The sequence below is a fragment of the Homo sapiens genome, chromosome X (assembly GCF_000001405.40).
Source record: "Homo sapiens chromosome X, GRCh38.p14 Primary Assembly".
Lineage (NCBI taxonomy): Eukaryota > Metazoa > Chordata > Mammalia > Primates > Hominidae > Homo > Homo sapiens.
The window spans coordinates 55,874,817-56,451,532 of record NC_000023.11 but is presented as its reverse complement, the minus strand read 5'-3'; the positions used below and the strand labels follow the sequence as shown (position 1 = coordinate 56,451,532).

The 576,716-nt window shown below is 38.8% G+C and overlaps 1 protein-coding gene, 3 long non-coding RNA genes and 2 pseudogenes across 22 annotated transcripts, besides 6 other annotated features; 3 read left to right on the top strand and 3 right to left on the bottom strand.

Annotated features, from left to right (window-relative positions):
* Positions 160,002–543,410, bottom strand: KLF8 (KLF transcription factor 8). 18 transcript variants are annotated; one of them, XM_047441797.1, is made up of 8 exons: positions 219,510–219,562; positions 218,728–218,840; positions 218,192–218,375; positions 201,229–201,302; positions 185,789–186,353; positions 182,044–182,155; positions 181,212–181,351; positions 160,002–167,220 (listed from the first exon to the last, which is right to left on the bottom strand). In XM_047441797.1, exons 3-8 carry the CDS (start codon positions 218,196–218,198, stop codon positions 167,039–167,041), a joined length of 1,080 nt encoding a protein of 359 aa, XP_047297753.1. In that variant the 5' UTR covers positions 218,199–218,375; positions 218,728–218,840; positions 219,510–219,562; the 3' UTR covers positions 160,002–167,038. The 18 variants fall into 18 exon arrangements, 16 of the variants coding, with proteins under 16 accessions (XP_047297753.1, XP_047297754.1, XP_047297751.1 ...); XM_047441798.1 differs by having other exon boundaries at positions 218,778–218,840; XM_047441795.1 differs by lacking the exon at positions 219,510–219,562 and adding an exon at positions 219,045–219,177.
* On the top strand, positions 208,121–208,643 carry RPL23AP83 (ribosomal protein L23a pseudogene 83; annotated as a pseudogene).
* On the bottom strand, positions 246,440–397,048 carry LOC124900486 (uncharacterized). Of its 2 annotated transcripts, none has more exons than XR_007068245.1 (2): positions 396,452–397,048; positions 246,440–246,560 (listed from the first exon to the last, which is right to left on the bottom strand). It is a non-coding gene; the product is annotated as an uncharacterized LOC124900486 (long non-coding RNA). The 2 variants fall into 2 exon arrangements; XR_007068244.1 differs by lacking the exon at positions 396,452–397,048 and adding an exon at positions 322,192–344,114.
* Positions 336,790–337,289: an enhancer, noted in NCBI's record as "H3K4me1 hESC enhancer chrX:56140677-56141176 (GRCh37/hg19 assembly coordinates)". NCBI's record gives its function as "activates a minimal SCP1, AML or CMV promoter by ChIP-STARR-seq in naive H9 embryonic stem cells {active_cell/tissue: H9 hESC(naive)}" and the evidence as "EXISTENCE:reporter gene assay evidence [ECO:0000049][PMID:30033119]".
* Positions 385,010–385,269: an enhancer, noted in NCBI's record as "active region_29686". NCBI's record gives its function as "activates an Ori minimal core promoter by ATAC-STARR-seq in GM12878 lymphoblastoid cells {active_cell/tissue: GM12878}" and the evidence as "EXISTENCE:reporter gene assay evidence [ECO:0000049][PMID:35858748]".
* On the top strand, positions 419,907–424,004 carry LOC124905193 (uncharacterized). The gene is made up of 3 exons (XR_007068247.1): positions 419,907–420,080; positions 422,791–423,072; positions 423,735–424,004. It is a non-coding gene; the product is annotated as an uncharacterized LOC124905193 (long non-coding RNA).
* Positions 424,013–427,030, top strand: LOC124905192 (uncharacterized). The gene is made up of 2 exons (XR_007068246.1): positions 424,013–424,682; positions 425,259–427,030. It is a non-coding gene; the product is annotated as an uncharacterized LOC124905192 (long non-coding RNA).
* On the bottom strand, positions 488,858–490,379 carry GOT2P6 (GOT2 pseudogene 6; annotated as a pseudogene).
* Positions 531,343–532,542: an enhancer, noted in NCBI's record as "CDK7 strongly-dependent group 2 enhancer chrX:55945424-55946623 (GRCh37/hg19 assembly coordinates)". NCBI's record gives its function as "activates an origin of replication core promoter dependent on BRD2, BRD4, P300/CBP, MED14 and CDK7 cofactors, with strong dependence on CDK7, by STARR-seq in HCT116 cells {active_cell/tissue: HCT116}" and the evidence as "EXISTENCE:reporter gene assay evidence [ECO:0000049][PMID:35650434]".
* Positions 531,642–531,891: an enhancer, noted in NCBI's record as "active region_29685". NCBI's record gives its function as "activates an Ori minimal core promoter by ATAC-STARR-seq in GM12878 lymphoblastoid cells {active_cell/tissue: GM12878}" and the evidence as "EXISTENCE:reporter gene assay evidence [ECO:0000049][PMID:35858748]".
* Positions 542,191–542,250: an enhancer, noted in NCBI's record as "active region_29684". NCBI's record gives its function as "activates an Ori minimal core promoter by ATAC-STARR-seq in GM12878 lymphoblastoid cells {active_cell/tissue: GM12878}" and the evidence as "EXISTENCE:reporter gene assay evidence [ECO:0000049][PMID:35858748]".
* Positions 542,311–542,380: an enhancer, noted in NCBI's record as "active region_29683". NCBI's record gives its function as "activates an Ori minimal core promoter by ATAC-STARR-seq in GM12878 lymphoblastoid cells {active_cell/tissue: GM12878}" and the evidence as "EXISTENCE:reporter gene assay evidence [ECO:0000049][PMID:35858748]".

The following is a 576,716-nucleotide window of genomic DNA, read 5'->3' as shown; positions in this document are numbered from 1 at the left end:
AAAAAGAGGGAATCCTCCCTAACTCATTTTATGAGGCCAGCATCATCCTGATACCAAAGCCGGGCAGAGACACAACCAAAAAAGAGAATTTTAGACCAATATCCCTGATGAACATCGATGCAAAAAACCTCAATAAAATACTAGCAAACCAAATCCAGCAGCACATCAAAAAGCTTATCCACCATGATCAAGTGGGCTTCATCCCTGGGATGCAAGGCTGCTTCAACATATGCAAATCAATAAATGTAATCCAGCATATAAAGAGAACCAAAGATAAAAAACACATGATTATCTCAATAGATGCAGAAAAGGCCTTTGGCAAAATTCAACAATGCTTCATATAAAAATACTCAATAATTTAGGTATTGATGGGACGTATCTCAAAATAATAAGAGCTATCTATGACAAACCCACAACCAATATCATACTGAATGGGCAAAAACGGGAAGCATTCCCTTTGAAAACTGGCACAAGGCAGGGATGCCCTCTCTCACCACTCCTATTCAACATAGTTTTGGAAGTTCTGGCCAGGGAAATTAGGCAGGAGAAGGAAATAAAGGGCATTCAGTTAGGAAAAGAGGAAGTCAAATTGTCCCTCTTTGCAGATGACATGATTGTATATCTAGAAAACCTCATTGTCTCAGCCCAAAATCTCCTTATGCTGATAAGCAACTTCAGCAAAGTCTCAGGATAAAAAATCAATGTACACAAATCACGAGCATTCTTATACACTAATAACAGACAAACAGAGAGCCAAATCATGAGTGAACTCCTATTCACAATTGCTTCAAAGAGAGTAAAATACCTAGGAATCTACCTTATAAGGGACATGAAGGACCTCTTCAAGGAGAACTACAAACCACTGCTTAATGAAATAAAAGAGGATACAAACAAATGGAAGAACATTCCATGCTCACGGGTAGCAAGAATCAATATCATGAAAATGTCCATACTGCCCAAGGTAACTTATACATTCAGTGCCATCGCCTTCAAGATACCAATGACTTTCTTCACAGAATTGGAAAAAACTACTTTAAAGTTCATATGGAACCAAAAAAGAGCCCGCATCGCCAAGTCAATCCTAAGCCAAAAGAACAAAGCTGGAGGCATCACGCTACCTGACTTCAAACTATACTACAAGGCTACAGTAACCAAAACAGCATGGTACTGGTACCAAAACAGAGATATAGATCAATGGAACAGAACAGAGCCCTCAGAAATAATGCCGCATATCTACAACTATCTGATCTTTGAGAAACCTGACAAAAACAAGCAATGGGGAAAGGATTCCCTATTTAATAAATGGTGCTGGGAAAACTGGCTAGACATATGTAGAAAGCTGAAACTGGATCCTTTCCTTACACCTTATACAAAAATTAATTCAAGATGGATTAAAGACTTAAATGATAGACCTAAAACCATAAAAACCCTAGAAGAAAACCTAGGCATTACCACTCAGGACATGGACATGGGCAAGGACTTCCTTTCTAAAACACCAAAAGGAACACTTTTACAGTGTTGGTGGGACTGGAAACTAGTTCAACCATTGTGGAAGTCAGTGTGGTGATTCCTCAGGGATCTAGAACTAGAAATACCATTTGACCCAGCCATCCCATTACTGGGTATATACCCAAGGGATTATAAATCATGCTGCTATAAAGACACATGTACACGTGTGTTTATTGCGGCACTGTTCATAATAGCAAAGACTTGGAACCAACCCAAATGTCCAACAACGATAGACTGGATTAAGAAAATGTGGCACATATACACCACGGAATACTATGCAGCCATAAAAAATGATGAGTTCATGTCCTTTGTAGGGACATGGATGAAACTGGAAACCATCAGTCTCAGCAAACTGTCACAAGGATGAAAAACCAAACACCACGTGTTCTCACTCATAGCTGGGAATTGAACAATGAGAACACATGGACACAGGAAGGGGAACATCACACTCCGGGGATCATTGTGGGGTGGGGGGTGGGGGGAGGTATAACATTAGGAGATATACCTAATGCCAAATGACGAATTAATGGGTGCAGGACACCAACATGGCACATGTATACATATGTAACAAACCTGCACGTGTGCACATGTACCCTAAAACTTAAAGTATAATAATAATAAAATAAAAAAGTGAATAGACAAAAAAAGAATGCTGATATCATCTTTAATTTCTTCTTTTCCTTTATAAACCAGTCCTAATCTTTTGACATATAGACTAAGTTGCTGTTTCAATCCACAGAAATATAGGGTGCTGCTGCCTCTTCACATTGCTGTGAGAGAAAATAAAAAAGACTAAGTGATATTTTCTATCCCCAAGGAGCTTACTGTCCAATTGTAGAAATACAATTAACAAATAGAAAATTAGACTCTCTTAAGATAAATTTAGTATAATGTTTCCAGAGAAGGATAAATATCCATATGGATTGGAGGAGTTAGAAGCTTCAGAGAGACTGGAGGACTTGTGTTAGGTCTTCAGAAATAAAGATGATTCAATTACCAAAACAGAGAAAGAAGTAGGGCTTTGCAGGCAAAAATAGCAACATAAACAGTTATAGGGTGTGAAAATGAGTGTGATGTGTTCTGGGAATTGTGTGACAACATACATGGTACAGTGGAGTATATATGTAAAAGAGTAGAAAATAAAGTTGTGCAAAGAGGTTGGAATTATGGAAAGTTATGAATGCCAGGCTAAGAAGTTGAGACAACTGAAAAAATTTAAGGAGGAAGGTAAAATGATCAGAGGTAGGTTTTAGAAAGATTATTCTTGCATTAAAAACCAAATGGAGGTGAAGACTAGGGCCAGGTGATAACTTTGAGAATGAAGTAACACTCCTTGAGGTATGCCATAACCAGTTTAAACAATATTTGACCTTTCCAACAAGTATATGGAGATACAACTCTTTTCTTACTTTTAATGATGGGTGTAATAACTTATATTGCAGATTTTATTCCTTGTTTCACCACCTGCTCATCTGTTCCCATCAATAGTTGTCTCCACCTCCATAAACAGAAATCTTGAGGCTTCCCACTCATGATTACCTCATATAAACATGCATCATTATCCCAATACTGGTGCCTCTCTTTGTCATTGAAAAGGTTTCCAGAATTATCTTTCAAGTCCTCTTGACAAACATTGTATTGAGTGGCGGGAAAATAGGGAAGAAAAAAGCAACTCTTTATCCCATCCTTTGATACTGCAAACATATTTTATATCCTCTTTTTTTCCTATATAATTAAAGAAGCATAATGCGGAAAAAGTCCCAGCAAAGGAACTGCTAACAGAATGTCTTTACACTTAGTTTAATGTGATTTTTTTTTTTTTTTTTTTTTTGAGACGGAGTCTCTCTCTGTCACCCAGGCTGGAGTGCAGTGGCGCAATCTCCGATCACTGCAAGCTCTGTCTCCCGGGTTCATGCCATTCTCCTGCCTCAGCAGTGGTCAGAAAGATAGCTATTTTGTGCAGTTGATCTTAATCCTTTGGGGTCCATGGATCCATTTAAGAATCTGGGCCAGGTGCGGTGGCTCAGCCTATAATCCCAGCACTCTGGGAGGCCAAGGCCGGTGGATGACCTGAAGTCAGGAGTTCAAGACCAGCCTGGCCAACATGGTGAAATCCCGTCTCTACTTAAAATACAAAAAATTAGCTGGGTGTGGTGGTACACACCTGTAATCCCAGCTACTCAGGAGGCTGAGGCAGGAGAATTGCTTGAACCCTGGAGGCAGAGGTTGCAGTGAGCCGAGATTGCGCCGTTGCACTCCAGACTGGGGGACAAAAGCGAGACTTCATCTCAAAAAAAAAAAAAAAAAGTAGAATCCGATGAATGCTGAGGAAACTCTCTCTATAAAAACGCACATATCCTACATGCATAAGCACAAAGATTTTTGCAGGCAATTTCAGAGGATTACAAAAATCTACAGAATTCTAAATACTTCTAATTAAGAAGTAATTGAGAATATTCTAATTAAGAACCACTGTTATGGTAAATTCTCAGAAAATATGACTGAATAAAACAAGAAAATAAACCTCAGGATGATCCAGTTGTAACAATTCTATTTCTTCCATGTTATGCTGAAAGGAATTTATTTGTTGTTGCTCTACGTAATCTTCCAATAATGTTATCTGTACTATAGATATTATATGGCAGAAACCCTGTGGTATAGATTGCAACATGGTTAAACTCAACTTATTGCAACTTCATAGCCTTTAGAAAAAAACAAAGCAACACAAATGATATCAAAAATAAGGTTGAAAAATAAATTAACTTGGAAGAATATTTGCAACACATATTATAAACAAAGAGTTAATTTCCTGGTACAGAAAGATTTAAAATAAATTTTCCTCCATAATTCGTTTCTATTTTTAATTGATGCATAATACTTGTACATATTAATGGAGTACAGATAATATTTTGATACATATATACAATGTAATGATCAAATTAGAATAATTGGAATATCCATTACCTCAAACATTTATCAATTCTTTGTGTTGAGATAATTCAGAATCTTCTGGATTTTTTTTTTTTTTTTTTGAGAAAGGGTCTCACTCTCTCACCCAGGCTAGAGTACAGTGGCAAAATCATGGCTTACTGCAGCCTCAACCTCCCAGGCTCAAGCAGTACTTCTGCCTCAGCCTCCCAAATAGCTGGAACCATAGGCATGTGCCACCATGCTGAGCTAATTTAAAATGTTTTTTTTTTTTTTTTTGTAGAGATGAGGTCTCGCTGTGTTGCCCAGGCTAGTCTTAAACTCCTAGGCTCAAAGGATTCTCCTATCTTGGCCTTCCAAATGTGTTGGGGCTGCAGGAATGAGCCACGATGACCAATTTCTTCTAGCAATTTTGAAACATACAATAAATTATTGTTAACTATAGTCACTCTACTGTGCTATAGAATACTAGAATTTATTCCCCTATTTAGCTGTAATTTTCTATCTGTTAAGCAACTTCTCACTATTCCTCTTCCCCGCTACCCTTCTCTGCCTCTACCAAGCACCATTCTCTCTACTTCTATGAGAGCAACTTTTTTAGCTACCAAATGTGAGTGATACCATGTGCTACTTTACTTTCTGTGTTTGGCTTACTTCGCTTAATATAATGTCCTCCAGGCTTATCCATATTGCCACAAATGATGCATAAAAAATGATACTTAAAATCATTTTTAAAAATTAAAAATGAGTGAAGACTTTCCATACCTAATAATACCACATAGCGGGAAACAACTGCAAAAGGAATAATGCACTGTAGTCCCTCAGACCTGGAAATACTCTCCATTTATCATTGGCAGATGGTATCCTGAAATAACAAGTACCAGGTCAGACTGCTGCTGAAACCACACCCCAGAAAAGTAGGTTGGTGCCTGCATGCCAAATTTAAACAGAGTGACTTCCAGTTAAAATAAAAAATTAAATAAAATTTAGATTATCCTAACTTATATCAATGACACAATTTAAAAAGTCACCCATAATAACAAGGACAGGAAAACTAAATCTTGAATGAGAAAAGACAACCGATGCTAACAGTGAAATGAATCAGATACTAGAATTATCTGACAAGAATTTCAAAGCAACAATCATAAAAATAATTCAATAAGACATCGTGAATTCACTTGAAATAAATAAGAATAAAACAATCAGCAAAGAAATATAAGAAAATTACAGAAATTATAAAATGAAGAAATACAATAACCTGAAACAAATAACATGCTAGATGTAGTAGAGTGAAATTGACAGAGAAAAGAATTAGTGAACTTGAAAACAGATCAGTAGAATTAAACTAATTTGAAAAACATAAATAAATAAGCTTGAAAAAATATCAAAACCTCAGGGCAGGACGCGGTGGCTCACGCCTGTAATCCCAGCACTTTGGGAGGACGAGGTGGGTGGATCACGAGGTCAGGAGATCGAGACCATCCTGGCTAACATGGTGAAACCCCGTCTCCACTAAAAATACAAAAAATTCTCCGGGCGTGGTGGTGGGTGCCTGTAGTCCCAGCTACTCGGGAGGCTGAGGCAGGAGAATGGCGTGAGCCTGGGAGGCAGAGCTTGCAGTGGGCGGAGATTGCACCACTGCACTCCAGCCTGGGGGACAGAGCGAGACTCTGTCTCAAGAAAAAAAAAAACTTCAGGAAGCAGTGGAACAGTGACAAAAGATGTAACATTCATATTATCAGAGTTTCAGAAAGAGAGAAGAGAGAGAATGGGACTGAAATCTGAAGAAATAATGGCTGAAAACTTCCTTAACGTGGCAGAAGACACAAAATCACAGATTCAAGAAGCAAAGTGAGCCCCAAAGTTAGCTCCTCTAAATCTGTGCCAACACCGCCACCAACACAAGGGCACACACAGTTTCTAGCAGCCCCTTCCATCCTCCCTAGACACATAGCTTCCACCACTGTGATAAATGCCTGCACAGAGGCAGGCACCCTGGCACCTACCAGCACCCTACTGTAGCTGATGAGCATGAATCCTGCCATGCTCCCTCTGCTGCTGGCATGTGCAAAGAAGGACAGATTTTACTTCTTTCACATGATAAAACTCTTTGGCTGACACTACCCATCAAAGTGTAGTGACCAACAGTCTGGGAGCACCTCATGCCCCTCCCACACCCAGTGCAGTAGATTTCCAACTTCGAGGAGCCAGAAAACAAGGATGGAGCTCAATGCAATTCCCTCAAAGTTACAGCATGCAACCCAGGAATTGGGAGCTGAGCACTGGCTTCCTAAAATCTTCCAGAAATGAAGCCAGTTGGCTGAATGCACCTTATAACTCAATAGAATCCTCAAGGTCATCAAATAGGATAAAAGAAAAAAAAACCTCACCCAATGGTCAGTAACTTTGAAGATTAAAGAAACATGAGCCCACAAAGATGAGAAAGAATGAGCACAATAACCCTGACAACTAAAAAAGCCAGAGTGCCTTCTTACCTCCAAATGAACATATCACCTCTCTAGCAAGGGCTCTGAACTGGGCTAAGATGACTGAAATGACAAAAATAGAATTCAAAATATAGATACAAATAAAGATTATTGGGATGCAGGACTACATTGAAACCCAATCCAAGGAAGATAAGAATCACAATAAAATGACACAGTAGCTGCAGACAAAATAGCCGGCATAGAAAACTATGTAACTGTAACGATAGAGTGGAAGAACACACTGAAATAATTCTATAATTCAATCACAAGTATTAATAGCAGAATAGACCAAGTGGAGGGAAGAATCTAAGAGCTTGAAGACCGGCTTTTTAAAATAAGACAGTCAGACAAGAATAGAAAAAAAAAAGAATGAAAAGGAACCAAAAAAAACCCTCCAAGAACTGACATGATAGACCTGAAGAACACACTGAAATAATTTTATAATGCAATCACGAGTATTAAAAGCAGAATAGACCAAGTGGAGGAAAGAGTCTAAGAGCTTGAAGATTGGCTTTTTGAAATAAGACAGTCAGACAAGACTAGAAAGAAAAGAATGAAAAGGAACCAAAAAAACCTAAAAGAAATATGGGATTATGTAGAAACCAAACCTATGACTCACTGGTTTCCCTGAAAGAGATGGGGAGAGTGGAAGCAACTTGGAAAAAAAATTTCAGAATATCATTCATGATAACTTCCCAAACCTAGCTAGAGAGGCCAACATTCGAATTCAGAAAATGTAGAGAACCTCAGTCTCAGTAAGATACTTCATGAGAAGGTCATCCCCAAGACACATAATCATCAGATTCTCCAAGGTTGAAATGAAAGAAAAAATGTTGAAGCCAGATAGAGAGAAAGGTCAGGTTAACTACAAAGGGAAGCCCATTAGAATAACAGCAGAACTCTCAGCAGAAACCCTACAAGCCATAAGAAACTGGGGGTCAATATTTAACATTCTTAAAGAAATTCCAACCCAGAATTTTATAATTGGCCAAACTAAGCTTTTTTTTTTAAAATACTTTAAGTTCTAGGGTACATGTGCACAATGTGCAGGTTTGTTACATATGTATACATGTGCCATGTTGGTGTGCTGCACCAATTAACTCATCATTTACATTAGGTATATCTCCTAATGCTATCCCTCCCCACTCCCCCAACCCCACAACAGGCCCCGGTGTGTGGTGTTCCCTACCCTGTGTCCAAGTGTTCTCATTGTTCAATTCCACCTATGAGTGAGAACATAGGGTGTTTGGTTTTCTGTCTTTGTGATAGCTTGCTGAGAATGATTGTTTCCAGCTTCATCCATGTCCCTACAAAGACATGAACTCATCCTTTTTTATGACTGCATAGTATTCCATGGCGTATATGTGCCACACTTTCTTAATCCAGTCTATCATTGATGGACATTTCGGTTGGTTCCAAGTCTTTGCTATTGTGAATAGTGTCGCAATAAACATACATGTGCATGTATCTTTATAGCAGCATGATTTATAATCCTTTGGGTATATACCCAGTTATGGGATGGCTAGGTCAGATGGTATTTCCAGTTCTACATCCTTCAGGAATTGCCACACTGTCTTCCACAATGGTTGAACTAGTTTAGAGTTCCACCAACAGTGTAAAAGTGTTCCTATTTCTCCACATCCTCTCCAGCATCTGTTGTTTCCTGACTTTTTAATGATTGCCATTCTAACTGGTGTGAGATGGTATCTCATTGTGGTTTTGATTTGCATTTCTCTGATGGCCAGTGATGATGAGCATTTTTTCATGTGTCTTTTGGCTACGTAAATGTCTTCTTTTGAGAAGTGTCTGTTCATATCCTTTGCCCACTTTTTATGGGGTTCAAACTAAGCTTCTTAAGTGAAGAAGAAATAAGGTTCTTCTTAGACAAGCAAAGGCTGAGCAAATTTTTTTCAAATTTTGATAAAATTGTTTATTAATCTGTTCTTTTACGGAGTACAATTTTGTGTCATTATTTAAGAAATCTTTAAGTAAGTCGAGGTCACAGGGATTTTTCTCTTATGTTCTCATCTAGAAGTTTTATAATTTTAGGTTTTACATTTAGATCTAAGATTACTTTTGAGTTAATTTTTTTCCCTTTATATTTCTTCTAAAAAAAAAAAAAACAAGATGCATATGCAGAAGGTGCAGGGTTGTTACATAGGTATGTGTGTGACATGGTGGTTTGCTGCACCTATTGACCCATTCTCTAAGTTCCTCCCCCTAACTCTCCACTCCCCAACAGGCCCCAGTGTGTGTTGTTCCCGTCTCTGTGTCCATGTGTTCTCAAAGTTCAACTCCTATTTATGTGTGAGAACATGCGGTGTTTGGTTTTCTGTTCCTGTATTCGTTTGCTGAGGAAGACGGCTTCCAGCTTCATTCATGTCCCTGCAAAGGACATAATCTCATTCTTTTTTTGTGGCTGTATAGTATTTCAAAATGTATATGTACTACATTTTCCTTTTTTTTCTATTATTATACTTTAAGTTTTAGGGTACATGTGCACAATGTGCAGGTTAGTTACATATGTATACATGTGACATGCTGGTGCACTGCACCCACTAACTCGTCATCTAGCATTAGGTATAACTTACAGTGCTGTCCCTCCCCCATCCCCCTACCCGACAACAGTCCCTGGTGTGTGATGTTCCCCTTCCTGTGTCCATGTGCTCTCATTGTTCAATTCATACCTATGAGTGAGAACATGTGGTGTTTGTTTTTTTGTTCTTGCGAGAGTTTACTGAGAATGATGATTTCCACTTTTATCCATGTCCCTACAAAGGACATGAACTCATCATTTTTTATGGCTGCATAGTATTCCACGGTGTATATGTGCCACATTTTCTTAATCCAGTCTATCATTGTTGGACATTTGGGTTGGTTCCAAGTCTTTGCTATTGTGAATAGTGCCGCAATAAACATACGTGTGCATGTGTCTTTATAGCAGCATGATTTATAGTCCTTTGCGTATATACCCAGTAATGGGATGGCTGGGTCAAATGGTGTTTCTAGTTCTAGATCCCTGTGGAATCGCAACACTGACTTCCACAATGGTTGAACTAGTTTCCAGTCCCACAAACAGTGGAAAAGTGTTCCTATTTCTACACATCCTCTCCAGCACCTGTTGTTTCCTGACTTCTTAATGATTGCCATTCTAACTGGTGTGAGATGATACCTCATTGTGGTATTGATTTACATTTCTCTGATGGCCAGTGATGGTGAGCATTTTTTCGTGTGTTTTTTGACTGCATAACTGTCTTCTTCTGAGAAGTGTCTGTTTATATCCTTCACCCACTTTTTGATGGGGTTGCTTTTTTCTTGTAAATTTGTTTGAGTTCATTGTAGATTCTGGATATTAGCCCTTTGTCAGATGAGTAGGTTGCAAAAATTTTCTCCCATTTTGTAGGTTGCCTGTTCACTCTGATGGTAGTTTCTTTTGATGTGCAGAAGCTCTTGAGTTGAATTAGATCCCATTTGTCAATTTTGGCTTTTGTTGCCATTGCTTTTGGTGTTTTAGACATGAAGTCCTTGCCTGTGCCTATGTCCTGAATGGCAATGCCTAGGTTTTCTTCTAGGATTTTTATTGTTATAGGTCTAACGTTTAAGTCTTTAATCCATCTTGAATTGATTTTTGTATAAGGTGTAAGGAAGGGATCCAGTTTCAGCTTTCTACATATGGCTAGCCAGTTTTCCCAGCACCATTTATTAAACAGGGAATCCTTTCCCCATTGCTTGTTTTTCTCAGGTTTGTCAAAGATCAGATTGTTGTAGACAGTCAGCGCTATTTCTGAGGGCTCTGTTCTGTTCCATTGATCTATATCTCTGTTTTGGTACCAGTACCATGCTGTTTTGGTTTCTGTAGCCTTGTAGTATAGTTTGAAGTCAGGTTGCATGATGCCTCCAGCTTTATTCTTTTGGCTTAGGATTGACTTGGTGATGCGGGCTCTTTTTTGGTTCCATATGAATTTTAAAGTAGTTTTTTCCAATTCTGTGAAGAAATTCATTGGTAGCTTGATGGGGATGGCATTGAATCTATAAATTACCTTGGGCAGTATGGTCAGTTTCATGATATTGATTCTTCCTACACATGAGCATGGAATGTTCTTCCATTTGTTTGTATCCTCTTTTATTTCATTGAGCAGTGGTTTGTAGTTCTCCTTGAAGAGATCCTTCACATCCCTTGTAAGGTGGATTCCTAGGCATTTTATTCTCTTTGAAGCAATTGTGAATGGGAGTTCACTCATGATTTGGCTCTCTGTTTGTCTGTTATTGGACTATAAGAATGCTTGTGATTTTTGTACTTGATTTTGTATCCTGAGACTTTGCTGAAGTTGCTTATCAGCTTAAGGAGATTTTGGGCTGAATCAATGGGTTTTTCTAGATATACAATCATGTCATCTGCAAACAGGGTCAATTTGACATCTTCTTTTCCTAATTGAATACCCTTTATTTCCTTCTCCTGTCTAATTGCCCTGGCCAGAACTTCCAACACTATGTTGAATAGGAGTGGTGAGAGAGGGCATCCCTGTCTTGTGCCAGTTTTCAGAGGGAATGCTTCCAGGTTTTGCCCATTCAGTATGATATTGGCTGTGGGTTTGTCATAGATAGCTCTTATTATTTTGAGATACGTCCCATCAATACCTAATTTGTTGAGAGTTTTTAGCAAGAAGGGTTGTTAAATTTTGTCAACGGCCTTTTCTGCATCTATGGAGATAATCATGTGGTTTTTGTCTTTGGTTCTGTTTATATAGTGGATTACATTTATTGATTTGCATATATATTGAACCAGCCTTGCATCCCAGGGACGAAGCCCACTTGATCATGGTGGATTAGCTTTTTGATGTGCTGCTGCATTCGGTTTGCCAGTATTTCATTGAGGATTTTTGTATCAATGTTCATCAAGGATATTGATCTAAAATTCTCTGTTTTGGTTGTGTCTCTGCCCGGCTTTGGTATCAGGATGATGCTGGTCTCATAAAATGAGTTAGGGAGGATTCCCTCTTTTTCTATTGATTGGAATAGTTTCAGAAGGAATGGTACCAGTTCCTCCTTGTACCTCTGGTAGAATTTGGCTGTGAATCCATCTGGTCCTGGACTCTTTTTTGTTGGTAAGCTATTGATTATTGCCAAATTTCAGCTCCTGTTATTGGTCTATTCAGAGATTCAACTTTTTCCTGGTTTAGTCTTGGGAGATTGTATGTGTCGAGGAATTTATCCATTTCTTCTAGATTTTCTAGTTTATTTGCATAGAGGTGTTTGTAGTATTCTCTGATGGTAGTTTGTATTTCTGTGGGATTGGTGGTGATATCCCCTTTATCATTTTTTATTGCGTCTATTTGATTCTTCTCTCTTTTTTTCTTTATTAGTCTTGCTAACAGTCTATCAATTTTGTTGGTCCTTTTAAAAAACCAGCTCCTGGATTCATTAATTTTTTGAAGGGCTTTTTGTGTCTCTATTTCCTTCAGTTCTGCTCTGATTTTAGTTATTTCTTGCCTTCTGCTAGCTTCTGAATGTGTTTGCTCTTGCTTTTCTAGTTTTTTTAATTGTGATGATAAGGTGTCAATTTTGGATCTTTCCTGCTTTCTCTTGTGGGCATTTAGTGCCATAAATTTCCCTCTACACACTGATTTGAATGTGTCCCACAGATTCTAGTATGTTGTGTCTCTGTTCTTGTTGGTTTCAAAGAACATCTTTATTTCTGCCTTCATTTCGTTATGTACCCAGTAGTCATTCAGGAGCAGGTTGTTCAGTTTCCATGTAGTTGAGCAGTTTTGAGTGAGTTTCTTAATCCTGAGTCGTAGTTTGATTGCACTGTGGTCTGAGAGAGAGTTTTTTATACTTCTGTTCTTTTACATTTGCTGAGGAGAGCTTTACTTCCAACCATGTGGTCAATTTTGGAATAGGTGTGGTGTGGTGCTGAAAAGAATGTATATTCCGTTGATTTGGGGTGGAGAGTTCTGTATATGTCTATTAGGTCCGCTTGGTGCAGAGCTGAGTTCAATTCCTGGGTATCCTTGTTGACTTTCTGTCTCATTGATATGTCTAATGTTGACAGTGGGGTGTTAAATTCTCCCATTATTAATGTGTGGGAGTCTAAGTCTCTTTGTAGGTCACTCAGGACTTGCTTTATGAATCTGGGTGCTCCTGTATTGGGTGCATATATATTTAGGATAGTTAGCTCTTCTTGTTGAATTGATCCCTTTACCATTATGTAATGGCCTTCTTTGTCTCTTTTGATCTTTGTTGGTTTAAAGTCTGTTTTATCAGAGACTAGGATTGCAACCCCTGCCTTTTTTTGTTTTCCATTTGCTTGGTAGATCTTCCTCCATCCTTTTATTTTGAGCCTATGTGTGTCTCTGTATGTGAGATGGGTTTCCTGACTACAACACACTGATGGGTCTTGACTGTTTATCCTATTTGCCAGTCTGTGTCTTTTAATTGGAACATTTAGTCCATTTACATTTAAAGTTAGTATTTTTATGTGTGAATTTGAACCTGTCATTATGATGTTAGCTGGTTATTTTCCTCGTTAGTTGATGCAGTTTCTTCCTAGTCTCTATGGTCTTTACATTTTGGCATGATTTTGCAGCGGCTGGTACCTACCGGTTGTTCCTTTCCATGTTTAGTGTCTCCTTCAGGAGCTCTTTTAGGGCAGGCCTGGTGGTGAGAAAATCTCTCAGCATTTGCTTTTCTGTAAAGTATTTTATTTCTCCTTCACTTCTGAAGCTTAGTTTGGCTGGATATGAAATTCTGGGTTGAAAATTCTTTTCTTTAAGAATGTTGAATATTGGCCCCCACTCTTCTGGCTTCCAGAGTTTCTGCCGAGAGATCCGCTGTTAGTCTGATGGGCTTCCCTTTGTGGGTAACCCGACCTTTCTCTCTGGCTGCCCTTAACATTTTTTCCTTCATTTCAACTTTGGTGAATCTGAAAATTATGTGTCTTGGAGGTGCTCTTCTCGAGGAGTGTCTTTGTGACGTTCTCTGTATTTCCTGAATCTGAATGTTGTCTTGCCTTGCTAGATTGCGGAAGTTCTCCTGGATAATATCCTGCAGAGTGTTTTCCAACTTGGTTCCATTCTCCCCGTCGCTTTCCGATACACCAATCAGACATAGATTTGGTCTTTTCACATAGTCCCATATTTCTTGAAGGCTTTGTTCATTTCTTTTTATTCTTTTTTCTCTAAACTTCCCTTCTCATTTCATTTCATTCATTTCATCTTCCATCGCTGATACCCTTTCTTCCAGTTGATCGCATCAGCTCCTGAGGCTTCTGCATTCTTCACGTAGTTCTCGAGCCTTGGCTTTCAGGTCCATGAGCTCCTTTAAGCACTTCTCTGTATTGGTTATTCTAGTTATACATTCGTCTAAATTTTTTTCAAAGTTTTTAACTTCTTTGTCTTTGGTTTGAATTTCCTCCTGTAGCTCGTAGTTTGATCGTCTGAAGCCTTCTTCTCTCAACTCGTCAAAGTCATTCTCTGTCCAGCTTTGTTCCATTGCTGGTGAGGAACTGCGATCCTTTGGAGGAGGAGAGGTGCTCTGCTTTTTAGAGTTTCCAGTTTTTCTGCTCTGTTTTTTCCCCATCTTTGTGGTTTTATCTACTTTTGGTCTTTGATGATGGTGATGTACAGATGGGGTTTTGGTGTGGATGTCCTTTCTGTTTGTTAGTTTTCCTTCTAACAGACAGGATCCTCAGCTGCAGGTCTGTTGGAGTTTGCTAGAGGTCCACTCCAGACGCTGTTTGCCTGGGTATCAGCAGTGGTGTCTGCAGAACAGTGATTTTTCGTGAACCACGAATGCTGCTATTAGATCGTTCCTCTGGAATTTTTTTCTCAGAGGAGTACCTGGCCGTGTGAGGTGTTAGTCTGCCCCTATTGGGGGTGCCTCCCATTTAGGCTGCTCATGGTTCAGGGGTCAGGGACCCACTTGAGGAGGCAGTCTGCCCATTCTCAGATCTACCTGACCCCTGAACCATGAGCAGCCTAAATGGGAGGCACCCCCAATAGGGGCAGACTAACACCTCACACGGCCAGGTACTCCTCTGAGAAAAAAATTCCAGAGGAACGATCTAATAGCAGCATTCGTGGTTCACGAAAAATCACTGTTCTGCAGACACCACTGCTGATACCCAGGCAAACAGCGTCTGGAGTGGACCTCTAGCAAACTCCAACAGACCTGCAGCTGAGGATCCTGTCTGTTAGAAGGAAAACTAACAAACAGAAAGGACATCCACACCAAAACCCCATCTGTACATCACCATCATCAAAGACCAAAAGTAGATAAAACCACAAAGATGGGGAAAAAACAGAGCAGAAAAACTGGAAACTCTAAAAAGCAGAGCACCTCTCCTCCTCCAAAGGATCGCAGTTCCTCACCAGCAATGGAACAAAGCTGGACAGAGAATGACTTTGACGAGTTGAGAGAAGAAGGCTTCAGACGATCAAACTACGAGCTACAGGAGGAAATTCAAACCAAAGACAAAGAAGTTAAAAACTTTGAAAAAAATTTAGACGAATGTATAACTAGAATAACCAATACAGAGAAGTGCTTAAAGGAGCTCATGGACCTGAAAGCCAAGGCTCGAGAACTACGTGAAGAATGCAGAAGCCTCAGGAGCTGATGCGATCAACTGGAAGAAAGGGTATCAGCGATGGAAGATGAAATGAATGAAATGAAATGAGAAGGGAAGTTTAGAGAAAAAAGAATAAAAAGAAATGAACAAAGCCTTCAAGAAATATGGGACTATGTGAAAAGACCAAATCTATGTCTGATTGGTGTATCGGAAAGCGACGGGGAGAATGGAACCAAGTTGGAAAACACTCTGCAGGATATTATCCAGGAGAACTTCCGCAATCTAGCAAGGCAAGACAACATTCAGATTCAGGAAATACAGAGAACGTCACAAAGACACTCCTCGAGAAGAGCACCTCCAAGACACATAATTTTCAGATTCACCAAAGTTGAAATGAAGGAAAAAATGTTAAGGGCAGCCAGAGAGAAAGGTCGGGTTACCCACAAAGGGAAGCCCATCAGACTAACAGCGGATCTCTCGGCAGAAACTCTGGAAGCCAGAAGAGTGGGGGCCAATATTCAACATTCTTAAAGAAAAGAATTTTCAACCCAGAATTTCATATCCAGCCAAACTAAGCTTCAGAAGTGAAGGAGAAATAAAATACTTTACAGAAAAGCAAATGCTGAGAGATTTTCTCACCACCAGGCCTGCCCTAAAAGAGCTCCTGAAGGAGACACTAAACATGGAAAGGAACAACCGGTAGGTACCAGCCGCTGCAAAATCATGCCAAAATGTAAAGACCATAGAGACTAGGAAGAAACTGCATCAACTAACGAGGAAAATAACCAGCTAACATCATAATGACAGGTTCAAATTCACACATAAAAATACTAACTTTAAATGTAAATGGACTAAATGTTCCAATTAAAAGACACAGACTGGCAAATAGGATAAACAGTCAAGACCCATCAGTGTGTTGTAGTCAGGAAACCCATCTCACATACAGAGACACACATAGGCTCAAAATAAAAGGATGGAGGAAGATCTACCAAGCAAATGGAAAACAAAAAAAGGCAGGGGTTGCAATCCTAGTCTCTGATAAAACAGACTTTAAACCAACAAAGATCAAAAGAGACAAAGAAGGCCATTACATAATGGTAAAGGGATCAATTCAACAAGAAGAGCTAACTATCCTAAATATATATGCACCCAATACAGGAGCACCCAGATTCATAAAGCAAGTCCTGAGTGACCTACAAAGAGACTTAGACTCCCACACATTAATAATGGGAGAATTTAACACCCCACTGTCAACATTAGACATATCAATGAGACAGAAAGTCAACAAGGATACCCAGGAATTGAACTCAGCTCTGCACCAAGCGGACCTAATAGACATATACAGAACTCTCCACCCCAAATCAACGGAATATACATTCTTTTCAGCACCACACCACACCTATTCCAAAATTGACCACATGGTTGGAAGTAAAGCTCTCCTCAGCAAATGTAAAAGAACAGAAGTATAAAAAACTCTCTCTCAGACCACAGTGCAATCAAACTACGACTCAGGATTAAGAAACTCACTCAAAACTGCTCAACTACATGGAAACTGAACAACCTGCTCCTGAATGACTACTGGGTACATAACGAAATGAAGGCAGAAATAAAGATGTTCTTTGAAACCAACAAGAACAGAGACACAACATACTAGAATCTGTGGGACACATTCAAATCAGTGTGTAGAGGGAAATTTATGGCACTAAATGCCCACAAGAGAAAGCAGGAAAGATCCAAAATTGACACCTTATCATCACAATTAAAAAAACTAGAAAAGCAAGAGCAAACACATTCAGAAGCTAGCAGAAGGCAAGAAATAACTAAAATCAGAGCAGAACTGAAGGAAATAGAGACACAAAAAGCCCTTCAAAAAATTAATGAATCCAGGAGCTGGTTTTTTAAAAGGACCAACAAAATTGATAGACTGTTAGCAAGACTAATAAAGAAAAAAAGAGAGAAGAATCAAATAGACGCAATAAAAAATGATAAAGGGGATATCACCACCAATCCCACAGAAATACAAACTACCATCAGAGAATACTACAAACACCTCTATGCAAATAAACTAGAAAATCTAGAAGAAATGGATAAATTCCTCGACACATACAATCTCCCAAGACTAAACCAGGAAAAAGTTGAATCTCTGAATAGACCAATAACAGGAGCTGAAATTTGGCAATAATCAATAGCTTACCAACAAAAAAGAGTCCAGGACCAGATGGATTCACAGCCAAATTCTACCAGAGGTACAAGGAGGAACTGGTACCATTCCTTCTGAAACTATTCCAATCAATAGAAAAAGAGGGAATCCTCCCTAACTCATTTTATGAGACCAGCATCATCCTGATACCAAAGCCGGGCAGAGACACAACCAAAACAGAGAATTTTAGATCAATATCCTTGATGAACATTGATACAAAAATCCTCAATGAAATACTGGCAAACCGAATGCAGCAGCACATCAAAAAGCTAATCCACCATGATCAAGTGGGCTTCGTCCCTGGGATGCAAGGCTGGTTCAATATATATGCAAATCAATAAATGTAATCCACTATATAAACAGAACCAAAGACAAAAACCACATGATTATCTCCATAGATGCAGAAAAGGCCGTTGACAAAATTTAACAACCCTTCTTGCTAAAAACTCTCAACAAATTAGGTATTGATGGGACGTATCTCAAAATAATAAGAGCTATCTATGACAAACCCACAGCCAATATCATACTGAATGGGCAAAACCTGGAAGCATTCCCTCTGAAAACTGGCACAAGACAGGGATGCCCTCTCTCACCACTCCTATTCAACATAGTGTTGGAAGTTCTGGCCAGGGCAATTAGACAGGAGAAGGAAATAAAGGGTATTCAATTAGGAAAAGAAGATGTCAAATTGACCCTGTTTGCAGATGACATGATTGTATATCTAGAAAAACCCATTGATTCAGCCCAAAATCTCCTTAAGCTGATAAGCAACTTCAGCAAAGTCTCAGGATACAAAATCAAGTACAAAAATCACAAGCATTCTTATAGTCCAATAACAGACAAACAGAGAGCCAAATCATGAGTGAACTCCCATTCACAATTGCTTCAAAGAGAATAAAATGCCTAGGAATCCACCTTACAAGGGATGTGAAGGACCTCTTCAAGGAGAACTACAAACCACTGCTCAATGAAATAAAAGAGGATACAAACAAATGGAAGAACATTCCATGCTCATGTGTAGGAAGAATCAATATCATGAAACTGACCATACTGCCCAAGGTAATTTATAGATTCAATGCCATCCCCATCAAGCTACCAATGAATTTCTTCACAGAATTGGAAAAAACTACTTTAAAATTCATATGGAACCAAAAAAGAGCCCGCATCACCAAGTCAATCCTAAGCCAAAAGAATAAAGCTGGAGGCATCATGCAACCTGACTTCAAACTATACTACAAGGCTACAGAAACCAAAACAGCATGGTACTGGTACCAAAACAGAGATATAGATCAATGGAACAGAACAGAGCCCTCAGAAATAGCGCTGACTGTCTACAACAATCTGATCTTTGACAAACCTGAGAAAAACAAGCAATGGGGAAAGGATTCCCTGTTTAATAAATGGTGCTGGGAAAACTGGCTAGCCATATGTAGAAAGCTGAAACTGGATCCCTTCCTTACACCTTATACAAAAATCAATTCAAGATGGATTAAAGACTTAAACGTTAGACCTATAACAATAAAAATCCTAGAAGAAAACCTAGGCATTGCCATTCAGGACATAGGCACAGGCAAGGACTTCATGTCTAAAACACCAAAAGCAATGGCAACAAAAGCCAAAATTGACAAATGGGATCTAATTCAACTCAAGAGCTTCTGCACATCAAAAGAAACTACCATCAGAGTGAACAGGCAACCTACAAAATGGGAGAAAATTTTTGCAACTTACTCATCTGACAAAGGGCTAATATCCAGAATCTACAATGAACTTCAACAAATTTACAAGAAAAAAACAAACAACCTCATGAAAAAGTGGGCAAAGGGCATGAACAGACACTTCTCAAAAGAAGACATTTATGCAGCCAAAAAACACATGAAAAAATGCTCATCATCACTGGCCATCAGAGAAATGTAAATCAAAACCACAGTGAGATATCATCTCACACCAGTTAGAATGGCAATCATTAAGAAGTCAGGAAACAACAGCTGCTGGAGAGGATGTGTAGAAATAGGAACACTTTTCCACTGTTTGTGGGACTGGAAACTAGTTCAACCCTTGTGGAAGTCAGTGTTGCGATTCCACAGGGATCTAGAACTAGAAATACCATTTGACCCAGCCATCCCATTACTGGGTATATACGCAAAGGACTATAAATCATGCTGCTATAAAGACACATGCACACGTATGTTTATTGCGGCACTATTCACAATAGCAAAGACTTGGAACCAACCCAAATGTCCAACAATGATAGACTGGATTAAGAAAATGTGGCACATATACACCGTGGAATACTATGCAGCCATAAAAAATGATGAGTTCATGTCCTTTGTAGGGACATGGATAAAAGTGGATATCATCATTCTCAGTAAACTATCGCAAGAACAAAAAACCAAACACCGCATATTCTCACTCATAGGTGGGAATTGAACAATGAGAACACATGGACACAGGAAGGGGAACTCCATGCTCTGGCGACTGTTCTGGGGTGGGGTGAGGGGGCCGGGATAGCATTAGGAGAAATACCTAATGCTAGATGATGAGTTAATGAGTGCAGCACACCAGCATGTCACATGTATACATATGTAACTAACCTGCACATTGTGCACATGTACCCTAAAACTTAAAGTATAATAATAATAAAAAAAATGAAAACCAGCACAAGACAAGGATGCCACCTCTTACCACTCCTATTCAACATAGTATTGGAAGTTCCGACCAGGGCAATCAGGGAAGAGAAAGAAATAAAGCATATTCAAATAGGAAGGGAGGAAGTCAAGTTGTCTCTGTTTGCAGACAACGTGGTTTTATATTCAGAAATCCCCATCATGTCAGCCCAAAATCTTTTTGCACTGATAAGCAATTTCAGGAAAGTCTCAGAATACAAAATCAGTGTGCAAAAATCACAAGCATTCTTTTATACCAACAATAGGCAGGCAGAGAGCCAAATATGAATGAACTCCAATTTACAATCACTACAAAGAGAATAAGATATCTAGGAATATGTCTAACACAGGATGTGAAAAACTTCTTCAAGGAAAACTACCAACCACTGCTCAAGGAAACAAGAGAGGACACAAACAAATGGAGAAACGTTCCATCCTTATGGGTAGGAAGAACCTATATTATGAAAATGGCCATACGGCTCAAATTAATTTCTACATTCAATGCTATTCCCATCAAACTACCATTGACAATCTTCACAAAATTAGAAAAACTATTTTAAATTTTATATGGAATCAAAGAAGTCCCCATATAACCAAGAGAACACTCAGCAAAAAGAACAAAGTTGGAGGCATCATGCTACCTAACTTCAAACTATAGTACAAGCATACAGTAACCAAAACAGCATGGTACTGGTACCAAAACATGGAGGAGAACTGAGACCTCAGAAATAACACCACACATCTACAAACATCTCATCTGTGACAAATTTGACAAAAACAGGCAATGGGGAAACTATCTCCTTTTCAGCAACCACAAAATCAAGTCTGCATAAAAACCCGCTAAATTCATGATGACAGGATCAAATCCATACATATCAATGTTAACATTGAATGTAAAATGGGCTATATGCCCCCAATTAAAAGGCATTGAGTGGCAAGATGGATAAAGAACCAATGCAGAGAGTAAGTACTAGATGGCCAAATAGGAACAGCTCTGGTCTCCACCGCCCAGCATGATCAATGCAGAAGAGAGGTGATTTCTGCATTTCCAACTGAGGTATATAATTCATCTCATTGGGACTGGTTGGACAGTGGGTGCAGCTCACAGAGGGTGAGCTAAAGCAGGGCGGGGAGTTGCCTCAACTGAGAAGTGCAAGGGGTCAGGGGATTTCCCTTTCCTAGCCAAGGGAGGCCTTGACAAACCATACCTGGAAAAATGGGACACTCTCAGGCAAATACTGTGATTTTCCCACAGTCTCAGCAACCAGCAGAGCAGGAGATTTTCTCCCAAGCCTGGCTTGGTGGGTCCCATGCCCACGGATCCTTGCTCACTGCTAGCACAGCAGTCGGAGATCAACCTGTGAGGCTGCAGCGTGGCTGGGGGAGGGGCATCTGCCATTGCTGAGGTTTTAGTAGGTAAACAAAGCAGCCTGCAAGCTCCAACAGGGAGGAGCACACCACAGCTCAGCAAGGCCTAATGCCTCGATAGAACCCACCTCTGTGGGCAGGCTATAGCTGAACAAAAGGCAGCAGAAACTGCTGCAGACTTAAACGTCCCTGTCTGACAGCTCTGAAGAGAGCAGTGGTTCTCCCAGCACAGCGTTTGAGTTCTGAGAACAGACAGACTGCCTCCTCAAGTGGGTCCCTAACCCCCATGTAGCCTAACTGAGAAACACATTCAAATAGGGGCCGACAGACACCTCATACATGCGGGTGCCCCTCTGGGACAAAGCTTCCAGAGGAAGGATCAGGCAGCAATATTTACTGTTCTGCAATATTTGCTGTTCTGCAGCCTCTGCTGGTGATACTCAGGCAAATGGTCTGGAGTGGACCTCCAGCAAACTCAAACAGACCTGCAGCTGAGGGACCTGACTGTTAGAAGGAAAACTAACAAACAGAAAGGAATAACATTAACATCAATAAAATGGACATCTACTCCAAAACCCCATCTGTAGGTCACCAACATCAAAGACGAAAGGTAGATTAAACCACAAAGATGGGGAGAAACCAGAGCAGAAAAGCTGAAAACACTAAAAACCAGAGCACCTCTTCTCCTCCAAAGGACTGTAGCTCTTCACCAGCAATGGAACAAGGCTGGATGGAGAATGAATTTGATGAGTTGACAGAAGTAGGCTTCAGAAGGTCGGTTATAACAAACTTCTCTAAGCTAAAGAAGCATGTTTGAACCCATCTCAAGGAAACTGAAAACCTGGAAAAAAGGTTAGAAAAATGGCTAAGAAGAATAAACTGTGCAGAGAAGACCTTAAATGACCTGATGGAGCTGAAAACCATGGCACGACAAGTTCGTGATATATGAAAAAGCTTCAATAGCTGATTCAATCAAGTGGAAGAAAGTGTATCACTGACTGAAGATGAAATTAATGAAATAAAGCTAGAAGACAAGGTTAGAGAAAAAAGAGTAAAAAGAAATGAACAAAGCCTCCAAGAAATATGGGACTATTTGAAAAGACCAAATCTACATTTGATTGGTGTACCTGAAAGTGATGGGGAGAATGGAACCAAGTTGGAAAACACTCGGCAGGATATTATCCAGGAGAACTTCCCCAACCTAACAAGGCAGGCCAACATTCAAATTCAGGAAATACAGGGAACACCACAAAGATACTCCTCAAGAAGAGCAACCCCAAGACACACAATTGTCAGATTCACCAGGGTTGAAATGGAGGAAAAAATGTTGAGGACAGCCAGAGATATGCTGGGATACCCACAATGGGAAGCCCATCAGACTAAAAGCAGATCTCTCGGCAGAAATGCTACAAGCCAGAAGAGAGTGGGGACCAAAATTCGACATGCTTAAAGAAAAGAATTTTCAACCCAGAATTTCATATCCAGCCAAATCTTCATAAGTGAAGGACAAATAAAATCCTTTACAGACAAGCAAACACTGAGAGATTTTGTCATTACCAGGCGGGCCTTACAAGAGCTCCTGAAGGAAGGACTGAACATAGAAATAAACAATCATTACCAGCCACTGCAAAAACATGCCAAATTGTAAAGACCATCAATGCTAGGAAGAAACTGCATCAATTAATGGGCAAAACAACCAGCTAACCTCATAATGACAGGATCAAATTCACACATAAAAATATTAACTTTAAATGTAAATAGGCTAAAAGCCCCATTTAAAAGACACAGACTGGCAAATTAGATAAAGGGTCAAGACCCATCAGTGTGCTGTATTCAGGAGACCCATCTCACGTGCAGAGACACACGTGGGCTCAAAATAAAGGGATGGAGGAAGATCTACCAAGCAAATGGAAAGCAAAAAAATGCAGGGGTTTCAATCCTAGTCTCTGATAAAACAGACTTTAAACCAACAAAGATCAAAAGAGACAAAGAAGGCCATTACATAATGGTAAAGGGATCAATTCAACAAGAAGAGCTAACTATCCTAAATATATATGCACCCAATACAGGAGCACCCAGATTCATAAAGCAAGTCTTTAGAGACCTACCAAGAGACTTAGACTCCAACAAAATAATAATGGGAGACTTTAACACCCCACTGTCAACATTAGACAGATCAATGAGACAGAAGGTTAAGAAGGATATTCAGGACTTAATCTGAGCTCTGCACTGATCCGACCTAACAGACATCTACAGAACTCTCCACCCCAAATCAACAGAATATACATTGCTCTCAGCACCACATCACACTTATTCTAAAATTGACCATATAATTGGAACTAAAGCATGCCTCAGCAAATGTAAAAGAACAGAAATCAAAAGAAACTGTCTCTCAGACCACAGTGCAATCAAATTAGAACTCAGGAATAAAAAACTCCCTCAAGACAGCACAACTACATGGAAACTGAACAACTTCATCCTGAATGAATACTGGGTAAAAAATGAAATGAAGGCAGAGATAAAGATGTTCTTTGAGACCAATGAGAACAAAGACACAATGTACCAGAATCTCTGGGACACATTCAAAGCAGTGTGTAGAGGGAAATTTATAGCACTAAATGCCCACAAGAGAAAACAGGAAAGATCTAAAATTGACATGCTAACATCACAATTGAAAGAACTTGAGAAGCAAGAGCAAACAAATTCAAAAGCTAGAAGAAGGCAACAAATAACTAAGATCAGAGCAGAACTGAAGGAAATAGAGACACAAAAAACCCTTCAAAAAATCAATGAATCCAGGAGCTCGTTTTTTGAAAAGATCAACAAAATTGATAGTCCACTATAAAAACTAATAAAGAAGAAAAGAGAGAAGAATCAAATAGATGCAATAAAAAATGTTAAAGAGGTTATCACAATTGATCCCAAAGAAATACAAACTACCATCAGAGAATAGTATAAACTCCTCTATGCAAATAAACCAGAAAATCTAGAAGAAATGGATAAATTCCTTGACACATACACCCTCCCAAGACTAAATTAGGAAGAAGTTGAATCTCTGAATAGACCAATAACAGGCTCTGAAATTGAGGCAATAATTAATAGCCTACCAACAAAAAAATTTCAGGAACACATGGATTCACAGTTGAGTTCTACCAGAGGTACAAGGAGGAACTGGTACCATTCCTTCTGAAACTATTCCAATCAATAGAAAAAGAGGGAATCCTCCCTAACTCATTTTATGAGGCCAGCGTCATCCTGATACCAAAGCCTGGAAAAGACAAAACAAAAAAAGAGAATTTTAGACAAATATCCCTGATGAACTTTGATGTGAAAATCCTCAATAAAATACTGGCAAACCGAATCCAGCAGCATATCAAAGAGCTTATCCACCATGATCAAGTGGGCTTCATCCCTGGGATGCAAGGCTGGTTCAACATACACAAATCAATAAATGTAATCCATCGCATAAACAGAACCGAAAACAAAAACCACATGATTATCTCAATAGATGCAGGAAAGGGCCTTCAACAAAATTCAACAGCCCTTCATGCTAAAAACTCTCAGTAAACTAGGTATTTATGGAACGTACCTCAAAATAATAAGAGCTATTTATGACAAACCCACAGCCAGCCAATATCATACTGAATGGGCAAAAATGGGAAGCATTCTCTTTGAAAACTGGCACAAGATAAGGATGGCTTCTCTCACCACTCCTATTCAACATAGTGTTGGAAGTTCTGGTCAGGGCAATCAGGCAAGAGAAAGAAATAAAGGGTATTCAATGAGGAAAAGAGGAAGTCAAATTGTCCCTGTTGGCAGATGACATGATTGTATATTTAGAAAACCCCATCATCTCAGCCCAAAATTTCCTTAATCTGATAAGTAACTTCAGCAAAGTCTCAGGATACATCAATGTGCAAAAAATCCCAAGCATTCCCATACAACAATAACAGACAAACAGAGAGCCAAATCATGAGTGAACTCCCATCCACAATTTTTACAAAGAGAATAAATACTTAAGAATCCAACTTACAAGGAATGCGAAGGACCTCTTCAAGGACAGCTACAAACCACTGCTCAAGGAAATAAAAGAGGATACAAACAAATGGAAGAAAATTCCATGCTCATGGATAGGAAGAATCAATATCGTGAAAATGGCCATACTGCCCAAGGTAATTTATAGATTCAATGCCATCCCCATCAAGCTAGCAAAGACTTTCTTCACAGAATTGGAAAAAACTACTTTAAAGCTTATACCGTACTAAAAAGGAGTCCACATAGCCAAGACAATCCTAAGCGAAAAGAACAAAGCTGGAGGCACCACGCTACCTGACTTGAAACTATACTACAAGGCTAAAGTAACTAAAACAGCATGGTACTTGTACCAAAACAGAGAAATAGAACAATGGAACAGAACAGAGGCCTCACAAATAACACCACACATCTACAACCATCTGATCTTTGACAAACCTGACAAAAAAAGAAGTGGGGAAGGGATTCCCTATTTAATAAATGGTGCTGGGAAAACTGGCTAGCCATATGTAGAAAGCTGAAACTGGATCCCTTCCTTACACCTTGTACAAAAATTAATCAAAGGTGGATTAAAAATTTAAATGTCAGCCCTAAAACCATAAAACCCCTAGAAGAAAACCTAGGCAATACCATTCAGGACATAGGCATGGGCAAGGACTTCATGACTAAAACACCAAAAGCAATGGCAACAAAAGCCAAAATAGACAAATGGGATCTAATTAAACTAAAGAGCTTCTGCACAGCAAAAGAAACTACCATCAGAGTGAACAGGCAACCTACAGAATAGGAGAAAATTTTTGCAACCTACCCATCTGACAAAGGGCTAATATCCAGAATCTACAAAGAACTTTAACAAATTTACAAGAAAAAAACAAACAACCCCATCGAAAAGTGGGCAAAGGATATGATCAGACATTTCTCAAAAGAAGACATTTATGCAGCCAACTGACACATGAAAAAATGCTCATCATCACTGGTCATCAGAGAAATGCAAATGAAAACCACAATGAGATACCACCTCACGCCAGTTAGAATGGTGATTAAAATGTCAGGAAACAACAGATGCTGGAGAGGATGTGGAGAACTAATAACCCTTTTACACTGTTGGTGGTAGTGTAAATTAAGTCAACCATTGTGGAAGACAGTGTGGTGATTCTTAAAGGATCTAGAACTGGAAATACCATTTGACCCAGCAATCTCATTACTGGGTATATACCCAAAGGGTTGTAAATCATTCTACTATAAAGACACATGCCCATGTATGTTTATCATGGCACTCTTCATGATAACAAAGATTTGAAACCAACCCAAATATCCATCAACGATAGGCTGGTTTAAGAAAATATGGCACATATACTCAATGGAATACTATGCAGCCATAATAAAGGATAAGTTCATGTTTTTTGCAGGGACATGGATGAGGCTGGAAACCATCATTCTTAGCAAACTATCACAAAGACAGAAAACCAAACACTGCAAGCTCTCACTCATAGGTGGGAATTGAACAATGAGAACACTTGGACACAGGGCAGGGAATATCACACACTGGGGCCTGTCAGGGGGTGGGGGCCTGGGGAAGGGATGGCATTTGGAGAAATACCTAATGTATATTACGAGTTAATGAGTGCAGCAAACCAACATGGCACATGCGTGCCTATGTAACAAATCTGCATGTTGAGCACATGTACCCTGGAACTTAAAGTATAATTAAAAAAAAAAAAAGTAATCAATGTACATTGGTATGCTGCCTTCAAGAGACCCATCTTGCATGCAATGACACCCATAGTCTCAGAATAAAGGGGTGGAGAAAAACCTTCCAAGCAAATGGAAAACAGATAAAAGCACATGTTGCAATCCTAATCTCAGACAAAACAGACTTTAAGCCAAGAAAGATCAAAAAGCACAAAAAAGGGCACTACATTAATGGTAAGGGTTCAATTTAACAAGAATACCTAACTATTTTAAATATATATGCACCCACCACAGGAGCACCCAGATTAATAAAGCAAGTTCTTAGAAATCTACAGAAGACTTATATTTTCATACAATAATTGTGGGAGACTTTAATACCCCACTGATAGCATTAGACAGATCATTGAGACAGAAAATTAACAAAGAATTTAAGACCTCAACTCAGCACTTGATTAAATAGACCTGATAGACATCTACAGAACTCTCCATCCCAAAACAACAGAATATACATTCTTCTCATTTCCACATGACCCATACTCTACATTCATTTACATAATCAGGCATAAGGCACTCCTTAGCAAATTATAAAAACTGAAATCCTAACAACCACTCTCTCAGACCACAACCCAAATTAGAAATCAGCACTAAGAAATTCACTCACAACTACAATTACATGGAAATTGAATAACCTGCTCCTGAAAGACTACTGGGTAAATGAAATTAAGGCAGAAATCAAGTTCTTTGAAACTAATGAGAACAAAGATACAACATACTGAAATCTCTGGGACACAGCTAAGGCAGTGTTAAGAGGAAAATTTATAGCAGTAAAATGCCCCAATCAAAAAGTTAGAAATATCTCAATTTAACAACCTAACATAACAAATGATAGAACTACTAGACAGAAAACGAGAAAGCTATAGAAGATCTGAAAAATGGAATCATCTAACTGGAAATAATTGACATATGTAGAACACTTCACCCCATAGCAGCAGAGTATATAGTTTTTTTCAACAACCCATAAAACATGCAACAATAGAGACCATACCTTGAGTCCTAGGAAAAAAAAATTTGAAATAGTTGAAATCTTACAGAGTATATTCTCTGACTGTAATAAAATCACTAGAAATCAATAATTGAAAGACAACAGGAAAATCTTTAAACACTTGGAATTTAAGTGACATATATAGAAATAATTCATAGGTCTAAGAGAAAATATTAAAGGAAATAAGAATGCATCGAATTGAATAACAATTAAAATGTCATAACAAAATTTGGAAGAGGTGGCTAATGCAATGCTAAGAGAGAAATTTATACTACTAAATTCTCACACTAATCTATAGTTGGGATGTTTGCTTTTCCAAACCTCATCTTGAAATTTGATTCCTAATGTTGAAGGTGGAGCCTAATGGAAGAAAAGTCATCGAGGGGAATCTCTCATGAATGGCTTGGTGCTGTCCTCTGCCCTCTTAGTAATGAGTAATTCCTTGCTATATTAGGTCCTAAGCAGCCTGAAGCTTTCACCAGATGCTCATTCTTTTAGCAAAAAGAAAAAAAGTGTGAGTAAAGTAAAGGTTTTTTCTTTATAAATTACCAAGCGTCGGGTATTCCTTTATAGCCACACAAATGGACTAAGACCCCCTAGAAAAGAAGAAAGGTCTTAAATCTGTAATCTATGTTCCTAACTCAATAAATTACATTAAAAAGAGCAAAATGAATTCAACAAGCAGCAAGATTAATAAAAGGCAGGACTAGAAACAAAATACATTTAAAAGAGTAACCAATAGAAAAATTAATAAAACAGTTAAAAATACAGTATTGTGCATTTCAAAATTGGTCAAGAGAGTAGATCCAATGTTAATTGATCTAACCACACACAAAAAAAGAGGGAGACACTAAGGCTAATTGTAAGGTGTTGAATATGATTATTACCTCTATTGTGGTGAAGGTATAATGAGTTTCACATGTGTTTAGACTCATTAAATGTATGCATTAAATATATGTAGTATGATGTATTTCAATTATACCTCAATATAGCAGTTAAATTTCTTAAAAATCTGTTTCTTCAAAAAATAGTAAAATTGATAAATCTCTAACAAGAAACACAAAGATAAAAGAAAAAAGACACACATCAGAATAACAAGAAAAAAAATAGGACTTGACTGCAGATCCTAAAAACATTTAAATTATAGTAAGGGACTAGTATGAGCAACTTTATTTTTATAAATTAGATAACATACAATAAATGACTAATTTCTCAAAAAAGGCAAACTGTGAGACCTCAACCAAGGTGAAATTGATGGCCTGGGGGGATGGAGCCAAGATGGCCGAATAGGAACAGCTCCAGTCTACAGCTCCCAGCGTGAGTGACACAGATGATGGGTGATTTCTGCATTTCCAACTGAGGTACCGGGTTCATCTCACTGGGGAGTGTCAGAGAGTGGGTGCAGGGGAGTGGGTGCAGTGCACCAAGTGTGAGCTGAAGCAGGGTGAGGAATCGCCTCACCCAGGAAGTGCAAGGGGTCCGGGAATTCCCTTTCCTAGTCAAAGAAAGGGGTGACAGATGGCACCTGGAAAATCGGGTCACTCTCACCCTAATACTGCACTTTTCCAATGGTCTTAGCAAACGGTACACCAGGAGATTATATCCCGTGCCTGGCTCAGAGGGTCCTACACCCACACAGCCTTGCTCATTGCTAGCACAGCAGTCTGAGATCAAACTGAAGGGCAGCAGTGAGGCTGGGGGAGGGGCATCCACCATAGCCAAGGCTTGAGTAGGTAAACAAAGCAGCTGGGAAGCTCGAAATGGGTGGAGCCCACCGCAGCTCAAGGAGGCCTGCCTGCCTCTGTGGACTCCAGCTCTGAGGGCAGGGCATAGCCAAACAAAAGGCAGCAGAAAACTCTGCAGACTTAAATGTCCCTGTCTGACAGCTTTGAAGAGAGTAGTGGTTCTCCCAGCACGCAGTTGGAGATCTGAGAACAGACAGACTACCTCCTCAAGTGGGTCCCTGACCTCTGAGTAGCCTAACTGGGAGGCACCCCACAGTAGGGGCAGACTGACACCCCACACGGCCAGGTACTCCTCTGAGACAAAACTTCCAGGGGAACGATCAGGCAGCAACATTTGCTGCTCACCAATATCCGCTGTCCTGCAGCCTCTGCTGTTGATACCCCAGCAAATAGGGTCTGGAGTGGACCACCAGCAAATTCCAACAGAACTGAGGCTGAGGGTCCTGGCTGTCAGAAGGAAAACTAACAAATAGAAAGGACGTCCACACCAAAACCCCATCTGTATGTCACCATAATCAAAGACCAAAGGTACATAAAACCACAAAGATGGGGAAAAAACAGAGCAGAAAAACTGTAAACTCTAAAAATCAGAGCACCTCTCCTCCTCCAAAGGAATGCAGCTCCTCACCAGCAGTGGAACAAAACTGGATGGAGAATGACTTTGACGGGTTGAGAGAAGAAGTCTTCAGACAATCAAACTATTCCGAGCTAAAGGAGGAATTTCGAACCCATGGCAAAGTAGTTAAAAACCTTGAAAAAAGATTAGATGAATGGCTAACTAGAATAACCAATGCAGAGAAGTCCTTAAAGGACCCGATGGAGCTGAAAACCATGGCACCAGAACTATGTGATGAATGCACAAGCCTCAGTATCTGATTCGATCAACTGGAAGAAAGGGTATCAGTGATGGAAGATCAAATGAATGAAATGAAGCAAGAAGAGAAGTTTGGAGAAAAAAGAATAAAAAGAAATAAACAAAGCCTCCAAGAAATATGGGACTATGTGAAAAGACCAAACCTACATCTGATTGGTGTACCTGAAAGTGATGGGGAGAATGGAACCAAGTGGGAAAACACTCTGCAGGATATTATACAGGAGAACTTCCCCAATCTAGCAAGACAGGCCAATATTCAGATTCAGGAAATACAGAGAACACCACAAAGATACCCCTCGAGAAGAGCAACTCCAAGACACATAATTGTTACATTCACCAAAGTTGAAATGAAGGAAAAAATTGTAAAGACAGCCAGAGAGAAAGGTCGGGTTACCCACAAAGGGAAGCCCATCAGACTAACAGCTGATCTCTTGGCACAAACTCTATAAACTATAAACTCTATAAGCCAGAAGAGAGTGGGGGCCAAAATTCAACATGCTTAAAGAAAAGAAATTTCAACCCGTAATTTCATATCCAGCCAAACTAATCTCCAGAAGTGAAGGAGAAATAAAATAAATAAAATAAAATAAAATAATAAAATAAAATAAATAAAATAAAATAAAATCCTTTACAGAGAAGCAAATGCTGAGAGATTTTGTCACCACTAGGCCTGCCCTAAAAGAGCTCCTGAAGGAAGCACTAAACATGGAAAGGAACAACCGGTACCAGCCACTGCAAAAACATGCCAAATTGTAAAGACCATCGAAGCTAGGAAGAAACTGCATCAACTAACAAGCAAAATAATAACTAAATAACTAAATAACTTTGGGAGGCTGAGGTGGGCGGATCATGAGGTCAGGGGATTGAGATCATCCTGGCTAACACAGTGAAACCCCGTCTCTACTAAAAATACAAAAAAATGAGCCGGGCATGGTGGCAGGCGCCTGTAAGTAGGTGGAGCTTGCAGTGAGCCGAGATCACGCCACCACCCTCCAGCCTGGGTGACAGAGCGAGACCCTGTCTCAAAAAAAAAAAAAAAGATTGAAAATTATTTAATTGGGCATTTAACTTAAGAAGTTTATGAAAGAACAATGCATTAACCTCTAAGCACAAAGAACATAGGGGAAAGTAATGAAGATATAGAAATTAATAAAATAGAAATTATAAACATAATAAAGTTGTTCAATAAGTTCAAAAGCTGGTTCTTTAAAAATACCAATACAATAGTAAAACCTGTTTAAAAAAATAGGACCCTATAAGAAGCATCATGGTCAACAAGAGTCTTATAGCAAAATATACAGAAAAAGTTTTCAAATATACAAGAGAGTGATATACCCATTATCATATTAATAAGTTTGAATACCAAGGTGAAATAATTGAGTTTTTTTTTGAGATAGAGTTTAGTTATTGTTGCCCAGGCTGGAGTGCAATGGCATGATCTTGGCTCACTGCAACCTCTGCCTCCCAAAGTGCCGGGATTAGAGGCATGAGCCACCGCACCTGGCCAATTTATTGAATTTTTATGTCAAACCTTCCAGCATGTTGAGGAAATTTTCATGAACAATATCCTTCAGTATATTTTCTAATTTGCTTGCTCTCTCTTAATGTCTTTCAGGAATGCAAGTGAGTCATAAGTTTGATCTGTTTCCATAATCCTTTATTTATCAGAGGTTTTGTATTTTAAAACATTTTTTGAAAAAATTTTGTCTGCCTATGTTGACTCAAAAGATCATTCTTTGAACTCTGAGATTCTTTCCTCAGCTTAGTCTGATCTGTTGTTAATGCTTCCAATTGCATTTTGAGATTCCTATAGTAAATTTTTCATTTCCAGAAGTTCAGTTTGGCTTTTTATTAAAATAGCTATGTCATCTTTCAACCCTTGGAATATTTTACTGTGCTCCTTGGACAGTTTTAACCTTCTCATATATCTCAATATATCTCAATGAGCTTCCTTCCCATTCAGATTCTGAATTCTATGCCTGTTATTTCAGTCATTTCAGTTTGGTTGAGGACCACTGTTGGGAAGCTAGCAGAGTCATTTGGAAGAAAGAAGACACTCTGGCTTTTAGAGTTGCCGGAGTTCTTGCACTGGGTCTTTCTCATCTGTATGGGCTGATGCTCCTTTAAACTTTGAAGCTGCTGTCCTTTGGATGGGGCTTTTTGCTTTTCTATTTGTTGATGCCCTTGAGGGTTTGGCTGTGGTGTAAGATGGGTTTAGTCAATTGACTTTATTTCTGGATGCTGTCAGTGGAACTTTCAGCTTAGCACTCCTGGGGTGCATGCTCTAACCCTGGGGGTTGGGTGGGGGGTGGAGTGCTGGAACCAAGCCTGTGGCTTTGTTCTCCTGTTCCTTGAAGTTAAACACCTGCTGCGTTGAAGGGGTCAGGGTGTCCCCAGTCTGTTAGCAACAACATTCTGCTAGGGGCTGCTGGCAAAATCACTTTGGCAAGGGGTCATAGGTCTGCAAGTGCATGAGCACCAGCACAGCTGCTGCATTTTCTCTTCAAATGCATTGGGAAAGCTTTTGCCCTATGACCTTTGGAGGAGTTTATATAACATGAGAATTATCTGGTAAAATTCAACAGAAAAACTACATGATACTGGTCCCTTTTTTAAAAGTTAGATTGTTGGTCACCTTTTAAATTTTTTCTATGATTATTGGTCTTTTCAGTTTCTCTGCTTTTTGAGTAACTTTTGATCGCTTATAGTTTCCCTTAAAATCAATTATTGCTGGGCACAGTGGCTCATGCCTGTAATCCCAGCACTTTGGGAGGCTGAGGCGGGTAGATCATCTGAGGTCAGGAGTTCAAGACCAGCCTGACCAACATGGAGAAACCTCATCTCTTCTAAAAATACAAAATTAGCCAGGCATGTTGGTGCATGCTCGTAATCCAGCTACTCAGGAGGCTGATGCAGGAGAATCACTTGAAATTGAGAGGCAGAGGTTGCGGTGAGCCGAGATTGCATCACTGCACTCCAGCCTGGGCAAAAAGAGCAAAACTCAGTCTCAAAAAAAAAAAATAAAAATAACAAAAAGAAATTCGGAGAACCCCTGTGAGATACTACAATGGCTATCCTTAAGATGCATACTACTCGGATTCTGAAAGATAAACACAAAAGAAAAAGTAGAGAAAAAAAGAAAGGTAGCAAGAGAGAAAGAGAAAATCATGTACAAAGTGAATCCTATCAGGCTAACTGCAAACATTTAACAGAAACCTTACAAGTCAGAAGAGATTGGTGGTTTATATTAAGCAACTTTAAAGAAAAGAAATTTCAACCAAGAATCTCATATCCAACCAAAACAAGTTTCATAAGCAAAGGAGAAATAAAATTCTTTTTAGACAAACAAATAATAAGGGATTTCCTTACCATCAGACCTGCCTTAAAGCAACTATACAACCAAGTCCACATAACAGCCACCTAACAAAACAATGACAGGATCAAATATTCACATATCAATATTAACCTTTAAAGTAAATCGGTTAAACACCCCATGTGAAAGACACAGAGTGGCAAGTTGGATAAAGAAGCAAGACCCAACTGTATGTTGTCCTTAAGAAACTAATCTCACATGCAGTAACACACATAGGTTCAAATTAAAGGAATAGAGAATGATCTATTGAGCAAACAGAAAACAAAAAAAGCAAGGGTTGCTATTTTTATTTCAGGCAAAACTGACTTTAAACCAACAACGGTCAAAAAAGACAAAGAAGGGCATTACATAATGGTAATGCCATTATGTAACTATCCTAAATATATATGCACTCAAAACTCAGGGACTTTGATTCATAAAACAAGTTTTCAGAGACCTATGAAGAGATTTAGATAATCACACAATAATGGAGGGAGACTTCAACACCCCAATGACAGTGTTAGAAAATTGAGGCAGAAAATTAACAAAGATATTCAGGCCCTAAACTTGACATTTCATCAAATAGACCTAACAGACATCTACAGAACACTTTACTCAACTAAAACAGAATATACATTATTCTCATCTGCACACAGTGCATATTCTAAGATCAACCACATGCTTGGCCATGAAGCAATTCTCAAAAAATTAAAAAAAAAATAATAGCAACCACACTCTTTGACCACAGTGGAATAAAAATAGAAATCAATATGAAGAAAGTCTTTCAAAACTATACAATTAAACAGAAAATAAACCATATGCTCCTGACTTACTTTTCAGTAAATAATAGAATTAAGGCTGAAATAAAAAATTATTTGAAAATTACGAAAATGAAGACACAATACACCAGAATCTAAGACACAGCTAAAGCAAAGTGAAGAGAAATGTTCATAGCACAAAATGTCTACATCAAAAAGTTAGAAAGATCTCATATTAACAACCTAAGATCACACTGAGAAGAAATAGAAAAATAAAAAAAAACAAACTGCAAAGCTAACAGAAGAAAAAAAAAATCAGAACTGAACTGAAATAAATTGAGATGCATAAATTAATATAAAAAATCAACAAAACAAAAAGTTGGTGTTTTGAAAGAGTAAATAATAATAGATCACAGTTTATATTAATTTAAAAAAAGAAAAGATGTAGATGAGCACAACCAGAAATGACAAAGAGGACCACCAAACCCAAAGAAATTACAAAAATCCTTCAGAGACTATTATGAATACTCTTCTGCACATAAACTAGAAAACCTAGCAGAAATGGATAAATTCCTAAAAATATACAACCTCCCAAGATTGAACCAGGAAGAAATTGAAGTCCTGCATAGACTAAAAAATTCTGAAATTCAATCAGTAATAAAAAATCCTGAAAAATCGCCAGACCAGAAAAAAATACTGAAAAATCCCTGGACCAGAAAAATTTATAACCACATTGTACCAGACATATAAAGAACAGCTGGTACCAATCCTACTGAAGTTATTTCAAATAATTGATGATGAAGGACTCCTTTATAACTCATTATATAAGGCCAGCATCATTCTGATACCAATCCCTGGCAGAGACACATAGATATAACAACTTCAGGCCAATATCCTCGGTGAACATAGACACAAAATTCTTCAACAAAATACTAGCAAATCAAATCCAGTAGCACATCAAAAAGCTACTCCACCATAAGCAAGTAAGCTTTACTCATGGGATGAAATGTTGGTTCAACATATGCAAATCAATAGATATAATTCACCCTATAAACAGAACTAAAAACAAAAAAAAAGACCATTATTAGATACAGAAAAGGCTTCTGATAAAATTCAACATTGCTTTATGTTAAAATTCCTCAACAAACTTGGCACTGAATGAACATACCTCAAAATAATAAGACACCTATTCTATTGAAAAAATATTTAAAAATATAAATTAAAAGGAATAAATAAATAAATAAAATAGAAATAAAAAATTGAAATAGACCTATTTCTTCTAGGTGTGTTCTTAGGTTGTTAATTTGAGATATTTCTAACTTTTTGATGTAGATATTTTTTGCTATGAACATTCCTCTTCACCTTGCTTTAGCTGTGTCTTTTAGAGTCTGGTATATTTTATCTTTGTTTTCATTATTTTCAAATAATTTTTTATTTCAGCCTTAATTTTATTATTTACTGAAAAGTAATTCAGGAGCAGGTTGTTTATTTTCTGTTTAATTGTACGGTTTTGAAAGGATTTCTTGGTATTGATTTCTATTTTTATTCCACTGTGGTCAAAGAGTGTGGTTGCTGTTATTTTGTTGTTGTTGTTTTTTAATTTTTTGAGAATTGCTTCATGGCCAAGCATGTGGTTGATCTTAGAATATGCACTGTGTGCAGATGAGAATAATGTATATTCTGTTTTAGTTGAGTAAAGTGTTCTGTAGATGTCTGTTAGGTCTATTTGATGAAATGTCGAGTTTAGGGCCTGAATATCTTTGTTAATTTTCTGCCTCAATTTTCTAACACTGTCATTGGGGTGTTGAAGTCTCCCTCCATTATTGTGTGATTATCTAAATCTCTTCATAGGTCTCTGAAATAGGCAAACCCACAGCCAACATTGTAATGAGTGGGCAAAAGCTGGAAGCATTACCGTTTAGAATTATGACAAGTCAAGGATGCCCAATCTCACCACTTCTATTCAACATAATACTGGAAGTCCTAGCCAGTGCAATCAAGCAAGAGAAAGAAATAAAGGGCATTCATATAGTAAGAGAAGAAGTCAAATTATCTCTCTTCACAGAAGATAAAATTCTATACCTCAAGAAACACCACATTCTCTGGCCAAAGGCTCCTAGACCTGATAAACAACTTCAACAAAGTTTCAGGATACAAAATCAATGTACGAAAATTAGTACCATTTCTATATGCCAGCAGCATCCACCCTGAGAGCCAAATCAAGAACACAGTTTCATTCTCAATAGCCAAAACACAATAAAGTACCTAGGAATACAGCTAACCAGAGAGGTGAATTATCTTTACCGTAAGAATTAATTACAAAACACTTCTGAAAGAAATCGGAGATGACACAAAAAAATGGAAAATCATCATATTCACAGATAGAATAAATATTGTTAAATTGGTGTTACTACCCACAGAAATATACAGATTCAATGCATTTCTATCAAACTGCCAATATTATTTTTCACAGTACTAGAAAAAACTATTCTAAAATTCATATGGAACAAAAAATAGACCAAATAGTCAAGTAATTCTTAGTGAAAAGAACAAAGCAAGAGGCATCACACTACCGTACTTCAAAGTATACTACAAGGTTTGAATAACCAAGACAGCATGGTATTTGCATTGAAACAGACACATAGACCTACGTAACAGAATAAAGAACCCAGAAATAAAGCTCCACACCTACAACCATTTGATGTTTGACAAAGCTGACAGAAATGAACAATGGGAAAGAACTCCCTACTCAATAAATGATGTCTGGATAACTGGCCAGCCATATGTAGAAGATTGAAAGTGGACCCCTTCCTGTCATCATATACAAAAATCATCTCAAGATGGGTTAAAACTTTAAATGTGAGACCTAAAACTTAAAAAAAAAACTAGGAAAAACCTAGCACATACCATTCCAGACTTAGACCTTGGCAAAGATTTCATGACAAAGTCTCCCAAAATAATCACAATAAAAACAAAAATTAACAAGTGGGATCTAATTAAATAAAAAGTTCTACATAGCAAACAACAACAAAAAGAATCAACAGTGCAAAAAACAACTTACAGAATGAGAGAACATATTCACAAAATATGCATCCAACTAAGGTCTAATATCCAGAATCTATAAGGAAGTCAAACAAATCAACAAGCAAAAAACAACCCCATTAAAAAACAGGGAAAAGCATGAACAAACACTTTCAAAAGAAGACATACACATAATAAGCATTTGAAAAAATGCTCAACATCACTAATCTTTAGAGAAATGCAAATCAAAACCACAATGTGATACCATTTCAAATAGGTCAGAATGGCTATTAAAAATTCAGAAAATATCAGACGTCAGCAAGGTTGAAGAGAAAAGGGAATGCCTATATTCTGCTGGTGGGAATGTAAATTGTTCTCAATGAACTTAAAATGGAATTACCATTCAATCCAGAAATCCCCTTACTGGATATATACCCAAAGGAACATAAATCATTCTACCAAGAAGACACATGCACTCATATATTTATCACAGCTCTATTCATAATTGCAAAGACATGAAATCAACCTAGATACTCATCAATGGTGAACTGGATAATGAAAATGTGGTGCACATATACCATGGAATACTACAGGCCATTAAGAAAAAATGAGATCATGTCCTTCACAGCAAAATGGATGTGGCTGAAGACCATTATCCTAAGTGAATTAATGCAGAAGCAGAAAACCAAACACCACATCTTCTCACTTATAAGTGGGAGCTAAACACTGAGTACACATGGACACAAAGAGGGGAACAATAGACACTAGGGCCTACTTTAGGGAAGAGGATGGGCAAAGGGGAGGATCAAAAAGTTACTTATGGGGTGCTATGCTCACTGCCTGGGTGATGAAATTATTTGTACACCAGTCCCCAGGGACATGTAATTTACCCATGTAACAAACCTGCACGTATGCCCCCTGAACTTAAAATAAAAGTTGGGAAAGAGAAAACAGAAAAAAAAACATAGTCCTGATACCAAAATCAAATGAGAAGCGTGCACAGCAAAAGAATTATATGCCAATCTCACTGATGAATACATTTTTAAATATCCAAACACCCCAAATATTTACTTGATTTCAGTAAAGAATTCAAAGAATAATACAGCTAACATCTATTAATGTAATTCACTATATTAAAAATTTAAAGCATGTACCTTCTCCGCAACAAAATGCAGTACCCATTCCTGAGTCATCCCTCCCTCTCCAACATACAAAGAAAACTGGAATGAAAGGAAACTTATTTAACTAAAGGGAATCTACCAGAAACTTACTGTAAACATCATATTCTATAGTGCCATATCCTAAAGGTGACTCTAGTTTCTATCCGTATAATCAAGAGGACTTATTAAAACACAGATTGCTGGGACAGATGCCCAAAGTTTCTATGTAGTTAAACAGGATTGGGATGGGATGAAGGAATTTTTATTTCTGTCAAATTCTTGGGACATGCAAATGTTGCTGCTCCAGGGACCATATTTTGAGAACCATTGACTTAGAAATATACTGTTGTGTGGGCCCAGTTACTAGGCTTTCTGTGTTCTCAGCAATATGCACTGCTGAGGAAGAGAAGAAACCAGAATCATATAGGGATGGGAAAAACAGTAGTCAGTAGTCCTAGCAAATGTGATATAGCTATTGGGATGGATCTTAGTATTATAAACAAGTATAATTATAGGGCCAAAATGGAATAGCACTCTCAGAAGTTATGCAGGCATTATTATCCGAAGGGAACAAATACATTGAGTAATATTGCTGCAGAAGGATCTTGGCAATAGGTGTTACTCTGACTCAAAAGAACCATTGTGGAGGGTAGCTGGCAAGATGACCGAATAGGAACAGCTCCCGTCTGTAGCTCCCAGTGAGATCAAGGCAAAAGCTGGGTGATTTCTGCATTTCCAACTGAGGTACCCAGCTCATTTCATTGGGACTGGTGAGACAGTGAGTACAGCCCACGGAGGGTAAGTCAAAGCAGGGTGGGGCATTGACTCCCCCGGGAAGTGCAAGGAGTCAGGGAACTCCCTTCACTAGCCAAGGGAAGCCATGAGGGACTGTGGCATGAGGGATGGTGCATTCTGACTCACATACTGTGCTTTTCCCATGGTCTTCACAATGCACAGACCAGGAGATTCCCTCAAGTGCCTACACAACCAGGGCCCTGGGTTTCAAGCACAAAACTGGGTGGCTGTTTGGGCAGACACCGAGCTACCTGCAGGAGTTTATTTTTCATACTCCAGACGTGCCAAGAAAGCCAGTGAGACAGAACTCTTCACTCCCTTGGAAAGGGGGCTGAAGCCAGAAAGCCAAGTGATCTAGCTCAAAGGATCCTAACCCCATGGAGCCCAGCAAGCTAAGATCCACTATCTTGAAATTCTTGCTGCCAGCACAGCAGTCTGAAGTCGACCTGGATGCTCTAGCTTGGTAGGGGGTAGGGCATCACCATTACTGGGGTTTCAGTAGACGATTTTCCCCTCCCAGTGTAAACAAAGCTGCCAGAAGTTCGAACTGGGTGGAGTCCACCATAGCTCAGTAAAGCTGCTGTAAACAGACTGCCTCTTAGATTCCTCCTCTAGGGACAGGGCATCTCTGAAAGAAAGGCAGCAGACCCAGTCAGGGGCTTAGAGATAAAACTCCCATCTCCCTGGGACAGAGCACCTGGGGAAAGGGGTGGCTGTGGGTACAGCTTCAGCAGACTTAAATATTCCTGCCCGCCAGCTCTAAAGAGCAGCGAATCTCCTAGCACAATGCTCAAGTTCTGCTAAGGGACAGACTACCTCTTCAAGTGGGTCCCTGACTCCTGTGCCTCCTGACTGGGAGACACCTCCCAGCAGGAGTTGACAGACAACTCATACAGGAGAGCTCTGGATGGCATGTGGCAGGTATCCCTCTGAGATGAACCTTCCAGAGGAAGAAACAGGCAACAATGTTTGCTGTTTTGCAGCCTCTGCTGGTGATACCCAGGCAAACAGGGTCTGGAGTGGACCTCCAGCAAACTCCAACAGACCTGTAGCAGAGGGACCTGACTGTTAGAAGGAAAACTAACAAACAGAAAGAAATAGCATCAACATAAACAAACAAACAAAAAAAGTCCACACAAAAACCCCATTTGAAGGTCACCAACATCAGAGACCAAAGGTAGATAAATCCATGAAGATGAGGAAAAACCAACACAAAAAGGCTGAAAATTCCAAAAAGCAGAATGCCTCTTTTCCTCCAAAGGATCAGAACTCCATGCCAGCAATGGAACAAAACTGGACGGAGAATGAGTTTGATGAATTGACAGAAGTAGGCTTCAGAAGGTGGGTAATAACAAACTCCTCCGAGCTATTGGAGCATGTTCTCATGCAATGAAAGGAAGCTAAGAACCTGGAAAACAGGTTAAAGAAATTGCTGACTAGAATAACCAGTTTAGAGAAGAACATAAATGACCTGATGGAGCTGAAAAACACATGATGAGAACTTCGTGAGACATGCACAAGTATCAATAACCATATCGATCAAGCAAAAGACAGATATCAGAGATTGAAGATCAACTTAATGAAAAAAAGCATGAAGACAAGATTAGAGAAAGAAGAATGAAAAGGAATGAACAAAGCCTCCATGAAATATGGGACTATGTGAAAACACCAAACCTACATTTGATTGATGTAAGTGGAAGTGATGGGGAAAATGGAACCAAGCTGGAAAACACTCTTTTATCCAGAATTTCCCCAACCTAGCAAGACAGGACAACATTCAAATTCAGGAAATACAGAGAACATCATGAAGATACTCCTCGGAAGATCAACCCCAAGACACATAATCGTTAGATTCACCAAGGTTGAAATGGAGAAAAAAATGTTAACACAGCCAGTGAGAAAGATCACATTACCCACAAAGGGAAGCCCATCAGACTAACAGTGTATCTCTCTGCAGAAACCCTACAAGCCAGAAGAGAGTGGAGGCCAATATTCAACATTCTGAAAGAAAAGATTTTTCAACCCATAATTTCATATCCAGCCAAACTCAGCTTCATAAGTGAAGGAGACATAAAATCCTTTACAGACAAGCAAAGCATAAGAGATTTTGTCACCATCAGGCCTGCCTTACAAGAGCTCTTGAAGGAAGCACTAAATATGGAAAGGAAAAACTGGTACCAGCCACTGCAAAAATATACCAAATTGTAAAGACCATCAACACCATGAAGAAACTGCATCAACTAATGGGCAAAATAACCAGCTAGCATCATAATGACAGATTCAAATTCACACATAACAATATTAACCTTAAATGTAAATGGGCTAAATGCCCCAATTAAAAGACACAGAGTGGCAAATTGGATAAAGAGCCAAGACCCATCAGTGTGCTGTATACAGGAGACTGATCTCCCATGTGAAGACACATATGGGATCAAAATAAAGGGATGGAGATATATGGAAATCAAAAAGTAGCAGGGGTTGCAATCCTAGTCTCTTATAAAACAGACTATAAACCAACAAAGATCACAAAAGAAAAAGAAGGGCATTACAAAATGGTAAAGGCATCAATGCAAAAAGAAGAGCTAATTATCATATATATATGCACCCAATATGGGAGCACCCAGATTCATAAAGGAAGTTCTTAGAGACCTACAAAGAGAATTAGACTCCCACACAATACTAGTGGAAGACTTTAACTCTTCACTGTCAATATTGGACAGATCAATGAGACAGAAAATTAACAAGGATATTCAGGACTTTAACTCAGCTCTGGACCAAGCAGACCTAATAGACATCTACAGAACTCTCCACCCCAAATCAACAGCATATACATCCTTCTCAGCACTACATCACACTTGTTCTAAAATTGACCACATAATTGGAAGTAAAACACTCCTCAGCAAATGCAAAAGAACAGAAATTATAACAAACAGTCTCTTGGACTACAGTGTAATCAAATTAGAACTCAGGATTAAGAAACTCACTCAAAACTGCACAAATACATGGAAACTGAACAACCTGCTCCTGAATGACTACTGGGGAAATAATGAAATTCAGGGAGAAATAAATCAATTCTTTGAAACCAATGAGAACAATGACACAACATACCAGAATATCTGTAGAACAGCTAACGCAGTGTTTAGAGAGAAATTTAAAACGTTAATGCCCACAGAAGAAAGCAGGAAAGATCTAAAATCAATACCCAACATCAAAATTAAAAGAACTAGAGAAGCAAGAACAGACAAATTCAAAAGCTAGCAAAAGCCAAAAAATAACTAAGATCAGAGCAGAAATGAAGGAGCTAGAGACATGAAAAACCCTTCAAAAATATCAATAAATCCAGGAACAGGTTTTTTGAAAAAATTAAAAATAGACCACTAGCCAGACCAAATAAAGATGAAAAGACAGAAGAATCAAATAGACACAATAAGAAATGATAACGGAGATATCACCAGTGATCCCACAGGACTACAAACTACCATCAGAGAATACTATAAACACCTCTATGCAAATAAACTAGAAAATCTAGAAGAATTGTATAAATTCCTGGACACATACACCCTCCCAAGACTAAATCAGGAAGAAGTCAAATCCATGCACAGACGAATAACAAGTTTGAAAGTTGAGGCAGGCCGGGCATGGTGGCTCATGCCTGTAATCCCACCACTTTGGGAGGCTGAGGCAGGCAGATCATGAGTTCAGGAGATTGAGAGCATCCTGGCTAACACAGTGAAACCCTGTCTCTACGAAAAATACAAAAAAAAATTAGCCAGGAGTGGTGGTGGGCACGTGTAGTCCCAGATACTCAGGAGGCCGAGGCAGGAGAAAGGCTTGAACCCAGGAGGCAGAGCTTGCAATGAGCCCAGATTGTCCCACTGCACTCCAGCCTGGGCAACAGAGCGAGACTCTGTCTCAAAAAACAAAAACAAAAACAAAAACAAAAAAAAAAGAAAGTTGGGGCAGTAATTAATAGCCTACCAACCAAAAAAAGCCCAGGACCAGACAGATTCACAGCCAAATTCTGCCAGAATTACAAAGAGGAGCTGGTGCCATTCCTTCTGAAACTATTCTAAACAATGGAAAAAGAGGGACTCCTCCCTAACTCATTTTATGAAGCCAGCATCTCCTGATTCCAAAACCTGGCAGAGATACAACAAAAAAAGAAAATTTCAGGCCAATATCCCTGGTCAACATCGAGGCAAAAATCCTCCATAAAATACTGGCAAACTGAATCCAGCAGCACATCAAAAAGCTTATCCACCATAATCAAGTGGGCTTCATCCCTGAGATGCAAAGCTGGTTCAACATATGCAAATCAATAAACATAATCCATCACATAAACAGAACCAATGACAAAAACCACATGATTGTCTCAATAGATGTAGAAAAGGCTTTCAATAAAATTCAACTCTTCTTCATGTTAAAAACTCTCAATAAACTAGGCATTGATGGAACATACCTCAAAATAATAAGAGCTATTTATGACAAACCCACAGCCAATATCATACTGAATGGTCAAAAGCTGGAAGCATTCCATTTGAAAACCAGAACAAGACAAGGACGCCCTCTCTCACCACTCCTATTCAACATAGTATTGGAAGTTCTGGCAAGGGCAATCAGGCAAGAGAAAGAAATAAAGCATATTCAAATAGGAAGAGAGGAAGTCAAGTATGTCTCTGTTTGCAGATGACGAGATTGTATATTTAGAAAACCCCATTGTCTCAGCCCAAAATCTTCTTATGCTGATAAGCAACTTCAGTAAAGTCTCTGAAAACAAAATCAATGGCAAAAATCACAAGCATTCCTATACACCAATAATAAAAAAGAACTACAAACCACTGATCAAGGAAATAAGAGAGGACACAAACAAATGGAAAATTAGAAAAACTACTTTACATTTCATATGGAACCAAAAAAAGAGCCTGTATAGCCAAGACAATCCTAAGCAAAAAGAAAAAGCTGGAGGCATCACACTACCTGACTTCAAACTACACTGTAAGGCCACAGTAACCAAAACAGCATGGTACTGGTACCAAAACAGATATCTAGACCAGTGGAACAGAACAGAGGCCTCAGAAATAATGCCACACATTTACAACCATCTGATCTTTGAGAGACTCGACCAAAAAAAGCAATAAGGAAAGGATCCCTTATTCGATAAATGGTGTTGGGAAAACTGGCTAGCCATAGGCAGAAAACTGAAACCGGACTCCTTCCTTACACCTTATACAAAAATTAACTCAAGGTGGGTTAACGACTTAAACCTAAAACCTAAAACCATAAAAACCCTAGAAGAAAACCTAGGCATTACCATTGAGGACATAGGCATGGGCAAAGATTTCATGACTCAAACACCAAAAGCAAAGGCAACAAAAGCCAAAATTGACAAATGGGATCTAATTTAAAGGACTTCAGCACAACAAGAGAAACTATCATCAGAGTGAACAGGTAACCTAGAGAATGGGAGAAAATTTTTGCAATCTGTCCATCTGACAAAGGGCTAATATCCAGAATCTACAAGGAATTTAAACAAATTTACAAGAAAAAAAAATCCCATCAAAAAGTGGGTGAAATATATTAACAGACACTTCTCAAAAGAAGACATTTATGCAGCTAACAAACATATGAAAAAAAGCTCATCATCACTGGTCATTAGAGAAATGCAAATCAAATCCACAATGAAATACCATCACATGCCCGTTAGAATGGTGATCTTCAAAAAGTCAGGAAACAACAGATGCTGGAGAGGATGTAGAGAAATAGGAATGCTTTCACACTGTTGGTGGGAGTGTAAATTAGCTCAACCATTGTGGAAGAAAGTGTGGCGATTCATCAAGGATCTTGGACCAGAAATACCATTTGACCCATTACTGGGTGTATACCCAAAGGATTATAAATAATTCTACTATAAAGACACATGCACATATATGTTTATTACAGCACTATTCACAATAGCAAAGACTTGGAACCAACCCAAATGCCCATCAATGATAGACTGGATAAAGAAACTGTGGCACATATACACCATGGAATACTATGTAGCCATAAAAAAGGATGAGTTCATGTCCTTTGTTGGGACATGGATGAAGCTGGAAACCATCATTCTCAGCAAACTAACACAAGAGCAGAAAACGAAACACCACATGTTGTCACTTATAAGCGGGAGTTGAACAATGAGAAAATGGGGATACAAGGAGGGGAATATCACACACCAGGGCCTTTGGGGGGGTGGAAGCTAGAGGAGGGACAGCATTAGGAGAAATACCTAATGTAGATGACAGGTTGATGGGTGCAGGAAACCACCATGCCGTGTGTACACCTATGTAACAAACCTGCAGTTTCTCCACATGTATCCCAGAACTTAAATTATAAGAACAACAACAAAAAAGAACTATTGTGGCTATCCACACCACTCCTCCACATCCCTATATGCCAAACTACCTCTAAACTCTTATGGAACAAATGGACATCTAGTGTTTTAGAATAATCTTTTCAACTACTACACATCACCTGCTTGTACTTTACTTTGTTATCTATGTAACATTCTTTGTTTAATACCAACCTAGTGTCCAGTCATACTTAGCTTTGTTTGTTTTGATGCATGTGTCTACTACTTTCCAGCCCTTAACCCTATCACAGTCCACTAAACTTGTGTTATACCGAATTTATTTCAAAAATGCTGATCTAAATAATCTAGTTTTCTCATCTGTGGTAGGCAAAATAATGACTCTCCCTCCCATGACACCTGAAGATGTCCACACCCTAATCCCTGGAACCTATAAACATGCTACCTTACATGGCAAAAGAGACTTTGCAGGCATGTTAAAGTTATGTGTTTTGAAATGGAAAGATTGTCCTGGATTATCCCTGTGAGTTCAATCTAATCATATATACCAAGAGAAGCTTTCTTAGCTGAAGTCAGAGAGATGGTACTGAAGAAGATGTAAGGAAGATTGGAAGCATGAAAGAGACTTAACTTGGATTTGTTAGTTTTGAAGATTGAGAAGAGGGGCACAATCCAAGGAATATAGGTGACATCTAGTAATTGGGAAAAGCCCTCGGCTGACAGCCAGCAAGGAAACAGAAACTTCAGTTATACAACCACATGAATTAGATTCTTTAAAATCCTAGATGAGCAAAGTAACAGATTCTCTTCCAGAGCTTCCAGAAAAGAAAACACTCTTGCAAACAACTTGATATTAACCTAATGAGACCTGTGCTGGACTTCTGACCTCCAAAATTGTTACTTTAAGCCAATAAATTTGCGGTAATTTTCTATGGCAGCAATAGAAAATTGCTACATTATTTTACAGATAAGGAGGCAGACCCAGTGAACAGGAATGACTTCCCCAGGGTTACATTACTTGACAAAAGCAGATCTGGGAGTAAAACATTTGAAATATTTTCTACTTAATAGGTATTGCTGTATTTCAGCCATGGTAAATCTGTTTCACATATTGACTATTGCAATTCTCATCTAAGGTAATAATTTCTGGTCATTTATAATGATAAAGGTCTTTAAACAGGAATTTAAATCAAGGATTGTAACACTCACTCTACAAATTGTTCAAACAATTTAAAGAACTAATTTGAGCTAAACTCAACATGCAGCACTGAGCTTGCTGGAATTTGGTGGGAACCCCTCAAATTATGCCTGTTAATAGCCTCAATGCTAGGCAGAAATCAGGAATATGCTAATATTCCTGATCTCAATTAGTTGTCATTTCATTGGCCAATTAGAAACAACTAAAGAGGCTTTTGAGTGTCCATAGAAATTCATACAGATGTGTGCTTCATGTGTTCAGGGACTACAGGACAACAAGATAATGCACAGATACATTCCTAAGGCAATACAGGCTTGTGCATAATGTCTCCGCTTTTTTGTGTAAACAATTGGAAACACACACATAAGTACACATTTAATGCTGCAAACATTGGAGTGGGAACAAAAGAGCTGAGCTGATAATCAGGATTCATTGACTCAGTACATGCATGTGGGCACTCATTCATTCCCCAATACTGGTTCTACCCGTGCACACATACTGTAAGCTTAGGTTTCCTTGCTAGCTTCAGCTGTGGGGTTTAAGCATTTCAGAGGGAAGAAATGGTCAGCAATAGCGTGGGAAGTTCTCTCAGAATGAAGACCAATATCTAAATAAAAGTTTTCTTCCTTAGTGAAAAATAATGACGTTTTTACTACCAGTCATTAGGATTATTACTTGGCATTTTCTATTCAGAAAGGTAAAACTATAACTCATAAAATGATTCAGTCCATCAGGATTTAAATTCAGTGTGTCCAAGACCTGCAAGGGGACATGTCCCTTCTAAATAGCATTACAACTCTTTAAAGATATTAACAAATGTTTAAATTTAAAAAATAGCAAATTCCTATAGAAGTTATTGTTACCAGCAGATAAGCAGCCTAGGTAAGATCAGCCCCAGCAAGGCTTAGTTGGCAATCATGAAGCTGATCTCACACATTCAAAAATAAAAGAGCTTTCCACTGCTCCTACACCTCCCTTTTTCTCAAGACATGATGGCAGGACAACTTCAAACAATGGAACTAATTGACATTGACCCCTGAGAGGTGGGCAAAAGAGAGCTGTATTACATAATTAACCTCACTGGTGTAGACACATGGTGGTTCAGCAGAGATTAACTTCTGGTCCCTAACAATAATAAAATTGAAGTTCATAGGGGCTTTTCCCAGGAATAAAGGCAGGGCTTTTCTGGTCTTTCTGTATCCCATGATCAAGAGATGACTATTCTAGCTTGGACTCAGGAGAATTGGCAATTATTAGAACAACAATGAGAGTAATTAACTTTCATTAAATTTTTTCTATGTGCCAGATACTATACTAGGTACCTTACATAGATTATCTCATGTAATCATCACAATACAGTATGATGTAGATACTACTAGTATCCAGATTATACTGATAATGAAACTGAGCCACAGAGAGGTCCAAGCACTCACAACACATAAACTGTTCAGAATTCAAAACCAGAAACTTGATTCCACTAAATATATGCCTCTCAATACAACCTCTCAAGATATGATTATACTACAACTTTATAATGAAGTATCATTAGATTGATGGCGATGATGACAATAATAAATTTTTATCTTTCTATAAAACTCTTCAGTTTACAAAGGTTTTTTTTTGCATTTCTTTTTGTTGCTTTATTATTTTATTTTCTCAACAATCCTAGGGTTTAGGAGCTATTATCCACATTCATTTCACAAATGAAAAAAAAAATGTTGTTCAGGAAGGTTAAGTACTTTACCCAAAATCATATAGCTAGGCAAGGGCCAAGATAAACTTTGAACTCAAATTGTCTACCTCCCTAACCTGCCTTCTTAACCACTATGCTCTCTGAGCTGAGAAATTTTATCATTGTCACTCTTCTTTCCTGAAGCTGCATCACTGTGCTGCTTCCAATGTAGAAGTAAAATTGGGTAGATTTGGGATCAGCATATTTAAACTCAGAGAGCAAAACGATCTTTAAATGAGAGCAGCAGGAGGAAGACAAATGCCCAGACAGACAGGGGCAGGTCCTCAGTGAAAGACCACCTTCAAGTTGAAGACAATTTAAAGCACAGCTACAAGCCCCAGGTAAATTTATGGACCAGATAGAGAACTTCTCTTTTCATTTGGCACACTTTCCTCTAACTGATCTCCACGATTTACCTATTTTATATACACCTATCTTTCCCCAATTTTTTTACACTGCCCTGCACACTTTTCGGTGGTGCCTTTGTTTTAACTTTTTTTACTTACTCACAAACCTGTCAGCACACACTCCCCTAATCTCAACCCATAAAATCCCCAGACCTAGCCACACTGGGAGAGAAACTACCCAACTTTGGGTGGGGTCCTCCCCGGCATCTCTTCGCTGCTGAGAGCTGTTCTGTCACTCAATGAAATTCGTCTCTGCCCTTCTTACCCTTCAATTGTCAGTGTATCATCATTCTTCTAGGGAGTGGGACAAGAACTCGGAAACCATGAAACGTGGGTGTGAGCTATAACACAGGTGGGCTGGGGCATGCCAAGCTGTGGGCTGAGCTGGCATGCAAGCCAGGCATGACCCAGCTGGGCTGAGTGGGTGGGCCATCTTCTGCAGCATGTAGTGTGCCCAAGCAAGGCTCAGGCAGAGATGTCACCAACCAGAGGTCACCAGCTGGCAGGGTGACCAAGAAAAATCCTGTGTCACATCTATGTGCCTGTCCAGGATTCATCAGTGAGTGTGGACTTAAAACCTCTTTTACTTTTGTTTCCAAGCCTTCTTATCCTCAGACTTTTTCTGAAAACAGATGGAGCACCAGGTCTGTGTTAGCCAATTAAAAGCAAATGGCACAGCTGCATCAGAGGCCACCACTCGTCACCCATCACTGTCAGGAGTTGAAAATGTCAGCTACAAACACCTCTATGCAAATAAACTAGAAAATCTAGAAGAAATGGATAAATTCCTCGACACATACACTCTCCCAAGACTAAACCAGAAAGAAGTTGAATCTCTGAATAGACTAAAAACAGGAGCTGAAATTCTGGCAATAATCAATAGCTTACCAACCAAAAAGAGTCCAGGACCAGATGGATTCACAGCCGAATTCTACCAGAGGTAAAAGGAAGACCTGGTACCATTCCTTCTGAAACTATTCCAATCAATAGAAAAAGAGGGAATCCTCCCTAACTCATTTTATGAGGCCAGCATCATCCTGATACCAAAGCCTGGCAGAGACACAACCAAAAAAGAGAACTGTAGACCAATACCTTTGATGAATATTGATGCAAAAATCCTCAATAAAATACTGGCAAGCCGAATCCAGCAGCACATCAAAAAGCTTATCCACCATGATCAAGTGGGCTTCATCCCTGGGATGCAAGGCTGGTTCAATATACACAAATCAATAAATGTAATCCAGCATATAAACAGAACCAAAGACAAAAACCACATTATTATCTCCATAGATGCAGAAAAGGCCTTTGACAAAATTCAACAACACTTCATGCTAAAAACTCTCAATAAATTAGGTATTGATGGGACGTATTTCAAAATAATAAGAGCTATCTATGACAAACCCACAGCCAATATCATAATGAATGGGTAAAAACTGGAAGCATTCCCTTTGAAAACTGGCACAAGACAGGGATGCCCTCTCTCACCACTCCTATTCAACATAGTGTTGGAAGTTCTGGCAAGGGCAATCAGGCAGGAGAAGGAAATAAAGGGTATTCAATTAGGAAAAGAGGAAGTCAAAATGTCCCTGTTTGCAGATGACATGATTGTATATCTAGAAAACCCCATTGTCTCAGCCCAAAATCTCCTTAAGCTGATAAGCAACTTCAGCAAAGTCTCAGGATACAAAATCAATGTACAAAAATCACAAACATTCTTATACACCAATAACAGACAAACAGAGAGCCAAATCATGAGTGAACTCCCATTCACAATTGCTTCAAAGAGAAAAAAATATCTACGAATCCAACTTACAAGGGATGTGAAGGACCTCTTCAAGGAGAACTACAAACCACTGCTCAAGGAAATAAAAGAGGATACAAACAAATGGAAGAACATTCCATGCTCATGGGTAGGAAGAATCAATATCATGAAAATGGCCATACTGCCCAAGGTAATTTACAGATTCAATGCCATCCCCATCAAGCTACCAATGACTTTCTTCACAGAATTGGAAAAAACTACTTTAAAGTTCATATGGAACCAAAAAAGAGCCCACATCAACAAGTCAATCCTAAGCCAAAAGAACAAAGCTGGAGGCATCACACTATCTGACTTCAAACTATACTGCAAGGCTACAGTAACCAAAACAGCATGGTACTGGTACCAAAACAGAGATATAGACCAATGGAACAGAACAGAGCCCTCAGAAACAATGCCACATATCTACAACTATCTGATCTTTGACAAACCTGAGAAAAACAAGCAATGGGGAAAGGATTCCCTATTTAATAAATGGTGCTGGGAAAACTGGCTAGCCATATGTAGAAAGCTGAAACTGGATCCCTTCCTTACACCTTATACAAAAATCAATTCAAGATGGATTAAAGACTTAAAAGTTAGACCTAAAACCATAAAAACCCTAGAAGAAAACCTAGGCTTTACCATTCAGGACATAGGCATGGGCAAGGACTTCATGTCTAAAACACCAAAAGCAATGGCAACAGAAGCCAAAATTGACAAATGGGATCTCATTAAACTCAAGAGCTTCTGCACAGCAAAAGAAACCACCATCAGAGTGAACAGGCAACCTACAAAATGGGAGAAAATTTTCGCAACCTACTCATCTGACAAAGGGCTAATATCCAGAATCTATAATGAACTCAAACAAATTTACAAGAAAAAAACAAAGAACCTCATCAAAAAGTGGGCAAAGGACGTGAACAGACACTTCTCAAAAGAAGACATTTATGCAGCCAAAAAAACATGAAAAAATGCTCACCATCACTGGCCATCAGAGAAATGCAAATCAAAACCACAATGAGATACCATCTCACACCAGTTAGAATGGCGATCATGAAAAAGTCAGGAAACAACAGGTGTCGGAGAGGATGTGGAGAAATAGGAACACTTTTACACTGTTGGTGGGACTGGAAACTAGTTCAACCATTGTGGAAGTCAGTGTGACGATTCCTCAGGGATCTAGAACTAGAAATACCATTTGACCCAGCCATCCCATTACTGGGTATATATGCAAAGGACTATAAATCGTGCTGCTATAAAGACACATGAACACGTATGTTTATTGTGGCATTATTCACAGTAGCAAAGATTTGGAACCAACCCACATGTCCAACAATGATAGACTGGATTAAGAAAATGTGGCACATATACACCATGGAATACTATGCAGCTATAAAAAATGATGAGTTCATGTCCTTTGTAGGGACATGGATGAAATTGGAAATCATCATTCTCAGTAAACTATGGCAAGAACAAAAAACCAAACACTGCATATTCTCACTCATAGGTGGGAATTGAACGATGAGAACACATGGACACAGGAAGGGGAACATCACACTCTGGGGCCTGTTGTGGGGTGGGGGGAGGGGGGAGGGATAGCATTGGGAGATATACCTAATGCTAGATGACGAGTTAATAGGTGCAGCACACCAGCATGGCACATGTATACATATGTAACTAACCTGCACATTGTGCGCATGTACCCTAAAACTTAAAGTATAATAATAAAAATAAAATAAAATAAAAGTCCTCAGTAATCATAAAAAAAAAAGAAAATGTCAGCTTTGTTCCAATCCCGTATTTTTTAATGGCATTTTTATTCTTTCTTTTATGGCACGTATCTGTTCTTTATATACAATATTAAGGGTGTTGTTGCAAACTACAGAAATATTACTGGGTAGAATGGGCACTTTCCCAGTCCTCAGAAATGTAATTCAGAGCAATGTGGTTTCTGTCTATTCTTAGAACTGGGGAGGATGTAGTGATTTCAAGGCTTTTTTACCCTGTTAAAGGAAACCATTTGCATAGAGCAAGTGGCTTTTTCCCTGAGGTGGCTCCCCCTCCTCTGCACCTATGCTGTTTTCTTCTCTTTTCTCCACCATGTCAGGAGTTCATATAGCCTTGTAAATACAGGGAGCTTTTTAATGAAGTTTCTTTTTTTCTCTTTGGGAGGCACCTTACTAGACCAGGTCCCAAATTTACAGGACTTCCCTTCTCTCTCTAGTTTGAGGAGGGTCTGGCTCCACAGCTTCACCTTAGCACTCTTATTATGAAAAGGAAGCAATGGAGGAGAAGCCCTGCTGGCTGCTGGCTGCTGGCTGCAAATCTGGTGAGGGCAACTTGGGACTTAATTTAAATGAATCCATGCACCCTCCGGAGGCACCTTTTTATCCCAAACTCAATTCCAAGCTTCATGTTTAAGCCTTAGTAAGGAAAACTAGATCTGAGGGATCCAAAGGCAGGCAACAACGGAAGTCAAATGGCGCAGTGAGTATTTATTAGTTTGTTATCACGCTGCTAATAAAGACACACCCAAGACTGGGTAATTAATAAAGAAAAAGATGTTCAGTGGACTCACAGTTCCACATGGATAAGGAGGCCTCACAATCATGGTAGAAGGTGAAGGAGAAGCAAAGACACGTCTTGCGTGGTGGCAGGCAAGAGAGCATGTGCAGTGGAACTGCCCTTTTATAAAGCCATCAGTTCTCATGAGACTTATTTACTATCACAAGAACAGCATGGGAAAAACTTGCACCCATGATTCAATTACCTCTGACCAGGTCCCTCCCACAACACGTGAGGATTTGGGGAGCTACAATTCAAGATGAGATTTAGGTGGGGACACAGCCAAACCATATTAGGTGGTACAGGGAATGAACAAGACTAATTTCTGCTGATTGGGTTCCCACTTCATGGAGGAAGGCCACGATCATATTCATGGCATAGATGAAGTCTAGGAAACTCAAAAGTTACTTGTAGAAGAGAGGATAGGCCAATGTGTAAGAGAGTGCAGATATTTCTGACTTATACACCTCTGTGTTACATGGGCGAAGGCTGCATTGTCACCCATCGTCGGCACCTGCCAAGGTCGCTGGGACTCAGAGATATAAGGACAGAAGAAAAAAGGAAGGCCTTTTTCCTCTCCCTTCTACACCCTGTGTATTTTCTGGGAAGGGAAAGGAACTAAGGGACATCTTTTTTTCCCCTCTTTCCAGATGGGTAACCAGCCATCTTCAGTCTGTACTTCTCTCAAATGCATTCTGAATCACCAGGACACCTTTGGGGGAAAAAAAAAAAGCACGTTGTTTTTCCTGTTTTTTCCTCCCTCTGTCCTATCTTCGTGGATGGGTAATTGAGCCTCCATACCGCAGGACACTCCCCTCGAATGCATCCCCCCAAACTGGGAAAGTTTAATTTTCCCAAACCTTAAAATGCTTGGCTTAAAATTGAATTGGGAAGAAATTACAATTCTACCCGAGCAATCTGCTGAGGAAGGTATGCTGATAACCTCTTCGTCTGCTCCCACTTCACAGGACTCCAGGGTCAATAGGACTCCATAGCTCAGGGGAAGGGAACACAGAAGCCTGACATAGCAGCAAATGTGTAAACATTTTTACCAGTCAGGCTTCTGGCCTCTCTCTGCGCAAGCCTATTGAATGAATGGTATAAATCACTGCTTATATCTATTACAAAGTTTGATTAATGGTATAAAAGGATTTATGAGGCTAGTCATAAGCTATAGCCAATCTGGTGTCCTTTGTGTGTCTTTCTGTATGATTCTCTTACAAGGAGAAATACCTTAGGATAGAACACAGGCTTAGGACCCCATAAGCCCACTAGCAAACTGGTCAGTAACAAACTTTGCTGAAGGTCTCTGAAACAAAAAACTGGAAGAGGTTTCCCTCTTGTATGTCCTTGGGAGCTTGACCTTGTCACCACATGGTAGTGCTTTCTTTTGGTCTCTGTCACTTTACAAAGGTGGCCCAGGTTCAATCCTGGCTTAGGAAATGAGTACTTTCTGGTTAAAAACTGTGTGACTTTTGCCATTTGCTGATTTTTTCCCCTCCATAAACAGCTTTTGGCTTCCTTTTTAAAATCTTCCTTTCTTTGAGCTATCTTTAAAGATTCTAGATTTTGTAAAAACTGCTTACCACCTCTTTGCAAATACCTTGTACAGTCATGGTTAATTTATAACCCTAGTTGAGACTTATTGGTTTCACCTGTATGGTTACTTTTGGTAAAGTTCAAAAGCCAGAAATATGGGCCCCTTGACATGGCTAAAGTTGGGTAATAAGGAATTTAAAAGGATGTTTTTAAGAGCACTATGGTTAAAAGTCAGCTTAATTAAAAGGTATATCTGAGCTATAGGTATATTTAAAAGGGCTTTATGTCTTTTATCTTCTTGGATATTTTTTGCTTGGAAAAGTTTTTTTCTTCTCAGTCGACTGAATTATTTTTTGCCATTTTGTCTTGCCACTCTTAATGCACACATGAGATAACTTCTGATGGCCCGGGGCTGCTTGAGAAAAACAGAAGGTGTCATAGGCCCCATTTTGGAAAAAAAAAAACCCTCTGTTTTACTCATGGAATACTAAGAATTAAAAGTGGATAGATCCCTCTCAAAAATAGTTTTTGTTTTCCAGCTAAACCTGCTTATTAGGCTCTGGAAACCGGATGTTTTCCTAGCCCTGTTTCTTGAAGGTCTCCACCCTGAGGCCAGTAATCCAATTAAGAGATTGGCAAATGAAAAATCTCATAACTACTAGATCTTCTGCTGTCTGTCTCTGTAGTTGTATATTTGTTATGTATGTAATGTTTATATAAAAAAGCTCTAATTAATTGGCTTAGAGAAAAATAAGTGATTAGATCAAATATTTTTAAAGGAAAAACAGAAGCTGCAGTACCTTTTAGTTCACATAACTTTAATCTCTGAGAAACAAAAGCAGTTTTAAAGATTATTGGCAGGGGTGGAGCCAAAATGGCCTAATAGGAACAGCTCCAGTCTACAGCTCCCAGTCTGAGCAACGCAGAAGATGGGTGATTTCTGCATTTCCAATGGAGGTACCAGGTTCATCTCACTGGGGAGTGTCAGAAAGTAGATGCAGGACAGTGGGTGCAGTGCACCAAGCATGAGCTGAAGCAGGGCGAGGCATCACCTCAACTGGGAAGCACAAGGAGTCAGGGAATTCCCTTTCCTAGTCAAAGAAAGGGGTGACAGATGGCACTTGGAAAATCGGGTCACTCCCACCCTAATACTGCATTTTTCCAATGGTCTTAGCAAATGGCACACAAGGAGATTATATCCCACACATGGCTCAGAGGGTCCTATGCCCACAGAGCCTCCCCCATTGCTAGCACAGGAGTCTGAGATCAAACTGCAAGGTGGCAGCAAGGTGGCAGCAAGGTTGGGGGAGGGGCGCCCACCATTGCCCAGGCTTGAATAGGTAAATAAAGTGGCCGGGAAGCTCAAACTGGGTGGAGCCCACTGCAGCTCAAGTAGGCCTGCCTGCTTCTGCAGACTCCACCTCTGGGGGCAGGGCATGGCCAAACAAAAGGCAGCAGAAACCTCTGCAGACTTAAATGTCCCTGTCTGACAGCTATGAAGAGAGTAGTGGTTCTCCCAGCACACAACTGGAGTTCTGAGAATGGACAGAATGCCTCAAGTGGGTCCCTGACCCCTGAGTCGCCTAACTGGGAGGCACCACACAGTAGGGCCAGACTGACAGCTCACACAGCCGGCTACTGCTCTGAGACTAAACTTTCAGAGGAGCAATCAGGCAGCAACATTTGCTGTTCACAAATATCTGCTGTTCCGCAGACTCTGCTGCTGATACCCAGGCAAACAGGGTCTGGAGTGGACCTCCAGCAAACTCCAACAGACCTTCAGCTGAGGGTCCTGACTGTTAGAAAGAAAACTAACAAAAAGAAAAGACATCTACACCAAAACCCCATTTGAATGTCACCATTATCAAAGACCAAAGGCAGATAAAACCACAAAGATGGGGAAAAAACAGAGCAGAAAAACTGGAAACTCTAAAAATCAGAGCACCTCTCCTCCTCCAAAGGAACACAGCTCCTTATCAGAAATGGAACAAAGCTGGAAGGAGGATGACTTTGATGGGTTGAGAGAAGAAGGCTTCAGATGATCCAGCTACTCTGAGCTAAAGGATGAAGTTCGAACCCATAGCAAAGAAGTAAAAAACCTTGAAAAAAAATTAGACAAATGGTTAACTAGAATAACCAATGCAGAGAAGTCTTTAAACGACCTGATGGAGCTGAAAACCATAGCACCAGAACTACGTGACGATTGCACAAGCCTCAGTAGCTGATTCAATCAACTGGAAGAAAGGGTATCAGTGATGGAAGATGAAATGAATGAAAAGAAGCGAGAAGAGAAGCTTAGGAAAAAAAGAATAAAAAGAAACAAACAAAGCCTGCAAGAAATATGGGACTATGTGAAAAGACCAAATCTATGTCTGATTGGTGTACCTGAAAGTGACGGGGAGAATGGAACCAAGTGGGAAAACAATTTGCAGGATATTATCCAGGAGAACTTCCCCAATCTAGAAAGGCAGGCCAGCATTCAGATTCAGGAAATACAGAGAATGCCACAAAGATACTCCTCGAGAAGAGCAACTCCAAGACACATAATTGTCAGATTCACCAAAGTTGAAATGAAGGAAAAAATGTTAAGGGCAGCCAGAGAGAAAAGTCGGGTTACCCACAAAGGGAAGCCCATCAGACCAACAGCTGATCTCTCGGCAGAAACTCTACAAGCCAGAAGAGAGTGGGGGCCAATATTCAACATTATTAAAGAAAAGAATTTTCAACCCAGAATTTCATATCCAGCCAAACTAAGCTTCAAAGTGAAGGAGAGGCCGGGTGCGATGGCTCACGCCTCTAATCCCAGCACTTTGGGAGGCCAAGGTGGGGGATCACAAGGTCAGGAGATCAAGACCATCCTCTAACGTGGTGAAACCCTGTCTCTACCAAAAATACAAAAAGTTAGCCAGGCGTGGTGGTGGGCACCTGTAGTCCCAGCTACTCGAGAGACTGAGGCAAGAGAATGGCATGAACCCTGGAGGCGGAGCTTGCAGTGAGTGGAGATCACCCCACTGCACTCCAGCCTGGGCAAAAGAGCGAGACTCCATCTCAAAAAAAAAAAAAAAAAAAAAAAAAACTCCAGTCCTGCCCTACAAGAGCTCCTGAAGGAGGCACTAAACATGGAAAGGAACAACTGGTACGAACCACTACAAAAACATGCCAAATTGTAAGGACTTTCGAGGCTAGGAAGAAACTGCATCAACTAACAAGCAAAATAACCAGCTAACATCATAAGGACAGGATCAAATTCACACATAACAATATTAACCTTAAGTATAAATGGGTTAAATGCTCCAATTAAAAGACACAGACTGGCAAATTACATAAAGGGTCAAGACCCATCAGTGTGCTGTATTCAGGAAACCCATCTCATGTGCAGAGACACACATAAGCTCAAAATAAAGGGATGGAGGAAGATCTACCAAGCAAATGGAAAACAAAAAAAGGCAGGGGTTGCAATCCTAGTCTCTGATAAAACAGACTTTAAACCAACAAAGACGAAAAGAGACAAAGAAGGCCATGACATAATGGTAAAGGGATCAATTCAACAAGAAGAGCTAACTATCCTAAATATATATGCACACAATACAGGAGCACCCAGATTCATAAAGCGAGACATTAGAGAACTACAAAGAGACTTAGACTCCCACACAATAATAATGGGAGAGTTTAACACCCCACTGTCAACATTAGACAGATCAATGAGACAGAAAGTTAACAATGATATCCAGGAACTGAATTCAGCTCTGCACCAAGTGGACCTAATAGACATCTACAGATCTCTCCACCCCAAATCAACAGAATATACATTCTTTTCAGCACCACACCATACCTATTCCAAAATTGACCACATAGTTGGGAGTAAAGCAATCCTCAGCAAATGTAAAAGAACCAAAATTTAACAAACTCTCTCTCAGACCACAGTGCAATCAAACTAGAACTCAGGATTAAGAAACTCACTAAAAACCACTCAACTACATGGAAACTAAACAACCTGCTCCTGAATGACTACTGGGTACATAACGAAATGAAGGCAGAAATAAAGATGTTCTTTGAAACTAATGAGAACAAAGACACAACATACCAGAATCTCTGGGACACATTCAAAGCAGTGTGTAGAGGGAAATTTATAGCACTACATGCCCACAAGAGAAAGCAGGAAAGATCTAAAATTGACACCCTAACATCACAGTTAAAAGAACCAGAGAAGCCACGCAAACACATTCAAAAGCTAGCAGAAGGCAAGAAATAACTAATATCAGAGCAGAACTGAAGGAAATAGAAACACAAAAAAACCCTTCAAAAAATCAAGGAATCCAGGAGCTGGTTTTTTCAAAACATCAACAAAATTGATAGACTGCTAGCAAGACTAATAAAGAAGAAAAGAGAGAAGAATCAAATAGATGCAATAAAAAAATGAGAAAGGGGATATCACCACCGATCCCACAGAAATACAAACTACCATCAGAGAATACTACAAACACCTCTATGCAAATAAACTAGAAAATCTAGAAGAAATGGATAAATTCCTCAACATGTACAGCCTCCTAAGACTAATCCAGGAAGAAGTTGAATCTCTGAATAGACCAATAACAGGCTCTGAAATTGAGGCAATAATTAACAGCTTACCAACCAAAAAAGGTCCAGGACCAGATGGATTCACAGACGAATTCTACCAGAGGTACAAGGAGGAGCTGGTACCATTCCTTCTGAAACTATTCGAATCAACAGAAAAAGAGGGAATCCTCCCTAACTCATTTTATGGGGCCAGCATTATCCTGATACCAAAGCCTGGCAGAGACACAACAGAAAAAGAGAATGTTAGACGAATATCCCTGCTGAACATTGATGCAAAAATCCTCAATAAAATACCTGCAAACCAAATCCAGCAACACATCAAAAAGCTTGTCCACCATGATCAAGTGGGCTTCATCCCTGGGATGCAAGGCTGGTTCAATATACACAAATCAATAAATGTAATCCAGCATATAAACAGAACCAATGACAAAACCACATGATTATCTCAATAGATGCAGAAAAGGCATTTGACAAAATTCAACAACGCTTCATGCTAAAAACTCTCAATAAATTAGATATTGATGGGACATATCTCAAAATAATAAGAGCTATCTATGACAAACCCACAGTCAATATCACACTGAATGGGCAAGAACTGGAAGCATTCCCTTTGAAAACGTCACAAGACAGGGATGCCCTCTCACCACTCCTATTCAACACAGTGTTGGAAGTTCTGTCCAGGGCAATCAGGCAGGAGAAGGAAATAAAAGGTATTCAATTAGGAAAAGAGGAAGTCAAATTATCCCTGTTTGCAGATGACATGATTGTATATCTAGAAAACCCCATCATCTCAGCCCAAAATCTCCTTAAGCTGATAGGCAGCTTCAGCAAAGTCTCAGAATACAAAATCAATGTGCAAAAATCACAAGCATTCTTACACACCAATAACAGACAAACAGAGAGCCAAATCATGAGTGAACTCCCATTCACAATTGCTTCAAAGAGAAAAAAATACCTAGGAATCCAACTTATAAGGGATGTGAAAGACCTCTTCAAGGAGAACTACAAACCACTGCTCAATGAAATAAAAGAGGATACAAACAAATGGAAGAACATTCCATGCTCATGCGTAGGAAGAATCAATATCGTGAAAATGGCCATACTGTCCAAGGCAATTTATAGATTCAATGCCATCCCTATCAAGCTACCAATGACTTTCTTCACAGAATTGGAAAAACTACTTTAAAGTTCATATGGAACCAAAAAAGAGCCCACATTGCCAAGTCAATCCTAAGCCAAAAGAACAAAGCTGGAGGCATCCCTCTACCTGACTTCAAACTGTATATACTACAAGTCTACAGTAACCAAAACAGCGTGGTACTGGTACCAAAACAGAGATACAGACCAATGGAACGGAACAGAGCCCTCAGAAATAAGGCCGCATATCTACAACTATCTGATCTTTGACAAACCTGACAAAAACAAGAAATGGGGAAAGGATTCTCTATTTAATAAATGGTGCTGGGAAAACTGACTAGCAATATGTAGAAAGCTGAAACTGAATGTCTTCCTTACACCTTATACAAAAATTAATTCAATATGGATTAAAGACTTAAATGTTAGACCTAAAACCATAAAACCCCTAAAAGAAAACCTAGGCAATACCATTCAGGACACAGGCATGGACAAGGACTTCATGTCTAAAACACCAAAAGCAATGGCAACAAAAGCCAGAATTGACAAATGAGATCTAATTAAACTAAGGAGCTTCTGCAGAGCAGAAGAAACTATCATCAGAGTGAAGAGGCATCCTACAGAATGGGAGACAATTTTTGCAATCTACTCATCTGACAAAGGGCTAATATTCTGCATCTACAATGAACTCAAACAAATTTACAAGAAAAAAACAACCCCATCAAAAAATGGGGGAAGGGTCTGAACAGACACTTCTCAGAAGAAGACATTTATGCAGCCAAAAGACACATGAAAGAATGCTCGTCATCACTGGCCATCAGAGAAATGCAAATCAAAACCACAATGAGATACCATCTCACACCAGTTAGAATGGTGATCATTAAAAAGTCAGGAAACAACAGGTGCGGAGAGGATGTGGAGAAATAGGAACACTTTTACACTGTTGGTGGGATTGTAAACTAGTTCAACCATTGTGGAAGTCATTGTTGTGATTCCTCAGGGATCTAGAACTAGAAATACCATTTGACCCAGCCATCCCATTAATGGATATATATCCAAAGGATTATAAATTATGCTGCTGTAAAGACACATGCACACATATGTTTATTGCAGCACTGTTCACAATAGCAAAGACTTGTAACCAACCCAAATGTCCAACGATGATAGACTGGATAAATAAATGTGGCACATATACACCATGGAATACTATGCAGCCATAAAGAAGGATGAGTTCATGTCCTTTGTAGGGACATGGATGAAGCTGGAAACCATCATTCTCAGCAAACTATCACAAGGACAAAAAAACCACACACCGCATGTTCTCACTCATAATTGGGAATTGAATAATGAGAACACATGGACACTGGAAGGGAACATCACACACACCGGGGCCTGTTGTGGGGTGGGGGGAGGGGGGAGGGATAGCATTAGGAGATATACCTAATGTTAAATGACGAGTTAATGGGTGCAGCACACCGACATGGCACATGTATACATATGTAACAATCTTGCCCATTGTGCACATGTACCCTAAAACTTAAAGTATAATAAAAAAAGATATTGGTAAAATTCAATTATCTTCAAAATGTAAATACGTCATCTAAATTATGCAGGTTCAAAACTAAGTTTACTATATGTTTTAAGGTTGTAAACTCCTTATTTGACTTTTGAAAACTGTTAGACTTGCCTGCTTAACAATTTGGTAAGGACTGGGGGCATATAGAGGTAACCACAACACTAACTATGCTGGGAAGAGTCAGATCCTATCTACATCTAGTACATAATTACAATATCTTACCAGGTTTTACACCAAAATGAAAAATTGCTAAGAGTTACCGTTGTAACATGTAATTGAGAGTACTGAAATTGGAGTTTCAGGCAAGGTGTTTAAGGAAAGTAAAATGTGTTTTTAGTATATTATAAGAAGGCAGGGCAATGTAAATTGTTGCTTAGTTTGGAGGGTTATAAGATGGTTTTAAATTAAATAAGATAAAGCTAAAGGTTTGAACAAATTGTGGAAGGTTTGTAAAAATTAATCTTGTAAAAAAAATTGTGCGTGTGAACATATTGAGTAAATTCAAAAGAATACTACTTGGTTTTTCCATAAATTGAGCACTGTAATAAAAACACAACAAAGTTTTTTTAAGGCACTGATCTGCTTTTTAACAAAAAGTTGTAAAGGATTATAAAAGTTTATAAGAATCTCACCTCATGGTCAAACTGGTTAAGATTGGATTGAATTGACTGTGAGATTTCATTAAAAAATTGGGGTTGACATTAATAGTAGAATAATGTAAGGGTGAAATTTGGCTTTCTCTCTTTTGAGAAAGATTTCCTGTAAAAAGATTTTTGCAAGATTTTCATGTAATATTAAAGGATAATGAATGATTTTTGTTTGCCTTGCAAATAAACTACCAAAAAAGGAAGAGAAAGACAAGAGACAGGTTGTTTGGAAAGCCAAGTCTTCCCTCTTAATAAGTAAAGTTTGAAGAAATTTTTTGAGCCATCATTTTTCCTAAATAAGTGACTTATGATAATCTGGAATTCAATTTCACAATATCAAGGGTTTTAATCTTTTAACATGTTTAGTTAAATGGCATTGTCAAAATAAAAATAATGTTTAACTTTCTTTAGGTTATTTTTTAGTGAATAAAATTAATATATGCTCCAAAATTTTATGAGATTTCTAAAATCCTAATGTCTGAGTATATGCTATCAATCATAATTAGGGTTACTATGTTAAGTTATTGTAAACCACAGAAATGACCAAATTCCTTTGTCAATCGTGTTTTTAACTGTGACTGCCCAAAAACATTTTGTCATTCACAGAAGATTGTTGTCTTGTTTGATCTTGTTCAAAAGATGGTTTATAATCAGTTATGGAGCTTTGAGGGGTGCTCTTAAATGCAGGTTTCTGATAACTTTGCATATTGTGACATTGAAATAAAGGAAAACATTCAAGACTCATGAAGAACTAAAATGTTCATGAATATCAATCAGAACAAGAGTTAACTGGATGCACTGAACTAGTAGAAAGCTAAAGTAATCTTTTCTAACCTTTTTAAAATGTTGCTAATCCTTCAGTTTTTCAAAGTCAGGAAAACTTATTTTGATCTATTTACAGCATTTAAAAATTGAGTAAGGTATACTTCTATGAACAAAATTTGGAGCATATTCATTTCTCTATGCCTGTTTTCTCCAGAATTTGAAAACTACTTGTGAGTGTTCTCAACTTATGGCAATATAGTTATTTGAAAAGTGCAGTAAAAATTTATTTTCTTTTCCAACAAGACACAATTGGAGAAACTGGTTGTTTTACCAAGGCTTTGACTGGTAGAGTGTGCTTTCCCTTAAGGAATCAAGCTTGACTTAGCCAATAAAAGCCCCTTGGGAAAACTGGCCTAATATCTTGTCTATACAGTCCCTGTACAGGGTTCCTAACCTGTGGTGAGTGAGGAAGGTCACTTTCTAACAGGCCAAATGGATACACACACTTTTCCAAAGTAACCAAGACAGGGTCAAAACCTTTACTGATTGGTTTCCAAAACCATCTGGCTTCTTGCATTCCTTGGGCCTTTATTCATTGTCATTTTTCTTTTAATATTTGGTCTCTGCCTTTTTAATTCTCTCATTAAGGTTATACCTTCCATCCTACAACAATTCCATCTACAGATGATTATGCAATCCTAATACTGGCCTGCAACTGCAACTTCAATTTATATGGGGACTCTTAATGGAATCTGGCCTTCCCACCCATAAATGAGTTTTTCATGACACTTCATTCCTTTCATGAAAGAGAGCAAGAAAGGGAAAAACACAACCTATTCTATCAATGCCCCCTTTCATCAGGAAGTAGTCACAAAGACTTGATGCTCCTCTTCACTGTGCTGCTTTCCCCTTCTTGAGACCACAATAGGTAGCAGGTAAACATGATCGTGGGGGAATATAAAGGGTCAAAAATTTTGCCAAGATACCTATTGGGGGAAAATGAGGATAGCAAAAATCACCTGCTGACCATCAAGCAGGCCATCCAGAGACACAACTCCTTATCTGAGGAATTTAGAAGCATAATGAAGACAGCAAAAACTACCAGGTGACTATCAAGCAGGCCATCTGGAGACAAAAACTTCTTATGTGAAAAATTTATAAGTAATTAGACTTCCCCATTATCTAAAATTAGCACCTGGTCCTATGCCTCTTTCAACTTAAAATTTATAAGTAACTAGAATTTCTATACATCTCTGGAATGCATGCATGCCAAAACTCATTGTGCACACCCTTGCTGACATTAAGGTACCAAAATGTCTACAACTGTAATCATTTATGATGCAAATTACCATTCAGCTCCCACTGTAAGGTCCATAGATGCTCCTAAGGAAAATCCACCATGGTGTGCTCAGTCTTCTCTTGCTGAGGCACCCAGCTGCTCTCTTCTGCAGCATTCTTTCTTTCCAATAAATCTTTCCTTTTTCAAACCTATACTGTCATCGGTAAATTCTTCTTACCAACACACAAGTCAACCACTTCCTGATGCCAGGGCTGTGGCACCTTGCCCAGCAATGCCTACATCAGAAAAGCATGAAATCTTCAAATAAACAACCTAACAATACATCATAAAGAACTAGAAAAGCAAGAGTAAACCAAACTTAAAATTAGTAAAAGAAAAGGAATAATAAAGACTAGAGTGTAAATAAATGAAATTGAAATAAATAAAAATACAAAAAATCAATAAAATGGAAAGTGTTTTTGAAAAGACAAAATTGACAAACCTTTAACCAGACTAAGAAAAAAAGAGAGAAGACTAAAAGAAAAGAAAATAAAATGAAAAGAGAGAAATTAAAACTGGCACTTGCAGAAACTTAAAGGATTATTAGAGGTTTTTATGAGCAAGTATACAACAATAAATAGAAAAACCTAAAACAAATGGATAAGCATATAATATACCATGATTGAACCATGAAAAAAATCCCAAACCTAAATACACCAATGACAAGTAACAAGATTGAAGCCATAATAAAAAGTTTCCCATCAAAGAAAAACCTCAGACCTGATGGCTTCCCTGCTAAATTCTACCAAACATTTAAATAAGAACTAATGTCAACTGTACCCAAACTATTCCCAAAAAATTGAGGAAGAGGGAATACTTCTAAACTCCTTCTATGAGGTCAATATTGACCTGATATCAAAACCAGACAAAGACACAATAGAAACAGGAACACAAAAAGAAAAGAAAGATACAGGCTGTAAACCAAAAATAAAATTGAAGGCCCTCTGCAACCATCTGAATGGACTCCCTCCTCAGCCAGGGCACCCAAAAATTCATCCTGAAAAACTGGCCATGACAGGAAATGGGAGTTAAACACACCTCATAATACCCCTCCAGCATTAACATCGACACAGACCTTAAGTCTGATAAGAAACATTTACAGTCTATTCTCTCTAAAGCCTACCACTTGAGGCTTCTTCTCCATGACAAATCCTAGTATTTTACAACCCTTTATCATAACCCATTCATTTTTATTGATAACTCTTTCAACCAATTGCCAATCAGGACAAGTTTAAATCTACATATGACCTGATATCCCCACCCCCTCACCCGACTCCTCACTTCAGCTTGTCCTACCTCTCCAGATTGAACCAATGTAAATCTTACATGTATTGTCTCCCTAAAATGTATAAAAGCAAGCTGTACCCTGACCACCTTGGGCACATGTCATCAGGACCTCCTGAGGCTGTGTCATGGGTGCATTCTTAACCTTGGCACAATAAACTTTCTAAATTGACTGAGATCTGCCTCAGATATTTTAGGTTCACAAATTGGTGACCAATGGAAGGACACTGAGTGGAGATCACCCTGACCTTTTTTTTTTTTTTGAGATGGAGTCTCGCTCTGTCACCTAGGCTGGAGTGCAGTGGCGTGAACTTGGCTCACTGCAAGCGCTGCCTCTTGGGTTCACATCATTCTCCTGCCTCTGCCTCTTGAGTAGCTGGGACTACAGGTGACCCCGCCATGCCTGGCTAATTTTTTGTATTTTCAGAAGAGACAGGGTTTCACCATGTTAGCCAGGATGGTCTCGATCTCCTGACCTCGTGATCTGCCCACCTTGGCCTCCCAAAGTGCTGGGATTACAGGCGAGAGCCACTGTGCCTGGCCGGCCCTGACCTTTAACAAATTCCCTATCAGTGCTTGGTACCAGCTTGAGCTATCTTTATGGCTCAAACCAATAGAACAATTTGCTGAGGCCTGGGAGCTTTGCTTCCTCCAGGGAATCCCTGATCTTCCAAAATTTGGTTCAGATCCAAAGTTTATTTTGCTGTGCAACTCATTTTCTGGAGTTTTACTTGCTTTCAACAAGAAAGGGAAGTTTTTCTGCTTTTATGACATAGAAGACAAGTAACTCCTTTCTGGGGTTTGAGTTTGCTTCCAATAAGGAAGGTAAGCTTGAGTTTTTTCCTGCTTTGAAAATGGTAGAGAACAGTCTTCAGTCTAGACCCATTCCTAGGTAAGTAGCTGAATTAGGGTTTTGTCTTGGCTAAAGTTACGATTAACAACCAGCTTGTCTTAATTTCTCCTTATTATTGGAACACTCAGTAATCATATTTTTGCATTATTTTGTCATTGTTTATTCTGGTCTTTCTTCCATCAGATTTCACCAACTCTACCTGACTTGGTCAAATCTGAATGAGGATTCCAAATTATGCGGTACAAGCCTCTGAATTTGGCTAAAATTTCTCACAGCTGCAAAAGAAACAAAACAACACAAAACAAAATCATGTACTTTCTGTGTTTGCTTCCTGTCTTAAAGATTTTTGTTTGTTTTCTTTGGTTCCACCTTATTTCTCCTTTCTCTTTTGCCATCTTTGGTACCAAGAAAATTCTAGAGAAGGCTTCTACTGAATTGAACCTCTTAAAGAACTAGGAACAAAGGTGTCAGTCACCTCTTTTTGGGGTGCTTTGTTTTCTCTGTGGAGTTTCAAGAGTCATGGGCAGATTCTTCTTAGAGCTAAACGGCTGCTTTCCTGTATTGTGTTACCTGACATCTTTGGCTTTTGGGGGTACCAGATATTACCTTGTACTGTGAGAGGATTTGTCCTTGGCATGTGTAATGGCAGAAAATTGCTACAAAGTTAGGGGTGGCTGAGGACAATTTACAGGAAGTAGTCTTAGCTGGTTTTTTTCCTTTTCTTTTCCTCCTAGGAAGTTGTTGTTTAGGATCCCAATTTTAATATAACGGTGCATTCTAAGGAGTCTTCTCCATTGCCTTCTCTCCTGAAATTAATATTGATTCACTTGTCTGAGCATTTGTGTGAGGAACCGAACTGTCATTTTTGTGGATAAAGAAAAGACTGAGTTTTCTCCAAAGAGAAAAGACATTTTGCTCCTCCCAGCCTAAAGGCATCTCTGGGTGAATGAAGGCCAAGTGGGTGTGTCTGGGTGTTGACTCCCCATGACTTGCAGTGACCCTACAGGAAACCCCCAACAAAATTCGTTTAAAAAGGCTCTTCCAGGAAGCACGTATAGGAGCTGGTCATTCTGTGCCTTGAGCCCTCTTGGAGGTGCTAGATCTTTGGAGAGAGAAACTGAGACACATAAGAGGGTAGAAATGACTCAATGGTGAAACAGTGTGGAGTCCCACCCACAGACAGCACACGTCAACCCACTCCACTAAACTCTAGGCCACAAATAATCTTCTAACAACAAAAAAAAAGAACAAGGAGAATGATCTTTCAGATACTATGTTGGTTTTATGGCACTTCTACTTGCAAGTGTTTGTGTAAAATGGACATATTATGGTCTTTTAGTGCACAATTACATCAAGGAAAATTCAGAGCCCAAAGGTTGACCTCCCACTATTAAGTTCATAAGTTCTCTATCTTTCTGCATTTTTTTTCTGTCTACTCTAAGTCTGTTGTTCCTTTTCTACTGAGATAAAATCCACTGTTTGCATCCATTTCTTTTTGTTATTGTTTTTGCAAACCAATGAGTTTTTATTAAAATCTCATGGCCATAATCCTAAAGTAAAGCTATAGAATCTTTGTATGAGTGTGTATTTGTGTGTTTATGTGCATATACATGCATTTTCTTACGTGCTTTTGGCAACAAGATACCAAATTTGGCTTAAACAGAGAGTACTCATAAATTAAATAATAAGCTTAAATGCTTTTCAAGTTCACATTACTTAAGTAAAATCTCCAATAATCTAGCTTTAAAATTATTGGTAAAGTAATATTAAAAATGTCTTAAGAATTTTTATTAATAGCATACATTTTTGTTTACATTTATTGATCAAGAGATTTTATACTTATCCCTGCCAAATACTATAAGGTGTCAAATTTGGCATAAGTGTTATTAAACTATAAGCCCAGCCCAAAACAGAATGTTCTTTGCTTGTGTAATGTTTGATAAATAAGAGATTAATATTAATTTAATGAAAATAGCTAAATCTTGAATTATTTGGCAAAATAATAATATATTTAATGTTAAGGCTCTTACTTAGGTAGACACCTGAAATTCATAGGCTATAAAATGATTGACAGGAAAAGAAATTTAAATAATGGTTATCACAGTTTTTATAAATAATTTAGGTAAACTATTGAAATAAAATAATTAGGTAAATCTAATGGGATAAGTACTTGTCCCATTAGATTTATATCTAATGGGATAAGCATTATAATCTAGAATCTAAAGTTAAATTAAATAATAGGTATTTCACTAAATATCTGGGTAATTTACAATTAAAAAAATATATTGTAGAAAAACATTCTAACATAATGTGTGTTCTTGTTAAAAGATGAATATTTTTTGTCTAATTAAAAGCTTATTTAGCTCTCCCTCTCCCTCTCCCTCTCCCTCCTCTCCCCACGGTCTCCCTCTCCCTCTCTTTCCACAGTATCCCTCTGATGCTGAGCCGAAGCTGGACAGTACTGCCGCCATCTCTGCTCACTGCAACCTCCCTGCCTGATTCTCCTGCCTCAGCCTGCCAAGTGCCTGTGATTGCAGGCGCGCGCCGCCACGCCTGACTGGTTTTCGTGTTTTTTTGGTGGAGATGGGGTTTTGCTGTGTTGGCCGGGCTGGTCTCCAGCTCCTAACCGTGAGTGATCCTCCAGCCTCGGCCTCCCGAGGTGCCGGGATTGCAGACGGAGTCTCGTTCACTCAGTGCTCAATGTTGTCCAGGCTGGAGTGCAGTGGCGTGAACTCGGCTCGCTACAATCTCCACCTCCCAGCCACCTGCCTTGGCCTCCCAAAGTGCCGAGATTTCAGTCTCTGCCTGGCCGCCACCCTGTCTGGGAAGTGAGAAGCATCTCTGCCCGGCCGCCCATCGTCTGGGATGTGAGGAGCCCCTCTGCCCGGCTGCCCAGTCTGGGAAGTGAGGAGCGCCTCTTCCCGGCCGCCTTCCAATCTAGGAAGTGAGGAGCGTCTCTGCCCAGCTGCCGATCGTCTGAGATGTGGGGAGTGCCTCTGCACCGCTGCCCCGTCTGGGATGTGAGGAGTGCCTCTGACAGGCGGCGACCCTGTGTGGGAACTGAGGAGTGTCTCTGCCCGACCGCCACCCCGTCTGGGAGATGAGGAGCGTCTCTGCCCAGCCGCCCCATCTGAGAAGTGAGGAGCCCCTCCTCCCGGCAGCTGCCCCATCTGAGAAGTGAGGAGCCCCTCTGCCCGGCAGCTGCCCCATCTGAGAAGTGAGGAGTGTCTCCGCCTGGCAACCACCCCGTCTGGCAGCCACCCCGTCTGGGAGGGAGGTGGGGGGCAGCCCCCGCCCGGCCAGCCGCCCCGTCTGGGAGGGAGGTGGGGGGCCAGCCCCCACCTGGCCAGCCACCCCATCCAGGAGGGAGGTGGGGGGCCAGCCCCCACCCGGCCAGCCACCCCACCCAGGAGGGAGGTGGGGGGTCAGCCCCTGCCCGGCCAGCCTCCCCGTCCGGGAGGGAGGTGGGGGGTCAGCCTCCGCCCGGCCAGCCGACCCGTCTGGGAGGTGGGTTGCGCCTCTGCCCGCCCGCCCCTTCTGGGAAGTGAGGAGCCCCTCTGCCCGGCCACCACCCCATCTGGGAGGTGTAACCAACAGCTCATTGAGAATGGGCCATGATGATGACGGCAGTTTTGTGGAATAGAAAAGGGGGAAAGGTGGGGAAAAGATAGAGAAATCAGATTGTTGCTGTGTCTGTGTAGAAAGAGGTAGACATGGGAGACTTCATTTTGTTCTGTACTAAGAAAAATTCTTTTGCCTTGGGATGCTGTCGATCTATGACCTTGCCCCCAACCCTGTGCTCTCTGAAACATGTGCTGTGCCCACTCAGGGTTAAATGGATTAAGGGCGGTGCAAGATGTGCTTTGGTAAACAGATGCTTGGAGGCAGCATGCTCGTTAAGAGTCATCACCACTCCCTAATCTCAAGTACCCAGGGACACAAACACTGCGGAAGGCCGCAGGGTCCTCTGCCTAGGAAAACCAGAGACCTTTGTTCACTTGTTTATCTACTGACCTTCCCTCCACTGTTGTCCTATGACCCTGCCAAATCCCCCTCTGCGAGAAACACCCAAGAATGATCAATAAAAATAAATAAATACATTAAAAAAAATAAAAGCTTATTTAAAGGTTTTGTATGAAACAAGGTAAGAGGAACCAGGAAATAAAAAAGATGTAAAGAAAGTTATGGAAATAAAGAAGTATTTTTGGTAAGAAAGCTTACAAGAAAAGTAATTTATATGAGAGACTTACATGGTGAATTTTTGTCCTAAAATAAAATGACTGAGTTGTTCAAGAAAGAGGGATATTTAGAACAAATTAGAAAGTCCAAGCATTTCATGAATGGTCTAAGTCATAATAAAGTTAGTATAAAAAGAATTTATAAAAATGTTCTGTGATTAATTGGCTATAATTTTTAAAAATTATAATAAATAGTTTTTCTAAATATTGGACTTTAGTATTAAAAATACACTTACACAAAATTAAAGAATTGGTTAAAACAAGATTTTATTTAAAAATATTAACTTGCTCTTAATGCAAAACGTTTTTAATTTTTAAATTCTATAATGTTTCCTTTTGAAATTACTCAGATTGATATCTCAGAAGCTGTACCCTGCTGCTTCGGCTCCTTCTCTCTTTTGGGAAGGCTTGGCATGGTAACTCTCTCCTTCAACTTTCAGGGTAACATTTTATTTATTAATAATCTAAAGTAAAGGAGAAGATTTTTGAAAACAACCAGATTAAAAATCTTTTGAATGTGCTTTTGTCTGCATGTCTGTTTTATCTCTATGTTTATATGTGTCATGCAGAATTAATTTTTACTATTAAACTATATGAAACAGCTCTAATCATTTGACTTAAAGAAAAGTAAGGGCTTATCAGACTGATAGAAGCTAGCTCAGATGCCTTTTAATTCACATGACTTTGGCAATGTTTGGTAATATTAATTTGGTAAATTTAATATCCAAATTTTCTCTAATAGTTTAAAATCTTAAAGTCATGTTAAGTAACCTCTGTTTTTTTTTCCACTGGGAATTTGGGTTACTAAGAGTTAAAATACTAGGAGCATAAAAGGTGTTTTGGGTGAAGTTTATAAAAAACAAGGATGTGGTTTTTGCTACAGAAAATGTAGTATTTCTTCTTAGTTCAGAGACTATTTAAGATTCACTTTAAAATAAAGAGAAATTATACAAATAAAACTAAATGGATAAAAATTAAAGTTAAGCCAGGGCAACAAAAGTTATCTCTGAGACCCGTGGTTACCAAAAAGATAGTCACTGTTGGGCAAGGACAAAACCAAGTAACTATTAAAACCAGAGGGTATAATGTAAAGGAATTGTTCCATTTTGTAGATTGGTGTCATCAGCTGCTTGAGAAACCTTTACTATAATGGATTGTAAAAGTAACCACTTCAGGGACAAAATCCTTAAATTTAAATGTTAAAAAATGAAAACTTGTTTGGGTTAATGCAGGACCCACTATTGAACAATCACTAATAAGTATATGTGATCCAAATGAACAGAAGGTTTTTCCTGAAAGAGCAGCCTAGTGGATCATATAAATGCCACTGTAAGGTCTGTTTGCCCTGAAAACAGGACTGTTCAACTCTTTCTATAAAATAACAAGTGGAACACCCAAGATGAAGCAATGATATGCTTCATATGCAAGTTATGTGGGAATGGCTTTATGATGACTGGGATATTCTCCCATCAAGTATGCCTATTACCCAGGTCATGGTAAATTTGGGGTTTAAGGGGGCCCCTTTTACATGGGTACCTCTCCCACAGAATCATGACTGTTTGAGAAGCCTTATAAAATTTGCTGTCCCTCATGGGTCTTACAGATGCTTAAAGAACATTGGGGTAATTAACAATGAAAAAAAATAGAAAGAAAAAAGGAGTCAAAGGACTCACCCCAGAAGGATGATAGAAATTTTTTTGATTGTTATTCACTATCTGCTCCTAATTGAAACATTTTTAAAAAAATCAGAAGGCAAAGGTTATCAAGAGAAACTGACATTGCCTGGAGCAATGGTGTGACAAATTAAAATAAAAAAATTGACAAAACAGCCTGAGTCCCTGGGCTCCTCTTGCTGCGAATCCAAACCCTTTTGCACCAGGAAAGGTAACATGATCTGGGGGTTGAAAGGAAAAGTTCCTGGAACCAGAACATTAAAATCACAGGTTAATAGAATTATGAAATTTGAGATATTTAAATAGATTTTATATAAGGTAGTGGCGACTCCTTTAACTAAATGTCTTATGAAAATGGGTATTGTATCTAACTGGGGGATATTTCCTCTGTTTAGTACTATAAAACTGAAGGCATGTCAATCTGCTCTTTGAGAAATGTTAGTGGGACACACTAAATGGGAACTAGTAAGATTGTTTGAGCCCACAAAATATAGGGCAGAAGTTGGGATGCTAGTTGGGACAAATTCTCCACTTTATAGCATTTTGTGGAATATTTATTGGGGTTTATGGCAAAAGACAGTGAGCTCTTCCCAAAAACAAATACTGGACTGGATGATTTCCACTTAAGGGGCATTTACTGCCATGCTATGGAATGTTCACTGAAGCTATTCCTATGCTAATGGAAATAATGATGTCCAAAAGAGTTCCATGATAAAATAAAAATGGTTTACATAGGATCGTACTACCTGGGGATACAAGGAGATGCTCCTGAGAAGCGAGCCTCTTTTTTCCCTTGGACTGATTCTATGTGAGGAGCTGCTATATTTTACAGTGCCTGATAGACAGCTCTCATGAGCTGTTTGGCATGTAAATGGCAATTTCAAGGTGAACAAACCTGTTGTTCAGAAGCCTGTTGCTATGGTTAAAGAAGGGTAAAAAATTTGCTTCTTTTAAGTTATTTAAATAAGTAGTTTAGATCATTTGGGTGGTGTGTTATTGTAAGCAAATTAATTTTTTTCTCAGAGTTCTCTAAAATTCAGATTGTGATTTTATGACAATATAGTTATTTGCATAAGTTTAGTAAGAGTCTTTTAGAACTGAACAATTGGAGACACTGACTATTTTACCAAGACTTTGACTGAAACAGCATATTTTTAGGTAAAGTTCCAGCAAAGCCAACGTAAAAGGAGCCTATTGAGAACTAAGCTCTGATTATTTATCTTGCCCAAATTCCTACCTAAGGGGTCTAGGGAGTCATGCCCTACAAACCATAAATTCTCATCAGATGGGTTTTATTTGGCCCTGTGTACTGTGACTTACTTTTCTTTTCTTTTTTTTTTTTTTAATTTTTTTGGGTTTGTTAATAACCATGCTTCTTTATTTTATTTTATTTTTTATTATTATACTTTAAGTTTTAGGGTACATGTGCACAATGTGCAGGTTAGTTACATATGTATACATGTGACATGCTGGTGTGCTGCACCCACTAACTCGTCATCTAGCATTAGTTATATCTCCCAATGCTATCCCTCACCCCTCCCCCCACCCTACAACAGTCCCCAGAGTGTGATGTTCCCCTTCCTGTGTCCATGTGTTCTCATTGTTCAATTCCCACCTATGAGTGAGAATATGTGGTGTATAGTTTTTTGTCCTTGCGATAGTTTACTGAGAATGATGATTTCCAATTTCATCCATGTCCCTACAAAGGACATGAACTCATCACTTTTTATGGCTGCATAGTATTCCATGGCGTATATGTGCCACATTTTCTTAATCCAGTCTATCGTTGTTGGATATTTGGGTTTGTTCCAATTCTTTGCTATTGTGAATAATGCTGCAATAAATATACGTGTGCATGTGTCTTTATAGCAGCATGATTTATAGTCCTTTGGGTATATACCCAGTAATGGGATGGCTGGGTCAAATGGTATTTCAAGTTCTAGATCCCAGAGGAATCACCACACTGAATTGCACAATGGTTGAACTAGTTTCCAGTCCCTCCAACAGTGTAAAAGTGTTCCTATTTCTCCACATCCTCTCCAGCACCTGTTGTTTCCTGACTTTTTAATGATCGCCATTCTAACTGGTGTGAGATGGTATCTCATTGTGGTTTTGATTTGCATTTCTCTGATGGCCAGTGATGGTGAGCATTTTTTCATGTGTTTTTGGCAGCATAAATGTCTTCTTTTAAGAAGTGTCTGTTCATGTCCTTTGCCCACTTTTTGATGGGGTTACTTGTTTTCTTCTTGTAAATTTGTTGGAGTTCATTGTAGATTCTGGATATTAGCCATTTGTCAGATGAGTAGGTTACAAAAATTTTCTCCCATTTTGTAGGTTGCCTGTTCATTCTGATGGTAGTTTCTTTTGCTGTGCAGAAGCTCTTGAGTTTAATTAGATCCCATTTGTCAATTTTGTCTTTTGTTGCCATTGCTTTTGGTGTTTTAGACATGAAGTCCTTGCACATGCCTATGTCCTGAATGGTAAAGCCCAGGGTTTCTTCTAGGGTTTTTATGGTTTTAGGTCTAATGTTTAAGTCTGTAATCCATCTTGAATTGATTTTTGTATAAGGTGTAAGGAAGGGATCCAGTTTCAGCTTCTGCATATGTCTAGCCAGTTTTACCAGCACCATTTATTAAATAGGGAATCCTTTCCCCATTGCTTATTTTTCTCATGTTTGTCAAAGATCAGATAGTTGTAGATATGCGGCCTTATTTCTGAGGGCTCTGTTCTGTTCCATTGAGCTATATCTCTGTTTTGGTATCAGTACCATGCTATTTTGGTAACTGTAGCCTTGTAGTATAGTTTGAAGTCAGGTAGCATGATGCCTCCAGCTTTCTTCTTTTGGCTTAAGATTGACTTGGTGATGCGGGCTCTTTTTTGGTTCCATGTGAACTTTAAGGTAGTTTTTTTCCAATTCTGTGAAGAAAGTCATTGGTAGCTTGATGGGGAGGGCATTGAATCTATAAATTACCTTGGACAGTGTGGCCATTTTCAAGATATTGATTCTTCCTACCCATGAGCATGGAATGTTCTTCCATTTCTTTGTATCCTCTTTTATTTCATTGAGCAGTGGTTTGTAGTTCTCCTTGAGGAGGTCCTTCATGTCCCTTGTAAGTTGGATTCATAGATATTTTATTCTCTTTGAAGCAATTGTGAATGGGAGTTCACTCATGATTTGACCCTCTGTTTGTCTGTTATTTGTGTATATGAATGCTTGTGATTTTTGTACATTGATTTTGTTTCCTGAGACATTACTGAAGTTGCTTATCAGCTTAAGGAGAGTTTGGGCTGAGACAATGGGGTTTTCTAGATATACAATCATGTCATCTGCAAAAAGGGACAATTTGACTTCCTCTTTTCCTAATTGAATACCCTTTATTTCCTTCTCCTGCCTAATTGCCCTGGCCAGAACTTCCAACACTATGTTGAATAGGAGCGGTAAGAGAGGGCATCCCTGTCTTGTGCCAGTTTTCAGAGGGAATGCTTCCAGTTTTTGCACATTCAGTATGATATTGGATGTGGGTTTGTCATAGATAGCTCTTATTATTTTGAAATACGTCCCATCAATACCTAATTTATTGAGAGTTTTTAGCACAAAGGGCTGTTGAATTTTGTCAAAGGCCTTTTCTGCATCTATTGAGACAATCATTTGGTTTTTGTCTTTGGTTCTGCTTATATACTAGATTACATTTATTGATTTGTGTATATTCAACCAGCCTTGCATCCCAGGGATGAAGCCCACTGGATCATGGTGGATAAACTTTTTGATGTGCTGCTGGATTCGGTTTGCCAGTATTTTATTGAGGATTTTTCCATCAATGTTCATCAAGGATATTGGTCTAAAATTCTCTTTTTTGGTTGTGTCTCTGCCAGGCTTTTGTATCAGGATGATGCTGGCCTCATAAAATGAGTTAGGGAGGATTCCCTCTTTTTCTATTGATTGGAATAGTTTCAGAAGGAATGGTACCAGTTCCTCCTTGTACCTCTGGTAGAATTCGGCTGTGAATCCACCTGGTCCTGGACTCTTTTTGGTTGGTAAGCTATTGATTATTGCCATAACTTCAGAGCCTGTTATTGGTCTATTCAGAGATTCAACTTCTTCCTGGTTTAGTCTTGGGAGGGTGTATGTGTTAAGGAATTTATCCATTTCTTCTAGATTTTCTAGTTTATTTGCATAGAGGTGTTTGTAGTAGTCTCTGATGTTAGTTTGTATTTCTGTGGGATCTGGGGTGATATCCCCTTTATCATTTTTTATTGCATCTATTTGATTCTTCTCTCTTTTCTTCTTTATTAGTCTTGCTAGCGGTCTATCAATTTTGTTGGTCTTTTCAAAAAAAACAGCTCCTGGATTCATTAATTTTTTGAAAGGTTTTTTGTGTCTCTATTTCCTTCAGTTCTGCTCTGATTTTAGTTATTTCTTGCCTTCTGCTAGCTTTTGAATGTGTTTGCTCTTGCTTTTCTAGTTCTTTTAATTGTGATGTTAGGGTGTCAATTTTGGATCTTTCCTGCTTTCTCTTGTGGGCATTTAGTGCTATAAATTTCCCTCTACACACTGCTTTGAATGTGTCCCAGAGATTCTGGTATGTTGTGACTTTGTTCTCGTTGGTTTCAAAGAACATCTTTATTTCTGCCTTCATTTCGTTATGTACCCCGTAGTCATTCAGGAGCAGGTTGTTCAGTTTCCGTGTAGCTGAGCGGTTTTGATGAGTTTCTTAATCCTGAGTTCTAGTTTGATTGCACTGTGGTCTGAGAGACAGTTTGTTATAATTTCTGATCTTTTACATTTGCTGAGGAGAGCTTTACTTCCAACTATGTGGTCAATTTTGGAATAGGTGTGGTGTGGTGCTGAAAAAAATGTACATTCTGTTGATTTGGGGTGGAGAGTTCTGTAGATGTCTATTATGTCCACTTGGTGCAGAGCTGAGTTCAATTCCTGGGTATCCTTGTTAACTTTCTGTCTCATTGATCTGTCCAATGTTGACAGTGGGGTGTTAAAGTGTCCCATTATTATTGTGTGGGAGTCTAAGTCTCTTTGTAGGTCACTCAGGACTTGCTTTATAAATCTGGGTGCTCCTGTATTGGGTGCATATATATTTAGGATAGTTAGCTCTTCTTGTTGAATTGATCCCTTTACCATCATGTCATGGCCTTCTTTGTCTCTTTTGATCTTTGTTGGTTTAAAGTCTGTTTTATCAGAGACTAGGACTTTAACCCCTGCCTTTTTTTGTTTTCCATTTGCTTGGTAGATCTTCCTCCATCCTTTTATTTTGAGCCTAAGTGTGTCTCTGCCTGTGAGATGGGTTTCCTGAATACAACACACTGATGGGTCTTGACCCTTTATCCAATTTGCCAGTCTGTGTCTTTTAATTGGAGCATTCAGTCCATTTACATTTAAAGTTAATATTGTTATGTGTGAATTTGATCCTGTCATTATGATGTTAGCTTGTTATTTTGCTCGTTATTTGATGCAGTTTCTTCCTAGCCTCGATGGTCTTTGCAATTTGGCATGATTTTGCAGTGGCTGATACCAGTTGTTCCTTTCCATGTTTAGTGCTTCCTTCAGGAGCTCTTATAGGGCAGGCCTGGTGGTGACAAAATCTCTCAGCATTTGCTTGTCTGTAAAGAATTTTGTTTCTCCCTCACTTATGAAGCTTAGTTTGGCTGGATATGAAATTCTGGGTTGAAAATACTTTTCTTTAAGATTGTTGAATATTGGCCCCCACTCTCTTCTGGCTTGCAGAGTTTCTGCCGAGAGATCAGCTGTTAGTCTGATGGGCTTCCCTTTGTGGGTAACTCGACCTTTCTCTCTGGCTGCCCTTAACATTTTTTCCTTCATTTCAACTTTGGTGAATCTGACAATTATGTGTCTTGGAGTTGCTCTTCTCGAGGAGTATCTTTGTGGCATTCTCTGTATTTCCTGAATCTGAATGCTGGCCTGCCTTTCTAGATTGGGGAAGTTCTCCTGGATAATATCCTGTAGAGTGTTTTCCAACTTGGTTCCATTCTCCCCATCACTTTCAGGTACACCAATCAGATGTAGATTTGGTCTTTTCACATAGTCCCATATTTCTTGGAGGCTTTGTTCATTTCTTTTTATTCTTTTTTCCCTAAATTTCCCTTCTCACTTCATTTCATTCATTTCATCTTCCATCACTGATACCCTTTCTTCCAGTTGATTGCATCGGCTCCTGAGGCTTATGAATTCTTCACGTAGTTCTCGAGCCTTGGTTTTCAGCTCCATCAGCTCCCTTAAGCACTTCTCTGTGTTGGTTATTTTAGTTATACATGCGTCTAAATTTTTTTCAAAGTTTTTAACTTCTTTGCCTTTGGTTTGAATTTCCTCCTGTCACTCGGAGTAGTTTGACCGTCTGAAGCCTTCTTCTCTCAACTTGTCAAAGTCATTCTCCGTCCAGCTTTGTTCTGTTATTGGTGAGGAACTGCATTCCTTTGGAGGAGGAGAGGCACTCTGCTTTTTAGAGTTTCCAGTTTTCTGCTCTCTTTTCTCCCCATCTTTGTGGTTTTATCCACTTTTGGTCTTTGATGATGGTGATGTACAGATGGGTTTTTGGTGTGGATGTCCTTTCTGTTTGTTAGTTTTCCTTCTAACAGACAGGACCCTCAGCTGCAGGTCTGTTTGAGTTTGCTAGAGGTCCACTCCAGAGGCTGTTTGCCTGGGTATCAGCAGCAGTGGCTGCAGAACAGCGGATTTTCATGAACTGTGAATGTTGCTGTCTGATTGTTCCTCTGGAAGTTTTTTCTCAGAGGAGTACCTGGCCATGCAAGGACTTCATGAGTAAAACACCAAAAGCAATGGCAACAAAAGCCAAAATTGACAAAAGGGAACTAATTAAACTCAAGAGCTTCTGCACAGCAAAAGAAACTACCATCAGAGTGAACAGGCAACCTACAAAATGGGAGAAAATTTACACAACCTACTCATCTGACAAAGGGCTAATATCCAGAATCTACAATGAACTCAAACAAATTTACAAGAAAAAAACAAACAACCCTGTCAAAAAGTGGGTGAAGGACATGAACAGACACTTCTCAAAAGAAGACATTTATGCAGCCAAAAAACACATGAAAAAATGCTCATCATCACTGGCCATCAGAGAAATGCAAATCAAAACCACAATGAGATACCATCTCACACCAGTTAGAATGGCAATCATTAAAAAGTCAGGAAACAACAGGTGCTGGAGAGGATGTGGAGAAATGGGAACAGTTTTATACTGTTGGTGGGACTGTAAACTAGTTCAACCCTTGTGGAAGTCAGTGTGGCGATTCCTCAGGGATCTAGAACTAGAAATACCATTTGACCCAGCCATCCCATTTAGTATATACCCAAAGGACTATAAATCATGCTACTATAAAGACACATGCACACGTATGTTTATTGCGGCATTATTCACAATAGCAAAGACTGGGAACCAACCCAAATGTCCAACAATGATAGACTGGATTAAGAAAATGTGGCACATATACACCATGGAATACTATGCAGCCATAAAAAGTGATGAGTTCATGTCCTTTGTAGGGACATGGATGAAATTGGAAATCATCATTCTCAGTAAACTATCGCAAGAACAAAAAACCACACACCACATATCCTCACTCATAGGTGGGAATTGAACAATGAGAACACATGGACACAGGAAGGGGAACATCACACTCTGGGGACTGTTGTGGGGTGCGGGGGAGGGGGGAGGGATAGCATTGGGAGATATACCTAATGCTAGATGACGATTTAGTGGGTGCAGTGCACCAGCATGTCACATGTATACATATGTAACTAACCTGCACACTGTGCACATGTACCCTAAAACTTAACATATAATAATAATAAAAAAAAGAATGTTGAATATTGGCCCCCAGTCTTTTCTGGCTTGTAGAATTTCAGGCAAACACTTTCAAAACTCAAATGTGAATTTGCACTAGCTTCCAGTTTTCCTTCTACTCTTAAAGAGCATTTTCTTAGGGGAAAATGTTTAATTAAAAATACTTTAAAATTCCATCCTCCATAATGTTTTATTTTCTAAGTCTTTTCACCACAATAATCATTTGCTTGCAGAGAAAAGTGTCAAAGAAAAAGTTTGTGACTTATATATGCCAGTCTATATTCAGTATCCAAGGTCCTGATAGCACATCTGAGATCCTCAAAATTGAAAATGTTTCTACATCTCTCTCCAGACATTGTGATAGATTTCAACAGGTTAAGCACTATAATAGCCTCTGGAGTTGAAGTAGTTAGAATGAGGCTCTCACCATTCTTATTTGTACAACTGGCTCTTTTTGCCTATCATCTTTCTTCCTTCTGCTACATTTAAAATGCAAGTTAAAAATGTAAAAACAATAGGTTTAAGAGACCGGGTCTTAACACTGTTGGAGCAAAATAAAACTCACTCAACCCTTCTTACTAATCCTTAGGAATCCAGGTGTGCTATGACCTTAAGATGTCTGATCTGTTAAGTCTTACTTGACTTGAAGCTTCAGTGACAGGTAGTCAGTCTTAGCCAATCTGGCAGGAGTTAGAGTTACTCTAGCCAATAATCAGCAGATTATCCTTAGGGCACAAAATGATAAAAGAAATACAGAAAGCAGCCAAAATTATGCAATATTGTATCTGTATCCAGCTGCTGTTTCCTGTGCAGTTGAACTCCCTGACATTCTGAATATTACATTGGGGGAAATAGCATAAACCAGATGAGATGGAAATCATTTTTTAAATGGCTATGATGGTGAAATCCTGAAACAGAAAGTCACAAATATGTGTAAAAGTGTGTGTACATTCACAGGAAGTGGGAGAGTAGAGAACTTCCTAAGAAATAGAAATTCAAACCGCTGAATTGTACTCCTTTGCAATTAGTTTTTCTGAACACAGGCAGGTGAAGAATTTATCCCTGGAAATCACCATGTTAAATACTGTCCATGGTACCCACAGAGGTCTTTACACAGTTTTCCAATTGATACTATTGATGCAAAAGTAGTTTCACAAAAAGGGACAATATTCTTATTACCTGTCTGAGGACTCAGGTATCAGAGCAGAGGGTTCAGTTGGTTAGAGAAAAACTTAGTTCAGAGAAGTTTTGAATTTGTCAATGTGAGAGGCTACTCAGGAGTCAGAGGAAGTTAAAAGGAGACCACAGGCTGGGCATGGTAGCTCACACTTGTAATCTCAGAAGTTTGGGAGGCCAAGGTGGGTGGATCACCTGAGGTCAGGAGTTTGAGACCAGCCTGGCCAATATGGTGAAACCCCGTCTCTACTAAAAATACAAAAATTGGCCAGGCGTGGTGGTGGGTGCCTGTAGTCCCAGCTACTCAGTAGGCTGAGGCATGAGAATTGCTTGACCCCAGGAGGTGGAAGTTGCAGTGGGCTGAGATCGCACCACTGCACTCCAGCCTGTGCAGCAGAGTGAGACTCCTTCTAAAAAAAAAAATGGGCGACAGCGTGAGACTCCATCTTAAAAAAAATGTCTCTGGACTAGGCTTGAGATAGATAGAAGGATTCTACGCACTCAAAGAGAATGAGTCAATACTGTTTTCTAAAGCTGAACTCAGCATTTGCTCTGTGGTCCTGTGAGTGTCAGCTTTCCAGGCAACCTCTGAGACTTGGGAAATTTTTATTTAAAATTTCAGCATTCACTTAAAACATCAAATTGGGGAACTAGAGGATCATAGTGGAGGGGAGGCAGAACTAGATTGCAGCTCCTGTCAGAGCAGCACGTGGAGGCTTGCATTGTAAATTTTAGCTCCAGATTGACTCAAGAACAAACCGGGAATCATGAGAGGACCCACAGACCCTCTAAAGAAAGCAGACTGCTCCCACAGGACCCAGGAGATACCCAAAATACTGTGAGTGCCCCAACAGTGGAAGTGAGAAAGGGAGACCCTCCTCACCTAAACACACACCCCCACTGGAGAAGCTGAAGTTCTGTTTGCGGGAGAAGTTTTTGACTTTACCTGGAGCTGAGTCAAGTTAGAGAGCTGAGCAAAATACAAGAGCAGAAGAAGAATCAAAAAGGCCCTGGGAGCTTGCTGGGTCTCCAAGCAACCTATTCTTGCCTGGCACCACAGAGATCCATCGGGAGGGTGGCCAGAGGAGCAGGGGTTAAAACTCCACAGGGAGAAGGAATTCTCTAGCTGAACTTTGTAACAATTTGAACAGGGCAGGAAGCCTCCTGGCCAGAACTCAGGAGAGCGTGTGAATCTGTAGTGCAGACTTCACAGGCGGTGGAAGAACTAAAGCCCTTTTCTTTTGCAGCTGGGAGGCAGATGGCCTTTGACAACTTCTCAAGCCCATCTCACCCTGCGACTGGGGTGTTGTGGGGGTGCATGGTGTGAGACAGGCCTTTCAGGTTGTGTGGGGACTGGGTGAAGCCTGCGACTGCTTGCTTTCTCCCACTCCCCTGACAACCTGCATGACTCAGCAGAGGCAGCCATCATCCTCCTAGGTACACAACTCCAGTGACCTGGGACTCTCACTCCCATCCCCCACAGCAGCTGCAGCGAGACCCGCCCAAGGAGAGTCTGAGCTCCGACACGCCTAGCCCTGCCCGCACTTGATGGTCCTTCCCTATCCACCCTAGCAGTGGAAGACAAAGAGCATATAATCTTGGGAGTTCTAGGGCCCTGCCTACCACTGGTCCCTCTCCACACTACTACAGCTGATGCTTCCTGGAAAGTGCCACCTCCTGGCAGGACGCCAACCTGCACAAAAGTAGAGCATTAAACGACCAATGGTAAGGACCCTCACGGTGCCCATTGCACCCTCTGCCACCTCCACCAGAACAGTTGCTGCTATCCACGGCTGAGGAACCAATAAATTGTTCACATTATAGGACTCAATGCAGACAATCCCTAGTACCAGCCTGGGGTTGGGTAGACCTGCTGGGTGGCTAGACCCACAAGGGAGACAACAATCATTGCAGTTTGGCTCATAGGAAGCCACATCCACAGAAAGAAAAGGAGAGAGCATTACATCAAGGGAACACCCCATAGGACAGAAGAATCTGAACAACAGCCTTCAGCCTTAGACCTTCCCTCTGATACAGGCTTCCCAAATGAGAAGAAACCAGAAAACCAGCCCTGGTAATATGACAAAGCAAGGCTCTTCAACACCTCCCCAAAATCACACTAGCACAAGTTAAAAAGCAAAATCAAAACAACAACAACAAAAAGTACTCAAGCAACAAAGAGCATGATGAATGCAACAGTACCTCACATTTCAATACTAATGTTGAATGTAAATGTTTTAAATGCACCACTTAAAAGATACAGAACAGAAGGATTAATAAGAACTCACCAACTAACTGTCTGCTGCTTTCAGGATACTCACCTAACACATAAGGACTCACATAAACTTAAAGTAAAGGGGTGAAAAAAAGGCATTTCATACAAATGGACACCAAAAGCTAGCAGGAATAACTATTCTTATATCAGGAAAAACAAACCTTAAAGCAACAGCAGTTAAAAGAGACAAAGAGGGACATTATATAATGGTAAAAGGCCTTGTCCAACAGGAAAATATCACAACCCTAAACATATATGCACCTAATACTGGAGCTCCCAAATTTATAAAACAATTACTAATAGATCTAAGAAAAGAAATAGACAACAACACAATAATAGTAGGAAACTTCAATACTCTGCTAACAGCACTAGACAGGTCATCAAGACAGAAAGTCATCAAAGAAACAATAGATTTAAACTACACCTTGGAATAAATGGGCTTAACAGATGTGTACAGAACATTTCACCCAACAACAGCAGAATATACATTCTATTCAACAGTGCCTGGAACTTTCCCTAAGACAGACCATGTAATAGGCCATAAAGCAAGCCTCAATAAATTTAAGAAAATTGAAATTACATTAAGCACTCTCTCAGACCACAATGGAATAGAACTGGAAATCAGCTCCATAAGGAACCTTCAAAACCATGAAAATACATGGAAAATAAATAACCTGCTCCTGAATGACCACTAAGTCAAAAACGAAATCAAGATGGAAATTAAAACATTCTTTGAACTAAATGACAATGAAGACACAATGTATCAAAATCTCTAGGATAAGCAAAAGCTAAGAGGAAAGTTCAGAGCCTTAAATGCCTATATCAGAAAGTCTGAAAGAGCACAAACAGACAATCTAAGGTCACACTTCAAGGAACTAGAGAAACAAAAACAAACCAAACCCAAACCCAGCAGAAGAAAGGAAATAACCAAGATCAAAGCAGAACTAAAAGAAATTGAAACAAAAAATACAATACAAAAGATAAATGAAACAAAAAGCTAGTTCTCTGAAAGATAAATAAAATTGATAGATCGTTAGCAAGATTAACCAAGAAAAAAGAAAGAAACCCAAATAACCTCACTAAGAAATGAAACAGGAGCTATTACAACTGACGCCACTGAAATATAGAACATCATTCAAGGCTACTATAAACACCTTTATGCACATAAACTAGAAGACCTAGAAGAGATGGATAAATTCTTGGAAAAATACAACCTTCCTAGCTTAAGTCAGGAAGAATTAGATACCCTAAACAGACCAATAAAAAGCAGCAAGATTGAAATGGTAATTAAAAAATTACCAACAAAAAAAGTCCAGGACCTGACAGATTCACAGCAGAATTCTACCAGACATTCAAAGAATTGGTACCAATCCTTTTGACACTATTCCACAAGATAGAAAAAGAAGGAACATTCCCTAATTCATTCTATGAAACCAGTATCACCCTAATGCCAAAACCAGAAAAGGACACCACCAAAAAAGAAAACTACAGACTGATATTCTTGATGAACACAGATGCTAAAATCCTTAACAAAATACTAGCTAACCAAATTCAATAGCATATCAAAAAGATAATCCACCATGATAAAGTGAGTTTCATACAAGGGATGTAGAAATTGTTTAACAAGTCAATAAATGTGATTCATCACATAAACAGAATTAAAAATGAAAATCACACAATTATCTCAGTAGATGCAGAAAAAGCATTCGACAAAATCCAGCATTGGTTTGTAATTAAAACTATCAGCAAAATCAGCATAGAAGGGACATACATTGATGTAATAAAAGCTATCTATGACAAACCCACAGACAACGTAATACTTAATCAGGAAAAGTTGAAAGCATTCCCTCTGAGAATGGGAACAAGACAAGGATGCCCACTCTCACCACTCCTCTTCAACATAGTACTGGAAGTCCTAGCCAGAGCAATCAGACAAGAGAAAGAAATAAAGGGCATCTAAATCAGTAAAGAGGAAGTCAAACTGTCACTGCTGATGATATGACCGTTTACCTTGAAAATCTTAAGGACACCTCCAGAAAGCTCCTAGAACTGATCAAAGAATTCAGCAGTTTAATTAATGTACACAAATCAGTAGCTTTTCTATACACCAACAGCAACCAAGCCGAGAATCAAATCAAGAACTCAACCCCTTTTACAATAGCTGCAAAAAAAAAAAAAAAACTACTTAGGAATATACCTAACAAAGGAGTCGAAAGACCTCTACAAGGAAAACTTCATAACACTGCTGAAAGTTATCATAGATGACAGAAACAAATGGAAACACATCCCGTGCCCATGGATGGGTAGAATCAATATTGTGAAAATGACCATGCTGCCAAAAGCAATCCAGAAATTCAATACAATCCTCATCAAAATATCCCCATCATTCTGCACAGAATTAGAAAAAACTATTCTAAAATTCATCTGGAACAAAAAAAAAGAGCCTGCATAGCCAAAGCAAGACTAAGCAAAAAGAACAAATCTGGAGGCCTCACACTACTATACTATAGTATAGTAGCATCCAAACTATACTATAGGGCCATAGTCACACAAACAGCATGGTACTGATATAAAAATAGGCACATAGACCAATGGAACAGAATAGAGAACCCCAAAATAAAGCCTAGTACTTACAGCTAACTGATCTTCGACAAAGCAAACAAAAAACATAAAGTGGGGAAAGGACACCCTTTTCAACAAATGGTGCTGAGATAATTGGCAAGCTACATGTAGGAGAATAAAACTGGATCCTCATCTCTCATCTTATACAAAAACCAACTCAAGATGGATTAAGAACTTAACCCTAAGAACGGAAACCATAAAAATTCTAGAAGATAACATTGGAAAAACCCTTGTAGACATTGGCTTAAGCAAGGATTTCACGACCAAGAATCCAAAAGCAAATGTAATAAAATCAAAGATAAATAGCTGGGGCGTAATTGAACTAAAGAGTTTTGCATGACAAAAGGAACAGTCAGCAGAGTAAACAGACAACCTACAGAGTGGGAGGAAATCTTCACAATCTATACATCTGACAAAGGACTAATATCTGGAATATACAACAAACTTAAATCAGTAAGAAAAAAAAATTCAAACAATCCCATTAAAAAGTGGACTAAGGACTTGAACAGACAATTCTCAAAAGGACATATACAATTGGCCAACAAACATATGAAAAAATGCTCAACATCACTAATGATGAAGAAAATGCAAATCAAAACCACAATGTGATACCATCTTAGTCCTGCAAGAATGGCCATAATCAAACAATTAGAAAACAGTAAATGTTGACATGGATGTGGTGAAAAAGGAACTCTTCTACACTACTGGTGGTAATATAAACTAATACAACCACTATGGAAAACAGTGTGGAGATTTCTTAAAGAACTAAAGGTAGAACTACCATTTGATCCAGCAATCCCACTTCTGGGTATCTACCCAGAGGAAAAGAAGTCATTATTTGAAAAAGACCCTTGCACATGCATGTTTATAGAAGCACAATTCACAAGTGCAAAATCGTGGAACCAACCCAAATGCGCATCAATCAATGAGTGGATAAAGAAACTGTGATATATGTATATATGTGTGTGTGTGTGTGTGTGTGTATGACGGAATACTACTCAGCCATAAAAAGCAATGAATTAATCACATTCGCAGCAACCTGTATGAGATTGTAGACTATTATGCTAAGTGAAGTAACTCAGGAATGGAAAACCAAACATCGTATTTTCTCACTTATAAGTGGGAGCTAAGCCATGATGATGCAAAGGCATAAGAATGATACAATGGACTTTGGGTACTCAGGGGAAAGTGTGGGAGGGTGGTGAGGAATAAAAGACTACAAATATGATGCAGTGTATACTGCTCTAGTGATGGGTGTACTGAAATCTCAGAAATCACCACTAAATAACTTATTCATGTCAGCTAATATCACCCATTCCCCAAAAACCTATGGAAATAAAAAATTTTTTAAATGAATTCACAAATATTTTGTTTTATGTTTAAATAATAATAATTATATATACTTCTGTAAACTGGATGCCCACAATGATGAACAAAACTTGAGTATTAAAAAATAAAAAAATAGAATAATGAATAATACCACTTTTTGAGGTATATTGGCATATAGAAATGTGTACATATGTGTTTGGGATAAGCACACACGCTTAAAACCATTACCACCATCAAAACCATAAACATGTCTATCACCTCTCCATGTTTTCTTTTGCCCCTATTATTATTATTATTATTACCATCATCATCATTAGTTTTGTGGTAAGAACACTTAACATAAGATCTGCCTTCCTAACAAATTGTCAATATACAATACAGTGTTGTTAGTTATAGGTATTATGCTATCTAGTAGATCTCCAGAACTTATTTATCTTTCATAATTGAAACTTCATAACCTTTAACCATAACCCACCATTTTCTTCTCCACCACGCCCATGCAACCACTTTTCTACTCTCTCCTTCTGTGAGTTTGATTATTTTAGATTACACATATAAGAGACATCACACAGTATTTGTCTTTGCATGACTGGCTTATTTTACTTAGCATAATGCCCTCCAGGCCCATCTATGTTATCATAAATTTCAGAATTTTCACCTTTAAAGCCTGACTATTATTCCACTGCGTGCATACTACAGTTATTTTATCCATTCATCTATAGATGGAAATTTAAGTTGTTTCCCCATCTTGGCTATTGTGAATTATGAATAATGCTGCAATGATCAGGAGAGTGCAGACATCTTTTTGAGATTCTGATTTTAGTTTTTGCATATATACCAAGAAGTGGAATTGCTAGATCATATGGTAGTTATGTTTTTAATTTTTAAATTAATATTTTTTCGGCTCAACAAATCATAATTTTATGTATTTATGAGGTACAATATGTCTTGAGATATGTACACAATGCAGAATGATTACATCAAGCAAATTAACATATCCATCACTTCACTTATCTATCAGTTTTTATGGTGTATGAAATGTATCTTAATTATTTTGAATTATACAATACACTACCATTGACTATAGTCATCCTGCTGTGCAAGTGACCTTATAACTTATTCCTATCTGAAATTTTGTATTCTTTTTTTGAGGAACCAACGTACTGTTTTCCACAATAGCTGTACCAATTTACATTCCAAACTGTGTACCATGGTTCCTTTTCTCCACATCCTCATCAACATATTTTATTTCTTGTATTTTTGATAATAACCAATCTTAAAGATGTGAATTTTTATTTCACTATGGTTTGAAGTTGTATTTTCCCAGCAATTAGTAATGTTGAGCACCTTTTCTTATACCTGTTGGCCATTTGCATATCTTCTTTCATGACATGTCTATTTGGATTCTATGCCAATTTGTAAGTTGGTTTACTTGTTATTTACATTTTTGCTATTGAGTTGATTTCCGTATATACTGTGGATACTAATCCCTTATCAGATATATGGTTTGCAAATATTTTGTCTCATTCTGCAGGTTGTCTCTTTATTCTGTTGTTTCCTTTGCTGTGCAATAGAGTTTTAGTTTGATGGAGTCCCACTTGACTATATTTGCTATTGTTGCCTCTGCTTTTAGTGTCATATCCAAAAACTCATTGCCAAGATCAGTGTCAAGGAGCTTATTCCTATGTTTTCTTCTAGAAATTTTACGGTTTAAGTCATATATTTAAGCCATAAATCCATGTTTAGTTGATCTTAGTATATGGTGTAAGACAGAGGCCCAATTTTATACTTTTGCATGAGGATATCCACTTTTCCCAACAACATGTATTGATGAGATTATCATTTCCCCATTGTGTATTTTGGCATTGTTAAATATTGATTAACCATATATGTGTGGGTTTATTTCTTGTCTCTCTATCGTGTTCCATTGGTCTATGTGTCTGTTTTTATGCCAGTACCATACTGTTTTGTTTACTATAGCTGTGTAATATAATCTGAAATCAGATATAATTGTCTCCAGCTTTGATTTTTCTTGCTCATGATTGCTCTAGCTATGTGAAATATTTTGTGATTCAATTTGAATTTGCTTTAACTCTTCAACTGCGGTACTGTGCCAGAGTTTGAACCTGGTAGTTCACACTCACTTTTCAGGAACATGGATCTGAAGTTCTAAGTTATAAAATATGATGGGCTCACATTCTCAAAGCCCAATAGCTGTATATTCAGTCAACAAACATTTTGTGAATGTCTACTAAATGACAGGCACTGTTCTATGCAAGAGAAATATAGCATTTAAAAAGACATAAATCTTTGTTCTCAAAAAGCTTCTATTTTAGTATTTGGGGGAGAAAGACAATAAAAAATTGGTAAAGATATAATATATCAAATGATTATAAGTTCTGCAAAGAAAAATAAAACATTAAGATTATAGAGAAGGATAGTAAGATACAAATGTTTGATATAGAATTATCAATATTGAGGATGTTACAAGGAGTCAGACCACAGAAGGTCTGTGGGCCATGGTGAGGACTCTGGTGTTTACTGTGAGTAAAGGGGAAAGCTGTCAGAGACTTTTGAGCAGAATAGCAACACAAACTGAGATTTTAATAAAGTCACTCTGGTTAATACAGTCACTCTGATTTTAATACAGACACTCTGAAGTGTCACCTAAACCTATATTACAATGTAGGGGCCCAAAGGAAAACTGCAGGTACTACAGTTGAGAGGTTATTGCAGTAATACAGGTGAAGGATGATGGTTTGTACTGTAATTGAACTCTCCATAATAACTTTTAAATGACTGAAACAGTATAACTGGATTATTTGTAACACAAAGGATAAATGCTTGAGGAATGGGTACCCTACACATTACATACCTGCATCAAAATATCTAATGTACCCCATAAATATATATGCCTATTATGTACCCACAAAAATTAAAATTAAAAATTAAAAAAACTTGTGAGGTATGGATGCTGCCCAGAATAGGGATATTCCTTTTCTTTAATGGATAATTACAACTGATAAGTGTTTCATTATCCATAAACATAATTTTTTCTTTAGTTATTAGCAAGTCTTGGTTTTTCTTTGCATTGTAAAGTGGGAAAAGTTGCTGGAAAGAAAAGTTCCTGTTGCCAAAGTAAGTTACAAATTGGCAATATTTATAACATCCAGCCTTATCTCAGAAACAAGCTCTTCTTCCAGGCTCTCTCTTGTGTGAAGACAATGTTAATGAGCTCCATTTCTTTGCAGTGCCACTTAAACCTGTATAAAGCCTCTCAGATTTATGATTGCTTTAAAGAGAAATAAAATTGCAGAATTAAAGGAACATAAGAACACTTGCATTCAAATGCTCTGATGTTCACTAGGTGTCTAAACTTGGGTAAATTACTTAACTTTTCTGAGCGTCAGTTTTCTCATCTGTAAAACGGGGTTGCATAGTTTTGTTTTTCCCTAGGGACTATTTTTTTTCCAGGACTAAGCAAGTTAGATGTGTATAGCACTTAGCTTAGTACCTGGTACACAGTACTTAACCTGCTCCCAAAAAAAAAAGCCCTTATTCCATCAACTCCACAAAATCTGTCCCCTTCATCACTGTCATTTAAGTGAACATTTAATCCACCCAGAAACTCAAATTAAAAACTCAGATATGCCTGGGGAGCCAAGATGGTGGAACAGAAACAGCTCCAGTTTACAGCTCCCAGCATGGGCAAAGCAGAAGATGAATGATTTCTGCATTTCTAACTGAGATACCAGGTTCATCTTACTGGGGATTGTCATACAGTGGGAGAAGGACAGTGGGTGCAGTGCACCAAGCATGAGACAAAGCAGGGCGAGGCATCACCTGACTCGGGAAGTGCAAGGGGTCAGGGAATTCCCTTTCCTAGCCAAGGAAAGGGGTGACAGACAGCACCTAGAAAATTGGGTCACTCCCACCCTAATATGGCACTTTTCCAATGGTCTTAGCAAACGGCACACCAGGAGATTATATCCCACACATGGCTCAGAGGGTCCTATGCCCACGGAGCCTTGCTCATTGCTAGCACAGCAGTCTGAGAACAAACTGCAAGGTGGCAGCAAGGCTGGGGGAGGGGCGCCCACCACTGTCAAGGATTGAGTAGGTAAACAAAGCAGCCAGGAGGCTCGAGCTGGGTGGAGCCCACTGCAGCTCAAGGAGGCCTGACTGCCTCTGTAGACTCCACATCTGGTGGCATGGCATAGCAAAACAAAAGGCAGCAGAAACCTCTGCAGACTTAAATGTCCCTGTCTGACAGCTTTGAAGAGAGTAGTGGTTCTCCCAGCATACAGCTTGAGATCTGAGAACAGACAGACTGCCTCCTCAAGTGGGTCCCTGACGCCCAAGTACCCTAAGTGGGAGGCACCGCACAGTAGGGGCAGACTGACACCTCACATGGCCAGGTATTCCTCTGAGACAAAACTTCCAGAGGAATGATCAGGCAGCAACATTTGCAGTTGACCAATATCTGCTGTTCTGCAGACCCGTCTGCAGACACCCAGGCAAACAGAGTCAGTAGTGGACCCCCAGCAAACTCCAACAGACCTGCAGCTGAGGGTGCTGACTATTAGAAGGAAAACTAACAAACAGAAAGGACATTCACACCAAAACCCCATCTGTATCTCACCATCATCAAAGACCAAAGGTAGATAAAGCCACAAACATGGGGAAAAAACAGAGCAGAAAAACTGAAAATTCTAAAAATCAGAGCGCCACTCCTCCTCCAAAGGAATGCAGCTCCTCACCAGCAATGGAACAAAGCTGTATGGAGAATGACTTTGACAAGTTGAGAGAAGAAGTCTTCAGACAAATCAAACTATTCAGCGCTAGAGGAGGTAGTTCGAACCCATGGCAAAGAAGTTAAAAACCTTGAAAAAAAATTAGACGAATGGCTAACTAGAATAACCAATGCAGATAAGTCCTTAAAGGACATGATGGAGCTGAAAACCACGGCACCAGAACTACATGATGAATACACAAGCCTCAGTAACCGATGTGATCAACCTGAAGAAAGGGGATCAGCGACGGAAGATGAAATGAATGAAATGAAGCATGAAGAGGAGCTTAGAGAAAAAAGAATAAAAAGAAACAAACAAAGCCTCCAAGAAATATGGGACTATGTGAAAAGACCAAATCTACGTCTGACTGGTGTACCTGAAAGTGACGGGGAGAATGGAACCAAGTTGGAAAACACTCTGCAGGATATTATACAGGAGAACTTCCCCAATCTAGCAAGGCAGGCCAACATTCAAATTCAGGAACAACATTCAAATTCAGAGAATGCCACAAAGATATTTCTCGAGAAGAGCAACTCGAAGACACATAATTGTCAGATTCACCAAAGTTGAAATGAAGGAAAAAATGTTAAGGGCAGCCAGAGAGAAATGTCGAGTTACCCACAAAGGGAAGCCCATCAGACTAACAGCGGATCTCTTGGCAAAAACTCTACAAGCCAGAAGAGAGTGGGGACCAATACTCAACATTCTTAAAGGAAAGAATTTTCAACCCAGAATTTCATATCCAGCCAAACTAAGCTTCAGAAGTGAAGGAGAAATAAAATCCATTACAGAAAAGCAAATGCTGAGAGATTTTGTCACCACCAGGCCTGCCCTATAAGAGCTCCTGAAGGAAGCACTAAACATGGAAAGGAAACAGTGCTACCAGCCACTGCAAAAACATGCCAAATTGTAAAGACCATTGAGGCTAGGAAGAAACTGCATCAACTAAAGAGCAAAATAGCCAGCTAACATCATAAAGACAGGATCAAATTCACACATAACAATATTAACCTTAAATGTAAATGGGCTAAATGCTCCAATTAAAAGACACAGATGGGCAAATTGGATAAAGAGTCAAACTCATCAGTGTGCTGTATTCAGGAAACCCATCACATGTGCAGAGACACACATAGGCTCAAAATAAAGGGATGGAGGAAGATCTACCAAGCAAATGGAAAACAAAAAAAGGCAGGGGTTCAACACTAGTCTCTGATAAAACAGACTTTAAACGAACAAAGATCAAAAGACACAAAGAAGACCATTACACAATGATAAAGAGATCAATTCAACAAAAAGAGCTAACTATCCTAAATATATATGCACCCAATACAGGAGCACCCAAATTCATGAAGCAAGTCCTTAGAGACCTACAAAGAGACTTAGACTCCCACACAATAATAATGGGAAACTTTAACACCCCACTGTCAACATTAGACAGATCAACGAGACAGAAAGTTAACAAGGATATCCAGGAACTGAACTCAGCTCTGCACCAAGTGAACCTAATAGACATTTACAGAACTCTCTACCCTAAATCAACAAAATATACATTCTTCTCAGCACCACACCACACCTATTACAAAATTGACCACATAGTTGAAAGTAAAGCACTCCTCAGCAAATATAAAAGAACAGAAATTTAACAAACTGTCTCTCAGATCACAGTGCAATGAAACTAGAACTCAGGATTAAGAAACTCACTCAAAACCTCTCAACTACATGGAAACTGAACAACCTGCTCCGGAATGACTCTTGGGTACATAACAAAATGAAGGCAGAAATAAAGATGTTCTCTAAAACCAACGAGAACAAAGACACAACATACCAGAATCTCTGGGATACATTCAAAGCAGTGTGTAGAGGGAAATTTATAGCATTAAATGCCCACAAGAGAAAGCAGGAAAGATCTAAAATTGACACCTTAACATCACAATTAAAAGAACTAGAGAAGCAAAAGCAAACACATTCAAAAGCAAGCACAAGGCAAGAAATAACTAAGATAAGAGCAGAACTGAAGGAGCTAGAGATACAAAAACCCTTCAAAAATCAATGAATCCAGGAGCTGGTTTTCTGAAAAGATCAACAAAACTGATAGACAACCACAAGACTAATAAAGAAGAAAAGAGAGAAGAATCAAATAGATGCAATAAAAAATGATAAACAGGATATCACCACTAATTCCTCAGAAATACAAGCTGCCATCAGAGAACACTATAAACACCTCTATGCAAGTAAACTAGAAAATCTAGAAGAAATGGATGCATTCCTCGACACATACAGCCTCCCAAGACTAAATGAGGAAGAATTTGAATCTCTTGAATAGACCAAAAACAGGCTCTGAAATTGAGGCAATAATTAATAGACTACCAACCAAAAAAAGTCCAGGACCAGATGGATTCACAGCCAAATTCTACCAGAGGTACAAAGAGGAGCTGGTACCATTCCTTCTGAAACTATTCCAATCAATAGAAAAAGAGGGAATCCTCCCTAACTCATTTTATGAGGCCAGCATCATCCTGATACCAAAGATTGGCAGAGACACAACAAAAAAAACAGAATTTTAGACCAATATCCCTGATGATCATTGATGCAAAAATCCTCAATAAAATACTGGCAAACCGAATCCAGCAGCACATAAAAGAGCTTATCCACCATCATCAAGTGGGCTTCATCCCTGGGGTGCAAGGCTGGTTCAACATATGCAAATCGATAAATGTAATCCAACATATAAACAGAACCAATGACCAAAACCACATGATTATCTCAATAGATTCAGAAAAGGCCGTTGACAAAATTCAACAACACTTCATGCTAAAAACTCTCAATAAATTAGGTATTGATGGGATGTATCTCAAAATAATAAGAGATATCTATGACAAACCCACAGCCAATATCATACTGAAAGGGCAAAAACTGGAAGCATTCCCTTTGAAAACTGGCACAAGACAGGGATGCCCTCTTTCACCACTCCTATTCAACATAGTGTTGGAAGTTCTGGGCACGCCAATCAGGAAGGAGAAGGAAATAATGGGTATTCAGTTAGGAAAAGAGGAAGTCAAATTGTCCCTGTTTGCAGAAGACATGATTATATATCTAGGAAAACCCTTTGTCTCAACCCAAAATCTCCTTAAGCTGATAGGCAACTTCAGCAAAGTCTCAGGACACAAAATCAATGTGCAAAAATCCCAAGCATTCTTATACACCAATAACAGACAAACAGAGAGCCAAATCATGAGTGAATTCTCATTCACAATTGCTTCAAAGAGAATAAAATACCTAGGAATCCAACTTATAAGGGATGTGAAAAATCTCTTCAAGGAGAACTTCAAACCACTGTTCAATGAAATAAAAGAGGATACTAACAAATGGAAGAACATTCTATGCTCGTGGGTAGGAAGAATCAATATCGTGAAAATGGCCATACTGCCCAAGGTAATTTATAGATTCAATGCCATCCCCATCAAGCTACCAATGACTTTCTTCACAGAATTGGAAAAAACTACTTTAAAGTTCATATGGAACCAAAAAAGAGTCCGCATTGCCAAGTCAATCCTAAGCCAAAAGAACAAAGCTGGAGGCATCACTCTACCAGGCTTCAAACTATACTACAAGGCTACAGTAACCAAAACAGCATGGTACTGGTACCAAAACAGAGATATAGATCAATGGAACAGAACAGAGCCCTCAGAAAGAACGCCGCATATCTACAACTATCTGATCTTTGACAAACCTGACAAAAACAAGAAATGGGGAAAGGATTCTCTATTTAATAAATGGTTCTGGGAAAACTGGCTAGCCGTATGTAGAAAGCTGAAACTGGATCCCTTCCTTACACCTTATACAAAAATTAATTCAAGATGGATTAAAGACTTAAATGCTAGACCTAAAACCAGAAAAACCCTAGAAGAAAACCTAGGCAATACCATTCAGAAGATCGGTATGGGCAAGGACTTCATGACTAAAACACCAAAAGCAATGGCAAGAAAAGCCAAAATTGACAAATGGGATCTAATTAAACTAAAGAGCTTCTGCACAGCAAAAGAAACTACCATCAGAGTGAACAGGCAACCTACAGAATGGGAGAAAATTTTTGCAGTCTACTCATCTGACAAAAGGCTAATATCCAGAATCTATAATGAACTCCAACAAATTTACAAGAAAAATCAAATAACCCTGTCAAAAAGGGGGCAAAGGATATGAACAGACACTTCTCAAAAGAAGACATTTATGCAGCCAAAAGACACATGAAAAAATGCTCATCATCACTGGCCATCAAAGAAATGCAAATCAAAACCACAATGAGATACCATCTCATAACTGTTAGAATGGCAATCATTAAAAAGTCAGGAAACAACAGGTGCTGGAGAGGATGTGGAGAAATAGGAACACTTTTACACTGTTGGTGGGATTGTAAACTAGTTCATCCATTTTGGAAATCCATGTGACGATTCCTCAGGGATCTAGAACTAGAAATACCATTTGACCCAGCCATCCCATTACTGGGTATCTACCCAAAGGATTATAAATCATGCTGCTATAAAGACACATGCATGCGTATGTTGATTGTGGCACTATTCACAATAGCAAAGACTTGGAACCAACCCAAATGTCCAACAATGATAGACTGGGTTAAGAAGGTGTGGCACAAATACACCATGGAATACTATGCAGCCATAAAACATGATGAGTTCATGTCCTTTGTAGAGACATGGCTGAAGCTGGAAACCATCATTCTCAGCAAACTATCGCAAGGACCAAAAACCAAACACCGCATGTTCTCACTCATAGGTGGGAATTGAACTATGAGAACACACGGACACAGGAAGGGGAACATCATACACTGGGGACTGTTGTGGGGTGCGGGGGGGCACGGATAGCATTAGGAGATATACCTAATGCTAAATGATGAGTTAATGGGTGCAGCACACCATCATGGCACATGTATACATATGTAACAAACCTGCATGTTGTGCACATGTACCCTAAAACTTAAAGTATAATAAAAAAAATAAAATATATTTTATAAGAAAGAAAAAATGATAGTCATAGAAAAATAAAAAAAGAAAAAGGAAACTTTTATTAAAAAAACTCAGCAAAATACTATGCAGCCTTAAAAAATGATGAGTTGATGTCCTTTGTAGGGATATGGATGAAATTGGAAATCATCATTCTCAGTAAACTATCACAAGAACAAAAAACCAAACACCGCATTTTCTCACTCATAGGTGGGAATTGAACAATGAGATCACATGGACACAGGAAGGGGAACATCACACTCTGGGGCCTATTGTGGGGTGGGAGGAGGGGGGAGGGATAGCATTGGGAGATATACCTAATGCTAGATGACGAGTTAGTGGGTGCAGCACACCAGCATGGCACATGTATACGTATGTAACTAACCTGCACAATGTGCACATGTACCCTAAAACTTAAAGTATAATAAAAAAATCTACTTTATTTAAAAATTTATTATTTTCTCCACCTCCACTTCCTTCATTCTTCCTACATTTTTCAAGACTACCATCAGCTCTTACCTGAATAACTACAACAGTTTCTTCTTTTGTATCTCTGCTTCCACCTTTATTTCCTTTCAGTTCAGCATCTGGAATATTCCTTTGAAAACATAAACCAGATGATACATTTTCAGTACTTAGAACCATCCAGAGGCTTCCATAACACTCAGAATAAGAGCTTACATTTTTAAAGTAACCTACGAAGCCCCATTTCTTATGGTCTCATCCTAGTTTTCTGACTTCAACTCCTAACTCTTTTACTGTCACTCATTACACTCCAGTTAAATTGCTCTTCTTTCTATTCTTTGAAGACAAAGATGGTTCCTCACTTAGGGTTATTGTACTTGTGTTTCTGCTGTCTGGACTGTTATCTCCCAGATGTTTGCAATTCACTTTCCTTCATTTTTTTAAGCCTCAGTTTAAACCTCCTCTCCTTAGGATAAGGAATCATCAGAGAATCATATAAACACCTCTACGCAAATAAACTAGAAAATCTAGAAGAAATGGATAAATTCCTCGACACATACACACTACCAACCAAAAGAAGTCCAAGACCAGATGGATTCACAGCTGAATTCTACCAGAGTTATAAAGAGGAGCTGGTACCATTCCTTCTGAAACTATTCCAATCAATAGAAAAAGAGGGAATCCTCCCTAACTCATTTTATGATGCCAACATAATCCTGATACCAAAGCCTGGCAGAGACACAACAAAAAAAGAGAATTTCAGACCACTATCCCTGATGAACATCGATGCAAAAATCCTCAATAAAATACTGGCAAACCAAATCCAGCAGTACATCAAAAACCTTAGCCAACACGAACAGGTGGGCTTCATCTCTGGGATGCAAGACTGGTTCAACATATGCAAATCAATAAATGTAATCCATCACATAAACAGAACCAAAGACAAAAATCACATGATTATCTCAACAGATGCAGAAAAGGCTTTTGACAAAATTCAACAGCCTTCATGCTAAAAACTGTCAATAAGCTAGGTATTGAGGGACATATCTCAAAATAATAAGAGCAATTTATAACAAACCCACAGCCAATGTCATACTGAATGGGCAAAAACTGGAAGCATTCCCTTTGAAAACTGGCACAAGTCAGGGATACCCTGTCTCACCACTCCTATTCAACATAGTGTTGGAAGTTCTGGCCAGGGCAATCAGGCAAGAGAAAGAAATAAAGGGTTTTCAATTAGGAAAAGAGGAAGTCAAATTGTCCCTGTTTGAAGATGACATGATTGTATATTTAGAAAACCCCATTGTCTCAGCCCAAAATCTCCTTAAGCTAATAAGCAACTTCAGCAAAGTCTCAGGATACAAAATCAATGTGCAAAAATCACAAGCATTCCTATACACCATTAACAGACAGAGAGCGAAATCATAAGTGAACTCCGATTCACAATTGCTACAAAGAGAATAAAATACCCAGGAATACAACTTACAATGGATGTGAAGGACCTCTTCAAGAAGAACTACAAATCACTGCTCAACGAAATAAAAGAAGACAGAAACAAATGGAAGACCATTCCATCCTCATAGATAGGAAGAATCAATATCGTGAAAATCGCCATATTGCCCAAGGTTATTTATAGATTCAATTCCATCCCCATGAAGATACCAAAGACTTTCTTCAGAGAATTGGAAAAAACTCCTTTAAATTTCATATGGAACCAAAAAAGAGCCCACATAGCCAAGACAATCCTAAGCAAAAAGAACAAAGCTGGAGGCATCACACTACCTGACTTCAAACTATACTACAAGGCTACAGTAACCAAAACAGCATGGTACTGGTACCAAAACAGAGATATAGATCAATGGAACAGAACAGAGGCCTCACAAATAACACCACACATCTACAACCATCTGATCTTTGACAAACCTGACAAAAACAAGAAATGGGGAAATGATTTCCTATTTAATAAATGGTTCTGGGAAAACTGGCTAGCCATATGTAGAAAGCAGAAACTGGATCCCTTCCTTACACCTTATACAAAAATCAATTCAAGATGGATTAAAGACTTAAATGTAAGACTTAAAAGCTTAAAAACCTAGGCAATATCATTCAGGACATAGGCATGGGCAAAGACTTCATGACTAAAATGCCAAAAGCAATGGTAACAAAAGCAAAAATAGACAAATGGGATCTAATTAAACTAAAGAGTTTCTGCAAAGCAAAAGAAACTATCATCAAAACAGGCAAACTATAGAATGAGAGAAATTTTTTGCAATCTACCCATCTGACAAAGGGCTAATATCCAGAATCTACAAAAAACTTTAACAAATTTACAAGAAAAAAAAAACAAACCCCTCAAAAAGTGGGCAAAGGATATGAACAGACACTTCTCAAAAGAAGATATTTATGCAGCCAACAGACATATGAAAAAATGCTTATCATCACTGGTCATCAGAGAAATGCAAATCAAAAGCACAATGAGATAGCATTTCACATCAGTTGGAATGGCAATGATTAAAAAGTCAGGAAACAACAGGTGCTGGAGAGGATGTGGAGAAATAGGAACATTTTTAAACTGCTGGTGGGACTGGAAACTAGTTCAACCATTGTGGAAGTCAGTGTGGTGATTCCTCAGGGATGTAGAACTAGAAATACCATTTGACCCAGCCATCCCATTACTGGGTATATACCCAAAGGATTATAAATCATGCTGCTGCAAAGACACATACACACGTATGTTTATTGTGGCACTATTCACAATAGCAAAGACTTGGAACCAACCTGAATGTTCATCAATGATAGACTGGATTAAGAAAATGTGGCACCTATACACCATGGAATACTATGCAGCCACAAAAAAGGATGAGCTCATGTCCTTTGTAGGGACATGGATGCAGCTGGAAACCATAATTCTGAGCAAACTATGGCAAGGACAGAAAACCAAACACTGTATGTTCTCATTCATAGTTGGGAATTGAACAATGAGAACACTTGGACACAGGAAGGGGAACATCACATACGGGGGCCTGTTGTGGGGTGGGACGGGGGGAGGGATATCATTAGGAGATGTACCTAATGTCAATGATGAGTTAATGGGTGTAGCACACCAACATGGCACATGTATACATAAGTAACAAACCTGCATGTTGTGCACATGTACCCTAGAACTTAAAGTATAATAAATAAATAAATAAATAAATAAATAAATAAATAAATATAAAAAGCCAGAAACAACAGATGCTGGAGAGGATATGGAGAAATAGGAATGCTTTTACACTGTTGGTGGGAGTGTAAATTAGGTCAACCATTGTGGAAGACAGTGTGGTGATTCCTCAAGGATCCAGAACTAGAAATACCATTTGACCTAGCAATCCCTTTACTGAGTATATACCCAAAGGATTATAAATCATGCTATTATAAAGACACATGCAGACGTATTTTTATTTTGGCACTATTCACAATAGCAAAGACTTGGAACCAACCCAAACATCCATCAATGATAGACTGGATTAAGAAAATTTGGCATATATACACTATGGAATACTATGCAGCCATTAAAAAAGGATGAGTTCATGTCCTTTGTAGGGACATGGATGAAGCTGAAAACCTTCGTTCTCAGCAAACTATCACAAGGACAGAAAACCAAACACTACATGTTCTCACTCATGGGTGGGAATTGAACAATGAGAACACTTGGACACAGGAAGGGGAGCATCACACACACCGGGGCCTGTTGTGGGGTGGGGGGAGGGGGGAGGGATAAGATTAGGAGAAATATCTAATGTTAATGACCAGCTGATGGGTGCAGCAAACCAACATGGCACATGTATACCTATGTAACAAACCTGAACATTGTGCACATGTACCCTAGAACTTACAGTATAATAAAAAAAAGAAAAAAATGTGGCACATATACACCATGGAATGCTATGCAGCCATTAAAAAGGATGAGTTAATATCCTTTGCAGGGACATGAATGAAGCTGTAAACCATCGTTCTCAGCAAACGATCACAAGGACAGACAACCAAACACCACATGTTCTCATTTATAGGGGGAATTTGAACAATGAGAACACATGGACACAGGGTGGGGAACATCACACACTGGGGCCTGTTGGGGGGAGGGGGTCTGGGGGAGGGATAACATTAGTAGAAATACCTAATGTAAATGTCAATTTGATGGGTGCAGCAAACCAACATGGCACATGTATACCTATGTAACAAACCTGCATGTTGTGCCTATGTACCCTAGAACTTAAAGTATAATTAAAAGAAGAAAGAAAGAAATTTCCACACTGTTTTCCATAGTGGTTGTACTGGTTTACATTCCCACCAGCAGAGTAGAAGAGTTCCTTTTTCACCACATCCACGCCAACATCCACTGTTTTCTGAGTTTTTTATTATGGCCATTCTTGCTGGACTAAGGTGGTATCACATTGTGGTTTTGATTTGCATTTCCTCAATCATTAGGGAGGTTGAACATTTTTTCATATATTTGTTAGCCAATTGTATATATTATTTTGAGAATTTTCTGTTTATGTCCTTTGTCGAGTTTTTGATGGGATTTTTTTTTCTTACTGATTTGTTTGAGTTCATTGTAGATTCCAGCTATCAGTCCTTTGTCAGATGTATAGATTGTGAAGATTTTCTCCTATTCTCTGGGTTGTCTGTTTACTCTGCTTACTATTCCTTTTGCCGTGCAAAAGCTCCTTAGTTTAATTAAGTCCCAACTGCTTATCTTTGTTTTTATTGTATTTGTTTTGGGGTTCTTGGTCATGAAATCCTTGCCTCAGCCAATGCCTCGAAGGGTTTTTCCAATGTTATCTTCTACAATTTGTATAGTTTCAGGACTTAGATTTAAGTTCTTAATCCATCTTGAGTTGCTTTTTCTATACAGTGAGAGATGAGGATCCAGTTTCATTCTCCTACGTGTGGCTAGCCAATTATCTCAGCATCATTTGTAGAAATGGTTGTCCTTTCCCGACTTTATGTTTCTGTTTGCTTCACCAAAGATGAAACTGTAAATATTTGGGTTTATTTCTGGGTTCTCTATTCTGTTCCATTGGTCTATGTCCCTATTTTTATACCAGTACCACACTGTTTTGGTGACTATGGCCTTATATTATAGTTTGAAATCAGGTAGTGTGTTGTCTCCAGATTTGTTCTTTTTGCTTAGTCTTGATTTGGCTATGTGGGCTCTTATTTTGGTTCCATATGAATTTTAGAAATGTTTTTTCTAATTCTGTGAAGAATGATGGTGGTATTTTAATGGGAATTGCATTGAATTTGTAGATTGCTTTTGGCAGTTTGGTCATTTTCACAATATTCATTCTACTCATCCATGAGCATGGGATGTGTTTCCATTTGTTTCTGTCATCTATGACTTCTTTCAGTAGGGTTTTGTAGTTTTCCTTGTAGAGGTATTTTGACTCCTTGGTTAAGTATATTCTTAAGTTATTGTTGTTGTTGTTTTGTTTTGTTTTTTGCAGCTATTGTAAAAGGAGTTGAGTTCTTGATTTGATTCTCTGTTTGATCGCTGTTGGGGTATAGAAGAGCTACTGATCTGTGTGCATTAATCTTTTATCAGGAAACTTTGCTGAATTCTTTGATCAGTTCTAGGAGCTTTCTGGAGGAGTCTTTAGGTTTTTCAAGGTAAACAGTCACATCATCAGCAAACTGTGACAGTTTGACTTCCTCTTTACTGATTTGGATTCCCTTTATTTCTTTCTCTTGTCTGCTTGCTCTGGCTAGGACTTCCAGTACTATGTTGAAGAGGAATGGTGAGAGTGGGCATCCGTATCTTATTCCCGTTATCAGAGAGAATGCTTTCAACTTTTCCTGATTAAGTATTAAGTTGACTGTGGGTTTATCATAGATGGTTTTTATTACATTGACGTATGTCCCTTGTATGCCGATTTTGCAGAGAGCTTTAATCATAAAGAAATGTTGGATTTTATTGAATGCTTTTTCTGCATCTATTGAGATGATCATGTGATTTTGTTTTTAATTCTGTTTTATCACATTTATTGACTTGCGTATGTTAAACCATCCCTGCATCCCTGGTTTGAAACCCACTTGATCATGGTGGACTATCTTTTTAATATATTGTTGGGTTTGGTTAGCTAGGATTTTTTTAAGGATTTTAATATCTATGTTCATCAAGGATATCAGTGTGTAGTTTTGTTTTATTTTGTTTTGTTTGTTGTTGTTTTGTTTTGTTGTTTTGTTATGTCCTTTCCTAGTTTTGATATTAGGGTAATGCTGGCTCATAGAATGAATTAGGGAGGGTGTCTTCTTTCGCTTTCTTGTAGAATAGTGTCAAAGGTTCGTACCAATACTTCTTTGAATGTCTGATAGAATTCTGCCATGAATCTGTCTGGTCCTGGACATTTTTTTGTTGGTAATTTCTTAATTACCATTTCAATCTCTCTGCCTATATTGGTCTGTTCAGGGTATTTAATTCTTGCTGATTTAAACTAGCAAGGTTGTATTTTTCCAGGAATTTATCCATCCCTTCTAGGTTTTCTAGTTTATGTGCATAAAGGTTTTCATAGTAGCCTTGATGATCTTTTGTATTTCAGTGGTTTCAGCTGTAATACCTCCTGTCTTGTTTTTTAGTGAAGTTATTTTGATTTTCTCTCTTCTTTTCTTGGTTCATCTTGCTAATGGCCTATCAATTATATTTATTTTTTCAAAGAACCAGCTTTTTGTTTCATTTATTTTTGTATTTTCTTTGTTTCAATCTCATTTAGTTCTGCTGTGATTTTGGTTATTTTCTTTCTTCTCTCTGGCTTGGGTTTGGTTTGTTCTTGTTTCTCTACTTCCCTGAGGTGTGACCTATAATGTCAGCTTTTGCTTTTTCAGTCTTTTTGATGTAGGCATTTAGGGCTATGAAGTTTCCTTTTAGCACCACCTTTGCTGTATCCCAGAGGTTTTGATAGGTTGTGTCATTATCGTCGTTCAGTTCAAAGAATTTTCCAATTTCCATCTTGATTTTGTTTTTGACCCAATGCTCATTTGGGAGCAGGTTATTTAATTTCATGTATTTGCATGGTTTTGAAGGTTTTTTTTGTAGGTGATTTCCAATTTTATTCCACTGTGGTCTCAGAGAGTGCTTGATATAATTTAAATTTTCTTAGATTTATTGAGGCTTGTTTTATGGATTATCATAGGGTCTATCTTGGAGAAAGTTCCATGTGCTCTTGAATAGAATATGTATCCTGCAGCTGTTGGATAAAATGTTCTGTATATATCTGTTAAGTCCATTTGTTCCAAGGTATGGTTTAAATCCATTGTTTCTTTGTTGACTTTCTGTCTTGATGTCCTGTTTAATGCTGTCAGTGGAGTATTGAAGTCCCCCACTATTATTGCGTTACCGTCTATCTCATTTCTTAGATCTGTTAGTAATTGTTTTATAAATTTGGAAGCTCCAGTGTTAGGTGTATATATGTTTAGGATTGTGATATTTTCCTGTTTGACCATGTCTTTTACCATTATATAATGTCCCTTTTGTCTTTTTTAACTGCTGTTGCTTTAAAGTTTGTTTTGTCTGATATAAGAATAGCTACTGTTAGGGGATTTTAATATCTGACTTTCAACAATGGATAGATCACCCAGATAGAAAATCAATAAGGAAACATAGGAATTCAACCTTTCACTTTAGAACAAATGGATCTAACAGACATATATAGGACATTTCATTTAACAGCAGAAAAATACACATTCTTCTCAAGTACACATAAAACATTCTCTAGAATAGATTACATTTTAGGACACAAAACAACTCTTAAAGAATGTAAGAAGATTGAAATTCTATCAAGTATCTTTTCTGACCACAATGGTATGAACCTAGAAATCAGTAACAAAAGAAATTTGAGAAAAATCACAAATATATGACAATTAAACTATATGTTCCTGAACAATAAACCGTTCAAAGAAAAAATTAAAAGAAATTTTTTAAAATCTTAAGGCAAATGAAAATGGAGACATAGCTTACCAAATCTTATAAAATGCAGCAAAAACATGTTCTAAGGAGGAAGTTTAGCTCTATGGGGCCAAGGTGGTCAATTAGAAGCAGCTGCAGTTTGCAACTTTTACGGAGACCAATGGAAATGGTGGGTGAATTTTGAACCCTCAACTGAGGTATTCAGATTTTCACATTGAGACTGACTAGGCAGACAGCTCAACCCACAGAGAGTGAGGAAAAGCAGGGTGGGGTGATGGCCCACCTGGGAGTGGCATGGAGCCAGGGGAGCCCCCACCCCGAAACCAGAGGAAGTGGTGAGCGATTGTGTGACCCTGCCCAGGAAATCATGCTTTTCCCGTGCATCTTTGCAACCTGCAGATCAGGAGATCCCATTGTGAGACCACACCACTAGGGCCTTGGGTCTGAAACACAGAGCTATGTAGAGTCTTAGTGGAGCCCTTGCTCACTTGCCAGAGCATGCAGGGAAACGCAGGAGTTTTGTCTATCCCAGCCCTCAGAATTTCAGCAAAGCAGGAAATCCATTTGTGCATTCCCCTAGGAAGGGGGCTGAATCCAGGGAGCCAGGTGGCATGTTCTGCTGACCTCACTTCCACCACACCTCACAAGTTCAGACCCACTGGCTTGGAATTCCAGCTGGCCAGTGGCAGCAGGCTGGCGATGGCCTGAGACAGACTGAGTTCCCGGGTGGAGGGGTGGCCATGATTTATGCAGTTCGAGTCAGTGGCTCTAGCTTGCTGGCACTGGGGACCAAGGGGAGTTCCCCACAACACAGCACAGCTGTTGGGCCTGATTGTGGCCACTCTGCTTCGTTAAGTGGGACCCAGATCCATCCCCCATTGCTGGGTGTGGCCTCCCTGCAAGAATTTCAGCAATTCCAGCCCGGGTTATATGAACAGAACTCTTGTGGCTCCCTGGGATAGAGTCCCAGAAGGGAGGGGCAGCTGCTGTCTCTGCAATTCAGCTAACTTAGTTTTTCCAGCCTGCTGACTCTGGAGTGTCAGGGTGGTCAGCGTAGCACACCTGCTCTGCCAACCGGCAGCCAGACTGCTTCTTTAAGCGGGTCCCTAAACCTGTTCCTTCTGAATGGGTGAGTCCTCCCAACAGGGGTCTCCAGAAACCTCCTATGGGAGAATTCTGGCTGGTGTCAGGCTGGTGCCTCCTGGGATGGAGCTCCCAGAGGAAGGAGCTGGCTGCTATCTTTCCTATTTCACAGCATTCACTAGTGATACCTCCAGGTGCAGGAGGGACTGAGGTGACTAGGGTCTGGAGTGGACCCCCAGCAAACCCCAGCAGTTCTACAAAACGGTGGCCTGTTAAAGGAAAAACAAAGAGAAAGCAACAATATCAACAAAAAGACCCCACAAAACCTTATTCAAATGTCAGCAAACTAAAAGATCAAAGGTAGATAAGCCCAGAAAGATAAGAATCAACACAAAAACACTGAAAACTCAAAAGCCAGAGTACCTCTTCTCCTCCAAATGACTGCAACGTCTTTCCAGCAGGGACAGAGGACTGGGCTGAGGCTGGCATGGCTGAATTGACAGAAGTAGGCTTCAAAAGGTGGGTAATAAAGAACTTTGCTGAGTTAAAGGAGCATGTTGTAAACCAATGCAAATAAGCTAAGAATCATGATAAAACAATACAGGGGCTCATAACCAGAATAGCCAGTTTAGAGAGGAACATAACTTACCTGATGGAGCTGAAAAACACAACACAAGAACTTCACCATGTAATCACAAGTATCAATAGCAGAATAGAGCAAGCAGAAGAAAGAATCTCAGAACTTGAAGACTATCTTTCTGAAATAAGAGAAGCAGACAAAAAGTGAGAAAAAATAATGAAAAGGAATAAACGAAACCTCCAAGAAATATGGAATTATGTGAAAAGACTGAAGCTACAACTGGTTGGGGTACCTGAAAGAAATGGGGAGATCAGAACCAAGTTGGAAAACATACATCACAATATCATCCAGGAGAACTTCCCCCAACTAACAAGACAGACCAACCTTTAAATTCAGGAAACCAAGAGAAACCCAGTAAGATACTCCATGAGAAGGTTAACCCCAAGAAAAATAATCTTCAGATTCTCCAAGGTTAAAATGAGAGAAAATATGTTAAGGGCAGCCAGAGAGAAAGGCCAGGTCACCTAAAAAGAGAAACCCATCAGACTAATAGTGGACCTCTCAACAGAAACGCCACAAGCCAGAAGAGACTGGGGGCCAATATTCAACATTTAAAAAAATAATTTACATTCCAGGAATGTATATATTGCCAAACTAAGCTTCATAAGTCAAACAAGCAAATGCTGAGGGAATTTGTCATGACAAGGACTGCCTTGCAAGAGCTCTTGAAGGAAACAAGAAATATGAAAAGGAGAAACCGGGGTTGGAGCCAAGATGGCCGAATAGGAAGAGCTCCAGTCTGCAGCTCCCAGCATGAGGAACGCAGAAGACAGGTGATTTCTGCATTTCCAACTGAGGTACTGGGTTCATCTCACTGGGAAGTGCCAGACAGTGGGTGCAGGACAGTGGGTGCAGTGCACCGTGCATGAGCCAAAGCAGGGCGAGGCATCACCTCACCTGGAAAGTACAAGGGGTCAGGGAATTCCCTTTCCTAGTCAAAGAAAGGGGTGACAGATGGCACCTGGAAAATAGGGTCACTCCCACCCTAATACTGCACTTTTCCCACGGGCTTAACAAACGGCACACCAGGAGATAACATCCCGCACCTGGCTTATAGGGTCCTACGTCCATGGAGCCTCGCTCTTTGCTAGCACAGCAGTCTGAGAACAAACTGCAAGGCAGCAGTGAGGCTGGGGTAGGGGCGCCCACAATTGCTGAGACTTGAGTAGCTAAACAAAGTGCCAGGAAGCTCGAACTGGGTGAAGCCCACCACAGCTCAAGGATGCCAGCCTGCCTTTGTAGGCTCCACCTCTGGGGGCAGGACACAGACAAACAAAATGAAGCAGTAACCTCTGCAGACTTAAATGTCCCTGTCTGACAGCTTTGAAGAGAGTAGTGGTTCCCCCAGCATGCAGATTTAGATCTGAGAACCGGCAGACTGCCTCCTCAAGTTGGGCCCTGACTCCCGAGTAGCCTAACTGGGAGGCACCTCCAGTAGGGGCAGGCTGACACGTCACACGGCCCGGTACTTCTCTGAGACAAAACTTCCAGAGGAACGATCAGGCAGCAGCATTTGCGGTTCACCAGTATCCACTGTTCTGCAGCCACTGCTGCTGACACCCAGGCAAACAGGGTCTAGAGTGGACCTCCAGCAAACTCCAACCCACCTGCAGCTGAGGGTCCTGACTGTTAGAAGGAAAACTAACAAACACAAAGGATGTCCACACCAAAAACCTATCTGTACATCACCATCATCAAAGACCAAAGGTAGATAAAACCACAAAGATAGGGAAAAAACAGAGCAGAAAAACCGGAAACTCTAAAAATCAGAGCACTTCTCCTCCTCCAAAGGAACGCAGTTACTCACCAGCAATGGAACAAAGCTGAACGGAGAATGACTCTGACGAGTTGAGAGAAGAAGCTTTCAGAAGATCAACTACTCCGAGCTAAAGGAGGAAGTTTGAACCAATGGAAAAAAGTTAAAAACTATGAAAAAAAATTAGATGAATGGCTAATTAGAATAACCAATTCAGAGAAGTCCTTAAAGGACCTGATGGAGCTGAAAACCATGGCACCAGAAATACGTGATAAATTCACAAGCCTCAGTAGCCAATGCGATCAACAGGAAGAAAGGGTACCAGTGATGGAAGATGAAATGAATGAAATGAAGCAAGAAGAGAAGTTTAGAGAAAAAAGAATAAAAAGAAAAGAACAAAACCTCCAAGAAATATGGGACTATGTGAAAAGACCAAATCTACATCTGATTGGTGTAGCTGAAAGTGACGGGGAGAATGGAACAAAGTTGGAAAACACTCTGCAGGATATTATACAGGAGAACTTCCCCAATCTAGCAAGACAGGCCAACATTCAAATTCAGGAAATACATAGAATGCAACAAAGATACTCCTTGAGAAGAGCAACTGCAAGACACAAAATTGTCAGATTCACCAAAGCTGAAATGAAGGAAAAAATGTTAAGGGCAGCAAGAGAGAAAGGTCGGTTTACCCACAAAGGGAAGCCCAGCAAACTAACAGCTGATCTCTCGGCAGAAACTCTACAAGCCAGAAGAGACTGAGGGCCAATATTCAACATTCTTAAAGAAAAGAATTTTCAAACCAGAATTTCATATCCAGCCAAACTAAGCTTCAGAAGTGAAGGAGAAATAAAATCCTTTATAGACAAGCAAATGCTGAGAGATTTTGTCACCACCAGGCATGCCCTAAAAGAGCTCCTGAAGGAAGCACTAAACATGGAAAGGAACAACCGGTACCACCCACTGGAAAAACATACCAAATTGTAAAGACCATTGAGGCTAGGAAGAAACTGCATCAACTAACGAGCAAAATAGCCAGCTAACATCATAATGACAGGATCAAGTTCACACAAAACAGTATTAACCTTAAATGTAAATGGGGTAAATGCTCCAATTAAAAGACAAAGACTGGCAAATTGGATAAAGAGTCAAGACCCATCAGTGTGCTGTATTCAGGAAACCCATCTCATGTGCAGAGACACACATAAACTCAAAATAAAGGGATGGAGGAAGATCTACAAAGCAAATGGAAAACAAAAAGGCAGGGGTTGCAATCCTAGTCACTGATAAAACAGACTTTAAACCAACAAAGATCAAAAGAGACAAAGAAGGCCATTACATAATGGAAAAGGGATCAATTCAACAAGAAGATCTAACTATCCTAAATATATATGCACCCAATACAGGAGCACCCAGATTCCTAAAGCAAGTCTTTAGTGACCTACAAAGAGACTTAGACTCCCACACAATAATAATGGGAGACTTTAACACTCCACTGTCAACATTAGACACATCAACGAGACAGAAAGTTAACAAGGATATCCAGGAAGTGAACTCAGCTCTGCATCAAGCAGACCTAATAGACATCTACAGAACTCTACACCCCAAATCAACAGAATGTACATTCTTTTCAGCACCACACCACACCTATTACAAAATTGACCACATAGCTGGAAGTAAAGTATGCCTCAGCAAATGTAAAAGAACAGAAATTATAACAAACTGTCTCTCAGACCACGGTGCAATCAAATTAGAACTCAGGATTAAGAAATTCACTCAAAACTGCTCAACTACAAGGAAATTGAACAACCTGCCCCTGAATGACTACTGGGTACATAACGAAATGAAGGCAGAAATAAAGATGTTCTTTGAAACCAATGAGAACAAAGACACAACATACCACAATCTCTGGGACACATTCAAAGCAGTGTGTAGAGGGAAATTTATAGCACTAAATGCCCACAAGAGAAAGCAGGAAAGATCTAAAATTGACACCCTCACATCACAATTAAAAGAAATAGAGAAGCAAGAGCAAACACATTCAAAAGCTAACAGAAGGCAAGAAATAACTAAGATCAGAGCAGAACTAAGGGAACTAGAGACACAAAAAACCCTTCAAAAATCAATGAATCCAGGAGCTGGTTTTTTGAAAAGATCAACAAGTTTGATAGACCACTAGCAAGACTAATAAAGAAGAAAAGAGAGAAGAATCAAATAGATGTAATAAAAAATGACAAAGGGGATATCACCACCGATCTCACAGAAATACAAACTACCATCAGAGAATACTATAAACACCTCTATGCAAATAAACTAGAAAATCTAGAAGAAATGGGTAAATTCTTTGACACATACACCCTCCCAAGACTAAACCAGGAAGAAGTTGAATCTCTGAATAGACCAATAACAGGCTCTGAAACTGAGGCAATGATCAATAGCTTACCAACAAAAAAGAGTCCAGGACCAGATGGATTCACAGCCGAATTCTACCAGAGGTACAAGGAGGAGCTGGTACCATTCCTTCTGAAACTATTCCAATCAATAGAAAAAGAGGGAATCCTCCCTAACTCATTTTATGAGGCCAGCATCATCCTGATACCAAAGCCTGACAGAGACACAACAAAAAAAGAGAATTTTAGGCCAATACCCTTGGTGAACATTGATGCAAAAATCCTCAATAAAATACTGGCAACCAAATCCAGCAGCACATCAAAAAGCTTATCCACCATGATCAAGTGGGTTTCATCTCTGGGATGGAAGACTGGTTCAACGTGCGCAAATCAATAAACATAATCCAGAATATAAACAGAACCAGAGACAAAAACCACATGATTATCTCAATAGATGCAGAAAAGGCCTTTAACAAAATTCAACAACGCTTCATGCTGAAAACTCTCAATAAATTAGGTATTGATGGGACGTATCTCAAAATAATAAGAGCTATCTATGACAAACCCACAGCTAATATCATACCGAATGGGCAAAAACTGGAAGCATTCCCTTTGAAAACTGGCACAAGACAGGGATGCCCTCTCTCACTACTCCTATTCAACGTAGTGTTGGAAGTTCTGGCCAGGCAAATCAGGAAGGAGAAGGAAATAAAGGGCATCCACTTAGGGAAAGAGGAAGTCAAATTGTCCCTGTTTGCAGATGACATGGTTCTATACCTAGAAAACCGCATCGTCTCAGACCAAAATCTCCTTAAGCTGATAAGCAACTTCAGCAAAGTCTCAGGATACAAAATCAATGTGCAAAAGTCACAAGCATTCTTATACACCACTAACAGACAAACACAGAGCCAAATCATGAGTGAACTCCCATTCAAAGTTGCTTCAAAGAGAATAAAATACCTAGGAATCCAACTTACAAGGGATGTGAAGGACCTCTTCAAGGAGAACTACAAACCACTGCTCAAGGAAATAAAAGAGGATACAAACAAATGGAAGAACATTCTATGCTTGTGCGTAGGAAGAATCAGTATCAGGAAAATGGCCATACTGCCAAAGGGAATTTATAGATTCAATGCCATCCCCATCAAGCTACCAATGATTTTCTTCACAGAATTGGAAAAAACAACTTTAAAGTTCATATGGAACCAAAAAAGAGCCCGCATTGCCAAGTCAATCCTCAGCCAAAAGAACAAACCTGGAGGCATCACACTACCCGACTTCAAACTATACTACAAGTCTACAGTAACCAAAACAGCATGGTACTGGTACCAAAACAGAGATACAGACCAATGGAACAGAACAGAGCCCTCAGAAATAAGGCTGCATATCTACAACTATCTGATCTTTGACAAACCTGAGAAAAACAAGCAATGGGGAAAGGATTATCTATTTAATAAATGGTGCTGGGAAAACTGGCTAGCCACATGTAGAAAGCTGAAACTGGATCCCTTCCTTATACCTTATACAAAAATTAATTCAAGATGGATTAAAGACTTACATGTTAGATCTAAAACCATAAAAACCCTAGAAGAAAACCTAGGCAATACCATTCAGGACATAGGCATGCGCAAGGACTTCATGTCTAAAACACCAAAAGCAATGGCAACAAAAGCCAAAATTGACAAATGGGATCTAGTTAAACTAAACAGCTTCTGCACAGCAAAAGAAACTACCATCAGAGTGAACAGGCAACCTACAGAATGGGAGAAAATTTTTGCTACCTACTCATCTGACAAAGGGCTAATATCCAGAATCTACAATGAACTCAAACAAATTTACAAGAAAAAAAAAAAAAAACCATCAAAAAATGGGCAAAGGATATGAACAGACACTTCTCAAAAGAAGACATTTATGCAGCCAAAAGACACATGAAAAAATGCTCATCATCACTGGCCATCAGAGAAATGCAAATCAATACCACAATGAGACACCATCTCACACCTGTTAGAATGGCGATCATTAAAAAGTCAGGAATCAACAGGTGCTGGAGAGGATGTGGAGAAATAGGAACACTTTTCCACTGTTGGTGGGACCGTAAACTAGTTGAACCATTGTGGAAGTCAGTGTGGTGATTCCTCAGGGATCTAGAACTAGAAATACCATTTGACCCAGCCATCCCATTACTGGATATATACCCAAAGGATTATAAATCATGCTGCTATAAGGACACATGCACATGTATGTTTATTGTGGCACTATTAACAATAGCAAAGACCTGGAACCAACCCAAATGTCCAACAGTGATAGACTGGATTAAGAAAATGTGGCACATATACACCATGAAATACTATGCAGCCATAAAAAACGATGAATTCATGTCCTTTGTAGGGACATGGATGAAGCTGCAAACCATCATTCTCAGCAAACTATCGCAAGGACAAAAAACCAAATACTGCAAGTTCTCACTCATAAGTGGGAATTGAACAATAAGAACACATGGACACAGGAAGGGGAACATCACACACCGGGGACTGTTGTGGGGTGGGGGGAGGGGGAAGGGATAGCATTAGGAGATATACCTAATGCTAAATGACCTGTTAATGGGTGCAGTACACTACGGTGGCACATGTATACATATGTAACAAACCTGCACCTTGTGCACATATACCCTAAAACTTAAATTATAATAATAATAAAATAAAAAAATAAAAGGAGAAACCATTATCAGCCACTACAAAAGCACACTGAAGTACACAGACCAGTGACACCGTGAAGCAACTGAATAAACAAGTCCACAAAACAACCAGCTACCGTCATGACCACAGGCTCAAATTCACACATAAAAATATTGAATACTAACCGAAAATGTAGATGGGCTAAATGCCCCAATTACAAGACATAGAATGGTAAGCTAGATGAAGAGTCAAACCCCATCAATCTGCTGTATTCAAGAGATCCGTCTCACTTGCAAAGACACACATAGGCTCAAAATAAAGGGATGGAGGAGAATTTACCAAGCAAATGTAAAACAGAAAAAGAACAGGGGTTGCAGTTCTAGTTTCCATCAAAACAGACTTTAAACCAACAAAGATCATAAAAGAGAAAGAACGGCATTACATAATGGTAAAGGGTTCAATTCAACAAGAAGAGATAACTATCCTAAGTACATATGCACCCAATACAGGAGCACCCAAATTCATAAAGCAAGTTCTCAGAGACCTTCAAAGAGACTCAGACTCCCATCCAATAATGTTGGTAGACTTTATCACCCCACTAACAGTATTATACAGATCAGCAAGACAGAAAATTAACAAAGATATTCAGGTCCCGAACTCAGCTCTGGATCAAGGAGACCTGATAAATATCTACAGAACTGTCCACAACAAAACGACAGAATATACATTCTTCTCATTGCCACATGGCAACTACTTTAAAATTGATCATATATTTGGAAGGAAACCACTTCTCAACAAATGTAAAAAAAAAAAAAATTGAAATCCTAACAAAAAGTCTCTTATACCACAGCACAATCAAATTAAAACTCAAGATTAATAAACTCACTCAAAACCACACAACTACATGGAAATTGTACAACCTGATCCTGAATGACTCCTGGGTGAATAATAAAGTTAAGGCAGAAATCAAGAAGTTATTTGAAACTAATGAGAAAAAAAGACAATGTACCAGAATCTGTGGGATGAGGCTAAAACAGTGTTTTTGTTTTTTGAGATGGAGTCTCTCTCTGTCTCCCAGGCTGGAATGCTGTGGCATGATCTTGGCTCACTGCAACCTCCACCTCCTGGGTTCAAGCAATTCTCCTACCTCAGCCTCCTAAGTAGCTGGGATTACAGGCTCATGCCACCACACCCAGCTAATTTTTGTATTTTTAGTAGAGATGAGATTTTGCCATGTTGGCCAGGCTGGTCTCAAATTCCTGGCTTCAGGTGGTATGCCTGGCTTGGCCTCCCAAAGTGCTGGGATTACAAGCATGAGCCACCGTGCCCTGCCTAAAACAGTGTTAAGAGGGAAATTTATAACAGCAAATGCCCATATCAAAAATCTAGAAAGATCTCAGATCAACAACCTACCACCACAACTAATATAACTAGAGAACCAAGAGCAAAGAAACCCCAAAGGTAGCAGAAGGCAAGAAATAACCAAGATCAGAGTGGAACTGAAGGAGAGACACAATAAACCCTTCAAAAAAAATCAATGAATCCAGGAGCCAGTTTTTTGAAAAAAATTAATAAAACAAATAGGCAACTAGCTACACTAATAAAGAAGAAAAGAGAGAAGAATCAAACAGACACAATAAAAAATAATTAAAGGGATATCATCACTGATCCTGCAGAAATACAAACAACCATTAGAGAATACTATAAACACCTCTATGCACATTAACTAGAAAATCTGGAAGAAATGGACAAATTTCTGACACATATCCCCTCCCAAGGCTGAACCAGGAGGAAATTGAATCCCTGAATAGACCAATAGTGAGTTATGAAGTTCCAGCATTAATAAATAGCCTACAAACCCCCCAAAAATTTAAAAAGCCCAGGACCAGACGAATTTACAGTTCAATTTTACCAGAGTTAGGAAGAAGAGCTGGTACAATTTCTACTGAACAAACAAAACAAAACAATAAAAACCTAGGACCAGGTAGATTTAAAGCTGAACTCTACCAGAGGTAGAAAGAAGAGTTGGTATGATTTCTACTGAAAGTATTCTAAACAATTGATATGGAGGGACTCCTCCCTAACTCATTTTATGAGGCCAGCATCATTCTTACACCAAAACCTGGCAGAGATAAAAATAAAAATAAAAATAAAAACACTTCAGGCCAACATCCCTAATGAACATCAATGCAAAAATCGTCAATGAAATACTAGCAAACTGAATCCATCAACAAATCAAAAAGCATATCCACCACGAACAAATTGGCTTCATCCCCGGGATGCAAGGTTGGTTCAATATACACAAATCAATAAATGTAATTCATCAAATAAACAGAACTAAATACAAAAACCACATGATTATCTCAATAGATGCAGAAAAGGCCTTTGATAAAATTTAACATCCCTTTATGTTAAAAGGTCTCAATAAACTATGTATCTAAGGATCATACTGCAAAATAAAAGAGCCGTATATGACAAACCTATAGCCAATATCACACTAAATGGGCAAAACCTGGAAGCATTCTCCTTGAATACTGGCACGAGACAAGCATGCTGTCTCTCACCACTCTTATTCAACATGTTATTGGAAGTTCTGGCCAGAGCAATCAGGCAAGAGTAATAAATAAAGGGTATTCAAATAGTCAGAGAAGAAGCCAAATTGTCTTTGTTTGCAGATGACATGATTCTATATCTAGAAAACCACATCATCTCAGCCCAAAAGCTTCTTAGCCTGATAAGCAACTTCAGTAATGTCTCAGGGTACAAAATCAATGTTCAAAAATTGCGAGCATCTCTGTACACCAACAACAGGCAAGCAGAAAGCCAAATCATGAATGAATTCTCATTCATAATTGCTACGAAGAGAATAAAATACCTAGGAATACGGCTTACAAGAGAAGTGAAGGATCTCTTAAAGACAACTACAAACCACTGCTCAAGGAAATCAGAGAGGTCACAAACAAATGGAAAAACATTCCATGCTCTTGGATAGAAAGAATCAATACCATAAAAATGGCCATACTGTGCAAAGTAATTCATAGATTCAATGCTATTTCCACTAAAGTCCCATTAACATTTTTCACAGAATTAGAAAAAAATTATTTTAAAATTCATATGGAACCAAAAAAGCCCATATAGCCAAGACAATCCTAAGCAAAAAGGACAAAGCTGGAGGCATTATGCTACCCAACTTCAAACTATACTACAAGGCTACAGTAACCAAAATACCATGGTACTGGTACGAAAACAGACACAGACTAATGGAACATAATAGAGAACTCAGAAATAAGGCCACACACCTACAACGAAGTGATCTTTGACAAACCTGACAAAAACAAGCAATGGGGAAAGGACTACCTATTTAATAAGTGGCTCTGGGGAAACTTGCTAGCCATATGCAGAAAATTAAAAACTGGACTCCTCCTTAAACATTATACTAAAATTAACTCAAGATTGATTGAAGACTTACATGTAAAACCTGAAACTATAAAAACCCTAGAAGAAAATCTAGGTAATACCATTCAGGACATCAGCACAGGCAAAGATTTCATGATGAAAATGCTGAAAGCAATTGCAACAAAAGTAAAAATTGAAGAACGGGATCCAATGAAACTAAAGAGCTTCTGCACAGCAAGATAAGCTATCATCAGATGAACAGATAACCTACAGAATGGGAGAACACTTTTGCAATCTACCCATATGACAAAGCTCTAATATCCAGAGTCTACAAGGAGCTTAAAAATATTTCCAAGAAATTTGGAGGGGACAATTATACAAACCATATCAATGTATCTATAGTGTTGGTTGGATAAGGCACTTAGGCTTTGATTCTGGATGAACACAGTAGTAGAGTCTTCATATAATTTCTTCAGCTATAATCAGTGTCAGTGTTGTCTTGTGAGTTCCTCAGAGTTCCACAGCCCTCAGGCTGTGGCTGTTAGTGGAGTATGTAGTGAGGCTTTATCAGGGGAAATTCAGCCAGATATTGGATGAAATTCACCCACGAAATAAAGGGTCAGAGTACAAAAAAGAGAAATTTTAAAGCTGGGTGTCTGGGGGAGACATCACAGGTCGGCAGGTTCTGTGATGCCCCCTGAGCCACAAAACCAGCAAGTTTTTATTAGTGATTTTCAAAATGGGAGGGAGAGTATGAATAGGGTGTGGGTCACAGAGATCACATGCTTCACAAGGTAATAGAATATCACAAGGCAAATGGAGGCAGAGAGAGATCACAGAACCAAAGGACCAGGGTGAAATTAAAATTGCTAATGAACTTTCGGGCATGAATTGTCATTGATAACATCTTATCAGGGTTTGAGAGCAGACAACCAGTACGACCAAAATTTATTAGGTGGGAATTTCCTCATCCTAATAAGACTGGAAGCACTATGGGAGACTGGGGATTATTTCATTGCTACAGTTTTGACCATAAAAGATGGCCACCCCTCAAAGTGGCCATGTTAGAGGCCTACCCTCAGGGACACATTCTCTGTCTCAGGGATGTTCCTTGCTGAGAAAAAGAATTAAGCGAGCCAAGATGGCTGAATAGGAACAGCTCCGGTCTAAAGCTCCCAGAGTGTGCGACACAGAAGATGGGTGATTTCTGCATTTCCATCTGAGGTACCGGGTTCATCTCACTAGGGAGTGCCAGACAGTGGGCGCAGGACAGTGGGTGCAGTGCAGCATGTGCGAGCTGAAGCAGGGGGAGGCATTGCCTCACTCGGGAAGCACAAGGGGTCAGGGAGTTCCCTTTCCTAGTCAAAGAAAGGGGTGACAGATGGCACCTGGAAAATCAGGTCACTCCCACCCCAATACTGTGCTTTTCTGATGGGCTTAAAAAACCGCACACCAGGAGATTATATCCCACACATGGCTCGGAGGGTCCTACACCCACGGAGTCCCACTGATTGCTAGCACAGCAGTCTGAGATCAAACTGCACGGAGGCAGCGAGGCTGGGGGAGGGGCGACTGCCATTATCCAGGCTTACTTAGGTAAACAAAGCAGCCAGGAAGGTCAAACTGGGTGGAGCCCACCACAGCTCAAGGAGGCCTACCTGCTTCTGTAGGTGCCACCTGTGGGGGCAGGGCACAGACAAACAAAAAGACAGCAATAACATCTGCAGATTTAAATGTCCCTCTCTGACAGCTTTGAAGGGAGCAGTGGTTCTCCCAGCATGCAGCTGGAGATCTGAGAACGGGCAGACTGCCTCCTCAAGTGGGTCCCTGACCCCTGACCCCTGAGCAGCCTAACTGGGAGGCACCCCCCAGTAGGGGCAGACTGACACCTCACACGGCCAGGTACTCCTCTGAGACAAAACTTCCAGAGGAATGATCAGAAAGAATCATTTGTGGTTCACAAAAATCTGCTGTTCTGCAGCCACTGCTGCTGGTACCCAGGCAAACAGAGTGTGGAGTGGACCACTAGCAAACTCCAACAGACCTGAAGCTGAGGGTCTTGACTGTAAGAAGGAAAACTAACAAACAGAAAGGACATCCACACCAAAAATCCATCTGTACATCACCATCATCAAAGACCAAAAGTAGATAAAACCACAAAGATGGGGAAAAAACACAGCAGAAAAACTGGAAACTCTAAAAAGCAGAGCACCTTTCCTCCTCCAAAGGAACGTAGCTCCTCATCAGCAATGGAACAAAGCTGGATGGAGAATGACTTTGATGAGATGAGAGAAGAAGGCTTCAGACGACCAAACTACTCTGAGCTACGGGAGGAAATTCAAACCAAAGGCAAAGAAGTTGAAAACTTTGAAAAAAATTTAGATGAATGTATAACTAGAATAACCAATACAGAGAAGCACTTAAAGTCGCTGATGGAGCTGAAAGCCAAGGCTCGAGAACTAAGTGAAGAATGCAGAATCCTCAGGAGCTGACACAATCAACCGGAAGAAAGGGTATCAGTGATGGAAGATGAAATGAATGAACTAAAGCAAGAAGGGAAGTTCAGAGAAAAAAGAATAAAAATAAATGAACAAAGCCTCCAAGAAATATGGGACTATGTGAAAAGACCAAATCTAGATCTGATTGGTGTATCTGAAAGTGACAGGGAGAATGGAACCAAGTTGGAAAACACTCTGCATAATATTATTCAGGAGAACTTCCCCAATCTAGCAAGGCAGGCCAACATTCAGATTCAGGAAATACAGAGAATGCCACAAAGATATTCCTCCAGAAGAGCAACTGCAAGACACATAATTGTCAGATTCACCAAAGTTGAAATGAAGGAAAAAATGTTAAGGGCAGCCAGAGAGAAAGGTCGGGTTACCCACAAAAGGAAGCCCATCAGACTAACAGCGGATCTCTTGGCAGAAACTCTACAAGCCAGAAGAGAGTGGGGGCCAATATTCAACATTCTTAAAGAAAAGAATTTTCAACCCAGAATTTCATATCCAGCCAAACTAAGCTTTAGAAGTGAAGGAGAAATAAAATCCTTTACGAACAAGCAAATGCTGAGAGATTTTGTCACCACCAGGCCTGCCCTAAAAGAGCTCCTGAAGGAAGCACTGAACATGGAAAGGAACAACCGGTACCAGCCAGCACAAAATCATGCCAAATTGTAAAGACCATCGAGGCTAGGAAGAAACTGCGTCAACTAACGAGCAAAATAACCAGCTAACATCATAATGACAGGATCAAATACACACATAATAATATTAACTTTAAATGTAAATGGAATAAATGCTCCAATTAAAAGACACAGACTGGCAAATTGGATAAAGAGTCAAGACCCATCAGTGTGCTGTATTCAGGAGACCCATCTCACGTGCAGAGACACACATAGGCTCAAAATAAAGGGATGGAGGAAGATCTACCAAGCAAATGGAAAACGGAAAAAGGCAGGGGTTGCAATCCTAGTCTCTGATAAAACAGACTTTAAACCTAGAAAGACCAAAAAAGAAAAAGAAGGTCATGACATAATGGTAAAGGGATCAATTCAAGAAGAAGAGCTAACTATCCTAAATATATATGCACCCAATACAGGAGCACCCAGATTCATAAAGCAAGTCCTGAGTAACGTACAAAGAGACTTAGACTCCCAGACAATAATAATGGGAGACTTTAACACCCCACTGTCAACATTAAACAGATCAACGAGACAGAAACTTAACAATGATATGCAGGAATTAAACTCAGCTCTGATCCAAGCAGACCTAATAGACATCTACAGAACTCTCCACAGCAAATCAACAGAGTATACATTTTTTTCAGTACCACACCACACATATTCCAAAATTGACCACATAGTTGGAAGTAAAGCACTCCTCAGCAAATGTAAAAGAACAGAAATTAAAAAAAAACCTGTCTCTCAGACCACAGTGCAGTCAAACTAGAACTCAGGATTAAGAAACTCACTGAAAACCGCTCAACTACATGGAAACTGAACAACCTGCCCCTAAATGACTACTGGGTACATAACGAAATGAAGGCAGAAATAAAGATGTTCTTTGAAACTAATGAGAACAAAGACACAACATACCTGAATCTCTGGGACACATTCAAAGCAGTGTATAGAGGGAAATTTATAACACTAAATGCCCACAAGAGAAAGCAGAAAAGATCCAAAATTGACACCCTAACATCACAATTAAAAGAACTAGAAAAGCAAGAGCAAACACATTCAAAAGCTAGCAGAAGGCAAGAAATAACTAAAATCAGAGCAGAACTGAAGGAAATAGAGACACAAAAAACCCTTCAAAAAATTAATGAATCCAGGAGCTGGTTTTTTGAAAGGATCAACAAAATTGGTAGGCCCCTAGCAAGACTAATAAAGAAGAAAAGAGAGAAGAATCAAATAGATGCAATAAAAAACGATAAAGGGGATATCACCACTGATCCCACAGAAATACAAACTACCATCAGAGAATACTACAAACACCTCTATGCAAATAAACTAGAAAATCTAGAAGAAATGGATAAATTCCGCAACACATACACTCTCCCAAGACTAAACCAGGAAGAAGTTGAATTTCTGAATAGACCAATAACAGGCTCTGAAATTGTGGCAATAATCAATAGCTACCAACCAAAAAGAGTCCAGAACCAGATGGATTCACAGTCAAATTCTACCAGAGGTACAAGGAGGAACTGGTACCATTCCTTCTGAAACTATTCCAATCAATAGAAAAAGAGGGAATCCTCCCTAACTCATTTTATGAGGCCAGCATCATCCTGATACAAAAGCCTGGCAGAGACATGACAAAAAAACAGAATTTTAGACCAATATCCTTGGTGAACATTGATGCAAAAATCCACAATAAAATACTGGAAAACCGAATCCAGCAGCACATCAAAAAGCTTATACACCATGATCAGGTGGGCTTCATCCCTGGGATGCAAGGCTGGTTCAATATACGCAAATGAATAAATGTAATCCAGCATATAAACAGAACCAAAGACAAAAACCACATGATTGTCTCAATAGATGTAGAAAAGGCCTTTGACAAAATTCAACAACACTTCATGCTAAAAACTCTCAATAAATTAGGTATTGACGGGACGTATCTCAAAATAATAAGAGCTATCTATGACACTCAAAATAATAAGAGCTATCTATGACAAACCCACAGCCAATATCATAATGAATGGGCAAAAACTGGAAGCATTCCCTTTGAAAACTGGCACAAGACAGGGATGCACTCTCTCACCACTCCTATTCAACATAGTGTTGGAAGTTCTGACCAGGGCAATTAGGCAGGAGAAGGAAATAAAGGGTATTCAATTAGGAAAAGAGGAAGTCAAATTGTCACTTTTTGCAGATGACATGATTGTATATCTAGAAAACCCCATTGTCTCAGCCCAAAATTTCCTTAAGCTGATAACCAACTTCAGCAAAGTCTCAGGATACAAAATCAATGTACAAAAATCACAAGCATTCTTATACACCAATAACACACAAACAGACAGCCAAATCATGAGTGAACTCCCATTCACAATTGCTTCAAACAGAATAAAATATCTAGGAATCCAACTTACATGGGACGTGAAGGACCTCTACAAGGAGAACTACAAACCACTGCTCAGTTAAATAAAAGAGGATAAAAACAAATGGAAGAACATTCCACGCTCATGGGTAGGAAGAATCAATATCATGAAAATGGCCATACTGCCCAAGGTAATTTACAGATTCAATGCCATCCCCATCAAGCTACCCATTACTTTCTTCACAGAATTGGAAAAAAACTACTTTAAAGTTCATATGGAACCAAAAAAGAGCTTGCATTGCCAAGTCAGGCCTAAGCCAAAAGAACAAAGCTGGAGGCATCACACTACCTGACTTCAAACTATACTACAAGCCTACAGTAACCAAAACAGCATGGTACTGGTACCAAAACAGAGATATAGATCAATGGAACAGAACAGAGCCCTCAGAAACAATGCCGCATATCTACAACTATCTGATCTTTGACAATCCTGAGAAAAACAAGCAATGGGGAAAGGATTCCCTATTTAATAATGGTGCTGGGAAAACTGGCTAGCCATATGTAGAAAGCTGAAACTGGATCCCTTCCTTACACCTTATACAAAAATTAATTCAAGATGGATTAAAGACTTAAATGTTAGACCTAAAACCAGAAAAACCCTTGAAGAAAACCTAGGCATTACCATTCAGGACATAGGCATGGGCAAGGACTTCATGTCTAAAACGCCAAAAGCAATGGCAACAAAAGCCAAAATTGACAAATGGGATCTAATTAAACTAAATAGCTTCTGCATAGCCAAAGAAACTACCATCAGAGTGAACAGGCAACCTACATAATGGGAGAAAATTTTCACAACCTACTCATCTGACAAAGGGCTAATATCCAGAATCTACAATGAACTCAAACAAATTTACAAGAAAAAAAAACAACCCCATCAAAAAGTGGGCAAAGGACATGAACAGACACTTCTCAAAAGAAGACATTTATGCAGCCAAAAAACACATGAAAAAATGCTCATCATCACTGGCCATCAGAGAAATGCAAATCAAAACCACAATGAGATACCATCTCACACCACTTAGAATGGCAATCATTAAAATGTCAGGAAACAACAGGTGCTGGAGAGGGTGTGGAGAAATAGGAACACTTTTCCACTGTTGGTGGGACTGTAAACTAGTTCAACCATTGTGGAAGTCAGTGTGGCGATTCCTCAGGGATCTGAAACTAGAAATACCATTTGACCCAGCCATCCCATTACTGGGTATATACCCAAAGGACTATAAATCATGCTGCTATAAAGACACATGCACACGTATGTTTATTGCAGCATTATTCACAATAGCAAAGACTTGGAACCAAGACAAATGTCCAACAATGATAGACTGGATGAAGAAAATGTGGCACATATACACCATGAAATACTATGCAGCCATAAAAAATGATGAGTTCATGTCCTTTGTAGGGACATGGATGAAATTGGAAATCATCATTCTCAGTAAACTTTCACAAGGACAAAAAACCAAACACCGCATATTCTCCCTCATAGGTGGGAATTGAAAAATGAGAACACATGGTCACAAGAAGGGGAACATCACACTCTGGGGACTGTTGTGGGGTGGGGGAAGGGGGAGGCGTAGCTGTAGGAGATATACCTAATGCTGAATGACGAGTTAATAGGTGCAGTGCACCAGCATGGCCCATGTATACATATGTAACTAACCTGCACATTGTACACATGTACCCTAAAACTCAAAATATAATAATAATAATAAAAGAATTTAGTGATATTTCTCCCCTTTTGAAGGAAGAGAAATATGACTCTGTTCTGCCCAGCTCACCAGCGGTCAGAGTTTAATATTATCTCTCTTGTTCCCTGAACATTGCTGTTATCCTGTTCTTTTTTCAAGGTGCCCAGATTTCATATTGTTCAAACACACATGCTCTACAAACAATTTGTGCAGTTGACGCAATCAATCATCAGAGGCTCCTGAGGTGACATACATCCTTCTCAGCTTATGAAGATGATGGGATTAAGAGATTAAAGTAAAGACAGCCATGGGAAATCAAAAGGGTATTGACTGGGGAAGTGATCTGTGTCCATGAAATCTTCACAATTTATGTTCAGAGATTGCAGTAAAGACAGGCATAAGAAATTACAAAAGTATTAATTTTGGGGAACTAATAAATGTCCATGAAATCTTCACAATTTATGTTCTTCTGCCATAGCTTCAGCCAGTCCCTCCATTTGGGGTTCCTGACTTCCCACAACATCTCTCCCTTTCTTTTTATATAAATGTGCCATGGCGATGAAGGCTTGTTCGTTCTCTCGATTTTGATGCAGGATTCTTTGACTGGCCTTGTACACTAAAAACAAGCCAATTAAACAGAGAAACAAAATTCCAAAATTTACTGCAGTTGAACCCCCAATAGACTTAATCCAAGCCATGGGGTTTAGTCCATAAAGATTTTCTGCCACCTGATCTAACACCTCAGCTCCAGGCACAATGGATAAGTGAGCTCGAGAGGCTTCAAAAATTTGTTTTTTTAATTTGCTTACGTCCTTCCCTATCCAGAAGGTGTCCTTTGACCATTTCCCATGAATGATCAGTCCGCTACAGGAATAAGGGGTGATACAGAAATCCGAAGTTTTGCAATCACACTGCATTTGCATGCGATGTTCAAGATTGACCAACTGATCTCCAAGCCAAATAACAGACTGTCTTAAATCATTAATTTCATGTGCCAATTTTTGATAATGCTTGTGATTTTTGCACATTGATTTTGTATCCTGACACTTTGCTGAAGTTGCTTATCAGCTTAAGGAGATTTTTGGCTGAGATGATGGGGTTTTCTAGGTATAGAATCATGTCATCTGCAAACATGGACAATTTGACTTCCTCTTTTCCTAATTGAATGCCCTTTATTTCCTTCTCCTGCCTGATTGCCCTGGCCAGAACTTCCAACACTATGTTGAATAGGAGTGGTGAGAGAGGGCATCCCTGTCTTGTGCCAGTTTTCAAAGGGAATGCTTCCAGTTTTTGCCCATTCATTATGATATTGGCTGCGGGTTTGTCATAGATAGCTCTTATTATTTTGAGATACGTCCCATCAATACCTAATTTATTGAGAGTTTTTAGCATGAAGGGTTGTTGAATTTTGTCAAAGGCCTTTTCTGCATCTATTGAGATAATCATGTGGTTTTTCTTTGGTTTTGTTTATATGTTGGATTACGTTTATTGATTTGTGCACATTGAACCAGTCTTGCATCCCAGAGATGAAGCCCACTTGATCATGGTAGATAAGCTTTTTGATGTGCTGCTGGATTTGGTTTGCCAGTATTTTATTGAGGATTTTTGCATCAATGTTCATCAAGGATATTGGTCTAAAATTCTCTTTTTTGGTTGTGTCTCTGCCAGGCTTTGGTATCAGGATGATGCTGGCCTCATAAAAGGAGTTAGGGAGGATTCTCTCTTTTTCTATTGATTGGAATAGTTTCAGTAGGAATGGTACCAGTTCCTCCTTGTACCTATGGTAGAATTGGGCTGTGACTACATCTGGTCCTGGACTTTTTTTGGTTGGTTAGCTATTAATTATTGCCTCAATTTCAGAGCCTGTTATTGGTCTATTCAGAGATTCAACTTCTTCCTGGTTTAGTCTTGGGAGGGTGTATGTGTTGAGGAATTTATCCATTTCTTCTAGATTTTCTAGTTTATTTGCGTAGAGGTGTCGGTAGTATTCTCTGATGGTAGTTTGTATTTCTGTGAGATCGGTGGTGATATCCTCTTTGTCGTTTTTTATTGCGTCTATTTGATTCTTCTCTCTTTTCTTCTTTATTAGTCTTGCTAGCAGTCTATCAGTTTTGTTATCTTTTCAAAAAACCAGCTTCAAGATTCATTGATTTTTTGAAGGGTTTTTTGTGTTTCTATTTCCTTCAGTTCTGCTCTGATTTTAGTTATTTCTTGCCTTCTGCTAGCTTTTGAATGTGTTTGCTCTTGCTTCTCTATTTATTTTAATTGTGATGTGAGGGTGTCAATTTTAGATCTTTCCTGCTTTCTCTTGTGGGCATTTAGTGCTATAAATTTCCCTCTACACACTGCTTTGAATGTGTCCCAGAGATTCTGGTGTGTTGTGTCTTTGTTCTCATTGGTTTCAAAGAACATCTTTTTTTCTGGCTTCATTTCGTTATGTACCCAGTCGTCATTCAGGAGCAGGTTGTTCAGTTTCCATGTAGTTGAGCGGTTTTGAGTGAATTTCTTAATCCTGAGTTCTAGTTTGATTGGACTCTGGTCTGAGAGACATTTTGTTATAATTTCTGTTCTTTTACATTTGTTGAGGAGTGCTTTACTTCCAACTATGTGGTCAATTTTGGAAAAGTGTGGTGTGGTGCTGAAAAAAATATATATTCTGTTGATTTGGGGTGGAGAGTTCTGTAGATGTCTATTAGGTCCGCTTGATGCAGAGCTGAGTTCAATTCCTGGATATCCTTGTTAACTGTCTGTCTTGTTGATCTGTCTAATGTTGACAGTGGGGTGTTAAAGTCTCCCATTATTATTGTCTGGGAGTCTAAGTCTCTTTGTAGGTCACTCAGGACTTGCTTTAGGAATCTGGGTGCTCCTGTATTGGGTGCATATATATTTAGGATAGTTAGCTCTTCTTGTTGAATTGATCCCTTTACCATTATGTAATGGCCTTCTTTGTCTCTTTTGATCTTTGTTGGTTTAAAGTCTGTTTTATCAGAGACTAGGATTGCAACCCCTGCCCTTTTTTGTTTTCCATTTGCTTGGTAGATCTTCCTCCATCCCTTTATTTTGAGCCTATGTGAGTCTCTGAACATGAGATGGGTTTCCTGAATACAACACACTGATGGGTCTTGACTCTTTATCCAATTTGCCAGTCTTTGTCTTTTAATTGGAGCATTTACCCCATTTACATTTAAGGTTAGTATTGTTATGTGTAAATTTGATCCTGTCATTATGATGTTAGCTGGTTATTTTGCTCATTAGTTGGTGCAGTTTCTTCCTAGCCTCGATGGTCTTTACAATTTGGCATGATTTTCCAGTGGGTGGTACCGGTTTTTCCTTTCCATGTTTAGTGCTTTCTTCAGGAGCTCTTTTAGGGCAGGCCTGGTGGTGACAAAATCTCTCAGCATTTGCTTGTCTGAAAAGGATTTTATTTCTCCTTCACTTCTGAAGCTTAGTTTGGCTGGATATGATATTCTGGGGTGAAAATTCTTTTCTTTAAGATTGTTGAATTTTGGCCCCCACCCTCTTCTGGCTTGTAGAGTTTCTGCTGAGAGATCAGCTGTTAGTCTGATGGGCTTCCTTTTGTGGGTAACCCGACCTTTCTCTCTGGCTGCCCTTAACATTTTTTCCTTCATTTCAACTTTGGTGAATCTGACAATTATGTGTCTTGGAGCTGCCTTCTCAGGACATATCTTTGTGGCATTCTATTTATTTCCTGAATTTGAATGTTGGTCTGCCTTGCTACACTGGGGAAGTTCTCCTGTATAATATCCTGCAGAGTGTTTTCCAGCTTGGTTCCATTCTCCCCATCACTTTCAGGTACACCAATCAGACGTAGATTTGGTCTTTTCACATAGTCCCATATTTCTTGTGGGTTTGTTTGTTTCTTTTTATTATTTTTTCTCTAAACTTCTCTTCTTGCTTCATTTCATTCATTTCATCTTCCATCACTGATACTCTTTCTTCCAGTTGATCGCATCAGTTACTGAGGCTTGTGCATTCGTCATGTAGTTCTGGTGGCATGGTTTTCAGCTCCATCAGGTCCTTTAAGGATTTCTCTGCATTGGTTATTCTAGTTAGCCATTCGTCTAATTTTTTTTCATAGTTTTTACCTTCTTTGCCATTGGTTCGAACTACCTCCTTTAGCTCAGAGTAGTTTCATCTTCAGAAGCCTTCCTCTCTCAACTCGTCAAGGTCATTATCCGTCCAGCTTTGTTCCGTTGCTGGTGAGGAGCTGCATTCCTTTGGAGGAGGAGAGGTGCTCTGATTTTTAGAGTTTCTGGTTTTTCTGCTCTGTTTTTTCCCCATCTTTGTGGTTTTATCTACCTTTGGTCTTTGATGATGGTGATTTACAGATGGGATTTTGGTGTGGATATCCTTTCTGTTTGTTAGTTTTCCTTCTAACAGTCAGGACCCTCAGCTGAAGGTCTGTTGGAGTTTACTGGAGGTCCACTTCAGACCCTGTTTGCCTGGGTATCAGCGGTGGTAGCTGCAGAACAGCGGATATTGGTGAATAGCAAATGTTGCTGCCTGATTGTTCCTCTGTAAGTTTTGTCTCAGAGGAGTACCCGGCCGTGTGAGGTGTCAGTCTGGCCCTACTGTGTGGTGCCTCCCAGTTAGGCTACTCGGGAGTCAGGGACCCACTTGAAGAGGCAGTCTGCCCGTTCTCAGATCTCAAGCTGCTTGCTGGGAGAACCACTACTGTCTTCAAAGCTGTCAGACAGGGGCATTTAAGTCTGCAGAGATTACTATTCCATTTTGTTTGACTGTGCCCTGCCCCCAGAGGTGGAGCCTACAGAGGCAGGCAGGCCTCCTTGAGCTGTGGTGGGCTCCACCCAGTTTGAGCTTCCTGGCGCTTTGTTTACCTACTCAAGCCTGAGAAATGGTGGGCGCCCCTACCCCAGCCTCGCTGCCACCTTGCAGTTGGATCTCAGACTGCTGTGCTAGCAATCAGCGAGGTTCTGTGGGTATAGGACCCTCTGAGCCATGTGCGGTATATAATCTCCTGGTGTGCCATTTGTTAAGCCCATTGGAAAAGTGCTGTATTAGGGTGGGAGTGACCTGATTTTCCAGGCGCCATCTGTCACCCCTTTCTTTGACTAGGAAAGGGAATTCTCTGACCCCTTGCACTTCCCGGGTGAGGCGATGCCTCGCCCTGCTTCAGCTCATGCATGGTGCACTGCTCCCACTTTCCTGCACCCACTGTCTGCAACTCCCCAGTGAGATGAACCCGGTACCTCAGTTGGAAATGCAGAAATCACCCATCTTCTGTGTCGTAGACTGGAGCTGTTCCTATTTGACCATCTTGGCTCCTCCCCCCCGCAGAGTTTCTTAAAAGAATTATCTTGGATTATTTGTCATGCAGTTCACATATCTCCTCCATTTTGGGGGCTTTTCTACTGGAAAATTATTGTATTCTTTTGGTGGTGTTACACCTCATTTTTTAATGTTTCTTGTTGCCATATATTAATATCCACTCATTTGTATAAGTAGGTAATTATTTCAGTCTTTGCAGACTGACTTTTTCTGAGAAAACTTTTACCAGCCTGTCTAGTAATTATGAGAATGCCATCTAGTGTGGGCTGTGATTGGACTTGTTGCTGAAATCCTTGGGTAACCTGGTCTGAGTCAGCAGGTGAGAGGCCCTGGCATCTGAGTCCATGGGGTTTGGCTTGGGAGTTTTGGAGCTTGTATCTACCAGGAGAAACCAGCTAATTGGGTCTGCAGTAGTGGGCCTGGACCTTGTATCCAGGAGGGTGGGCCTGGGGCATTTGTCCTGTATCCACAGGGGCTTACCTGGCATAAGGGTCAGCCTTGAGCCTGAGTTTGCAGAGGCCAGCCAGGAACTAAGCTGGAGCTGGGCCTGGCCCTTGGGTCCACTGAAAAACGTCTGGGGCCTCACTCCATAGGGGCAGTCCTATGACCTGGGTCCATAAGTGTTGGCCTAAAGTCCTTGTCTGCTGGAATGGTCCTTAGCCTTGATTCATGGAGGCCAGTCTGTCACTGGGATCCCCTGGGTTAGGCCTGAACTTTTGAGTCTAATGGAGCTGGCTTGAACGCTTGGGCCACTAGAACCTGGGGCTACAGAGCCTATCCTAGAGCCAGCCTGGTGCAGGGGTAAGCATGGAGTCTAGGTCTGTGGCAGAAGATGTGGATCCAGGCATTATGCATGCTGGCCTAGAGCCTTGAGCCACAGGACCTGGTCTGGAGGCTGAGGCTGTGGGACTGACTTGGAGCCTGACTATTCTGAGGCCAGCTTGAAAGCTAGCTGTGTGGGTGTTGGCCCACAGGCTAGGTCCGCAAGAGTTGAACTTGGACCACAAGGACTCACATGGGACCTGAGTTCACAGGGGCAGACCTGAAGCTTAGGTATGTGGGGTCTGGCCCAGCACTGGGATCTTCTCTGATAGGCCTGGACTCTGGATTTTCTGGAGCAGGATTGGACCCTGGATTTGCTAGAGCAAGGGACTGTAAGGCCAGCATGGAGAGTGCAGAGGCAAGGACCAGCCTAGCCCTAAGCAGACCTAGAATCTATGTCCACAAGTGCCAGTGTGGTACTTGAGACCGGGGGTGCTGACTTGGCAGTGGGGTGGGCCTGAAGCCTGAGGATGTGTTTGCCAACTTGACTCTGGGTTGGTCTGAAACCTGGAGCTGACTTGTAGCAGGGCATGCAGGGGCTGGCTAGGTACTGAGTAATCTTAGAGTTTGTATACACAGGGGCCAACATGGAGGCTGGCTTGCAGGTACCAGCATGATGACTAGGATTGGAGATTTGTCTGTTCCTGGGGTTGGCCAGGAGCCTGAGTCTGTGGGGAATGGCCTGGTACTACAGTGGATCTGAAGCCCAGGACAACTGGGGCCAGTCCTGGAGCGTGGGGCCACTGTAATTAACCTGGTGGTATGGTGATCCAGAGTCCAAGTCTGTTTTGGCATGCCTGGAGCCTGAGATTGTGGGATTTGACCTAGTGTTGGGGTGGGCTTAGAAGCTTAGTCTGTGGGTACTGCCATGGGGTCTGGGTTGTGGGGGCATGCCCAGTGCTGGGTTTTACTTGGGTCAGCCCACTGTTGGGGTCCAAGGCAAAGTCCTGTGATCACTTCTCCCTTCTCCCCCAAGCATAGGGTATCTCTCTACACACTGTGCTGCCTGGGTATGAAAGAAGAGTGATGTGGGTATTGTAAAACTGTCCTCCCTACATTCCTTAATGCATCTTTTTAATTTTTGTGCTACATCTAGGTTTTGTAATAGTTCACCAGGTTTCCTTAGCTTTTGTGAAGGTATTTTCATGTGTGGAGTGTTGTTCAAATTGATGTTTCTGTAGGGAAACAAACACTGAAAAGTCCTATTCCACCATCTTCCTGATGTCTCCATAATTTTCAAAAAGTAATGAGAATCAAAAATGTTTCAGATATCTGCAACAAATGAAATTGGTATAAAAATGTGTGCAATGCACACTGTTGAGGAGGTACTATTGATACAACTGTGGCTTGTTTATATTCACAGTAGAAAGAAATGCTAAATTTCAGTTAGAGGTTAATGAAAATAACAACATAACTTCTTTCCCCATCCAAGTTCACAGATCTCCTTGAATTCTATTCACTGGTCTCTCAGGATTCCATAGACCCAGAGTAAAAGAACCATGGTATATGAGTGAAGCAAGCAGAATCAGGCATGCCTGTTTTGCCGGAAGAAGGCAGCCCTACTTAGCTCTACCCATTTGTTGCCCGGGAGGAATGCAGGTTCACTGGTGTCAGATTTTCTCTTTCCAGAGAAATGGGAAATCTCTATTTTAACACGCTGGTAAATAAATTTAAAAACAGAAAAAAAAACACTTTGCAGGTCATATGCAACATCTCTGTGGGCTGTATATGGACAAGGAACCAACAATTGTACCTCCTCTTTAAAGTATTATTTTCTTAGGCTTTCTAAACTCCTTTGAATTTCCCCTCCTCTTGGCTTTGTAATGCAACTGCTTCTGGGAGGCTAGAGATTCATAGCTAATAAGGAGTAAAATAGGCTATGTACAACTAGATCAAGGATTATCTTTTACTATAACAGAAAGATAACTATAAATCATTAATTTTTAAAGAGTAAAGCAGGGCAGAAAAAATATTTTCATCAATTTCAACCATAAAATATCAAAGAGCCTAAAGTAACTTCAATCTAATAAGCATATGTGAGAACCTATTCTGTGCTGGATGATATATGGTAAAAGAAATTACAGGTACTATCCTGTTTAAAAAAATATTTTTGCCACTGATGAATGCAAACCTAAATCATAGTTTAGTTTTGCCTGTTTTCATCACGTTGAGCTTTGAAGTTTCCTTGTGTTGTTTCAAGTTTAGAGGCAACAATGTTAGGAGAAACAATATTTCTATGAATGTTCTTTCAAATGTCTGAGGGTATACATGTGCAAGAATTTCTCTAAGGAAAATATCTAGGGATGAAATTGCTGAGACAAAGGCATTTGCTTTTTGTTGTTGTTGTTAGCTAGATTATGCAAAATGTTTCTCAATGCAGTTACGCGAGCTTGCATTTCCACCAGTAGTGTAGGAGGATTTTAATTTCTCTACATCTGTGCGAATATACAGTACAGTCTTTTTTTAATTTTTACAATTTAATGGTGTATAAGTGTATTTTATGGGGTCTTTGGCATTTTCTTGTGGACTAATGAGACAATTTTTTCATATATTTATTGACCTTTTGGATTTTTCTATTGAATTGTTTGTTGAAGTCTATAGTGGATGCTATCATGTACCTCCAAGATACTCCTCTCCAGGACAGAAGCACTCATTGTCAAGCTACTGAGAGTGTTGGCAACAGATACATCTCAGCTGAATTTCTCCCCAAGATAGGGCTGACCAAAATATACATACCTTTCTCAGGGTCAGCCTGCATCCAATAGCTGTTTGATGTGAGTATATAAAGGTCCTGACCTCCATCCCAATTCAGGATGGCTTTGAAGGGCCATTCTAGCTCCAGAAGCCCCATAGGATTGTCTGAGGTCTTTGCTGTGACTGCATTGCAGTTCTTCCTTTCCTTCTGTCCTGTGCTGCTTCTTCCACTTCCCCATAAGTTTCGATCCTGAGATCATGTCCCAATGCATTTTCTATGTTATTTTTAAAATCACTACATTTCTGGCCGGGCACAGTGGCTCATGCCTGTAATCCCAGCACTTTGGGAGGCAGAGGCAGGCAGATCGCTTGAGGTCAGGAGTTCAAGATCAGCCTTGCCAACATGGTGAAACCCCGTCTCTACTAATAATACAAAAGTTAGCCAAGTGTGGTGGCTCGCATCTGTAATCCCAGCTACTCGGGAGGCTGAGGCAGGAGAATCTCCTGAACCTGGGAGGTGGAGACTGCAGTGAGCCGACGTTGTGCCACTGCACTCCAGCCTGCACAAGAGTGAGACTCTGTCTCAGAAAAAAAAAAAAAATGAAATCACTACATTTCTGTCTTTCAAATTTAGATCTTAATTCATCCTGTAATTAATTTTTGTATGTGATGTGATAGAGTTCTTGTATCATTTTTTACCTACATGGATGGCCAGTTGTCCCAGCATTGTTCATTGAAATACCCACCCTTTCCCCACCAATATGCAATACCATTTCTGTTACATTAAGTAATGCAAGTGTCAATTTTGGGGCCTCCATTTTTGTTCAAATACTACACACACTGTTACTTATAATAGTTTTATAATTAGGCTTGATACCTGGTGGAGAAAATCTCATGAGTATCAGTTTTTCTCCTTTAAACCATTGAGTGGATTGTATTTTTGTAATGTTAAATCAACTTTGCATTCATAGAATGAACTCACCTTGATCATAATGTATTATCTTTTATATACATTACTATACATTTCTGAATTTGGTTTGCTAACATTTAGACGATGAATAAGATTGGCCTGTAATTTATTTTTTATGAATTGTCCTTGCCAGGTTTGAGGATCAAAGTTTTATTGGTCTCATAAAATCAATGTGAGTATGTAACAAACCTGCACTTTGTGCACATGTACCCTAGAACTTAAAGTATAATAATAAAAAAAAAAAAGGAAGTGGGGGCCAGGCGCAGTGGCTCACTCCTGTAATCCCAGCACTTTGGGAGGCTGAGGCGGGCAGATCACCTGAGGTCAGGAGTTCAAGACCAGCCTGACAAACATGGTGAAACCCCATCTCTGCTAAAAATACAAAATTAGCTGGGCGTGGTAGTGTGCACCTGTAATTCCAGCTACTCAGGAGGCTGAGGCAGGAGAATGGCTTGAACCCTGGAGGTGGAGGTTGCAGTGAGCCAAAGTCGCACCATTGCACTCCAGCCTGGGCAACAAAAGTGAAACTACATCTCAAAAAAAAAAAAAAAAAAAAAGGAGGTGGGTTATGTAGAAAAACTGGGATGACAGTATATGACTTGGTGGCAAGAAGCCAGGCAAAGCAGAAAATGAAACCAAAAAGGTCTGGTATGTAAAATGCAGTGTGGTTTGATAGAATGGGAAACATGGTACTGGGTTAAGCCTGGTTTTACATCATTCCTCTCCCCTCAGATAGCACCTTGTCCATAGGTCAGTCACAGCACTTCTAAAGTGGACCGATTTATATGTTGTGTCTCTCTTTTTCTGTTAGGTTGTAAACGTGCTGAGCACAGGAAACATGCATGAGTCTTTGGATCCCTGGTCTTTAACAGATATTCCTGCACATGGCTGATAAATGTTGATTGACTGAGATAAGCAGTATAGTCTTGAGATCATTATCTGTGGAATGGTTTTGCACAAGTTCCATGAGTTAATAAAATTTTGAAAATACCAAAATTTGTCCCTAGAACAAGGATCTTGAGCAGTCCCTAGAATAAAATGTTTGGAATTTATCCACAAGAGTTAATTAGGCTGCATATGGTTCTTGTTGTTTTGTTCTGTTTTGTTTTTTACTAAAGTTATCCTTTTTATTAAGCGTTTAAGAAACTGTATCACAGCTTCTCCATTGAAGTCATGCATCTGATGTTTAGGCTCTGCTGATAAACTCACTGCACTGTCTTTACAATGTGTGGGATAAAAGGATTCACTCCATGGGTGTCTGTGACTGGTTCTGTTAATAATTGTTTTCCTTTTCTCATTATAGTTCGACATTTTAGAAGCCAAATGCTGTTCCACACTCTATTAGCCTCTTGCACTGGATATTGGGACTGAGGTTTAGAACAAAGATAAAGTAAAAATGGAAAAACATGTAAGACTGAAATGGCACAACCAGGATAATAACTTTAGCTCAAATCACCTGCTGACACCTGTAAATTAAGGAGCAATCACGCAGACCCATCAAAGGAAAGGTGCGAAGAGCCAAGGACAGAGCAGCCTGCCCCAGGTGCTAGTCAGTTCCTTTCTCATGGGTGTTGTCAGTTACTAGAGTATCAGTCAGCCATTGTTGCAAAATATACAACCACAAAATTTCAGTGTCATACAACACTAAGGTGTTGATTTCATTCACATGTGGCTGATATAGGCTGGGTTTGGCTGGGCAGCTGTAAGCTGCTGATTGGACCTAAGTCTGCCTGAGGCTTCATCCTTCTTCAGTTAAACGCTTTCCATGGGAAACTGAACTAATGGCAATGTGAGAGAAACAAGAGAGGCTGCACAACCAGGCAAGCCCAGACCACATGGCCAAGCCCAAACTCAAGGAGGTAGTGAAGCATATTTTTTCCACAGAAGTGTCAGAGAAGGAAGTAAATATTTTGGAATGACTAATGTCCATAGGCAGAGGCCTAGTCTGAAGCATTTCTATAATAATGGAGATAATTGTGCTAAAGAAGTCAAGGGTAGGTGATTCTTGTATTTCTAAGTCCCGGATATTTTTACCGGGAAATGTTGCTGATAGGACAATGAATTGATACTATCTTTCTAGGGCATATTTGCAATATATATTAGCAATTTATTATCTATTGACTTCTAAGAATTTGTCTGAGATGTATAGAAAGATTTTTATATAAAGTCATCCACCTCACTTTTATATTAGTGAAATACTGGGGAAAAATACAGGTGTTTGGTTGAATAAAATATGTGACATCCAGATAATGGAATATTTATGCCACATTTCAGTGATGTTATACCAGAATCTTTGATGACATGGGACAGTATTGCCAATATTCTTGCTTAATGAAAAAAAGCATGTTACAAAACAGCAGATATTTTGTTTTTAAATCATGTATATATGGGTATTCATATTAAGCTTCTGTAGGGATATCAAATAAAATATAATAGTTATTTGTGGATGGAGCTAATTTTCATCTGAAATTTATTCTACCTACTATGATCTGAATGTTGGTGTTTCCCCCAAAATTGATTTGTTTGAACTTAATACCCAATGTAATAATAACATTAAGAGGCAGGGTCTTTGGGGATGAGATTTGTGTCCTAATAAATGAATCTGAAGGGAGCTGCCTTGCCTTTCCACCACATGAGGTCACAGTAAGAAAGCACCATCTTGGAAGTAGAAAGCAAGATATCACCAGACATTGAATGTGTTGTTGCCTTGATCTTGGACTTCCCAGCCTCCAGAAGTATGAGCAATAAATTTCTGTTGTTTATAAATTAAAAAAATAAAATAAAATAAAATAAAATGAACGTGAGACAGCTCCAGACTTTTCTATACTTTTTGGATATGTTTGTTTAAGACTGGAATTATTTATTCCTTGAATATCTCAGAGTTTTTTTTTTTTTTTTTGCCAGAATAATTTAATCTACTAGTTAAATGTTTTGGATATTTTATTCTTTCTTGAGTTAATTTTAATGTTATATTTCTCCTGGGGATTTGCTGGTTTCACTACAATTTAAAATTTACTATCATAAAGCTGTTAATAAATGCTTCACTTATTCTACAATTTCTTTTGAAATTTTTCAAACCTACAGAAAAGTTGAAAGAATATTGCAATGAACAACCACATACCCTTCATCCAAATTTACCAATGCTCATCATTTTGCCACATGACTCTTACCTATTTATCCACATGCGCACACACACACACACACACACACACATTTTTAGTTGAACGATTTGAAAGTGAGTAGAATAGAGGTCATGACAGTCAACGAATAAATAGTTTAGTGTGCATTGCTTAAGAATAAATATATTCTCCTACATAATCATAATGCATTATCACAATTGAGACAATAAAAATAATTCCATTATTTTGCCTACTATAAGGTTGTGTTGAAATCTATTCAATTGTCCCTGAAATGCCTTTTATAGTTTTTTTTTTTTTTTAATCTAGGATCCGGTGACGTTTTACACATTATATTTGGTTATATCTCTTTGGTCTTTTTTTTTTTTTACACTTTTAGTAGTTACTTCATTTTATTTTTTATTCCTTCAGGGATATGATATTCTTGATTTTAAAAAAAAATTCATCATGACAACATAATTTATTTTGCTGAAATTGAGGCAATAAATATACATTTTATGAGATAAATATATAATACATGATTCATGTATATATGTGTTTTACTACTTTTAAACCAACTCAATATTCAGACATTTTGATAATTAAATTCAGATGTCTTTGATACTTTACCAAGTTTTAGTTGTATAAAAACCATAGGTGTAATTCGCATTTTATTTCAATAGGCTTTGGGGTAACAGGTGATGTTTGGTTTCATGAATAAGTTCTTTAATGGTGATTTCTGAGATTTCGGTGCACCCATCACCTGAGCAGTAATGCGTGGTCTTTTATCCCTCACTGCCCCCACCCTTTCTCCCAAGTCCCCAAAATCCAATGTATAATTTTTATGCCTTTGCATCCTCATAGCTTAGCTCCCACATATGAGTGAGAAAATATGATGTTTGGTTCTCCACTGCTGAATTACATCACTTAGAATAATAGTCTTCAATCCCATCTAGGTTGCTGTGAATTTCATTATTACGTTATATATATATACACACACACACACACACACACACACACACACACACACACATATACACACATATATATATAGTAGTTCGTTTTATATATATATAAAACTATATCTATATAAAACATTTGTTTTATATATATATAGTATTTTGTTTTATATATATGTATATAAAATATTTTCTTTATCCACTCATTGATTTATGAGCATTTGGGCTGGTTCTGTATTTTTACAATTGCAAATTGTGCTGTCTGTATGGTGACCATGTCATGCTGGAAGCATGAGTAAAGCCCTTAAACAAAAGATCCTGAGGAAACAAAAGAACCTGAGGGCTTTACTCATGCTTCCAGCATGACAGAGTCACCATACAGATAGCAGTTCAGTCTCTCCTCTCTCCGAGCCCTCGATCCCCTGCTCTTCACCATGTGGCCTCCCCACCTTGGGCCAGCAGTGCAGCTTCCCCACCCTATGTATGAACATTCCCAGTACCAATGGCTCTACATTTTTCTGATGTAAGGCTTCCAGTGGTACTGCCATTGCTGCCTTCAGACTAGGAAAGGAGCAAAGACACTGAGTGCCACATCTCCATCAATCTTCAGCCAACCTAAGGGAAGAAGTCAGTCCGTCTTCCACATGAGTCTCCCATACACCCTGCTCCTCACCAAGCAGAGCCCCCTGGTTTGGGCCCACAATGCAGCCACCTCACCCCAGACCAAATGCATTTACTGTCAGTGGCTCTGCATTTTTCTGCAGTGGAGCCCCAAGAGACATGTGAAATGCCTCCTGCCACAACCACTGCCACCACCAATGTCCCTTCTTCTGCTGCCTCCGAGCTTGGGAAGAAACATAAAGCCTGAGCTTACCCCAGGGCTACGCTGTGTAGCCTGAGAGCGCCAATCCAAAGTCTTCAGCCAGCATTTGAGTGGGAGAGGAGTTCACACTTTCAGAGCATTGGGAGTGAGCATGGCTGCAATCATGAGGAAATACAGAGGAGCCACATGGCTCAGCAAGAGCGTACCTACCAGTCATTATGAGTAACCACCATCTGCTGGATCACAGCCCAAACTTCAACACCAAAAATATTTTGCTAATATTCCCCTCTGTGAAATCAAGGACAAGAACTCAGTGGCAAATAAAGACACTGCACAAAATCCCCATCCCTCTGAAAACATCAAGAAGTCAACTAACTCTACTCAAATAAACCATAGTTAAAGGAACATCTGCCTACACAAATAAGAAAGAACCAGTGCAATAACTCTGCAAATCAAAAAGCTAGAGTGTCTTTTTTCCTTTAAATGACTGCATGAAGTCCCAAGCAAAAGTTCTTAATCAGGCTGAAATGGCTAAAGTGACAGAAATATAATTCAGAATATGGATAAGAACAAAAATAATTGAGATTCAGGAGAAAGTCAAAAACCCAATCCAAGAAATCTAAAGATTACAATGGAACATTACAGGAGCTGATAGAAAAAAAATGGTCATATTAAGAAAGAACCAAATGGGTATGATAGAGCTGAAAAACACACTGTAAGAATTTCATAGTGCAATCACAAGTATTACAAACAGAATACATCAAGCTAAGGAAAGAATCTCAGATCTTCAAGAGTGTTTCTCTGAACTAACTCATGCAACAATAAAAAGAATAACAAAAAGATGAACAAAACCTCTGAGAAATATGGAATTATGTAAAGACACCAAATCTGAGAGTCATTGGTGCCCTTGAAAGAGAGGGAGAGAAAGCAAGCAACTTCAAAAACAAATTTCAGGGTATTATCCATGAAAATTTCCCCAAACTTGGTAGAGTGGACAATATTCAAATTCAGGAAATGCAGAGAATCCCTATGAGATACTACACAAGGTGAACCCCAAGACACATAGTCATCAGATTCTCCAAGATTGAAATGAAAGAAATAATGTTCAAGACAGCTAGAGAGGAAAAGCAGGTCACCTACAAAGGGAACTCCACCATTCTAACAGCAGACATTTCAGCAGAAACCATATAAGCCAGAAGTGATTGGAGGCCAATATTCAGTATTCTCAAAGAAAAGAATTTCCAATCAAGTATTTCATATCCAGTAAAACTAAGCTTCATATGCAAAGGAGAAATAAGATCCTTTTCAGACAAGCAAATACCATGGGACTCCTTTACTACCAGACCTGCTTTACAAGAAGTCCCAAAAGGAATGCTAAATATGGTAGGGACAGACTGTTACCAGACACTACATAAACACACTTAAGTACACAGACCATCGATGCTATAAAGCAACCACACAATCAAATCTGCATAATAACCAGCTAAGAACATAACAGGATCAAATCCACACATATGAATATTAACTTAAAGTGTAAATGGAATGAGTTCCTCAATTAAAATTCACAGAGTGGCAAGATGGATAAAGAAGCAAGACTCAATGGTGTGCTGTCCTCCAGAGACCCATCTCACATGGAATGACAGCAATAGGCTCAAACAAAAAAAGATGGAGAAAAACCTACTAAGCAAATAGAAAACAAGAACAAGCAGATGTTGTTATCCTTATTTCAGACAAAACAGACTTTAAACCAACAAAGATCAAAGAAGACAAAGTTGGGCATTATAAAATGGTAAAGGGTTGATTTCAAGAAGACCTAACTATCCTAAATAAATAAGCACCAAACACAGGAGCACCTAGATTCATAAAGTAAGTTCTTAGAGACCTACAAAGAGACTTAGATTTCCACATAACAGTACTGGGAAACATCAATGCCCCACTGAGGGTACTGGACAGATCACTGAGTCAGAAACCTAACAAAAGTATTCAGGATCTAAACTCGACATTTGACCAAATGGAAATAATAGACATCTACAGAACACTCCATCTAAAATTAACAGAATGTATACTCTTCTCAGCCACATGTGGCACATACTATAGAAGCGACCACAGACATAAAAAAATCTTCACCAAATTCACAAAAACTAAAATTATACCGACCACATTCTTGGACCACAGCACAATGAAAATAGAAATCAATAACAAGAAAAACACTCAAAACCATACAATTACATGAAAATTAAACAACCTTATTCTGAATGACCAGTGAGTAAACTATGAAATTAAGGCAAAACATACTACCCAAAGTAATTTATAGATTCAATGATATTCCCATCAAGCTACCATTGATTTTCTTCACAGAATTAGAAAAAATTATTTTAATTTCATATGGAACCAAAAAAGAGCCAGTATAGCCAAGACAATCCTAAGCAAAAAGAACAAAGCTGGAGGCATCACGCTACCTGACTTCAAACTATATTACAAGTCTACAGTAACCAAAACAGCATGGTACTGGTACCAAAACAGATATATAGACCAATGGAACAGAACAGAGGCCTCAGAAATAACACCACACAGCTACAACCACCTGATCTTTGACAAACATGACAAAAACAAGCAATTGGGAAAGGATTCCCTATTTAATAAATGGTGTTGGGAAAACTGCCTAGCCATATGCAGAAAACTGAAACTGGACCCCTTCCTTACACCTTATACAAAAATTAACTCAAGATGGATTAAAGACCTAAACATAAAACCTAAAACCACAAAAACCCTAGAAGAAAACATAGGCATGGGCAGACTTCATGACTAAAACACCAAAAGCAATTGCAACAAAAGTCAACATTGACAAATGGGATCTAATTAAACTAAAGAGCTTTTGCTCAACAAAAGAAACTATCATCAGAGTGAACAGGCAACCTACAGAAAGGGAGAAAATTTTTGCAATCTGTCCATCTGACAAAGGGCTAATATCCAGACTCTACAAGGAACTTAAACAAATGTACAAGAAAAAAACAACCCAATCAAAAAGTGGGCAAAGGATATGAACAGACACTTCTCAAAAGAAGACATTTACATGGCCAAACAAACATGAACAAAAGTTCATCATCACTGATCATTAGAGAAATGCAAATCAAAACCACAATGAGATACCATCTCACGTCAGTTAGAATGGCGATTATTAAAAAGTCAGGAAACAACAGATGCTGGTGAGGATATGGAGAAATAGGAATGCTTTTACACTGTTGGTGGGATTGTAAATTAGTTCAGCCATTGTAGAAGACAGTGTGGCAATTCCTCAAGGATCTAGAACCAGAAATACCATTTGACCCAGCAATCCCATTGCTGGGTATATACCCAAAGTAATGATTATAAATCATTCTACTATAAAGACACATGCACATGTATGTCTATTGCAGCACTATTTACAATAGCAAAGACTTGGAACCAACCCAAATGCCCATCAATGATAAACTGGATAAAGAAAATGTGGCACAAATACACCATGGAATACTATGCAGCCATAAAAAAGGATGAGTTCATGTCCTTTGCAGGGATATGGATGAAGCTGGAAACCATCATTCTCAGCAAATTAACACAGGAACAGAAAACCAAACACCACATGTTCTCACTCATAATTGGGAGTTGAACAGTGAGAACACATGGACACAGAGACGGGAACATGACACACTGGGGCCTGTCGGGGAGTGGGGGGCAAGGGGAGGAGAGCATTAGGACAAATATCTAATGTATGCGGGGCTAGAAATCTAGATGACAGGTTGATGGGTGCCGCAAACCACCATGGCACATGCATACCTATGTAACAAACCTGCACATTCTGCACATGTATCCCAGAACTTAAAGTAAATTTAAAAAAAAAGAAATTAAGGCAAAAATCGAGAAATTTTTTTAAACTAATGGGATCAAATATACAACATACCAGAATCTCTGGACAAAACTAAAGCAGTATTAAAAGGTTAGTTTATAGTGCTAAACCCTCACCTCAAAAAGTCAGATAGAACTCAACTTAAGAACCTAATATCACACCTAGAAGAATTAGAGAAACAAGGGTAAACCAATAACAGAGTTCGCCAAAGACAAGAAATAAAATCAGAGCCCAGTTGAAGGAAATTCAGATGCGAAAAACCATACAAAGGATCAACAAACCTAGTAGTTGGGTCTCTGAAAGAATAAATAAGATAGATGGACCACTAGCTAGACTAATAAGAAAAAAAGGAGAGAAGATCAAAATAAACACAATCAGAAATGACAACGGAGACATTACCATCAACCCCACAGAAAAACAAAAAAACCTCAGAAAGTACTACAAACACCTCTATACGTACCAGCTAGAAAACCTAGAAGAAACGTATACATTTCTGGAAGCATACAACCTCCAAAGATTGAAACAGGAAGAAATGGAATCCCTGAAAATACCAAGAGTGAATGCCAAAATTGAATCAGTAATAAAAAGCCTAGCAACTAGAAAAAGCCCAGAACCAGATGGATTTACAGGCAACTTCTACCAGATGTATAAAGAAGAGCTGGTACTATTCTTACTGAAACTATACAAAAAAACTGAGGAATAGGTACTAATCCCAAACTCATTCTATGAAGCCAGCATCATCCTGATACTAAAATCTAGCATAGACACAATAAAAAAGAAAAGTTCAGGCCAATATCCTTGATGAAGACAGATGCAAAAATTCTTAACAAAATAGTAGCAAATGGAGTCCAACAGCACATCAAAAGCTCATCCACCACAATCAAGTAGGCATTATCCCTGGGTTGCAAGGTTGGTTCAACATATGCAAATCAATAATTGTGATTCACGACATGAACTGAAATGAAAAACCACATGAGCATATGAATAGTGCAGAAAAAGCTTTCAATTAAATTCAACATCTCTTCATATTAAAAACCCTCAACAAATTAGGCATTGAAGGAACATAATTCAAAATAATGAGAGCTACCTATGACAAACCTACGGTCAATATAATACTGAGAATGTGTAAAAGCTGGAAGCATTCCCCTAGAAAACTGTGGCAAGGCAAGGATGCCCTCTTGCCCTCTCTCACCACTCCTATTCAACATAGTAGTGGAAGACCTGAGCAGGGCAATCAAACAAGAGAAAGAAATAAAAGGCATTCCAACAGGAAGAGAGGAAGTCAAACTCTCCCTGGTTGAGGATGATACAATTCTATATCTAGAAAACCCCAGTCTCACCCCAAAACTCCTTGATCTGATAAACAATTTCGGCAAATTTCAGGATATAAAAGTCAATGTACAAATATCAGCAGGATTCCGATACACCAACAACATTCAAGCTGAGAGCAAAATCAAGTACACAATCCCATTCACAATAGCCACAAAAAGAATAAAATACCTAGAAATACAATAAAGCTAACCAGGGAGGTGAAAGCTCTCTACAATAAGAATTACAAAACACTGCTCAAAGAAATCAGAGATGACACAAACAAATGGAAGCATTCCCTGCTTATGTATAGGAAGCATTAATGTTGTGAAAATGACCATACTGCTCAAAGCAATTTACAGATTCAATGCTATTCCTATCATAGTACCAATGACATTTTCCACAGAACTTTTTTTTTTTTTTGAAATGGAGTCTCACTCTGTTGCCCAGACTAGAGTGCAGTGGCACGATCTCGGCTCACTGCAAGCTCCACCTCCCATGTTCTCGCCATTCTCCTGCCTCAGCCTCCCAAGTAGCTGGGACTACAGGCACCCGCCACCACGCCAGACTAATTTTTTGTATTTTTAGGGGGTTTCACCTTGTTAGCCAGGATGGTCTCGATCTCCCGAACTCATGATCTGCCCACCTCAGCCTCACAAAGTGCTGGGATTACAGACGTGAGCCACCACTCCTGGCCTCCACAGAACTTTTTAAAATTCATATGGAACCAAAAAAAAAAGCTTGAATAGGCAAAGCAATCCAAAGCAAAAAGATCAAAGCTGGAGACATTATGTTATGCAACTTCAAACTACACTACAAAGCTACAGTAACCAAAATAAAACGGTACTGGTACAAAAATAGATACATTAGACCAATGGAACAAAATAGCCCGGAAATAATGCAACACATCTATAACTGTCTGATCTTCGATGAAGTCGGCAAAAACAAGCAGTGGGAAAAGGACTCCTTATTCAATAAATGGTGCTGGGATAACTGGCTAGCCTTATGTAGAAAACTGAAACTTGACACCTTCCTTATACCATATACAAAAATTAACTGAAGATGGATTAAAGACTTAAATGTAAAATCTAAAATTATAAAAACCCTGGAAGATAATGCAGGAAATACCATTCTGGACATAGGCACTGGCAGCAATTTCATGACAAAGACACCAAAAGCAATTTTAACAAAACTGACAATTGACAAATATGACAATTAAACTAAAAAGCTTCTGCACAGCAAAAGAAACTATGAACAGAATAATCAGACTACTTACAGAATCAGAGAAAAGATCTGAAAATTATGCATCCAACAAACGTTTAATATCCAGAATCTACAAGGAAATTAAACAAATCAATCTATAAGGAAATTAAACAAATCAATAAGCAAAAAACAAACAACCCCATTAAAAAGTGGGCAAATAACATGAATGGACACTTTTCAAAAGAAGACATACATATGGCTAACAAGCACATGAAAACAATACTAAACATCACTAATCACTGGAGAAATGCAAATCAAAACCACAGTGAGATACCATCTTATACCTGTCAGAATGGCTATTAAAAAGTCAAAAGATAATAAATGCTGGTGAGGTTTCAGAGAAAAGGTTATGCTTGTACACTGCTAATGGAAATGTAAATTAATTTAGCCATTGTGGAAAGCAGTTTGGCAATTTCCAAAAGAACTCAAAGCAGAATTACCATTTGACCCAGCAATCCCATTATTGGGTATATACCCAAAGGAATATAAATCATTTTACCATAAAGCCACATGCACATGTATGTCCACTGCAGCACTATTCAAAATAGCAAAGACATGAAATCAATCTAAATGACCATCAATAGTAGGCTGAATAAAGATAATGTGATACATATACATCATGGAATACTCTACAACCGTAAAAATGAACAAGATCATGTCCTGTGCAGCAACATGGATGAAACTAAAGGCTATTATCCTAAGTGAACTAACACAGGAGGAGAAAACCCAACACCACATATTTTCACTTATAAGTGGGAGCTAAATATTGAGTACACGTGGACACAAAGAAGGAAACAACAGACACTGGGGCCTACTTGAGGGCGGAGGAAGGGAGAAGGGTGAGGATTGAAAAACTACCGTGTCATGTACTATCATGTATTATGCTTTTATTACCTGGGTGGCAAAATTATCTTTTCACCAAACCCCAATTTACAAACCAAACCAAACATGCAATTTACCTATGTAACAAACCAGCATATGTAATTCTGAACGTAAAATATGTTTTTAAAAAAGAAGACTGAAAGCAAACATGGAAAAGGATTAAAATTAGTAAAATGTGGGTGATGAGAAAAGGAAAAAACAAAAATTAAAATTCAGCAGAATAATTTTAAAAGTTAGCCGAATTGACACAGGTAGGGGAAGAGCTGTAATTTAAACCCACTTTTCTATGACTCCTAAGACCGTGTAATTAATCACTATGCTACACTGCTATATTTAGGTTTATCTTATTCCATGGTAACAAATAGCCACATATGGATCAAATTTAAAGTATTTAGAGATAAGTCTTCCAATATCAGTAAAATAGTAGGTTAGGTATCTTGACTAATGCTTACGCTGAAAACAACTAAAGTGTAAATAATGTACAAAACTTATTCTTATATCATAAAGAGCTGGCAAAATAGTATGTTTTTTTGTTCAGGCCAAAATCTACAAAATGTGGCAGTCCACAAAAATAACAGGAGTATCAAAGCCACTTTTGCACATTGAACCCTTGTTTTCATGGGTTTGGTATTCTAAAGGGATGGAAGACAAAGTCTGGACTCCATGTAAGATGGAAAATCTAACAAGAGACCCTGAATCCATAAATTTGGAACCCTAAAGAGCTATATTTTCAGTGAAAGAATGAAGTAGATGTAAACATACCCAACCCACAGCAACCCCCAGAGAACTACAAAGAAAGTTGCCTGGTTCCTATGCATTGCAGGGGATGAAGCCATCACTGAGATTTTATAACTCGAGCACACCCTTATGAGAATTACTACCCAAATTCCCATAATCTAGGTGGCCCTAAAGGCCTCAAGCTGTTATTTAATGTCATTCTACACTAATAATACCCCAAGAGACCTGAAAGAAGCAAATACCAATTTCCTATGGAAAAAGGTTCCATCATCTAAGCTCTTAAAGAAGTCCTATAAATAAATTTTCAAGAATGGGCTGCTCACCACAAAAAAAAAAAAAAAAAAAAAAAACAGTAACAGAGCGGAATAAGGAGCTATGAGGGAGAACTGTCATAAACAAACTGATAGTAGAGAAAGACCCACAAAAACTTCAGATGTTGGAATTCTCAGACAAAAAACATATAATGACTATGCTTGTTACATTTAAAGAGGTAAAATATAAGCTTAAAACACCTGTAATGAACAGTACACTATAAACAATGATCCCACAGATTTATACAATAACCAAATAGAATTTCTAGAAATTAAAAAAACAAAATAAAACCATAAAACTAAGATTAAAACTCAATAGACATTTAGCATTTCACCAAAATATAGTACTCTTGGGCATTAATCTCAGAGAAACTGATGGAGAACAGAATATCATCCCATTAATTTATTAAAAATTACATAAGGAAAATGTACTTTTACAATGAAGAAATCTGGAAAGTCAGTTAATGCAGTGATCAAATGTGGCATTTCAAATACTGGGATAAATTTACATTATGTACCTCATGATAAGATGAAATGTGAAGTACATAGTATAACTTACGTAGTATTTTAACAAAAATTATTTTATCTGAATGTCATAAGGAAACAATCATAATAATCCAGAATGGGAAATATTCTATAAGACCTGGCTTGCACTCTTAAAAAAAAATTCAGTGTCATGAATAAGCAAACAAAATTCCAAGATACTTCATTTTCATTAAAACACACCAAAGAGATATAACCAAATGTAATGTGTAAAACTTCACAGAATCCTAGGTTGGGAAAAAAAAAAAGATCGAAGGCATTTTAGGGGCAATTAGATAGATTTCAATACAACCTTATAGTAGGTAAAAAAATTATGGAATTATTTTTATTCTCTCAATTATGATAATGCATTTTGGTTATGTAGGAGAATATATTTGTTCTTAAGCAATGCACACAAAAGTATTTATTGGTCGATTGTCATGACCTCTATTCCACTCACTTTCAAATCGTTCAACTAAAAGTTTGTGTGTGTGTATGTGAGTGTGTGTGTGCATGTGGATAGATAAATAGGTAAGAGTCACGTGGCAAAATGATGAGCATTGGTAAATTTGGATGAAGGGTATGTGGGTGTTCATTGCAATATTCTTTCAACTTCTCTATAGGTTTGAAAAATTTCAAAAGAAATTGTAGAATAAATGAAGCAATTATTAACAGCTTTATGCTAGTAAATTTTAAATTGTAGTGAAACCAGCAAATCCCCAGGAGAAATACATTAGGATGAACTCAAGAAAGAATAAAATATCCAAAACATTGAGCTAATAGACTGAATTATTCCCACAATAAAAAGCTCTTGAGGTATTCAAGGAATAAATAATTCCAGTCTTAAACAAACTTATCCAAAAAGTATAGAAAACTCTGGAGCTGTCTCATATTCATTTTATGAGACCAGTAAAACTTTGATCCTCAAACCTGGCAAGGACAATTCATAAAAAAAAATTACAGGCCAATCTTATTCATGTTCTAAATGTTAGCAAACCGAATACAGAAATGGATAGCAATGCATATAAAGGATAATACATTATGATCAAGGTGAGCTCTTTCTATGAATACAAAGTTGATTTAACATTACAAAAATACAATCCACTCAATTAATGGTTTAACTGATACTCATGAAATTTGATACCCACCAGGTATCAAGCCTAATTATAAAGCAATTATAAGTTAAGTGTGTGTAGTATTCGAACAAAAATGGAGGCCCCAAAATTGACACTTGCGTTACTTAATGTAACAGAAATGGTATTGCATAGTGGTGGGGAAAGGGTGGGTGTTTCAATGAATAGTGCTGGGACAACTGGACATCCATGTAGAAAAAAATGATACAAGACCTCTATCACATCACATACTAAAATTAATTACAGGATGAATTAAGATCTAAATTTGAAAGACAGAAATGTAGTGATGTGATTTATTTATTTTTTTTTTTCCGAGACAGAGTCTCACTCTCATGCAGACTGGAGTACAGTGGCACAATCAAAGCTCACTGCAGTGTCCGCCTCCCAGGTTCAGGAGATTCTCCTGCCTCGGCCTCCTAAGTAGCTGGGATTACAGGCACGAGCCACCACACTAGGCTAACTTTTGTATTATTAGTAGAGACGGGGTTTCACCATGTTGGCAAGGCTGATCTTGAACTCCTGACCTCAAGCGATCTGCCTGCCTCTGCCTCCCAAAGTGCTGGGATTACAGGCATGAGCCACTGCACCCGGCCAGAAATGTAGTGATTTTAGAAATAACATAGAAAATGCATTGGGACATGATCTCAGGGTCCCAACCTATGGGGAAGTGGAAGAAGCAGCACAGGACAGAAGGAAAGGAAGAACTGCAATTCAGTCACAGCAAAGACCTCAGACAATCCTATGGGGGTTCTGGAGCTAGAATGGCCCTTCAAAGCCATCCTGAATTGGGATGGAGGTCAGGGCCTTTATATACTCACATCAAACAGCTATTGGATGCAGGCTGACCCTGAGAAAGGTATGTACATTTTGGTCAGCCCTATCTTGGGGAGAAATTCAGCTGAGATGTATCTGTTGCCAACACTCTCAGTAGCTTGACAATGAGTGCTTCTGTCCTGGAGAGGGGTATCTGGGCGGCACATGATAGCATCCACTATAGACTTCAACAGACACTTCAACAGAAAAATCCAAAAGGTCAATAAATACATGAAAAAATTATCTCCTCATTAGTTGACAAGGAAATGCCAAAACCCCATAAAATATACTTATACACCATTAAATTGTAAAAACTTAAAAAAGACTGTACTGTATATTCGCACAGATGTAGAGAAATTAAAATCCTCATACACTGCTGGTGTAAATGCAAGTTTATGCAACTGCATTGAGAAACATTTTGCATAATCTAGCTAACAACAACAACAAAAAAGCAAATGCCTTTGTCTCAGCAGTTTCATCCCTAGATATTTTCCTTAGAGAAATTCTTGCACATGTATACCCTCAGACATTTGAAAGAACATTCATAGAAATATTGTTTCTCTTAACATTGTAACCTCTAAACTTGAAACAACACAAGGGAACTTCAAAGCTCAATGTGATTAATATAGTTGTTTATATAATAGAATACTACAGAGCTATGGAAATAAAAATACTACAGCTACAAATATCTACATGGATTAATTGTACAACCATCTCTGAGAAAAATAAAGCACAAAAGGACACATACAATATGATTCAATCTATTTAAAGTTCAAAAATATGGAAAATTAAGCTATGATTTAAGTTTACATTCATCACTGGCAAAATTTTTTTTTTCACAAAGAAGAGAATAGTTATCACTCAAAATTAGATAGAGGTTACCTTTGAGGAGAGGGAGGAGAATGTGGTAAGCAAGAGGTGCCTGGATGCTTCTGGAGGTCTGGGCAATAAATGTGTTATATCTGAACCTGAGTTGTGCACACATGTGGCTTTATGCTATCATTATTCTTTCAATTGTAGATATGTTTTATTCGTTCCTCTGTTTTTATATTTCATAATGACAAGAACCAAAATAAGAAAAGGAAAATAAGTGCTTAGAGATGATCATCCACTTTTATCAAGGTTCAGCCACATTATACTGAAAATATGATTTAGAGAAAATGCTAAGGGAAGAGAGACAGCCCACAAGTATTACTGTAAAGCAACAGATCCAGAGATCCAGCATGAAGAATGAAGCAAGCAAGCAGGTAGGCTCTCCTTTCACTCCTCAGCTGGTGAGGGGTACAAAGCATGTGTTCTGGGCCTCTCACCCTCAGCTGTTCTGGCTTCATAGGGTGCATTAGCCAAGAGGCAATGATTGTTTACTTTGTTTTTACCAGGATATGTACCTTCCCCTTGCTGACCTATGCTAGTTCCTTTCAAAATGGTACCTGGTACCATTGTCTCCTACCCATGCTCATTCTCTGCCAGGTTACTGTTCCTAACCTCATAGACAAAGCAGGCTAATACACTCGTGGGTGCTCAAACATAAGTTTACATAGTAACTCCTAAGCATTTTCAATAGCAGATTTCAGAGAAGAGGTACCTTTGCATTCACTGTTCTCTTGACCATATCCTCCACCAGCCCTGTGGAGTTCCTTCCTGAACTCTCACAGACTGATTTTAAACCCTCAAACTCAGGCCCTTTACTTCTCTCAATACATAGACATGGTAATCTGGTTCGTATGAATTCTTCCCAAACAATATGATTTGGTTTTTTCCTCAACAATGTGAAGATCATTTCATGTAAGTTAATATAGATCTACCTCATTTTTATACACTGCTGCACTGTATCACACAATATAACATACAATAGTTTAATTAGCCATTCCCCGTTTGGATAGGTATTTAGGTTGTTTATAATTTTGCACAATTATACACAATGCTAAAATTAACATCTTTATGGTATATGGACTAAACTGTATATAGTTGACAGTTGCTCTACTGTAGACACCAAAATGTGAAATTTCAGAGACATAGGGCATATGGCCGTTTTAGTCATAATAAATATGAAAAAAATTCACCTCCAAAATGACTACCATTTTTATCTCCAACCAATAATTTATAATTTCTCCTTCCTAATCATTTGCTAACACTTGGTCTTATAAAACTTGTAAACATTTTCCAGTCAAATGAATGGAAAATAGTTCGATTTCATTTTATTTCCCTAATTACTGATGAGATTGAACATCTTTTTATATGTTCACTGACTACATGTAATCCTTCTCTGAATTATTTGTTAATTTCTTTTTAAATTATTGTATATTGTATTTTTCTTTTTTATTTTTATTTTCATTTTTATTTTTATTTTTTTAATTATATTTTGAGTTTTAGGGTACATGTGCACAACATGCAGGTTTGTTACATATGTATACATGTGCCATGATGGTGTGCTGAACCCATTAACTCGTCATTTAACATTAGTTGTCTCCTAATGCTATCCCTCCCCCCTCCCCCCACCCCACAACAGGCCCCAGTGTGTGATTTTCCCCTTCCTGTGTCCAAGTGTTCTCATTGTTCAATTCCCACCTATGAGTGAGAACATGCAGTGTTTGGTTTTTTGTCCTTGCAATAGTTTGCCGAGAATGATGATTTCCAGCTTCATCCATGTCCCTACAAAGGACATGAACTCATCATATTTTATGGCTGCATAGTATTCCATGGTGTATATGTGCCACATTTTCTTAATCCAGTCTATCATTGTTGGACATCTGGGTTGGTTCCACGTCTTTGCTATTGTGAATGGTGCCGCAATAAACATATGTGTGCATGTGTCTTTAAGGCAGCATGATTTATAATCCTTTGGGTATATACCCAGGATTGAGATGGCTGGGTCAAATGGTATTTCTAGTTCTAGATCCCTGAGGAATCGCCACACTGACTTCCAATAATGGTTGAACTAGTTTCCAGTCCCACCAACAGTGTAAAAGTGTTCCTATTTCTCCACATCCTCTCCAGCACCTGTTGTTTCCTGACTTTTTAATGATCACCATTCTAATTGGTGTGAGATGGTATCTAACTGTAGTTTTGATTTGCATTTCTCTGATGGCCAGTGATGAGGAGCATTTTTTCATGTGTCTTCTGGCTGCATAAATGTCTTCTTTTGAGAAGTGTCTGTTCATATCCTTCGCCCAGTTTTTGATGGGATCGTTTGTTTTTTTCTTGTGAATTTGACTTCATTGTGTATTCTGGATACTAGCCCTTTGTCACATGAGAACATTGCAAAAATTTTCTCCCATTCTGTAGGTTGCCTGTTCACTCTGATGGTAGTTTCTTTTGCTGTGCAGAAGCTATTTAGTTTAATTAGATGTCATTTGTCAATTTTGGCTTTTGCTGCCATTGCTTTTGGTGTTTTAGACATGAAGTCCTTGCCCATGCCTATGTCCTGAATGGTATTGACTAGGTTGTCTTCTACGGTTTTTATGGTTTTAGGTCTAATATTAAGTCTTTCATCCATCTTGAATTAATTTTTGTATAAGGTGTAAGGAAGGGATCCAGTTTCAGCTTTCTACATATGGCTAGCCAGTTTTCCCAGCACCATTTATTAAATAGGGAATCCTTTCCCCATTGCTTGTTTTTGTCAGGTTTGTCAAAGATCAGTTGGTTGTAGATACACAGCATTATTTCTGAGGGCTCTATTCTGTTCCATGGATCTATATCTCTGTTTTCGTACCAGTACCATGCTGTTTTGGTTACTGTAGCCTTGTAGTATAGTTTGAAGTCAGGTAGCATGATGCCTCCAGCTTTGTTCTTTTGGCTTAGAATTGACTTGGCGATGTGGGCTCTTTTTTGGTTCCATATGAACTTTAAAGTAGTTTTTTCCAATTCTGTAAAGAAAGTAATTGGTAGCTTGATGGGGATGGCATTGAATCTATAAATTACCTTGGACAGTATGGCCATTTTCACGATATTGATTCTTCCTACCCATGAGGATACAGTGTTCTTCCATTTGTTTGTGTCCTCTATTATTTCATTGAGCAGTGGTTTGTAGTTCTCCTTGAAGAGGTCCTTCACGTCCCTTGTAAGTTGGATTCCTAGGTATTTTATTCTTTGAAGCAATTGTGAATGGGAGTTCACTCATGATTTGTCTGTTATTGGCGTATAAGAATGCTTGTGATTTTTGCACATTGATTTTGTATCCTGACACTTTGCTGAAGTTGCATATCAGCTTAAGGAGATTTTGGGCTGAGATGATGGGGTTTTCTAGATATACAATCATGTCATCTGCAAAAAGGGACAATTTGACTTCCTCTTTTCCTAATTGAATATCCTTTATTTCCTTCTCCTGCCTTACTGCCCTGGCCAGAACTTCCAACACTATGTTGAATAGGAGTGGTGAGAGAGGGCATCCCTGTCTTGTGCCAGTTTTCAAAGGGAATGCTTCCAGTTTTTGCCCATTCAGTATGATATTGGCTGTGGGTTTATCATAGATAGCTCTTATTATTTTGAGATACATCCCATCAATACTTAATTTATTGAGAGTTTTTAGCATGAAGAGTTGTTGAATTTTGTCAAAGACCTTTTCTGAATCTATTGAGATAATCATATGGTTTTTGTCCTTGGTTCTGTTTATATGATGGATTACATTTATTGATTTGCATATGTTGAACCAGCCTTGCATCCCAGGGATGAAGCCCACTTGATCGTGGTGAATAAGCTTTTTGATGGGCTGCGGGATTCAGTTTGCCAGCATTTTATTGAGGAATTTTGCATCGATGTTCATCAGGGATATTGGTCTAAAATTCTCTTTTTTTGTAGTGTTTCTGCCAGTCTTTGGTATCAGGATGATGCTGGCCTCATAAAATGAGTTAGGGAGGATTCCCTCTTTTTCTATTGATTGGAATAGTTTCAGAAGGAATGGTACCAGGTCCTCCTTGTACCTCTGATAGAATTCGACTGTGAATCCATCTGGTCCTGGACTTTTTTTGGTTGGTAAGCTATTAATTATTGCCTCAATTTCAGAGACTGTTATTGGTCTATTCAGAGATTCAACTTCTTCCTGGTTTAGTCTTGGGAGGGTGTATGTGTCCAGGAATTTATCCATTTTTTCTAGATTTTCTAGTTTATTTGCGTAGAGGTGTTTATAGTATTCTCTCATGGTAGTTTGTATTTCTGTGAGATCCGTGGTGATATCCCCTTTATCATTTTTTATTGCATCTATCTGATTCTTCTCTCCTTTCTTCTTTATTAGTCTTGCTAGTGGTCTATCTATTCTGTTGATCTTTTCAAAAAACCAGCTCCTGGATTCATTGATTTTTTTGAAGGGTTTTTTGTGTCTCTATTTCCTTCACTTCTGCTCTGATCTTAGTTATTTCTTGCCTTCCGCTAGCTTTTGAATGTGTTTGTTCTTGCTTCTCTAGTTCTTTTAATTGTGATGTTAGGGTGTCAATTTTAGATCTGCCCTCCTTTCTCTTGTGGGCATTTAGTGCTATAAATTTCCCTCTACACACTGCTTTGAACGTGTCCCAGAGAGTCTGGTATGTTGTGTATTTGTTCTCAATGGTTTCAAAGAATATCTTTATTTCTGCCTTCATTTCGTTGTGTACTCAGTATACTGTCATTCAGGAGCAGGCTGTTCAGTTTCCATGTAGTTGAGTGGTTTTGAGTGAGTTTCTTAATCCTGAGTTCTAGTTTGAATGCACCGTGGTCTGAGAGACAGTTTGTTATAATTTCTGTTCTTTTACATTTGCTGAGGAGTGCTTTACTTCCAACTATGTGGTCAATTTTGGAATAAGTGCAATGTGGTGCTGAGAAGAATGTATATTCTGTTGATTTGGGGTGGAGAGTTCTGTAGATGTCCATTAGGTCCACTTGGTGCAGAGCTGAGTTTGATTCCTGGATATCCCTGTTAACTTTCTGTCTCATTTATCTGTCTAATGTTGACAGTGGGGTGTTAAAGTCTCCCATTATTATTGTCTAGGAGTCTAAGTCTCTTTCTAGGTCTCTAATAACTTGCTTTATGAATCTGGGTGCTCCTGTATTGGGTGCATATATATTTAGGATAGTTAGCTCTTCTTCTTGAATTGATCCCTTTACCATTATGTAATGGCCTTCTTTGTCTCTTTTGATCTTTGTTGGTTTAAAGTCTGTTTTATCAGAGACTAGGATTGCAACCCCTGCCTTTTTTTGTTTTCCATTTGTTTGGTAGATCTTCCTCCATCCCTTTATTTTGAGCCTATGTGTGTCTCTGCACATGAGATGGGCTTCCTGAATACAGCACACTGATGGGTCTTGACTCTTTATCCAATTTGCCAGTCTTTGTCTTTTAATTGGAGCATTTAGCCCATTTACATTTAAGGTTAGTATTGTTATGTGTGAATTTGATCCTGTCATTATGATGTTAGCTGGTTATTTTGCTCATTAGTTGACGCAGTTTCTTCCTAGCCTCGATGGTCTTTACAATTTGGCATGTTTTTGCAGTGGGTGGTACTGGTTGTTCCTTTCCATGTTTAGTGCTTCCTTCAGGAGCTCTTTTAGGGCAGGCCTGGTGGTGATAAAATCTCTCAGCATTTGCTTGTCTATAAAGGATTTTATTTCTCCTTCACTTATGAAGCTTAGTTTGGCTTGATATGAAATTCTGGGTTGAAAATTCTTTTCTTTCAGAATGTTGAATATTGGCCCCCACTCTCTTCTTGCTTGTAGAGTTTGTGCCGAGATATCAGCTGTTAGTCTGATGGGCTTCCCTTTGTGGGTAACCTGACCTTTCTCTCTGGCTGCCCTTAACATTTTTTCCTTCATTTCAATTTTGGAGAATCTGACAATTATGTGTCTTGGAGTTGCTCTTCTCGAGGAGTATCTTTGTAGCATTCTCTGTATTTCCTGAATTTGAATGTTGGCCTGCCTTGCTAGATTGGGGAAGTTCTCCTGGATAATATCCTGTATATTGTATTTTTGTTATTGGTTTGTAGGGTTTTAAAAAATACATTCTGGATAGAAATCCTGCATTATATATGCAGCTATGTTTAAATTTTGTTTATGGTATCTTTCATTGTTCACATGTTTTTAGTCTTTGGAAATATTAAACATATCTCCAAGATAACACTTAAAAAACTACTGTGTTTCTTCACATGCTGGTCTCTTCCACTAGGGAGTGAATTTCTTTAGAGCAGGAGCTGGGTTTTATTCATCTCCATAGCAACCAGAAAGGAGACTGGATTATTGGTAGGTTTTTAGTCAATACTGGTAGCATGGAATTGAGAACGCCTATAGCCGAAAGGGATGACATTGGCTCTTAGAATAAAGAAATGATTTTAAAAAATGATGAGATTTCCTATTTTTATCATTTGTAGTGAAAATCTCATTCTGGCAGCCCAGGAACAGTCACTTTTTAATTTGTTCTTCCTGCTCTTGGCCTCAATCTCCAGCACAGAATTTCCCTCTTTCTACTTTTCTCCCAGAGTTTCTCTGAAAGGTCAGGCAACTTCGACATCTTCACTCAGGGCTAGAATTTTTACTGCGGTGGCTTTGAGGTTTAAAGCTGTCCAAACACCCTCCTTTCCCTCCTTACATCTTAGGAAAACACAAACAAAATAGTGAGGAGAACAGAGCTGAGCAACAAAATCTAGCCAACTGAATCTGTATCCAACAAACTCTTATCAAATCCTTTGTAGGAAATACACAAAAGGAGCACAAAGCCTTCATGAAGCTCCATTCAGGGACACGGCTGAATACATTACCCAAAATGGGGAGGACCTTATATGATTAAACAGAGAAACTGTCATGTTTAAGACAACCTGGCTTCATTTTTTATCCCATGATACTACATAGTAGCTTCATCACAACTTTACCCAGCTAGGGGGAAAAAAGTGATCTACTCTTGTCATGCTGAAGAAACAGAGATTGGAGACAAAGTCAAGAAAATGGCCATGATTTCTGAAGTTTAAGACCTTTTTATTAATAAAAAAGTACAATAATTAAACTGAACAAGATTGCTTAGTCCCCAAGCACACACCCTGCATGGATGCCATAGTGGAGGGTCTCTGAAGTAGAACAGAGTAATCTCTAAGTGGCCATGCTAACAGAGGCAAATCTTGAGTATCTCCAGGTGCATAACAGACTTGTTTATGAGAGATTGCTCATGATTCTAGCCTCAAAGCCATGCCTCTGGAGCAAGAACTAGTATAAAATAGAGGAAAAACAAGGTGTTGCTCTAAAGCACTAAAATAATGGGGCACAAACATAAGAGTTACAGAGACTAAAGCTTAATATACTGTCTTATAATTTATTTAAACAAACTAACAATGACAAAAAATCCAACTGATCCTTTCACTGCAGGCTCCTTTCCCCAACACAAAAAAGAGAACCAGTTTCTGGCACTGCTCACCTGTGTGACTGCCTGTCAAAAAACAGGGATGGACACCACTAGGAACTCTCTTCCCCTTTTAATTCTGTGATACAATGAAAACAGCATGGCATACAGCATAGTTATAAAGTAATGTCCAACACAGCTACTTGTAGCGACTCTAGGAAAGGAAGGAGAGCTTTTAACAGTTAACAAAATAGTATCTCTTCCCCTGACCCCACCCCAACACCAGAAAAGGAAATGGAAATTAAAACCAGTGTTTGGAAAACAGAGAAATATCCTGCCACTGGTATAAATCCCATCCTCTTCCAACCCACTCCCACCCCCAACCACCCTACCCAACTTCCCTCCTCCTACCTATACTATTCAGAGTAAAGTAAGTTGGGAAAGAGAAAATATAAGTGGTGAAACTGAACTGGCCAAAGCTTAAAGGGCTCTGGAAAATTGCCTTTGTGCTTCTGAGAATGTGACATGGAATGTGGTCCAAGCAGAGTTACAAAGGGGGAAGAATACAGCTTCTGAAGCAATGAATTTTGCCTACCTCTTCCTTTAGGTCCTAATACATTTCAAGTATGGAAACAGATGATAATCGTATTGTTAGTAACAAAGAAGATATAGGGAAAGTGAAAGTAAGAGAATAAATAATATTGCTTCCAGTGGCCACTCTTTAATTATCCTTCTTACTCAAATTTATCTGTTTATCACCTAGGAAGCCTAATCTTCTCTTTTACATAGGGTAAATATAAGGTACTATAACTATCATTATAACAATGGTTATAATACTTGGTTGTTCACTTAAAGATCTTTCATTTTTGCCAAAATCAATTTATGAGAAGCCTCACAACATTCCTGTGAGGTAGATATTGAGATCCCCATTTTGCAAATGGATTAATTGAGGCACAGAGAGGTGATATGACTTGCCTAAGGTCAACCAAGTGAGATCTGGGAAAATACAGAAGAGAGGTAACTCAGGGTAGCATCACTGTTGTCAGAGAGCCATATTTAACAGTGAGAAAAGATAGTGCTATGTGTTTATTTAAATTTGGCCCACCCAGTTCCTTCTGTATCCATCCCTCTACAGTACCTCATACAAGAATTAGCAAACTGTGGAGCATCAGTAAGTTCCCTTGGCTTATTTAAGGTTAGGTACATTCTTGATGGTTTGGTTCATGAGAAAACTTTTTGGGGGCAGGATAGACCCCAGAATCTTGGAACTCAGATCACAGAAATCCCTAATTCCAGAATTTTGCAGACCACTTTGTTTCAAAGAGCTGTTGGAGTTCTAAAAATATTACTATTTTTATGTACATACACACTGTGCTGTAGTTGATAAAGTTGTTTCCCATGGGTATACAGGTTAACAATTCAGATACTGCTATATGTGCACACTGAATTTGAAAAATTAAGTAAATAGATGACAGAGGTTGAGAGCCAGGTTTCTCAGTATTAGTGTGGGAGGCTTCATGTAACTAACAGGAAGAAGCTAGAATGATTCACGTGGTAACAGGTTAGAGTTGAAAACATCAATATGAACTCATGTTTAGCTAAATAAAAATCTGGGTGATTACATATAGAAATATTTATAGAATGTGCATATACATAGGATAGTATACACACATATGTTTCCTTGCTGTTAGCTGAGACACCCTAGAAGCAACAATAGCCCAGTAACAATGAACATACCTAATGCCCAGATATTGGTTTCTAATACAATTTTCCAGTAAAAGAAACCAGGACTTCTTGAAGAAATGGCTGATTATAGGAGTAGGCCACAAAATATACAAGATGAGCCTGGAAGATCTTGCAGTGGCAGAAAGTAAGGACGTGCTAAAAAAAAATGATGGGGGTGTGTCAAAAGAACTTGAGAATCACCCAAAAGAGCTCCCAATGGCCAAAGCTGGAACAATTCGAGCAATAAAATAAAGTAGTAGTATTAGATTATAACTCGAAGTATAAAATAAATACCCATGAGTCCATGCTGATATAAATAAAGTATTGTATAAATAAATAAATGGGGGAGAAGAGACAATCTCCCTTAGAGAATAATTCCAAATAATTTATGTAAGATACATGCTCTGAAGGGTGTGGCATATAACTTACCACTCCAGAAGCATGGGCTGCACATAGTGATTTCCTTTCAGAGAGTACAGTATGGAGGGGAGGAAAAAAAGAGTACAGGGGAGAAACCTGACAACAACTATTTCAGCCAGGTGATCAAGGTTAAACAACAGTGATGAGTCATGTAAATACAGGCATACCTCGTTTTATTGTGCTTCACTTTATTGCACTTTGCTGATATTGCATTTTTTACAAATTAAAAGTTTGTGGCAACCCTGTGACCAACAAGTCTATTGGCACCATTTTTCCAACAGCATGTGCTCACTTCGTGTTTGTGCCAGTAACATGTTAGCAATAAAGTATTTTAAAATAAGGTATGTACATTGTTTTTTAGACATAATGCTATTGCACATTTACCAGACTACAGGATAGTGTAAACATAAAATTTTATATGCACTGGGAAACCAAAAAATTTGTGTGACTTGCTTTATTGTAATATTTGCTTCATTGCAGTGATCTGGAACCAAATCTGCATTGTCTCCAAAGTATGCCTGTATGATGTGATGAAAATGGCACTTCTTCTCCGTGGTCCTACTTTCAAAAACTCATAACCTCAGTCTAATCATGAGAAAGACAACTGACAAATCCCAGTTGAGGAAAATCTCTCTCAAAAGTGTCAAGGTCACTGAAAACAAGGAAAGTCTGAGAAACTGTCACAATCAAAAGGATCCTAAGGAGATATGACTATTAGATGTAATGTGGAATCCTGAACAAGATGCTGAAACAATTTTTTTTTTTTTGAGATCAAGTGTGTCGCTCTGTCACCCAGGCTGGAGTGAAGTGGCATGATCTCAGCTCACTGCAACCTCCGCCTCCCAGGTTCAAGCAATTCTCTTGCCTCAGCCTCTCAAGTATTGCTGGGATTACAGGCACCCACCACTACGCCTGGCTAATTTTTTGTATTTTTAATAGAGACGTGGTTTCACCATGTTGTCCAGGTTGGTCTCGAACTCCTGACTTCGTGATCCGCCCGTCTTGGCCTCCCAAAGTGCTGGGATTACAGGTGTGAGCCACAGTGCCTGGCCGAAACAATTCTTTAAAAAGGATCTTAGGTAAAAACTAAAGAAACCTGAATAAAGTATGGACTTCAGTTAATAATATTAACATATCAATGTGTTTTATTAATTGTAACAAATATACCACATATTAATGTGAGATGCTAATAACAGGAGAAACTGGGTGTGGGGTAAATGAGACCTCTCTGTACTAGCTTCACATTTTTTCTGTAAAACTGAAACTGTTTGAAAATAAAAAGTTTATTTTAAAAGAAGTTAATATCGAAAACCTTTGTCTTGCCCATAATGCACTCTGCCTAATCTACCCAATCAGTTCATACTCTTCACACTCATAGTTTTTCCTAAATTTTACTATAATTATGAAGTTTATGTTCAACTGCTGATCATCAGATAGAGGAATTCTGCTGCAACAAATCCCAGAATATTATCCAACCCTATCGATGCCATAAGCAACTGTCCAGGCTAACGGTGCTTTGCTGTTGTAAACACAACAAATTCAATTGAACCCCAAATGCTATTCAAGAGAGATACATTTTAGTTCCTTTCCACCTCACTGTCTATCTAGCAAAGTTTTATGTGTTTTTGGTAAACTCTGTACTGTGCTATATTTGAATTACTGTACTCTATAAAATTCTGTTAATGAATCCTGAGACACTTGTTAGAGCATATGTAAGTAATTGGAAAGCTTTTATCATTTTTTGTAGGGGAGAGGGAAATGAGAATAGGCTTAAAATTGCTTCTTTACTATAGGCAATTAACAAACATAAAGGCTGTCATTATGTTACAGAAACATTTTTAGATAAAGGCTCAGATGTCAGGGACCCCAATATTTGGGATCCTAATTTGATCAACCTAATTAGTTCAACAAGATATTTGATAACCTTTATTTATAAATAGATCATATGTCTCAATGCAAAAGATTCTGAGGTCTTAGGGGAGCAGTTCAGTTCTGAACTCTGAAAAAGGAGTATCAGGATCCAAATTTTGAAAAAAATGAGTAAGCTCGGGCTCTACTGTGAAATACTGCATCAACTACTGAATTATTAGCTTAAACTTATGTTAGTTCATCTTTACCAACCTGTCTTATAGCTACATTAGAGGTCCCCTTTAACAGACTGGCCCTAGATATCGCCTAGTGCGTTAGCAATTATTATGCAAGTTTGGAACTTGTATACCCAAAATCAGGAAAAAGCCCTATCGAAATAACAATGATAACAGTAAAAACCCACATGTCATTTTGAAAACTACAGGCAGTTCTTGGATTTATGGAGAGTTCATGAGATAGACAGACATTGCAAGTTAAAATGAGGTAAATAAAATCTAGATATTATAGAAGTGTTAGAAGCGTGTGCCTAATGTTATACGGCAATGACCACAAGTACATTTTACTTGCTATTTAATCAGCTGTAAATGATTTTTGAGTTCTAAAGTTTTCCTGAAGAAAACATATAAAATTAGACAAATATTGCAACCAATCACATAAACTTTAATTTGGTTTAATAATGTGATCCTGGCCAGGTGTGGTGACTCACACCTGTGATCCCAGCACTTTGGGAGGCCGAGGTGGGGGGATCACTTGAGGTCAGGAGTTTGAGACCAGCCTGGCCAACATGGCGAAACCCCATCTCTACTAATAATACAAAACTTAGCTAGGTGTGGTGGCACGCACCTGTAATCCAAGCTATTTGGGAGGCTGAGGCAGGAGAATCACTTGAACCCAGGAGGCGGAGGTTGCAGTGAGCCAAGATTACGCCACTGCACTCCAGCCTGGGTGATGGAGTGAAACCGTCTCTCAAAAAATAAATAAATAAAATTATGTGATCCCCAGGAGAATAAGCGTGCAGGTGTATAAGGGCTCAAAGAAACATCTGGAGAAAAAAATCTGACCCGTATTTGTCTCATCTGTAAAATATGAGGGATGGATAGGACTAGATGGTTAACGGGATCCCTTCTTGGTGCTAGAATTCTACAATATAGTGAGAATGGACAGCCTCAGGAAATAGTAACCTAAAGTATTCAAGCAGGGTTGAAAAGAAAAAGGTGTTCAATATAAAGACAATCTTTTAAAGAGAGGCTGAGTCTAAATTCAAGTGATGCAAAGCCCCCTCCCCTACCCCTGACCCCAGAAAGGAAATATGCCATGTGGAGGTAGATCTGTGGTCCAGGGCCAGGAACAGAGGATTTTGTACCCCAGGTAATATTATAAAACAATCTGATTGGGCAGCTAAATGAGTATATTATGCAATCTGCTATCAGCTAAAATAAATGGCTTAGGTTTTCATAGCAGTTGCAGAACATCAAATTGCTTTTTGTAGGTCAGTTTTCATGAAAAGCATCTATGTTTCATTTGAAACACAGGAATGAATGCCAATAATTCCATGGAGTGAACAACATTCCATTTTTCCAACCCCTTACTTCTGTATAACATGACCCTAGTGTGTGATTTCTCATCATGCAATATACTCAATTGCTTCTTTGTGTAAACGAAAAAATAAACAGTACAGCCAGCCCCTCAAGACACTGTCTCGACAGCCTGCCATTTGAATGAGGTTTGTGATTAACAGCACTTTTGATATCCTATACAAGTAAAGGAACCCCTCTATTTGTTCTCAGGATCATCCTAGGTCTGTTTGTTCCTGTCACTGCCCAACCTACTCTCCTGGAACATTTTTCTCCTTACTTATATGTCTATGTGTGCTTTGAATATTTGTCCAAATTTAACCTAACAAATAACAATTGTGCAGCAAAATCTTTAATCCTGAAGGAGAAAGTGGAAAAGAAAAAAAAGAGGAGGAGAAGGACAAGAACTCCTCATTCCCTTGATGAACTTAAGAAGCAGAAGCACCAGCACTGTCTGAAAACCAAACTTTAAGAAGAAATAGGATTAGATTTATTAAAACCTTTTGAGTGTGGTATGGGACTCAGCTTATTCACTGGGAATGTGCCTCAAACTCAGAAACCAAATCCCTGTAAATCTTACCAATCAACTACATTGTTATGCTCTTTCCATTTAGGAAGTTAAAAAAGTCGTTTAGGACACTATCAAACCACTTTTAGGTACTTATTTTAAAAACATATGGATAAGAGTTCTAGAAAACAAGAGAAAAATTGGAAAGAATAAAGCAGCGTATGTTTGTTCACAGCCTTGAGTTTGATTCCTGTTTTGTTACTGTAGGAAAAATGTCCTATTTCAGAGCAGGGGGGGATGGGAAGGCAGCCATGGGTGCCACACTGGAATTCAACCCATGTGGAGGTTGAAAAAAACGGGTCTGGACAGTGGAGAAGTGAAGGTAGAATATGAAGAGCCCCACGGGAGACCAGCTCTCTTTTCCTCCAGTCTCCTCAACTTGGCTCAGTGGGCTGCTTCAACCCCATATGCAAGCTGAAGTCAAAGAGGAAAAAATTGTCCCAACCTCAGCACACGACCAGGAAAGATACCAGCGCAGCTTCTCTAGTGTGACCTGTGCGGCTCACATGGTGTCATGGCGACGGCGATGCAGGGACAGGTGGTCAGAACGAGAAAAGCTGCGGTTGCAGTCTGTGCACCGAAAAGGCTTGATGCCTGTGTGCTTGCGGAAATGGCGAGTGAGCTCATCTGAGCGAGCAAATTTCCAGGAGCAGCCATCCCAGGTGCATTTATAAGGCTTCTCTCCTAAAAAGGGAATGTGACAAAAAAAAGAGAATCAGAGAGAGGATGATCGGATACTAGAAAGATAATAGAATACATAACTCGTATCAAGGCTTTAGTGAAAAGGCTAGGCAATAACCTTGAAGGCATATGCCTGTAAATCTTTTAAGTTAATTAATTGATTGAGAAGCACTGTATAAATGTACAACATGATGTTTTGAGATGTATATACATTGTGGAATGGCTAAGTCGAGTTAATTAACATACATATTACCTATATACTTATCTTTTTTTGTGGTAAGAACACTTGAAATCTACTCTCTCATTGATTTTCAATAATACAATACATTGTTACCTACAGGAGTTCTAAAGAAAGTCCAAGATGTTAGAGTGGGAAGCACATAGCCTCTTGTTCAAATAGGCCTTTGTGTGATCCGGCTCTACTACAAACTAGCTGTGTGATCTTATATAATCACTTCTCCCTGGCTTGGTCTCTGTTTTCTCATCTCTAAAGGATAAAAATATATCACAAAGTTGTTCAAAACATTTTATTTTTAAAAGATAGCTAGCAACCAATACAACTGGGATCTAAACTCAGGTCTTTGGCACTTTATAATATCCGTTCCTCTAATATCTCCTACCAAACAGTCTAAAATAGAGCCATATGGTCCGGTGCGGTGGCTCACGCCTGTAATCCCAGCACTTTGAGAGGCAGAGGCGGACGGATCATGAGATCAGTATATTGAGAACATCCTGGCTAACACGGTGAAACCCCGTCTCTACTAAAAATGAAAAAAATAAGCTGGGCGTCGTGGAGGGCGCCTGTAGTTCCAGCTACCCAGGAGGCTGAGGCAGGAGAATGGCGTGAACCCGGGAAGCGGAGCTTGCAGTGAGCCGAGATTGCGCCACTGCACTCCAGCCTAGGAGAGAGCGAGACCTGTCTCAAAAAAATAAATAAAATAAAATAAAATAGAGCCATATATACACAGGATGAATGTGTGATTCATTGGAAAGGGCCCTCAGCTAAGGCTACAGGTCTTTTGTGTAAGGTTAGAAACTCAAGGGCATGTAATGGCATGGGGGGCAGTGTCAGGTCAAACTTTTTGAAATAGCTCCATGCCCAGAATCTTTGGGTTGTATTTGAATTATATATAGGATATGTATGCTCAAGATAGAAAGCTAAATGGAAAAAAAGTAGTATAAAAAAATTAACGCAGTATGACCCCATTATGGTATATAGATCACACACCATACATTTGTATACTCATAATAAAGCCAATATCAATACACTTAAATGTACATTATGAGAGAAACTGTTAACAGTGAATGACTTTGTGGAAAGTGAGGACCAGGGATGGTGGGAAGAGAACTTTTCATTTTTACTTTATACCCTTTTGTACTGTTTTAAATGCTTTAAAATCATAATGTTGTATCATATAATAAAAATTTTGAAAAAGGAAATAAGCTATATGAGCAACAATAAATATTAACTGTGGATAAGTCTGGGTTGTAGGATTAGGGTAATGTTTGCTTTCTTCTTAATACATTTTTCTGTTTCCCATCTTCTACAATGAGCATGTATTATTTTACAATCAGAAACAAACAATAATGCAGACACAAAAATGCATTGGTATTCTAACAGTCTCTTTCTCTCGGTCTTTTCCCCTTTACTCCCTGTAAATTACCTAGGGCATTTAATTTTATGCTGTTCTAAATTCTGGTGGCAATCTGGCTTGCATAAACTGTTTTCCAACTTACTACACACCACCTACCAACCCTCCCAAGTGTTTGCTAATTAACTGTATAGTGTTCACATAATGAGCAACAGAATGAAATCCAGTCTGAATCACAGCTTTGGACTATATCAAGGCAAACATTTCAAAGATTAAAGACATCAATTACTGATCATTTCAATATTCAGAAATAGCTGCATTAGCTGCTAAGAAGAATGAGATAAAGCTGGATGTAATGAGACAAAAAAGATGGCAAATGAAATGTTATCAAATTAAAAAAGATACTGAACAACCACACACACACATGCTCACGGAGAGTAGGATCTCATTTATGTTTTCTAAATCTTGTGCCTGTCCTTCTCTGTCTCTCTCTCTCCAAGGAGGAAAGATCTGGAAGGCTATACAACAAATTGTTAACAGAGGGAAGAAGAATAGGATTTCAGGGGATGTTTAGAGTGTGTAAATTAAATTTTCACTTTTTGTTCTATGTGATTTTATAGCATCTCCACATCTCCCAATGGCTGCATTGCTATCTATACATTTTGTTGTGATCTCTCAAGAATGTCTTCTGAGAATTCCTATATACACCTCAACCAATTGAGGAAAATTTGACTTGTAAGGCAGTGACACCCTGTGGTGATCAGAGCTCATTTCTAGAACACACAAATTATTGTAAAGGAATTCAGCAGTGAGGCCCATTTTCCTATTTCAAAAGCATTTACCCTTGTATTATCATTGAACAAGCTCCTGTTTGTGCCAATGAACATCATACAACACAACTTGTAATCTCCATCAACTTATCATTTGAATTAAAGAACAAAGTATATATGCAGAGAAAGAATTCATAATATAAAGCACATATATTAACTATGTGACAAAGATAGTAAGTGTGACATGGCAGGTGCGGTGGCTCATGCCTGTAATCCCAGCACTTTGGGAGGCTGAGGCACATGGATCACTTGAGGTCAGGAGTTCGAGACCAGCCTGGCCAACATAGTGAAACCCCGTCTCTACTAAAAACACAAAAATTAGCCGGGTGTGATGGTGCACACCTGTAGTCCCGCTACTTGGGAGGCTGAGGCATGAGAATTGCTTGAACCCGGGAGGCAGAGGTTGCAGTGAGCTGAGATCACACCACTGCACTCCAGCCTGGGCGACAGAGCAAGACTCTGTTTCAAAAAAATAAGTAAGTGTGATATAAGTTCCAAGGCTAGCTAATAACCTCTGGGTTACTGTGAAGGCACAAATATGGAGGTATGGGCAGGTTTTAGATGAAGAAAGCAACCCAGGCAGCTGGTGGCAAGGTCTTGGCAAGGCAGTGCAGTGAATGGTACATATAGGGTCAGCTGTCTTGGAGCATGGAACATCCTTACAAGAGTATTATGAGATGATCCTTATTATAAAAGACAGATGAAAAACTTGGGATTATTTTTAAAAAGAGAATTTGGACTTAAGCATAAAAGGCAATGATATACCCAAGGGGGTGTGTGTGAGAGCAGTCTGTCCTAGGTGTGAGCAATAATGGGGATGCATTGACAATAGAGAACTTTAAAACAATAATAAAACAGACTAAAAGTTAGTCTAAAAGTTAGTCTGTTTAACTCAAGAATGACTTGGTCAAAGTTGTACATTAAAATTATTTACCCATGCTGTATAAGGTGGACTACAATGACTAGGAGCCTACTGGGGTAATCTATTTGTCTGGCATATAAAGCTCAAATTAATTTTTCATTGAATTGATGAAGGAATCAATAATAAATATAAGAACAAAACCTAAGGAGGTGACAGCGAGATTGGAATTGAAAGAAAAACATTAATAAAACCTAGCATTTATTGAGTATTCACTATATGCTGGATACTATTTTAAGTATTTTACACTATTAAAATTCCAAGATTGGGAAATTTAGGTAAAGAGGGGCGAAGCAACTTTCAGCAGTGAGTAGCTGATTGAGATGTCAAATCAAGACACTAGTTTCACAATACATAGTCTTAGCCATTATGAATAAAAAGGCTATTCAAAATTAGAAAGAAATAATAGAACTTTAAATACAAATAACTCAAGACATAAGAGAATATTAATGGCTCATGCCTATAATCCCAACCACTTTGGGAAGCTGAGGCGGGAGGATCACTTGAGTCCAGAAGTTCGAGACCAACCTGGGCAACATAGTGAGACCTCATTTCTACAAAAAAATAAACAAAATTAGCCAGGTGTGGTGGCATGTGCCTGTAGTCCCAGCTACTCCAGAGGTTAAGGTGGGAGAATTGCTTGAGCCTGGGAGAGCAAGGCTGCAGTGAGTCGAGATTGTGCTACTGCACTCCAGCATTGGAAACAGAGTGAGACTCTGACTTGGGGAAAAAAAAAGATAATGGTAAGAATCAATGATACATTTGGAGCCTGGGAAAATGGGTGATGCCATTGTAAATATACTGGGACTTGACAGTATGAACACAGTATGTTTAACAAGAACTGTTATATCTGTGTTTCCTGCTTTGTATGATTGCAAACTCAGGGGAGATGAAGTGCTGCACTGCATGCCTGGTCTTTGCAGATAAGCAAAGAGTCTTATGGCTCTCTGCTGGAAGAATATCTACCAAAGACAGAGACGGCACTCTCTAGGACCCTTAACAATGAATCACAATCTTTGGAGGGCAATGAATCAGGCATTTCTGTCGCTGCCTCAGTCCCAGGGAACCTGTGGAATACTAGCAATAGAGAAAAGTATACCTAGGTTAGGTACAAATGTCTAATCCTATGGGGCTTTACCCATTTACTACCTGTGTAACTATTGGCAAATTCTCTAGCTCTATAAATGGCACCTCCATTCACCCAGTCACCCAAAACAGAAACCTTAGAGTCACCAACATCCACTTAATCATCAATGTACCTCCTTCTCTCCATCTCCACTGGCAACATACTAGTTGAGCTGTCATCATTTTTTGCCTGGATTGCTTCATTAGCCTCTTAACTGATCTTACCCCTTCCACTCTTGCACCTCAATGCTTTCTCCACCCACTGCTGCGCTCAATATGTCCTAGCTAAGCTGAACTAGTATCAGTTATTAGAACAAGGCAAGCTTATTCCCATCTCACTAGTTTTGTACTCTGACTAGCCAAGAATAGTCTTTTGCCACGCTTTTTACATAGCTTGCTCCTTCTCATATGATCGTTATTCTCCCTACTTTAAAAAACTTCCTTAGTTACACTAAAAGTTCAGACTTCATCACTATGTATCATATCCATGTAACAAAACTGCACTTGTACCCTTTAAACTTATACAATTGAAAAATAAATGGAGAAGAGGGGCAGAGCAAGGGGGCCAAATAGAATGTTCTACCAATCATGCCCCAACAAGAACACCAATTTCACAACTATCTACACAAAAAAGGACCTTCATAAGAATGAAAGTTGTAAACATGTACCCTAAACTTAAAGTATAATAATAAAAAAAAAGAACGAAAAATCAGATGACCACTCACAGTACCTGGTTTTAACTTCATATTGTTAAAAGAAGCACTGAAAGAGGATAGGAAAGAGTCTTGAATCACCAACACCACCCCTCACCCATCCTTCTGCAGTGCCTACATGGTGTGGAGAGAGAATCTGTGTGCTTCAGACAGGGATAGTACAGCACTTGTGAGACACTGCATTAAATTCAGTGCTGCCTTGTCACAGCAGAAAGCAAAACTATGCTGAACTCTGCTGACTCCCACCCATGGAGGGAATATTTAAACCAGTCAGAGCCAGAAGGGAATCGCCCATCCCAGAAGTCAGAACTTGAATTCTGGGAAGACTCACCACTATGAGATAAAGTGCTCTGGGGCCTTGAATTAACTTGAAAGGCAGTATAGGCCACAAGGACTTCAAGTCTTAGGTGAGTCCTAGTGATGAACTGGGCTCAGAGCCAGTGGACTTGCGGGGAGCATATGATATATTAAGATATCAGCTGGATCAGATAAGGCAGTGGTTGCACCACCCCTTCCCCAACCCTAGGATGCACAGCTCACAGCTTCAAAAGAGACCCCTTCCTTCCACTTGAGGAGAGGTGAGGGCAGAGTAAAAAGGACTTTGTTTTGCATCTTGGATACAAGCTTAGCCACAGTAGGATAGGGCATCATTCAGAGTCGTGAGGCTTCTTTTCCAGGACCTAGCTCATGGATGACATTTCTAGACACACCCTGGGCCACAGGGGAAGCTGTTGCCTTGAAGAGAAGAACCCAGTTCTGGCAGGACGCATCACCTACTGACTAAAGAGCCCTTGGTCCCCGAATAACCAGTAGCAAAACTTAGGTAGTACACCATGGGCCTAGGATGAGACTCTGAGACTTGCTGGCTTCAGATGAGACTCAGCACATTCCCAAGCTGTGATGGCTATGGGGAGACACTCCAGCTGAGGAAAGGTGGAAAGAAAAGTAAAGGGGACTTTGTCTTGTGCCTTAGATACCAATTGGCCACAGAAGGATAGAGCACAAGCAGGATATTGGGGTCTCCAGTTCCAGGATTATGCTCTTGCATGGCATTTCTGGATCTGCCCAGGGCCAGAGGGGAGCCCACTGCCCTCAAGCGTGAGTCCCAGGCCAAGCAGCATTCACGATAAGCTGAATAAAGAGGCCTTGGGCCTTATGGGAACATCAGCAGTAGCCTGGAAGTACTCCCTGTAAGCCTATGGTAGTGGTAGCCAAGGGGTGAGGCTCCTCTGGCTGTGGAAAGTGAAGGGAAGACTAGGAAGAACTGTGTCTCATGGTTTGAGTGCCAATTCAGCCACAGTACAATAGATCACCAGGTGGACTTCTAAGTTTTGACTAGAGTTCCTGGCTTCCAGATGGCATCTCTGGACCTACCAAGGGCCTAGGAGAACTCACTGCCCTGAAGGAAAAGACATAAGTACGGCTTGCTTCACCAACAGGTGATTGTAGAGACCCAGGGCCTTGAGTGAACACTGGCAATAGCCAGGTAGTGGTTACAGCGGTTCTTGGCTGAAATCCAGTGCTGTATTAGTTTAAGGCCTGACCTAGCACGTCCGAGTGGTGGTGGCCACAGGGATGCTTGTGTCAACCCACTCTCAGGTCTAGGTGGCTCAGAACAGAGAGAGAGACTGTTTGTCTGGGATAAAGTAAAAGAAAAGAACAAGAGTTTCTGCTTGGTAATCCAGAAAATTCTTCTGGATCTTATTCAAGAACATCAAAGTGGAACCTCTACAAGTCTGCAAGAACCATAGGGCTTCTGGGCTTGGGGTGTCCCCTAATGCAGAGATGGCTTAGATCACAACACCCAATCCCTTTGAATATGTGGAAAGACTTCCTGAGAAGGATGGATACAAACCAACCCAGACTGTGAAGACTACAATAAATACCTAACTCTTCAATGCCCAGACGCTAATGAATATCTACAAGCATCAAGACGATCCAGGAAAACATGACCAAACCAAATGAACCACATAAGGCACCAGGGACCAATCCTGGAGAGATATGTGACCATTCAGAAAGAGAATTCAAAATATGTTTTGAGGAGACTCAAAGAAATTCAAGATAATACAGAGAAGGAATTCAGAATCCCGTAAGTTAACTAAGAGATTGAAACAATTAAATAGAATAAAGCAGAAGAAAAAATTAGTGAGCTTGAAGACAGCCTATTTGAAAATGCATAGAGAGGAGACAAAAGAATAAAAAACAATGAAGCAACAACTATAGGATCTAGAAAATAGCCTCAAAAAGGCAAATCTAAGAGTTATTGGCCTTAAAGAGCAAGTAGATAAAGAGATAGGGGTAGAAATATTCAAAGGGATAATAACACAGAACTTCCCAACCTAGGGAAAGATATCAATATCCAAGTACAAGAAGGTTATAGAACACCAAGCAAATTTAACCCAAAGAAGACCACCTCAAAGCATTTAATAATTAAACTCCCAAAGGTCAAGGATAAAGAAAGGATCCTAAAAGAAGCAAGAGAAAAGAAAGAAATAACATACACTGGAGTTCCAATATCTTTGACGAGACTTTTTAGTAGAAACCTTAAAGGCCAGTAGAGAGTGGCATGACATATTTAAGATGCTGAAGGGAAAAAAACTTTTGCCCTAGAATAGTATATCTGGTGAAAATATCCTTCAAACATGAAGGAGAAATAAAGACTTTCCCAGATGAACAAAAGCTGAGGGATTTCATCAATACCATGCTCATCCTACAAGAAATGCTAAAGGGAGTACTTCAATCAGAAAGAAAAGGACATTAATGAGCAATAAGAAATCATCTGAAGGTACACAACTCACTGGTAATATTAAGGACAAGGAAAAACACAGAATCAGGAAGAAATCCAAAACCTGAACAGACTAACCAACAAGTAATGAGACAAAAGCCATAATTAAAACTCTCCCAGAAGGTGGAGGTTGCAGTGAGCTGAGATCATGCCACTGCACTACAGCCTGGGCAACAGAGTGAGACTTGGTTTCGGGGGCGAGGTGCGGGGGCGGGGGGCAGGTCTCCCAGGAAGGAAAGCCCAGGACCTGATGGCTTCACTGTCGAATTCTAACAAATATTTAAAGATTAGCTCATATCAATTCTACTGAAACTATTTTGAAAAATAGAACAGGAAGAAATACTCCAAACTCATTCTATGAGGCCAGTATTACCCTGATACCAAAACCAGACAAAGACACATCAAAAAATGAAAACCATAGGCCAATATCACTGATGAATATTGATGCAAAAATCCTCAACAAAATACTAGCAACACATTAAAAAGATAATTCATCATGTCCAAATGGGATTTATCCCACAGATGTGGGGATGGTTCAGCATATGCAAATCAATTAATGTGATACATCATATCAACAGAATGAAAGATAAAAACCATTTGGTCACTTCAATTGATGCTGAAAAAGTATTTGATAAAATTCAACATCTTTTCATAATAAAAATCCTCAGAAGACTGGGTGTAGGAGAAACATACTTCAACATAATAAAAGTCATTAATTACTGACCCATAAGTATCATACTAAATGGGGAAAAACTGAAATACTTTCCTCTAAGATTGGGAACATGACAAGGAGGCCCAATTTCACCTTTATTCAACATGGTACAGGAAGTCCTACCTAGAGGAGTCAGATGAGAAAAGAATTAAAGGGCATCCAAATTGGAAAGGAAAAAGACAAATTATCCTTGTTTGCAGAAGACATAATCTTATATTTGGAAAAACCTAAAGCCTCCAGAAAAAGAGCTATTAGAATTGATTAAAAAAAATTAGTAAAGTTATAGGATAAAAAACTGACATACAAAATCCAAAACATTTCTACATGCCAACAGATGAACATTCTGAAAAATAAATCAAGAAATAATCTCATTTACAATGGCTCCAAATAAAATGAAATACCTAGGAATTAACATAAACAAGAAAATAAATGATCTCTACAATATATACTATAAAACATTGATGATAGAAACTGAAGACAGAAACGAAAGGAAAGATATTCCGTGTTCATGGATTGGTGGAATACATTTTGTTAAAATGTTTGTACTACTCAAAGCAATCTACAATATTAATGCAATCTCTATCAAAATATTAACGACAATCCTCTGCATAAATAGAAAAAAAACCCCAAAATTTACATGGAACCACAAAAACCCAGAATAACCAAAGCTATCTTAAGCAAAAATAATAAAACTGAAGGAATCACATTATGTGACTTTACATTATACTACAGAGGTATAGTAATCAAAATAGTGTGCTGCTGGCATATAACAGACACACTGATCAGTGGAACAGAATAGAGAACCCAGAGATAAATCTATGCATTTATAGTGAACTCATTTTAGACACAGGTGCTGAGATCATACATTGGGGAATGGACTGTCTCTTCAATAAAGGGTGCTGGGAAAACTGGATATCACAGGTAAAAGAATAAACTAGAACCCTATATCTCACCATATACAAACATCAAATCAAAATGGATTAAAGGCTTATGTCTAAGATCTGAAACTATTACAAGAAAATATTGGGGAAAGTCTCCAGGACATTGAACTGGGCAAAGATTTGTTGAGCAATACCCCACAAGCATAGGCAATAAAAGCAAAAATGGACAAATGGGGTGCCATAAAGTTAAAAAAATCTTCTGCACAGCAAAGGAAACAATCAACAAAGTGAAGAGACAACTCACAGAATGGGAGAAAATACCTGCAAACTACCCATCAACAAGGGATTCATAATCAGAACATACAAAGAGTTCAAAAAACTCTATAGGAGAAAAATCTAATAATCCAATTTAAAAATGGGCAAAAAAGCTGAAAAGACATTTATCAAAAGAAGATAAACAGGCATATGAAAAGGTGCTCAACATCACTGATAATCGGAGAAACGTAAATCAAAACTACAATGAGATAACATCTCACCTCAGTTAAAATGGCTTTTATCCAAAATACAGGTAATAACAAATGCTGGTGAGAATGTGGAAAAAAAGGAACCCTCATATACTGTTGGTGGGAATATAAATTAGTACAATCACTATAGAGAACAATTTGGAGGTTTCTCAGAAAACAAAGTAGGGCTATCATAAGATCCAGTAATCCCACTGCTGGTTATATATCCAAAAGAAAGGAAATCAGTATATCAATGAGATATCTGCACTCTCATGTTTATTGCAGCAGTATTCACAATAGCCAGAATTTGGAAGTAACTGGTGTCCATCAACAGATGAATGGATAAAGAAAATGTGGTGCATATGGGCAAAAGAGCTAAAAAGACATTTATCACTCACCTGTTCATAGCCTCTGGGCAAAACAACTAGGGCTCTGGGTCCTTCTACACAAATTCTCACACAGCAAATGTAACATAGCAGATGTTTACAAGAAAGGAGGGCTTCCTCTTTGTCTAAGGTGTCTAAGTCCCAATTCTGAGCTTGGAGACCACTAAGGAGGAGTCTCCAAGGCAAAGGTCACACATGGAGAATGAGATCCTATCATTTGCAACAATATGGATAAAACTGGAGGTCATTATGTTAAGTGAAATAAGCCAGGCACAAAATGACAAACTTCACATGTTGTCACTTATTTGTGGTAGCTAAAAATTAAAATAATTGAACTTACATAGATAGAGGTAAAAGGATGGTTACCAGAGGCAGGGAAGGATGGTGGGATGTCAGTGGGTCGGGGGGCAGTGGGGATGGTTAATGGGTACAAAAAATAGAGAGAATGAATAAGGCCTAACATTTGATAGCACAACAGCTTCATTATAGTAAAAAAAAAATCATTTAATTGTACATTTTAAAATAACTAAAAGAGTATAATTAGCTTGTTTGTAACACAAAGGATGCCCCATGCTTGAGGGGACAGATATACCCCTTTACTCTGATTTGACTATTACACATTGCATTCCTGTATCAAAATATCTCATGTAACTCATAAATATATAAACCTACTACGTACCCACAAAATATGAGAATAAAATAAAAATAATTGTTCGTACTGATTAGGTTGTAAAGTGATAGTATTTGTGATACACTGGGTTAAAATATGTATTATTAAAAATTTTAAAAGAAAGAAAAGAAAACTCTATCAAGAAATTAAGTAGGGTTTTCTTATACAGATATTTGAGAGTGGACACTGCTTAAGATAGGTTTAGGGAAGATTTTTCTGGGCAGAAGACATTCAAATTGGGATCAAAAGGATAAGAAATGTCATGAGATAAAATTAATAAGAGGCAAGATCCTGTAGGGCCTTTTAGGATACTCTATTTGGATTTCATTCAGAGTGTGATGGGAAGTCCTTGGAAGATTTTAAGTAGCAGATGTTATATAATCTTATTTATATTTAAACAAAACAAAACAAAAGCAAACAGATGAAAATCCTCTGGCTACTGTGTGGAGAATGAATTGTAGTGAGGAAAGGCCTATTACAATACTGCAGGAATGAGGGCACTTACAGAAATGCCACGTTATTTCCTAAAGCAACTAAGCCTATTGTAAGTCAAGCAGTTGGGGCAAATTAAATGTTTCTGTGAAATGCCTTCAAGTGAGTATTCCTATGGTCACATACCCATGGCAAAGGTATGGGTCAATCCTAAAAACTGAGTAGAATAAGAACAATTCCGAATCTAAACAAAGTGAGGTTAGGGGCAGTGACTCACGTCTGTAATCCCAACACTCTGGGAGGTCCAGGCAGGCAGATGACTTGAAGTCAGGAGTTTGAAACCAGCCTGGCCAACATGGTGGAACCCCATCTCTACTAAAAATAGAAAAATTAGCTGGGCAAGGTGGCACATGCCTGTAATCCCAGCTACTCGGGTGGCTGAGACATGAGAATCGCTTGAACCCAGGAGGCAGAGGTTGCAGTGATCCGAGATCACGCCAGGCTAAACTCCAGCCTGGGCAACAGAGCAAAACTGTCTCAAAAAAAAAAATGTAGTGAGATTCATGTAGACATCAGTTGTCTCCATTCATCAGTCATCTGGCTGTCATGATCTCTTATCAGGTAAGGCATTCACCTATAACACTCAAAGCTAAGAATTGTGGATATTTTAGGGCCATTTTTTCCCTTCATATGGGAAGCTTACACCACTAGGGAGAAAAACAGTACTGAAATCCGAAAAGTAAATAAAAGTAAATTGTATCTGTTATCTCAGTTTAAGAGTCGAGAGGTGACATAGGAAAGACAGCCAGACTTTTAGTATATCATAAAGTAATTTCCAACCTGCCTACACTTGGGACCTCCTAGAAGGTAGCCGCACAATAGGTTACATTGAAATTCAATCCATAGAGTTCCAGATTAAAATAGTCAAGTGGGATTACCTAGTCCAAACCCCTCATCTTACGGTTGAGGAACCTAAGATCAAAGAGGTAGGAAGACATATCAGATCCCACAGCAGCTTAATTGGAGACTTGGAATATATGGAATATATATATAGTCAGCATCCATCTCCCATGGAAGAGAAGCAAACAAATACATCACTAAATAATAATAGTGTCATGGGAATGTTTGAATAATGCAGCCTGGAAATCACTCACCTGTTCATAGCCTCTAGGCAAAACAACTAGGGCTCTGGGTCCTTCTACACAAATTCTAACACAGCAAAGGTAACATAGCAGATGTTTACAAGAAAGGAGGGCTTCCTCCTTGTCCAAGGTGTCTAAGTCCCAATTCTGAGCTTGGAGACCACTATGGAGAAGGAGTCTCCAAGGCAAAGGGCACACATTGATAAATGACAAGCTGCATCTGGCTTCTAGGCAGGTTTCTTTGAATTCCTGGGGTTATAAAAAATTTTTGAACTAGAAGCCAACATTCAAAATCAAGGACATTTCACATAATAATCTGGATTTTTTTTTTTTGCTTTTCTTTAACAATTAAATTTACTAATACAGTCGTCCCTCAGTATCCATGGGGGATTGATTTCAGAGCCACCTACATTCCCAACCCCACCCATCGGGTGGATAACGAAATTCATGGATGCTTAAGTCCCTGATATAAAATAACATAGCATTTGCATATAATCTATACACATTCTCTCCTATATTTTAAGTCATCTCTAGATGTACTTACGTTACCTAATACCATGTAAATGCTATGTAAGTAGTTGTTATACTGTATTTTAAAATTTGTATTTTTTTATTGTTGTATTGTTATTTTTGTTGTTTAAAAAATATTTTTGATTTGTGGTTGGTTGAATCCACGGATGTGGAACCTAAGAATATTGATGGCTGACTACATGGATTTGAGTGGCAGCTCTCCTTCTTCAGATCAGGTATGTGCTGTTCGGTTTGACAGGATCACTACCAGGTCTGCTTTATTTATTTATGTGCACCTTTTTTTTTTAATGTGAACAAAGACACGTTAATGGTTAGTGGATTACAACCTGCTTTAATTTCACATAGTTTAAATTGTTCTTGTGCTTTTCCATGCTTAGTAAAACTTGTGAGACCCTGGTAGTAAGGAAGGGAGTAATGCCTTAATCTTTGCTTAAGTGTTGACTCCGCAATTAGAAAGACCCACAGGGCTCACTGGGAATGATGACTATTAAGACACCAGATTTAGTTTAGTGTTTTCCTAGGCCAGTTTTATAAAATCTGCCTTAGAGTAGGGACAAGAAATAGGGATAAAAACCATGAATGGAGCCTGTGCCCATGAGTATAAATGCATCAGTCTTTGTTTCAGGACTTCATTCTCTGTCTCTCAGAAATTTTCTCTCTCTCTCTCTGCCCCTCTCTCTCTCTCTCTCTGCCCCTCTCTCTCTCTCTCTCTCGTGTGTGTGTGTGTGTGTGTGTGTGTGTGTGTGTTGGGGGTGAGATGGGAGTGGGCAGACCTGTATGGATTCTGCGGTGAGCTTTCAGGTGAGAGCTTTTGGTGTACACTTTGCTGCATCCTGCAAAGTCACATTGGTGAATCCGTCTTCTCTTCAAGTCAAGCGACTCTTCTCCCTGCATTTGGGCCATTGCTGCTGGTCTGATCAAAGAAATAGAGATAAAGCCAAACAGTGACTTTAAAGTGAAGGCTAAAAAAATGAATTTACATTCATTGGTGCCACATCATATCGGCTTTTAATTTACGTGAATTTAATGCTAGGTCCCCCCAAAAAGAAATAATTGGAATAGTAAAAACAATTCTGTCAACTAGGCCATTCTGCTCAGTAGGTACAGGTCCCTCAGTAGGTGCTCAGAGAAAGCATGGGAGGTGGTAGTGTTTCCTTCAGTGGTTGTGTTCCCAAACAGTGTGAGCATTTCACTTCAATAAGTTTCATTTTCCTGCTTAAAGAAATTTGTTTTTCATACAACAGTTGTTGCTAAACACAAGCCAACTACTTCCAATTAGTTTCAATATTGAAAGACAAAGCTGTTTTAAACTTACAGAGAGAAACAGTACATAACTACACTTTATGGGAAATTTGAAGATTTTTCAAAAGAAAAATTGATGATCTACAGTTAGAACATAGCTCTACTATAGCATGCATGTACATGCACATGTGTGCACACAAACTCATATACTTTCACTGGAAAGGCAGTCTCCCTATATTTCTTGTCCTCAAATTCTTACTCTTGTGTCTGATCATTAGTTCCACCTATACATATGTGCAAATGTACACACACACACACACACACACATACACAAAGACAGACTTGAAGACAAAAAGTACTCACTCTTGCTGTAGTCCCTGCAGACTCTGCAAGGCTGAGGATCCACTCTCAATTGTACTCTCCTCACTGTCACTTGGAATTTCCAGTGGAGACATGGAGGTGGGGTCAACTTTCACTAAAAGCAAAGAAAGGGAGCAGTGTGAGCTGAAGATGTATGTGCCTCTTTAATCATTTTCAGGATTCCCAGTTTGTCCCACCTTAAGAAGTGGCAGCAAGACAGAAAAATAAAGAAATAAAAAACAAGATGAAAGAAGTGTATTTGCATGGAAGGAAGAGAATAACATTTTATTTTTTTTTTTTGCATAGCAGGGAACAGAAATGCCTTTAAAGTAAGAGTAGTATGAAGAGTTCTGATACCACTATGAGTGGTATCAAATGAGAGTGTCTCTAGGATGTGGTCTGGGTATGATTCATCTTTCTATCTCCAGCTACCAGGACAGGGTCAGCTGAAAAGTTAGTTTCAACGTGTGTGTGTGTGTGTGTGTGTTGAATTGAACTCACTGAATAGCTCCTGGCTGTCCTAAAATCAAATTCTAGGATTAGTCCAGATGTGAGAACATCCACCTTGGCCTTTGTGCTCCTAAACAGAAATAAGTCAATGAGATGAAACGTATACCTACCACCTAGTAGGTGCTTGATACAACCTTCCTTTCCACCTATGTTGGGAGAAGCTGTCAAATATTCCTTATTATCAACCCCTGATGTTTCTAATTCCTAAAAACTCAATCAGGTGGTCAACAGTCTCCTAGATCCAGTGAAACCTTCAAAATTTCTATAGAGAAGAAACTTGGGGGTGGTGATAAGGTGGGGAACAAGTATTTGGTTAAAAGAGTTGTCTCTATACTTTGCATATCATTCACTAAAAAGTTTTAAGCATGTATCTTGAGGTGTGCATGTTTGTGCATGTATGTGATATACATGTATCGGTATCCTACAATTTTGTATACATTATAAGAAAACAAACAAAAAGTAGTATGTCATCTCACTTAAGTTAGAGTGACTATTATCGAAAAGACAAAAGACAGTAAGTGCTGGTGAGTATGTGGAGAAAAGGGAACACTTACACACTGTTGATGGGAATGTAAACTAGTTATAGCCTTTATGGAAAATAGTATGGAGGTTCCTCAAAAACTTAAAATTAGAACTACCGTATGATCTGGCAATCTCCCTTCTGGGTATATATCCAAAGGAAATAAAATCACATGCCCAAAAGATAACTGCATCCCTGTTTAGTGCAGCATTATTCACAACAGCCAAGATGTGGAACCAACCTAAAATATCTATCAACAAATGAATGAATAAATGAAATGTGACATATATATATATACAATATAATATTATTCAGTTATAACAAAGAATAAAATCCTGCCATTTGTGAGAGCATAGATGAACCTGGAGGACATTATGTTAAGTGAAATATGCCAGGCACAGAAGGACAAATAGTGCATGATCTCACTCATATGTGGAATCTAAAAAAGTTAATCTCATGCAAGTAGAGTAGAATGGTAGTTACCAGAGGCTGGGGTGGCTAGTGGGGAGGGGGATGGGGAGATATTGGTCAAAGGATACGTAATTATAGCTAGATAGGAGGAATACATTTCAAGAGATCTATTGTATAGCAAGGCAAGTATAGTTAATGATGATACATTTTATTTATTAAAATTGTAAAGAGAATGGACATTAAGTGCTCTCACCACAAAAATGATAATGAGGTAATGCATTTATTATTTAGCTAGATTTAACCATTCCACAATGCATATGTACTTCAAAACATCATGCTATAGATGATTAAAACATACAATATTACCTGTCAATTTTTAAGGGTAAGAAAATACAAATTTTGATACTTTCTTCTTGCACTCCAATTGTTTTATATGTGCCCCCTAAGGTTTAGTAAGCCCCCCATTTTGGATACTGATGTGGTTTGGCTGTGCCCCCACCCAAATCTCAACTTGAATTGTATCTCTCAGAATTTCCACATGTTGTGGGAGGGACCCAGGAGGAGTTAATTGAATCATGGTGGCCAGTTTTCCCCTGCTATTCTCATGATAGTGAATAAGTCTCATGAGATCTGATGGGTTTATCAGGGCTTTCCGCTATTCTTTCTTCCTTTTCTCTTGCTGCCACCATGTAAGAAGTGCCTTTTGCCTCCCACCATGATTCTGAGGCCTCCCCAGCTATGTGGAACTGTAAGTCCAATTAAACCTCTTTTTCTTCCCAGTCTCGAGTATGTCTTTATCAGCAGCATGAAAACGAACTAATACAGACACCATTGGGCCAATGCCCTTAGCTTGGAACCACATTGAGCACATTTAAAATTTATCCTGTTTATTTAGAGTGGCTCTGATGGACTGATGATATTATGGGGACTATTCAAAGCTCCTTCAAACCATCCTTTGATGTTACCACTGCCTTTATCTCAGCATAAACTGTCACACGAGGAATTTTATTTCCTTTTTTGTTTGTTTCCTTTTTTTGGTTTGTTTGTTTGGCTCTCCCTTCATATATGGAATGGATATCACATCTCAAAATAAGATTATGAACACTTATCATTACCACAATTAACCACTAGTCAATAATAATATTTGTATTCAGAAGACCAGTGCAGAGTCTCAGCAACTTGATGCTTAGTAGTATGTTGTTTTTCAGCCTCCTACATTTAGTACAGGGCATCAAATTTCAAGGGTAGATACTCTTTTACAGTAAGCTGAAATCTGCTTCCTAGTCATTTCCACCCCTTGGCCTTTCCGATTTATGCAAAACATTATCAGCCTGCTTTAGAGGCCACATAATTTTCCTTGATCATTCCTGATTACAAACTAAAACAGATATACCTCTGGGAGGAAAACTAGTGGTTGGGGGATAGTGGTGGAAGAGAGACTTAATTTATACCTTTCTGAATTCTGAACTTATTTTAAAAATAAAATAAAATGGAAGATTATAGCATTTGAATTCTCTCTTGGACAAATTTTCAAGTTTGTTTGTTCATCAAATTATCTGTTGCAAGACAACTCCTAGCACTGTGTTAAGTTCTCTGGAGGCATACATAAAAAAATTAAGATAGAGTATTATTTTTCAGGAATTTACAATTCAGTTGTGAATAATGCCCAAACTCTTGTGATACAGGCAAATAAATAAGTAAAATGGAAAGTGATAGATGCCAAATGAGGAAGAACACAGGGAAGATGACAATATTTCAATTACTTCTTTTGTAGGGAAGAGAAAAGGGAAAGTATTGGTAGAGGCAGGAGCTAATACTGGCTAAGTATGTTTGAGATAGAAATATTGTTCTCAACTTTCCCACCAAAGCATTCTGAATGGCATAAAATAAACACATTCTCCTGAAAAGTCCGAGGGTGGATGCCTTTAGTAAGCTTCAACTATTTTTGAAGCATGTGGTTTATCTTAACAGGTTTTTAAATTTTGCATTTTGTAATACAAGATAATCATATTTTAAATATAAAATGCTTAAATTATTTAATATCAAATAATGTGGAAGTTCCAGGAAGTTGTTTGATATGTCACTGATAGATATGCATACTTGTACTTGTTTGAGAAGCATGGTCTAATCAAGACTCATTGTACATTCTTAAGCATTAAAAAGACATAAAAAACAGTACTTTTGAAAGATTACTCTTGAAGCAGTGTGCAAGAATAATTGGAGGAAGTGAAAAGAGACAGGAGATAGGATGACTCTAAAAGGGAATAGATTCAGGAAGGCCAGGAAAGAGGCAATATTGTTACTTACCTGATCCAGCATTTTTACCATCTCCTCCAATGAGTGGGACTGTAATGGCTGCAGGGCCCCCATCTGCAGGCAAAGTAGTATACACCATGGGCAGAGACTGCACTACCACTGGGATGGTCTTCAGGCCACCCATCTTATTTGGCAGACTGACTGAGGGGATAGTGTGAATGACATGTAAGATCTGCTGGCTACCAGTGCTCTGAGAGGAGGTCAGGACAGAGCCTGGGGTCAGAACAGTAGGAATGTTTGCTGAAGTGCTCATGTCAGATGTTGACGTGGACACCACAAGGGTCTGGGGAGAAGACTGTGGCTTGGGGGGACGTATTGGAGCTTGTAGCATGCTAGCAGGCTGGAGAGGAGCCTTGGGCTTGTGAAAGGAGAGGTCAACTGGTTCCACTTGGGGCAGGCTGAAATCACTAGCCAAAAGTTCTTCTGGGGGCTCAATCTTGATGTCATTAAACAGTGCTGGGTTCTCCATGGGGTTGGCATCCAGGAGTGTTGGAGAAGTCATATTACTTCTGTATTCTATCTCAGGGGGATCTCTGTTCCGAACAGAAGCAGTGACCTTAAATAAATAAACAAATGAGAGATGCATAAGTCAGTGTTAGTACCCTGAAGAGACATGCAAGCAATGTAAAAAAGAAATCTCTATTCATTTCACATGGAAGGAATACATGGTGCTGGGAGAAATAAGGCAGGAGTAAACTAAAGAGAAAAACAGACGGGAAACTTTACTATCTGTAAGTACCAGGTACTGTATCCGGCAATTGTTAAAAATTATTTCATTTAACGTTCACAATAATCTTGCAAAATTATTTAAAGTCAACACTTTCTGAGCATCTACTATAAGCTCAGTGGCAGCACACATCAATAAAGTACAGCCAATAAGTACATACCAACATATTAAATATAATGATAGAATAATGTGAATAGTTTATAAATCATACCATAATAAATAATGTAACAGGCATACAAGCAAGGCGTTTTAGAAAAACAAAAGGGAATGACTCATTCTGACTAGAAAGGGAAGGCTTCAAGGAGGAGGTGATATTTCAGCTGAGTCATAGAAAATTAATAGAAATTTTCTAGGCAGATAAGAGATAAGAAAGATATTCCTGTCTATAGAGCCATAACAACAGACAGTATAATTATAGAATAAACTATGAAATAAACTTGCAATACAGTTAGTTGTATTATATGCAAAATTGAACTCTGCAACTTTTTAATTCTGGGATTTTTAAAAAAAACTAATAAATGATCTAAATGATCATAAATGATTTAAACTAATAAATAAATTTATTAGTTTAAAAAACCAATTTATTAGTTTAAAAAACCAATAAATACATTTATTAGTTTAAAAAACCAATAAATACATTTATTAGTTTAAAAAACCAATAAATACATTAGTTTAAAAAACTAATAAATACATTTATTAGTTTAAAAAACTAATAGTTTTTAATAAAAAACTAATACTTTTTTTAAAAAACTAATAAATGATCATTTATATGTAATATATGAAATAAAGCCTCAACCTAATTAAAAACTTTCTAAGAATTCCATGAATTCAAAGGTCAAGGATATAATGAACTGTGTATGCCACTGCCAAGCAACACTCTGGATCTTGAAGATGATTTTGGAGATGGTGGTACCACCTCTTTAGCCAGTAAACAAACAAGCTTCCATTATCTATCAGCATGATACTTGAATTATGGGAGTTTTAAATTATGAAAAATGTTAAGGAATACATCCTTTATATAAAACATAACCACTTTTAGTTTTGTATATTTGGAAGATGAGGAAAGGTAGAGTTCAATGAAAGGTTGGGTGATAGAAGATAATTGTTTGGAAGAGAGGAGTAACAAGGGAAGAACTATTTCTGTGAGATTTAACTAGCTTCTTAATGAAGATTGATTGAAAGAGGAATAAAACTAGATTCAAAGACATTCAAAAGAAAGCAAGTGGAAAAATCTCGATGAGACATGTAAAAATATTTGAGTATTGACTGGATATTGGACAATATTAATGAATTAGTTAATTTTAAGGTGTGATAATTATGTTATGCTTATGATTTTTTAAAATTTAGGTGAGAGATAATAAGGGTCTGAATTCAGAGAGCAATAAGTGGCAGGGGAGGCAGTGTCTTCTTGCTCTGACTTTATTTTAAAAACCCTCAGAGCGCTGCAGTGATCTATAATCACACCACTGCACTCCAGTCTGGGTGACAGAGCAAGACTCTGCGTCAAAAACACATGACAACAATGCTCAGAGCAGGCTGGGAATGAGTAACGGCACCAAAAACCCATCCGTGCTTTGTCTCCAGAATTTGGCCAGACTGCCATCTTCTTTTCCCTTCTTTTATGCTACAACACTCTTGGTTTCTTGATTTGCCAGCACCTATCCCAACTCAGCCCTTGTTTGTGGTCCAAACATTGCTTCAATCTGCTCCTCCAGGACATGATTTCTGTGATTTGTCCCACTGTTTCACATACTGCAAATGTAACCCATCCCTCATGGGTGGATTTGACCCATCCAGATAAGGGGGGAGTAGAATCCTGTTGACAGGGAGAGGAAGTTGTCAAGATTGGCTCTGCTGAACATAAAACTCCCCTGTTCTCAGAATCCCCCAAATCAACTTAAGCTCTTATTTTTCCTACATTTCCCACATAACTCTTCACTTGAGTAGCTCCATTCCCAGATTAAAAAGATAGAATCCAAGGAATCTTCAAAAGAAAAAATGTTATCTCTTTCCATAGTCTATCATTGCTGTCAATAACAGTGAGAAATAGAGTTACAATAGAAAGCATAAGAAGAGGTTCAGTGTAGGGCGGGCGCGGTGGCTCATGCCTGTAATCCCAGCACTTTGGGAGGCCAAGGCAGGTGGATCACTTGAGGTCAGGAGTTCGAGACCAGCCTGGCCAACATGGTAAAACCCCATCTCTACTAAAAATGCAAAAATTAGCCAGGTATGGTAGCATGCACCTGTAGTCCCAGTTACTCTGGAGGTTGAGGCAGGAGGATTGTCACTGCCCTCCAGCCTGGGCAACAGAATGAGACTCTGTCACACAAAAATAATAATAATAATAATAATAATTCACTGTAATATCATTTTCTGTAAGAATATAGTTGTGGGTGCAGGTGTATAAATAAACACAACTTGCCACTGAAATTAAGAAAAGATTTAGCTAAATTTTAGGGACTTTTTGGACTAAGAAACCTGAAAAAGCTGAAGCTTTGAATCCTAACTATAAAATAAACACGACTTTGGCAACTTTTACTCTCTTTTGCCAAAGAAAGGCCATTTCAGTGAGATGAGTGCTGCCTACAACAATGTTACTAGCTCAAGGCCTTGTGTTTAGCTGATACTTGATCTGCAGGTATGCATTTTATTGAAAAACATTACGTAGGAACATCTAAAATGGAAACTGATTGATGAAAGTCAAGAAACTGAAGAACTGATAGCCTATTCTTATTGCCTTGATGAGATACAGTGTTACAGGGTCCTGCTCCAACAGGCCATCATTAGTTGTCCTTTCATAGACTAAACCTATTTTGTGGTTTGCCAATTCTTAACCAAACCCTGTCTGCAGCAGGGCTTCAATCATTACTTCTCTCCTGCCATCAAAAGGCTTTGAGAGAAGTGTTGGAAGGGGAGTTGTTTGGGTTTTAGTATCTTAATAGTAACTTCCTCAAAGCATAGTGTCACATACTTTTTTCTGTACATATCACTCCCAAGTATGCCTCTTATGTCTAAGTGAATCTATCTTGTAGCAAGTATTTTCTGGGTGTAAATATTGTCTTCTGAATGCAAGCTTTCTTAAGAAAACAGACTGTTCTCAAAAGTAGGTCTCAAGGTTGACCTTACTGTTCCTTCCTTTGTGGCTTAAAGACAAGCATTCCATATCTACACACTATCAGGGTGAATAAGTTTTGTTTGTGTGCACTGAGGATTCTTTTTTCAATATGATCAAAATAATTTTAATAAAAATATTGTTATACAGTCTAACTTATTCCATAGTTTGAATATAACCCTCCCTATGGTTAAAAAAAACCCCAACACCCTATTTGCTTTACCTTATCTTTATAGATAGCATATTATGCTTGAAGGTTCTGAAGAAGACCTTCAAGTCTTGATTGAGTGAGTTTTTGTCCCTAGAATTTTGGTGATTTTAAGAATCCTCACTAAGATGACTCAGGATGGCTACCTATTTCATGCTTCATTGAATATAATCACTTCAGCTTTGAAACTCATCTGAGGATTGTTCTGTCATCAGATTTTTCTTTTAAAGTAATCTTTCTTCATTTTTAGTGTGGTGTGATGGCTTCAGTTTTTAAGTGTTCTCTAGTCAATCACTATCAAAGAGAATAGCTACTTTCCCCATTTGCTATTTTAAGACTTTATCCTGAATTTCCGGATTTCTGAATCTATGAAGAAGGTTGTGCATGAAAGAAAACAAAGAAACTTAGGGGTGGTTTGAAGACAAGCTTTAATTTCCACAGTGCTACTCCTCAAATACCCAGAATCCTTATCAGGTTTCCTTAAGCCAATTTGAGTGGACAAAAAAATATAAAAAGAGTTATTTATTCATATATTACTAAAGATGAGACCCTTTCGGTTCTTAGGAAACACCCCTCTCAATTCTAGAAATAAACTCTGAGAAAAGTTGGTTAATTTCACAAATATTTAAGCATTTGATTAAGATAGGTAGAGAGGCCCTGAGAATCAGTGGAATCAACTGTTACAAAGTTTCCATTTTTCATGTATTTGAAACAGCTCTGATGTGGAGCTTGAAAGTGGTAATGCAAGATTAGAAATGAAGAACAAAATACTATATACAGCACAGTAGGTGGAAGGAGAGGAAGGGATGTTATAGAAACACGATAAAGCCTAGGCTCCTCCCAAACAGAAAGAGGAAACCTGTTTTTGTAAACAGGTACCTTCCAGCTTTGCTCTGGGTTAAACCAATTAGTTTTATGCCTGGATACATATGCACACATGTATTGTACACATTCATGTTTAGGTCAAAAAGTCTGTTTAACCTTCTAAAACTCAATTCTTTTTCCAATAAGAGCATTATCTGTTTGGGTATTAGAAAATGGAGCGGTGGATGGAGATGGGTATTATTAGAAACCTAGACTTAATCTAACAAACCCGGCAATTTTAAGAGATTGGGATGGTAGTAGCCACAATCAGGCAAAATGAGATCATAAATGTACAAATGTATGTACATATGTATATGTATGCATATATTTGTTCACTAGGTATTTGCTTAGTACCTAGCACAAAACTATAGAAAATGTGAAAAATACTAAATCAGTTTTTGTTTCTCAAAGAATCTAAGGTTGTTTTTGGGTAATACATGGATGAAGTTATTTTATTTTAATATTTATGCTTACTCTATTGTACTGTACATTGGAAAATATATATAACACATTGTAGTGGGCTGAATGGTGACCCTCAAAAACACTCGTCTACACCTCAATTCCCAGAGTCTTTTTGGAAAAAGTATCTTTGCAGATGTAATTAAAGATCTTGAAGAGATCCTGCTGGATTATCTGGGTGGGCCCTAAATTCAATGACTAGTGTCCTTATAAGAGACATACAGAGGAATAACGCACAGAGCCACAGAGGAGAAGGTAATGTGAAGATGCAGGCTGACAGTGGGGTGATGGGGCTACAAGCCAAAGAATACCTATATGTACCAGAAGCTGGAAGAGGTAAGGAAAAGTTTCTTCACTAAAGCCTTCAGAGGCAGCATGACCCTGACAATAACTTGATTTCAGATTTCTGGCCTCCAGAACAGTGAGAGAACACATTTCTCTTGTTTTAACCCACCTAGTTTGTGGTAGTTTGTTTCAGCAATTCTAGGAAAGTAATACTTCACATCAAACCGAGAATTCTCCAGATAGCTTAGGACAAAACTAATATAGATTTATTTATTTATTTATTTAAATAATTTTAAAGTATGTAAATAATATTGATGGCAAGGATGTGGCAAAAATCGTGAAAGTGGTAAGTAAATAATTGAAGTTTGGGAGACAAAAAATATTACTGGGGAGACAAGAGATATTTACATAAAGCAGTTGACAATAGAGAACAGGTACCACATTAGTGACTAATACAGATAATTTAGTGTTCCAGGAGCATGATTTCACTAGAGATTCGAGACAGTTGGGGTTTTCTATGTATGTTTCATGGAAGAGGTAGAATTGGAATTTGAACCCTAAGAAAAGTAAAGAGTTTGGTGAGCTATACTAGCTCACTGAGGCACAATCCATGTAGAAAAAACAGTGTGGGGAAAAGTGGCACAGAAATGTATGAACCCTGAGAAAGCAGCCCAGCTTTAAAAAAAGAGAGGAAAAAAAAGAAAGGTATGAGCCAGTTAGATAGTATCATGGAAATATTGTTCATTTTCTTGGGCGTGACAGTGCTGATGTAGTTATGTAGGACAATGTCATTATTTGTAGGTGATGCATGCAGAATAATTTAGGGGTAAAGTTTCTTGATGCAACTTACAATAGTAATAAAATGGGGGGAGAGAGAGAGAGAGAATTAGGCTGTGTGAAAATATGTGCCAAATATTAACAATATTAAATTAGGGTAAAGGAGAGACATGTATGATAAAATTTAACCCTAACACTGCTCATACATTTTGACCAAGACATCCCACTTGTAGGAAGTAATCAGAAACGAAAAATAAAGGGCAGGTGACAACCAAATGCTCTTTCACTGCATGGTATGTTGATACAGAAATTTAGAGAAGGGAGAGCAGCATGTGTGCCCTGAGCTACACACCCACCCACTAGTCCTAACTTTTGAAATAAACAAATCCTATAATGAATCAAACCAGGAGGCTTCTCCACACTAGAATGATGCCAGCATTGCGTAGTTATAGAACACAAACTCCTGGTCCTTGTCACCTGAGACATGGCCAGTGTGCTGTGGCCATGTATCACAAGCACTCAGGCTTTTCTAAAAATAAGATATCCTGGAAATGCCAAGAAACAAACAAAAAAAGTGCTTAGATCCCTTACTATCCAGACTTTTCTACACATTGAACCAATTTCAAAGTGCCTCCAAATTCTGGAAGTTCAGTATACCTAAAGAATGCATAGAAAAACATTTCTAGAATTATACTTAGGTACACTGAGATCTCAAAATAAGGTAGCTTTGGCCAGGTGCGGTGGCTCACGCCTGTAATCCCAGCACTTTGGGAGGCCGAGGCTGGCAGATCACGAGGTCAGGAGATCAAGACCATCCTGGCTAACATGGTGAAACCCTGTCTCTACTAACAGTACAAAACAAAATTAGCGAGGTGTGGTGGCAGGCGCCTGTGGTCCCAGCTACTTGGGAGGCTGAGGCAGGAGAATGGCGTGAACGCAGGAGGCGGAGCTTGCGGTGAACCGAGATCACACCACTGCACTCAAGCCTGGGTGACAGAGCAAGACTCCATCTCAAAACAACAACAACAACAACAAAGGTAGCTATGCACGCTCAATGACATTTCATAGAGTATTTTTTATTACAAGTACAATAGATTTTTATCTAATACTACTTATACTCAGCTTCCTCTTGGTATTAACTATGAGTAAGCTCTAGCAACAGGCAGAAGTTTTCCAACAATTAGCAAGTTTTGATGTGCTAATAATTCCTAAATGCAAAAGCTACGATTAAGGTAAATGGGACATCAAATAGGGCTAAATATCATTAAAACAGTACAAAGGATTCTCATCCATATGCATATGCAACTTAAGCAAATTCATTTATACACCATGGGCCAAACAATGATTGAGAACAATTTTTAAAACTGACTCCTAGATTTCTCAAGGAACTTAATACAGAACTACCATTTGACCCAGCAATCCTATTACTCGGTATATATACAAAAGAAAATAAATCATTCTACCAAAAATATACCTGCACTTATATGTTCATCACAGCATTATTCACAATAGCAAAGACATGAAATCAACGTAAGCGCCCATCGATGGCGGAATGGATCAAGAAAATGTGGTAAAGATATACCATGGAATACTATGTAGACATAAATAAGAACAAAATCATGTCTTTTGCAGCAATATGGATACAGCTAGAGGCTATTCTCCTAAGGGAATTAATGCAGGAACAGGAAACCAAATACTGCATGTTCTTATTTATGAGAGCTAAACGTTGGGTACTCATGGACATAAAGATGGCAAAAATAGACACTGGGTACTACTAGAAGAAGGAGGGAGAGAGGAGAACAAGGGTTGAAAAACCATTGAATACTATGCTTACTACCATGGTGACAAGATCATCCATATCCCAAACCTCGGCATCACACAATACACCCATGTAACAAACCTGCACATGTATCCCCTGAATCTAAAATAAAAGTTGAAGACACTCAACAAAGAAACATCAGACTTAATCTGCACTATAGACCAAATGGATCCAATATATATTTACAGAACATTTCATCCAATGGCCGAAGAATACACATTGTTTTCCCCAGCACAAGGATCATTCTCAGTGACAGACTATACGTTAGGTGACAAAACACACCTTAAGACACTCAGAAAACCTGAAATAACATCAAGCATCTTCTCTGACCACAATAGAATAAAACTAGAAATTAATAACAAGAGGAATTTAGGAAACTATACAAACACCATACACCAGTAGTATTATAAAACATTAATTTATTAATGTTTAATAATATTATTAAACTTTAACTTAATTAGGGAAATTAAAAAATATGCTCCTGCCAGGCAAGGTGGCTCACGCCTGTAATCCCAGCACTTTGGGAGGCCGAGGCAGACAGATCACCTGAGGTTGGGAGTTCGAGACCAGCCTGACCAACATGGAGAAACCCCGTCTCTACTAAAAATACAAAATTAGCCAGGTGTGGTGGCACATGCCTGTAATCCCAGCTATTTGGGAGCCTGAGGCAGGAAAATCACTTGAACTCAGGGGACAGAAGTTGCAGTGAGCTGAGATCACACCATTTCACTCCAGACTGGGCAACAACAGTGAAACTCTGTCACAAACAAACAAAAAAACCAACTACAACAAAAATTGCTCCTGAATGACCAGTGAGTCAATGAAGAAATTAAGAAGAAAATTGAAAAATTTCTTGAAACAAGTGATAATGGAAAACAACATATCAAAACCTATGGAATATAGCAAAAACAGTCATAAGAGGGAAGTTTTATAGCTGTAAGTGCCTACATCAGAAGACAGAAAAAACTTCAAACAGACAATCTAATAATTCATCTTAAAGACCTAGAAAAGCAATGATACCTGCATATTCTTTTGGAAAAAAAAATAGAAAAACAAGAGCAAACCAACCCCAAAATTAGTAGAAGAAATAACAAAGATGAGAGGAGAATTAAAAGAATTTGAAATAAAATACAAAAGATCAGTGAAACAAAAAGTTGTTTTTTGAAAAGTTAAACAAAATTGACATACCTTTAGCCAGGCTAATGAGAAAAAAAGAGAGAAGATCCAAATAAATAATATCAGAAATGAAAAAGGAGACATTACAACTGATATTGCAGAAATTCAAAGGATCATTAGTAGCCACTATGAGCAATTACATGTCAATGAATTGAAAAATCTAGAAAAAAATGGACAAATTCCTAGACACATATAACCTACCAAGATTGAACCATGAAATCCAAAACATGAACAGACCAATAACAAGTAATGAGATTGAAGCCATAATAAAAAGTCTCCTAGTAAAGAAAAGCCCAGGACCTGATGGCTTCACAGCTGAATTCTACCAAACATTTAAAGAAGAGCTCATACCAATTCTACTGAAACTATTCTGAAAAATAGAGGAGGAACTATTTCCAAACTCATTCTACAAGGCCAGTATTACCCTGATACCAAAACCAGACAAAGACACTTCAAAAAAAGAAAATTACAGGCCAATATCTCTGATGAATACTGATGCAAAAATCCTCAACAAGCTACTGGCAAACCAAATTCAACAATATATTAGAAAGATCCTTCATCCTGACCAAGTGGGATCCCTGGGTGCAAAGACAGTTCAACACACAAATCAATCAATGTGATACATAATATCAACAGAATGAAGGATTAAAGACCATGATTATTTCAATTGATGCTGAAAAAGCATTTGATAAAATTCAACATCCCTTCAAAAAACTGGGGATACAAGTAACACCTCAGCATAATAAAAGCCATATAAAACAGACCCACAGCTAGTATCATATCGAATGGGGAAAAACTGAAAGCCTTTCCTCTAAGACCTGGCACATGTCAAGGATGCCCATTGTCAACACTGTTATTCCACATAGTATTGGAAGTCCTGGCTAGAGCCATCAGAAAAGAGAAAGATATAAAGGGCATTCAAATTGGAAAAAAAGAAGTCAAATTATTTTTGTTTGCAGATGATATGATCCTATATTTGGAAAAACCTAAAAACTCCACAAAAAACTATTAGAACCCATAAACAAATTCAGTAAAGCTGCAGTATAGAAAATCAAACTAATCAAATCAGTAGCATCTTTATGTCAACAGTGAACAATCTGAAAAAGAAATAAAAAAGTAAACCTGTTTACAATAGCCACACATAAAATTAAATACCTACAAATTAACCAAAGAAGTGGGAGATGTCTACAATGAAAACTATAAAACACTGAAGAAAGAAATTGAAGAGGACATCAAAAAATGGAAAAATATTCTATGTTCATGGATTGGAAGAATCAATATTGTTGAAATGTCCATACTGACAGGGACAGGAGGCAGGGAAATTCTAGGCAGAAGTGGGCAGGTCCCTGGTGAGGGCCCCACCCTGAAGCCTGGAACCACAGTCCAAAGTGAGAACTTATATTTCCGTTTTCCTGCTTGAATGTTGCCTTTTCCAAAACCACCCATGGTTGACCCTGCCCCCTATCCTGTGCCCATAAAAACCCAGGCTCAGCTGGCAGAAAGAGGAGAAGCAGCTAAACGTTGGAGATTATAGTTGGATGTTGGAGAGAAGTGGCTTGACTTCAGAGGGACAGCTTGATGGCATAGCTTTGGAGAGGAGTCCAGATGGGGACAGCTGGAATCCAGGGGAAGATTACCTTCCCACTCCATCCCCTTTTCAGCTCCCCCTCCCACTGATAGCCACTTTGATCAGCAATAAAATCTCCCACATTAACCACCTTTGATTCATTGTGTAACCTCATTCCTCCTGGATGCCAGACAAGAACTTCAGTGTGGGTGCAGAAGGCTGTCACACTGACCCTCTGGTGAGCTGTTAATGCTTAAGCCATCTGCAAACAGCAAAGCTAAAAGGGTACTGTAACACTCCTTCTGGGGCTTCAAGGGTCGCAGGCACCCCGCCCCCCGGACTCTGCTGTGGGGTGCGCATAGAGTTTTGCTCCTGCCGGTGCCCAAAGGCACTCACCCCAGCTCCTGCACCCACTGACCTGTGATTCCCCTCCCACAAGGGGTAGAACACAGCAGGTTTAAGTGAGTGGAATTCGCCCCTGCTAGTGCCAAAGCGCCAGCTAGGTCCAGCACCAGTGCACTCCAGTTCCCACCCACGAAGGGGTCAAGGAAATATCCTGCTTCAATGCTACCTAAAACACAATACAGATTCAATAAAATCCCTATCAAAATACCAATGACATTCTTGTCTGGGCGCAGTGGCTCATGTCTGTAATCTCAACACTTTGGGAAGCAAAGTGTTGCTTTGTCAGATTGTTCACTGTTGACACACTTTGGGAACACAAAGAGGTGGGTGGATCACTTCAGGTTAGGAGTTCAGGACCAGTCTGGTTAACATGGTGAAACCCCGTCTCTGCCAAAAAAAAAAAAAAAAATTAGCTGGGCATGGTGGCACATGCCCATAGTCCCTGCTACTTGGGAGGCTGAGGCACAAGAATTGCTGGAAGCCAGGAGGTGAAGGTTGCAATGAGCCAAGATTGTGCCACTGCACTCCGGCCTGGGCAACAGAGTGAGACAACATCTCAAAAAAAAAAAAAAGAAAAAGAAAAAAAGACATTATGTACAAAAATAGAAAAACGAAATCCGAAAATTTATATCAAACCACAAATACCGAGAATAGCCTGTTATCCTAAGCAAAAAGAACAAAACTGAAGGAATCACATTACCTGACTTCAAGTTATACTATAGAGCTATAGTAACCAAAATGGCATTGTATTGGCATGAAAACAAACATACAGTGCAATGGAACAAAATAGAGAACCCAGAAATAAAGCCATACATCTACAAAGAATTCATTTTTTACAAAGGTGCCAGGAACATACATTGGGGAATGCGTGGTCTCTTCAATAAATGGTGCTGGGAAACCTGGATATCCATATGCAGAAAAATGAAACCAGAACCCTATCTCTAACCATATACAAAAATTAAATTAAAATGGATTAAAGAGTTAAATCTAAGACCTCAAACTATGAAACTGCTGCAGAAAATATTTGGGAAAATCTCCAGGACATTGGTCTGGGCAAAAATTTCTTGAGCAATACCCCACAAACACAGGCAACCAAAGCAAACAGGAACAAATGGGATCACATCAATTAAAAAGCTTCTGCAAAGCAAAGGATTCAATCAACAAAGTGAAGAGACAACCCATAGATTGGGAGAAAATATTTGTAAACTACCCATCTGACAACAGATTAATCACCAGAATATATAATGAGCTCAAACAACTCAATAGAAAAAAGTCTAATAATTCAATTTAAAAATGGGTAAAACATTTGAATAGACATTTCTCAGAAGAAGACATACAAATGGCAAACAGGTATATGAAAAGGTGCTCAACATCAGTGATCATCAGAGAAATGTAAATCAAAACTACAATGAGATATTTAAAATGGCTTTTATCCAAGAGTTAGGCAATAATAAATGCTGGTGAGGATGTGGAGAAAAGAAAACACTTGTGCACTGTTGGTGGGAATGTAAATTAGTACAGCCACTATGGAGAACAATTTGGAGGTTCCTCAAAAAAATTGAAAATTGAGCTACTATATGATCCAGCAATCCCACTGCTGGGTATATACCAAAAAGAAAGGAAATCAGTATATCAAAGAGATATCTGCACTTCCATGTTTGTTGCAGCACTATTCACAATAGCTAAGATTTGGAAGCAACCTAAGTATTCATCAACAGATGAATGGATAAAGAAAATGTGTTACAGATACACAATGGAGTACTATTCAGCCATAAAAAGAATGAGATCCTGTCATTTGCAATAACATGGGTGGAACTGGAGATTATTATGTTCAGTGAAATAAGTCAGGTATAGAAAGACAAATATCACATGTTCTTATTTATTTGTGGGATCTAAAAATCGAAACCATTGAACTCATGGACATAGAGAGTAGAAGGATGGTTACCAGAGGCTGGGAAGGGCAGTGGGGTGTTGAGGAGGAGGTGGTCATGGTGAATGTGTACGAAAAAATAGTTAGAAATTGTCTGGGTGCAGTGGCTCTCTCCTGTAATCCCCAGCACTTTGGGAGGCCGACATGGGCAGATCACCTGAGGTCAGGATTTTGAGACCAGCCTGGCCAACATGGTGAAACCCTGTCTCTACTAAAAATACAAACAATTAGCTGGGCGTGGTGGCATGTGCCTGTAGTCCTAGCTACTCAGGAGGCTGAGGCAAGATAATTGCTTGAATCTGGGAGGCGGAGGTTGCAGTGAGCTGAGAAGCCACCACTGTACTCCAGCCTGGGCAACAGAGAGAGACTCCATCTCAAAAACAAAAAAAAGTTGGAAATAACAAATAAGACCTACTATTTGATAGCATGATAGGGTGACTAGAGTCAATAATAACTTAATTGTACACTTAAAAAATATCTAAAAGAGTGTAATTGCATTGTTTGTAACACAAAGGATAAATGCTGCAGGGATGGATACCCCATTCTCCATAATGTGATTATTTCACATTGCATGCCTGTATGAAAACATCTCAATGTATCCCATAAATATATACGCCTACTATGTACCTACAAAAATTAAAAATAAGGCCAGGTACGGTGGCTCACACCTATAAACCCAGCACTTTGGGAGGCCGAGGTGGGCGGATCATGAGGTCAGGAGTTCGAGACCAGCCTAGCCAATATGGTGAAACCCTGTCCCTACTAAAAATACAAAAATTAGCCGGGCATGGTGGTGCGTGCCTGTAGTCCCAGCTACTCAGGAGGCTGAGGCAGAAGAATAGCTTGAACCTGGAAGGCAGAGGATGCAGTGAGCCAAGATTGTGCCACTGCACTCCATCCTGGGTGACAAAGCGAGACTCCGTCTCAAATAAATAAATAAATAAATAAATAAATATATAAAAATTCAAAAAATAAAATAAAAGTTGAAATTATAACAAAAAGATTCCTAAATGTAACCAACTTTATCTGATGAATTAAATAAAGAAACAGACAAGTATTGTATATACAACACTGTATACTCAAGTCTATAGGTGATTTAAGGATTTTCAAGGTTAATTTTGACTGTATTTGAGTTTCACTCATGCAGTGAATTTGCAACCCCAAGAAAGACGGGACTTCAACATCTAGCACAGAGCCCTGGGACATAAAATCCAGATAACCTGTTTCGAATCCTAATTCTTGGAGTGTTCAAGGCCAGTTTTATTTTCCATCAAATGGGGAAACTAAGAATAATGATGGTTAATTTTATGTGACAACTTGGCTGGGCTACAGTGCCCAGATATTTGGTCAAACATTATTCTAGATGTTTCTGTGAAGGTATTTTTTTGGATGAGACCAACATTTAAAACATTGTACTTTAAATAGGGCACATTACTCTCTATAATGTGAGTGGTCCTCAACCAATCAGTTGAAGACCTTAGTTTTTAAAACAAAGACTGTCCTCCATAGAGCAAGAAAGAATTCTTCTCACAATCTGCTTTTGGACTCAAACTGTAACTCCTTCTGAATCTCCAGCCTGCCGGCCTACCCCTGATGGGGTTTTGGACTTGCCATGCCTCCACAATCTAATGAGCCAATTTCTTGAAATCTCTCTCTCTCTCTCTCTCCATGTACATATATGCATACACACACACATACACCATACACACATATCCTGTTGGTTCTGTTTCTCTGGAGAATACTAATTAATACACTGTTCAACAGGATTATGGTGAAGATTAAATAAGACAATGCATTTAATCTTCATCCTATCTGAAATATGAAATAGTGCTATATAAATAGTTGCTATTGTCTACTAAAGGTCTACTCTTGTCTTTATAGCCTTGATTCCAGAGGCTATGTTTCTTTTAGGCCAGATCTACTCCCCAGCTGACTATGAAACCAAGGCATTCATATACTTTCTAGAAATATGTCTTCCTTCACCTCTTCTCAATCCCCAAACATGTTATAGAAAGAAAAATGAGTTTAAATTCTGTAATCACTACCAGGTATTCAATACTATTATGGCCCAATATTAGCACCCTATTTTCCTGATAACTGACCTGCTTGAATACCTGCATTGAGCCACCTTCTGAATTAAGTTGGACCTCCAAGTTGTTTATGAGTTTATCCATATCTGGAAAAGAGAAAAGGAAAAGACAACTTTCAGAATAAAATCTAACCCACTATATGCATAAATATGCCATTAATGTTATGTGTGTTCTATGACCTTTATCTTTCAGTGCTTACCAGATACTGATAAGTCATTGAAACCTTCTGATTTATTTTACTCATCAAGATGGACCTAACTTTTCCCCAATAATATTAGCTGCTCCCCTCCACCAAACTGCATGCAGGTAATCTGTTTCTTCCTATTTCTCCAACATGCTCTGCCTTCAGAGGAACATCAGTATAGCTACAGTTTTCAGTATTCTACCTTCCTGGTCTAGTTCTTGCTTGAAGGAGTTCCAAGCTCCTATATATATATTTACCCGAGTGAACTTATTTACACATCAAGGCCAAATCTCTCTAGAGACGTATTTTATCTGTCTACGTCTCTTAAATCTGCAAGCCAGGTGGGGTAATAAAAACAGTTTTCTCTTTCTTCTTTAGTTTTTCCTCTTAAAAAAAGGAATTAGTGTCTTAATTCAGCTGCCTTAAACCATCAGTCATTCATACTAGAAGCACCTACTAGCTTTCTTCCTCAACCAGATTTTCTGGGAGTTAGATGTGCAGCACTCACATCCCATAATCTTTGGCAAGGCCTTTTTTTTCCTAAGCCACAACTTGTCCATCTATGATTAAAAGATTTCAGACTATCCTCTGCAGAACCCTAAGGCTTCCATGGAACTTGGGGGTGGGGTTTGTTAAATTAAGGTTAGCTTAAAGCTTCCTCCTTACATATTTCAAGTTCAGCCTAAAGGTTTCCCCATCCATAATGAACCATAACCTAACTGGATGTGTAGACAGTGTAATCTACTGTTGCGCCAATCACAGAGTTTCAGCCAATTACAGGCAGTCAACAACTCAAAGTGTTTGAATAAGGCAAATACTGAGATATAACCAATCCAGCTGTTTCTGTACCTCACTTCCATTTTCTGTCCATAAATATTATCTGACTACATGGCAGCCCCAGAGTTGCTCTGAATCTATTATTTCTTCTGGGGGCTGCCTGATTCATGAATCATTCTTTGCTCGATTAAACTGTTAAGTGTAATTTGTCTAAAGTTTCTCTTTTAACAGGTTAATGGAGGAACTGTAGTAAGTAATAAGAATAGTAGAAGCCAGAATTAAGAAAACTGACTTCCAATAGAATCTGAGCTCCTTGCAGGCAGATACTTTCATCTTTGTTTTTTTCACTAATGTATTCCAAGGCCCTAGAACATTGCCTGGTACATGGTAGGTGTTTAATCACATTTTCGAAGGTTTTTGATGACAGTGACAGAAAAGGAGAGTGAGGGAATGTGTTTTCTCAAGTACAGAAATTGGAAAAGGGTGGAAAAGAACGAAAGAAAATTAGAGAATTTATGCATGAAAGATGCCTGAGGTGTAATTAACTATGAAGTGAGAGGTGGTAGAGAGGGTAGCTAAGCTTTTTCTGATTTCTAAGACAGGAAAAGGAGGTGTGATGGTGGAAAAAGAATGTGAGGTCAGGTAACTCTCATACAGCCCACAGGGGGGCACCAAAACGCCAGGAGAGCTTTCTTTGTTGCTGCCAGAACCATGCGTAGGAGTGGAGAAGATTCGATTCTCCCTCTGCATTCACACAACACCTTCAACAGGCTTCATTATTTCTAGCAAGTACAACTTAAGACAGCCAACTCCAATCTGTTCTTCGATTCCTATGGATTAAGAGACAGCAGAGTTGAGGAAGCAGAGTGATTCTGAGAGGCTATATTAGCTTCTATGAACCTCAGTTTCTTCACCTGCCAAAAGAGGGGGTAACACGGTATTGCCTTAACAGAGTTAATGTGAACATTCCATGTTAATACATTCATATGCCATGTAATGACGTTTCAGTCAACGATGACCCACAGATACGACACTGTTCTTTTTTTTTTCATACTTTAAGTTCTAGGGTACACGTGCACAACGTGCAGGTTTGTTACATATGTATCCATGTGCCATGTTGGTGTGCTGCACCCATTAACTCGTCATTTACATTAAGTATATCTCCTAATGCTATCCCTCCGCTCTCCCCCCACCCCATGACAGGCCCCAGTGTGTGATGTTCCCCTTCCTGTGTCCAAGTGTTCTCATAGATACGACAATGATTCTATACAATTATAACAGAGCTAAAAAATTCCTATCACCTAGTGATATCATACCCGCTGTAATGTCACAGTGCAAAGCATTACTCATGTATTTGTGGTGATGCTGGTGTAAACAAATCGACTGTGCTGTCAGTCAATATAATTATATACAGTATGTAATACTTAACAATGATAACAAATGACTATGTTATTGTTTTCTGTATTTACTACACTATACATTCTATCATCATTTTAGAGTGTACTCCTTCTACTTACTAAAAAAAAGTTAATTATAAAACATTCTCAGGCAGGTCTTTCAGGAGGTATCCCAGAAGAAGGTATTGTTGTCATACCAGACGGCAGCTCCATGCATGTTATTACCCCTGAAGATCTTCCAGTGGGACAAGATATAAGGTAGAAGACAGTGATATTGATGATCCTGACCCTCATAGGCCTAGGCTGATGTGTCTTTGTGTCTTAGTTTTTAACAAAAACTTGTAAAAAGCAAAAAAAAAATAATTAACAATAGAAAAAAGCTTATAAAATAAGAATACAAAGAAATAAAATATTTTTGTACAGCTGTACAGGATTTGTGTTTTAAGCTAAAAAAGTTATAGTAAGCTAAGGTTAATTTATAAGAAAAAATTGTTTATAAATTTAGTGTAGCCTAGTGTACACTGTTTAAAAAGTCTAAAGTAAGGTACAGTAATGTCCTAGGCCTTAACATTCACTCGCTACTCACTAAGTGACTTACTCAGAGCAACTTCTAGTTCTGCAAGTTTCCTTCATGTTAAGTGGTGTTCAGGTACACCATTTTAAAATCTTTTATGCCATATTTTAACTGTGCCTTTTCTATGTTTAGATACACAAATATACACCATTATGCTACAACTGCCTACAGTGTCCAGTACAGTAACATGCTATAGAAGTTTGTAGCCTAGGAGCAATAAGCTATACCATATAGCCTAGGTTGTAGTAGATTATACCATCTAGGTTTATGTTAGTACATTCTATGATATTCACACAATGTAAAAATTGTCTAAGGATGTATTTTGCAGAACATATCCCCTTCATTAAGGGATGAATAACTGTACATGTAAATACACTTAAAACAAATCCTGGCATATAGAACACTCTCAGTTAGCTATTATCACCACCATTATTATTGTTGATTATCAGAATCTTGAACTCTGGCCCAAAGAATCTGTCCTGTGTATCAAATAGGACTTTTATACCCCATGAGTTCACAAACCTGCTCCACCTCTTATATTTCTAATCTTAATTTCTAGCACCACCATAAACCCAGTCTATCAGTCTAAAAACCTAGGGGTCAGCCACCTTTGACTCCTCTCTCCCTATCTTCAGCCAGTTGGTTATCAGCTATAATAATTCTCCTGCAGATATATCTCTTAAATCTAGCCCTTCATCATTTCATAGTCACTTCCTTCCCCTTCTGGTCAATACTCCACATTGCTCTCAAAGTGTAGTAAAACATGTGGGCTCTGGAGTGAGTGCCTAGAATCACATTCTGATTCTGTGACTTCTTAACAGTAAGAAGTTGGGCAAAGTTTTTCCAGCCTCCTGTGTCTGTTTTCTCATCTGTAAAATGGGAATAATTATAGTACCAGGTCACAGAATTACTATGAGGATGTATCAAGTTGATATATGTTCAAGTATTTACAACAGTACCTGGCACAAAGAGGAACTGTCCGTTTCCTTCACCACCAGGTGAGCCCTTCAATAGTTACCTAGTCTTGTTCCTTTTTTTGTATCCCTATCTTTTAGCAGAGCATCTCCTATACACTATGTACTAATGTCCAGTGAATAAAGGAATGAATGATCAGGGAAATGAGGAAAGATAGAGCCATATCCAGAACTATAACTGCCCATCTTCAAAAGCTTTAATAGCAACAATCAAGGAGCCTGAAAAATACTTCTTGGCCCTCCTATATCACAAATATTTTAGTAAAATAGTATAAGAGGGAGAGCTGACAATTAATAATGTCTCAGCCATTTCTGGCTAGTGCCCTCACCCAGAAAACAGCCAAATGGAATAGCCATTAGGTAATCCTGGTCAACCTTCTAAATATTGGTAGGAATGACTATAAGGAAAGATACTGGGAAGGTATATAACCTCCTTTTTTAAATTTAATTTTAAAAAATATTTACCCAGGCAAAATTGAAAACTGAAGAAAATTAAGGCCCACAGAAGGTCTTAAAGAAGGCTCTGTTTTTTTTTGAAGAGGGATTTATGAGCCTCTTGCTCTTCTCTAGAGTTGGAATTTCTGCTCTAAGTGCCTAAGAGAGACCAGACAGCTGCACAAAAGCTGTCAGGGAAGTGGTAAGGAAATATACAAAAGGGGGTTATAGTATATATGGCCTGGGCCATTGAGATGTGAATCACTCAGGCAGGAGGACACCAGAAATGCAAATTACCAACTTGAGGTAATAACCATTATTCTGCTTGGATTGGCTCTTCAAGCCTTTGTGTCTACAAGCTGGACTTTCTGGTCCTTCTCCTAAGGGCATGGGTCCTATAGAAGGAAACAGAGGAGGAAGAAATAGGGAAGAAGATTGAGTCCCATCGCCAGTGGGTCAATGTCTCATATATGCAGGACATCACAAACCACATTCCAGGTACTGTGACTACAGGAGTTTGATAAAATTATGTAACTTTTGTCATGTCCCCAAGTTTATATTATACAAAAGTGGCATTTCCTATAATGATCAGCTTGTCTTACAAAAGTGAACAGTGCCTCCAAGGAACTGGAGCAGGTGCTGGCTAAGAAGAAAACATCCCATCCTTTGGCCAACCCTGAAAGGGAAAAATGCCTAGAGATAAAGTGACAAGGGGTGCAAAGCAGAGTCATTAGAACCTACAACTAAAAAGAAAGCAGAGCACTGGAAACCCTGACCCGGGCCTAAGAAAGACCTTGTGCTTTGACAGGATACAGCATTTGGACAATTCAAATAATGTCTTATATACATCAACATAGCTTTACAGTAAGGAAATACACAGCTTTCATATAATTTCCATTTCACACATAATAAATTTGGAGGCCTGACATCACATAGTTTAGAAGTGCTAGAATCAGAACTGAAACTTTAGTCCTCTGACTCAAATTATAGTGCTCCCCAACCATTTTCTAATACCTCAAATCTGGTGAGCACCTTCTTTCTGAAAAACTGTCTGCTAAAAGAAGAACACATTTAAGGACAACACAACTAATCACTTAGGAAGATCTTAAGCAGATATCATTCATCTTTGGCCTCTAACCTATAAGAAGTACTGGAACTATTTAAAAATAAAAATCAATGCTTAAGGGTTTTGAGAAAGACTACAGTACACATTTATTTTCAGACAATTTTATTGCACATCTTCCAGAGGAATTAAGAGTAGTGTTGCAATGGGCCTTTGGGAAAGCCTTCAGGATATCTCTGCAGCATGACATTAATAATGGAATGGTGATAAAAAGAACTATAACAGCCGACATTCATTGAGTGCTTACTTTGTGTCAGACACTGTTCTGTTTATATCTATTTATCTATCTATAGATATCTTCATTTAATCCTTACAACCCTAGTAGTAGGCACCATTATTTCCTCATTTTAAAAAGGAAGAAAGAGGGCCTGGCACAGTGGCTCATGCTTGTAGTTCCAGCACTTTGGGAGGCCAAGGCGGGAGGATAACTTGAGCTCAGGAGTTTGAGAATAGCCTGGGCAACATAGTGAGACCCCATCTCTACCAAAAATTTAAAAATTAGCCAGGCATGTTGTTGTGTGAGGCTGAGGCAAGAGGATCACATGAGACCAGAAGGTAGAGGCTACAGTGAGCTATGATTGTGCCACCGCAGTCTAGCCTGGGTGCAGAGAGACCCTGTTTCAAAAACAGAAAATAAAAATTAAATTGAATTGAATGAAATTTAAAAATGAGGAAACTAAGGCACAGAGAGATGAAGTTGCTTACCACCAAATCACCAAGTTAGTAAACAGCAGAGAGGAGATTTAAACCTCAGTAGTCTGGAGACATAAAGCAGCTATAATGAAATTACCTGGGTACCAGTAGGATCTTCCAGCTTCTGTTTTAAGCAGATTCCATAGCAGAGAATAAATGGTTGCTATAAACCAACTACTTAATAAAGGGAGATTGCAAAAGCCTCCAATTTATCTCATTTCCCCCAAACAGGCTCACACCTGTCACCATTGGAAAACTCAACCTCACCTTCCAGTTGTAGCACCTCAGCAGGCAGCTCTGTATGACTTTTCTATTCAAGAGTTTTGGGCCGGGCGTGGTGGCTCATGCCTGTTATCCTAGCACTTTTGGAGGCCGTGGCAGGTGGATCATGAGGTCAGGAGATCGAGACCATCCTGGCCAACATGGTGAAACCCTGTCTCTACTGAAAATATAAAAATTAGCTGGGAGTGGTGGTGCATGCCTGCAATCCCAGCTACTTGGGAGGCTGAGGCAAGAGAATCGCTTCACAGGAGATGGGGAGGTTGCAGTGAGCTGAGGTCGCACCATTGCACTCTAGTCTGGGAGACAGAGTGAGACTCCGTCTCAAAAAAAAAAAAAAAAAAAAAAAAAAGCAAGAGTTTCAACATACACAAAAGCTGGAGAGTGACTTGAGGTACCCAGTCTAAATTATAAGAACCACCACCACAGCAGGTACTCAGAAGTAGCTGTAAAACAGAAAACCCCGATAAGATGGCGCGGAAAGGGAAGAAGGAAGCTCCTGCCCCTCCTAAAGTCAAAGCCAAAGCAAAGGCTTTGAAGGCCAAGAAGACAGTGTTGAAAGGTGTCCACAACCACACACACAAAAAAGAAGATCCACACACCCCTCACCTTCCAGCGGCCCAAGTCACTGCGACTCTGTAGGCAGCCCAAATATCCTCGGAGGAGTGCCCCCAGGAGAAACAAGCTTGACTACTATGCTATCACCAAGTTTCCGCTGACCACTGTGTCGGCCATGAAGAAGATAGGAGACAACAGCACACTTGTGTTCATTGTGGATGTTAAAGCCAACAAGCACCAGATCAAACAGGCTGTGAAGAAGCTCTATGATACTGATGTGGCAAATCAACACCCTGATTTGACCTGATGGAGAGAAGAAGGCATACGTTCGACTGGCTCCTGATTACAATGCTTTGGATGTTGCCAACAAAATTGGGATCATCTAAACTGAGTCCAGCTGACTAATTCTAAATTTACGTGTATCTTTCCAGCAGAAAGAAAAAACAAACAAACCAGAAAACCCCTGTAGTTTTCCTGCTTAGCTTACCTGGAATGAGAGAAAAGGAAGTGGGGGCAAACTAGGATGTTAAAAAGAACAGAATTTAAGAGGAGAAAACATATTGCCACAAAAATAAATGAAGGCTGGCAGCACATAACATGTATGAACGACAGTGACAGAAAGACTGAAATCTAGTATTACATGATTACTACAACAGCCAGCTAAACTTGAAGTAGTGAAGTCATATAAGGTATTGAAAATATAAGGTGATAAGAAATACCAGAAAAGGGATTTATAACTTTGGGCAAGTCATTTGACCTTTCTATGTCTGTTTTCTCCTTTGAAAAATGGGAATACACCAGTGTAGCCCTCCCCACTCATGGCTGTTAGGAAGACCAATCATGATAACACATGTAAAAATATCTTATAAGATGTAAAGATAAAATAGCCATATAAGTTTTTAGGATTACTTCTGTCAGAAAAATTTTAAAAGTACATAAATACGGTCACATACTTAAGATGTAAACCATTTCCAGTAACAAACTTATGTATGATTTTTGATATCTTTATCTCCATTCTCCTATGAGTTCATGTTCTACAATATCACCTGCATAGCCTCCAGTGCTTTCAGCCAGTTGCGCTTCTCTCAGACGCTGATGTTAAGCTACATTTTCTTTTCCACAAAAAGAAAATAAATACGCCAGAATGAAAAATTACCTTGGAATGTGCTAGAGATTAAGATTCCTCATTCTGGAAAAAGATGAAAGCTAAGAGGAATTATGATAAAAGTCTAAAACTGGAAATACAAGTGGAGATGAAGCTCAATAAACTCCAGGCCTGCATTTTAGTTCTAGTTTAATCAGTAAATTGTTGTGTGACCTTGAGCAAGTCTCGTCACTTTATGTAGAAAGTGGAAATAACTCCTCATTCACCTCACAAGATACTTGTAAGAATCAATTGACAAAACAGATTTAAAGGTATTATAGAAACATAATCTCAGATGCCTAGAACCAGTCCCCTTGCCTTGAATCTCCATTGAACAAATATATTTATGTTTAGACAATAATTAATCTTATATGCAATAAGCAGATAAAACTCTTACTATTAAAGAAGGCCATGTGAAACAATGGGAAAATCATTTAACTAGGATCTGGGAGACTTGTATTCTAGATCAGGCTTCACTGTTGTCTAGCAGTGTCATTTTGAGTAAACTACTTAGTCCTTTTCAGATCCCTTCCAGTTTATAACATTCTATGATATATGATTTTATTACAAGGACATAGATGGAAAATCCATAATAATCATCTCAGGTTTCTGCTTAACCTGTGAGATTGATGTCAAGAAGGATTAAGTTTTCTACAAACCATCAGGTAAACTTGAGTCTCATTCCAATGGCATTTAAAAAATTACTATGAATGACTGGGTGCGGTGGCTCATGCCTGTAGTCCTAGCACTTTGGGAGGCCAAGGCGGGTGGATCACTTGAAGTCAGGAGTTTGAGACCAGCCTGACCAACATGGTGAAATGCCATCTCTACTAAAAAATACAAAAATTAGCCAGGTGTGGTGGCACATGCCTGTAGTCCCAGCCACTTGGTAGGCTGAGGCACGAGTCACTTTAACTCAGGAGGTGGAAGTTGCAGTGAACTGAGATCATGCCATTGCACTCCACTCTGCATGAAAGAGCGAGGCTCCATCTCAAAAAAAAATTATGGGTGATTTTAAATGCATACAAAAGTAGACAAAAACCCCATGCGCCTACTCTCAGATTCAATGATTTTCAGCTAATGGTAAACCTTGTTTCATCTGTACCTCAACCCACTCCCCCTACCTCAATGTATATTTTTATGCAAATCCCAGATATATCATTTCATGGCATTTCTTTTTTTAATTTTAAAGTTTGAGGTACATGTGCAGGACGTGCAGGTTTGTTACATAGGTAAACGTGTGCCACACTTCATGGCATTTCTAATGGGACATATTTAATTTTCACAATTGCCCTGTGAGGTAGGTATTACTGTTGATCCCACTATACACATGAAGAAATAGAGTCAATGGGATTAAATAATCCCAAGGTCACATAAACTGGTAAATTATTGAGCTGGGATTGGAATCCAGGTATGATGTTTGATACCAAAGCTCTTTTTTTTTCCTTAAAGTACTTGCTACTACCCTGTACTTTGAAATAGTTTGTTAGAGTTGAAAATAATAATAATGAAGGTGTTTTTATATCTTTGCAGCAAACTCTAATATTGAATATATGTACAGAGTATTAAAAGATTCCCACTAATTATTATGTTAATTATAAAACAAAACCTCTAGGAATTACAACTCCAGCATGGCACTAAGGGACAAAGAGCCACAGCAGCAAAAACTCATTGCTCTGAATCATTATGTAACATCTCATGTGATCCTCTTCATTACTTCATACCTTTATTTCATGCAACAATCTCCTCCAATAAATTAAACATGGTGGTAGTGTGGCAACCACAAATAATTTGTAACAATACAATTGGTCCTCATCCATGTTTTGTGCAACAGGTACTTAAGGGAAGAGACCTTGGCTCTTGAATAACTTTTCTACTCACTGCCTGAGCAGTGGCTCAGGAGCACCAAGACAAGGCATCCTAGAAGAGTCTTGGACCATTTCAGTTTGTAGAGCTCCAGAAAGTGAGGTTAATGCAGTAGCCAATTCAACGCTACACATCTATTCTAGGATCTAGCTACAAAATTAAGGAATAAGTATGTTATTATTCTTTTAGCACCAACTGTTATGTATATTTATCAGAACTAGTTTAACAAACAAGAAATAAATATATTCACATCACATCCCCGCCCATTCTAACTGAAGATGAAACAACCGCATCATTGAACGTATAGGAAGAAACAAGAGATGGAATAATTAGCTCCAAATAATCAAACTTAAATATATGCTCAGCATCATGTAGACCTTTCTGAAGATACTGTACTTTATTTGTGATGTACAATATTTCAAGAAAAATGGCAAATAGAAGAGAAATGCAGAAAAAAATGAAAGAAACTAGAGAAATAACCAATTTTTTTAAAAGAAAACAAAATGGAGCTAGATCAAGAAATGTAGATGATTACATCTGGCAAAAAGGGGGACAGGGAAAAAGAAAGCTGGCCTGATAATTGTCTTCAAAGGCACATTTAGGTATTTGGAGAAAGTAGAACTACTATGTCATTTACAGGACATCATGGTTAACTTAAAGGGGAACTTTCTGATGATAATCAAGTCTTTACCAAGACCCTACTAAATAGTCAACACTGTAGTAGATATTATGTGGGAAGGAGGGAGGAGGTAATACCAGAAGGAAGAAAACTTCATGGTCTCTGGCCTCTATCCTCAGTAAATTTGCAGTCTAGGTCAGATAGAGAAAACTGGCAGCCCACTGCAGATGTTGGCCTGGTTCTCATAGTGATGTTAAAGATTAAAACAGAAACATCTAACAACCTTTCAAATGCAGATTTCATGTTTTAAGAAAAAAATCCTATTTCTTGCTTTTCTAAAAAAGCTGAGAGATTTTATAATACAGAGTGTACATTGGCACAAGGGAAAAATTAGCTGGAGATGATCAACAGCTGTCCCCTTTAGACAGGGCATGCTTTTCTCATTTTACTGGGCCCTGGAGATTTAAGTTTGAGATCCCAGGTCCGTGTGATGAGAAACAATTATGCATAAAATAATAGCAATCAAATATTACAAGATAATAGATGCTGCATTGCTGGATTATGATTTGAGGCTATGAGCAATAATTGGGAGAGGAGGAGATTACTGAGAATGGAATAGTCAGAGAAAATTTCAAATAAATGGTTTGCTTTGAGGTGGGCTTTGAAGAACTACGACAGTCAAGAAGAAACAGAAAGGAAATCCAGACGAGAGGAAAAGTAAACTGCATACTCCATGAAGGCAAGGGTCCCACCTAAACTGATAGTTTACCTAACCTAAAGTGGTAAGTTTACCACTATCACCTCAGCTTCTAGCATGATGCTTCCAACTTTGTAGACACCCAGTAAATGACTGTGGAGTGAAGGAGAGTAACATAATTTTTAAAAGTGTTTTAAGGAATATATCCTTGCAGTGGTCCTCAGAGTAGAGAGGGCAGAAAGAATCAAAGTAGAACTAGAAGCTATTGGAATATTCTATGAGTACTGCGGTAAGAGCTTACATAGGTGCCATAATCTCAATATCTAGACTAGGGGTCAGACAGGTTAAGGCCACCTAGGCCAGATGAGTAATGTGGTGAACAAAAAATACAAGTACTGTTTTAAAGGGGAGGGAGGGAGAGGCTCATCAACTCTAGGCAATTATTGCCAAGAGAGAATGCTGGTTCAGTATCTTCTGATTAGTCAAAAGAAACTGGAATTGAAGAATTTTTGTTTTCTTTTGAGACGGAGTTTCACTCTTGTTGCCCAAGCTGGAGTGCAATGGTGTGATCTCGGCTCACTGCAACCTCCGCCTCCCAGGTCCAATCGATTCTCCTGTCTCAGGTTCCTGAGTAGCTGGGATTACAGGCATGCACCACCACACCCGGCTAATTTTGTATTTTTAATATAGATGGGGTTTTACCATGTTGGTCAAGCTGGTTTCGAACTGCTGACAGGTGATCCTCCTGCTTTGGCCTCCCAAAGTCCTGGGATTACAGGCATGAGCCACTGCGCCCGGCCTAGAATTCTAGAATTTTAAGGGAAATCTGATTTTGAAATATTGGCAATCAACCAACTTTTAAAAGTGTGGGACTAGGCAATTTGACACACTGCTATGAACTGACTTGTGTTGTGTCCACTCTCCAAAAAAAAATTAATAGGTAGAAGACCTAACCTAGTGACTATATTTGAAGATAGGGCCTTTAGGAAAGAAATTAAGGTTAAATGAGCTCATAAAGGTGAGGTTCTGATCTGATAGGATTAGTGTCTTTCTAAGAAGACACACCAGAGAGAATTCACTCTTTCTCCTCCCATTTGTACAAAGATCACATGAGTACAAAGTGAAAAGGTGGCCTTCTACAGGTCAGAAAGAGAGTCCTCATGAAAATCTGACCATGTTGGCACCCTGATCATGGACTCCCAGCCTCCAGAACTGTGAGAAAATACATTTCTGTTGTTTAAGCCACTCAGTCAATGGTATTTTGTTATGGCAGCCTGAGCTCTCTAATGCACTGCTTACAAAAGTTTTTATTGTTATTACAAATAACACTGCAAAAGTTTGGAAATAACTTAAAGATCAATCAACAGAAAACTGTTTAAAAATTTGTGGCTCATGCATATAGTAAAAACCTATGCAGTCATAAAAAAGAATGAGGCATTTAAAAAATGTGCATATATGAAAATATCTCCAAAGTATATTTTTAAGTAGACAAGCAAGTTGTAGAGAACAATATGCAGAATGTGTTACTATCTGTGTATAAAAGGTGAAGGGGATATATATATACACACACACACACAAACACACACACACACACACATATATATATAATAGAAACTACCTCATAAGGTTGCAGTGAAGAATAAGTGTGTTAATTTTGTAAACACTTAGAAGAAGGCATGAAAGTGAAGTAAGCAGTGAGAAAATATAGTTGTTGTGGTACTTACATATATACTAATATTATATATGTATTATATATAATATGAGCTCATCTAACCTTAATTTCTTTCCTAAAGGCCCTATCTCCAAATACAGTCACAAGCTTAGGTATTAGGTCTTCAATGTATGAATTTTTTTGGGGGGGATGGGGGGGTCACAATTCAGTTCATGTCAGTATGTCAAGTTGCCTAGTCCCACACTTTTAAAAGTTGATTGATAACCAGTATTTCAAAATCAGATTTCACTTAAATTCCTAGAATTCCAGTTTCTTTTGAATAATCAGAAGATACTGAACCATATATATATATATATATATATCCATCTATCTATCTATAGAAAACCAAACATGATTTCACATTATCTTTGAGTAAACAAATGAGCCCAATACTACAATGTTATTCACACACACACACACACACACACACACACACAAACATACTCATTGCTTGATATACACTAAATATCCCTGGAGAGATTCCTAATAAATAGATAACATTAGTTGCCTCCAGCGAGGCAAAATGGGTGGCTAGAGAACAGGAATAGGAGGGAGACTTTTTTCACCATGCACCCTTTAGTAAATACTGAATTTTGAGCCAGGCGGAATGCATTACCAATTGAAAATGCATGTTTTAGTTGAAAGTTTTTAAATTTTAGGGAAAACAAAACACGTGTGAGCTTTAGTTGGTCTGTAGGCTAATTGTTTGCACGTCTCGCCTAAATTAAGGTGGTGGCAGTTAGAATAATAATAAAGAAACAGATACCAGATACAAAGGGGAAAAAATACAACAGCCATTGGCATCTAATTAAATGAGAAAATGAGGAAGAGGGGAAAGGGACATGAGTACCACAACAGCTACATTTTCCCACTGCTTCACTTTCATGCCGCCTTCTAAGTGTTTACAAAATTAACACACTTATTCCTCACAGCAACCTTATGAGGTAGTGTCTATTATTATCCCCAATGCACAGATATGACAACTAAAGTACAGAGTTTAAATAAGTTCACCATTACTATGGTCATAGTAAGTTGCAGAACCAGGGAAGTGAAAGGAAGAGTCTTGAATGAGGAATGAGTGAAGAGTCCAGAGGTGATGATGGGCTGTATATTAGAAATGGTGAGTGTGAGGTTACAACAAAATGTCAAATTGCTAGTGATTTGAAATATCTGGATTGGGCTCTTGAGTTAGGTTATTGCTCCTTAATAATCCTAGAGCTTAGTTTGCCCACATCACATCTATTTTGTCTAAATACACAAATAACATCTTTTAGTATATTATACAGAACATCTAGCACCTTTCATATATTTAAATCCAGCTTCCTGTCCACTAATCTACATTCCACTTCTGCAAACACACAGCAGCATTTAAATAAAACAAATTTTTTTAAATAACAAAAATGATGAGACCGCAACTTATGAAACATATTAGATATCAGGCACTGAGTTCAATGCTTTCCTTACATTATTTATAATCACAAATTATCATGTCATTTTAGAGATGAGGAAACAGGCTAAATGATGAAACTCAGTTGAGGATAGTAAACATTAGCATATAAAAATCAGGAAGAGGTTGGGCACGTGGCTCATGCCTGTAATCCCAGCACTTTGGGAGGCTGAGGTGGATGGATCACCTGAGGTTGGGAGTTCGAGACCAGCCTGACCAACATGGAGAAACCCCGTCTCCACTAAAAATACAAAATTAGCCAGGTATGGTGGTGCATGCCTGTAATCCCAGCTACTCAGGAGGCTGAGGCAGGAGAATCACTTGAACCTGGGAGGCGAAGGTTGCGGCAAGCCGAGATCACGCCATTGCACTCCAGCCTGGGCAACAAGGGCGAAACACCGTGTCAAAAAAAAAAAAAAAAATCAGGAAGAATACCAAACATGATCTCACACTGTCTTTGAATAAACAAATGAGCCCAATACTACAATGTTATTCCCTTATTCATACTCTACTTAACAATAAGATGGTAATCATACTAGATGATCATCTATGTCAATCATCCTAATTAAGTTTTCCTTCATTCACAAAATCATGGCATTGTAAAGCTAGATCTTAGAAGATCATATACTGCCCCCACCGCACCAGGCACAGACAATCTGGCAAGATCAAAAATGACTAGGCTCTGTTTGCTACTTTGGTTATTGGAATTCACTTAGCCAATGAGAACCCCACCTCAGAAATGCATGTATTAGAACAATGAGAGTGGTGATGGTAGTCTGCTACATGGTTATTTTTTTCCCAATTTCCAATGTGCCCTGAAAAGTCTAAACAAGAGGGATGTATAGCTCCTGAGGGCTCTGAAGGTACAGCCATTAAGTAAGTTGGTCTTGAGGGTGGACTACATAGATGCACCTGTCATTTTTACTTTTGAGGTTATTATTTCTACTCTTCCTATGTTTTCTGCCTGTCTGCCCTCCAGGCTTACCTGAAGACATTGCTCCCCACCCATTCTCTGTGTCCCCAGCAGTCACCAAAGGTCAACAACTCTCAAGGGCTTCCCCATAACTCTGAAGAATGGGATGAGGTCATTTACCTATCACTTGTTTCTGTTGTCCAAAAGTCCTGTTGGTTATATCATTCTGGTTAAGTTGCCCAAAGAATGAGAGAAAAGGCAGGCTAGTAGCCCTTTCTTTCAGAAGTGATGAAGTCTGGTGGAAACAATGTTAAATCAGAAGCAAATAAAACCTGTGTTCTAGCCTCAGCCTTTGGACAAACTAATTCAGTCTTCCTAAGTTTCGTTTTACCACATCTGGAAGGTGTTTTAAGGACAGAAAAACACTAATTTTATCAGCAGTGGTCCAGAAAAATAGTTCCAAACTGAGTAGAAAAGGGAAGTTGAACTAAGATACAAGTGGCAGCCTCTGCCACATACACAAGATATTTCATCCACCCGAGTATCTACTGAGATAGAATTATTAATCTGCATTCTATGGAAGAGAAAAGCAAGGCCCAGGGTGATGCAGCTAATAAGTGGTGATACTAGGGTTTCAAAGCAGATTACCCCAAACCATGGCAATCTCCATCAGTTTCAAATCCAAATTTAAAGATTATTCTTTTTGCTCAATTATTACCACACTGGGTGACAGGTGCTTAATAAATGCGTTTCTTCACGATGAATATAATACCAAAAGAAATAAGACATGGTGCCTTTGGCCACCTGTTTGGATGTGATTTATTTTTTCCCAAATTCTTAGGGTTAAAAAAAAAAGCCCACAAAAAGACAGCTCCGCCAAGTGGCTAAACAAATGGATTCACTTCAGCAATCACAGCAACTCGGCCCAGTCAGTCTTCCACCTACACAGACGAACCAACTGCCTTGGCCACGTCTTAAAGGGCCGGAGCAGAGCCTAGGCTCTGGCTTCCTTCTCCAACCAAGCTCAGCCCCTCCTTAAAGAGCTGGCACGCCCAAAGCAGCTCCTCCCCCGCAGCTGCTTCCAGGCCTCACTCTGTGCCTCCAATAGCCTAACTTTGCACCTTAAACCACTGTCCCCTCCTCCTTCTTTTCAGAAGCTTCTCTAGGTACCCGCTATGGCTTCAGGGGGTTACCTGGGAGCTTTGGCCTTGTGAATCCTGTTCTCTCTGGTTGTGACTTTGGCTGTGTGGGGTTAAGTCAAAGACAATCCTTACCGCTTAAGGAGTATTGGGAGTGCCGAGCCAGGGGAGACTAGACTAGACAAATCCATCCATTCTTGCCCCCTTTCACTTCTTCCACCAAGCTCTCTCCTCTCCTTCTTGGCCTTTCTTTGCCCAGCCCTTTAGCAAAGTCATTTTCCCTTGAGTTTCATTTGATTCCACATAGTGTTCTTAACCTTCCGCTCCCGCCCCCACTGCTGAAACCCCAAGTGGGGTGTGTGGGGGGAGCAGGGGGACTGGGAGGGGGATAGAATCTAGACGAAAGAGGTGGGAGTGGGTGGGTATTAGTCCCAGAGTCACTTACCGACCATGTCACTAGCTGAGGACTCCTGAAGTGTCCAGAACTCATGCCGTCCTCCGGGAGGCTCATACTCCTGAGCTGATCGCAAGAGAGCTGTTCCCCTCACACCCGCCCCATTCTGACATAGCGCAGGGCGACGCGTTCTCGTCTTCTCGTTCTTGGGCCCCCACTCCCCTATTTCTCCGGGCTGGAAAATGAGGAGGGGGTCGAAAGGGGAGGGAGTCGATTCAGACCCAGCTGGGCCACTCTCGGAACAAGGGAAACAAAGCTCTCAAGCATCCAACCCAAAAATCAGGGGCCGGCAGAGTAGACTTCCTAAAAAGAATCCTCCCCCCTGCAGCTTTTCCTTGGACAAAAATAAAGTGGGTTCGCTGGGCCGAAGTGGCCAGAGCTTAAGGTCCTCCGTTCCCCTTTTACCTCTACCAATTCAGTTCCGGCCAAGCCCGCTCTCCACCCATCCTCTGAACTCCACACACCCTTTAAAAGGAGAGGGCCGGGGGTGGGGGCTATGAAAACCAACCCAACCCCCAAAGCGCTACTTGAACATAAAGTTGAGGCGGAGAAGAAATCCTTCAAGACAGGAACCCACGAGGAGATACCACAAGAGGATCCCTTCACCGCCGCCGTTGCCGCCGCACACCCCAGCGCCTTCCTAAAAAGAAAGAAGGGAGGAAAAAAATGCCGACGATTGGTAGAATCATAGAGAAGAACACCAGCCCCAGGGCAGGGGCTTCAGCGAAAAATGGCAGCAACTCGTGCGGGTCCTCTGGGGCGGGGTTTCTTGGAGGCACCTAGCTGCCCCACGGGGTACCTCGCGCCCCACGCGAGTCAGAACCTAAAGTGCTCTCTGGGCAACCTGAGTGGGTAGAGTGATTCCGTCTTTCTCTGGCCCTGCTAGGCCCAAAGGAGAGGTGTGACTATCGTGAGGACTCCACCTAGGGTGGAGTTCCTTAAAAAGGACAGGCGGCCGCTAGAGGAGAGTGCAAAGTGGGAGGAGGTGGAGAAGGGTGGGGCTGAGAAGGAGGAGGGAGGAAGGAGGGGGTGGGGCGGGGCCCTGGGCCGACAGAGCTGGCCTCGCCTCCGGCGGCCGCCTCCCTCAGCCTCCAGCAGCGGCAGGTATAATTCCAATCAATTTCACTTCCTTATCTGTCCCAAAATTAAGGCTTGCAAGCACACTGCTTGATTACCTATTTACTCCGGTTATGCTAATTCTCCAGGGGAGGGTGGTGAAACGGGTACTGGGATTGGGGCTGGGGGCTGTCTAAGAGGGAAAGGAGAAAACAAAAAAGCTGACAACTGGAAGCGATATTTATCCTCCTACCTCTCCATGGTAACACGAACAAGGACAGCGAGGTCACAGTGTCTTCTCAGGGAGGAAGCTAAAAGGAACGGAGATTGGAGCTTGGTGCATTTTCTAGCAAGAGATAAGCCAAGGAGGTGAGGGCGAAGGAGTAGGTGGGGAAGAAGAAGGAGTTGAAGATGATCTGTGAATACAGCGTGGCCCAGCAGGGAGACTTAAGAAAGGCTTTCTCAGTCTCCCAGATACCAGACCTCTAAGAATAGAGTTCTCAACCCCCTGAGACCGCCTCTCAGCCAGGCATTGGCGAAGATCCCCGTAAAGCTGAATCCACAGGATAGGAGCCATGTTTCCAGGATTTCTTTACGCTTGCCTGAAAGTCTCTCTCTAGCTCATTTTAATGGGAGGCCAGGAAGTCACAAGCAACCACAGCCCATTTTCAGTGCCTCTTCCCTACCACAATTCTTTTAAAGAGGAGGAAAAAGAAGAGAGACAAGAAACAAAGCAGAGGGAGGAAGAGCAAAGAGACAGGAGAAATAATAATATCTGCCATGTATTCAGCACCTAATATGGGCAAGTCCCTGAGCCAGGTGCTTTTACATTCAACATTTCCCCATTTAGTCCCAATAACAACCCTGGGAACTAGGTACTGTTATATTCTCTGTGCCCTTTATTTAAAAAAATAAGGAAACGGAAGGCCTCAGCCCAGTACTTTCGAACACATAGGTCTACTTACTTAGTTGATATTTCTGCCTGAATGTCTTCTGTGCATCTCATCTACCTTCCTTTCCCCAAAACACTCTGTTCTTCCTCCTGTAGTTCACCAACTACCTGAATGGCACCACCATACATCCAAGGCAGCACCCTGGAACTCATCCTTTAACCTGCTGTGATCTGGCCTTTGTCTGCCTCTCAAGCAGCAGAGATTTTGCTGTTCTCCTGGGCTTTACCTGGATTACAAATCCCTGGGAATTCCAAGCTGTTTCCAATCTCTATGCCTTGGGTTGCTTTACTTTCTCTGACTGAAATAGACTAAGCTCTCTGTCCACCTTTTTTTTTCTTGCATGTCCTTCCAATGAATCTGTCCACTTTCTTGAAAGGACTAACTCAAGGTCATCTCCCCTCCTTACTTAATTTCTTCAGGCAAAACTGACCATTGCTTCCTCTGTGCCCTTCTCTACCTCGGGGCACATATTTGTTGGTATAATTGCCTCCCCCTACTAAACTATAAAGTCCTTGAGCTGAAGCACCAGGCGATCTCATTTCTGTAACTTGGATGCCAAGTTATATTATTATTAACAATAATAATAGTTATTGAGCATTAACTATGTACTAAACTCTGTTGTAAGCCTCTTATGTATATTAACTCATTGAATCCTTCTGACAATCCTATGGGTAGACATTGCTATCCCCATTTTACAGATGTGGAAACTTAGTGACAGGTTAAATAAATACACATGCATATGTATTTGTTTCATAAAAGAATGTCCCTGTAGTAGGGGTTTCATAAATAACTCTCTATCTCACTATATCTCTTCACCACGACCTGCACCCCTGCCAAGCTTACAAGGTAAGATATATTGAGATGGAATCATACAGAGAAGTGTACAACTCTCTATGCCTTCATTTAAAAAATTTACTTTATTCCTTGGAGGCTTTGTTTCTCAATGTATAAAATTTGGGGAGTATTATCCAATATAGGATTCTTACCACTACAGCACTGTTTTGAGCAATGCTGAAAAGTTTTCTCTTAGATTCAAGTGTGTGAAAGACATTAAGCAGTTTATATCAATAATAAATGCATTTTTGTGATGTGCAGATGAAAATGAGTAGATTGCTGAAGTAACATTTTGAAAAGAGTAGCCACTACTAGCCCTGAATACAGTGGGTGTGCCTTAAGGTCATCGAGTTACTTTTTCAGTCTGAAATAGCTTTTCAAGAAGGTCGATCCATACACAGATAGCTTAACAGTTTATATTTTATTAAAAGTCTTTATTGTTGACAAATTTATTTTAAGCTCTAGCTTTTTGTTTGTTTTAGAAATACTGCCTCAACTTTATTTGTGGGGAAAACTTAGACCTTAGATGGCAAATTCAGTTTTTGGAAAACTTGAAGTTATTGAAACTTGGAAAAACAAACCCAAGATCCTTTCCCATCTGTTCTTTCATCTATTCAGTCAATAAAATGTATTGAGCACCTGTGCTTTATCAAGAACAATGCTAGGTGTTGGGGGGCGGTGGAATGAGAACATCCATTCTAAGAGGCTCCAGTGGATGAACCCTCAATTTCACTGTACGCACACAGCCTATTAGTCCACATTTCCCCTTCAAGTCCTTTAGAGATGGCCTCTGTCTCACTCAAATTAGGACCCAAAGATGGTTCACAGGGAACTATGAAACCCATGACCACAGTTAATGTCAAAGGCAGGAGTTTGCCTTTATATTCTTTTACTCTTGACACATAGAAATAATCAGCATGTGGTTGGTGTTGTCTATGTCACACGAAAGGGTGTGAGGGAGCAGGTATGGGGAACTAGAAGTTTTGATAAATTTCCCTGTCCGTCTAGGAAACACCTCAGGCTCTCCTTTCTTTAGCTGGCTAGAATAAACATGAACCAAATAGCAACCTGCGATATTTTCAACTCCTTCCATCCCACCTTATGCGTGAGGGAGACTGCTTGAAGAAGCAGCCTGTGCTTTCCTCTATATATCCAAGTAATCAGATGAGGAGTGTTAAATTAAGTGTGGAACCTAATGAAAAGCAGCTGAGAAATATGCAGACACGATTCTGGGCCCACATATGCTGTTCTTCCCTTCTTCTCTTTCTCCTCTTCATCATCCCGCTTCTCCTCCTCCTGAAAGCCAGCTGACAAACTACCAGGGTGGAGCCCAGTCTGAGGGCTGGAGGGAAGGGAGGAGGAAAAGCCTCAGTAAGAGGACTCCACCCTCTCTGCTCCCAGTAGAACAACAACAATAAAAAAAAGAAGGCTTGAGAAGCTGGGCCTGACAGGAAGGTGGGGCAGAATAGGGCAAAGTGAGGAAGGGTGGGTAGATGGGAGGGGAGTTAGGACCTCAGCTGGGTAAAGCTGGGCTGGGGAATGAAAGGGAAGTCAAGCAATATACAAACAGAAAAATCTGCATTCATTAAATCACTGTTGTTTGTGGAACAACAAAAATGTAGCTAAAACCAGGGCATAGTTCAGACCTAGTGGGAACAAAATTGTCCTCCTCACCCACTTTTCTTCTTATTCCACAGTTCCCCAGAGAGCATATTCCTTCTGCGAGCTCAGCTAGAAGGAGACCTTTTGCCCCTCCGCTAATGTTGAACCAGTGTTAAGTTCCTCACATGTCCCAGAGGACAGCACTAAGGTTACTGCCAGCAAAGGATAAAGATATTTTGGAGAAGGAAATCTAGTTAGCTGAGAGAAGAAAGCCTGGAAGGAGATTGCGGGGATAAAACAATGATTTAGATTGCAAACTGTGCAACCCTGGGCAAGTGCCTTCACATCTCTAAACATTTCCTCACCTATTTCTTTTAAAGATATTACTTCACAGAATTGTCAAAAAGATTAAATAAGATGCAGAGGTGGCTTTACAGTAAAATTAATGAAGCTTAAGCTTTACGCCCCTTTCCAAGACTCCAGAAGGGATCAAACATTGTGTTTTTCTTAAAGATGGTCCCCAAAGTGGTATAAGCTTCCAGCCCCACAAAACCTAGATTGGCCGCCAATGAGATTATAGCCTACAAAGCACAGTGTCTGGCACAAAGAAAGCTCTCAATAAAGGTTAACTAATATTCATAGCAATGGCAACTGTGAAAACTACCAGCTTTAGGTTGAGTCTCTTTCTGGTCATAGATATTGAGAACATGCTCCTGTGTTCCCCATAACCCTTGCCACTGTATGTATAAATAAACCAGTTTATAAAAATCAGCAACTAAACTGCTTGCTTGAGACATTCAGAGGCATGATTAAATTTGGTTTAGGAATGGCCAATGGGCCAGAAACATGTGGCCAGGGTTTGAAATTCTGGCACCGCACCATCCCAGACAAGCTCTAGCAGGCCTGCTGAGTCCTATAAATTTAGTTGTGCCTCAGGCTGCTATCTTTATGAGCAAGGAGCTTGACTAGGTGTGTGTGTGTGTGTGTGTGTGTGTGTGTGTGTGTGTGTGTGTTGGGGCTAGGGGGTTGAGTATGTATGGGTTTTTAACTCCATTTTAGACCCTAGATACCACCACACCCATAAATTGGAGGAGGGAAGAGGGAAGAGACTTTATAATCAACAATCAAGTCAAACCAGAAAAACTGCACCTGCAGAAAAGGGATAACATCCTTGGCCTTGTCCCCAAAGTGTATATTCCTGAGTCAGGGCAAGAGTCTATTGTGTATACAAGAAAAAGACTTGCAGGCTGGGCACCGTGGCTCACGCCTGTAATCCCAGCACTTTGTGAGGCCAAGGCGGATTCATCACGAGGTCAGGAGTTCGAGACCAGCCTGGCCAATATGGTGAAACCTGGTCTCTACTAAAAATACAAAAATTAGCCAGGCATGGTGGTGCACACCTGTAGTCCCAGCTACTCAGGAGGCAAAAGAATTGCTTGAACCCGGGAGGCGGAGGTTGCAGTGAGCTGAGGTCGCACCACTGCACTCCAGCCTGGGCCACAGAGTGAGACTCTGTCCAAAAAAAAAAAAAGAAAAAGACTTGAATTACTGCTTTAATATTAAACAAATAAATATATGAGATTGTCTAAGGAAATGCATAAATAGAACAGGAACTTTTTTATCACTGAGCTAATCCAGAGAGGCGCCAGGGCTCTGAAGGCCCCCAAAGGCAAGCTCATGCTTATCATCCTTGTGTTACTTACCACAAGCAGCTCTCACTTCCCCAACAGAGGGGTGGTATCCATCTTTCACTGTCCCCTAAGCCAACAGGAGATTGGCCTTCACCCTTCTTCCCATTGCAGTCTTATCACTTCCCTCAGAAAGTAAAAGGGAGAGAATAAAGAGGGTGGGGAGGATGTCTTTGGTGCTTTCTTAAAACCTTTCTGCCAATACACCTATTGAAGTACTGCAGCCTCATTTTTCATTTCCTCTGTCCTTTGTTTGCCCAAATGGCCTTGCATTGTGGTAGTCCTTTTCTCTCAAGTCAATACCACAAATATAGTTGGAGCAGTTTACCCTGGAGCCACAATAACAGGATATTCCCTTCTCAAGTCAGGCCAGCAGGGTATTTAAAAGAGTAAGCCAGGCAGATTAGCAGTAGTGATTTACTTCCTAAGGTGAAATAAATTATTTGATCCAAGATAAGAGTCTAATTAGTATGTTATGGGGATATAAGCAACGATACCTGTTTACATGATATAAACACACAACTAAATGGCCAGGAGTATGTGAACAAGTGGGGAGAATATACACAAATATACTGAAAATAAAACAATGCATACATACATACTAGCAAGATTTAGTCACCCAATCACAGAATGTTGGTGTAGGAAGGACTCAAAGAGGTTATTTCATCCAGTGGCATTCATACCAGGTGATTTAGGTGGTACATAGATAAATATTTTCTAATAGTATATATTTATCTGTATGGTTACCTTCTATTTATGGAGAGTAAAACTAGCTTTCCATTTATGGTAATGCTATTTTTGATGAAATTTACTTAAGTAAAACATGTCAGTGTATTTAAAGAAGCATATTAAGTAAATAATGATATAGGTAGTACTCAGATATGGTCTAAATCATGAAGTTAAAACATAAATAATTGAACTTTAGCAAACCATGATTGAATTAAATTCTACTCCCAATTCAGGAGTTCCCTTATTTAGACACCTAGATCTAGAGGAGAGTCTAACCCCGAAATCAATAAATATGAAGCAACCTTGCCCCCTCCTCCTGTGCCCATGGCAGAATTGTGAACAGAACATGGCATTTTTCCACTGAGCCTAGGTGAAGCCTTCTACTCTTCTTCCTTGAACCTCCAGTTTGGGCTAATGGGCCCTCTTCTGACTCTTACAGCACTCTGACATATTTCTCTCAGAGGGCTCACTGCAATGTAGTATACCTCTCTTTTTATGTGGCAGTCTTATCCATTTGACTGTCAGCTCCTTGAGGCCAGGAGTCTAATAGTAGTTCAATCATCTTTATGCTTTCAACTCTGAACACACTGCCTGTCATATGACAAGTAATAAAAGTTTGTAGAATGGAATAATTTAGAGCTGCAAATGCCTGGATGTGAATACTGACTTCGCCACTTACTAACTGTGTGACCTAGGACAAGTTACTTAACCTATCTGGGCCTCGGCTTCCTCCTTTGTAAAGTGAGCATAATGATAGTACTTACCACACAGGATATTGAGAGAATTAACTTAATACATGTACATAAACATGCTTAGAGGAGTACTTGCCACAGACTAAGCACTGTATAAATTTTTGCTATTATTTTGTTGAACTGAAATATGCCTCTTTGATATTTCCACCTATTGGTCCTGTGACTCATCCCTGGAGAAACATAGAACAAGTCTATTCCTTCTATGTCATGATCCCTCAAAGGTCTCACCTTCTGTCCTCTCCCATAAATTTGCCTGATTGCATAATCTATCTCTTGCATAACATAGTTGTCATACCCCCTTACCACCTATTAGTTGGTTGATCAGAGAAAAATAATAAAGACCCCTAGGCCAGGGATGCCATCTCACAGAGACCAAGGTGCTTTACCATATAGTTTACCAGGTAAACAAGTGCAAGGGTGAGAATAAATGTCTCTATTACCAGAAAGCCAGAGATGGAAACAAAGGACGGTCACCCCAGATTTAAATATAATAATGAAAAAATTGAAAAGATCTAAATGTTTAATAATAAGATATTGGGTAACTAAATTATAGTACACCCATATGATTGATGCACTGCTAGGGTCTAAGTATATGTGTGCCCTTCAAATTCATATGTTGAAATCTTAACTCCCAATGTGATGGTATTAAGAGGTAGGGCCTTTTGGAAGGTGATTAGGTTATGAGGGCTCCACCTGCAAAGATGAGAATAGTGTCCTTATAAAAGGGCTTCAGGGAACGAGTTCACCCCTTTTTACCCATCTGTCCCTTCCTACATGTGAGGAGGCAGTGTTCATCCCCTCTGGAGGATGCAGCAACAAGGCACCATCTTGGAAGCAGTGAGCCCTCACCAGACACCAAATCTGCTGGCACATTGATTTTGGACCTTCCAATCTCCAGAACTGTGGTAAATAAATTTATTTTATGTATAAATTACCAGGTCTGGGGTATTTTGTTATAAGAGCAGGAACAGAGTAAGAGATAGACATTATATAGCCATTAAAATTTAAGTTTTTCAAGAATTCTCAATCACTACAGAAAATATTTGTATAATAATATTAAGTGTAAAAACAGGACATAGTATAGTTACACTATCATTTACATTTTATTAGACCGACACACATGCCATTCAACTTTGCCACAGAAACAAACACAGTTTAGCATTAAAACAAAGGATAGCTAGTAGGATTATAAGAAAATTTTATCTTACTTAAAAATTTTTCTATAAAGATCATGTATTGCTTTTATAATAAAAAAATCAAGTTGGACATAGTACTGTAGTTGTAGGTAGCTGAAGGATTATGGTGGTTTTTATTTCCTTTATTATACTTCTTTGTTTTTCAAATTTTCTATGACAAATTTGTAGTTTTGATATAATTAGATAAAACAAGATGAACTGTTTTTAAAGCAACATCTTATCATACTGTTCATTTACCTAGGTCATATCAGCTTCAGGAAAGAATACTCAAGGAGCACAAGTATGTAATACTAGTAACAAGACCCACCATAACATTTCTTACCTGCACTATCTAAATGACCTCCTAATTGGTCTCCCTAACCGTTTCTGCCCTCATGCACTGCAGCTAAAATTTACCATTCCAAAATCAGAAATTTCTCAAAGGTGTCTCATTGCCCTCAAGATAAAAACTAAGCCAGACGCCATGGCTTACTCCTGTAATCCCAGCACTTAGGGAGGCAGAGGCAGGAGGATAGCTTGAGCCCAGGAGTTCAAGACCTGCCTGGACAATATAGTGAGACCCCATTCTCCACAAAAAGAAAAAAAAAGACAAAAAAATAACAAACAGGTGTAAGATAAAAACTAAAATCTCTTAATGTGATCTACAAAAAACAACAACAAAAAAGCCTTCAGAAATAGCTTGTGCTTTTCTCCCTAGAGATGAGTCTCCCCAGCCAGGATTTGCCACTTGCTCAAGACAATGCTTTGCAAGGCAAAGTACACAAATCCTGGCTACATCTTTCTCTCTGCTTAGAAATTTGGCTTAGTAATAATAATCACATTTTGTAATTAGGTATGTTATGTATTTGTGTGATTATTTTTTCTATGCCTATCTCTCCCACTAGAATCCTTACTGTGAAGGCAGAATCTAGGTGAACTTTACCCACAAATGTGATCCATTGTTTGAAAGAGAGTAGTTGCTCAATAAATATTTGCTAAATTCACCGACTGGCTAACTAAATGATATCCTCATTTGCTTTTTATTGCAGTGTTCATGTCTGATTTCTCTGATCTACAAAGCTCTGAATGTGCTGGGATGGCAAGGGGCCATAGTATTGGGGGTAGGTTAGATTGTAGTAAGTTATTTATTCCTATTAATGATAATTGGAGTAAGAGTTTGAGGCTGAAATTAGTCTACATTTCTGTAATAATAACTAACGTGAATAGTGTGCTTGCTGTGTGCCAGTCATTGTTCTAGGTGCTTCACATGTAGTAAGCTATTTAATTCCTATGAGTACCATTATCCCCATTTTACAGAGGAGAAAATTGAGGCAGAGAGAAGTTAAGTGAGTTTGCCAAGATCACATAACATATCACTCCTTTCAGTTGTTTTGATTGTAGCGGGGTTCAAAGAACATGGACCATAGTGAGAGGTGACAGCCTGCTGGCAGCCCTCGCAGCCCTGGCTCGCTCTTGGCGCCTCCCTGGCCTCCGTGCCCACTCTGGCCGCACTTGAGGAGCCCTTCAGCCTGCTGCTGCACTGTGGGAGCCCCTTCCTGGGATGGCTGAGGCCAGAGCCAGCTCCCTCAGCCTGCCGGGAGGTGTGGAGGGAGAGGCACAGGCGGGAACCGGGACTGCACACGGCGCTTGCGGGCCAGCTAGAATTCCGGGTGGGCGTGGGCTGGGCTGGCCCCGCACTCGGAGCCGCCGGCCAGCCCCGCTAGCCCCGGGCAGTGAGGGGCTTAGCACCTGGGCCAATAGCTGCTGTGCTCGATTTCTCGCCCGGCCTTAGCTGCCTCCCCGGGGGCAGGGTTCTGGACCTGCAGCCCGCCATGCCCTGCCCCCACGGTGGGCTCCTGCGCGGCCCAAGCCTCCCCAACGAGCGCCGCCCCCTGCTCCACCGTGCCCAGTCCCATCGACCGCCCAAGGGCTGAGGAGTGCAGGCCCACCATGTGGGACTGGCAGGCAGCTTCACCTGCACCCTGCTGCTAGATCCACTGGGTGAAGCCAGCTGGGCTCCTGAGTCTAGTGGGAGCTTGGAGAACCTTTATGTCTAGCTGGGGGATTGTAAATGCACCAATCAGCACTCTGTGTCTAGCTCAGGGTTTGTGGACACACCAATCAGCGCCCTGTGTCTAGCTCAGGGTTTGTGGATGCATCAATGGGCACTCTGTATCTAGCGAATCTGGTGGGGACTTGGAGAATCTTTATGTCTAGATAAGGGATTGTGAATACACCAATCGGCACTCTCTATCGAGCTCAAGGTTTGTAAATGCACCAATCAGCACTCTGTGTCTAGCTCAAGGTTTGTAAATGCACCAATCTGCGCTCTGTGTCTAGCTATCTAGTGGGGACTTGGAGAATCTTTATGTCTAGCTAAGGGATTGTAAATACACCAATCAGCACTCTGTATCTAGCTCAAGGTTTGTAATCACACCAATCGGCACCCTGTGTCTAGCTCAGGGTTTGTAAATACACCAGTGGACACACTGTATCTAGCTAATCTAGTGGGGAGGTGGAGAACTTTTGTGTCTAGCTCAGGGATTGTAAACGCACCAATCAGCACCCTGTCAAAACGGACCAATCGGCTCCCTGTAAAACAGACCAATCGGATCTCTGTAAAATGGACCAATCAGCAGGATGTGGGTGGGGCCAGATAAGAGAATAAAGGCAGGCTGCCCGAGCCAGCAGTGGCAACCCCCTCCGGTCCCCTTCCAAACTGTGGAAGGTTTGTTCTTTTGCTCTTTGCAATAAATCTTGCTGCTGCTCACTCTTTGGGTCCACACTGCCTTTATGAGCTGTGACACTCGTGAAGGTCTGCAGCTTCACTACGGAAGCCAGCGAGACCACGAACCCACCGGGGAGGAACGAACAACTCCAGATGTGTCACATTAAGAGCTGTAACACTCACTGCGAAGGTCTACAGCTTCACTCCTGGGCCAGCGAGACCGTGAACCCACCAGAAGGAAGAAACTCCGAACACATTCGAACATCAGAAGGAACAAACTCCTGACACGCTGCCTTTAAGAAGTGTAACACTCACCGCGAGGGTCCGCAGCTTCATTCTTGAAGTCAGTGAGACCAAGAACCCACCAATTCCTGACACAATAGGACATGACATGGATCCTCAGAAATGAACCCTAGAGGTCTGGATAAGGAACTATTATAAACAAGTTTTGCCAAATGAAAATCCTTTTTGCATGTTCATATTTGTCCTTGGCCACTCTGTGTTGGAATAAGGCCAGGGGAGGCGCCTCTAATCATGACCGAAGTAGGAATAAAACAGGAGGCACTTTTCCAAGGTGACCAAAAAAAGCCATTTGCTGTAGAACTATTTTTTAATTTAAAGTTTACTTCAGAACTAGTTCTGATGATTCCAGCCAGTATTATTTTTTCCCATTTTAGAGCTCCAGAAATGCACAGATTTATTTTTTCCATGAAATAATCAATATGGCTTATTATGCTTATGTGCAAGTAAGGAAGTATAATTTAACTTAAATTATTTTGCCGAGAATATAAATTAGTATATTAAAAATGGAAACCCAAAATGTCAGATTCTTTATTCAGATAACTATATAAACTATGACAAAGCACAGAATAAAAACATGAGAATTGTATAATACACATTTGTGAGAGAAACATGAACACATTTGATAAAATAAAAGGCTTATGTGAATAATAGCACTTTTTTTGTGAAAAAGAAGTGCCTCTCAAAGAATTAAGAGTCTATGACAGCACTTAAAACTTCAGTATCTGGGCTGGGCACAGTGGCTCATGCCAGTAATCCCAGCACTTGGGGAGGCTGAGGCGGGCGGATCACTTGAGGTCAGGAGTTCGAGATCAGCCTGGCCAACATGGTGAAACCGGTCTCTACTAAAAATACAAACAGAATTAGCTGGGTGTGGTGGCGCATGCCTGTAGTCCCAACTACTCGGGAGGCTGAGGCAGGAGAATCGCTTGAACCTGGGAGGCGGAGGTTGCAGTGAGCCGAGATAAAGCCATTGCACTCCATCCTGGGCGACAGAGTGAGACTTTTTCTCAAAAAAAAAGAAAAGGAAAGAAAAAAGAAAGAAAAAAACCCACGAAAAACAAAAGCAAACCAACTTCAGTATCTTATGGTTCTCACACTTTAGCATGCATAAGAATTCCTGGGAGTTCTTGATAAAACACAGATTGCAGGGTCCCACCTCCAGAGTTTCTGATAGAGTAGGTCAGGGGTGGAACCCAATAATTTGCATTTGTAACAAATTCCCAGGTGATGCTGATGTTGCTATTCTGAGGACTAATAGCAATGATTGCAATTCTTGGAGTACTAATGGCCTAGGTCTTGCTCTTTAGGGAATAGGAATATATATTCTGTTATTCTATTATTGCTCTACAGGTGTTATAAACCGACAAGTGATCCACAGGAAGTACATTTTGTAGATCTTTAGCGCAAGGAATATTTTCTATCTTTAATTTTTTACATCTCCATTTTATGAAAGCATCTAATAATAATAGCTATCAAATTAGCACTATACATGCATTACTTCATTTACTCCTCAGTACAACGTTGAGATTCCTATTTTACCCTGAATAGGAACTGAGTTATTATCCCTGTTTTATAGCCAAGTACATACCAGATTGTAATCTCTACTGCCCCCCAATGTTCAGAGTTAGTCTCAACCTTTTACCAGTTTTTCTTTTCTTTTTTTGAGACAGTCTGGCTGTGTTGCCCAGGCTGGAGTGCAGTGGCACAATCTCAGCTCACTGCAACCTCTGCCTCCTGGGTTCAAGCGAGTCTCCTGTCTCGGCCTTCCCAGTAGCTGGGATTACAGGCACGTGCCACCATGCCCAGCTAATTTTTGTATTCTTTCAACAGTTCTGAATTGAAGTAGGGGGGCAAGGATGGGAAAAAGTGGGAGAAGGTGAGGACATTGGGGAGAGGATAGGGGTCAGCAGGCATCTTCAGCACTGGTCCCTATCTGAATATTTCTGGACACTAGCCTCGTGATAGCTAAGAAGCACTTTTATTTTCATTTTTTCCATTTATGGAAGTTATTTTTAGTATAGGTCAAGAAACAAGCCTGGCGCTTTAGCAATGGCCCATTCCCAGTTGCTAATATTTAGGGCTCAGAACCTCTTGATTTTAATAGTCTCTATGCCCGCACAGACCCCTCCTGCTGGAGAAACTGTCATAATTGGCCACTAATCATCTGTGTTTAATGATACTCTACTCCTCAGAGAGGCCTCAAAAGAGGTTTCTTTCATGGACTATCACAGATGGGTCCTGAAAAATCACTTGGTCAAGGCCTCAAATTCCCAAAAGTTACTAAATTTAAACTTCGCCTTTATTGCCAAATCACAACATTGAAATAATATTTCTTTTTTTCTGAAAGAATATTTCATCATACAAATTCAAACGTGGAGCCTATGATTGGACTACACGTACTTCTACAGCACATTATGACATTTATATTTATATATAAGAATATTTTTATCATCTTGTAAATAGAATTCTATTATGTGTGCTTGTTAAAAAAATGTTGTTTTGTTTAGTGTGAAAATTTAAAATATGCCACAATTTTGAAGACACTATTTTTGATAATTCATTTAAAAAATATTATGAGAATCTCAACAAAAAGAAGTAACACAAATTCCTTTGACCACTGTGAGGTCTTGGCCTCATGCTGTTAACCTCTTCCCTAAACCAAATGGATTTTTTAATCTCACATCTCTACTTTCTCAAGGTGAGAGCCTAATCTAATCCTCAAAAAGCCTTTTACAGCTATACAAATCTGAGTGGATAGTTTCTGAGAAGGAGATTTGCCCCTTTGGGACCTAGTGTAAAATTAAAAAGTTGAATTTTTCATTGGTTTTTAAACCTTCCTTACTATTTATGACTAGTTACTGTAAAGCAAGATAGCAATTGTATGTATCAGTAAACATGTGTTAGGTTAACTTTTATGTTCTAAGTTTGACTATATCACTAGTACATGATGGGTTCCTTTGACTGTCATAATATATTGCTCAGATGGAATGATGATCTGCTTATAATAAAAGAGAGGAGTTACTGGTTTTAAGAGGAGACTGGTGATATGTTTATTGCCAGTTTTGTACACAGGAAACAGTCAATTTATTTAGGAGTTCCTATCACAGAACATGTTTTGAACCAGCGAAAGGACTGTTTTTATCATACCCCAAGATATATCTGTTACTGAGCAGGACTGTGCTCTCCATCACTCTAACCCGGACCTCTTGGCTCAGCTCCCAGAACTCTAGCCTAAGTATATTACCTCACTATCTCCTGCTTGTAGTAGGGGTGAGTTTACATACTTTATCTGATATTTCAGACATTTATAGAGTTCTAAAATAATTTAATCAAAAACATCAAAGTTCTTTTATCCCTGCCCCTTGGAACAGGTTATCTTTGGATCCTCTTTACACAGATGCAGGCACAGGTACAGGTTTTCCTTTCTGCTGTTGGTATGTAAAACAAGTCAAATGATTCTGCCTCACACTAGTGCTACTGATGCAATGGCTGCTCAGTAGTCGCATCTCTGACCTGACTAGTTTCTGAGATTCTGCAAATTCCATCCCCAGTAGTGATTCCACTCTCACCTGGTCTGCAGCAAGTGACCCCAGCTATCACCAAGGGCCTGAAGCTTGGACCTCTACCCACCACTCGTCCTTCTTCAGGGTAGTGCCCTTACTTTTTGCTATCTATCCACATTCCCAATCCTAATTTACTTCTCCATTTCAGCGTTCTGCCTGTCAAAATATCTGCTTCTGCTCTAACTCTTGAGTTCAACCAATATCTTTAGCCTTTTAAAAGGTACAATTGACAGCCGGGTGCGGTGGCTCACACCTGTAATCCCAGCACTTTGGGAAGCCAAGGCAGGTGGATCACAAGGTCAAGAGATTGAGACCATCCTAACCAACATGGTGAAACCCCGTCTCTACTAAAAATATTTTTTAAAAAATTAGCTGGGTGTTGTGGCATGAGCTTGTAGTCCTAGCTACTCGGGAGGCTGAGGTAGGAGAATCGCTTGAACCCAGGAGGCAGAGGTTGTAGTGACCCAAGATCGCACCACCGCACTCCAGCCTGGTGACAGAGCAAGACTCTGTCTCAGAATAAAATAAATGAATAAATAAATAAATAAATAGTACAATTCAGAATGGCATGGAAGAATCCTGGATTCTACAAATCCAATTAGATGGAACCTGAAGCAATCAGCCTCTAATTTGGTTCTATCAGGAAAACACTACCAATAATGAGCCCTTTTACCATATTGCTGGTTTCTAGTGCATGCTACATATGAAGCATTACCAAGATGTGGCTCACTATTCTTGAGTATGCCTCCAAGATAGGAAGTCAATGAGTACTAATTTTTTCTTAGTTATGCTCTCCAAGTAGGCAGCACATATTTTCACTAACTCTGTAAAACAGTCATGCACATATTCACATTCCTGGCTACCATGGGCCAGGAGAACCAGATTCTGAGCAACATTAAGGCCTTTCCCTCTTAAAATCCAGCTATTTATTAAACAGACAGACATCTGTTTGGCACATACTATATGCTATGAGAGAGATGTGAGCTAGCAGGGGAGATCAAGGAAGGCTTACCTGAGGTTGAATAAAAGCTAGCAAGGGAGATCAAGGAAGGTTTACCTGAGGATGAGTAAAAGCTAACAGGGAGGGAACAGGAAGATGGAACCTCATAAGCAAAGTCCCTGTGGCAGGAGGGACCATACATGTTCAAAAACAGGAGAGGCCAGAAAAATTGGAGGAAAGTGAGCAAGAGGACATGTAGTATAAGTAGCTGGCTGGAGATAAAGGAAGGGGCCACACTATACAGGAGTTTATAGTGATCCTAAAGAGTTTTGTTGGCTTGATGTGGTGGCTCATGCCTGTAATACCAAAACTTTGGGAGGTCAAGGTTGGAGGATCACTTGAAGACAGGAGTTCAAGACCAGTCTGGGCAGCATAACAAGACGATGTTGCTAAAATAAATAAATAAATAAATAAATAAATAAATAAATAAATAAATCAGCAGCCAGATATGGTGGTATGCTCTACTGGAAAAGCTAAGGCAGGAGGATCACTTGAGCACAGGAGTTCAAGGTTACTGTGAGCTATGATCATGCAGCACTCCAAGCTGGGTGACAGAAAGAGACCTCTAAAATAAATAAATTAATTAAAACAAAGAGCTTTGTTGAGGAGCCACTTAACATTTTAAGCAGAGAAGCAACATGATAAGACATGCATTTTGAAAACATATTTTTGGTTGCATCATAGAGAACTGATTGGAAGGGGATGTGGCAAATTAGGGGAGACCAATTAGGAGGCTGGTGCAGGACTTCAGCAATAAAGGATTACAACTTACACTAGGTAGGGGAAGTGAAGATGAAGAGAAGTAGGCTGATTTTAGATAAGTATAGGAGGTCCAATCCACAAAGTTAGGGAACAGATTGAATACTGAAGGTGAGGGAGAGGGAAGTGTCTAAGATGATTCTTAGAATTCTAACTTGAGCAACTGGATGAATAGTGGTGTCGTTCACCGAGAAACAATTAAAAAAAACATGTTTGGGGAGGGAATATTATAAATTTGGTTTTGGATGACTTGAGTTTAAGGTGCCTTATAGGCAAGGCCAAGTAAACAATTGGATATGTGGATTTCTTTCTTTTTCTTTTCTTTTCTTTTTTTTTTTTTTTTTTTTTTTTTTTTTTTTTTTTTTTTTGAGACAGAGTCTCACCCTGTCTCCTAGGCTGGAGTGCAGTGGCATGATCTTAGCTCACTGGAACCTCCACCTCCTGGGTTCAAGCAATTATCCTGCCTCAGCCTCCTGAGTAGCTTGGATTAAAGCTGCTGGCCATCACACCTGGCTAATTTTTGTATTTTTAGTAGATACAGGGTTTCACCATGTTGGCCAGGCTGGTCTTGAACTCCTGACCTCAAGTGATCCACCTGCCTCGGCCTCCCAAAGTGTTGGGATTACAGACATGAGCCACCGCACCCAGCCAGCAATTGGATATGTGAATTTCTGAGAAGCTGTATGCTCACTATGGAGGACCTAAACCTCATAGAGCACCAATTGCTTCTGGAGACCTCAAGTCTTGTTTTACTCTATATAAACACACTTTTCTGAGCCTCGACTTGGGCCTCTCTTCCAAAAGTATTTTAGAATGAAATGAGACTTATTTAGTTTGGAGCCAAGCATTGTTTTATCTTTTGTCCAAGAAACTCTCCTGAATCCTCCATCTAATTCTTATTGAATTAATTAGCCATCTCTACAATAGTGATGACTGGCTCATTTAATATACAGATCACCAATGCAACAGTGGTAGTTTCAAGCTGTCACTTACATTCCCTTAATAACAACAAGGGCAGCACTTAATATGAGATGCTTAATTGAGCACTTAATTGAGCACTTAATATGAGATGCGTCTTATTTGGTAAGCTCTAGGAGATTCCAAATAAATTAAGACCTGGCCACTGTCTGCAAAAGACTCATAGTCTACTGATCAACTTGGCCGCTTACCTCTGTCTCATAGTACATAATTTAGCAATAGTTTTCTAAATTGGAAGGATAATGACATGTGCTGAGCATAACACCTGTTATGTGTCAAATATAAAATGGGTTATAAGGTTCAAGATATGTTTATGCAAGGAAGGCAGTATGAGGTAGTGGTTAATAGTTTAGACTTTGGAGTTGGACTGCCTGGATTCCAATCCTGGCTCTGTGATGCTGAGTAAATTTTTTAACCACTCTGTGTTTTGGTCTTTTCCCTTGTAAAGTGAGGCTACTTGCAGTACTTATGTGTATTAGTTTGCTAGGGCTAACATAACAAAGTACCACAACTGATTGGCTTAAACAACAGACATTTATTGTCTCATGTTTGAAAGGTTATTGGCCATCTTCTTCTTATATTTATTCGCATCATCTCTTTAAGCATGTATCTGTGTCCAAACTTCCCCTTTTCATAAGGATACCAGTCATGTTGGATTGACTGAGGTCATTCATCCACCCTCATCACCTTGTTTTAACTTAATTACATCTGTGATAGCCCTATTTCAAAATAAGGTCACATTCTGAAATACTGGGCATTAGGACTTTATCATATGAATTTGAGGCAGGGGTGTGACACAAATCAGTTCATAACATTATGTCATATAATTGCTGTGAAGTTTTAAAGAGATAATCCACAAAGTACTTAAAACAGTGATAGGGACAGGAGGCAGAGAAATTCTAGGCAGAAAAAGCTGGGGTCCCTGGCAAGGGCCCCACCCTCAAGCCTGGAAGATCAGCCCAAACTGAGAACTTTATTATCCCCATTTTCCCACTCAAATGTTGCCTTTTCCAAAACCACATCTGGCCCCCCTCACCCCCCATCCTATACCCATAAAAACTCCAGGCTTCACTGGCAAAGAGCAGAGAAGGGGAGAAGAGAAGAAGCAACTGAACATCAAGGAGAAGCAGTTTGACTTCAGAGGGACGGCTTTATGGCAGGACTTCAGAGAAGAGTCCAGCTGGAGATGGCTGAACTTCAGGGGAAGCATACCTTCCTGCTCCATCCCCTTTCTAGCTCCCCTTCCTGCCAAGAGCCACTTCCATCAGCAATAAAATCCCCTGAATTTACTATCCTTCAATTCGTTTGTGTGACCTGATTTTTCCTGGATGCCAGGCAAAAGTTTAGGATACAGAAGCCTGTCACACTGATCCTGTGCCCTTGTGAAAAGGCAGAGGGTCCACTGAGCCATTAAACATTTAAGCCATCTGCAGATGGCAAAGCTAAAAGAGTGCTGACTGTAACACTCCTTCTGGGGCTTCTGGGGTGACAAGTACCCCCCACCAGATGTTGTCTTAATATTAACTACTAAGCTGTATGTTACCTAATTTAATGCTTACATCTATGACCCATATGAAATAGGTCATTTTAGGCCAGTTGTGGTGGCTCATGCCTGTTATCCCAGCACTTTGAGAGGCCAAGGCGGGTGGATTACCTGAGGTCAGGAGTTAGAGACCAGCCTGGTCAACATGGTGAAACCCTGTCTCTACTAAATATACAAAAAATTAGTCAGACGTGGTGGTGGGTGCCTGTAATCCCAGCTATTCAGGAGCCTGAGGCAGGAGAATTGCTTGAACCTGGGAGGCAGAGGTTGCAGTGAGCTGAGATGACACCATTGCACTCCAACCTGGGCAACAAGAGTGAAACTGTCTCAAAAAAAAAAAAAAAAAAAAAAAAAAGAAAAGAAAAGAAAAGAAAAGAAAAGAAAAGAAAACAAAAGAAAAAGAAATAGGTCATTTTAAAAGATGAGAACAGGAGACTCAAAGTCACACAACTAGTAATGGTAGAGTTACTATTCCAATATAGCTCTGATTAATCCCAGAGCTGATGCATGTTTCACTATACCATAAAGCATCACCAGGTGACATAAACCATCACCAGGTGATTAGTAACTAGGTCACTGTCTATTTGAAACTGACTGCCAAATAAATATTTTCAGATATGGTCAATTATTTCATGCATCAGTGCCAGGATCTTACTGTCTTCAGGACTCTGATTAGCAAAAGCATTGGCCACATATATCCTTTACCAATCTAATATAACACCACCTCCAGGCTGCCTAGGCTAACAACAATGTCTTTAAGAACAAAAGACCTACTCATGCTGAGAGGTGGAGCAAGATGGCAGAATAGAAAAATCCACTAATCGTCTCTCCTCTCCCTGCAAGGACACCAAGTTAACTATCTACACACAAAAAAACACCATCATATGGAGCAAAAATCAAGTGAGCACTCATAGTACCTGGTTTTAACTTCATATCCTTGAAAGAAACACTGAAGAGATAGAAAAAACAGCCCTGAGTTGCCAGTGCCACACCTCCCTGAATACACAGCAGTGGTGGCCTCTGGGCATTGGGAGAAGGGAAACAGCAATTTGAGGCATTGAACTCAGTGGGATCCTGTTAGAGCAGAAATAAAAACCAGACCAAACTCAGCTGACACCCATACACAGGAGGAGCATTTAAACCAGCCCTAGCCAGAGAATTGCGAATCACAGCAGTTCAAACATGAGTTCCCACAAACCTCATCACTGAGGGCCAAAGTGCTCTAGGTTTCTAAGTAAACTTGAAAGGCCATCCAGGCCATAAGGACTGCAACACTTACGTGAATCCTAGAGTTAAACTAAGCCTAGAGACAGTGGATTGTGGGGGCACAAGACATATTGAAACATCAGCTGGGACAGCCAAGGGAGTGTAAGCATCACCCTACCTGAAACACCAGGCTACACAGTTCTGAGCTACAAAAGAAACCCCTTCCTTTCAATTGAGGAGAGGAGAGAGAAGAGTGGAGTGGACTTTGTCTTGCATCTAGGGTACCAGCTTAGCCACAGCAAGATAGGACTCTGGTCAGAGTTGTGACACCCCCATTCCAGGCCCTAGACCCCAGACAACATTTGTAGACACATCGTGGGCCAGAAGACAACCCATTGCCTTGAAGAAAAGGACCCAGGCCTAGCAGCATTTATCACTTGCTAAATGAAGTACCCTTGGGCCCTGAATGACCAGCAGCAATACCCAGGTACTACACTGAAGGCCTTGGGTGAGCCGCTGAGATTTGCTAGATTCAGGTGAGATTCAGCACATTACCAGCTGTGGTGGCCTCAGGGCAAAACTCCTTCTGCTTGAGAAAAGCAAAGGGGACCTTGTCTTGTACCTCAGGTACCAGCATGGCCACAGACAGACAGAGCACCAGGTGGGCTCTAGGATCTTTTGCCTTTGGAAAGGGAAGGAAAGACTGGGAAGGACTGCATCTTGTGGTTTGAGTGCAAGCTTAGCCGGAAACCAAAAGAACACAAGGTAGAATTCAAAGGTTTTTTACTCTAGCCCCTGACTCCTTAACGGAACTTCTGGATCAACCCGGGGCCTGGGGACCTCATTGCCCTGCAGGAAAGGACACAGGCCTGGCTGGCTTTGCAACCTGCTAACTGTAGAGCCCTAGGGCCTTGAGCAAACTTAGACAGTAGCCACGGAGTGGTTACAGCAGGCCTTGGGCAAGACCCAGTGCTGTAGTAGCTTGAGGTGTGACCCAGTATATTCATAGTGGTGGTAGTCACAGAGGTTCTTGTGTCACTCCACTCCCAGCTTTAGATGGCTCAGAAGAGACAGAGAGACTCTGTATGTTTGGGAGAAAGTAAGGGAAGAGAATAAGAGTCTTTGCCTGGTAACCCATAGAATTCTTCTGGATCTTGTCCAAGACCATAAAGGCTTACCTCTACAAGTCTACAAGATTCACAGTGTTACTGGGCCTGGGGTGCCCCCTAAAGCAGACAGAGCTTAGATTACAACATCCAAGTCTTTTCAAATATATGGAAAGCCTTCCCAAATAGGACGGCGACAAATAAGTACAGACAGTGGAGACTACAATAAATACCTAACTCTTCAATGCACAGACAATGAAGAACATCTACTAGCATCTACACCAGATAGGAAAACATAACTTCTCCAAATGAACTAAATGGCCAATCCTGGAGAAACAGAGATATGCGACCTTTCAGACAGAGAATTCAAAATAGCTGTGTTGAGGAAACTCAAGGAAATTCAAGATACCACAGAGAAGGATTTCATAATTCTGTCAGAAAAATTTACCAAACAGATGGAAATAATTAAAAATAATCAAGCAGAAATTCTGGAGCTGAAAAATGCAATTGGCATGCTGAAGAATGCATCAGAGTCTTTTAATTGCAAAATTCATCAAGCAGAAGAAAGAATTAGTGAACTTGAAGTCAGACTATTTGAAAATATACAGAGGAGATAAAAGTAAAAAAAAAATTTAAAAATGAAACATGCCTCAGGATCTAAAAAATAGTGTCAAAAGGGCAAATCTAAGAGTAACTGGCCTTAAAGAAGAGGTAGAGAAAGAGATAGGGGTAGAAAGTTTATTCAAAGGGATAACAGAGAACTTCCTAAACCTAGAGAAAGATCTCAATATCCAAGTATAAGTAGGTTATAGAACACCAAGCAGATTTAACTCAAAGAAGACTACCTCAAGGCATTTAAAAATCAAACTCCCAAAAGTTAAGGATAACGAAAGAATCATAAAAGCAGCAAGGTAAGATAAACAAACGACATATAATAGAGCTCCAATTCCTCTGGCAGAAGACTTTTCAGTGGAAACCTTAAAGGCCAGGAGAGAGTGGCATGAAATATTTAAGGTGCTAAAGAAAAATAAACTTATCCCAGAATAGCATATCTAGTGAAAGTATCTTTCAGACACGAAGAAAAAATAAATACTTTCCTAGAAACAGCTGAAAAATTTCATGAATACCAGACCTGTCCTGCAAGAAATGCTAGAAAGCATTTCAATCAAAAAGGAAAGGACATTAATGAGCAATAAATAATCACTTGAAGGTACAAAACTCACTGGTAATAGTAGATACACAGAAAAACATAGAGTATTATAACACTGTAAGTGTGGTGTGCAAACTACTTTTACCTTAAGTAGAAAGAATAAACAATGAACCAATAAAAAATAAAAACTACAACAACTTTTCAAGACATAGTCATTGAATAAGTTACAAATAGAAACTATAAAAAATTAAAAAGCAGGAGGACAAACTTAAAAAGTACAGTTTTTGTTAGTTTTATTTATGCTTGTTTGTTTGTTTATGGAAACAGTGTTAAACTGTTATTGGGTTAAAATAATAGATTATAAGATAGTATTTGCAAGCCTCATGGTAACCACAAACCAAACAATATACAATGAATCACAAAAAAGCAATAAACAAAATCATATAACCAGAGAAAATCACATTCACTAGATAAAGACAGAAAGGAAAGAAAGAAGGTAGAGAAGACAACAAAAACAAAAACAAAACAGAAAACACATAATAAAATAGCAAAGTAAGTCCTTATTTACTTATTTATGTTTTTCTTTTTGGAGATGGAATCTCCCTCTGTCACCCAGGCTGGAGTGCAGCTGACTCATCACAACCTCTGCCTCATGGGTTCAAGCAATTATCCTGCCTCAGTCTCCCGAGGAGCTGGGATTACAGGCACTCACCACCATGACTGGCTAAAGTCCTTATTTGTGAATAATGACATTGAATGTAAATGGACTAAACTCTCCAATCAAAAGACACACTGGCTCAATGAATGAAAAAACGAGACCCATGGATCTCTTGACTACAAGAAACACACATCATCTGTAAAGACACACAGAGACTGAAAATGAAAAAATACCAAAAGATATTCCATGTCAATGGAAACCAAAAAAAGAGCAGGAGTAACTATATTAATATCAGACAAAATAGATTTCAAGACAAAAACTATAAGAAGAGATAAAGAATGTAAGTATATAATGATAAAGGGGTCAATTCAGCAAGAAGATATAACAATTTTAAATACATTTGCACCCAACACGACAGCAAACAGATATATAAAGGAAATATTAGAGCTAAAGAGAAAGACCCCAATGCAATCATAGCTGGAGACTTCAACACTCCCCTTTCAGGATTGGCCAGATCTTCTAGACGGAAAATCAACAAGGAAACAGCAGACTTAATCTGCACTGTAGACCACATGGATTTAATAGATATTTACAGAATATTTTATTCAAGAGCTGCAGAATAAACATTTTTATTCTTTAGCACGTGGAAAATTCTCAAGGATAGACCATATGTTAGATCACATGCAAGTCTTAAAAATTTTTTTAAAAATTAAAATAATATCAAGTATTTTCTCTGAACACAATGGAATGAATGTAGAAATTATTGAAAAGAGGAAGTTTGGAACTGTGCAACTACATGGAAATTAAAAAATATGCTCTTCAATGATCAGTGAATCAATGAAAAATTTAAAATTGAAAAATTTCTTAGAACAAATGATAATGGAAACACAACATACCAAAACCTATGGGATACAGCAAAAGCAGTATAATAGGGAAGTTTACAGCTATAAGTGCTCACATGAAAAAACAAGAAAATCTTCAAATAAACAATCTAATAATGGATCTTAAATAACTAGAAAAGCAAGAGCAAACCAAACCAGAACTTAGTAGAAAAAAAATAAGGATTAGAGCAGAAATAAATCAAATTAAAATTAAAGCATAAAAAAGCAGTGAAACAAAAAGTTAGCTTTTTAAAAAGTTAAACAAAATTGACAAACCTTTAGCCAGATGAGGAAAAAAAGAAATAAGACCCAAATAAATAAAATCAGAAATGAAAAAGGAGACATTAGAACTGATACTGCAGAAATTCTAAGGATCATTAGTGGCTATTATGAGCAAATATATGCCAATAAATTGGAGAGTCTGGAAGAAATGGACAAATTCCTAGACACATACAAACTACCAAGATTGAACCATAAATAAATCTGATATGGTTTAGCTGTGTCTTCACTCAAATCTCACTTTGAATTGTAATAATCCCCATGTGTCAAGGGCAGGACTATGTGGATATAATTGAATCATGGGGCCAGTTTCCCCCATACTGTTCTTGTGATAGTGAATAATACGCCTAAGATCTGATGGTTTTATAAATGGGAGTTCCACTGTACAAGCTCTCTTGCCTACCACGATGTAAGACGTGACTTTGCTCCTCATTCACCTTCTGCCATGATTGTGAGGCTTCCCCAGCCATGTGGAACTGTGAGTCAATTAAACTTCTTTTCTTTATAAATTACCCAGTCTTGGGTATGTCTTTGTAAGCAGCATGAGAACAGACTAATACAGTAAACTGGTATTGGTAGAGTGGGGTGTGGCTGTAAAGATACCCAAAAATGTGGAAGCAACTTTCGAACTGGGTAACAAGCAGAGGTGGCAACAGCTTGGAGGAATCAGAAGAAGACAGCAAAATGTGGGAAAGTTTGAAACTTCCTAGAGACTTGTTAAATGGCTTTGACCAAAATGCTGATAGTGATATGGGCAATAAAGTCCAAGCCCAGTTGGTCTCAGATGGATATGAGAACTAGAGCAAAGGTGACTCTTGTTATGCTTTAGCAAAGAGACTGGTGGCATTTTCCCCCTGTCCTAGAGATCTGTGGAACTTTGAAATTGAGAAAGATGATATAGGGCATCTGGTAGTAGAAATTTCTAAGCAGCAAAGTGTTCAAGATGCGACTTCAGTACTGTTAAAAGCATTAAGTTTTATGTATTCACAAAGATATGGTTTGCAATTGGAACTTATGTTTAAAAGGGAAGCAGAGCATAAAATTTTGAAAAATTTGCAGCCTGATGATGCAATAAAAAAGAAAAACCCATTTTCTGAGGAGAAATTCAAGCCAGCTGCAGAAATTTGCACAAGTAACAAGAAACCAAATGTTAATTGCCAATACAATGGGGAAAATGTCTCCAGGGCATGTCAGAGGTCTTCACAGCAGCCCCTCCCATCACAGGCCTGGAGGCCTAAAAGGAAAAAAATAATATCATGGGCTGGGCCCAGGGCCTTGCTGCTTTGTGCAGTCTCGGGACTTGATGCATTGTGTCCCAGCCATGGCTAGAAGGGGCCAACATCTATGTTGAGCTCTAGCTCAGGATGTTGCCTCAGAGGGTTCAAGCCCCAAGCCTTGGCAGCTTCCATGTGGTTTTGGGCCGGTGGGTGCACAGAAATCAAGAACTGACATTTGGGAACCTCTGCCTAGATTTAAGAGGATGTATGGAAATGCTTGGATGTCCAGGCAGAAGTTTGCTGCAGGGGTAGAGCCCTCATGTAACTCTGCTAGGGCAGTGTGGAAGGGAAATGTGGGGTTGGGGCCCCACACAGAGTCCCATCTGGAGCACTGCCTAGTGGAGCTATGACAAGAGGGCCACCGTCCTCCAGACATCAGAATGGTAGATTCACCAACATCTTGCACAATGCACCTGGAAAAGCTACAGGCACAACACCAGTCCATGAAAGCAGCCAGGAGGGAGGCTGTACCCTAAGAAGCCACAGTGGCAGGGATGCCCAAGGCCATGAGAGTCCACCTCTTGCATCAGCATAACCTGGATGTGAGACATGGAATCAAAGGAGATCATTTTGGAGCTTTAACATTTGACTGCCCCATTGGATTTTGGACTTTCATGAGGTCTGTAGCCCATTTGTTTTGGCAAATTTCTCCCATTTTGAATAGGTTTATTTATCCAATGCCCGTACTCCCATTGTATCTAGGAAGTAACTAACTAGCTTTTGATTTTACAGGCTCATAGGTGGAAGGGACTTGCCTTGTCTCAGATAAGACCTTGGACTGTGGACTTTTGAGTTAACACTAAAATGATTTAAGATTTTGGGGGACTGTTGTGAAGGCATGACTGATTTTGAAATATGAGGACATGAGATGTGAAAGGAACCAGGGGTGGGATGGTATGGTTTGGCTGTGTCCCCACCCAAATCTCACCTCGAATTGTAATAATCCCCATGTGTCAAGGGAAGGGCTAGGTGGAGATAATTGAATCATAGGGGTGGTTTCCCCTACACTGTTCTCATGGTAGTAAATAAGTCTCATGAGATCTGATGGTTTTATAAGTGGGAGTTCCCCTGCACAAGCTCACTTGCCTGCTGTTATGTAAGACGTGACTTTGCTCCTCATTAGCCTTCCACCATGATTGTGAGGTCTCCCCAGCCATGTGGAACTGTGAGTCAATTAAACCTCTTTCCTTTATAAGTTATCCAGTCTTGGGTATGTCTTTATTAGCAGCCTGAAAACAGACTAATACAAAATCCAAAACACAAACAGATGAATAATAAGTCATGAGATGGAAGCTGTATTAAAAAGTCTCCCAGTAAAGAAAATCCTGGGACCCAGTGGCTTCACTGGTGAATTCCACCAAACATTTAAAGAAGATCTAACACCAATCCTACTCAAATTATTCAGAAAAAATAGGTGAAAAGGGAATACTTTAAAATTCATTCCACAAGGCTAGTATTGCCCTGATTCCAAAAGCAGACAAAGACATATAAAAAAATTACAGGCCAATATCTCTAATGAATATTGATGCAAAAATCCTCAACAAACTATGAGCAAACCAAATTCAACAATACATTAGAAAGATCCTTCATCATGACCAAGTGCAATCCCTGGGATGCAATGATGGTGAATTGTGTGCAAATCAATCAATATGATACATAATATCAACAGAATGAAGGATAGAAATGTATTAAAATGAGCATTATGACAGACATTAACTGTGTTCAGATTTTATTAAGCTAGCTAGTTTCTATTTAATATTTAAATCTTCCCATAATGAAATGCAGTGATGAACTGTAAAAATCAAGATTAAATAAGAAAATCATTAATAGGGTCAAAGACTTTATTATTGCTATTATGTATAAGCTGAGAAATGGTTGCTTCTTAAGAAAAAATACATCCTTTGTTAAAATATATCCCTTGTTATACTTAGGGCAAGTTACAAACCTCACATTTTTTTTGACAGGAGAATTGTTCCAGTGAATCATTGATTTCCAGTGAACCCCAGACATGACAAGCAGTCTAGTCTCCAAATTTTATTAGTTGGTTGTTACCATCACACTAATAGACAACCTCCATTTTCCAAGAATAAAACTGTAATATCTGTAGGTCATTTTGCAGCTCGATTTCTCTGCCCAGCTTCTAAAATTAGAACAAAGGTGGGGAAGGATGTGATTAACACAGATTCAGTAAAGCATGTCACACATACTCTCCCCCCACCCCATCCCCAAGCAGTAGGTTACCCTTAAAATGAAACAGATCAGTGCTCTCCATTTAGAATCAAACTGTTGTTATCTAGAGACAGTTTAATGTCATACTATGGGGATTAAGTTTGACTTTGTATTTTGCTGGGCAACTTACATTGGAACTTTCATAGGACAACAGAAGGTCTGACAGAGGAACTTAAAAAAATGAAGGAGAAAAGCCATATGATTATTTCAACTGATGCTGAAAAAGCATTTAATAAAATTCAACATCCCTTTATGATAAAAAAAAACCCTAAAGAAACTGGGGAAACAAGTAACATACCTCAACATAATAAAAGCCATATATGACAGACCCATGGCTAGTACCATACTCAATGAGAAAACAGTGAAAACCTTTTCTTGAAGATCCGTAACACAACAAGGAGGCCCATTGTCAATGCTGTTCTTATACGTAGTACTGGAAGTCCTAGCTAGAGCAATCAGAAAAGAGCAGAATATAAAGGAAATCAAAATTGGAAGGGAAGAAATCAAATTATTCTTGTTTGCTGATGATATGATCATATATTTGCAAAAGCCTAAAAACTCCACAAAAAAGCTACTAGAACTGACAAACAAATTCAGTAAATTTGCAGTATACTAAATCAACATACAAAAATCAGTAGCATTTCTATATGCCAACAGTGAACAGTCTGAAAAACATTTTAAAGTAATCCCATTTACAATGGCCACACAAAAAATTATATATCTAGGAATTAACTTAACCAAAGAAGTGGGAAAACTCTATTATAAAAACTGTAAAACACTGATGAGAGAAATTTAAGAGAACACTAAAAATTGGAAAAATATTCCATGTTCAAAATTGGAAGAATTAACTATGTTAAAATGTCCACACTACATAAAGCAATCTAGAGATTCAACTCTATTCCTATTAAAATACCAAAGACCTTCCCCACAGAACTAGAAAAAACTATTCCAAAATGCATATGGAACCATAAAAAAAAAGCTGAATAGACAAAGCTATCCTAACCAAGAACAATAAAACCAAAGAAATCACATTACCTGACTTCAAATTATGCTAAACATATAGTAACCAAAACAGCATGGTACTGGCATGAAAAGACACATAGACCAGTGGAACAGAATAGCAAACCCAGAAAAAAATCCACACATCTACAGTGAAGTCATTTTTGACAAACGTGACAATAACATACATTGGGGAATGGACCATCTCTTCAATAAATGGTGATGGGAAAACTGGATATCCATATGCAAAAGAATGAAACCAGACCCCTTTCTCTCACCATATACGAAAGTAAAATCAAAATGGATTAAAGACTTGAATCGAACATCTTAAACTATGAAACTACTGCAAGAAAACATTGGAGAAAATATCCAAGACGTTGGCCTCGGCAAAAATTTCTTGAGCAATATTCCACAAGCACAGGTAACCAAAGCAAAAATGGACAAATGGGATCACATGAAGTTAGAAAGCTTCTGCACAGCAAAGGTTACAATCAACAAAGTGAAGAAACGACCCACAGAGTGGGAGAAAATCTTTGCAAACTACCTTTCTGACACAGGTTTAGTAACCAGAATGTATATGGAGCTCAAACAACAATATAGGGAAAAATCTTATAATTCAATAAAAAAGATCAAAACATTTAAATAGATATTTCTCAAAGGAAGACATACAAATAGCAAACAGGAATATGAAAAGGTGCTCAACATCATTGATCATTAGAGAAATGCAAATCAAAACTACAATGAAATGTCATCCACTCCAGTTAAAAATAGCTTTTATCCAAAACACAGACAATAATAAATGTTGGCAAGGATACAGAGAAAAGGGAACACTTGTATATTTTGGGTGGGGGTGTAAATTAGTACAACCACTATGAAGAACAGTTTGGAGGTTCCTCCAAATCTAAAAACAGAGCTACCATAAGATCCAGCAATCCTACTGCTGGGTATATACCCAAAAGAAATGAAATCAGTATATCAAAGAGATATCTGAACCTCTATGTTTGTTCCAGCAGGGTTTACCACAGCTAAGATTTGGAAGGGACCTAACAGCCCATCAACAGATAAATGGATAAATAAAATGCTGTAAATATAAACAATGGAATATTATTCAGCCACAAAAAGAATGATATTCAGTCATTTGCAACAATATGCATGGAACTGGAGATCATTATGTTATAAGCCAGGCACAGAAAGACAAACATTACATGTTCTCACTTATTTGTGGGATCTAAAAATAAAAACAATGAAACTCATAGACACAGAGAGTAGAAGGATAGTTTCCAGAGGCTGGGGAGGATAATGGAGTGCAGGTGGGAGGGGGGGGGAAGGTTAATGGTACAAAAAAATGGTTAGAAAGAAGAAATAAGACCTACTATTTGATAGCACAACAGGGTGACTATAGTTAACAATAGCTTAATTGTACATGTACAAATAACTAAAAGAGTGTAATTGGATTGTTTGTAACTCAAAGGATAAATGTTTGAGAGGATGGATACCTCATTCTCCATGATGTGCTTCTTTCACATCGCATGCCTGTATGAAATATTTCATATACCTCATAAATATATACACCTACTATGTACCCACAAAAATAAACAAGAAAACAAACAAAAAAACCCAACAAACAAACAAACCAAAAAGACAGATCAAAAGACTTAGTCATGCAATGTGAAAAAAAAAAGGTAGGGTCTCAAAAGTCAGTTTGTAGCTCTTCTCTCTCATAAATACTCCAACAGTTCACCTGGAGGACTATTGGACAGTACGAGCCTTCTTCATACTCACTCTCTGGGAGTGGATACTCTTCTCTAGGAGGCTCAGATACTTGCAAGTCAAGTCTTAATGGGCTTGGCAATGAGGGAGAAGTTGTTGACATACTTCCCGAATCCCAAGAGAGTCCTGAATTCTTAATATTGGTAAGGCATCCACAGATCTCAATGATCAATGTTTTCATGGCTCCATGCTGTTCCACTTGATAAACGAAATAACTCATGTATTTTATTTAAGTCCAGGAAAACAAGAATTTGTTGAAAACTGACTTAGGGCCAGCCATATTTAGGCTACTGGGTTTTTGATGAGCCTCTATTAATGTAATTTTAATTTATGGCTGCACATTATTGAGGTATGATTGACATGTAAAAACTGTACATATTTAATGTATACAACTAAATGAGTCTGAGGATAAGTATATATCCATGAAACCATCAAGTCCATAGACATATCCATCACCTCCCAAAGTTTCCTTCTGTCTTCTTCACTATAATAATTCTTTCTTGTGAGATCACTTAATATAAGAACTATTCTCTTATCAAATTTTAACTACAATACAGTACTGATAAGTATAAGCACTATGCTGTATGGTGGATCTCCAGGATGTATTTACCTTGCATAACTGAAACTTTGTACCCTTTCATGATCATCTCTCCATTCCCCGCCCCAACCCCTAACAACTACCATGTTTTTGTGTGTATGAGTTTGCCTGTTTTAGATTCATCGAATAATTGTGATCACATAGTGCTTGTCTTTCTTTGCCTGGTTTATTTAACATAGCATCTTATCCTCCAGCTCCATCCATGTTGTCACAAATGGCAGAATTTACTTCTTTTTAAAGGGTGAATAATATTTCACTGTATGTATGTATCACATTTTCTTTCTTCATTCTTGTGCCAATGGACATTTAGGTTGTTTTCTTGTCTTGGCTATTGTGAATAATGTTGCAATGAACATTGAAATACAAATACTCTTTGAGATCCTGATTTCAATTTCTTTGGATAAATACCTAGAAGTGGGATTGCTAAATCATATGGTAGTTTTATTTTTAATTTTTTGAGAAAACATCACACTGTTTTCCATAATGGCTGTAACAATTTACACTCTCATCAAAACTGTAGTTTTCTCCACAATCCTAACCAATATGTGTCATCTTTTATTTTTTAAAAAGTAATGGCCATCCTAACACTTGTGATGTGATATATTATTGTGATTTTGATTTGCATTTCCCTAATGATTAATAATGCTGAGTGTCTTTCATATACCTTTTGACTATTTGTATGTTTTCTTTGGAAAAAAATGTCTAGTCAGGTCCTTTCTTCCTTTTTAAAGTGGGATATTATTAATTTTTTGCTGTTGAGTTGTAGGCATTCCTTATATATTTGATTATTAACACATTTATCAGATATATGGCTGGCAAATATTTTTTCCCATTCCATAAGATGGCTTTTCATTTTTTTTTTGATTGTTTCCTTTGCTGCTCAGAGGTTTTCTAGTTTGATGTAGTTCACTTGCTTTTTTTGCTTGTGTTTTTGGTTTTACATCTATAAAATCATTGCCAAGACCAATGTGAATGATATTTTCTCTATTGTTTCCTTCTAGGATTTTTATGGATTCTTTCTTTATTCCATGCAAGTTAATTTTTGTATGTCATCTAAGCTAAAGGCCCAATTTCACTTTTTTTGCATGTGAATGTCCAATTTTCCCAACACCATTTAATATTATTTTTAATTTAAAAATACTTAGTTATATTTTTATATGTTTTATATTTAATTTTTTGTAGATATTTTAGACTCTTTATTGGTTCACCTTTTTTTAATTCTTAAGTTTTAGTTTTTGTGAGTACATACAATGTGTTTACGTTTATGAGTTAGAAGAGACTTTTTTAAATACTTTAACTTCTACGGTACATGTGCACAATGAGCAGGTTTGGTACATAGGTATACATGTGCTATGTTGGTTTGCTGCACCCATCAACACATCATTTACATTAGGTATTTCTCCTAATGCTATCCCTCCCCCAGCCCCAGACCTCCCAAAAGGCCCTGGTGTGTGATGTTCCCTGCCCTGTGTCCAAGTGATCTCATTGTTCAAATCCCATCTATGAGTGAGAACATGTAGTGTTTGGTTTTTTTGTCCTTGCGATAGTTTCCTGAGAATGATGGCTTCCAGCTTGATCCATGTCTCTGCAAAGGACATGAACTCATCCTTTTTTATGGCTGCATACTATTCCATGCTGTATATGTGCCACATTTTCTTAATCCAGTCTATCATTGATGGACACTTGGGTTGTTTCCAAGTCTTTGCTATTGTGAATAGTGCCGCAATAAACATACGTGTGCATGTGTCTTTATAGAAGCATGATTTATAATCCTTTGGGTATATATCAAATAAAGGAATTGCTGGGCCAAATGGTAATTCTAGTTCTAGATCCTTGAAAAATCGCCACACTCTCTTAGACAATAATTGAGCTAATCTATACTCCCACCAACAGTGTAAAAGCATTCTTATTTCTCAACGTCCTCTCCAGCATCTGTTTTTTCCTGACTTTTTAATGATTGCCATTCTAACTGGCGTGACATGGTATTGGGATTTTGATTTACACATCTCTGAAGGCCAGTGATGAGCATTTTTTCATGTGTCTGTAGGCTGCATATATGTCTTCTTTTGAGATGTGTCTGTTCATAACCTTTGTCCACTTTTTGATGGGGTTGTTTGTTTTTTTCTTGTAAATTTGTTAGAGTTCTTTGTAGATTCTGGATATTAGCCCATTTCAGATGGGTAGATTGCAAAAACCTTCTCACATCCTGTAGGATGCCTGTTCACTCAGATGGTAGTTTCTTTTGCTGTGCAGAAGCTCTTTAGTTTAATTAGATCCCATTTGTCTATTTTGGATTTTGTTGCCATTTCTTTTGGTGTTTTAGTCAGGAAGTCCTTGCCAATGCCTATTTCCTGAATGGTATTGCCTAGGTTTTCTTCTAGGGTTTTTATGGTTTTAGGTCTAACATTTAAGTCTTTCATCCATCTTGAATTAATTCTTTATAAGCTGTAAGGAAGGGATCTAGTTTCAGCTTTCTACATATGGCTAGCCAGTTTTCCCAGCACCATTTATTAAATAGGGAATCCTTTCCCCATTTCTTGTTTTGGTGAGGATTGTCACAGATAAGATGGTGGTAGATGTGTGGTGTTATTTCTGAGGCCTCTGTTCTGTTCCTTTGGTCTATAACTCTCTTTTGGTACCAGTACCATGCTGTTTTGGTTACTGTAGCCTTGTAGTATAGTTTGAAGTCAGGTAGCATGATGCCTCCAGCTTTGTTCTTTTGACTTAGAATTGTCTTGGCAATGCAGGCTCTTTTTTCATTTCATATGGACTTCAAAGTAGTTTTTTCCAATTCTGTGAAGAAAGTCCTTGGTAGCTTGATGGGGATGGCATTGAATCTATAAATTACTTTGGGCAGTATGGCCATTTTCATGATATTGATTCTTCCTATCCATGAGCATGGAATATTCTTCCATTTGTTTGTGTCCTCTTTTTATTTCGTTGAGCATTGGTTTGTAGTTCTCTTTGAAGAGGTTCTTCACATCCCTTGTAAATTGGATTCCTGCATATTTTATTCTCTTTGTAGCAATTGTGAAAGGGAGTTCACTCAGGATTTGGCTCTCTGTTTGTCTGTTAATGGTGTATAAGAAAGCTTGTGATTTTTGCACATTGATTTTCTATCCTGAGACTTTGCTGAAGTTGCTTATCAGCTAAAGGAGATTTTGGGCTGAGACGATGGGGTTATTTAAATATACCATCAAGTCATCAGCAAACAGGGACAATTTGACTTCCTCTTTTCTTAATTGAATACCCTTAATTTCTTTCTCTTGCCTGATTGCCCTGGCCAGAACTTCCAACGCTATGTTGAATAGGACTGCTGAGAGAGGGCATCCTTGCTTGTGCCAGTTTTCAAAGGGAATGCTTCCAGTTTTTGTCCATTCAGTATGATATTGGCTGTAGGTTTGTCCTAAATATCTCTTATTATTCTGAGATAAGTCCCATCATTACCTAGTTTATTGAGAGTTTTTAGCATGGAAGGCTGTTGAATTTTGTCAAAGGCCTTTTCTGCATCTATTGAGATAATCATGTGGTTTTTGTCTTTGGTTCTGTTAATGTGATGGATTATGTTTATTGATTTGCATATATTGAACCAGCCTTGCATCCCAGGGAGGAAGCCAACTTGATCATGGTGGATAAGCTTTTTGATGTGCTGCTGGATTCGGTTTGCCAGTATTTTATTGAGGATTTTTGCATCGATGTTCATCAGGGATATGGGTCTGAAATTCTCTTTTTTTTGTTGTGTCTCTGCCAGGCTTTGGTACTGGATGATTTTGGCCTCATAAAATGAGTTAGGGAGGATTCCCTCTTTTTCTATTGATTGGAATAATTTCAGAAGGAATGGTGCCAGTCCCTCTTTGTACCTCTGGTAGAATTCAGCTGTGAATCCATCTGGTCCTAGACTCTTTTTGGTTGGTAGGCTATTAATTATTGCCTCAATTTCAGAGCTTGTTATTGGTCTATTCAGGGATTCAACTTCTTCCTGATTTAGTCTTGGGAGGGTGTATGTGTCCAGGAATTTATCCATTTCTTCTAGATTTTCTAGTTTATTTGTGTGGAGGTGTTTGTAGTATTCTCTGATGGTAGTTTGTATTTCTGTGAGATCAATGTTGATATCCCCTTTATCATTTTTTATTGCATCTATTTGATTCATCTGTCTTTTTTATTAGTCTTGCTAGTGGTCTATCAATTTTGTTGATCTTTTCAAAAAACCAGCTCCTGGATTCATTGATTTTTTGAAGGTTTTTTTTTTGTGTCTCTATTTCCTTCAGTTCTGCTCTGATCTTAGTTATTTCTTGCCTTCTGCTAGCTTTTGAATGTGTTTGCTGTTGCTTCTGTGGTTAACTGTGATGTTAGGGTGTCAAATTTAGATCTTTCCTGCTTTCTCTTGTGGGTATTTAGTGCTATAAATTTCCCTCTACACACTGCTTTAAATGTGTCCCTGATATTCTGGTACATTGTGTCTTTGTTCTCATTGGTTTCAAAGAACATCTCTATTTCTGCCTTCATTTCGTTACTACCCAGTAGTCATTCAGGAGCAGGTTGTTCTGTTTCCATGTAGGTGTGCTGTTTTGAGTAAGTTTCTTAATCCTAAGTTCTAATTTGATTGCACTGTGCTCTGAGAGATAGTTTGTTATGATTTCTTTTTTTTACCTTTGCTGAGGAGTGCTTTACTTCCAATTATGTGGTCAATTTTGGAATAATGAGATGTGGTGCTGAGAAGAATGTATATTCTGTTGATTTGGGGTGGAGAGTTCTGTAGATGTCTATTAGATCTGCTTGGTGCAGAGCTGAGTTCAAGTCTTCGATATCCTTGTTAATCTTCTGTCTTGTTGATCTGTGCAATATTGACAGTGGAGTGTTAAAGTCTCCCATTATTATTGTGTGGGATTCTAAGTCTCTTTGTAGGTCTCTAAGGACTTGCTTTATGAATCTGGGTGCTCCTGTATTGGGTGCACATATCTTTAGGATAGTTAGCTCTTCTTGTTCAATTGATTCCTTTACCATTATGTAATGGCCTTCTTTGTCTCTTTTGATCTTTGTTGGTTTAAAGTGTGTTTTACCACAGACTAGGATTGCAACTCCTATTTTATTTATTTTTATTTTTTTTTGCTTTCCATTTGCTTGGTAAATCTTCCTTCATCCCTTTATTTTGAGCCTCTGTGCATCTTTGCACGTGAGATGGGTTTCCTGAATACAGCACACTGATGGGTCTTGACTCTTTATTCAATTTGCCAGTCTGTGTCTTTTAATTGGGGCATTTAGCCCATTTACATTTAAGATTAATATTTTTATGTGTTTACTTTATCCTGTCATTATGATGTTAGTTGGTTATTTTGCCCATTAATTGATACCATTTCTCCATGGCATGGATGGTCTTTACAATTTGGCATGTCTTTGCAGTGGCTGGTATCGGTTGTTTCTTTCCATGTTTCATGCTTGCTTTAGGAACTCTTGAAGGCAGTCCTGGTGGTGACATAATCTCTCAGCATCTGCTTGTCTGTAAAAAATTTTATTTCTCCTTCACTTATGAAGCTTAGTTTGCCTGGATATGTAATTCTGGGTTGAAAATTATTTTCTACAAGAATGTTGAGTGTTGGCCCCCACTCTCTTCTGGCTTGTAAGGTTTCTGCCAGGAGATCCACTGTTAATCTGATGGGTTTTCTTTTGTGGGTAACTCGACCTTTCTCTCTGGCTGCCCTCAAAACTTTTTCCTCCATTTTGACCCTTGTGAATCTGACAATTATGTGTCTTGGGATTGCTCTTCTCAAGGAGTATCTTTGTGGTGTTCTCTCTGTTTCCTGAATTTGAATGTTGGCCTGCCTTGCTAGGTTGGAGAAATTCTCCTGGATAATATCTTGAAGAGTCTTTTCCAACTTGGTTCCATTCTCCCCATCACTTTCAGGTACACCAATCAAACACAGATTTGGTCTTTTTACATAGTCCCACATTTCTTGGACACTTTGTTTGTTTCTTTCTACTTTTTTCTGTAACCTTGTCTTCTGGCTTTATTTCATTAATTTAATCTTCAATCACTGATACCCTTTCTTCCACTTCATTGAATCGGGTATTGAAGCTTGTGCACGTGTCACGAAGTTCTCAAACCATGGTTTTCAGCTCCATTAGGTCATCTACGGTCTTCTCTACACTAGTTACTCTAGTTAGCCATTCATCTAATCTTTTTTCAAGGGTTTTAGCTTCCTTGTGATGAGTTTGAACATCCACTTTTAGTTTGGAAAAGTTTGTTATTACTGACCTGCTGAAGCCTACCTCTGTCAACTTGTCAAAGTCATACTCCATCCAGATTTGTTCTGTTGCTGTTGAGGAGCTGTGATCCTTTGGAGTAGAAGAGGTACTCTGATTTTTAGAATTTTCAGCTTTTCTTCTCTGGTTTCTCCTCCTCTTTGTGGTTTTATCTACCTTTAGTCTTTGATGTTGGTGACTTACAGATGGGGTTTTGATGTAGATGACCTTTTTGTTGATGTTGATGGTATTCCTTTCTGTTTGTTAGTTTTCCTTCTAACATTCAGGTCCCTCAGCTGCAGGGCTGTTGGCATTTGCTGGAGGTCCACTCCAGACCCTGTTTGCCTGGGTATCACCAGCGGAGGCTGCAGAACAGCAAATATTGCAGAACAGCAAATATTGCTGTCTGATCCTTCCTCTGGAAGCTTTGTCCCAGAGGGGTAGCTGCCTATATGAGGTGTCTTTCAGCCCTTACTGGGAGATGTCTCCTAGTTAGTTTACATGGGGGTCAGGGACCCACTTGAGGAGGCAGTCTGTCCGTTCTCAAAGCTCAAACACCATGCTTGGAGAACCACTGCTCTTCAGAGCTGCCAGACAGGGCCATTTAAGTCTGCAGAAGTTGTCTGCTGCCTTTTGTTTAGCTATGTCCTGCCCACAGAGGTGGAGTCTAGAGGCAGTAGGACTTGTTGAGCTGCAGTGGGCTCTGCCCAGTTCGAGCATCCAGGCTGCTTTATTTATGTACTCAAGCATCAGCAATGGTGGACACCCCTCCCCCAGTCAGGCTGCCACCTCGCAGTTTGATCTCAGACTACTGCACAAGAAGTGAGCAAGGCTCTGCGGGTCTGGGACTCGCCAAGCCAGGCACAGGAATCTCCTTGTCTGCTGGTTGCTAAGACCTTGGGAAAAGTGCAGTATTGGGGTGGGAGTGTCCCGTTTTTCCAGGTAGTCTGCCATGGCTTCCTTTGGGTAGGAAAGGGATATCCCCCAACCCCTTTCACTTCCTGGGAGACGTGACGCCCTGCCCTGCTTCAGCTCACCCTCTGTGGGCTGTACCCTCTGTCCAACCAGTCCCAATGAGATGAACCAGGTACCTCAGTTGGAAATGCAGAAATCACCCATCTTCTGCTTTGATCACGCTGGGAGCTGCAGCCTGGAGCTGTTCCTATTTGGCCATCTTGGAACACCTCCCCACCCCGAGTTAGAGGAGACATTTTAATACAAGGATGCAATACACAGTAATCACATCAGGGTAAATAAGCTATCTACAGCATAAAGCATTTTTTCCTTTGTGTTGCAAACAATCCAGTTACACTCTTCTAGTTATTTTAAAATGTATAATTAAACTATTTTTATTATAGTCACTCTCTTGTGCTAGCAAGTAGTAGGTCCAATACATTCTTTCAATTTTTTTTGCACCAATTAAGCATCCCCACTTCCCCACACCACTGAATTACCCTTTCCAACCTATGGTAAACATCCTTCTACTCTGTCCCCATGAGTTCAACTGCTTCAATTTTTAGTTCCCATAAATAAGCCTTAACATGTGAAGTTTGTGTTTCTGTGCTTGGCTTATTTCACTTAGCATAATAGCTTCCAATTCCATTCATGTTGTTGCAAATGACAGAATTTCAATCTTTTTTATGGCTAAATAATACTCAATTGTGTATATATACATTTTCTTTATCCATTCATTTGTTGATGAACACTTCAATTGCTTCCAAGTATCAGCTATTGTTGATAGTGGTGCAATAAATATGAAAGTGCAGATATCTCTTAGATATAATGCTTTCCTTTCTTTTGGTTATATATCCAGCAGTAGCATTGCTGGATCATATGGCAACACTATTTTTATTTTTTGAGGAACCTCCAAACTGTTCTCCATGGTGGTTGTACTAACTTACAACCCCACCCAAAATGTACAAGTGTTCCCTTTTCTCTGCGTCTTTGCCAACATTTGTTATTGTCTGTGTTTTGGATAAAAGCCATTTTAACTGGGTGACATGATATTTCATTGTAGTTTTGATTTGTATTTCTCTGATGATCAGGGATGTTGAGCACCTTTTCATAAGCTTGTTTGCCACTTGTATGTATTCTTTTGAGAAATGTCTTTTTAATTTTTTTGCTCTTTCTTTAATTGGATTATAAGATTTTTCCCTAAAGAGTTGTTTGAGTCCCTTACACATTCTGGTTCTCAAACCCTTGTCAGAAAGGTAGTTTGCAAAGATTTTCTCCCACTCTGTGGGTCGTTTCTTCACTTTGTTGATTGTATTCTTTGTTGTGCAGAGCTTTCTAACTTCATGTGATCCCATTTGTCCATTTTTGCTTTGGTTACCTGTGTTTGTGTAGTAAGAAATTTTTGCCCAGGCCAAAGTCCTGGAGATTTTCCCCAATGTTTTCTTGTGATAGAAACTTTAACTTTACCATTTTACTTTAACATGTTTGATTCAAGTCTTTAATCCATTTTGATTTTACTTTTGTATATGGTGAGAGAAAGGGGTCTGGTTTCATGCTTTTGCATATGGATATCCAGTTTTCCCAGCACCATTTATTGAAGAGATGTTCCATTCCCCAATTTATGTTATTGGCACCTTTGTCAAAAATGACTTCACTGTAGATATGGATTTGTTTCCAGGTTTTGCATTCTTTTCCACCGGTCTATGTGTCTTTTCCTGCCATTACTGTGCTGTTTTGGTTAATATAGATTTTGCATAATTTGTAGTCAGGTATTATGATTCCTTCAGTTTTGTTGTTTTTCGTTAGGACAGCTTTGGCTATTTTAGGTATTTTGTGGTACCATATAAATTTTAGGATTGTGTTTTCTATTTCTCTAAAGAGTGCCATTAGTGTTTTGATCGAGATTGCATTGAACCTGTAGATTGCTTTTTGTAGTATATATTAATATTGATTTTTCCAGTACATGAGCATGGAATATCTTTCCAGCTTATTGTTGTCTTCTTGAATTTATTGCATCAATGTTTTATAGTTTTCAATGTCAAGATATTTTATTTCTTTGGTTAAATTAATTTCTAGGCATTTTCTTTAATTTTAGCTATTGTAAATGGAATTGCTTTCTTGATTCTTATTTCAGATGGTTTCCTCTTGGCATTAAGAAATTCTACTGATTTTTGCATGTTCACTTTTTATCCTGCAACTTTACTGAATTTGTTTATCAGTTCTTATAGTTTTTGTGGAATCTTTGGAATTTTCCAAATATAAAATCATATCATCTGCACACAAGAATAATTTGTCTTCTGCCTTTCTGATTTGTATGCCCTTTATTTCCTTCTCTTGTCTGATTGCTTTAGTTAGGTCTTCCCATACTACGTGAAATAACAGTGGTGACAATGGGCATCCTTATTGTGGTCCAGATCTTAGGCAAAGGCTTTAAATTTTTCCTGTTCAGTATAATACTAGCTGTGGGTCTGTCATATATGGCTTTTATTAGTCGGAGGTATATTCTATCAATACCCAGTTTTTAAATAATTTTTAACATAAAGTTATGTTGAATTTTTATTAAATGCATTTTTAGCATCAATTGAAATGATCAAGAATGATCATTTCAATACAAGAACGAATAATTTTTGCCATTCATTTTGTTGATACGATGCATCAAATTGATTAATTTGCATGTTCTGAACCATCCTTGAATCTCTGGGATAAATCCCAGATGGTTAAGATGAAAGATCTTTTTAATCTATTGTTGAATTCTTTCTGCTACAATTTTCTAGAGAATTTTTGCATCAATACTTATCAGTGATACTGGCCTGTAGTTTTCTTTGTTTGGTGTCTCTGTCTGATTTTGGTTTATACTGGCCTCATGGAATAAGTTTGGAAGTACTCCCTCATCTTCTAGTTTTTGAAATAGTTTGAGTAGGAGTGGTATTTGTTCTTCTTTAAATGTCTGATAAAATTTAGCTGTGAATGTATCAGGTCCCAGACCTTTCTTAGCTTAGACAATTTCAACTACAGCTTCAATCTCATTACCTGTTTTTGGTCTGTTCATGTTTCAAATTTCCTTGTGGTTCATTGCTAGTAGGCTGTATGTTTCTAGCAATTTATCCTTTTCATTTAGATTTTCTAATTTATTGGCATATAGTTGCCCATAGTAGCCACTAATGATCCTTTGAATTTCTGTAGTATCATTTATAACATCTCCTTTTTCATCTCTGATTTTATTTATTTGGATCTCTTTTTTGTTTTTCTTAGTCTGACTAAAGGTTTGTCAGTTTTGTTTAACTTTTCAAAAAACCAATTTTTGTGTAGTTGATCCTTTGTATTATTTTCTTTTTCTCAAATTCATTTATTTCTTTTGTTATCTGTAGTATATCTTCTACTAATTTGGGGTTTTGTTTGCTCTTGCTCTTCTAGTTCTTTAAGATGCATCATTAGATTGCTTATTTAAAGCTTACCTTGTCTTTTGAGATAGGTATTTATATCAATCAACTTCCTTCTTCATACTGGTTTTGCTGTATCCCATAGGTTTTGGTATAGTGGGTATTCACTTCTTTCAAGAAATGTTTTAATTTTCTTCTTAATTTCTTTGTTGATTCACTGGTCATTGAGGAGGATACATTTAATTTTCATGCGTTTGTATAGTTTCCAAAATTATTCTTATTAATTTCTAGTTATATTCCATTATGTTCAGAGAAGATGCTTGATATTATTTCAATTTTTTGAGTGTTTTAAGACTTGTTTGTTACCTAAAATATGATGTTTCTTTGAGAATGATACTTATGCCAAGGAAAAAATATTTATTCTAGAGACATTGGATGAAATGTTCTGTAATTATTTATTAGATTTATGTGATCTATAGTGCAGATTAAGTTTGATTATTCTTTGTTGATTTCCTGTCTGGAACATCTGTCTAATACTGAAAAAGGGGTACAGGAGTCTCCAGCTCTAATTGTATTGGGGTCTATCTCTTTTTTAGCTCTAATGATAATTGCTTTATATATCTGAGTGCTCCAGTGTTGGACTCATATATTTACAATTGTTATATACTCTTGCTCAGTGGACCCCTTTGTCATTGTGTATTGACCTTCTACTATCTTCTTATTGTTTTGGTCTTGAAATCTACTTTGTCTGATAAAAGTATAGCTACTGGTGGCTTATTTATGTTTCCAATGGCATGCAATATAATTTTCCATCCCTTTATTTTTATTGTATATGTTTCTTTATAGACGAAATGTGATTCTTGCAGGTAACAAATCACTAGGTCCAGATTTTTTATTTTTTTATTTTTTTAATTTTATTATTATTATACTTTAAGTTTCAGGGTACATGTGCACAATGTGCAGGTTAGTTACATATGTATACATGTGCCATGCTGGTGTGCTGCACCCATTAACTCGTCATTTAGCATTAGGTATATCTCCTAATGTTATCCCTCCCCCCTCCCCCCACCCCACAACAGTCCCCAGAGTGTGATGTTCCCCTTCCTGTGTCCATGTGATCTCATTGTTCAATTCCCACCTATGAGTGAGAACATGTGGTGTTTGGATTTTTGTCCTCGTGATAGTTTACTGAGAACGATGATTTCCAATTTCATCCATGTCCCTACAAAGGACATGAACTCATCATTTTTTATGGCTGCATAGTATTCCATGGTGTATATGTGCCACATTTTCTTAATCCAGTCTATTGTTGTTGGACATTTGGCTTGGTTCCAAGACTTTGCTATTGTGAATAATGCCACAATAAACATATGTGTGCATGTGATTTTATAGCAGCATGATTTATAGTCCTTTGGGTATATACCCAGTAATGGCATGGCTGGGTCAAATGGTATTTCTAGTTCTAGATCCCTGAGGAATTGCCACAATGACTTCCACAAGGGTTGAACTAGTTTACAGTCCCACCAACAGTGTAAAAGTGTTCCTATTTCTCCACATCCTCTCCAGCACCTGTTGTTTCCTGATTTTTAATGATTGCCATTCTAACTGGTGTGAGATAATATCTCACTGTGGTTTTGACTTGCATTTCTCTGATGGCCAGTGATGATGAGCATTTTTTCATGTGTTTTTTGGCTGCATAAATGTCTTTTTTTGAGAAGTGTCTGTTCATGTCCTTCGTCCACTTTTTGATGGGGTTGTTTGCTTTTTTTCTTGTAAATTTATTGGAGTTCTTGTAGATTCTGGATATTAGCCCTTTGTCAGATGAGTAGATTGCAAAAATTTTCTCCCATTTTGTATGCTGCCTGTTCACTCTGATGGTAGTTTCTTTTGCTGTGCAGAAGCTCTTGAGTTTAATTAGATCCCATTTGTCAATTTTTGCTTTTGTTGCCATTGCTTTTGGTGTTTTAGACATGAAGTCCTTGCCCATGCCTATGTCCTGAATGGTATTGCCTAGGTTTTCTTCTAGGGTTTTTATGGTTTTAGGTCTAACATTTAAGTCTTTCATCCATCTTGAATTAATTTTTGAATGAAGTGTAAGGAAGGGATCCAGTTTCAGCTTTCTACATATGGCTGGCCAGTTTTCCCAGCACCATTTGTTAAATACGGAATTCTTTCCCCATTGCTTGTTTTTCTCAGGATTGTCAAACATCAGATAGTTGTAGATATGTGGCATTATTTCTGAGGGCTCTATTCTGTTTCATTGATCTATATGTCTGTTTTGGTACCAGTACCGTGCTGTTTTGGTTACTGTAGCATTGTAGTATAGTTTGAAGTCAGGTAGCATGATGCCTCCAGCTTTGTTCTTTTGGCTTAGGATTGACTTGGTGATGCGTCTCTTTTTTGGTTCCATATGAACTTGAAAGTAGTTTTTTCCAATTCTGTGAAGAAAGTCATTGGTAGCTTGATGGGGATGGCATTGAATCTATAAATTACCTTGGGCAATATGGCCATTTTCATGATATTGATTCTTCCTACCCATGATCATGGAATGTTCTACCATTTTTTTGTATCCTCTTTTATTTCATTGAGCAGTGGTTTGTAGCTCTCCTTGAAGAGGTCCTTCACATCCCTTGTAAGTTGGATTCCTAGGTATTTTATTCTCTTTGAAGCAATTGTGAATGGGAGTTCACTCATGATTTGGCTGTCTGTTTGTCTGTTATTGGTGTATAAGAATGTGATTTTTGTACATTGATTTTGTATCCTGAGACTTTGCTGAAGTTGCTTATCAGCTTAAGGAGATTTTGGGCTGAGACAATGGGGTTTTCTAGATATACAATCATGTCATCTGCAAACAGGGACAATTTGACTTCCTCTTTTCCTAATTGAATACCCTTTATTTCCTTCGCCTGCCTAATTGCCCTGGCCAGAACTTCCAACACTATGTTGAATAGGAGTGGTGAGAGAGGGCATCACTGTCTTGTGCCCGTTTTCAAAGGGAATGTTTCCAGTTTTTGCCCATTCAGTATGATACTGGCTGTGGATTTGTCATAGATAGCACTTATTATTTTGAGATACGTCCTGTCAATACCTAATTTATTGAGAGTTTTTAGCATGAAGCATTGTTGAATTTTGTCAAAGGCCATTTCTGCATCTATTGAGATAATCATGTGGTTTTTTTCTTTGGTTCTGTTTATATGCTGGATTACATTTATTGATTTGCATATATTGAATCAGCCTTGCATCCCAGGGATGAAGCCCACTTGATCATGGTGGATAAGTTTTTTGATGTGCTGCTGGACTCGGTTTGCCAGTATTTTATTGAGGAAGTTTGCATCGATGTTCATCAAGGATATTGGTCTAAAATTTTCTTTTTTGGTTGTGTCTCTGCCCGGCTTTGGTATCAGGATGATGCTGGCCTCATAAAATGAGTTAGGGAGGATTCCCTCTTTTTCTATTGATTGGAATAGTTTCAGAAGGAATAGTACCAGTTCCTCCTTGTGCCTCTGGTAGAATTCCGCTGTGAATTCATCTGGTCGTGGACTCTTTTTGGTTGGTAAGGTATTGATTATTGCCACAATTTCAGAGCCTGTTATTGGTCTATGCAGAGATTCAACTTCTTCCTGGTTTAGTCTTGGGAGGGTGTATGTGTTGAGGAATTTATCCATTTCTTCTAGATTTTCTAGTTTATTTGCGTAGAGGTGTTTATAGTATTCTCTGATGGTAGTTTGTATTTCTGTGGGATCGATGGTGATATCCCCTTTATCATTTTTTATTGCGTCTATTTGATTCTTCTCTCTTTTCTTCTTTATTAGTCTTGCTAGTGGTCTATCAATTTTGTTGATCCTTTCAAAAACCAGCTCCTAGATTCATTAATTTTTTGAAGGGTTTTTTGTCTCTCTTTCCTTCAGTTCTGCTGTGATTTTAGTTATTTCTTGCCTTCTGCTAGCTTTTGAATGTGTTTGCTGTTGCTTCTCTAGTTCTTTTAATTGTGATGTTCGGGTGTCAATTTTGGATCTTTCCTGCTTTCTCTTGTGGGCATTTAGTGCTATAAATTTCCTTCTACACACTGCTTTGAATATGCCCAGAGATTCTGGTATGTTGTGTCTTTGTTCTCATTGGCTTCAAAGAACATCTTTACTTCTGACTTCATTTCGTTATGTACCCAGTAGTCATTCAGGAGCAGGTTGTTCAGTTTCCATGTAGTTGAGTGGTTTTGAATGAGTTTCTTAATCCTGAGTTCTAGTTTGATTGCACTGTGGTCTGAGAGACAGTTTGTTATAATTTCTGATCTTTTACATTTGCTGAGGAGAGCTTTACTTCCAACTATGTGGTCAATTTTGGAATAGGTGTGGTGTGGTGCTGAAAAGAATGTATAATCTGCTGATTTGGGGTGGAGAGTTCTGTAGATGTCTATTAGGTCCGCTTGGTGCAGAGCTGAGTTCAATTCCTGGGTATACTTGTTAACTTTCTGTCTCGTTGATCTGTCTAACGTTGACAGTGGCGTGTTAAACTCTCCCATTATTATTGTGTGGGAGTCTAAGTCTCTTTGTAGGTCACTCAGGACTTGCTTTATGAATCTAGGTCCTCCTGTATTGAGTGCATATATATTTAGGATAGTTAGCTGTTCTTGTTGAATTGATCCCTTTACCATTATGTAATGGCCTTCTTTGTCTCTTTTGATCTTTGTTGGTTTAAAGTCTGTTTTATCAGAGACTAGGATTGCAACCCCTGCCTTTTTCTGTTTTCCATTTGCTTGGTAGATCTTCCTCCATCCTTTTATTTTGAGCCTATGTGTGTCTCTGCACATGAGATGGGTTTCCTGAATACAGCATACTGATGGGTCTTGACTCTTTTTCCAATTTGCCAGTCTGTGTCTTTTAATTGGAGCATTTAGTGCATTTACATTTAAAGTTAATATTTTTATGTGTGAATTTGATCCTTGTCATTATGATGTTAGCTGGTTTTTTTGCTCGTTAGTTGATGCAGTTACTTCCTAGCCTCAATGGTCTTTACAATTTGGCATGTTTTTGCAGTGGCTGGTAGCAGTTATTCCTTTCCATGTTTAGTGCTTCCTTCAGGATCTCTTTTAGGGCAGGCCTGGTGGTGACAAAATCTCTCAGCATTTGCTTTTCTGTAAAGGATTTTATTTCTCCTTCACTTATGAAGCTTAGTTTGGCTGGATATGAAATTCTGGGTTGAAAATTCTTTTCTTTAAGAATGTTGAATATTGGCCCCCACTCTCTTCTGGCTTGTAGAGTTTCTGCCGAGAGATTCGCTATTAGTCTGATGGGCTTCCCTTTGTAGGTAACTCGACCTTTCTCTCTGGCTGCTCTTAACATTTTTTCCTTCATTTCAACTTTGGAGAATCTGACAATTATGTGTCTTGGAGTTGCTCTTCTCGAGGAGTATCTTTGTGGTGTTCTCTGTATTTCCTGAATCTGAATGTTGGCCTGCCTTGCTAGATTGGGGAAGTTCTCCTGGATAATATCCTGCAGAGTGTTTTCCAACTTGGTCCCATTCTCCCCGTCACTTTCAGGTACACCAATCAGATGTAGATTTGGTCTTTTCACATTGTCCCATATTTCTTGGAGGCTTTGCACATTTCTTTTTATTCTTTTTTCTCTAAACTTCCCTTTTCACTTCATTTCATTCATTTCATCTTCTATCACTGACACCCTTTCTTCCAGTTGATCTTGTTGGCTCCTGAGGTTTCTGCATTCTTCACGTAGTTCTCCAGTCTTGGCTTTCAGCTCCATCCGCTGCTTTAACCACTTCTCCGTCTTGATTTTTCTAGTTATACATTCGTCTAAATTTTTTTCAAAGTTTTTAACTTCTTTGCCTTTGGTTTGAATTTCCTCCTGTAGCTCAGAGTAGTTTGATTGTCTGAAGCCTTCTTCTCTGACCTCGTCAAAATCATTCTCCGTCCAGCTTTTTTCCATTGCTGGTAAGGAACTGCGTTCCTTTGGAGGAGGAGAGGCACTCTGCTTTTTAGAGTTTCCAGTTTTTCTTCTCTGTTTTTTCCCCATCTTTGTGGTTTTATCTAATTTGGTCTTTGATGATGGTGATGTACAGATGGGTTTTTGGTGTGGATGTCCTTTCTGTTTGTTAGTTTTCCTTCTAACAGACAGGACCCTCAGCTGCAGGTCTGTTGGAGTTTGCTGGAGGTCCACCCTAGACCCTGTTTGCCTGTGTATCAGCAGCAGTGGCTGCAGAACAGCGGAATTTCATGAACCACGAATGCTGCTGTCTGATCGTTCCTCTGGAAATTTTGTCTCAGAGGAGTACCCGGCCGTGTGAGGTGTCAGTCTGCCGCTACTCGGGGGTGCCTCCCAGTTAGGCTGCTCAGGAGTTCGGGGTCAGGGACGCACTTGAGGAGGCAGTCTGCCCATTCTCTGATCTCCAGCTGCGTGTTGGGAGAACCACTGCTCTCTTCAAAGTTGTCAGAAAGGGACATTTCAGTCTGCCAAGGTTACTGCTGTCTTTTTGTTTGTCTGTGCCTTGCCCCCAGAGGTGGAGCCTACAGAGGCAGGCAGGCCTCCTTGAGCTGTGGTGGGCTCCACCCAGTTCGAGCTTCCTGGCTGCTTTGTTTACCTAAGCAAGCCCGGGCAATGGCGGGTGCCTTTCCCCCAGGCTCACTCCCGCCTTGCAGTTTGATCTCAGACTGCTGTGCTAGCAATCAGTGAGACTCAGTGGGCATAGGACTCTCTGAGCCAGGTGCAGGATATAATCTCCTGGTGCGCCATTTTTTAAGCCCGTCGGAAATGCGCAGTGTTAGGGTGGGAGTGACCCGATTTTCCAGGTGCCGTCTGTCACCCCTTTCTTTGACTAGGAAAGGGAACTCCCTGACACCTTGTGCTTCTCATGTGAGGCAATGCCTCACTCTGCTTCGACTCGTGCATGGTGCACTGCACCCACTGTCCTGTGCCAACTGTCTGGCACTCCCTAGTGAGATGATCCTGGTACCTCAGATGGAAATGCAGAAATCACCCATCTTCTGCATCGCTCATGGTGGGAGCTGTAGACCAGAGCTGTTCCTATTCGGCCATCTTGGCTGCCACCTCCGGGTCCTGATTTTTTATCCATTGAGCCGTTTTCTGTGTTTTGATTAGAGAGTTTCGTTCACTTACAATAAATATTATTATTGATAAGTAAATAGTTAGCCTTGCCATTTTGTCATTTGTTCTCTGTTTTGTCATCTTCTCTTCCTTCTTTCCTTTCTTCCTGTCTTCCTTATAGTGAAGGTAGTTTTCTCTGGTGATATGATTTAATTTCATGCTTTTTAGTTTTTGCAAATTTTTTTTACTTGAGGTTACCATGAGGCCTGTAAATACTATATTGTGGGAGGGTTCCAAGATTGCTGAATAGGAACAGCTACACTCTACAGATCCTAGCATGAGTGGCACAGAAGATGGGTGATTTCTGCATTTCCAACTGTGGTACAGGTTTCATCTCACTGGGGCTTTTTGGACAGTGGGTGCAGCCCACGGAGTGTGAGCTGAAGCAGGGCAGGGCACCGCCTCACCAGGGAAGTGAAAGCAGTCAGGGAATTCCCTTTCCTAGCCAAGGGGAGCCGCGATAGACAGTATCTGGAAAATCAGGAAACTCCCACCCTAATACTGCACTTTTCCATCAGTCTTAGTAAATGGGGAACCAGGAGATTATAACCTGTGCCTGGCTTAGAGTGTCCCTTGCCCACGGAGCCTTGCTCACTGCTAGTACAGCAGTCCAAGATCGAACTGCAAGGTGGCAGCAAGACTGGGTTAGGGGCGTCTGCCATTGCTGAGGCTTGAGTAGGTAATGAAAGTGGCACAGAAGCTCAAAAAGGGTGGAGCCCACCGCAGCTCAAGGAGGCTTACTTGCCTCTGTAGACTCCCGCTCTGGGGGCAGGGCATAGCGGAATAAAAGGCAGCAGAAATTCCTTCAGACTTAAACGTCCATGTCTGACAGCTTTGAAGAGAGCAGTGGTTCTCCCAGCATGGAGTTTGAGATCTGAGAATGAACAGACTGCCTCCTCAAGTGGGTCCCTGACCCCTGAATAGCCTAACTGGGAGACACTTCCCAGTATGAGCTGACTGACACCACATACAGCCAGGTGCCACTCTGAGATGAAGCTTCCAGAAGAAGGAACAGGCAGCAACATTTGCTGTTCTGCAATATTTTCTGCTCTGCAGCCTCTGCTGGTAATACCCAGGCAAACAGGGTCTGGAGGGGACCTCCTACAAACTCCAACAGACCTACAGCTGAGAATCCTGACTGTTAGAAGGAAAACTAACAAACAAAAAGGACACCCACACCAAAACCCCATTTCTAGGTCACCATGATCAAAGACCAAAGGTAGATAAAACCACAAAGATGGGGAGAAAACAGAACAGAAAAGCTGCAAACTCCAAAAATCAGAGCACCTCTTCTACTCCAAAGGAACACAGCTCCTCGCCAGCAACAGAACAAAGCTGGATGGAGAATGACTTTGATGAGGTAACAGAAGTGGGCCTCAGAAGATCAGCAATAACAAACTCCTCTGAGCTAAAGGAGGATGTTCAAACCCACGACTAAGAAGCTAAAATCCTTCAAAAAAGATTAGACAAATGGTTAACTAGAATAAACAGTATAGAGAAGACCTTAAATGACCTCATGGAGCTGAAAACCTTGGCACGAGAACTACGTGACGAATGCACAAGCTTCAGTAGCCGATTCGATCAACTGGAAGAAAGGGTATCAGTGATTGAAGATGAAATAATTGAAATGAAGCGAGAAGAGAAGTTTAGAGAAACAAGAGTAAAAAGAAATGAACAAAGCCTCCAACAAATATAGGACTATGTGAAAAGACCAAATCTATGTCTGACTGGTGTACCTGAAAGTGATAGGGAGAATGGAACCAAGTTGGAAAAGACTCTTCAGGATAGTATCCAGGAGAACTTCCTCAACCTAGCAAGGCAGGCCAACATTCAAATTCAGGAAATACAGAGAGCACCACGAAGATACTCCTCAAAAAGAGCAACTGCAAGACAAATAATTGTCAGATTCTCCAAAGTTAAAATGAAGGAAAAAATGTTAAGGGCAGCCAGAGAGAAAGGTCAGGTCAACCACAAAGGGAAGCTAATCAGACTGACTGTGGATCTCTTGGCAGAAACTCTACAAGCCAGAAGGGGGGGGAGCAATATTCAACATTCTTAAAGAAAATAATTTTCAACCCAGAATTTCATATCCAGCCAAACTAATCTTCATAAATGAAGGGGAAATAAAATCCTTTACAGACACGCAAATGCCGAAAGATTTTGTCACCACCAGGCCTGCCTTTCAAGAGCTCCTGAAGGAAGATCTAAACATGGAAAGGAACAACCGGTACCAGCTACTGAAAAACATGCCAAACTGTAAAGACCACTGATGCTAGGAAGAAACTGCAAGAATTAATCAGCAAACTAACCAGCTAACATCATAATGACAGGATCAAATTCACATATAACAATATTAACCGTAAATGTAAATGGGCTAAATACTCCAATTGAAAAACACAGACTGGCAAATTGGATAAAGAGTCAAGACCGATCAGTGTGCTGTATTCAGGAGACCCATCTCAGGTGCAGAGACACACATAGGCTCAAAATAAAGGGATGGAGGAAGATCTACCAAGAAAATGGAAAACAAAAAAAAGCAGGGCTTGCAATCCTAGTGTCTGAAAAAAACAGACTTTAAACCAACAAAGATCAAAAGAGACAAAAAAGGCCATTACATAATGGTAAAGGGATCAATTCAACAAGAAGAGCTAACTATCCTAAATATATATGCACCCAAGACAGAGGCACCAAGATTCATGAAGAAAGTCCTTAGAGACCTACAAAGACACTTAGACTCCCACACAACAATAATGGGAGACTTTAGTACCCCACTGTCAATATTAGACAGATCAATGAGACAGAAGGTTAACAAGGACATTCAGGACTTGAACTCAGCTCTGCACCAAGCAGACCTAACAGACACATACAGAACTCTCCACCCCAAATCAACAGAATATATATTCTTCTCAGCATCACATTGCACTTCTTGCAAAATTGACCACATAGTTGGAAGTAAAGCACTCCTCAGCAAATGTAAAAGAACAGAAACTATAACAAACTATCTCACAGACCACAGTGCAATCAAATTAGAACTCAGGATTAAGAAACTCAGTTGAAACTGCACAACTATATGGAAACTGAACTACTTGCTCCTGAATGACTACTAGGTACATAAGGAAATGAAGGCAGAAAGAAAGACATTCTTTGAAACCAACGAGAACAAAGACACAACATACCACAATCTCGGGGACACATTTAAAGCAGTGCACAGAGGTAAATTTATAGCACTAAAAGCTCACAAGAGAAAGCAGGAAAGATCAAAATTGACAGCCTAACATCACAATTAAAAGAACTAGAGAAGCAAGAGCAAACACATTCAAAAGCTAGCAGAAGGCAAGAAATAACTAAGATCAGGGCAGAACTGAAGGAGATAGAGACACAAAAAAACGCTGAAAAAAATAAACGAATCCAGAGGGTTTTTGGAAAAGATCAATAAAATTGATACACTGCTAAGAAGACTAGAGAGAAGAATCAAACAGATGCAACAAAAAATGATAAAGGGGATAACACAATTGATCCCAAAGAAATACAAACTACCATCAGAGAATGCTATAAACATCTCTACTCAAATAAACAAGAAAATCTGAAAGAAATGGATAAATTCCTGGACATATACACCTTCCGAAGAAGTTGAATTGCTGAATAGACCAATAACAGTTTCTAAAATTGAGGCAATAATTAATAGCCTACCAACCAAAAAAAGTCCAGGATCAGACGGATTCACAGCCGAATTCTACGAGATGTACAAGGAGGGGCTGGTACCATTCTTTCTGAAACTATTCCAATCAATAGAAAAAGAGGGAATCCTCCCTAACTCATTTTATGGGGCCAGCATCATCCTGATACCAAAGCCTGGCAGAGACACAAGAAAAAAAAGAGAATTTTAGAAAAACATCCCTGAGGAACATTGATGCAAAAATCCTCAATAAAATACTGGCAAACTGAATCCAGAAGCACATCAAAAAGCTTATCCACCATGTCAAGTTGGCGTCATCCCTGGGATGCAAGGCTGTTTCAACATACCCAAATCGATGAATGTAATCCATCATATAAACAGAAGCAAAGACAAAAACCACATGATTATCTCAATAGATGCAATAAAGGCCTTTGACAAAATTCAACAACCCTTCATGCTAAAAACTCTCAATAAATTAGATATTGATGGGATGTATCTCAAAATAATAAGAGCTATTTAGGACAAACCTGCAGCCAATATAATACTAAATGGGCAAAAACTGGAAGCATTCCCTTTGAAAACTGTCACAAGACAGGGATGCCCTCTTTCACCACTCCTATTCAACATAGTGTTGGAAGTTCTGGCCAAGGCAATCAGGCAGGAGAAAGAAATAAAGGTATTCAATTAGGAAAAGAAGAATTCAAATTGTCCCTGTTTGCAGATGACATGATTGCATATTTAGAAAAACCCATAGTCTCAGCCTAAAATCTCCTTAAGCTGATAAGCAAATTCAGCAAAGTCTCAGGATACAAAATCAAAGTGCAAAAATCACAAGCATTCCTATACACCAATAACAGACAAACAGAGAGCTAAATCATGAGTGAACTCCAATTCACAATTGCTACTAAGAGTATAAAATACCTAGGAATCCAAATTACAAGGGATGTGAAAGATCTCTTCAAAGAGAACTACATACAACTGCTCAATGAAATAAAAGAGGGCACAAACAAATGGAAGAACATAGAACATTCCACGCTAATGGATAGGAAGAATCAATATTGTGAAAATGGCCATACTGCCCAAGGTAATTTATAGATTCAATGCCATCCCCATCAAGCTACCAAGGACTTTTTTCACAGAATTGAAAAAAACTGCTTTAAAAGTCATATGGAACCAAAAAAGAGCCCACATTGCCAAGGCAATCTTCAACCAAAAGAACAATGCTGGAGGCATCAGGCTAGCTGACTTCAAGCTATAGTACAAGGCGACAGTAACTGAAACAGCATGGTACTGGTACCAAAACAGACATATATACCAATGGAACAGAACAGAGCCCTCAGACTTAATGCCACACATCTACAACCATCTGATCTTTGACAAACCTGACAAAAACAAGAAACGGAGAAAGGATTCCCTATTTAACAAAGGGTGCTGGGAAAACTGGCTAGCCATATGTAGAAAGCTGAAAATGGATCCCTTCCTTACACCTTATACAAAAATTAATTCAAGATGGATTAAAGACTTAAAAGTTAGAACTAAAACTATAAAAACCCTAGAAGAAAACTGAGCCAATTCCATTCAGGGCATAGGCATGGGCAAGGACTTCCTGACTAAAACACCAAAAGCAATGGCAACAAAAGACAAAATTGACAAATGGGATCTAATTAAACTAAAGAGTTTCTGCACAGCAAAACAAACTACCATCAGAGTGAACAGGCAACCTACAGGATGGGAGAAAGTTTTTGCAATCTACCCATGTGACAAAAGGCTAATATCCAGAATCTACAAAGAACTAAACAAACTTACAAGAAAAAATCAAACAACCCCATCAAAAAGTGGGTGAAGGATATCAACAGACACTTCTAAAAAGAAGACATTTATGCAGCCAACAGACACAGAAGAAAATGCTCATCATCACTGGCCATCAGAGAAATGCAAATCGCTACAGCTCCCAGCGTGAGCGAAGCAGAAGAAGAGTGATTTCTGCATTTCCAACTGAGGTACCAGGTTCACCTCACTGCGGAGTGTCAGAAAGTGGGTGCAGGACATTGGGTGCAGTGCACCCAGTGTGAGCCAAAGCAGGGAGAGGCATCACCTCATCTGGGAAGCACAAGGGGTCAGGGAATTCCCTTTCCCAGCCAAAGAAAGGGGTGACAGATGGCACCTGGAAAATAGGGTCACTCGCACCCTAATACTGCACTTTTCCAACAGTCTTAGTAAACAGCACACCAGGAGATTATATCTGGCACCTGGCTTGGAGGGACCTACACCCACGGATCCTTGCTCATTGCTAGCACAGCAGTCTGAGATCAAACTGCAAGGTGGCAGTGAGGCTGGGGGAGGGGTGACCCCATTTCTGAGGCTTGAGTAGGTAAACAAAGTGGCTGGGAAGAAAGAACAGGGTGGAGCCCACCTCAGCTCAAGGAGGCCTGCCTGCCTCTGTAGACTCCACCTCTGGGGGCAGGGAATAGCCAAACAAAAGGCAGCAGAGTCCTCTGCAGACTTAAATGTCCCTGTCTGACAGCTTTGAAGAGATTAGTGGTTCTCCCAGCACACAGCTGGAGATCTCAGAACAGACAGACTGCCTCATCAAGTAGGTCCCTGACCCCCGAGTAGCCTAACTGGGAGGCACACTGAAGTAGGGGCAGATGGACACCTCACATGGCCGGGTACTCCTCTGAGACAAAACTTCCAGAAAAACGATCAGGCAACAACATTTGCTGCTCACCAGTATCCACTGTTCTGCAGCCTCCACTGCTGATACCCAGGCAAACAGGGTCTGAAGTGGACCGCCAGCAAACTCCAACAGACCTGCAGCTGAGGGTCCTGACTGTTAGAAATAAAACTAACAAGCAGAAAGGACATCCACAACAAAACCCCATCTGTAAGTCACCATCATCAAAGACCAAAGGTAGATAAAACCACAAAGATGGTGAACAAACAGAGCAGAAAAACTGGACACTCTAAAAATCAGAGCGCCTCTCCTCCTCCAAAGGAATGCAGCTCCTCACCAGAAATGGAACAAAGCTGGATGGAGAATGATTTTGACGAGTTGAGAGAAGAAGGCTTCAGACGATCAAACTACTCCGAGCTAAAGAGGAAGTTCTAACCAATGGCAAAGAAGTTAAAAACCTTGAAAAAAAATTAGACGAATGGCTACCTAGAATAACCAATGCAGAGAAGTCCTTAAAGGACCTGATGGAGCTGAAAACCAAGGCACGAGAAGTATATGATGAATGCACAAGCCTCGGTAGCTGATTCGATCAACTGGAAGAAAGGGTATCAGTGATGAAAGTTCAAATGAATGAAATGAAGTGAGAAGATAACTTTAGAGAAAAAAGAATAAAAAGAAATGAACAAAGCCTCAAAGAAATATGGGACTATGTGAAAAGACCAAATCTACGTCTGATTGGTGTACTTGAAAGTGACAGGGAGAATGGAACCAAGTTGGAAAACACTCTGCAGGATATTATCCAGGAGAACTTCCCCAATCTAGTAAGGCAGGCAAACATTCAAATTCAGGAAATACAGAGAACACCACAAAGATATTCCTCGAGAAGAGCAACTCCAAAACACATAATTGTCAGATTCACCAAAGTTGAAATGAAGGAAAAAATGTTAAGAGCAGCCAGAGAGAAAGGTCGGGTTACCCACAAAGGGAAGCCCATCAGACAAACAGATGATCTCTCAGCAGAGACTCTACAAGCCAGAAGAGAGTGGGGGCCAATATTCAACATTTTAAAAGAAAAGAATATTCAAACCAGAATTTCATATCCAGCCAAACTAAGCTTCAGAAGTGAAGGAGAAATAAAATGCTTTACAGACAAGCAAATGCTGAAAGATTTTGTCACCACCGGGCCTGCCCTAAAAGAACTCCTGAAGGAAGCACTAAACATGGAAAGGAACAACCGGTACCAGCCACTGCAAAAACATGCCAAATTGTAAAGACCATGGAGGCTAGGAAGAAACTGCATCAGCTAATGAGCAAAATAACCAGCTAACATCATAATGCCAGGATCAAATTCACATCACATATGAAAATATTAACCTTAAATGTAAATGGGCTAAATGCTCCAATTAAAAGACACCAAGTGGCAAAATGGATAAAGAGTCAAGACCCATCAGTGTGCTGTACTCAGGAGACACATCTCACATGCAGAGACACACTTAGGCTCAAAATAAAGGATGGAGGAAGATTTGCCAAGCAAATGGAAAACAAAAAAAGGCAGGGGTTGCAATCCCAGTCTCTGATAAAACAAACTTTAAACCAACAAAGATCAAAAGAGACAAAGAAGGCCATTACATAATGGTAAAGGGATCAATTCAATAAGAAAAGCTAACTATCCTAAATATATATGCACCCAATACAGGAGCACCCAGATTCATAAAGCAACTCCTTAGAGACCTACAAAGAGACCTAGACTCCCACGCGATAATAATGGGAGACTTTTACACCCCACTGTCAATATCTGACAGATCAATGAGACAGAAAGTTAATAAGGATATTAAGGAATTGAACTCTGCTCTGCACCAAATGGACCTAATAGACATCTACAGAACTCTCCACCCCAAAATCAACAGAATATATATTCTTCTCAGTACCACACTGTACTTATTCCAAAATTCACCACATAGTTGGAAGTAAAGCACTCCTCAGCAAATGTAAAAGAATGGAAATTATAACAAACTGTCTCTCAGACCACAGTGCAATCAAACTAGAACTCAGAACTAAGAAACTCACTCAAAGCCACTCAACTACATGGAAACTGAGCAACCTGCTCATGAATGACTACTCGGTACATAACGAAAAGAAGGCAGAAATAAAGATGTTCTTTGAAACCAACAAGAACAAAGACACAACACACCAGAATCTCTGGGACACATTCAAAGCAGTGTGTAGAGGGAAATTTATAGCACTAAATGCCCACAAGAGAAAGCAGGAAAGATCTAAAATTGACACCCTAACATCACAGTTAAAAGAACCAGAGAAGCCACAGCAAACACATTCAAAAGCTAGCAGAAGGCAAGAAATAACTAAGATCAGAGCAGAACTGAAGGAAATAGAGACAAAAAAAACCCTTCAAAAAATCAATGAATCCAGGAGCTGATTTTTTGAAGGGATCACCAAAATTGATAGACTGCTGACAAGACTAATAAAGAAGAAAAGAGAGAAGAACCAAATAGACGCAATAAAAAATGACAAACAGGATATCACCACTGATCCCACAGAAATACAGACTACCATCAGAGAATGGTATAAACACATCTATGCAAATAAACTAGAAAATCCAGAAGAAATGGATAAATTCCTGGACACATACACCATCCCAAGACTAAACCAGGAAGAAGTTGAATCTCTGAATAGACCAATAACAGGATCTGAAATTGAGGCAATAATTAATAGCCTAGCAACCAAAAAAAGGCCAAGACCAGATAGATTCACAGCCGAAATCTACCACAGGTACAAGGAGGAGCAGTTACCATTCCTTCTGAAACTATTCCAATCAATAGAAAAAGAGGGAATCCTCCTTAACTCATTTTATGAGGCCAGCATCATCCTGATACCAAAGCCTGGCAGAGACACAACAAAAAAAGAGAATTTTAGACGAATATCCTTGATGAACATCGATGCAAAAATCCTAAATAAAATACTGGCAAACCTAATCCAGCAGCACATCAAAAAGCTTATCAACCATGATCAAGTGGGCTTCATCCCTGGGATGCAAGGCTGGTTCAACATACGAAAATTAATAAACGTAATCCAACATACAAACAGAACCAAAGACAAAAACCACCTGATTATCTCAATAAATGCAGAAAAGGCCTTTGACAAAATTCAACAATGCTTCATGCTAAAAACTCTCAATAATTTAGGTATTGATGGGACGTATCTCCAAATAAAAAGAGCTATCTATGACAAACCCACAGCCAATATCCTACTGAATGGGCAAAAACTGGAAGCATTCCTTTTGAAAACTCACACAAGACAGGGATGCCCTCTCTCACCACTCCTATTAAATACAGAGTTGGAAGTTCTGGCCAGGCCAATCAGGAAGGAGAAGGAAATAAAGGTTATTCAATCAGGAAAAGAGGAAGGCAAATTGTCCCTGTTTGCAGATGACATGATTGTATATCTAGAAAACCCCATCGTCTCAGCCCAAAATCTCCTTAAGATGATAGGCAACTTCAGCAAAGTCTCAGGATACAAAATCAATGTGCAAAAATCACAAGCATTCTCATATATCAATAACAGACAGAGAGCCAAATCACGAGTGAACTCCCATTCAGGATTGCTTCAAAGAGAATAAAATACCTAGGAATCCAACTTACAAGGGATGTGAAGGACCTCTTCAAGGAGAACTACAAACCACTGCTCAATGAAATAAAAGAGGATACAAACAAATGGAAGAACATTCCATGCTCATGGGTAGGAAGAATCAATATCATTAAAATGGCCATAATGCCCAAGGTAATTTATAGATTCAATGCTATCCCCATCAAGCTACCAATGACTTTCTTCACAGAATTGGAAAAAACTACTTTAAAGTTCATATGGAACCAAAAAAGAGCCCGCATTGCCTAGTGAATCTTGAGCCAAAAGAACAAAGCTGGAGGCATCACGCTACCTGACTTCAAACTATACTACAAGGCTACAGTAACCAAAACAGTATGGTACTGGTACCAAAACAGAGATATAGACAAATGGAACAGAACAGAGCCTTCAGAAATAATGCTGCTTATCTACCACTATCTGATCTTTGAGAAACTGGCAAAAACAAGAAATGGGGAAACAATTCCCTATTTAACAAAAGGTGCTGGGAAAACTGGCTAGCCATATGTAGAAAGCTGAAACTGGATCCCTTCCTTACAACTTATACAAAAATTAATTCAAGATGGATTAAAGACTTAAATGTTAGACCCAAAACCATAAAAACCCTACAAGAAAACCTAGGCCATATCATTCCGGATGTAGGCATGGGCAAGGACTTCATGTCTAAAACACCAAAAGCAATGGCAACAAAAGACAAAATTGACAAATGGGATCTAATTAAACTCAAGAGCTTCTACACAGCAAAAAAAACTACCATCAGAGTGAACAGGCAACCTACAGAATGGGAGAAAATTTTTGCAATGTTCTCATCTGACAAAGGGTTAATATCCAGAATCTACAAAGAACTCAAACAAATTTATAAGAAAACCACCCCATCAAAAACCAGGCAAAGGACATGGACAGACACTTCTCAAAAGAAGACATTTATGCAGCCAAAAGACACATGAAAAAATGCTCGTCATCACTGGCTATCAGAGAAATGCAAATCAAAACCACAGTGAGATACCATCTCACACCAGTTACAATGGCGATTATGAAAAAGTCAGGAAACAACAGGTGCTGGAGAAGATGTGGAGAAATAGGAACACTTTTACACTGTTGGCGGGACTGGAAACTAGTTCTACCATTGTGGAAGTCAGTGTGGCGATTCCTCAGGGATCTAGAACTAGAAATTCTATTTGACCCAGCTATCCCATTACTGGGTATATACCGAAAGGCTTATAAATCATGCTGCTATAAAGACACATGCACACATATGTTTATTGGGGCACTATTAACAATATCAAAGACCTGGAACCAACCCAAATGTCTAACAATGATAGACTGGATTAAGAAAATGTGGCACAAATACACCAAGGAATACTATGCAGCCATAAAAAATGTGAGTTCATGTCCTTTGTAGGGACATGGATGAAGCTGGAAACCATCATTCTCAGTAAACTATCGCAAGGACAAAAAACCAAACAGTGCATGTTCTCACTCAAAGGTGGGAATTGAACAATAAGAACACATGGACACAGGAAGGGGAACATCACATACCGGGGCCTGTTGTGGGGTGTGGGAAAGGAGAGGGATAGCATTAGGAGATATACCTAATGTTAAATGACATGTTAATGGGTGCAGCACACCAATATGGCACATGTATACATTTGTAACTAACCTGCATGTTGTACACCTGTACCCTAAAACTTAAAGTATAAAAAAAAAAAGAAATGCAAATCAAAACCAAAACAAGATATCATCTCACACCAGTTAGAATGGCAATCATTAAAAAGTCAGGAAACAACAGGTGCTAGAGAGGATGTGGAGAAATAGGAATGCTTTTACACTGTTGGTGGGACTGTAAACTAGTTCAACCATTGTGGACGATAGTGTGGCGATTCCTCAAGGATCTAGAACTAGAAATACCATTTGTCCCAGCCATTCCATTACTGTGTATATACCCAAAGGATTATACATCATGCTGCTATAAAGACACATGCACACGTATGTTTATTGCAGCACTATTCACAATAGCAAGGACTTGTAGCCAACCCAAATGTCCATCAATGATAGACTGGATTAAGAAAATGTGGCACATATACAGCACGGAATACTATGCAGCCATAAAAAAGGATGAGTTCATGTCCTTTGTAGGGTTATGGATGAAGCTGGAAACCATCATTCTGAGCAAACCATCACAAGGATAAAAATCCAAACACCGCATGTTCTCACTCATAGGTGGGAATTTAACAATGAGAACACTTGGACACAGGGTGGGGAACATCACACACCGGGGCCTGTTGTGGGGTTCAGGGAGGGGGAGGGATAACATTAGGAGAAATACCCAATGTAAATGACGAGTTAATGGGTGCAGCACACCAACATGGCACATGTTTACATATGTAACAAACCTGCACGTTGTGCACATGTACCCTAGAACTTAAAGTATAATAAAAGAATACTATACTATAACCTATTATCTAAAGCTAATAACTACTTAACACTGTTTTCATAAAAAGAAAATAATCAAAAATAAAACTAATAAGAACTCTATACTTCATCCCCTTGGTTTTAAACTTTTTGTTGTTTCTATTTATATCTTTTTGTACTGTCTATGTCTTGAAAAGTTATTGTAGTTATTAGTTTTTGATGGATTCTTTGTTTAGTCTTTCTACTAAAGATATAGTGGTTTAGACACCACAGTTACAGGACTATAATATTCTGTTTTTCTACAGACTTACTATTCTCAGTGAGTTTTGTACCTTCAGATCATTTCTTAATGCTCATTAACATCCTTTTCTTTCTGACTGAAGAATGAACTCTCTTGTCCTTTAAGGTTTCCGCTGAAAAGTCTGCTGCCAGATATATTGGTGCTCCAGTGCCTGTTATTTGTTTCTTTTCTCCTACTGCTTTTAGGATGCTTTCTTCATCTCTGACCTTTGAGAGTTTCCGATTAAATGCCTTGAGATAGGATTATTTGGGTTAAATTTGCTTGGTGTTCTATAGCCTATTTGTACTTGTATACTGATATCTTTTTCTAGTTTAGGGAAGTTCTCTGTTATTTTTCCTTTGAATAAACTTTCTACCCCTATCTCTCTACTTCTTCTTTAAGATCAATATTGATTTGCCCTTTTGAAGCTATTTTCTAGATCCTGTGTGTGTTACTTCATTGTTTTTAATTCTGTTTCCTTTAGGCTCTTCTAACCATATATTTTTAAATGTCCTGTCTGTATGCTCACTAATTATTTCTTCTGCTTGACCAATTCTGCTATAAAAAGACTGATGACTTTCTCACTAGGCTTCATGTTTTAGCTCCAGAACTTCTGCTTGATTCTTTTAAATTATTTCAATCTCTTTGTTACATTTGTCTGACAGAATTCTGAATTGTTTCTTTGTGTTACCTTGAACTTTTTTGAGTTTTGTCAAAGTAACTATTTTCAATTCTCTTTCTGAAAGGTCACATTTCTGTTTCTCCAGCATTGGTCCCTGGTTCCTTATTTAGTTCATTTGGTGAGGTCATGTTTTCCTGGATGGTCTTGATGCTTGTGGATATTTGTCAGTTCTGGTCATTGAAGAGTTAGGTATTTATTGTAATCTTCATATTTTGTGTTTGTTTATACCCTTCCTGCTTGGGAAAGCTTTCCAGGTATTTGAATGGACTTGGTTGTTGTGATCTAAGTTATGTTTGCATTAGTGGGCACCCCAAGTCCACTAATGCTGTGGTTTTTCTAGACTAATAGATGTACCATCTTGATGTTTTTGAATAAGATACAGAAAAATTCTATTGATTACCAGGCAGAGACTCTTGTGTACTTCCCTTACTTTCTCCCAAGCAAAGTCTCTCTCTTTGTTCTGATCCACCTGCAACTGAGGGTGGGGTGACACAAGCATCCCAGTGGTCACCACCACTGAGACTGTGCTCGTCAGACCTTAAGTCAGTACAACACTGGGTCTAAACCAAGGCCCACTTGAGCCAGTACTTAGCTACTACCTATGTTCACAAAAGGCCCTGGGGCATTACAATCAGAACATGGCAAAACCAGCCGTGCTTGTGTCCTTCCTTTCATGGTAGCAAGTTCCCCTAGGCCCCTGGTGGGTCCAGAGATGCCATGCAGGAGCCAGGGACTGGAGTCAAAAAAACTTAGAAGTCCACCTCATGTTCTATTATACTGCAGCTGAGCTGGCACTCATAACACAAGACACAGTGCTTCCCACTCTTCTCTTTCCTTTCTACAGCCTTAGGAGCCTAACTCCATGGCTACCACCATCACAGGTCCACAGAGAGTACTGCCAAACTACTGCTTATGTTCTCTTAAGGCTCTTCAGTCAGCTTATGACTGTGCTGAGACACACCTTTCAGGGCAGTGGGCTCCACTCTGGCCCAAGGCAGGTCCAGAAATGCCATGCAAGAGCATTTCTGGACTTTCACTGGAATCAAGGACCCCAAGAGCAAACTTGCCGCTCTATCCTCCTGTGGCCAAGCTGGTACCTAGGGTGCAAAACAAAGTCCCCTTTACTTTTCCCTCCACCTTTATCAAGCAAAAAGAGTGTCTTCCTGTAGCCACCGCGGTTGGGAATGTGCTGAGTCTCATCTGAAACCGGTAAATCTGAGTCTTACCCAAGGTCTATGGGTTACTACCTGGGTATTACCTCTGATTATTCATGGATCAAGGGCTCTTTAGTCACCAGGAGATGGATCCTGCCAGGACCAGGTCATTCCCTTTAAGGCAGCAGTTTCCCTTCTGGCACAGAGTGCGGCTACAAATGTCATCCAGAAGCTAGGGCCTTGAAAGGGGGCCTCATGTCTCTGACTGCTATGGAAGTCAGTTTTTATGCCATTATCATACTATTTTGTTACTAGAGCTTTGCAATACAGCTTGAAATCAGGAAATATGTTGTCTTCAGTTTATTCTTGCTCAAAATTGCTTTGGCTATTCAGGGTCTTTTGTGCTACCTTACTAATTTGGGCATATATACACCATGGAATAGTGTGCAGCCATAAAAAAGGATGAGTTCATGTCCTTTGTAGGGACATGGATGAAGCTGGAAACCATCATTCTCAGCAAACTATCGCAAGAACAGAAAACCAAACACTGCATGTTCTCACTCATAGGTGGGAATTGAACAATGAGAACACTTGGACACAAGACAGGGAACATCACACATCGGGGACTGTCATGGGGTCGGGGAGGGGGGAGGGATAGCATTAGGAGATATACCTAATGTAAATGATGAGTTCATGGGTGCAGCACACCAACATGGCACATGTATACATAGGTAACAAACCTGCACGTTGTGCACATATACCCTAGAACTTAAAGTATAATAATAAAAAAGACTATTTTTTTATGTTTATGTGTAAAAGGTCATAAACATTTTAACAATATTAATTTGTCTAACCCATGGACATGGGATATCTTTCCATCTATTTTTGTCATCTTCAGTTTCTTTTATCAATGTCTTACAGTTTTCAGTGCACAGATATTTTATTTTGGTTAAATTTCTGCTAAGTTTTTTTCTTTTTGATACTATTGTCCATAGAATTGCTTTCATAATTTCTTTTTGGATAGTTCATTGTTAGTGTGTGAAAATGCAACTGATTCTTGTTTGTTGACTTTGTTTACTGAATTTGTTCATCAGTTGTAACAGGTTTTTGAGGAGACTACTTAGAAGCCTAAGCAATTTTGCCTAAAATTGTGACATTATCGAGAAAAATACACATTTTCATGAGATTTATGACTTTCACCAATTTTCCATTGTTTATTGGAAAAAATTGTGTTCTTTAAATCCCTCAGGGCAGCTTTTCAAATTGATAAAAATCTCCACTGGTGGAAAAATATGTGGAGATATAGCTCCATTTATGGGTATACTGTGGTATTTGCTATGAAAATTCAGCATTAAAAATATCTGAATATGGGATGGAAATAATTTATCCACTTTGGTTTGCTCATTTAAAATCTGCTAAGTAATATATGTTTGATTTTGCTTTAAAACTTCCACAGGTCATCAAGAGGTAGTACATTTTAGAATGTGGTTCTACAAAAAGATTGCCTGAACTGGGATATTTTACTGTGAGAATTAAATTATACATATACATAGCATACATAAATATACATAGCAAATGTTCAGCCACAGTGCCTGTCATGGTAAGGGCTCAATCATTGTCATCAACTACTCTTATTAAATAGGACTGCAACAATCATGTAATTCCCCAGTAGTCCTTTGGCTGGATTCCACAAGTTCACTATTTCACTCTCAGGGGGTTTCCTAGTTGGCTCTCTTGAAGCCAAGCATCATGAATGAAGCTTAACAGTGATATGTTCTTCCAGCTAATACGGTAGAGTTAATCCATTTCGCAGTCTCTTCGATTAGAGCGTACTGGAGAAGAGCTCAAATTAGAAAGTAATGTGGGCCAGGCGTGGTGGCTTGCACCGTAATCCCAGCACTTTGGGAGGCATAGACGAGCAGATCATTTGAGGTCAGGAGTTTGAGACCGTCTGGCCAACATGGTGAAATCCCATCTCTACTAAAAATACAAAAGGTAGCTGGGCATGGTGGCACAGGCCTGTAATCTCAGCTACTCGGGAGACTGAGGCAGGAGAATCGCTTGAACCCAGGAGGCGGTGGTTGCAGTGAGCCTAGATAGTGCCACTGCACTTCAGCCTAGACGACAGAACAAGACTCTATCCCCCCGCCCAAAAGAAAGAAAGAAAAAATAAAGCAATGTGTCACATGTGGCAACTCCATTACTTTCTGCAGCGTTATTTCTTGTCTCAGATCATGAGGGAGAGATTCACTCATTGTCCTTTTAGAGTGGCCAGAAAATGGAACACATATGGCTTTTGCACACATCATGTTTCCAAACACATGCATCAGAACTCATAGACACTTGATTGCAAGCAGGAAATCCTTGGATAGGCCTCTCGGGTTCTCAATTAATAGACATTGTTTCTTAAAGCCTGGCAATTGTCACATCTGGAGCACCTCTATAGTAGGCTTCAACCCAGCCTGCTAACAAATGATTTCTCCCCGGAAAACAAATCACTCTCCTAGGAAACACCTACTGCTGTTATTAGCTGGGCAGTTAACAGTAAAGCTGTACAATCTGTCTGACAGTTTCCTACAGTGTAAATGAACAGGAAATCTTGGGACACTAAAGAGCCCTGAATGAAAATGGGACTCACCTTTAAAGTTGGCATATACAGAATAACACTATATGCTACTCCATCTGTAGATGCCACGTGTCCATTAAAAGCAGGATTTATAGCACAAATTCCATTCATTTTTATTGCTACATGAGTGGTTCTTAATGTATCTACAAATATCCCAGGATCCCCAAGATACTTTCAGGGGCCCATGAGGCCAAACAATATTTTTACGGTAATATGAAGACATTATGTGCCTTCTTCACTGCATTGATACTTGTCCTGATGGTGCAAGAGCAATGGTCAATTAAACTGTTGGCACCTTAGCACAAATCAAGGCAGCAGCAAAGTGAGCTAGTAGATGTTATATAGAAGAATATCATACATTTTAGTTTTAAAAACATCAGTTTCACTTAAGAATACCTTGATGAAACTATATAAAGTACTAATTTTATTAAATATTAACTATTAAGTAAAAGTCTTTTTAATATTCTATATGGCCAGAAGCACTTCTTCTGTACACTGAAGTGCAATGGTTGTCTCAAAAAAAAAAAAAATAAAGCACTTATATGATTGTTTGGGGTATAGGTAGACCTAGATGCTATTTTTATTGAATGCTGTTTTACTTCAAAGAGCAACTGGGAGGCAAATTGTGGTTATTCAAATTTAGTCTTTGATAGATATTTTACCAAAAACAAAATTTGAGTTTTCAAGCAAAAGTTAAGATTTTGACAAATTCCTATCTGCCTCTATGTGGCAGAAGTCTTCTTAAAAGTTAAAATGGTTTTCTGAACAGATTGGTGGTGATATTCAAGAAGGCTTTTTTTTTTTTTTTGAGACAGGGTCTCTCTGTCACCCAGCCTGGAGTTCAGTGGTGCAATCATAGCTCACTACAGCTTTGAACTCCTAGGCTGAAGCAGTTCTTCCACTTCAGCATTCCAAATAGCCAGGACTACCAGCATGTAGAAACATATCTGGCTAATTTATTTTTTTCTTGAATGAGGTCTCACTATGTTGTCCAGGCTAGTCTTGAACTCCTGCCCTCAAGCAATCCTCAACTCAGCCTCCCAAAATATGGGGATTACAGGCATGAGCCACCGTGCCCAGACAGATTTTTTGTTATTGTACAATGAAACATGACAACGTTTTGAAGACCCACACAACTGAGTGAACCAAAATTTTTTAAGTCACCAACGTGGTGATATTACGAAATCATGCATAGGAAAAAATCCATTTAAAATGCAAGATAGACCAATGGATTTTAATGTAACAGATTATGAAAAGCTCACTGATATTGTTTCACATTACACATTTCAACCAAGCTTTAAGAAATTACTACTTGTCTAGCCATGTTTTTGCAGAGCAGCTGTGCTGTGTTGGGGGACTGCCTCCACCCCTGGTTGGCTTCGAATCTGGCTTTGCAGATACTGCCCAAAGCAATGTATAGGTTTAATGCTATTCCTACTAAACTGCAATTGAGATTCTTCACAGAACTAAAAGAAGTATTTTAAAATTCATATGGACATTTGGGTTGGTTCCAAGTCTTTGCTATTGTGAATAAAATGTGGCACATATACACCATGGAATACTATGCAGCCATAAAAAATGATGAGTTCATGTTCTTTGTAGGGACATGGATGAAATTGGAAACCATCATTCTCAGTAAACTATCGCAAGAACAAAAAACCAAACACCGCATATTCCCACTCATAGGTGGGAATTGAACAATGAGATCACATGGACACAGGAAGGGGAATATCACACTCTGGGGACTGTGGTGGGGTCGGGGGAGGGGGGAGGGATAGCATTGGGAGATATACCTAATGCTAGATGACACGTTAGTGGGTGCAGCGCACCAGCATGGCACATGTATACATATGTAACTAACCTGCACAATGTGCACATGTACCCTAAAACTTAAAGTATAATAAAAAAAAAAAAAGTTAAAAAAAAAAAAAAAAAAAGAGATAACAAGAAAGAAAAAAAAAAAAGAAATATACTGAGCAGACAGAACAGTGGGCATACAGAAAAGATAGTAATTTTAATTGTGATCAATGTAAAATCCTGCAATTAAATACAATTAATAAATATATTCTAGAGGATAAAAAAAAAAACTGGAAAAAGTACTTCTTGAAACAATACTTACACATTTTATGTGCAATGCAACCTCATAGTTTCTGTTCTTTTCTACTCTATTTGATTTACTAAATTGATCAACCTCAAATTTGAAAACATGAATTAAATATCATTTCCTCTAGGAATCTTCCTTGACCTCATAAACTAGCTCATTGCTCCTGCTCTGTGATTTTACTAGATTTTGCACTTCCTGTATTGTAGCTCTAAATACATTTGGTGTTACGGTTTGTTTACTTTTCTGCCCTTTTAAAGACTGAAAAATGCAGAGACATAGGCTTAGTGTCTATCTTACTATCATGCTTTCTGCATTGAATACAGTACTTGTCTTATGTTAAGTGCTTAAAAATTAAAGTTGAATGATTTGGTAAGTGAAATCTAACCTATTTGAATTAATGACACTAAAAAATAAAGTTGTTGTGTTTGTTCTTGCTGTTGTTTAAAAAAAAAATAAAAAATAAAATTCATATGGAACCAAACGAGAGCCTGAATAGCCAAGCCAGTTCTAAGCAAAAAGAACAAAGCTGGAGGCATTGCACTGCATAAACTATACTACAAGTCTACAGTAACCAAAACAGGATGGTACTGGTACAAAGACAGAGACATAGACCAGTGGAACAGAATAGAGTACCCAGACATAAGACTGCACACCTACAACTATCTAATCTTTGACAAATATGACAAAACAGGCAATGGGTAAATAATTTCCTATTAAAGAAGTGGTGCTGGGATAACTGGGTATCCATATTCAGAAGATCAGAGTTGGTCTCCTTATTTATACCATATACAAAAATTAACTCAAGATGGATTACAGACTTAAATGTAAAACCCTAAACTATAGAAACCCTGGAAGACAACCTAGACCATACCACTGAGGACATAGGAGTGGGCAAAGATTTAGTGACAAAGAACTATAATTCCTGAAAGCAACTGCAACAAATCAAAAATCAACTAATGAAATCTCATTAAACTAAAGACCTTCTGCACAGCAACAGAAACTATCAAGGGTGTAAACAGAATTACAGATTGGGAGAAAATTTTTGTAAACTATGCATCTGACAAAGGTCTAATATCCAATATCTATAAGGAATGCAAAAAATGTGCAAGAGAAAAACAAACAACTCCATTAAAAAGTGGGCAAAGGGCATAAAAAGGCACTTTTCAAAAGAAGACATAAATGCAGCCAAAAATCATATCAAAAAAACCTCAACATCACTTGTTATTACAGAAATGCAAATGAAAACCACAGTTAGATACCATGTCACACCAGTCAGAATGACTATCATTAAAAAGTCAAAAAAATAACAGATGCTGGTGCAGTTGTAGAGAAAAAAAAATGCTTCTACACTGTTGGTGGGGTGTAAATTAGTTGAAGCATTGTGGAAGATAGTGCAGTAATTCCTCAAAGACCTAAAGACAGAAATGCCATTTGAACTAGAAATCCCATTACTGGGCACATACCTGAAGAAATATAAATGATTATATTATAAAGACACATACATGCATGTGTTTACTGCAGCACTATTTGCAATAGCAAAGACATAGAATCCACCTAAATGCCGCAAAATGATAGAATGGATAAAGAAAATATGGTACATAAACACCATGGAATACTATGAAGCTATAAAAAAGAACAAGATCGTGGGGGTGGAGCCAAGGTGGCCGATTAGGAACAGGTGCAGACTACAGCCCCCAGTGTGAGCGGCACAGAAGATGGGTGATTTCTGCATTTCCAACTGATGTACTGGGTTCATCTCACTGAGGAGTGTCAGAAAGTGGGAGCAGGACAGTGGATGCAGCATACGGAGCGTGAGGTGAAGCAGGGCGAGGCATCACCTCACCCAGGAAGTGCAAGGGGTCAGGGAATTCCCTTTCCTAGTCAAAGACAGGGGTGACAGATGGCACCTGGAAAATCAGGTCACTCACACCCTAATACTGCACTTTTCCAATGGGCTTAGCAAATGGCACACCAGGAGATTATATCCTATGCTTGGCTTGGAGGGTCCCATGCCCACAGAGCCTCGCTCATTGCCAGCACAGCAGTCTGAGATCAAACTGCAAGGTGGCAGAGAGGCTGGGGGAGGGGTTCCCGGCATTGCCGAGGCTTGAGTAGGTAAACAAAGCAGCTGGGAAACTCGAACTGGGTGGAGCCCACTGCAGCTCAAGGAGGCCTGCCTGCCTCTGTAGACTACAGCACCGGGGCAGGGCATAGCCAAACAAAAGGCAGCAGAAAACTCTGCAGAATTAAATGTCCCTGTCTGACAGCTTTGAAGACAGTAGAGGTTCTCCCAGAATGCAGCTGGAGATCTGAGAATGGACAGACTGCCTCCGCAAGTGGGTCCATGACCCCCAAGTATCCTAACTGGGAGGCACCCCACAGTAGGGGCACACTGACACCTCACATGGCCAGGTACTCCTCTGAGAAAAAACTTCCAGAGGAACGTTCAGGCAGCAACATTTGCTGCTCACCAGTATTAACTGTTCTGCAGCCTCTGCTGCTGATACCCAGGCAAACAGGGTCTGGAGTGGACCAAAAGCAAACTCCAACAGACCTGCAGCTGAGGGTCCTGACTGTTAGAAGGAAAACTAACAAACAGAAGGGACATCCACACCAAAACCCCATCTGTATGTCACCATCATCAAAGACCAAAGGTAGATAAAACCACAAAGATGGGGAAAAAACAGAGCAGAAAAACTGGAAACTCTAAAAATCAGAGTGCCTCTCCTCCACCAAAGGAATGCAGCTCGTCACCAGCAACTGAACAAAGTTGGATGGAGAATGACTTTGACGAGTTGAGAGCAGAAGGCTTCAGATGATCAAACTACTCTGAGCTAAAGGAGGAAGTTCAAACCCATGGCGTGAAGAAGTCAAAAACCTTGAAAAAAAATTACACGAATGGCTAATTAGAATAACCAATGCAGAGAAGTGCTTAAAGGACCTCATGGAGCTGAAAACCAAGGCATAAGAAGTACGTGACGAATGCACAAGCATCAGTAGCCAATTTGATCAACTGGAAGAAAGGGTATCAGTGATGGAAGATCAAATGAATGAAATGAAGTGAGAAGAGAAGTTCAGAGAAAAAAGAATAAAAAGAAATGAACAAAGCTTCCAACAAATATGGGACTATGTGAAAAGACCAAATCTAAGTCTCGTTGGTGTACCTGAAAGTGATGGGGAGAATGGAACCAAGTTGGAAAACACTCTGCAGGATATTATCCAGGAGAACTTCCGCAATTTAGCAAGGCAGGCCAACATTCAAAGGTCGGGTTACCCACAAAGGGAAGCCCATCAGACTAACAGAAGATCTCTCGGCAGAAATGCTGCAAGTGAGAAGAGAGTGGGGGCCAATATTCAGCATTCTTAAAGAAAAGAATTTTCAACCCAGAATTTCATATCCAGCTAAACTAAGCTTCATAAGTGAAGGAGACATAAAATACTTTACAGACGAGCAAATGTTCAGAGATTTTGTCACCACCAGGCCTGCCCTAAAAGAGCTCCTGAAGGAAGCACTAAAAATGGAAAGGAACAACCGGTACCAGCCACTGCAAAAACATGCCAAATTGTAAAGACCATCGAGGCTAGGAAGAAACTGCATCAACTAACGAGCAAAATAACCAGCTAACATCATAATGACAGGATCAAATTCACACATAATAATACTAACCTTAAATGTAAATGGGCTAGATGCTCCAATTAAAAGACACAGACTGGCAAATTGGATAAAGAGTCAAGACCCATCAGTGTGCTGTATTCAGGAAACCCATCTCACGCGCAGAGACACACATAGGCTCAAAATAAAGGGATGGAAGAAGATCTGCCAAGCAAATGGAAAACAAAAAAAGGCAGGGGTTGCAATCCTAGTCTCTGATAAAACAGATTTTAAACCAGCAAAGATCAAAAGAGACAAAGAAGGCCATTACATAATGGTAAAGGGATCAACTCAACAACAACAGCTAACTATCCTAAATATATATGCACCCAATACAGGAGCACCCAGATTCATAAAGCAAGTCCTTAGTAACCTACAAAGAGACTTAGACTCCCACACAATAGTAATGGGAGACTTTAACACCCCACTGTCAACATTAGACAGATCAACGAGACAGAAAGTTAACAAGGATATCCAGGAATTGAATTCAGTTCTGCACCAAGCGGACCTAATAGATATCTACAGAACTCTCCACCCCAAATCAACAGAATATACATTCTTCTCAGCACCACACCACACGTATTCCAAAACTGACCACATAGTTGGAAGTAAAGGTCTCCTTAGCAAATGTAAAAGAACAGAAATTATAACAAACTGTCTCTCAGACCACAGTGCAATCAAACTAGAACTCAGGATTAAGAAACTCACTCAAAACTGCTCAACTACACGGAAACTAAACAACCTGCTCCTGAATGACTACAGGGTTCATAACGAAATGAAGGCAGAAAAAAAGATGTTCTTTGAAACCAATGAGAACAAAGACACAACATACCAGAATCTCTGGGACACATTCAAAGCAGTGTGTACAGGGAAATTTATAGCACTAAATGCCCACATTAGAAAGCAGGAAAGATCTGAAACTGACACCCTAATATCACAATTAAAAGAACTAGAGAAGCAAGAGTAAACACATTCAAAAGCTAGCAGAAGGCAAGAAATAACTAAGATCAGAGCAGAACTGAAGGAAATAGAGACATAAAAAAACCCTTCAAAAAATCAATGAATCCAGGAGATTGTTTTTTGAAAAGATCAACGAAATTGATAGACCACTACCAAGACTAATAAAGAAGAAAAGAGAGAAGAATCAAATAGATGCAAGAAAAAATGATCAAGGGGATATCACCACCGATCCCACAGAAATACAAACTACCATCAGAGAGTACTATAAACACCTCTATGCAAATAAACTAGAAAATCTAGAAGAAATGGATAAATTCCTCAACACATACACCCTCCCAAGACTAAACCAGGAAGAAGTTGAATCTCTGAATGGACCAATAACAGGCTCTGAAATTGAAGCAATAGTTAATAGCTTACCAACCAAAAAAAGTCGAGGACCAGATGGATTCACAGCCGAATTCTACCAGAGGTACAAGGAGGAGCTAGTACCATTCCTTCTGAAACTATTCCAATCAATAGAAAAAGAGGGAATCCTCCCTAACTCATTTTATGAGGCCAGCATCATCCTGATACAAAAGCCTGGCAGAGACACAACAAAAAAAGAGAATTTTAGGCCAATATCCCTGATGAACATCGATGCTAAAATCCTCAATAAAACAATGGCAAACCTAATTCAGCAGCACATCAAAAAGTTTGTCCACTATGATCAGGTGGGCTTCATCCCTGGGATGCAAGACTGGTTCAAAATACGCAAATCAATAAACATAATCCAGCATATAAACAGAAACAATGACAAAAATCATATGATTGTCTCAATAGATGCAGAAAAGTCCTTTGACAAAATTCAACAACGCTTCATGCTAAAAATTCTCAATAAATTAGGTATTGATGGCACATATCTCCAAATAATAAGAGCTATCTATGACAAACCCACATCCAATATCATACTGAATGGGCAAAAACAGGAAGCATTCCCTTTGAAAACTGGCACAAGACAGGGATGCCCTCTCTCACCACTCCTATTCAACATAGTGTTGGAAGTTCTGGCCAGGGCAATCAGGCAGGAGAAGGAAATAAATGGTATTCAATTAGGAAAAGAGGAAGTCAAATTGTCCCTGTTTGCAGTTGACATGATTGTATATCTAGAAAACCCCATTGTCTCAGCCCAAAATCTCCTTAAGCTGATAGGCAACTTCAGCAAAGTCTCAGGATACAAAATCAATGTGCAAAAATCACAAGCATTTTTATACACCAATAACAGACAAACAGCCAAATCATGAGTGAACTCCCATTCACAATTGCTTCAAAGAGAATTAAATATCTAGGAATCCAACTTACAAGGGATGTGAAGGACCTCTTCAAGGAGAACTACAAACCACTGCTCAAGGAAATAAAAGAGGATACAAACAAATGGAAGAACATTCCATACTCATGGATAGGAAGAATCAATATTGTGAAAATGGCCATACTCCCCAAGGGAATTTATAGATTCAATGCCATCCCCATCAAGCTACCAAGGACTTTCTTCACAGAATTGGAAAAAACTACTTTAAAGTTCATATGGAACCAAAAAAGAGCTCGCGTTGCCAAGTGAATCCTAAGCCAAAAGAACAAAGCTGGAGGCATCACACTACCTGACTTCAAACTATACTACAAGGCTACAGTAACCAAAACAGCATGGTACTGGTACCAAAACAGAGATATAGACCAATGGAACAGAACAGAGTCCTCAGAAATAATGCCACATATCTACAACCATCTGATCTTTGACAAACCTGAGAAAAACAAGAAATGGGGAAACGATTCCCTATTTAATAAATGGTGCTGGGAAAACTGGCTAGCCATATGTAGAAAGCTGAAACTGGATCCCTTCCTTACACCTTATACAAAAATTAATTCAAGATGGATTAAAGACTTAAATGTTAGACCCAAAACCGTAAAAACCCTAGAAGGAAACCTAGGCAATACCATTCAGGACATAGGCATGGGAAGGACTTCATGTCTAAAACACCAAAAGCAATGGCAACAAAAGACAAAATTGACAAATGGGATCTAATTAAACTCAAGAGCTTCTGCACAGCAAAAGAAACTACCATCAGAGTGAACAGGCAACCTACAGAATGGGAGAAAATTTTTGCAATCTACTCATCTGACAAAGGGCTAATATCCAGAATCTACAATGAACTCAAACAAATTTACAAGAAAAAAGCAAACAACCCCATCAAAAAGAGGGTGAAGTATATGAACAGACACTTCTCAAAAGAAGACATTTATGCAGCCAAAAGACACATGAAAAAATGCTCATCATCACTGGCCATCAGAGAATTGCAAATCAAAACCACAATGAGATACCATCTCACACCAGTTACAATGACGATCGTTAAAAAGTCAGGAAACAACAGGTGCTGGAGAGGATGTGGAAAAATAGGAACACTTTTACATTGTTGGTGGGACTGTAAACTAGTTAAACCATTATGGAAGTCAGTGTGGCGATTCCTCAGGGATCTAGAACTAGAAATACTATTTGACCCAGCCATCCCATATCTTTTTTTTTAATTTTATTTTTATTGTACTTTAAGTTCTAGGGTACATGTACACAAAGTGAAGGTTTGTTACATATGTATACATGTGCCATGTTGGTGAGCTGCACCCATTAACTTGTGATTTACATTAGTTATATCTTCTAATGTTGTCCCTCCCCCCTCCCTCCACCCCACAACAGGCCCCGGTGTGTGATGTCCCCCTTCCTGTGTCCATATGTTCTCATTGTTGAATTCTTAGCTATGAGAGAGAACATGTGATGTTTGGTTTTTTTCTCCTTGCAATAGTTTGCTGAGAATGATGGTTTCCAGCTTCATCCATGTCCCTACAAAGGACATGAACTCATCCTTTTTTATGGCTGCATAGTATTCCATGGTGTATATGTGCCACATTTTCTTAATCCAGTCTATCATTGTTGGACATTTGGGTTGATTCCAGGTCTTTGCTATTGTGAATAGTGCCACAATAAACATACATGAGCATGTGTCTTTATAGATCCTCATGACAAGGATGAGTTCATGTCATTTGTAGGGTTATGGATGAAGCTCAAAACCATCATTCTCAGCAAACTATCACAAGGACAAAAAACTAAACATCACATGTTCTCACTCATAGGTGGGAATTGAACAATACGAACACATGGGCACAGGAAGGGGAACATCATGGCCTGTTGTGGGGGGTGGGTAGGGGGGAGGGATAGCATTAGGAGATATACCTAATGTTAAATGATGAGTGAATGGGTGCAGCACACCAACATGGCACATGTATACAAATGTAACTAACCTGCACATTGTGCACTTGTACCCTAAAACTTAAAGTATATAAAGAAAAAAAAAAGAACAAGATCATGTCCTTTGAAGGGCAATGGATGGAGCTGGAGGCCATTATCCTTAGCAAACTAAGGCAGGACCAGGAAACCAAATATGTCATGTTCTCACTTATAAGTGGGAGCTAAATGATGATAACATGTGGACAAACAGAAGGGAACAACATACTCTGGGGCCTATTAGAGGGTGGATGGTGAGAGGAGGGAGAGGATCAGGAAAAATCACTAATGGGTACTAGGCTTAATACCTGGGTGATGAAATAATCTGTACAGAAAACCTCCATGACACAAGTTTACCTATGTAACAAACCTGCACTTGTACCCCTGAACTTAAAAGCGAAAACAAACAAAAAAGAAATTGCTGCTTTTCAAATTTTGATATAACATCAAAGAAGAACATAAACAATTATTTTAAATGTTATGAAAACAAATTATTCTACCAAAAAGACACAAGACACATGAAGTTGAATGTTTGCAACTGTGCTATTCATAATAACAAAGACATGCAATCAATCTAGGTGCCCATCAATGGTAGATTGGACAAAGAAAATGTGGCACATGTATGTCATGGAATACAATGCAGCCATAAAAATGAAATCATGTTCTTTATAGCAACACGGATGGAGCTGGAGGCCATAATCTTAAGCAAATTAATGCAGTAACAGAAAATCAAACACCACATGTTCTCACTTATAAGTAGGACCTAAGTATTGAGCACACACGGAAATAAATATGGAAACAATAGACATTGTGGACTACTAGAGGGTGCAAAGACGAGGTGGGGGTTAAAAAACTACCTATCAGTGACTGTGTTCACTATCAGGGTGATGGGATTTGTATTCCAAACCTCAGCATCATGAAATATTCTAATGTAACAAATCTATAATGTACATCCTGTAACTAAAATAAAAGTTGAAATTTAAAAAAAGATACTATGTTTTCTAAGTACATATCTTTTTAATTTTTTAATTTTATTTTTATTATACTTTAAGTTCTAGGGTACATGTACATAAAGTGAAGGTTTGTTACATATGTATACATGTGCCATGTTGGTGAGGTGCACCCATTAACTCGTCATTTACATTAAGTATATCTCCTAATGCTATCCCTCCCCGCTTCCTCCACCCCACAACAGGCCCCGGTGTGTGATGTCCCCCTTCCTGTGTCCAAGTGTTCTCATTGTTGAATTCCCACCTATGAGAGAGAACATGTGATGTTTGGTTTTTTCTCCTTGCGATAGTTTGCTGAGAATGATGGTTTCCAGCTTCATGCATGTCCCTTTAAAGGACATGAACTCATCCTTTTTTATGGCTGAATAGTATTCCATGGTGTATATGTGCCACATTTTCTTAATCCAGTCTATCATTGTTGGACATTTGGGTTGATTCCAGGTCTTTACTATTGTGAATAGTGCCACAATAAATATACGTGAGCATGTGTCTTTATAGCAGCATGATTTATAGTCCTTTGGATATATACCCAGGAATGGGATGGCTGAGTCAAATGGTATTTCTAGTTCTAGATCCCTGAGGAATCCCCACACTGACTTCCACAATGGTTGAACTAGTTTACAGTCCCACCAACAGTGTAAAAGTGTTCCTGTTTCTCCACATCCTCTCCAGCACCTGTTGTTTCCTGACTTTTTAATGATCACTTTTCTAACTGGTGTGAGATGGTATCTCATTGTGGTTTTGATTTTCATTTCTCTGATGGCCAGTGATGATGAGCATTTTTTCATGTGTCTTTTGGCTGCATAAATGTCTTCTTTTGAGAAGTGTCTGTTCATATCCTTTGCCCACTTGTTGATGGGGTTGTTTGTTTTTGTCTTGTAAATTAGTTTGAGTTCATTGTAGATTCTGGATATTAGCCCTTTGTCAGATGAGAACATCGCAAAATTTTTCTCCCATTCTGTAGGTTGCCTGTTCACTCTGATGGTAGTTTCTTTTGCTATGCAGAAGCTATTTAGTTTAATTAGATCCCATTTGTCAATTTTGTCTTTTGTTGCCATTGCTTTTGGCGTTTTAGACATGAAGTCCTTGCCCATGCCTATGTCCTGAATGGTAATGCCTAGGTTTTCTTCAAGGGTTTTTATGGTTTTAGGTCTAACATTTAAGTCTTTCATCCATCTTGAATTAATTTTTGTATAAGGTGTAAGGAAGGGATCCAGTTTCAGCTTTCTACATATGGCTAGCCAGTTTTCCCAGCACCATTTGTTAAATAGGGAATCATTTCCCCATTTCTTGTTTTTGTCAGGTTTGTCAAAGATCAGATAGTTATAGATGTGTGGTATTATTTTTGAGGGCTCTGTTCTGTTCCATTGGTCTATATCTCTGTTTTGGTACCAGTACCATGCTGTTTTGGTACCAGTACCATGCTGTTTTGGTTACTGTAGCCTTGTAGTATAGTTTGAAGTCAGGTAGCGTGATGCCTCCAGCTTTTTTCTTTTGGCTTAGGATTGACTTGGCGATGTGGGCTCTTTTTTTGGTTCCATATGAACTTTAAAGTAGTTTTTTCCAATTCTGTGAAGAAAGTCATTGGTGGCTTGATGGGGATGGCATTGAATCTATAGATTACCTTGGGCAGTATGGCCATTTTCACGATATTGATTCTTCCTACTCATGAGCATGGAATGTTCTTCCATTTGTTTGTATCCTCTTTTATTTCACTGAGCAGTGGTTTGTAGTTCACCTTGAAGAGGTCCTTCACATCCCTTGTAAGTTGGATTCCTAGGTATTTTATTCTCTTTGAAGCAATTGTGAATGGGAGTTCACTCATGATTTGGCTCTCTGTTTGTCTGTTATTGGTGTACAGAAGTGCTTGTGATTTTTGCAGATTGATTTTGTATCCTGAGACTTCGCTGAAGTTGCCTATCAGCTTAAGGAGATTTTGGGCTGAGACAATGGGGTTTTCTAGATATACAATCATGTCATCTGCAAACAGGGACAATTTGACTTCCTCTTTTCCTAATTGAATACCCTTTATTTCTTTCTCCTGCCTGATTGAAAACTGGCACGAGACAGGGATGCCCTCTCTCGCTACTCCTGTTCAACATAGTGTTGTAAGTACATATCTTTTTAAAGCCATATTTTCTTCATATGTTTGAGCCAAAACAACAGATTGTTACAGATTGAATGCAGAGACATGTATGAGAATCCTTCTGTCTTCTTTTAAACTAGACATTAAAGAGATCTGCTGAAAAGTAAGGCAAAGCTACTCTTTTTTTTTTTCTTGAGATGAGTCCCTCTCTGTTCCCCATGCAAGAGCGCAGTGGTGCAATCATAGCTCATTTCAAACTCTGGAGCTCAAGTGATTATTCCGACTTAGCCTCCCAAGTAGCTGGGGCTATAGGCATGCACCTCCATGCCCAGGTAACGTTACTCTTAAGCCTAATTTCTTTTGGGAAATGCAATATTTTTCATAAAAATATGCTATTTATATTAATATATTATTGGCTTACTTATATCATATTAAATTTTTGAATAAATACATGTTTTAGAAATTTCTCATTGGTATTTCCACTATGGTAAATATTGATAAATACAAGTCACATACACAAAAGCTCTTTGCGTGTTCAATGATTTTTAAAAGTATGAAAGGTTCTAAGACCAAAAAGTTTCAGAGCTATTGCTCAACAATCTAAGGAATTTGGATTCTTATGCTATGCTATGTGAGCTCATACATGTTACTTAAGCTGTCTGGGCTTGTTCCTGTGTGATGAAGAGGAGTATAAGGCTTACTGGGCATAGTAAGGATTAACTCTGTTAGTACACACTGAGAAGTTAGAATACATAGTAAACAGTATCTTTTAGAGATATAGGACTTTTAACATCTGAGGAGTGCAGACATGCAGGTAAAGACTCCGCTTTAGGTTGGTGCTAGAAAGAGTAAAAAATAAAGCACTACCTTTGATTACCTTCCCCTCTCTCTACCTTCACCCCCACCCAAGTTTCACCCACTTATTTCCACACAGCTTCCTCTAACTGATGTGTTATGTCAATATATTACCTTTGGAAAATATTGAAAAAGTGCCACTTTGAGACAATGTATTTGCCATCCCTCCTCTATTATTATCTAAGTCTTTGCGCAGTAAAGAACTCTGGGACCGATACTGCCCAGGTAACCCTTCTTCTGAAAGTCTCAAAGAAGTCACTATCTTCTGGTAAAACCACCTTCTATGATTATACAGCAGAGCATCAAGTGAGACCCATTTGTCTACAGGGCTTAGGTCCAAGGCCTAAGCTCTCTATATCTCTAATATCTAATGACTACCTTCCAAAGAAAATCTCACACGAAGGTACCATCTGCCATGCACTATGACCCCCTTATACAATTACCTATAGATAATCTGATTCAACAAGGACGTTAGAGGTTCAGCACCTTGTTGAATTCATTTAGACAGCAACTGGAAGTACAGGTGAATAAGAAATAAAAATAAAGAGGATATATTCTTTTCAAATGTCTGTATAACATTTATAAAAACCCATTGTGTATTAAGCTACAAAGCAAATCCCTGTAAATTCCTAAAACTATAAATTATGCAGGCCAGTCATATTCTCTAATTATATAATAAAACTCCAAATTAAAAACAAAAGAAATCAAATTTAAAATAATGGATTATTTGTATTTTGTACTATGCCATACTAGAGATTAAATTTACTTATCCATTCCCATGATGCTTTAAAAAAGTGGGCCATTAAATGCCAGGGTGTGTTATGGCTCAGTTTTAGGCCCTTTTCTCTTTTCTCTTCTCCCTCCAATAAGGAGAGCTCATGCATGCCTAGAACTTAAATTCTCAAATGTATATGAACACTGTATTCACATTTATATCTTCAACTCACATCTCTCATTCCAATTTCACATCCATTTAACCAACTCTCTACTTGGCTGTTTCAAAGGTACCTCAAACTGAACTGGTTCAAAATTGAACTCATGATCTCCACACCCCCACCAAGCACTCTTCCCCCATTGTGTTCTTTTCCAGTGTTCCCAGTATTTGTGTGGACACCATCACACATCCAGTTACACAAGCCCAAAAATCAGAGGAATTATCCTGGCACTCACTTCTCTCATACTTCCTACCACCCCTATCCAATCTATCACCAAGTGCTGTCAGTTTTACTTTCTATACCTTTCTCAAGTCTGTTCACTTCTCTTCATTTCTACTTCTTCTACTTTAATCCAATATACTCTTGTCTGTACTTGCAATAACCACTTAACTGGCTTCTCATATTCCATCCCCATTCTCTTATAGAGAATACTTCTATAGTTGTACTCTTTATAAGCAGCCAGAGTGATTCTGTTAAGTGAGAAAAAAAGACTACATCCCTACCTTACTTAAACCTTTCGAATGGGCCTTCTCATTACTCTTAGAAGAAAACCCAAAGTCTTTACCAAGACATACAAATCCCTACACTGTTTGGTCCTACCTCTGTGTCTTCAGCCCCAACTTGCTTCTAATTCCTTTGTTCTCTCAGCAACAGCTATCTTATACTTCTTAGAGTTCTTATTTTTACCATACTCCCTCCTGCTCCATATAGTCTTTGCCTATGATGTTCCCTTTTTTTCTGGAATGCTGCTCTGTCCTGGTTTAGCCTAGATTACTAATCCTTTAGAAGTCAAGCCTTCTCTGACCTTCTGAGGAAGGCAAATCATCCATTTTAGCATTTTATAACAACATATTTTTCTTTGTTGAACTTATTACAGTTTTATATTAGTATGATTAATAATAATTATCAGCAAAAAACCCTCCTTTCAGCAACCATGTAGATAAAACATCTTGGAAGGAGATACTGTAATCCTAGTCAAGTCTTTAGATGACTGCAATTCTGGATGAAACAGGTATTTTTGACACTTAAAGAGGAAGAGAAGAAAGAGTCCTAGTGAGAGTAGCCCAGGGATAGGAGGGCAGCCAGGAGGTTGTGTAATGGAAACCAAAGAGAGACTATTTTTGAGGAACTACAGGCCAAGAGCATCCAACACAGCAGGTCTAGGGAGGGGTCCCCAAGCATCCATCTCTGATAGCTTGTCTTTCCTTCATTGATATAGATGATACATTACTCATTTGACAAAATACACACTACATCCCAGGTGTTGTACCAGGTGCTGGAGTTAATGTAAATACCAAAGCTTCTTTGCCTTCAGATAGCTTTCACATAAAAATGACATCAAAGCAGCATTTAAGTTCTTAAAATTATTGTGAATTTTAAAAAATAAGCATCCATGTCAGTAGGAGTGGGTTGTGGTGGGCTAAGGTTAGGGCAGGGAGAAAAACATCTACTTTTCTGGAAATAAAGCTCCAGATTCATCTATTATGAACTTCATCTGAGGTGAAGGTGTTAAGGAACCTTCACTAAAGGCTCTATCTCCTTCTCCTTTCTGTTCACCCATAGCTAAGTCAGGATGACCTTGCCGTCAGCCTAGGGCTAAGGAAGACATTTTGTACATGGCCATTTGACTTGAAGAGATTGTAAAATTTAAAATCAGTTCATGTTCCAGGGCTATGTACAACAGAGAAGACTGAGTCTTTACTCCAAGTGGACCTCCTGCCCAACATTCAAGTAGAGCAAAGATATTTGGTGAACCCAGTGCTTAACAATACATCTTTTGAATTACATGAAGTACTCAGCATTTAAAAAATTAATAGAAGTCTCTAAAGTTTATAAAAATGTAAAAAAGCAAAGGCTTCTCTAAGGTATTTATGCCTTAGAGAATCAGAAAAATGGTGTCTCTGTGACTCTAAAGGGGAAAATTGGGAGGGGGCTTTTCTTAAGGGGTTAGTGAGATTTGAGCCCCACTATTGCCAGATCTTTGGATTTTCTAGGAGAAATCAGAAATCTGGACCTTTGTGAAATATTTGATAATTTTTAACATTAGCAAATAACTCAATTTTTAGGTGTATCTTTGAGACATTTTGAACCTGCACACCACCCACGTTTCAACACTCTTCTTTTTTATTTTGCTTTTTTGCATTTCTTTTTTTGTTTTACACTTTCAACTTCTATTTTAGATTCAGGGCGTATATGTGCAGGTTTGTTGGTTGGGTGTATTGTTTGATGCTGAGGTTTGGGGTACAAATGATCCTATCAGGCAGGCAGTGAGCATAGTGCCCAATAGGTAGCTTTTCAGCCCTTGTCCCACTCCCCCCTCCACTTTCTAGTAGTCTTCAGTGTCTATTGTTCTCATTTTTATGTCCATGTGTACCCAATGCTTAGCTCCCACTTACATGTAAGAACATGTCAACCCTCTGCTTTATACCCTCTCCCTTTGAATCTCATGCAATAACATTAGATGAATGCCAAATCTAAATTTCTATCCCTGACCTCTCTTCTATGTTCCAGACTTTTATATCTAAATATCCGACATAGATATAGACATCAGGTGTCACTATTCAGATATTATAGATATAAAAATGCCCCATTCTCTTCATTGATTCCACTACCACTCTAGTTCTAGGACTCAACATCTGTTGTTGGAACTAATGTAACCACTCCTTCACTGGTCTTTCTGCTTCTATTCTTGCTCCCAACAGTTTAATTTTCATTTACCCACAGCCTTCCATTATATTTTGAATAAAATGAAAACCCTTTATATGGGCTATGAAGCCCTTCATGGGTCTGGGCTTATAGATGCTGCCTTTGGTAAATGAATCAATATTTACATTTCACAAGCCTTCCATTTTGATATAGTTTGGCTGTGTCTCCACCCAAATCTCATCCTGAATTGTAATAATCTCCAGTGTCAAGGGTTGGGCCAGGTGGACATAAGTGAATCATGGGGCAGTTTTCCCCATACTGTTCTCCTGGTAGTGAATAAGTCTCAAGAGATCTGACGGTTTTATAAAGGGGCGTTCCCCTGCACATGCCCTCTTGCCTGCCACCATGTAAGATACCCCTTGGCTTTTTCTTTATCTTCTGCCATGATTGTGAGGCCTCCCCAGCCATGTGGAACTGTGAGTCCATTAAACCTCTTTCCTTTGTAAATTACCCAGTCTTGAGTATGTCTTTAATTATTAGCAGCGTGAGAACAGACTAATACACATTTCTTACAAAATCCACAGAGCCATTATCATGTTTTCCTTTTGCTACTTCTACTTCATAGGGAGCATAGAGTATAGTTATGGTGTATTTCTCTATTTTTTTTTTTAAAGCTCGTGTAGGATCCTTTGTTTTAAAGTTCGAATGTATTTTTATTCTTAAGAAATGGTATAAACTCACCAACAACAGAGACGTAGAGTTGGTTAATGAGTTCTGTAATTTTTATGAGTAGGAGAACACAACAGTAAAGAAAAGGAAGAATAATTGGAAGAATTAGGGCCTAATTTTAAGTTATTCATATTTTGCTTTATTATGTAGGGTTTTAAATTATCTTTTAATTCTTTGAATTCCTGCTCAAGGAACAATTAATACCAAAAGTGCATTATTAATTTCTGAGGGTGTGCATGCATATCTGTGAGGTGTGCACAGCATGTAGCATATGCCCAAACATTTTTATTGAGGTAAAATTCACATAACACAAAAATAACTACTTAAAAGTGTATAATTAGAGTGACATTTAGTACATCCAAAATGTTGTGCAACCATTGCTTCTCTCTAGTTTTGTTTTGTTTTGAGACAGAGTCTCACTCTGTTGCCCAGGCTGGAGTGCAGTGGCATGATCTCAGATCACTGTAACCTCCGCCTCCCAGGCTCAAGCAATTCTTGTGACTCAGCCTCCTGAGTAGCTAGGATTACAGATGTGCACCACCTTGCCGGTCAATTTTTGTATTTTTAGTAGAGACAGAGTTTCGCCATGTTGGCCAGGCTGGTCTCGAACTCCTGACCTCATGTGATCCACCCACCTCGGTCTCCCAAAGTGCTGGGATTACAGGCATGAACCACCATGCTCGGCATTCTATTTAGTTTCAAAAAGTTTTCATCACACCAAAAATAAACCTTATACCATTTAAGTAGTCACTGCTTACCCTTCTCTAACCCCACCCACTGGCAACTCTTAATTTCCTTTGTATTTCTATAGGTTTTCCTGTTCTTGATATTTCATATAAATGAAATAATGAAATACGTGACCTTTTGTCGCTGGTTTCTTTCGTTAGCACAATGTTTTTTATTTTTTGTTTTGTTTTGTTTTGTTTTTTGTTTTTGCACAAATCCCATCAGATTTCTTTTATTCTAAAATATATAAGACTTCAAGTCTAGAAGTATCTGTAAGAGTTAAAAGCCCCTTTTAAGATGCCACAATATTACACTATAGTCAAATCAATCTTTCCCAGAAATTCTCCTTACAGTTGAATTTCATTCAGCACAGGTGAGATGTACAGAATGGAAAACTTTCTTTTATGCTCTTTCCGTCACCACTAGCAGCAGTTCCAAGCCTTAGGCTCCTTCTCTTCAAATCCTGCCCTATGAAAGTCTGTTTCTCCTCTCCATTTCCCCCTGATTATATGATGACTGGTGCAATATGCCACATTCTGATGTGTCTAATAACATGATGCTATTATACAATTTCCTTTTTCACAATACCTTCTTCTTTCTTCCACCAGGCCACCTAAAATGGAATCTTGATCAAACTCCCTACGGGCATTCCCATAGTCATACACTCACCCAGGGACAACAGCAACTGCTACTGGCGCTGAGATTTTGGAAGTTCTTAGAGTACAACTTAAAGTTGAATTGTGCTTTCTGTTTAAAGATACCCTAGGACTATGTCTCTATTCATATAACGAAAGAAAATATGTGTTTTAAACCTTTTTCACAGCAGAATTGTTTTAGATAATGTTTTGAACACTGAAAAATTCCTCCCATCTGGGTAGAATCTTGAACACTTTTCACAGACTATCTTGTACCTCTTTTTCTCTTCTTCTTCTTTTTTTTTTTTTATTATACTTTAAGTTCTGGGGTATATGTGCAGAACGTGCAGGTTTGTTACACAGGTATACACATGCCATGGTGGTTTGCTGCACCCAACAGCCCGTCATCTACATTAGGTATTTCTCCTAATGCTATCCATCCCCTAATCCCCCCACATCCAGACAGGCCCCAGCGTGTGATGTTCCCCTCCCTGTGTCCATGTGCTCTCATTGTTCAACTACCCCTTATGAGTGAGAATATGTGGTGTTTGATTTTCTGTTCTTGTGTTAGTTTCCTGAGAATGATGGTTTCCAGCTTCATCCATGTCTCTGCAAAGAACATGAACTCATTGTTTTTTATGGCTGCATAGTATTCCATGGTGTATATGTGCTGCACTTTCTTTATCCAGTCTATCATTGATGGGCATTTGAGTTGGTTCTAAGTCTTTGCTATTGTTAACAGTGCCACAATAAACATATGTGTGCATGTGTCTTTATAGTAGAATGATTTATAATCCTTTGGGTATATACCCAGTAATGGGATTGCTGGGTCAAATGGTATTTCTAGTTCTAGATCCTTGAGGAATTGCCACACTGTCTTCCAAAATGATTGAGCTAATTTACACTCCCACCAACAGTGTAAAAACGTTTCTATTTTTCCCCATCCTCTCCAGCATCTGTTGTTTCCTGACTTTTTAATGATCACCATTCTAACTGGCATAAGATGGTATCTCATTGTGGTTTTGATGTGTATTTCTCTAATAACCAGTGATGATGGGCTTTCTTTCATTTGTTTGTCGGCTGCATAAATGTCTTCTTTTGAGAAGTATCTGTTCATATCCTTTACCCACTTTTTGATGTTTTTTTTTTCTTGTAAATTTGTTTGAGTTCTTTGTAGATTCTGGATGTTAGCCCTTTGTCAGATGGATAGATTGAAAAAACTTTCTCCCATTCTGTAGGTTGCCTGTTCACTCATTAGCACAATGTTCTTTTTTTATTATATTTTAAGTTTTAGGGTACATGTGCACAACATGCAGGTTTGTTACATATGTATACATGTAGCACAATGTTTTTAAGGTTCATTCATGTTGTAGTATGTAACAGTATTTCATTCCTCTATATAACGGAATAATATTCCATTGTTTGGATATATCACATTTTGTTTATCTTTTCATCTGTTGATGGATATTTGTGTTGGTTCTACTTTTTGGTTATTGCGAATAGTGCTATGTACATTTGTGTACAAGAATTTATTTGAACATTTGTTTTCAATTCTTCTGGGTATGTAACTGGGAGTGAAATAGCTGGACCATCCGGTAACTGTAGCTTTTTGAGACTTCCAAACTATTTTCCACAGTTTTCCACAGTAGGTGTATCATTTTACTTTCCCAACATCAGTGGATGAGGGTTCCAATTTCTCTATATTCTCATCAACACTTGTTATTTTCCAATCTAGTTGGTGTGAAGTAGTATCACACTATGACTTTGATTTGCATTTCCTTAATGCCTAGTGATGTTGAGCATCTTTTCATGTGCTTGTTGGCCATTTGCATATCTTTGGAAAAACGTCTCTTCAAATCCTTTGCCCATATTTTAAGTGGCTTGTTTGTCTTTCTTTTGTTGAGTTTTTAAAAGTTCTCTATGCATTCTGGCTGGGCGCTGTGGCTCATGCCTATAATCCCAGGACTTTGGGATGTCAAGGTGGGTGGATCACTTAAGGTCAGGAGTTCAAGACCAGCCTGGCCAACATGGTGAAACCCCATCTCTACCAAAAATACAAAAATTAGCCGGGTGTGGTGGTCTGAGCCTGTAATCCCAGCTACTCGGGAGGCTAAGGCAGGAGAATCGCTTGATCCCGGGAGGCAGAGGTTGCAGTGAGCTGAGATGGTGCCACCACACTCCAGCCTGGGCAACAGAGCGAGACTCCATCTCAAAACAAACAAACAAACAAACACCAACTTCTTTTCTTTTCTTTTTTTTTTTTTTGTGTGAGACAGAGTCTTGCTGTGTCACCCAGGCTGGAGTGCAGTGGCACCATCTCGGCTGACTGCAACCTCCACCTCCCGGGTTCAAGCGATTCTCCTGCCTCAGCCTCGTGAGTAGCTGGGATTACAGGCTCCCGCCACCATGGCTGGCTAAGTTTTTGTTTGTATTTTTAGTAGAGACGAGGTTTCACCATCTTGGCCAGGCTGGTGTTGAACTCCTGACCTTGTGATCCACCCGCCTCGGCCTCCCAAAGTGCTGGGATTACAGGCGTGAGCCACCGCGCCCAGCCGAAAGAAAAGTGTTCTTTATGTATTCTGATACTAGATCCTTATCAGGTATATGATTTGCAAATATTTTCTTTTATTCTACAGGTTGCCTTTTCACTTTCTTGATGATGCCCACTGATGCACAAAAGTTTTTAATTTTGATGATGTTCAATTTATTTGTTTTTTCTTTGTTTGTGCTTTTGGTGTTATATGTAAAAATCCAATCCCAAATGCAAGGTCATGAAAATATACCCCTATATTTTCTCCTATGAGTTCCTGTTTTAGCTCTTATATTTTAGTCTTTAATTTACTTTAAGTTAATATTTGTATATGGTAAGAAGTAAGATACACTACATTCTTTTGTATGGGGATATCCAGTTGCCCCAGACTATTTGGTGAAGAAACTGTTCACTACTGATTGAATAATCTTGGCAGTTACATCACCAGTGTTGGGTCATATTGAATTAGTGATTGAACGAAATCCCTTTTTGTTGTTGTTTTTCATGAATTCTGGGTTTCCCATATTTTGTAATACCATACTTGACTCAATGTTTCCAACTATAGAACTTGACACTTATCTTGGATAGATTTCACCCCGTGGATTTTTATTCTATTATTCATTCAATAAACATTTATTGAAGTTCTACTATATATCAGGCACTGAACTTATCAAAGCAGCTCAAGATTGACAAGATTGTTTAAATGGTTGCAACAAAGTATAAAATTTTTCTTTCTCCCTGTCTTATTTTCAAGAGACATACATAACACCCATTCATGACTCTCATTCCATCACTGAGATTTACCTCATAGGATCAGAAATGGGAGGAAGTAAAGAATGGTAAGGGTTGGGGTGAAACTTGGTAATGGAATTAAGTTCAGGGATGTGAAAGGGAAAGTGGGATGAAATAAGGGTGTCTATTACATATGCCACTCATTCATTTGTTCATCTATCATATCTTCTTTGAATGCCTACTATGTCTCAGGCACTATTCTAGACACTGGCAGACATATTAGTGAATAAGAAAAATAAATCCCTGTCCTTGTGTTACCTTCATTCAAGTTGGGGAGATAGATATAAACACATAAACAAATATCTAAGGTCAGACAATGTTAAATAAAAGCAAGGTAAAAGACAGTGAGTGATTAGGGGCTGCTATTTTAATGAAGGAAGGCTTTTTAAAGAAAGTAGCATTTAAGCAGAGACATAAAGGAGATAACTGAGAAAGACATAGGACAATCTAGAAGAAATGTTTTAAGCAGAGGGAATAACTAATGAAAGGGGCCTGAGACGAGAGCATGTCTGTTACATTCCAGGAACAGTGAGGGGACCAGTGTGGCAAAATCACAGACAGAAAAGGGAAGAGTCGCAAAAGATGAGGTCAGAGAGGTAGCAGAAGCCCAGAGTGCATAAGGCCTTGGAGGTCATGATCAGGCTTTGACTTTTATTGTGCATGAGACAGAAAGCAATTAAAAGGTTACAAAGAGAGGAGTGACAATGTCTGATCCATATTTTTAAAGTGTCACGTTAGGCCAGGGACAAGCAAAAAGACCACTAAATCAGCTATTGCATTAATCCAGATGAAAGATTATGGTAGCTTGCATCACAGTAGTAATGTTAGAGGTGTTGAGATCATGTTCCAAAGGCAGAATTTCCTCAGTATGCTGTTGGATAGGATGTAGAGTGTCACAGAGACTTCCAAGAGATGACCTCAAGGTTTTGGGCCTTGCCAAATGAAAAGATGGAATTGTCATTATTTGAAATGGAGAAGAATGAAGGTTAAGTAGGTTTGGTGATAAAGGGTGGGGAAGAAGACTTAAGTTTGGGACATGTTAAGTTTGAGATGCCTAACAGATATCCAAGTAAAGATATCAAGTAGGTGGTTAGATATATGTTATAATTTCAGGGGTATGGTTTTAGCTGGGTATATACAACTTAAGAATAGTTGACATTTAGATGGCATGTGAAGGCATAGGAGTGGAGGATAGTATCTAAAAAGCGAGCATACAAAGAAACAAGCTCCGAAGATTGATCCTTGTATCACTCCAAAGTTTAGAGTTGGATGAGATATGGAAGATTCAGTAAAGAAACCAGAGCCAGAGAGGTAGGAGGAAAACCAAGAGAGCATAGGAAGCCAGAAGTAACATAAAGAAACTGTTTCCAAGAAAATGAATGACTAAAACTATCTTTTGCTACATATAATTTTGAGTAAGGTGAGGACTGAAATTTTACTACTGGATTTAGTAACTTGGAGGTTATTGGTGAACTTGACAAGCCCATTTCAGTGAAATGGTAGGGATAAAATCCTATAGTTAAAAATAACAAACGAAAAGATAGTTTAATGGTTTACTTCATAGGTTCCACGAAAAATAATTGCCTATTAGAGAAATCATAACAGACAAGGGACAGAATGGAATGAGTTCTGATAGATAAATAAAAATTTGCTGGGAAAAGAAAAGATGGGATACTCTAGATACAAGAAACAGCATAAGCAAAAGGCACAGAAGTCTTGATTTGCACAAGATTGTGTAATTTGTGAGCAATTTGTCTTCGCTGAAAACATAGCATTCATGAGAGGTGAAGTTTTGGTAATAGTTGAATTTTTGTTCATATAACTTTTGGCTTGATTCCCAGCATGACAGCAGGATTTCAAGTGAGACCTTTGGTCATTTGTATCATCACCAGGTGGTAGTGAAGGCATCACCATATATTATTTATTAAGGATACACTTGTGCTTGATTCTGTCCTCAAACTATGTAAGTAAGTATTAATACCATGTCAGTTTTCCCCAGTTAAGGTATAACTGTAATTTCAACATAAATATGAACAGTTTTACTCTTCCAAACATAAAAAGATACCATAAATTCACAGATAAAAAACAGGGTGTTAATGAAATATGATTAAACAAACAGATTAAAGAAAATAAGAGATTTCAAAAATAGACACATATATGAGGATTTGTATTTGATAAATGTGGTGGCATATAAAATTAATTAGAAAAAATAGATTACTTAATAAATTAAATAATCTTTAATTTATAAATAAATTAGATTGCACTTGGCAAACCAGCTATTCATTTGGGAATAACAAAGTTAAATTCTTACCTAATACAATATAATCCACTCTCTACCCACACAAAAAAAATGAACAAAGGATATACATTGGAAATTCATAGGAAAATATAAATGACCTGAGTCTTAACTTTAATTAACTGTTAGCAAATGCTGGCCGGGTATGGTGGCTCACGCCTGTAACCCCAGCACATTGGGAGGCCAAGGAAAGCGGATCACTTGAGCTCAGGAGTTCAAGGGCAACTTGAGCAAAATGGTGAAACCCTGTCTCTACTAAAAATATAAAAAAAATTAGCCTGGTGTAGGGGCATGCGCCTGTGGTCCCAGCTACTTGGGAGGCTGAGGCGTGAGGATTGCCTGAGTCCAGAAGGCAGAGATTGTGCTACTGCAATCCAGCCTGGGTGACAGTGAGACTCCATCTCAAAAAAACTACAAAAAACAAAAAATTGTTAACAAATGCAAAGTAAACAATAATGAGATGTTTTTAGCCACTTAGATTGTCAATTTTTAAAAAAGTTGATAATACCCTGTGTTGGCAAGAGTATGAAGAAAGTTTTATGCACATGCACAGTTGGTGGGTATGGAAATTGGTATAGCATTTCTTTTTTTTTTTTTTTTTTTTTTACTGGAGGGGCAGCGTTTTCATTTTTTTCTTTCCACCTTTTATTTTATGTGGAGCTAGTACTTGTGCAGGTTTCATATATGGGTTAATTGCATGTCATGAAGGTTTGGTGTACAGATTATTTCATCACTCAGGTAATAAACATAGTACTCAATAAGCAGTTTTTCGATCTTCACCCTCTTCCCACCATCCACCCTCAAGTAGGCCCTGGTGTCTATTCCCCTCTTTGTGTACATGTGTACTCCAATGTTTAGCTGTCACTTATAAAAGAATATGCATTATTTGGTATTCTGTTCCTGCATTAATTACCTTTTTATAATGTCTGCCATCTCCATCCATGTTGCTGCAAAGTACATGACCTTGTTCCTTTTTATGGCTATGTAGTATTCCATCATGCATACGTATCATGTTTTCTTTACCAAGTCCACTGTAGATGGGCATCTACGTTGATTCCATGTATTTGCTATTGTGAATAGTGCTTCAGTGAACATACGAGTGTGTGTGTCCTTATGGTAGAATTATTTATATTCCTTTGGGTATATACCCATTAATGGGATTGCTGAGTTGAAAGGTAGCTCTGTTTTAAGTTCTTTGAGAAATAGCCAAACTGCTTTCCACAGTGGCTGAACTAATTTACATTTCCACTAGCAGTGTATAAGCATTACCTTTTCACCACAATCTTGCTGGCAACAGTTATTTTTTGACTTCTTAATAAAAGTCATTCTGAGTGGTATGAGATGGCATCTATTCGTGGTTTTGATTTGTATTTCTCTAATGATTAGAAATGTTTGTTGGCTGCATATATGTCTTCTTTTGAGAAGTGTCTGTTCATGTCCTCTGCCCATTTTTTTAACATGGTTCTTAGTGTTTTGCCAGTTAATTTAAGTTCCTTACAGATTATGGATATTAGGCCTTTGTCAGATGCATAATTTGCAAATGTATTCTCCCATTTTGTAGGTTGCCTGTTTACTTTGTTGATAGTTTATTTTGTTGTGCAGAAGCTCTTTAGTTTAATTAGGTCCCATTTGCCTGTTTTTGCTTTTCTTGGTATTGTTTTTGGAATCTTTGTCATGAAATTTTTTCCATGTCCTATGTACAGAACAGCACTTCCTAGGTTTTCTTTTAGGGTGTTTATAGTTTTAGGTTTTACATTCAAGTCTTAATCCATCTTGAGTTAATTTTTGTGTATGGTGAAAGGAAGAGGTCCAATTTCAATCACAGCACCATTTATTGAATAGGGAATCCTTTACCCATTGCTTGTTTTACTCCACTTTGTTGAAGATCAGATGGTTGTAAGTGTGCTATTTTATTTCTGGGTTCTCCATTCTGTTCCATTAGTCTATGTGTTTGTTTTTTGCACCAGCACCATGCTATTTTGGTTAGTGTCATCTTGTAATATACTTTGAAATCAGGTATTGTGATGCCTCTAGCTGTGTTCTTTTGCTTAGCATTGTTTTGGCCGTTCGAGCTCTTTTCTGGTTTCATGTGAATTTTCAAAGAGATTTTTCTAAGTATGTGAAAAATATTGTTGGTAGTTTGATAGGAATAGCATTGTATTTGTAAATTGCTTTGCAGTATGGCCACATTAACAATATTGATTCTTCCTATCCATGAGCATGGAATGTTTTTCCATTTGTTTGTCTTGTTGCTGATTTCTTTCAGCAGTGTTTTGTAATTTTCTTTGTACAAAATTTCTTTCACATCCCTAGTTAGCTGTTTTCCCAGGTTTCTTAGGCTGTTATGAATGGGATTGTATTTTTTATTTGGCTCTCAGCTTGGGTGTTTTTGGTGTGTAGAAATGCTGTTGTACACTGATTTTGTAGGCTAAAACCTTCCTGAAGTTGTTTATAAGACGTAGGGGCTTTTGGGCTGAGACTATGGGCTTTTCTAGGTGTAAAGTCATATTATCTATGAAAAGAGATGGTTTGATTTCTTCTGTTCGTATTTGGATGCACTTTTTTCTCTTTTTCTTGCCTTATTGCTCTGGTTAGCACTTCCCATACTATTTTGAATGGAAATGGTGAGAATTGGCATCCTTGTCTTTTTCAGATTCTCAAGGAGAATGTTTCCAGCTTTTGCCCATTCAGTATGATGTTGGCTGTGGGTCTGTCAGAGATGGCTCTTATTTTTTTGAGGTATCTTCCTTCAATGCCTAATTAGTTGAGGTTTTCAACATGAAGGGATGTTGAATTTTATTGAAAGCCTTTTTTGCATCTATTGAGATGATCATGTGGTTTTTGTTTTTAGTTCCATTGATGTGATGAATCACATATATTGATTTGTGTATGTTTAACCAACCTTGCATCCCTGAAATAAGGCCTACTTGATTATGGTGGATGAGCTTTGTGATGTAGCTGCTGGATTTGGTTTGCTAGTACTTTGTTGAGGAGTTTTGCATCAATGTTCATTAGGGATATTAGCCTGAAGTTTTCCTTTTTTGTTCTGTCTGTGCCATGTTTTGGTATCAGAATGATGCTGGCCTCATAAAATGAGTTAGGGAGGAGTCCTTCCTTCTCCATTTTTGAAATAGTTTCAGTAGGATTGGCACCATCCCTTTAAACATCTGGTGTGATTTCATCTGGCCCAAGGCATTTTCTGGTTTGTACACTTTTTATTACTGATTAATTTCAAAGCTTTTTATTGGTCTGTTTAGGGTATCAATTCCTTCCTGTTTCAATCTTAGGAGGTCATCCAGTTTGTGTGCATAGATGTGCTCATAATAGTCTCTGAGGGTTTTTTTTTTTTTTTTTTTTGTATTTCTGTGGGGTCAGTGGTAATGGCCACTTTGTCATTTCCGGTTGTGTTTTTTCATATATTCTCTTTTTTATCTTGATTAGTCTATCTAGCAGTCTACCAATCTTATTCATTCCTTCAAAGAGCTAAATTTTAGTTTTGTTGATCTTCTGTATGGTTTTTTCACATCTCAATTTCACTCATTTTAAAACCCAGTTTGGTTATTTCTTTTGGTATGGTAGCATTGGGATTGGTTTATGCTTGTTTTTCTTTTTTCTTTTTTTTTTGTTTCTTTGTTTCTTTTTTCTTTTATTATTATACTTTAAGTTTTAGGGTACATGTGCACATTGTGCAGGTTAGTTACATATGTATACATGTGCCATGCAGGTGTGCTGCACCCATTAACTCATCATCTAGCATTAGGTATATCTCCCAATGCTATCCCTCCCCCCTCCCCCCACCCAACAGTCCTCAGAGTGTGATGTTCCCCTTCCTGTGTCCCTGTGTTCTCATTGTTCAATTCCCGCCTATGAGTGAGAATATGCATTGTTTGGTTTTTTGTTCTTGCGATAGTTTACTGAGAATGATGATTTCCAATTTCATCCATGTCCCTACAAAGGACATGAACTCATCATTTTTTATGGCTGCATAGTATTCCATGGTGTATATGTGCCACATTTTCTTAATCCAGTCTATCATTGTTGGACATTTGGGTTGGTTCCAAGTCTTTGCTATTGTGAATAGTACCACAATAAACATACGTGTGCATGTGTCTTTATAGCAGCATGATTTATAGTCCTTTGGGTATATACCCAGTAATGGGATGGCTGGGTCAAATGGTATTTCTAGTTCTAGATCCTTGAGGAATCACCACACTGACTTCCACAATGGTTGAACTAGTTTACAGTCCCACCAACAGTGTAAAAGTGTTCCTATTTCTCCACATCCTCTCCAGAACCTGTTGTTTCCTGACTTTTTAATGATTGCCATTCTAACTGGTGTGAGATGGTATCTCATTGTGGTTTTGATTTGCATTTCTCTGATGGCCAGTGATGATGAGCATTTTTTCATGTGTTTTTTGGCTGCATAAATGTCTCCTTTTGAGAAGTGTCTGTTCATGTACTTTGCCCACTTTTTGATGGGGTTGTTTGTTTTTTTCTTGTAAATTTGTTTGAGTTCATTGTAAATTCTGGGTATTAGCTCTTTGACGGATGAGTAGGTTGCGAAAATTTTCTCCCATTTTGTAGGTTGCCTGTTCACTCTGATGGTAGTTTCTTTTGCTGTGCAGAAGCTCTTTAGTTTAATTAGATCCCATTTGTCAATTTTGGCTTTTGTTGCCATTGCTTTTGGCGTTTTAGACATGAAGTCCTTGCCCATGCCTATGTCCTGTATGGTAATGCCTAGGTTTTCTTCTAGGGTTTTTATGGTTTTAGGTCTAACGTTTAAGTCTTTAATCCATCTTGAATTGATTTTTGTATAAGGTGTAAGGAAGGGATCCAGTTTCAGCTTCCTAAATATGGCTAGCCAGTTTTCCCAGCACCATTTATTAAACAGGGAATCCTTTCCCCATTGCTTGTTTTTGTCAGGTGTGTCAAAGATCAGATAGTTGTAGATATGCGGCGTTATTTCTGAGGGCTCTGTTCTGTTCCATTGATCTATATCTCTGTTTTGGTACCAGTACCATGCTGTTTTGGTTACTGTAGTCTTGTAGTATAGTTTGAAGTCAGGTAGTGTGATGCCTCCAGTTTTGTTCTTTTGGCTTAGATTGACTTGGCGATGCGGGCTCTTTTTTGGTTCCATATGAACTTACTTTAAAGTAGTTTTTTCTAATTCTGTGAAGAAAGGCATTGGTAGCTTGATGGGGATGGCATTGAATCTGTAAATTACCTTGGGCAGTATGGTCATTTTCACAATATTGATTCTTCCTACCCATGAGCATGGAATGTTCTTCCATTTGTTTTTATCCTCTTTTATTTCCTTGAGCAGTGGTTTGTAGTTCTCCTTGAAGAGGTCCTTCACATCCCTTGTAAGTTGGATTCCTAGGTATTTTATTCTCTTTGAAGCAATTGTGAATGGGAGTTCACTCATGATTTGGCTCTCTGTTTGTTTTTCTAGTTCTCCTATGTGTGATGTTAGGTTGTTAATTTAAAATCTTTCTAACATTTTGATGTGGGCATTTAGTGGTATAAACATTCCTCTTAACACTGCTGTATCCAAGAGATTCTGGTATGTTATTTGTTTTCACTGGTTTCAAAGAATTTCTTGATTTCTGCTTTAATTTCATTGTTTACCTGAAAGTCATTCAGTAGCAGGTTGCTGAATTTCCACAGAATTGTATTGTTGTTATTTTATTTTATTTTATTATTTTTATACTTTAAGTTTTAGGGTACATGTGCACAATGTGCAGGTTAGTTACATATGTATACATGGGCCAGGCTGGTGTGCTGCACCCATTAACTCGTCATTTAGCATTAGGTATATCTCCTAAAGCTATCCCTCTCCCGTCCCCCACCCCACAACAGTCCCCAGAGTGTGATGTTCCCCTTCCTGTGTCCATGTGTTCTCATTGTTCAATTCCCACCTATGAGTGAGAATATGCGGTGTTTGGTTTTTTGTTCTTGTGATAGTTTACTGAGAATGATGGTTTCCAATTTCATCCATGTCCCTACAAAGGACATGAACTCATCATTTTTTATGGCTGCATAGTATTCCATGGTGTATATGTGCCACATTTTCTTAATCCAGTCTATGATTGTTGGAAATTTGGGTTGGTTCCAAGTCTTTGCTATTGTTAATAGTGCTGCAATAAACATACGTGTGCATGTGTCTTTATAGCAGCATGATTTATAGTCCTTTGGGTATATAACCAGTAATGGGATGGCTGGGTCAAATGGTATTTCTAATTCTAGATCCCGGAGGAATCACCTCACTGACTTCCACAATGGTTGAACTAGTTTCCAGTCCCACCAACAGTGTAAAAGTGTTCCCATTTCTCCACATCCTCTCCAGCACCTGTTGTTTCCTGACTTTTTAATGATATTGTTTTGTGAGGCCTTCGTGGTATTGATTTTTATTTTTATTGCACTGTGGGAGTAAGGTGGTATCGCACTGTGGTTTTGATTTGCACTTCCCTGATCATTAGTGATGCTGAGCATTTTTTCATATGTTTGCCGGCTATTTGTACATCTTCTTTTGAGGATTGTCTATTCATGTCCTTAGCCCACTTTTTGATGGGATTTTTTTTTTCTTTCTTTCTTTTTTCCTGCTAATTTGTTTGAGTCCCTTGTAGATTCTGGATATTAGTCTTGTCAGATGTATAAATTGTGAAGATTTTCTCCCACTCTGTAGTTTGTCTGTTTAATCTGCTGACTGTTCTTTTTGCTTTTCAGAAGTTCTTTAGTGAAGTTCCACCTATTTATCCTTGTTTTGTTGCATTTGCTTTTGGGTTCTTGGTCATGAAGTCTTTGCCCAAGCCAATATCTAGAATGGTTTTTCCAGTGTTATCTTCTAGAATGTTTATAGTTTCAGGTCTTACATTTAAGTTATTGATCCATCATGACTTGATTTTTGTATAAGGTGAGAGATGAGGATATAGTCTCCTAGATGTGGCTTGCCAATTATCTCAGCACCATTTGTTGAAAAGGGTGTCCTTTCTCTACTTTGTTTTTGTTTGCTTTGTTGAAGATCAGTTGGCTGTAAGTATTTGGGTTTATTTCTGGGTTCTCCTTTCTGTCCCATTGGTCCATGTGGCCATTTTTATACCAGTACCATTCTGTTTTGATGACTATGGCCTTATAGGATAGTTTGAAGTCAGGTAATGTGATGCCTCCAGATTTTTTCTTTTGCTTAGTTTTACTTTGGCTATGCAAAATTTTTTTTTTGGTTCCATATGAATTTTAAGATTGTTTTTTCTAGTTCTGTGAAGAATAGTGGTGGCATTTTTTATGGGAATTGCATTGAATATGTAGACTGCTTTTAGCAGTATGGTCATTTTCACAATATTGATTCTACCCATCCATGAGCATGAGATGTGTTTCCATTTGTCTGTGTCATCTATGATTTATTTCAACAGTGTTTTGTAGTTTTCTTGTAGAGGTCTTTCACCTCCTTGGTTAGGTATATTCCTAAGTATTTTTTTTTTTTTGCAGATATTGTAAAAGGGGTTCAGTTCTTGATTTAATTCTCAGCTTGATCACTGTTGGTGTATAGCAGAGCTACTAATTTCTGTACATTAATTTAGTATCCTGAAACTTTTCTAAATTCATTTATCAGTTCTAGGAGCTATTTGGACGAGTCTTTAGGGTTTTCTAGGTATACAATCATATCATCAGAAAACAGTTATAGTTTGATTTCCTCTTTACCAATTTGGATTCCTTTTATTTCTTTCTCCTGTATGATTGCTCTGGCTAGGACTTCCAGCACTATGTTGAATAAAAGTGGTGAGAGTGGGCATCCTTGTCTTCTTCTAGTTCTCAGAGGGAATGCTTTCAACTTTTCCCCTTGCAGTATTATGTTGGCTGTGGGTTTGTCATAGGTGGACTTTATTACATTGAGGCATGTCCCTTGAATGCTGATTTTGCTGAGGGTTTTAATCTTAAAGGAATGCTGGAATTTGTAAAATGTTTTTCTGTATCTATTGAGAAGATCATGTGATTTTTGTTTTTAATTCTGTTTACGTGGTGTATCAAATTTATTTACTTGCATAAGTTAAACCATCCCTGCATCCCTGGAATGAAACCCACTTAATCATGACGGATTATCTCTTTGATATGCTGTTGGATTCAGTTAGCTAGTATTTTGTTAAGGATATTTGCATCTATGTTCATCAGAGATATCAGTCTGCAGTTTTCTTTTTTTGTTATGTCCTTTTCTGGTTTTGGTATTAGGTTGTTACTGGCTTCATGGAATGATTTAGGGAGGATTTGCTCTTTCTCTGTTTTGTGGCATAGTGTCAAAAGGATCAGTACCAATTCTTCCTTGAATGTCTGATAGAATTCAGCTGTGAATCCATCTGGTCCTGGACTGGTTTTGTTGGCCATTTTTTTAATTACCATTTCAATCTCACTGCTTGTTATTTTTCTGTTCATGGTCTCTAATTCTTCCTAATTTAAGCTAGGAGGGTTGTATATTTCCAGGAATTTATCCATGTCCTCTAAGTTTTCTAGTTTATATGTGTAAAGGTGTTCATAGTAGCCTTGAATGATCTTTCATATTTCTATGGTGCTGGTTGTAATATCTCCCATTTCATTTCTAATTAATGTTATTTGGATCTTCTCTCTTCTTTTCTCAGTTAACCCTCCTAACAGTCTATCAGTTTTATTTATCTTTTCAAATAACCAGCTTTTTGTTTCATTTATCTTTTGTATTTTTTTGTTTCAATTTCTTTTAGTTCTGCTCTGATCTTTGTTATTTCTTTTCTTCTTCTGGGTTTGAGTTTTGTTTTTCTTTCTTCTCTTCTGCTGGGTTTAAGATTTGTTCTTATTTCTCTAATTTCTTGAAGTGTGACCTCAGATTATCCATTTGTGCTCTTTCAGATTTTTTTATGTAGGGATTTAAGGCTATGAACTTTCCTCTTATCACTTCTTTTGCTGCTTCCCAGAGGTTGTGATAGGTGTGTCAATATTATCATTCAATTCAAAGAATTTTTGTATTTGCCTCTTCATTTCATTGTTGATCCAATGATCTTTCAGGAGCAGGTTATTTAATTTCCATGTATTTTCATGGTCTTGAAGGTTCCTTTGGAGTTGATTTCCAATTTTATTCCACTGTGGTCTAAGAGAGTACTTGATGTAATTTCAATTTTCTTAAATTTAATGAGACTTATTTTATGGCTTATCATATCATCTATCTTGGAGAAAGTTCCATGCACTGATGAATAGAATGAATATTCTATGGTTGCTGGATAGAATGTTCTGTAAATGTCTATTAAGTCCATTGTTGTAGGGCATAGTTTAAATCCATTGTTTCTTTGTTGACTTTCTGTCTTCTTGACCTGTCTGGTGCTGTCAGTAGAGTATTGAAGTCCCCCACTATTATTGTGTTGCCATCTGTCATTTCATAGGTCTAGTTGTAATTGTTTTATAAATTTGAAAGCTCCAGTGTTAGGTGCATATATATTTAGGATTGCGATATTTGCCTGTTGGACAAGCTCTTTTATCATTATATAATATCCCTCTTTGTCTCTTTTAACTGCTGTTGCTTTATTAAAGTTTGTTTTGTCTGATATAAGAATAGCTAATCCTGCTTGCTTTCTGTGTCCATTTGCATGGAATATCTTCTTCCACCCTTTTACCTTAAGTTTATGTGTGTCCTTATGTGCTAGGTGAGTCTCTTCAAGGCAGCAGATACTTGGTTGTTGAATTCTTATCTATTCTGCAATTCTGCATTTTTTAATAGAGCATTTAGGCCATTTACATTCAACTTTAGTATTGAGATGTGAGGTAGTATTCCATTTATCATGCTATTTGTGCCTGAATACCTTTTTTTTTAATTGTATTTTGTTTATGGTCCTACAAGATTCATGCTTTAAAGAGGTTCTGTTTTGATGTATTTCCAGGATTTGTTTCAAAATTTAGAGCTCCTTTTAGCAGTTCTTGTACTGCTGGCTTAGTAGTGGTGAATTCTCTCAGCATTTGTTTGTCTGAAAAAGACTGTATCTTTCCTTCATTTATGAAGCTTATTTTCACTGGATAAAAAATTCTTGGGTGATAATTGTTTTGTTTAAGGAGGCTGAAGATAGGGCCCCAACTCCTTCTAGCTTGTAAGGTTTCTGCTGAGAAATCTGCTATTAATCTGATAGGTTTCTTTAATAGGTTACCTGGTGCTTTTGCCTTACAGCTCTTAAGATTCTTTTCTTCATCTTGACTTTAGATAAGCTGATGACTATGTGCCTAGGCAATAATCTTTTTCTAATAAATTTCCCAGGTGTTCTTTTAGCTTCTTGTATTTGGATGTCTAGATCTCTAGCAAGGCCAGGGAAATTTTTCTTGATTATTCCTTCAAATATGTTTTCCTAACGTTTAGATTTCCACTTTCTTATTCTTAGGTTTGGTCATTTAACATAATCCCAAACTTCTTGGAGGCTTTGCACATTTTTGAAATTCTTTTCTCTTTGTCTTTGCTGGTTAGGTTACTTTGAAAACCTTGTGTTTGAGCACTGAAGTTCTTTTTTCTGTTTGTTCAATTCTATTGGTGAGACTTTCCAGTACATTTCGCATTTCTCTGTGTTCTTTATTTTTTAAAGTTGTGATTGTTTTTTATTTATGCTATCTATTTCACAGAAGATTTCTTCCCTCATATCTTGTATTTCTTTTAAAAAATTTTAAAGTTTGGACTTCATTTTTCTCTGGTGCTTCCTTGATTAGCTTAATAATTGACAGTCTGAATTCTTTTGCCAGCAATTCAGGGATTTTTTTCTTGGCTTGGATCCATTGCTGGTGAGTTAGTGTAACTGGCAGTAGGGGGGTGTTAAAGAACCTGGTTTTGTCATATTACCAGAATTGTTTTTCTGGTTCCATCTCATTTGGGTAGGCTATGTCAGAGCGAAGATCTCGGGCTGAAGGCTGCAGTTCACATTGTTTGTACCACGGGGTGCTCCCTTGATGTAGTACTCTCCTGATTTTCTTAAGGATGTGGCTTCCTGAGAGCCAAACTGTAATGAATGTTATTTCTCTTCTGGATCTAGCCACTCAGCAGGGCTACCAGGTTCTGGTCTGGTACTGGGGGCTGTCTGCACAGAGTGCTTTGATGTGAACCATCTTCAGTTCTCTCAGTCTCCAGTGAGACTGGCAGTGAGGTGGCGGGAGAGTGAAATGGACTCTGTGAGTGCCCTTAGTCGCAGTTGCTTGATGCACAAGGTTTGTGCTGGTTGGCCTCCTGCCAGGAGGTGAGGATTTCAAGAGACCATTAGCTGTGGTAGTATAGGGGAGAATCAGGAGAATCAGGAGGTGGGCGAGGCCTTAGAACTCCCAAGATAATATGGCCTTTGTCTTCAGCTACTGGGGTGGGTTAGGCATGTCTGAGCTCAGACTCTCCTTGGGCCTGGCTTACTGAGGCTGCTGTGGGGGTTGGGAGGTTGGGGGTATGGTACCCATGTCAATGGAGTAATGCTCCCAGGAGAGTTATGGCTGCTCTGCTATGTCATGCAGGTTGTTAGGGAAGTAGGGGAAAGCTAGAAGTTACAGGCCTTACCCAGCTCCCATGCAACCCAAAAGGCCAGTCTCACTCCCACCGTGCCCCACCCTGACAGCACCAAGTTTGTTTCCAGGCAGTGAGTGAGCAGGGCTGAGAACTTGTCCCAGGCTACCAGCCTGCCAGCTGAGAAAGAAAGCATGGCTTTTGCATCTTTTTGCCTGTTGAGTCTGCGCACTGGATTTATGCCCTCCCTCGAGTTTTGGCCGGGAGACTTCACGTTTGGTTCAAGTGGTTACAAAGTTTAGCTGGAGGTTTCCTTTTCCCTTTGGTCTTTCCCCAGTTCCTCTGGCAGCCCTCCCACAGGACTCCTGTGAGACAAGTCAGATCTGGCTTCCCCAGGGACCCAGATGGCTCACAGGGCTTTTCCTACTGTTTCCTCTACCCCTGTATTTCGCTCAGCTCTCTAAATTGTCTCAGATCCAGTTAAGGTCATATCCTTCTCCTGCGATCTGGACCTTCAGGTTCCCCAGTGAGAGTGTGTGCTCGGGAGTGGACAATCCCCCTTTCCCACTTTCCCAGTTTAGGCACTCACAGTATTTGGGCTATCTCCCGGGTCCTGCAGGAGTAATCCTCTTCCTTCAAAGGGTCTGTAGATTCTCTCAGCTTTTCTGGTCTATTCCTGCAGTAGTTCTTTGAGTGAAAGTTCATGATGTGAGTCTCCACACCCTGTTCTGTCTGTCCAAGTGGGAGGTGCAATTTAGTCCTGTCTCCTTTCTGCCACTTTTTTCAGATATAACAGAGATTTAAAGACATTTTCATTTTGCAACTGATTAGATCTAGATGGTGTAGGAAGGTGAATCATCTACACTGCTCAACTCTACCAGTGGCACTCCATTTACCCCACCCCAAAGTGTAACCTGGTATAAGATTTTTTAAGTACATGACTAGTAATTTTTCTCTCTCTCTCCCTGATTACACTTTTTTGCACATTGCAGACACTCAATTTTCATGTGTTCACAGAAATGATGTTTTGAGAAGTTCATAACACCTCACAATATGACACTCAATCCAAATCTCATCAGCTACATTTGCACACCAACTACACTGTGGGTTTTTTGTTTGTTTGTTTGTTTTGCTTTGTTCTTATGATCTAATTTGCCAATTTAAGAAACTTTTTCTAATCTAGACTGAATGCAGTGTTAGAAAACTGACTCAGTTTTGATCCCATTTGGTACATTACATGGGAGTATCTGACTTATAGATGGGTGCAAAACCTTTAAAAGCAGCTCTGAAGTAAACAGTCAAACAGATAAATGCTAAGCCATTTATTTAAAGAGAAACCTTCCTATATTATGTCAAATATGGACATACTTCTTTATTTTCTACTTTTTTTCTATTGAGGTTGGGAGTTGGGGCATAAAATGGTCTCTTGTTGACAAGCAAAGGTATTCTAAGGTAATTAAGTAATAGATTTTTCTGCCAAAGCTCTGGCGAAAGGATATATTCACAATTTTACCCAAAGCTGGTGAGCTGAACTAAGGATTGATACTAAAGTATGTTTGTTATTGTTCTGTTCCTTACCTAAAGTAGAAGATAAACTGACCCCAGGAACATAAACCAGGCCTAAAGGATATGATTCAAATAATTTTCAAAACCATCATGAGTTCTTTCAGTCTATCAGAACTCCTCTCCAGTGAATGGAATTTTGTATGTTTCACATGCTCTTCCTATTCACTCTATCCTAAGTTTCTCTCCATCTGTTGCTATACTCTTTTAAATATCCTTGTTATTTTACTTGCTCTTCCCTTCATCTGGAATGCTTTCTCAATGAACCACTCTTACCACCACCCTTCACCCCTCAGTTGCTTACTGAATGTTCATCCTTCAAAATTCTGCTCAAATTCTAGCTCAAGCATTACCCTCCTGATGACACTGTCATCCTTCATGCCATCAAGCTCCCTATTCTAATCTATCAGTACCTGGCAAAGACCTTTAGTATAGCGTTGAGCATAATGGGAATTGTATAGTTATATTATTTCTTTGTTGGCCCTTATCTGTTTTTTTTCTTTCTGGAGGGCCAACATAGACACTTTGTAGATACTCAATTTATTGTTTGCTTTAGCAAGGTTCCATGAAATAATTATTTTCCATCTTTATTGAAATAAATTGTACATTTTAAGGTATATAACATGATATTTTGATATATATACACATTGTGAAATGATTACCAACAAGCCTTCATTTAAAGTAGTTTTTGTTTTTGTTTTGATACAGGGCCCTTGCTCTGTCACTCAGGCTGGAAGGTAAGGGCCTGATCACAGCTCACTGCAGCCTCAACCTCTTGAGCTCAAGTGATCCTCCAGCCTCAGCCTCCCAAGTAGCTGGGACTACAGGCACACACCATCATGCCTGGTTATTATTATTTTTTTTATTTTTGTAAAGACAGGGTCTCACCATGTTGCCTAGACTGGTCTCAAACTCCTGGGCTCAAGGAATCCTCCCACCTCAAATTGCTGGGATTATAGGCATAAGCGACTGTGATTGGCCTATGTTTTAGCACTGGAGCTCATGTTTTATCTGTAGTGGAGGCTGGAGTTCATGTTTTATCTGTAGTGCTACAGTGTTTAAAACATAAGAGACACACAGCAAATTTTTCATTTGTTCAGTACTAGGGATACATTGATAAACAAAACAATATGCCTTATAGAGCTAAATTTTAGTTAGGGAAAATGGACAATAAACAATATATAATATGTCAGAGAAACTAAGAGTGAGTAAAAGGGATGGAGAGTGCTGGGAAGTGTGTTGCTGTTTTACACAGGTCTCTCTGGGAGGCACTATTTGAATGGAGGCCTGAAAAATTAAGAAAGTGAGCCATGTAGGCCAGGCATGGTGGTTCACATCTGTAATCCCAGCACTTTGGGAGGCCGAGGCGGGTAGATCACTTGAGGTCAGGAGGTCGAGACCAGCCTAGCCAACATGGTGAAACCCCGTCTCTACTGAAAATACAAAAATTAGCCAGGCGTGGTGGTAGGCGCCTGTAATCCCAGCTACTCAGGAGGCTGAGGCAGGAGAATCACTTAAACTGGGGAGGTGGAGGTTGCAGTGAGCCAAGATCGTGCCATTGCACTCCAGCCTGGGTACAAGAGCGAGACTTCGTCTCAAAAAAAAAAAAAAAAAAGAAAGAAAGAAAGAAAAAGAAAAAGAGAAAGAAAGTGAGCCATATAAATATTGGAGGGAAGAGAATTCCAAGCAGAAAAAATGACAAGTGCAAAGTTGCTCTGAATTGAATAGAGTGAGTGAGTGGAAACAGGGAGTAGGAGATGGGGTCAGAGAGGGAGCAGGACCCAAATCATGCAGATTCTTTTATGTCAGGTATAGCACTTTGGCTTTCAGTTTGAATAATATGGGAAGCCACTGAAGGGATCTGAGTGGAGGTGTGATCTGATCTAAGTTAGGTTAAAACAAAATCACTCTAGCTGATGTGTTAGAATAAATTGTTAGGGGCAAGGATAGACGAGGAGTGATTAGTTAAGAGGCTATTATGATATTCTAAAAGAGAGATGGTGGTAGTTTGGATCAGGAATGGTAGACTGGAGGTGAACAGAAGTGATTAGATTTAGGATATTCTGTTTTTTAAGGTTAGAGCCAATAGCATTTGCTGATTTTGTTATTATATATGGACACAGTGATGAATCTAATGTTTTTGGTCTTATCAACTGAAAGGAAAAGCTGCAGGTTACTGAAATGGGGAAGTCTGGGTGGAAAAGGTTGGTGATAGCCATTGTAACGCTGAGTCATGCTTTGGCTAGGTTAAGACTGGGACAAGTTAAGATGAATGGATGAAGATAAGCAGTTCTCATGTCTTTCCTACAAGCATATTAAGTCTACATGATTTTAGTGTTTTCTGAGTTACCATTAATCACAAAACTACAAAAACAAAATCAATGACTATTATAAAAATCACTACAATTTATTGTAAATAATAAGTACCAGGCACTGTGGGTGCTTTATATGCATACTCTCATCTCATCATTCCCCAAACCCTAGGAAGTACAAATTATTTTTCCATTTTCACATGATATAGCTGAGGTTCAGAGAAGTTAAGCATCCTATGCAAGTAATAACACTGCACTGGTAAGTGCCAGAGAGTATATCACACCCTAAACCCGTTATGTATTTCTATTCTACACTCTTCCCCATAAACTAGATTTGAGCTATCCCTGTTACAGTATATTTCCTCCAGATTTACAATTAGAGTAATGGATATTCTGTAAGGAGAAAAGGTACTTACTTAAGGCCTAACTACTGGCAGTGATGCAGACAGAAAGATACCATAGTCCAGGGAAACACCTTCTCATAAGAAACAATAGCCGACCACTAGAAAAGATGCCAGACAATGATAGGGAATGCAAATGTGACTTGAAGGCCTCATAACCTGTTGGAGGGAGCAGGCTACATTATCCATGCCCTGTTACATGTAGATTGGAACACATGGAATCCTCTTGTCTAGTTGCCATTTTAAAAATAAAGTCAAGGTATCTATTCCATCTTTAGTATAGGACAGACACATTACACTCCCCAGGACTCTAGACATTTTCATATGAATAGCTGTTTCTGTCTTCCTCTGAGAGGCACCCCTTAGTCTAAGAAAGACACTGAGAAGTTGTTTTCAGAGGTTAGGCAAATGAGAAAGGATTGCATCTGATGTCTCTAGGCTATGAGGATGGAGGAGTGAAAGAAAAAGATGTCATGTCTGCTACATCTGTTCTTCTAATTTAAAAGTACCACCACCCACGTTTTACACTTCTTAAAAGTGCAGGTGGAAAAAGTATTGCTGATCATACCCTAATCCATACTAATGTAATGAAGGCAAAAACTGGAAAACTGGTGCAGACACTGAAGTGACTCAGACACGAGGGCTCTTTAAGCTGTCATCTGAATCAAGCCTGCCCACTTGACTGTTAGCCTAAAATCAACTCAGTGTAGAAAGAGGCTTCTGAAGAGGTTTTGTAGTGCATTTTCATTTCTGAATGAAATCTACAATTGAGCTTCCTCTGACTTTTGATCTTCATTAAGAGAGTTCTTCTTGTGACTCAGGAAATGGGAATGAGAATGTGAAAGAAATGAACACCAAAAGGTCACAGTGACATAAAAAAAATCATTTTCTCTGGGTTTAGCCATAGCCAAGACTTAAAAGACAATGCACAAGTTTTTATGACATCACCCTTCTTTACCCAGAATGACCATAGTATACATAAGCTGGGCTAAACTGAGCCCACAGAGACTTGATACAGACTGGAAATTCTCCCAGAAAAATCCCTTGGCAATGATGCAGAAGACTCCATTGACTTCTCTCTCTATAGGCCACAATTGCCTACGGTTTATAAAGGCAGCTGTGAATGAAAAGCATCATGTTTTATATGGCATCAGAAATTGATAAACGATTCATGTACTTCAGGTAGAGACATAGTATAGACTAGCAGTTAAGAGACTGGTCACTGAAGCCAGTTTGTTTGCATGCAAATCTAGACTCTGTTATTCCCAAGTTGTACGACCTTGGGCAATTTATTTACTCAACAAAAACTGACTGAGGTTCTAATATATGTGAAACTTTGTTTTAGGCACTTTGGATACCTCAATGAACAAAACAGGTACACATCCCTGCCTTCATTAAGCCTGCATTCTAGTGGGGAAATGTAAGCAATAAACAAATGTAATTTTATAGCATGAGTGTAAAAAGCATTAGGGAGAAACAAAAATGTAGAGCAAAGCCTACATTTCATTTGTTTTGAGCTTCCTGCTTTAAGTCCTATTTCTGAGTTACCATTAATCACAAAACCACAAAAACAAAATCAATGACTATTATAAAAATAACTACAATGTATTGTAAATAATAAGTACCAGGCACTGTGGGTGCTTTATATGCATACTCTCACCTCATCATTCCCCAAACCCTAGGAAGTACGCTGAGCTAGCAGGAAGGGAGTTACTTAACTTTTCTGGCCTCAGTCTCCTCACTTGTAAAATGTATATCATAATGGTTTAAAATGTGAAGTGCTGGACCAGTGCCTGTCACATAGGACATGCTTCATTAAATTTATTATTACTGTCCCACGATGTCATTTGACCAAAGACTATTTTCTACCAAAATGTCATTAATGCCCTGGAAAAATAATTCTTTAGTTCAGCATCTATTTGTGGAAATAGTCACAGTATCCCATCTTAGAGTTAGGTAGATTTCAGAAATGTCTGAGAAGGGGTCAGCTAAATTGGATGCCACTTTTGTAAAATATTATATGGAGAATAAATATAGAAACAAGGCTTTATACTTACTTATAAAGTTAATAACTTATTTATAAAATGTTTCCTTCCTTAATGAGTGAAACCTCACCACTCTTCTTAGAAATAATCCCTTTTATCAATCCCTTCCTTTAACCAAACTTTCTCTTATGCTTCTATTAGTGCCCTCTGCCCAAGTCCTCTTATTTCATCCAATGTCTAGATAAATTACAACCTTAAAGAGTTTAGAGGTTATCTCAGGCTTGTGCCCAGAATTGAGACTTTCATAAGTTTAGCTTTTTGGTCTACTAAGATCGGTAACTTTCTTTCTTTCTTTTCTTTCTTTCTTTCTCTTTCTTTCTTTCTTTCTTTCTTTCTTTTTCTTTCTTTCTTTCTTTTTCTTTCTTTTTTTATTTTTGTAAAAAGTAAGGGGAATGCACTGGCTCTCTGTCAAACATGCTTGGGGTGAAAGCTTAAGTAACACAGAGAAAAAATGTTGAAAGGAAGCATAATGAGGAGCCCTCATTCTAGAATCCTTGTTCTCCAAGACACTGGAGATGTCAGAAAAGCAGGAATGCTTATATCCAACTCCGTTGACTTCTTACTCCACCCACTTATTGTGTGTGTGTGTGTCTTTCAGGGTGGGCAGGGAGTGGAAAAGGGGGAGAATTAGGAGAACAGAGTATGAGAGTCAACAAAGGAAAGAAAATAAGAAAGGAGGTAATTGAGGCAAGGCAAATCAGAGGTCTTAAAACCAAGTTAAGGCTGGGCATGGTGGCTCACAGCTGTAGTCCCAGCAATTTGGGAGGCCTCGGCAGGAGGATCACTTGAGCCCAGGAGTTCAAGACCAGCCTAGGCAATATAGTGAAACCCCGTTTCTATTAAAAATGAAATATATATATAAAGCAAGTTCAACTCCAGGGAGTAACATTACAAGAAAAAGAAAGCATAGGTACACAGAAATTTATCATGTGAATAGGGCTTAAAGCAGGAAGCTCAAATGAAAAATTTCAATAATAAACCTCAATTTTTCTCCCCCTTATTTAAAAGTACTTAATATTTTAATTAAAAAATAACACATGAAGTCATTAGAAATGTTCCACTATCATAGAGCAGAAAAAACTCCTTCATCTCTCCTTAAAGTAGGTTTGTACAAAAGTATCAGAACAGTATTATTAATACTATCATCAGTATAATTGAATGCATACCAAGTATCATATATTTTGCATATTGTATGTCATTTATTTCCCATTTTTATGGTAGCATCATTTTGACAGAGGAATAAACAGATGCTGAAAAAGGTTAAATCACTCATCCAAAGATACTCAGCTGATAAGTAGTGGGGCCATGATTGGAATCCAGATTTGGCACATTCCCAAACTTTTTCACTTTGGCATGTTGACTTCCAAGTATAATTTGTTCACATTTTGTTTTTTTCATATATGTCAGTCTTACCTCCTCAAATAGACCATTAACTGTCATTGAGTATTCTTTTTCACCCCTCCCACAGCCCATACCACAAGGCAGGGCACAAAACAAATTTTATTAATGTCCTAGTGAGTGTTTCATAAACCTTTATGGCTTTATTATCATTTCAGTTAATAAGGAGTAGAGAATAATCAAGCAATGACAACCTTAATGATAACAAAAATTATGAAATTTTACTCAAAACATGTTCAGAGAAAAAACTATCACCCAATTTTTGCAGATGTAGATACTGATTCCATAAATGTTTATTGAGTATCTACTAAGTGCAAGGGTTTGCACAATAAAGACACACACACAGTTGGAAATGATTTTTCCTGGGATTAAGTAGGAGTGTTTCCTTCAAATAAGGACCTTTCTATTTATGACCATAGTTACTAAGGACTATCAACTACTTTCTGAAGTATATGATAAGTCACATCAAACTTACATAGGTACTGTGGCAATAATGAAAACCATCAGGCCCTGGCTGTGGCAAGTAGCCTTTATTTGAATCTAAAGTTCAGCCAACATGGGCCATGTGGCTTTTCTCCAAGAATCATCCTACTGGGATGCTAAAGAAAAGCTGAAGAAGGCAGAAACATGAAAAGATAAATCACAATTCTTCTCTGTCTTTGGGAAAAGAATTTCCGGGTCAGAAGAACTGAGCTTTCAGGGCAGTCTGATAAAATTACAGCCACGTGAAAACTAAAGGAGTCAGGATATAAGTCCAAAAGCAATAAATAATGCCAATAGACAAGTCAGTCCTGCCCACTCAGAAACGTTCTCTTTCCTCTCCCCTTTCTTCACTTTTCTCCCTTTTCTCTAACTGCAGGCTATTCTTTCTCCAACCTCTTCCTTTCCAGCCCTTCTCTCCATCCTTTCTCCTTCCTTTGCCCTTTATCTTTTCCTTTCTTGATTATCCCTTTCACAGTCATAGGCAGGAAGCCTTATGTGTGTGGTGTCTGAATTTAGTGTTTTCCTTTTTTTTTTTTTTTTTTTGAGACGGAGTCTCGCTCTGTGGCCCAGGCTGGAGTGCAGTGGCGGGATCTCGGCTCACTGCAAGCTCCGCCTCCCGGGTTCACGCCATTCTCCTGCCTCAGCCTCCCGAATAGCAGGGACTACAGGTGCCCGCCACCACGTCCGGCTAATTTTTTGTATTTTCAGTAGAGACGGGGTTTCACTGTGTTAGCCAGGATGGTCTCAATCTCCTGACCTCGTGATCTGCCCACCTTGGCCTCCAAAAGTGCTGGGATTACAGGCGTGAGCCACTGTGTTCGGCCCGGAATTTAGTGTTTTCTTTAGGTCCAGGGCATGCTACAGTCACCCTGCTCAGAAGCTAGCAGGATTACTTGAGAAAGAATGAAAAAGGTCAAACTCTCACCCTCACTTGGAAACATGCCCTCTAAAACCCAGAATTTATGCTTCCTTGAGCCTCAAAGGGGAGGAGGTGGGGCATATTCTCTTTTTCTCTCACCTTCATACAAAAGAAGAGGGAAAGGCCCTAGGTGGTGGGTGAGTGAGTGGCAGCAGGAAGGGATGACCAAAAGCATGTTTCTGGAGCTAGCAATAACACTCATCCCAAGGCCTAAGAGACCATGGGAATTTCTGGAGAGCTGGTATAAATGGAGGAAATGGGGTAAAGCCATTCAGGCTGGGGACATTTTTCTCTTTCATCTCTCTTTTGAGCCCTTCATGCAGGAACCAAGAGCACAGACAAATAGTTGGACACCTGGCCAGCTGCCTGGAATGGTCTCTTCCTTAAGGGAGAGCTTAGCCACTGCACAAAGGTCAGCTGAATAGTGGGAAATAGTGTTTGTTTAAAAGTCGAAAAAACTCAGGGAAAATTTCCTGTATTACCAAAGCTGAAAAATGAAATCCTAAGCCTTCAAGAGGGCTGTAGCTTGAAGTCCCTGGACATTCTACCTAAAGCTGGGCACTGTTAGCATCAGGGTTCGGATTGGGTGGCATAAGAAAAAGGAGACAAGGCAGTGGTGGCATCCAGAATTCCCACATCGGAAGAGCTTAGGTAAGTTGGGTTGGAAAAAAAGTAGGAGACTAAAAGACTAGTTTTGGAGCTCTATTTGCACTGCAAGCATACTGTGGGACTTACATTGTAGATTCCAGATTAGTTAAAAGTAAAGTTTCCAAAGATACTTTTAAACTAAAAACTAAGGATAATATATATATATATAGCCTTTCTAAACACCCTCCGCTAGTGTAAAAGGGCCGAAATGGAGTAACCATCAACTACGTGGACTTCCAAATTTTCTAGTACCCAAAGAATACTTGGGTACTACCTTATGGCTCCTACCTTATGCAGATCCAGACCTAAACTTGCACAACCCATTCTTCTGCTTGCAGGCACACTGGAGAAGTCAGCCCCTTCTGTAACTGAGAAACTAGTCAGCCTACAGAAACTAGACTACGTTAAAACAACAACAAAACAACCCCAAAACCTAAAGTTTTTTTAAAATCACTAAAAATAGGCCAGGCGCGGTGGCTCACACCTGTAATCCTAGCACTTTGGGAGGCAAAGGCGGGTGGATCATGAGGTCAGGAGTTCGAGACCAGCCTGGCCAATATGGTGAAACCTCGTCTCTACTAAAAACAAAAAGTAGCCAGGCATGGTGGCATGCGCCTCTAGTCCCAGCTACTTGGGAGGCTGAGACGGGAGAATCGCTTGAACCCAGAAGGCAGAGGTTGCAATGAGCCAAGATCACGCCACTGCACTCCAGCCTGGGTGACAGAAGGAGACTCTGTCTCAAAAAATAATAATAAGCGGAACCTGGTGTGATGATTGCTCTGTCACAGCCAGCTTGCTTCAGCTGGCCTCCCCTGGGATGCCTCCTCAGCTCTCCCATTAGGCTCTTTGGGGATCAGGCAGCAAAGACAGAGGCAACCTTTTCATTCTCCCACCATGACCCTCTTCCTCCTTTTCCCACTTTAGCAAAGGAAATAAAAGCTCTCTTCTGTCAAAGCGGACCCCAGTAGGAGGAAAGAAGGCTCTGTGGGAAGTAGATCAGTCTCTTTAACTTCTCTTCCTTCTGTCTTTCACATACAGGCCTCCTCTCTTCAAACTATGACAAATACTTTTGATTCCATGGCTCAGATAAGATAATCCCTCACAGATTTAAGAAAAGCTATCCTGGGTCCTGCAAAACAGAGTTACATACAACATTCTCTCTATCTACACCTTCTCCAGGAATTTCCTCCTATTTGAGACTTCCTACATCCTGCCCTTCCTCCTCCCAACTATGAGCCTATGTGAACTATATAAAGTTTGTGACTGAAATATACATATATACAACAAATGAATATATAAATACAATCAAAAACAATCTAAATTAGAAACTTCAGACCAGCAGAGCTGTATACTGCTTCAGAAAAAGCTTGCGTTATGTAACCAGAAGGAAGAACATTATTATTGGCAAAATTTTATCACCCAGAAGAAGTTTTTCCATTATAGTTTATTGATGATTAAATTACAATAACATTTGCACTAAAAACTAAGAGATTTTAGTGCAAATCTAAAATCTAGTGGAAGGATTTGAAATTAAGAGTTAGGAGACTTAGGCTTTCAAGTGTGACCCTAAACAAATCATCTAGTCTCTTTAGGCCTCAGTTAACTCAGGTCAGAATCTCCACTCTACCTATCTCATACAAACATTGTAGTAAACAAGTGAAAATAAGACTGTGAGGGCCTTAGAAATCGATACATAAAATGTACTTAAGAATAATACAAATAGTAATGATAAGTATTTATAACTTCTATTTCAGACCATTTAAGGTTTATCTGACTTTCTGAGTTGTTTATGGCCTAATGGAATTCACCAACTCCATTCTCATAGCGCATATTAACAGTAATAGCTGACTTATATTGAGCAATAGGTGCCAGATATTGTATTAAGTGCTTTATATATATACACACACATTAGCTCCTCTGCAACTCACAACAGCCCTGTGGGGTAGGTAAACTGAGTATGAGAAATGTTAACTGTCTAAGGTCATACAATTAGGAATTGCTATAGTCTGATTTTTGTCCCCCCTTCCTGCCCTCATTCTTATGTTGAAATCCTAAGTCCCAAGCTGATGGCATTAGGAGGTAGAAAATTTGGGAGGTGATTATTTCATGAGGGCTCTGCCCTCACGGAATGGAATTAGCACCCTTATAAAAGAGGCCTTAGAGAGGTTGCTTGCCCCTTCTGCCATACCAGGACCAGGAAGTGGGCCCTCACCAGAAACCCAATATTCTGGCACCCTGATTTTAGACTTCCCAGCCTCCAGAACCATGAGAAATAAATTTCTGTTGTTTATAAGCCACCCAATCTATGGTACTTTGTCCTAGCAGCTCAATGGACTAAAACAGAGGTGCAGAGGTTAGCACTTAAATTTAGGCAGTCTGACTTCACTGCTGCCCCACACTGACACAAGGATTAGATTAAACAGTTAAAGATAAATGAATTTGAAGAAACACTAAAAGACAGTTAATCAAAAACATGATCCAATGTGTTGGTCCTGCAGTTGTCTTGCTTCAGAACAATTTAACATTTTACATATGAGTATCTGAAAGTGGCATATTTAATAAGAATGTAGAATAATTGTTTCACTGTTCCTAATGAACAGTTCTGATTGAGGAATAAGCTGAAATCAATGGCAAACTGAGGTTCTTTCTGTTTTTTTTTCCCCCAGAGATGATAGAGCACAATAGAGCAGCCAGGGTAGACTATATATTCTATGAGGACAGGATCATGCTTTTGTCACAGAATGCAAAAATTCAGTGAATACAAAACCTCAATTTTGTCTAAGGCACTTGCATCTCCTGCTCAGCACTCAGCACAAGCCTTGCAATAGAGCAGATGCTCAGGGAATGTTTGTTGAATAGATTTGATTTCAAAAAGGAGCATGCTAATGTTCATGAGCAAGTTCAAATGTATATAAGGGGGAAGTTGAAATGGGAGGATAGTTACTTGTACTGAAATGTGTTAGGACTGTTATATCAAAGTCTCTGGTTCTCACAAGGTATTTCATGGCTTGGAGAGTTCTACTTTTTTTCCCTTCTTTTTTAAAATTAATAGAGATAGGGGTCTTGCTGTGTTGGCCAGACTGGTCTCAAACTTCTGGCATCAAGTAATCCTCCCATCTCAGTCTCCCAAACAGCTGGGATTACAGACATGAGCCATCATGCCTGGCCAAGAGTTCTAACTTATTAGAAAGTTCACTCAAGAACTCATGTTAGGAATTTATTAAAGCATGATATTGCACCAAAGAAAGTATAGATAAGAGTTCTAACATGTTACAATGTTTATGAACTGTTAAGGTATTTTAAAGGCAGAACATTTCAAATGCCTAGTGAGCTAAGGTACAGCATGGTGACTATAGTTAATGATATTGCATTGTATACATGAAATCTGCTAAGAGGGTAGATCTTAAATGTTCTCACTACACACAAAAAAAGAAAATACGGTAACTGTAAGGTGATAGATATGTTAATTATCTTGATTGTGGGAATCATTTCACTATATATATATATATATATATATATATATATATCAGAACATCATACTGTATACCATGATATAGACAATATTTTATTTCTGAAGTATACCTCAATAAAGCTGGGGGAAAAAATCCCACATCCAGCTGATGCCCATCTTCTCTCATGACCATTCCTCCTCCAGCTTTCCAGGCCCTTTTCAGGAACTTGCAAATTCTGGGCCTCTGGCTATAACACTGATTTCTGGCAGAAAAGGCCACCAGGGTGAAAAGACTTCAGAATTAGCTCTCAACTGAATGGAGATGAGGGTAGTTATTTTTCACTAGCTCTTTCATCAATTCTTCTCATTGGATCCCATCAGGCTACCTTCTCTCTCATAAATACTATATTGCAACAGATCCAGCCTTTCTCTCAGAATCCCGGGCTGGATCCTCCTCATCACACCTGTTCCTGCCAGGTACAGCTCCATATGAGCATTCAGGCTTGCAGCCAGGATCTCTTTGGCCAGATGCTGGACCTCAGACTGCCAAAGCAGTTTCACGCCATGTAGTAACAACTTTAATTTTAGAGCAGAAGCAGTCTGGGCCCCAAGGCAAAGAGCTAAGAAAGCACAGAATAAAAAGTCAAATCAGGGAAGAAATGCTGTTCTATACAAAAGCTGACCATCAGTTAGATGAATTCATATTTAACAAAGTGAACCTGGTAACTTTAGTGGGAGAATTCAGTAATGGAATAGCTTTCACATGGAACAGAAAAGATAGATGCTTGAAGCCTAACTCTTCTCTTTATTAGCTCTGTGACCTTAGGTATGGTACTTACTTGCTCTGTGTATCAGGTTTCTCATCTGAAAAAAGTGGTAATAACAGTATTTACTTTATAGAGTTGTCATGAATATTCAATGAGATATTCCATATAAAGTTCTTACAAACTTGCTTGACACAAGGTAAGTACTTGCTAAATGATATTATTATTATGGGAATATCAGCTTTCGATCCTGCTTAGCCGGGTACCACATCAGTTTACTAAAGGTATATCTGGTGCACTGAAAGATATTTTACTACATAATGCCTGCCCTCATGGCCTGAGGGCACTCCCAGCTTGCTTGTTCTACACCTGTGAATGGTAAGGTCCACTTCTATCACTAATTAACTGGGAACAACATCACTCCAAAATGCATAGGGAATAAAGATTCCTTTGATCATGTTTTCCAGTATGTTAAAGAAATTTTAGCTGTCAACTGCCAAACCTAGACTCAATAACAAAAATCCTCAGCAGATGCTCCTTTCCAGATGTGTTGGCTTCCATTTTGAGAATGAGATAAATCAGGACTTGAGTCTCAGAAAAAGAATTCAGAGACTATCTAACCTTCCCCTTCATGACTTTGACTATTTTTTACTTAATATATTTTTTAAATGGACTTACCTAAAAAATGATTTCTTGTGTGTGATGGGGTTTTACTATGTTGCCCAGACTAGTTTCAAACTCCTGAGCTCAAACAATCCTCCTGCCTCAGCCTCTAGAGTAGCTAGCATTACAGGCACATGCCAGCGTGCCTGGCCAAAAAAATAAATAAATAAATAAATAAATAATTTTAAGAGAAAAACATAATCTTACCACAAATAGAAAATTCCTCCCATATGTAGTATACATTCAAGGAAATCCATAACTATTCAAACTTTTTAAAATTTGACAAGAAACAAAGAGTTGTATAATTTTTTCATTTTATAGATGAGACAAACTGAAGTGTGGAGAAAAGACCACACACAATATAAGTCAGCGTAGTGAGTAAAAAGTAAAACGGAAGCCAACGCTTCTGATGCCAATTTAAGTACTCTTTATGTTACTCTTTATATTATGCTACCTTTGATCTGTATAAAATTGTAATGCTTTTTCCTACCACTCCACATATCCTTCACTTTTGCCTGAGGCAACTTGGGGAAATATGTGATTTCTAAAACAACTAACTAAAATATTTCTTAGTCCTTGATTCTGCTCTCATATCAGATAGGCAAACTAAAGAACAAGGAAGTTATTTGATTTAGCCCAGGCATTCAATATAAAAAACTATGTCTATGTCCATATGCAATATGAGGACGGTCATTCCACTTTTCACACCTCTTGGCACAGGTAGTCACACCCAATGTCTACTGTTTTGCCTGCTGGATAATAGAATTCCACAAATCAAAGTTGCAAGAGGTCATATAATTGCAAACTCTCTTTATCTGACAAATGAGAACACTGAAGTTTAGAAAGAAAAACAAGCACTTGCGCAAGATATTCCAGTAAGTTCGCAGCAGAGCGATATCTAAAACTAGAGGAGGTCCTTGGGTCCCAAGCACAGAACTGTGCAGACACTTGGCGGCCGCTAACATTGCGCCCAGGGGCAGCACGCTGGAGATGGCCTAAGATGACCGACTTCCTGGGGGGAAGGGTTGGCTGCCATCACTGGGGCTCCAGTAGGCCTTTATCCCCTGTGGGTGCCAAGGAGACTGGGCGGTTTGGATCAGTAGGAACTCCCCACAGTGTAGCACAGCAGCTGTGACCAATCATGGACAGACTGCTTCTATAGGTGGGACCCGGATCCATCCCTCCTAACCGGGCGGGGCCTCCTTGCGGGAATTTTAGCAACTCCAGCCAGGGATTTACAGACAGAACTATGATCCCCCTGGGACAGAGCCCCTGGGGGTAGGGCCAGCCGCAGTCTCCCATTCAGAGGACTTAGTCAGTCCCCCTGCTAGCTCTGAGGAATCCGGACAATCCAGAAGAGTGGGATTCCCCCCAGCACAGCTCACCTGCTTAGCCAAGGGGCCAGACTGCTTCCTTAAATAAGCCCTTGATCTCCTGCATCGTGACTGGGTGAGACCTCCCAACAGAGGTCACCAGACACCTCATACAGCTCTGGATGAAGGGGACCTGACATATATCTACAGAACACTCCACACACTCTACCCAAAAACAACAGAATATACATTCATATTAGCATTGAAGGAGTTCTCAAATTCAAAACCGATCTGTAAAGACTTGACTAGCAGTGTGTGTGCGTGTTTGTGTTGTGTGTTTTTTCATTTCTTTTTTTCTTTTTTCTCCTTTTTAATTTTTTTGTCTAGACATCACAAAAAAAAAAAAAAAAAAAAAACTATCCCTGCCAGGTCACTGTCTGACCACTGAAATAGTAAAATGGAGACTTCAGTAACAACACAAAATAATAATTCTATATTTTGCAAAAATTAGTTTGGAAAAGTCACTATACAAATGAAAGCCCACAGCTCATAACAAGCACCAACAGCAAACCTAGGGAGGGGAGAAAACTCTTATTTTCAGAGTTACCACATAACATTTAAAATGTCCAGTTTTCAACAAAAAACAAGGCATACAAAAAAAAAAACCATGAAAGTATGGCCTATTTACAGGAAAAAATAAACAAAAATTATCCACAAAGAAGTCTAGACATTCAACTTCCTAGACAAAGACTGTCTTTTTTTTTTTTTTTTCTGAGATGGAGTCTTGCTCTGTCGCCCAGGCTGGAGTGCAGTGGCATAATCTCTGCTCACTGCAACCTCTGACTCCAAGGTTCAAGCCATCCTCGAGTAGCTGGGACTACAGCCATGTACCACCATGCCCAGCTAATTTTTGTATTTTTAGTAGAGACGGGGTTTCACCATGTTGGCCAGGTTGGTCTTGAACTCCTGACCTCAAGTGATCCCCACTCCTTGGCCTCCCAAAGTGCTAGGATTACAGGCATGAGCCACCATGTCCAGCTGCATCAACTGGCTTAAACAGGCTCACAGAGGTTAAAAAGAAAACCTTAAAAAAATTAAAAGCTACAGAAAACCAGGAAAAGGATTTCTGAACATAATACCAATAAAAACACATTACAAAAAGAACTAAAATAAAAATTTTGACACTGAAAAGTATAATAGTTGAATGAAAATTTCACTAGAGGGGATACAAAGCATATTTGAACTGGCAGAAGAAAGAACTAGTGAACTTGAATATAGGACAATGTAAATTACCAAATCTGAGGAGCTAACAGAAAATAAGAATGACAAAAAATAAACAGACCTTAAGGGTTGTGTGGGACACCTTCAAGCATACCAACATGTGCATTATGGAGGTCCAAAAGGGAGAAAAGGGAGAATGGGGTGGAAAGAATATTTGAAGAAATAACAACCAAAAAATACCAATTTGTTTTCTTTTTTAAAATTTTTTTTATTATACTTTAAGTTCTGGGATACATGTGCAGAACGTGCAAGTTTGTTACATAGGTATACACATGCCATGGTGGTTTGCTGCACCCATCAACCCATCATCTACATTAGGTATCTCTCCTAATGCTATCTCCCCCAGCCCCCCACTCCATGGCAGGCCCCAGTGTGTGATGTTCACCTCCCTGTATCCATGTGTTCTCACTGTTCACCTCCAACTTATGAGTGATAACTTGCAGTGTTTGGTTTTCTGTTCTTGTGTTAGCTTGTTGAGAATGATGGCTTCCAGCTTCATCCACATCCCTGCAAAGGACATAAACTCATCCTTTTTTATGGCGGCATAGTATTCCATGGTGTATATGCACCACATTTTCTGAATCCGGTCTATCATTGATGGGCATTTGGGTTGGTTCCAAGTCTTTGCTATTGTGAACAGTGCCACAATAAACATACGTGTGCATATGTCTTTATAGTAGAATGATTTATAACCCTTTGGGTATATACCCAGTAAAGGGATTGCTGGGTCAAATTGTATTTCTGGTTCTAGATTCTTGAGGAATCGCCATACTGTCTTCCACAATAATTGAACTAATTTACACTCCCACCAACAGTGTAAAAGCATTTCTATTTCTCCACATCCTCTCCAGCATCTGTTGTTTCCTGACTTTTTAATGATCGCCATTCTAACTGGCGTGAGATGGTATCTCATTGTGGTTTTGATTTGCATTTCTCTAATGGCGAGTGATGATGAGCTTTTTTTTCATATGTTTGTTGGCTGCATAAATGTCTTCTTTTGAGAAGTGTCTGTTCATATCCTTTGCTCACTTTTTGATAGGGTTGTTTGTTTTTTTCTTGTAAATTTGTTTTATGTTCTTTGTAGATTCTGGATATTTGCCCTTTGTCAGATGGATAGATTGCAAACATTTTCTCCCATTCTGTAAGTTGCTTGTTCACTCTGATGATAGTTTATTTTGATGTGCAGAAGCTCTTTAGTTTAATTAGATCCCATTTGTCAATTTTGGCTTTTCTTGCCATTGCTTTTGGTGTTTTAGTCATGAAGTCTTTGCCCATGTGTATGTTCTGAATGGTAAAATACCAAATTTGATAGACTGTTGAATCTACACATCCAGAAGGCCAATGAACTCCAAGTAGAATAAACTCAAAGAGCTCCACAACTAGATACATTATAATCAAACTGCTGAAAGCCAAGAGAAAGAGAGAATCCTGAGAGGAGCAAGAAAGAAGTGATCTGCAATAATGCATCACACATAAATGTGATCCTCAATAATTTAAAGATATGATTTATCATCAGAAACCATAAGAGTTAGAAGGCAGTAGGCTGACTTATTCAAAATCCTGAAAGAAAAAGCTGTTAAACAAAAATTCTTTGTCTGTAAAACTATTCTTCAAGAATAAGCAGAGATTAAGACATTACCAGATAAAGAAAAGCTGAGAAAATTCATTACCAGTAGAAGGACTCTAATAAAATGGTAGAGAGAGTCCCTTGGATTGAGATAAAAGGGCATTAGACAGTAACTTGAAGCCACATGAAGAAATAAAAAAACTTCAGTAAAGGTAACTATATAAATAAATATAAAAGCAAATATTATTAATATTAGGTTAGTAATTCCTTTTTGTTTACAATAAGATTTAAAAGACAAATTAATGAAACAAAAATTATCAATACATGTTAATGTATTAGATTAATGTAAAGATATAATTTGTGACAAAAACAACATAAAGAAGTAAGCCATACAGAAACAAATTTTGGACATAATTGAAGCTACATTGGCATAAATTCAAACCAGGTTGATCTAATTTTAGGATGCCTATTGTAATGATCATCATGAACACTATAAAAAAACTAAGATATACACAGGAAACAAAATTAGAAGGGAATCAAAATAATACACTAGAAAAAATCAAACAAAAAAGTCAGTATTAGAGGAATTGAGAAACAAATAAATTATGACTTACAGAAAACAAATACAGTATAGCAGAAGTCCTTCCGATTAGTAGTCACATTACACATAAATGACTTAATCATCAGTTTAACAACAGAGTCTGGCAGAATGTACAAAATGAACGACCCAACTATATGATATTCGCAATAGACTTAGGTTAGAGACAAAAGACTTGAATAATTTGGAAGTAAAATAATGAAAAAAGCTATTCCATGCAAATAGTAACCAAAAGTGAGATGATGTAACTATATTAACATTATAAAAAAAACACTTTAAGTTAAAAGAAGTGGCACTACTCACAATAGCAAAGACATGGAATCAACCCAAATGCCCATCAATGATAGACCAGATAAAGAAAATGTGGTACATATTCACCATGGAATACTATGCAGCCATAAAAGGAAGGAGATCATGTCCTTTGCAGGGACATAGATGGAGCTGGAAGCCATTATCCTCAGCAAACTCACGCAGAAACAGAAAACCAAACACCACATGTTCTCACTTATAAGTGGGAGCTGAACAATGAGAACACATGGACACAGGGAGGGGAACAACACACAATGGAGCCTATTGGGGGTGGGCAGGGGGAGGGAAAGCATCAGGAAAAATAGCTAATGCATGCTGGGCTTAATAGGTGATGGGTTGCAGGTGCAGCAAACCACGATGGCACGTGTTTATCTATGTAACAAACCTACACATCCTGCATGTGTACCCTGGAACTTAAAATAAAAATAAAAATTAAAAGAAAATAAGAAAGGGAAAAAATAAGTTATGAGAAACAAAGAAGGTCATTTTGTATTGATAAAAGGTCAATCTAACAAGAATGTATAATAATTATAAACATGCATGCACAAAGCAACAGAATCAAAATTATATGCAAACACTGATAGGATTAAAGGGAGAAATAGACAATTTACAATAATAGTTGACTTCAATGTTCTAATTTCAATAATAATCGAACATTTAGAAAGAAGATCAACAAGAGAAGAGAGGACATGGAAAACACTATAAACTAAACCTAGTAAACATATATAGAACACTCCACCTAACAACATTAGAATACATATTTTTCTCAGATGAGCATGGAACATTCTTCAGAATAGAATCGATCTTTTTTTTTTTTTTTTGAGATAGAGTTTTGCTCTATTGCCCAGACTAGAGTGCAGTGGCATGATCACAGCTGACTGAAGCCTCAATCTCCCTAGCTCAAACCATCCTATCACCTAAGCCTCCTGAGTAGCTAGGACTACAGGTGCACACCACTATGCCTGGTGAATTGTTGATTTCTTTGTAGAGACAAGGTCTCACTATGTTGCTTAGGAAGGTCTCAAATTCCTGGGCTCATGATCCTCCCACCTTGGCCTCTCCAAGTGCTGGGATTACAAGTATGAGCCACTATGCTCAGCCTAGAACATATTTAAGGCACAAAATGAGTATCAATAAATGTAAAGAGATCAAAACCACACAAAGGATTATCTCTGGCGACAATGAAATGAACTAGAAATCAACACCAGAAGGAAAACTGAGAAATTTACAAGTATGCAGAAATTAAAGAAAACACTCTTAAACAGCCAATTGGTTTAAGAATAAAACACAAGGTAAATTAGAGAATAGCCCAAAGAAAATGAAAAGCAAAACACCACATATGAAAACTTATAAAATATGGTGAAAACAATGCTCAGTGGGAATTTTACAGCAACAAATGCATAAATTTAAAAATAAAACTTCTCAAATCAATAACACAACTTTTCACTCTTAGGAACTACAAAAGAGCAAACTAAACACAAAGCTGGCAGAAGAACAGAAAAATTAAGATCAGAACAGAGGTAAACAAAATAGGGAATAGAAAAGCAATAGGAAAAAAATTTTAAAGACCAAAATATAATTCATATAAAAGATCAACAACATTATCAAACTTTAAGCAATACATAAATAGAAAACAGATAAAGATGCAAATAACTAACATCAGAAATAAAAGTAGAGACATTACTACCAAATTTATAGAAACCAATCAATATAATATACCACATATATACACATACATATGAAAAAAGATAACATAATCTTCTCAGTTGATGCAGAAACAGCATTTGACAAAATCCAATAAACTTTCATAATAAAAGCACCCAGAAAGCAATAACTAGAAACAATAATTCCTCAGAATGATAAAAGGTATTTATGGAAAGCCCACAACTAAATTACACTTAATAGTAAAAGAATAAAACCTTTCCCCTTAAGATCAGAAATAAGAAAAGGATGTCTGCTTTCAACACTGCTATTCAACATTGCACTGGAAGTAATAGCCAGTACAATTAGGCAGATTAAAAAAAATGCATTGTCATTAGAAAGAAAGAAGTAAAACTATTTATATCTGCAGATGATATAATCCTGTATATAGAAAATCTGTCAAAATTATTTAAAAACCTATGGGAGCTAATAACAAAACTCAGCAAATTTTCATGATACAAGCCAACCAACAAAAATCGGTTGTGTTTCTACACACAAGCAATGAACAACTGAAAAGATTTTTTTAAATTCCATTTACAATAATATTCAAAAGAATACAAATAAAAATTGGGAATATATTTTACCAAGGAGGTGAAAGATTTGTCCACTAAAAACTCTCAAACATTGCTAAAAGAAATTAAAGAGGACCGGGGATCCGTTCTAAGATGGCCGAATAGGATCAGCTCGGGTCTGCAGCTCCCAGCATGATCGAGGCAGAAGATGGGTGATTTCTGCATTTCCAACTGAGGTACCTGGTTAATCTCACTGGGACTTGTTGGGACTGTGGGTGCAGCACACGGAGGGCGACCTGAAGCAGAGCAGGGCATCGACCTACCTGGGAAGCACAAGGGGTCAGGGGATTTCCCTTTCCTAGGCAAGGGACTCCGTGACAGACTTTACCTGGAAAAAATGGGAAACTCCCATCCAAATACTGTGCTTTTCCCACAGTCTCAGCAACCCGCAGATCAGGCGATTCTCTCCAGTGCCGGGCTTGGCGGGTCCCATGTCCATGGAGCCTTGATGACGGCTAGCACAGCACTCTGAGATCGACCAGCAAGGCTGCAGCCTGGCTAGGAGAGGGGAGTCCGCCATTGCTGAGGCTTGAGCAGGTAAACAAAGCATCCAGGAAGCTCGAACTGGGTGGGGCCTACTGCAGCTCAGCAAGGTCTACTGCCTCTATAGATTCCACCTCTGTGGGCAGGGCATAGCTGAACAACAGGCAGCAGAAACTTCTGCAGACTTAAATGTCCCTGTCTGACAGCTCTAAAGAGAGCAGTGGTTCTCCCAGCAAAGCGTTTGAGCTCTGACAATGGACAGACTGCCTACTCCAGTGGGTCCCCGACCCCTGTGTAGCCTAACTGGGAGACACCTCCCAGTAGGAGCCGAAAGACACCTCATAGAGGGGGGTGCCCCTCTGGGATAAAGCTTCCAGAGGAATGATCAGGCAGCAATATTTGCTGTTCTGCAGCCTCCACTGGTGATACCCAGGTGCACAGGATCTGGAGTCATCCTCCAGCAAACTCCAACAGACCTGCAGCTGAGGGACCTGACCGTTAGAAAGAAAACTAACAAACAGAAAGGAATAGCATCAACATCAATAAAAATGGTATCTACACCAAAACCCCATCTGTAGGTCACCAATATCAAAGACCAAAGGTAGATAAAACTGCAAATATGGGGAGAAACCAGAGCAGAAAAGCTGAAAATTCTAAAAATCAGAGCACCTTTTCTCCTCCAAAGGATTGCAGCTCCTTGCCAGCAATGGAACAAAGCTGGACAGAGAACGACTTTGATGAGTTGACAGAAGTAGGCTTCAGAAGGTTGGTAATAACAAACTTCTATGAGCTAAAGGAACATGTTCTAACCCATTGCAAGGAAGCTAAAAACCTTGAAATAAGGTTAGACAAACGGCTAACTAGAATAAACAGTGCAGGGAAGAACTTAAGTGACCTGATGGAGCTGAAAACCATGGCACAAGAACTTCATGATGCATGCACAAGCTTCAGTAGCTGATTCGATCAAATGGAAGAAAGGGTATCAGTGATGGAAGATCAAATTAATGAAGCCAGAAGACAAGTTTAGAGAAAAAGGGGTAAAAACAAATGAACAAAGCCTTCAAGAAATATGGGACTATGTGAAAAGACCAACTCTACGTCTGATTGGTGTACCTGAAAGTGATGGGGAGAATGGAACTAAGAGGGAAAACACTCTTCAGAATATTATCCATCAGAACTTCCCCAACCTAGCAAGGCAGGCCAATATTCAAATTCAGGAAATACATAGAATGCCACAAAGATACTCCTTGAGAAGAGGATCCCAAGACATATAATCATCAGATTTACCAACACTGAAATGGAGGAAAACATGTTAAGGGCAGCCAGACAGAAATGTCAGGTTATGCAAAAAGGGAAGCCCATCAGACTAACAGCTGTCTCTCGGTAAAAATCCTATAAGCCAGAAGAGAGTGGGGGCCAATATTCAACATTCTTAAAGAAAAGAATTTTCAACCCAGAATTTCACATCCAACCAAATTCAGCTTCATAAGTGAATGATAAATAAAATCCTTTACAGACAAGCAAATGCTGAGAGATTTTGTCACCACCAGGCCTGCCTTACAAGAGCTCCCCAAAGAAGCACTAAACATGGAAAGGAACAACAGATACCAGCCACTGCAAAAGCATGCCAAATTGTAAAGACCATTGATGCTATGAAGAAATGGCATAAATTAATGGGCAAAATAACTACCTAACATCATAATGACATAATGACAGGATAAAATTCACACATAACAATATTAACCTTAAATGCAAATGTGCTAAATGCCCCAATTAAAAGACACAGACTGGCAAATTGGATAAAGAGTCAAGAACCATCAGTGTGCTGTATTCAGGAGACCCATCTCGCATGCAGAGACACACATAGGCTCAAAATAAAGGGATGGAGGAAGATCTACCAAGCAAATGGAAAGAAAAAAAAAAAAGCAGGGGTTGCAGTTCTAGTCTTTGATAAACCACAGTTTCATCCAACAAAGAATGAAAGAAGGCCATTACATAATGGTAAAGGGATCAGTTCAACAAGAAGAGCTAACTATCCTAAATATATTTGTACCCAATACAGCACTACCCAGACTCATAAAGCAAGTCCTTAGAGACCTACAAAGAGACTTAGACTTCCACACAATAATAATGTGAGACTTTAACACCCCACTGACAATATTAGACAGATCAATGAGACAGAAGGTTAACAAGGATATCCAGGACTTGAACTCAGCTCTGCACCAAGTGGACCTAATAGACATCTATAGAACTCTCCACCCCAAATCAACAGAATATACATTCTTCTCAGCACCACATCACATTATTCCAAAATTGACCACATAATTGGAAGTAAAGCACTCCTCAGCAAACGTAAAAGAACACAAATCACAACAAACTGTCTCTCAGACCACAGTGCAATCAAATTAGAACTCAGGATTAAGAAACTCACTCAAAACCACACAACTACATGGAAACTGAACAACCTGCACCTGAGTGACTACTGGGTACATAATGAAATGAATGCAGACATAAAGATGTTATTTGATATCAATCAGAACAAAGCCACAACGTACCAGAATCTCTGGGACACATTTAAAGCAGTGTGTAGAGGGAAATTTATAGCACTAAATGCCCACAAGGGAAAGCAGGAAAGATCTAAAATTGGCACCCTAACATCACAATTAAAAGAACTAGAGAAGCAAGAGTAAACACATTCAAAAGCTAGCAGAAGGCAAGAAATAACTAAGATCAGAGCAGAACTGAAGGAGATAGAGACACAAAAAACCCTTCAAAAAATCAATGAATCCAGGAGCTGGTTTTTTGAAAAGATCAACAAAATCGATAGTCCTCTAGCAAGACTAAAAAAGAATAAAAGAGAGAAGAATCAAATAGATGCAATCAAAATGATAAAGGGAATATCACCACCGATCCCACAGAAATACAAAGTACCATCAGAGAATACTATAAACACCTCTATGCAAATAAACTAGAAAATCTAGTAGAAATGGATTAATTCCTGGGCACATACACCCTCCCAAGACTAAACCAGGAAGAAGCTGAATCTCTGAATAGACCAATAACAGGCTCTGAAGTTATATGGCAATAATCAATAGCTTACCAACCAAAAAAAGTCCAGGACCAGATGGATTCACAACCGAATTCTACCAGAGGTACAAGGAGGAGCTGGCACCATTCCTTCTGAAACTATTCCAATCAATAGAAAAAGAGGGAATCCTCCCTAACTCATTTTATGAGGCCAGCATCATCCTGATACCAAAGCCTGGCAGAAACACAACAAAAAAAAGAGAATTTCAGACCAATATCCCTGACGAACCTTGATGCAAAACTCCTAACTAAAATACTGGCAAACTGAATCCAGCAGCACATCAAAAAGCTTATCCACTATGATCAAGTGGGCTTCATCCCTGGGATGCAAGGTTGGTTCAACATATGCAAATTAATAAACATAATCCAGCATATAAACAGAACCAAAGACAAAAACCACATGGTTATCTCAATAGATGCAGAAAAGGCCTTTGACAAAATTCAACAGCCCTTCATGCTAAAAACTCTCAATAAATTAGGTATTGATGGGACGTATCTCAAAATAATAAGAGCTATCTATGACAAACCCACAGCCAATATCATACTGAATGGGCAAAAACTGGAAGCATTCCCTTTGAAAACTGGCACAAGAAAGGCATGCCCACTCTCATCACTCCTATTCAACATAATGTTGGAAGTTCTGGCCAGGGCAATCAGGCAGGAGAAAGAAATAAAGTGTATTCAATTAGGGAAAGAGGAAGTCAAATTGTCCCTGTTTGCAGATGACATGATTGTATATTTAGAAAACCCCATTGTCTCAGCCCAAAATCTCCTTAAGCTGATAAGCAACTTCAGCAAAGTCTCAGGATACAAAATCAATGTGCAAAAATCACAAGCATTCCTATACACCAATAATAGACAAATAGAGAGCCAAATCATGAGTGAACTCCCATTCACAATTGCTTCAAAGAGAATAAAATACCTAGGAATCCAACTAACAAGGGATGTGAAGGATCTCTTCAAGGAGAACTACAAACCACTGCTCAATGAAATAAAAGAGGATACAAACAAATGGAAGAACATTCCATGCTAATTGATAGGCAGAATCAGTATCGTGAAAATGGCCATACTGCCCAAGGTAATTTATAGATTCAATGCTATCCCCATCAAGCTACCAATGACTTTCTTCACAGAATTGGAAAAAACTACTTTAAAGTTCATATGGAACCAAAAAAGAGCCCACATTGCCAAGTCAATCCTAAGCCAAAAGAACAAAGCTGGAGGCATCATGCTACCTGACTTCAAACTATACTACAAGGCTACAGTAACCAAAACAGCATGGTACTGGTACCAAAATGGAGATATAGACCAATGGAACAGAACAGAGCCCTCAGAAATAATGCAACCTCTGAGGAGGAGAGAGGGGCTAGAGATTGAGTTGATCACCAATGGTCAACGGTTTAATCATAATGAAACCTCCATAAGAACTCATAAAGCATCACACCCCGGGGACTGTTGTGGGGTGGGGGGAGGGGGGAGGGATAGCATTAGGAGATATACCTAATGCAAATGACGAGTTAATGGGTGTAGCACACCAACATGTCACATGTATACATATGCAACAAGCCTGCAAGTTTTGCACATGTACCTTAGAACTTAAAGTATAATAAAAAAATAAAAATAAGAAATAAAAAAGAATACAATCCCATTTACAATAGCCAAAATAAATGAAATATCGAGAAATACAGGTAACCAAGAGGTGAAACATTTCTACAAGAAGAATTTTAAAATCCTGCTGAACGAAATCAGAGATGACACAACTAAATAGAAAAACACCCCATGTTCATGAAATGGAAGAACCAATATTGTTAAAATGGCCATACTGCCCAAAGAAATTTATAGATTCATACCTATTCCTATCAAACTAACAACATCATTTTTTTCACAGAATTAGAGGGAAAAAAACTATTCTAAAATACATGCGGAACCAAAATAGAGCCTCAATAGCCAAAGCAATCCTAAGGAAAAAGAACAGAACTGGAGTTTTCAAACTACCTGACTTTAAGCTGTATTACAAGGCTAGAGTAACCAAAATAGCATGGTACTGCTACAAAAGCAATACATAAACCGATGGAATAGAATAGAGATCCTATAGAAATAAAGCCACATGCCTACAACCATCTATCTTCAAGAAAGCTGACAAAAACGAGCAATAAGGAAAGGACTCCTTATTTAATAAATGGTGCTGGGATAACTGGCCAGCCATATGCAGAAGATTAAAAATAAACACATAGCTTTCACCATAAACAAAAATTAAATCAAGATGGATTAAAGATTTAAATATAAGACTTCAAACTATAAAAATACTAGAGAAAAACCTAGGAAATTCCCTTCTTTATACCAGTCTCAGGAAATAATTTTTGGCTGAATTCCTAAAAAACAATAGCAACAAAAACAAAAATTGAGAAGTGGGACCTAACTAAACTAGAGGGGTTCTGCACAGCAAAAGAAGCTATCAACAGAGTAAGCAGACAACCTACAGAATGGGAGAAAACATTTGCAAACTATGCATCTGACAAAGGTCCAATATCCAAATGCATAAGGAACCTAAGCAAATCAAGAAGTAAATATCAAATGAACTTATTAAAAAACAGGCAAAGGACATGGACAGGCACTTCTCAAAAGAAGACATACAATCAGCCAAGAAGCATAAGAAAAAATGTTCTCCATCACTAGTCTTCAGAGAAATGCAAATCAAAACAGCAAGATACCAGAGTGGCTGTTATTTAAATGTCATAAATTAACAGATGCTGGTGAGGCTGAGGAGAAAATGGAATGCTTATACACTGTTGGTGGGAATGTAAATTAGTTTAGCCACTGTGGAAAGCAGTTTGGAGATTTCTTAATGAAATTAAAATGGAGCTACCATTTGACGAAGGAATCCCATTACTGGTTGTATATCCAAAGGAAAATACCTCTGTCAAAAGGTCACATGCACTACTACATTCTTCACAGTGCTATTCACAATAACATAGACATGGAGTCAATCTAGATGTCTGTCAGTGGTAGATTGGATCAAGAAAATATGGTACATATAGACCGTGTAATTATATGCAGCCATAAAAAAGAATAAAATCATGTCCTTTACAGCAACCGGATGCAGCTGAAAGCTATCATCCTAGAAGATTTAACACAAGAACAGAAAGCAAAATGCCACATGTTCTCATTTATAAGTGGAAGCTAAACTTTGAGTACACATGCACATAAAGATGGGAACAACAGACACTGGAGACTACTAGAGGAAAAAGTATGGGAGAGGTGCACTATCTGAAAAACTACCTATTGGTTACTATGCTCGCTACATGGGTGACAGAATCATCCATATCCCAAACCTCAGCATCATGCAATATACCCATGTAACAAACCTGCACAAGTACCCCCTGAATGTAAAATAACACTTGAAAAAATGTTCTAATAATAGATTGTAATGATAGTTGCAAAATTGTGAATATACTAAAAATCATTGCACCGCACACTTTAAATGTATGATGTTTATGATATGTGACTTATATCTAAATAAAGATGCTTAAAAAATGAAAGTACTTTATTTGCTCATCCATAAGAAACAATTCCTCATCCATTCAAGTTTTATCGCAAGACTGCAGCAATTTAGTAATAGCTTCAGGCTCTACTTCTAATTCTAGTTCTCTTGTGATTTCCACCACATCTTGCAGGTGTTTCTTTGGCTGAATTCTTGAACCTCTCAAAGTCACCCATGAGGGTTGGAACCAACTTCTTCCAAACTCCTGTTAATGTTGATATTTTGCCCTTCTCACATAAATCACAAATGTTCTTAATAACACCTAGAATGACAAACCCTTCAAATCCTTTCCAGAAGGTTTTCCATTTACTTTGCTAAGATCCATCAGAGAAATTAGTATCTATGGCAACTGCTGTCTTACAAAATGTATTTCTTAATAATGTTTGAAAGTCAAAATTACTTTTTGATCCACGGGCTACAGAATGGATGTTGTCTTAGCCATACAAACAACATTAATCTCCTGTACATTTTCATCAGAGCTTGGGTGACCAGGTGCACAGTCAATGATCAGTACTATTTTGAAAAGAATATTTTTTATTCTAAGCAGTGTCTCAATTGTGGGCTTAAAATATTCATTAAACTATGCTGTAAACAGATATGTTGTCATCCAGGCTTTGTTCTTCCTTTTATAGGGCACAAGCAGAGTAGATTTAGAATGATTCTTAAGAGCCCTTGGGTTCTCGGAATGGTGAATGAGCACTGACTTCAACTTCAAGTCCCCAGCTGGAGTAGCCCCTAAGAAGACATTCAGCCTGTCTTTCGAAGCTTTGAAGCCAGGCATTGACTTCTCTTCTCTAGGTATGAGAGTCCCAGATGGCATCTTAGTAAAATATAAGGCTCCTTTTGTCTACATTGACAATCTGCTGTTTAATGTAGCCACTTTTATCAATTATCTTAGCCAGATCTTCTGGATAATTTCCTGCAGTTTCTACATCAGCACTTGCTGCTTCACCTTGCACTTTTATGTTATGGAAATGGCTTCTTTTCTTAAACCTCAAGAACCATCATTCTGGTTTCCAACTTTTCTTCTGCAGCCTCTTCAACACTCTCAGTCTTCATGAAATTTAATAGTTAAGGACTTTCTCTGGATTAGACCTTGGCATAAAGGAATGTTGTGGCTGGTTTGATCTTCCGTGCAGACAATAAAACTCCATATCATCAACAAGGCTGTTTTGCATTCGTGTTGGTGTGTTTACCAGAGTCATCCTTTTAGTTTGTCTTAAGCGCTTTTCATTCGCATTCATAACTTGGCTAATTGTTGAATGCAAGAGGCCTAGCTTTCAGTCTATCTTCCCTTTTGGCAAGACTTTCTCACTAAGCTTAATCATTTCTAGCTATTAATTTTAACTGGGAGATATTTGACTCTTCCTTTCACTTGAACACTTAGAGGGCATTGCAGGGTTACTAATTTACCTAAGTTAATATTGTTGTGTCATAGGGAATAGAGAGGTCTGAGGAGAGAAACAGAAGTGAAGGAATGGCTAGTGAGAAAAACAACACACATAACATTTCTCAATTAAGTTTACCATCTTATATGGGTGCAGTTCTTGGTGCCCCAAACAAATTAAAATAATAATATCAAAGATTACCACAGATCACCGTAACAGATATAATAATAATTTTAAAGTTAAAAATCTTGTAAGAATTAGCAAAATGTAAGACAGAGACACAAAATGAGCACATGATGTTGAAAAATGGCACTAATAAACTTGCTCAACATAGGATTGATACCTGTTAGCATGTGGTGTTTCTGTGAAAACACATCTGCAAAGTGCAGTAAAGAGTGAAGCACAATAAAGTGACATATGTCTTGTTACTCAGAAATAAGACTGCTGGATCATATGGTAGTTTAAAATGGGATTGTTTTTATTAATTTCCTTTTTAGATAGTTCATCCTTTTTGTAAAGAAATGCAACGGATTTTTGTATGTTGATTTTGTATCCTGCAAAATTACTTAATTTCTTTATCAACTTTAAGAGTTTTTTGGTGGAGTCTTGGTAATCTTAAATATAAAATCATGTCATCTGCAAGAGAGACAATTTTAATGCTTCTCTTCCAATTTGGGTGTTTTTTATTTCTTTCTCTTGCCTGATTCCTCTGGCTACGACTTCCAATGCTATGTTGATTCAGGTGGTGAGAGCGGGCATTCTTGCCTTGTTTCTGATCTTAGATGAAAAGCTTTCAGTTTTTCACCAATGAGTATAATGTTACCTGGAAGCTTTTCATATACAGCCTTTATTGAGTTGAGGTACTTTTTTTCTCTTCCTGGTTGAGAGTTATTTTTTTTAATCATAAAAGGATACTTAATTTTGCCAAATGTCATTTCTGCATCCATTGAGATAATCATGTGGTCTTTGTTCTTTAATTTGTAAACATGGTGTATCACATTAATTGATTTTCATAAGTTGAAACATCCTTGATTCCCAGAGATAAACCTCACTTTTTATATACCTTTTGTTTCCTTTTCTTTGTTTATCACATTGGCTAGGTGTCTAAGTTGGTTTGTGTTGCTATAAATGAATACTTGAGGCTGGGTAATTTATTTTTTAAAAGTTTATTTGGCTTATAGTTCTGATGTCTGGAAAAGTTCAAGATTAGGGATATGCATCTGGCAATGGCCACAGGTTACTTCCATTCATAGCAGAAGGTGAAAGGGAGCCAGCATGTGCAGAGACCACATGGAAAGGGAGGAAGCAAGAGAGAGATGGGAAGTGCCAGGCTCTTTTTAACAACCAGTTCTTGTGGTAACTAATATAGAAAGAAATCACTCAGCCCCTACCTCCTAGGGAGAGCATTAATCTATGTAGTTATATGCCTCCATGATACAAACACCTCCTATTAAGCCCTATCTCTAATATTGGGGATCAAATCTCAATATGAAATTTGGAGGAGTCAAGAACTAGGACTTCCAATATGATGCTGAATAGGAGTGGTAAGAGCAAATATCCTTGCTTTGTTACTGATCTAGTTTGTCACCACTATGTATGATGTTAACTGTAGGGTTTTTTTAGATCCACTTTTATCAATTTAACAAAATTCTCCTCTATTTTCTAGTTTGCTGACAGCTTTTATTAAGAGTGATTGAGATGGGAATTGAACAATTAGAACACATGGACACAGGAAGGGGAACATCACACTCTGGGGACTGTTGTGGGGTGGGGGGAGGGGGAGGGATAGCATTAGGAGATATACCTAATGCTAAATGATGAGTTAATGGGTGCAGCACACCAGCATGGCACATGTATACATATGTAACTAACCTGCACATTGCGCACATGTACCCTAAAACTTAAAGTATAATAATAATAATAATAATAAAAGAGTGATTGTTGAAAATTAGCTGGGTGTGGTGCACACACATGTAATCCCAGCTACCTGAGACCCTGAGGTGGGTGGATAGCTTGAGCCCCAGAAGTAAAGGCTGCAGTGAGCTATAGTCATGCCACTGCACTTCAGCCTGTACCCTGCCTCAGAAAAAAAAAAAAAAAAAGAAAGAAAGGGTGTAGAAATTTTCTCACATACTTCCAGGATCAACTGATCCTCCAGCCTCAATCTCCCAAAAAGCTGGGACTTCTCCACACGCAGCTTTGTCAAATACTTTTTCAGCATCTGTTGATATGATCATATAATTTTTCTTCTTTAGCTTGCAGATGTGATGAATTACATTTATTGATTTTTGAATACTAAATCAGCATTAGACACACCTGAACTTAATCACAGTTGTTTGTGTAGTATAATTACTTTTGTACATGGTTGAACCTGATTTGCTAATATTTTGGGGAAATTTTTGCATCTATGTTCACAAAAGATATTTATTTGTATCTTTTTTTTGTGCTTTGACATTGTGTCTTTCAAGGTTGGTTAATTTTATCTAGTTTACAAAATTTATAGGCATAGAGTTGTTCACAATGTTCTTTTAGTGTCATTTTAATGCCCTCGAATTCAGTAAATGTTTAGTATCATCTTAATGCCCTCAAATTCAGTAAATTACTGAATTTAAAATTTAAATTACTAAAATTATCTTATTTCTCATATTAGTAATTTACATAATCTCCATTTTTAGATTAGCCTGTCTAGAGTTCATCAATTTTGTTGATGTTTTCAAATAATCAGCTTTTGATTTTGTTGATATTCCCTATTGTTTTCCTGTTTACAATTGCATTAATTTCTGCTCTAACATTTGTTCTGCTTCTTTGAATGTAATTTGTTCTATTTTCCTCAGATAAAAGACACTATTGATTTTTAGATCTTTAATATATACATTCATATTATAACTTTCCCACTAATCCCTGCTTTTGTTGCATCCCACAAATTTTGATAATTTGTATTTTCATTTTCATTTTATTTTAAACATGTAGAAATTTCTCTTGAGATACCATTTTTAAAATTTTCATGGATTTAAGGGGTACAAATGCAGATTTCTTACATGCATATATTGCATAGTGGTGAGGTCTGGGCTTTTAGTGTACCTATCACCCACAGTGTACATATTACCCAATAGGTAATTTTTCAACCCTCATGCCTCCTACCCTCGCATATTTTGTAGTTTCCAATGTCTGTTATTCCACTCTTTATGCTAGATGCACCCATTCTTCAGCTCCCACTTATAAGTGAGAATACGTAGTATTTGGCGCTCTGTTTCTGAGTAATTTCATCTAGGATAATGGCCTCCAGTTCCATCCATGTTGCTGCAAAAGACATGATTTCATTCTGTTTTATGTCTGTGTAGTATTCCGTGATATATACCATATTTTCTTTATTCAATCATCCATTGATGAACACTTATGTTGATTCCATGACTTTGCTATTGTAAATAGTGCTATGATAAATACATGAGTGTGGGTATATTTTTGATATAATGATTTATTTTCCTTTGGATGATATCCAGTAATGTGATTGCTGAATAGAATAATAATTCTATTTTTAGTTACTTGAGAAGTCTCCATAGTGTTTTCCATAGAGGTTGTACTAATTTACATTCCCACCAACAGAGTATAAGTATTCCTTTTTCTCTGCATCCCCACCATTTGCTGATTTTTTACTTTTTAATGATAGCCATCCTGATTGGTGTGAGATGGTATCTAATTGCGGTTTTAACTTTCATTTCTCTGATGATTAGTGATGTTGAGGATTTTTTATGTTTCTTAGTCACTCGTATGTCTTTTTTTTAAAGAATGGTTGTTCATATCCCTTCCCATTTTTAAATAATATTATTTGTTTTTTTCCTGTTGTCTTGTTTGAGTTCCTTGTAGATTCTAGATATTAGCCCTTTGCTGAATGCTTAGTTTGCAAATATATTTTCCATTCTGTAGGTTGTCTGTTTACTCTAGCTTTTTTTTTGCTGTGCAGAAGCTCTTTAAGTCCCATTTGTCTACTTTTCTATTGTATTTGCTTTTGAGGACTTGGTCATAAATTCTTGGCATAGGCCAATGTCCAAAAGAGTTTTTCCTGAGTTTTCTTCTAGTGTTCTTATAGTTTTGAGTCTTACATTTAAGTATTAAACCATCTTGAGTTAGTTTTTGTATATGGTGAGAAATAGGGTTCCAGTTTCATTCTTCTGCATGTAGCCATTTAATTTTCCCAGTACCATTTATTGAATAGGGTGTACATTCCCCAGTATATATTTTTGTTGGCTTTGTGAAAGAACAGCTAGTTGTAGGTATGGTGTTTTATTTCTAGGTTCTCTATTCTGTTCCATGGATTTACATGTCTATTTTTATACCAGTGCCATGCTGTTTTCAGGTAATATAATACCTCCAGCTTTGTCCATTTTTTTCTCAAGATTGCTTTGGCTATTCAGGTTCTTTTTTGTTCTGTTGGAACTTTTCAATTGTTTTTCCTAATTTCGTGAAGGGCATTGATAGTTTCATGGAGACTATGTGAAATCTGTAGATTTCTTTGGGCAGCATGATCATTTTAATGACATTGGTTCATCCAATGCAAGAGCATGGTATGTTCTTTCATACCAATTTTGACCTATATGTTACTTAAAAGAGTGGATTTTACCTCTACGTGTTTTGGGCTTTCTAGCTATCATTCTGTTATTGATTTCTAGTTTAATTCCATTGTTGTTTGGGAGCACATTTTGTATAATTTTACTGTTTTAAATTTGTTAAATTGTACTTTATGGCCCAGATTGTGGTCTCTCTTGGCATGTGCATTTTAGCAGAATATGTAGTGCTCTGGTCTTGGAAAAAGTATTTTATAGATATCAATTAGATACGTTTTTTTGATGGCGTCTTTTAGTTTAACAATATCCTGTTTGATTGTCTACCTGCTGGATCTGATAATTACTGAGAGAGGGATATTAATATCTTTAACTATAATGGTTACTTTATTTATTTTTCTTGCAGTTTTGCCAGTTTTGGCCTCCTATATTTTGGCACTGTGTTGTTAAGTACATACACGTTAATATATTTATGTTTAATTGGATAATTTGTACTTAGTCATTATATAATGCATGTCTTGATAACTGGCAATTTTTCTTTCTCTGAAATTTGCTTTGGCTAAAATTAATATCCTTACCAAAACTTTCTTTGGTTGGAGTTAACATGAAATATCTTTTCCCACCCCTTTACTTATAACCTATCTAGGTCTTTATATTTAAAGTCTGTTTTTCGTAAATAGCATAGTTGGATCTAGTTTTTTAAATTTACCCTGAGACTCTATGTCTTTTAATTGGTGTATTTGGACTCCTGATGTATAAAATGATTATTAATGTAGTTGGACCAATATTTACCATATTTGGTACACTTTTCTACTCATTGTCCTTGTTCTTCCTGCCCTATTTTGTCTATCACTCATTTTCTACCTTCTTGTTTCAATTAAACACTTTATATAATTCCATTTATCTCCTCTCTTAGCATTCGGTTCTCTCTCATACACACACACACACACACACACACACACACACACACACACACACATATAATATATACGTTGTTGCCATTTACAATTAATCCATGTAGTCTTTCAAATTACATTATATCACTTCATAGTAGTGCAAGCAAGTTATAAAAGAGTATTCCCAACTCTTCCCCTCATCCTTTATAACATTATTGTACTGCATTTGACTTATGCAAAATGTGTAATTATTAAATATTTTGTTGCTGTTATTTTGAGCAGACTATTATTAATATTTTGAGCAAACTGTTATGTTACATAAACTAAAAATAAAAATATATAAGTATTTTATTTATTTTTCCTCTAATACTCCTTTTTTTTAATTTTGGTCCAAGCTTCTGACCTATATCATTTTCCTTTCTTATAAAGGATTTATTTTTACATTTGTTGTAAGGCAGGTCTATTGGCATCAAATTTCCTCAGTCTTTGCCTGTGAATGTCTTTGTTGCTCCTTCATTTTAAAAGCCAATTTTGTTACATACATAATTCTAGGTTATTTTAACTTCCTTCAACACTTTATAAATACCTTACTCCACTCTCTTGTTGTTTGCATGACTTATGAAGAGAAATCTGATCAAATTTATATTTTTGCTTCTCTATAGGTAAGTAGGTAAGGTGTTTCTCTTCATTGGTTTCTTTCAAATTTTTCTATTTGTCTTTGATTTCTGTAATTTGAATACAATATGCCTAGGTATAGATTTTTTGATATTTATCCTGCTGGGTGTTCTAAGAGCTACCTGGATTTCTGGTTTGTTGTTTATTATTACTTTTGGAAAATTTTCAGGCATCACTGTTTCAAACATTTCTTCTGTTTCTTCTCTTTTTTCTGCTTCGGATATTTTTATTACATGCGTGTCACACTTTTTGTAGTTGTCCCACAGTTCTTGGGTATTCTGTTCTGTTTTTTTTTTTTCATTCATTTTCTTCTTTGCATTTAAGTTTTGGTAATTTCTTTTGACATTTATTTAAGCTCACTGATTTTTTTTCTCAGCTGTTTCCAGTCCATCGATGAGCTCATCTAAGGCATATGTCATTTCTGCTGGAGAGGTTTTAATTTATAGCATTTCCTTTTGATTCTGTGACAGAGTTTTCATCTCTCTACTTACATTACTCAGACAGTCTTGCATATTTTCTTCTTTTTCCATTAGAGCCCTTTGAATATTAATTATGGCTATCTTAAACCAAAGCAATTCTAAGAAAAAAAAAAAGCTGGAGGCATCACATTGTCTGACTTCAAAATACATTTCCAGGCTACATTATTCAAAACAGAATAGTATTAGTATAAAACAGACACACAGACAAATGGAACAGAATAGAGAACCAACAAATAAAGCTAAAATGATCTCCAGCAAGGATAATAAGAATTTACACTGGGGAAAGGACACCCTCTTAAATAAGTGGTGCTGGGAAAGTTGGATAGTCACATGCATAACAATGAAACTAGACTCTTATCTCTCACCATACACAAAAATCAACCCAAAGTGGATTAAAGACCCAAAACTATAAAAATATTAGGAGAAAACATAAAGAAAACTGTCCTGGACATTGGTCTACACAAAAAACATGAGTAAGACCTCAAAAGCAATGACAAAAATATTGGACTTAATTAAATTAAAAAGTTTCTGCACTGCAAAAGAAATAATCAGCAGAGTGAACAGAAAATCTACAGAATGGAAGAAAGTATTTGCAAGTTATTTATCTAACAGGGGACTAATATCTGGAATCTACAAGAAACTCAATTCAACAGGAATAAAACAAATAACCCTATTTAAAAATGGGCAAAGGACAAGAAAAGACATTTTTCAAGTGAGGACACACAAGCAACCAAGAAACAAAAAAAACTCAACATCAGCAATCATCAGAGAAATGCAAGTTAAAACCATGCAATCAGATACCATCTTACACCAGTGAGATGTCTATCATTAAAAAGTCAAAAAAAAAAAAAAAAACAATAGATGTTGGTGAGGACGTGGAGAAAAGGAAATACTTATACACTGTTGGTGGGAGTGTAAATTAGTAAAACCTCTGTGGAAAATACCATGGAGATTTCTCAAGAAACTAAAAATGGAACTAGCATTCAATCTAGCAATTGCAATACTGGATATTTACCCCAGGGAAAATAAATCATTATATCAGCTAGGCACGATGGCTCATGCCTGTAATTCCAGCACTTTGGGAGGCCAAACTGGGTGGATCATCTGAGGTCAGGAGGTCAAGACTATTCTGGCTAACATGGTGAAACCCTTTCTCTACTAAAAATACAAAAATTAGCCAGGCATGGTGGCACACCTGTAATCCAAGCTACTCAGGAGGCTGAGGCAGGAGATTTGCTTGAACCTGAGAGGCGGAGGTTGCAGTGAGCCGAGATCACACCACTGCACTCCAGGCTGGGTGACAGAGCAAGACTCTGTCTCAATAAATAAATAAATAATTATATCAAAAAGATACCTATACTTTTATGTTTATCACATGTATTAATCAGTTCTCACTCTGCTATAAAGACACACCCGAGACTGGGTAATTTATAAAAGAAATAGGTGTAATTGACTCACAGTTCCACACGGCTGGGGAGGCCTCAGGAAACTTAAAATCATGGTGGATGGTGAGAGAGAAGCAAAGGCATGTCTTACACGGCGGCAGGTGAGGGAGAGAGAAAACAAGTGATGGGGGAAAAGCCCCTTATAAAACCATCAGATCTCATGAGAACTCACTCATTATCACAAGAATAGCATGGTGGAAACTGCCTCCATGATCCAATCACCTCTCACCAGGTCCCACCCTCGACATGTGGGGTTTATGGGGATTAAAACTGGAGATGAGATTTCGGTGGGGACACAGAGCAAAACCATATCATTACATCACTATTCACAATAGCAAAGTCATGGAATCAACATAGGTGTCCATCAATGGAGGAATGGATGAAGAAAACGTGGTATGTGTAAACCACGGAATACTACTGAGCGTTAAAAATAAAATTACGTTTTCTGCAGCAACATGAACACAGCTAGAAGCCACTATCATAAGTGAAATAACTCAGAAACAGAAAATGAAATACCATATATTCTCACTTACAAGTGGGAACTAATTAATTGGCACACATGGACTGAGGGGAAAAATAGACGCTGAGGACTCAAAAAGGTGGGACTCTGGGAGATGCATGGGTGTTGAAAAATTATGTATTGGGTACAGTGTTCACTATTCAGACCTCACTGCTATGTAATATATCCACGTAATAAACCTGAATGGGTACCCCCTGAATTTATAAAATTAATTTTTTTAAGTGAGCCAAAAACATGAATAGAAATTTCTCAAAAAAAGACATACTATGGCCAACAGGTATATAAAAACATCAACATCACTGATCATCACAGTAATGTAAATCAAAACCACAATGAGATATTATTTTATCCCCACTAAGAATGGATATATTACCTAGCTATTAAAATTCCTGGTTTAATAATTCCAACACATTTGAAATACATAAGTTTGATTCTAATGTTTATTCTGTGTCTTCGTATTGCATGTTTTGTCTTTTACCTTGGCTTGTAATTTTTTTTAATGAAAACCAGACATCATTCACTAGGTAAAAGGAACAGAGGTAAATAGGCTTTTAATATGAGGCTTTATGGTTTTCTGTCTAGCAGTTAGGTTGGATTGACTGTTTGCTGTAGCTCTATTTGTCATATACTAAACTTTCTTCTTGTGTCCTTGAGTTTGTCTCCCATGTTGTTAGTTGATGTGGTGGCAGCATATAAGGCTGAGAAAGCATTCTATAGTTTTATGTGTAGCTGTTAATCTTTCGATGAGCCTGTGCTTCTGGGCTGTGACCTGCACAGATGATTCTGTTTTTCCCCATTAGGTGATAAATGAAGGTTAGAGGGAGCTGGAGTTGAGTATTTCCCTTCCTCCAACTTGGTTAAGCTCTGGTAAAACTAGTAGGTTAGCTTCTGGCAAAATAGTTTCTCTGGACAGCAGGACTTGTTAAGAAGAAAAGAATGCTCTTGGCATATTTCAGCATACTTATTTTTCCCTTCCACTTGCCAGAATATAAGGAAATTTTTCTGAATTTTATTGTGAGAACCTTGTTGTGTTCACGGAAGTAAAACTGAGAAATGTGTGGGGTCCACATAAGACTGGTGATTTTCTTGTAATTCTCAAAGCTTTTCCAAACTGAGCCTCCAGCAATTTTTGAATTGCAGTTTAAGTTTACCCATCCCAGTACTCATCTTTATGGAAGTTTCCACTCTCAGGCATCCACTCTAGTAAACTGTGGTTCTCTGTATTCACCTGTCTGTGTCTCAAACTTTGAAGACTGGTTTGCCCTGGGGCCTCAGTTCTATGCTGAGTCTAAAAGGAGTCGCTGATTTTCAGTTTGTTCTGCTTTTTTCTTGTTGTTAAGACAGGAGTGATAATCTCTGTACAAGCCAACTGGGAAACTGAAAGTCCTCTAGATACTGATTTTGATTAATAAAAACAAGCATCATACATAAGGTGTGGGGGTGCACAGACTTGAATTATTTAATATTTCAGACACAAATGTTATTTATTTTCGACTATAAACTGCCATGTACCACCGCTATTGTAGGCACAGCTTCTCCGCTCACTTTTTCCCTGCTTGGGAAATTAGTAAAAATTAAATAGTCATTTACTACTTGGTATATATTATTTTAATTACTTTGCCTTTCTTTCCCGTAAATTCTGGATGAGATCTTGGCACTGAGAGAGCAAGAATTTTTAATAAAGTTAAGGTTGACAAATTGAGAGGTAAGAGTAAAGTGTTACTATTAGAGCAAATATTAACTTCAGTGGTGGATGGACCTGAGTGGAATACTGCAGTGGGGATGACTTTATAAAACTAGTAAGTAATACATTACTAGAGGGGAGGAAAAAACAGTTGTCAGGAGTTAGAAAAAGATGATGCTTAGAAATAGATGAAGGGCTTGAAAAGGCACTTTTTTCTTTGATTGTGTTCATATTTCAGGCACAAATGTTATTTTGGACTATAGACTGCCATGTCCAACCCTTCTTGTAGCCAAAGTTTCTCTACTTACTTTCTCCCTGCTTGAGAAATCATAGTGAGGCTGTTCTTTGTGCAAGAATGACTACCAATTAAACTAGTTTTCCTGACCCAAATGGAGCATGTGTGACTTGTGGGGACCCATAACATGGCCCAGTGAGAAAGGCTCTGTACAATGAAGACAATAATAATGAGTCAAATCTGTTAGAATGGCTCCCTCTGGAATCTGATGTGGAAATTAGCCAGTGATTAAAGGATAATGAAACAGAATTATAAAAGTGAGAAAAGGAGAGCAGTTGGTCCTCAGAGCCACTTTGGGAAAATATCAGGTAATAAAAAGGAAAGTATGTGATGAAATACAATACCACTTGAAAGATATACTGCCTTATGAGCTCAGAAGATTTTAATAAGGTGGCACATATATCCTTACTATCCTTAATTCTCCTTGTTTATTAGTTTGTTTGAGTGACTCATTATAGAGAAGTAGAAACAGAAAAAAATGTACCTATACACTCAATATCCTGTAAACAAAAATGATTTACATTATTTAGATGTTTTTCACACCTCCTTTATAATAGTTATATTCATCAATCTAGCAGATAAAAAGAAAAGAACTCCAGTTCTCATTCCATGTGCAATGGAAAGTTCAGTTCCCTTCTTATACCTTGCAGGATTCAAGGTGGGTTTTTATTTTTTCTAGGTATACGTTGCCCTGAGCATTGCTTCTGGTGAATTATTCTTATTTGCATCCTAATATTGGTTTCTTCTATTTGGACTATAATTTTTCCAAAAAAGACCATATTTCCATATTTCCTTTTACAACGATTTTCCCAAATCATCACTACACAAGGCAATTGTATGTGGATTAGAGTCTTCAGAGAATAAATGTTACCTAAAAATACAGTATGTTCATATAGCTATATGTTCATAACTAAATGCAGTTTTATGTCTGCTTCATCCAACATCTGATGAAATTGACTAATGGTAAAAAAAAAAAATTACCCAAGACAATGAACCAATTAACCAATAACTATTTATTGAGCAATAACAGCGTGCAGATTATAGAAAAGAAAAACAAATAATCTAATTGATTAACAAAGTAAATAATCAGCCTCTGAGAGTTAAATAAATAATGCTATTTTTCATTTCAAAGAGGCCTGAAAACTCTAATGAAAAATAACTGTTCACAGAAAATGCCTTAAAGAACAGAGCTCCATTATCTCCAAATAAATTGGGCAGCTTTGCTTGGAATACTGCATTGTAGTAGTCTGTTCTCTCATTGCTATAAAAAACCTGATACTGGATAATTTATAAAGAAAAGAAGTGTAGTTGGCTCACAGTTCCACAACCAGAACAGGAACCATGATGCTGGCATCTGCTTGAATTCTGGGGAGGCCTCAGAAAACATACAATCATGGTGAAAGGCAAAGTGGGAACAGGCATGTCACATGGCAGGAGCAGGAACAAGAGAGGGGTGAGGGGGTGCTATACACTTTTAAATGAGCATATGTCACAAGAAGTCACTCACTATTATGAGAAAAGCATCAAGGGGATGGGGCTAAACCATTCATGAGAAATAAACCCCCATGATCCAATCAGCTCTCACCAGGCCCCACCTCCAACACTGGGGATAACAATTCAACATAAAATTTGGTGGGGATACAGATCCAAACCATATCAGGCATACTACATATTTGGCATGCAGTAAACATCTGGTGAATGAATGACTGAATGAATTCATGAAAGAATACAGCCAAACTTCCCTAATCTTGGCAACCTGTGTTCTGTTTGGTTAATATCAGTATTCCCCTCTAACCCTAATAGAGGCCTCTACTTAATTCTCACCTCTGAATTCGGCTTCCAGATAAGCATCAACAGCTTATTCCTTCTAGTTCCAACCTGACCTTAATGACTTCATCTCCCAGTGACTGGTTTCATGCTCTTGAGCTCTAGTCTCCCAGTGGCTGGATTCCTTCTCCACATATCACTGTCCTTTGGTGCTTAGTGTATAACACTGAATTCTAGAATGCTCCCAGTTCTTTAGGTTTGAGTTTTGGGAATCTACTGGTACATCTTAGTGCTGATTGCCTGAACATTAAACCATTGCTAATTACTAACTACATTTTGGCTTTCCACTAGTATTTGCAAGAAGGGGTGTCTTTAAGAAGGTTTTAGACTGACTAATCACCTCCTTAACTACTACTACTACTACTACTTCTACTAACCATAATAATTATCATTATCACAAGAAGCCTATATATTTATTTTATAAACTATAAGAAGAATATGAATAAAGCTACATTTAGAAAAAAATGTCTGTGTTATTGCTTTAGACTATAGACTAACATAAAAGCTTTAAGACAAGCTTACTAGATCTTATTTCCAAATCTTTGTCATCTCTAAGCTCCTCATATTTAGAAATGCTCATGGAACTACTTAGTATTGTTTTTGAACTCAGGAGTGACTGCTCTCAGCCCCATATTTTATAGAACCTTGCTCTTTTCCTGCTCTGTTCATGTCCCTCCGATTGGATGGAACTCAAAGGGTCAAGAAAATTCTAAGTAAGAAAATCAATCACTGGGAGGTGGAGTCACTAAGGCCAGATTGGAACTAGCAGCAAGAAATGAGGCTGAACTGGAAGCTAAATTCTGAAGTATGAATTAAGTAGAGAAATACGATTTACTAAGTTTTCCAATCATAGAATTATTTCTGCTTCCCGACAATTTCTAATCCACAGAAAGCCTTGCTTCCTTGTACCCGTCCCCAAATCACCGCACAGAAGCCCAAATCCTAGTAAGGGTCTTCTAACATTTTCTTCTTGAGATGTCCTTGGTTTTCTGTAATATGTGTTCTCTTTTGCTGCAATGAGTAATAAATCCAATTTGTTCAACTGCAGGTGTGGTCTTAGTTGTCTTTGTTTAGAAGTACCATTAAAAATGGAAAACCTACTGAGGTTCAGTAAGCCCTCACTGACTTCGACCAGAACTCATGACGCAGTGATAGTGTGCATATCTGAGACTCTTTATGTTTCTACATATTCAAGCTGCCATCTTGCCATGGCTGGGAGTTAAGTTTATGCTGAACTGAGCTCAGATATTTCTTGAAGTCCTTCAGTACTGGGTTTATTTTACTTTCCAAGTAATAAAGTCCCTAGATATATTTTTAGTCAACTAATCTGAAAAATATTGCATGTGTGTTTTTCTTATGGTTCATCTGTTTTTCTTACTTTCATGTGTAAACTTGATTGAATCATGGGATGCCCAGTTTTCTAGTTAAACATTATTTCTGAGTATGTCCACAAGTACGTTTCTAGAAGAGATTAGCATATGAAATGATAGACTAAATAAAGCAGGTTACTCTGTCCAACTAATATAGGTGGGCATCATCCAATACATAGAGAGCCTGAATAGAACAAAAGGTGGATGAAGGAAAGATTTGCTTTCTCTACTTAACTGAGCTGAAATATGAACATTCTGTCTTCGGCGCTACTGGTTCTCAGGACTACAGACCCATACTGGAATCTGTCTCTGGCTCTCAGGCCTTTGAACTACACTGCTGGATTTTCTGAGTCACCAGCTTGCAGATGGCAGATTGTGAAACTTCACAGCCTCCATAATCACATAAGCCAATACCCTATAATGTGGGGTGTGTGTGTGTATCTCCCCTCTTGGTTTTGTTTCTCTGGAGAACCTTAATTAACATATCTAGTGATGAGGGCTATTTGTCTACAGGAGAAAAAGTCTATATAGAGTGGCAGGATGTAGGCCAGATAAGCTCATTTTCAAGTGTTTCTCTGGGGCTAATTAGCTCAGAAAATCTTCTCTGACCAGCATTCTTTGGACAAAATTTGTCTAAAATCATCATTTCAAAACCTTATAAAGGCTTCTTCTTAAGTATTTTCTTTGTACCCCCAGGAACTCCTTTGCTTACTTTCAGCTGTCTAGAATCAGGAGGTTTTGTTCAGTCCTTGATTGGTAATGACTGGCCATTGGCCAATCATATGAGATAGAAAGTTACACAGGCAGCATCCTTACTTAGAATTCTCATGGGGACTTCTCAATCTAAATCTGTGCCTTTTTTGTGTTAAACACTTTTTTTCCTTCATGTGTTCTTATTATAATGCTCATTTAAATGCTTTTCTCTCTAACTGGCACAATATTTCACTACAGAGAATTTGAAATTCCAATGGCTACTTTAAAGAGCTTTTAAAACAAGCAAAATTATTAATTTTAGAGGTTGCAGATAACCAAAAGCAAAGAAAGCTTTACGAGGAGATGGATTGTCTAAAACAAAGATCACTTTATTTAGTTTAGTTGACCTCCCTTCTTCTGATTCCATACTTTGAAGCTTAATGAGTTCTGCCTCTTAAAATTATATGTTTTGATTAAAATTGCCAAGAGCCTAAGTTATGTCAAGACTGGCTGTATGTCATTTGTTGTGCCTATATATGTCAAAATATGTTTATGTTTTTTTTTCCTTGCAGAGAGCAAAGAATTTCTTTTTTTGTTTGTTTTGTTTGTTTGTTTGTTTGTTTTCAGGGTCTCACTATGGCCCAGGCTGGAGTGCAGTGATGTGATTTCAGCTCATCACAGCCTTGACTTCTAGGGCTAAAGCAATCCTCCCACGGCAGCCTCCCAAGCAGCTGGGACCACAGGCATGTGCCACCACGCTTGGCCATTTTTTTAAAAAATTTTATGTGGGGACAAGGTCTCCCTATATTGCCCAGGTGACTCAAACTCCTAGGCTCAAGTGATCCTCCTACTTCAGCCTTCCAAAGTGCTAGGATTACAGGCATCATCCACCATGCTTAATTATAGTTATAATTGGCTTTTTATAGTGACAATTTTATATTTGCCTGAAGATAGGCCCCTCTCATTTGTTCCTGTCTTGTAAAATTTTAAAGATCAACTGATCAAAAAATAATTCAGTTGTTTTCTATGCACTCTAGATCAGTGGTCCCCAAACTTTATGGCACCAGGGACCAGTTTCCTGGAAGACAATTTTTTCCATGGATGGAGGGGAAGTATAGTTTTGGGATGAAGCTGTTCCACCTCAGATTATCAGGCATTAGTTATAGTCTCATAAGGAGCCTGCAACATAGATCCCTCACATGCACAGTTCACAATAGGGTACACACTCCTATGAGAATCAAACATCACCACTGATTTGACAGCAGGCGGAGTTCAGGCAGTAATACTCACTTATCTGCCACTCACCTCCAGCTGTATGGCCTGGTTTCTAACAGGCCACTGACTGGTACTAATCTGTGGCCCAGAAGTTGGAGACTCCTGCTATAGATCATCTAGCCCAGATAAACAGTCAAATAGTCTAACAAAAATAAATTATTAAATTACGTTTCTTTTAGTGAGCACTGAAAAGTAAAAAGCCTCTGCTACTATTGCTATGAGATAATCAAAAAAAGCTTTATTTTCAAGGTAGAAAAACATTGGGGGCATGTTCTAGAATCTTTAATAATTAATTTACTGTATAAAATAATGCTAGCACAATATTTTGGTTTGTTAAACATAAGGGCTTAAATTTCTTAGAATTCAAACTTCCTGCATTTACTTCACTGGTTTTATGAGATACATGTTAATGTTATGTTATAAACCAAATATTAAATGAGTTAAATGAACCTCATAACTTTTGTTTCCATAACTTGTTAAAATGTTTACATATAATACGTAACTTTTACATTGATCACAAAAAAATAAACAGAGCCTTAGGGACTTAGGGGACACCATCAAGCCAAATAATTTACACATTGTGGTAATCAAAGAGCATGAAAGGGGCAGAAAAATTACCTAAAGAAAATGGCTGAAATTTCTCAAACTTGAGGACAGACAAGGATATACAAATCCAAGAAACTTAATTAACTAGATATAAGTTAAACTGATGGAGAACCACACAGAGGCACATTATATTCAAAGTGCCAAAAGTCAAAGACAGAGTCTTGAAAGTAGTCAGAAAAATGTGACCTGTCACATATAAAAGATCCCCAGCAAGACTACCAGTGGATTTCTCAACAGAAAATATGGAGGCGAGAAGACAGCAAAATGATATATTTAGGTGCTCAAAGAAAAAAGAAAACTGCCAACCAAGAATTCAACATCTGGCAAAACTGCCCTTTACAAATGGGAAATTGTACCGTAAGAAAAAGTGGAAATTTCACAAATTTGTGGAAATTCTATAACACACTCAAAAAATCATTAAAAGGAGAAGAAACCATGAGAGAAATGGTAAAATATCTTCTGAGGAAGCAAAACAGAATGGAGCTTATGTGATGTATGAAAACTATGATAAAAGGGCAATTTATAGCTGTAAATGCTTACTTTTTTAAAAAAGAAAGATCTTGAATTAACAACTGAACTTTATAGGTTAAGGCATTAGAAAAAAAAAAAAGACTAAATCCAAATCTAGCAGAAGCAAAGAAACAATAAAGATTATAGAAGAGACAAATAAAATAGAGAAAAGAAAAATGAGGCAGAAAGTAAACAAAACCAATAGTTGATTCTTCAAGAATGTCAACAAAATTGACAAACCTTTAGTCAGATTGACTAAAAAAAAAGAGAAGACACAAGTAACTGACATCACAAATGAATCATGAGATATAATTAGCAATTTTACAGAAACAAAAAGAGTTATTTATAAGTGGATAATACAAACAATTGTACACCAACGAAGTGGTTAAGGTAAATAAAATTTTAAAATTCATAGAAATGCACAACCTGTCAAGACTAGATCACGACGAAATGGCAAAATCTGCATACATCTATAACCAGTAAGGAGCTTGAATTAGTAATTTAAAACTTCTAAACAGAGAACAGTCTAGGACCAAATGGCTTTACCACTGAATTCTAGTAAACATTTAAAGAGAATCAACACTAATCCATCTCAAACTGTTTCAAAACATTGAAGAGGAGGGAAAAAAATCCTGATTTATCCTATGAGGCCAGACTTACCCTCAAATCAAAATAAGATTAATATACCACAAAAACTATTGATAAATATCCACTATGAATGTTGATGCAAAAATCCTCAGTATCATACTAGTAAATTGAATTCAACAGCATATTAAAAGAATTATACAACAACAAAGAAGTGAGACTTATCTGAGGAACACAAGGGTGTTTCCACATAAGAATTTCAATCAATGTAATACATCACATTAATAGAATCAGGAAAAATTAGTGCATTGAAAACATCTGACAAAATCTAACATACTTTCATAACAAAAAACTACCCAGAAACCTGGAGTAGAACAGAACTTTCTCCACATAATAGAAGGCATTTGTAAAAAATTCATAGCTAAATCATACACAAAAGTGAAAGACAAAAGTTTCCCAATAAAATCAGGAACAAAATAGGGTTGCCCACTTTCACCACTGCTATTGAAAAGTGTACTGAAAGTTTTAGCTGGAGCAATTAGGCAAAATTAAGAAATAAAAGGCATTACAATTGGAAATGAAACACGGAAACTACTTTGTAGAATACATGATCCTTTATATAAACATCGCAAGAGATCCACATAAAAGCTACTAATTTGCCATATACATAAATCAAATCAAACAGAAAGGACATCCACACCAAAAACCCATCTGTACATCACCATCATCAAAGACCAAAAGTAGATAAAACCACAAAGATGGGGAAAAAACAGAACAGAAAAACTGGAAACTCCAAAAAGCAGAGCGCCTCTCCTCCTCCAAAGGAACGCAGTTCCTCACAAGCAACAGAACAAAGATGGATGGAGAATGACTTTGACAAGCTGAGAGAAGGCTTCAGACGATCAAATTACTCTGAGCTAAGGGAGGACATTCAAACCAAAGGCAAAGAAGATGAAAACTTTGAAAAAAATTTAGAAGAATGTATAACTAGAATAACCAATACAGAGAAGTGCTTAAAGGAGCTGATGGAGCTGAAAACCAAGGCTCGAGAACTACGTGAAGAATGCAGAAGCCTCAGGAGCCGATGCAATCAACTGGAAGAAAGGGTATCAGTGATGGAAGATGAAATGAATGAAATGAAGCGAGAAGGGAAGTTTAGAGAAAAAAGAATAAAAATAAATGAGCTAAGCCTCCAAGAAATATGGGACTATGTGAAAAGACCAAATCTACGTCTGACTGGCATACCTGAAAGTGATGGGGAGAATGGAACCAAGTTGGAAAACACTCTGCAGGATATTATCCAGGAGAATTTCCCCAATCTAGCAAGGCAGGCCAACACTCAGATTCAGGAAATACAGAGAATGCCACAAAGATACTCCTCGAGAACAGCAACTCCAAGACACATAATTGTCAGATTCACCGAAGTTGAAATGAAGGAAAAAATGTTAAGGGCAGCCAGAGAGAAAGGTCGGGTTACCCTCAAAGGGAAGCCCATCAGACTAACAGTGGATCTCTCTGCAGAAACCCTAGAAGCCAGAAGAGAATGGGGGCCAATATTCAACATTCTTAAAGAAAAGAATTTTCAACCCAGAATTTCATATCCAGCCAAACTAAGCTTCAAAAGTGAAGGAGAAATAAAATCCTTTACAGACAAGCAAATGCTGAGAGATTTTGTCACCACCAGGTCTGCCTTGCAAGAGCTCCTGAAGGAAGCACTAAACATGGAAAGGAACAACCGGTACCAGCCACTGCAAAATCATGCCAAAATGTAAAGACCATCGAGACTAGGAAGAAACTGCATCAACTAACGAGCAAAATAACCAACTAACATCATAATGACAGGATCAAATTCACACATAACAATATTAACTTTAAATGGAAATGGACTAAATGCTCCAATTAAAAGACACAGACTGGCAAATTGGATAAAGAGTCAAGACCCATCAGGGTGCTGTATTCAGGAAACCCATCTCACATGCAGAGACACACATAGGCTCAAAATAGAAGGATGGAGGAAGATCTACCAAGCAAATGGAAAACAAAAAAAGGCAGGGGTTGCAATCCTAGTCTCTGATAAAACAGACTTTAAACCAACAAAGATCAAAAGAGACAAAGAAGGCCATCACATAATGGTAAAGAGATCAATTCAACAAGAACAGCTAACTATCCTAAATATATATGCATCCAATACAGGAGCACCGAGATTCATAAAGCAAGTCCTGAGTGACCTACAAAGAGACTTAGACTCCCACACATTAATAATGGGAGACTTTAACACCTCACTGTCAACATTAGACAGATCAACAAGACAGAAAGTCAACAAGGATACCCATACCCAGGAATTGAACTCAGCTCTGCACCAAGTGGACCTAATAGACATCTACAGAACTCTCCACCACAAATCAACAGAATATACATTTTTTTCAGCACCACACCACACCTATTCCAAAATTGACCACATACTGGGAAGTAAAGCTCTCCTCAGCAAATGTAAAAGAACAGAAATTATAACAAACTATCTCTCAGAACACAATGCAATCAAACTAGAACTCAGGATTAAGAATCTCACGCAAAACCACTCAACTACATGGGAACTGAACAACCTGCTCCTGAATGACTACTGGGTACATAACGAAATGAAGGCAGAAATAAAGATGTTCTTTGAAACCAACGAGAACAAAGACACAACATACCAGAATCTCTGGGATGCATTCAAAGCAGTGTGTAGAGGGAAATTTATAGCACTAAATGCCCACAAGAGAAGCAGGGAAGATCCAAAATTGACACCCTAACATCCCAATTAAAACGACTAGACAAGCAAGAGCAAACACATTCAAAAGCTAGCAGAAGGCAAGAAATAACTAAAATCAGAGCAGAACTGAAGGAAATAGAGACACAAAAAACCCTTCAAAAAATTAATGAGTCCAGGAGCTGGTTTTTTGAAAGGATCAACAAAATTGATAGACCGCTAGCAAGACTAATAAAGAAGAAAAGAGAGAAGAATCAAGTAGACGTGATAAAAAATGATAAAGGGGATATCACCATCGATCCCACAGAAATACAAACTACCATCAGAGAATACTACAAACACCTCTACGCAAATAAACTAGAAAATCTAGAAGAAATGGATAAATTCCTGGACACATACACTCTCCCAAGACTAAACCAGGAAGAAGTTGAATCTCTGAATAGACCAATAACAGGCTCTGAAACTGAGGCAATAATCAATAGCTTACCAACAAAAAAGAGTCCAGGACCAGATGGATTCACAGCCGAATTCTACCAGAGGTACAAGGAGGAACTGGTACCATTCCTTCTGAAATCATTCCAGTCAATAGAAAAAGAGGGAATCCTCCCTAACTCATTTTATGAGGCTAGCATCATCCTGATACCAAAGCCTGGCAGAGACACAACCAAAAAAGAGAATTTTACACCAATATCCTTGATGAACATTGATGCAAAAATCCTCAATAAAATACTGGCAAAACGAATCCAGCAGCACATCAAAAAGCTTATCCACCATGATCAAGTGGGATTCATCCCTGGGATGCAAGGCTGGTTCAATATATGCAAATCAATAAATGTAATCCAGCATATAAACAGAACCAGAGACAAAAACCACATGATTATCTCAATAGATGCAGAAAGGGCCTTTGACAAAATTCAGCAGCACTTCATGCTAAAAACTCTCAATAAATTAAGTATTGATGGGATGTATCTCAAAATAATAAGAGCTATCTATGACAAACCCACAGCCAATATCATATTGAATGGGCAAAAACTGGAAGCATTCCCTTTGAAAACTGGCACAAGACAGGGATGCCCTCTCTCACCACTCCTATTCAACGTACTGTTGGAAGGTCTGGCCAGGGCAATTAGGCAGGAGAAGGAAATAAAGGGAATTCCATTAGGAAAAGAGGAAGTCAAACAGTCCATGTTTGCAGATGACATGATTTAATATCTGGAAAACCCCATTGTCTCAACCCAAAATCCCCTTAAGCTGATAAGCAACTTCAGCAAAGTCTCAGGATACGAAAGCAATGTAGAAAAATCACAAGCATTCTTATACACCAATAACAGACAAACAGAGGCCAAATCATGAGTGAACTCCCATTCACAATTTCTTCAAAGAGAATAAAATACCTAGGAATTCAACTTACAAGGGACGTGAAGGACCTCTACAAGGAGAACTACAAACCACTGCTCAATGAAATAAAAGAGGATACAAACAAATGGAAGAACATTCCATGTTCATGGGTAGGAAGAATCAGTATCATGAAAATGGCCACACTGCCCAAGGTAATTTATAGATTCAATGCCATCCCCATCAAGCTACCAATGACTTTCTTCACAGAATTGGAAAAAACTACTTTAACGTTCATATGGAACCAAAAAAGAGCCTGCATCGGCAAGTCAATCCTAAGCCAACAGAATAAAGGTGGAGGCATCACGCTACCTGACTTCAAACTATACTACAAGGCTACAGTAACCAAATCAGCATGGTACTGGTACCAAAACAGAGATATAGATCAATGGAACAGAATAGAGCCCTCAGAAACAATGCTGCATGTCTACAACTATCTGATCTTTGACAAACGTGAGAAAAACAAGAAATGGGGAAAGGATTCCCTATTTAATAAATGGTGCTGGGAAAACCGGCTAGCCATATGTAGAAAGCTGAAACTGGATCCCTTCCTTACACCTTGTACAAAAATTAATTCAAGATGGATTAAAGACTTAAACGTTATACTTAAAACCAGAAATATCCTAGAAGAAAACCTAGGCATTACCATACAGGACATAGGCATGGGCAAGGACTTCATGTCTAAAACACCAAAAGCAATGGCAACAAAAGCCATAATTGACAAATGGGATCTAATTAAATTAAATAGCTTCTGCACAGCCAAAGAAACTTCCATCAGAGTGAACAGGCAACCTACAAAATGGGAGAAAATTTTTGTAACCTACTCATCTGACAAAGGGCTAATATCCAGAATCTACAATGAACTCAAACAAATTTACAAGAAAAAAACAAACAACCCCGTCAAAAAGTGGGCAAAGGACATGAACAGACACTTCTCAAAAGAAGACATTTATGCAGCCAAAAAACACATGAAAAAATGCTCACCATCACTGGCCATCAGAGAAATGCAAATCAAAACCACAGTGAGATATCATCTCACATCAGTTAGAATGGTGATTATTAAAAAATCAGGAAACAACATGTGCTGGAGAGGATGTGGAGAAATAGGAACACTTTTACACTGTTGGTGGGACTGTGAACTAGTTCAACCATTGTGGAAGTCAGTGTGGCGATTCCTCAGGGATCTAGAACTGGAAATACCATTTGACCCAGCCATCCCATTACTGGGTATATACCCGAAGGACTATAAGTCATGCTGCTATAAAGACACATGCACACGTATGTTTATTGAAGCACTATTCACAATAGCAAAGACTTGGAACCAACCCAAATGTCCAACAATGATAGACTGGATTAAGAAAATGTGGCACATATACACCATGGAATACTATGCAGTCATAAAAAATGATGAGTTCATGTCCTTTGTAGGGACATGGATGAAATTGGAAATCATCATTCTCAGTAAACTGCTGCAAGAACAAAAAATCAAACACCGCATATTCTCACTCATAGGTGGGACTTGAACAATGAGAACATATGGACACAGGAAGGGGAACATCACACTCTGGGGACTGTTGTGGGGTGGGGGGAGGGCGGAGGGATAGCATTGGGAGATATACCTAATGTTAGATGACGAGTTAGTGGGTGCAGTGCACCAGAATCACACATGTATACATATGTAACTAACCTGCACATTGTACACATGTACCGTAAAACTTCAAGTATAATAAAAAAAAATTATGAGTTCATGTCCTTTGTAGGGACATGGATGAAATTGGAAATCATCACTCTCAATAAACTATCGCAAGAACAAAAAACCAAACACTGCATATTCTCACTTATAGGTGGGAATTGCACAATGAGAACACATGGACATAGGAAGGGGAACATCACACTCTGGGGACTGTTCTGGTGTGGGGGGAGTATAATAAAAAAAATTTTGGAAACAATGTAAGCGTCCATCAACAGATGAATGGTTTTTAGGAAATGTGGCATATATACACAATGGAGTACTATTCAGCCATAAAAATAATGAGACATTGTCATTTGCAACAACTGGGTGGAACTGGAGATCATTATGTTAAGTAAATAAGCCAGGCACAGAAAGAAAAACATCACATGTTCTCACTTATTTGTGAGATCTAAAAATTAACAGAATTTAACTCATGGAGTCAGAGAGTATAAGGACGGTTACCAGAGGCTGGGAAGGGTAGGTGGGGTTGGTGGAAGAAGGTGAGGATGGTTAATGGGTATCAACAAATAGAAAGAATAAATAAGACTTACTAATTGATAGCACAATGGAGTGGGTACAGTCAATAATTACATTGTATATTTTAAAATAACTAAAAGAGTGTAATTGGATTGTTTGTAACACAAAGCATAAATTCTTGAGTGGATGAGTATCTCATGTTCCATGATGCGATTATTACACATTATATGCCTGTATCAAAACATCTCATGTGCCATATAAATACATACACCTACTATGTACTCAGAAAAATTAAAAATAAAAAAAATTTAAAAAGCTACTCTACCTAATAAATGCATTCAGAAAAGTTACAAAGTACAAGTTTGACATGCAAAATAGGTTGTATCCCTATACAATCACAATGAATAATTTGTAAATTTAAGATTATATAAGAAAATTATTAAAATTAATAAAATAATTCCTTTTACAATAGCATCAAAAAGAATGAAATATATAGTAATACATTTAACAAAAGAAATGAAAGACTTACACTCTGAAAATTAGAAAGGGAAAACAAAATTGTTGAAAAAATTAAAGAAGACCTAAATATAAATGCTCGTGGGGATGGATACTCTATTTTCCATGATGTGATTATTATACATTGCATACCTCTATCAAAACACATCATGTACTCCATATATATATACACCTACTAAATACCCATAAAAATTAAAAATTATAAAAATAAAGAATACCTAAAATATAGAAATACTTCTTGCATTCATAGATTGGAAAATGTAAGTCATTGAAATGTCAATGCTACCCAAAACAATCTACAGATTCAATGTGATGTTTATTAAAATTCCAACTGTTTTGCAGAAATGGATAAGCTAACCCTCAAGTTCATATGGAATTGAAAGTGGCCTTACATAGCCTGAATAATCATGAAAAAGAACAAAGTTGGAAGATTCATATTTCCCAATTTCAAAACTTACTAAAAAGGTCCAATTATCTAAAGAGTGTGTTACTGGTATAGAAATAAATATATAGACCACTGAATTAGAATTTATATTTGAGATATAAACCCTTAACATATATAGATAAACTAATTTTGACATGGGTTCCAAGGGTATTCAATAGTAAAAAGATAATCTTTTCAATAAATGGTACTAAGAAAACTGGACTTCCATATTAAAAAATGATGTCAGATCACCATCTGAAAACATACAAAAATTAATTAAAAGAAATCAATCACCTAAATATATAATCTAAAACATAAAACTCTTAGAAGATCACATAGAGGTAAAATTTCATGACCTTGGATTTGGCAATGTATTTTTCGATATGACACCAAAAGGTGACAAAAGGCAAAAAAAGGAAAAAAATATAAAAGTGGGACTTCATGAAAATTAGAAGCTTCTGTGCATGAAAGTACATTATCAAAAAAGGAGAAGACAATCTACAAAAAAGAGGGTACTTTCAAATCACATATCTGATAAGGCTGTAATATTCAGAATACGTAAATAATACCTACAATTTAATAACAAAAAGACAGACCAATAATAGGCCAAAATCTTGAGAAGATTTTTTTCCAAAGAAGAAATAAAAATGGCCAAAAAGTTCATGAACAAATGTTAAACATCACTGCCAGGCGCGTTGGCTCACTCCTGTAATTCCAGCACTTTGGGAGGCCAAGGTGGGCAAACCACCTGAGGTCAAGAGTTCGAGACCAGCCTGGCCAACATGGTGAAACCCCCGTCTCTACTAAAAATACAAAATATTAGCTGGGCATAGTGGCGCACGCCTATAGTCCCAGCAACTTGGGAGGCTGAGGCTGGAGAATCGCATGAACTGGAGAGACTGAAGTTGCAGTGAGCTGACATCGTGCCATTGCACTCAAGACTGGGCGAGAAGAGTGAAACTCTTTCCAAAAAAAAAAAAAAAGCCATCATTAGTCATCATGGAAATGCAAATCAAAATCACAATGAGATACTACTTCACACTCACCAACTTAGGTTTAATCAAAAAACATGGAAAATAAGTGTTGGTAAGGATACAGATAAATTGGAGCCCTTGTCTATATATGTGTTAATATAAAATGGTGCAGCCACTGTGGAAAATAATATAGTAGTACCTCAAAAGGGAATACATAAAATTATCATGTGACTCAGCAATTGCACTCCAGGCATACAACCACAATAATTGAATACTGGGACTCATACTTGTACACCAATGTTCACTGCAGCATTACTCACAATGAGCAATAGGAGGAAACAACGCAAATCTGTCAGCAGAAAAATGGATAAACAAAATGTGTTATATACATAAAATGGAATATTATTCAGCCATAAAATATGAATTTATGATACATACTACAATATGGATGAATCTTAAAAACATAATGCTGGCCGGGCGCAGTGGCTCACGCCTGTAATCCCAGCACTTTGGGAGGCTGAGGCGGTCGGATCACGAGGTCAGGAGATCAAGACCATCCTGGCTAACACGGTGAAACCCTGACTCTACTAAAAATACCAAAAAATTAGCTGGGCGTGGTGGCGGGCGCCTGTAGTCCCAGCTACTCGGGAGGCTGAGGCAGGAGAATGGCGTGAACCCGGGAGGCGGAGGTTGCAGTGAGCCGAAATCGCGCCACTGCACTCCAGCCTGGGCGACAGAGTGAGACTCCGTCTCAAAAAAAAAAAAAAAAATGCTAAGCGAAATAAGCCAGATGCAAATGTAAAAATATTGTATGATTCCCCTTATATAAAATATCTAGAATTGGCAAATTCATAGAATCAGAAAGTAGATTAGAGTTTACCAGAAACTGCAGGAAGGGAGAGTTAAAGTTATTGCCTAAGAGCGACAGATTTTGCTTGGGATGATTAAAAGCATTTGGAAATAGATAGTAGTGATGATTGTACAACATAAATGTAATCAATGCTACTGAATTGTACATTTAAAATGGTTAAAATGCCAAAATTTTGTTATATATATTTCACCAGAATAAATTTTTTACAGAATGAATGTTTTACAAAAATTAAGCTTCTTGTGGTAATAAAGTCAATTTAGAAGTCTGTATTAGTTGCTTTCACATGGATTTATCAGCTGACAAAAGATAAAAGCGTAAATATATCGCCCAAGATAGTAGAGATATAATGGCCACAACATTAAACTAATATTAGCGGGGGAATTTTAAGAGATACTGCCAAGGATGATTTGAAGAGCTAATCTACCTGCCAATAACACAATACTAGTAAGACTGCAAATATAGACTATTGACTGGTAACAGATCCTCAGGTACCATTTGAATACTTCCAAATGGAAAATAAGTACATTATAGTTATTGTTGTTTATTCTTGGAGCTGGTTGAGGCTTTTTCTTGCTGCTAAACTAAAAATGTAATGATTTTTAAATTTAATCAAAAGTTCTTGATTATTTGTATTTCCAAATTGGAAAATTCATACTTATCACTCCACTAGCAAGGAGGTACATTTCTCTGGTACTGTTATTTAACATTAAAGAGCTCTTTGCAGCTTACATTTAACTCAAAATCTCGACTGTCCTTTTCACCCAGAAACTTCAGGAAGAATAAAGAGAATTAGTGAAATTGTAATAATGTAACTGTCCAAAACTGTAGTAACCCTCAAACTTCCAAGGCACAAAAAGTCATTCTTATCTGCTAAAAGTAACTTCATACCTCTTAAGGACCCACAAGTTATCTCCTTATGAGTTATTAACAGGCTGTCTCATGCAGTGTCATGAGAAATTTCACTTCCAATCCTGTATTCTAGTCTATTACAGGCTAATGACAGAATAATACATACTACTCAAATGATATCTCCAGCTTTATTTACAACAAACACAAGGAACATTTTCAAAACTCTTACCTAAACATTCTCTGATTGATTCACAATCCTGGAGATTTGGTCTTCTGAAAAAGGCATCAAAGAAAAACTGTTGTTGGGCTTCAATTGAAGTGACCAAATTAGGTACTGTTTTATTCATTTACATATCAGTAAAACTCTAGTGTTGATCCTGGGATTCATGTTTCTTCACTTAAATGACTACTAGACTTTATTCCACTAAAATAATTTAAACTGAGGATTATTAAAAATCCTGCACAAGCTGCTGACTTCAGAAGTGAAAAGCTTCTATCGAAGACAATGAACAAAATTAATTTTCTCATTCTTCAACATCCTTTTTTGTCTCTTTGCTTTACTGATAGTTTTGTCTATAATTACATTTTGATACCTCCTAGAACACTAATATAATTTATTTTATATTCCTTCTATTATTTTGAACCCCTGTGATCTTCTTATGCCACTTAAAGAAAATAAAAGAGCTCATTTTTCCCACTCCATAGCAACTACTCTGAACTTAGCTGATTGCTGAATCTTCTACCTCATTACGCTGATAAAAATTTAATAGTTTTTTTGTCTTTTAATACTTCAAATGGTAGATTACCTTTAATTACCTTCTGGTAATTAAGTTTCCTTCATATCTCAAATTCAGTCTTGAAAAATTAGACCTTGACTTTATGACATCAAAATGCTTCTGCTGAGGTTATTACAATCCTATGAGCTATTGGCCAATCCCATGGCCAATATGAAAGACACTAATATCTAGGTTATCTATTATACTCAGTCTGTTCTCTTCAGTGGCACTTCAGCCTGCTTTGAAAAACTATTTCACTCTTCACAGGATGTTTGTATACTAGAGGAACATAAAATTAGCTGTCTCCTATTAGAGTAAATGATGCATATATTCCCAATACAGTCTGTGCCATAATAGGATACTGTTTCTTACATGAGCATCAGGCTTACATGTGACTACCTTATATTTACTTAGCCAATGTATTTAGTTAGATACATTCAGATATTTAAAAACCACCACATGTTCTTTTTTTATTATTTTACTTATAGTTCCAAGATACATGTGCAGAACGTGCTGGTTTGTTACATAGGTAAACATGAGCAATGGTGGTTTGCTGCACCTATTGACCTGTCCTCAAAGTTTCTTCCCCTTGCCCCCACTCAACAGGCCATGGTGTGTGTTATTCCCCTCCCTGGGTCCATGTGTTCTCATTGTTCAACTCCTACCTATGAGTGAGAACATGTAGTGTTTGGGTTCCTGTTCCTGTGTTAGTTTGCTGAGGATGATGGCTTCCAGCTTCATCCATGGCCCTGCAAAGGATATGATCTCTTTCCTTTTGATGGCTGAATAGTATTTCATGGTTTATATGTACCACACTCTCTCTCTCTCTTTTTCTTTTTTTAAGAAAATTTACTTTAAGATTTGGGACACCTGTGCAGAACGTGCAGGTTTGTTACATAGGTACACATGTGCCATGGTGGTTTGCTACACCTATCAACCCATCATCTAGGTTTTAAGCCCCACATGCATTAGGTATTTGTCCAAATGCTCTCCCTTCCCTTCCCTCTAACACCCCGACAGGCCCCAGTGTGTAATGTTTGCCTCCCTGTGTCCATGTGTTCTTTTTCAACTCCCACTAATGAGTGAGAACATGCTGTGTTTGGTTTTCTGTTCCTGTGTTAGTTTGCTGAGAATGATGGCTTCCAGCTTCATCCATGTCCCTGCAAACAACATGAACTTATTCTTTTTTATGGCTGCATAGTATTCCATGGTGTATATGTGCCACATTTTCTTTATCCAGTCTATCTTTGATGGGCATTTGGGTTGGCTCCAAGTCTTTGCTATTGTGAATAGTGCTGCAATAAACATATGTGTGCATGTGTCTTTATAGGAGAATGATTGATAATCCTTTGGGTATATACCCAGCAATGGGATTGCTCAGTCAAATGGTATTTCTGGTTCTAGATCCTTGAGGAATCGTCACACTGAAGCAGGACTGCTGGGCAGGACCGCTGGGCAGGAAGCTGGGCAAGACCGCTGGGCAGGAAGCCGGGCAAGACTGCTGGGCAGGAAGCCGGGCATGACTGCTGGGCTGGAAGCTCTAGGGGATGTGGCACATCTGGCTACAGGAGATGGGGGTGGGTGGAGTTGACTGCTCTGGCATCTGGGTGTTTCCAGGGCAATAGGGGGCTGCACCCCTTAGCAAATTCAGGCAGAAGTAGAACTGCTGGGCCAGAAGCTCGATCAGGCATGACTCACCTGGCTACCAGCAGTGGGGGTGGGTGGGGATGCCATCCCTACTGTCTGGGTACCTCCTGGGACAAAAGGAGGCTGTGCCCATCGGCTGAGTTTCCACAGAAGCGGGCTTACTGGGCCAGAAGCTCTAATACACATATCCCACCTGGCTACTAGTAGTGGGGGACAGCAGGGTGGGTGTTTCTCAGGACAACAGGAAGCTGCACCCTCTAACCGAGCTCACACAATAGCAGGGCCACTGGGTCAGAAGCTCTAGTGGGCATTGCATTCCTGGCTCTCAGTGGCAGGGATTAGATCAGTGGGGTCATGCACCCTGCCATCCAGGTGTTTCTCAGGACAACAGGTGGCTGCACACTCCAGCTGAGTTCCCACAGATGCAGGACAGCTGAGCCAGAAGTTCTAATAGGCATTGCCCACTTGGCTGTCAGTGGCATGGGTGGGTGGGGTCACCTCTCCTGCCATCTGAGTGGTTCCTGGGACAACAGGAGGCTGTGCATGCCAGCATAGTTCAGACAGAAGTGAGGCTGCTGGGCTAGAAACTCTAATAGGTGTTACCTGCTTCATTAATAGTGGTCAGGGTGGGTGGAGTGTCATGTGCATGGCTGACCAGGTGTTTCCCAGGATAACAAAGCTGGGACTTCCACCTGACTTTAGAAAGAAGCAGGGCTGCTGGCCTATAAGCTCTAGCAAGCATTACCTGCATGGCTATCAGTGGTGGGGGCAGGCAGGGTCATGTACTCTGCCATTTGGATGTTTCATGGGACAACATGAAGCTGTGTCCTCCAGCTGAGTTCACGCAGAAGCGGGGCTGCTGTGCTGGAAGCTCTAGCATGCATTGCTTGCCTGGCTACCATTGGCAGGGGTGGGTGGGGTCACACATTCTGCAATCCAGGTGTTTCCTGGGACAACAGGAAGCTGTGACCTCTAGCTGAGTTTACACAGAAACGAAGCTGTTGGGGCAAAAGTTATAGCAGGCATTGCTTGCCTGGTTGCCAGTGGTGCGAGTGGGTGGAATCATACACTCCAAAATTTGGTTGTTCACCAAAACAACAGGAAGCTGTGTGCTCCAGCTGAGTTCACACAGAATCAGGGCCACTGAGCAGGAAGCTCTAGGAAGTGTTGCTCACCTGGTTTCCAGTGGCAGAGTCGGGTGGGGTCATGTGCTCTGCCATCCAGGTGTTGCTTGGTAAAACAGGAAGCTGCACCCTCTAACTGTGCTCAAACAGAAGTGGGCTGTCGGGCCAGAAGCTCTAACAGGTGTTGCCCACCTGGCTTCCAGTGGCAGGGCAGGTGGGGTCACACACTCTGCCATCCGGGTATTTTCCAGGACAACAGGAAGTGGCACCATCCAGCTGAGTTCACAAAAAAGCAAGACCACTAGGCCAGAAGCTCTAGCAAGCATTGACATTCTGGCTATCAGTGGTGTGGCTGGATGGGGTCATGTGCCCTGCTGTCAGAATGTCTCCTAGAACATCAGGAGGCTTCACCCTAAAGCTGAGTTCACACAAAAGGGAGACCATGAGGCTGAAGGCTATATCAGGCATTTCCACTTTGGCTACCATTGGCAAGGTGGGTGAAATAGCTGGCCGAATTCAAGCCAAAGTAGGACCGCTAGGCTAGAAGCTGGTGCTGAGCCTCTTCCAGCAAGGGGAAGTAAAGCAATCTTACTGCTCCCAGATACTGCCACTTTGGCCTCTATTGGAGCTATGGTGCAAGTGCTGGTGTTTTCTAGGGCCCAAGGCTTGTAGAAGTCCCCTTGGACTCGAGAGTTGCCTGTGAAAAAGTCTGAACAGTTTTCTGCCTCAGTCTTAGAAGTGTAGGAGGGGGACGGGGGAAGGGGGATTCTCCCATTCCTAGTCTTGCACAGGTCCCTGTTGGAGTGTGAATCTCCCTAGGTGCTCTCACTCACTCTTTCTCATATTAGAGAGGTTCTCCTGGCTCTCTGCTGAGTCCAGGCTGGCTGTTGACCAGCTTTGATCCTCTGCTCTCTGTGTTCCCCTGCTGCATTGATGGATCCTGACCTGGTTTCTCAGAAGATCAACCTGCAGAGTTAGTGCTCACTAGCCCTTTTGTTTCCTTTCTTTGAGAACAGCACACATGAGCTGCCTCTAGTCTACCATCTAGGCACTGCCTCTCATGCAGGTAAAAATGACCCAATTACTCAGATTAAAAGCTTCCAAAACCATTCTGAGTTCCTAGACACTATTCAAATGAAAAATAACAAAAATCTGATATGTAAAAAAATAGGCCTGACCTATTGGCTACAAGAGTTCAAGGGGATTTCAAAATTTTTTTGGGAAGAAGCTTTAAGATGGCTGACTAGAGGCATCTGGTACTCACGTACTCCACAAAGACGAATGGAAGACGTGAGTACTGGATGCCTCTAGTCAGCCACCTTAAAGCTTCTACCACACAAAACCAAATTAGTGAGTAGACAGTATCATCTTGAAGAGATCACCTAAGACAGAATGCTGAAATTTAACAGAAAAAAGACAGAAAACATTTAAGGCAAGGGAGGAGAGAGAAGCAAGGTAGTCTGCTTGGTCAGAATTGGCTTGGAGCCTGGAAAGGATCTTCAGTTAATGGAAAGTGAAAGGCTGCCAGCAGTCCAAATTCCCAGCATGATCTTCTGCAATCCTAACCATTGTAAAGCCCCTTGGCCCTTGTAGGCCTGGAGACTAATGTAGGGAGTGGCCTGGAGAACACATTGTGACACTGCTCCACAGAAGAAGCTCACTCTGTGTCCCAAACACCTCCTGAGTCCTAGGCAGTTACAAGGCACCATTTGGAAGGTCTAGTCCCCATCAGACTGCATCCTGCCTTAGGTCTCAACAGTTTTTGTATATTCACATCCTTGGAGCCTAATTGATATCCTCCACCCACATCCAGGTACCACTGCTGGCTAGTGCCAACAGGATTAAAGCAGGAACCATTAACAGTGAGCCTGCTACCCCCAGTAGCAGGACCAACACACATGTACAAGTGCAATGAAGACAAGCTACCCTGCTTGCAAAAATCACCTGGTGCTGAAGTATATGCTCCCCAGCTGCATGCCTAGTGCTGCTGCCAATGCAAGCAACCTCACCCTCCTGAGCATCAGGGAAGCAACAAAACTACTGCTGCACCAACCTGCACATACTGCACATATCCAGGCCCCTGTCTACCATAGTCGGTGCTCACATGAACCACTGAGGGGCCTGAGAGCAGGCCCATCTGGCCCAACTATGCCCCTGCAGAGCCTGAGGCCAACATCTGGGGGCCTGGGAATCACCCTGCCCCATTCATCACCTTTGACATCTGAGCACTCCTCCTAGGAGACTGAAGAACACCCAACATGCCACGACTGCAGCTGGCACCCACCCACACAAACTGCAAGCTTGAGTACTTTTGTGCACAGCATATCACAGAAACCACCAACACTAGAGGAAACCACCTGGGAGCCAGAGTGTTGTTCTGCCCTTATTACTGCCATCACTCATGCTACACCCTTTACCCAAGGCCCCAAAGACTCACTCACCCACTTGGGCAAATGGTGAAACTGCCTGTACCTGAGCAAGCTGTTTGGGGTCCAACAAATCAGCCTACCTAGACCTGCTGTCATTGGGGCCCAAAACTAGGCACACTAAATCCACTGCTGCCACATTGGAAGCCTGAAGACAGGCATACTTGGCATTCACATCCACACACAAACATCACAACAGCCTCTATTAGCAACTGCACTATAAACCACTGAAGAAATCATAGCAATAACTGCTGTTTACAGTCAAATAACTCATACAAGGACTATATTACTGCAAACACCCAGAATCAAACCCAAAGTTCCCTACCCAACCAACAACATAAATCCATCTTTAAAAAAAACCCATCTTTGTGAAAATAAATTCAAAAAATTGAAAGAAGCTATTTGTACATTAGATACACAGATATCAACATAAGGACACAAGAAATATAACAAAGAAAAGACAACATCTCCAAAGGAATGCAACAACTTTCCAGCAACAGATCCAATGAAAAAAAATTATGAAATCTTAAAAAAGAATTGAAAATGGTATTAAAAATCTCAAAAAGATACAAGAAAACAGATATTATTTTTAAATAACAATTTAAGATATTAATGAGAAATTTACAAAAAATAGATATCATAAAAAAATCTGGAACTAATTAATTCATTGAATGAAATAAAAATATATTTGTAAGTTTCAAAACTAGGCTAAATCAAACAGAATTTCAGAACTTGAAGACAGATCTTTTCAAATAACCCAGTCAGAAAAAAACAGGAAAAAATTAAAAAGAATAAGGAAAGTCAACAGGACATATGGGACACCATAAAGTGACTAAATATTCAAAATTGTGATGTCCCAGAAGGTGAAGGGGAAACAAAATAAATAGAACAGCTATTTAACAAAATAATAGCTGTAAACTTCCTAAGCCTAGCAAAATGTTTAGATATCTAATACATAATAAGCAGAAATTCCAAAATATACACAACTAAAATTTCTTCCCCAAGTCACATTACAGTCAAACTGTAAAAAGTCAAAGAGAGAATTCTAAAAACCCCCAAAAATGCACATAAAGGCGCATATAAAGGAACTTTCATGAGACTAACAGCAAAATTCTCAGCAAACCTTACATGCCAGGAGAGAATTGGATAATATATTCCAAGTGGTGAAAGAAAAAAAACTGCCAGCCAACAACGCTATACCCAGTAAAGGAACTTTTCGTAAATGGATGAGAAATAGTCCTTCCCAGAAAGGCAAAAGCTGAGAGGGTTTATCACCACTAGAATGCCCCTACCAGAAATGCTTAAGAAAGTCGTACACCTGGAAGTGAAAGGACAATAGCCACCATTATGAAAACGCATAAACATATAAAACTCACTGGTAGAGGAAACACAAAAAATAATAAAAAGAAAGCACTGAAATGGTACCACTACAGAAAATCACCAAACCCCAGTGATAAATAGAGAAAAATAAAGAAACAAAGAATATATAAAACAACGAGGAATCAACTAATAAAATGACACAAGCAAGTCCTGACATATCAATAATAAGCTTGAATGTAAGCAGGTTAAATTCTCCACTTAAAAGATATTGACTGGCAGAATGAATTTTTAAATGACCCAATTATATGCTGCTCACAAGAAACTCACTTCACATGTAAATGCGTATCTAGTAAAAGTAATGGGATGAAATAAAATGTTCCATGGAAATGAAAACCAAAAGCAAGCAGGAGTAGCTGTACTTAAATAACAGACTTTAAAGAAAAAAAAGGCAAAAAGACAAAAAGTATTACACAATAATAAAATAATAAATTCAGCAGGAGAATATAATACCTCCTGAGTCCTAGGCAGCTACAAGGCACCATTTTGAAGACCCACACAAGACTGCATCCTGCATATATATATATATACACACACACACATATATATGTATATACATATATATACACACACATACGTATATATGTATATATGTATATATACACACACATGTATATATGTATATACATATATATACACATACATGTATTATATACACATGCACATTCTATATATATGTGTGTGTGTATATATATATTGATATATATGTACATATATAGAAGGTCATAAACCTGGAAGTGAAAGGATAGTATCCACCATTATTAGAACACATAGGGAGCCTACTGCAGCTCGGTGAAGCTGCCATAGCCATACTGTCTCTCTAGATTCCTCTGCTCTGGGCAGGGCATCTCTGAAAGACAGCAGCCCCAGTCAGGGACTTACAGATAAAACTCCCATCTGCCTGAGACAGAGCACCTGGGAGAAGGGGTGGCTGTGAACACAGATTCAGTGGACTTAAACATTCCTGCCTGCCAGCTCTGAAGAGAGCAGGGGATCTCCCAGCACAGCACTTGACCTCCACTAAGAGACAGACTGCCTCCTCAAGTGGGTCCCTGACGCCCATGTCTCCTGACTGGGACACACCTCCCAGCAGGGACATCTCATACAGGAGAGCTCTGGCTGCCTTCTGGTGGGTGCCCCTCTGGGACAAAGCTTCCAGAGGAAGGAATAGGCAGCAATCTTTGTGTTCTGCAGCCTCTGCTGGTAATACCCAGGAAAACAGGGTCTAGAGTGGACCTCCAGCAAACTCCAGCAGACTTGCAGCAGAGGGGCCTGTTAGAAGGAAAACTAACAACAGAAAGGAATAGCATCAACATCCACAGAAAAAACAACCACACAGAAACTTCATCTGAAGGTCACGAACACTAAAGACCAAAGGCAGATAAATTCACAAAGATGAGGAAAAACCAGTGCAAAAAGGCTGAAAATTCCAAAAACCAAAAGGCCTCTTCTCCTACAAAGGATCCAAAATCCTCACCAGCAAAGGAACAAAACTGGATGGACAATAAATTTGATGAATTGAAGGAAGTAGGCTTCAGAAGGTGGGTAATAACAAATTCCTCAGAGCTAAAGGAGCATGTTCTAACTCAATGCAAAAAAGCTAAGAATCTTGAAACAAGGTTAGAGGAAATGCTAACTAGAATAACCAGTTTAGAGAAGAATATAACTGACCTGATGGAGCTGAAAAACACAGCACGAGAACTTCGTGAAGCATACACAAGTATCAATAGCCAAATCGATCAAGCAAAAGAAAGGATATCAGAGATTGAAGATCAACTTAATGAAATAAAACATGAAGACAAGATTAGAAAAAAAAGAATGAAAAGGAGCAAACAAAGCCTCCAAGACAGATGGGACTGTGTGAAAAGACCAAATCTATGTTTCATTGCTGTACCTGAAAGTGACTGAAAGAATGGAACCAAGTTGGAAAACACTCTCCTGGATATTATCCAGGAGAACTTCCCCAACCTAGCAAGACAGGCCAACATTCAAATTCAGGAAATACAGAGAACACCACAAAGTTACGCCTTAAGAATCATCAGATTCACCAAGGGTGAAATGAAGGAAAAAAAGTTAAGGGCAGCCAGAGAGAAAGGTGTGGTTACCCACAAAAAGAAGGCCATCAGACTAACAGCAGATCTCTCTGCAGAAACCCTACAAGCCAGAAGAGAGTGGAGGCCAATATTTAACACTCTTAAAGAAAAGAATTTTCAATCCAGAATTTCATAACCAGCCAAACTAAGCTTCATAAGCCAAGGAGAAATAAAATCCTTTATGGACAAGCAAATGTTGAGAGATTTTGTCACCACCAGGCCTACCTTACAAGAGCTCCTGAAGAAAACACTAAACAAGGAAAAACAAAGACAAAAACACAAACAAAAAACAAGGTACCAGCCACTATAAAAACCTGCCAAATTGTAAAGACCATTGACACTATGAAGAAACTGCATCAACTAACAAGCAAAATAACCAGCTATCATCATAATGACAGGATCAAATTCACACATAACAAAATTAACCTTAAAAGTAAACGGGCTGAATGCCTCAATTAAAAGACACAGACTGGAAAATTGGATAAAGAGTCAAGACCCATCACTGTGCTGTATTCAGGAGACCCATCTCACATGCAAAGACACACCTAGGCTCAAAATAAAAGGACAGAAGATTAACCAAGCCAAAAAGAAAAAAAAAAAAAAAAAAAGCAGGGGTTGCAATCCTGGTCTCTGATAAAACAGACTTTAAACCAACAAACATCAAAAAAGGCCAAGAACATTAAATAATGGTAAAGGGATCAATGCAACAAGAAGAGGTAACTATCGTAAATATATATGCACCCAATACAGGGGCACCCAGATTCATAAAGCAAGTTCTTAGAGACCTACAAAGAGACTTAGACTCCCACACAATAATAGTAGGTGACTTTAACACCCCACTATCAATATTAGACAGGTAAACAAGACAGAAAAGTAAGAATATTCAGGACTTGAACTCAGCTCTGGACCAAGCCGACCTAATAGACATCTACAGAACTCTCCACGCCATATCAACAGAATATACATTCTTCTCAGCACCACATTGCACTTATTCTAAAATTGATGACATAATTGGAAGTAAAACACTCCTCAGTAAATGAAAAAGAATGGAAATCATGACAAACAGCCTGACAGACCACAGTGCAGTCAAATTAGAACTCAAGATTAAGAAACTCACTAAAAACCACACAACTAGATGGAAACTGAACAACCTGCTCCTGAATGACTGCTGGTAAATAACGAAATTAAGGCAGAAATAAATAAGTTCTTCGAAACCAATGAGAACAAGGACATAACTTACCAGAATCTCTGGGATACAGCTAAAGCAGTGTTTGGAGGGAAATTTATAGCACTAAATGTCCACAGGAGAAAGCAGGAAAGATCTAAAATTGACACCCTAACATCAAAATTAAAAGAACTAGAGAAGCAAGAGCAAACAAATCCAAAAGCTAGCAGAAGACAAGAAATAACTAAGATCAGAGCAGAATTGAAGGAGATAGAGACACAAAACACCCTTCAAAAAATCAATGAATCCAGGAGCTGGTTTTTTGAAAAGATCATCAAAATAGATAGACCTCTAGCCAGACTAATAAAGAAGAAAAGAGAGAAGAATCGATATCACCTCTGATCCCACAGAAATACAAACTACCATCAGAGAATACTAGAAACACCTCTATGTCAATAAACTAGAAGACCTAGAAGAAATGGGTAAATTTCTGGACACATACACACTCCAAAGACTAAACCAGTAAGAAGTCGAATACCTGAATACACCAATAACAAGTTCTGAAATTGAGGCAGTAATTAATAGCCTACCAACCAAAAAAACCCAAGACAAGACAGATTCACAGCCGAATTCTACCAGAGGTACAAAGAGGAGCTGGTACCATTCCTTCTGAAACTATTCCAAACAATAGAAAAACAGGAACTCCTCCCTAACTCATTTTATGAGGCCAGCATCATCCTGATACCAAAACCTGGCAGAGACACAACAACAGCAACAAAAAAGAAAACTTCAGGCCAATATCCCTGATGAACATCGATGTAAAAATCCTCAATAAAATACTGGCAACCTGAAACCAGCAGGATATCAAAAAGCTTATCCACGATGATCAAGTCAGCTTCATCCCCAGGATGCAAGGGTGGTTCAACGTACACAAATTAATAAATGTAATCCAACACATAAACAGAATCAATGGACAAAAACCATATGATTGTCTCAATAGATGCAGAAAAGGCCTTCAATAAAATTCAACACCTCTTCATGCTAAAAACTCTCAATAAACTGGGTATTGATGGAAAGTATCTCAAAATAACAAGAACTATTTATAACAAACCTACAGTCCATATCATACTGAATGGGAAAAAGCTGGAAGCATTCCCTTTGAAAACTGGTACAAGACAAGGATGCCCTCTCTTACACTCTGATTCAACATATTATTGAAAGTTCCGGCCAGGGCAATCAGGCAAGAGAAAAAAATAAGAGGTATTCAAATAGGAAAAGAGGAAGTCAGATTGTCTCTTTTGCAGATCACATGATTGTATATTTAGAAAACCCTGTCATCTCAGCCCCAAATCTCCTTAAGCTGACAAGCAACTTCAGGAAAATCTCAGGTCTCACTGCTCAAGGAAGTAAGGGAGGACACAAACAATTGGAAAATCATTCCATACTCATGGACAGGAATAATCAATGTCATGAAAATGGCCATATTGCCTAAAGTAATTTATAGATTCAATGCTATCTTCATCAAGCTACCATTGCCTTTTTTCACAGAATTAGAAAAAATTACTTTAAATTACATATGGAAGCGAAAAAGAGCCCATATTGCCAAGACAATCCTAAGCAAAAAAATAAAAGCTGAAGGCATCACACTACCTGACTTCAACTATACTACAAGGCTACAGTAAACAAAACAGCACGGTACTGGTACCAAAACAGATATATAGACCAATAGAACAGAACAGAGGCCTCAGATATAATGCCACACGTCTACAACCATCTGTTCTCTGACAAACTTGCCAAAAACAAGTAATGGGGAAAGGGTTCCCTATTTAATAAATGGTGTTGGGAAAACTGGCTAACCATATGCAGAAAACTGAAACTGGACCCCTTCCTTACACCTTATACAAAAATTAACTCAAGATAGATTGAAGATTTGAATGTAAGACCTAAAAGAAACAAAAACCCTAAATGAAAACCTAGGCAATATCATTCAGGACAAAGGCATGGGCAAAGGCTTCATGACTAAAACACCAAAAGCAATGGCAACAAAAGTCAAAATTGACAAATGGGATCTAATTAAACTAAAGAGCTTCTTCACAGCAAAGGAAACTATCATCAGAGTGAACAGGCAACCTACAGAACGGGAAAAAATTTTTGCAATCTACCCATCTGGCAAAGGGCTAATATCCAGAATCTACAAAGAACTTAAAGAAATTTACAAGACAAAAAGCAAACCACCCCATCATAAAGTGGGCAAATGATATGAACAGATACTTCTCAAATAAGACATTTATGCGGCCAGCAAACACATGAAAAAAAGCTCATCATCACTGGTCATTAGAGAAATGCAAATCAAAATCACAATGAGATACTATCTCATGCAAGTTAGAATGATGATCATTAAAAAGTCAGGAAACAACAGATGCTGTAGAGGATGTGGAGAAATAGGAACACTTTTACACTGTTGGTGGGAGTGGCAATTAGTTCAACCATTGTGGAAGACAGTGTGTCAATTCCTCAAGAACCTAGAACCGGAAATATCATTTGACCCAGCAATCCCACTACTGGGTATACACCCAAAGGCTTATAAATCATTCTACTGTAAAGACACACGGACACATATGTTTATTGCAGCAGTATTCACAATAGCAAAGACTTGGGACCAACCCAAATGCCCATCAATGATAGACTGGATAAAGAAAATGTGGCACATATACACCATAGAGTATATGCAGCCATAAAAAACGATGAGTTCATGTTCTTTGCAGGGATAGGGATGAAGCTCAAAACCATCATTCTCAGCAAACTAACACAGGAACAGAAAACAAAACCCCACATGTTCTTACTTGTAAGTGGAAGTTGAACAATGAGAAGACGTGAACACAGGGAAGGAAACATCACACACCAGGTCCTGTTGGCGGTGGGGGTGGGTGGGGGTGGCACTAGGGGAGAGAGAGCATTAGGAGAAATACCTAATGTAGGTGACGGGCTGATGGGTGCAACAAACCACCATGGCATGTGTATACCTATGTAACAAACTGGCACATTCTGCACAGGTATCCCAGAACTTAAAGTATATATAAAAAATAAAACAAACATATAAAACTCACTATATATATATATATATATATATATATATATATATATATATATGTATATATATGTATATATATGTGTATATATACGTATATATATGTGTGTATATATATATACACGTATATATATGTGTATATATATATGTATATATATATGTGTGTATATATATATATATATGCCCAACACTGGTGCACCCAGTTGCCACTGAGGGACCAAGATGATTGGCACACTCCTAATGTATCATCAGAGTGGAGAGAAGAAAGAAACAGTAGCTAGCAAGACGGAGGAAGCGGGGCTACTCCACGCGGGGACTTGTTCCTGGCCGCCAGTAACTCCAGAAGAATGCATGAGTTCAAATGGTAAAAAAGCAACCTGTTCTCTCCATTGGCTTCTTGAATGCAAGCAGAAGGAGACCTCTCAACCACCATGGACACTCGAGTTGGCAGGGATACCTGCTTAAAGAAGTGGTAAGGGTAGCAATCCAGCTGAGGTGAAGCCCAGAGAGTTTCGTGCAGCAGCATCTGTAGTGGAGCAGAGGCAGAGACAGCCATTCCCCCAGGCTTGACTTGCTCCCATAGGAGACGTTAGCCCTAGAGGAACTATTGAACCTTAACTCTGCAGGGTGTTCTTGTCCACCACATGGGGCTGGTCTGACATGAGCACCCCTTAATTTCCTGGCCTCTCCAGTTGGCCCCAGCCTAGTCACACTTGTTCAAAGAAGCCTTGAGTGCCCTAGGGACCTGCATCATGGCTTCTGTGCTGGTGAAACGTTTCTGACCAATGGAGAGCTCCAACAGTGCTGCCCCCATGGCCACACAAGAGACTTTCTGCTACCTCCTCACAATGCAGCTTCCCGTGGGCCAACAGCAACCCCGCACATCACTTTGATGACAAGTGTGTACGTGGGCATGTTTGCTTTCCTTGGTTTGTCAGTGCACCTCTATGCATGCACCCTGCCCTTCCACTGCTACAGCAAATATACAAACCACCACCCTCTCTCCACAAACCACCATTGCAGTCAGAGCCTTGGCAAGCACAGAATCAGCAAGGCCCACCCTTGCACCAACACTGTCACAGGAGAAAAACTAAGCATAAAGAAAAAGGAATTCTCCTCCACCCTGAGCAACCACCCATATCTGTGGCACAAAAAGAATGCACACAGACCTACGCCCCCCAGAGCTCCAACCCCATGCCAACACCACCACCATCATGAACCTTGCAAAAAAGGACCCCTTGGCCCCAAGCCGAACTGCCTTCACCACTGTGATGAACACTCACATAGAGGCAGTCCCCCAAGCCCCTGTTAGCACCCTGTCACAGGTGACAAGTGTGCACCCTGCCAGACTGCTGCTGTTGCTGGCACATGCAAAAACGAACAGATTCTTCAGTAACCGCATTACAAAACATTTTGGCTGACACCACCCATCAGAGTCTAGTGACCAGCTGTTGGAGAGCACCTTGGCCCCTCAGTGTAGTGCATTTCTTTTTTTTTTTTTTTTTTTTTTACACCTGCAATGATACACTTCTTTTTTTTTTATATATACTTTAAGTTTTAGGGTACATGTGCACATTGTGCAGGTTAGTTACATATGTATACATGTGCCATGCTGGTGCGCTGCACCCACTAACTCGTCATCTAGCATTAGGTATATCTCCCAATGTTATCCCTCCCCCCTCCCCCCACCCCACCACAGTCCCCAGAGTGTGATATTCCCCTTCCTGTGTCCATGTGATCTCATTGTTCAATTCCCACCTATGAGTGAGAATATGCGGTGTTTGGTTTTTTGTTCTTGCAATAGTTTACTGAGAATGATGGTTTCCAGTTTCATCCATGTCCCTACAAAGGACATGAACTCATCATTTTTTATGGCTGCATAGTATTCCATGGTGTATAGTGTAGTGCATTTCAAACATCAGAGAGACAGAGAACAATGCTGGGGCCTGATAAAAGGCCCCCAGAGTGAGAGCAAATGGTACAAGAATTCAAAGTAGAGTGTTGTTCCCCTAAAATCTTCCAGAAATGAAGCCAGTTGGCTTAAGTGACTTCATACCACAATCAAACCATAAAGGGCGTAAATAAAATACAAGAAAAAAATCCAAGTTCAGCAACTTAGACCAAAAATTTTAAAAATAAAAAAAACCCATAAGCCCATAAAGATGAGAAAACCAACACAAGAACCCTGACAACTCAAAAGGCCAGAGTGCCTTGGTCTTCCAAATGACTGCACCACCTCTCCAGCAAAGGTTCTGAACAGGGCTGATGGCTGAAATGACAGAAATAAAATTCAGAATATGAATAAAAAGGAAGATCATTGAGATCCAGGAGTACATCAAAACCGAATCTATATAAGCTAAGAATCAAAATAAAATAATATAAGAGCTGAAAGATAAAATAGCCACTATAGAAAGAAATATAACTGAACTAATAGAGCTGAAAATCACACTACAAAAATTTCATAATGCAATCAAAAGTATTAATAGGAAAATAGACCAAGTGGAGGAAAGAATCTCAGAGCTTTAAGACAGGCTTTCTGAAACAAGACAGCCAGACAAGAAGAGAGAAAAAAAATTAAAAAAATCAACAAAACCTCTGACAAATATGGGATTGTGTAAAGAGACCAAATCTTTGATTCACCAAAGTCCCTGAGAAAGATGGAGAGAGTGTAAACAACTTGGAAAACATATTTCAGATTATCATCCATGAGAACTTCTTCAACCTAGCTAGAGAGGCCAAAACGCAAATTCAAAAAATGCAGAGAATCCCAGTAAAATACTTCTGAAGAAAATCATCCCCAAGCAACATAATCATCAGATTCTCCAAACACAAAATAAAAGTAAAAATGTTAAAGGCAGCTAGAAAACAAGGTCAGGTCACCTAGAAAGGGAATCCAATCAGACAAACAGTGAACTTCTCAGCAGAAACCCTACTGGAAAGACAATATTCAACATTCTTAAAGAAAATAAACTCCAACACAGAATTTCATATATAGCCAAACTAAGCTTCATAAGCAAAAAGAAAATAAGATAATTTTCAGACAAGCAAATGCTAAGAAAATTTGTTGCCATCAAACCTACTTTAAAAGATCCCCTGAAAAAGTCACTAAATATGGAAAAGTAAGCCCATTACCAGCCACTACGAAAACATACTGAAATACAGAGGCCAGTAACAATATAAAGCAACTACATAAACAAGTCTGAAAAATAGCCAGCTAATATCATGTTGACAAGATCAAATGTACACATATCAATACTAACCTTGAAGGTAAACAGGCCAAATGCCCCAATTAAATGGCACAGGGTAGTAAGGTCGATTAAATTCCAAGACCCATTGGCAAGCTGTCTTCAAGAAATCCATCTCACATGAAATCACACACATAGACTTAAAGGGATGCAGAAAAATCTACCAAGAAAATGGAAAAAAAAGAAAGCACAAAATGTAATCCTAACTTCAGGCAAAACAAATTTTAAACCAATAACATCAAAAAAGACAAAGAAAAGCATTATGTGATGGTAAAGGGTTCAATGAAACAAGAAGACCTGTCATAAATATATATGCACCGAGCATAGGAGTACTCTGATCCGTAAAGCAAGATCTTAGAGACCTTCAAAGAGACGTAGACTCACACACAGTGAGAGTGGGAGACTTCAACACAACACTCAACATATTAGAAAGATCATCAAGGCAGAAAATTAACAAAGATATTCAGGACCTAAACTCAGCACTAGCTTAACTGGACCTGATAGATATCAACAAAACTCTCCACTCAAAAACAGTAATATATACATTCTTCTCATATCCACATGACAAATACTCTAAAATCAATCATGTAATCATAATTAAAACAATCCTAAACAAAAGCAAAAGAACAGAAATAATAACAACCAATCTCTCAGACCACAGCACAAAAAAATAATAAACCAGGACTAAAAAATTCATTCAAAACCATACAATTATATGAAAATGGAATAACCTGCTCCTGAATGATGTTTGGGTAAATGATGAAATTAAAATAGAAATCAAAAAGTTTGTTCAGACTAATTAGAATAAAGATACAACATCCCAGAATCTCTAGAATACAGCTAAGGCAGTGTTAAAAGGAAAATTCATAGCACTAATTGCCCATATCAAAAAGTTAGAAAGCATGCCACTGCACTCCAGCCTGGGCGACAGAGAGAGACTCCGTGTCAAAATAAATAAATAAATACATAAATAAATAAATAAAAAGAAAGATCTCAATTTAACAACTTAACATCACAACTAGAAGAACTAGAGAACCAAGAAAAAGCCAACCCCAAAGGTAGCAGAACACAAGAAATAACCAAAATCAGAACTGAAAAGAAGATAGAGATATGAAAAAGCATTAAAAGATTAACTCAAGGAGTTGGTTTTTTGACATAAAATAATAAAATAAGTGCATAGCTAGCTAGAATGAAGAAATAGGGAGAGAAGATCTAAATAAACACAATCAAAAACTATGAAATGGATATTACCACAAACCCTACAGAAATACAAATTAACACCAGACAGTATAATAACCCACAATGCATATAAATAAAAAGATATAGAAAAAGATAGATGAATTCCTGGACACATACACCCTCCCAAGATGAAACCAGGAAATAATTGAATCTCTGAACACACCAATAATGAGCACCAAAAGTGAATCACTAATAAATAGCCTACCAATTAAAAAAGGCCCAAGACCAGAAGAATTCACAACTAAATACTAACAGATGTACAAAGAAGAGCTGGTATCATTCCGGCTGAAACTATTCCCCAAAAAAAAAAAAACAAAGAAAAGACTTCTCCCTAAATTATTTCACGATCCTGACATCAAAACCTAGCAAGTAAACAACAAAAAAACCCACCCCAGGCCAATATCCTTGATGAAAATTGATGTAAATATCTTCAACAAAACACTGACAAACTGAAGCTGGCAGCATATTAAAAAACTTATCCACCAAGATCAAGTACATTTTATTCATAGAATTAAAAATTGGTTCAACATACACAACTCAAAAAATGTGATTCATTATATAAACAAAACAAAAAATAGGGGGAGGAGCCAAGATAGCAGAATAGGAACAGCTCCCAGCGTGAGCGACGCAGAGGACAGTGATTTCTGCATTTCCATCTGAGGTACCGGGTTCATCTCACTAGGGAGTGCCAGACAGTGGGCGCAGGTCAGTGGGTGCGGGCACCGTGCGCAAGCCGAAGCAGGGCGAGGCATTGCCTCACTTGGGAAGTGCAAGAGGTCAGGGAGTTCCCTTTCTGAGTCAAAGAAAGGGGTGACAGACGGCACCTGGAAAATCGGGTCACTCCCACCTGACTACTGCGCTTTTCTGACGGGCTTAAAAAACGGCCCACCACGAGATTATATCCCACACCTGGCTCGGAGGGTCCTACGCCCACGGAGTCTCGCAGATTGCTAGCACAGCAGTCTGACATCAAACTGCAAGGCCGCAGGAGGCTGGGGGAGGGGTGCCCGCCATTGCCCAGGCTTGATTAGGTAAACAAAGCAGCCAGGAAGCTCCAACTGGGTGGAGCCCACTGCAGCTCAAGGAGGCCTGCCTGCCTCCTTAGGCTACACCTCTGGGGGCAGGGCACAGACAAACAAAAAGACAGCAGTCACCTCTGCAGACTTAAATGTCCCTGTCTGACAGCTTTGAAGAGAGCAGTGGTTCTCCCAGCACGCAGCTGGAGATCTGAGAATGGGGAGACTGCTTCCTCAAGTGGGTCCTTGACCCCTGACCCCCGGGCAGCCTAACTGGGACGCACCCCCCAGCAGGGGCACACTGACACCTCACACGGCAGGTATTCCAACAGACATGCAGCTGAGGGTCCTGTCTGTTAGAAGGAAAACTAACAAACAGAAAGGACATCCACACCAAAAACCCATCTGTACATCACCATCATCAAAGACCAAAAGTAGATAAAACCACAAAGATGGGGGAAAAACAGAACAGAAAAACTGGAAACTCTAAAAAGCAGAGCACCTCTCCTGCTCCAAAGGAACACAGGTCCTCACCAGCAATGGAACAAAGCTGGATGGAGAATGACTTTGACGAGCTGAGAGAAGAAGGCTTCAGACGATCAAATTACTCTGAGCTATGGGAGGACATTCAAACCAAAGGCAAAGAAGTTGAAAACTTTGAAAAAAATTTAGAAGAATGTATAACTAGAATAACCAATACAGAGAAGTGCTTAAAGGAGCTGATGGAACTGAAAACCAAGGCTTGAGAACTACGTGAATAATGCAGAAGCCTCAGGAGCCGATGCAATCAACTGGAAGAAAGGGTATCAGCAATGGAAGATGAAATGAATGAAATGAAGTGAGAAGGGAAGTTTAGAGAAAAAAGAATAAAAATAAATGAGCAAAGCCTCCAAGAAATATGGGACTATGTGAAAAGACCAAATCTACATCTGATTGGTGTACCTGAAAGTGATGGGGAGAATGGAACCAAGTTGGAAAACACTCTGCAGGGTATTATCCAGGAGAACTTCCCCAATATAGCAAGGCAGGCCAACGTTCAGATTCAGGAAATACAGAGAACACCACAAAGATACTCCTCGAGAAGAGCAACTCCAAGACACATAATTGTCAGATTCACCAAAGTTGAAATGAAGGAAAAAATGTTAAGGGCAGCCAGAGAGAAAGGTCGGGTTACCCTCAAAGGGAAGCCCATCAGATGAACAGCGGATCTCTCAACAGAAACCCTAGAAGCCAGAAGAGAATGGGGGCCAATATTCAACATTCTTAAAGAAAAGAATTTTCAACCCAGAATTTCATATCCAGCCAAACTAAGCTTCATAAGTGAAGGAGAAATAAAATCCTTTACAGACAAGCAAATGCTGAGAGATTTTGTCACCACCAGGCCTGCCTTACAAGAGCTCCTGAAGGAAGCACTAAACATGGAAAGGAACAACCGGCACCAGCCGCTGCAAAATCATGCCAAAATGTAAAGACCATCGAGACTAGGAAGAAACTGCATCAACTAACGAGCAAAATAACCAGCTAACATCATAATGACAGGATCAAATTCACACGTAACAATATTAACTTTAAATGTAAATGGACTAAATGCTCCAATTAAAAGACACAGACTGGCAAATTGGATAAAGAGTCAAGACCCATCAGTATGCTGTATTCAGGAAACCCATCTCACGTACAGAGACACACATAGGCTCAAAATAAAAGGATGGAGGAAGATCTACCAAGACAATGGAAAACAAAAAAAGGCAGGGGTTGCAATCCTAGTCTCTGATAAAACAGACTTTAAACCAACAAAGATCAAAAGAGACAAAGAAGGCCATTACATAATGGTAAAGGGATCAATTCAACAAGAACAGCTAACTATCCTAAATATATATGCACCCAATACAGGAGCACCAAGATTCATAAAGCAAGTCCTGAGTGACCTACAAAGAGACTTAGACTCCCACACATTAATAATGGGAGACTTTAACACCCCACTGTCAACATTAGACAGATCAATGAGACAGAAAGTCAACAAGGATACCCAGGAATTGAACTCAGCTCTGCACCAAGCGGACCTAATAGACATCTACAGAAAACTCCACCACAAATCAACAGAATATACATTTTTTTCAGTACCACACCACACATATTCCAAAATTGACCACATAGGTGGAAGTAAATCTCTCCTCAGCAAATGTAAAAGAACAGAAATTATAACAAACTACCTCTTAGACAACAGTGCAATCAAACTAGAACTCAGGATTAAGAATCTCACTGAAAACCACACAACTACATGGAAACTGAACAACCTGCTCCTGAATGACTACTGGGTACATAACAAAATGAAGGCAGAAATAAAGATGTTCTTTGTAACCAATGAGAACAAAGACACAACATACCAGAATCTCTGGGACACATTCAAAGCAGTGTGTAGAGGGAAATTTATAGCACTAAATGCCCACAAGAGAAAGCAGGAAAGATCTAAAATTGACACACTAACATCACAATTAAAAGAACTAGAAAAGCAAGAGCAAAAACATTCAAAAGCTAGCAGAAGGCAAGAAATAACTAAAATCACAGCAGAACTGAAGGAAATAGAGACACAAAAAACCCTTAAAAAAATTAATGAATCCAGGAGCTGGTTTTTTGAAAGGATCAACAAAATTGATAGACTGCTAGCAAGACTAATAAAGAAGAAAAGAGAGAAGAATCAAATAGACGCAATAAAAAATGATAAAGGGGATATCACCACCGATCCCACAGAAATACAAACTACCATCAGAGAATACTACAAACACCTCTATGCAAATAAACTAGAAAATCTAGAAGAAATGTGTAAATTCCTGGACACATACACCCTGCCAAGACTAAACCAGGAAGAAGTTGAATCTCTGAATAGACCAATAACAGGAGCTGAAATTGTGGCAATAATCAATAGCTTACCAACCAAAAAGAGTCCAGGACCAGATGGATTCACAGCCGAATTCTACCAGAGGTACAAGGAGGAACTGGTACCATTCCTTCTGAAGCTATTCCAATCAATAGAAAAAGAGGGAATCCTCCCTAACTCATTTTATGAGGCCAGCATCATTTTGATACCAAAGCCAGGCAGAAACACAACAAAAAAAGAGAATTTTAGACCAATATCCTTGATGAACATTGATGCAAAAATCCTCAATAAAATACTGGCAAACCGAATCCAGCAGCACATCAAAAAGCTTATCCACCATGATCAAGTGGGCTTCATCCCTGGGATGCAAGGCTGGTTCAATATACGCAAATCAATAAATGTAATCCAGCATATAAACAGAGCCAAAGACAAAAACCACATGATTATCTCCATAGATGCAGAAAAAGCCTTTGACAAAATTCAACAACCCTTCATGCTAAAAACTCTCAATAGATTAGGTATTGATGGGACGTATTTCAAAATAATAAGAGCTATCTATGACAAACCCACAGCCAATATCATACTGAATGGACAAAAACTAGAAGCACTCCCTTTGAAAACTGGCACAAGACAGGGATGCCTTCTCTCACCACTCTTATTCAACATAGTGTTGGAAGTTCTGGCCAGGATAATCAGGCAGGAGAAGGCAATAAAGGGCATTCAGTTAGGAAAAGAGGAAGTCAAATTGTCCCTTTTTGCAGATGACATGATTATATATCTAGAAAACCCCATCGTCTCAGCCCAAAATCTCCTTAAGCTGATAAGCAACTTCAGCAAAGTCTCAGGATACAAAATCAATGTGCAAAAATCACAAGCATTCTTATGCACTAATAACAGACAAACAGAGAGCCAAATCATGAGTGAACTCCCATTCAAAATTGCTTCAAAGAATAAAATACCTAGGAATCCAACTTACAAGGGATGTGAAGGAACTCTTCAAGGAGAACTACAAGCCACTGTTCAATGAAACAAAAGAGGATACAAACAAATGGAAGAACATTCCATGCTTATGGGTAGGAAGAATCAATATCATGAAAACGGCCATACTGCCCAAGGTAATTTAAAGATTCAATGCCAACCCCATCAAGCTACCAATGACTTTCTTCACAGAATTGGAAATAGCTACTTTAAAGTTCATATGGAACCAAAAAAGAGCCTGCATTGCCACGTCAATCCTAAGCCAAAAGAACAAAGCTGGAGGCATCATGCTACCTGACTTCAAACTATACTACAAGGCTACAGTAACCAAAACAGCGTGGTACTGGTACCAAAACAGAGATATAGACCAATGGAACAGAACAGAACCCTCATAAATAATGCCGCACATCTACAACTATCTGATGTTTCACAAACCTGACAAAAACAAGAAATGGGGAAAGGATTCCTTATTTAATAAATGGTGCTGGGAAAACTGGCTAGCCATATGTAGAAAGCTGAAACTGGATCCCTTCCTTACACCTTATACAAAAATTAATTCAAGATGGATTAAAGACTTACATGTTAGTCCTAAAACCAAAAAAACCCTAGAAGAAAACTGAGGCAATACCATTCAGGACATAGACATGGGCAAGGGCTTCATGTCTAAAACACCAAAGACAATGGCAACAAAAGCCAAAATTGACAAATGGGATCTAATTAAACTAAAGAGCTTCTGCACAGCAAAAGAAATCATCATCAGAGTGAACAGGCAACCTACAGAATGGGAGAAAATTTTTGCAATCTACTCATCTGACAAAGGGCTAATATCCAGAATCTACAATGAACTCAAACAAATTTACAAGAAAAAAACAAACAACCCCATCAAAACACGGGCAAAGGATATGAACAGACACTTCTCAAAAGAAGACATTTATGCAGCCAAAAAACACATGAAAAAATGCTTATCATGACTGGCCATCAGAGAAATGCAAATCAAAACCACAAGTGAGATACCATCTCACACCAGTTAGAATGGCAATCATTAAAAAGTCAGTAAAGTATAGGTGCTGGAGAGGATGTGGAGAAACAGGAACACTTTTACACTGTTGGTGGGACTGTAAACTAGTTCAACCATAGTGGAAGTCAGTGTGGCTATTCCTCAGGGATCTAGAACTAGAAATATCATTTGACCCAGCCATCCCATTACTAGGCATATACTCAAAGGATTATAAATCATGCTGCTATAAAGACACATTCACACGTATGTTTACTGCGGCACTATTCACAATAGCAAAGACTTGGAACCAAGCCAAATGTCCAACACTGATAGACTGGATTAAGAAAATGTGGCACATATACACCATGGAATACTCTGCAGCCATAAAAAATGATGAGTTCATGTCCTTTGTAGGGGCATGGATGAAGCTGGAAACCATCATTCTCAGGAAACTATCGCAAGGACAAAAAACCAAACACCACATGTTTTCACTCATAGGTGGGAATTGAACAATGAGAACACATGGACACAGGAAGGGGAACATCACACACCGGGGACTTTTGTGAGGTGGGGGAGGGGGGAGGGATAGCATTAGGAGATATACCTAATGCTAAATGATGAGTTAATGGGTGCTGCACACCAACATGGCACATGTATACATATGTAACAAACCTGCACATTGTGCACATGTACCCTAAAACTTAAAGTATAATAATAATAAAAAAACGAAAAAAATAAACAAAAAAGACAAATACATAGCATAAATAAAAAAAAACATCACAACTTCTGGAAATCAAGGACACACTTAGAGAAATGCAAAATGTACTGGAAAGTCTCAGCAATAGAGTCAAATAAGCAGGAGAATGAAACTCAGAGCTCAAAGACAAGGCTTTCAAATTAACCCAAATCATCAAAGACAAAAAAAAAAATTAAAAAATGAACAAAGCCTCCAAGAAGTTTCGGACTATGTTAAATGTCCAAACCTAAAAATTATTGGTGTTCATGAGAGAGAAGAGAAATCTAAAAGTTTGGAAAACATATTGGAGGGAATAATCGAGGTAAACTTCCCTGGCCTTGCTAGAGATCTAGACAGCCAAATAAAAGCTCAAAGAACACCTGGAAAAAAGATCATCGCCTAAGCACATAGTCATCAGGTTATGTAAAGTCAAAACAAAGGAAAAAATCTTTACAGCTGTGAGGTAAAAGCATCAGGTAACCTATAAAAAATGTATTAGATTAACAGCCAATTTCTCCACAGAATCCCTACAAGCTAGAAGAGATCGAGGTCCTATGTTTAGCCTCCTTAAACAAAATAATTAGGAAAGAATTTTGTATCCAGTGAAACAAAGCTTCATAGATGAAAGAAAGGTACCGTTTTTTTTTTCCAGAAAAACAAATGCTGAGAGAATACGACACTACCAATTCAGCACTAAAAGAACTTCTAAAAGTACCCTCAAATAGAACCTCCTTAACGCATAAATCTCACAGGACATATACAACAAAAACACACTGAAAAATGCACAGGGTATTCAGACAACAAATAGCACAATGAATAAAATAGTACCTGACATCTCAATACTAACATTGAATGTAAATGAGCTAAGTGTTCCAAAGTACTAATAACAGAGTAGGTAGTATCACCCTAATCCTAATACCAAAACCAGAGAAGGGCATAACAAAAAAAGAAAACTGCAGGCTAATATGCCTGATGATCATAGATGCAAAAATTCTCAACAAAATACTAGCAAACAATATTGAACAGCATATCAACAATATAATCCACCATGATCAAGTGGGTTTCATACCTGGGATTCAAGGATGGTTTAACATATGTCAGTCAATAAATGTGATACACCACATAAACAGAAGTAAAAACAAAAATCATACAATCATCTCAAAAGATGCAGAAAAAACATGTGACAAAATCCAGCATAACTTTGTGATGAAAACTTTCAGCAAAACTGGCATAGAAGGGACATAACTTAAGGTAATAAAAGCCACTTTTGACAAACCCACAGCCAACTTTATACTGAACAAGGAAAAGATGAAAGCATTCCCCCTGAGAACTGGGAAGAGACAACGATGCCTGCTTTCACCACTTCTATTCAACATAGTACTGGAATTCCTAGCCAGAGCAATCTTTGCTGATGATATGGTCATGTACCTAGAAAACCCTAAAGACTCATCCAAAAAGCTCCTAGATCTGATAAATGCATTCAGCAAAAATTCAGGACACAAATTTAATGTACACAAATCAGTAGCTCTGCTATACACTAACAGTGACCTAGCAGAGAATCAAATCAAGAACTGAACCCCTTTTTACAACAGGTGCAAAAAAAGTAAAATAATTAGTAATATACCTAACCAAGGACATGAAAGACATCTACGAAAACAAAAAACAAACAAACAAAAACACTGCTAAAAGAAATCATAGATAACACAAATGAAAACAAATCTTATTTTCACAGATGGGTAGAATCAATATTGTGAATATGACCATACTGCTAAAAGCAATCTACAAATTCAATGCAATTCCCGTAAAAATACCACCATCATTCTTTACAGAACTAGAAAAAATAATTCCATAATTCATACAGAACGAAAAAAAAAGTTTTCATAGGCAAAGCAAGACAAAGCAAAAAGAACATATCTGGAAGCATCACATTACCAAACTTCAAACTATACTATAAGGCCCTAGTCACCAAAACAGCATGGTACTGGTAAAAATATAGGCACATAGACCAATGGAACAGAATAAAGTACACAGAAATAAAGCCAAATACTTACAGCCAACTGATCTTTGACAAAACAAACAAAAACATAAAGTGAAGAAAGGACACCCTATTCAACATATGGTGCTGGAATAACTAGCAAGCCATACGTAGATGAACGAAACTGGATCCTCATCTCTCACCTTATACAAAAATCAACTCAACATGGACCAAAGAATTAAATCTAAGACCTGAAACAATAAAAATTCTAGAATGTTGGAAAACCCCTTCTAGACATTGGCTTAGGCAAAGAGTTCATGACCAAGAACCCAAAAGCAAATACAACAAAAACAAAAATAGATTGGACTTAATTAAACTAAAAAGTGGCAAAGCAGGAAATCTGTCCATACATAACTTTAGAAATGGGGCTGAATCCTGGAAGCCAGGCAGCATCATTCTGCAGTCTCCTCTTCCACAGCACCTCACAAGTTAAGACTCACTGGCTTGGAATCCCATCCAGCCAATGGCAATGGGTTGGAGTCTACCTGAGATGGGTCTGACTTCCCAGGGTGAGAAGGAGCCATGATCTCTGCGATTTTGTTGACTAAGCCATTGTATCCTGCCAGCTGTGGGTAATAAAGATGGTATGGACAAGGGATGGTCCCCCACAGTGCAGCACAGCTGCCTTGCCAGATTGTGGCGAGACTGTTTCTTTAAGTGAGAGCACAATCCATTTTTCCTCACTGGGTGGGACCTCCCTGCAGGGCCTTCAGACAATCCAGGCAGATTGCTATGGACAAAGCTTTAACCTCTCCATAGGGTGAAGCTCCCAGTGGGATGATAAGCTGACATCTCTGTAGTTCAGTTGACTCAGCAACTCCAGCCTGCTGGCTTTGAAGAATACAGGCAGTCTGGACAAAAAGTAAACCCTGCAACACAACACACTTTGTCTCCCAGAAAGCAGCCAGACTGCTTCTTTGGATGGGTGCCTGAACTCATTCCTCCTTACTGCATGAGAGGTCCTAACGGGGACCTCCAGCCATCATATACAGGTGTACAGGCCAGGAACAGGTCAGTACCCCGCTGGGATGAAGCTTCCAAAAGAAGGAGCTGGCTGCCATCTTTGTTGTTTCACAGTCTTCACTGGTGATACCTCCAGGTACAGAAGAAAGTGAGGCAACTGGGGTCTAAAGCAGACTCAAAGCAAACTGCAACAGCCCTATGGCAGAGTGGCCTGACTGTTCAAAAAAAATTACAAACAGAAAACAACAACAACATCAACAAAAAAGAACCCACAAAAACCTCATTCAAATGTCAGCAACCTCAAAGATAGAAGGCAGATAAAGCCACAAAGACAGAAAGAATCAACAGAAAAATGCTGAAAACTCAAAAACCAGAGTGCCTCTTCTCTTCCAAATAACTGCAACACCTCTCCAGCAAGGGCACAAAACTGGCTGAGACTGAGATGGCTAAATTGACAGAAGTAGGCTGCAGAAGGTGGGTAATAATCAACTTCGCTGAGCTAAAGGAGCATGGGGTAACCCAATGCAAAAAAGTTAAGAATCATGATAAAACAATGCAGGAGCTGATAGCCTGAATAGCCAGTTTCGAGAGAAACATAACTGACCTGATGGAGATGAAAAACACAACATCAATCACAAGTATCAATCACAGAATAGAAAAAGCAGAGAAAAGAAACTCAGAGCCTGAAGACTATCTTTCTGAAATAAGACAGGCAGAGAAAAACAGAGAAGAAAAAAACAAAAAGGAATGAAGAAAACCTCTGAGAAATATGGGTTCATTATAAAGACACTGAAACTATCACTGATTGGGGTACCTGAAACCGACAAGGTGAATGGAACCAAGTTGGAAAATATACTTCAGGATATCATCCAGGAGAACTTCCCCAACCAAGCAAGACAGGCAAACATTCACATTCAAGAAATGCAGAGAACCCCTGTAAGATACTCCATGAGAAGATCATCTCCAATACACATAATCATCCAATTCTCCAAGGTCATAATGAAAAAAAAAAATTTTAAGGGCAGCCAGAAAGTCCAGATTACCTACAAAGGGAAGCCTATCAGATTAACAGCGAACCTCACAGTGGAAACCCTACAAGCTGGAAAAGATTGGGGGCCAATATTCAACATTCTTAAAAAAAAAGGATTTCCAAAACAGAATTTCATATTTGGCCAAACTAAGTTTCATAAGCAAAGGAGAAATAAGATATGTTTCAGACAAGCAAATGCTGAGGAAGTTCATTAACACCAGGCCTGCCTTGCAAGAGGTCCTGAAGGAAGCACTATAAAAAAGAAACCATTACCAGACACTACAAAAACATACTGAAGTACACAGTCCAGTGATATTATGAGGCAACCACATAAAGAAGTCTGCAAAGTAACCAGCTAGCGTCTTGATGACAGGATCAAATTTACACAGAACAATACTAACCTTAAGTGTAAACAATCTAAAAAACACAGAATGGCAAGATAAAGAGCCAAGACCCATCTAATTGCTGTCTTCAAGAGACCCCTCTCAGGCAAAAACACACACATAGGCTCAAAATAAAGGAATAGAAGACAACTTTACAAGCAAATGAAAAACAGAAAACAACAGCGGTTGCAATTCTAGTTTCTGACCAAAGAAACTTTAAACCAACAAAGATTTAAAAAGACAAAGAAGGGCATTACATAATGGTAAAGTGTTCAATTTAACAAGATAAGCTAATTATTCTAAATATATATGCCCACATTCCAGGAGCATCCAGACTCAAGCAACTTATTAGAGACCTAAAAGAATCATAGACTCCCACACAAAAATAGTGGGAGTACTTTAACACCCCACTGACAGAAAATTAACAGATATTCAGGACCTGAACTCAGCTCTAAATCAGTCGGACCTGCTACAGAACTCTCCACCCCAAATCAACAGAATATACATTCTTCTCATTGCTACATGGCACTTACTAAAAAATTCATCATAAAATCAGAAAGAAAACACTCCTCGGCAAATGCAAAAGAACTGAAATCATAACAAACAGCCTCTCAGACCACAACACAAATTAAACCTCAATGTAAAGAAATTCACATAAAACCATACAAGTACATGGAAATTGAACAACCTGCTCCTGAATGACTCCTGGGTAAATAAGAAAATTAAGCCAGAAATCAGTAAGTTCTGTGAAACTAATGAGAACAAAGGGACAACAAACCAGAATCTCTGGGATGCAGCTAAAGAAGTGTTAAGAGAGAAATTTATAGCACTAAATGCCCACATCAAAAAGCTAGAAAGGGCTGGGTGTGGTGGCTCATGCCTGTAATCCCAGCACTTTGGGAGGCAGAGGCAGGCAGATCATGAGGTCAAGAGATCAAGACCATCTGGCTAACATGGTGAAACTGCGTCTCTACTAAAAATACAAAAGTTAGCTGAGTGTTGTGGCATGTGCCTGTAGTCCCAGCTATTCGGGAGGCTGAGGCAGAAGAATCCCTTGAACCCAAGAGGTGGAGGTTGCAGTGAGCTGAGATCATGCCACTGCACTCCAGCCTGGTAACAGAGTGAGACTCGATCTCAAAAACAACAACAACAACAACAACAACAACAACAACAACAAAACTAGAGAGATCTCAATTTATCAACCTAACATCTCAACTAAAAGAACTAGAAAACCAAGAGCAGCCAAATCCCAAAGCTAACAGAAGACAAGAAATAACCAAGATCAGAGCTAAACTGAAGGAGATAGAGACATGAAAAACCATTCAAAAAGTCAATGAATCCAGGAGAGGTTTTTTGAAAAAAAAAAAAATAGATAGACTGCTAGCTAGACTAATAAAGAGAGAATAGACACAATAAAAAATAATAAAAAGGGTTGGGCGAGGTGGCTCATGCCTGTAATCCCAGCACTTTGGGCGGGTGGATCACCTGAGGTCAGGAGTTCAAGACGAGGCTGGCCAACATGGTGAAACCTTGTCTTTACTAATAATACAAAAATTAGCTGGGCATAGTGGCGCACACCTGTAAATCTAGCTACTTAGGGGGCTGAAGCAGGAGAATCGCTTGAACCCGGGAGTGGAGGTGGCAGTGAGCCGAGATCATGCCATTGCACTCCAGCCTGGGCGACAAGAGTGAAAAGAGTCTCCAAAAAAGAAAAGAATTAAAAAAGGATAAAGCGGATGTCATCACTGACCTCACAGAAATACAAACAACCATCAGAGAATACGATAAACACCTCTATGCACATAAACTAGAAAATCTAGAAGAAATGGATAAATTCCTGGACACATGCACCCTCTCAAGACTGAACCAGGAAGTTGAATCCCTGAGTAGACTGATAACAAGTTCTGAAATCGAGGCAATAATAAATAGCCTACAAACCGGAAAAAAAAAAAAAAAAAGCCCAAGACCAGACAGATTCACAGCTGAATTCTACCAAAGGTACCAAAAAAAAAAAAAAAAAAAAAAAAAAAAAAAAAAAAAAAAAGCTGGTATCATTTCTACTGAAACTATACCAAAAAATTGAAAAGGAGGAACTCCTCCCTAACTCATTCTATTAGGCCAGCATCATCCTGATAACAAAACCTGGAAGAGATACAGCAATGGAAGAAAACTTCAGGTCAATATTCTTGATGAACATTGATGCAAATATTCTCAACAAAATAACCACATCCAGCAGCACACCAAAAAGCTTATCCACCACAATCAAGTAGGCTTCATGCTAGAGATGCAAGGTTGGTTCAACACACATAAATCAATAAATGTGATTAATCACGTAAACAGAACTAAAGACAAAAACCACATGATTATATAAATAGATGCAGATAAGGCTGTCGATAAAATTCAACATTCCTTCTTGTTAAAAACTCTAAATAAACTAGGTATCGAGGGAACAGAAGTCAAAGTATTAAGAATCATCTATGACAAACCCACAGTCAATATCATACTGAATGGGAAAAATCTGGAAGCACTGCCCTTGAAAACTGGCACGAGAAAAGGATGCCCTCTCCCACCACTCCTATTCAACATAGTATTGGAAGTTCTGGCCAGAGCAATCAGGCAACAGAAGAAATAAAGGGTATACAAATTGGAAGAGAGGAACTCAAATTATCTTTGTTTGCAGATGACATGATCCTGTATCTTGAAGCCCCCATTGTCTCAGCCCAAAAGCTTCTTAAGCTGATAAGAATCATCAGTAATGTCTCAGGCTACAAAAGCAATGTGCAAAAATCACTACTATTCCTATGCACCAATAACAGGCAAGCAGAGAGCCAAATCATGAATGAACTCTCATTCACATTTGATATAAAAATAATAAAATGCCTAGGAATAGAGCTAACAAGAAAAGTGAAGGACCTCTTCAAGGAGAACTAAAAACCACTGCTCAAAGAAATCAGAGAGGACACAAACAAATACATATTCCATGCTCATGGATAAGAAAAATCAATATAATAAAAATGGCCACACTATCCAAAGTAATTTATAGACTCAATGTTATTCCCATTAAACTACCATTGACATTCTTCTTGGAATTAGAAAAAATGATTCTGAAACTTATATGCAACCAAAAAAGAGCCCAAATAGACAAGACAATCCTAAGCAAACAGAACAAAACTGGGGGCATCATGCTATCTGACTTCAAACTATAGTATAAGGCTACTGTAATCAAAACAGCATGATACTGGTACAAGAACAGAAACATTGACCAATGGAATATAATAGATAACTCTGGAATAGAATAGATACTCAGAAATAAGACTGCACACCTATACCCATCTGATCTTTGGCAAACTTGACAAAGACAAGCAATGGAGAAAGGATTCCCTATTTAATAATTAGTGCTGTGAGTGCTGGCTACCCATAGGCAGAAAACTGAAATTAGGCCTCTTCCTTACACCATATACAAAAATTAACTCAAGAGGGATTAAAGACTTAAATGTAAAACCCAAAACTATAATAACTCTAGAAGAAAATCTAGGCAATACCATTTAGGACATAGGCATGGGCAAAAATTTCATGACATAAACACCAGAAGCAATTGCAACAAAAGCAAAAATTCAAAAATGAAATCTAACTAAACTAAAGAGCTTCTACACAGCAAAAGTAACTATCATCAGCATGAACAAAGAACCTACAAAATGGTAGAAACTTTTTGCAATGTATCCCTCTGACAAAACTCTAATATCCAGAATCTATAAGGATATTAAACAAATTTACAAGAAAAAGAAAAACCACATTAAAAAGTGGGCAATAAACCTCAACAGCCACTTCTCAAAAGAAGACATAAATGGGGCCATCAAACATAGGGAAAAAAAGCTCACCGTCACTGATCATTAGAGAAATGCAAATGAAAACCACAATGAGATACCATCTCACGATAGTCAGAATGGCTAAAAAAGTCCAAGAACAACAGATTCTGGTGAGGTTGTGGAGGAAAAGAAACACTTTTTCACTGTTGGTGGAAACGTACATTAGTTCAATCATTGTGTAAGAGAGTGTGGCAGTTCCTCAAAGACCTAGAGGCAGAAATACAACTTCTCCCAGCAATCCCATTACTGGGTATATACCGAAAGGAATATAAATCGTTCTATTATAGATACATGCATGCATATGTTCATTGCAGCACTATTAATAATAGCAAAGACATAAGAACAATCCAAATGCCCATTAATGATAGACTGGATAAAGAAAATGTGGTACATATAAACTATGGAATGCTATGCAGCCATAAAAGGTAATGAGATCATGTTCTTGTAGGGACATGTATGGAGTTGGAAGCCATTATCCTTAGCAAACTAATGCAGGAAAAGTAAAACAGTGCATGTTCTCACTCATAAATGTGGTCTGAATGATGAGAACACAGGGACACATGGCAGGGAACAACACACTGGGGCCTGTCAGAAGGTGATGTGTGGGGTGAGTGACACCATCAAGAATAGCTAATGGATGCTGGGCTTAATATCTAGGTGATGGCATAATCTGTGTAGCAAACCACCATGGGCACATGTTTACTTATGTAACGGATCTGCACATCCTGCACCATATACCCATGAACTTAAAATAAAATGATAAAAAAAGAAAATTTGGTAAATATACACAATGGAGTACTATTCAGTCATAAAAAGAATACGACCCAGTCATTTGCAACATGGTTAGAACTGAAAATCATTATGCAAACTGAGATAAGCTAGGCAGAGAAGGACAAACATCACATGTTCTCATTTATTCGCAGTATCTAAAAATCAAAACATTTGAGCTCATAAACATAGAGAGTAGAAGGATGGTTACCAGAGGCTGGGTTGGATAGTGAGGGGCTGGAAGTGGTGGGGAGGTGGGATGGTTAATGCATACAAAAAATATTTAGAAGAAATAAATAAGACCTACTATTTGACAGCAAAACAGGGTGACTGTAGCCAATAATAACTTAATTGTACATTTTATAACAACTGTGTCCAATGGTGTTATTGAATTTTTTGTATCACAATGGATAAATGCTTGAGGGGATGGATACTCCATTCTCCTTGATGTGTTTATTTCACATTGCATGCCTATATCAAAATATCTCATGTACCCCATAAATATATACACCTACTATGTAAACACAAAAATTAAAGAAAAAAAAGTAAAATAAAGAAATTATAAAAAGGATTGAACCAAGAAAAAATAAATAGAAAACCTGAATAGTCCAAAAAACAAGTAATAAGAGTGAATCAGTAATAAAAATAATCCCAACAAAGGAAGGTCCTGAACCAGCTGGCTTCACTGCTGAATTTTACCAAACTTTTTTAAAAAAATTAATATCAATTATTCTCAAACTATTTCTAAAAAATTGAAGCACAGAGAATTCTTCCTAATTCAGTCTATGAGGCCAACATAACACTGATATCAAAACCAGACAAGGACACAACAATAAAAAAAAACAGACCAATCTTCCTGACGAACACAGATGTAAATTCCTGAACAAAATATTAGTAAATGGAATCCACCAACAAATGAAAAAGATAATACACCACGATCAAGTGGGATTTATTCCAGGAATGCAAGGATAGTTCAACATATGCAAATCAAGGATGCCCATTCTCACCACTCTTATTCAACATAATACTGGAAGTCCTAGACAGTGCAACTAGGTAAGAGAAAAAAATAAAGGACATCTATATTGGAAAGGAGGGTGTCAAATTGTACATGTTTGCAAATGGCATGATCTTATATACACAAAAAAACTAAAGACTTCAGTGAAAATCATTTGAATTGATAAATCAGTAAAGTTGTAAAATAAAATCAAAATGCAAAAATCAGTAGTGTTGCTATACAGGAACAACAAACTAGCTGAAAAAAATCAAGAAGGCAGTCACATTTGCAATTGCCTTAAAAATTAGGAATAAACTTAATGAAGGTTGTAGCAGATTTCTACAAGAAAAATTACAAAACACTCATAAAAAATGAAGAAGATACAAAAAATGGAAAGACATCTCATGCTTATGAATCAGAAAATTTATTATTGTTAAAGACAGTACTACCCAAAGGAATCTACAAATTAAATGCAACTCCTATCTTGACACCAATAACATTCTTCAAAGAAAAAAAATTTTAAATTCTAAAATATGTATGGAACTACAAAAGACTCTAAATACCTAAAACAATCTTGAGCAAAAAGAACAAGGCTGCAGGAAGCACACTGCTGAACTTCAAAATATACTACAAAGTCGTGGTAATCAAAATAGTATGTCACTGGCATAAAAACAGAAACATAGAGCAATGTAATAGAAAACAGAACACAAATACTAATCCACATATCTACAGCCAACTGATTTTTGACAAAGATGCCAAGAACATTCATTGGGGAAAGGACAGTCTTTTCAATACATGGTGCTGGGAAAATTGGATATTCCTATATGGAAGAACAAAACTAGACCACCAACTCTCACCCTATACAAAAGTCCACTGAAAATGGATCAGAGACCTTAATGTAAGAAACAAAACTATAAAACTACTAGTAGAAAATATAGAGAAAATGCTTGAGGAAATTTTTCTGAGAAAATAATTTATGAATAAAACCTCAAAAGCATAGATGAGATGATAAATATGCTAGTTACCATGATCTGTTCACTATACATCATATGTATCAAAATACTACTATGTACCCCATAAATATGTATAATTATTATGTGTCAATTAAAAAATAAAATAAATTAAAAATGAAGTATAAGATTTAAAAAGCCCGTATAGTCAAGGGAAGCTTCAGTAACAACAAAGCTGGAAGCATCATGCTATCTGACAAAAGCACAAATTTTAAAAAATAGTATTATATCAAACTAATAAGATTTTTGCACAGCAAATGAAACAATCAACAAAGTGAAAATACCATCTACATTATGAGAGAAAATATTTGCAAATTATTTATCTGACAGGGGATCAACATCCAGAATATGTAAGAAACTCAAACATCTCAACAGCAAAAAAGCCAAACAATCCAATTAAAAAGACGTGAATGGGTGAACAATCTGAACAGACATTTCTCAAAAGAAGACATATAAATGGCCAACAAATATATGAAAAAAATGTTCAACATCACTAATCATCAAAGAAATGCAAATCAAAACCCAATGAGATATCATTTCACCCCAATTAAGGAGGCTTTATCAAAAACACAAAAAATAACATATGTTGGCAAGGATGAAGAGAAAAGAAACTCTTATACAATCTTGGTAAGAATTTAACTTAGTACCACTATAATGAACAGTATGAAGTTTTCTCAACAACCTGTAAGTAGAACTACTATATGATCCAGTAATCCCATTACTAGGCATTTATTTAAAGGAAATAAAAACAGTATGTCAAAGAGACATCTGTTACCCCATGTTTGTTGCAGTACTATTCACAATAGCCAGGGTATGGAATTGACCTAAGTGTCTAAGAACAGATGGCTGCATAAAGAAAATGTGGTATATATAAACAATGGAATACTATTTGGCAATGAAAAGGAATAAAATCCTGGAATTCTCAGCAACGTGGATGGAACTGGAGGATATTATGTTAAGTAAAATAAACTAGGAACTGAAGGTTAAACCATGTATGCTCTCAGTCATATGTGGAAGGTAAAAAATGGTGATTTCATAAAAGTAAAAAGTAGAACAGAGGATACCAGAGGCTGGGAAGCATATAATGAATGAGGAATAGGGAGAGATTTCTTAAAGGACATAAAATTATAGCTAGATAAAAGAAATAAGTTCGGCCGGGCGCTGTGGCTCACGCCTGTAATCCCAGCACTTTGGGAGGCCGAGGCGGGCGGATCACGAGGTCAGGAGATCGAGACCATCCTGGCTAACACGGTGAAACCCCGTCTCTACTAAAAATACAAAAAATTAGCCGGGCGTGGTAGCGGGCGCCTGTAGTCCCAGCTACTCGGGAGGCTGAGGCAGGAGAATGGCGTGAACCCGGGAGGCGGAGCTTGCAGTGAGCCGAGAACGCGCCACTGCACTCCAGCCTGGGCCACAGAGCGAGACTCCATCTCAAAAAAAAAAAAAAAAAAAAAAAAAGAAATAAGTTCGTGTTCTATACCATTGTAAGATTGTAAGATGACTATAGTTAAAAATAATTTATTTTTTCAAATAGCCAGAAAGTGGATATTGAATGTTCTCAACTCAAACAAATGATAAATGTTTGAGATGATAAATATGTTAGTTACCCTGATCTTATCACTATATGTATCAAAATATTACTATGTACCCCATACATATATATAACTGTGTCAATCATAAAACAAAATAAATTATAATGTATAAAATTTAAAAACCCAAATAGCCAAGGCAAACTTCAGCAAAAAGAACAAAGCTGGAGGCACTATCTGATTTCACATTATATTAGAAGGCTATATTCATTAAAACAGCATGGTACTGGCATAACAATAGACACATACACAAAGAAATGGAATAAAAATTCCAGAAATAAACACATGTGTTTTCATTCAATTGATTTTTGACAAAGATGCCAATAATATACAATGGGAAAAGGACAGTCTTTTTAATAAATGATGTTGGGTAAACTGAATATCCATATGCCGAAGAATGAAATTGGACCTTTATTTCACACTGCACATGAAAATCACCTCACCATGGATTACAAATTTAAAGAAAAGACCTGAAAATGTAAAAATACTAAAAGAAAATATAGCAGAAAAAACTACATGAAATTGGTCTGGCAATGATTCTTTGGGATTACATCCAAAATCTTAGGCAACACGAACAAAAATAGACAAACCTGTTTGTAACAAACAAAAATGATTTTGTAACGCAAAGGAAACAACAAATATTTGCAAGCCAACATCTGATAAAGATTTGCTATACAAAATATGTAAGGTATTCAATATGTAAGGTATTCAAACAAAGGTATTCAAAATATGTAAGGTATTCAAACAAATGACTAGCAAGAAACAACTATTTTAAAACAGACAAAAGATCTGAAAAGACATTTCTCAAAGAAGACATACAAATGGCCAACAGGTACATGAAAAAAATGTTCAGCATTACTAATCATTAGGGAAATGCAAATTAAAACCACAATATAATATAACCTCATGCCTGTGATGGTGGTTATTATAAAAAAGAGAAGTGATAACAAGTGAAGAGAAAGGAACTCAGGTATACTGTTGGTGGGAATGTGAATTATAATATTACAGCCATTATAAAAAAGTGTGTGGTGGTTCCTCAATAAACTAAAAATAGAACTACCATATGATCCAGAAATCCCACTTCTGTGTATATATCAAAAGGATTTAAAATTAGTATGTAGAAGGGATGTCTGCACTCCTATATTCATTGCATCATTTTTCAAAATAGCCAGCATATAAAATCAATCTAAGTGCCCATCAAAAAAAATTGATAAAGAAAATGCAGTATGTATACACAATGGAGTAACAGCCCTGAAAAGGAAAAAAATCCTGTCATTTGCGACACCGTGGATAAAACTGGAGGACATTATGCTAAGTGAAATATGCCAGCCACATAAAGAAAAATACTGAATAATCTCACTTTTATTTTGAATATAAAATAATCTAAATCAAAGAAATAGAGAGTAGAATGGTGGCTATCAGAGGTTGGGTTGGGGAATGGGGAGATGTTGCTAAGAAGGTACAGGTTTAAGTTAGATAGGAAGAATACATGATAAGTATTTGAGGAGATGGATATGTCACTTTTCTTAGTTCAATCATACTGCATTATATATCTATATCATATGTTCCTCATAAATATATAGAATTATTATTTGTTAATGTATTATAAAATTTAAAAACACAAATGGTGGCAAGGATGTGGAGCAATGAAGTTCTAATACATTGTTGGTAGGACTGAGAAATTTTAAAGCCAGTCTGGAAAACAGTTTGGCAGTTGGTAGTAAAGTTGAACATTTACTTAACATAATCCCTAGTAATTCCACTCTTAGGTATTTACCCATCCCAAAATACAAACACAAATCTGTCCACAGGAAAATCTGTCTGCAAATGTTTAAAACAGCTTTATTCATAGTCACTAAATATTGGAAACTACTGAAGTGTCCATCTATAGATAAATGGATAAACAAATTGCTATATTCATACAATAGAAAACTACTGAACAACAACAATAAAGAATTACTGACATGCACAACAACACAGATGAATCTTGAGAAAAATGTTGAGTAAAAGAAGCAAGAATCAAAAGGCTATAAACTTATAATTTCACTTATATAACAGTTTATAATGAACAAAATTGCAGTGAAAGAGATCTTATCAGTAGTTGATAAAGGCTGGGAATTAGAGGGAGGAGTTGATTACAAAAGAGCACAAGGGAGCCTTTTCAGGTGACAGAAACATTATTTATCTTGATTATAGTGGTGGTTACAGAATGGTATACATTGCCAAATTTCAAAGAACTGTAGATGTAAAAAGAATAAATTTTACTAAATATAAATTATACCTCAATAAAAAAATGAAAGACTTGAGGCATATACAACAAAAACCAAATAAAACAAATATTTAAGGGCCAGGAATGGTGGCTCATGCCTGTAATCACCAGCACTTTGGGAGGCCAAGGTGAGAGAAGAGAAAAAGAGACCCCTCATATTGTTTTATATTGTTTTATACTCGGTACCTGTTTTAAGAAGAAACAAGGAAGTGGAAACCAAAGGCAGGCAGCCCGGCGCCAGGCACCAGACCCAAAACCAGACCCAAAACCAGGTCTGGGCCTTCGTGACCTAACCTGGTAGTTAAAATTCAACCCATGACCTAGCAACCGATGTTATCCATAGATTCCAGACATTGTATGGAAGGACATTGTGAAACTTCTCCTTCTGTTCTGTTTCACTCTGATTACTGGTGCATGAAGCCCCTGTCACATACCCCCTAGATCGCTCGATCGATCACGGCCCTTTCATGTAAAATCTTTAACGTTGTGAGCCCTTAAAAGGGACAGAAATTGTGCACTCGGGGAGCTCGGATTTTGAGACATTAGTCTGCCGATCCTTCCAGCTGATTAAAGCCACTACCTTCACTACCTCGGTGTCTGTGGGGTTTTGTCCGCAGCTCGTCCTGCTACATTTCTTGGTTCGCTGACTGGGAAACGAGGTGACTGATGGACAGCCGAGGCAGCCCCTTAGGCAGCTTAGGCCTGCCCTGTGGAGCATCCCTGCAGAGGACTCCAGCCTACCCGAGCGACATGATCCAAAGAGCGCTCCCGGGTAGGCAATTGGCCCGGTGGAACGCCTCACCAGAGCAGTGTGTGGCAAGCCCCCATGGAGGACCAAAGCAGTGGCTGAACACAGGGAAGGAAATGGCACTTGGAGTCCAGACATCTGAAACTTGGTAAGAATAGTCTTTGAAACTTGCCCACTCCATCTGAGTGGAAGCATGGCCTGACCACCCACAGCATGCCTGTATCGGCACTTTTGTTCTGGTTTTGACTTGACTTGAATTGCTTGATACTTTGGTTTTGGTTTTGACTTGGCTTAAATTTCTTGATACTCTGATTTTGGTTTGGTATAAACGATAAAGGTGTGTGTGTGCCCTCTTTACCTGTTCTTTGTTTTGTGGTAAGTGTGTGGTGTGAGCATGATATTTTGTCTTGAGAAAACATGGGTCAGGCACAAAGTAAGCCCACCCCATTGGGAACTATGTTAAAGAATTTCAAGAAAGGATTCAAAGGAGACTATGGAGTTACTATGACTCCAGGAAAACTTAGAACTTTGTGTGAAATAGATTGGCCAGAATTAGAGGTAGGTTGGCCATCAGAAGGAAGCCTGGAGAGGTCTCTTGTTTCAAAGGTATGGCACAAAGTAACTGGCAAGCCAGGACACCCAGATCAGTTCCCATATATAGATTCCTGGTTACAGCTAGTTTTAGATCCCCCACAGTGGTTAACAGGACAGGCAGCAGCAGTACTAGTAGCAAAGGGACAGTTAGTTAAGGAAGGTCCTCACTCCACCCGCTGACAGAAGCCAGCCCCTAAAGTTCTGTCTGACCCAGAGCCCAAAGACTCATGGCAGGAGATGGCACCAACAGTGCCCCTCCCTTACCAAGCAGAGAGGCCCCCTAATCCTGAGCTCACAGCCCCTAGACCACCCAGAGTAGACAAGAAAGGAAGTGAAGCTGCAGGAGAAACTCCTCCCTTGGTGGCTCGCTTACAGCCCAAGACTGGAACACAAATGCCCCTGAGAGAGCAGCAATATACTGGGATAGATGAGGATGGACACATGATGGAAAGGCGTGCCTTTGTGTATCACCCTTTCACTTCTGCTGACTTCCTCAATTGGAAAAATAATACTCCATCTTACACTGAAAAGCCTCAAGCTCTAATTGACTTGCTCCAAACTATTATACAGACTCATAATACTACTTGGGCTGATTCCCACCAGCTACTCATGTACCTCTTTAACACAGATGAAAAGCGAAGGGTGCTCCAGGCAGCAACTAAATGGCTAGAGGAGCATGTCCCAGCCGATTACCAAAATCCCCAGGAATACATAAGAATTCAGCTGCCAGGAATGGACCCTCAATGGGATCTGAATGAAGGACCAGATATGGAGAGGCTAAGACAATACCAGGAGGCATTAATTGAAGGTCTGAAAAAAAGGGGCTCAAAAGGCCACCAACGTAAATAAAGTTTCTGAAGTCATCCAAGGAAAGGAGGAAAGCCCAGCCCAATTCTATGAAAGACTGTGTGAGGCCTATCATATGTACATTCCTTTCAATCCAGATAGTCCTGAAAATCAGCATATGATTAACATGGCCTTAGTTAGTCAAAGTGCAGAAGATATCCAAAGGAAATTACAAAAACAGGCTGGTTTTGCAGGAATGAATATCTCGCAGTTACTGGAGATAGCTAATCAAATATTTGTAAACAGTGATGCAACAAGCCGCAGAGAAAGCCATAAGGAGGGAGAACGCCAGGCCAGGTGGAACGCTGATTTGCTGGCTGTGGCAATTAGGGGAATCCCCACGAAGGGACAGGGAAAGGGGTGTTCTGGGAGGAATGCCCAGTCCAATCGCTCACGTCTGCAGCGTAACCAATGTGCCTACTGTAAAGAAATAGGACATTGGAAAGATAAATGTCCCCAACTAAAAGAGAAGCAAGGTGATGCAGAGCAAAAAGACCATAGAAAAAGACGAAGGGACTTTGTTTAATCTGGCCGAAGGGCTTCTAGACTGAAGGGGATCGAGCTCAAATGCCCCCAAGGAGCCCATGGTCAGGATGACAATAGGGGTCAAGGACATTAAGTTTTTGGTCAATACCGTGCTGAACACTCAGTAGTAACCACCCCAGTGGCCCCCTTATCTAAGAAAACCGCTGATATAATAGGAGCAAGAGTCTCCACCAAGCAGGTTTTCTACCTACCGTGGACCTGCTTGGATAGAAGGACATAAAGTGACTCATCAATTTCTGTATATGCCTGACTGCCCCTTGCCTTTGTTAGGCAGAGACTTGCTTAGCAAGCTGAGAGCCACCATTTCCTTTACAAAACAGGGCTCTTTATAGCTGAAGTTACCGGGAACAGGAGTTATCATGGTCCTTATGGTCCCCTGAGAAGAATGGAGCCTTTTTCTAACCGAGCCAGGTCAGGAGATAAAACCGGCACTAGCTAAGCAATGGCCCCGAGTATTGGTGGAGGACAATCCTCCAGGGCTGGTGATCAATCAAGCCCCTGTACTCATAGAAGTTAAGCCTGGGGCCCAGCCAATCAGACAAAAGCAGTATCCGGTTCCCAGGGAAGCTCTTGAAGGAATACAGGCACATTTTAGACACTTGAAAGCTTTTGGAATTATAGTTCCTTGCCAGTCTCCATGGAACACCCCCCTCCTACCTGTCCCCAAGCCAGGGACCAAGGACTATCGGCCCGTACAGGACTTATGCTTGGTTAACCAAGCTACTGTGACTCTGCACCCAACAGTTCCTAACACTTACACATTGTTAGGATTGCTGCTGGCTGAGGATGGCTGGTTCACTTGCCTGGACTTGAAGGGTGCCTTCTTTAGCATTAGACTAGCTCCTGAGAACCAAAAACTGTTTGCCTTTCAGTAGGAAGACCCGGGGTCAGGTGTCACCACACAGTACACTTGGACTCAGCTTCCCCAAGGGTTCAAAAATTCCCGCATCATCTTCAGGGAGGCGTTGGCTCGAGACATCCAGAAGTTTCCTGCTAAAGACCTAGGCTGCGTCTTGCTCCAGTACGTGGACGACCTTCTGCTAGGACACTCCACAGCAGTCGGGTGTGCAAAAGGGATGGATGCCCTACTTTGGCACCTGGAGGACTGTGGATATAAGGTGTCCAAGAAGAAAGCTCAGATTTGCAGACAGCAGGTATGCTACCTGGGATTCACTATTCAGAAAGGGGAGCACAGCCTGGGGTCAGAAAGAAAGCAGGTCATCTGCAGCCTACCAGAACATAAAACCAGAAGGCAAGTAAGGGAATTTCTAGGAGCTGTGGGTTTTGCAGATTATGGATTCCAAACTTTGCGTGCTAGCCAAACTGTTGTATGGGGTTACAAAGGGGGGCGACTGAGAGCCCTTTGAATGGGGGCCTCTACAACAGCAAGACTTTTGTAAGTTAAAAGAAAAACTTATGTCAGTCCCAGCTCTGGGACTACCAGATTTGACCAAGCCCTTCACACTCTATGTGTCAGAAAGAGAAAAAATGGCAGTTGGAGTTTTAACTCAAACTGTGGGGCCCTGGCCAAGACCAGTGGCCTACCTCTCAAAACAGCTAGATGGAGTTTCAAAAGGCTGGCCTCCATGTCTGACAGTCCTGCCAGCTACAGCCCTGTTAGCACAAGAAGCAGATAAGCTAACCCTTGGGCAAAACTTAAATATAAAGGCCCCCCATGTGGTGGTAACTTTAATGAATACCAAAGGACACCATTGGCTAACAAATGCTAGATTAACCAAGTACCAAAGCTTGTGTGAAAACCCCCGCATAACCATTGAAGTCTGTAACACACTAAATCCTTCCACCTTGCTCCCAGTATCAGACAGCCCTGTTGAACACAACTGTGTAGAGGTGTTGGACTCAGTCTATTCTAGCAGACCGGATCTTCGAGACCAGCCATGGGCATCAGTAGACTGGGAGTTATACGTAGACGGGAGCAGCTTCATCAACCCACAAGGAGAAAGATGTCCAGGATATGCGGTGGTAACCTTGGATAATGTTATTGAAGCCAAGCCATTGCCTCAGGGCACTTCAGCCCAGAAAGCAGAACTCGTTGCTTTAACTCGGGCTCTAGAACTCAGTGAAGGTAAGACTGTAAACATTTATACTGACTCTCGATATGCCTTTCTAACCCTTCAAGTACATGGGGCATTATATAAAGAAAAAGGCCTGTTAAATTCTGGGGGAAAGAACATAAAATATCAACAAGAAATTCTACAATTATTAGAGGCAGTGTGGAAACCCCAAAAGGTGGCAGTCACGCATTGCAGGGGACACCAGCAAGTTTCCACCTCAGTGAGCCGAGGAAACTCCTGGGCAGACACAGAGGCATGAAAAGCAGCATCTACTCCCTACTGGGCATCAGTCACAGCCCCCCTACTCCCTCAAACACCTGATCTGGTCCCTACTTATTCTAAAGAGGAAAAAGACATTCTTCAGGCAGAAAGAGGACAAAATAAAAGAAGGATGGATAAAGTTACCAGATGGGGGAGAATAGCTGTGCCACAGCTGCTAGGAGCCACAGTAGTGCTGGCTGTATATGAAACTACCCATTTAGGTCAAGAGTCACTTGAAAAGCTGTTAAGCTGGTACTTCTACATCTCACACTTGCCAGCTCTAGCTAAAACAGTAGCGCAGCAATGCGTTACCTATTGACAGCACAATGCAAAGCAAGACCCCTCTGTCCCTCCCGGCATACAAGCCTATGGAGTAGCTCCTTTTGAAGATCTTCAAGTGGACTTCACAGAGATGCCCAAATGCGGAGGTAAGAAGTATTTACTGGTTCTAGTGTGTACTTACTCTGGGTGGGTAGAGGCTTATCCGACACGAACTGAAAAAGCTCGTGAAGTAACCCGTGTGCTTCTTTGAGATCTTGTCCCTAGGTTTGGACTGCCGCTATGGATTGGCTCAGATATTGGGCCAGCATTTGTGGTTGACTTAGTACAGAAGACAGCAAAGGTATTGGGAATCACATGAAAGTTACATGCTGCCTACCGACCTCAGAGTTCTGGAAAAGTGGAGCGAATGAATCGGACTGTCAAAAATAGTTTAGGGAAAGTATGTCAAGAGACAGGATTAAAATGGATACAGGCCCTTCCTATGGTATTGTTTAAAATTAGGTGCACCCCCTCTAAGAAAACAGGATACTCCTCTTACAAAGTATTATATCATAGTCCTCCTCCTATACTGCGAGGACTTCCGGGTACTCCCCAAGAGTTAGGTGAAATTGAATTGCAGCGACAGCTACAGGCCTTGGGGAAAATTACCCAGACAATCTCAGCTTGGGTAAATGAGAGGTGCCTGGTCAGCTTATTCTCCCCAGTTCACCCTTTTTCTCCAGATGACCGTGTGTGAATCAAGGACTGGAAAGTAGCTCCTCTGCGGCCATGATGGAAAGGACCCCAGACTGTTATCATGACCACTCCCACAGCTGTAAAGGCGGAAGGAATCCTGGCCTGGATCACACAGCAGCATAAAGCCTGCAGCCACTGAAACCTAGGAGGCCAAACCAAGCCTGGACAATCCCTGTAAAGTGACTCTGAGGAGGATGACAAGCCCTACTCCAGTCAAACCCGGAAGTTGACTGGTCTACGCACGGCCGAAGCATGAGGAAAATTGTCATGGGACTTATTTTCCTTGTGACATGGACTTGTGTGGTAAAAGCTTCCACTGCTTCTTTTCACACGGAGGACTGCTTTCAGTGTGTACATCAGGTCACTGAGGTAGGACAACAAGTTAAAACAATCTTTTTGTCCTATAGTTATTATGAGTGCCTAGGAACACCAAAAGGAACATGTTTATATAATAACACTCAGTACAAAGTATGTAATCCAGAAAGTGATCAGCCTGATGTGTGTTATGACCCCTCTGATCCTCCCATGATCACGGTATTTGAAATAAGACTAAGGACTGGCCCTTTTCTAGGTGACACAAGTAAAGTAATAGCTAGAACAGAAGAAAGAGGGGTCCCCAAACATGTAACCCTAAAATTCGACACTTGTGCCACTATTAATAGTAATCAGCAAGGAATAAGATGCGGTTCTCTAGATTGGGAAAAGAGTTACACAGCAGAAAATAAGTATATCTGCCATGAATCATATTCATGTACAAATGTGTGTCAATACTGGTCTTGTGTCATCTGGGCTACTTGGAAAAAAGATGAATAAGATCTTGTTTGGCTCCAAAAAGGAAAAAGCAGCCCCTCCTGCACAAGTGGAAGCTGCAACCCTTTAGAATTAATAATTACAAATCCTTCAGACCCAAAGTGGGAAAAAGGAGAGCACGTATCTCTAGGCATTGATGGAAAAGGACAAGATCCTAGAATAAATATCTTAATAAAAGGAGAGGTTCGAAAACGCTCTCTAGAGCCAGTATTTCAGACTTTCTATGATGAACTAAATGTGCCAGTACCTGAGATTCCAGGAAAAACTAGAAATTTGTTTTTGCAATTAGCTGAGCATGTAGCACAGTCTTTAAAATCACTTTGTGTTATGTTTGTGGAGGAACTGTAACAGGAGATCAATGGCCATGGGAAGCCCAAGAATTAGTCCCTACGGACCCAGTTCCTGATGAATTCCCAGCCCAAAAGAACCATCCTGACAATTTCTGGGTTCTAAAAGTCTCAATTATTGGACAATATTGCATAGCTAGAGAAGGAAAAGTACTTTGGGAGGCCAAGGTGAGAGAAGAGAAAAAGAGACCCCTCATATTGTTTTACATTGTTTTATACTCAGTACCCATTTTAAGAAGAAACAAGGAAGTGAAACCAAAGGCAGGCAGCCCGGTGCCAGGCACCAGACCCAAACCCAGTCCCAAAACCAGGCCTTTAAAATTCAACCCATGACCTAGCAACCGATGTTATCCATAGATTCCAGACATTGTATGGAAGGACATTGTGAAACTTCTCCTTCTGTTCTGTTTCACTCTGATTACCGGTGCATGCAGCCCCTGTCACATACCCCCTAGATTGCTCGATCAATCATGGCCCTTTCACGTAAAATCTTTAGCATTGTGAGCCCTTAAAAGGGACAGAAATTGTGCACTCAGGGATCTCGGATTTTGAGACATTAGTCTGCCGATCCTTCCAGCTGATTAAAGCCACTTCCTTCACTACCTTGGTGTCTGTGGGGTTTTGTCCGTGGCTCGTCCTGCTGCAAAGGTGGGCAGATCACTTGAGGCCAGGAGTTCCAGACCAGGCTGGCCAACATGGCAAAACCCTGTCTCTACAAAAAATACAAAAATTAGTCCAGTGTGGTGGTGCGAGCCTGTAATTCCAGCTATTTCGGAAGCTGAGGCAAGAGAATAGCTTGAACTCGGGAGGCAGAGGTTGCAGTGAGCCAAGATCGCGCTACTGCACTCCAGCCTGGATGACAGAGAGACTCTAACTCCAAAAAAAAAAAAAAAGAAATTAAAAAGACATTTTGTTCACCATCAGATTGATAAAGATTAAAAATATTGTCAGTACGCAGTGTTGTAAAATAAATTTTTTAAAAAATTAAATGTGTGGAAACATTCAATCTCATAAATTGGTGGGCATGTAATTTGTTACAGCTTCCTTAGAGAAAACTAATATATATCTATCAAATATTAAAATGTATATATCCTCTGATCTAAATAATTCTACTTGTATGACTATTCTCATACAGTTGTATAAAATTATATGTGGAAAAATATCACTGGAGTTCTGTTTGTGCTAGCAAAATACTAGAAACAACCTAAATAAATGTCCATCAGTAGATTACTGAATAAATGCATCAGAGCATGTTGATAGAATGACATTCTTTACATCCATTGAAAAGTCTGCTAAGAGTTGAGATTTTTGAAAAGGGGGAGTAAAGACCTGCAAAAATATTTTCTTCCATAAAAGCAATAAGAATGCTGGTAATAATTCTCAAAATCAACATTTTTAGAACTCTAAAAATTAAACTCTTGCAACAATCAAAGGAGTGTTTGTGTTAAAAAAAAAAAGTATGAATACCAGTGTATATAACAAGCTTTGTATTTGGGGGTTCAGTTTAGGTGAAGGTATATTTATCATATCATCTTGATTCATTGACCCATTTATCATTATAAAATGCCCTTATTTACATCTAGGAACAATTTTGTCAAAAATTCTGTTTGGTCTGATGTTAGCACAGCCACTTTGGCCATGATATTCAAAATACAGCTTTTTCATCCTGTTTGTGTCTTTGTTTGTCTCATAGAAAGCACGTGGTTGGATCACAGTTTTTAAAAATCCATTCTGTTTGTCTCTGCCTTTTGGTTACAGCAGCTAATCAATTTAAACTCAATATAATTACTGATAAAATAGGATTCACATCTATCATTTTGCTGTTTGTTTTCTGTATGTTTTATATATTTTGTTTTCCATTGCTGTCTTCTTTCTTATAAATATTTTGCCATATACCATCTTAATTCCCTTGTTTCTATTACTATAGTTTATAATTTAAAATTAAATAATATACAAAACTTTGCCCCTATAAATCTCAATTCCCTCCCCATCTTTTGTGTTGTAATTGTCCTATAAATTACATATTTAAATATTGCATGCCCATTAACACACTTATGGACATCTTATTCCCCATATTTTCTTTGTAAGCTTTTTGGTTAACCTAATGTTTGCACCAATCCTTATCTACCACCTCAGGTGTTGTGATGTGATATAAAATTATTGGTGGTAGATTTTATATATATATACATAATTTTCTCTGATTATTTCTGACAAATGGCTCCATGGAATGGTCTATTCACCCTGGGGGAGCTTTTAGTCAGGTCTATTAAAGGTAGCCTTACACATGAGGTCTCCCTGAGAGCTGTCATACAGGTTGAATAATGACAGTTTTCTGGTAAGGGACTTTGAAGAGGCTCCAACCTCATTCTACCCTCTTCGGTGGTTACCACGTTGCTGCTTTTCACTGTGACTTGCATGCTGTTGATTTTCAGGGCTGCTGTGGAACTGGGGAGAGGGCATAGGAACAGGGCAAATTAAAATGATAAAAAGCTCATGCTCCTACTGAGCTTCAGATATTTTTCTTTTTTTTTTCTTCTTTTTTTTTTTTTTTTTGGTCAGACAGAGTCTCGCTCTGTCACCCAGGCTGGAGTGTAGTGGCGCGATCTCGGCTCACCGCAAGCTCTGCCTCCCGGGTTCACGCCATTCTCCTGCCTCAGCCTCCCGAGTAGCTGGGACTACAGGCACCCGCCACCACCATGCCCAGCTAATTTTTTGTAATTTTAGTAGGCACGGGGTTTCACTGTGTTAGCCAGGATGGTCTCGATCTCCTGACCTCGTGATCCGCCCGCATCAGCCTCCCAAAGTGCTGGGATTACAGGCATGAGCCACCATGCCTGGCCTCAGACATTTTTCTTGAATAAAGGCTCCATGGATTTCTGCAAGCCTTTGGTTAATTTCTAGAGTTCTGAAAACATTGATTCTCACATTTTTTTGGCCAGTGTTCTCATTGGTTTTTATAGATAAGGGATATTCTACAGGTTTTCACTGCACCATTTTCACTGATGACACACCAGACTGTAATCTTAAATTCAGATATTTTATGTGAGGCTTTTTGTTTGTTTCATTTTGTTTTGGTTTAAATTGTAGTGAATATGGTTGACACTTGCTTTGAATTTTTTCCAAGACGCATTTTTTTTTTTTTTGCTCTATTCTCTGCACACATTTCTGGGACATCAATTACCCAATTTTCATGTACTGAATGAGGCTATGAAGTATTTATGAGAATTATCTTGGACCTGCACAAGGCCTGCTGTTCCCTCAGCAAAGCACAGTGCCAAGGTGGGGTAAACATATATTTAGATACATATCAAGCTTTGGATTCCAGACTTTCACTAGAAGCTATCAATCTTACCACTCACTAGCAGTACTTACTAGTAGTACTTAAAAACTACTCACAGAAATTATATTTCTGTACTTTGTATTTCCTGATGAGCATAATTCTGACATCTCTGCTATTTAACTTCAAAAAAATTCAATGGGAAAAACTGTATTTTTGGAGTTATGTAAAAAAAAAAAAAAGAGCGGGTCAGTATAACCACTTTGGAAATCTATTTGGCAGTACTGACTAAAACTAATCACATGCATAACCTCTTGCACCGCAATTCTACCCCTTTATATATAATCAACAGAAACGGGTGTGCACATATGTAGCAAAAAATTACTTACAAAAAAATTCATACAGCTTTTATTATTTTAATTGTATGATTATTATTAATAGCCAAAAACTGAACATGACCCAAATGTCCATCAGTCTTAGAAAGAGTAAATAAATTATGGTATAGTCATACAATGAAATACTACTGAGAAATGAAAAAAGAACAAACCACTGCTGCACACAACAGCATCAATGAATCTCAAAATCATTAAGTTGCATGAAATAAGATACATACAAATAAATAGATATCATATGGTTTCATTCATACAAATTTCAAAAACAGATGGTACTAATCTATAATTCTATAAGATGGGTGAGAAATAATAATGTTTCATATTTCTGGTGCCAATTACACAGGTATGTTAAATTGATGAAAACTTGCTGAGCTGTGCATGTATAATTTCTGTACTCTTTCATATGTATGCTGTATTACAATAAATATCAGCAAATCAGAATGTAAACATACATATTCTGACTGAAGAGGAGAGAAAGGAAGCATTTGAGGCAAAGGGAACAATATGTACAAAGGTATTGTGATGTGAAGAGCATGCTGTGTTCTGTGTTATTGGAATGGTGATTAGTTCAGTAGGGCAGGAGCACAGCTATACTTATAGGTAAAAGTGGAGAGGTAGAGCAAGCCTTTTATTTCTGGAATACAGTAAGAGTGTTTAAAAATGGTTTTGACTTGTTTATTCCCAAAATTAAGTCTACTCTCACCATATATATTGCATATATGTATTTACAATAGGCCGTCTATCTAAATGTTCCGGAAGCACCTCAACATAGACACTCTGGAACAAAATATCTTCAGTCTGATACTGCATCCACAGACTAAAACTTGTTCTTCCTTTGGTACCTTGGCACCATTCTTCACTCCATTGCCCAAATCAGAATCCTGTGAATCACCTTTACTTCCTCTTCTCCCACAACCAATCAATAGCCAAATATTGGTGATACCATATCATGTCATTTATAACTTTAGAATCTACCTGCTTCTCTACAGCCCAATGTCTACTACCTTACTTTAAGGCCCACTGTTTCACATGGACTTATCACAAAAGCCTCTAGACAGTATTTCTGCTGCTAGTTTCTCCTCTTTTCTAAGCATGCTCCACGCTGCTGTAGCAGGATGTTTCTAAACACCAAAATCTTTAGCATGCCTTATATTGCCCTTCACAATCTTTCCTTTTTTTTCCCCAGAGCTCTTATCTTCTCTAAATAAAAGTGCTGTCCTAAATAGCACTCCAGCTGAATACATGCTGATTTCCATTATGTTCAAAATGCTGTTTTAGAACTCCTTTCATATTTGGTGTATGTAGAATTCTAGAATAAGGGATATAATAACTAAAAACTTTGTTGTGCCTTCCACCTAACTTTTATCTGACTGGTCAGATGCCACGACACATCAATACTTGATTGTGGTCAATTCTCTATTCTGTTTTTATTAATCAAGCTTATCATTGTGGCCTTCTGTCACATTGCAGTCAGCTGTCAAATAAGACTCTGAGATTAAGGTTTGAGTTTAGGTAGAGGAAAATGGCCTCACAGGCCTCCAAACTTAACCATAAGATCTAGCTTGACCTACCACAGTTCTCTGAATAGAGTTCTAGGAAACAAGTCTGTCTAACTATGTGTTACATTCCTTTCCCTTACCATTCTTTCTTGTGTTCCTCAGGGACTTTGTGGAGAGGACCATGATAGCTCCAAGATAACTATTCTTGGTTTTCTGAGCCAAACACCATTAAAGTCTACTATTACTTCTATATGCATAGAAGAAAATCAGCCTCAGGACTTTATCTTACCACATAACCCTCATCACTAACTTTATGTACCCACCTCTGCTTTTGACTCTTTATTCCAAAAACTAAGTCCACTCTCAGTAATCTGCCACAGAGATGTTAAAGTATTTGTGAATATCCAAAACATAGGTCTTTGCAGAGTTTGCTGCATAGAGCAAGTGCTCAATACATCAACTGAATGTTAATGAAGATAATCCAATAACCTTTAAAATAGACAGTCAACGAAAAATTTTCTGGGAAAGAAGTGCATTTTATTCCTAGGTATTCTCAGCACTCTCTGAAAGGAAGATTCTAAAACAGCAGCCATAGTTTAGTAAAGATCCATTCTCCAAGAGAAGTCTAAAGAGTGGCTTAATAACATATAACAATCTCCAGGGGGCTGGTTTTTATATCAAATGACTATCTGAGAAGATCTGGTCATATTTGTGAAATCCAATACTAACTTTTCCTTTGTAGTCAGGAGACTATCATATACAACTGGCTGTTACTATTTTTTTTATAATGCTGATGAGTTCTTTCCTTTCTCCTTCTATACAGAATTCAAAGCAGATTGAACAGACTTAAACAGCAGTATGGGGATTCCACCCAAACAAATGACCAAAACATCTGGAAAGTAAAGGCTGTCAGAGCCTAAAATCCCTGAGATGATCAAAGAGCTCTACTAAAGAAGGTGGAAGTTCATTCCTTAAAAATATGTTGAAAAGAATGTCCTAGTCACTTTTCTGAGATCCTGTCTAAATATAGCCAGATTCCTACAGCTTGAAAGTTTTATCATGACATACACACACCAAACACACACATCCCTCTCCTTCTTCCTGTCAATCTCTTACTCTCTCATTTGTTTTAAACCACACACACACACATACAAACAAATGCCCAGTGTAACCATATAGAATTGCTAATATTTAACAATTTTTACCTACAAAAATGGCAATTTTTTATGGTTTAACTGAATATATATATACATATAGTATAGCAAATTAGCATATATTATATAATAATATGTATATGTGTGTAAATTAACATGTATTATATAATAAAACATATTGATGTGTGTGTGTGTATTTTTCCCTCAGAGAGTTAGGCCATACTTGTTTCTATGAAAACCAAACTTTGCCCAAAGGGCATAATTCAGCTGCTATGACTAGTTTCATTCTTCTTTCCACCCAATACACATTCATACACATAAATAGAAAAAACTCTAAAGTCTTTATTATGACTTTCATTCAGAGCTATGTCAAAGATAGGTTTCTTTTTTCTTCTGAGTAGTATATTTTTATTTATAGTTAATAATGTGGGAATTAAAGTTAATAAAAATTAGGAGAAAACTATGTTAAGTGAAATAAGTAAGGCACCGAGAGACAAATGCATGTTCTCACTTTTATGTGGAAGCTACACAACTGATTTCATGGAGGCAGAGAGTTTGTAATGGTGATTGCCAGAGGCTGCGAAGGGTAATGGGGATAGGAGAATGAAGAGGAGCTGGTTAACAGGTACAAAGATACAGTTAGATAGAAGAAATAAGTCCTAGTGTTTGATAACACAATAGGGCCACTATAGTTAACAATAATTTATTGTACATTTCAAAACAGCTAGAAGAGATCTGGAATGCTCTCAACACAAATAAATGATAAGTGCTTGAGATGATGGATATCCCAATTACCCATATTTGATCATTACACATTGTATGTTGGTATTACATGTACCCTATAGATATGTACAACTACTATGTATCCATAAAAATTTAAGAATTTAAAATTAATAAAAATAAATAAAACACTTCAAATGCTATTTGGGAGTAGGGTCAGATATATTGGGAGAAGAGGTAAAACAGTCTTGATCCAAAATGAATGCAATTTTTCTTCATTTGGCTTTATGTCCATCGTTTTTTACAAAAATCCTTCTTTTATCTTTAACTAAAAAGAGAACTAAATAAAAGGTTATCATATACAACTGAAGGGAAATATCCATTCCACTTAAGATTATGACACAATCAGTACTACCCCTCAAAAAATCACACACCCACTAGCAAACATACACTACCATTATCACTACATCCAGTGCACTGGGGGAATACTTGCTCACTTTTCATGGCAGAGCAATCTTTTCCATACCCTACAGTGAACATTAGTGTCAGTCTCAGACCAACTGCATCTTCCTCCATTGCGCTTCCCCGTTCTACTATTTTCTCTTTCCTACAAACTGCTTCTGGTTTTGTCTGAAAGGGTGACTGTGCCCTCTGCCTCCTCCAGGGCAGAAAGAATGCTTTCAGCATTGGTCAGGAGCCTCTGACCAGGCAAGCAAGGAGGCCATGTTCTAGGCTGGCTGCCATTGTGCTTGGAAGCCTACCTTACTTCTCTTAGGCCACCCTCTCAGCATACATACCAACTGCTACAGCAATGGCATGCCTACAAGTTTGCCAGGTCCCTAATACTAGCTCTTCAGTCAGCTTCTGCGTTACAGGGAAAAATTAATAACAAATAAAAACATATAGATCCTGCTACTATTCCCTTCAGGTTAGACTTTGACCAAGGTTGGGAGCAGGAAACAGATTTCTAGACCAGCCTCTGTAGTATTTTCTATAATAGAAACAACCTCTCTTATTTTAAAATCAAATGTTAAATATAGATATATAGCACCTCCCTCAATCCACCACTAACCTCTCCAGTGAACTACTGGACATATAAAAATGTGGCTTTATTATAAAAAGTTTACTTTATAACATATCCACATGGTATTTCACTTAAAATATATTTGTATAAAAACTATAAAAAATAAACTTATAAGGTAAATGTAGTAACATAGTAAAATGGATTTGACAATCCAAATGTCTCTATGTGCAGCAGAAGGAATAGAAAAATCTAATTTGAATCCTAGTCTAATATTAACATATTGTGTGGCACTAGGCAGGTCACTCCTCCTCTTTGACTATAGTAGTTAAAATGTAGACTCAGGAACCACAGTAGTTGTTTGACCTTGGATAAGTTAAATAACTGCTTTATGCCTTAGTTTCCCATCTATAAGATGGGGATAATAATAGTTCTTATAATGTTACAGTGGAGATTCATGGCTTATTTAACGTGAAGTACTTCTAAGAGTGCATGATTATATTGTCTAATAAATGTGAATTGTTATTGTTTCCAGTAAGTTTTCATTTGGTATAGGAAATGAATGGCAGATTCTTATCAATCTTACAGTCTAGTTAACTAAGAATTACTATGTCTATCACCAGGAGTTATTACATTTAAAATCACAATTAAAATGGAAGGAAAACAAATTAATGCAAACTACTATGACAGCTTCTAGGGCTTCAGCATTGGGAATCTCAATTTTGATTGATCTACTCAACAAATGTGCTGAATACTCACTCTGTGCCAGGCACTATATTATATACTTCACATACATTACCTTATATTTACCTCACAATACTTCTGTGTAGAAGCTAGCGTTGTGCCAGCATTATATTGAGGCTAAATGATTTGCCCAAGGTCACACAGTTGTCACTGCTTGAGCTAAGATGTGAACCCAAGTTCCAAAACCCAGGTTCAATAGCATGCTAAAATTGGGCTGAAACTGTATGAATCTCTAGAAGCAAATGCTCCAAAAAAGCATTCACAATTAGAGCTTATTGTTTGTTAGTTACTTTGTACACACAAACACATACACATATGTACACACATACACACATATGGTCTGGGAAAGAAAATGCTATTTAAGAGTTTACTTATTTAAAAGGAATAGAGACTGAGAAGACAAAATTGTCCACTGTTCCCAAAATATTTCTGCGGCTTCCATTTTGGCTTCTAATTTTTTCCCTTTCCCGCAAACAAAATCCTGTGGGGTCTCTTATGTTAGTCTCCTTCTCTACACCACCATTGATTCTGCCCTTTTGTACACTAGTTAACTATTAAAACAACCTCTTAACTCTTTTCCCTGGTGGTATTCTACCCTTCCTCCACTGCAGTCTGTATGGTTTTTACCTTGCTTGAACCCACTCACCTAGACTTTTAGCAAAATGCTAGAATCAGGTCAGAAAGTGCTAGAGCTACAAGAGACCTATGTATTGAGCAAGGCAGAGATTATGTCATTTTCCTATTGGAAAACCACCAGTGACCTAATAGAAAATGTACAAAGGCAATTCACAGAATCAGAAAGCCAAAATTGCCAACAAACAGATGAAAAGATGTTCAGCCTCATTAGTTACCAAGGAAATTCACATTATAACAAAAATGCGATGTTATTTTAACCCATCAAGTTGGAAAACAATATAAATGGTTGGTGAGTGTGTGAGATAATACAGATTTTCCAATACTGCTGATGGGAATGAAAGCTAGTACAGCAACCTTAGAGAGTGATTCAGGCAAAAGATGTATGTATTTTGTGACACATCAAATCTGACGTACTGTAGATATGTCTTCTTAATCCAAGGTCTAGAGAACTTCAGGAAGTCCATGATGTTGAATGGGGAAAAATTATATTTTTATTTTTATTTTGCTTTATTTTAAGTTCAGGGGTACATGTGCTGAATGTGCAGGTTTGTTACATTAGTAAACATGTGCCATGGTGGTTTGCTGCACAGATCATCCCATCATCAAGTTATTAAGCCCAGCATCTATTAGTGAATTTCCTGATGCTTTCCCTCCTGCCATACTCCCCAACAGGCCCCACTGCATGTTGTCCTCCCCTTACCATGTCCAAATGTTCTCATCATTCAGTTCCCACTTATAAGTGAGAACTTGCAGTATTTGGTTTTCTCCTCCTGCATTAGTTTGCTGAGGATAACAGCTTCCAGCTCCAACCACATCTCTGCAAAAAAAAAAAAAAAAAAAAAAACATGATCTTGTTGCTTTTTATGGCTACATAGTATTCTATGGTGTACATGTACCACATTTTCTTTAACCAGTCTATCACTGATGGGCGTGTGTGTTGATTGCATGTCTTTGATATTGTGAATAGTGCTGCAATGCACATATGCGTGCATGTATCTTTATAATAGAACAATTTATATTCCTATGGGTATATACACAGTAATGGGACTGCTGGGTCAAATGATATTTCTGGTTCTAGGTCTTTGAGGAATAGCCACACTGTCTTCCACAAAAGTTGAACTAATTTACATTCCCACCAACAGTGTAAAAACATTCCTTCTTCTCCGCAGTCTTGCCATCATCTGTTGTTTCTTGACTTTTTAATAATTGCCATTCTGACTGGTGTGAGTTGGTATCTCATTGTGGTTTTGATTTGCATTTCTCTAATGATCAGTGATGTTGAGCTTGTTTCCATATGTTTGTTGGCCACATGTATGTGTTCTTTTGAGAAGTGTCTGTTCATGTCCTTTGCCCACTTTTTAACAGGGTTGTTTTCTTATAAATTTGTTTGTTTCTTGTAGATTTTGGATATTAGACATTTGTCAGATGGATAGGTTGCAAAAAGTTTCTCCCATTCTGTAGACTGTCTGTTTACTCTGATGATAGTTTCTTTTGCTGTGCAGAAGCTCTTTAGTTTAACAGAATCCCATTTGTAAATTTTTGCTTTTTTTGCAATTGCTTTTGATGTTTTTGTCATAAAATCTTTGCCCGTGCCTATGTCCTGAATGGTATCGCCTAGATTTTCTTTTAGGATTTTTATAGTTTCAGGTTTTACATTTAAGTGTTTCATCCATTTTGAGTTAGTTATTATATAAAGTGTAAGAAAGGGGTCCAGTTTCAGTTTTCTGCATATGGCTAGCCAGTTCTTCCAGCACCATTTATTAAATAGGGAATAGTATTAGTCTGTTCTCATGCTACTAATAAAGGCATACCCAAGACTGGGTAATTCATAAAAGAAAAGGGTTGAATTGACTCAGTTCAGCATAGCTGGGGAGGCCTCAGGAAACTTATAATCATGGCAGAAGGAGAAGCAAACATGTCATTCTTCACATGGTGGCAGCAGAAGAACGACTGCCTAGTGAGGGGGAAGCCCGTTAGAAAACCATCAGATCTCATGAGCACTAACTCACTATCATAACGAAAAAAAGAAGAAGGAAATCACCCCCATGATTCAATTATCTCCACCTGGTCCCTCCCAAGACACATGGGGATTATGGAAACCACAATTCAATGAGATGAGATTTTGGTAGGGACAAAACCAAGCCATATCATTCCACCCTTGGACCCTCCCAAATCTCATGTCCTCACATTTCAAAACACAACCATGTATTTCCAACAGTATCAAGGTCTTACTCATTCCAGCATTAACCCAAAATTCCAAGTCCAAAGTCTCATCTGAGATAAGGCAAGTCCCTTCCACCTATGAGCCTGTAAAACTGAAAGCAAGTTAGTTACTTTCTAGATACAATGGGGCTACAGGCATTGAGTAAATACACCAATTCCAAGTGGAAGAAATTGGCCAAAACGAAGGGGCTACAGGCCCCATCCAAGTCTGAAATCCAATAGGGCAGTCATTAAACCTTAAAGTTCCAAAATAATCTCTTTCGACTTCATGTCTCACATCCAGGTCTTGCTGATGCAAGAGGTAGGCTCTCATTGCCTTGGGCAGGAATCCTTTCCCCATTGCTTGTTTTTGTTAGGTTTGTTGCAGATCAGATGGTTGTAGATGGGTGGTCTTATTTCTGGGTTCTCTACTCTGTTCCATTGGTCTATGTTTTTGTACCAGTACCATGCTGTTTTGGTTAGTGTGGCCTTATAGTATAGTTTGAAATCAGGTAGCATGATGCCTCCAGCTTTGTTCTTTTTGCTTAGGATTGTCTTGGCTATTTGGGCTCTTTTTTGGTTCCATATAAATTTTAGAATAGTTTTTTTTTCTAATTCTGTGAAAAATGACAATAGTAGTTAAATGGGAATAGCACTGAATCTATAAATTACTTTGGGCAGTATGGCCATTTTCATGATATTGATTTTTCCAATGTTACTGAAGTTGCTTATCAGGTTAAGAAGCTTTTGGGCTGAGATGATGGGGTTTTCAAGATATAGGATCACATCACCTGCAAATAGAGACAGTTTGACTTCTCCTCTTCCAATTTCAATACCTTCATTTCTTTCTATTGCCTGATTTCTCTGGCCAGAACTTCCAATACTACATTGAATAAAAGTGTTGAGAGAGTGCATCCTTGTCTTGTGCTGGTTTTCAAAGGGAATGCTTCCAGCTATTGTTCATTAAGTATGGTATTGTCTGTGGGTTTGTCATAAATGGTTCTTATTATTTTGAGGTATCTTCCATCAATATTTACTTTACTGAGAATTTTTAATATGAAGGGATGTTGAATTTTATCAAAGGCCCTTTCTGCGTCTGTTGAGTTAATCATGTGTTTTTGTCTTCAGCTCTGTTTATTGATTTGCATGGGTTGAATCGGCCTTGCATCCTGGGAATGAAGCAAACTTGATTGTGGTGGGTAGGCTTTTTGATGTGCTGCTGGAATTGGTTTGCCAGTATTTTATTGAAAGTTTACTGAAAATTTTGGCATCAATATTCAGCAGGAATGTTGGCTTGAAGTTTTTGTTTTTTGTTGTATATCTGCTAGGTTTTGGTATCAGGATGATGCTGGCCTCATTAAATGAGTTAGGGAGGGGTCACTCCTTTTCAATTCTTTCAGATAATTTCAGAAGAAACGGTACCAGCTCCTCTTTGTACCTCTGGTAGAATTCAGCTGTAAATCCGTCTGGTCCTGGGATTTTTTTTGGTTGATAGATTATTACGGTCTGAATTTCAGAACTTGTTATTGGTCTATTCAGGGATTCAACTTCTTCCTGTTTTAGTCTTTGGAGGGTGTATGTGTCCAGGAATTTATCAATTTTTTCTAGATTCTCTAGTTTATTTGCATTCAGGTGTTTATAGTACTCTCTGATGGTCGTTTGTATTTCTGTGGGATCAGTAGTGATATCACATTTATCATTTTTTATTGTGTCTATTTCATTCTTCTTTCTTTTCTTCTTTATTAGTCTAACTAGTGGTCTATTTCTTAAATTTTTTCAAGAAACTGCTCCTGGATTCATTGAATTTTTTTCAAGGGTTTTTCATGTCTCTATTTCCTTCAGTTCCACTCAGATCTTAGTTATTTCTTGTATTCTGCTAGCTTTGGGATTTGTTTGCTGTTGCTTCTCTAGTTCTTTTAGTTGAGATGTTAGTTTGATAAGTTGAGCTCTTTCTAGCTGTTTGATGTGGGCATTCAGTGTTATAAATTTCCCTCAACATTGCTGCATCCAGAGATTCTAGTACATTCTTTGTTCATATCGGTTTCAAAGAACTTCTTCTTTTCTACCTTAATTTCATTATTTACCCAGGAGGCATTCAGGAGCAGGTTGTTCAATTTCCAAGTAGTTGTGTGGTTTTGAGTGAATTACTCAATCTTGAGTGCTAATTTGATTGTCCTGTGGTCTGAGAGACTGTTTGTTAAGATTTTAGTTCTTGTGTATTTGTGGAGGAGTGTTTTACTTCCAATTATGTGATCAATTTTAGAGTCAGTGCCATGTGGCACTAAAAACAATGCATACTCTGTTGTTTTTGGGTAGAGAGTTCTGTAGATATCCATCAGGTCCACTTGATCCAGAGCTAAGTTCAAGTCCTGAATATCATTGTTAATTTTCTGACTCAATGATCTGTCTAATATTGTCAGTGGCATGTAAAACTCTCCCAGTATTATTGTGTGGGAGTCCAAGTCTCTTTATAGGTCTCCAAGAATTTCTTTCATGAATCTGTGCTCCTGTGTTGGATACACATATATTTAGGATAATTAGCTCTTCTTGTTGAATTGATCCCTTTACCATTATGTAATGCCCTTCTTTCTCTTTCTTGATTTTGTTGTTGTTGTTGTTGTTTAAAGTCTGTTTGGTCATAAACTAAGATTGCAACAGATTGCTTCTATCTGCTTTTCATTTACTTGGTAAATTTTCCTCCATCCCTTTATTTTGAGCCTATGCATGTCTTTGCAAGTGAGATGGGTCTCTTGAATTCAGCACACCATGGGTCTTGACTCTTTATCCACCTTCCCATTCTGTGCCTTTTACTTGGGGGATTTTGCCAATTTCCATTAAAGGTTAATATTGTTATGTGTGAATTTGATCTGGTCATCATGATGCTAGCTGGTTATTTTGCAGACTTGTTGATGTAGTTGCTTCACAGTGTCACTGGTCATTGTATTTCATTGTGTTTTTGTAGTGGCTGGTAATGGCTTTTCCTTTCCATATTTAGTGCTTTCTTCAGGAGCTGTTGCAAGGCAGGCTTAGAGCTGACAAATTCCCTCAGCATTTGCTTGTCTGAAAAGGATTTTAATTCTCCTTTGCTGATGAAGCTTAGTTTGACTGAATATGAAATTTTGGGTTGAAAATTCTTTTATTTAAGAATGTTGAGTATTGGCCCCCAATCTCTTCTGGCTTGTAGGGCTTCTGCTGACAGGTCTGCCTTTAATCTGATGGGCTTCCATTTGTAGGTGACCTGGCCTTTCTCTCTGGCTGCCCTTAACATTTTTTTCGTTCATTTCAGCCTTGGAGAATCTGATGATTATGTGTCTTGGGGTTGATCTTCTCATGGAATATCTTACTGAGGTTCTCCGTGTTTCCTGAATTTGAATGTTGGCCTGTCTTGCTAGGTTGAGGAAGTTCTCCTGGATAATATTCTAAAGTATGTTTTCCAACTTGGCTCCATTCTCTCCATCTCTTTCAGGTACCCCAATCAGTCATAGGTTTGGTTTTTTTACATAATTCAATAGTTCTGGTAAGTTTTGTTCATTCCTTTTCATTATTTTTACTCCAATCTTGTCTGCCTGTTTTATTTCAGCAAGATAGTCTTCAAAATCTGAAATTCTTTCCTCTGGTTGGACTAGTTGGTTATTGATATTTGTGGTTGCATTGTGAAGTTTCTGTGCTGTGTTTTCCAGTTCCATCAGGTCATTTATGTTCTTCTCTAAACTGGTTATTCTGGTTAACAGCTCCTGTAATTTTTTTCATGTTTCTTTGATTCTTGGCATTGGGTTAAAACATGCTTTTTTAGTTCAGCAAAATTCATTATCACTCACCTTCTGAAGCCTACTTCTGTCAATTCATCCATTACAGCCTCTAACCAGTTCTGTGTCCATGCTGGAGTGGTGTTGTGATCATTTGGAGGAGAAAAGTCACTCTGGCTTTTTTGGTTTTCAGTGTTTCTTCATTAATTCTTTCTCATCTTCATGAGTTTATATTTAGCTTTCATCTTTGAGGCTGCTGACCTTTGGATGAGGTTTTTGTGAGGACTTTTTTTTTTGTTGATGATGTTGTTGTTGCTTTCTGTTTCTTTGTTTTTCTTTTAACAGTCAGGCCTCTCTTCCACAGGCCTGCTGAAGTTTGCTAGGGGTCCACTCCAGAACCTATTCACCTGGGTTCCTCCCACACCTGGAGGTGTCATCAGTGGAGGCTGAGGAACAGAAAAGATGGCTGCCTGCTCCTTCCTCTGGGAGCTCCGTCCCAGACTGGCACTGACAGGATACCAGCAGGAACACTCCTGTATAAGATGCCTAGAGACCCCTTTTGGGGTGATCTAGGGGACCACCTAGAGTGGCCTAGTTGGGGAGGCATGGGATCAGGGACCAGCTTAAATAAGCCCTCTGGTTGCCCCTTGGTGCTGGGGGTAATGTTGCTTCTCCGTACTGCCTAGATTCTTCAGAGCCAGCAGGAGGAAAGACTCAGTCGACTAATCCATGGCATCCATGGCTGCCACTCCTTCTAGGGCCTCTGTCCCAGAGAGATCAGACTTCTGTCTGCAAAACCCTGGCTGGAGTTGCTGAAGTTTCTGCAGGGAGAACCAGCCCAGTGAGTTAGGACGGATCAGAGTCTGGCCTAAAGAGGCAGTCTGGCCACGATCTGCCACAGCCACTGTGCTGTGCTGTGGAGAATTCCTCCTGGTTCCAAACTGCCCAGTCTCCCTGGCACCAGCAGGAAAAAATGGCAGACTGGAGCTGCAGTGAGGGTGCTGCCCTTCACCCCAGGAGCTCAGTCATCTCAGGCAGCAGGCAATTGCAGTGATGGCCGTCACCTCTCCTCATGGGAACTCAGTAGTCAGGCAGTCCCCAGCCAAGTGGCCACTGATAATCTGTACAGATGTCTGCTTGGGACACAAGGCCCTGGTGACATGGGCTCATGAGGGGATCTCCTGATCTGTGGGTTGCACAAATCCGTGGAAGGAAAAATGTGGTTTCCCATGTGGGATAGAACAATTGCTCACTGCCTCCCTTCGTTGCGGGTGGGAGTTCCCCTTGCCCCACGTGGCTCCCGGGTGGGCCATCAGTCCACCCTGCTTTTCCTTATTCTCCATGGGTCATGCTAACTGCCTCGTCAGTCCCAGCAAGAGAACCTGGATACTTCAGTTGCTGGTGCAGAATTCACTTGCTGTTTTCATTCTTCTCAGTGGGAGCCTCCTACCAAAGCTGTTTCTAGAGGGCCATCTTGGCCACCTCCCCCCATTTTTATTTTCACTAATTGAAATTTAGCATTTCTTTTAATTATGCATGTAGGCAAAATGTTACAATTAATTGTATTTGTGTGTGTATATATATATATATATATAGCTTTGCACTAATAAAATTCCAGTTATTTGCATAACATATTAGTTATTAGAGTAATCTCAAAATATTGCTTATGCTCATTAGTAATTTTAGATTATAGTAACTACTAGGCTCACTGAAATATCTTCCTATTGAATGAACTTAATAAAAAAATCACATTTTTTTTCTTCAACTTTTAAGTTCAGGGGTACATCTTCAGGTTTGTTACACAGGTAAACATTTGCCATGGTGGTTTGCTGAACAAATCATCCCATCACCTAGGTATTAAGCCCAGCATCCCTTAGCTAAGAATCACATTATTCTATCACAAACTTTAAAATGATTTGGTAAGTATATTTCCATAAAATGGGTCCCTTTTTTAGTCTAATGCATTGTACTTTATGTATTTGAAAACGTTTTTTTCAAAGATGGTTTACTACAGGCACCCAGCACCCAACTCATCCACGGAGAAGTACAAAAACAGCAAGTAGATAATCACATGTCAAAGACAGAGTTTAAGAGAGAACACTGGAATTTAGCAAAGCAGTGACAGGAAACCTCTAAGGCATGGAAGGAGAGGGACGCAAAGTAGTGCAGAGTCAAAAAGAACTCCCCAGTGTGGAAGAAAAGCAAGCAAGAGATCCCCAGTGGTTCAGGTTCCCACCACAGACTCCTGTAATCCTAGCCATGGAGAAGCCCTCAGCTGTTGCAGGCCCTGAGTATAGGGAGTTACCTAAAGCCTACACCCTGGCATTATTCCAGAGGAGTGTGTGCTGGGTTCCACATACAACTCTGGGACCCAAGCAGCTGCTTCACAGCGCCATTTTGAGAGTACGACTCCCACCAGACTACATCCTGCTCTGGGACCCAACAGACCCTGCATCTCTACATCCCAAAAGCCCTGCAGACATCCTCTCATGCCCACTCAGAGGAATGCAACATTATGACACTGGCTGGACCCATAAATGCAGCCAGATACTCAGAACTCTAGCAGTGCACTGGATAGGCTGCCTCTGGGACATATGGAGCTAAAATATGCAGTAACCAGATCCTGAGAGCCACTTGCCTAGGGCTGCTGCCACTGATGGCATCCCCACTGACCACTAGCAGCAAGGAAGCCATTTGTCTACATGTACATTCATGAATCCTGGGACCAGCTTGCCCAGGCACAGTGAGGGGCCTGAGAACAGGCCCACCCTGCCCACTGACACTGACACCCAAGCACACTATCTGCTATCCGGGGGCCTGGGAAACGACCCAGCCTGCCTGTTGACACTGGTACACATGTGCACAATAGGAAAGCCTAACAACAGGCCCTGTCAACCTGCCACAGTCAACAGACTGAAGAGACAACCTGTAGAATGGAAGAAAATATTTGCAAACTATGAATCCAACAAGTGACTAATATCTGGAATATACTAAGATACCAAAAAAACTCAAGAGCAAAAATACAAATAATCCCATTTAAAAGTGGGCAAATAATCCGAATAAACATTCTTCAAAAGAAGACTCACAAATGTCCAACAGACATATAAAAAATTCTCAACACCAATAATCATTACAGAATTGCAAATCAAAACCACAGTGAGATTCTGGATTCAAGATAGGAGACTAGATGCAGCCAGGAAGTACATCTGCCATCAAGAAACAGACATCAGAAAGATTGGTACACTCTGAGCAGATCTTCAGAGTGAAGCCTTGAGAATGGATGTAGCAAGGACAAAGATGCTAGGATGAAGGGGGAAGATGATAGAAACCATGTACAGAGCTACCATGCACTGGGACTTGTTCCTGGATTGCAGCAACTCCTGGGGAAGGGGTGAGTTAAACAGGTGAGGAGCAACCTACTTTCACCATGGACCTCTGGAATCCTGGCAGCAGGAGACCTCACAACCACTACAGACACTTCAGCTGGCAGCACAGCGACTTAGACAGATAGTAGGAGCAGGACTCCAGGCTGTGGAGATTCCAGAGGGTCTGGTGTGGAAATGCCTGCAGTGGAGCATGGCCAGGGATGTGTAAGTCCCAAAGGTTGCTATATTCCTCTAGGAGACTTTAGCCTTAAGGGGACTGTTGAACCTGGAGAGAGCAGGACAGCCTTGTGTGTAAGATGGGGCCAGTGTAACCTGAATGCCCCTGTCTGTTGGCCTCCGCCAGGGTCTAAGCCTGGCCACGCCTGCCTGCAGTGCAGCCTCGGATGCCCAATCAGGGTGCTTCCAAAGGGTCCTCATTATAGCTCCTTAACTGGCAGACCATAACTGACCACTGCAGAGCTCCACCAGAGTGTCCTCCACCACCACACACCAGCCTACCTGCATCCTCTCCACCACTGCAGCCTCACCTGCACCGCTCTGCCAGCATGCTATCACCCACAGCCACCCACCAACTTCTCTGCCAGTGTGTGCACATGCAGATGGACCTCACCTCCTCTCCTCTGCATGCACACACCCTGCCATGCCTATCCTGCAGGTGTGAGCACACTCCGTGAACCCAGTTGTGCTGCCATTGCTGGTGCACACATGCACACAAACATTTGCAACCAAGCCTGACCCATGCAGCCACTGATGCTGATGCGAACATGTGCATGAAGGCTGAAAACCCCACCCCACCCCCTGTGCTGCCAATATTGCTGCTGCAATCATGCACATGGAGACCAGCAACCCCACACCCACCAGTGCTATGCCCTCACCAACACTGTTGGCTACAGCATGCACTTAACTGCAGCAGCCTTGCTCTCACTGGTATGCCACCCCAGCTAATGCAATGTGCACCCTGCTGCACAGCCACTGCTCCTGGCACATACAAATGAGTATAAATCCCACTGCCACCATCCCGACAAAGCACTGTAACCAATAATTGGGGACATATTGGTGCCTACAGTGCAGAAGATTGCTAATCTTGAGGGGCTAGAGAACAAAGCTGGGGGGCTGACACCACCCCCCTGTAATCCCACCACCTGTAATCCCAGCTACTCTGGAGGCTGAGGCAGGAGAATTGCTTGAACCTGGGAGGCAGAGGTTGCAGTGAGCCAAGACCGCACCACTGCATTCCAGCCTGGGCGACAGACCAAGACTCCATCTCAAATAATAATAATAATAATAATAATAATAATCATAAAGGATAAAGGTATAGGGAAGCTCCCATTAAGGCATCATTCTGGGCTAGCAGTCATTAATTTAACCCTGGAGCAAAGTGGGTGGCTTTTATTTGTGGACTAGCTTACATATATTCCCACGGAAATCTCCAGGTATGCTGACAAGCGAGTTGTCAGTCATACCACAAATGCTTTGCAACTTGTCTTCAATACCTAACCTCATGATTATGCTGTTATCTTCTATTTTGTCCTCCAGATTCACTCTTCAAACTTCTCCACTCTGCTTTGTGTCCCTGAAGCCTAGTTTATATGTATTTCATTAATGGGCTCCCCTCTTCTCTGGCTTTTGTTTGGGGTTTGGGCAATAAGAATTACCCGCAAGACTTCGAAATGAGGAAAGAGGGCATGATTGAATTATTTTTTTCTCCAAGCTTCCACCCTACAGTCACTGTGAGCTGGCTGTTTCCTTCAACCAAAGATCACAGCTTCTGTCCAGTGGCTCTCTCTAATAGCTATAGATACTCATATAAAGTTCCAGAAATTATTTCCTACTTGTACCTCTTCAGCCTAGGGGTACTAAAAGCACCTGTCATTATTATACCTAGGGTAATACACTATTCTTTGTGGTTTTCTTATTCTTTGCTCACAACTTTGTGGGTAGTTCCAGTATTAAACTCTCCCCCAATTACTCAATGGCATCTGTTTTCTTCTGGAACCCTGACTGATAAAACCATTACCATCATTACCATTCAAATAATAACAGTCAACATCTGTTGAACAGGTACCGTGTGCAAGGCTTAATTTCAAACACTTGACATGTATTGACTCATTTGACCTTCACAAAAACTATGTGGTAAATATCCCTTTCTTTTCTACAAATCTTCCTATACTCTTCCTTCCTTCATTTCTGTTCCAGATATTTTCCTCTCCCTTTTACTGTGAAAAGAAACTGGAGCTTCTACTCCTGCTACAGTTTAAAGGGGAAGTAAGGAATAAGGCCCATAATTCATCATGGCTTGCAAAAATATTAATAAGGGTGACAGAAAGGACATGATTTGGTTATTATATTCAGAGCAAGATAAGCAAAGAATGGATAGAAAAACTACACAAGGTCAATTGTACAAAGTTGGTGAATAACATAAGATACGTTGTTCCTCACTTTGTGTCACGGAAAATGATTTTCAGGCTACACAGGATGAAGAGGAAAAAGAGGTAAAACAGATTTTAAGAAGAAGTAGAAGCCCATGATAAGCAAAACAATAGTAAGAAAACACACAGATCTGTTTTAAACAGTTGTTAAAATCAGCCACCAGGAAGAGCGGTAAAAAGAAGAGGATAAGAAAATAAGCCATAGATGCAAATCAATGAGGTATTTTATCACCTTGCCCAGGAATTTTTCAATGACACTACATTGCCATGCAACTGTATTGTTTATCATATATAGTCCTAAATTGTCCTTTAGTTGTTTCACATGTTTTCCTGTTCTCTCAATAAACAGAGAAAGTTCATTCTCTTTTTTTTCAATCCCACTGGGCTAAGCACTCTTGATCAAAATCCTTCAAAAGCTTCCCAATGATCTTGAAATAAAGTTCAGACTTTTATTTATTTATTTATTTATTTATTTATTTATTTATTTATTTTACGGAGTCTCGCTCTGTCACCCAGGCTGGGGTGCAGTGGCATGATTTCGGCTCACTGCAACCTCCGCCTCCCAGGTTCAAGCAATTCTCCTCTCTCAGCCTCCCGAGTAGCTGGGACTATAGGATCACACCACGATGCCCAGTTTTTTGTTTTTGTTTTTGTTTTTCTTTGTATTTTTAGTAGAGGCGGGGTTTCACCATATTTTTCAGGCTGGTCTCGAACTCCTGACCTCAGGTGATCTGCCTGCCTTGGCCTCGCAAAGTGCTGGGATTACAGGCCTGAGCCACTGTGCCCGGCCAAAGTTCAGACTTTTCACAAAAGACTTTCATAGTCAGGGACAGAGAAGGAGGAAGAAAGGAAGGAGGAATGAAGTGATTTTTAGTGAAAGCTAAAAGTGAATAATGGTTTTTCAATTATTCCTACCTTTTCAACTTCTCCTTGTATCACTATCCCCTTCACTCATTTTATTCCAGATACATTGTTCCTTTTGTAGCATTGGATATTCTGCATTCCTTTAAACATCAAGTACTTTGTACTTGTTACTCTCTTTGGTATGCTCAGCGAAAAAAGACAATTAGATACCTGAAAATAAAGCTTCGCTTAGTTAGACTGATAGCCATATGGAGTCTTCAAAGCTATGGGAGTGAAACAATTGAGGTTGTTTATTGAGCTAAGATGCAGTTTATATGACTAGCATAGCAACTTATAGCATCACATATGTAGCATTTACCTATATATTCACTCATCCATTCATTCAGCAAATATTCATTGAGTGACTATTCTGTAGCAGAAAACATAGGTGCTTAAGAATACCTATTCATCGATTCAACTACTATTTTCTGAGTGTCAATCATGTGCTAGAAACAATGTTGGATACTTCAATGAATGAAAGAAAAAAATGGTCCCTGCTCTCATGAAGCTCACAGTCTACTGGAGGAAGGTAGACACTTAAACACACACACACACACACACACACACACACACACACATACACACAAATTGATTAATTACAATTTTCTGTGTGCTACAAATGAGAAGTACAAAGTGTGATGAGTGTGAATGAGGGGTTTAAAAATGTTTCACTAAGTAAATATCTATTGAGTAAAAACTAAAACAGTGTGTAGAAATTCAAAAAAAAGAATAGGTGTGCAGGGGTTAGCAAAGAGAATACCAGGCCAAGAGAACAGTAAGTGCAAAGGCTTTGATACGTAAAGGAATATAAAATATCCAACTACTTTGAGGATCACTGTGACTGAAATAAAGCAAGTGAAAGAGAGAGTGATAGAAGATGAAGTTGGAGGGTAAGAATAATTGAAAGAGAAAACATTCTTCATTTTTAGCTTTCTCAAATCACTTCATCTCTCCTTCCTTCTAATTTGTCCCTGATCATACAGATTATTTGTAGGCGGGCCTTCATAAAAAGTCTGGACTTCATTCTAAAAACACTGGGAATCTTTAAAAAGATTCTGTTTAAAGGGTGAAATGATCTGATAGTTAATTTGAAAAGATTGCACTGGCTACTATGTGAGAATGGGTTGCAAGAGAGCATTTGAGGAGGTTAGTAAAGAAACCACTAGAGTTTCAATAAGAAAAGAGTGATGAATCTCATCAGATTTCATGTAGAGAATAAGTACTGACATGTGAGCATTGAGTGACAAGGAAGCCACTGATGACTTTTACAAGGGAAGTTTTTGTGGAGTTGTTAAGAGCTGAGGCATGACTATGAGGTTGAAGAGCAAGTGGGAACTGAGGCAATGTACCCAGTGAATGCATATAAGTCTTTTGAGAAATCTGGTTGAGGAGAATATATAGATTTACTTGTTTACCCACGGGAAAGAAGACTGATTTTATTTTTAAGATGGAAGAAAGTATAGCTTGTTTACTGATAGAAAACATTACATACAGATAGAGAAATTGAAGATGCAAAAGGGAGAAATAATAAAGTTTCCAGGAAAGAACCAGTGAGTAGGGTCTAAAGCATAGTCCAAGGATTGGCCACAGAAAGAAAGAGGGCCTCGTCCTCCATCATTAACAAGATGGAAAAAGGAAAGAATGGGTGCAGATGCAGATATTCTCTTTTTCCCACCATTAGGCTGCTAAGGCATGATGAATACATGATTTGAACTCAGCTCATCACATGATTGTGATGTCCTGGACATTTGATTCTGGAAGAAAGTATGCAGAGAAGCAACAAGAAAAAAGTACACATTGTACAGGTGTTGGAATCAACAACACCTGATTTCTAAGCACAGCAGTTTCGATGATCCCAATAGCGGTGGCCATTTCCAGAGATAGCATCAGTGCCCACTGCAGCATTCCAGTATCAGTGATAGCAACAATAAGGCCCATATATCAGATGGCTCCTCTAGTGTAAATATGGCTGTGGTGCTTTGTTCTTGCCTATTTACTCTGTCTGTTTCACTAAGCTTCCAAGCAATTCTAGCAATTACTCTGCCCTTTTCACAAATTCCTCATCTGCTTAAGTGAGACAGAGCTGGTTTCAGTGGCTTGCAACCAAAGAAACTGACTGATACATACATGCAAAGGAAACAATGTCTTTTTTTAAAGTAAGGTGTCAATTGAGATAGAACAATACAAAAAAAAAGTAAAATGAATAGTTGCTTCTTTGAAAAGATAAACAAAATTTATATGCAACTAGCTAGATTCACAAAAAAGAGAATATTCAAATAATTATAATCAAAAATAAAAATAAAAACATTACAACTAATACCAGGGAAATACAACCGATCATCTGACACTACTATGAACACATCTATGAACACAAGCTAGAAAATCTAAAGAAAATGGAGAAATTACTGGAAACATACAAACTCCCAAGCTTGAATCAGGGAGACATAGAAATCTTGCATAGACCAATAATAAGTAATGAGATTGAATCAGTAATAAAAAAAAATCCCTCCCCCCCCCCCCAAGAAAAAGCACAGGAACAGATGTATCCACAGCTGAATTCTACCAGATGTTCAAAGAACTGGTGCCAATTCTACTGAAACAATTCCAAAAGGTCAAGGAGAGAATCCTCTCTGACTCATACTATGAAGCAAGTACCACGTTAAAACCAAGCCAGGAAAGGACACACACACACAAAAACTACAGACTAATATGCCTGATGAAGATAGTTGCAAAAATCCTCAACAGAATGCTAGCAAACCAAATCCAGTATCACATTAAAAAAATAATTCACCATGATTAAGTGGGTTTCATGCTATAGATGCAGGGATGTTTCCACACATCGAAGTCAATAAATGTGATTAACCACAAAAACAGGATTAAAAACAAAAAGCCTATGATCATCCTAGTAGATGCAGAAAAAGCAACTGATAAAATCCAGCATCCCCTAATGACTTGGATCTTCAATAAACTAGACATAGAAAGAATGTACCTCAAATCATAAAGGTCATATATGACAAACCCACAGACAACATTATACCGAATATGGAAAAGTTGAAAGTATTCCCCTTCAGAACTGGGACAAGACAAGGAAGCCCACTTTGAACATTTCTATTCAACTTAGTACTGGTAGTTTTAGCCAGAGCAATCAGGCAAAAGAATAAAGGCATCCAAATAGGAAATGAAGAAGTTGAACTATCTTTTTTTGCCAATGATATGATCTTATACCTTGAAAACCCAAAAGACTCCTCCAGAAGACTCCTAAATTTGATAAATGAATTCATTAAAGGTAATAAAAATCAATATGCACAATTCAGTAGCACTGCTATATACCAATAATGGCCAAGCTGATAATCAAATCAAGAAATCAGTTCTTATTTTACATCTTTCTACACATTAAAACAGCTGAAAAAAATAAAATATCTAAAAATATACTTAACAAAGAAGGTAAAATATCTCGACTGGAAGAACTACAAAACACTGATAAAAGAAAACATAGATGACACAAACAAATGGAAATACAATCCATGGTCATAGATTGGAAGAATCAGTATTATGAAAATGACCATACTGCCCAAAGCAATCTACATATTCAACATAATTTCTATCAAACACTAATGTCATTTTTCAAAGAATTAGAAAAAATCCTACAATTGACAGGGAACCAAAAAAGAGCCCAGATAGTCAAAACAAAACGAAGCAAAAAAAAAAAATCTGGAGGCATCAAACTACCTGATTTCAAATTATAATACGAGGTTATAGTAACCAAAAAAGCATGGTAGTGAAATAAAATACCCCCGTAGACCAATAGAACAGGATAGAGAACCCAAAATTAAAGCAAAATACCCACAAATAACTGCTCTTTGATAAAGCAGACAAAAAGAAAAGCTGGGGAAAGGACACCCTAGTCAATAAATGGTGCTGGGAAAACTAAATAGCCACAAGCCAAAGTACGAAACTGGATCACTCTCTCTCACCATATACAAAAATTAACTCAAGATAAATTAAAGATTTAAAAGTAAGATCTCAAACTATAAAAATACTAGAAGAAAACCTAAACAATGCCCTTCTCAACATTAGCCTTGACAAAAAGTTTTTGGCTAAATCCCCAAAAGCAATTGCAACAAAAACAAAAAATAAATGCGACCTAATTAAACTAAAAAGCTTCTGCTAAAAAAAAAAAAAAAAATTAAAAGACCAAGTAGGCAACATACAGAATGAGAGAAAATACTCACAAAATATACATTCAACAAAGAACTAATATCCAGTGTGGGGAAAAGCAAGAGAGATCAGATTGTCACTGTGTCTGTGTAGAAAGAAGTAGACATGGGAGACTCCATTTTGTTATGTACTAAGAAAAACTCTTCTGCCTTGAGATTCTGTGACCTTACCCCCAACACCATGCTCTCTGAAACATGTGCTGTGTCAAACTCAGGGTTAAATGGATTAAGGGCGGTGCAAGATGTGCTTTGTTAAACAGATGCTTGAAGGCAACACGCTCTTTAAGAGTCATCACCACTCCCTAATCTCAAGTACCCAGGGACACAAAAACTGCGGAAGGCCGCAGGGACCTCTGCCTAGGAAAGACAGGTATTGTCCAAGGTTTCTCCCCATGTAATAGTCTGAAATATGGCCTCGTGGGAAGGGAAAGACCTGACCGTCCCCCAGCCCGACACCCGTAAAGGGTCTGTGCTGAGGAGGATTAGTATAAGAGGAAGGCATGCCTCTTGCAGTTGAGACAAGAGGAAGGCATCTGTCTCCTGCCCGTCCCTGGGCAATGGAATGTCTCGGTATAAAACCCGATTGTACGTTCCATCTACTGAGATAGGGAAAAACCGCCTTAGGGCTGGAGGTGGGACATGTGGGCAGCAATACTGCTTTGTAAAGCATTGAGATGTTTATGTTTATGCATATCTAAAAGCACAGCACTTAATCCTTTACCTTGTCTATGATGCAAAGACCTTTGTTCACGTGTTTGTCTGCTGACCCTCTCCCCACTATTGTCTTGTGACCCTGACACATCCCCCTCTCGGAGAAACACCCACGAATGATCAATAAATACTAAGGGGACTCAGAGGCTGGCGGGATCCTCCATATGCTGAACGCTGGTTCCCCAGGTCCCCTTATTTCTTTCTCTATACTTTGTCTCTGTGTCTTTTTCTTTTCCAAGTCTCTTGTTCCACCTTATGAGAAACACCCACAGGTGTGGAGGGGCAACCCACCCCTTCATCCAGAATCTGCAAGGAATTCAAAAGAATCAGCAAGAACAAAAGCGAAAAGGAAGAAAAGTCAAGAATGCTGACTGTATGCAGCCAAGAAGAGCTTCTCTCATCAAAAGATAAGACCAACAAGAAGACCAGCACACTCCAAGCAGATCTTCAGAAGAAAGGTATTGAGAGTGGACAGAGGGAGGACACAGAACCTGGGCTGAAGGGAGAAAAAGCTGGGAATCCTACACATGGTTGTCAAGCACCAGGAATCATACTGGCCCTGAGTGGCTCCTAGGGAAAGGATGAGTTAAATGAGCATTGGAGTAGTACACTCTTGCACAGACATCCAGAAACCTAGCTGCAGGAGACTTCATGATCCCCACAGACATTTGAGCTGGCTGGGAGAGCTGCTTGAAGAGTTAGCAGGAACAGGACTCCAGTCAGTACAGACCCCAGAGGGTTTGGTGCAGGAATGGCTGCAGTGGAGCATGGCCAGAGATGCCCATCCGCACTGGCTAATGATGCTTCTCTAGGTGCCTTTCACCTTTGTTAACTGTTGGACCTGGACATAACAGGGCTATCTCACCAGTGGGATAGAGCTGGTGTGATGTGAGTGCCCCTACTGTATATCAGCCTCCCCCAGGGTCCCTGCCTGGCTGCACCAGGGGCACTTCCCAGAGGCAACCACCATAGCTCCTTTACCAGCAGACTCTGCCTAACCATCAGAGAGCTTCCACAGATGGGTCCCTGCAAGCATACAGCTGCTCACAGCCTCCCCCCACTGCTTTGTGGGTGAGTGCATGTACACAGACCTCACCATCCCAGTGCCTCAGGCATGAGTACGCAAACATCACCATGACTGCCCTGCCCCACTAGCACGCATGTGTGTGCACCCTTGCCACCTCCATCACAAGCATGTATGCACGGACCCTGCCATGCCACTGCTGCCAACAGATGTGAGTACCATGCTGCCACTATCCTGACAAAGAACTTCTGCAGACACCCTCCACTGGAGTGCTCTTGCCAGCAAACCAGGAACACCTCAGCTCCTCCAGCAGAGCAGGTGTTCAACCTGTAGGGGCCAGAGAAAAAAGCTGTGGGCCTGGTACCAGCCCCCAGAATTAGAGTATGCAGCCCAAGAATGCTGCGCTAATCCTTCGACCCCAGAAATCATTCAGAAACGAAGCCTGTCAACTAAATCCAACTTATACGACAGTCAAACCCTCAAGGGCATCAAATAATGCAAAAGCAAAAAGCCCTATCTAAAGGACATAAACTTCAAAGATTAAAGGAACATCATCCCACACAGATGAGAAAGAACTAGCATAAGAATTCTGATGACTCAAAAAGACAGTGTTTGTTTACCTCCAAACAACCACACTAGCTCCTAAGCAATGGCTCTAAACCAGACTAAAATGTCTGGAATGACAACCATAAGATTAAAAGTTTGGATGGCAACAAAGATTATCATGATTCAAGAGAAAGTTAAAATTGAATCCAAAAGAATCTAAAAAATCCAGTAAAACAATACAAGAGCTGAAAAATGGAATAGCCACTTTAAGAATCAAATTGATCTGAGAGAGCTGAAAAACTCCCTACAAGAATTTCATAATACAATCAGAAGTAATACCAGCAGAATAGACCAAGCTGAGAAAAGAATCCCAGCCCTCGAAGACAGGCTCTTCAAGTCAACTCAATAAGACAAAAATAAAGAAAAAATAATTTTAAAAAGTATGAACCAAATCACCAAGAAATATGGGATTATGTAAAGAGACCAAACTTATGACTCATTGGTGTCCCCGAAAGAGCAAGCAACTTACAAAAAATATTTAAGAATATTGTCAGTGAAAATTTCCGAAACTTACTAGAGAGGGAGACATTCAAATTCAGGAAATTCAGACAAACCCTCCAAGATACTATGCAGGATCATCAAGACTCATAGTCATCAGATTCTCCAAGGTCAACAAGAAAGAAAAAAATATTAAAGGCAGCTAGAGAGAAGAGAGAAGTCACCTTCACAGGGAACCTTTTACAATAACAGTGGAAGTTTCAGCAGAAATCCTACAAGCCAGAAGACATTGGGGTCTATATTAGACATTCTTAATGAAAGGAAATCCAAATTAAGAATTGCATATCCTGCCAAACTAAGCTTCATAAATTAGGGGAAATAAAATTCCATTCAGAAAAGCAAATAATAAGGATATTTGTGACCACTAGACATAGTTTACAAGAGGTCCATTAGGAAGTGCTAACCACAGAAACAATAGACAATTACTGGCCACCACAAAAACACATGTAAGTACATAGACCAATAAGACTGTAAAGCATCTATACAATCAAGTTTACATGAGAATGAGCTAACATGAAGACAGGATCAAATTTCACATTTCAACACTAACTTTGAATGTAAATGGGTTAAATGTTCCAACTCAAAGGCAGAGAGTAGCAGACTGGATAAAGCAAGACCCAAGTGCATGCTATAATCAAGGAACTCGTCTAACATGCAATGACACACATAGACTCAAAGTAAAGTGAATGAGGAAGATCTATCAATACAAAAAGCAGAAATTGCTATTCTTATTTCAAACAAAACAGACCTTAAAGCAAGAAGGATCAAAAAAGACAAAAAAGGGCATTACATAAAGGTAAAGGGTTCCATTCAACAAGACCTAACTATCCTAAATATATATGCTCCCAACATTGGAGCACTCAGATGCACAAAACAAGTTCTTGGAGACCTATGAAGAGACATGGGTAAACACAACAATAGTGGGAGACTCCATTAACAGTATTAGACAGATTGTTGAGCTAGAAAGCTAACAAAGATATTCAGGAAATAAACTCAACACTTGTCCAAATGAACCTAACAGACTTCAGCAGAACACTGGACTAACAGCAGAATATACATTATTTTCACCTAGGCATGGTACATAGTCTAAAATTAACCACACACTCAGCCATAAAGCAATTCTCAACAAATTCAAAAACCCAAAATCATACCAACTACACTCTCAGACCACAGCATATTAAACATAGAAATCAATACCAAGATCTCTCAAAAACCATACAATTACATTGAAATTAAACAATATGCCCCTGAATGACTTTTGGGTAAACATGAAATTAAGGCAGAAATCAAAGAATTCTTTGAAACTAATGAAACCAATGATAAAACATATGAGAATCTCTGGGACACAGCTAAAGCAGTGATGAGAGAAAAATTTACAGCACTAAACACCCCCATCCAAAAGTTAGAAAAATCTCAACAAAGTAACATCACAAATAGAGGAACTAAGAAAATAAGACCAAATCAACCCCAAAGCTAGCAGGAAAAAAAAAAAAATAACAAAAATTACAGCTAAACTGAACAAAATTTAGACGTGAAAGCCATACACACAATCAACAAAATGAAAAGTTGTTTTTTTGAAATAATAAGTGAGATTGATAGACCACTAGTTAGACTGATAAAGAAAAAAGAAGATCCAAATAAACACTATCAGAAATGACAAAGGAGACATTACCACCAATGCTACAGAAATACAAAAGAAAAAAAAAAAGTCTATTAAGACCATCTCTATAAGCCGAGTGCAGTGCCTCAAGCCTGTAAACCCAGCACTTTGGGAGGCTGAGGCAGGTGGATCATGAGGCCAGGAGATTGAGACCACCCTGGCTAACGCGGTGAAACCCTGTCTCTACTAAAAATACAAAAAATTCGCCGGACATGGTGGTATGCACCTGTAGTCCCAGCTACTCAGGACACTGAGGCAGGAGAATCTCTTGAACCCGGGAGGCGGAGGTTGCAGTGAGCTGAGATCGCACCACTGCACTCCAGCCTGGGCAACAGAGCAAGACTCCATCTAAAAAAAAAAAAAAAAAAACCTCTATAAACACCAACTAGAAAATGTAGATGAAATGGGTAAATTTCTGGGAATATACTACCTCCCAAGATTGACCAGAAAGAATTCCAAACAGAGAACAGACCAGGAATGAGTTCTGAAATTGAATGAGTGAAGAAAACAAAAACAAAACCAAAAAACTACCAACCAGAAAAAGCCCTGAACCATAAGAATCCACAGCCATATTTTACTACACATGCAAACAAAAGCTGATACCAATCTATCAGAAACTATTCCACAAAATTGAGAAGGAAGGACTCCTCCCTACCACATTTTATAAGGCCAGCATCATTGGGATACCAAAACTTCACACAGACACAATGAGGTAAGAAAATTGCAGGCCAATATCCCTGATAAACATACATGCGAAAATTTTCAACAAAATACTAGCAGTCCACATCCAGTAACACAACAAAAAGTTAATCCACCATGATCAAGTGGATCTCCTTTATTTCTGGAATGCAAGTTTGGCTCAACATATGCAAATCAATAAATGTGATTCATCACATAAAAAGAATTGAAAGAAAAACCACATGATCATCTCAACAGACATAGAAAATGCTTTCAATGCAATTCAACATCCCTTTACGTTAGAAACCCTCAACAAACTAAGCATTGAAGGAACACACGTCAAAATAATAACAGCAATCTATGGAAAACTCACAGCCAACATCATACTGAATGGGTCAAAGCTCAAAGCATTCTTCTAAAAAACCAGAACAAGACAAGGATGCCAACTCTCATAACTCCTATTCAACATAGTACTGAAAGTGCTAACCAGAGCAGTCAGTCAAGAGAAAGAAACAAAAGGCAGCCAAAAAAGAAGAGAGGAAGGCAAACTACCTCTCTTCTCAGATGATGTGATTCTATACCTAGAACACACCATAATCTCTGCCAAAACGCTTACAGACCTTACAAACAACTTCAGCAAAGTTTCAAGGTATAAAGTGAATGTACAAAAATCAGTAGCATTTCTATACACCAATAATGACCAAGCTAAGAACCAAACCAAGAACCCCAGCCTATTCACAATAGCCACAAAAACAATAAAATAACTAGGAATACAGCTAAACAGAAAGATGAAAGATCTCTACAATGAGAACTACAAAACACTGCTCAAAGGACTCAGAGATTAAACAAACAACTGGAAAAACATTCCATTATCATAGATAGAAAGAATCAGTATTATTAAAATGGCCATATTCCAAAAAGCAATTTCTGATTTCAATGCTATTTCTATCAAACTACCAATGACATTCTTTACAGAACCAGAAAAAAACTATTCTATAATTCATATGGAACAAAAAAGTATCCCAAATAGTCAAACCAATCCTGTGCATACAGAACAAAACCAGAGGCACCACTCTACCTGACTTAAATGGTATTACAAGGCTACAGTAACCAAAACAGCATGGTACTGGCACAAAAACGGGTTCATAGATGAATGGAACAGGTTAGAGAGCCCAGAAATAAAGCCACATACCTACAGTCATCTGACCTTGACAAAGTCAAAAACAAGAAGCAATGGAAAAATGAATTCCTATTCTATAAATGGTACTGGGATAACTGGCTAGACATATGCAGAATATTTGAAGTGAACCCTATCTTTTCCCCACATACAAAAATAAACTCGATGTGAATTAAAGACTTAAATGCAAAACCTAAAACTATAAAAACTCTAGGAAAAATCCTAGGAATATAATTCTGAACATAGGCCATGACAAATATTTCATGATGAAGACTCCAAAATCTATAGCAAAAACAGAAATGGATAATTGAGACCTAATTAATTAAACATCTTCTGCAAAGAACAATAAATTATCAAGAGAGTAAACAGACCAACTACACAACAGAAGAATATATTTGCAGACTATGAATCCAAAAAGGTCTAATATCCAGAATCTATAAGGAACTTCAACAAATTAACAAGCAAAAACAAAACAACCACATTAACAAATGAGCAAAAGACATGAACAGACACTTCTCATAAGAAGACATACAAGTGGACAAGAAGCATATGAAAAAATACTAAGCATCACTAATCATTAGAGAAATGAAAATCAAAACCACAATAAGATAACATCTCACACAAGTCAAAATGACAATTATTATAAAGACAAAAAATAACATATGCTTGTGAGGTTGCAGAGGAAAGGGAATAAATATCCTGCTGGTGTTAACGTAAATAAGTTTAGCCACTGTGGAAAGCAGTTTGGAGAATTCTCAAGAAACTTAAAACAGATCAGTGGAGCCAAGATGGCTGAATAGGAACAGCTCCAGTCTACAGGTCCCAGCGTGAGCAACACAGAAGACGGGTGATTTCTGCATTTCCAACTGAGGTACCGGCTTCATCTCACTAGGGAGTGTCAGACAGTGGGTGCAGGACAGTGGTTGCAGTGCACCGAGTGGGAGCCGAGGCAGGCCGAGGCATCGCCTCACCCAGGAAGTGAAAGGGGTCACGGAATTCCCTTTCCTAGTCAAAGAAAGCGGTGACAGATGGCAACTGGAAACGAGTCACTCCCACCCTAATACTGCACCCTTCCAATCGTCTTAGCAAAAGGCATACCAGGAGATTATATCCCGCACGTGGCTTGGAGGGTCCTACGCCCACAGAGCCTCGCTCATTGCTAGCACAGCAGTCTGACATCAAACTGCAAGGTGGCAGAGAGGCTGGGGAAGGGCGCCTGCCATTGCCGAGGCTTGAGTAGGTATAAACAAAGTGGCCAGGAAGCTCCAAATGGATGGAGCCCATGGCAGCTCAAGGAGGCCTGCCTGCCTGCCTCTGTAGAACCCAGCTCTGGGGGCAGGGTATAGCCAAACAAAAAGCAGCAGAAAACTCCGCAGACTTAAATGTCCCTGTCTGACAGCTTTGAAGAGAGTAGTGGTTCTCCCAGCATGCAGCTGGAGATCTGAGAATGGACAGACTGCCTCCTCAAGTGGGTCCCTGACCCACAAGTAGCCTAATTGGGAGGCATCCCCCAATAGGGGCAGACTGACACCTCATACGGCTGGGTACTCCTCTGAGACAAAACTTCCAGAGGAATGATCAGGCAGCAACATTTGCTGCTCACCAGTATCCGCTGTTCTGCAGCCTCCACTGCTGATACCCAGGCAAAGAGGGTCTGGAGTGGACCTCCAGCAACCTCCAACAGACCAGCAGCTGATGGTCCTGACTGTTAGAAGGAAAACTAACAAACAGAAAGGACATCCACACCAAAATCCCATCTGTATGTCACCATCATCAAAGACCAAATGTAGATAAAACCACAAAGATGGGGAAAAAGCAGAGCAGAAAAACTGGAAACTCTAAAAATCAGAGCGCCTCTCCTCCTGCAAAGGAACACAACTCCTCACCAGCAGTGAGATTAAGAAACTCACTCAAAACTGCTCAACTACATGTAAACTGAACAACCTGCTCCTGAATGACTACTGGGTACATAATGAAATGAAGGCAGAAATAAAGTTGTTCTTTGAAACCAATGAGAACAAAGACACAACATACCAGAATCTCAGGGACACATTCAAAGCAGTGTGTAGAGGGAAATTTACAGCATTAAATGCCCACAAGAGAAAGCAGGAAAGATCTAAAATTGACACCCTAACATCACAATTAAAAGAACTAGAGAAGCAACAGCAAACTCATTCAAAAGCTAGCAGAAGGCAAGAAATAACAATCAGAGCAGAACTGAAGGAAATAGAGACACAAAAATCCCTTCAAAAAATCAATGAATCCAGGAGCTGGTTTTTTGAAAAGATCAACAAAATTGATAGATCACTAGCAAGACTAATAAAGAAGAAAAGAGAGTAGAATCAAATACATGCAATAAAAAATGATAAAGGGGATATCACCACCGATCCCACAGAAATACAAACTACCATCAGAGAATACTATAAACACCTCTAGGCAAATAAACTAGAAACTCTAGAAGAAATGGGTAAATTCCTTGACACATACACCCCCCCAAGACTAAACCAGGAAGAAGTTGAATCTCTGAATAGACCAATAACAGGAGCTGAAATTGAGGCAATAATTAATAGCTTACCAACCAAAAAGAGTCCAGGACCAGATGGATTCACAGCCGAATTCTACCAGAGGTACAAGGAGGAGCTGGTACCATTCCTTCTGAAACTATTCCAATCAATTGAAAAAGAGGGAATCCTCCCTAACTCATTTGATGAGGCCAGAATTATCCTGATACCAAAGCCTGGCAGAGATACAACAAAAAAAAGAGAATTTTAGACCAATATCCCCGACGAACATCGATGCAAAATCCTCAATAAAATACTGACAAACCGAATGCAGCAGTACATCAAAAAGCTTATCCACCATGATCAAGGGGGCTTCATCCCTGGGATGCAAGGCTGGTTCAACATATGCAAATCAGTAAACGTTATCCAGAATATAAACAGAACCAAAGACAAAAACCACATGACTATCTCAATAGATGCAGAAAAGGCCTTTGACAGAATTCAACAGCCCTTCGTGCTAAAAAATCTCAATAAATTAGGTATTGATGGGACTTATCTCAAAATAATAAGAGCTATCTATGACAAACCCACAGCCAATATCATACTGAAAGGGCAAAAACTGGAAGCATTCCTTTTGAAAACTGGCACAAGACAGGGATGCCCTCTCTCACCACCCCTATTCAACACAGTGTTGGAAGTTCTGGCCAGGGCAATCAGGCAGGAGAAGGAAATAAAGGGTACTCAATTAGGAAAAGAGGAAGTCAAATTGTCCCTGTTTGCAGACGACATGTTTGTATATCTAGAAAACCCCATTGTCTCAGCCCCAAATCTCCTTAAGCTGATAGGCAAATTCAGCAATGTCTCAGGATACAAAATCAATGTGCAAAAATCACAAGCATTCTTATACACCAATAACAGACAAACAGAGAGCCAAATCATGAGTGAACTCCCATTCATCATTGCTTCAAAGAGAATAAAATACCTAGGAATCCAACTTACAAGGGATGTGGAGGACCTCTTCAAGGAGAACTACAAACCACTGCTCCATGAAATAAAAAAGGATACAAACAAATGAAAGAACGTTCCATGCTCATGCGTAGGGAGAATCAATATCATGAAAACAGCCATACTGCCCAAGGTAATTTAAAGATTCAATGCCATCCCCATCAAGCTACCAACGACTTTCTTCACAGAATTGGAAAAAACTACTTTAAAGTTCATATGGAACCAAAAAAGAGCCCACATCGCCACGTCATTCCTAAGTCAAAAGAACAAAGCTGGAGGCATCATGCTACCTGACTTCAAACTATACTACAAGGCTACAGTAACCAAAACAGCATGGTACTGGTACCAAAACAGAGATATAGACCAATGGAACAGAACAGAGCCCTCAGAAATAATGCCGCATATCTACAACTATCTGATCTTTGACAAACCTGACAAAAACAAGAAATGGGGAAAGGATTCCTTATTTAATAAATGGTGCTGGGAAAACTGGCTAGCCATATGTAGAAAGCTGAAACTGGATCTCTTCCTTACACCTTATACAAAAATTAATTCAAGATGGATTAAAGACTTACATGTTAGACCTAAAACCATAAAAACCCTAGAAGAAAACCTAGGCATTACCATTCAGGACATAGGCATGGGCAAGGACTTCATGTCTAAAACACCAAAAGCAATGGCAACAAAAGCCAAAATTGACAAATGGGATCTAATTAAACTAAAGAGCTTCTGCACAGCAAAAGAAACTACCATCAGAGTAAACAGGCAGCCTACAGAATGGGAGAAAATTTTTGCAAACTACTCATCTGACAAAGGGCTAATATCCAGAATCTACAATGAACTCAAACAAATTTACAAGAAAAAAACAAAGAACCCCGTCAAAAAGTGGGCAAAGGATATGAACAGACACTTCTCAAAAGAAGGCATTTATGCAGCCAAAAGACACAAGAAAAAATGCTCATCATCACTGGCCATCAGAGAAATGCAAATCAAAACCACAATGGGATACCATCTCACACCAGTTAGAATGGCGATCGTTAAAAAGTCAGGAAACAACAGGTGCTGGAGAGGATGCGGAGAAATAGGAACATTTTTACACTGTTGGTGGGACTGTAAACTAGTTCAACCATTGTGGAAGTCAGTGTGGTGATTCCTCAGGGATCTTGAACTAGAAATACAATTTGACCCAGCCATCCCATTACTGGGTATATATCCAAAGGATTATAAAACATGCTGCTATAAAGACACATGCACATGTATGTTTATTGCGGCACTATTCACAATAGCAAAGCCTTGGATCCAACCTAAATGTCCAACAATGATAGACTGGATTAAGAAAATGTGGCACATATACACCATGGAATACTATGCAGCCATAAAAAATGATGAGTTCATGTCCTTTGTAGGGACATGGATGAAGCTGGAAACCATCATTCTCAGCAAACTATTGCAAGGACAAAAAACCAAACACCACATGTTCTCCCTCATGGGTGGGAGTTGAACAATGAGAACACATGGACACAGGAAGGGGAACATCACACCCCGGGGCCTGTTGTGGGGTTGGGGGAGGGGGGAGGTATAGCATTAGGAGATATACCTAATGTTAAATGAAGTGTTAATGGGTGCAGTACACCAACATGGCACATGTATACATATGTAACAAAGCTGCACATTGTGCACATGTACTCTAAAACTGAAATTATAATAAAAAAATAAAATTAAAATGAAAAAAAAAAAGAAACTTCAAACAGAACTACCATTTGACCCAGCAGCCTCATTACTAGGTATGTACCCAAAGGAATAGAAATCATTCTACCATAAAAATACATACATACACATGTTCATCGTAGCACTCTTCACAATAGCAAAAACATGGAATCAACCAAGATGCTCATCAATGGTGGACTAAGAAAATATGGTACATATATAATATGGAATACTATGCAGGCATTAAAAAAGAACAAAATCATGCCCCTTGCAGAAACTTGGATGGAATTGGAGGCCAAAATCATAAGCAAATTAAGAGAAAACAGAAAACCAGATACTACATGTTATTTGAGAGTGATGGCTGGGAGAAGATGAGGATCAGAAAGCTATGTATCTGGTGCTATACTCATTACCTGAGTGCCAAAATAATGTATACACAAAACTCCCATGACATGCAATTTACCCATGTAACCAACTTGTACATTAACTCTGTGAACCTAAAATAAAAGTTGAAAAAATCAAATAATCTCATTAAAGTGGGCAAATAACGTGAAAAAACATTTCTCAAAAGAAGATACATGAGGTCAAGATGGTCAATTGGAAGCAGCTGCGGTCTGCAGCACTCACAGAGAAGAATGAAAGTTGCAAGTGAATTAAACATCTTCAGCTAAAATATCCAGGTTCTCATACTGGGACTGACTAGGCACAACCTTATCCACCATGATCAATTTGGCTTCATCCTCAGGATGCAAGGTTGGTTCAACATACACAAATCAATAAATGTAATTCCTCACATAAACAGAACTAAATAGAAAAACCATATGATTATGATGCAGAATAAACCTTTGATAAAAATTAACATCTATTCATGTTAAAAACTCTCAATAAAGTAGGTTTTGAAAGAACATATCTCAAATTTATAAGAGCCATTTATGACAAATCCACAGACAATATCACACCGAATAGGCAAAAGCTGGAAGCACTCACCTTGAAAACTGGCACAAGTCAAGAATGCACTCTCTCACCAATGCTGTTCAACATAGTATTGGAAGTTTTGGCCAGGGCAATCAGGAAGAGAAAGAAATAAAGGTATTCGAATATAAAGAGAGGAAGTCAAATCATCTTTGTTTGCAGATGAAGTGATCCTATATCTAGAAAACCGCATCATCTCAGCCCAAAAGCTTCTTAATCTGATAAGCAACTTCAGCAAAATCTGAAATACAAAAATACAAAAGCAATGTGCAAAAATCACTACCACTGCTATACACCAACAACACGCAAGCAGAGAGCCAAATCCTGAATAATCCCCCATTCACAATTCCCACAAAAAGAATATAATACCCAGGAATAAAGCTAACAAGGAAAGCGAAGGACCTCTTGAAGGGGAACTACAAACCACTGCTCAAGGAAATCAGAGAGGACACAAACAAATGAAAAAAACATTCCATGCTCCTGAATAGGAAGAACTGATATTGTGAAAATGTCCATACTGCCCAAGGTAATTTATAGATTCAATGCTCTTCCCATTATACTACCATTGACATTTTTCACAAAATTAGAAAAAAAAAAAACCTTTTAAAATTCTTATGGAACCAAAAAAGACGCTGAATAGCCAAAGGAATCCTAAGTGAAAAGAACAAAGCTGGAGGCATCATGCTACCTGACTTCAAACTATACTACAAGGCTGCAGTAACCAAACAGCATGGTACTGGTACAAAAACAGACACATTGACCAATGGAACAGAATAGAGAATTCAGAAATAAGACAGAACATCTACTACCATTCTGATCTTTGACAAACCTGACAATAACAAGCAATGGGTTAAAGACACCCTATTTAATAAATGGTGCTGGGAGAATGTGGTAGCCATATGCAGAAAATTAAAGAATTAAAAATTGCTTACACCTTACACAAAAATTGATTCAAGATGGATTAAAGATTTAAATGTAAAAACAAAAACTATAAAAGTCCTAGAAGAAAATCTAGGCAATACCATTCAGGACATAGGCACAGACAAATATTTAATGACGAAAACATCAAGAGCAATTGCGACAAAAGCAAAAATTGATGAATAAGATCTAATTATATTAAAAAGCTTCTGCACAGCAAAAGAAACTATCATCAGTGTGAACAGACAATCTACAGTATGGGAAAACAATTTTGCAATCTATTTATCTGACAAAGGTGTAATATCCAGAATCTACAAGGAACTTAAACAAATTTTCAAAAAAAAAAGCAAACAATCCCATTAAAAATTGGGCAAATAACATGAACAGACACTTCTCAAAAGAAGACATTCCTGCAACCAAGAAACATATGAAAAAAAATCTCAACATCACTGATCATTAGAGAAATGCAAATGAGAACTACAGTGAGATACCATCTCACAACAGTCAGAATGGCGATTAAAAGTCAAGAAACAACAGATACTAGCAAGGTCGTGGAGAAAAAATAACACTTTTACACTCTTGGTGGGAATGTAAATTAGTTCAACCATTGTGGAAGAGAGTGTGGCGATTCCTCAAAGATCTAGAAGCAGAAATACCATTTTGACCCTGCAATCCCATTACTGGTTATATACCCAAAGGAATATAGACCATTCTGTTATAAAGATACATGCACTCATATGTTCATTGCAGCACTATTCATAATAGCAAAGACATGCAATCAACACAAATGCCCATCAATGATAGACTGGGTAAAGAAAATGTGATACATATACACCATGTACATATACACCATAGACTACTATACAGCCACAAAAAGGAATGAGATCATGTCCTTTGCAGGGATCATGGATGGAGTTGGAAGCCATTATCCTCAGCAAACTAATGCAGGAACAGAAAGCCAAATACCATATGTTCTCACTTATAAGTGGGAGCTGAATGATGAGAACACTCGGAAACGTGGGGACCTGTTAGGTGAGCGGGTAGAGGGAGAGCATCAGGAAAAATAGTAAATGGATGCTGGGCTTAATACCTGGGTGATGCATTGATCTGGGCCCCAAACCACCCTGGCACACGTTTACCTATGTAACAAACCTGCACATCCTGCACATGTAGCCCAGAACTTAAAAAGTTGAAGAGAAGAAAAAAACAAATCCAAATTCCTTAATATATATATTATATATACACATATACCATAGATTATATATACACATATACCATATCATTATATATATACACACCATATATATATATATCATTATATATACACATATACCATAGAATACTACACAGCCATAAAGAAGAATGAAATAATGAATTTGGTAGTAACTTGGGTGGAACTGGAAACCATTATCCCAAGTGTAATTACACAGGACTGGAAAACAAAATATCACATGTTTTTACTTATAAGTGAGAGCTAAGCCATGGGTACACAAAGGCATACAGAGTGGTATAATAGACAATGAAGCCACAGAACGGGGGATACTGGAAGAGAGCTAGGGATAAAATGTCACCTGTTGCATACAGTGTACACTATCCATTTGACAGGTACACAAAAAGCCCAGATTTCACCACTATATAATTAATGCATGTAACCAAAACCCACTTGTACCATTAAAGCTATTTATTTAAAAATTTAGGCAAGACTATGTGTAGGAAGTTATTATCAACCACAAATAGAAATGGTATTTCTAAATAATTGGAGTAAAGTAATTGTAAGTATGACATGGAGTAGAGCAGTATGTTTGCAGGATATTGAAATTGTTCTGAGTAGAATGAAGTATAATTCTTGAATAATACTAAGAGATGAAGTTGGTGGCATTAGTTAGGTAAGGCTTTGATGTGGATGAAATTAGACTGTACTTGGAAAACCATGTGGAGTAGCTTAGAAACAAAATGGTTAACCTATTCCTTTTCTGTTCTTTTATAATCAGCTTTATTTAGGTATAATTCAGTACAGAAAACTGAGCATATTTAATATATAGAATTTTAATAAGTTTAGAAATATGCATACACATGATTCCATCACCACAAAGTAATAAAAATATCCATCACCTACAAAAAATATAAAAATGGAATAAAAAGTAAGGTATCAAATTCAATATTAAGGAATTTGGATTTTAATCACTCAGAGGTTGCAAACTGGAGACCCATGAGCCAGAAAGTAGTTTTCTAATTTTAGGTAGGATACTTTTTCTACCACAGATTTAAAAAACACTAATAAAAAGTTATATGACAACAACATAGATTTCCACGTTGACTTGAAAAATAAGATCTGGCAAAGCTAAAACCTCAACTTTGTGTGATAAGTATAGGCTGTCCCCTTTAGATGAATAATGCATTTGCCTGCCTACTTCATTCATTTACCTTACATGAATGAATAGCACTGTAAGCATTTATATTTGTGACCTCTGACAGGGAGACAGAAAAGTTGCATTGTCAGATTTTTAATATAACAATAGCTTTCATATAGAACATTTTTGCTGTGTAAGACACTGTTTTAAATTGTTGAAATTGATTCTTTTAATTCTCACTTAACTCTGTGGGGGTGATAATATTACAATCCTCATTTTACAAATGTGATGGTTGAAAGGGAGGTTAGGCAACTTATTCAAGGTAAGTGGTTGAGCTAAGATACTAGCTCTAGTAGACCAACCCCAGAACCCCCAATTTTAACCATTTTAATAGCTATGCTATCTCCATTTTAGAAAAATTATTCTGACAGCCAATGTAGAGTAACATTGGAAGAAATCAGGTTAGAGGCAGAAGGATCAGTTAGAAGGATATTACAATAAATCGTGAGTGAAATAATGACAGCCTGACCTAGGAAAGAGGCAGTGGAGACAGAGTAAATAGGACAGATTTAAGAGTTTTAAGATAGTCTTAGGAGAAGCTGTGGTACAGCCTGACTACAGAAAGCTCTATGGCCTCTGACCTTAATTGATAGGACTTGAGATGACGTTGGTTGTAGAAGTAAGACACCAGAACCCCTTGACACCAATGGTTCACAAATGTACTACAAAACATTAATGTTAGGTTTTAAAACTCTCCTGCCCTGCTTAACTTGCTTTAATATATCACTCTGAGGAGAATACCAGGAAAATGCACATTCTTTATTCCTGGAGAGTATCTCTACTGAATCCCTGCTTGCTTTCCTTCCTCAGTAATATGAACTTGGTGACCTAGAGTCACTATCATTCTCAAATCAGCCAGCTCTTACTTCCTGTCCTCTGGATTCCATTATGGCCCTTCTTGCTCTTCTTTCACCAAGTCCCACCAAAATAACAAAGCCAGAAAAAAAGCCCTAAAGCCCAGAGCCTCCAAGTATTCCAAAAGCTGTGCTACCCTCAAACTTAGCTTAGCTGCTTTCACCTGAATAGGTGGGTGGAGCAAAGGAAGGATGTCTGCTTCAGGGTACAGTATTGTTCTGCCTGTTCCCAGTCTTTTCCTGTTTCTAGTAAGTATACATTGTTGTCATTGTTCGGCCTGTGCAGCATTTCCACAGTGCTCCATAGCCCATCTGTCCATCCCTTCTCCACAGTGCTTTATGCTTTCCAAGATTCCACCCAAAGAAGGCTGTGGGAAAGATGGTGAATTTGAGGTTAATTCATTGTTCCATGCTCTGCAGTAACTTCTAGAAATATCCTTGTTTACCTTACTAGAAATTGAATTCCAATCATAATTTTGGTGATAATCCTTGTGCAAGAAGGAAATGTTTCTTCAAGGTAATTTCCTCGTCTTAGAAGGAAAGGTTAATACCACCAAAATATAGACTTCTTTCTCTCATATTTTCAATTTGTTGTTTGATATTTTCAAAAGAAAAAAGACTGAAATGAAAGTATCCTGAGGAGTTGGGGTTTCATAAAAGCAGTGGCATGTGAATATGTATACACTGCTGCCAATAGTGTAGCCCTAATTAAGCACTTCAGTTCACAAACTGTGACCACTAAACTTTCTGTTGTTCTTTAGAACCTATTTTCTTGTCCAGAGAACTAAAGTGGATTACAGTATCCCCTGAACCACCTACTTTTGAACGTTGGTATTACTTAAAATAATTTTTTTTAATTATTTTGAGATGGAGTCTTGCTCTGTCGCCTAGGCTAGAGTGCAATGGTGCAATCTCGGCTCACTGCAACCTCCGCCTCCCGGGTTCAAGCCATTCCCCTGCCTCAGCCTCTGAAGTAGCTTGGATTATAGGCACACGCCACCAAGCCTGGCTATATTTTGTATTTTTAGTAGAGATGGGGTTTCACCATGTTGGCCAGGCTGGTCTCAAATTCCTGATCTCAGGTGATTCACCTGCCTCGGCCTCCCAAAGTGCTGGGATTACAGGCGTGGGCCACCGGGCCCGGCCTACTTAAAATAATTTTACCTCAGACTTCAAACGGTAAAAGGAGGTCATATGCTATGGAGGGGGGGAGAAGCCTAAGATTTTAAGGCAAATAACAGTTCGCACACTTATTAGGTACATAATTTGTGCACAAAGTGCATACTCTGTCCACACATCATCCATAATGCCTCCTTTTAGGGCACAAAGTGAGGAACCAGGCTTTAGTTGCATTAGGGACAATTGATTTAACCATGTCTCTTAGCCCAGGAATCATTAAGCAGGACCTAAAATACAGGATCTATAGTCATTTGTCCTTTACCACGGTGGCATCAAATTATGCACGGTGAATAGACCAGGAAAAGGTGCAATATTCAGAATATTTAATTGATAAGGTACATGCACTGACCAATCAGAATGGATGTCACTGCATGTATCAGTTTATACTGACCTGTCAGAACACAGATGCCTCTCAAACTCAACATGACCCAAATTAAATTAATTGTTCTCCCAATCCTATCTCCAAACCTTACCCTCCTCTATTCCCTATGTGTGATCATATTGTCCCCATCTGAGACATTAATTACCTGAAGCTCAGCGAAGTTGATGTCTGACCTGAGTATTAAATGAGGTAACACTTGTGGCATGTGACTCACAACAAGCACTCAGTAAATGTGAGTTTATTTTCTTATTGCCTGAAACAATTCTTACATAGTCCTATCATTCTGACCTCTTGACTTCTCCCACTGATCTTTCCCCACTGAAACTCCTTTTCATCCTTATACTGATTTCCAGTTCCTCAGCACATATGTGTTCTCTCGATCCATCAGCCCATTCAAAGCCTCACTTGCCTCCTTTCTGGCCTGCAGTCACTTAAATGGTAGACTAACTTCAATGGTATACTAACTAGCACCTTAAAACTTTTTCTGCCTTGGCCCTGTTCAAGCTCTAAATAGCCCTTTCTGGTGGCCTATACTATTTCTAAATTGATAAATATTGACAAAGAAGCATCACAGAACCTACTCTATTTCCTGGTATTCCCATCTCAGTGAATGGCAGACCTACACATAGTCAAAAATCTGGGAGTCATTTTTAACTTCTCTCTCACTCACCTCCCATATCCAGTTTGTCATCAAATCCTGTTGAATCAACTTCAAAACGTCTCTCAAAACTAACCCTTCTTCTCCATTCCCACAGCATTTGCTTTTTTGTTTTGGAAGCCATATCTTGCAAGATCACTGCAGTGTTTTCCTAATCAGTCTTTCTGACCTCAGCTTCAGTCCTTCCATTACAGCCTTTATATTGCTGCTTCACAAAGAGTAATCTTATTAAAGCTGGCCATACCAATTGCTGAAAATTCATCAATGTCTATCTATTATCTATAAAGATAGTACAAGGTACCAATCAAAACATACAAAGTCTTCTGTGATTTGGCATCCTCCCTTTTTATATTTCCCTACAGGAGTGCCTCTGTATCCATGTGGGATATGTACCAAGACCCCCAGTGGATGCCTGAAACCATGGATAGTACCAAACTTCATACATACTATGTTTTACTTTTCTCGTTCTGAGAACTGAGAAAGCTGTTAAGCAACTAGGATGCAGGTAGCGTGCACAGCATGGATAAGCTGGGCAAAGAGATGATTCACATCCCAGGAAGGATAGAGTGGGATGGTGCAAGATTTCATCACACCACTCCAAACAGTATGCAATTTAAAACTTATGAATTTTTTATTACTGGAATTTTCCACTTAATATTTTCAGACCATGGTTGACCATGAGAACTGAAACTGCCCAAAGTAAAACTGGATAACAAGGGATTACTGCACATCTCTCTCTCTCTCTCTCGCCCTATATGCTTCAGATTTATGGAACTGATTACAAGTTCTTGAACTAAGCCAAATTATATCATTACTCTTTGTCTTGGTTATCATGTGTCCTCTGTATAAAATATGCCAAGTCTGCAGTCTACCCAAGTCCAATTTTTATCTTTTAAGACAGATCCAAACATTCCTTAAGCCATACCCCTCTTTGCCTCTGTAGATATATGATTGCCTTCTTTGTAACCTCACTATATCCTTAATATGTTTATCTCCTAGAACTGATAACATTTATATGCTCTTATTTATATTGCTGCCTGTCCTTACTATTACAATGTGAGACAAAGTACGGGACCAGGACAAAAGTTATAGGGAGGCAATTTCAGCTTAACCTAAGCATGAGTTTTTTAATAATAAAAACTCAGGTTGTTTCTAGGTATGCATCTAAGTTTCCTTTAAAAAATGTAAAACAATGAGGCATGTGGTCTTCAAAGACATCCTCCTGAAGACTTCACTATGATGAAAGTGCTCAAAAATTTCAAACTGGTTGTGGCTACTTTCACCAAAACTCATCAAACTTAAAATGGGTGAATTTTATGGTACATAAACTATACTTTTCAATAACAAAAAAAGAAATCAGAAAACATGTGCTGGCATACATTTCCTCCTGATGAGATTTTTGTAAAGAAAATAACGAGTATACACAAAATTTTTAAAAGAAGGTTACCTGTTCTTTGAAATGCAGCCTTTTCCACACTAATTGTTAAAAGACGGAAAAACATCAACTTGTACATATGTCTGTATGTCTGCAGAAGGGAAACTAGAAACCATAGTGGTGAGATCTTCCAAATACAAATATTGGATAATGTTCCCTACATTTTTCATAGTTAAGAGGGTAATTGAAAAGCCACAAAACGGAAATACTACTTATATGGGATTGAGGACAAATCAAAATGAGAATGGAAACACAGAAGGCAAGGAGAAAAAGGAGAGGGAAAGACAGAAACATGTCTGTGTGTCTATCTTTCTACATGTATATCTATATATATATAGAGAGAGAGAGAATGTAAGAGAGAGTGAGAAAGCAAAGCAGAATGCCCCCTTTGAACCACTCCAACCATCAGATCATCAATGCCTTCTACCATGGAAGGACAGCCCATAATTATAACGTAGACCAAAAAAACCCAGCCAATCCAGCACAAATAATAGTCATCTCTGGAAAATGATAGAGCTCTCCTTGTCCTTACTATATAAAGAGGCTCCTGGACTGGTGCAATTCCCTTCCAAAAGGTCTCCCTGCTTCTACTCTCGTCTCCCACAATTTCAACTCTACTTAGCAGTGCAAGTGATCTTAAAACATAAATCAAATAATATCTCCCCCTTTCTTTATACCTTCCAATGGCTACCCTTTAACATTCAGAATAAAATTTAAGTCAACTTTAGCCAGTACACATAATAAAAGTGCATTCACAAGCAAGACGGCGGAATAGGAGTTTCCAGTGCTAATTTTCTCACAAAACATCCATTTGAACAATTATCTATGCATGAAAATACAATTACAAGAGATAGGGAAGTCACTGAGAGATTATAGCACTTTTGTGGAGCACACACACACACACACACGAAGGATGCATTGCAAGGGGTAGAAAGGACAGTTAACTCTACCTACATTTAAAAAGGAAAAAAGAATGAAGATAAAATAAATAAAATTATAAATAAAACTAATTACTACTGATACCACAAAAATTCCAAGGAACAATTAAATGCTAACAAATTGAAGAGCAAAGAAGAAATGAATACATTCCCAGACATACATTTACCAAGACTGAATGTACCTTGACATAATAAAGGCATATATAGCAAGCCCACAACTAACATCATACCCAACGGTGAAAAGCTGAAGACTTTTTCTCTAAGATTAGAAACAAGACAAGGTGTTCACTTCTGCTACCACTATTCATTCAACACAGTATAGAAGTCCTAGCCAGAGCAAGTAGACAAGACAAAGAAATAAAAGCCATCAAAATCATAAAGTAAAAAGTAGAATTGTCTCTGTTGGCAGATGACCTATCTTATACATAAAAATCTCTAAATACTCCACCAAATAAACTCTAAGACATAATAAACAAATTCAGTAAAGTTCAGGATACAAAATCAACATAGAAAATCAATTGCATTTTGGTACACTAAGAACAAATTCTGAAAGAGACATTAAGAATTATAATAATGACAAAAAGTATAAATTCTTTAGGAATAAACTTAACTGAGTGGGTGAAAGACCTGTACACCAAAAACTATGAAACACTGATGAAAGAAATTGAAGATGACACAAATAAATGGAAAGATATCCCATGTCCATAGATTAGAATTAATATTGTTAAAATGTCAGTACAACTCAATCTAATGATTCAATGCAATCCCTATGAAAATTCCAAAGGCACTTTTCACAGAAACACAAAAACAAAATCCTAAAGTTCATATGAAACCACAAAACATGCCGAACTGCCAAAGGAATCAGAAAACATGGGGTGTGTGTGTGTGTGTGTGTACACAAATGGACTACTAGTTAGCCTTAAAAATAAAGTTATTTGTGACAACGTAGATAAAAGTGGAGGTCATTATGCTAAGTAAAAGTGAAAAAAGCAAGCCACAAAACGAATACTGCATGATCTCACTTATATGTGAAATCTAAAAAAGTCAAACTCATAGAATCATAGAGAAGAATGGTGGTAATCAGGAGCTGGGGGAAATGGGACGATATTGAGTAAAAAGAACAAAGTTTCAGTTATGCACTATGAATAAGTTCCAGAGATCTAATGAACAGCATTGTGACATTGTTCATCATACTGTAATGTGTACTCAAAATCTGCTAAAAGAACAGATATTAAATATTCTCACTACCAAAAAAGGTAACTATGTGAAGTGATATGTTAATTAGCTTGATTGTGGTAATCATTTCACAATGTATAGATATATGAAAATATGAATACATGTTTTTTTGTTTTTTTGAGTCGGAGTTTCACTCTTGTTGCCCAGGCTGGAGTGCAATGGCGTGATCTCAGCTCACCGCAACTTCCACCTCCCAGGTTCAAGCGATTCTCCTGCCTCAGCCTCCCGAGTAGCTGGGATTACAGGCATGCACCACCATGCCTGGCTAATTTTATATTTTTAGTAGAGATGGTGTTTCTCCACGTTGGTCAGGCTGGTCTCAAACTCCTGACCTCAGGTGATCCGCCCGCCTCAGCCTCCCAAAGTGCCGGGATTACAGGCGTAAGCCACCGCGCCTGGCCATGAATACATTTTTATGTGTTAATTATACCTCAATTTTTTTTTAAAAAAGTCAGCCATTCCCTTCATCAAAAGAGGCCTATTATACAAATGAGGACACAAGGGGTCCTGCATGATATAATGTATTGGCCAAATTCTGCCACCTGTTCTTGTAGTGCCTGCAAGGTAATAACGGTTTTAAAATTTTTTAATGATTAAAAATTTCAAAAGAAAAACACTATTTTGCGAAACATGAGAATTATATAAAATTCAAATTTCAGTGTTCATAAAGTTTCATGCAAACACACAAAGTGCATCTGCCCTATGCTGAAAGGATAAAAGTCCCAATATGTGGAATGAGGATGAAATTCGGGACTTTAGTAAAAGTCCCAAAGTGTAGATTGAGGAGAGACATTTAAAATCAAATAAAGAAATTTATTAATAAATGCATATTTTATTATACATTCCTTATTTGTTAAAAGATCCTTCTTACCTTTCTGAATTCCTCTCCTACTCTTCCCCTTGTTCACCACATTTGCATTACCCTTAAATCCTCCCAACATGCCAAATGCATTCTCTCTTCAGGGTCTTGCACTTATCTTCCTTCCTGGAACACTATCCCTGCTCCAAACTTTTGTCTTTGTTGGTTCCTTTTTATCTTTTAGATCTCAACTCAAATGTAATCATCTCACAGAGGCCAGACCACCCTGTGTGGCCTCCTCTAGTCATCCTTTTTCACTATATCCTACGTTTCCTTCATAACACATTTTACAGTTTGTATCATACTGATTGTTTTTTCATTAATTTTCTGTTTATCAGAATGTAATCCCATTTACAATAGCTACAAATATAATTTTTAAACCTAGGAATTAATCCAACCGAAGAAATGAAAGACCTCTATAATGAAAACTGTAAAACACTGAGGAAAGAAATCAAAGAGGACACAAAAACTTGCAATGATATTCTATGTTCATGGATTGGAAGAATCAATATTATTAAAATGTTCACACTACCCAAAGGTAGTCTGCAGATTAAATGCAATCTCTACAAAAATGCTAATGACATTCTTTACAGAAAGCTTGTTTGTCTTCACTTACTAGACTATAATATCTGTAAAGGCAGAAGCCAAGTATGTCTTATTCATTGCAGTTCTCCAGCACCTAGTTAAGTACCTGGCACATAATATGTGGTAATAAATATGGATTAAATGAATAAGTAAATACTACTCATCAGAATGCTTTTCAGCAAATATTTATTTATCTGAAGGTTTATGTTAATACATGTATTTATTTTTATAAATGACCAAACACAGTGTATTCAATCTTCTTTGTGAAAAATTAATAAAGAAATGATCCTAGCTACCCTGCACCTACACTATCTCTATTTTTTCCTTATTATTGTTTATTATTGGATCCTCATACTCCAGTATGCAATGCTTGACATATATAATAAAATTTTGATAAATATGGGCTGGAATATTTTTTTTCAAAATTCTACAACTCTTTTTCTATTTCTGTTTCAACTTTTATTTTAGGTTTGGAGGTACATGTGCAGGTTTGCTAAGTGAGTAAATAGCATGTCACTGTGATTTGATGTGCAATGAGGCAGTGAGCATAGTACCCAACAGGTAGTTTTTTGACCCTCAACCTCCTCCCACCCTCTCTCTCAAGTAGGTTCTGGTGTCTACAATTCCCTTCTTTTTATCCATGTGTACTCAATTCCTCATAAGCTCCCACTTACGAAAGAGAATATGTGGTATTTGGTTTTCTGTTCCTGTATTAATTCACTTAAAATAATGGCCTCCAGCTGCATCCATGTTGCTGAAATGAACATTGTTTTGTATTTTATGCCTGTGTACTATTCCATGGTGTATATGTACCATATTTTATTTATCCAGACCACCGTTGATGAGCATCTAGGTTGATTTCAAGTCTTTGCTATTGTGAATACTGCTGCTATGAACAAACAACTGCAGGTGTCTTTATGGTAGAACAATTCGTGTTCTTTTGGGTGTATATCCAGAAATGATACTGCTGACTTGAATGGTATTTCTGTCTTTGAGAATTCTTCAAACTACATTCCACAGTGGCTGAACTAATTTACACTTCCACCAACAGTGTATAAGCATTCCCTTTTCTCCAAAATCTAATAAACTTTTGTTATTTTCTGACTTTTAAATAGCCATTCTGACTGGTGTAAGATGTTATCACATGGTGGTTTTGATTTTTATTTCTCTAATAATCAGTGACGTTGAGAATTTTTCATATGCTTGTTGATAGCATGTATGTCCTCTTTTGAGAGGTATCTGTTCATGTCTTATGCCCATTTTTAATGGGGTTGTTTTTTCTTGTTAATTTAAGTTCCTTATGGATTCTGGATATTAGATCTTTGTCAAATGCATAGTTTGCAAATAACTTCTCCCATTTTGTAGGTTGACTGTTTACTCTGTGATCATTTCTTTTGCTAGGTAGAACCTCTTTAATTTAATTACTTCCCACTTGTCAATTTATGTTTTTGTTGATATTGCTTTTGGAGTCTTTGACATGAAATCGTTGCCATGGCCTATGTCCAAAATAGTATGTCTTAGGTTTTCTTCTAGGGTTTATACAGCTTTAGGGCTTACATTTGAGTCTCTAATCCATCTTGAGTTGATTTTGTATATGAAAAAAGACAAGAGTCCAGTTTCAATCTTCTGCTTATGGCTAGCCAGTTATGCTATCACCACTACTTGAAAAGGTTATTCATTGTTTGTTATTGAAATTTTGTTGAAGATCAAATGATTGCAGGTGTGTGGCTTTGTTTCTAGGTTCCCTAATCTGCTCCATTGGTCTGTTTCTGTTTTTGTATCAGTACCATGGTGTTTTAATTACTGTATTCTTGTAGTACAGTTGGAAGTCAAGTAGTGTGATGCCTCTGGCTTTGCTTCTTTTGCTTAGAATTCCTTTGGCTATTCAGGTTCTTTGTTGGTTCAATATGACTCTTGGAATAGTTTTTCCAAATTCTGTGAAAAGTAACCTTGTTAGTTTCATAGAAATAGAATTCGATCTGTAAATTGCTTTGGGCAGTATGGTTATTTTAACAATATAGATTTTTCCTATCCATGAGTATGAAATGTTTTCCATTTCATTGTGTTGTCTCTGATATCCTTCAGCAGTTTTTCTGTAATTTAAAATTTTTATGGGTACATAGCAGATGTATATATTTAAAAGGTACATGAAATATTCTGATAAAGAAAGCCAATGCATAACTATCACATCAGGGTAAATGTAGTATTCATCACCTCAAGCATTTATCCTCTGTGTTACAAAGAATCCAGTTATACTCTTGTCATTATTTTAAAACATAAAATTAAATCATTATTGACTATGATCACCCTCATGCTGTCAAATCCTACATCTTATTCTTTCTATTTGTTGTACTCATGAAACATCCTCACACCCCTCTCCAATGCCCCACTACCCTTTCAAGCTTCTTGTAACCATACTTCCACTCTCTATCTCCATGAATTCTATTGCTTTTATTTTTAGCTCCCACAAATAACTGAGAACATGCAAAGTTTGTCTTTTCATGCCTGGCTTATTTCACTGAAAATAATGACCTCCAATTCCATCCATTTTATTGCCAACGACAAGACTTTTTTATGGCTGAATGATACACTATTGTGTATATGTACCACATTTTCTTTATCCATTCATCTGTTGACAGACACTTAGGTTGCTTAAAAATCTTGGCTAATGTAAATAATTCTGCAATAAACATGAGAGTGCAGATATCTCTTTGATATACTGATTTCCTTTCTTTTGGGTATATATCTAGAAGTGGGATTGCTGGATTTTATGGATTTTATGGAGAACCAAATGGTTCTCCATAATGGTTATACTAATTTACATTCCCATCAACAGTGTGTAAGGGTGCCCTTTTGTCCATATCCTCACCAGCATTTATTTCCTGTCTTTTAAATAAAAGCTATTTTAATGGAAGTGAGATGATACCTCATTATAGTTTTGATTTGCGTTTTTCTGATGGTAAATGACATTGAGCACCTTTTCATATGCTTGTCTGTCATTTGTATGTCTTCTTTTGGGAAATGTCTATTCAAATCTTTTTCCCATGTTTTGATCAGATTATTAGATTTTTTTTCCTATAGAGTTGTTTGAGCTCCTTATTATGCTGGTTATTAATCCCTTGTCATATGGGAAGTTTGCAAATATTTTATCTCATTTTGTGGGTTGTCTCTTCATTTCGTTGATTGTTTCCTTTGCTGTACAGCTTTTTAAATTGATGTAATCTATTTTTCCATTTTTGTTTTAGATGCATGTTTTTGTGGGGTATTACTCAAAAAATCTTTGCCACTCTAATGTTCTGGGGAGTTTCCTCAATGTTTTCTTGTACTAGTTTCATAGTTTGAGGTCTTAGATTTAAGTCGTTAATCAATTTTGATTTGATTTTTGTGTATGGCAAGAGATAAGGGTATAGTTTTTTGAGTCTGCTTATAAATATCCAGCTTTGCCAGCACAATTTATTGAAGAGACTGTCCTTTCCTCAATGTATGTTCTTGGCTTTTGTCAAAAATGAGTTCACTGTAAATGCATTAATTTATTTTTGAATTCTCCATTCTGTTCCATTTGTGCTATGTGCCTATTTTTATGCCAGTACCATGTTGTTTTGCTTACTACAGCTCTGCAGTGTAATTTTAAGTATGGTAGTGTGATTCCTCCAGTTTTCTTCTTTTTGCTCAGGATGACTTTGGCTATTCTAGGTCTGTTGTGACTCCATATAAATTTTATGATTTTTGTTCTATTTTTGTAAAGAATGTCATTAGCATTTTCGTAGAGATTGCATTTAATCTGCAGACTACCTTTGGGTAGTGTGAACATTTTAACAATGTTGATTCTTCCAATCCATGAACATAGAATATCATTGCAAGTTTTTGTGTCCTCTTCAATTTCTTTCCTCAGTGTTTTACAGTTTTCATTATAGAGATCTTTCATTTCTTTGGTTGGATTAATTCCTAGGTTTAAAAATTATATTTTTAGCTATGGTAAATGGGATTACATTCTTGATTTCTTTTTGAGATTGTTTGCTAGTGGCATATAGAAGTCCTACTGATGATTGCATGTTGATTTGATCTCTTACAACTTTGCTGAATTTACCCATTGTAATAGTTTTTTCGTGGTGTCTTTAGGTTTTTCCAAATATAAGATCATATCATCTGCAAACAAAAACAGTTTGACATCTTCCTTTCCAATTTGGATGCCCTGTATTTCTCCAGCCTGACTGCTCTAGCTAGGACTTGCAGTACTACGTTGAATAACAGTGGTGAAAACAGGTATCCGTGTGTTTCTGATCTTAAAGGTTTTGGTTTTTCCCTACTTATTATGATACTGGTTGTGAATCTGTTGTATTTGACTTTTATTACATTGTGGTCTGTTTGTTCTATACCCAGATTTTGTTGAGGGTTTTTATAATGAAGGGATGTTGAATTTTATCAAATTTTTTTTTCAGCATCAATTGAGATGATCATATGGTTTTTGTCCTTCATTCTTTTGCTATAGTGTATCACATTGATTGATTTATACATGTTAAAACAGTCTTGACCCCTTGGAATAAATCCACTTAATCATGATGAATGATCTTTTTAACGTATTACTGAATTTGGTTTGCTAGTTAATGTTGTTGAGGATTTTCAATTCAATGTTCATCAGAGAAATTGACTTGGAGTTTTTTTAATGTGTTTTTGTCTGGCTTTGATATGAGAGTAATACTGGCCTCATAGAATGAGTTTGAAAGTATTCCATCCTTTATTTTCTGGAATAGTTTCAGTAGAAATAATATGAGTGCTTCTTTAAATGTTTGGTACAATTCAGCAGCACAGTCATTGAGTCATCAGATTTTCTTTGTGGGGAGACTTTTAAATGCAGCTTTGATCTCATTACTTATTACTGGTCTGTTCAGGTTTTGAATTTTCTCAATGTAGATACGTTGTATGTTTCTAAGAATTTATCAATTTTTTATAGATTTTACAATTTATTGGTGTATAATTGTTTATATTAGCCTGTAATGTTTCTTTGGATTTCTGTGAAATGAATTGTAATGTCTGCTTTTAAATCTCTAATTTTATTTATTTGGGTCTTCTCTCTTTTTCACTTAGTAAGTCTGGCTAGAGGTTTGTCAGTTTTATCTTTTAAAAAACCACAACTTTTTGTTTCATTGATCTTTTGTGTTGTTTCTTCATTTCATTTTCATGTATTTCCGCTCTTTGTTATCTCTTCTACTAATTTTGGGTTCGGTTTGCTCTTGCCCTCCTAGTTCTTCAAGATGCATCATTAAATTGTTTATTTGAAGTATTTCTTTTTTTCACATAGTGGCTTATAGTTATAAACTCCCCTATTAGGACTGCTCTCACTGCATCCTGTAGGTTTAGATATGTCATGATTCCATTTTCACTTGTTTCAAAAAAATTTTCAATTTCTTTCTTAATTTCATCTTTGACCCACTGGTCATTCAGGAGCATATTGTTTAATTTCCATGTGCCTGTATAATTTCCAAAATTGTTCTGTTTTTGATTTCTGGTTTTATTCCATTGTGATCACAGAAGATTCTTGATATTATCTCAATTTTTAAATGTTTTAAGACACATTTGTAGCCTAACATATGGCCTATCCATGAGACTGAACCATGTGCTAAGGAGAAGAATGTATATCCTGCAGCCATTCAATTGAATGTTCTGTAAATATCTATTAGATCCATTTGGTCTATAGTCCAGATTAAGTCCAATGTTCCTTTGTTAATTTTTCTATCTAGAAGGTCTGTCCAATGGTGAAAGTGAGATGTTGGTGTCTCTAGTTATTATTGTATTGGCATCTCTCTCTCTTTAGCTCTAATTATATTTGCTTTATATAGCTGATTGCAACAGTGTTGGGTGCATATATATTTACAATTGTTATAACCTCCTGCTGAATTGACCACCTTATCATTACATAATGACCTTCTGTATCAGTCTGTTTTCATGCTCCTAATAAAGATGTATCTGAGACTAGATAATTTATAAAGGAAAGAGGTTTAATTGAATCACAGTTCCACATAGCTGGGGAGGCCTCACAATCATGGCAGAAGATGAAGGGGAAGCACACAACATCTTACATCACAGCAGGCAAGAAAGCATGTGCAGAGGAACTGCCCTTTTATAAAACCATCAGATCTCGTGAGACTCATTCACTATCACAAGAACAGCATGGAAAAAACCCACCCCCATAATTCAATTACTTCCCACTGGGTCCCTCCCATGACATGTGGGGATTATTACAATTCAAGGTGAGATTTGAGTGGGGACACAGACAAATCATATAACCTTCTTTGTCTCTTCTTATACTTTTCACCTTAAAAATCTATTTTCACTGGTATAACTACTCCTGCATTTTTTGGTTTCCACTGCCAAGATATTAATCTTTTTCATCCATTTATTTCAGTCTACGTGTGTCTTTCTAGGAGAAGTATATTTCTTGTAGGAAACAAATTATTGCATTTTTTTAAATCCATTCAGCCACTTGATGTCTTCTGATTGCAATGTCTAGACCATTTACAGTCAATGTTACTATTAATAAGTAAGTCCTTCCTCCTGCCATTTTTTATTTGATTCCTGGTTGTTTTGTGATCTTCAATTCCTTTTTTCCTTCCTTCATGTCTTCCTTTTAGTGAAAGTGATTCTCTTGTAAATATCCATTAGACACATTTGGTCTATAGTGTAGATTAAGCCCAATGTTTCTTTGCTGATTTTCCATCTGGAAGGTCTGTTTTAATTTCTTGCTTCTCACTTTTTGTGTATCTATTGTATGTTTCTTGATTTGAGGTTACCATAAGGCTTGCAAATACTATCTTAAAATCCATTATTTTAAACTGCTGACAACTTAACACTGATTGCATGAACAGACAAGCAATAAGAAAACTAATAAAAACTCTACACTGTAACTTCATCTCCCCACTTTTAAAATTTGTGGGTTTGTTTCCATTTATATCTTATTGTACTGTCTATGTCTTGAAAAGTTGTCTTAGTTATTATTTTTTATTGGTTCATCTGTTTGTCTTTCTATTTAAGGTAAGTGTAGTTTACAAACTACAATTATAATGTTATAATATTATGTGTTTTTCTATGGACTTACTATTACCCGTGAGTTTTGTACCTTCAGATTATTTCTTAATGCTCATGAATGTCCTTTCCTTTCTGATAGCAGAATTCTCTCTATCATTTCTTGTAGGATGGGTCTGGTGTTGGTGAAATCCCTCAGCTTTTGCTACTTTAGGACAGTCTTTATATCTCCTTCATGTATGAAGTATATTTTCACTGGCTACAGTATTCTAAAGTTTTTTTTTTTTTCCTGTAGCACTTTAAATACATGCCACTCTTTCCTGTCCTGTAAGATTTTCACTGAAAAGTCTGCTTCCAGAGGTATTGGAGCTTTACTGTATATTATTTGTTTCTTTTCTCTTGCTGCTTTTAGAATCCTGTTTTTATTCTTGAACTTTGAGAGTTTGATTATTAAATGCTTTGAGACAATTGTTGGTTAAATCTGCTTTGTGTTCTGTAACCTTCTTGTACTTGGATATTAATATCTTTCCTTAGGTTTGGGAAGTGCTTTGTAATTACCCCTTTGAATAAACTCTCTATCCACATCTTGTCTACCTCCCCTTTAAGGCCAATAACTTTTAGATTTTCTCATCTGAGGCTAATTTCCAGGTCTTGTAGGTGTTCTTCTTTATTTTTATTCTTGTCCCTCTGACTGTGTATTTTCCTATAGCCTTTCTTCAAGCTCACTAATTCTTCTTTCTGCTTGATCAATTCTGCTATTAAGAGACTCTGATGCATTCTTCAGTATGTCAACTGCATTTTTGAACTCTAATTTTTTTCTTGATTGTTTTTCATTAATCTCTGTTAAATTTATCGGATAGAATTCTGAATATTTTCTTTGTGTTATCTTGAATTTCATTGAGTCTCCTTAACACAGTTATTTTGAATTCTCTGTCTGAACGGTCACATATCTTTGTTTCTCCAGGATTTGTCCCTGGTGCCTTCTTTAGCACGTTTGGTGAGGGCATGTTTTCCTGGATGGTCTTTTTGCATGTGGATGTTCATCAGTGACTGCAAATTGAAGAGTTGAGTATTTATTGCAGTCTTTGCAGTCTGGGCTTCTTTGTACCAATACCTCTTGGGAAGACTTGCCAGGTATCTAAATGGACTTTGGTAGTGTGATCTAAGTTTTTGGTCACTGCAGACATATCTGCATTAGTGGGCACCCCAGGTCCAGTAATGCAGTAGTTCTTGCAGACTCATAGAGGTAATGCCTTTCTGATCCTAGATAAGTTGTGGAAGAATTATCTGGATTACCTGACAGAAACTCTTGTTCTGTTCCCTTGTTTTCTTCCAAATAGAGTCTCTCTCTCCATGGACAACTGTCTTGGACTGGTAGAGGAATGACACATGCACCCATGTAGCTACCATCATTGCGTCTGTGCTGGGACAGACCTGAAGCCAGCAAAGCACTTGGTCTCACCCAAGGCCTCCATAACCACTACCTAGCTAATGCTTATGTTTTCCTAATGCCCTAGGGCTCCACAATTAGCAGATGGTGAAGCCAGACAGGTGAGTTTCTCCAGGTCTGGGCCAAGTCCAGACATGCCATCTGGGAACCAGGGACTGGAGTCAAAAACCTTAGAGATCTAACTGGTACTGTTTTCTACTGCAGCTAAGCTGGCACTCAAGCCACAAGACAATGTCCTTCACACTCTTGCCTCCTTCTTCCACAGTCAGACAAGTCTCTCCACATGCCACCACCACCAATAGCCCATGGGGAGTGCTGTAGGCTAACATTGATATTCACTTAAGGCCCAAATGTTCTTCAATCAGCTTGTGGTGAATGCTGCCAGGCCCGAGACACAAACTTCATATCAGTGGGCTGCCCTCTGAGCCAGAGTAGGTCCAAAATAGGCAGTGTTTTGCAATTCTAATTGTAAAGACGTTTCACCTCCCTGGTTATCTCTACACTTAGGTATTTTATTCTTTTGTGGGTATTGTGAATGCGATTGAGTTCTTGACTTGGCTCTCAGCTTGAACATTATTTGTGTATAGAAATCCTATTAATTTTTGTACATTGATTTTGTATCCTGAAACATTACTGAAGTTGTTAGTAAGGTCTAACAGCCTTTGTGCAGAGACTATGATGTTTTCTAGCTATAGAATTATATCATCTGTGAAGAGAAATAGTTTGACTTCCTCTCTTCCTATTTAGAGTCCATTTATTTCTTTCCCTTGCCTGATTGTTCAGGTTAGCACTTCCAGTATTATGGTGAATAGAAGTGGTGAGAGTGGGCATTCTTGTTTTACTCCAATTCTTAGGGGGAAGGGGTCCAGCAATTGCCCATTCAGTATGATGTTGGCTGTGGGTTTGTCAGAGATGGCTCTTGTTACTTTGAGGTATGTTTCTTCCATGCCTAGTCTGTTGAGGGTTCTTAACACGAAGGAATACTGAATTTCATTGAAAGCCTTTTCTTCAACTATTGTCATCACCATGTGTTTTTGTAGTTCTGTTTATGTGATGATCACATGTATAGATTTGTATATGTTGATCCAAGTTTGCATGCCAGGAATAAAGCCTACCTGATCATGGTAGACCAGCTTTCTGATGTGCTGGTTAATTTGATTTTGTTGAGGATTTTTGTGTCTGTGTTAATCAGGGATATTGGCCTGGAGTTCTCTTTCATTGTTGCTGTGCCAGGTTTTGGTATCAGAAAGATTCTGGCCTCATAGAATGAATTAGGAAGAAGTCCTCCTCAATTTTTTGGAATAGTTTCAGTAGGATTGGTACCAGGTCTTTTAAATATGTCTGGTAGAATTTAGCTGTGAATCCTTCCAGTGGAAGGCTTTTTCTGGTTGATAGGTATTTTTTATTAGGGATTCAATTTGGGAAGTCTTTATTGGTCTGTTCAGGGTGTCAGTTTCTTCTTGGTTCAATCTTGAAAAGTTGTGTATTTCCAGGAATTCACGAATATGTTCTAGGTTTTCTAATTTGTGTACATAGAAGTGTTTGTAATAGTCTCTGGTAGTTTTTATGTATTTCTGTGGGGTTGTGGTAATGTCATCTTTGTCATTTCTGATTGTGTTCATGTGGATCTTTCCTCTGTTATTCATTTGTCTATCTAGCAGTCTATCAATCTTATTTATTCTTTCAAGAAACCAACTTTTGATTTCATTGATGTTTTGTATAGATTTTGTGTGTGTGTGAGATAGGGTCTCACTCTGTCACCCAGGCTGGAGTGCAGTGGCACAATCTTGGCTCACTGCAACCTTCACCTCCCAGGCTCCACCAATTCTTCCACTTCAGCCTCCCAAGTAGCTCAAACTACAGGCACTCACCATCACATTTGGTTAATTTTTGCATTTTTTTATACAGGTGAAGTTTCACCATGTTGCTCAGGCTGGAATCAAACCCCTGGGCTCAAGTGATCCACCTGTCTTGGCCTCCCAAAGTGCTGGGAATACAGGTGTGAACCTGTATGAATTTTTGCATCTCAATTTCATTCAATTTAGCAATGATTTTTGTTATTTTTCTTTGGCTACTTTTGAGGTTGGTTTGCTCTTTTTTTCTCTAGTTCCTCTAGGTGTGATGGTAGGTTGTTAACTTTAGATCTAAGTTCTCGATGTGGGTGTTTAGTGCTATAAACTTTCCTCTTAACTCTGTTTCAGAGGTGTCCCAGAAATTATGGTATGTTGTATCCCTGGTTTCATTAGTTTCAAATAATTTCTTGATTTCTGCCTCATTTACATTCGAGGCAGGTCATTAGAGAGCAGGCTGTTTAATTTCCATGTAATTTTATGAGTTTTGAGAGATCTTCTTTGTATTGATTTCTATTTTTGTTGCATTATGCTCCAAAAGTGTAGATGGAATAATTTTGGCTTTTTTAAAAAAAATTGTTGAGAATTGCCTTATGGCCAAGTGCATGGTTGATATTAGAGTATGTGTCATGTGCAGATGACACGAATATATACTCTGTTATTGGGTGGAGTATCCTGTAAATGCCTGTTAGGTACATTTGAACAGGTATCCAGTTTACATCCCAAATATCTTTGTTCGTTTTCTGCCTTTATGATATGTTTAACACTGTTTGTGGTGTGTTGAAGCCTTTCACTATAATTGTGTGGTTATCTTGATCTCTTCATATGTGTCCAAGAACTTGTTTTATGTATCTGGGTGCTCCAGTGTTGAATGAATATATATTTAGAAATGATTTTTTTTTATTTTCAGAGGGGGAGTGTCTTCAGTAATTTTATTGTAACAGAGAAGCCAGGCTGCAATAAGTCTACATGATTAGAGCAGATAGTGATTCTTTCCAAAGGGTGTAGCTTGATCCCAGCTGGCAGCACATAAAGCCTAGAATATCCTATTTCCTGGTACTGCCCTGTGCCACCTAACTCATGATGTGAAATGAGTGACTGCACAACTACATTCAACAAAGAGAGTAGGTCCAACTGGGCAGAGACAACATCTCAACAGAAGACAAATATACAATCCTTGAAGAGGATGCTGAGATAAAGTGCAGTTACCTACTCTCCACTATTCTTTGCTGAGAAAGGTGATGGTAAGGCATCAGCAGAAAATTATGTTCTTTATTTTTAAATAAATCCCAACAGGATGGGGTTGATGATCAATCAAGCAGTAGAATGGAATGAAAATCTACATTAGTTAAAAATCTTTGTGCATAAGGAAAAAAACAACAATGACAAGGGAGAAGAGAGAGCCTTCTCTTTTTCTTAAATAAGACAGAAAACAACATCTTTTATTTTCCTTGCTGTAATGTCAGCATACTGATTGGTTTTCATAAAATGCAATTTCTGCAATATGGTCTCTTTTTAAGGTTGCTCCATCATGGGAGGACAGACACAGTGCTGACTGTTCATGATAGAAGTAGGTCTTCTCTCAAAGCTTCCAATGTGTGCTATTTCTCATGAGGAACCCTGACACTGTATTACACTTCAGTTAAAGCTTCTGAAATATTGCAATGGCATAACTGACAGGTTTTTTGGTGTGATGACTTTCTTGCATGTATAAACTCTTTGAGAAAAGTTGGGAGATAAAAGGACAGGGGAGAGTTTGGTTTAGAGCCACAATGTTCCAGACACCAAACATGGATGTCTCTGCCCTATGTCACTACATGTTCTTTTCTGAGAAACATTCAATTGCTGAATGTTGTTACACAATGCAGCTGAAAGAAATGATCTACTCACCACCATCCACCTTCTGTCATCCTCTTTGTGAAGCTCCCAATAGCAGAGACTGAAGACAGAAAGGTTGTTTCTGTTTCCTTGCACCAGTGATATTACTTGGTGACCTGATGAAAGGCATGGGCAAGGTAGCCCATGTTGCTGAAGGTGACCCCTGCCACAGAGATGTGGCCATCTTCTACCATGTAGATGGAGAACTCATTGGTCAGCTGCTCCACCTGATCAGGCTTTAGCCCTGTGAAACAAAACATGCCAATTTTGTCAGTTATGTGTTGCCAGATGTGGGTAGAACCCTCCTTCTTTAGGTTGGAGACCAGCTGAGTCTGCATGTTAATGATGTGGTTGGCCATGCTTTTCACTTCTTGCAACCATTGTTTTTGCAAATTTCGGTGTTAAGAATGGTAGAAGCAATCTGGGCTCCATTGAGGGGAGGATTATAATACATGGGACAGATCAAGATCTTCAACTGCTGACTCTACATTTTTGGCTTCATCTGTATCTTTGCAAACCACAGTGAAGGCTCCCACACACTTGCCAGATAACTCCATGTTCTTGGCTTATGATTGGTAGAGACAAAAATTAATGCTCTTTGATGAAGTGGTGCACAGCCCAGGCATCCTTGTTACAATCATCACTAGCAAACCCTTGCTAGGCCATGTCAAAGAATGCAAAGAGATTATTTTTCTTCACCACTGTTGCTATTTCTTTTCACTGCTCTAGACGAGGTTCCACTCCCATGGGATTATGGGCACAGGCATGCAGAAAAACACTTTGCTCTGGTATTTTTGAAATGTCCTCCATACGACCTGTGAAGTCAAACACCAAGTCTTGGGGTCATAGTAACAATAAATTTGTAGCTGCATGCCAGCATCCCTGAAGATGGGTGTGTGATTTCCCCAGGATGGTTTGGACATCCTGGCTGAGCTTAAAAAATCTTTGCAGAAAACAGGCTCTGATCGTTAAGGTCGCAGTTCCAGAAATGGTATGCACAGTGAATAACTGGACATTTTTCAACACTTCACTATTCTCACCCAGGGCTAGTTCTGCAGATGCCGTGCAAAATTCAGCCAGACCCCCAATGGGCAGGTATTCTTTGTCCAAATTTTTTGTGGCAATCTGGGCCTCTTCCTTGTTGACATTAAGCAGCATGTAAGGCTTTCCATTATCATCCCAGTAGACACAAACTCCCAGATTCATCTTTTTGCTATCGGTGTCCCTCTTAAAGGCTTTGGTGACTCCCAGGATGGGATCTGGAAGTCCCATCTCCACATAGGTCCACCAGGACCTCTGGCAGAGGCTGTGGTGGTGAGGCCTGGGTGGAAGGCAGTGGGGATCCTGGAGAGGACATGGCTGGAGTGCAGCAGGGCCACGCTGGACAGTAGGAGGGCAGTGGGCAGCCACAGGACAGAGTGGAGGGAGAGTGGGCCATATTTAGAATTGTTAAGTCTTGTTGAATTGAATGAATTGAACCTTTATCATCATGTATTGCTTTTCTTTTTTTTTAATCGTTGGTTTAAAGTCTATTTGGTCTGAAATAAGAATAACAACCCCTACTCTCTTTTGCTTTCTGTTTTCCTGATAAACCTATCTCCATTCCCTTACATTGAACCTATGGGTGTCATTTCATATGAGATGGGTCTCTTGAAGACAGCATACAGTTGTGTCTAGCTTCTTTATCCGGCTTGATACTCTGTGCCTTTTAAGTTGGGCATTAAGCCACTGTAATTTCAAGGTTAGTCTGATATGTGAGAAATTGGTCCTGTTATCATGTTGTTAGTTGGTTGTTATGTAGACTTGATTGCATAGTTCCTCTACAGTGTCATTGGGATATGTACTTAAGTGTGTTTTTGTGGTGCCACATACTGGTATTCCATTTCCACATTTAGCACTCCCTTAAGAGCTTCTTCTTTCTTCTTCTTCTTCTCCTTCTCCTTCTCCTTCTTCTTCTTTTCTCCTTCTCCTTCTTCTTTTTTTCTCCTTCTCCTTCTTCTCCTCCTCCTCCTCCTTCTTCTTTCCTCCTCCTTCTCCTCTTCCTCTTCCTTTTCTTCTTCCTTTTCTTTTTTTGACAGAGTTTCACTCTTGTTGCCCAGGCAGGAGTGAAATGGCATGCTCTTGGCTCACCGCAACCTCTGCCCCTGTGATCACGTGATTTTCCTGCCTCTGCCTCCCGAGTAGCTGAGATTATAGGCGTGCACCACCACACCTGGCTAATTTTGTATTTTTAGTAGAGACGGGGTTTCTCCATGTTGGTCAGGCTGGTTTTGAACTCCTGACCTCAGGTGATCCACCCACCTCAGCCTCCCAAAATGCTGGGATTACAGGCGTGAGCCACTGCACCCAGCCAAGGACTTCTTCAGAGGCAAGTTTTGTGGTACTGAATTCTCCTATCACTTGCTTGTATGAAAAGAATCTTATTTCTCCACTTATGAAGCTTAGTTTGGCAGGATATGAGATTCTTGGTAGAAATTTCTTTTCTTTAGTGATGCTTATAGGCCTCCAATGTCTTCTGGCTTGCAAGTCTCTGCTGAAAGACTCACTTAAGTTAGCTTAATGGGGTTCCCTTTGTACATGACCTGCCCCTTCTTTCTAGTTGCGTTTGTGATTTTTTTCTTTCATGTTAACTGGAGCATCTGATGACTATGTGTCTTAGGAATGGTCATCTCCTATAGTAATTTGCAAAGTTTTTTTTTTTGCATTTTCCTAAATTTGCATTTCAATCTCTCCAATGAAGTTGGAAAAAATTTCATGCACCGTATCCTGAAATATGTTTTCCAAGTTGCTTGCTCTGTCTTCATCTCTTTCAAGAATGCAATATGTCATAGGTTTGGTCTCTTTACATAATCCCATATTTCTTGGAGGTTTCATTCATTTTTATTCTTTTTTTATTCTGACTGCATTGATTTGAAGAAGCAGCCTTTGAGCTCTGAGATTTTTTCCTCGGCTTGGTCTATTTTATTATTAGTGCTTCCAATTGCATTCTAAAATTTCTGTAGTGAGTTCTTTACTTCCTAAAATTGTTTGGTTCTTTCTTAAAATAGCTACATCATCTTTCAACTCTTGGACCATTTTACTGTGTTCCTTAGAATGGGTTTCAACCTTCTCCTCTATCTTGATGAGCTTCTTTGCCATCCAGATTCTGTACTGTATGTCTGTCATTTCAGTCTGGTTAAGAACCATTGCTGGAGAGCTAGTGTAGTCATTTGGAGGTAAGAAGACACTCGGTTTTTAGAGTTGCCAGAGTTCTAGCACTGGTTCTCTATCATCTGTGTGGCCTGATGTTTCTTTAATCTTCAAAGTTGCTGTGTTTTGGATGTGGCTTTTTATTTGTATATTCTTCCATACTCTTGAGGGTTTGAATGTGGTATAATTTGGTTTTAGTCTATTGGCTTCATTTCTAGATACTTTCATGGAGCCAAGGCTTAGCTCAGCACTTTTGGACTGCATACTCTTACCCTGAGGGACTGGGACCTGGCCTACAGCTTTTTTCTCTGCTTCCTTGAGGTTAAGCACCAGCTGCACTGGTGGGGCCAGGGTTTCCCAGTCCTGCAGCAACAACAGTCTGATGGAGTCTGTTGGCAAAAGAGCTCTGGCAGGACAGTGGTGAGCCCCCTTGCACATGTGCATCAGTAGGGTGGCAGGGGTCCTCACACATGTGCATGTCAGTGGGGCAGTGGTGGGTCTGAGCACATGTGTGTGACTGCAGGTCTGCCTGATGCATGCACCAGAAGGGACAGTGGTGGGTGTGCCCAAACCGTCTCTCTTCTATGAATGTATTTAATTATATTTTCTTAGAGTTGACAAGAACCTTATCTATTCCTACTCTCTAATCAGTGCTTAAATCCTCTCTATAATATTTGTAACAAGTAATTCATTTGCTGTTGCAAGATGTTCTAGACTACTTTCAGTAATTTTTAGTCATTCCATTTCTATTCTGTCTATTCCACCAGGCAGGGCATTCTGATTGAATGAAGCATATCTCCATGCATTTATAACAGTAAAAATATGCTTAACCAGGGATTTAAAAATTGAAAAGGCCCATTTATTTGGGTATAGGGAACAAAAAGAAAAGAAAATAGCAAAAATTACCCATCCCCCATTTTCTCATTTCTGAATCCAAGGAGAAATTCTCACAGCCTGAGAGTCCTTCTTCAGATAAAATATGACTGATTAAAGGTATAAAACCTCTTGTAGCAGGCCTTGGTTGATGCTGCAACAGTGTCTCACTCCCCCCACTGCCCAACCCAGTTTATATTACCTGACTTCTTATAAAGGAAATAATGAGCAAGTTAAGCTGAGTCTCATAGCATCATCTGAAATGAAATATGCTTTTAAATAGTCCTATTCCATGGCTGGTATTCAACGTTTCTTCTATTCATACTGCATGTCTGTTCATGAGAACAAGAGCCAGATCTTAGCTGATCTTTTTCTCTTACATCTGTTACATCAGAAGTGGAGCAATACTAAGTGGTATTAGTATTCCCAAGACCCAGTCAAAGGAGTAAGTGTCAAATTATTATAAGCTAATTTATTTTATCTGGCTAAACATAATATGTTTTTATTTTTCTATTCCTGCATCTAAAGCTTCCTGGATGTGTAATCTTGAAAAAGTTATTTAATTTCTCTATGCATTAATTTTCTCATCTGTTAAATGAGAATAGTAATAGTGCACACTTTATAGGGTTGTTATAAATTAAATGAGTTTATGATAAACACTTAATGCCTGGAACAAAGTAAAGCCTCATTATGTGCCATTATTATTCCCAAAATTGATAAATTTAATAATATTCTGCATAGAAATATTCTGTGATTTTCTCATTATCAACCTCCAAAGTTACATAATTATAAACTAAACTTTAAAAAAATCACCAAGCAATTAACAATGAATAATCTGAAAAAGGAAATTAAAGAAACAATTCCATTTACAATAGCATCAACAATAATAAAATACTTAAGGATAAACCTAACCAAGGAGGCACAAGACATGTGCACTGAAAAATACCAAACATGGCTGAAAGAAAATAATGAAAACACAAATAAATGGAAACACATCTTGTGTTCATAGACTGGAAGACTTAATATTGTTAAGAAGCCACTACTACTCAAAGCAATCTACAGATTCAATGCAATCCTTATAAAAATCCCAACAGTAGTTTTTGCAGAAATAGAAAAATTCTTCCTAAAATTCATGTGGAATCTCAAGGGACCCTGAATAGTCAAAGCCATTTTCGAGAAGAACAACAAATTTGGAAGCTTCACAGTTCCTGATTTCAAACCTTAATATAGGTTACAGTGATAAAAACACTGTAGTACTGGCATAAAGACAGAAAAATATACCAATGTAACACAATAGAAAGCCAAGAAATAAACTGTTACATATATGGTTAAACGATATTTGCCAGGGGTGCCAAGACCACTCAATGAGGAAAGGACAGTCTCCTCAACAAATGGCATTAGGGAAACTGAATAACCACATGAAGAAGAATAAAACTGGACCCTTATCTTACACCATATACAAAAATTAATTCAAAATGGATCAAAGACCTAACGACCCAAAATTATAAAATTCCTAAAAAAAACACTGGGGGAAAGTTTCATGACATTGAACTTGACAATGATTTCTTGGATATGTCACCAAAAGCATAGGAAATCAAAACAAAAATGGACAAATGGAAGTACATCATACTTAAAAACTTATGTATCAAAGGACATGATCCAAAGACTGAAAAGGCAACTTATAAAATGGGATAAAATATTTACAAATAAAATATCAGATAAAAGGTTAATATTCAGAATCCATAAAAAATTCCTGCAACTCAGCAACAAAATGTGAAATACAAATGGGCAACTGACTTGAATAAACATTTCTCCAAAGATGATAAACAAATGACTAATAAGCATATGGAAAGATGTTCAACACCACTAATCATCAGAGAGATTCAAATTAGAACCAAAATGAAATATCACCTCACCTATTAAAATATCTACTATCAAAAGAAAAGCAGAAAATAGCATGTATTGGTCAGGATGCAGAGAAATTGGAACCCCTGTGCACTGCTGGTAGGACTGTACACCAACAGTGGTACAAGCCTTACGGAAAACAGCATGAAAGTTCTGCCCAAAATCAAAAATAATGCACCACATAATTTAGTAATCTCACTTTTGGGTGTATATACAAAAAAAATCAAAAGCAGAGTCTCAAAGACATATTTGTATACCTATGTTCATAGCAGTTTTATTCACAATAGCCAAGAAGTAGAAGCAACCCTAATTTCCACTTATAGACAAATGGATAAACAAAATGTCTTTGAATTAGTGAAGGTTATCCAGAGAAATAGAATAAATAGCATATAGACAGATAGATAGATGATAGATAGATAGATAGATACATAGATAGATAGATAGATAGATGATAGATAGATAGATAGATAGATAGATAGATAGATAGATAAATAGATAGATATTTATTAGAAGGAATTCGCTCATGTGATTAGGAAGGCTGAGAAGTCCCATGATGCTTATACAGATGAGATAGGTAATATATATGAGTAAACTGGCTGAGTGGGAACTATTGAAACTGGTCAGTGCATATCTCCTCTAAATGGATGCAGAAATAGAGCTCCAATATCACCATAAAAGCTGAACATTCTTATCCTTATATGGAATTTCTTGACTTTTAAATATTGGCAACTCATTGGAATAAAATAAAAACACTGTATGATTTACGTTCTAAAGCTCCTACATTCATTTATTCAATCATGTAATGAGTATTTCTTGATCACCTACCAGGTGCAACTCTAGGAGCTAAGGATACAGCAGTGAACAAGGAAGACTCTGTCCCTGTCTTCATAGCCCTTAAATTCTAAATATCAGAGACAAAGTCTTGGTATAGAACCTAACGAAATGCTGAGCAATACTGGGTGCCCAATCAGTACTCGAGCTTAATTAACTCAACAGCCTGAACTTTCTTACTCAATTATTACTCCCATAAAACATTTTTTGTTTGCTCAATTTATACCCCAGAAACATGGCAATGTACTCCTAAGTGCTTCCACTATAGCTTTTTCAATACACAGCAGTGAGAGTTACCTTTAAAAACATAAAGCAGATGACATCACTCCTCTGCTCAAAACCCTGTTATGGCTATCATCACACGTACAGTAAAACTTGGAAATCTTTATATTTGCTTACAAGGCCTTTCACGATCAGATCTCCTGACTCTTCTCTGACCTCATCTCCTACTACTATCACACATGCAGTGGCATTTTTTACTATTCTTCAAAAACTCTAAGAACACTCCTGCCTAGGACTTTTTTGCTTGCTGTTCTTTCTTCCTATAATTTTTTCACCCAGATTCTTGGCATGGCTTGTCCTTCTTGTCATTCATTTGTATGCTCAAATATCACCTTTTTTCCTCTTTAACAGCCTTGTTGAGTTATATGTACTATAAAGTTCACTAGCTTTAATAGTATAATTTAATAAGTTTTAGTAAATTTGAAGTTGTACAACTCTCATCACAATCCAATTTTATAACATTTCCATTACTTTAAAAAGATCCCTCATGCACATTTGCAGTCCTCCCTATTCTTACACACAGTACTAGTCAAACATTAATCTACCTTCTGTTCCTGTTCTGAACATTTCATATACATAGAATCATACAACATGTGGTTTCTTACATCTAGCTTCTTTCACTTAGCATAATGTTTTAAGGTTCATCCTGCCCACTGTTGAATATTATTCCATTGTACGGATATACTATATTTTGTTTAACCATCTGTCAGGTGATGAGCATTGAGATTTTTTCTGCTTCTTGGCTATTATGATTAATCCTGCTGTGAACATTCACATGTAAATATTTTTGTGGATATATATTTTCATTTCTCTTTAGTAGATATCAATATGTGGAATTGCTAGGGCACATGATAAATCAGTTTCGTCTTTTGGAGGAATTGTCAAACTCTTTTCCAAAGTGACTGGACTACTTTACGTTTCCACAAATAATGTTTGAAGGTACTGATTTCTCCACATTCACAACACTTATTTTTCATTTTTTTCTATTATGGCTATCCTGGTGAGTATAAAGTGGCTTCTCATTGTGGTTTTGTTTGCATTTTCCTAATGACTAAGGATGTGAGGCTTTCTCTCATATGGTCATTTGAATATCTTCTTTGGAGAAATGTTTATTCAAATCCTTTGTCTATTTTTTTGTGAAGTATATCATTTTAATATACAGGATCAGGAATTATAATGACATGGGATTTCTCACAGAGACCCAGCTTCTGTTGATCCTTTCCTTGTAGTAAGATGGTTTAAAGAAACAAACAAAACAAGTAAGATGTAGCTATTTTAATCTCTGGTTGGAGAAAAATATGTGCATTGCAGCACTATTCACAATAACAAAGGTGTGGAAACAACCCAAATTCCCATCAATGATAGACTGGATAATTTAATTGGGTTATCTGTCTTCTAATCACTGAGTTATAAGAGTCCTTTATATATTCTGGATCTCAGACTCCTTACAAACAGTATGATTTGCAAATACGTTTTCCTATTCTATGGGTTATTTCACTTACTTGAGTTTCTTCTGGAACACTAAAGTTTTTAATTTAGAAAAAAAATATATATGCATATATATATACATATATATATAATTTGATTGTTTGTTTGTACTTTTGGTGTTCTATCTAAAAAGGCATTGTCTAACCCAAATAACAACATTTACATTTATGTTTTCTTTTAAGAATTTTATAGTTTTTGCTCTTTACATAATTATATGTATGGTATGAAGTAAGGGTCCAATTTTTACATGTGGGTATCACGTTATCTCAGCACCATTTGCTGAAAAGATGATTCTTTATCCCATTAAATTGTTTTGGCACCTTTAATGAAAATCAATTGGCCATAGACACATGGGATTATTTCTGGGCTCAATTCTATTCCACTTATCTATATGTCTATCCTTATGCAAGTACCACACTATCTATTAATATAGCTTGATAGTGAGTTTTGAAATTGGGAAACATGATTCCCCTAAATTCTTTACAAGTTTGTTTTGGATATTCTGGGCCCTTTGTATTCAAATATTTATTTTAGGGTCACCTTATCAATTTCTGCAAAAAAAAAAAATCCACCTGGGATTTTGAGGGATTGTGTTGAAGCTGTAGATCAGTTGGAGGAGAAATGCCATCTTAAAATTGGGTATTCTCATCCATGAACACAATAATCTCTTCTTAGAAGGTTCCTCTGACTACTTTATTTACAATAGCTCAATGGGGCATCCTCACTTCCTGTCATTTTGTATCCCTGTACCCGGCTTTAATTTGCCTTGCAGCACTTACCACTACCTAACATTATTTGTTTCTCTGAATACTTTGCTATATACTCCTCGAGAATGTGAGCTCCAAGATGTCAGGCAGGAACCTCATCTTGTTCACTACTGTACCTGTAGTGTGATGTTTGATACACACTCGAACAACTACCTTATCTATGGAATGAATACCTAAGCCCTTAAAGTCAAGAGTACTAGAAAATGTAATCTTTGATGATGATTAGGGCACTGAACTCAGACTCACGTGGGTTTGAAATCTGACTTCACCACTTAGTTGTTATGTGAGTTTGAGCAAATCACAATCTCTATGCACCTCAGTTTTCTCATACAAAATATGGGGATATTAATAATGTCCACGTCATAAGTTCAACTGAGATAATGGCATTAATGCATTTATCACAGGGCCTGGCCCACAATAAATAATCTTTAGGTATTTGTGATGTGTTATAGAGGACATAAGTAAATATTAGCAGTCATAGTACCAGTGTCATCTTTAATCCCTGTGGGAGGCTGAATGAGGACCTCCCCCAAAGAAGCCCACATTCTAATCCCTGGAATCTATGAATATGCTACCTTACATGTCCAAAGGAATTTTACAGATGTGATTAAGAAAGGTGAAATTGCCAAATTATCCTAGATTACCCAAGTGGGTCCACTGTAATCACAAGAGTCCTTGTAAGAGGAAGGCAAGAGTCAGAGAAGATGTGACAACAGAGAGGTGGAAGTGATGCAGCCTTGTGCCAAGGAACATGAGTAGCCTCTGGAAGCTAGAAGAGGCAAGGAAACAAATTATTCCCTAGAGCCATCAGAAAGAATGCAGTATCCAACACTTTGATTTTAGGCGTTCTGACCTTCAGAACTATTAGATAATAAATGTGTTGTTTTAATCCACTAAGTTTGTGGTAACTTGTTACGGCAACAATAGGAAATTAATATAGTCCTTTTTAATGTTTTCTAAATAAATGAATAAGTGATTGGAGTCTGTTATTAAAAAGTATTTCTCTCTTCAACGTTTGCTGTAGGCTCTGTTCGTAGGCAACATATGGTCTCCAGTCACCTCCTCACTTTGCTGTAAAAATTGTCCATTACACATCTTAATCGTCAATTATTCCCGTTTGAGAAATGAATAAAGGCAGTAAAAATTGCAACAATGACAAAAAAGTATTTTTCCCTCCAAGAAATAGCTTACCAAATTATAGCAGGGAATGTCCTTGATATAAATGGATGGACTAACTGTTATCTTACTCAGCCAGGGTATAAACAAGAACTAAATAACCACTTGAGGCTCCCTCAGAAACACAACTCTGAAGCCGTGATTTTCAGCTGCAGCTGTGCATCTCAGTCACCTGGGGCAATTAAGAACAATCCCAGTGTCCAAAGTGTAACCTACACCAATTACATCAGAATGTCTAAGGATTGGGACCCAGTTATCACTATTTTTAATCCATCCCCCTCCAAGTTGTTTCCAAAGAGCAGCCAAGATTGAGAAAACCACTGTTCCTATATATATATATATTTACCAGATCTTTTAAGGTCCGTAAGCAGTCCTCACCCCCTCCAAAGCCGTAAGATATGTCCACATAATTAGCCACCAAGACTTGGAACTTCTTGAAGCCTCCTTCACTAGCCAAGAAACAAAAAATAATTCTCCCAGTCAGAATTTATCTCTCTTGCTCTCCTCATTCTTTCTCTCTCCTGGAGCTTTGCGTATCCCCATAGACCTATCACAATCTCTTTCTTTTTCTTTCTTTCTTTCTTTTTTTTTTTTTTTGAGACGGAGTTTTGCTTTTATGTTGCCCAGGCTGGAGTGCAATGGCATGGTCTCAGCTCACTGCAACCTCCACCTCCCGGGTTGAAGCGATTCTCCTGCCTCAGCCTCCCAAGTAGCTGGGATGACAGGCGCCCCCCACCACACCTGGCAAATTTTTGTATTTTTAGTAGAGACGGGGTTTCACCATGTTGGCCAGGCTGGTCTCAAACTCCTGACCTTAGGTGATCCACCCACCTCACCCTTCCAAACTGCTGGGATTACAGGCATGAGCTACCGTGCCCAGAGCCCACAATCTCTTACATACAACAAGCCTTCAATACATATTTACTGAATTGACCCAGCAGTACTTATTGCCATTTTGGTCTCTATGACTTTCTGTGAGTGTTACAGGAAAAGACTTTCTGGAAACTCTATGAACTCCCAACTCACTTCTATGGCAGATAATCTTGAACTATCACTGCAGGACAAATGATAGACCTCTGGAAAGAAGGAAAGTAAAGGCCAATGGCAGTGTCATAACATGACACCAACTGATGGTACTTATTGGTAAGTATATTTTAAATATAAACTAGTGCAATTTAATTCAGCTCAGTAAGTATTAAGTGCCTACCTTATGCAAGATTTTCTGTTAGTCTTTGTGGGAGACACATACACAATATCTCTACCCTCAAGTTACTTTCAGTCTAGCAGGAAGAGATTAGGCAAGTATATTTATAATTGTAAGAAACAGAAAAACAGGAAAAGTGCCATAAGAGAGGTTCAAAGTATCACCAGGGCATGAAGAAAAGTTTGGAGATAATCCTTACAGAATTAGTAGGATTTTTCCAGGGGCTTGCCTAGACAGGGTGATACTGGTGGAGGATTAATAACTATCACTTAGTGTTACTGTGCAAAGAGCGTTCATGCATAAGCTCATTTAATCCTCATAACAGCCCCCAATGATTTAAGTTCATTATCATCACCTTTCCTTTAGAGAGGAGGAGACTGAGATTCTGAAATGTTGAGCAACTTGCTTAAGGTTATGCACAGAAAATGAGTGGTAGAAGTAATACTTGAATCCGGGTCTGTTTTACTCTAGAGGCTTTGCTTTTAACTACTACATAATGCTGCTTTCCCTGATACTCTAACTGAGCCTCTAACTACTCATACTGCTGTTGGCCACTCTGAAATCTCCCGCTCTCTGCAGGACTAACTCATGACAACCAGCTCTTCTTCTTGGTGAAACATTACACCTCTCTATTAGATGTGCCACATGTTCATCTGTTCAAACTCTCAGCTGAGGATATCCTCATGCAGGTGGCCAGACTTTGGAAGGCAGTGTTCCTCTGGAACACTGCAGAAGGACATAATGACTATTCATAAAGAGCCAAAATACTTCAGTTCCAAAATTAAGGTAGATATGTAAGCTACATTACTTAGGTAGAGAAACTAATGGTTTTAAATCATGCTTTAATACTCCAGTTTGGAGACAGTTGTCATTTTATAATAATAATTGGCATATTATACTACTACTCAAACTTTAATACAGCATTTTTCAAACATTGATTGCTTACTTCCTGGTAATAAAGTTAACTTTTCCCATATTCACCTTAAACATATGGGTCCCAGAGCATTTGTCCCGGGAGAGTCCTGCAGGCATCAAAAGCTAAAGCTTCTTGTTTTCTTTTCTTTTCTTTTCTTTTTTTTTTTGAAACGGAGTCTCGCTCTGTCGCCAGACTGGAGTGCAGTGGCGCAATCTTGGCTCACTGCAACCCCTGCCTCCCGGGTTTAAGCGATTCTCCTGCCTTAGCCTCCCGAGTAGCTGGGACTACAGGCGCCCACCACCATGCCCAGCTAATTTTTGTATTTTTAGTAGAGACAGGGTTTCACCATGTTGGCCAGGATGTTCGTGATTTCTTGACCTTGTGATCCACCCCCTCGGCCTCCCAAAGTGCTGGGATTACAGGCGTGAGCCACCATGCCCGGTGCTTCTTGTTTTCTTGTCTGTGAGCTAAACCAAATAAACCAAATAAGTGCTCCAGAAACCTACCCCTTCCCAATTATTATCAACAGAGGATCCTCTACGAAAGTTGTATAACTTGACTAATTCTTTTAAAAGCATCACACACACACACACACACACACACACACACACACACACACACAGCATATGAAAACTGCCCACCAACTTGAGGCAAAACACATAGGTTTACCAAGGTCAAAAACAGTAAAGCCCTAGAGAAGTCTGCATTTGTAACAACTGTCCATGGGGCCTGGGAAAATGAGAAGTGGATTCATCAATAAAATATACTAACAAAGATTGGTTAATTTGAGTCGTAAACCATAATGTTTGCTTAAGCCTAATTTCAATGTCTTGATGTATTTGCCTTGCCCTGTAAAGCAAGAGTTACTCTAGCCTGACTAAAAGACATTCATCTAAGACTAGTATCATAGAAGATAATTTATTTGAGAGTTCAAACGCTGGACACATGAAAAAAGGGAACTGTCTAAAAGGACTTTTCCATTGATGATCTATTTAAAAATGCCATTGCCACAACTGAATAATTATTGCTAGAATAACAGATAATGCCTGTGGAGTGCTTACTAAGTACTAGTATTTTACATGTAAGAACTCATTTTATAGATGTGGAAACTGACACATTGGGAAGTTTAGTAAGTCACATGACAGTGGAAGAGTAAGAGCTAGGACTCAACCTCATAACTGTGTAGTTTCAAAGTCTGATCTTATAACCACTACACTAAATTGTCTCCCACTATATTGCAAGAGTGGTGATGGTATGATCTAACGGGCTCCAAAAACCTGTTGGTGATGTCTTGGTGGCCTTAAATGCTATGGGGTAGAACAGATTATAAAGAAATATTAAACAATAATCTGTAGACATGACTGCATCATCTATGGTGACTTTCACAAGTTGAAAAGATCCTCAGTTGCTATATGCTATATATGGTATGATATGTAACAACTGTTTTAAAGTATCTTTCTGCAATTGTAAGAACTTCTTAATTGGGAATAAATCAGGTCTGAGACATTCCAGGTAAAATGATCTTCTACAACAGGAGTGGGCAAACTATAAACTTGGCCAATTCCAGCTCTGTAGCTAGTTTCAGAAATAAAGTACTATTGGAACACAGCTGTACCTATTTGTCTATGTATGACATACAACTCTTCACTTTAAAAGGGTAGAGTTGCATTGTTGCAATAGAGACCATATGGCCTGCAAAGCCTAAAGTTTTATTGGTCATTTACAGAAAAACTTTGCTGACTTGTCTTCTACATTAACAACTTCTAGTGTGAGTGTAAAGAGTCGAGAATGTTAATCAGCTAATTACTGGTATTCCTTAAAAAGAAAATGAACTAGTTAAAAAATAAACCTGTTTGCAAGCACACTATCTTATTTGCTGGCATATGAGCTATACTTCCCAACTTCCAGCACCAAAAATGTATGCAAATATTTTCAACATCTAATACACCCATATACTGAGTAAAATACATAAAATAATGGACTGAGTTATTGGCACAAATAATTTCTCTGCATCTAATTGTACCTCTAGCAAAAATGTACACTGTATTTTCATGAGAAAAAGTTATGTTTCTAGAAACTATTTAAATACACTTAATGCTTTTTTAAAAGAGGAAATGTTTTTTAAAATATTGGGGCATGACTTATACACACATAAGAATCTTCTACATTATAATATAAAGCATTTATTTTGCAAGGCTTCTTAGAGCTCAACAGAAAGTCATGAGGGGTTAGACTTAGGCACAAAACTCAAAGAAAAAGATTGATTTGATTCTGCTCTGATCCCCAACACTCAAGGAGTCTATTGCATTTTTTTTATTACTATACTTTAAGTTTTAGGGTACATGTGCACAATGTGCAGGTTAGTTACATATGTATGCATGTGCCATGCTGGTGTGCTGCACCCATTAACTCGTCATTTAGCATTAGGTGTATCTCCTAATGCTATCCCTCCCCCCTCCCTCCACCCCACAACAGTCCCCAGAGTGTGATGTTCCCCTTCCTGTGTCCATGTGTTCTCATTGTTCAATTCCCACCTATGAGTGAGAATATGCGGTGTTTGGTTTTTTCTTCTTGAGATAGTTTACTGAGAATGATGATTTCCAATTTCATCCATGTCCCTACAAAGGACATGAACTCATCATTTTTTATGGCCGAATAGTATTCCATGGTGTATATGTGCCACATTTTCTTAATCCAGTCTATCATTGTTGGACATTTGGCTTGGTTCCAAGTCTTTACTATTGTGAATAGTGCTGCAAAAAACATACGTGTGCATGTGTCTTTATAGCAGCATGATTTATAGTCCTTTGGGTATATACTCAGTAATGGGATGGCTGGGTCAAATGGTATTTCTAGTTCTAGATCCCTGAGGAATCGCCACACTGACTTCCACAATAGTTGAACTAGTTTACAGTCCCACCAACAGTGTAAAAGTCTTCCTATTTTTCCACATCCTCTCCAGCACCTGCTGTTTCCTGACTTTTTAACGATCGCCATTCTAACTGGTGTGAGATGGTATCTCATTGTGGTTTTGATTTGCATTTCTCTGATGGCCAGTGATGGTCAGCATTTTCTCATGTGTTTTTTGGCTGCATAAATGTCTTCTTTTCAGAAGTGTCTGTTCATGTCCTTTGCCCACTTTTTGATGGGGTTGTTTGTTTTTTTCTTGTAAATTTGTTTGAGTTGATTGTAGATTCTGGATATTAGCGCTTTGTCAGATGAGTAGGTTGCGAAAATTTTCTCCCATTTTGTAGGTTGCCTGTTCACTCTCATGGTAGTTTCTTTTGCTGTGCAGAAGCTCTTGAGTTTAATCAGATCCCATTCGTCAATTTTGGCTTTTGTTACCATTGCTTTTGGTGTTTCAAACATGAAGTCCTTGCCCATGCCTATGTCCTGAATGGTAATGCCTAGGTTTTCTTCTAGGGTTTTTATGGTTTGAGGTCTAACGTTTAAGTCGACAATCCATCTTGAATTAATTTTTGTATAAGGTGTAAGGAAGGGACCCAGTTTCAGCTTTCCACATATGGCTAGCCAGTTTTCCCAGCACCATTTATTAAATAGGGAATCCTTTCCCCATTTCTTGTTTTTCTCAGGTTTGTCAAAGATCAGATAGTTGTAGATATGTGGTGTTATTTCTGAGGGCTCTGTTCTATTCCATTGATCTACATCTCTGTTTTGGTACCAGTACCATGCTGTTTTGGTTACTGTAGCATTGTAGTATAGTTTGAAGTCAGGTAGCATGATGCTTCCAGCTTTCTTCTTTTGGCTTAGGATTGACTTGGCGATGTGGGCTCTTTTTTGGTTCCATATGAATTTTAAAGTAGTTTTTTCCAATTCTGTAAAGAAAGTAATTGGTAGCTTGATGGGGGTGGCATTGAATCTATAAATTACCTTGGGCAGTATGGCCATTTTCATGATATTGATTCTTCCTATGCAAGAGCGTGGAATGTTCTTCCATTTGTTTGTATCCTCTTTTATCTCATTGAGCAGCAGTTTGTAGTTCTCCTTGAAGAGGTCCTTCACATCCCTTGCAAGTTGGATTCCTAGGTATTTTATTCTCTTTGAAGCAATTGTGAATGGGAGTTCACTCATGATTTGGCTCTCTGTCTGTTACTGGTGTATAAGAATGCTTGTGATTTTTGTACATTGATTTTTTATCCTGAGACTTTGCTGAAGTTGTTTATCAGCTTAAGGAGATTTTGGGCTGAGACAATGGGGTTTTCTAGATATACAATCATGTCATCTACAAACAGGGACAATTTGACTTCCTCTTTTCCTAATTGAATACCTTTTATTTCCTTCTCCTGCCTAATTGTCCTGGCCAGAACTTCCAACACTATGTTGAATAGGAGTGGTGAGAGAGAGCATCCCTGTCTTGTGCCAGTTTTCAAAGGGAATGCTTCCAGTTTTTGCCCATTCAGTATGATATTGGCTGTGGGTTTGTCATAGATACCTCTTATTATTTTGAGATACGACCTACAAAGAGACTTAGACTACCACACAACAATAATGGGAGACTTTAACACCCCACTGTCAACATTAGACAGATCAATGAGACAGAACGTTAACAAGGATACCCAGAAATTGAACTCAGCTCTGCACCAAGTGGACCTAATAGGCATCTACAGAACTCTCCACCCCAAATCAACAGAATATACATTTTTTTCAGCACCACACCACACCTATTCCAAAATTGACCGCATAGTTGGAAGTAAAGCTCTCCTCACCAAATGTAAAAGAACAGAAATTTTAACAAACTGTCTCTCAGACCACAGTGCAATCAAACCAGAACTCAGGATTAAGAAACTCACTCAAAACCACTCAACTACATGGAAACTGAACAACTTGCTCCTGAATGACTACTGGGTACATAACGAAATGAAGGCAGAGATAAAGATGTTCTTTGAAACCAACGAGAACAAAGACACAACATAACAGGATCTCTGGGACACATACAAAGCAGTGTGTAGAGGGAAATTTATAGCACTAAATGCCCACAAGAGAAAGCAGGAAAGATCCAAAATTGACACCCTAACATCACAATTAAAAGAACTAGAAAAGCAAGAGCAAACACATTCAAAAGCTAGCAGAAGGCAAGAAATAACTAAGATCACAGCAGAACTGAAGGAAATAGAGACACAAAAAACCCTTCAAAAAATTAATGAATACAGGAGCTGGTTTTTGGAAAGGATCAACAAAATTGATAGACCACTAGCAAGACTAAGAAAGAAGAAAAGAGAGAAGAATCAAATAGACGCAATAAAAAATGATAAAGGGGATATCACCACCGAACCCACAGAAACACAAACTACCATCAGGGAATATATAAACACCTCTACGCAAATAAACTAGAAAATCTAGAAGAAATGGATAAATTCCTCGACACATACACCCTGCCAAGACTAAACCAGGAAGAAGTTGAATCTCTCAATAGACCAATAACAGGCTCTGAAATTGTGGCAATAATCAATAGCTTACCAACCAAAAAGAGTCCAGGACCAGATGGATTCACAGCCGAATTCTACCAGAGGTACAAGGAGGAGCTGGTACCATTCCTTCTGAAACTATTCCAATCAATAGAAAAAGAGGGAATCCTCCCTAACTCATTTTATGAGGCCAGCATCATCCTGATACCAAAGCCTGACAGAGACACAACCAAAAAAGAGAATTTTAGACCAATATCCTTGATGAACATTGATGCAAAAATCCTCAATAAAATACTGGCAAACCGAATCCAGCAGCACATCAAAAAGCTTATCCACCATGATCAAGTGGGCTTCATCCCTGGGATGCAAGGCTGGTTCAATATACGCAAATCAATAAATGTAATCCAGCATATAAACAGAATCAAAGACAAAAACCACATGATTATCTCAATAGATGCAGAAAAGGCCTTTAACAAAATTCAACACTTCATGCTAAAAACTCTCAAGGAGTCTATTCCTATGGAAGGAACATTTCTATCAAAAAGAATAAAACAAAAACAGTGAATTTGTCATTGAACAAACAATTCTTAGAGTTCAATGCATAATTTTATCTGCAAACATCAGGGTTCACTCCCCTTGAAACCTCTACCCCATCCAGCAAACAGACTCCATGTGTGCAGGGTAGATTCGGAATGAGGTTCCAGAGATCACCTGAGTTCTCAAGGGAAAGCAGACAGCTGCAAACACAATGTTCCAAAGAAGTTGTTTTTAATTACAGCCATTTAGAATGCAGCTGAAAGGTGAAAGCAGATGAAAACCAGAGCAGTAAGCCATTGGCTTTCCTCCATAGCCTTACACTGAACAACATTTGCGTCCCACTTAAGTTTTCACCTCCTAGAGTTTCTTCCTTCCCCAAAGCCCATGCCTTCTTCACTACCTTACCAAGAGCTATCAGGAAGTCTCTGTGGCTAATTATTTTACCAAGGATAAGAAGCGAAATCTGAAGTTAAAATTCAGCTGCTAGTCATCAGAAACCTAGTCACCAACTTTCCTCTCACCTCCCGCCATGAATAGACTCATCAAACCAGTGAAGGCTTCTCATCTACCAGACTTTTAAATGTTGGGATGTCCTAGACTCAGTCTTCAAATCTCTTTTCTTCTCCCTGTACACCCTTTCTTTGGGTAATCTAATCTAGTACCGTGTTGTTAAATACCATCTCTATCCTAATGATTCCCAAATTTTTATTTCGAGCTATGCTGCTCTAGTGCTTCTACTTGGATATCTAATAAGCATTTCAAATTCAATATGACCAGCACTAAACTGTTAATTTTAGTTCCAAAATTCACTCCCCTTCTTCCTCATCTCAGTAAATAGCACCACCAACTGCTCTGTCACTCATGCCAAAAATTAAAAATAATCCTTTGTTCTTTTCATTCCCTCGCCGCTGTATTCACTCCATTAAGTCTGGTCAACTCTACTTCCAAAATGGATTCTGACACTGTCTACATTTCTGTCTCCACTGCTACCATCTAAGCTGAAGAATCATCTCTTTCTTGGGCCACAGTCTCCGGACAGGTCACAGGCATCCACAGAACATGCTGATATGCTTAAAATGTTTCAATGTCTCAGTGCTTTAAAGAACTCTCTTAACAATTCTCCATTACTTGATGACTATGCACCAGCCACATTGAACTTCTAGCTATTCCTCCAACAGTCTGAACTTGCCTTCAATTCAGGGCCTTTGCACTTGTTGGCTTCTCTGTCGGACATGCTCTTCTTCCATGTTTCACATGTCTAACTCTTTTCCATTATCCTAGGAACCAGCCTAAAGATGGCCTAATATAAAAACTTCCCTATGCAACCCAATCGAAACGATCTTCATTACATATACGTTCTAGTCGCTCACCCTTCATTATCCTGATTTATTTTCATTGTAATAGTGACCATAAGCTGCAATTATCTTGCCTATGCATTTGTTGACTAGATTCTTTTTTTATTAATTTTATTATTATTATACTTTAAGTTTTAGGGTACAAGTGCATGACGTACAGATTTGTTATATATGTACACATGTGCAATGTTGGTGTGCTGCACCCATTAACTCAACCTTTAACATTAGGTATATCTCCTAATGCTATTCCACCCCACCACCCCCCACCCCACAACAGTCCCTGGTGTGTGATGTTCCCCTTCTTGTGTCCATGCGTACTCATTGATCAATTCCCACCTATGAGTAAGAAAATGCGGTGTTTGGTTTTTTGTCCTTGCGATAGTTTGCTGAGAATGATGGTTTCCAGCTTCATCCATGTCCCTACAAAGGACATGAACTCATCATTCTTTATGGCTGCATAGTATTCCATGGTGTATATGTGCCACATTTTCTTAATCCAGTCTATCATTGTTGGACATTTGGCTTGGTTCCAAGTCTTTGCCATTGTGAATAGTGCCACAATCAACATACGTGTGCATGTGTCTTTAAGGCAGCATGACTTATAGTCCTTTGGGTATATACTCAGTAATGGGATGGCTGGGTCAAATGGTATTTCTAGTTCTAGATCCCTGAAGAATCGCCACACTGACTTCCATAATGGTTGAACTAGTTTACAATCCCACCAACAGTGTAAAAGTGTTCCTATTTCTCCACATCCTCTCCAGCACCTGTTGTTTTCTGACTTTTTAATGATCGTCATTCTAACTGGTGTGAGATGGTATTTCATTGTGGTTTCGTTTTGCATTCATCTGATGGCCAGTGATGATGAGCATTTTTTCATGTGTCTTTCGGCTGCATAAATGTCTTCTTTTGAGAAGTGTCTGTTCATATCCTTTGCCCACTTTTTGCTGGGGTTGTTTTTTTCTTGTAAATTTGTTTGAGTTCATTATAGATTCTGGATATTAGCCCTTTGTCAGATGAGTAGGTTGTGAAAGTTTTCTCCCATTCTGTAGGTTGCCTGTTCACTCTGATGGTGGTTTCTTTTGCTCTGCAGAAGCTCTTTAGTTGAATTAGATCCCATTTGTCAGTTTTGGCTTTTGTTGCCATTGCTTTTGGTGTTTTAGACATGAAGTCCTTGCCCATGCCTATGACCTGAATGGTAATGCCTAGGTTTTCTTCTAGGGTTTTTATGGTTTTAGGTCTAACATTTAAGTCTTTCATCCAACTTGAATTAATTTTTGTATAAGGTGTAAGGAAGGGATCCAGTTGCAGCTTTCTTCACATGGCTAGCCAGTTTTCCTAGCACCATTTATTAAATAGGGAATCCTTTCCCCATTACTTGTTTTTGTCAGGTTTGTCAAAGATAAGATAGTTGTAGATATGCAGCATTATTTCTGAGGGCTCTGTTCTGTTACATTGGTTTATATCTCTGTTTTGGTACCAATACCATGCTGTTTTGGTTACTGTAGCCTTGTAGTATAGTTTGAAGTCAGGTCATGCCTCCAGCTTTGTTCTTTTGGCTTAGGATTGACTTGGCAATGTGGGCTCTTTTTTGGTTCCATATGAACTTTAAAGTAGTTTTTTCCAACTCTGTGAAGAAAGTCATTGGTAGATTGATGGGGATGGCATTGAATCTATAAATTACCTTGGGCAGTATGGCCATTTTCACGATATTGATTCTTCCTACCCATGAGCATGGAATGTTCTTCCGTTTGTTTGTATCCTCTTTTATTTCATTGAGCAGTGGTTTGTAGTTCTCCTTGAAGAGGTCCTTCACATCCCTTGCAAGTTGGATTCCTAGGTATTTTATTCTCTTTGAAGCAATTGTGAATGGGAGTTCACTCATGATTTGGCTCTCTGTCTGTTACTGGTGTATAAGAATGCTTGTGATTTTTGCACATTGATTTTGTATCCTGAGACTTTTCTGAGGTTGCTTATCAGCTTAAGGAGATTTTGGGCTGAGACAATGGGGTTTTCTAGATATATAATCATGTCATCTGCAAACAGGGACAATTTGACTTCCTCTTTTCCTAATTGAATGTCCTTTATTTCTTTCTCCTGACTGATTGTCCTGGCCAGAAATTTCAACACTATGTTGAATAGGAGTGGTAAAAGAGGGCATCCCTGTTTTGTGCCAGTGTTCAAAGGGAATGCTTCCAGTTTTTGTCCATTCAATATGATACTGGCTGTGGGTTTGTCATAGATAGCTCTTATTATTTTGAGATACGTCCCATCAATAACTAATTTATTGAGAGTTTTTAGCATGAAGGGTTGTTGAATTTTATCAAAGGCCTTTTCTGCATCTATGGAGATAATCATGTGGTTTTTGTCTTTGGTTCTGTTTATATGCTGGATTACGTTTATTCATTTTCCTATGTTAAACCAGGCTTGCATCCCAGGAATGAAGTCCACGTGATCATGGTGGATTAGCTTTTTGATGAGTTGCTGGATTCCGTTTGCCAGGATTTTATTGAGGATTTTTGCATCAATGTTCATCAAGGATATTGGTCTAAAAATCTGTTTTTTTTGTTGTGTCTCTGCCAGGCTTTGGTATCAGGATGATGCCGTCCTCATCAAATGAGTTAGGGAGGATTCCCTCTTTTTCTATTGATTGGAATAGTTTTAGAAGGAATGTTACTAGCTCCTCCTTGTACCTCTGGTAGAATTCGGCTGTGAATCCATCTGGTCCTGGACTCTTTTTGATTGGTAAGCTATTAATTATTGCCTCAATTTCAGAGCCTGTTATTGGTCTATTCAGAGATTCAACTTCTTCCTGGTTTAGTCTTGGGAGAGTGTATGTGTCGAGGAATTTATCCATTTCTTCCAGATTTTCTAGTTTATTTGCGTGGAGGTGTTTATAGTATTCTCTGATGGTAGCTTGTATTTCTGTGGGCTCAGTGGTGATATCCCCTTTATCATTTTTTATTGTGTCTATTTGGTTCTTCTCTCTTTTCTTCTTTATTACTCTTGCTAGTGGTCTATCCATTTTGTTGATCTTTCCAAAAAACCACCTCCTGGATTCATTGATTTTTGAAGGGTTTTTTGTGTCTCTATTTCCTTCAGTTCTGCTGTGATCTTAGTTATTTCTTGCCTTCTGCTAGATTTTGAACGTGTTTGCTCTTGCTTTTCTAGTTCTTTTAATTGTGATGTTAGGGTGTCAATTTTAGATCTTTCCTGTTTTCTCTTATGGGCATTTAGTGCTATAAATTTCCCTCTACATACTGCTTTGAATGTGTCCCAGAGATTCTGGTTATGTTGTGTCTTTGCTCTCGTTGGTTTCAAAGAACATCTTTATTTCTGCCTTCATTTCGTTATGTACCCAGTAGTTATTCAGGAGCAGGTTGTTCAGTTTCCATGTACTTGAGAGGTTTTGAGTGAGTTTCTTAATCCTGAGTTCTAGTTTGATTGCACTGTGGTCTGAGAGACAGTTTGTTATAATTTCTGTTCTTTTACATTTGCTGAGGAGAGCTTTACTTCCAACCATGTGGTCAATTTTGGAATAGGCTTGGTATGGTGTTGAAAAGAATGTATATTCTGCTGATTTGGGGTGTAGAGTTCTGTAGATGTCTATTAGGTCCACTTGGTGCAGAGCTGAGTTCATTTCCTAGACATCCCTGTTCACTTTCTGTCTCATTGATCTTTCTAATGTTGACAGTGGGGTGTTAAAGTGACACACTATTATTGTGTGGGAATCTAAGTCTCTTTGTAGGTCACTAAGAACTTGCTTTATGAATCTGGGTGCTCCTGTATTGGGTGCATATATATTTCGGATAGTTAGGTCTTCTTCTTGAATTGATCCCTTTACCATTATGTAATGGTCTTCTTTGTCTCTTTTGATCTTTGTTGGTTTAAAGTCTGTTTTATCCGAGACTAGGATTGCAACCCCTGTCTTTTTTTGTTTTCCATTTGCTTGGTAGATCTTCCTCCATCCCTTTATTTTGAGCCTATGTGTGTCTCTGCACGTGAGATGGGTTTCCTGAATACAGCACACTGATGGGTCTTGACTCTTTATCCAATTTGCCAGTCTGTGTCTTTTAATTGGAGCATTTAGCCCATTTACATTTAAGGTTAATATTGTTATACGTGATTTTGATCCTGTCATTATGATGTTAGCTGGTTATTTTACTTGTTAGTTGATGCCGTTTCTTCCTAGCCTTGATGGTCTTTACAATTTGGCATGTTTTTGCAGTGGCTGGTACTGGTTTTTCCTTTCCATGTTTAGTGCTTCCTTCAGGAGCTCTTTTAGGGCAGGCCTGGTGGTAACAAAATCTCTCAGCATTTGCTTGTCTGTAAAGTATTTTATTTCTCCTTCACTTATGAAGCTTAGTTTGGTTGGATATGAAATTCTGGGTTGAAAATTCTTTTCTTTAAGAATGTTGAATATTGGCACCCCATCTCTTCTGGCTTGTAGAGCTTCTGCCGAGAGATCACCTGTTAGTCTGATGGGCTTCACTTTGTGGGTAACCCGACCTTTCTCTCTGGCTGCCCTTAACATTTTTTCCTTCATTTCAACTTTGGTGAATCTGACAATTATGTGTCTTGGAGTTGCTCTTCTCGAGGAGTATCTTTGTGGCATTCTCTGTATTTCCTGAATTTGAATGTTGGCCTGCCTTGCTAGATTGGGGAAGTTCTCCTCAATAATAGCCTGCACAGTGTTTTGTGACTTGGTTCCATTCTCCCCATCACTTTCAGGTACACCAGTCAGATGTAGATTTGGTCTTTTCCCATAGTCCCATATTTGTTGGAGGCTTTGCTCATTTCTTTTTATTTCTTTTACTCTAAACTTCTTTTCTCCCTTCATTTCATTCATTTCATCTTCCATCGCTGATACTCTTTCTTCCAGTTGATGAAATCAGCTACTGACGCATGTGCATTCATCACGTAGTTCTCATGCCATGGTTTTCAGTTCCACCAGGTCCTTTAGGTATTTCTCTGCATTGGTTATTCTAGTTAGTCGTTTGTCTAATTTTTTTTCAAGGTTTTTAACTTCTTTGCCATTGGTTCGAACTTCCTCCTTTAGCTCGGAGTAGTTTGATCTTCTGAAGCCTTCTTCTCTCAACTCGTCAAAGTCATTCTCCGTCCAGCTTTGTTCCATTGCTAGTGAGGAGCTGCGCTCCTTTGGAGGAGGAGAGTCGCTCTGATTTTTAGAGTTTCTGGTTTTTCTGCTCTGTTTTTTCCCCATCTTTGTGGTTTTATCTACCTTTGGTCTTTGATGATGGTGACATACAGATGGGTTTTTGGTGTGGATGTCCTTTCTGTTTGTTAGTTTTCCTTCTAACAGTCAGGACCCTCAGCTGCAGGTTTGTTGGAGATTGCTGGAGTTCCACTCCAGACCCTGTTTGCCTGGGTATCAGCAGTGGTCGCTGCAGAACAGCGGATATTGGTGAACTACAAATGTTGCTGCCTGATCGTTCCTCTGGAAGTTTTGTGTCAGAGGAGTACCCGGCCGTGTGAGGTGTCAGTCCACCCCTACTCTGGGGTGCCTCCCAGTTAGGCTACTCAGGGGTCAGGGACCCACTTGAGGAGGCAGTCTGCCCGTTCTCTGAGCTCAAGCTGCATGCTGGGAGAGCCACTACTCTCTTCAAAGCTGTCAGACAGGAACATTTAAGTCTGCAAAGGTTACTGCTGCATTTCGTTTGTCTGTGCCCTGCCCCCAGAGGTGGAGCTTACAGAGGCAGGCAGGGTCCTTGAGCTGTGGTGGGCTCCACCCAGTTCGAGTTTCCCGGCTGCTTTGTTTACTACTCAAGCCTCGGCAATGGCGGGCGCCCCTCCCCCAGCCTCACTGCCGACTTGCAGTTTGATGTCAGACCCCTGTGCTAACAAACAGCCAGGATCCATGGGCGTAGGACTCTCTGAACCAGGTGCAGGATATAATCTCCTGGTGTGCCATTTGTTAAGCCCGTTGGAAAAGTGCAGTATTAGGGTGGGAGTGACCCGATTTTCCAGGTGCCATCTGTCACCCCTTTCTTTGACTAAGAAAGGCAATTCCCTGACCCCTTGCGTTTCCTGCGTGAGGCAATGCCTCGCCCTGCTTTGGCTCACACACGGTGCACTGCACCCACAGTCCTGCACCCACTGTCTGGCACTCTCCAGTGAGATGAACCTGGTACCTCAGTTGGAAATGCAGAAATCACCCATCTTCTGCATCGCTCATACTGGGAGCTGTAGACTGGAGCTTTTCCTATTCGGCCATCTTGGCTCCACCTCGACTAGATTCTTACAAGTCTTTTACCACTAGAATACAACCTCCATGAGTGTAATTGCTTTTTTTGTCTTGTTCACCACTGTATACCCACCTAATATGTTCACAATCAATATATGATGAGTGATGAACTTTGGGGACTAGAGATTCTCCAGACTGGAGTGATACTGAAGGGGAGATGGTCATCAATCACAGATCACATATAAAGAAAAGATGATTTATTTAAGTAACTGAGGAGAGAAAATTTTAACAGGTTTAGTATTTCTCAGGTACCTATATTAATATGGCTGTGATACTATTAGATGCATTCTCTCTGGTAGATTATTTGAAAAAGAATAAAGAATAAAATAATGAAAATCCATGCAGCTAATTCTCAAGTTTGTCAAATTATAGCATGCTGCTATATTTGCTTAAGCTTTCAAACAAGTAAATGAAATATTATAAATATGCTTCAAGCCAGTGAATAACCCTCCAAGATCCCATTCCTCTCCATCCTAGAAGTAACTACTATCGTGAATTTGGTGGTTTTATTCCCATGTGTTTTTATACTTTTAGTATATATGTATAAATAGTATAACTGATATATTTTTAAGCCTTATATTTGGTGATTTTATTCCCATGCATGTTTTTATACTTTTAGTATATATGTATAAAAAGTATAAGTGATATATTTTTAAGTCTTATAAAAGTTATCACATTATATGCATTCTGCAATTTGTCCTCCACTCTAATATTATGTTTTTGAGATTTATCCATGTGGCTCTAGTTCATTTATTTAGCACTGCTATGCATACTATCAAAATTCCATAATTATCTATTCTCCTATTCACTGGTATCTGGGTTGTTTCTGTTTTTTGATATCATGAATATTCTTGAAAGAAAGAATATTCTTGAAACAAAGTCTCCTTGTTTACAAGTAAATAGTTCCTCTAGATGCTTCTCATACTTTAATGTGCATACAAATCACTTGATATCTTGTTAAAATTCAGATTCTGATTCTGTAGTTCTGGGGTGGGGCTTGAGATCACACATTTCTAACAAGCTCCCAGGTGATGTTATAGCTGGTCTATGGACCACATTTGGAGCAGGAAGGCCTTAAAGAGTCTATACCCAGGAGTGAAATTACTGGATCACAGATTATGCAGGTCTTCTACTTTACTAGTAATGCTAAACTATTTTCAAAGTACTTGTAACAATTAACATTGATACCAACAGTATGAGATTGTTCATAGTTCCCTACACATTCACCAGCACTTAGTATTAGTAATTAACAGCATTGCTAACATTTATTGAACACTTTTTATACGCCATGACTGTGCTAGGTAAGTATTAGTAAGGTTAGTATTAGTATGGTTAGTATTAGTATGAAACTAATCATTCTGTGCTCCACTCCAATCTGTTTTCATGGATATGCATATGGCTCCCCTTCAACTATAAAGTTATTTGGCCACTAGAAGAGTTGGATTTAACCCTAACTCCAACAAAACCAGGTTACTGTGGTCTCCTACCCTATTTTCCATGCTTTTCTCAGGAATATCCCAGTAACTCCCAGGAGCCTCACCATTCCCCACCAAGGGGGAGAAGTGGACAGGCAGCTGAGTCACACAATGAGTGTGGTGAGGAGGAATTTGATCAATTTTCAAACAATACTTTTCTTAATGGCATCATCCCTTGCACGAATAACATTGTGATTTCTGAGAGAGAAATTGGTTGAAGATATCAGCTAGAAGCTTACTGACTAATATTCTCAAATAGAGGAGTTAGACATTAGGGAGAGATGCTGACTAAATAGAGAGCAACTAAATACCACCATGCTCAGAAAGGAAGAAAGGTGAATGCTACTATTCAATGGAATAACTTTCACTGATTCAAAGTCTGGTGCTACTTACACTAGCATTCAAAGAGATGGCTGAAAGAGGGGCAGGTCTTCTCAGCACTTGGACATTCTGCTTCTGACAATTGCATCTTTGCTTATGTTTGATGGAATGCTGTAAATCCTTGAGATCTTTAACTTTTTCTATCCATGCCCCAGTTGCTTGATTCTTTTATTATTGATAAGTCTTTGGCTGCCCTATATAAAGCCCCATTATAGGTGCTAAGAGGAAAATATAGAAAATCTTAATTAAACCCCATTAAAAACATTTCTTGAGCACCTTTTATACACCATGACTCTGATAGGTAACAGAAATACAGTGGTTAGAATAGATTCTGCCCTCAAAAGAATTTACAGACGAAAGGCAAATGTAGATGTTCTAAGCCATTTGGCTAAACAGAATACTAAAGAACTTTACAAGAAAACTGTATACAATTTCTAAATGGATGAATTAAGTAGTACCATATTCCCTCAATTCTAGGATACACATTGTTGTTTGTTGTTTTTTACTTTTTAACAACTCTGAAATAAACATTTATCTTATAATTGACATAAACTTATAAAAGCTATGACCTATCCATGCTGCAATTTGGAATTCAAAGCATCTTCAGATTAAGGCAATATAGTAAATGTCACTCGAGTTCTCCATGGGTAGAAACAATATAATATAATTTGAAATGCAACCTTAAAAACAGGTTATACTTGGTAAGTAGAAAGGAGAATACAGTCCCTGGTTGGAAGGTGCACACAGTCAAGTCACAGCTAACAACTGTTTCTTCTTTACTCCATAAGACAGAAAAAATTGTGGGAAAGCATACTTTTGCACATGCATGCACACACTCATTAGTGAAGACAGAAAACTGTACTGTATAAAAATGATTGCTGAGTAATTCTAAATTATCAACAGAAATTCCAGTAAATTCCAAAATTTCTGAAAGAAATGCCTCAAAATCGAAATATTTTCTAAAAATATATAAGGTCAATGGATCATGATGGTGATATTATATCCCCTTAAACTGGTTGTTTAATAACTGATCATTTTAAATAATATAACAGGAATATTCTTTTTGTTTGCCATTATCTGTTTTGGGCCATAAAAAGCAGAGCTTTATTTCAGCAAGAGAAGCTTTCATAACATTGCCTACCACTTACGTAAGTAGATCTGATAAGGCACCTTAAAGCAGAAATTGTTTGTTCTGAGAAGACTAGAACATCTTGGTTGAGTATAATGGGTAGAAATGGACTATGTGTTTTAAATGGTGACTGGACAACCATATAGTCATATGGGAAAAGATAAAATTAAACCTCTTCCTTATGTTACATATACAAATGAGTCATAGGTACATTAAAGTATGAAAAGCAAAATGGCAAATATTTTGAAGAAAACATAAGAAAACTCTGATAAAACAAATCAGAACAAGGAAAGGTTTCTTAAGATGTAAAAATGTACAAAGCATAAGAAAAAAAAACATCCATTTGAGTATCTCAATAGTTAAAACATTTAAACACTGAAATGACATAAACAGAATTTTAAAAGAGTGTGCTATTAACATAAAAGATGGGAGCATTCCCCTTCTCCCAAGTGTAGGGTGCACTTAGTGACTTGAATGAAAAGGGAAAGTGTTTCCTGAAATACAGTGCACACCACAAAGATACTCCTCGAGAAGAGCAACCTCAAGACACATAATCATCAAATTCACCAAGACTGAAATGAAGAAAAAAATGTTAAGGGCAGCCAGAGAGAAAGGTCGGGTTACCCACAAAGGGAAGCCCATCAGACTAACAGCGGATCTCTCTGCAGAAACTCTACAAGCCACATGAGAGTGGGGGCCAATGTTCAACACTCTTAAAGAAAATAATTTTCAACCCAGAATTTCATATCCAGCCAAACTGAGCTTCATAAGTGAAGGAGAAATAAAATACTTTGCAGACAAGCAAATGCTGAGAGATTTTGTCACCACCAGGCCTGCATTACAAGAGCTCTGAAGGAAGCACTAAATATGGAAAGGAAAACCCAGTACCAGCCACTGCAAAAACATACCAAATTGTAAAGACCATCGATACTATGAAGAAAATGCATCAACTAACGGGCAAAATAACCAGCTATCATCATAATGACAGAATCAAATTTACACATAACAATATTAATCTTAAATGTAAATGGACTAAATGTCCCAATAAAAAGACACAGACTGGCAAAATGGATTAAGAGTCAAGACCCAACATTGTGCTGTATTCAGGAGTCCCATCTCACATGCAAACACACACATAGGCTCAAAATAAAGGGATGGAGAAATATTTACCAAACAAATGGAAAGAAAAAAAAAAGCAGGGGTTGCAATCCTAGTCTCTGATAAAACAGACCTTAAACCAACAAAGATCAAAAAAGACAAAGAAGGCCATTACATAATGGTAAAGGGATCAATGCAACAAGAAGAGCTAACTATCCTACATATATATACACCCAATACAGGAGTGCCCAGATTCATAACGCAAGTTCTTAGAGACTTACAAAGAGACTTAGACTCCCACACAATAATAGTGGGAGATATTAACACCTCACTGTCAATATTAGACAGACCAACGAGACAGAAAATTACCAAGGCTATTCAGGACTAGAACTCAGCTGTGGAAAAAACAGACCTAACAGACATCTACAGAACTCTCCACTCCAAATCAACAGAATACACATTCTTCTCAGCACCACATTGCACTTATTCCAAAATTGATCACATAATTGGAAGTAAAACACTCCTCAGCAAATGCAAAAGGACAGAAATCATAACAGTCTCTCAGACCACGGTGCAATCAAATTAGAACTCAGAATTAAGAAACTCACTCAAAACTGCACAACTACATGGAAACTGAACAACCTGCTCCTGAATGACTACTGGGTAAATAACAAAATTAAGTCAAAAATAAATAAATTCTCTGAAACTAATACGAACAAAGCCACAACATACCAGAATCTCTGGAACACAGCTAAAGCAGTGTTTAGATGGAAATTTATAGCACTAAATGCCCACAGGAGAAAGCAGGAAAGATCTAAAATCAACACCCTAACATTACAATTAAAACAATGAGAGAAGCAAGAGCAAACAAATACAAAAGCTGGAAGAAGACAAGAAATAACTAAGGTCAGAGCAGAACTGAAAGAGATAGAGATACAAAAAACCCTTCAAAAAAATGAATGAATTCAAGAGCTAGTTTTTTGGAAAAGATTAACAAAGTAGATAGACCACTAGGTAGAAGAATCAAATAGACAAAAAAAGATAAAGGAGAAATCACCACTGATCCCACAGAAATACAAACTACCATCAGAGAATACTACAAACACCTCTATGCAAATAAACTAAAAAATCAAGAAGAAATGGATAAGCTCCTGGACACACAAACACACACACACTCTGCCAAGACCAAACAAGGAAGAAGTAGAATCCCTGAATGGACCAACAACAAGTTCTGAAATTGAGGCAGTAATTAATAGCCTACCAACCAAAACAAAACCCAGGACCAGATGGATTCACAGCCAAATTCTACCTGAGGTACAGAGAGAAGCTGGTACCATTCCTTCTGAAACTATTCCAATAAATAGAAAAAGAGAGAATCCTCCCTAACTCATTTTATGAGGCCAGCATCATCCTGATACCAAAACCTGGCAGAGACACAACGTAAAAAGGAAATTTCAGGCCAATATGCCTGATGAACATTGATGCAAAAATCCGCAATAAAATACTGGCAAGCGAAATCCACCAGCACATCAAAAAGCTTATCCACCACGATCAAGCTGGGTTCATCCCTGGGATGCAAGGCTGGTTCAACATACACAAATCAGTAAGCATAATCCATCACATAAACAGAACCAATGACAAAAACCACGTGATTATCTCAATAGATGCAGAAAAAGCCTTCGATAAAATGCAACAGCCCTTCATGCTAAAAACTCTCAATAAACTAGGTATTGATGGAACGTATCTCAAAATAATACAAGCTATTTCTGACAAACCCACAGCCAATATCTCACTGAATGGGCGAAGGCTGAAAGCATTCCCTTTGAAAACCGGCACAAGACAAGGATGTGCTCTCTCACCACTCCTATTCAACATAGTATTGGAAGTTCTGGCCAGGGCAATCAGGTAAGAGAAAGAAATAAAGGGTATTCAAATAGGAAGAGAGAAAGTCAAATTGTCTGGGTTTGCAGATAGCATGACTGTATATTTAGAAAACCCCATCGTCTCAGCCCAGAAACTCCTTAAGCTGATAAACAGCTTCAGCAAAGTCTCAGGATAAAAAATCAATGTGCAAAAATCACAAGCATTCCTATACAACAATAACAGACAAACAGAGAGCCAAATCATGAGTGAAACTCCTATTCACAATTGCTACAAAGATAATAAAAAACGTAGGAATCCAACTTACAAGGGATATGAAGGACCTCTTGAAGGAGAACTACAAACCACTGCTCAGCAAAATAAAAGAGGACACAAACCAATGGAAGAATATTTCATGCTCATGGGTAGGAAGAATCAATATCGTGAAAATGGCCATACTGCCCAAGGTAATTTATAGATTCAATGCCATCAGCATCAAGCTACCAATGACTTTCTTCACAGAATTAAAAAAAAAACTCTTTAAATTTCATATGGAACCAAAAAAGAGCCCGTATAGTCAAGACAATCCTCAGTGGAAAAAAAAAAGAAAAAAAAAAAATCTGGAGGCATCATGCTACCTGACTTCAAACTACACTACATGGCTACAGTAACCAAAACGCCATGGCACTGGCACCAAAACTGATATATAGACCAATGGAACAGAACAGAGGCCTCAGAAATAACACCACACATCTACAACCATCTGATCTTTGACAAACCTGGCAAAAACAAGCAATGGGGATAGGATTCCCTGTTTAATAAATGGTGTTGGGAAAACTGGATAGCCATATTCAGAAAACTGAAACTGGACCACTTCCTTACACCCTATACAAAAATTAACTCAAGATGGATTAAAGACTTAAACGTAAGATGTAAAACCATAAAAACCCTAGAAGAAATCCTAGGCAATACCATTCAGGACATAGGCATGGGCAAAGACTTCATGACTAAAACACCAAAAGCAATGGCAACAAAAGCCAAAATTGACAAATGGGATCTAATTCAATGAAAGAGCTTCTACACAGCAAAAGAAACTATCATCAGAGTGAACAGGCAACCTAAAGAATGGGAGAAAATTTTTACCATCTCTCAATCTGACAAACGGCTAATATCCAGAATCTACACAGAACTTAAACCAATTTACAAGAAAAACAAAACCCATGAAAAAGTGGGCGAAGGATATGAACAGACACTTCTCAAAAGAAGACATTTATGCGGCCAACAAATATATGATAAAAAGCTCATCATCATTGGTCATTAGAGAAATGCAAATCAAAACCACAATGAGATACCATCTCACACCAGTTAGAATGGCGATCATTAAAAACTCAGGATACAACAGATGCTAAAGAGCATGTGGAGAAATAGGAATGCTTTTACACTGTTGGTGGGAATGTAAATTATTTCAGCCATTGTGGAAGACAGTGTGGTGATTCCTCAAGGATCTAGAACCAGAAATACCATTAGACCCAGCAATCACCTTGACTGGGTATAGACCCAAAAGATTACAAATCATGCTACTACAAAGACACATGCACACATATGTTTATTGCAGCACTGTTCACAATAGTGAAGTCCTGGAACCAACCCAAATGCCCATCAATGATAGGCTGGATAAAGCAAATGTGGCACATATACACCATGGAATACTATGAGGCCATGAAAAAGGATGAGTTCATGTTCTTTGCAGGGACATGGATGAAGCCAGAAACCATCTTTCTTAGCAAACTAAAACAGGAACAGAAAACCAAAAACCAAATACTACATGTTCTCACTCATAAGTGGGAGTTGAACAATGAGAACACATGGACACAGGGAGGGGAACATCACACATCAGGGCCTGTCAGGGGGTGGAGCACTAGGGGAGGGATAGCAGTAGGAGAAATACCTAATGTAGATGACGGGTTGATGGGTGCAGCAAACCACTATGGCACATGTATACCTATGTCACAAACCTGCACGTTCTGCACATATATCCCAGAACTTAAAGTATAATTAAAAGAAAAAAAAAGAAAAGGGAAAGTGGGGAAACTCAGCAGACAATCTAGACAATCTTAACCAAATGGTCAATGTTAACATCTCCAGTAAAAAGTCATGTAAATATCATGTACCCCCTAATATGACATGATGAGAAGGACACCTCACCTCTGTGGTATTCTCACCCAAAATCCATAATGTCAGTCTAACTATAATCAGACTCAGTCAATTTACATTCTTCAAAATATCAGAGCACTAACATTCAAAAATGTCGAGGTCATAAAAGATCGCAAAACTGTCACAGAGCAGAGGAGACTAAGGAGACATGAAGACTAAATACAGTCTGTATTCTGTATTGGATTCCAAAAGAGTAAAAAAGGCATTAATGAAAATATTGAGAAAACTCAAAATATGTAGTTCAGTTAGCAGTATTGTATCATATCAATGTTCACTGTTTAGTTTTGACAAATGTATCATAGTTAGGAAAACTGGGTGAAAGATATATATAGAAACTCTGTTGTATCCTCTGCAACTTTTCTTAGTATAGACAATCCACAGGCTGGGGAAAATATTTACAACACACATAATCAACAAATAGTATACAAAATATATTAAAAATTCCAAATCAATAAGATAAAAAACAAAAATAACTATAAAAAGGCAAATGAATGAACAGATCTTTCAAAGAAAAGAAAATCTGAATGACCAATCAACCTTTGAAATGATCCACAATCTTTTAGAAAGGAAATATGAATTAAAGCTATGCATTACCATTTTATAATCCCTAGACTGGAAAATTAATAGGTCTGACATCTGATAATTCCAAATAACAGTAGATACAGGGAAACAGCAACTACGATGCTGATGGCTGAGGTGAGGAATGGGGGGTTGAACCCCAAATTGTAACATCTACACTAAAGAGCCAACCCTGGTAAAGTTGAAAATATGTATATACCATGTCTCAAGTCTGCTTCTAGATTTCTGCCCTAGAAAAACTCTCACATATGTGCATAAGGAGAAAGAAACACATACAAGACACTCATCGCAGCACTATGCATGATAGAAGAGAAAGAGAGGACAGAGAGATTTGGATTTTTCATTGTCACAACGGAGGAGTTGCTACTGGCATATAGTGGGTAGAGGCCAGGGATACTGCTAAACATCTTACAATGGACAAGATAGCCCTCCAGAGGAAAAAATTATCTTGCTTAAAACATCAATAATGCCAAAACTGAGAAATCTACAGTTATCACATAAGAGTATAGGTATAATTGTTTTCTAACCCAAGAAAATATTTCCACTGGATTCTAAAACCTCTTTCTGATCACTTTTATATTCAGGGAGTGTTGGTTAGACTCCATAATTTGTACTTTCATTCTATTTGTCCTACTGTCTGCTTTGTACTTCAGTTTATTCATAATTTTGCACTGGCACTTCTACAGACCTCCTTTCTCTGTAGGAAATTTTATTCCACTTCCTACAACTCACTTTTTTTTTAGGGTTGTCTATCGGTATGTCTGAGCATGTGATCTGGCTTTGGAAGCTTCAACTGAACTATAATTCAAATTTGATTAATTAAATATCTAGTCTCTTTAGCCCTTGAGTTACAAAAAAAAATTGGGCTGCTTAATTATAAAGTACACTCCATGTTCCTAAAATTGCAAAAATGCTGTATTTATTCAGAGTCAAGTTTTAGTAGACTTCCTGACTACATTAACAGCAGGCTAAGGATATTTTTTAAAGGTATCATACAGTATATTTTAGTTTTAAAATACCCTAGGGCCTGATCCCAAGTGTTAGCCCCCATATGCAAAGTAAATTATCATATTCCCAACAAATACGAAAGTAAATATGTAAGAGAATGAATGGCAAGTGGGAAATTGAGTGCGTGAGTAAATACACAGACTAGTGTAATCAGGAAGTCTACTAAAAATTGACTCTGAATAAATAAAGCATTTTTGCAATTTTAGAAACATGGAGAGTACTTTATAATTAAGCAGCCCAATTCCTATCTGTAAATACACAGATAGGAAGCATGGAAAGACAGGGAGATGTATGGAAAGACAGGGAGATGTTATAGATTTACAAGGACAATCTTGGCTCAGCTCCCTAGTGCCTACGGCTTTCCTCTAAAGTTTCCTCAGAATCATAGGATTTGAATAGGGGGCATCCTAAAGGGCATCAGTGTCACAGGTATGCAAAATACTTTTTACAGCTTATCCTTATCTCTAACTACTCACACAGCAGAATCTGTGCTTCATCCAAACTTGTCTACTCAGAGGTTACACATCATGACCACAAATATTATCAACTTTCTACTAAGTGTCAGACCATGTACTAGGCACCAAGAATATGGTGCTAAAATAACTAAAGGAGTATAATTGGACTGTTTATAACACAAAGGATAATGCTTGATAGGATGAATACCCAATTTTCCATGATGTGATTATTACGTATTGCATGTCTGTACCAAAATATCTCATGTACCCCATAAATATACACACCTACTATGTACCCACAAGAATTTAAAAATGTTTTTAAAAGGCAGACATATTTCCTGTCTTCATGGAACTTATAGTCTAGCAGGCTGACTTTGGACCATCCCTTATCCCCACAAAAATTGCCAATCTCTCCTTTCTGCCCTTGATAAAATTTCATCTTCAAAAATGTAGCTCAAGCCTTTCCACCTCCTTGAGGTCTTTTCCAACCATCTTGTCCACTCTAATTGGTTTTAAATCTGGATTCCTGGAGCACCAGGTATCTTCCCTTCATGTTGGGCATTCTTCATTGCCTTGTATACCTATTTCTTTATGGGCCTCACCCACCGAATTGGATCATAAATATGTTTACAGCACAGATCAAGCCATATTCATCCCTTACCCTAGTGCTTGGCATGGTGCCTGGCATGTAGTAAATGCAACAGATGGTATTGTTGCTGCTGCTCCTAGTTAAGACAGTATAATATGTAGTGTGTGTGTGCGTGTGTGTGTGTGTGCATGCGTGTGTAGTGACAGAAATCCATGGCCTTTCATGCATTTGCACCCTTACATGTATTGCCCCCTTACCCTTTTGTCTGGTTAATACATAGGCTTCTTTCAAAAACAAGTGAAATGTTACCTCCTTTCCGAACTAAACTGTTAGCTCCTTGATGGCAGGGACCATAGTTTATTTACGGTAGAACACTTGGAGTACAAAAGTTGCTAAAAAAAAAAAAAAAAAAAAAATGAAACCACCAGGCCGGGTGTGGTGGCTCACGCCTGCAATCCCAACACTTTGGGAGGCTGAAGCAGGCGGATCACCTGAGGTCAGCAGTTTGAGACCAGCCTGGCCAACATGGGGAAACCCCATCTATACTAAAAAAAAAAAAAAAAAATTAGCTGGGCGTGGTGGCAGATGCCTGTAATCCCAGCTACTAGTGAGGCTGAGGCAGGAGAATCAATTGAACCCGGGAGGCGGAGGTTGCAATGAGCAGAGATGGCGCCACTGAGCTCCAGCCTGGGAGACAGAGCGAGGCTCCCTCACAAAAAAAAAAAAAAAAAAAAAAAAGCAAAAAACAAAACAAAACAAAAAAAAAACCACCACGAAACCACCAATCCTCCACATAATAATAGGAGAGACTTCAGTCACTTTGTTCCACTAGGAAATTTGCTGACACTGATTTTCACATGTGCTTTCACCCGATTCTTCCTGTTTGTGTTACAAAATCCCCAGGTATTTGAGTATCAAATGAAGTAATAATAAAGTCTCTGGCATTAAGTAGATGCTCTATAAAAGCCCTCTTCCTCTATGTTCATTCATTGCATGAAGAAATATTGACTGCCTAACATGTGCCATGCACTATTTTATGCTCTGGGAAAAAAATGCATCAAACAATAACAAACAAAAATCCAAGCCTTCATGAACCTTACATTCCAATAAGGGGAAATAGGCAATAAACAAAATAAATACATAATGGTCATAAACTGTCACATTTAAGAAAAAAAATGAAACACGCAATAAAGATTAATTAAGAATGTCAGGGCCGGGCGCAGTGGCTCAAGCCTGTAATCCCAGCACTTTTGGAGGCTGAGGCGGGCAGATCAGGAGGTCAGGAAATCGAGACCATCCTGCCTAACATAGTGAAACCCGGTCTCTACTAAAAAATAAAAATAAAAATAAATTAGCCAGGTGTGGTGGTGGGCACCTGTAGTCTTAGCTACTCGGGAGGCTGAGGCAGGAGAATGGCGTGAACCTGGGAGGCGGAGCTTGCAGTGAGCTGAGATCGCGCCACTGCACTCCAGCCTGGGCGACAGAGCGAGACTCGTCTCAAAAAAAAATGTTAGGGGTGCGTGGGGCTGAATTATTTTGTATAGAACCGTCAAGGAAGGCTTCTCTGAAGAGACAATATTTGAATAGAAATCTGAATGAAGACAGGGAGTAAGCCATGAAAATATCTGGGGTAAAGGGAAGAGTGTTAGAGTATAAGTGAAGGCAAAAGTCTTGTGGCAGGCATGTGTTTAGCATGATTAAGGAACATCAAGAAGGGCTTTTAGATGAGACCATAAGTATTTGCTGAATCCAAACCCATTTGCACACTATACATGAATGTTCTATGATGTACAGATATATATATATACATACACACAAATATATATGTGTATATACAGATATACACACACACACACACACACACACACACACACACACACACGTGGATCTTTAAGTGTTATGGGTTAAATTGTGACCCACCAAAAGATATGTTGAAGTATTAACCCTCGGTAACTGTGAATGAGGTTTATGAGAATTTTATACCAACAGAAACACTGCCAGTCTGGGCTGAAAAAGACAGAGATGAGAAAAACGCAGGAAGAATAATTTCTTGTTTCCTTTAGTTAGTTTTTTTTTTAATTTCCAACATTTATTTTAAGTTCAGAGGTACATGTGCAGGACATGCAGGCTTCTTACGTAGGTAAATGTGTGCCATGATGGCTTGCTGCACAGACCATCCTATCACCTAGGTATTAAGCCCAGGATTCATTCAATATTCTTCTGGATGGTCTCCCTCCTCCCACCCCTCACCTTCTGACAGCCCTTAGTGTGTGTTATTCCCCACCCCCCACCCATGTGTCCAGGTGTTTTCATCATTCAGCTCCCACTTATAAGTGATAACATGTGGTATTTGATTTTCTTTTTCTGTGTTAACTCGCTGAGGATAATGGCTTCCAACTCCATCCATGTCCCTGCAAAGGACGTGATCTTATCTCTTTTTATAGCTGCATAGTATTCCATGGTGTATATGTACCACATTTTCTTTATCCAGTCTATCATTGATGGGCATTTGGGTTGATTCCATGTCTTTGCTATTGTGAATAGTGCTGCAATGAACATATGCATACATATATCTTTATAAAATAATGATTTCTATTTCTCTGGGTATATACTCAGTAATGGGATTGCTAAGTCAAATAGTATTTCTGCCTCTACATCTTTGAGGAATCGCCACACTGTCTTCCACAATGGTTGAACTAATTTCCACTCCCACCAACAGTGCAAAAGAGTTTCATTTTCTCTAAAATCTCACCAGCATCTGTTGTTTCTGGACTTTTTAATAATAGGCATCCTGACTGGTGTGAGATGGTATCTCACTGTGGTTTCGATTTCCATTTCTCTAATGATCAGAGTGATATTGAGCTTTTTTTCATATGTTTGTTGGCCACATGTATATCCTCTTTTGAGAAGTGTCTATTCATGGCCTTTGCCCATTTTTTAATGGGATTTTTTCTTTCTTTCGATTTTATTTTAAGTTCCAGGATATGTGTGCAGGACGTGCAGGTTTGTTACATAGGTAAAAGTGTTCCATAGTGGTTTGCTGCACCTATCAACCCATCACATAGGTATTAAGCCCCACATGCATTAGCTATTTATCTTGATGCTCTCCCTCCCCCTGCTGTCCCCCTGACAGGTCCCAGCGTGTGTTGTTCCCCTCCCTGTATCCATGCATTTTCATTGTTCACCTCCCATTATAAGTGAGAACACGCAGTGTTTGGTTTTCCGTTCCTGTGTTAGTTTGCTGAGGATAATGGCTTCCAGCTCCATCCATGTCCTACAAAGGACAAGATCTCATTCCTTTTTATGGCTGCATAGTATTCCATTGTGTAATGTAGCATATTTCTTTATCCAGTCTATCACTGATGGATATTTCGGTTGATTCCATGTCTTTGCTATTGTGAATAGTGCTGCAATGAACATACGTATGCATGTATTTTTACAATACAGTGATTTATATTTCTTTGGGTATATACCCAGTAATGGGATTGCTGAGTCAAATGGTATTTCTGCTGCTAGGTCTTTGAGGAATTGCCACACTGTCTTCCACAATGGTTGAACTAATTTACATTCCCACCAACAGTGTAAAAGCATTCCTATTTCTCCACAGCTTTGCCAGCATCTGTTGTTTCTTGACTTTTTAATAATCATCATTCTGACTGGCATGAGATGTTATCTCATTGTGATTTTGATTTGTATTTCTCCAATGATGAATGATGTTGAGTTTGTTTTTGATATGTATGTTGGCCACATAAATGTCTTCTTTTGAGAAGTGTCTATTCATGTCCTTTACCCACTTTATAATGGGGTTTTTTTATTCTTGTACATTTGTTTAAATTCCTTATAGATTCTGGATATTAGAACCTTGTCTGAAGGATAGATTGCAAAAATTTTCTCCTATTCTGTAGGTTGTCTCTTCACTCTGATGAGAGTTTCTTTTGCTGTACAGAAGCTCTTTAGTTTAATTAGATCCCATTTGTCAATTTTTGCTTTCGTAGCATTGCTTTTGATGTTTTTGTCATGAAATCTTTGCCCATGCCTATGCCCTGAATGGTATTGCCTAGATTTTCTTCTAGAGTTTTTATAATTTTGGGTTTTAGAACAAAGCTGGAGGCATCATGCTACCTGACTGCAAACAATACTACAGCCGATAGTAACCAAAACAGCATGGTACCCATACAAAAACAGATACATAGATCAATGGAACATAATAGAGATCTCAGAAATAAGGTCACACATCTACAACCATCTTATCTTCGACAAACCTGGCAAAAACAAGCAACTGGGAAAGGATTCCCTATTAAATTAATGATGCTGGGAAAACTGGCTAGCCACATGCAGAAAATTAAAACTGGACCCCTTCCTTACACCTGATACAAAAATTGACTCAAGATGAATTAATGGGATTTTTTCTTATAAATTTAAGTTCCTTGTATATGCTGAATATTAGACCTTTGTCAGATGCATAGTTTGAAAGTATTTTCTCCAGTTCTGTAGGTTGTCTGTTCATTCTGATTATAGTTACTTTTTCTGTGCAGAAGCTCTTTAATTAGATCCCATTTCTCAATTTTTGCTTTTGTTGCAATTGCTTTTGGCGGCTTCATCATGAAATGGTTGCCTGTGTCTATGTTCTGAACGGTATTGCCTTGATTCTCTTCTACTAGGAATTTTATAGTTTGGGGTTTTACTTTTAAGTTTAGATGTCTAGCATGGCCGAGTAAGTTTTCTTTGATTATTCCCTCAAATATGTTTTTCAAACTTTTATATTTCTCTTCATCATCAGGAACACCAATTATTCTTAGGTTTGGATATTTAACATAGTCCCAAACTTCTTGGAGGCTTTGTTCATTTTTTAAAATTCTTTTTTCTTTGTCTTTGATGGACTGGGTTAATTCAAAAGTCTTGTCTTCGAGCTCTGAAGTTCTTTCTGCTTGTTTGATTTTATTGCTGAGATTTTCCACTGCATTTTGCATTTCTCTAAGTGTGTCCTTGATTTCCAGAAGCTGTGATTGTTTTTTATTTATGCTATGTATTTCACTGAAGAATTTTCCTTTCCTATCCTGTATCATGTTTTTGATTTACTTAAGTTGGACTTCACCTTTTTCTATTGCCTCCTTGATTAGCTTAATGACAGACATTCTGAATTCTTTTTCTCGCAGTTCAAAGATTTCGTCATGGTTTGGATCCATTGCTGGTGAGCTGGCAGGATATTTTGGGTATGTTAAAGATCCTTGTTTTGTCATATTACCAGAATTGTTTTTTTTGTATCCTTCTCATTTGGGTAGACCATGTCAGAGGGAAGATCTGGAATTCAAGGGCTGTTGATCAGATTATTTTGTCCCACGGGGTGCTCCCTTGATGTGGTGTTTTCCCCCTTCCCCTAGGAATGGGGCTTCCTACAGTACAGAGGAACTGTAGTAATTGTTTTTGCTCTTCTAGGTCTAGCCACCCGGGGGAGCTACCATGCTCTGAGCTGGTACTGGGGAGTTTCTGCAAAGACTCCTGTGATATGATTCATCTTCAGGTCTTGTAGCCGTGGATACCAGCATCTGCTCTGGTGGAGGTAGCAGGGAAGTGAAGTGGACTTGGTGCAGGTCCTTGGTTGTGTTTTTGTTTAGTGGGCTGGTTTTGTGTTGGTTGGCCTCCAGCCAGGAAGTGGTGCTTTCAAGAGTGCAATAGCTGCAGTCCTATAGGGAGGAGGCAAACTTGCCCTAGAGACACCTGGTTAAGTATTCAGGTTTCTCAGGCAGCAGGCAGGGCCACAGAGCTCCCAAAATATTATGACCTTTGCCTTCAGCTAGCAGGTAGAGAAAGACCACCAGGTGGGGGCAGAGATAGGCATGTCTGAGCTCAGCCTATCCTTGGGCCGGGCTTGCTGTGGCTGCTGTAGGGGCTGGGGTGTGGTTCCCTGTCTAATGGTGTTATATTCCCGGGGGATTATGGCTGCTTCTGCTGAGTCATACAGGTAGCCAGGGAAGTGCGGGACACCTGGCAGTCACAGGCCTCACCCAGCTCTCACACAGCCTGCAATCCTAAAAGCGGGTTTCACTTCCCCCATGCCCCCGCCAACATCACTGAGTCTATTTCGAGGCAGCCGGTGACCAGGGCTGAGAACTCGCCCCAGACCACGAACCTCCCTGTTGAGAGAGCAAGCAGGCTCACAGTTTTTCAGTGTCTCAGGAGTTTGCAGCGGTAATCCAGTTCCTTCAAAGGATCTCTGGATTTTCTTGGCTTTCCTGGTGTGTTCCTGTGGTAGTTCTTGGGAGCAAAAGTTCACGAAGTGAGTCTCCACACACTGCTCTATCAGTCTGACCAGGAGCTGCAAGCTAGTCATGCCTTCTATCCACCCTCTTAATCTGAAAACTCCATTGTATTTTGGGAGCAGCTAACTTTTTTTCTAGGTTTCACAGGTCCACAGAAGAGAGAAATTTTGCCCCAGGATGGACCACACCCTGAGTCTCATCCTTCCTTACGCAGATGAAGTAGAAGATGAGTTTTGGGACTCTTTGAGTTGATTAAATTTAGGTGAGATTTTTAAGACTTAGAATTGATGCCGGAATGGGTTAGAACTTTTGGAGATGTTGTGATAGAGTGAATGTGTTTTGCCCATGGGAAGGGCATAAATTTTGGAGGGCCAAAGGAAGACCATTTTGGGTGGTAATGTGACCTTTAAAATGATATGTTGAAGTCCTAGCCATCAGTACTTGTGAATGTGACATTATTTGAAAATAAAGTCTTTGCAAATGTAATCAAGATGAAATCATTAAGGTGGCCCTAATTCATTATGACTGGTGTCCTTATAAAGAAGAGGAAAGTGACAAGTGAAGACACACACACACACACACACACGGACACGCTCATATACACACAGACATAGCCATGTGAAGAGAGAGACAGAAATTAGAGTTATACTGCCACAAGCCAAGGAATATCTGGACTTACCAGAAGCTGAAAGAGACCAGGAAGGATTCTTTCTAGAGGTTTTCGATGGAGCATGGCCTTGCCAATACTTTTATTTTTTATTTCAGATTTCTAGCCTCAAGAACTGTGAGAGAATAAATTTCTGCTGTTTTAAGGCACCCATTTTGTGGTACATTTTACAGCATCAGAAAACAAATATGCCAAGTATTCATTTGTGTGGAGATATATCTTTATGAGTTTGCATGTATCAGGATTGGATGGCAATTTCTGAATGAGCATGTATATCTCTGTCTGGGTACCTATATGCATGATCTACATATAGTTGACCAGGAACATGAAAAATGATGTATAATCTGCCAGAAAGTCTCAAGATAGGTAGATAATTTCCCCAAACTCATTGATTGACTTATTCCCTCAACAAGTATTCACTGGGTTCCTTCTATGTTCTAGGCACTGGGGACAATCATGATTAAGATATCCTTAGACTGCTGAGTCTAGTGCTATGGGAACCCAGAGGTAGAAACAACTTCCTTTATCTACTTACTTTCTGGGGCTCCTGTTATCTCTCTAATCTTATTTCCATTCAAGGAAAGATAGTGAGAAGTTGAATTACTAAATAATACAAGAATACTTATAAAAGAGAGTTGCGACATTTGAGACTGTCCCCTTCCTAATTTATGTGTTTAAAAGCAGCATGATCTAGTACTTAAAGGCAAGGGCTCTGGTGTTAATTTTGTGTTGAGATCCCAGACGACAAATGCTAGCTGTGTGACTGAAAGCAAGTTATTTAGTTAACTTCTCTAATTCTATATTTCTTCATTTGTTAAAAGAAAAGGTGGCGGAGCAATAATATTTCATAGAATTGTACTGAAGAGTCAACAAAATAATCTTTATACAGGGCTAACACAGTTCTGGGCACTCAGAAGCCAGCCCTCTTCTGACCCTTGAATACTCAAGAAAAAGCTCTTTTGCTTGAGTACTTTTTCCACTATATGAGTGTACTGTTTCCTGCTAGCAGAAGAGTGAGTAGATGACAGGGTGTGAAATACAAATTTAAGATTCCCAAGGTCACTCTCTATTTAAACCCACACAGTTTATAAGGATGATATTTCCTGACTTTATTTTGAATTAAAACGGGATAACTTTAACACACCATCATGACCATTTTAGTATGTAGGCCTTGTCGAGAATTTAGAATAGTGTCTTGCACTTAGTAATTGCTCAATAAATGTTAATTATTATTGCTATTTGTGATAAATACTGCCTTCACCTGCCAACTAAAGAATTGGATAAAGGAGACAGGGGATCCAAAGTAAGAAACCCATATTCATTTTATTGGAACTTGAACTGACTTTATCAAAGAGGAAAGGGAAAGAAAACAATGTTTGCCTAGATTCCAAATGCTCCAAGTGAAATTACTCTTCCTAGGAAGTTGCTTCATTTTGGCTCTGGGTTCTTCCCATTTCACTTTGAAAAATGTAGACTCTCACTCTGGAAATAAGCAACTCTTAGCTTGAGGAAGTCAGAACAATTCTATTCTATTTATAAAAAGCAAAGCAGATTCCAGAGGAGGCAGCAAGACTTGAGCAGGGAGATTGGATTCCTTTGGAAAAAATCTATCCCAAGATCTTGAAAGTGGATAGTTTCAGCCAGATCAGCTTACTTTGGCATTTTGGAGGGTAGAAGAAGCTTCTCTCTCAACATTGTCTAAGGTTAGCAATCTCTGGAAGCCAACCTCTGACAACAGCTCTAAGGAAACTTTGCTGAGAGCAAAACTTCAAATATCAACTGCTACTTCAGTAAGGAGTGTCAGGAAGGGAACTTTAAAGTCACTGAAAAAAAATCATTGATACAAGAAGTATCCAAAGCCTTAGCAGGGAAGCATAAACCTTGGAAAGTTCCTGGGAGTAAGGGGACCCACAAACGGGAAACACAGTTAGTTAATCACTGTCACTATGTGTAGTTCTAAAGCCCAGGCATTACATTTATAAATGCAACTCTTGCTAATTCTCTAGGCCTGGGCACATTGGTATCAGCTGCTCTCCCCATGACTTCCCTCTTTTCCATCCATGCCTGTTACCCTTTGAGAATGCACTCACCAGCCTTTAGATCATTATGATGATTAATAAGATAAATTTAAGCCACTGAAGGAAGCCCTTTGGACTTCAAAGTGCAAAAAGAAAATTGGAGAAGGCTATTATGGCAATTTTGGCCTCAAATTGCTTTATACAGTAGTAGGAATAGATTCACTACAGGAAAGGACTAGGCCACTGGGAGCACAGTCAACCCTACATATTCTCAAAATAGCAGGACGTAGCCTGGCAAGCATATCAAGTAGGCCAGGGCTACGGGCAGTGAAACTTCCAAGAGAACACAAGAAGTTACTACAAAGTGGGTAGGGCCAAAATAATATTTCGTACAGGGGACACATTTGGAAATATCTGCTCTGTACATAGTGACCACCTTATAACTCCTCTTTGATTAGCAAAGGTGTTCCAATAGCTTATATTACATGACCCTAGCTTCCTGATCAGAGCTGGTTTATCTAGGTATAAGTAGCTGGCTCAAGCCTGGTCAATCGGTGAGTGTCCACTTCCTTGTGATTTGGGAATTGGAACAAACAGAACCAGTACCTGTTCATGTGACTGAACTGTAACTTATAAACTCGAGAGATGAGGGAGCTATCTCTTGCTCACTAGGTAATATAATTTGCTAAGAGAGAAGAAATAAGCAGATATGCCAAGGGAAGCATATATAAGACATAGAAAGAAAATCACCTTAGGTTGCTGACAACTTCCCATTTCCAAAACCCAGTCCACTCCTAAGATCCAGTCACATTGCTCTTGTGTTTAAGCTAGCTTCAGCTGGTTTACACCCTTTGCAACCAAAGGATATTAATGAATAAATAACATGTATAAAGGGGAAGCTGCTGCTTCAGCTTGTGTTAAGTGTCACCATGAGGCAGTATAGGCCCAGTGATGCCACACATTTCAAGTTTTTCAAGAAAACTGTGAGCTTATTTTATGTGAAATCATCTGCCTTTTACACACTGGCAATTAATTCAAATTTTGAAAAGAACATGGCTCAAGGCAAGTACATCTGTGGCCTGAATGTGACTTGTGAACCCTTGAGTTGTGACCTCGGTCAGCAAAATCTGTCTTACATGTTACTTCTTAGATCTTTCATCTATTTTTATCTTTTTCATATGTACCCATTTGTACATTGCATTACACTGCTTAACAGGACCCACAGTTACTGACTCACTTTGATTCTATTTCCTTTTTTGGTCTTACTGACTAGTTAGTTCAATATTTCATAATGATTAAAAATGTAGATTGTATAGCCAAACTATCTGCGTTCAAATTCAAATTCTACAAATTATTAGCAGAGTATTCCCAGTTTCTTTACAGCTATTGTCAGAGGTTTGGGGTACTGGAGTTTCCCCATTTATCAAATGGATATAGTAAATTCAATGCTTAGAGTAGTACTTGGTACATTTATTGCTGTATTATTAAAATTATTATTATTGCTTTGACTACTCTGACTAGTAATCATTTCTACCAGTCCAGACTCCCACAAAGTACCAGTCTCATCCCTTCTCCCTGATCAACAATGATTTTTGAGTCCTAAGGTTTCTGTCTACCTTCTGGTCCCAGTAATTTTTCTGGTCTTCATTGACTGACCCTCAGTGAAAAAAATCCCTCTAATTTCTGTGTACAGTACTGAAAGCAGCTGTTTATGCAATCTCTAATGTTTTGAATAGTAAAGAATAGCTTTCGGGTATAGTGTTCCTCATATCGTGCTTATAAAAAATAAGAGACTCTTATTTATGGTTGATTCCTGGGTTGTGCCTACTTTTCCAGTCTTTTTTCCTGCCACCAACTTATGTGTCAGCCATAATGAAACACTATTTCCTGAACATAGCATATCTCTGGTGTCTCCATTGATTTATACATAATGTTCCTTCCATCTGCCATGCTCCTTCTTTCTCAACTTGTGTATGTTGAAAACTCCTATTTATCCTTCAAGACTCAAATATCATCTCCTCTAGCAAGTCTTCTCTGACCGTCTAACCCCACAAATCACCCACATTTTACTTGCTCATATTAATAACTTTCTCACTTGGCAAGTTTGCCAAAACTCCTCTCCTGAAGTTGACTCAACTTTCCTCTAACCCTCAGTGTCCTTATCTAAAAAGTGAGCATAACTATTGTGAATTTTCTTAGTATGGTCCATGGCATATATTAAGTAATCAAGAAATGTTAGATGTTAGCTAGAGTTTTGTCTGTCTCCCAGCTGAGCTCCAGGGCAAGACTGAGGTCTCAGATTTTTGTATACCCAGGCTGTAGCACAGAGCTGACTACATAGAGGGTTCTCATGGCATATATATTGAACAAATAAATGGGATGAATAACTGAATGCTGCTTCCCCATTTCAAAAGCCATCTGCCTTACATAAGTGGAAATGGTTAATATATATGACCAGATTTAATTAAACCAAAGCTGCAGATCATATTTGAGTTATTATTCTTGTAAAAATGTACTCTGAACCCCTTTCCATGTTCTCTGTCCATTACATATGTATCATGCCATCACTGACCAGTAAAATGTTCCCAGCTCAGAGAGTTATTCCTAAGTTCAGCTTTCTAAGGAACAAAATATAGGCCATTTTAGCATTAGGAGGCATTAGCTAGATAATATTCTTTGAAACTTAGCTATTTCCCTGAAACACTAGGAGAAAGAATTTTAACCTTGCTGTTTTTCCAGCCACTGCTTTTACCCCATATGTATTACCACCACAAGAAAAAGTTCTCTTAAACTCACCCTTTCTCTAACCCTACCCTGTTCTTCTCCAACCCACATTATGTTAATGCCCATTACTTGCCTCTGGTAATAAGATTCTTCCTGCCTGGAATAACCTTTCCCCTCTACTCTGTATTCATTTCCGAGGGCTGCTATGACGAAGTGTCACCAACTGGTTCGTTTAAACGATGGAAATTTATTGTCCCACAGTTCTGGAGGCTAGAAGTATGAAATCAAGGTGTCAGCAGGGTTGGTTCCTTCTGAGGGCTGTGAAGGAAGAATCTGTTCTAGGCCTCTCCTTGGGTTGCAGATGGTTGTATTCTCCATGTCTCTTCACATCATATTCCCAATGTGTGAGTCTGTCTTTGTATCCAAATTTCCCTGTTTTATAAGGACACCAGTCATATTGAATTGGGGCCCACTTAATTTAATAAAGTTAAAATGATCTCATAAAAAAATAAAATGAGATCATTTTAAATTTTTACCTCTATAAAGACCCTGTCTCCAAATAGTCACATTCTGAAAAACTAGGAATTAAGACTCCAACATATATTGGGGAACACAATTCAACCCATAGCAAAGGACATACAGATTGGAGGCAGAGAGAACAATAAAGGAGCTATTATAATAAACTAGGTCAGATATAACAGCCTTGAATGTAGTAGAGAGGCAAGAAGGCTGAAGATCTAAAGAGAGAGCACTGAACATGACAGATCATTAAGTAACTTTGGCAAGAACAGTTTCAGTGATGGTTTAAATGGAAACTGCACAAAATAAATGGGAGTGGTAATTTAAATGAGTTCAAAGAAAGATTTAGAGAAGGGAAAAAATGTGCTTGTAAGCTTAAGATTAGGTAGTATGGCATAATAGTCAGGCACAGACTTCATACACTTGGGTTCAAATCTCAGCTCTGCCGCTTACTAGCTGTGTAAGCTTAGGCAAGTTGCTTGATTTTGCTGTGCCCCAAGTTCCTTAACTGAACAATGAGGAAAATAATAGTATCTACTTAATAGGACTGCTGTGAACATTATATACATTGATATCTGTAACATGCTCAATAGAGGGGCCTGATACAAAGGAGGTCTTCAATATATGTTAGCAATGTTAGGTGGATAGGGCTGAATGAGTGGGAAAATCAACGAATAAGAAGAAATTTAAGAAAATAAGAGAGAAGGAACCTAACTGATGAAACAACTTAGAAAGTACAGGAGACGATGGATCTCTTACACTTACTAGCTGTATGATCTTGGATAAGGTACTTTCTTTCCTGTGCCTCAGTTTTCTCAATTATAAAATGGCAATGATAATAGTGTCTACCTCACAAGATTATTGTGAGGATGAAGTGAAGTGATGCATGAAACTTGAGTGCTGAAATTAAAGGAAATAATGCATATAATTTAAAAAGCCATATACTCTAAAACAGTGATTGTAAATTCTGCAGTAGGGAATGGGAATGGGGATTCTGATATGGGATGGGAACAGGCATATTCCTTCTCCACCTTTCACAAACAGGGCACAGTGAGCCTCTGTTACTAATAGGAGTGTGTTATATTCCTTAGGTGTATTGGGAATGAAAAAAAATGAGAACCTCTAACCTCTAAGGTAGTCCTCAAACTTCAGTGTGTATCCAGGTCACCCAGATGGTGTATGAAAAAAGTACTGATTGTTTTATCACAATCAGTATGAGTTTCTGAATCAGTATGTCTGGGGTAGGGCCTGAAAATCTGCATTTCTAAGAGGTTCCCTGGTGATGCTGATGCTGCTGGTCCAAGCACCATACTAAGACAACCTCAACTCTAAGCAAGTGGTTCTCAACCTTTACTGCACATTAGAATTACCTAGGGAGCTCTTTTAAAAATCCATCTTCCAAGCTGTGCCCCAACCAATTACATCAGTATCTCTGAGGATGGACAAAGTTATCAGTATTTTTAAAATATCCTCAACTGATTCCAGTGTGTGGCCAAGGTTAAGAATTGTTTTAGGGGAAGCCTACACTAATCCACAAGTCTCCCTTTACACACACATCTAACATGCACACCTACCTTATCTCTAAAAGGGAGTCACAAGGACAAGTGGAAATTTCAAGGCCAGAAATGAATGGAACTTTCAATGTATGGAACAGAGGGGTTAAAACTTTGTATTTGTGTGACTTGTTCTTGTTCTTAGTGCACTGTCCTGTTTGGACTTCCTTGGCTTTTTTCTTCTTTCTCTCAATTCCCTTCCTCGCACTCTTCTCTCCTTCTGAGTTCCCTGAGGCTAATGAGGTGTTTTATACTTAAAGCTCCCACTGGGAAGGACTTGGGGGAAGCACAGTGCACAACTTAAAAGGAATCATGTGTGCCAGCAGGATGGAAAGTTTAAAAAAAGGTTTCCAAGCAAATAATTTTCACAATTTCTTGACAAAGAGTGCTACAAAATCTTGTAATATTTCCTTAAAGCAGATGAGACTTTTTCTAGTGCTAATAAATTTATTGTAATATATTTTGTTGAAGTACATTGAAGAGACTTTTTGTATTTAAGTATAGTTGACCCTTGAAAAACACAGGTTTGAACTGCAGGTCCACTTATACATGGATTTTCTTCCACCTCTCCCACTCCTGAAAAAGCAAGACCACACCCTGCTCTTCTTCCTTCTCAATCTACTAAACATGAAGATGGCAAGAATTAAGACCTTTATGATAATCCACTTTCACTTAATGAATAGTAGATATATTTTCTCTTGCTTACGATTTTCTAAACGTTTTCTTTTTTCTATCTTACTTTATTATAAGACCACAGTATATAATATGTATAACTTACAAAATGTATATTAATTAACTGTTTATATTATCAGTAAGGCTTCTGGTCAATTGTAGGCTACTAGTAGATAAGTTTTGGGGAATCAGAAGTTATATATGGATTTTCAACTGTGTGGGGTCAGCATCTCTAACCTCTGTGCTGTCAACAGTAGTTTCAAGTGCATTTGAAACCTTCTTCAGATATTTATTTTATAAAACAATGGTTGGTATGAAATTAAATTGTATTAATTGACATGAACAAGTTAGCAATAAGTTTACTAAGTTTTTCTTAAAGGAGCATTAGATTCCAAACATAAAAATACAATCCATCTTGATTGTATAAGATAAATAATTCAAGATTCATTCTCTTTAATGCAATAGAATTTCAAATAGAATGATTGTTACTTCTTTTTTTACAAGTGACTTCCTGTCTCATTCAGAATAAAAGTCAAAGTCTTTACAAGTTCCCATATGATCTAGCCCCCTCTATCTCACTGACCTTATATCCCGCACTCTTCCTCTTGTCCACTCCAGTGATACTGACCTTCTTACTATTCTTTGAACATACCATGCCTTTGCACTTGCTACTTCCTCTGTCTAGAACACCTTTCCCTCAGGTATTCTCACGGCTGGCTCCCTCACTTCATTCAGATATATTCTTTAAAATCACCCCAATTCCACATGCCCTGTAGCTTTTCTCCTATCTTATCCCCACTCAACGTATATGTTCATTGTTTTTTGTTAGTCCCCTCCACCAACACCTCCTCATTAGAATATAATCTCCAAGAAGGCATATTTTCCCCAGAGTCTTGTGTGGTGATGATACAGAGTAGATTCTCAGTATGTAATTGTCAAATGAATGAACGAATGAATGAATGAATATAATAACACAATGTAATTTTGTGTCAATACCTTGCTCTGTCACAGTTCCCTACCCTGGACCGCTGAGTAAGAACTAGGAAGGGACTCAAAACAAAGGAAATTGCAGAGCACCGGGAACTGTGGCATTCCATTGACCAAACAAAAACCTACAGAGTGAAATATGAACCCTAAAACCTCAAACATATTTTCATCTCTTCGACCTGTGGAGTATCATTAGGCTCTATCCACAGTCCTGCCACCCTCCCTGTGCAGAAACATAAGAGAGACAAATATGTAAGAGATGTCACTGGTCCATAAGAGACCCTTTCTAACAAGTTTCTGCCACACCAGCTCTTCTTTAACAGTGGAAGGGAGATGGTGAAGCCCTCTTTCCCAAAACAATCTCCCTTACTGGACATGGATAACGCCAAAGTGGCATTAGCTTTCCTACTGAAGTTTCCTGCTCTTTCCTCTCTGCATGCCATTTTGATTTGAGTTCCTATTTCTTCTAGCTGGAATTCCCAGTCACTTGGCTTTGAGCATATGGACACCTGGTACTGAACAGAAGACAATAAAAGTGAACCATTGAGCCATTCATGTAAGAAATGTTTGGTAAATGTTGGAATCAAATTCAACATTTGTCTCCATATCCTGGGAAGGCTACTAATCAGTTAAAAAGGGAGTCATTGACAACACTCTGCATGGCCTTGACATTTTACACAAACCTCCCAGCAGTGTGATCAGCCACAGGCAATGCACCTGGCATTCAATAAAATTTGTAGAATGAATTTGTTCAAGATACCTGCACTGCCATGGCGCCTTTCAGGAAATGGAAATTTTCCCTTTGAGCTAAAACAGCAGTCAACTGGCTGCAGTTAACTAATGTGTAACTTGGCAACATTGCCCACGGTGCACCTCCTAAGAACCACACGGATATTAGAACCAAGTATGGAAGCTGGTCTGAGTAAGAAAAAGCTGTCCTCGCCACACAAATTCCTTCCAACATAGAGGTACTGCCACCCTTCTCATAATTGAATTTCCAGTTAAATAGTGCACTGTCCCTTTAAGAAGCCAGGCAAGATGGAGCCCTCCTAGCTCACAGCTAGAGGCTTCAGGCAACCTGATAGGGTTGCTGCAGGGTGATAAAAAGAAAGAATGCCAGGAGGGAGGAAGTCGAGGCTCTAATACCTGGAGGAGAAATCAAGGATCCAACCACACAGCCATCGAACTGAGCGCGCCTGTCCCGCCCGTGGTAGCTCCCCTAGGCTCTAAAGCACCACCTCCCTTCCCCTCCCCTTCTTACCAACCCCACTCTGCTCCACCCTGAAAGGTTTTCCTTGAAAGAGGCTATTTCGCCGCCCAGAGAGGGTGATAAAAGGAAGGTGGAGTGGGAGGTGGCAGTTGGTAAGGCAAAATAAAAGGAACTTACTTTCGGATTCTGCGCCTCCGAAGGCATCCTCTCCTCCCAGCCCCGGGGCCTGGGCCGACGGGGCGGGGCCGGGATTGAGCTCTTGGACCCGGGGTCCTCACTCCCTCGGACTACACACGTAGTTGAGTGAAGAGTTAGGGGGAATGGGCACCGACTAGGGCCGGTGTACAGTCTATTTTAATTATCTCAAGGGAAGGCAGAAGAGTGTAAAGAGTGTTAGCCAGGGGAAGGAGTGGAGGTGAACTCTAAAACCTTCCTTTTCCCTACTTTCTCGTTAGCTTACCTCCCCCGGCATTAGCAATATCAAGAGCAATGGTTTTCTTTTTTCTTCCTTTTGGTATCTCTCAGCTGCCAGTCTCGACCCCACCCAGCGGCTCCACCCCATCTACTACTACACCATTCTGTCAATCACCAGCCCCTTTAAAGCTGCATCGCACAACTTGGTTGTTCGTCCCACTTAGGCTGGCGGACATAATCTTGGTCCTTCCGACCTTTTCAACAATACCCCGGACCTTTCTGCTGGATTTATGAAGCTGAGGTTGTTTGCTAGTGGCGGCCTCCCCGCCCCCTTTGTCCTGGAGCTTGAATACTGGGCTGCACCCAAACTTCTTCCGGCAGGGGGCAGGCCCCGCCACACCCCACCGCATCTCTTTTCATTACTTTGTTTCCGGTAAAACTGGTTCCCTAGGCTGCCAGATCCCTAAGAAAGTTTCTGCGACGCCCCCTTGGCGCCGCCCACGCCCATGCAGTCTTTGGACTGAAGTGGCTACAACAGCTCTAGAGTTTCTGGGGACTCTTCCTTCTGCCTATCCTGGGATGCTCAGTCTTCTCTGTCTCTCATCTGTGTGAGTCTGCATGTTTTTTGACTAGAATGGGGAAGGGGAAGGGAGAGAGGGTGGTGATTCCCAGAAATGTGCCTTATGCCTCTAATTCACCCAAACAGCAGTCCCTTACTACCGCCCCACCTCATAACTAGGCAGCTCAAAGTCAGAGAAGGGCCCTGAGGTTCCATCCCACAGGTATAACTGGAACTCCAGAATGACCCATGAGAAATCATGTTTAATGCCATCCCCCCCTTCAGTTAATGACAATACCTGGTTGCTTAGGCCAAAAATCTTGGAGCCATCCCTGATTCTTCTCTCACAAGTCTCATCCAATTATTGAGGAAATCCCGTTAGCTTTGTCCTAAAAGTGTGTTCAGCATCTGACCATTTCTCACCCTTTCCACTACTACTACCCTGACCCTGATCCTGACCATCACCATCTCCCAAATGGATGGCTAGAAGAGTGTCCTCACTGGTGACCCTTCTTCCACATCTGCCCTGCTAAAATCTGTTCAACAGCCAGCAAACAAATAGTCTTTCTAAAAGGCAAATCTGACCAGGTCGCACCTCTGTTTAAAACCTTTCAGTCATTTCCCATTGCAGTTAGCATCCAGATTGTCTTATATTATCAACAAGGCCCTCAAGATCCACCTGTCCCCTGCCTGTCTCTTTGACTTGATTTGTAAACACCTTGTTCACACTGCTGTAGCTATGCTGACCTCCTTTTCATTGCAATATATTAAGATCTCTCTCACCTCAAGGCCTTTGCATTCCTTTTCCTTCTGTCTGATTATGCCCATGGTGGGCTCCAATATCCTACACATCTCAGGAAAGCGTTCCCTTACCATGTGGATTAAGGTAACTCCCACAATCCAGGCACTCTCTATGACCTCATCTCATTTTATTTTTATCACAGCACAGATCACAATTTAATCTGTGTGTTTGTTTCTGTGACAAAGTAAGTCTCCCACTAGAGTATAAGCTCAGTAAGAGCAGGGACATCATCTATTTTGCTCATTGCTCTATCCACAGCATACTGAACAGTGGGTGTCATATAGTAGGGACTCAATAAAAATTTGTTGAAAGAACAATTAAAGGCAATATCATCAGGGATTTATCTGGGTGATATCTGTTTGTAAACAATAAACAAATCAAAACAGAAAACAAGAAAGAAATACACACCTGATATGAACTACTTCCCCTATTTATTCTTCCTTAGAACATCTGCTTGAATATCTTGCCTCTGGGCTGAGTTGGCAACATGATTGGAGCAGTGACATAGTAGAAGTGTGCTTTCAGGTTAGCTTTTAGGGTTGGCAGTGGATAGCTGATGGTTGACTTGTGTTCTTAATTTAAAGATGAAGGGAAGAATAAAATTAAGAGCATTGGTTACATAAAGCAAGAAGGGTGGTTTAAGCAATTTTGTAAACTATGACCTTGATACAGGGTCATAAGAAGCAGCCATTTTCCTTCACCACTAGAAGAGTATAGGGCTATTTAGTCTCAACAAGAGAAAACTTAGGAGGACAACAATCTTTTTTTCAGGGTTGTCTTGAGCTGTCATTAACATGTCATTGGTTGCTTATACCCACTGTGTCCTAACCTTAACTATCTGCCTGTTCATAGAGGTTACTCAGCCCAAATCTCTGGACCTCTAGCCATGAATGCCAGGCAGCTTTTACTAGGCTGCTACTTATACGTGAGCATAATATTATAGGGAGTTTTGACAGATACCATGGTTATATTCTCAGCACAATGCTAAGCACTGTGGACCATAGGCAAAGAAAGGACTCTTTCAATAAATTTCCCCTTTCTCTAACTTTTGTGTGTGTGTTTTTTGGGGTTTTTTTTTTTTTTTTTTTTTTTTTTTTTGAGATGGAGTCTCATTCTCTCGCCCAGGCTGGAGTGCAGTGGGGCAATCTTGGCTCACTGCAAGCTCTGCCTCCTGGGTTCACGCCATTCTCCTGCCTCAGCCTCCAGAGAAGCTGGGACTACAGGCGCCCGCCACCATGCCTGGCTAATTTATTTTATTTTATTTTATTTTGTTGTGCTTTAAGTTTTAGAGAACTTTTACACTATTTCTGAGAATCAAGGCAGGGTTATTTGTAAGGATGATGCAGAGGGGCTTAGTATTTGGCATCAGGCAAGCTAAGACTGGGTTGAAATTGAGACAACCCTGAAAATTGTGGAAATTGCTATACAATACAGGTTACAAACCAACAGTCCATAAGTTAAATTTGGCCAGCAGATAAATTTTGTTTGTCTGCAATGTATATGTATATGTGTGTGTGCATGTGTGCCTGTGCAGGTGTTGACTGAATAAATTATCAACATTGAAAAATGTAGGGATATATGAAAATCTGTGTTTTCATCCTTAAGCCTATTTTCCAGAGTGCTGTCAATCTGTCGGAAATCAGCAGTGCCTGGCCCCTCTAGAAGTGCCATGATCTCGTCAGCTTATTACAGCCCTCACCTGAACATTTCACTTATTTTTGTTACCAGTTTGGCCTGTGTATGCATTTTAGTTTGCAACCCTTGCTAAAGAAGAAATGATTAAGAGTTCATGGCAAGAGTACATAGTTAAATAGAGTATTTATCCTCTGGTTAAGGCAACACTTGAAAGCTCTTGATTATCCCTAAATGTCTAAGAGTGGTTTTCCAAGTATCTTACAAAATGGTTTTGGCTTCAGGATTATACACCCATTTTGAGGTCATATTTAATATGTAGTCTGGATTGCATTTACAGAAAACACCTCATCCACTCATGCTATATTTTTTTGTTACCTCCCCAACTAGAATGTAATTCCCTGAGGATGGGGACAGAAGTCACATCTAATTCGGTTAGGTTCAAGAAATAAATTATTGCACACTATTACATAGAAAAAGCTGCTAGGTTCCAAGCACATGACGTTAGATGGCTCATTTCTTCCCCTTAAGGAGCTTCTAGTCTGAAATTTTCCTGTGGATTCCATCTCCTGGGGTGACTTCAGACTTCCTGGGAATACCCATTTACTCTTAAATACATTCCAACCTGCCTTCTTTCTTCATGACTTCATGAATGAAATGGCTCTTTTGAAGGTCTCCAGTTACCTCCATGTTGCTAAATCAAATAGTTACTTTTCAGTCCTTAACTCACTGTACCTTTCAGCAATATTTGGAGTAGTCGATCACTGCTACTTTCTTGAAGCAGCCTTTTTCTCTTAACTTCTATGTGAAAAATCCATGGTTTTACTCTTATCCTACTGGCTGCTCCTTTTCAGTCTTCTTTTCTCCTCTTCTACCAAAGACTAAATATTAGAGTACCTTAGGGCTTCTCCTTAAACTTCTTTTCTGTCTATATTCTCTCCCTAGGTGATCTCATACAGTCCTGTGACTCTAAATATAAGCCGATGAATTCCTAACTTTATATCCCAAAACCAAACCCCTCTAAACTCTAGATCCATATGTGGTATCACTGTTAAAAAAGCAAGCTCTGAAGTCATACTACGTTTCTGTATATCATGGTTCTGTCATGTAGTAGCTGTGTAATACAGGAAAGTTACTTAACCTCTGTGAGGCTTAGTTTTCACATCTGTCAAATGGGGACAATAATTGCAACACCTTAAGATTGAATTTTTGTCACCTGTCTCAATCAACTGTTTGTAAGTATCCAGATTAATCTTTAGTAATTGCATACCAGATCATGTCGTTACCCTGCATAATGTCTTCCAGTGCACTTGTGATAAAAGTCTACATCTTTACCATGGCCTACAAGGCCTTGTATGATCTATCCCTTGGCTGCTTCTCCTAACTTGTCTTCTGTCACCCTTCCTCCAGGCCTCAGGACACCAGAGTCACTGACCTTCTTTTCTATAATTCCTCAAATTTGGTATGCTTTTTCTCATCCCAGGGCCATCACACATGCTGTTCTTTCACTCAAATACTCTTATACTCACAGTGCACCTAGCTTGTTTCTATTAATTATTCAGGTAAAAATTAACTACAAGTTAATGCAACACAATGGACAGATCTTAATACCAAAATATTGAGTGAACAGAGCAATTCTTAAAAGACAGTATATGGTTTAATATCAATTTATAAAGTTCAAAAACAAGCAGAAGTAAACAGTATATTGTCTGTTCATACATACATATAAGATAAAACTTTTTAAGGCAAGGGAAGTATTGATATAATCTCAGGATACTTCTGTTAGGGAGGTAGGAGAATGGGATAGAAAAGATACCACAGGTAGATATGAGTTATTGGTAATGTACTAGGTTTTGGGTTGGGTGATGGGTTCACATGTATTTGTTATATTATTTAAAAAGGAAATGACATAAATAGACCAATAATACTGTGTCAAGAACCATCGATTATCATTAATCCATTTTTTTAATATCTGAAGTCCATTAACAATGTTTTAAAAAACTATAAGGGATCAGAGGAGAATATATTTTTTAAATATTGGAATGTGAATACTATTTTAAAACATTTTCCCAGTAGCAAAAACCACAAAGTGGCAGATTTGTTTATGGACAAAATTTAAACATTCTACCACATATTGATATGGTTTGGCTGTATCCCCACCCAAATCTCATCCTGAATTGTAACTCACACAATTCCCACATGTTGTGGGAGGAAGCTGGTGGCAGGTGATTAAATTATGAGGGCGGGTCTTTCCTGCACTGTTCTCGTGATAGTGAATGAGTCTCACGAGATCTGATGTTTTTAAAAATGAGAGTTTCCCTGCACAAGCTCTTTTTGACTGCTGCCATCCATGTAAGATGTGACTTGCTCCTACTTGCCTTCCACTATGATTGTGAGGCTTCCCCAGCCACATGGAACTGTAAATCCATTAAACCTCTTTCTTTTCTAAATTTCCCAGTCTCAGATATGTGTTTATCAGTAGCGTGAGAACAGACTAATACACATACTATAAGTAAAAATAAAAGGCAAAAGACAAATTGGGTGAAAATTTTGCAGCAATGCAACAAAAGGTTAATGTCTTTAATATATAAAGTGTTCTTACAAATTTTAAGAAAAATAGCCATCAACCTGGAGAAAGTAAAAGAGTCATCTTAAAGTCAACTTTAAAAGTCAATACTTTGGAAAGAACTGCCTTTTTAACAAATGGTGCTGGGAAAACTGGATAACAGCATGCAAAAGAATGAAATTGGGCTTTTACCTTACACTATATGCAAAAATCAACCCAAAATGGATCAAAGGCCTAAACATAAGAACTAAAACTAATAAACTTTTAGAATAAAACGTGAGAAAAAAGCTTCATGTAATTGGACTTTACGATGGCTTCTTGGATATGACACCAAAGGAAAAAATTGATAAATTGGACTTCATCAAAATTAAAAACTTTTGTGCAGCAAAGAACACTATCAGAAGAGTGCAAACATGACCTCTAGAATGAGAGAAATATTTGCAAATCATATATCTGATAAGGAATTAATATTCAGAAATTATAAAGAACCCCTAAAACACCAACAGCAACAAAAAGCAACTCAATATAAAAATGGGCAAAGGACTTGAATAGACATTTCTCCAAAGGAGATATACACATTGCCAATATGCATATAAAAAGATGCTCAACAACATTATTCATTAAGGGAAATGCAAATCGAGACCACAATGAAATGGCACTTTAAACTCACTATGCTGGTTATAATTTTAAAAATTGGAAAGTAAGTGTTGGTGAGGATATGGAGAAATTGGAAACCTTATGCATTGCTCGTGGGAATGTAAAGTGGTGCAGTTGCTTTGGAAAACAGTATGATGGCTCCTCAAAAAGTTAAACATAGAATTACCACATATTCCAGTAATTCCAATCCTAGGTACAGTAATGCCCTGATACTCAGTTTTACTCTAAGCAGTTTCAGTTACCCATGGTTAACTGTGACACACAATTATTAAATAGAAAATTCCAGAAATAAACAATTCATTTGTTTTAAATTGTGTGCATTCTAAGTAATGTGATGAAATCTCATACTATCTCGAGCATTCCCACTCCCTCCCACCTGGGATGCGAATCATCCCTTTGTCCAGCTTATCCACACCACATATGCTACCCACCCATTAGTCACTTAGTAGCTTTCTTGGTCATCAGATTTAAAAAAATCAATATATATACTGTCCTCAGTTTCAGGCCTTTTGTAGTTCTGTAGTAATTACAGAACTTTTTTTTATTTTGTGAGAAAAATGCTGTTGGAATTTTGGTAATGACCACATTGAATCTTTACCTTGCTTTAGGCAGCATTAGCATTTTAACAATATTAATTATTTCAATCCACAGAACTACCATATGACCCATCAATAATCCCTCTTCTGTATATACCCAAACAAAATGAAATCAGCAGCTCAGAGATATGTGCACTCACAATGTTCATTACAGAATTATTCACAATAGCCAAGTTATCAAATCAACCTAAGTGTCCATTGACAGATGAATAAAGTAATTGTAGCATGTGTATACACACACACGTAATGAAATATTATTCAGCCTTTAAAAAGGAGGTTTTTTTGTTTGCAATAATGTGGATGAACATGGAAAACATTATGTTATGTGAAATAAGACAAACACAGAAAAAAGAATATTGCGTGATCTCTGTTATTTGTGGCATCTAGAAAAAGATCAAGTATAATACGTAGAAACACACAGTAGAATGGTGGTTACCAGAGGCAGTGGGAGAAGGGAGGAGGAGAGATGAGGGGATGTAGGTTAAAGGGTATGAAGTTGTAGTTGTGTAGGATGAATAAGTCTAGAGATGTAACGTACAGCATGAGGGCTATAGTTAATAATATTGTATACCAGAAATTTTTTAAGACACTACATTTTAGGTACTCTTTTTTATTATTATTATACTTTAAGTGCTGGGATACATGTGCAGAACATGCAGGTTTGTCACATAGGTATACACGTGCCATGGAGGTTTGCTGCACCTGTCAACCTGTAATCTACCTTAGATATTTCTTCTAATGCTATCCCTCTCCTAGACCCCCACCCTGCAACAGGTCCCGGTGTGTGATGTTCCCCTCCCTGTGTCCAAGTGTTCTCATCGTTCAACTCCCACTTATGAGTGAGAACATGCAGTGTTTGGTTTTCTGCTCTTGTGTTAGTTTGCCAAGAGTGATGGTTTCCAGCTTCATCCATGTTCCTGCAAAGAACATGAACTCATCTTTTTTATGGCTGCATAGTATTCCGTGGTGTATATGTGCCACATTTTCTTTATCCAGCCTATCATTGATGGGCATTTGGGTTGGTTCCAAGTCTTTGCTATTGTGAACAGTGCTGCAGTAAACATACGTGTGCATGTGTCTTTATACTAGAATGATTTATAATCCTTTGGGTATATACCCAGTAATGGGATTGCTGGGACAAATGCTATTCTGGTTCTAGATCCTTGAATCACCACACTGTCTTCCACAATGGTTGAACTAATTTACACTCCAACCAACAGTGTAAAAGTGTTCCTATTTCTCCACATCTTCTCCAGCACCTGTTGTTTCCTGACTTTTTAATGATTGTCATTCTAACTGGCGTGTGATGGTATCTCATTGTGGTTTTGATTTGCATTTCTCTAATGCCCAGTGATCATGAGCTTATTTTCATATGTTTGTTGGCTGTATAAATGTCTTCTGTTGAAAAGTGTTCATATCCTTCACCCACTTTTTGAGGGGGTTGTTTGATTTTTTCTTGTAAATTTGTTTAAGTTCGTTATATATTCTGGATATTAGACCTTTGTCAGAGGGACAGATTACAAAAATTTTCTCCCATTCTGTAGGTTGCCTGTTCACTCTGATGATAGTTTCTTTTGCTGTGCAGAAGCTCTTTGTTGAATTAGATACCATTTATCAATTTTGGCTTTTGTTGCCATTGCTTTTGGTGTTTTAGTCATGAAGTCTTTGCCCATGCCTATGTCCTGAATGGTATTGCCTAGGTTTTCTTCTAAAGTTTTTATGGTTTTAGGTCTTACATTTAAGCCTTTAATCCATTTGAGCTAATTTTTGTATAAGGTGTAAGGAAGGGGTCCAGTTTCAGTTTTCTGCATATGGCTAGCCAGTTTTCCCAACACCATTTATTAAATAGGGAATCCTATCCCCATTGCTTGTTTTTGTCAGGTTTGTCAAAAATCAGATGGTTATACTTGTGTGGTGTTATTTCTGAGGCCTCTGCTCTGTTCAATTGGTCTATATATTTGTTTTGGTACCAGTACCATGCTGTTTTGCTTACTGTAGTCTTGTAGTATAGTTTGAAGTCAGGTAGCATTGCTTCCAGCTTTGCTCTTTTTGCTTAGGATTCTCTTGGGTATGTGGACTCTTTTTTGCTTTCACATGAAATTTAAAGTAGATTTTTCTAATTCTGTGAAGAAAGTCAATGGTAGCTGGATGGGGATAGCATTGAATCTATAAATAACCTTGGGCAATATGGCCATTTTCACTATATTGATTCTTCCTATCCATGCACATGGAATGTTTTTTCCTTAGTTTGTGTCCTCTTTTATTTCCTTGAGCAGTGGTTTGAAGTTCTCCTTGAAGAGATCCTTCACATCCCTTGTATGTTATATTCTTGGGTATTTTATTCTCTTTGTAGCCATTGTGAATGGGATTTCACTCATGATTTGGCTCTCTGTTTATCTATTATTAGTGTATAGGAATGCTTGTGATTTTTGCACATTGATTTTGTATCCTGAGACTTTGTCAAAGTTGCTTTTCAGCTTAAGGAGATTTTGGGCTGAGACTATGGGGTTTTCTAGATATATAATCATGTCATGTGCAAACAGAGACAATTTAACTTCCTCTCTTCCTATTTGAATGCCCTTTATTTCCTTCTCTTGCCTGAATGCCCTGGCCAGTACTTCCAATACTATGTTGAATGGGAGTGGTGAGAGAGTGCCTCCTTGTCTTGTGCCGGTTTTCAAAGGGAATGCTCCCAGTTTTTGCCCCTTCAGTGTGATATTGGCTGTGGGTTTGTCATAAATAGCTCTTACTATTTTGAGATACATTCCATCTATACCTAGTTTATTGAGAGTTTTTAGCATGAAGGGGTGTTGAATATTGTCAAAAGCCTTTTCTGCATCTATTGAGATAATCATGTGGTTTTTGTCATTCGTTCTGTTTATGTGATGAATTACATTTATTGATTTGCATATGTTGAACCAGCTTTCCATACCAGGGATGAAGCCGGCTTGATCATGGTGGATAACCTTTTTGATGTTCTGCTGTCTTTTTTGATCTTTGTTGGCTTAAAGTCTGTTTTATCAGAGACTAGGATTTCAACCCATGCTTCTTTTTGCTTTCCATTTGCTTGGTAAATATTTCTCTATCCCTCTCTTTTGAGCCTATATGTGTCTTTGCACGTGAGATGGTTCTCCTGTATATAGCACAATGATGGGTCTTTACTCTTTATCCATTTTGACAGTCTGTCTTTTAATGGGGACATTTAGCCCATTTACATTTAAGGTTAATATTTTTATGTGTGAATTTGATCCTGTCATTATGTTGCTAGCTGGTTATTTTGCCTGTTAGTTGATGCAGTTGCTTCATAGTGTCAACGATCTTTACAATTTGGTATGTTTTTGCAGTTGCTGCTACCAGTTTTTCCTTTCCATGTTTAGCGCTTCCTTCAGGAACTCTAGTAAGGAAGGCCTGGTGGTGACAAAATCTCTCAGCATTTGCTTGTCTGTAAAGGATTTTATTTCTCCTTCATTTATGGAGCTTAGTTTGGCTTGATAAGAAATTCTGGTTTGAATATTCTTCTCTTTAAGAATGTTGAATATTTGCACCCACTCTCTTCTGGCTGGTAGGGTTTCTGCAGAGAGATCCGCTGTTAGTCTGACGGGCTTCCCTTTGTGGGTAACCCGACCTTTCTCTCTGGCTGCCCTTAACATTTTTTCCTTCATTTCAACCTTGGTGAATCTGACGATTATGTGTCTTGAGGTTGTTCTTCTCAAGGAATATCTTTGTGGCGTTGTCTGTATTTCCTGAATTTGAATGTTGGCCTGCCTTGCTACTTTGGGGAAGTTCTCCTGGATAATATGCTGAAGAGTGTTTTCCAACTTGTTTCCATTCTCCCCATTACTTTCAGGTACACCAATCAAATGTAGGTTTGGTCTTTTCACATATTCCTATATTTCTTGGAGTCATTGTTTGTTATTTTCATTCTTTTTTCTCTAATCTTGTCTTCACACTTTATTTCATTAAGTTGATCTTCAATCTCATATCCTTTCTTCCACTTGATTGGTTCGGCTATTGATACTTGTGTATGCTTCACGAAGTTCTTGTGCTGTGTTTTTCAGCTCCATCAGTTCATTTATATTCTTCTCTAAACTGGTTATTCCAGTTAGCAATTTCTCGAACCTGTTTTCAATGTTCTTAGCTTCCTTGCAGTGTGTTAGAACATGCTCCTTTAGCTCGGAGGAGTTTGTTATTCCCCACCTTCTGAAGCCTACTTCTGTCAATTCGTCAAACTCATTCTCCATCTAGTTTTGTTCCCCTGCTGGTGAGGAGTTGTGATCTTTTGGAGGAGAAGAGGCATCCTGGTTTTTGCAGTTTTCAACCTTTTTACGCTGGTTTCTTCCCATCTTCATGGATTTATCTACCTTTGTTCTTCGATGTTGGTGACCTTCGGATGGGGTTTTGGTGTGGACAATCTTTTTGATGATGTTGACACTATTGCTTTCTGTTTGTTAGTTTTCCTTCTAATAGTCAGTCTGCTAGAGTTTGCTGGAAGTCCACTCCAGATGCAGTTTGCCTGGGTATCACCAGTGGAGGCTGCAGAACAGCAAAGATTGCTGCCTGTTCCTTCCTCTGGAAGCTTTGTCCCAGAGGGGCACCCGCCAGATGCCAGCCAGTGCTCTCCTGTATGAGGTGTCTGTCACCCCTGCTGGCAGGTGTCTCCCAGTCAGTAGGCACGGGGGTCTGGGAGCCACTTGAGGAGGCAGTCTGTCCCTTTGCAGAGCTCAAGCTCTGTTCTGGGAGATCTGCTGCTCTCTTCAGAGGCAGGAACATTTAAGTCTGTTGAAGCTGTGCCTACAGCCGCCCCTTCCCCCAGGTGCTCTGTCTCTGGGAGATGGGAGTTTTATCTATAAGCCCTTGACTGGGGCTGCTGCCTTTCTTTCAGAGATGCCCTGCCCAGAGAGGAAGAATCTAGAGAGGCAGTCTGGCTGCAGCGGCTTTACCAAGCTGCGGTGGGCTCCATCCAGTTCGAACTTCTCGGTGGCTTTGTTTATGCTGTGAGGGGAAAACCGCCCACTCAGGTCTCAGTAATGTCAGACACCCCTCCCCTCACCAAGATGGAGTGTCCTAGGTTGACTTCAGACTGCTGTGCTGGCAGCAAGAATTTCAAGCCAGTGGACCTCAGCTTGCTGTGCTCTGTGGGGGTGGGATCCACTGAGATAGACCACTTGGCTCACTGGCTTCAGCCCCCTTTTCAGGGGAGTGAGCGGTTCTGTCTCGCTGGTGTTCCAGACACCACTGAGGTATGAGAAGAAACTCTTGCCGCTAGCTCAGTGTTTGCTCAAACGGCCACCCAGTTTTGTGCTTGAAACCCAGGGCCCTGGTGGCATAGGCACCGGAGGGAATCTCCTGGTCTGCAAGTTGTGAAAACCTTCAGAAAAGTGTAGTATCTCGGCTGGAATGCACCGTTCCTCATGGCACAGTCCCTCATGGCTTTCCTTGGCTAAGAGAGGGAGTTCCCAGACCTCTTGTGCTTCCTGGGTGAGATGACGCCCCACCCTGCTTCTGCTCGTCCTCTGTGGGCTGCACCCACTGTCTAACCAGTCCCAATAAGATGAGCCAGGTACTTCAGTTGGAAATGCAGAAATCACCCACTTTCTGCATTGATCTTGTTGGGAGCTGCAGACCAGAGCTGTTCCTATTTGGCCATCTTGCCAGCCATCCTAGGTACTCTTACAATACAAAAAAAGAAAGGAAAGTATGTGAGATGATAGATAAGCAAATTGGCTTACTGTAGTAATTACATATTTAATTATATATATATATATATATATATATATATCTCAAGGCATCATGTTGTACACCTTAAATAGATACAGTAGAAATAAAATTTTTAAAAGTGAAATAACCCAAATATTCCTTGATGGATGGCTAAAGGTAATATGTATACACATACAAAGAATATTATTTTGCCTTAGATAGGAATGAAATTCTGATACATGCTACAACATGGATGAATCTTTAACAAACACAAATGAACAAATACTGTATGACTCCACTTATATGAGGAACATAGAATAGGCAAATTTATAGAAACAAACAGAAAACAGAATACAGGATTTCAAGGGCTCAGGAAAAGGAGGAATGGCAAGTTATTTTTAATGGGTAGGTCATTTCTCTTTGGGATAATGAAAAAGCTCTGAAAATGAGTAGAGTTAGTGCAACATTGTGAATGTACTTAATTGTAGTCTTGAAAATGGTTAAAATGGTAAATTTTACAGTTCATATATTTTACCACAATTTTTTAATGGGTTATAAAATATCACTGGTACATGGATTGATATCAGTATTTGACAGTACCTGTTTGAAAAATAATGAAAATTTTCAAATAATAAAGTCTCATTACAAATCAGCATTGACAAACATTTTCAATTAATTTTGATGATAGAGAACACTAAGTTTGAACTCAAATTAAGTGACATATTATCTTTAAAAATTTTGATTCTGCTCAACAGTAAACCTGTATGACAAAAAATGTATTGAACTAAACTAATAATAATCATATCAAATTATAATTAGAATTTCATCAATAAAACATTTATGGAAAAATTCAATAAATTGCCCCTTGCTCTCTCCTTCATCTTGAGAATCAGTGAGCCCACAGGGAGTAGGGTAACTGCTCTGCCATTTGGTTAAAAGATGGCCTTTGTCTATGGGAGAGAATAGTTTTTCCAGTGCTCTGTACTGCCAAGTAGCCACCAGTACATGGAATTCTTGCCATTAGAAATCCAACCTTTCATTGTAAAGCATGAAGTCTCTAAGTATGTCCTGCTAAAAATTAAATGCCTGGAGAACTTTCAGTCTGGACAAGATGGCATAGATCCAGTTCTCCCTGCTCCAACCCACTAAGTGGAACTATAAACCCATGAAATACTGCAGGAGACATCCAAATGAGTACTATGTGGTAAGAAGGTTGTAGGAAAAACGTAAACTGGTTTGTGATCTCAGGAATGAAGAAACAACATACCACCTGGGCATCTTATGCCCCCTATCCCACAAATGAAGAAGGTGACCCAGACCCAGCATTTCCTAACCTCCTTACCTAGAAACAAAAGACAGCCCAAGTGGGATCATTCATTATATGGATCCAAAGGTAATCTCTGTCACAGCACCAGCAAGGTGGAGGGTACGTTGGGAGTCCTACTAAATATAAGAGATCAGGGGAAGTGCTCTCCTTCCCTGAAGGTCTTGAGACTGCTGAGAGATAACCACATGGGCAGGTCTAACCAACAAGAGAGACCCAGTTACAAAACAGCCCAGCCTTGGAGGCCTATTTTTACACATGTGTACTGAGATTCTCTTCACTCTGAGACTGTCGGACAAGGCAATCAGATTTTTCTTGAATCCTACAGGGCTAACACTCCCCTCACATGCCTAAAGACACTACAGCATTGTCATTGTAACCTTAGCCAATAAAATTTTAGGATGTAATAAAAATCACTTGTAATCTCAAAAGCCAAGAAAATCACAACTCGAATGAACAAAGACAATCAAGAGATACCAACACTGAGATGTTGACTTAACTATAACAAAGAGACACAAATAGAGGAATTTCACCACAAGTGTCTGGCTCAAGAAATTCTCTCCACTACACACACTGGTGGTGGTGGTGGTGGTGGTGGTGAGGGTGCAGGCAGTTTTTGCTACAACTACCTGCCAAGGAAGCATCTTGGACCATGCAATATGAGACTCCTTCTCCACCTGCAGATTTCCAGAAAACTAGAGATATTCAGGGACTTGGCCTGGGGAAACCAGTCTACCATCCCAAGCAGCAGCAGCTGAAACCAATGGAAGCCCAGACAGTACGAAATCACTCAAAATATCACCAAAAAGGCTCTGCACTTAAATTGTCATTGTAACCTCAGCCAACAAAAGTAAGCCAGGACCTACATGCTAAACCTAAACAGGGCAACTGCCTTCTAAAATAAAAGATTTAAATGAGACCCTGGGACTACTTATATAATACACAAAAGTTTAGGATGTAATCAGATATCACTTGTAGTATCAAAACCCAAGAAAATCACAACTTGAATGAGTAGAGACAACATAGATATGCCAACACTGAGATGTTGACTTAGATTTATCTAACAAAGATTTTTAAGAAGCCATTAGAAAAATGCTTCAGGCTGGGTGCCGTGGCTCACACTTGTAATCCTAGCATTTTCGGCAGGGAGATAACTTGAGGCAAGCAGATAACTTGAGGCCAGGAGTTTGAGACCAGCCTGGCCAATATGGTGAAACCCCATCACTACTAAAAATACAAAAACATTAGCCAGGCATGGTGGCAAGCACCTGTAATCCCAGCTACTCAGGAGGCTGAGACAGGAGAATGGCTTGAACCTGGGAGGCGGAGGTTGCAGGGAGCAGAGATCGTGCCATTGCACTCCAGCCTAGGCAACAAGAGTGAGACTCTGTCTCAATAAAAAAAAAAAAGCTCCAATAATCAATTATGAATTGTCTTGAGACAAATGAAAAAAATAGAAAATGATAGCAAAGCATTAGAAGTTATTAAAAATGGAAAATATAGAACTGAAAAACATAATAGCAGAATTTTGAAAAAACATAGTGAGTTGGATGGGCTCAGTAGTAAAAAGGATATGGCAAAAGATAGAATCAGCGAACCTGGGGACAGAAAAATAGACTTTACCCAACATGGAAAACAAAGATAAAATAGACAAAAACACACAAGTGCACGAATAGAGCCTCAGGAACCTATACAACACCAAAATTTCAATATTGGTATGATGAGCATTCCAGAAAGAGTGGAAAAGCAAGTGTAGCTGAAAGAGTATTTGAAGAAATAATGGCCAAACACTTCCCATATTTGTCAAAATATATAAACCTACAGATTTAAAAAGTAAATGAAACCCAAACATGAAAAGCCCAAAGATTTACATGCCAAGACAACATTTTGATTGAATTTCTGAAAACTAAAGTCAAAGAAAAAAACCTTGATAGAAGCCAGAGAGAAAGAACATATTGCCTATAGAGGAACACCAATTCAAATGACAGTGAACTTCACATCCAAAACCATGGAGACTACAAAGGAGTAATGCTTTAATATTTTTCAAGTGCTAAAAGAAAAGAATTGCTAACTATGTGATATAGTTTGGCTCAGTGTCCCCACCCAAATCTCATGTTGAATTATAATCCCCAATATTGGAGGAGGGGCTTGGTGGGATCATGGGATCATTGGATCATGTGGGTGGACTTCCTTCTTGCTGTTCTTGTGATAGTGAGTTCTCATGAGATCTGGTTGTTTAAAAGTGTGTAGCACCTCCTCCTTCTTTCCCTTTCTCCTGCTTCCTCCATGTAAAACATGCCTGCTTTCTCTTTGCCTCCCACCATGACTCTAAGTTTCCTGAGGCTTCCGCAGCCATCCTTCCTGTACAACCTGCAGAACTGTGAGTCAATTAAACCTCTTTTCTTTGCAAATTACCCAGTCTCAGGTAGTTCTTTATTGCAATGCAATAACATACTAATACACCATGATTTATGTATCTGGCAAACTATTCTTTAGTAATTATGAGAAAACAAAGACATTCTTAAAGGAAAACTAAAAGAATTTGTTTCTAGCACATGTACCTTTAATCATGGCTAAAGAAAATATTTCAAACCAAAAGGAAATAATAAGTGGAAGAATCTTGGAGCATCAGTGGGGAAGAAGGAATAACAAAATGAGCAGGAATGTGAATACATACAACAGAGTATTCTTTTCCTCTTGAGTTTTAGAATTCATATTTGATGATAAGATAAAATTCATGATGCCATCTGATAAGGTAATGATATTTAAAAGTGGGGATAAAGGTATCTAAATGAACATGAAGTTTTCACTTTACTCAAAGTGGTAAAATATTGATGTCAGTAGTCTATGATAAGTCACATATGTATATTTTAACACCCTAAACAACCATTATGAAAGCTATACAAATAGATTCACTCATAAACACTATACATAAATCAACATGGAATCCTTAAAAAATGTTTAGCTCGCAGGAAGGCCAGAAAAATGAGAACCACATGAAACAAAAAGAAAACAAGTAATGAAATGGCAGACTTAAGTGTTAACATATAAATAATTATCTTTAAAGTAAATTGCCTAAATGCACTAATCAAAACATAGGGATAGGCAGAGTAGATTGAAAAACAAAAAAAGTGTACTCAACTGTATGCTGTTTATAAGAAACTCACATCAAATTCAACAGCATAGGTAGGTTGAAAGTAAAAGGATGGTGTTATGGGTTGAATTCTGTCTCCCAATAAGATAGGTTAAAGTTCTAAACCTCAGAACCTAAACCTATGCATGTAACCTTATTTGGAAATAGTGTATTTTCACATGTAATCAAGTCAAGGTGAAGGCATACTTGATTAGGGTGAACCTTAATCCAATGACTGGTGTTCTCACAAGTAGAAGGAAGTTTAGACACAGGCACACAGAGGAGGAGGCCATGTGAGGTGAAGCAGAGATTGGAGTGATATATCTACAATCCAGGGAACACCAAGGGTTGCCAGCAACCACCAGAATCTAAAAGAGGCAAGTAAGAGCTCTTCCCTAGAACTTTCATAAAGAGCACAGCCCTGCTAACACCTTGATTTTAGACTTGTAGAGTACGTCTATATCTATAAGAGTGTAAGTTTTCTTGTTTAAAGTCACTCAATCTGTGGTATTTAGTTATGGCGGCTCTAGGAAACTAACACAGATGAAAAAAGACACAATGCAAACATTAATCAAAAAAAGGCAGAAGAAGCTATACTAATATCTGACAAAGTAGACGTCAGGAAAAAGAAAATTACTAGAGACACAGATGGCATTTCATAAAAGTAGAATAATCTATCTACCATAAAGACATACCAAACAAGAGCCTGTGTATACCAAACAAGAGCCTGAAAATGTAGGAAACAAAACTAATAGAAATAAAAGGAGAAATAGACAAATCCACAATTATACTGGGAAACTTCACTACCTTCTCTCAGAAACTGATGTAATTACTAAGCAGAAAATCAGCAAGGATATAGAAGTACCAAACATGATCAACCAACAGTACGTAATTGACATATACAACGCTCCATAGAAGAGCAAAATACATTATTTTCAAATGTCTGTGGAAAATTCACCAAGATAGAACGTACTCTGGGTCACAAAACAAATCTCAACAAACTTAAAATAACTGAAATTATACAGAAAGTAATACAATCAAACAAAAACATTGATAAAGGAAAGAAAACAGAAAAGTCTTTAGATACATGGAAATTAAATAACACAAGCCTATAAGCTGTGACTAAAGAGGAGGCTTTTATGCAAAAAAACACACAGAATTAAATGAAATGAAAATATAGCACATTGAAATATGTCGAAATGGAAATAAAAATGTATAGCCCTCAAGGATTACATTAGAAATGAAGTTTTCAAATAAAAAAAATCAAAATTTCTACCTCAAAAACCAAGTAAAAGAACAAAAAAAATCAAAGCAAGCAGAGAAAAAGAAATAATGTAAATCAGAGTACCAATCAATAAAATTATAATAAAAGAGACAAAATTAATGAAACCAAAAGTTGATTCATCAAACAAAATAAAGGTGATAAGCCTCTAGAAAGATTTATAGAAGTTAAAAGGGAGGGTGGCTCCAAGATGGATAAATAGGAACAGCTCCAGTCTACAGCTCCCAGCATGAGCGATGCAGAAGATGGGTGATTTCTGCATTTCCAACTAAGGTACCAGGTCCATCTCACTGGGACTTGTCAGACAGTGGGTGCAGGACAGTGGATGCAGTGCAATGAGCATGAGCCAAAGCAGAGCAAGGCATCACCTCACCCAGGAAGCACAAGAGGTCAGGGAATTCCCTTTCTTAGCCAAGCAAAGCTGTGACAGAAGGCACCTAGAAAATCTGGTCACTCCCACACTAATACTGTGCTTTTCCAATGGTCATAGCAAACGGCACACCAGGAGATTATATCCCGCACTTGGCTCACAGGGTCCCATGCCCACGGAGTCTCACTCATTGCTAGCACAGCAGCCTGAGATCAAACTGCAAGGCAACACTGAAGCTGGGGGAGGGGCACCCAACATTGCTGAGGCTTCAGTAGGTAAACAAAGTGGCCAGGAAGCTTGAACTGGGTGGAGCCCACTGCAGCTCAAGGAGGCTGCCTGCCTCTGTAGACTCCACCTCTGGGGGCAGGGCATAGCTGAACAAAAGGTAGCAGAAACCTCTGCAGACTTAAATATCCCTGTCTGACAACTTTGAAGAGAGTGGTGGTTCTCCCAGCACGCATCTGGAGATCTGAGAATGTACAGACTGCCTCCCCAAGTGGGTCCCTGACCCCCGAGTAGCCTAAATGGGACGCACTGCCCAGTAGGGGCAGACTGACACCTCACACGGCCACGTACTCCTTCCAGATGAAACTTCCAGAGGAACAATCAGGCAGCAACATTTGCTGTACAGCAATATTTGCTGTTCTGCAGCCTCTGCTGCTGATACCCAGTCAAAGAGGGCCTGGAGTGGACCACCAGCAAACTCCAACAGACCTGCAGCTGAGGGTCCTGACTGTCAGAAAGAAAACAAACAAACAGAAAGGACACCCACACCAAAACCCCATCTGTACGTCACCATCATCAAAGACCAAAGGTAAATAAAACCACAAAGATGGGGAAAAAACAGAGCAGAAAAACTGGAAACTCTAAAACTCAGAGAACCTCTCTTCCGGCAAAGGAATACAACTCTTCACCAGCAGTGAGATTAAGAAACTCACTCAACACTGCTCAACTACATGGAAACTGAACAACCTGCTCCTGAATGACTACTGGGTACATAACGAAATGAAGGCAGAAATAAAGATGTTCTTTGAAACCAACGAGAACAAAGACACAACATACCAGAATCTCTGGGACACACTCAAAGCAGTGTGTAGAGGGAAATTTATAGCACTAAATGCCCACAAGAGAAAGCAGGAAAGATCTAAAATTGGCACCCTAACATCACAAATAAAAGAACTAGAGAAGCAACAGCAAACACATTCAAAAGCTAGCAGAAGGCAAGAAATAACTAAGATCAGAGCAGAACTGAAGGAAATAGAGACACAAAAAACCCTTCAAAAAATCAATAAATCCAGGAGCTGGTTTTTTGAAAAGATCAACAAAATTCATAGACCACTAGCAAGACTAATAAAAAAGAAAAGAGAGAAGAATCAAAAAGACACAATAAAAAATGATGAAGGGGATATCACCACCGAGCCCACAGAAATACAAACTACCATCAGAGAATACTATAAACACCTCTAGGCAAATAAACTAGAAAATCTGGAAGAAATGGATAAATTCCTCGACACATACACCCTCCCAAGACTAAACCAGAAAGAAGTTGAATCTCTGAATAGACCAATAACAGGCTCTGAAATTGAGGAAATAATTAATAGCTTACCAACCAAAAAAAGTCCAGGACCAGATGGATTCACAGCCGAATTCTACCAGAGGTACAAGGAGCTGGTACCAGTCCTTCTGAAACTATTCCAATCAATAGAAAAAGAGGGAATCCTCCCTAACTCATTTGATGAGGCCAGCATCATCCTGATACCAGAGCCTGGCAGTGACACAACAAAAAAAAGAGATTTTTTACCAATATCCCTGATGATCATCGATGCAAAAATCCTCAATAAAATACTGGCAAACGGAATACAGCAGCACATCAAAAAGCTTATCCACCATGATCAAGTGGGCTTCATCCCTGGGATGCAAGGCTGCTTCAACATACACAAATCAATAAATGTAATCCAGCATATAAACAGAACCAATGACAAAAACCACGTGATTATCTCAATAGATGCAGAAAAGGCCTTTGACAAAATTCAACAGCCCTTCATGCTAAAAACTCTCAATAAATTAGGTATTGATGGGACATATCTCAAAATAATAAGAGCTATCTATGACAAACCCACAGCCAATGTCATACTGAATGGACAAATCTGGAAGCATTCCCTTTGAAAACTGGCACAAGACAGGGATGCCCTCTCTCATCACTCCTATTCAACATAGTGTTGGAAGTTCTGGCCAGGGCAATCAGGCAGGAGAAAGAAATAAAGGGTATTCAGTTAGGAAAAGAGGAAGTAAAATTGTCCCTGTTTGCCGATGACAGGATTGTATATCTAGAAAACCCCATCGTCTCAGCCCAAAATCTCCTTAAGCTGATAAGCAACTTCAGCAAAGTCTCAGGATACAAAATCAATGTGCAAAAATCACAAGCATTCCTATACACCAATAACAGACAAACAGAGAGCCAAATCATGAGTGAACTCCCATTCACAATTGCTTCAAAGAGAATAAAATACCTAGGAATCTAACTTACAAGGGATGTGAAGGACCTCTTCAAGGAGAACTACAAATCACTGCTCAACGAAATAAAAGAGGATACAAACAAATGGAAGAACATTTCATGCTCATGGATAGGATGAATCAATATCGTGAAGATGGCCATACTGCCCAAGGTAATTTATAGATTCAATGCTATCCCCATCAAGCTACCAATGACTTTCTTCACAGAATTGGAAAAAACTACTTTAAAGTTCATATGGAACCAAAAAAGAACCCGCATTGCCAAGTCAATCCTAAGCCAAAAGAACAAAGCTGGGGGCATCATGCTACCTGACTTCAAAGTATACTACAAGGCTACGGTAACCAAAACAGCATGGTACTGTACCAAAACAGAGATGTAGATCAATGGGACAGAATAGAGCCCTCAGAAATAATACCAGACATCTACAACTATCTGATCTTTGACAAACTTGAGAAAAACAAGCAATGGGGAAAGGATTCCCTATTTAATAAATGGTGCTGGGAAAACTGGCTAGCCATATGTAGAAAGCTGAAACTGGATCCCTTCCTTACACCTTATACAAAAAGTAATTCAAGATCAATTAGAGACTTAAATGTTAGACCTAAAACCATAAAAACCCTAGAAAATCTAGACAATACCATTCAGGAGATAGGCATGGGCAAGGACTTCATGTCTAAAACACCAAAATCAATGGCAATGAAAGCCAAAACTGACAAATGGGATCTAATTAAACTCAAGAGCTTCTGCACAGCAAAAGAAACTACCATCAGAGTGAACAGGCAACCTACAGAATGGGAGACAATTTTTACAATCTACTCATCTGACAAAGGGCTAATATCCAGAATCTACAAACAACTCAAACAAATTTACAAGAAAAACCACACAACCCCATCAAAAAGTGGGCAAAGAATATGAACAGACACTTCTCAAAATAAGACATTTGTGCAGCCAACAGACATATGAAAAAAGGCTCATCATCACAGACCATCAGAGAAATGCAAATCAAAACCACAGTGAGATATCATCTCACACCAGTTAGAATGGCGATCATTAAAAAGGAAATAACAGGTGCTGGAGAGGATGTGGAGAAATAGGATCACTTTTACACTGTTGGTGGGACTGTAAACTAGTTCAACCATTGTGGAAGAGAGTGCAGGGATTCCTCAGGGATCTAGAACTAGAAATACCATTTGACCCAGCCATCCCATTACTGGGTATATACCCAAAGGATTTTAAATCATGCTGCTATAAAGACACATGCACATGTATGTTTATTGCGGCACTATTCACAACAGCAAAGACTTGGAACCAACCCAAATGACCAGCACTGATAGACTGGATTAAGGAAATGTGGCACATATACACCATGGAATACTATGCAGCCATAAAAAATGATGAGTTCATGTCCTTTGTAGGGACACGGTTGAAGCTGGAAACCATCATTCTCAGCAAACTATCACAAGGACAACAGAAACAAACACTGCATGTTCTCACTCATAATTGGTAATTGAACAGTGAGAACACTTGGACACAGGGTGGGGAACATCGCACACTGGGGCCTGTTGTGGGGTGGGGGTTGCGGGGTGGGAGAGCATTAGGAGATATACCTAATGTTAAATGAAGAGTTAATGGGTGCAGCACACCAGCATGGCACATGTATACATATGTAACAAACCTGCACGTTGTGCACATGTACCCTAGAACTTAAAAATAATTTAAAAAAATTATGGCAATCATTAAAAAGTCAGGAAACAACAGGTGCTGGAGAGGATGTGGAGAAATAGGAACACTTTTACACTGTTGGTGGGACTGTAAACTAGTTCAACCATTGCAGAAGTCAGTGTGGCGATTCCTCAGGGATCTGGAACTAGAAATACTATTTGACCCAGCCTTCCCATTACTGGGTATATACCCAAAGGACTATAAATCATGCTGCTATAAAGACACATGCCCACGTATGTTTATCGCGGCACTATTCACAATAGCAACCCAAATGTCCAACAATGATAGACTGGATTAAGAAAATGTGGCACATATACACCATGGAATACTATGCAGCCATAAAAAATGATGAGTTCATGTCCTTTGTAGGGACATGGATGAAACTGGAAATCATCATTCTCAGTAAACTATCGCAAGAACAAAAAACCAAGCACCGCATATTCTCACTCATAGGTGGGAATTGAACAATGAGAACACATGGACACAGGAAGGGGAACATCACACTCTGGGAACTGTTGTGGGGTGGGGGGAGGGGGGAGGGATAGCTTTAGGGATATACCTAATACTAAATGACGAGTTAATGGGTGCAGCACACCAACATGGCACATGTATACATATGTAACATGCACATTGTGCACATGTACCCTAAAACTTAAAGTATAATAATAATAAAATAAAATAAAATAAATTTAAAAAAGAAGTTAAAAGGAAGAAGACTCAAATTGGCAATATGAAGAATAAAATGAGAAACAACACTACAGATCCTATGGCCATTAAAAGGATATTAAGGAGATAGTATGAATAACTTCATGGTCAAATATTTGACAATTGTTCCACTGAAATAAAGGGAACAATTTTTCTAAAACCACAAACTGTAAAAACAACCAAGAAGAAGTAGACAATAAATAAATAGTCTCATAAATATTAAAGAAATTTAATAGTAAAATTTCTCCAAAAAAAGAAAATCTGCAGACCCATATGGTTTCACTGGAGTATTTTACTCATCACTTAAAGAATAAACAACAATTTTACACAATCTCTTCCAGATAATAGAAGAAAAACCTTCCCCCACTCATTTTGTGATGCCAGTATCATCCTGCTACCAAAATAAAAGATAGTACACACAAAAAGAAGCCTTCAGATCAATATGTCCTGTGAATTTAGCCACAAAAAATTGAATCCAGTAATAAACAAATGTTATAATACACCACAACCATATAGGATTTATTTGTGGTGTGCAAGACTGGTTCACCATTATTTTAACCTTTATTTTAGGCTTGGAGGTACATGTGAATGTGTTTTACATAGGTAAACACATGTCACAGGGGTTTGTTGTAAATATTATTTTATCACCCAGGTATTAAGCTTAGTACTCAATAGTTATCTTTGCTGCTCCTCTCCCACCTCCCATCTTCCACCCTAAAGTAGAAGCCATTGTCCGCTGTTTTCTTCTTTGTGTTCATAATTTCTCATCATTGAGCACCCACTTATAATTGAGAACATGTGGTATTTGATTTTCTGTTCCCTCATTAGTTTCCTAAGGATAATTGCCTCCTGCTGCATCCATGCTCTCACAAAAGATATGATCTTGTTCTTTTACATGGCTGCATAGTATCCCATCATGTATATGAACCACATTTTCCTTATCCAATTTGTCACTGATGGGCATTTAGGTTGATTCCATGTCTTTGCTATTGTGAATAGTGCTGCCATGAAAATTCGTGTGCATATATCATTATGGTAGAGTGATTTCTCTTTCTCTGGGTATATATCCGTAATAGGATGGCTGGGTCAAATGGTAGCTCTGTTTTTAGCTCTTTGAGGAATTGCCATACTGCTTTTCACAATGGTTGAACTAATTTACATTCACACTACCAGTGTATAAGTGTTCCCTTTTCTCTGCAACCTCATCAGCATCTGTTATTTTTTGACTTTTTATAGGCATTCTGACCGGTGTAAGATGGTATGTCATTGCGGTTTTGATTTGCATTTCTCTAACAATCAGTGATATTCAGCTTTCTTTTCATATGCTTGTTGGCCACATGTATGTCTTGTTTTCAGAAGTGTATGTTTATGTCTTTTGCCCATTTTTTAATGGGGTTGTTTGTTTTTTCTCTTGTAAGTTTAAGTTTCTTATAGATGCTGGATATTCGAACTTGGTCAGATGCATAGTTTGAAAATATTTTCTCCCATTCTATAGGTTGTTGTTCACCCTGATTATAGTTTCTTCTGCTGTGCAGAAGCTCTTTAGTTTAATTAGATCCCATTTGTCAATTTTTGCTTTCATTGCTTTTGCCATTTTCATCAGGAAATCTTTGCCTGTGCCTATGTTTTGAATGGTATTGCCTAGATTTTCTTCTACAGTTTTTAAAGTTTTAGATTTTACATGTAAGTCTTTAATCCATCTTGAGTTGATTTTTGTATATGGTGTAAGGAAGGGGTCCAGTTTCAATTTTCTGCACATAACTAGCCCATTCTCCCAGCACCATTTATTAAATAAGGAATTCTTCCCCATTGATTGTTTTTGTCAGGATTGTCAAAGATCAGATGGTTGTAGGTAGACAGTCTTATTTCTGAGTTCTCTATTCAGTTTCATTTGTCTATGTTTCTGTTCTTGCAGCAGTACCATGCGGTTTTGGTTACTGTAGCCTTGTAGTATAGTTTGAAGTCAGGTAGCATGATGCCTCCAGCTTTGTTCTTTTTACTTAGGATTGTCTTGGCTATTGGAGATCTTTTTTAGTGAATTTTAATTTTTTTTTCTAATCCTGTGAAGAATGTCAATGGCAGTTTAATGGGAATAGCATTGAAACTATAAATTGCTTTGAGCAATATGGGCATTTTCATATTGATTCTTCCTATCCATGAGCATGGAAAGTTTTTCCATTTGTTTATGTCCTCTCTGATTTCCTTGAGCAGTGGTTTGTAGTTCTCTAAGAAGAGGTCCTACACTTCCCTTGTTAGCTGTATTCCTAGGCATTTTATTCTCTTCATAGCAATTGTGAATGGGAGTTCATGAATTGGCTCTTGGCTTGCCTATTGTTGGTGTATAGGAATGGCAGCAACTTTTGCACATTGCTTTTGTATCCTGAGACTTTGCTGAAGTTGCTTATCAGCTTAAGAAGCTTTTGGGCCAAGACAATGAGGTTTTCTAGATATAGGATCATGTCATCTGCAAACATAGATAATTTGACTTCCTCTCTCCCTATTTGAATACCCTTTATTTCTTTCTCTTGCCTGACTGGCCTGGCCAGAACTTCCAATACTGTGTTGAATAGGAGTGGTGAGAGAGGGCATACTCATCTTGTTCCTGTTTTCAAGGGAAATGCTAGCAGCTTTTGCCCATTCAGCATGATACTGGCTGTGGGTTGGTCTTATATGGCTCTTATTATTTTGAAGTATGTTCCTTCAATGCCTAGTTTATTGAAAGTTTTTAACATAGAGGGATGTTGAATTTTATTGAATGACTTTTCTTCATCTATTGAGATAATCATGTGGTTTTTGTCTTTAGTTCTGTTCATGTGATGAGTCACATTTGTTGATTTGCCTATGTTGAACCAACCTAGCATCCTGGAGATGAAGCCAACTTGATCATGGTGAATAATCTTTTTGATGTGCTGCTGGATTTGGTTTGCTACTATCTTATTGAGGATTTTTACATTGATGTTTATCAAGGATATTGGCCTGAAGTTTTCTTTTTTTCTTGTATCTCTACAGGTTTTGGTATCAGGATGATGCTGGCCTCACAAAATGAGTTAGGGAGGATTTCATTCTTTTCAAGTTTTTGGAATAGTTTCAGTAGAAATGGTATCATCTCTTCTTTGTACCTTTGGTAGAATTCAGCTTTGAATTCATCTGGTCCTGGGCTTTTTCTGGTTGGTAGGCTATTTGTTACTGCTTCAATTTCAGAACTTGTTATTGGTCTATTCGGGGATCCAATTTTTTTCTGGTTCAGTCTTTGGAGGGTGTATGTGTCCAGGAATTTATCCATTTTTTCAGTGTGTTCTAGTTTATGTCCATTGAGGTGTTTATGGTATTCTCTGAAGGTTGTTTGTATTCCTGTGGGGTTGGTGGTGATACCCCCCTTATCATTTCTGATTGTGTTTATTTGATTCTTGTCTCTTTTCTTCCTTATTAGTCTAGCTAGCAGTCTGTCTCTTTTATTAATTTTTTCAAAGAACCAGGTCCTGGATTCATTGATTTTTTTGAAGAGTTTTTTTATATCTCTATATCTTTCAGTTCAGTTCTGATCTTGCCTATTTATTGATTCTGCTACCTTTGGGTTTCTTTTCTTTTGGTTCTCTAGTTCTTTTAGTTGAGATATTAGGTTGTTACCTTATCTTTCTAGCTTTTTGATGAGGCATTTAGTGCTATAAATTTCCCTCTCTTAGCATTGCTTCAGCTATATCCCAGAGATTCTGGTGCATTGTGTCTTTGTTCTCATAAGTTTCAAAGAACTTCTTGATTTCTGACTTAATTTTATTATTTATCCAGGAGTCAATCAGGAGCAGGTTGTTCAATTTCCATGTAATTGTGTGGTTTTGGGTGAATTTCTTAATCTTGAGTTCTAATTTGATTGTGCTGTGGTCTGAGAGACTGTTTATTATGATTTCAGTTATTTTGCATTTGCTGAGGAGTGTTTTACTTCTGATTATGTGATCAACTTTAAAGTATGTGCCATGTGGTGATGAGAAGAATGTGTATTCTGCTGTTATGGGGTGAAGAGTTCTGTAGATATCTATCATGTCCACTTGATCCAGAGCTGAGTTCAGGTCCTGAATATCTTTGTTAATTTTTTGTCTCAATGATCTGTCTAATATTGTCATTGGGCTAAGTACTTCCACTATTATTGTGAGGGAGTCTAAGTCTCCTTGTAGGTCTCTAAGAACTTGCTTTATGAATCTGTGTGCTCCTGTATTGCATGCATATATATTTATGATAGTTAGGTCTTCTTGTTGAATTGAACCCTTTACCATTATGTAATACCCTTCTTTGTCTTTTTTTTTATCTTTCTTGGTTTAAAGTTTTATCAGAAACTAGGATTGAACCCCTGCTTTTTTCTGTTTTGCATTTGCTTGGTAAATTTTCCTCTATCCCTTTATTTTGAGCCTGTGTGCCTCTTCAAATGTGAGATGGGTTTCTTAAAGACAGCGTACCAATGGTCTTGGCTCTTTATCCAGCTTGCCATTCTGTGTGTTTTAATTGGAGCGTTTAGCCCATTTACATTTACGGTTAGTATTGTTGTGTGTGAATTTGTTCCTGTTATCATGATGGTTGGTTATTATATCATGATAGTTGGTTATTCTGAAGACTTATTTTGTTGCTTCATAGTGTCACTGGTCTGTGTAAAATGTGTTTTTGTAGTGGCTGGTAATTTTGTTTTGTTTTGTTTTGTTTTTTCTGTATTTAATGCTTTTTTGAGGGGGCTTTTGCAAGTCAGGCCTGATGGTAATGAATTCCTTAAGCATTTGCTTGTCTGAAAATGTTCTATTTCTCCCTGCTTATGAAGTTTTCTTTGGCTTGATATGAAATTCTGGTTTGGAAATTCTTTTCTTTATGCATGTTGAATATTGGCCCTTAATATCTTCTGGCCTGTAGGGTTTCTGCTGAGAGGTCCACTGTTAGTCTGAGGGGTTTTACTATGTAGGTGACCTGGCCTTTCTCTTGGGTTACCTTTAACATTTTTTGTTTCATTTCAAACTTGGAAAATCTGATGATTATGTGTCTTGGGTTTGATCTTCTCATGGAGTATCTTACTGAGGTTCTCTGCATTTCTTGAATTTGAATGTTGGTCTGTCTTGCTAGGTTGGGGAAGTTCTCCTGGATGATATCCTGAAGTATGTTTTTCAACTCGGTTCCATTCTTCTTGTCTCTTCCAGGTACCCCAGTCAGTCATAGGTTTGGTCTCTTTATGTAATCCCATATATCTCCGAGGTTTTGTTCATTCATTTTTATTCTTTTTTTTCTCTATTTTTGTCTGCCTGTGTTCTTTCAGAAAGACAGTCTTCAAGCTCTGAGATTGTTTTTCTTACACTTGGTCTATTCTGCTATCAATAGTTGTGATTGCATTGTGAAATTCTTGTGTTATGTTTTTCAGCTCTATCAGGTCAGTTATGTTCCTCTCTAAACTGGCTATTCGGATTATCAGCTCCTATATTGTTTTGTCATGATTCTTAGCTTCTTCGCATTGAGTTACAACCTGCCCCTTTAGCTCAACAAAGTTCATTATTACCCACCTTCTGAAACCTACTTCTGTCAATTCATCCATCTCAGCCTCAGCTCAGTTCTGTGCCCTTGCTGGAGAGGTGTTGTGGTCATTTGGGGGAGGAGAGTCTCTCTGGGTTTTTGAGTTCTCAGCATTTTTTATTGATTATTTTTCATCTTTGGGGGTTTGTCTATCTTTGATTTTTGAAGTTGCTCACCTTGTTTGGGGCTTTTGGGGGATCTTTCTTGTTGATGTTGTTGTTTTTTGTTTTTTTCTTTTAACATTCAGGTCACTCTACCATAGGGCTGCTGCATATTGCTGGGGTCTGCCCCAATCCCTAGTTGCCTTGATTTTTCCTATACCTGGAGGTATCACCAGTGAAGGCTGCAAAACAGCAAAGATGGCAGCCAGCTCCTTTCTCTGGAAGCTCTGATCCACAGTGCTATTGACCTGTTGCCAGCCCACATGCACCTGTAGGAGGTGGCTGAAGACTCTTGTTGGGAGGTCTCACCCAGTCAGGAGGAACAGGATCAGAGACTTACTTTAAGAAACAGTCTCACTGCTTTTAGGTAGAGCATGTGTGCTTCACTGGGGGGACCCATCCTTGTCCGGACCATTTGTATTCTCTAAAGCCAGCTGAATAGAACCACTGAGTTAACTGAACTGCAGAGATGGCAGCCGCACCTCCCCCCAAAAACTCCATCCCAGGGAGAGAACAGAGCTCTATCAGTAGAACCCTGGCTGGGGTGGCTGAAGCCCCCAGAGGGAGCTTCCTCCCAGTGAGGAGGAATGGATTGGGGTCCTGCTTAAAGAAGCAGTCTGGTCACAATATTTGGCAAGGCAGCTGTGCCTCATTGTGGGGGACCCTTCCTTGTCTGCACTATTTGTATTCTCCAAAACCAGCAGGCTGGAACAGCTGAGTCTACTGAACTGTAGAAATGGCAGCTACCCTTCCCCTCAGGGGCTTCATACCAGGGAGAGATCAGAGCTCTGTTTGTAGAACTTGTGCTGGAGTGGCTAAAAACCCACTACCGAATGTTTTGTATCTTGAATGTGGTGGCGAATGCAGAAACCTACACGTGACAAAATTGTGTAGCACTAAATACACACAGACTGTAATCCAAGCAGCAGAGAAAGATGGCAGAGTTAGACTTTTCAGCAATTGTCACTCTACAGAAACATAAATTTAAACAATTATTTATGCATGAAAGTACCTTTACCAGATCTCCGGAAACCAGTTGAGAGGTTACAGTACCTGGATGTGGTACAATAATAAGAAAAGATGCATTGAAGATGGTAGGCAGGACAGTTTAGCATCATCCCTGTCACCCCATTCTCAACCCCAGGCATCACAGCACAGAGAGAAATATAGTCTAATTGGGGAAAAGGGAGGGAAGTGGTGCTATAGTAAAACCCAGCACTGGACAGCCCCCTACAGCCCCAGACTCCAGACTGGCACCACACAGGAAGCTTTCAGACCCGTTCTGGTGTCAGACAGGACCATGCATCCACAAGCATCAAGCTTGCATGGTGGAATTGCTCTCTAGCTCACCCCAGCTCTATATAAATTTGAACACCCCTAGCCTTGGGGCATGCCCCAGCACCAAGACAGCTATAGTGGCTCTTTGCACTTGGCTTATACCAGCAGTGTGCCACCTTCAGTTGTATCCCAGTGTTGTGCAAGCCACAGCAAACCCCAGGCTTCTGGTGCCTCAGTGCCATCCAGCCACAGCAGCATGGTCTTTAGGTCTTCCTTAGTGCCATGCCAGCTGCAATGGGTTTGGGCTTTGGGCTCATCCCAGTGCCATGTCATTCTAGGAGCCCTGGGTTTGGTGACCACACCAGACAGCCTACCCAGAAGATCTGACAATTGAAGGACTTTCTCAGACAAAGCCACCCTGTGAAGACAAGAGTAAGCACCATACTTACTCTATGTGCAAACAGTGATGCATGACCACACAAGTCAAGAACAATCAGGGAAACTTGACATCACCAAAGGGACAAAATAAAGTGCCAGTGACAGACACAAAAGAAATGGAGATTTGTGAATTGCCTGACAAGAGGATCCTGAAATCATCAAAAGAAAAGAAGCAAATAACATATAAGGGGATGGGCAAAGTGGCTCATGCCTGTTATCCTAGCACTTTGGGAGGCTGAGGTGGGAAGATTACTTGAAGCCAGGAGTTCTAGACCAGCCTTGGCAACATAGAAAGTCCCCATCTGTACAAAAAATTCAAAAATTAGCTGGTTGTGGTGGCATGTGCCTGTAGTCCCACCTACCTTAGAGACTGAGGCAGGAGGATTAATTGAGCCCAGGAGTTGGAGGCTCAGTGAGCTGTGATCATCACTGCATTTCAGCCTGAGTGATAGAGTAAGACTCTGTCTCTCTCATATATATATATATATATGAAGATCCAATGCAGCTATCAAGCCTCTCACCAGAAATCTTATAGGCAAGGAGAGAGAGGGATTATATATTCAAAGTGCAAAAGGAAAAATTAAAAAAAACACTTGCCAACTGAGAATACTGTACCTGGCAAAGCTGCCTTTCAGAAATAAAGGAGAGATAAGGATTTTCCCAGACAAAGTAAAGATGAGGAGGTTCATCATCACCAGAACTGTCTTACAAGAAATGCTAAAGTAAGTTATTCAAGATTAAAGAAAAAGATGCTAATGAGTAACATGGAAACATCTGATAATATAAAACTCACTGGAAATTTACTACACAGGAAAATTCACAAGACTTTGTTATTGTAATGTCCATGTGTAAATCAATTATATCTTTAGTATGAAGGTTAAAAGACAAGCATATTTTTAAAATAATAATGGCTGCAATAATTTGTTAAGGGATATGCAATGAAAACCTTATAAATTGTGGCATCAAAAATTCAAAATGTTGGAGGGGAGTGGAGTAAAAGTGTAGATATTCTTGCAATCAAAGTTAAGTTATCACCTTAAAATAATCTATTATGACTGGAAGAGGTTTGCTGTAAGCCTTATCATAACCACGAAGCAAGAAACTATGTAAATACACCAAAAATAAAAAGCATGGAATCAAAACGTACTACTAGAGAAGATTACTTAACCATAAAAGAAGACAGCAAGAGAGGAAGAAAGAAACAAGAGATCTAGGAAACAACTAGAAAACATTTAACAAAATAGCAGTAGTGAGTCCTTACCTATTAATTATGACCTTAAATGTAAATGGATTAAATTCTCCAACCAAAAGACATAGAGTGGCTAAATGGATAAAAATCAAGGCCCAATTCTGTGCTGCCTACAAGAGCCTCATGTCACTTATAAAGATACTGTATTAGGGTCAGGCACAGTGGCTCACTCCTGTAATCCCAGCACTTTGGGAGGCCGAGGAGGGCAGATCATTAGGTCAGGAGATCAAGACCATCCTGGCTAACATGGTGAAACTCTGCCTCTACTAAAAATACAAAAAAATTAGCTGGGCATGGTGGCATGTGCCTGTAGTCCCAGCTACTCAGGAGACTGAGGTAGGAGAATCACTTGAAACCAGGAGGCGGAGGTTGCAGTGAGCTGAGATCGTGCCACTGCACTCTAGCCTGGTTGACAGAGTGAGAATCCTTCTCAAAAAAACAAAACAAAACAAAACAAAAATCAAAAAAGATACTGTATTAGTCAATTCTCACACTGCTAGAAAGGAATACCTGAGACCGGGTATTTTATAAAGGAAAGAGATTTAATTGTCCTACAGTTCCACAGGCTCTGCAGGAAGCACGGATGGGGAGGCATCAGAAAACTTATAATTATGGCAGAAGGCAAAGGGGAAGCAGGCACACCAACTTACATGGCCAGAGTAGGAAAAATAGGGCCTAGCAGGAGGTGCTGCACACCTTTAAACAACCAGCTCTCCTGAGAATTTACTCACTATCATGAGAACAGCAAGGGGGAAATCTGCCCCCATGATTTAATCACTTCCCACCAGGACCCTCCTCCAACATTTGGAATTACAATTCAACATGAGATTTGAGTGGGGACACAAATCCAAACCATATCAGATACGCACAGACTGAAAGTGAAATAAGGAAAAAGATATTTCATGTAAATGGGAACCAAAAGAGAGCAGGAGTAGCTATACAGTTGACCCTTGAACAACGCAGATTTCAATTGCATGGGGTTCCATTTATAAGTGCATTTTTTTCAATAAATATATTGGAAACTTTCTGGAGATTTGTGACAATTTGAAAAAGTCTTGCAAATGAACTGCATAGCCTAGAAATATTTTAAAAATTAAGAAAAAGTTAGGTATGCTATAAATCATAAAATACATGTTGATACTAGTGTATTTTATCATTTTTCTACCATAAAATATACACAAATCTATTATTAAAAAGTTAAGATTTATCAAAATGTATGCACATTAACACTTACACATAATGCCATTTGCAGTTCAGAGAATTGTAAACAAAGAAAGTATTAAGTCATATCTGCATAAAATTAACTGCAGTACATACTGTACTACTGTAATAATTTTGTAGCCACTTCCTCTTTCTATTGTGGTAAGCTGTTTACTAAATTGTGTATCATGGTAAAAAGTGATCTATTGCAATTCTTATATACTTTTTGTTGTGTTTAGTGCAATACTGCCTACCTTAAAAAACACTATGAGACCCATATGAAGTGCCACTAGTGACACTGGAAGTGTTCTAAAGCAGAAGAG

Coding starts and splice junctions, on each gene's coding strand:
- KLF8 (NM_001324104.1), bottom strand. CDS start 436,593: ATGATGAGAACATTTGGACATG. Junction 182,156..185,788: donor TGGTAAAAATGCTGGATCAG/GTAAGTAACAAT, acceptor CTTTGCTTTTAG/TGAAAGTTGACCCCACCTCC. Junction 167,221..181,211: donor TCACCGCAGAATCCATACAG/GTCTGCCCACTC, acceptor TTCCCTTTTTAG/GAGAGAAGCCTTATAAATGC.